This window comes from Rhipicephalus microplus, chromosome 3, assembly GCF_043290135.1.
Source record: "Rhipicephalus microplus isolate Deutch F79 chromosome 3, USDA_Rmic, whole genome shotgun sequence".
In the NCBI taxonomy this organism is placed as follows: domain Eukaryota; kingdom Metazoa; phylum Arthropoda; class Arachnida; order Ixodida; family Ixodidae; genus Rhipicephalus; species Rhipicephalus microplus.
Window position 1 is genome coordinate 50,306,080 of NC_134702.1, and position 576,716 is coordinate 50,882,795.

The 576,716-nt window shown below is 46.1% G+C and overlaps 17 protein-coding genes and 2 long non-coding RNA genes across 39 annotated transcripts in view; 8 read left to right on the forward strand and 11 right to left on the reverse strand.

Moving 5' to 3' along the window:
- Positions 1-2,034: 2,034 nt before the first annotated feature.
- Positions 2,035-19,006, forward strand: LOC119161479 (neprilysin-1). Its single transcript, XM_037413975.2, has 9 exons — positions 2,035-2,278; positions 5,186-5,394; positions 6,266-6,415; positions 8,466-8,830; positions 10,150-10,450; positions 13,422-13,652; positions 15,837-16,090; positions 17,019-17,330; positions 18,349-19,006. Exons 1-9 carry the CDS (start codon positions 2,035-2,037, stop codon positions 18,746-18,748), a joined length of 2,466 nt encoding a protein of 821 aa, XP_037269872.2. The 3' UTR covers positions 18,749-19,006.
- Positions 19,007-19,637: 631 nt separating this feature from the next.
- On the forward strand, positions 19,638-139,474 carry unc-104 (kinesin family member unc-104). Of its 8 annotated transcripts, none has more exons than XM_075889540.1 (45): positions 19,638-19,774; positions 87,521-87,682; positions 88,980-89,062; positions 89,742-89,821; positions 92,320-92,485; positions 96,826-97,004; positions 97,868-97,979; positions 98,597-98,740; positions 99,154-99,232; positions 99,318-99,396; positions 100,805-100,941; positions 101,467-101,635; positions 102,701-102,776; positions 103,276-103,355; positions 104,097-104,188; positions 104,530-104,670; positions 104,764-104,808; positions 105,109-105,186; positions 105,628-105,712; positions 105,808-105,880; positions 106,395-106,512; positions 107,442-107,596; positions 109,036-109,220; positions 113,397-113,537; positions 117,440-117,580; positions 118,516-118,634; positions 119,244-119,332; positions 119,898-120,000; positions 120,885-121,068; positions 121,655-121,745; positions 124,857-124,981; positions 125,787-125,885; positions 125,971-126,042; positions 126,610-126,761; positions 127,364-127,469; positions 127,666-127,780; positions 130,525-130,607; positions 130,859-130,983; positions 132,254-132,399; positions 133,756-134,136; positions 134,857-134,936; positions 136,119-136,359; positions 137,160-137,279; positions 137,712-137,830; positions 138,996-139,474. In XM_075889540.1, the coding sequence occupies exons 2-45, from the start codon at positions 87,583-87,585 to the stop codon at positions 139,036-139,038; spliced, it is 5,331 nt and encodes a 1,776-aa protein (XP_075745655.1). In that variant the 5' UTR covers positions 19,638-19,774; positions 87,521-87,582; the 3' UTR covers positions 139,039-139,474. The 8 variants fall into 8 exon arrangements, with proteins under 8 accessions (XP_075745655.1, XP_075745653.1, XP_037281594.2 ...); XM_075889538.1 differs by having other exon boundaries at positions 136,119-136,356; positions 137,157-137,279; XM_037425697.2 differs by having other exon boundaries at positions 125,790-125,885.
- On the reverse strand, positions 134,647-164,737 carry LOC119174699 (uncharacterized). 3 transcript variants are annotated; one of them, XM_075889544.1, is made up of 13 exons: positions 164,513-164,737; positions 164,167-164,418; positions 155,959-156,158; positions 154,458-154,730; positions 153,424-153,709; positions 152,023-152,096; positions 151,245-151,328; positions 149,230-149,362; positions 148,682-148,801; positions 148,334-148,464; positions 147,305-147,379; positions 135,472-135,538; positions 134,647-134,875 (listed from the first exon to the last, which is right to left on the reverse strand). In XM_075889544.1, exons 1-13 carry the CDS (start codon positions 164,586-164,588, stop codon positions 134,805-134,807), a joined length of 1,842 nt encoding a protein of 613 aa, XP_075745659.1. In that variant the 5' UTR covers positions 164,589-164,737; the 3' UTR covers positions 134,647-134,804. The 3 variants fall into 3 exon arrangements, with proteins under 3 accessions (XP_075745659.1, XP_075745660.1, XP_037281632.2); XM_075889545.1 differs by lacking the exon at positions 164,167-164,418; XM_037425735.2 differs by lacking the exons at positions 134,647-134,875; positions 135,472-135,538 and adding an exon at positions 146,968-147,123.
- On the reverse strand, positions 158,563-162,942 carry LOC142803731 (zinc finger SWIM domain-containing protein 3-like). Its single transcript, XM_075889543.1, has 5 exons — positions 162,556-162,942; positions 162,296-162,404; positions 161,365-161,596; positions 159,331-161,235; positions 158,563-159,063 (listed from the first exon to the last, which is right to left on the reverse strand). Exons 1-5 carry the CDS (start codon positions 162,801-162,803, stop codon positions 158,756-158,758), a joined length of 2,802 nt encoding a protein of 933 aa, XP_075745658.1. The 5' UTR covers positions 162,804-162,942; the 3' UTR covers positions 158,563-158,755.
- Positions 164,738-170,050: 5,313 nt separating the features above from the next.
- CSN7 (COP9 signalosome subunit 7) lies at positions 170,051-188,233 on the forward strand. Of its 2 annotated transcripts, none has more exons than XM_075889549.1 (9): positions 170,051-170,188; positions 171,749-171,948; positions 178,257-178,332; positions 178,566-178,654; positions 179,591-179,793; positions 183,320-183,425; positions 185,984-186,105; positions 186,713-186,792; positions 188,037-188,233. In XM_075889549.1, exons 2-8 carry the CDS (start codon positions 171,769-171,771, stop codon positions 186,735-186,737), a joined length of 801 nt encoding a protein of 266 aa, XP_075745664.1. In that variant the 5' UTR covers positions 170,051-170,188; positions 171,749-171,768; the 3' UTR covers positions 186,738-186,792; positions 188,037-188,233. The 2 variants fall into 2 exon arrangements, with proteins under 2 accessions (XP_075745664.1, XP_037281529.1); XM_037425632.2 differs by lacking the exon at positions 188,037-188,233 and adding an exon at positions 187,080-187,170.
- Positions 188,234-190,174: 1,941 nt separating this feature from the next.
- Positions 190,175-212,570, reverse strand: LOC119174632 (uncharacterized). Of its 4 annotated transcripts, none has more exons than XM_075889546.1 (12): positions 212,367-212,570; positions 211,046-211,199; positions 209,694-209,857; positions 208,288-208,371; positions 207,411-207,591; positions 206,230-206,438; positions 205,063-205,149; positions 204,851-204,939; positions 201,179-201,383; positions 199,850-199,972; positions 193,264-193,426; positions 190,175-190,618 (listed from the first exon to the last, which is right to left on the reverse strand). In XM_075889546.1, exons 2-12 carry the CDS (start codon positions 211,132-211,134, stop codon positions 190,465-190,467), a joined length of 1,548 nt encoding a protein of 515 aa, XP_075745661.1. In that variant the 5' UTR covers positions 211,135-211,199; positions 212,367-212,570; the 3' UTR covers positions 190,175-190,464. The 4 variants fall into 4 exon arrangements, with proteins under 4 accessions (XP_075745661.1, XP_075745663.1, XP_037281519.2 ...); XM_075889548.1 differs by having other exon boundaries at positions 207,411-207,567; positions 212,367-212,546; XM_037425622.2 differs by having other exon boundaries at positions 212,352-212,470.
- A 301-nt stretch (positions 212,571-212,871) lies between these two features.
- On the forward strand, positions 212,872-265,654 carry LOC119174611 (ATP-dependent DNA/RNA helicase DHX36-like). Of its 3 annotated transcripts, none has more exons than XM_075889552.1 (25): positions 212,872-213,011; positions 213,913-213,993; positions 215,834-215,952; positions 218,812-219,114; positions 220,061-220,135; positions 221,320-221,415; positions 224,289-224,362; positions 226,111-226,185; positions 226,255-226,421; positions 227,591-227,672; positions 229,182-229,295; positions 235,700-235,802; positions 237,005-237,089; positions 238,125-238,242; positions 240,503-240,646; positions 241,120-241,237; positions 245,804-245,906; positions 246,975-247,144; positions 249,871-249,957; positions 250,107-250,184; positions 250,922-251,021; positions 259,406-259,487; positions 260,663-260,786; positions 262,555-262,695; positions 265,365-265,654. In XM_075889552.1, the coding sequence occupies exons 2-25, from the start codon at positions 213,924-213,926 to the stop codon at positions 265,566-265,568; spliced, it is 2,832 nt and encodes a 943-aa protein (XP_075745667.1). In that variant the 5' UTR covers positions 212,872-213,011; positions 213,913-213,923; the 3' UTR covers positions 265,569-265,654. The 3 variants fall into 3 exon arrangements, with proteins under 3 accessions (XP_075745667.1, XP_075745666.1, XP_075745665.1); XM_075889551.1 differs by lacking the exon at positions 212,872-213,011 and adding an exon at positions 213,112-213,137 and having other exon boundaries at positions 245,804-245,902; positions 246,971-247,144; XM_075889550.1 differs by lacking the exon at positions 212,872-213,011 and adding an exon at positions 213,116-213,137.
- On the reverse strand, positions 242,657-245,463 carry LOC119174622 (ankyrin repeat and MYND domain-containing protein 2). Its single transcript, XM_037425611.2, has 2 exons — positions 244,474-245,463; positions 242,657-243,719 (listed from the first exon to the last, which is right to left on the reverse strand). Exons 1-2 carry the CDS (start codon positions 245,398-245,400, stop codon positions 243,354-243,356), a joined length of 1,293 nt encoding a protein of 430 aa, XP_037281508.2. The 5' UTR covers positions 245,401-245,463; the 3' UTR covers positions 242,657-243,353.
- Positions 265,655-273,754: 8,100 nt separating the features above from the next.
- LOC119174606 (uncharacterized) lies at positions 273,755-282,057 on the forward strand. Its single transcript, XR_012894251.1, has 6 exons — positions 273,755-275,171; positions 275,232-275,843; positions 276,124-276,311; positions 276,389-276,591; positions 276,669-276,854; positions 279,590-282,057. It is a non-coding gene; the product is annotated as an uncharacterized LOC119174606 (long non-coding RNA).
- Positions 282,058-290,468: 8,411 nt separating this feature from the next.
- LOC119174599 (uncharacterized) lies at positions 290,469-295,174 on the reverse strand. 2 transcript variants are annotated; one of them, XR_005110210.2, is made up of 4 exons: positions 293,694-295,174; positions 293,415-293,616; positions 293,152-293,337; positions 290,469-291,758 (listed from the first exon to the last, which is right to left on the reverse strand). It is a non-coding gene; the product is annotated as an uncharacterized LOC119174599 (long non-coding RNA). The 2 variants fall into 2 exon arrangements; XR_012894252.1 differs by having other exon boundaries at positions 293,415-293,578; positions 293,694-295,173.
- Positions 295,175-298,783: 3,609 nt separating this feature from the next.
- On the reverse strand, positions 298,784-304,316 carry LOC142803039 (endoribonuclease Dicer-like). 2 transcript variants are annotated; one of them, XM_075888144.1, is made up of 3 exons: positions 304,046-304,316; positions 301,413-301,700; positions 298,784-299,029 (listed from the first exon to the last, which is right to left on the reverse strand). In XM_075888144.1, the coding sequence occupies exons 1-3, from the start codon at positions 304,193-304,195 to the stop codon at positions 298,841-298,843; spliced, it is 627 nt and encodes a 208-aa protein (XP_075744259.1). In that variant the 5' UTR covers positions 304,196-304,316; the 3' UTR covers positions 298,784-298,840. The 2 variants fall into 2 exon arrangements, with proteins under 2 accessions (XP_075744259.1, XP_075744258.1); XM_075888143.1 differs by having other exon boundaries at positions 301,413-301,715.
- A 17,609-nt stretch (positions 304,317-321,925) lies between these two features.
- On the forward strand, positions 321,926-342,319 carry LOC119161472 (high-affinity choline transporter 1-like). Its single transcript, XM_075887839.1, has 9 exons — positions 321,926-322,176; positions 331,223-331,330; positions 332,483-332,638; positions 334,362-334,510; positions 336,033-336,182; positions 336,750-336,912; positions 338,803-339,020; positions 339,722-339,935; positions 341,589-342,319. Exons 1-9 carry the CDS (start codon positions 321,951-321,953, stop codon positions 342,317-342,319), a joined length of 2,115 nt encoding a protein of 704 aa, XP_075743954.1. The 5' UTR covers positions 321,926-321,950.
- A 4,654-nt stretch (positions 342,320-346,973) lies between these two features.
- Positions 346,974-359,316, reverse strand: LOC142803040 (uncharacterized). Its single transcript, XM_075888146.1, has 9 exons — positions 359,270-359,316; positions 358,562-358,681; positions 356,079-356,210; positions 354,864-354,941; positions 353,513-353,539; positions 353,081-353,164; positions 350,872-351,034; positions 349,922-350,089; positions 346,974-347,222 (listed from the first exon to the last, which is right to left on the reverse strand). Exons 1-9 carry the CDS (start codon positions 359,305-359,307, stop codon positions 347,052-347,054), a joined length of 981 nt encoding a protein of 326 aa, XP_075744261.1. The 5' UTR covers positions 359,308-359,316; the 3' UTR covers positions 346,974-347,051.
- Positions 359,317-385,668: 26,352 nt separating this feature from the next.
- LOC142802795 (uncharacterized) lies at positions 385,669-412,629 on the reverse strand. Its single transcript, XM_075887840.1, has 7 exons — positions 412,608-412,629; positions 412,131-412,258; positions 409,316-409,465; positions 389,452-389,715; positions 388,211-388,309; positions 386,680-386,862; positions 385,669-385,916 (listed from the first exon to the last, which is right to left on the reverse strand). Exons 1-7 carry the CDS (start codon positions 412,627-412,629, stop codon positions 385,701-385,703), a joined length of 1,062 nt encoding a protein of 353 aa, XP_075743955.1. The 3' UTR covers positions 385,669-385,700.
- A 47,398-nt stretch (positions 412,630-460,027) lies between these two features.
- LOC142803041 (uncharacterized) lies at positions 460,028-461,646 on the forward strand. The gene is made up of 2 exons (XM_075888147.1): positions 460,028-460,144; positions 460,769-461,646. The coding sequence occupies exon 2, from the start codon at positions 460,784-460,786 to the stop codon at positions 461,537-461,539; it is 756 nt and encodes a 251-aa protein (XP_075744262.1). The 5' UTR covers positions 460,028-460,144; positions 460,769-460,783; the 3' UTR covers positions 461,540-461,646.
- Positions 461,647-470,507: 8,861 nt separating this feature from the next.
- On the reverse strand, positions 470,508-481,457 carry LOC142803042 (uncharacterized). 3 transcript variants are annotated; one of them, XM_075888148.1, is made up of 8 exons: positions 481,253-481,457; positions 479,758-479,815; positions 478,978-479,069; positions 478,077-478,106; positions 475,131-475,235; positions 474,199-474,246; positions 472,686-472,739; positions 470,508-470,867 (listed from the first exon to the last, which is right to left on the reverse strand). In XM_075888148.1, the coding sequence occupies exons 1-8, from the start codon at positions 481,298-481,300 to the stop codon at positions 470,697-470,699; spliced, it is 606 nt and encodes a 201-aa protein (XP_075744263.1). In that variant the 5' UTR covers positions 481,301-481,457; the 3' UTR covers positions 470,508-470,696. The 3 variants fall into 3 exon arrangements, with proteins under 3 accessions (XP_075744263.1, XP_075744264.1, XP_075744265.1); XM_075888149.1 differs by lacking the exon at positions 481,253-481,457 and adding an exon at positions 480,834-481,009; XM_075888150.1 differs by lacking the exon at positions 472,686-472,739.
- Positions 481,458-497,250: 15,793 nt separating this feature from the next.
- LOC142803044 (uncharacterized) lies at positions 497,251-518,357 on the reverse strand. Its single transcript, XM_075888152.1, has 8 exons — positions 518,284-518,357; positions 516,653-516,710; positions 514,854-514,945; positions 512,095-512,124; positions 510,301-510,405; positions 509,047-509,094; positions 502,827-502,880; positions 497,251-498,352 (listed from the first exon to the last, which is right to left on the reverse strand). Exons 1-8 carry the CDS (start codon positions 518,329-518,331, stop codon positions 498,164-498,166), a joined length of 624 nt encoding a protein of 207 aa, XP_075744267.1. The 5' UTR covers positions 518,332-518,357; the 3' UTR covers positions 497,251-498,163.
- Positions 518,358-560,979: 42,622 nt separating this feature from the next.
- LOC119160055 (testis-specific serine/threonine-protein kinase 1) lies at positions 560,980-571,222 on the forward strand. The gene is made up of 4 exons (XM_037412800.2): positions 560,980-561,215; positions 563,918-564,137; positions 565,166-565,340; positions 570,632-571,222. The coding sequence occupies exons 1-4, from the start codon at positions 561,100-561,102 to the stop codon at positions 570,985-570,987; spliced, it is 867 nt and encodes a 288-aa protein (XP_037268697.1). The 5' UTR covers positions 560,980-561,099; the 3' UTR covers positions 570,988-571,222.
- A 2,854-nt stretch (positions 571,223-574,076) lies between these two features.
- Uba3 (Ubiquitin-like activating enzyme 3) overlaps positions 574,077-576,716 on the reverse strand; it is a 75,554-nt gene continuing 72,914 nt past the window's right edge. For both annotated transcript variants that reach the window (XM_075889553.1, XM_037425576.2), the window contains exons 14-15: positions 575,154-575,272; positions 574,077-574,250 (exon numbers count right to left, since the gene is read on the reverse strand). In XM_075889553.1, coding sequence (XP_075745668.1) covers positions 574,150-574,250; positions 575,154-575,272 — 220 coding nt within the window. In that variant the 3' untranslated portion in view covers positions 574,077-574,149. The remainder of the gene's footprint in view (positions 574,251-575,153; positions 575,273-576,716) is intronic.

Genomic DNA, 576,716 nt, shown 5'->3' on the forward strand with positions numbered 1-576,716 from the left:
TTCAGCTTAAATTGAGGGCAACGAAGCGAGCAATGGAAAGAATAATGATAGGTGTAACTTTAAAGGGGGCCCTGCAACACTTTTTGAGCATCGTCAGAAAACGCTGCTGATCAATAGTAGAGGCTCCCGACAACACGCGAGCCAAATATAGCACAGCACGCGGCCTGGAATTCACAATAAATTACCGAAGTCAGCTAAAAATTGTTCTCTCATCAAATGGCGGAATATGCGCCAAAATCACACGTGAAGTACCCGTCTATCAGCCATTGGTTAATTTGAACATGATGCGCTGGCTCGTTACAGAGATCGCCGCGGGAGGCCGCGACTTGTCCCCGCGTGCGTGCGCGATCACACCGAAAAAAGCGGCGCATTCCAAGAAAAAAAAAACTGCTCAAGCCCACGAGGCACGCGTGACGTTCTTCTGTGGCCCTGCCGTCCCTCCCTGCTTAGCTTCCAGTGCTTTCGTCGGGACGAGAGAAGAGAGAATGCAATTGCAATATGCGACAAACCTTTGTAACTCCACTCGCGCTGGACAGATTCTTAAAACTTTTGTGGCGCTTAATTTGTGAGGCAACAAGCTTTTCCAGTGAATTCATTCCGTGGTTACTTGAAAAAATTGTTTCAGGGCCCTTTTAAGAGACAAGAAGAGAGCAGAGTGGGCCGGGGAACAAACCGGGTTTAAGGATATCACAGTTGAAATCGGGAAGAAGAAATGGACATGGCCCGGGCTAGCACGTAGGCAGAATAACCGCTAGTCGCTTAGGGTAACTGACTGGATTCCCGGAGAAGGTGAACGCACGAAGGGGAGACAAAGTTATGTGGGCCGACACGGTTAAAAAGTTCGCAGGTATAATGCGGCAGCAGAAAGCACAAGACCGGGTTGATTGGCGGATCATGGGAGAGGTCTTTGCCCTGCAGTGGGCGTAGTCAGGCTGATGATGATGATTTGGACACTTCCGGCGCATTTTTGCCGTCGTTGTCGCCGTGATGTTCTGTAAATAGTCGAAGACGGTAACATAGCCCCGCACGCTGTATGTCCTATGGGCGAATGAAAACGTGCGTGGGCGTTCTACACTCGCTACCCATGCAGAGATAAAACACGCCGACTATCTCCATGGCGCGAAAAGACCATAGACGGGTTCAAGGGGGAAAGCTATGTAGCACTGGTGTTTCAACGGAACAGCAGACCGCTTGTGCCTATGTACGTGTGGAGTGCTTGCATTTAAAGCTTTGCGTTGATGTCATAGACTAAACAAAGGTCGCCTCGTTTGTGGCAGCGGCCGCGTTTCGTGACGCGCCGTTTTGTCGAGTTACGTTAGGCTGCGTAGTAAAGGGATGGGATGCTAGTCTTATTCGACACGAGCTCATGGCATGCAGCACTAAGATAATTATCTCTCGAGCTGTCTTCTGAACAACGAACATCCCACCCCCCCTTCCCTGGCTACGTCAGTGTCACCTACGGTGGCGTACATACCTGTCGAGTAGAGAAGACATGGTGTCAGTAGCGTAGCTAGAAATTGTTATCGCGTACGTGTACTAGTTGGCTTATATTGGTAAAAGCCGCGCAAAATTAAAGCGTCTGTCCTCTGCTTTCTGCTTCTCGTGCTGCCGTCTTTGTCCGCTGATTTTACCATAATGAAAGAAACATTGTTTTCGGGGAAGAGGGGGAAGGTGGTCGAACCCCCAATTAAGTGACCTCTACATTGCAGCACTGGCGTCAGTCTGTCTGTGAGCAAACGCAACATACGCACGCAACGTTATACAACCTAGTTACATTCCAGCAATACGATAGCAATTTACGATAGTCACTTCCTTGCTACGTATTATATCCAATCTACTGGACTTTCGCTCGCCGTGCTGGGAAGGTCCAGGACGTCTTGGGCTTGCAGCATAGCCATAGATGGCATAGCCGGCGAACATCATAATCATCATCATTGATCGAGCACTGTCAGCACGCGCTCGCGCACCGCAGCTCACCTTCGTGACGTGTCGCTGTCTCGTGACCGTTACACGTTCGGATCATCGTGCCAAGTCATGCAGGAGGAGCAGCAACAGCAGGTTCATGAGCTCGAAGATAGTCGTAGGCCCCAAGATGAGCAACAGCAGCCGATCGAAGAACTTCGACTGCCCTCCCCGGACAATTCTCAACAGGCTTTGCAACCCGAAAGGCGGCAGCCGTCGGCGTTTCGCGAGCGCAGGGACCGCATGGTGGACTCGTTGCTGAACGCATCACGCAGGGCGTCCGCCCAGGTGGCCAGCTGCGTCAACACGGCACGCAGTGAGCGTTGTTTATCATTTACGTTATTCGGGCGTTAGAGTTTTGTCCGCCACCTTGCTGACGAGAAATGTTATGTGGTACTTATTCAATTGCATATATGCATGTATATAAGGCGCGCGCAGGGTTCACCTTGAAGGGGGGAGGCGCCTAAGGTTAGTTGCAGCGCCCCTTACGTTCGTCGTAGAGCCCTTTATTATGTCAATGTGTAGGGCTGACTTTGCGACCCCCCTTTTAATGTGGTAAATTGGGGGGGGGAGGGGACTTAAGACTACTCGAAAAAGCCATCTTCTTTTTCATCTCAACCCGGCCGCCATTGTGGTCTAATGGTGATTGTGTTCGACTGCTCTGACCTGAAGGTCGCGGGAGCGTATCCCGGCTGCGGCGGCCGCATTTTTGATGGAGGTGAATTAAATTTAGAAGAGGCGACGTGCTTTCCACGGTGGACTCCCATCAGTCCCCGGCTTAGCGCGGGCAAGGATGGGTAGCAAATAACTCAAAATGCAAAATCAGTGGTCATCATTCGCCATTGTCAGAAGGCTGCGTAACCGAGCTTTACACTTTAAGAGTGACGGGACGGGTACGATTGAGTAGAGGTATAGGGCAAGGGGTCGGCAACGTGTGGCCCGCGTGACAGTTTTATGCGGCCCTGGTACGGCGTCAAGGTCTCCTCCCCATTTTCCTTGCCACTTCCTGACATGGCAGCTTTTACTGAAAATAGGATTTTCACTTGTGACTATATGTTTCATTGCAACTTTGTGACATCCGGGCTGAAAGGGAACATAATTTTTAATTCAGTTTTACTAGTCCATTCGCCGATTTTTTACGTTTCACTTTCAAATGCGCCACCCCCCCCCCCCCCCCTAATTTTCCGCGTGGTCCGCGGCTTTGTTGGCTTCATGAAACATGGCCCTCTGCCTGTAAAGTTTGCCGACCTCTGCTTCCGATGGTTACGGAGGGGGGGGGGGGGGGGGGGGGGTACGCCACCTGTCCTCATCGTGCACCCGCCTACGCTGTTAACTTAGTCCCCAAAGAGTAGCCGTCATTTTACGTCACGCGTACGTCTTTCGCTTGTAAAGGTGCGCGTTACTATACACCTTTCCACGGGATGGAAAGAAACGCCGTCACGTTGATTTGCGCGTGGGAAGACAAAGGCGGCCGTCACATGCAGCTTCGGCTTTGCATTTTCGGAAGGTCATGCCGATATGCGCTATCCCAGAAAGGGCTATGGTGGCGCCCTGAAAGCCTGTACAGATAGAATCACACTTGTCTAGAGCAGGGGAGCTCGTGGCTGCGACACTGTTGTTGGTCGCGGCTTTTACGTCACGTTATGTACAAGCTGCCGTTCATGCTTAAATTACGACACCAGGGCCTAGGACGCAGTAGGATCATGTTTGGTATCATTACGGCATTGGTATACTTACATAAGTTTCTGCAGAAGACGGCAGCTGGAGCAGCCGGCTGCGCGCTCTAGACAAGTGTGATTGCATCTGTACACGAGTTCAAATATACGCTTTTACACTTGTAAGAGACAATCCTGTATTAGGGAAAACGAAGGAAGGCATACGCGCCCGTCTTGGAGGCGATAAGGTGTAGAACGTAAAGCGACGGGCAGGTGCCATCACCGTGTCGTCTTAGCAAAGTTTATAAACACTTGCCTTTTTGAGCATCGCGTTGCATTGTCAGTGCGGCGTGATAAACGCTATGGTCCTTAGAGTTACTTATGTACGTCTTCTCTAATATAAAAACCCGCGTACAAAATATTGACTTTTTATGGTGCCTCAGATATGCGCAATGATCGCTTTTAGTTGACAATCACACAAATATATGAACGCTGAAAATTGAGCAATATTGGTGAATGCTGCGGATGAGTTGGCCGTTTAGGGTATCGTGTGGGGCCGTTTGAAGTATTGTTACAGTGGGCAAGCAGACAGACAGAAAGGCAGACGGGCTAAAATGTTTTGCGTCGAAACACCCGAAGAAAGACTATCGTCTTTCTGGATATCTAGGAAAGAAGAGACTGCTTTCTGATGCAGTTTTCCGAGGACGTTATATATAGTAGAGTGGAAACACCCTTCCCTACATTTCCGGTTTCAGGCTTGGCACAACTAGAGCATCGTCAAAAAAGTCCATCATCCAAAATTGCCCATTACCAGCGATTTTACTGCTGCAAACACTGGCACACACTGCATATTTCACCCCTCCCAACTTTAGTGCAGCTGAAACACCTATGCTTCGCCCCTTGGCAGTTTTATGAGGGGGCCATTTTTACCACACAAGTATATATAACTGTGATTAAACGTGCAGTTATCATTGCAGCACCGGTACTCAGTGTGCCCGCTATCAGCGTGACACAGCGTTCTTCACTGAAAAGGGACGAGAGCTAGGTGTCCAGGAAAGGAATCGTGATCAAGCCAGATAAAAATTCTGGTTGCGGGGCAGAAATACTCCCCCAAAACTCAATTTTGTCTTGGATTATGGTACAACCAGCTTGGGTGTCCCTTCGCTTTATAAAAGGGTGCATCTGGAGCGTCTGTCTTACGACAATCATCACCTGCTTCAGAAACTATGGCGCAATAACGAGCACGAGAAAAGAAGCGGACAGGCCAGCGCTTGTCCTATAGCGCGCCGTGGTTTCTGAAGTACAGTGAACTACCAACTCGTGCGAACGTCCTCCTTTTTATAATGCATCGTCACCTGGTTTGCTTGCGTTCCTTTCTTCAGAAATATGGGTTCAAATGCTCGCTTTTTCTAAAAAGTTTGTGACAAAAATATACACGAAATAAATTTGTCATTTGTCACAACGAATCGCACTGTGCAAGTATCATGCGTGCAGACAAGCAAGCATGCGAAGTCGTGATGACCATAATAATATTAAACTCGGCAACGCGCAACATCCGCGGTGCGCAGAGCGGCTGTTCTGCCGGAACCAGCCTTCGCTGTGTCGCATCAACGAGAGCGCCGTGTACGGGACGTGCGTCGGTGGCGCCGCCCTGGTGGTTCTCGTGGCGCTGGTGCTCATCGCCCATGCCGGTCTGCGCGGCGCGTCGAGCCTCGTATCTGCAGCCAACGGCGTTGGCGAGGAACCACATGGCGTCGAGCATGTGCCCTCCGTACAGGTATGTGATAACCTCGCAATGCTGTACACGCGCCATTGGTCATAGCGCTGTGGCACTTCACCACTGAAAGGCATCCGTCGCCAAAGTTCGAGTCCAGTCACACATGAAGCGCTGCTGATCTGCTGGCGGGAATGTAGTGAGCTAATTTAATGGCAACATTTAATAGCAATTATTTCAGCCTGTTCCGCTACGTGAAAGCTACCAAACATTCGAAGCGGTGTGCGCACGCTTGTGTGATTGGTTTTAGCGCGATCACGGGCTGTCGTAAATCCGCCACTGTATCTACGCGCTTGATTTCAAGCATCATCATCGTCTCTGACCTGCGTGACGCCTATGCTACTACCACTCGACAACTACGGCGGCGCTGCGTACTCTAACACAGCGTCATTGACAAATTAAAGCAGAAACCATGTAACCGTAATCTTCAAAGTCAATGCCTGTACTCGCATTGCTATTTAACAAAGACAATTATACAAGTGACTTGCTGGAATCCAGACAATTAAGACAGTACAATGGCTAGTATCATGTTTATTTTGTTGTTACGATAACTTTTTTCATGCCAGTACATGCAAACGGCCAGAAGGAACACACACACACACACACACACACACACACACACACACACACACACACACACACACACGCAGGCACGCACGCACGCACACACGCACGCACGCACACACACACACAAACACACACACACACACACACACGCGCGTTTTTATGACACCACCACCGTGAAATTCCGATTTTGGATATACCCCTGGTGCTGTATGTACGTGGGTATTGTTGCTTCATGGAGTTTCTAATGCGCTTATGCCTGCGTGGTGGTTGCATCGTTTGGCGTTATCGTTTGGGCGCCACTCCGCAGGAGCAGCCGTGCTCCACGCCGTCCTGCAACCAGGTGTCGCGCACGCTGCTTCTCTCGCTGAGTCACGAGACGTCGCCCTGCGCCAACTTCTACGAGTACGTCTGCGAGGGCTGGAAGAGAAGGCACCCGCTACGAGACGACAAGTACCAAGTACGTTTCCATACCGAGCGCGAATTAACAGGAATAGACGTACGAGTTGTTCAACGACGGTTAATCGAGGTATATTGGCTAGCTGTATAGACTTCTCAAGACCCGTCTTCGCGATGGCAGCATAGCCCTTCTCTAAGTTGAAAGGGAATTAAGTGAGAGAAAGGCAGGGAGGTCCACCACAAGCATGTACGTACGCGTATAGCTGTTTAGGCTTATCTGCGGCACAAGTCTTCATTGAAGATTGACACAGACGCTGCGACGTTTGTCGGTCGTTCATTTTTTTCCCATTGTCCCCTCTCCCCTCTTTCGTTCTACCATTGGGAACCTTATTGCAGTATGTGCAGCAACCGTGTTGTTCGAAAAATCATGCCTAACGTGGTGAAGTGCATTTTGTTTCGGTTATAGCTATGTTAAATTATTCAATCAAATGTCTGACGCGCTTTCGACTCCTATCTAACTAACCTGAGATTATCAGACCAGTCATTCTTGTGCCCATTGTGTGCCTGAAGGATGAACGTGCGTAGTATACCACTTGCAGCATTTATGGTTATCATAGAGGCCGACTACTGTTTTGACATTGGTCCACCGTACGTGTATGCATGTGCGAAACTGTGATCAAGTTCGTCAACTGCTGATGTGTTTCAAGTTGGCGCAAATGTATCTGATTGCGCGATTTCTCGCCAAAGTGGTCTTCACTGCAAGCATACCAACTAAGTGAAGAAGCGACACATACAGGATACTCGAACTTGTTTTATCGCTCAGCAGCGTAATATTGTTTTATTGGTTCAATGATTACTAAGTATCGCGAGTTTGACAGCGTGCGTGCAGAAAAACCAGATAAATTTGTAAGCTGCCGTACATGAATTTGTTGGCTGTGTTTTTAACGTATTATAGTCAATGTGAATCAGTGATTATTCGAAAAAGCGGAAATTGGACCTTCCTGGCCTTAAACTATTAACGGAAAATTAACGACGGTATAGTGTTTCTAAAGAAATGTGTCTGAACGGTTTATTTTTCTCTTTGGGGGCGTCATTTATAATCGTATGCGCACATATACAGAATAAATGCTGCTCAAAGTGCGTTCCATCAATAATCAAGCTTTTTCATGGTGCAAATGGCAAGCGAAAAATGACTCGCACAAAGCGCTAAGTGTGTATTTTGTTCGCTTGAGTCTTTATGCCATTTGCGCTATAAGACAAACTTATTATTAGGTAGGCCGATGATATTAAAGAGTTGGCAGGTATAACGTGGACAGAAATCACAAGAGCGGGTATATTGGCGGTTTATGGGAGAGTCCCTTGCCCTGCAGTAGGCGTAGTCAGGCTGATGATGATTATGCTGCACCAACACGACAACACAAGTTGATTATGCCCCACCAATGAGCCCAAACTTTCACCCTGACCCATCTATTACAAGTGCACTTTACGCAAACGAACATGCCCATTGCCCGGAAATTCTGACCAATGGCCAGCACATAAAAACATGTGGACAGCTCACACTATAGAGCCGTGAGGTTGTCACGGCGAAGCAGCGAGTCTCCCAGCTAGTCGCGAATTCGCTCAATATTAATTTCTAATTAGGTTTCGTGATCTTAATTACATTTAATTAGCACGAGCAGGTCTCGTGAATCTCATTAGATGCATCTCGGTTAGGCTTGGTTCGATACACACAACTTAGTATTGGGTGTTGGTTTTAGTTTGCACGAATAAAACTTAGATTTGATTAGTCCTAATTAGCATCGACTATTCAGTGATAATAAGTATATATTCAGCTTGGCCTCACTACACTCACTGGAAGCTCAATGTATTTCCCATTTATATGGCTTGTAATTGTTCCTTATGATAGTTTTTTGTTGACGTGAACCAGCTGTAAAAAAAGTTGAGAAGCTCCGCCTTCGTAGTTTTCCCTTCAGTGCCAAGAAAAGTTGTCGCCGAGTATAGAACACGTGGCTTTTGGAGAGTAAGGTTTCGCCGTTTCGCCAAGTCTGGCTGCGTTAACTAGTGCTCTGTCATATTCTTGCTCCTCGTGTAAAGGTGTACGCTGACCGCAGGTGAGCGTTCTGACCGAGGCCGAGCGCGAGGTGCGCAAGCGGCTGATGCTGGCGCTCGAGACGTCGGCCATCCCTCGGCGCAACCAGTCGCAGATCGACAAGATGGTGGCGCTGTACCGCTCCTGCGTCGGGTCGCTGTCACGAGGGGGGCAGAGCCTGCACGACCTGCGCGCCTTTTTCCAACTGCACAACCACCGCTGGCCTGAGCCGCACGCGCCCGACAGGCCCGAGTTCTTCGACCACTTGCTGGAGCTGGACATACGCTGGAACCTGGGCATCGCGTTTCGCTACCGCTTCGCACCACCGCCTGCCGACGACCGCACCGGACGACGCACCATCGTGTTGCAGCCCGTTGTGCCGGACGGGTGAGCGAGATTCCCCGCATTCGTTGGAAAGTTTTCTTCAGTTTGCCCAAAGGGTGTGCATGAGCAGGGTGGGAGGGGGGGGGGGCTGCTCGAGAAGGGGGGTCGCGAAGTCAGTCCCACATAATAGGGGGGGGGGGGTGATGCGAGAAAGTTCTTCACCCCCCTCCCCTCAAAAGTTTTCTGCGCCTAACATGATTTAGCACAGCCTCTGTGATCGGCAAGAGGTAATAATAATAATAATATATGGGGTTTGACGTTCCAAACCCACGTTTTGATTATGAAGACGCCATTGTGGAGGGCTCCGGAAGTTCGCACCACCATGGGTTCTTTAACGTGCACCTAAATCTAAGCACACGATCCTCAAACATTTTCGCCGCCATCAAAAATGCAGCCGCCGCTGCCGGGATTTGATCCCGCGACCTTCGGGTTCACAGTCTCGAGCTCCATAACCACTGGACCACCGCGGTGGGGTGGAGGGAATGCTTTCGGCACACTGCATCGAGGATTGGCCCGTTTTTGAGCAGGAGATAATGGAAAATGTCTTAGGACCTCCGTCATGGTGACGTCGCACGTTCTCGCGATCTTACTTCATGATGACGTCATATAGTGATGTCGCCGTATGATGACGATTTCTGCATAACTGGAGCTGACGGGATGGTTACTTTTAACGTTTGATGAGGCACTTGAGTATTTAGCTTCAATAACGAAGAACTTGGAGCCCCAGTTGGGGGGGGGGGGGGAGGGGGCAGTACTAACTCTTTCGTTTTGTTGCCCACTGGCGGAAGGAAACGATGCTGGCGATCTCGGGTGTAAACATATGTATTCAGACTTGTCTGACAAACGCATGTAGATTGCTATTATGTTCGTTACTGTGCGTATAAATATGCAGATCCTACAAAAATAGTAAACAAGCGTATTGAATCGAGTCGCCTAGCATCGTTCCCGTAATAGATTGAATGCACAGCTTTGCGTGGTGCTGGAGTCTATATAATACATTGTGTAATAGAGCCTTTTCAAAATTTACAAACCCGCTAGCTCCCATGAGTGAACAAGATATGGCGGAAGAGTCATGTTGCCAGACTGAATTTTCTAAAGGGTCTATTTAACTTAGAAGTGTAGCAGTTTGGGCTAGTTGGTATGACATGACGATAGTTATAGCGCGGTTTTTCGTCGTTATGTTCTCGCGCTATAACTATTGTCAGGTCTATTTAAACCAGTAGAGACCCTTTCCTAACGTTACCGACTGCTTCTGAAGCTTTGGCTTGCTTGTCGTGAAACTATTTTCAGTGAGTCTGACCGTGCTGGTCTTTCTCGCGCAGGGCCGTGCTCGAGCCGCCGACCCGTCGCGCGTACCAGTCGTTGATCGCCACCATGGCGACGCTGCTTGGCGGCGAGGCCAACTACGTGGACCTGGTGGACACGGTGGTCAGCGTGGACAGCGTGCTCGTGCGCCAGCCCGCCGACGACACGCGACTAGCTGTGCCGTGGACGCGGATCTACACCGTGCTGCCCGGGACCACGTACCAGATGTGGCTGCGGCCGTTCGCCAAGTACCACCCGCTCGGCGACACCGTGCGAGGACTCGACTCCGTACAGGTGGAAAGCCCGCGGTACTTCAACGTGAGTATACCGATGTCCTGTACCAGCCACATATGCGTCGACCGTTGTGTTCAACTTCCGTTGCCATTACCCTGCTATAAAGAATTGGTTGCTCAGGGGCAGTGCATTGAGTGATGATTGCTATAGGAAGCCACGGTGACATATGGACACCGGTGCAGTTATTATATGGTTGTTCACAACCTGCAACACTATTACGTAAAGAAGCTGAATAAACAAAGAATAGGCATATATATAGTGAAGGTGCTCGGCTGCTGACACGCAGGTCGCGGGATTGAATCCCGGCTGCGGCGGCTGCATTTCCGATGGAGGCGGAAATGTTGTAGGTCCGTGTGCTCAGATTTGAGTGCACGTTAAAGAAACCCAGGTGGTCGAAATTTCCTGAGCCCTCCACCACGGCGTCTCTCACAATCATATGGTGGTTGTGGGACGTTAACCCCCCCCCCATATATATATATATATATATATATATATATATATATATATATATATATATATATATATATATATATATATATATATATATATATATATTGCCATGGATCATGGAGAAGACGATGAGGTAACGTGTCGATTGAGGACGAGACTGACGTTGAGAGGTGGTATTAGTATGAGAAATCGTCGCCGATTCCGCCGTTGTGTTCGTTCTTATCCTTAATATCCAAAAGTTGGTTCCCAGAGTGCCCATAGGCAGGCGCACCATGGGGCGGGGGGTTGGGGGATGCGGTGAAGTCTTCCCTAATTATTTAAAGCGGGGTGTCGATTCCACCCCATAAATTTCCTCAATCGGCCTTTCCTCGTCATTTTGCTTTTCGTGCGCAAAGTTATGGCTACGCACGTTTTTTTTTTTTTGACAATAATGGCGACCAAGGACGTCTGATGCTGTATCCTAATAACTGTTATTTCTCACCTTTACATCCGAAAAGTATATACAAGGACAAATGCGAGACTTTTCTATGAAGCATGTCATTGCTTCATTTTCTTGTTTTGGTTTCATTGCGGAGCTCTTCTTTTTTTTTTTTTTCCGGACTCAACCAAGTGGAGGAGAGGGCCGCTGCAGCTACACTTGCACGAATTAAGTTAACTTGCATTACGCCTCCCCCTTGTGGACAGCTCCACTACTCTGCTCCACTATGCCCAACGATCAACTTTCCGGATATTGCGACAGTCGCGTAGATGTCCGGTAAAAGATTGCCAGAGCCAAAAGTACGTATATAATTGCACTTACAGAAGACGTTTTGATTGTTTGTCCTTATAACTACGCTTCCGGGAATTCAGTTTCGCTTAGATTGGTTTGGCCAGCTTCCAGCTTTCCCGAACGCGTTTTCACTCGTTGCAGAACACTGTAGACCGAATGGCGCTGTTAACTTCCAGAAAAACGGGCTGTAGGCGCCATCCTTTGTGCATCATTACGCAATGTTATGAAGATAAACTTCTCGCTTATATTTTTTTCAATGTCAGTTCTGCAGGATGGCTCTTATCGCTTAGGGGCCATACACTGATAGGTTCGTGCCGCATATACAGTGTTATTTTCATTTTTTCTTCCCTGTCACGCACAATTGATATGCTGCACAATGATGCACGCGCATAATGCTGAGACGTTACAGCCACTGCCATTCGTACTGCGTTGCGGGCAACTTTTCTCGTCAGCCGACTCGCATGCGTAGAACAAGTTTGTTCGCCTGCCTTTCAGTGGTTAGTATAGGCCATTGCAGCGCTTAATCCGCGATCGTTCGCTGATTGCGGCTATCAGCGTCGGCAGAGTTCGAGAATACATGTTCATTTTTTCGACTGTGATGGCTGAATTTAGGTGGTGGGACCTAAATTATGTACAGGAAACAAAGACCGGATGAAATGAAATAGCGCAGGCTATAACTGCGCTGGTGTTCAGTTTTCCTCTGGTCTTATAGCGTTGTATCCTGCATAAAATTATGAATCAGTCAGCACAAATGCATATCCTTCCGTTTAATGTAACTGCTGCCGATTCCTCACAAGCGTACCGTCTTCATACCCCGGCGTTGCCCGTGCCGCAAACTTCCTTTCAGGAGGCATGCATTCGCTTTCCTTTTGCCTTTTGTAAAAAAAAAAAAAAAAAAAAAACAATCAACGCATCGTCTCATGTATGTACGATGGACTGCGCTTACTGTTTAATCCAAAGAGCACGTAGTTAGTTACCACATGAAGTGATCGAATCGGAATATGCAACTTAACAGAAAAGCTTTAAGATGTGACGACCGCAGATGGCAAAATTACTCCTGAAAAATGTATTACGAAAGTAGTGTGTATGGTAATTACTTTTGAAAAGTAATGAAGTCATATTAACAATTTTTTCATAATTCGTGCGCAATTAACTCTTGTATTATATTCACATCTGATCATACATTGAAATCTCGAATCTTTTATATAGTTCAACTTGCCACACGTGAGGTATGGCACTCAGATGAACTGAATTTACTATCTTTCCTCGCCTTCTTGGCAATTATTTAAATGTCATAATGGAAGCGGACAAGGAATATTTTATTGCCAGGTGATTTGGAAGGTAATGAGTAGCTTTATTGAAGCTACTCGTTTGACACAAATTATTACGTAACTAAATAACTTGCCTATGAAAGTAATCCACAGCATGACTAATTACAACAAACGAATTGTAAAATTTAGATTTAATTACTTTAATGCCATTACAACCAAGTGTGATGATAATAAGTAGGCACAGCGCTTTCTCTCGTGTCCATTGGTGCCGGCCGGCACCTCATTCAAAAGCAGTACAACACAGATTTGCGCCCCCTGCCCCCCCTCTAAGACGAAATCCTGCTGACTCCCAACACCAATGCCTGTGTCGAACGTTGTTCCAAGCTCCTCCTGAAAGTTAACGTGTAACAAGCTCGATTGTCAGCTCTTCGACAATACGCGTATACATACTCGTGCGTAATTACGTATACGCACCAACTGATGTCTTCCCTGTCGGGGTGCGCAGTCGCTGCTGACGGTGCTGCTGGAGAACGTGGCCAACGGCCGCTCGTCGTGGTACGTCGGTTGGCGGCTGGTGATGACGCTCGGCTGCCACACGTCGCACGAGTTCCGGTCGCTGCGGCAGACCAAGTTCCTCTGGCCCCGGGGCGAGTGCGGCGCCCTGGACGTCCACTCGCACTGCCGCGCACTCGCCCAGAGGCTCATGCGACCGCAGTGGCAGGGATTCCTCACCAAGGTGCGTCACAGGTCGCGTCACAGGTTCCGTCGATCTTGGGACGCAACAGGCAGTCATCGTCGCGACCAACCCCTTTCATGTCCGCCCCGCCGCGGTGGTCTAGTGGCTATGGTACTCGGCTGCTGACCCGCAGGTCCCGGGATCGAATCCCGGCTGTGGCGGCTGCGTTTTCAATCGAGGCGAAATGTTGTAGGTCAGTGTGCTCATATTTGGGTGCACGTTAAAAAACCTCTGGTGGTCGAAATTTCCGGAGACTTTCACTACGGCGTCTCTCATAATCATATGGTGGTTTCGGGACGTTAAACCTCACATATCAATCAATCAATCAATCAACTCTTTTATGTCTATGTTTTTTATGCCTGCGTGCGGTTCTGCGCCGAGAAAATCTTGAGCAAATTGTACGCGTTTTCATTTGTGTTTATGGAGAGTTCACTCGATCACAAGAAAAAAAAATAATTGTAACAATACTTAACGATGAATGTACATCACAATAAATGATTAAACTATGTATATTACTGGGTTTTTCCGTGCCAAAATGACAATACGATCACGAGATATGCCGTAAAGGGAGACTCCAAGTTAATTTTCAGCATTCAAGCTCCTGAATCTTGAGTCGCAGTTCGTACATTCCGTCCAATCAACATGCTGCCCCACAGTGGCCGGGCATCGAGCCCGCGTCCCCTAGCTTAGCAGCACGCCTTTGCGGATAATAGCTAAATAATTAATAGTTTTGCTGTAACGTATACGCAACTCCCTCCAGCGTATACCATGTATCCTGTACTGTCAAAGCTATTCGTCGAATTTCCTGCGCTTTAGTATAAAGGGGAAGTGATTTTAAAAGAAAAGAAAAGAAAAGTGAGCCCCTTAACTGTCTCTCGGGGGGAGGACACCTCAACAGTAGCTCACGATGGATGGGGGTAGAGAAGAGAATGAAAAGATAGGATTAAAAGGTAGAGAGATAGAGAGGAAGGGGAGAGCGAGGCGCAGGTACAGCGAGCGACGCAAGTAAGGAGAAGACAGGAAAGAAGGACACGGTTGCAGGAGTCCGAGGAAGGAAAACCACCGGCGAGAGCTCTTGTCGGCGACAAAAGATGGCGGTCTGGCCACACGTACGCGTAGCAGCGGGTCAGCGCCGCACCCTCTCCCTATGAGGAGATAGAGATGGAGCGTGGTTTCACCCAGCAACGTGCATTCAACGCAGCACCGCGTAAAAAAAAAGTACCAACTCGCGATGAAGTATTTCAAGTGATACGTGTTGTCAGTGGGACCATGCCACCCCAGAAAAAATTCCCAAGCATTTTCCCGAGGGTGAACATGGTTAAGTGCGAATGCACGGGGTGATGCTATGAGGGGTATTTATTAATTCGCACTATTATATTTATTATTCACACTATGGTGCCTTTATGGTGTAATGGTTCCTGGGAATCGCAATTTGATAACACGGGGGAGTTTACGTTAACTCACTGGCGAATGCCAACGAATTTTAACTTTACTCCCCCTCACGACCCGCTCTCGACCGGAGACTGAGAGAGAAGGCGGGCGCGCGAGAGGGAGGGGTGCGCGCGCAGCTGCAGCGAGCGAGGAGAGCGGAGGAGCGAGCGAAGGGGGAGGGGGTATAAGGCGCGTTACTGACAGCGATATCAGCGTCGCGTCCGTGACTTATTCGGTAGAGCGTCGCGCTGCGGCCCGCCAAGTCCTCTTTCTTTTAAAGATAGAGAGAAGACTGCGGACGCCGCCGACGGCGGTGGATGGTTTGGGGTCGTTTATAAAGTGTATTCACACTTAAAAAAAAAAGATGTGTGTGTGTGGGGGGGGGGGGGGGGGGGCTCCGGGTGTGCGTGAACTCGCGATATCCACCCCAGTTTTCTAATCGAATCGCATGGAAGGACTTTTATAGAGCCAAGCATACGATTTGTGAAGCGCGCGTCGAACCAGTCCCAGTCCAATATTCGTTTGCATGTGAGTACACACAGTAATTAACAGCTGTGGCAGTATATTTGGAAGACGGGAGATGAAAGCGATACCAATTCAATCAAACGACTATTGGATTTGTTTTATATCGCGAACATTCGCGTGAAAATCTCGTATATTGTGTTCTGTTCACGTATATAGTATTTTGTATTCGGTGTTTCGAATATATTCCGCTCGTCTAGCTTTCTGAAATAGACGTCACATACACTGCAGGTTCTGCTGTCGCCAGACGCCGTATTCGAGGTGCTGGGAGTCGTGAAGCGCGTCCGCAACACTTTGGAGGAACGGCTGCGCCAGGCCACATGGATGGACCCCGAGACCCGCGTGCGCGCCTTCACCAAGCTCGAGGCCCTGCGCGAGCAGCTACCCAAGTTCTTCGTGTTCGACGGCCGCACGCCCGAGTACGAGCAATACGCTCGACTGCCGGACCTGACGCCCTCGTTCCTCGACAACTGGCTCGCCTTCAGGTAAGCCAAGGTGTCCAATAGGGGTTGCATAGTAGCAGCATAGCCATTCAATATTTTTATTGAAGGATTGGAAGGGCTCTGGTAGTAGTAATAGACTTTTATTCAGCCACAATTTACAGGCCGAGCATTTCGACCGCCTGTGCGACCCGTCGACGCTGTTCTTCTTCCCCTTCGGCGCCGATCCAGTCGAGCCAGGAGTTGATGGAAAGGGATGGGGGAGGGTAATAGCTGGATTGCTGAGCAGTTGGGCAGTAAAACAGGCAGTCTGACAGGTCGGCGTATGGGGAGGGGGGCTCTGGTAGCACGTAACCTTCTCGTGGATTGCAGGAGCAGTGGGAAGGTGGACAAGACCGAAGCGTCTTTTATCATGTCCCCCCACCCCCTCCCTCCAAATCTCCTTACTTTAGCAGCTCTAATTAATGACTCTGCATTATCTTCTAACCATGTAGTATAATGCTGTGTGAACGATTGAACAAAGACAAAACTCAATTTCAGTTTGACAATACTTTTTGATATTTTTTTTACAAATAGAACAAAGGGCGTACATCTGCTCTCTAAAGGACACTGGTACCCTGGATCATATTGCGCAAACAGACTTACACATTGGCATTACAACAATGACATTTATTATGCGTACGTCACTCACAACGCATCTACTTTCGCACGAAAAGATCAGGCGTACGCCATCAGAATCGAGAACTTAAAAGTTTGTTCTTCAGCGTTCAAAGCGAGCGCCGCTGGGCGTCGGCAGCGAAGTGCAAAAGAGGGGCACTTGCCCCCTTTAAGCCACACCAGCATTTGCCCCCATCTAAGCTACTCCAGTGCTCCCCTTCCCCCAAACGTAATGCATCACGTGTTTGCACCCCCCCCCCCCCCCTCGAGAGCGAATTTTGCCGACGCTCATGAAAGCGAGTGGAACTGTCTACAGGCATGCCCTGGGTCCCGGCGTGGACCTGCCCCGCACCGCCAACGGCTCCCAGGTGCCGGCCGTCAGAGGCGAACCCGACGAGGAAGACCTACTGCACTTCGAGGTCGCCTACGAGGCGGCCGCCAACGAACTGCGTCTTCACGTGGACGTGTTGGCTCGACCCGTGTACAGCCGTGGTGCGCCCGCGCCGATCAACTTCGGCGCGCTGGGCGCCATCGTGGGTCGCGAGCTTACGCACGCGTTTGACCGACAGGGAGCCCTGGTCGACGCCGTCGGCAAGCCCGACATGTGGTGGTCTGTCGAAACGAAGAGGTCAGCGCGTGAAGCACGCTTGATTACGTTCGCATGATTTATGTAACGCATGGGCTGCCATGTTGCAGATCACAGAGTTAAAGATATACAGCTATACGAAGTTAGTTATATCGGCGATTTATTTCGTTACACGGGAGCTTCGTTTAATTGAAATACGAATGTTTAAGCACAATATAGCGTTTGAAAGAGTCCTCTTTTTTTTTCGACACAGGAAGTGCAGGAAGAAAGTTTGAGTGAGACGACAGTGAAAGAAAGAAAGTAAGAAAGAAAAAAAAGAAAGGAAGAAAAGTAACTTCAATGACACACAAAAAATTCTTGATCATGAGATCCGGTGACCATGGCGTGACGCTGCGTGCGTGAAAAGGTCCATTTCACAGTGGTCAAATGACATGCGCCAAGCTATGAAAATAATTCGTTGTATCAAGAATATCGCTATATTAAAGTTCATCATATCTAGGTTTAAGTCTATACGAAAGAAAAGTTAATGCATTTTACCGAGGATTGAAACTCGAGATTGTTAGTCTTCCATTAGCACGCTTATTGCGGGACATGAATGACGCAGACAAGAAAGCAACGCAGTGCACACCGAATGCAAGCTGTCAGTATATTATTGACAAAATAACGTGACCTTATATACCTTGGCACAATCAGCATAGTGCATGGCAGCAAGAGCATAACTACAGTGATAACCGACCAACGAATACATGTAGGGCCATTCAAATACACTATAAGAAAAGGATGCATGTTTTCGTTGATTCGTTCTAAACGTCTCGTGTTGACTTAGAGTTGGTGGCATCAAGATGAGGCCTTGTCTGTTTCCACACATAGCAATATTGAATCACAGGAAATAGAGAATGACTGCTACTTCATTCGTAAGGCTTCATTCGTCTCGGCTGTAGCGTGGAAAGATTGCTAAAATATGGCGCGAGCTGAGTCGTATACACAGTCTGCGTGTCCGCGCGCATGCGTACTCTCATAAACGCGCTCGCGGATGTTAATTACAATATCGCGTTCGTAGGAAGTACGAGATGCGCGAGCGCTGCTTCCTGGGCCAGCTGACGCGTCTGGTGAACGACTCGACGACCGGCAAGCTCCTACGGCGCGTGGTGTCCGTCAGCTCGGGCCTGCGGCTCGCCTTCTTCGCGCACAAGGCCCACGAGCTGGAGAGCGGCAAGCACGAGACGCTGCGCGACATGACCGCCATGTCGGGCGACCAGCTGCTGTTCGCCAGCTTCTGCTACACGCACTGCCACAGCGTGGGCAAGCTGGGCGAGGTGCTCGACCTGCGCTTCGGTCGGCACACCCTCGGCGAGCTGCTCTGCAACGTGGCCGTCGCCAACATGCTCGAGTTCTCCGAGGCATTCGGGTGCTCCGACGACGCCAAGATGACCGCCGCGGTCAAGTGCCGCATCTGGTGACGATGCCGCGGAGAAGCAGCGACGTCGGCGGCGTCGTGTCGCAGCCATTGAGGTCCGCTGCTTTCGAGTCGGCGTGGCGACGCGAAACTAATTTTAATGCCCATATCGTTCTTTCCCATCTTCTCATGCCAAGTCGTCGACATCTTCGTTTTCCGCTACTTCCACTGACGTCTAGTTTTTTTGTCCTTTTTATATTTCGCCCTTTATTTGCTATCATGAGTTTATTATTTCGATGAAAATACGTCTTATGACTGTGCATTTGCGTATGTTTTAATGTCTTCGCTTTGCAGGTCACTGTACGGCACGCCACTGCCGTTGAACAGTGTGCATTGCTAAGTATTTTTATCCATAAATAAGCTTAGTGTTGCACCCGTTTGCACTGCTTGGCTGCGTGGTTCAACTTATGTGTTATAAAATTGAAGCCTACATTCTAAAAAAAGAGCGAGTAAAAAGGGTGTCTTATTGTCCCACAACAATAGTCGTCATCTATATTGCGTTCCATCCTTGCGCTATCGCCCCGCGCCCGGTACATTCCGGTCACGATTGACATGCCCATTATCAGAGTTACATTGCATTCTCGATAGGAAAGTGGCCAGCGCCGAGTTTTCAAGAAAGGAAGCGCACGTAAGCCATATGACGATTATTGTTGTGGGACAAAAAGACACCCTTTTTACTCCATATTTTTTTAGAGTGTATGATAAAACGCCTGTCATCACCCGAACTTGCTCGCTATGCTGTTGATCTCGATAGTAAGCCGCACTAGCCACACATTGCGAAGAGCGTGGCGCCGGCCGCAATCGACGCGAAATCGTTTAAGCCGTCCGCTAACATTGGGCACGCAAAACATGGCGTCGTTTGTCGTCTGAAAAGCGATCCGTGGGCCGAGTTTCACGGAGTTTTCGTTGATCATGACGTGTCGATGCCTGTTTTTAAAGCGCGGGTGCGTCAACGTAGCGTCGTAGCTTTACCTTGAAGCGTTATCAGCGTCCTTGGGAGGCTTCATCTGCGAGAGGCGGCTTCGAACAGGTATGAATGGGCCGTGTCCGTCAGCTGATCGCTACCTAATGTAAGCGCATTTGCAGCAGTTGTCGTCGATGCTGTGGTGTTCACTTTCGTAACGCCTAGTAATTTGCCTGCGATGGGACTTCACTGCTCTTATTTACAACTTTCTTAAAAAGCGCTTCGGTAGACTTTGGAGCCGTGAATTTTATTCGCGCTCGCGAGAGAACTGGATCGAAGCCATCGTAATGAGTTACGTTTCCATGGTGACTCACTGCGCTTTGTAGCGTGTACTTTGTTATTAAAGTGCACTGGGTTTCGCGTTGTAGGCGTGCGCGTATCGAGTGTGTGCTTGAAGTTGCACTACCCGTAAACGACGACGACCTCTTGAGGTGTTCTCCATGTTGAATGTTTGTTTTGTTTAGTTTAGTTTGACTTGTGTGAGTTCGTTCCGTTTTCCATTTCTCGATGTAAATTGCTGTTCGACGCTGCACCTGTGCTATCTCTGTGTGGTCGTGTGTGGGTTTGTAGCTTTTGGAAATTCGATATGATGTTTCAGGATGCAAAATTTTCTCCGAGGCGTTTGGAGAGCGCGTGGCATTGACGTGTTAAATGCACAGCTGCTCTTTTGTGGCGCATGTGTCATCGAAAATCTGGCTGTGTGCCAGGCGGCCGTGTCGTAATACGACCACGGACAGAAGTGCCGTGTGGACAGCACACGTATGTCGCAAAAACCTGCGAGTTGTAATGACCACTGAGCATTGTTAACTCTGCTTCGCCCGCGTTGCGTACTAATCTTGTTATTGCGCACTGCTCTCTCCCGTGCTTATTCAGTAATGCTTCTATGAACATGCTTATTTTCGTTTAGGGTGCCCTCGCGTGAATCTCTGCGTTACAATCGTGCGAAATTCGTTCCACACATCCTGCCACACACCCATATTCTATTTTTGTAGTCGATATGTTTAACAGATATTTAATTTTAGCTATACGTGACTCATCGCTGCTTATTGTCGCAATCATGCAGGTTTACATACGGTGGTTTTCTCAATTAAACTGGCCCACTAGTTGTAAACAAAGTGCTGCGATAAGAATGGCGTATCCGCTTATCTACACGGATAACGGCGAAGCTTCGATTGTTCCGTCAGTGTTACGACAGAGTGCCTAACTAAAGGCCATACGATGCGGTCCTAGGCTCGTACGAGCCGAATCACGCTGGGCTGCGGTCGTTCACCTGCTTTCTAAAACGCTAACGCTATTGCCTGAATGCGCAGGATTTTTTTTTTTTGCATTGTTAGCTGCGTGGGTCTTGTATCTTTCGTAGTGCATTTGATACTCCACCGACTGTGAAAGCGCAGTTTTGTTCGATTCGCTTGCTCCAGGGAGTGTTTCGATGTGTGCAGAAAGGTTTTAATTGTCTGTGAGCCGTGTGTTCGGTTTCTTCGGTGCCGGAGTGTACTCGTTAACGGGCGGTATCTGTTGCCTGTGCTCGGATATGCCAGGAAGGTTGAAAAGGATACCCGGAATATGGAGGAAGGGGGGTGTCGGGGCAGCACGGAGCTATGGTGTCGAATAGCCAATATGCTTGCGTTCTGGGGCATAGCAGAGCTTTGATTTTGCCTTTCGTATTACGATAATGTGCCAAACGATGCGGTCGTAGGATTGCACAGGCTGAAAAGAAGAAAAAAAAAACGGACCAATCAAGCGAACTGTAAGACAAAACAATGAGGTGGGAAAATGTCAAACTCAAAAATGATAAAAATAGTATAGGCCCATCATTTATAACTCCACAAACCGCTTTCAAAGGTAATTGAAACGGAATAACACGATCGACCCCGGAAGCTGGCATCTGTCGGTTAGGGGTATGTGGCAGCTTGGGCTAGTTGGTATGGCATGACGATAGTTATAGCGCGAGAACAAAATGACTACACAGAGACAAGGAGGAGACGAAGGAGCGCTCGTGTCCTTCGTCTCCTTCTTGTCTTTGTGTCGTCCTTTTGTTCTCGCGCTATAACTATCGTCGGCTAAGGGATACCCTGCTATGGATCACAGCTATGTGTATACAATTACCTTTCGAGTACGCCAAATCTTGAAAGGAAGGTGTTTAATGAGAAGAAAGAGGCGAGGTCGGCCTGGAAAGCGTGTTTCTAGACCAATACTCCCACGGTGGCAAGGGGAAAGGGAAATAAAGAGATAGAGGAGGGCATGATGAGGGGTGATTGTGATACAGCAATATGAGTTACTGCACACCCTGTCCCCTTCAGCGTTTGACACTCGCAAAGTTCTCTACATTAACTACACCTTAATTACCTACATTACCCAAACATGAATGTTTTCATACATGCTACGAGAATGCATTCGACTCTGTAGATATACAAGCAGTTGCAGAAACATTACATCCCCAAAGGATACCTGAGACTCAAGTACTAGTCTACTTCTACAATGGCTCTAAAGACGCAATAAAACGATTCCCATAGAGATATATAGGTGCCAGGCAGGGAGTTCGCTGCTTGCTTAAGTGTTCAAAGGACTAGCTAGCTTGGGAAGAGAGGGGATGAAACGTTAACGAGAGATGGGAATAGACATTAGCTGAGCATATAATGTCAATCTAGGATTTGCAGGTGTCAATCGGCAAAGTAGTGCTGAAGCGGTAAGTAAGGTGTAGTTAGAGACTATCTTTCGGGCCGTCTTTCATCAATTTCGTTCAATCGCGAACCTGCTTGCATGTAAAATTCGCTCTACGGCGCTTTCATTGTTGGAAATAGTGGCCTGCCCTTTTACCGAGACGCATTTGCGCTGCCTCCCCCTTCCCCTAATTGCGTTTGCCTCCCTTCTCTCTCTCTCTCTCTCTCTCTCTCTCTCATAGGCGTATGCATAACAGAGACCGTCAGTTTCTGTGGGTTTTTGTATGCAGTCGGCTGTTTTGTTGGTTCGTGGGGGGGGGGGGGGGGGGGGTGAAGAATAGCTTTTGTTTGTCGGCGCTTTCGTGCGCTGAACTACACACGAAAAGAAGGGAGGGGGGGAGGGAGGGGTGTTTGTATGTTTGCTGCTTTTTCGGCCGTGTCCGTGCTATGCGGATATGTTCCTCCGGCTCGCGACTTCAAGCGTCGCAGATCGTTGCTTCCAGGGATGCGGGAGTCGGGCAAAAGGAAAACACAACGGCTTTTGTGGCGCAGCCGCACGCGCAGTCCCCTAACCACGGATTCGGGGAAGATAGTTATATGCCCAACCCAGCCGAGTAAGCGACTCTGGGAGCCGCTTGCACCCGCCCTCCATCATCCTCCTTGTACGCGACGTGAAGTATTGAAGGACCATGGTAGTACGTAGTGCTGGCCGAAGCCCGGCGTGCGAGCAGTTTGACCGTCCTCGTCCACAAGCACGCCCGCGAGCCAAGAAATAACGTGAGTTCGCCGTGTTCGTTTGCCGGTCGTAAATTTTACCTCGCCTGTCGGTGGGACAGCCGATAACCACCCTGGATTGACTTGGGGGTGTTTCGCCGGCTATCGGGGTGTTACCATAAGGAGGGCTTTTTGAAATGCGTCTATAAACTTCGATTGGAACTACCATTTATGACCTGCAAAGCATTTATAACTGTGAATGTCGGAGCTATATAGACATGTAATAGCAAACCCTTTGTAGCAGTTTACGAGTATAGTTAAACAGCTTATGACTATTCAGAGCATCAGCTAATGCATTAAGACGGCGAGTTCTCGTCACAGCTCACGGTTAATGTATAGCAGTTGGTATAGTTAAACAGCTTATGACTTTTCAGCGCATCAGCTAATGCATTAAGACGGCGAGTTTTCGTGGCAGCTCACGGTTAATGTATAGCAGTGGGTTATGCGCGTATAACAAAGTTACTCAAGTTAACTGCTAACAGTTTGTAACTACGAATGGCGAAGATATAGGGATGTAAGAGAAAACGATTTATGTCAGTTTACCAGTATGCCACGCAGCTTTACAACTGCATAACTTAGAGTTTTTGCTATAACAGAACATACATGTACTGCGAGTTTTTGTGACAGCGCACTGCTTTTAGAGGAGCACACCGTGTGAGTTGTATACAGGTGCTCGAAGAAACTGCGTCAGCTTTATAACCGAGAATACGCATATAAGAGTAAACCGTTTATAGCAGCCCATGAATATACTATTAAACAGAGTATACAAGCAGTTAATAACAGCATTAGCTAGACTTTAACCGCATGAAAATACAATTATATAACTGCTTGAGAGGGACCCGGTGACATAACCTTCCGTCGTTTCGTAAGCGTTACGCAAAACGTTTTCGTATAGGCATTGTCGGTAACACAATAGTGTGTGGCGTTTCGTAAAAAAAAGGACCTTTTCCACGAGTGACCGCGCGTTACCAAACGCGTGAGACACTCGGCGCCATTTTGCCGAGCTGCTGACGAAGTTTGTTGCTCGAGAGTGGGTGCGCGTGTAAACGTGATAGATGGCCTCGTTGTGCAACTTGATTGCGGCCCGTTGTAAAATCGATGCTGCTACTCCACCGGCCTAAAGCATGTGCCACTTCGCATAGTTGCTCCGTAAATCGCATGTCGTAGCCACGCTTGGGAAGTGGTCGAAAAAAAAAAAAAGAAGTGGCTGGTCTTTGATTGACTTGTGGAGTTTAACGTCCCAAAACCACCGTATGATTATGAGAGGCGCCGTAGTGGTAGGGCTCCGGAAATTTCGACCACCTGTGGTTCTTTAACGTGCACCCAAAATCGGAGCACATGGGCATACAACATTTCCGCCTCCACCGGAAATGCAGCCGCCGCAGCCGGGATTCGATCCCGCGACCTGCGGGTCAGCAGACGAGTACCTTAGCCACTAGACCACCGCGGCGGGGCAATGGCTGGTCGTTCTTTTCGCGATTTTCGAAAGACTGAGCATGCGATAAATTGTCACCTCCTAGAATTATTCCAGTAAACAATGCTCCTCGACCTGATATATATAAAAAAATTAAGCTGATTTCTCAAAAAGAACGGTATATATAGCATGACGATAGTTATAGCGCGAGAACAAAACGATGACACAGAGACAAGAAGGACACGAAGACATGTCTCTGTGTCGTCGTTTTGTTCTCGCGCTATAACTATCGTCATGCCATAACCTGCAGCTAGCCCAAGCTGCCATACTTCTAAGGTATATATAGCGTTCCCAGCACCCGAATTCTACCCTCGGGCGCAACTAAAAAAAAAACAATTGTGCTTTCTCGGTCATTACGGCTATTACCGTTATCAGTATTATTTACTTATTCTTTTGAATTAGCCACGTCTTCGAAGATTCGTAGCTTCATATCAGCGCAGCGCCAGAAGAACTTTCGTGACGTCACGATAATGCGACGGTGACGTGTCGGTCGGGTCTCTCGAGACTTTCCTATTGGTCTAACGTGTGGTACAAGTGTTACACGAACTTCGCTGTCGCTGGAAGTCATTCCTTTGCATGTGAACAGCGCGTGGTTTAAAGCTTATCAGACACGTTAGGAAGGCGCGTTAAAGAACGAGTGGGGAAGTGTAGAGGGGGGGGGGGGGCATGCACCTACGACTCTTGAGAACAATGTGAAATCAATTAGCCGTAATAACACAGTCGCAGACTATAACGCAGTACTTGTATCTTGGCTTATTTTTCGTTCCCTTGCAGCTGCTGCTAGGCGCACAATGGCGGCGCAGTCGCATACGTGGGGTTGCTTTCGTCGTACCGCTGATTTATTGCGCCCGTGTCTGACTCGTAAGAATGAAACAATGCCGCTGTCGTGTCGCGCGCGCGGAATGACGGCTGGAGAGAGAGAGAATTAAACTTTATTTCCTTGACTATATATAGGCTGCCTATACGTGCTGGGGTGAATGGTCACCTCAGTTCAAGAAGCGGGGAGCTTGAGCTGATAGCTGTATACAGCTAGCCCTGTTCACCAGCTGTATGCGCAGCCCTCGAGATTTGGGCTTTTCAGCTTTGTCTCTTGTTTATCTTTTATCGGTGTTGACGTAGATTCGTGGAAAAAAAAACGACGTATTCCTATGGTGATCGAGCAGCACTAAACCGATACCGCTATTCATGATTTAGCAGCGGACTATATACTCGAGAAGCGTAATTGGGGGGGGGGGGGGGTCTAGTTGGCAGGACATTTGGAGAACTTCAACTGCGCTAAAGACGGCATAACAGAATATAAGAATACAATTTTCTTCTATTTTGTTATGCTGGCTCTAGCGCAGTAGAAGTTTTCCGAAGGACTTATTAGGCCGCGTGTGCTTCCAAGTTTTGGCGAGTTTACTGTTACGTCGCTCTGGTATAGCGTTGCAGCCATTCTCCGCCGTTGACATGATTTTTTTTGTGTGTTCTACATCGAGTTTATATAGCTTGTCATAGAGAAAACTCTCAGGTTGATTGTCGTGTAGCATATAGCGGTATGTACGCGAAACGAGCAATGGAGGTGTTACCGCTCCGTATTGCTTCTTTCGTTGCCAGTGATGGCGCAGCTTTCTGCACGGTAATGCCAATTCTAATCATTTTCGAATTTTAGATTGCCACTCGCCAGACTCGCCAATTCCAAGCTGACTAGCGCAATGCATACATGAGGTGTTCACGATCACGTCTGCCAAAATTTGCAACGCTACGCGCCGAGGAAATTGGTCAAATTTTAAGATGGACGCTGGTTTCCCTTCCTTTCGCGGGCGCGCGTCCAAAGAATGAGGACATGACCTAGACGTAGGAATTTCACTACGTTGACGGCAGTGTTGTGACGGACGTCGGTCCTCTACGTGGACGACTCTGCTATGACGTGGCCACAACAGTAGCACTTGACACGGAGAAAATCATTTCACACGACATATTTATCTTCTGTGATATGTTTTTTTGATAGATGAAACAAAACTTAAGATAAATGAGGAGACACAAAAAAGGAATGTGCTCGTATTGTTTGATTCGCCCCCCACCCCCCGTGAATTTCAACGAGATGCGGGGCTAATGTATACAACAGCCCAGCATCTCGTGCAAATGTACGCGGGCTAATCTATGCGGGCTAATCTATACATTGACCCGCATGCGAAACGCAGGTATACCTGCGTTTCTAGAGCGTTCGTGTCTCCGTGTAGTTAGCGCATCAAGCAGACGCTAGTCCTGAGGGACTCCGACCCGCGATCTCCGACTAGTCCCGCGATCTCCGACGACAGCGCAGCTCTGGCCGACTGGGCTCTCCCTACGCCATCTCCTGACCCCGACAAGAGCTCTCGCCGAGTGGTGCTTCGTCCCTTGCGACCGTGTCCATCTTTCCTGTCTTCTTCTTACTTCCATATGTGGCTGTCCCTACGCCTCTCTCTCTTCCTGCTCCTCTCTCTATATCTATACCTTTAATTCCTATCCTTTTTGATCCCTTCTCTACCCCCATCCCTCGTGAGCTACTGTTGAGGTGTCCTCCTCTTGAGAGACAGTTACGGGGCTTACTTTTATCTTCTTTTCTTCTTTTCATTTAAGAATCGCTGCTCCCCCCCTCCCCAGTCCTTCAAACAAAATTAATGGTCCTGTGCGTTCAGGCACTCAATATGCTCATATATTATACCGCGTCTAAGCCAGCGTTTCTAAACGCGCACGCGTCGTGGCATCCATCCCGCAGGAACAGCCAGTAGACCACAATATAACGCTGGTCAACAAAACAAAGCCGCTCGCATCCTCGGGGGTCGCACTTGTTCGGGGACGTCATGCGCTTTTTCACCGCTTGCTCAGATGCCGGAGAGGATAGGGAAGAGATTTGGCTTGCGTAGGCTACGTGGGGTGAGCGGCAAGGGTTTATTTATTTATTTATTTATTTATTTATTTATTTATTTATTTATTTATTTATTTATTTATTTATTTATTCAGCAATACTGTAGGTCTTCTGCAGACCCATATAGGAAGCGGGCATACATCATCACTTGTAACCAATTAGATACAATGTTCTAGAAATACAATATTTTGAGGGACGATACGCACAACAGCGAAACACTTACCATATCAGCTACAACAATACTACATTGGTGCTCTTCCCATACACGAGAAGACGAGGAAAAAATAACAAAAACTACGTACTACGCATGAAAAACAATACATATGTACAAAAAATTACAATGCACCACTGCAAAACACGTTTTTCGTTATCGCAACAACAAGAACAGCAAAATGTAACTATACTGGCTCTGTTAACTGCTCCACAAAAGAACAAAAGTTTAGAGCTCGCCTTCTCTCATCAGCGTTTCGCACCGCTTGAAAATACTGGTGTTCTCAGCTCGCAATGAACTGATTGAAAAAAAAAAAAAAAAAACGGAACATAATGCTCTTCATCGGACACGAAACAAATGCCGCGGTCTAACAAAAGTTTGTTATGGGGTCTGCTGAGTGGCCCTTCAAGGGCAAAGATTGCGGCTGTCTCCACCGTACAACTTCCTTCATGTTATTTTACCGTCCGTGTTAATATTGAGAGGACAAGGTTAGCACATTAAGTAGCCGACAAATGCGTCTATGTGGCTTAGCTTATAAAATCGTTAAGCTGTAGAAATCACTTAAGTCATCCACGTGAGAGACTAGGCAGGTGCTTAAACGTGCTTGGATTGAGTGTTACGGAGATCATAACATGTGGGCTCAAACCCTGAGTCTCCACCGAGATTTGAAAAAAAAAAAAAAGATACGACGCGAAGGAAAGTGCAGGAAAGGTCACATGACTTGCGAGACTGAATATCAGTGGATGCGAAGTGGGCAACCGTGAGAGAAGGTGGTCCATCAACCGTGTCTTAGACGGGACGTCCAGCGAGCCCCAGTCCCCGCTCTAGGCTACTCCGTCTCGGTTCGCCTCGGTGGAACAGTGGCCACGGTGTTCGGCTGCTCACCCAAAGGTCTCGAGTGTGATCCCGGCGGTCGCATTTCGATGTAGGCGATATCGTATGGAGTCCCGTGTACTAAGCGACGTCAGTGCACGTTAACTAACACCAGATCGTCTAAATTACCAGAGCCCTCCACTGCGGCGTCTCTCATATACATATGGTGATTTTGGGACGTTAAGCCACATATATTATTATTCCGGCGCGAATTCGTTGGGCAATCAGTCGCGCTGGACGTTCGATCCGGAAGCGCCCTTAGTGGCGTCTCACGAGGATAATCGCTGCAGATGAAAGCGCCAAATCCTCGCCTAGCGGCGACGCTCGTGTGACTTCGCTCTGTAGGGAATAATCTATATATATTGGCCTACTAAACATGCTGCGCGTGTACGTCGTCCATTCATCGTGGCCGCCCGAGCTTTCAGCGTCGTGTGGGCGATAAATTACGTATACGCGGCCGCGAGCGGCGGTTTGCGTGCGTGCGGCGTGTAATCCTCGCGACGTCCCGCAGCCAACCGCTGCGGGACGTCGGCAAGCGGATCTCGCGGGGATTAGCCGTCCCGGAGTGCGCGTCTGCCGCCGCATTCCCGGCGAGAGCAGCCGCGGTTGCTGCCACAGTGGAGATCAGTGGTTGCTGCGGTCTCGGGATCGGCAACCACGGCTAGCGGCGAGGGGAAGGGGGGGGGGGAAGGGGGAAAAATTGAGCGCCGGTTTGCCTGGGGATTAGCCGAGCATAGCTATTATGCGAGCGACGGCGTTTGTACGTGTAATAGCGCAGCGCATTTTGCTTTAATATATATAGTTAGTACAGCAAAATATGTATTTCATTGCATTATTTTGGTTTGAAAGTGGTATTCGTACATTGAAACAAGATATTGGTTCAATGGGCATAATTGGCCGCATCGTGCTGTTGGCTGCTATATATATATATATATATATATATATATATATATATATATATATATATATATTGTAACGAACTAAGGCAACGCCGGAAGCTAAAACAGCTATTTAATTATGGCGAACTTGTGCCCGTCAACAAAATACACAAAGGTTATCCTGAGCTCGCTAGTGAAAAGCTCGTCAACCTCTTCTTTTTCGTCTCGCCGCGTCCCGCTCCTTCAAAAAACCGCCAGCCTTCTTTTTCGAGCGCGTGGTGTGTTGACACGTGCAGCCAGCGTTGCATGGCGCGTTTGGCTTGTCAGGTGGTCCGGCAGAATTCATAAGAGCAGGATGCAGCGCAAGACTTCAGTAGGTGCCTAACAACTTGCGGCAATATATATATATATATATATATATATATATATATATATATATATATATATATATATATATATATATATATATATATATATATATTGCCACTTACTTCTAGTAGTGGGTCGTATGCCAAGGTGAAGGCTCACACCACAGAGAAGAAAAATGTGCGCGTGCCCCCCCCCCCCCCCCCCCCCTGCTCTGGCAAGCAAGCCCAACCGACGCGCTTGGTTAGAGCCCTGTTGTTCGGTAGCCCATACAAACGGTGTGTCGTCGCGTGTAAGGCGAGTCAAGGGTTCCGCTATCTTCGAAAACCCTCTAATAAATCGCCGATAGTAGGCGCACAAGCACAGAAAGCGCCGAACAGTCTTTTTGTCTGTAGGATGCGGAAACGCGGCTACAGCGGCAAGTTTGTCGGGGTCGGGTCGTACTCCATTCGCATTGACTACATGGCCAAGGAATTTGAGCTCTTCATAACCAAAGTGACACTTCTGCGGTTTGAGTGTAAGATCTGCTGATTGAATAGCCTGTAGCACACTCCTGAGGCGGTGAAGGTGTTGCTGGAAGGTTTCAGAAAACACGACAACATCTTCAAGGTATACGAGACAAGTTTGCCACTTCAGACCAGTAAGCACAGTGTCCATCATTCGCTGGAAGGTTGCGGGCGCTGAGCACAAACCATGCAAAAGGAAGGACTCGAAATTCATACAGGCCATCAGGGGTCACAAATGCCGTTTTCTCGCGGTCTCGCTCGTCAACCTCAATCTGCCAGTACCCGCTTTTTAAATCCAAAGAGGAAAAATAGTGGGCGTGGCGTAATCTGTCTAACGAGTCGTCGATGCGTGGCAGCGGGTACACGTCCTTTTTAGTCACGCTGTTCAGCTTCCGGTAATCGACGCAAAAACGTAGCGTTCCGTCTTTCTTCTTGACTAGGACGACCGGAGAGGACCACGCACTGTTGGAAGGCTCGATGATGCCGTCGTCAAGCATTTCTCGAACTTGCGTACGAATGGCTTCTCGTTCCTTCGCTGACACACGGTAAGGCTGTTGGTGTACTGGGCGGGCGTCATCCCGCCCAGTACACCAACAGTGCAACAGTGCAGTGGCGGGATATATATCCCGCCACTGCAGCGTACCCTGCATTTCCAATGGAGGCGGAAAGGTTGTAGGCCCGTGTGCTCAGATTAGGGTGCACGTTAAAGAACCCCAGGTGGTCGAAATTTCCGGAGCCCTCCACTATGGCGTCTCTCATAATCATATGGTGGTTTTGGGACGTTAAACCACACATATCAATCAAATCAATCAACTACAGTGTACCTATAGTTATCATATTGTACTTTTGGGACGTAAGTACTCTCGAGTGAGAAGAAAATTTCAAAGAATCCGGCGCTAATGTAGTTAGTTATCTTGTAGGTCTCGGTGTAGCTGTACATCCCGCGCTTAAAGGGGCCCTGCAACACTGTTTGAGCGTGGTCAGAAAACGCTGCCGATCGGTTTTGTGATGCTCCCGAGAACATGCGAGCCAAATATTAAACAGCGCGCTGCCTGGAATGCAAATAAATGATCAAAGTCAGCGGAAAACTGCTTCATCTTCTTTCGACAAAGGACGGAGGAAGCTCAAAAATCACTCGCAGAAGACCATCTATCAGCCATTGGCTGATTTGAACGTGGCTCGCTCAGTCGTTACAAAGATCGCCGTGAGAGGCCGTGGCTTGTCCATGCGTGCGTGCACGATCACGCTGAAAAAGCCGATATTGGAAGAAAAAAAAAACGGAAAGTGCTCATGGTCAGGAGGCGCACGTGACGTATTTTCTTTGCTCCTGCCATCCCTCCCTGCTTAGCTTCCGGAGATTTCGTCTGGACGAGAGAATGCGATGGCAGCCTACAACAATCTTTGTAACTCCGCTCGTACTGGATGGATTCTTAAACTTTTTTGCGGCGTTGAATTCATGAGGCAATGAGGCCTTTTAGGGAATTAACTCCAGGGTTACTTCAAAGAGTGTTTCAAAGCCTCTTTTAAGAGAAGGTGGCTTTCGCCTTCAGATCGTCCTAGACAGATGCACAAAGACCCAGTGAGTGTGCGACAAGGTGACGCGCTTTCTTGTCTTGCGCCTTATGCGTTAATAACGGCACCATTGAACACTTCGTTTGGCTACGTACGCAGTTCGACAGGGAGAGAACACAGCAACTGAATTGGGACGTGTCCCCTTGTAGTCAAGAGTTCGGAGAAAGTTCGTCTAATAAGGTGTCATGATTAGGGTACCTTTTAAACACTGGTCCATTTAAACTTCTCTACCAATCCGCCGGGCACGTGCGGTACACGTACTGTGTCCTCATCCGTGTAGCGTGAGACATTGCATATTTTGCACGTACAGCCGAATGCGGATCTGCTTTATTGGTTTCGATACCGCAATGGTAGACTATATATACACCTAATATTGAGTAGAATATATCATCGGCGCCGACTCGTTGTTGTGCGGCCCCGACCTCACTGATCTTGTATGCCTCCTCCTAGACCGCAATTGACCAACATTATAACAAAAGGAGTGAGGAAAAAAGTATCCCATTGTTCTGACCTGATTCGTCCGAGCCGCTGTGTACACCGTTCATTTACGTGTATGCGTACATATATGGGCATTGTTTGCGCACTCTGGGCTCGCTGTATGTGGGGATCAGATGGAGCTTGTCAGGCTACACGGTTTCTGCATTGAGCTGTTTGCACAGTCAGTGTGCAGGGCAAGTATTATAAGTACTTCATGTGTCAATCCTGTGGTGAACATACAGAGTGACAAGGACAGAAAAGAAATATAAAAGGAATTACAGAATATCTCTTCCACGGAGTGAATGATGATGAGGGGGCGAAGCGTCCGTCCGTGCGTTTGTTCGTCCGCCCGTCCGTCCATCCGTCCGTGCGCGCGTCCGTCCTATTACACACACCTCTATTGGACCGACACCATCTATAGGAAATGAGATGAGAAATGGTGACGAGACAGTACAATCTATTATACTGTTTGGGAGATACTGCCGGTTATGCCTGACGCAGGACAGGGTTTGATTAAGAGAAGCTTCGCTTCTAAGAAAGACAAAAAAAAAAACGCGGCAGTGCAGTTGTACGATCGTTCTTTTGTGCGTATCCTGCCGGTGATTTCCTGCTCTACGGAAACATCTTTCAGAGGTTCCGTCGCGCAATATTGCACCGAATTAATATATACAGTGACGTTCGGCTACCCTGGGGCATCGGTGCTTTTGGTTCTGTTTACACACACTAGAAAGTTGGCTAAACCGTCTGCGATTGCATCTGCCGAACAATAATAACTTTCTATTTTTAACTGATTAATATTTCAACGTTTCCTACATGGCGATTCATTCCAGCTGTGTAAAATTATAGAATTTATATCCTAAAACGAACAGGTTCTGAAAGCATTGAGCTCGAAGTCTGTTAGACGCCTATCTCGATACGTGTTTTCGTAATTTACCTGATTACTTTCAATTTATTTGTTTAGTTATTTTCGGTGTTGTTTTGCGGTGTATTACGACAAAACGAACCATTTTTTTTTCTTTTTGTTCCACAGCTGACAGCTGAATTACGCGTAGATTTGTTTTGTTTTCTTTATGACCTCGAATCGCCGTTTTCTTCTCGTCATGACGCGCGATTTCTGACCTATCAGCTACAGGTAATTGCTTCTTTATTTTTTGAAAAGGTCATCATTACGATCACCACCACCCCATCATAGAAAGTAGCACGAAAGCTCGTACGAATGCACGTCTACGGTCATTACCATAAGACTTGGGGTCTGCGTTTATAGCATCCGCTGCACGTGCCATGTAGATCTTCGTTTTACACGCATACTACAAACACGTTCCGTTTTTGCTTTCCCCGAAGGTGGTTGCTAGGTGCACCGCTGCCTTGCAGAAGCTTTGCATTTCTGCTGCGTATGCCTGCCTACATGTTGTTATAACATTTAGAAAAAAAGTCTGGGCAATGCGCAGTTTTCACAGACTTTCGCGAAATTCCCCCCCCCCCCCCAAAAAAAAAAGATCATGTTTGCCAAGCGAAATTATTATTCCTGCTCACCGCGCGACGGAACTAGCGGATCTCGGAGGCGCGCATTTTGCGTTTCAGACCACCTGTCTACTCACATTACGTTCTTTTTAAAAAAGTTGTTATTATTATTATAGCGTATGTTGGCATGCCGCGTTGCCTCCCGTCCAACCTTCCAGACTTGCAGACCAACCTTCCAGACTTTGAACGTCCGTATGCATAGCCTCCGAAATAGGCGTCGCAAGCGAATATCTCGGAGGCCCTTCCTTCAGCGCGCCGTGGTTTCATGTGCGGCCGACTTCACACATCAACAATATGGCATGAGGTATTGAATAATGCATGCACTTTTGCGTTGGGCTGCACCAGCTCTGCATGCGCCCGCCGTGCTCGCCTCGGTGCCGATGCCGTTGCGTGTACCGTGTGCGTATATATATATATATATATATATATATATATATATATATATATATATATATATATATATATATATATATATATATATATATATATATATATATATATATATACACTAAGGAAGCAACAACACCTTGGGGAATACCTACGGATGTCAGTTGAACGCTATGCACGCATAGTTCGGTGTTGACGAATATGCTACTGACTGCACTGAGAAAACTCTTTCTTGCCGTGCCTTTCGCTTTTTCTCTCTCTCTGCTCTTTTCTTCCTATCATCTTTACACCCCCCTCCCCCCATTCCGAAGGCGTTGAGCTGTTCCCCCGCAACGGGAGGCAGAAAATAGCGTCCTTTTTATTTCTTCCGCTTGCATTACCCTCTCTTTCTCTCCCGACAAATGCGAACGACGTGACGTGTGCATAGCGTGAAAATTTGGGCTGGCAAGCTCGTCATATACCGTGCATAGGATGGGACTAGGTGTTTGTATTACCTGAATTTAATGCCCGTGTTTCAATATAACTGTCGTTAGAATGTGTATGGTGCCGTATGGACGTATACGGCCAGAGGGGGAGAATTGAAGAAGTGGGTAAAACTTGTTCGTTAAACTGCCGCTATACAAGGTACACGTACCGTATTTACACGATTATAGGTCGACCAATTTCGACTTAATTTGAGCTCCGAAGTTGGGCGGTCGACCTAGAATCGAAAACGAGTTTCGGCTGTGAAGTCTTTCTGAAAGTAATCTCGCCGCATTTCCGCAAAGCTAGCTTTTTTGCTCAGCTTTGAAGTACTGCCATGAAGCCCCCTTCACGATGTGTCACGATGTGCCTTCACGGTGTGTCAAACTTTTTTTTTTTTAAATATAATATGTGCTCGTGTTCCTCTCTTTTGTTTATGCCGTGCCGCTTAAGATGGTCGACCTACATTCCATTGTACTTACAATTAAGTAAATACGGCATATACTGTAGGTCACGAAAGGCTCACGAAACGAGGACACCGCAAATGCGATGTGTTGAGCTCGTTCCGTGCGTATTTCCTAACGTATAGTGTTCATTGTAACTGTACCGCATTTTAATGAACATGAAAAGCCAACTGGGCCATTATCTTAGCCTTCCGGGTAGTAAGCGCTCACGCGGACCAAATGAAGCTTGTGAGGCGAAAACGCGTTAAGGAACCGGGGTGGTCGGTGCGTCAGTGCCCATTTGAAACGTGAAACCGTTTCCTTTTTGTGTCGGTTGGTTCAAGTCGCTGTAATTCATGTGCGATGGTGCCCTTCCCCTTTCTCTTTTTATACGAATTTCCAATAGCGTGTAGGATTCGGCAGTTCCCTTCGGCCAACGCAGGTCAATTTATTTTTCAAGTGCTTTGGTTACCGCTGCAGGAAAAGAAAGTGATGCTATCTTGCGTGGCGCACGCGAGTAAACACTGCTCAGGGCCACAGGGAAAGGGAATACAGGAGTGAGAGAGAGAGGACATGGGATATTTGTAGGGACTAAGCCCCATAGAGACATTATATTTAGGGGACTTTAGGCTATAGATGTGAAGCCTAGATACAAAATCCACATTTTTTTTTCTCAAAAATTAAAAACAAAACATGAAGGTGTAAAGCGTAGTGACTTAAAAGCGGGCGTACGAACGTCTGCGACCTCCATCTACCCCGTGACAGGAGAACACTGACATCAAGCTGTAATGTTTTTTGTCTTCAGTTTCTTTTTATTTAAGTTAGATATGGCCTGAGCAGTCACAAGACTGTGTTTTTTATTTTACTCCTACTTTTGTGATGCGTTCTGAAGTTCAGCCTCGAGTCACATTTGCGGCGCGCAAAACGCGCGCGCGTGATCGAAATACTCATCGCAGCCTCCTCTCTCCCCGATCCCTCCTCTGTGTTCGCCCGCAGGTTCTAAAGTTTACTATACTCGCAGGAGAGTGCCGCAGTGAGGTCTGCGTTATAGACTCCTTCTCCGCGCCTTCGCGTTCGTCTACGCAATTGTCCCCCCCCCCCCCCCTTCATATATTTGCTGCGCACCTCTCTCCACCTGTTTTGTCCGTTTCTTTCGACACACTGTGTCGCACTCACACATACTCTGTCCATAGTAGCTATGCGCAGAAGGAATATAAAACACACATAAACACACACATACACACGAAAAACGTCGCTACGTGTGTATGTTCCAACTATATACTGGACGTTGAACCGTTTTTCATTGTGTCCCCTTAATTCGTCGTTCACGTTTCGACTCCTCCACCTTTCTTTATTTTTGTTTGTTTTTGTTACTGACTGTTTGTCTTTCTGCTTTTTTGTTTGTTTATTATTTTTTCGCGTGTCCGGCTAGCTATGTACTTGCATCCATGTCACGATTCCTGTGCCTGTGTCCGTGCTCGTACATAACGCAAGGTCAAAAAAAAAAAGAACAAAAAAAGTGAGGATGACAAACAAATAGTAGATGATAAACATGATTGATTGATTCATATGTGGGGTTTAATGTCTCGAATGTTGATGAGAGACGCCGGGCTGGAGGATTCCGGTAATTTGGACCACCTGAGGTTCTTTAACGTGCACCCAAGTCTGAGCACACGGGCCTACAGCAATTTCGTCGACAAATACGATAAACAAATTTATGTGATAAATAAAAGATAAACAAATATAGACTGGCTGCTGTGAATTGTCACCTCCGTGAGTAATGAAACCTGGTGGCGCAATCCCATAGAAATGCATGGCTTAACAAGGGCAACGTGTTTGGCCGAAAATCGCCATTTTATGAGAAATATCCAAACAACAACAACAACAACAACAACAACAACAACAACAACAACAACAACAACAACAACAACAACAACAACAACAATAATAATAATAATAATAATAATAATAATAATAACTCTGCTTTTGGTTCAGCAGCTGAGCACCGTAATCACTGCACCATCGAGGTAAATAAAAGATACCTTAGGAATAAAAAAAAAAATTGATGCGCGCTTCGCACGAAACCGTGTACCTCCGTTGGGTATGTGCCATCTCCAGAGAAAACAACAACCGTGTAGGTTGTTCGACACCTGCAGCTTCTGCCTGAATGACACAGCCTTGTCCAGCATACCACAGAGTTTCCTGAATGTACAATAGAGGGAACTCTGCCGCTATCGCATGGTGCTTCAGTGAGCGTGGGAATCGTGGGTAAGACATGGATTTGCATATAGTCTTCGCACTTTATACGTTCTTTCTGGCTTCGCGTGGCTTGAAGTTGCTTTCTCACGAAACAACGATCGGCAAATGTTGGGCAGGTAACGCTTCGCCACCATAGCCTTTTAAGCTTACCACTTCAAGTCGGCTCACGAAGTGAAAAACGTTTTCTTCTTTCCTTCGAGACAGAACCGAAACACAGCAATAAACGAAGCCACAGGTACGAATCGCCGCCCTCAAGCACGAATACTAGGCAAATCCGTGTCATACTCGTAATTCCCATGGTCGCTGAACGATCGCAGCGCCAGAGTCCCCACTGGTTAATTTTAGGAAACTATATGCAGCATGCAGTTGCGCATGCTGATTTCAGATATTTCAAGTTAGAGTGACGTCGCGGATCTCGGAGGTCTTGTGCTTTTCGTCGGTGAAACACGTAAACTGGAACGACAAGACTGCGCTGTCGTATTCCGAAATTAAATTTCTACCAACACAAGTCTGCTCTGGCTCTTTCTTCAATGTGCGCTTTCTGTGGTGAGCTAGAAACTATGGATCAATTCTTTTTGACCTGTAGGTGATTTACTAAGGCTTTTAGATCTAAGTTAAGAAGTTCTCTACGTGCTATTGGAATGAAGTTATCCATGCCCATGATTCTGTCTCTTGGAGCCTTCTTTGTGGGTTTCCCAGTGCGAAAGTTAGCGTAACTGTATGGAATTATCTGGCTGATACCAAAAGACTAACAAGCCCATCTATATTATTATCCTTTCGTGTCGACTTATGCATAACTTTTGTTATTTATGTTTATTTTTAAGTTGGGTTTTCTATCTGGGTTTCTATCTATTACCAATAAAAAGATTTATAGTAGGTTTATTTCTGCGAGCATCAAAATTTTGCTCTAAGATTTGTAACATTTTCATTTTATAACCTACATTACTCTAAAATTGAATAAAATTTTTATAAGACCACTCAGTTATTGACCGATCCCCCACAGTGAGCATGAGCCACAAGAGAAAGCCAACAAGAACTTTGGAGGAACGCGTTCGCCGTGCCGTGGCGTGACTCTGTGGAGCGAACTTCTTCTTCTTCTTCTTCAAAGTGTCTTCAAAAGCCGCGCAGCGTCTCCGGTGGCCCGTCGCTTCTTCCTTCGAGGAAGTGTGGGCCGCTCCGAGCCGTTCGCCAGTCCAAAGAAGGCCGTTTCAGCCGCACGAATGTCATTGCGAGGCAGTTTGACGAGGCAGCATCGTGTAGGAGCAGTGAGAGAGCTGTTCATACAAGGAAGGCTGGCAAAAAACTAAAAAAGAAAGGACCGTGCTGCGATGAAGGAGAGACAATGGCATCATGAGCTAGAATGTGTGGCAAATAATACGTGTAGCTCTCGGCTCAGAAAGCGAGACGAGACGAACCGTCAAGTTGATGGGTCCATTGGCGTGGGGGAGGGGGCGGAGTGAAGACCCCTTCTGTAGGGGGGGAGGGGCGGAACGAAGACCTGCTGTTTAGAAGGAGGGGGTTTTCATACCACCCCGGAAATCAACAGTACTGCATATGTATAACATACAAGCAGATTCACAAACACATGCACGAGCACACGCAGAGGTTGGTCTGAACCTAGCATAAAGCTTGTTATTTCGTTTCGTGTGAAAAAATGGGGGAATTCAAAATTGGGCATTAATTAAAACAAACAATGTCAAAGAGGTGAAACTTATGAAAGGCAGACAAAAGAGTGCTTCACTCGCCCCTTGAACTTTGTATTGAATACAATGGCTACTTGCATGTTTCAGCATAATTTTTTCAGTGCGCACGAGCCGCCTGCATTATAAGGCATGCCTTATATGCAGAAACAAACAAACAAGCAAACAAAAATGGCAGTTAAAAGCGTGAAGTGTCGAAGTTCTCCGCGGTCAGTAAAGCACACTGCCTGTTTTCCTAAACTGCGGCCTTCAAGATTAGCTCCGGCAACGCGCCTGTTTTGCCGGAGCCAACCACGAAGGCCACGCCTGCGCCTTTATTTTTTAGTGCACGAGCAACGAGTGACGCTCTTGTTTCTCTTCCAAGCACTTCCGGTTGAGCACTCACTTCCGGTTTCCCCAATATTCAGGAAAAAAAACTTATCAAAAATGAAACTAATACGAATGAATGTAATAGTTGTTAGAGTTTTATGTCCCTAAACCACAGTATGATCACAAGTAACGCCGTAGTGATGGGCTCCGAAAGTTTAGACCTCCTGAACGTTTCTCAGGCGTCTACCTAAACTTAACTGTACGTGGGCCTTTGTACAGCATTTTGCCTCTGACGAAATGCGGCCCCCGTGGGCGATAAAGATTGCGGTTCAAAATCGAGGATTCAGGTCAATAGTTGTATCGGATACGTACGATATCGGAGCGTAAGTTTACTTAAATCAAGGCCAGCCTATTTGTCAGCATAATTAATTAAAGTTAAATGATTCAGTTCCTTGATGAATTGGGCACTTATCTAGGGACTATAGAGTGGCTAGAATCGTTGCGGCACTTGCTCCGCCGTGGTGGCTGCATTTTCGATGGAGGTGGAAATGCTGTAGGCTCGTGTGCTCAGATTTGGGTGCTCGATTTAAAGAACCCCGGCTGGTCGAAATTCCCGGAGCCCTCCACTACGGCATCTCTCATAATTACATGGTGGTTTCGGGACGTCAGACCACATCATCATCATCATCATCATCATCATCATCATCATCATCATCATCATCATCATAATCATCATCGTCGTCGTCGTCATCGTTGCGCCACCTGGTGTAGAATATCTCAACCACATGCCTCTTCCTACGTGGCCCCTGCAATCCGCTTTTGGAAGTGCGGCACAAAATTTAGCACCAGGGCACACAAGGTGCGAATGCCATCACGAAACACTTAAATCGAAGACTGAACTCTCTTCCAACTGTTTTTTTTGTTTGTTTGTTTGCTCCCTCCTGCGCTTCGGTGTCTCCCCAATTCGAATATGAACGAACCAGCCAACCTCGCCGTCCTACAAAACAGCGGCCGTCGAGCAAAAAACAAAAAAAGATCACTCGCACTCTGCCTGAATGGAGGAAGGAGAGACGGCACGTTGCTCGATTTTGGAGCCACCTTAGTGCCGCGCGTTCCGTCGATCGACAGCAGCCCGTTCAGGAAAAAAAAAAGAATAAAAAAAGAAAGGAAATTGCCGCTTTGGCACGGATCCGTTGGTGCGCGACGACGTTCCTCTGCTGCGTTCTGTCGATATCGCCTTCGTCGATGCGTAAGCTGCGCCGACGTGCAATAGGAGAAGCACAGTGAAGGAGAGAAAGACGAAAATGGAACAGAAGCGGTATATACCCAAGCTTCTCGTTGAATGGAAAGGAAGAGGGAAAACGATTGCTTCCATCACGGGCATCAACGCATTCCGTTTCCCAGTCCTCTGGTATACGTGACTCTTCTCAAACCATTTTATGTTCTTTTCGTGTGTACGGCACATCGAAAAAATGTTTAAAAAGGAAAAAAAAAGCAAGCCGACAAAGCAATACGAATGTCGTGCATCTGCAACAGAGGCAAGATGCGCCCGAAATCTTCCTCAATGGTGCCAATCTTAAACTGGCGCGAAAAGCACAAGTATTCTGCACGACATCTCGGCATTTATTCAGCTTTGTGCGTTGTGCATGAACACGCAAGCAAGCAAGCAAGTAAGCGCATGCACGCACGTAAGTACGCACACACACAGTCTGTGTCTATATCTCACTCGTGGTCCACAAAAACACACCGAGTGAGAGAGATAGAAAAAAAAAAAAAACGCGCGGAGCGCATTCGTTGCCTTCGTGGAAGAGACGACCGCCAAATGCTGCTTCTGTAGACGCCGAAAGCGAGCGGAAATGTGGGAGCGTTGTGTACGCCTCCACCACCGGTGTTCGCTCTTCTTTCGAACGCATCGCCGAGACCGAAACCCTGGGATGGAGAGTCCGACGTCGTCTTGTTTATTTTATTGCGCGGCCGCGGCGAGGCCGGCCCTCCAAGGACCGTTCTCGGTGCGCTGTTGCCCACAGCAGGCTTCGAAGCGGGCGGCGGAGGAGTGGGCTGCTTGGTTGCTATTGCATGGCAGTCGTGCAGGGATCCGCTCGTTTGCAGCAGCACCCCCCCCCCCCCCCTACCGCCATATATAGCTACTTGCGCAAAAGCGTCCCTAGTGGACGGTGCGCGTCTCGGTTCGATAGTAGACTATATACGAGGGACGGCTCCTCGTGCTTGGCCTGACGCGAGCTTCGGCTGTGCTGGAGGAGAGATAAGAAACGTGATGCAGCATTCACACTCGGAGGCAGCGTCTGGCGATAGCAACAGGAGGAAGGTCGGTGGAAACGCGGCTTCATTTTTTGGTTCATTCTTTCATATATATATATATATATATATATATATATATATATATATATATATATATATAAGGGAAAGAAGTGTATACTTAAGGGCTCGTTTTTCCGTGTTTTACCACAATATTAATGAGATCTAACAGACAGTAATGCCAAGGAATGTACAGGGGAAGTTATTAGAACCAATGGAATGTAAATAAGAAGAAAGAAAAGTGGATGAAAAAATAACCAGCCGTATATATATATATATATATATATATATATATATATATATATATATATATATATATATATATATATATGTGTGTGTGTGTGTGTGTATATATATATATAAGCTATCCAGGAACACGCTGCAAGAATAACTGCAATGCGACTCCGTCATGAGATGCACTTACTACTTATCTGGCCCACAATCTGCTCATACTACTACTACTAATAATACTTATAGTAATAATGACAGCAGCAAAGCTCATGTGTTGGTTTTAATGGAACATATTGTAAGTCTCGTGCTGTTTATTATTCATAGCGGCCTTTTATGTGCGGTACATTACGTAATGCATAGGACAGAAAACCTGTGGTCGGCTACGGAACGTACGGCACTGGAATGGATGCAAAAAAAAAAAAAAACAGAGTATGCCAGCGAGTACGATAGAGCTATGATGGTTAAAACGGTATAAACAGTGCACATAAATACAAGCTGAGAATGACAAATGTGATCGTGAATTCACATCGACAGCATTCTTCGACGATGCGTTCACAGTGGACGCTGCAGCGGAAATCTGTCGCCGTAGCGTACATATATCACGAGTGTGTTGTGCAGTGTATCTCTTGCGTCTTTGCACGCGTAAAGCCCTTCGCAAACTCGGGGGGGAAAACCGCGCGCTCGATTTTCGAAACCCGCTATGCCGATCGACGAGACCCGGTTTTCTAGCGACCGCATGCATGCTTCGGGCAACACTGTCCTGCTAAATACAAACATTCGAGCTTACGAGATACGCGCGCCGTCCCTCCCCTTTCACTATGCCGCGCGTCCCGAATAAGCGCCTCGCGCCTACATTGCGAGACGCATTTATCTCTTTCTAAATCCGCCCGCATCTCTCGTCACAGCTTCCCTGAAGGCCTAATCCGCCATAATCCAGTAACGATATCGCGCTGCAGCGTTCGGACAGCCTGCGAAGCGACGCGCAATTTTTGTGTCTGCTTATATACTTGCCACTATCACTCGAGAGGAAGGTATATAACAGCTGTATCTTGCCGGTACTTAGCTACGGAGCAGAAACCTGGAGACTTACAAAGAGGGTTCAGCTTAAATTGAGGACGACGCAGCGAGCAATGGAAAGAAAAATGGCAGGTGTAACCTTAATAGACAAGAAGAGAGCAGAGTGGATTAGGGAACAAATGGGGGTTAAGGATATCATAGCTGAAATCAAGAAGAAGAAATGGACATGGGCCGGGCATGTAGCGCGTACACAGGATAACCGCTGGTAATTAAGGGTAACCAACTAGATTCCCACAGAAGGCAAGCAGGTTAGGGGGAGACAGAAGGTTAGGTGGGCAGATGCGGTTAATAATTTTGTGGGTATAAATTGGCAGCAGCAAGCACAGGACCGGGTTAACTAACGGAACATGGGAGAGGCCTTTGTCCTGCAGTGGACGTAGTCAGGCTGATGATGATGATGATGATGATGATGATGATGATGATGATGATGATGATGATGACGATGATGATATACTCGCGCAGCGCCGTGATGGACCTATAGTTCTGTCTTTGCTTAGCTGACCAAGAAGAATCGGGTACAAAAATTGAGAGTAGAGTGAGTGAGAGAGAGAGTATATATGGACGCGTGTGCCCGGTATGTGAGTACTTGTTAGGGAGAGAGAGATAAGAATTTCAGCAGTGAGTTCGCCGCTGAAAGGTGAAGGTTAATTAGAAGCAGGCCGGTATGGGCGCATAGCTTATATATATATGGGCCTGTGTGTGCCGTTCGCGTAATGGAGGACCCGTCTACACGAGCGCACGCTCGCAGCTTGCCGGCTTCATTGCTTTGCGCACCATGTTTGTCTTGGAAATGGGACGGCTTGCTTCCCCGATCTTTCTTTCTTTCTTTCTTTCTTTCTTTCTTTCTTTCTTTCTTTCTTTCTTTCTTTCTTTCTTTCTTTCTTTCTTTCTTTCTTTTTTCTTTCTTTCTTTTTTTCTTTCTTTCTTTCTTTCTTTCTTTCTTCTTTTCTTTCTTTCTTTCTTTCTTTCTTTCTTTTCTTTTTTTTCTTTCTTTCTTTTCTTTCTTTCTTTCTTTCTTTCGTTCTTTTTTTCTTTCTTTCTTTCTTTCTTTCTTTTTTCTTTTTCTCTTTCTTTCTTTCTTTCTTTCTTTTTTTTCTTTTTTCTCTTTCTTTCTTTCTTCCTTTCTTTCTTTTTTCTTTCTTTCTTTCTTTCTTTTCCATGCACTGCTGCGCCTTTCACTAAAATAACACGCATACAAAAACAACTAAAGGCATAAAAGAGACAGAAAAGAAAGTTTACGTCTATAGTGCGTTGTTTGTTGTTTGATACGGCCATCTTCCCAGCCGCGGGAGGGCTTGCTCCGTTGGCCGATTTATAATTTCATTTGATCCTAATCAGGCGTATCTGTCCAGCATACACCACGGTCTCTTGCTTCCGCCCGCGTAATTTATTCCGTGCCTCTTCGGCCCGCAGACCTGTCTCCTCCACCGTTCCTCTAATCATCAACTCTCTGCCCCATATTTCTCGCTGATGCTACTATAGTCCCCGTAATGTAATGAAGCAACTGTCGGCGCACCGCGAGCGACTGCAGTGCGCGCTTCTCTCTCTGAGGAAAACGAGATGTGCGATGGCGATGACGATGGCCGACGGTCACGCCCGCGTGCTTGCGCAATCGCGCGCTTTGTGGTGCGGGGGAGCTGCAGAAACTTATTTGGGTGGTTACGTAAGCGTGGACGTCCCTTGATGACATGTGACGCGGACTGAGGCTCGATTATTGCACAGATGTAAAGGTCACCGTAGCACACGGAAAAAAAAAAAAAAAAAACTGAGGACGAAGTGGCGGCAGCTAGCGCTGTCATCAGTTCAGCCTTTATTCTTTGTATGGGTGTGGAGAAAACTTGTGCGAAAGTGAGGGGACGAGATTTTTTTTTTCTACTGAACATCCAGTGAGTAGAAAAATAAGAACTGAAGTGGAGGGGGGGATTTGAGGGTAGTATTATGTCACACTTCTTTTTTTTCTTTTTTTTCTGAAAGCAGGCAGGTGTCAAACGGGTTATTGCATCATCGTCATCCGTATACGCGGAGCGTTGTTGCGTTAAAATGGAAGCATTGTGGTTATTCTTCTACTGAAATATTTGTAGGAGAGCAGCCACAAACTGCTTGCGAAATAACCATGCAAAAGGTGTACTTTTGTTGACTTTCTGTCGCTCTTTATTGAAATTCTGTTGTGACACGATTTGATACCGGGCGTCATTTCTCCGAGGGATGCAATGGAAGAGTCTTTTTTTTTTTCAGGATGGGAATGGGCTCTTTAAACAGCAAAGATGTTTGGCAACTTCCGTTTTACTCGCTGTGTAATTGGTCAGGCCTGCTCTAGACTGTGTGGTGAAGTGTGGCAGCTTGGGCTAGTTGGTATGGCATGACGATAGTTATAGCGCGAGAACAAAACGACGACACAGAGACAAGAAGGACACGGTGTCTTTCGTGTCCTTCTTGTCTCTGTGTCGTCATTTTGTTCTCGCGCTATAACTATCGTCATGTGTGGTGAAGCCTGGAGAGGCACTGAGCCTGCTGTTGTAATGGGAACGCTTTCGCAACAGATTGCTCTTAATTAATTTATTTATTTATCCGCATATTTGTGGTTAGTGCTGCGTTGCTTCTACTTTTCCACTGTTAAAGGGACACTGAAGGCAACTATTAAGTCGACGTTGATATTCCAAATAGTGGTCCAGAAACCTGCTAGTGTTACTTTTGTGCCAAGGAAGGGCTTATTTTGAAATAAAATCACGTTTTAGTGGTCCGCATCGGGTTAGCGCACTTCAAATTACCCGCCTCAAGAAGCGGACCATCTCACGTCACTGTTGCCGTGCACAACGTTGCCCGCCTTTACTGCGCGGCCGTCGATACTAGTAGCAGCAGAACGAAAGCAGTGGAGCCACAGCGGCCATTGATGAATTTTCTGCCATTGGCTCCGAGATGGCATACGTGTTTTGGTTGAACTGGACACCCCTAAATGGCACGACCTGGTCAGTTTAAGCACGCGAAACGCGTTGAATGGCACGCGTTGAAGTTTTTAACTACTCGTGCCATTCCCTATAGTAACATCCGGCTGTTCTTTTTTCTACAAATCAAACAGAAACGAACAAGTAGCATTTTATTGCGTCCCTTGATGCATGGAAGCTTCTTTATTTAGCGCAGTTAGATCAATTACTAGTGGTTAATTTTAGGCGGTTCGTCTGACGCCATCGGGATCATTTCGAGAATGTCCTACTGCGGTGCATGTATTCTTGTGCATGTACTTTAATTTCTCGGTAAATATGACTCTGACGTTGATAATACTGTCGTTTTAGATGTTGCCATACATTGATCTTTCATTTTAACGTAAATTGTTATTTCACTTAAGCGTTCCTTTAAATGAACACTGATAAGAATCGGAAATAAATTACTCTGAAATTTTCTGTCGTTAATATTGTCGTCGTAGGTTGATTATCAGAGAGAGAAAGTGCAAGTCGGTGTTTTATTTTTGAATTCCACGCCGAGACAGTGACCGAATGTTACTCTAGAACTTTTTTTTGGGGGGGAGGGGGGGGGGGTGCGGGGGTGAGTTGGTGTGTAAGTTTACTAAACAGGCTATTTGTAGCGCTAAGCTTGGATATGAAGAAAGGAAAGGTAGGTAGATGGCGCTCATCTCTATTTCTTCCTTTCTCGTCTTCATGTTCCAATGACTGCGCCACAAATAGAATCTGTTTAGTAAGCCTGAGTGTTAGTGTGACGTCAGAGATTTCAGTGTTTCTTTGGTTCTACTTTCGGCCAGATTGGCTGAATATGATTTCCTGAAACATTGCTTGCTATATATCTGCCTCCCTAAGAAAACAGCGGAACTAATTCATCCCGAATAAAGAATTATGCAGGTGTGCACTGGAAGACGCTGTCCGAGTTCATGACATCACATAAAGTTGGTGCGGGAACGTTAAATGGGCGTCGCTACCTGTATTTCTTCTCTACGCGTTTTCTAGCTCGCTGGGTAGTCTTCTCACGACGAGGTGATGCGCTTCTGGTCAAGTGAGAGGGTAGTCTACTTCTACGCGTAAACTCGTTTTCCTCTCTATTGTTCCATCACGAAAATAGCCCGTACCGGGACTATATGACCTCGACAGTACATCATACGCGCAGCGCATCCCGAGCTACAACATTCGTTCACTATATATACTTCACTCGCTATAGGAGTGGCGCGCCAATCGACTTTTACTGCCGCCGTCCCTAACCATCGCTTTATTTTATTCCCCCGACTCTGTAAGCAGTAAATTGCCCGCACGGAGAGCCGTTGGCGATGGGAGCTCGACTTCCGCTGCAAGCATAACGACAAAAAAATAAAATAAAGTAGTAGTGGGAAGCTTTGAGCACTGCCTCTATATGGCAAAAAAAAAAAAAAAACCAGAGCATGGCGCCGTCGCCGCGTCTGCTTGCAGCGTTCGCATAAAACGCACTCTCCACAAACTCCCTTTCTAGAACTCCTTTTACGCTCCTTTTGCTCGGCCTTTGCCCATCGCGATCTGTCTGTGCGCGTGGAACGTTCCGCGTCGTGAACTATGCGCTTCGAGTTTGGAGAGAAAATACGAAGACGAGGGCTTGGGTAGATGAGGAAGGTCGTACACAGCGCCGCCATCAAGCGTGGTGGCGGGTGCCTCACCCCCCTTGTATAACGACCCGCCTTTCAGCTGACCAGCCTTTATTCCCCCTATGGGGAGAACTTCTCCTTCGTGCATCCTCTCTATGCGCCTCGCATGCGAAATGCGACGTGCGCGACCGTATATACTGCCGCATTCGCGCGCGTGTTGGCTGCACCGGCTACGAATCTAAATTACGGGTTTCTCCGTTGCGGCAGGAAATGCGTTCTCACGCTATGTGGAATCGTTCGTAAGAGCGAAATGTAGTGAATTCTGGTGCTGCGCGACTGGTTTAGCGAGCAACCGCGGAGTTTGAATGGAAAAGGAACGGAAAGTTTGAATGGAAATGGAATGGGAGATGAATGAGAACGTCGTAAATACTTGAACACTGCGTCGAGTGTTTAGCCATTATGTTGTTCATTAACTTGGTAACTGAGACTAACGCATGGTTCATTAGATAGAGAGATAGAGAAAAGTATTAGGAGACCCTAAAGCTCCACCTTTAGGAATCGAACGCGACAGCGATGTCCTGTTCCGATAGTTGGTACATCAAACACTTGGTGCATGAAATCTTTTTGAACTTGCTATGCACCCACTACTTGGCGTTAAGAGAACGGGTGCAGTAGCGTGTGTCCTTTTTGTAGTGGGTGGCCGGCTTTAAATCATGAAGCCCTTATGATAATCAAATGTTGTGCTCGCCTGACGGCAGTGTACGCTTGTACCACGCATTATTTTTGCGATGGTCCTTGTTGTATTGTGAAGCATGTACACAGGACGTGCGTGTTTTTAAAGCATAAAAGCTACTTTTACAGCATTTCCGAGCAGAGGAAGTTCTTTCCACTGTATTCACAATGCCCTATTGAAACGATCCGTATGTCATGTCCCATAATTCCGTATGTTTCCGTAAGAATCTTACGGAAATATATGGAAGATATATAGGAAACATATGTATTCTTACGGAAGCATACGGAACTATTGGACATCGCATACGGGTCGTTTCAATAAGGTGAGACGCGAGGCCGTGTGCTAGAACATCCGCTTGCCCCGAAAACGAGCCGCGTTCTATCCTCACTCGGACCCAAACGACCCTGGTTCGGCCCCCAGCCCACTCTGACCCAGGATTGCGAGGCAAATGGGGAGAAGAATAAGCGAGCGTCGATAAGCGGCCACGAAGCAGAGTGTCCAGATTGATGGTTGATGAAGGCGAGGGGAAACAGTGTCGTCACTGGGGGCGTCGTCGAAGTGGATGGTGAATGCGCTGTTTGGGACGTCGGTTTCGGTTTCGCCAGCTAAACTGGCCTGAACAAACCGTTCCGCCGTGATTACCAGTTGCCGCTTTTCCAAAATTTCGAAGCGGCTGTGGACTATTCGTAGGAAGTGTACATTAATTGGGCAATTGGACGTGATCGGCTATTTCCACTGGTAAAAAAAGTCAATTGTCTTAATTTCTGTAATCGCCCCGTCGCGGTGGTCTAGTGGCTGAGGTACTCGGTTGTTGACCCGCAGGTAGCGGGATCGAATCCAGGCTGCGGCGGCTGCATTTCCGATGGAAGCGGAAATGTAGGCCCGTGTGCTCAGATTTGGGTGCACGTTAAAGAACCCTAGGTGGTCGAAATTTTCGAAGCCCTCCACTACGGCGTCTCTCATAATCATATGGTGGTTTTGGGACGTTAAACCCCACAAATCAATCAATCAATCAATCAATCAATCAATCAATCAATCAATCAATCAATCAATCAATCAATCAATGTCTGTAATCACTGCCGTAGTTATTGTTTGTACACATCTGAAGATGCCTTCTGGCAAAGTAAAGGGAACACCACAGGTAGCCTGTAGGGGCCTCCTTTCTGTGATATTTAAATTATATCGGACTCATTTCTTGAAAACACCCTGTGTATACTGCCATAGGTTGTTTGGCACCTTGTTGTACTCTCACGCCGGTTCCTCCTGTCGTATGTTCCGCCACACAGCACGCAAGCAAAGCGTGCACTGCAGCGCTCAACTGCGCGTGTAAGCATACCGCGTGCTGAAGAAGACTGGTGGCTTGTAGAATGACCGGCACGAGACAAAAGAGGTGAACAAGACGTCGATGAAGTTCGTACTATGAGCGTAGGACATCTTCGCAAGAAGTTGTGTAGCCTGAGTTAACGGGCCCTAAATGAACAATTGTTTTAGCAGAAGACGCTAATTTGTTGGCTTCACAATATATATATATATATATATATATATATATATATATATATATATATATATATATATATATATATATATATATATATATATATATATATATATATATATATATATATATATATATATATATTGCAACGAGCAAGGTTGCGTAAATACACAGGTTATTATTCCAGAAACGTTAGCCGCAACAAGCTGGTACAGGCAGGAACCCGGCAAGCACGAGCCACACATGGACGTCAACGTCTTCTTTCACGCTGGCACAGAGCTGGCGCCACTATGCTTCGGTACAATTACTCCCCGCGCAGAAAGGAGCCAACCTGGCGACCTAGGGAAAGGACACGACAAGGGGGTCATAGCACGGTTTGAGGCGTGATACGTGTACTGTTTCACGCCCACGGCAGCGTTGGTCCGAGGGTGGATCAATGGGCTCAACATCATAGTTGACAGGAGATGTTTGCCGCACCACACGGTAGGGGCCATGGTATTTCGACGAAAGCTTCGGGGAAAGACCGGGAGGGGTAGACGGGACCCAGAGCCAAACCAGCATTCCTGGGTTATAGTGTACAGTAGACGCAGAGGAATCGTGGTCAGTTTTCTGGCGCCATTGGTCTTGTGCGGTAAATGAGCGAGCGAGTTGAGGACACTCTTCGGCATAAGCAGCTGCTTCGGAAACAGGCGTCGCTTCGGAAACATCAGGCCTGTAAGGGAGAATGGTGTCCATGGAGCATGATGGCTCACGTCCGTACAGAAGGAAGAAAGGAGAAAAGCCAGTGGTTGTTTGTGGCGCAGAGTTGTACGCGTACGTGACAAAAGGGAGCACTTGGTCCCAATTAGTGTGGTCGTCAGAGGCGTACATGGCAAGCATATCTCCAAGTGTACGGTTAAAGCGTTCTGTCATGCCATTGGTTTGGGGATGGTATGCCGAGGATTTCCTATAAACAGTGCGACATGCCTTGAGTAGCTCGTCGACGGCGTTCGAGAGAAACACGCGTCCACGGTCACTGAATAATTCACGAGGTGCACCGTGTCGCAAAGTGAGATGGTGAAGAAGAAAGGACGCAACGTCTTTCGCAGTGGTAGCGGGCAGTGCAGATGTTTCAGCGTAGCGTGTTAAATGATCCACGGCGACGATAATCCACCGGTTGCCTCGAAGAGAGTTGGGTAGAGGACCATAAATATCAATTATATATATATATATATATATATATATATATATATATATATATATATATATATATATATATATATATATATATATATATATATATATATATATATAAACTCCTACCGCTTCTCCACATAGGTCGATGTTCAAGCCAGAGCAAGCTTTCTCGTGCTTCGCGCCAGAGAAAGCGATGAAGGCGCTGTTGAATCTTGTACAAGCGACCCGCCTCGTGGAACAATTATGACACTCCTGAGCGCGGTGCGTGTGTAGTTCGACTTGTCTCCCTTGCCCTCGCATTTTTACACGCCTTGCTTTTCTGCCACCCCTTATTCTTTCTCCGGTGCAGGGTAGCAAACCTGATATTTATTTTCCGGATGATGTTTTTCGGCATTACACGTCTCTCTCTCTCTCTCTCTCTATCTCGATGTTCAAGGCCTCGGCCTTGGATCGAGACGTGTCCTTCGCGGAGACTTCGTTCTAGAACTCGTATAGGGAAACGATGGGCTTGCGTGCGCAAGGGCGGGGGCAGTTTACATTTGCGCGGCGAAAACGACAGCAGCAACAAAACTGAGTATACGCGGGGCGTCAGGGGGGCGAGCGGCGTGGATCTATCTATACGGAGATTGAACGGTGACACGCGTCACGCACGCGTGCGAAGTGACGCTCCCGACGTTTAGGGAATTAGGGAAGGGACGGTCTGGTAGAAGGAGGCGTCAAGGACGTTCTCGCGTTGCGCGGTCAAGTAGTGGCGCTGTCGTCAGGCGTCGTTAGGGAATCCTAGTCTGACGTACGTGTGTTGGGGGGTTAGATTTCGTCGTCGACCGACGACTCGACCGACTGCGCAGTTTTCTCTTTCCGAAGTTTTCCGAAGTTTTCTCTTTCTGAACCACTGCCTCTCTAGAAATTCAGAATTGGAAAGAAAGAAAGAAAGAAAGAAAGGAAGGAAGGAAGGAAGGAAGGAAGGAAGGAAGGAAGGAAGGAAGGAAGGAAGGAAGGAAGGAAGGAAGGAAGGAAGCAAAAAGAAAGAAAGAAAGAAGGAAAGAAAGAACGAAGGAAAGAAAGAAGGAAGGAAAGAAGGAAATAAGGAAGGAAAGAAGGACGGAAAGAAGGAAACAAAGAAGGAAGGAAAGAAGGAAGAAAAGAAGGAAAGAAGGAAGGAAAGAAAGAAGGGTTTTAATCTCAGTATCCTCAGCTGTTGGTCTGCAGTTGTCAATAAGCAGTATGATATGACATGGAAAAACTTCATTTAGGTTCGTCGGGACGTGAACTCTCCATGAAAAAAAATATCTCGCTCGTTACGCGAGTTCTGAAGGAGTCCTCCCCTAATACTATAGCGTGAGTGCACGTACATTTTATGGGGATGTGTATAGTGTCTCGGATTCGCCTGCTTTTTATCGGACATTAGGCGAATGTTGCTGAAGTACGATGTCGTCCTTAACTGTATTATTAGGTGGTCCTTAGCAGGGCAGCGACCAACTTGAACGATAAAAAATGTAAGGTAAACAAAGATAAGAAGTGATTGCGGCCACAAAATTGCCCTTGTGCTACAATTGTTCGTGAAGGAGAGAGAGAGAGAGAGAGAGAGAGAGAGATAAAGATGCAAGGAAAGGCAGGGAGGTTAACCTTCGTGAAGGAAAATTCTCATTAGGTATTGAAGCTGAAGCTATACCGTTAGTGATGGTATACCAAACCAATACAAAAGGCATGCTCTGTGGTCATTAGTTAGCTGCACAAAGAATATGGTTAGTAAGTACACTTACTATACGCGTGATCTCCGCGAACGGGCCCCCATAACTATATATTTTTTCTCACTCATTCAGTTACGGTCGATTAAAGGTTATACCCCACCTCACAAACCGCGCTTGTCTCCCCTTACTCCTTCACTGAGCGATTGGTTTTTCTCGCACTGGCAGAAACCGTTTCAAGGCACATTCTATCGATCATCAATACTTGGAACTGTTATCTCGTAGCAATGCATCCACTTAAGTAGGCAGCTACGTAGTATACCATTCGCTGTGTACACGTAAACCTCGGAATTAATCCGCACGAAATCCCCTTTTCACGGATACGCTTTGTGTAATGCGTTTCCGGCAATCGTTGCGACATATATACGGGAGCGAGTTCACGAAGGCGTTTCGGTATCGTAACCTGGGTTCGCTTTCTTTTCTTCGAAAAATGTGTCAGTGCCTTCCCCGTTTGTCAGGAGGTTAATGCCATAATCACGCATGCGCGAAGACTTGTTTTGCGCGCCCACATTTTCGAAGCCTCGTGATCTGGCGTGATTCTGAAGTGTTGATTTAATAAGGCCATAAGTATGGCAATGCGCCCTAAATTTGATTCAGGACGCGCCGCACTTTCCTGCACGACGACCGTGGTTATGCGTCATCATGTAAAAGCTTCCTTTGCGAAGCATTATTTGAATGTGCAAAAGGGGGAAGGCACCGTGATGGCAGCAGCGGCTAGAGTAACGAGGCATTACCGAAAACTTCGTTCGGATAGGTTAGGTTAGTCTGATGTGGGCAGCTATGGCTGTAGCGTATCCGGTTGCAGAAAACAGGACTCCCGTGCAGAAGCAATCCGTTTGACTTTACAGCGCAAGCCCGTCGAGCCCCAGTTCAGCGACGGCCGACATTTCTCCGCGGAATTAATGGGCGCTGCCGATCGTTCCTCGCCTGAAATGCGTTTCGCAGGCATACGTGGGTGGTCGCTTATATAGTTAGTTCGATGTCATTCTATACGTCGGGGTGGGCGTCTGCTGTCAAGTTGGCTTCGCTTAACCTACACCTCCTCTTTCAAATCGCGGTTTTCCGCAGTCCGCAGTGATGGAATATCGCGTGACAAGCGCATAGTCAAGCGCTGCCTCTCGGAAATTTGTCATATATTTTGCCTCATACTTCACGCTATAGCGTTTCGGTTTCCGTTTCCACATTAGATCAATCATGGATCCAATAACGGGCGTGTTATATTAGCGATGTTGGAAAGCATAGTTTCGCGCACAACGCTGCCTTTAGGATATGACATTGCTCACTAAAAGTCGAGTTTGGCGACGCCCGAGTTTTATCCACATAAAACATATAACAAATCCACATAGCAGATCGTTTTGCATAATAACGTGATGCTCACGCAACGACGTTCTTTCTTCCCTTTTCTTTATTTCTTTCTTTATTTCTTAATTGAGGCTTTTAACCATCGTTTTAATTAAAGTAAGTACCACAGCGAAGGTAAAAGCACATTTTCCTCTCAATTTATTGAATAATTACTCAGCTCATTAATACATTCATTCGCTGTGTTGGTACGAGATCAGCCCCAATAATTTTATTCATTCTTTTGGTTTGACCAATCGACACAAAGAACATTGTATTAACTGATTTATTAAGGCTACAAGTAGGACACGAGAAGTCTAAGGAATCTAAAGATACAAAAACTTGATTCATTGAACGATCGATTGGTTGAGCTGCATGCATTTAGCTCCGCTTTCCTCGGCGATGCGTGGTATTCGGCTGGACGACGTGTAAGGCCCTACCATGACAGATGCGACGGCAGACCGTCATAAACGAAAAAGAAAGAAAGGGTAGAAGACGCGATAAAAAAGAAATACGGTGTATGCAAGGCATTGCCGGCTTTCCACTCTCCGTCCGGGGCGGGAACAGCGCGCGGGCGTTCGGGAAAAGGGCACTCGTAGACAGAGGCGCATTGCACCTTTTCTTTTCTGCGCACTGCCCTGCGCAGAAACAAGGGTTTCTTTTTTCTTTTTTCCTTTCTTTTGACATTGCTCGCAGTTCGTGTCCTCACGGGCGCTCTTTCGCAGAACTGCTTTCTTTTTGGGGAAAAAAAAAGTAAAGACAAGCGTATACCTCGTTTCGAAGGGTGTTTTGTTCGGAGTAACATATGGACCGAGATTTTAAACTGACGGGGTGGAAGGAGACAGATGGATCGGTGTTAAAGGGTCGACGTATATGTGAGGAACGCCGGTGGGCGCGTCGGTCGGTATGTGCGAGTGGCGGGGAGCCGTAGGCGCAGTGATTTAGTCCGGCTTCACTATTTTTGGCCGTTCTTGTTGAATAACGAGGCATTTGCGTTTTATTGTAGGTTCTGTTATGTTCGAACGTCTCGCCCCGCCGCGGAGGTTTACTGGCTAATGTACTCTGCCGTTGCCCTGCAGGTCATGGGTTCAAACCCCGGCTGTGGCGGCTGCATTTTCGATGGAGGCGAAAATGCTGTAGGCTTAGATTTGGGTTAAAGAACCCCCATAGGGTCGAAATCACCAGAGCCCTCCACTACGGCGTCTCTGTTAACCGTATAGTGGTTTTGGGACGTTAAAGCCCACATATCAATAAATCAATCTATTACTTTGTACGTCTCTCCTACAGGAACTGGGTGTATTGAGTAAGGCTCTAAAACTCGTCAGCACCCGCCACTGCCATCTTTAATATATATATTATCTAAATATTCATATACTATCATTTTGTGTAGTTGAAAGAACTGGACTCCGACCAAAAGAAAAAAAAAATAGAGAAAAAATATCTGCGGAATGTGTATTTTTTTCTTTCCGTGAATGTTTCGTAGGTGTAGGTGGGTATACAGTTTTTTGCTTGGCACATATTGTGGATCCATGTTCATTTACGGCGAGGCTGTTTATAACAGGACGGAAACAAAATTGGCTTCGCCAAGTCGAACGCTTACGCCTCGCCTTTACGCGCCCCCTCGATTCACCGCGGCTCCGCTAAATAAAATGAAGAAAATAACATATGGTCTGCTAACACCAATTAAGATTTCTTCGGCAGGCGTCAGCAGTAATCGAGAACGACATTAATGAACCGTCAGATAGATATGTGGGGTTTAACATCCCAAAACCACCATATGGTTATGAGAGGCGCCGTAGTGGATGGCTCCGGAAACTTCGACCACCTGGGGTTCTTTAACGTGCACCCAAATCAGAGCACAAGGGCCTACAACATTTCCGCCTCCATCGGAAAGCAGCCGCCGCAGCCGGGATTCTATCCCGCGACCTGCGGGTCAGCAGCCGAGTACCTTAGCCACTAGACCACCGTGATGGGGCTTAATGAACCGTCGAGGCGAAACCAATGATGAACACCGGAACCGCAAGTTACATCTTCTCTTGTATTATGAATTTTTAACGGCGGAGTTGTTCAAGCTCAGGGAAGCCCCGTTAGTCGTGAACAGAAATTATCGTCATCACGAACCAGCACGCGCTCCGTTACTTCTCTTCTGCCTGGCTCCCAGAACAGCTGTGCCGATTTGTCCGGCGTAAGATGAAGTTACTCTGATGGGAGGGAGAAACAGTACAGAGAGAGATAGAGAGAAAGGGAAATGCTTGGCGAAAAAAATATTTCTTGGTGAGGCGGGATAGGAGCCCGCGCATTCACGATCCGATGGCGATTATCATAACCTGTCGGCTATCCAGGCATGCTGGCAGAGGATAACATAGACTTGTATAGTATAGTGTACGAAAGGGGTGGGAAAGCGATGAGAGGGGAGATGTGAGTATAGGGTGAGGAGGAGGGGGAGGGAAGGAGGGGAGAAGAGTTACGCAGAGCACATAAAAAACAAATATTCATAAAGAGGGAGAAAGAGAGAATTATAGAATCAATAAAAGAGAAAAGAATAGAGAGAAAATGATGAAATATTGAGGAAGCAAGTGATGAGTAGAGAGAGAGAGAAAGAAAGAACGGAAAGATAAAGAAAGATAGAGGGAGCAACAAGTGCAAAAAAAGGTCACATCTTTGCCGTAAAGGCGAAGCAATGAATGCGATAGCAAAAAAATTCCAATGTCACATGAAGAATGTCAATCAGATCAAAACGTGCCTCGCGTTGCTCACCCACAAATGACAAAAAGGGGCGTACTCACAGGTAAGGGTGAACGCGAATAAGCGTTTGAGCTGTTACTTCGGTGTGTCAAAAGAGCGCGCCCTTTTCGCAAACAGAGACTGTGCAGCGAGTGCAGTGACCTTTGTGCGCCCGGTAACTACAACGTAATCGTTCCGGTGGAAGCCCAAGGCGTACGATTCTGCCCACCGCGAGATAAGCGCGCGCACGCGTGAGCGTCTACCCTCCTCCCCATCCGCGGGGCAAAGTATGCGTGGGAGATGAACGCGTCAGCGTCGCCGCGGCGTGACGATCTGGCGATGCGCGTTCATTGCGCCATCTCGCTCGCAATGCTGAAAACACGATTATACCGCGAGATTGCCGTAGCCAGCGGTAAGTGGTCGACATGAATAGCGTGCCGTTTCAGAGTAGAAGGAGGTGCTTCTTCGTGGCTCAGTGACTAACGTCGCGCACTCGCAAGCGTTCGATTCCGCGTGCCGGTGTCTTTTTCTGAATTATTATTCTTTCTCTCCTTTTCATATATATATATATAGATACGTATACGTATACGACGAATGACGGCGGTCACCATTTTCGACGTTGACGATGGCAACAAAAGCAAGCCGAGTGTGCCCATATAAATTGCTATCCCAATAATAAAGAGAAATAGAAAGAGATATGCAGAAAGAGAAATATGAAATCTATGAGAGAGAAAGAAAGAAATAGAGTGGAAATGATGAGGAAGCAAGTGGCGAATATAGAGATAGAGAGAAAGAAAGAACGGAAAGAGGGAGAAAGGTAGAGGGAGCGAGAAATAGAAATAAATTTACCGAGTGTGAAATAAAGGAACAGGGACGTAGATGAAGGAGACAGTAAACTCAAAAAAAAAAAAGAAATAAAATCATAGCATATCCACTGGCTGAATGATGATGAGTGGGCGAAGCTCCGGAAGTTTCATCGGTACTCGCGAATCTTCCGAAAATTTCGCCCAGTCAGTCGATCGTCACGTAAATGTTGGTGAGGGTGCGAAAAAGGGGAGCTGCACCAGCTCTGCTGTCTTCTTGAGCTTCTCACCACTAGTGCTCATGTGCCCCAATTTTTTTCTTTCATACCGTGTGGGGTCGCGATGTGGCGAGCGCCACCAAGCTCTTGGAGTGAACGGACACAGCAGACGCGGTCGGTACAAACCAAAGAACATGTTTATTTAACTACTTTTGAACGACAATATTGTCCACTGAATTATTATAACAATCGTGATTAACACGCTAAGACATCCTTACACAATATTACTCAGCACGTAGCAACATAAACACAAGAGCACACAAAAGGCGGCGTCGCCAACGCTTGACTTACTACGAGGGCCTTCGACGCGCAACCCGCGGTGCCACGCACCGGGGACCCACGCTAGAGACAACCGTTCGTGGCAACCGCCCCGCGCAGAAGACCAGCTTATTTTTCGCTCTCCGCTACCAAGGCTTGTCGCTGCTGGCGCTATACCACGATGATGATGATAGTGGCCATCAACGCTCGCGAACACAACGCCACCTACCACTGAGTAGTTGTAACCTGGAATGCGGCTTTTGGGCGAGACACGAGCGCCACGCAATGCAAACAACTTTACAGGGGGCTGTCAGCATCCCCACAGCCGGCGTTGTTTGTCAAGTTCATTTTGACTTCTTGTGCGTGCGAGTGTGTCTAGAGTGAAATGCGAAAGGACGTGCTGCTCTATAGGTATTCGTTAGGGGGTGTTCGTTAGGTGGACGACGTAGTGGCTGTACATGGCTACTTAGAGGATGACGCGCAGCCTTTAGCGTGTCCCGGTTCAAAACCGTGCCCTTCTCGCTATTATCATTGGCTGGGCGTGTTGCAACAGGCTTCTAATTACATGCTCAGCACACTTGACGCATGCAGGAATACCGGATGCAGCGGCGTTGTTATTTGTTTCCGCCAGGCTAAATTCTTTTTCAACGGACAGAGGGAGCGCCTCATTTGTTGACGTTTGCGCAGAAGAACGCTGACGTTGCTGCTTCGGTAGTTCATTTTTGAGAGATTCAGGCACGTTTACAACAGCCCAGATGGGATTAGGGTGGCACCCGTGGAGCCTTCGTTGAAAATTCGCACAAGTTGTGCCATGGAGGGAGCAACCCTCCTCATTCGCTGCCTGCTCTTCCCGTATTCACCATGTATACTGTCCAACAAAACATGCGTGCTTATTAGTTTTTCCAGGTGCCAATGATCGTTTTCGCGTGCAGCTATATATGGAACAACATTTGATTGTTCTCGCACGGACGTCCGCTTCCGCGGCATTTTACGGCGCGTTACCTGGGAGACCGAGCCGGTGTCACTGTGCTTGCAGTGGACGGTCGCCGGTTATTGGCTCAGCGGTGGCGACATTATTATTTTCGTTGGTGGTGTACGACTCCTCCCGTGGCGAACGCGATTTAGGGGACGGCCGTATAGCTAGAAATTGCGCGCTGTGCCGTGGGCGGCACCAGCGCTAAGCGTCGTGAAAGGATCCAAAATAAGCCGTACAGACGTCACGACGTCACGCCAAGCTCCGCGTGTGACGCGCATGGGAGCGCGCGCGTGTTTGTCTCGGAGCAAACGGCCGTGCGGTGAAGAGCGTCGGCGCCTGCGTGTTGCCGTTGTTTGCACAGGGATGGAAGGAGATGAGAGGGTTAGGGGTGGCAGCGAATGAGCTAGAATACGTTACATACATAGCCTTTGAAAAGAACAAAATATGATAGCTTGGTTCAATGTCTGTGCGGAAGTGAACAATAAAAAAAAAGATGGAGGCAGGGCGTTGAGGGCTGGGCAGAGAGGGAGCAGAAACTCGATACTTCGGCCCTATAGGCTGTACATCGCACTGGGTCGAGGTTTTCGCATGCTTGCGTACTTCAAACATGTGATTATTGCAAAAGAAGAAAGAAAGGACGTCGGTCAAAGGAAAATAAACAGAGCGTACAGCGCTTATCTTCAACTGCAGTTCAGCGCCGTGTCCTCTCTATTTCGTCTGACGTTTCTCTCTCTCTCTCTCTCTCTTGCTCTTTAAGTTGTTCTAAAGTTGCTGTATACATGTTGAGGGAACGAGGTTATGCAACATATGGTACATCATCATCATCAGCCTGACCACGTCGGCTGCAGGATATGGTACATATAGTAGGCTAAAGCTGGGGTTGATCAAGAATAACTCTTCTCTCTTATTGAGGCAGTAACCTCTTGTACATTTAAAAAAAAAGTAAGACCGTATGATCCGGCCGACTCTTAGCGAATCTCTATGAGTGGATAGGTGCCAGCCATCCCAGGGACATCATCATCACCACCATCATCATTAAAAGAGGATGGCGTACTGTTGCAGAGGCTACGCTGGACATTGAGGTGTATAACCTGTAGGACAGACGGACGGACGGACAGATGGACAGACAGACAGACAGACAGACAGACAGACAGACAGACAGACAGACAGACAGACAGACAGACAGACAGACAGACAGACAGACAGACAGACAGACAGAGAGACAGACAGACAGACAGACAGACAGACAGACAGACAGACAGACAGACGGACGGACGGACGGACGGACGGACGGACGGACGGATAGATAGATAATCTGGACTGTAAGACTATCTATAGACTTTATTGACTGTCCAGGATGCAGAAAAGGGGAGGATTGCCTTGCAGATGGGCATAGGGAGCCGACTCTGTCGTCTCACTGTTTTCCCGTCGTCATTCCCCCATTCACACTGCGCAAACACTTCAGTGTCCCTTCGGTGAATGCACGTCTTGTATAGGCGGGTGTTTGCGCCCCGCGCTCCGTTGAGTGAAGCGACGCTGTTTACACAGCCGTGCTGTGTGCCGTGTTGTCTTCCCCGCGTCTGTCTATACCGGGCACGTTTCCTCAATATTGTTGTTGTCAGTGGACGTCGTTGTTTGCCGAGATCTCTGTAGCGTGGTTGCAATGTGGTTCCATCGCGCCTGTCGGTGATTTCGACTTGTTCGATGCTTTTTCTTCGCGTCGTATCCATTCCCGGGTCACGGAGCGATGCGGAGGCGTTTGTGTGCATGCCTGGCGGGATCTTTGGTGCAGCGCGAGAAACAGCGTCGCCTTAATTGGATTTTTTGCGTGTCAGCGAACACCGTGGCTCTGTAGGCTCGCTTTTAATTCCCTGTTTGGCTTGGAAGTGAGAAAATGGGTCTCGTCAAGCACGCAGAGATCCTACGGGGGCGTAGCCAGGCATTTATTTAGTGAGTGAGGGGTCTTCCCATCAAGTGTATGTGTTTGTGCACGTCTCTCTGTGTGCACTTGTGTACATACAAGATTTAGAAGCTTGTGAGGGAAAAACACCGCCACGCATTCTCTGGCTACGCCTCTGTGAGGTACTTTTACAGTCCTCTAGTTACGTTTGAGAAATTCATTTCGGGAGAGGGCCGTCATGTCCTCTTCGTGCACGCATGTTCATGCGTGCATATACACACGCATGTACTGCAAACGCATCACCATTGCCGATTCGCGGAGTGTGCCGAAATCTTACGAAAGGTCGCATCACCATTCGCGCTGCTCGAATCCTGAAGGATTGTTTATATCTGGACCGCCCGAACACACGTTTAGTCGTATGGACCCCATGGCTCACGCAGGACCAGTTTGTGACGAGGCTGTCGATGGCTCGGCCCGCGAGCTTGATTCCCGGGTACCTCCTCGTCCTCCATCGCCTTTTCCGGTCACCTCCTTTCGCGAGATAACAGCGATGTACGAATCAATCAGGCTCTGATTTCCGCCCCTGGCGACGGGCCTGAATAAGGTGGACGAGCGTTGGCTCTTACACAAACACAGTTTTGTGCTCGGCAATACTCAAGCATTTCAATCAGGCCTTCTCTGGGGAATGGTCACACTATTATCATCCGCTTGCGGATACTTTCCACATGGTGTGGGCCTCATACATTAATCACCATGTATACAATAATGTTTGCGTTGCCGTGAATTTTCATGCCCCTCCTTCTTGGACCCCATTTTGGGCCTGCAGTATCTTGCAAACAAACAAACAAACAAACAAACAAACAAACAAACAAACAAACAAACAAACAAACAAACAAACATACAAACATACAAACAAACAGACAGATAAATAAATAAATAAATAAATAAACAAACAAACAAATAAATAAATAAATAAATAAATAAATTCTAGTGGCGTTTCAGTTCGAGACTGGTGTGGTACTTCAATACCTGGTGTGTGTTTGTGAAACAGAGAGAGAAAGAGAGAGTTGTACGCTTGGGTTGTATAGCGTGCTTGTGTTGCGTCGACTTTTTGCTGTCTCCTCCGTGCCTATATGTCGCTCTATTTGATAATTTTAATGCTTTCGCGCGCTTTGTATTGTACGTGTGCACACGATAGTTTCGACCTCGTGAGATCTCGCAGCACCAATGTCGTTAAAGAAAAATAAAAAAGGGGGGGGGGGAACATACGACCCCTCATTGCATGGAGTGTTCAGCGGCTGTCATGTACACTCGCCTGCACGCTATTGTGTCTGCTCGGAGAGAGCCATTGCAGAACGGTTGTATCGCCATCAGCGAGAACAGTACATCTAGTACTCTGTGTCAACGCACTCAAGTTATATTGTCTTATTGTCCATGAGATTTTTGTTTGTTTTGTTTTCCCCCGTGAAAGTTTACGGCCTTTACGCGACAATGCAACGTCTCTTTGACGTGTGTGTTTGTGTGCGTGTTTTTTTTTTTTGTGTGGGTTTCGCGTTGATGCACTCAACTCCTGGTCTTTCCTTCATGGCGATCCTTGTTTAGCCTGCAGGAATGGTTTGTTTATCAGCGGCCTATGTTTGCAGAGTAAAGCCGTTTCGGCCGAGGTAAGCGGAGAAGACGTCGTTCTGTTCTTTCCCTTCCTTTTTCAATACGCTGCGTGCTTTGACTCTGACCCGTGATCGATGATGACGTGCGGCGCGCGTCTTTGACGCGCATGCGTCGTGAAAAGTACGTGATTATAGATTCGGGGCGGCTGCGTCGCAGTTCGTGGCTTTGGTCTGCTGCGCGACTCCGAGTGGTGTACCACTGCTGCCTCTCGCGTCGAGGGAATACGTATGATAACCGTTATGCTGCGGACGTCATGGACGCACGTGCCTTTACGTACCGGTGTATACTACAACATTACGACTGAGTTGACACAGTGCAGCGTATTCAATTTAGACTCAGCTTACAAAGACTCAGCCGAAATGGCATAGGTGTCTGTACCGGCATAACAGCAGGGTCGGCGTGTAGTAACGAAACTTCCTATATAGCTTTCAATTTTTCTGGTACTCTAGTATGGCGTTTGCAGTGGCGTCAGGGGACGCTATGTGTAACCTTATGGGTATTACTTGGCATGCCATATACAAATTTCGTGTAGTCTACGCTGAGAGCCTTTGAGGTTTGCGTCTTAGCGTAACACAAGAAAACAACACTGTACAGAAAGGCGTAAATACTATCTGCGCTTTGTTGTATAGCTGTTTGGGTTCTCTTGCACTCGCAGTTGTTAGCGTATGCTATAGGCGTTGCGTTTCGCTAAGAGCGCTGAATCTAGTTGCTTTCTCTAGTATCTCGGCCCGTGGGATGACTGACGGGAATCGTGCGTAAGTACAGTATCAACTTGAAAGACGCCATGCGAACACGGTATGCATGGATTGTAGATCCGAAATATAGCCTTAGAAACACACGTGCCGTGCGGGAATTTTCGTGCAGTATAATCATGGAATGTCCAGGTGCAGCCGTTGATTGCTGTTTGCGTACTTGAGTTCGCAAAATCAATCTGTTAAGGCAAAACACACGCACGCGTAGCGGTGGCAGCATTAGAAGGAGTAAGCGTTAGCGCGTCTTGTTTTTCCGTTTCGTCCCGACCAACGCAACCAAATCCACTTTAACTGATCTGCCTATGTGTATACCATGCATGTTTGCGTATAGAACACGCGCTGTATTACTACATTTGCTTTTTTTCCGCTTATGACCTGTACCTCTTCACCGTTATCTGATGTCGCTTCAGGTCTTGGTGAAAAAAAGGAAGAAAAAAAGAGAATCAAGATAGGTGTTAACAAGAATGGTGGTGTAGCAATACACTCATTGTGGTTAACGGCGCGAAAAACACAGATACAGACATGGCATGGCACGGCACAGCGCTGTTCTGTGTCTCTGTTTTTCGCGCTGTTAGCCACAATGAATCTGCACCAAGTCGCTTAGTTTTCTGTATCTTACTTACAAGATACTACTGATCTTGTAGTACCTGGATGGTACCCGTGTACATGACCCATGTACATTGCATGGCCCATGCAGCACATGCATCTCATGCGACTCCTGGTGGAGCTCATACTCCTGTGGGTCCTCACTGTTTGCCAAAATGTGTGCGACCATTTTACGACAGGGCTGTTCCGTGTATATGTTCGCCCCGACGTGGATGGTTTATCGGACGCCTCTTTCGTCGAACGCAGCTTCATCGAAAAAAAAAAGAAGATAGTCTCACGGGACCAGTTCTATATCGTAAAGACCGCGCCCGTTTCATCGTGAATGCACCGTCACTACGTGACTCGTGTAAGTTTCATAATGAAGACGCTGATTTCAGTATACTCATTTGAAGTCGTGCAAATGGCACTGAATTAAGGGTAGAAATAACTCTTGCTGGCGTATTGGAAAACATAAAACGGTGTATATAGGCAGCAGAATGCAGTTGGTCCACGACGGTGGTACATTTGTTATGGTGCTCGGCTGCTGGCCCGAAGGTCGGGGATTCGATCCCGGATTCGGCGGTCGCGTTTTGATGGAGGTGGAAAGCTGTAGGCCTGGTTTCGAGTTCGAATCCCTGCTGCGGCGGCTGCGCATTTCCCATGAAGGCGGAAATGCTGTAGGCCTGTGTGCTTGTGAAGCATTGTTCTAACGCTTCGAAGTGTGCTTCTTCATAGCCAATTTTCTTCCCGTCACCTCTTGTTTGTGGGTATAGATAACGTTAGTACAAACTTACCAGTTATCGTGATTAGGTGAAAAAAAAAAGAGTAGGTATTCGAAAGGGTTGTGTCTCAGTATCCCACACACGCGCGCGCACCCAAACGCAGTCTGGGTCTTGCGCATGCGCAATGGCCTCGACGCTGTTTCTTTGGACGCCCCTTATTGAAAATTAGAAACATTACGATATACTATTCACTATAGTCTATCGTAATGTAGTCGCCTTGTGCGCTGCTTCCAGCGGAATTCGGCGGCGAGGGTTTTATTCACTCAAACGGCAAAGTCCGTGGCTTGGCGTTTAATTTGCGCCCTTTGTTGCGTGGCTCGCCTGCCTGCATGTTGCCCGTCAAGGAATCAATTTCGCCTGCCTATACCATGAGCCGCTGTCGACTGTACACTTCGATGCAAAGCGAGAAGAAGAATCGAAAATCACGTTTTTTGTCTTTTTTTTTTGCCTTGCTTCCCGTGTCTTCGCGTGGCACTACCGTTGCTTGCTATTCCTAAAGTTCGGTGGTTTTCTCTATCTCTCTCTCGATAACTCTGGCTCCGTCTTCCTTTTTATCATTTTTTTTTCATACGCCGGAAGGTGTCGACGATCCATCAGTCCACTTCCTTTCGCTGAGTCCTCCTCGTTTGCTGCGCTTCGACGAATCGATAAAAACCGTTCCCGATTTCCCTGGCTCGAAGCGATGAATGGATTCACGACCCATTTCGCGAGAGCGACTCCAGTTAGCGCTTCCATTACGTGGCGGTGCTAATGACTGTTTGCGGATCTCGTATTTTCCTTTATTTTCTTTCTTCCAAATTGTACATCTTCTCAACGGACTTAGCTGCGTTCGTAAATCTAGAGATCTATGTATAGCAGTGACGCATGTTGACATGCGCACAGCCACTATATCTACGCTGGAGTAAAATCGGTTTCATGAACGTGCATGCTATGCATAGCACGCAAAATGAGGTATAACCGCTTGATGAGAATGCGTTTGTTATAAGCAAGTGAACCGCAAGCTTTATTCTTTAAGATTACCCTGCATTTCCCGAAGACGCCACAGCAGGTGGGCTACAGCAGTAACAGGAACGATTAGTTTTTTACAGCGTACTTGCACTTCAGACAACCTTTCCCACTCTTATACGTGGTTCTAACAAACAAACAAAAATGATTTTGCGAATAGGTTCGTCTTGGTACGCAATTCTCTTACTTTGAAAACATTGTCAATTCTAAATTAATGGTAATTCGATTTCTTGGGGTAAGTTCCTTTGTTATGTCATGTTTCATTATGATATATCTAAATAAAGAACTTCAGTCGCAGTTTTTGCCGACGCGATGAAAGCAGTTCCCACCCAAGTTCATTTTTCATTAGAGTGCAGCTCTCTCCTCTCTTTCCCAAGACTAATCTGGCCGCCCCATTTTGCATTTTCTCATGAGAATTCAGTCAATCGATGCGACCTGCGAAGGATCCCATACGGCACATGCATAGTCTAGTATCGGTCGAACACATGTTAAATATTCTGTCTTATGTTCAGCTCTGAAGTTTTTAATTACGATGAATAAAGTTCAAGCGCCCTTCCAGCTTTACAAACCGAATCGTCTCCATGCGCATTCCATGAGCAGTCGGATGACGAGAGTACATCTAGGCATTATTATTTGACCGCGCTTTTTACACGTTCATTGTTTAAAGTATACTTCAAGCTGGCGAATATATATTAACGGAAGAACAGGAAGATACTGGAACGAATAACTGAGCCATCGTCTTTGTCTGTGGGAACAACACAGGTCGTTTTGTGCCACACAGAATGGAACTAGTTTTGTTTTTCAACGTGGACTTGCATAAAAAAAAGATAACTGACTTGGGTGGTATACTTAGGGGGGGGGGGGTAATTAAAGAGTCAGCAAAGTGACTTATTGGGATATAGTTTATCTTGCATTAATTTAAGAGCACTTGCAATGGGAGCCTCTCAGTGACCTCACGCGCTTCTTGCAATTCCCCGCTCTGAGTGATCGCTTCTGATTGGAATGTCGCTTGCTTAACATATTTTTATCTGTCTCTGCTATACTCTAAGCCCGTATTTCGAACTCCGCTTTGTTACCGGAAGCTATGGGTACCCGCATCTGGTTAGCCTCCCTCCATCCACCGCACATCCCCCTTCTCCTTCTTTTTCTCTCTGTCAATAATTGTGCCCGCAACGACCTCTTTTTGTTGTCACTCGAATTCGCGTTTGACCTTTAGCCTTGACTGAACTTTTTGGTCAAAAGCCGTCTTTCGAGAGACTTCGTAAGAAAGAGAGAGAAAAAAAAAAAGGAGGGAGCGTTACGTGGAAAGATCTGTTTTCGCGCTGAAAAGTCGTGATACGAGAGCCGGTCGAAAGAGAGAGAGAGAGAGAGAGAAAACACGCACATCACAACGTAAAAGAAAGCAGGCGATGCTGGCAAAATAAACTTTTTTTTTTCCTTTCTCAGCATGATGTTCCACATTCGAGTTTGTCACGACGCAGAATCTTTCCTTTGGCCTTCCCACGCACGCGCGTAATAGAAAAACACGAAAACGGCCTCTCCGTAAACAACAGTTCTTTCTTTATAGCCCCGTCTCGGTGCACAAACGCTATATAGAGCGCGTCGCGGGCCTTCAATGACGCTATTATTTCGTGCTATTCGACTTGGTCGCGGAATAATAATAATAACAACCCTTGGCCAATGCGTTCGTGGAAATGAGAGCGATGTGTATAGCGTTCAACGTCATACTCATCGAAGACCGTGCCCCTTTGTACTGTTTATACTTTCTCAAGGCGTGCCAGTGTGCACCGCGGCTTGGGATTTGTTTCGCGCAAGCACTGGCAGGGTAACTGCCGATCGCTGACAGTAACAAAGAGGATTTAACGTTCCAAGAAAAGGCAACCGTGCGACTGGAAAAGACAGGAACTTGTTCGTCAGAGTATGAGATTAATAATTTCGATGGTGTAATGTTCGTGGCAGCAACAAGTGCAGGACCGGGTCGATTGGCGAACCGTGAAAGTGGCCTTTACTTATTAGTCCACGTAGTCATGCTGATCATGACTAATTAGTTGAGCACAACGAATTTCGCAGCGTTCGGGTACCGCGCGAACGGCGCTGTATATTGCGAATAGACTAACGCTGACGCAACGGTAGGGGCAAGGGCGTAGGCAGAATTTCTTTTTCGGGGAGGAGAGGCCACCCCCCCCCCCCTCCCCTTCGTCTTCGGTGTGCCATCCTTTGGCTACGCCACTGAGTAGACGATATAGAACGAACGTTCCTGCGCGGTGCGTGTGAATGCTGGCGTGTCGTATCGAGGAAAAAAAAAAAAAGGCGTGCAGTCGGCGCGAAAAGTTTATAGAGATCACGAGGTCTGTGAATACCCGGTGGTTTTTCCCGGCGGGTTTTTGACTGTATTTGGTCTGACTGCACCGTACATGTTGGCAGGTTTTAGAACAGGCTGTAAATCTATATTAAAAGATGACTGCCGGATTAGTGGTAACACTTACCTTTTTGTCGTCTCGCGTGACCTCTAAACATTCGGCGCTGACTGTATTACGGGTGCTTATAGCGTGTACGACACTCTTCGATCCCACTCGTCTGAACGTGGCTCGTGTTTCTGTTTAGTCCTAAGTGTTCATCTTCTTCCCGTTATAGTATGCGTACAGTGTGTAAAGCGCTCAGCACTATCAACATTTTAAATATACTCGGCTGCTGACCCGCAGGTCGCGAGATCGAATCCCGGCTGCGGCGGCTGCATTTACGATAGAGGCCTAAACGCTGTAGGCCCGTGTGCTCAGATTCAGGTGCACGTCAAAGAACCCCGGGTGGTCGAAATTTCCGGAGCCCTCCACTACGGTGTCTCTCATAATCACATGGTGGTTTGAAGACGTCAAACCCCACATATCTATCAATCAGAACTGTCAACATTGAACCTAATTCAAACACTTTCCAAACCGACTCGCGCGTGACTGCATTCGTGGTAAGCGACATCGTGTGCCAGTGCATTTGTGAATTTTATTTCACCTCAGAGCCGAGTGGTTGAGAGGTCAACTTCGATCTGCCATGGTGGTCTTGGTGATTTTGGGGCTCGAGTACTAACCCGAAGGTTGCGGGATGGAATCCCGGCCGTGGCGGCCGCATTGCAATGGAGGTATAATGCTATAGAGACGTCTGTACTTTGATATAGGTGCAAGAACTCTGGTGGTAAACATTTCTGTAGCTCGCCACTACAGCCTTCATCATATAGTCATATCGCGGTTTCGAAACGTAGAACGCCAACCTTTATTATTATTTGTATAATTACGTGATTAAATCTCAAGGAAACGTCAACGAGGTACAATGAATGATCATTTTTTCAGGTCCAGAAACGCTGATGCCAGACAAGAAGTGGGGAGGAGAGGGGAAGCATTCATCGGCCCATTTAACGGCTTAAAAACAGTTAACAGAGGCGGCTCTAAAGAAATGCGAGGAGTTGATGTATTGTCGCCGCACTTACACCACTTTGCCGTTACCCCTCTGCTTTTTTTTTCTTTTTTTATTGTCAGGCATTCTAGATTAGTGAGGATTCTAAAGTGTAAGATAGCATTGTTAGCACGCGGAAATTTCCTTCGACACTATGCAAAACCCCCATTCCACAGTTATTCGTGGGTGCTGTCATATTCTCTTGAAATGTCTATCTCCCACAAGAATAGTGTAAATTGTGACCTAATAGGAGTGCGTGAGTGTAGTGATAAGTAACATTTTTAAACGGAAAACTTGCAAAGAAAAGTTCGGAGGCATATGTAGACGCAGAAGGCACTCTTCATCGACGTTTCGCTTTTCTCTATATTTGATGAAGAGAAGTTATCGACGACGTGCCGCGTGAATAATGTTCGCTAATTTTTCTCTCCAACGCGCAGCCTACGCAGTCACTTCAAGTTTGCATGAACTTCGCAACTACTGAGAATAAATAAAACTGAAGAGTTTATACTCGCGCTGGTCTGGTTAATTTCTCTTTTCGCCTCTGTTTGCCTTCGCGAGAGATAGAGTATCGCTTAACTCAAGCTAAGTCAGAGTGGTTGAAGCTGTGGTGTAGAAGTTGGGAACAGAAGATTGATTCCAATTTATACGGTAAAGCGTCTTCCCCTCCCTCGTTCTTATCCGGGAAAGCAGCGCATCTTGTTCATTCGCGGCGGGACGGCTAGCCTCGCACGCAGCGGTACCTTAATTGCCTGCGACACCCAGTCGGCGCCGAAATCGGGGCCAAGGCCACATGCTGCGGGCGAAGCCAGGGCAAGGACGGCTCCGCGACGCCTGTCCGCGGTGTGAGGTCTCTCAGAGCTTCGGTTTCCCGTGGACTCCAATTTCTCTCCCCGCGCGCCTGGTTTTGGGGCTCACGTTTCGCATTGACTGTTTTCTCTTTGCGCTCGAGTCTATACGCTTACCCCTGGCGGAGACCTAGTGGGTAATTTAAAAGCTCTCTTGGAGGCTTCTAATGGTACCCTCGAATCGGTCGTTTCACTGTATGTACCCTAGAAAGTGCCAAGGGCTGCCCAAATCAGCAGCAGTCGGCTCGTTGGGGCGGTGCGTGATTATCAAATTACGGGATACCTGAAGCCCGAACAGAATATTCATTTATTTGTTCATGCATTCATTCAGCACACATAGATAGTATACATGAATGCTTTCCGCCAAACGATGTTGTGAACCATGGTAGGGCATATTGATGTTGATGTCTTTGTGGATTGGATTGGAATGACTTTATTAATGTCCTGCAAGATTCGCGCAAAGGCGTTTAGGGCTTTCATGTTGGCGCTCAAAGGCGCAGCCTGTTTTAAATAAGTAAGTCTACCGTTCATATATTGCTATATAGGATAAAAAGGTGAGAAGGAGCTATCTAATTATTGAAGTAGTCTTCGTCTATTTAGCAATGTCTTCGACTGTTGATACCAGGAGTAACTATTATAATAAATTACAAAAATATTGGAGCTTCACCGGTAAGACAGAATTAACATTGTTTTCTCGTTCAATTATTGATCCTATACACTCAATAACACTCGCTGGAAATCACTGGAACGGGTTTGATCACGGTGTTCAGACAGAACTAATTTTGACTCGCTCGCTCCTTAGCTCTCTGACATTTGTAACAGTGGAGGAACACATGCAGAAGAAATGTTCGTACCACGTGCGCTACAGGAATTCGTTTAGGCGCGGCTTTCACTGGTGTTTGCGAAAGACACACTTCCTGTTTGCAAATAACACCGTTACAGTTTCCGAACAAGCTCCCGAAAATCGACGCTAGGACGCCCTTCGAAGTTTACTTGTGGCCAGTTTATTTGCGGGCGTGGGAGCTCGCTACTGTGCTACGGAAAAGCTCTCGCTATTGTGTGGCGTGGACTAAAACAACAACAACAACAACAACAACAACAACAACAACAACAACAACAACAACAACAACAACAACAACAACAACAACAACAACAACAACAACAACAACAACAACAACAACAACAACAAAAAGAAGCTACGTAACGTCGAGTACATCCAATGTTCTCTAAACGAACTTTGACTTAAAGAAGTAAACGAAGTCTTCGTTCGCGCGCTCTGTCCTTATAAATAGCAGTTGCAACAGCGCCTGTTCAATTCTGACGTCTTACCCATTCGCTCTTGCATTGACTCGGACACCAGGTCAACGCCTGGACGGCGGGCTAATGAGTGGAACTAATAAGCCGAGGCACGCAAGACTAAAGTTAGATGCTACGTCATCGCGACGGTCGTGCGCGCTTACCTAGCCAGACAAGCCGTTGCACTCTGGTGCACAGTGTATTTGGGGCGACACTGCAAGTGCGCGGAACACAGTAAGTGACTGTACCACGCGCTAAGAGACGTAAAAGCTTTTTTTCAGCGTCTTTAACGTAATCGGGCGCGTCGTCTTGACGCTCGTTGCACTTTCGCCGTCTTGCGTGGTCGAGACACATTGTTGCCGCTTGTCATTCTATCGGAGCCTAAACGTGGCTGGAGGTAATTGTCCTTGATCCGTAACCTTGTTTCCTTTTCGTTCCGTAAATCCCATCGACTTTTCGCTCTTCTCTGTGTCAACGTCCCGCCGTTCCACGGTCGTTGTGCGGTGGTAAGCCCCTTGTAAAGCGTGCATCGCCTTCTTGAGACTGGCAACGTGGGAGAAACAGCTTTCCAGGGGAAAACTACGGGACATGCGCGTGTTGCAAGAGAAGGACGCTAAGAATAACTGAAGCTGGTCTCGGCGTCAGTCGCCTCTTTCTCATTACTACCCCTCCACCCACCCGTCTATTCTTTCACATATTTATTTTCATCTAGTGGTGGCTCGTGAGGCAATTGGGGTCTATTTAGTGGCTTTAGCTCGCATAGACGGAGCTGCGTTTCAGCGGACCGTTCCGCCCACTTGATTTTCTTTCTTACTTTTTCCTTTTTTTATGTAGGCTGGGACAAATTGGGGGGGGGGGGGGAAGTATACTGTGTCGCTTCGTGTCGTTGCCTAATAGGTATTTTATTTATTTATTTTCGTCCTTCTGCGTGATGCCGAATGAAGCCCCCTAATTAGCGGCGACCTCTATTGGGCAACAACCAACTAGCCGGCTAGTTGCGTAACTTTTCCCATTGCCGTCTGGGATATATGCTTTCAGCTCAGCGTTCGATCATTTTTTTTCGCGGCGAGAGTGCCCTTACGAAACTGAATGCGTTATACTGGCCGGAAAAGTGTGCCCAGTCTGTGAAGCCCAAAGTGAGGGGCACTAAGCAATAATAGTAATTAAAAGAAGTATGAGGGACTTCGTGGCAAAACATAGATAGAAATTGCGATTCGCGACGTTTGTGTTGTTTTGGTTACGAAAGATGTAGCAAAAGAAATAGTGTATGGAAAAACGAGCACGTTAGCGAAATGTGGTTTCGGTTGGCTAGGCAGCTCGGGCAGTGTGCAAGATGGGACACGAAAAGAGAAAGCAAATGCAATGTATGATCGTGCGTAGCGTTGTCAGTTTGTCGTGCAGACCCGTGGACCTACCTCAGGGACAGTGGCTGCGTCTGGGAGCTCGCTTGATGGCTCGTGAATGTACGTTGACCCGTTGGGACTCGCACTCTTTCCGCAGCCTCTCAAGGTTCATTATCTCCTTGTCATTACACTACAGCGACATCTATTATTTCTGGGCGTAACTGCGTGTTGCGTTGAAAGACTGAGCATGCCTGTATCTCTCTCTCTTTCGTTTTAGGGTAGGAGGCTGGGTACTAGGAATCGTCATCCTCGTTCCACTCTTGTGTGATAAGCGTGTTCTGATGTAATCGAATGTAATTAGTTACTCGGCTATTTTTTTTTCTAACATGTTCCGTGTGTGCACTTAAACCAGTCAGTGCAGGGCCCTATGAACTAGTCAAGTTATTTGTTGGCATTCTTTTGTCATCCTTCGCGATAGTGTTGCGTAATCGTAGTGCTCCTCACTGTAGCCGCTACAGTAGTACTGTATAGCGACGAAAGGTGACCTGACATCTTTGTTTTATGGTTTTTCAGCCCTTGCGCGTGCTTAACACAGATTTGTACAATTAAGGGTGAGACATCTATTTTCATACATCTCGTAATAATAATAATAATAATAATAATAATAATAATAATAATAATAATAATAATAATAATAATAATAATAATAATAATAACCTAGTGGTTAGATTCATAAATTTCAACAACCAGGGGTCCTTTAAGGTGCATCCGACCTCTAGCACTTTGCGTGTATGAAAATGCGGATGCCACGGCTTGGATTCCACCCCGCAACTTTCGGGTAAACTGTCGAACACCATAACCACTACGCCATCGTGACGTGTTGCTTGCTTGATTGATTGATTGATTTTAAATTTCCGGAAAACTTAAGAAGAGGTGACGCAGAGGCTCGACGAATCAATTTTTGACAAGCCCGAATCATTGTTTCTTAACGCGCACAAAAATCACATCACCGCAGAACGCGTCTTCGCGTTGCGATCGCATCGAAACGCAGGCGCTGCGGCCAAGGAATCGAACCTGAGACCTCGCACCAACACGCGGAACGCCGTAGTTCCCGAGACACCTTGATGGACGGTTCTGATCGTAAGAAAGGAATTACGTTATGGTATACTAGCTATGCGTTGACCCCTGCAACACTGTGCGAAGCATTATTTCCCTACGGTACTGCGTGACCTGACGCATATAGTTACTGTTGGGGCTAACGTATTGGATCTAACATTGACCGGAATAGCAATGACTTTGCCCATAGTCTTTATGGAATAAGAAAAAGGGACTGGGAGGGAGGGGGGGATGCGCCCTCGCATTGGGCTTCTGAACTGGTCTATACGTTGCGCGAAAACGAGGGCCCTTGACAGAAAGGCTGAGGGGAGGGACGTCAACAAAATGTGCGAGAAACTCCGTGCTAGTTAATGGACAACCGAGGAGAATATAAGTAAACCACTAAGGTAAAAAATAAAGGCTGCCTATAAGGGAGGGAAGGGAAGGCCGGCATTTCTCTATACCGCCTGTGGCTTCGCCGCAGGATGTTGAAGCCGCACGAAACCGGGCCGCTGGGGAATTGCTGACCCAGTTTCTTCGGGGCGACCCCGTCGCTTTCTTGCTTCCCGTCGTTTTATTCTTCGTTTATTTAATCTTGGCCCGTGCGCAGATCTCCGGGGCGTACATGTTTCATCTTGTAGCAACGTTCCACGCTGTGTGTGGAAGGCAGCGGGAAGCCATGTCCTCCCCATTTTGATCGCAACGTGAGGGTCTCTGGATGTTGTGTGTTGGCGTGTGAGAGAGGGAGACTGGAACGTGGCTTCAAAAAAGTTTGCCTAGCCTTGTTTGCTACAGCTGGAAGCTTGCGATAACGTGGCGGCCATACATAATGCGGCAGTGGCGTAGTTTACATCTCGAGCACGGTGGGGAATGCGGAGAAGTAGGTCGCTGTATTTTTATATCTGTTTGTTTCGTTTGTAGTTTTTTTTCGCTCCTTTTCTCTGATGCTTTAAAGTGTTTCCGCTTACGCGCGAGTTTGATAGATCGTTCGGAATCTGTGATAATATAAATGGTGTCCTAGGGGGAGGTCGAGGTATGGCTAGAAGTGCAATGGGACGTTTAACTACGTCTATGACTTCGAAGCGGAGATACTTGCATTGTGCATTCTATTCAAAGTGCGCCCGGGTGTCTATTGTGTCTTTGTTTGTCGGAATGTCATCATGTCGCCATTCGACGCGTGCACCTGTCTTTAGTTACTTACCCCTTTCGGCGTATAATGGATTCGTGTTTTTCTGTGTGTTCTAAACACTGCTTGCCGAAGCATGCACAGGAAATGCGTTCCCCTAAAACAGCTTTAACGTGTAGACGGTTGCCTGATCATGGCATTTTCCAGCCAGCATGGTTGCCTTGGTGACAGAGCTGATGAATTAAATGACTTACTCACGTGCAGTGCGCATGCGTACAAATTGTAGAATCGCCAATGCGCTGAATAACAAGCGTAACACTAGAAAAAAAGCGTATTGCAGCTAGAATCAACAACAACAACAACAACAACAACAACAACAACAACAACAACAACAACAACAACAACAATAATAATAATAATAATAATAATAATAATAATAATAATAATAATAATAATAATAATAATAATAATAATAATAATATCTGCGGTTTTACGTCCCAAGACCACGGAATGATTATGGGAGACGCCGTAGTAGAGAGCTGTGAAAATTTTGACATGGAACAGCACACAAGCCTTCAACATTTTGCCTCCATTAAAATGCGACTGCCGGTATCGAACCAGCGACCTTCGGGTCAGCGTCCGAGCACGGTAGCCGCTGCGAAACCGGGGCGCACACGGCTGAAAGTAAATGAGATACGTAACGAACTGCATCTCTATCAGACCAATATACGTAAAAAAGTCACAGTTTCGCCGCAAGGGCAAAGTAATGAATGCGATAGCAACATTTGGGAATGTAACGCCGAGAACGGCTAGCAGATCGAAACGTGCAGCGCGCTGCTCACGCACAAATTACGCACGTAAACAAACACCCACAGGACGAGAGCTAACTGACAACGTTTACATCTCTACGATTAACGCACTGTTTAAACAAAAAAGTCGCAGCTTTGCCGCAAAGGTGAAGCAATCAACGCAATAGCAACAAATTGGGAGGTCACGCGCAGAATGGCAAGCAGCTTGAAACGTGCCCCGCGTTTCTCACGCACAAATGACGCACGAAGCGTACTCACAGGTACAGATGAACGCGAATAAGCGTCTCAGTTGTTACTTCGCTGTCTGAAAAGCGTGTCCTTTTCGCAAACGGAGACTGTGCAACGATTGCAGTGACCTTTGGACACCTGGTCACTACAACAGAATCGTTCCGGTGAAAGCCCAAGACGTACGATTGTCTCCATCGCGAGATATGCAAGCGCACGTGTGAGCGTCCACTCTTCCCCCTCTCCGCGGGGCAAAGTACACGTGGGAGATGAGAGCGTGCGCCGCCGTGTCGTGACGATGTGGCGACGCGCGCTCATTGCGCCATCTCGCTAATAATGCTGAAGACACGATTGTTCTACCCGAGATGCCCATCACTAGCGGTGAGTGGTAGATACAAAGAGATTGCAGTTTGAACGTTGAAGAATGTGCTCCTTCGTGGCTCAGTGGCTAACGCTTCGCACTCGCAATTCAGATGTCTGACGTGCGATTTCGCGCGCCGGAATCTTTTTCTGGATTATTTTTCTTTCTTGCGTTACTATATATATATATATATATATATATATATATATATATATATATATATATATATATATATATATATATATATATATATATATATATATATGTAACGGATGAGACATGGCGTCAGTCAGAACACCAGTTTATTCTGACCCTTCGTCTTCCTCCTCTTTCTTCCCCACATTCACTTGTGAAGCGTCACACACACACACACACACACACACACACACACACACACACACACACATATATATATATATATATATATATATATATATGTATATATATATATATATATATATATATATATATATATATATATATATATATATATATATATATATACGTCGACGGCAAAATCCAGCAGAGAATGTATGTACATATAATTGCTATCGCAATAAAACGATGCACGAAACGTAATCATAGGTACAGTCATGAATGCGAACTAGGGAGTGCCCCAGTTGTTAGTTGGCTGTGTTTGAAACGCGCGCTCTTTTCGCGAATGGAGCCCAGGCAACTAACGCAATCGTTCCCTTGAAAGGCCGAGGCACACGATTCTCCCCACCGAAGGATAAGCGCGCGGACGAGCACGCAACTCCCATATTGTACCCGGGCGTGAAATTTGGTCATGCGCAGTGAATTTCAGCAGAATTGCTCTATGCCTGAAAGAATTAAAAAAAAAAACGAACGAGATTGATTTCACGAAAGACTTCCATTTGAGCTGCATTTTATAGGCGTCTATTGTCAGTGCTCGCATGAACAGTGAGTGGTTAGCTTCTTGAACACGTTGAACATATGAAACTCGATCTAGGGAAACCCTATCTTACGAATTCCCCCGAGAAAGAATTTCCGTTCACCGGTAAATACCTACATAATTTAATATTGTTGTCTACCCGATTCACCGAACAAATGTGGCCATTGAACCCGATTTAATGAAGTTTCTCTTGAAATAACTGAGCGTTGAAGCAAAATTATTTTTTTTTCTTGATTGTGCGCTGTGACGTAATTAAGTTGAAAAACTAGAGACGCTCCAGTTATGTCGCTAGCTTTATTGTGAACCAGGCTGCATTCCGTGTTCATGCACAGAGCGACTACGAGATAATCAATAGCGCTCTTACATTTGCCGGATGATTTCAAGAGGCGGTGGTGATAGCTTTCATTGTTTGTTGGTTCATGCATCGATCATCTCCTCGCAACTTTCTCTCTCGGCCTGCTCGCATAATCACTGCTTTCGTTCTCCTCGTCATCCCATATTGGTAGGTTATCATAGTTTGACGTGGCCGCCTACTGGGCCTGCATTGACTGGACATGGTGTACAGTTTGTCCGGCTGGCTGCCCTCAGACCGCGAGCTGTGCTGGCGTGGGTTAACGTGGGTTTAGCGACGCAGTGACGTGCGTTTGGGTGTCGCTACGTTATACTTTTTATTTCTAAGGGCTGAGAAATATTTCTCTATTTTACGAAATTCACAATTTAACGCAATAATTCGAGTGTCTTCATAGGTTAAATCGAGTTTAAACTGTATTCATTCCGTAGGCTTCTCTTTTCTTCTTTTTTTCTTTTTGTATTTGGGGGGGGGGGCATATTCAGCGTTTATACCGTGGACCACATTCCGAATAAAACTGTAACCAATCGGCCAGTGAACACGCACATGGTGCAAAAGATAGTGCTGCATCTTCATTTTTATATATATAAAACCGAGAGAAGCAGTCACACCGTATTGCTCTGACGGCATAGACACCTTGCTATTGTATAAAAAAGCACGTTATGCAATGTAGCCGTGGTTGCGCAATACGCGCGCGCGTGATAACGGTATTTTTCAGTTCCACCTTTTCTCAAGCTGACATCGCTGAAAGCGGCAAGACTTGCAAGAAGAGTGAGTTATCCTAACGGACACTCTTGAACCGACTGAGATCTCGTTCTCTGGAATAGGCTTTCCTGTAGGGTTTCTCGCTGGTCCTCTCAGTCCACAAAAAAAAAAAAAAGTGAATGCCTTTTTTTGTGTGTGTACTTCAAATAAGTTAAACCTGTGAGCGTCGAATCTTCTCGTACGGGCTGCATTACGTCAGTCGTGCGTCTTCTTTCTGTCGTTTTAGGCACGCGCAAAGCGACGCATAAGGAGATCGTTTTCCCGATAAACCGATAAGCTGACTCAGCATCTGATAGCGCTATAGATCTACGTAACGCCGATCGCATCCAATCTTACTGAGGTTTTACGTATGCACACGCTTTTACCACGAAGAAAATGGGGATCGATAAAACCGTTAAGTGACAAGTTGCTTTCGCTGACTGTCGCGTAACGCCTATCTTTTTTTTTCTTCCCACCGCTCTGGAAAATTCGCGTGTGTGCTTGTCGAACATTTCAGGCATGTTTTCTTCTGTAAAAAAAGGTATGATGTATCTCTCTCGCTGTCCGATATCGTACACCGTCTTCTCCTCAAAATGTGCCCTGTATTCTTTCGCGGGCATGCCTTTGAAATATAGACGTGGCAGCATTGGGATTAGAATAATGAAGTTACAGTAACTAAACTGCTCCTCGCTGTAATGAGCAATTCAATCAATTACTTTTGGGGCTGATAATTCAGCAACGTAATGAGTCACTTCAGGTGACTAGCTTTAAAGGAATAGTTTTCACTTTCCCAACTACCTTTGTCTAGAATATAGCATGTGTACGCTTCCCTTATCCCATGTGATGATGACTCCCCCACCCCCTCCTCCCAAAAAGAAAGTCAAGAAAATTAACAAATAGAAGTTAAAATAAGTGCCAAACTTCAAGTGTGGGAGGTTGTACTAAGATCTCTCAGATTTTAATGTCTATGCTGTAAATAAATTGTACCTGAGCTTAGCAGGAATTATGAACGTCTGTGAAACTAATTTCATCACTTTCCAAAGGAAATCGTAATGTAATGCTATCGATTTCGGCCTTATGTAATAGGGAACTTAACTCAATTACATAAAACATTTCTGGAAAAATAACTAGTAATGTAATGTAGTCTTTCTTTACGTGTAGTTTTGCCATATTTGTGGCTTCGTGCTTTTCGATGCATGTAAAGTAGGTATGTATACCGACACTAACTTAATAGGGTGAGCCCGACTAACTTTTAAGCCGATAAGCCCCTCTGTAGCGTCAAATAACACCGATGACAATCTTATCTTATCAATGGTCATGTTCTGGTCAAGAGAACTCGCGAAGATGAGTTTGGAAGCAACGTTCCGTCTCTCGCACCCTTATTTAATATGTATGACCGGCGTGGCGTCTCATTGCTGCTCTCTCCGAATCAAAGGCGGGTATTACTAGACTGCGAACACCGCCCGCGACGTTTATTGATCCGTCTGCGCCAGTCTCATTGGACGCTTCTGCGCCGTCTTCCGGTCGCCGACGTTTTCCGGTGACGTCAGGCTCCGGATGACGTCACGTATTTTCCCTTTCCACTTTCTCCGGACCGTCCTTCTCGCTCCTATTGTGTATCCTCGGTGCGCCGCACGAGCGTTGAGCAGGGCGTAACGGAGCGGGTGGCCTGCCGTATCCACATTTGTTTTTTGTTTATTTCGCGTTTCACTGGGTAGGTGAGATTGCTGTGTTTGTGTCTTCTAGTCTGTGTTCTGTGCCAGCGCTGTTGCTTCTTTTTTTCGTCAAATTTCGCTCGGCTCGCACTTAGCCGCTTTGAAAAACGCCAACGATGGACTGGCATTCCGGTATCTATCTTCCGCGCACATTCACGACAAGTTTGCTTTTGACGATGCCATTTCACGCATGTATAGGAAAACACTCATTTGTTTATTTCAAAAACATGAGTTATTTTATATGACGTGTCAGGGGAAGTAACTTGTGGCTCTTTCGTTTTGACGCAACTACATCTGTTTATGCCTTGTCTCTCAACGTTGAGCTGAAACAGCCATCGTTTCTTATGTTTTCTTATCCCCGTGTGTACTTGGTAATACGTACGGCATACAAAACCCACGGAAAAACATTTTCAATTTGTCACTAAGGGTACGACTACAAGAGAAATCGCATATCCCACCGGTTAAGAACAGCTGGCGAGAACAGAGCTGCAGTGTTGACGAACTCGGAACATGCTATAGTTTCCAACTTCGAGGCGGGAAGGCGCCACGAAGTTATAGCATAGCTTTTAAAATCTAGGTAATAATGTGGATTGTCTGCGCTATTTCATTATAATACTTTATTTGCTGTACACAAGAAGATAACATGGTATTGGTTAAAGTAATTTAAAGCGCGCCTTCCCGCCATGAAGTTGGAAACTATAGCATGTTCTGTGTTCGTCATCACTGCAGCTCTGTTCTCGCCAGCTGTTCTTAACCGGTGGGATATGTGATTTCTCTTGTAGTCGTACCCTTAGTGACAAATCGAAAATGCTTTTCCGTGGGTTTTGTATGTCGTACGTATTACCAAGTGCACACGGGCATGAGCAAACGTAAGAAATGATGACAGTTTTTTTTTATTTTGGCAGGACAGCACTCCAACTTGACAAAAAACAAAGAAAGCGTGGAAAACGCTAGTGCATACATGACATTCAATAAACGGACGAAAATGGACCATTCTCACGGATTCGACAAACGAAGACAAACCACCACACTATTATCAAGCGGCGGAAATTTATTCGGCGCTCAAAGAGAAGCTTCCTCGTGAGAATCGCAAGCGTCGTGTGTGGCGATTTCACCCAAAACCGCAGTGCAGCCCCTCCGTCGGCTCGCATAATAAAAACTCCTGTCCCCACGTTTCGAGCTCGTGCGCAGAAGCGACGTCCTCCCTTTTGGGGAAGGTGGGGATAGAGGAGGAAGGTGCGCGCGCTCCCTCTTTGGGGAGCGAGGGATCGCGAAAGGGGAGAGAGAGACGCGGGCCAGACATATTGGGGATCGCTCGGTGCCGGCGCTGTTGACTATCCGGCCGCCGCCATCTGTGGCCGAGTGTGGCGCCTTTGCGAGCACTCGCCGTCGCCTGCCTGTCCCAGCACCGCCGAAAGGACATAAAAATAAGGATGATTCGGATTTGACCCTTCCGTCGTCTGCTGCACCGCTACGTCTGTCGTCCCCATCCCGTCGATCGTTCGCGCACCGAAAGGATGCCGTCGTTGCCACCATGTCTTCCACACTGAACCGCCCCTGACGCACCGTCGCTTTCGAACGCAGGTCTGTGTTGGCTCCTCTACGTACAGTCCCGCTATTTTTAGGTCCATTTAGTTCCTCTCTTTATTTGCATCTACACCTGTGCCCGATTTTCTAACCACTGCGTCTGGACTCGTTACTTTCTGTGAAGTAGACGTATACCTGGGCAACCCGAACCGAGTTTCAGTATGTTTTGGAAGCCCCCGGTGTTGTGCGAGTCGTGCCTATCGTCGACTGCGCCCATCGATAGAAGCGTTCGCTCGTAGTCAGCGCTCCCGAGTTAGGCCTAACGGAAGCAGATCTCCGCGTATTTTTACGTCTCCCAGCCTTTAGTGGCCCAAATCTTCATTCGTACTTTTAAAAGGAGGGGCACGGAAAGAACGACGAGGATGTGACTTTTCGGCAATATCGTTCGGAAGGAAAAGGGTGTCTCCCACGCAATCCTTTGAAAGCTACACCTACGCTTTCTCCAGTGTAGTCGTAATTAGTCTAATTGACGTGTGTACATCGAGTCATGCGCTATAGGTGCGATGAATCATTTTTTGATGACTCGTGGTCGATGGTTATTTATGATTCACTCGTAGCGTTGAATAAGGAAAACGAAAGGTACATATGCCGTGCTGTTTTTTTTTAAAATAATTTTGCGGATAATTTGCGAACCCACCGTAGGTGGGACAGTGGTAAGTTGATGATAATGCCTCCCAGCGTTTGGAGGGCGGAATTCGAAGAAAGTGGGCCGACTTTAATTTCGTCGTAAGTTTGGGAGAACGCGCATATTGTCCGGAAATATTAAGTTTATATTTAAGTTGTAGTCACGGCGATGCGATGCGAAAACATATGGACCCACCTGACCACCGAACGCCCTGCTTACCGGCATCGCCGTATTTTTTTTTCTTTTCTTTAGAGATGGGCCTTGCTTACACAACATGATGTTTCCCGGGAGATCATACTGACGTTACATGTACACGCGCCTTTATTTCGCTCGTCGCCGCGTAACAACGCTTTTGTCCCGCATGTAAGCTTCCCGTCTGCGACGCTGTCCTTGAATTTGCGATCACGCCTGTCGTCTGTGAAATGTGTGTCTTTCGCCGTCCCTGCGTCAAACTTGCTGGTTTCATTGCGTGTTCGCTTGCTCGGAGGTTGGTGCCCGAGTCGAACGGATTATCGGGCACGGCTGTTCTTCGTCAAACAAGAGTCGAAGCTTTCTCGGGAGTTCGTTTATCGCCATCCCAACCGCCCACCCACGCTCGATCCGCTCTCTCCCCTTTTTTTGCTGTTGTGCTTGTTTCAAAGATGGCCGCCTTCACTGCGGCGCTCGTACGCTATGCAGAAAAAATGGCTTCTCAGGAGGGGGGGGGGGGCGCACTAACTGTTTTGTCGCGCCGCATGAGTCATGCCAAGGCGGGTGACCGGGTCGGCTTACGAAATCGACTCGATTTGGTCGTATTAGTGTCGCCGTATCGCTGGCGAACGTATTCTACCAGTACGAGTGAAGGGGTGAACGAAAGTTTAGGCTTAAATGAAATCCGCATTTCTGCTGCACCGCTTGTGTAGCAGACGGGGCAGTGTTCGCTTCCTTTTGCCATACGGTTGTTTTCAGGGTTGCTTTTTCTTCTCCATTTTTGCCTCGATTTCATTGTATTTTACGAGTCACATGATGTCTTGCAGCGCATCGATGTGAACTGTCATGTTCCTTTGATTTATTTCGATCCGACCATGTCGTATTTGTTCACCTAACTTGCGGACTATATGTCAAGGCCGTTAAGCTTGCATATGCATCACGGCTGGCTGGGTCTTCTCTTTTGGTTGTCACGCTGTCTTTCGGAGCGTTAATATCAGAGCTGCTCAAAGCAATTCATGTCGAAGCGTAGTGCCCAGTACTCTTCGTTGCTTCGGTTATATTCAGAGAATTTCTTTCTTTATGCCCTTGACAAGGATTCATAAATGTGTTTATGGCCCAGTATATGACCTATTCGCACAGAGCGATCGTTGAGGTGTCCTGTACGTGTCCACATTGGGGTACATTTGTGATGCAAGGACGTGCCCCTAAACACCACTGTGCGGCAATGTTGCGCAAACTTTTCTTTTAATTTGTTTTAACAACTAGAAAGCTATAGTCGAACATCCCTTAGAAAGCACCTCCGGTGTACCGCTAGCCAGGATTTCACGCTGTCTCCAGGTCTAGCATCTTCGATGCATTCCTGTTGTCATAATTTTTGGTTTCTCATTTACCAAAGGAACGAGACAAATCAGTAAAAAAATAAAATAAAAGCTAGTACAGTTATTTATAATCGCTTGACATCTGTTTGGTACTTATAGGGGCCCTTGATCCTTATTATTTTTTTTTAATTTCGCAACTTTGGAGTTTAAGAATTGACTTTTAACAAAAATTTCATTATCACTACATAAGCATTTTAAGTATGCAAAAACATTTAACCTTTAATTCTGTATTTGTCTTGCAGATAATGATTATGCCTGCAAACAGTGCGCTGATGTATGCGGTTAACGGGTAACTTTGGCATGACTGGGAGCCAAACCTGCACATCTCGCGTTATTCACGCGGTGCTCCACCGACAGAGATAGTTTAGTATCCGCTCTAGGCCGGTAGCCAAAGGTTGCCTTAGCGCTCCCCCCCCCCCCCCTACACTTGAAATTGGGATGCAGCTTTTATGTGTTTTTCAAGAACTCAACAAGTGTCTCCCCCCCCCCCCCCCCCCGAAAACAAATTCCAGGTTATGGGCCTAGGCCACACTATAGCTTGCATCCAGTTTCTCTGGCGATTGAGCACGTGTAAATAACCCCTGGAGTCTTGGCCTGTATACACTGCTCGCGGCCAAGGCAGCGAATGCGTGACGTCATTTTAACGGGCGTCGCGTAGCAAATGAGTTAAGTATCAGACAGTTGGCCAGTAAAACTCTTACATCACGACGTGATTCTAGTTATATTTTTGCACGCATTCACTTCCATATACCTATCATTCCTATTTTGCATAAATTTAACAATAGGCTTTCTTCGTGCATTTACTAGTTTCACTGGTGCTTTACTTTGTGCGACTACCGCGTTTTCTCGCCTATAATCCTCACCCTCAAAAACGATTTGTGGATAACTCAAAAAGTGATACCCGTGTATTACCGCAAAGCTAACTTTTCTGCATACTTGTGAAGCACTGCCGCGAAGCCAACTTTGCAAACCGGGATTCGTTGTTTTTTGTTTTGCTTCTTTTTTTAAATTTAAGCTCCGAATTTTATAATTTATATTGGAGCTTACATGCAAAAAATGCAGTATATGTGGTAAAAATTCTAGCGCCTAGATTTTCGCTCCTCATTTTCTTCGCATTTCCGCTGACGTGTATTTTTAGCCATCAATGGAATGAATTTTACTGCAGTCATCATTAAACTTTTTTTTTTTTTTGGCTTGGCAATGTGACGGGTCTCGAAAAAGTAAAGCAACCCCGTGTATGCACAAACTTAAGAAAAAAGTTATTAAGGGGAACAAGAAACGCTGGATTTTTTGTCAGTTGCCATCTATGAATCCTGCAGACAAGGAGAACATAGGGAAAACTGTCTGCGTGCATGGCCTAATTTGGGATGATAAAAAAATATTTACCATTATTAGGAAACTCACGTATTCTGCATTATATGTATGATCCTTACATATACCTGCTAGAGTTCCCCATCTCTGACAAGGTAAATCCTACTCATGGCATGTCATCATTTTAGTTACTTTTGTCACTTTTTTTAGATCATTACACTTTACGTAAAGATATGGCTAAATCATACCATGTTTTTTCTTGTCTTACTATATTTCCACAATACCATTTTCTGCAATGAATGCTTTATTCATTCATTCATTATCTGAGATTTTATGTGTTTGTAAATGATAAATGTACAGAAATTGATGCACCAGTATTGCAAGGACTCACTGCGACGACTGACTGACACTGTACACAATAACTAGGTCAAGGCTTAGTTGCAAGACGTATGCAATGCATTGTATAGGCCTGCAATTTGAACTTATCAATCCCATTAATTTTGTTCTTATTAACGTGATGGTGTTGCGAAGCCCATTTCGTAGAAATTATGGTGTCGATGGCAGTTTAGTTTGTTGTGGGGGGAAAATTGACGTCTGTGAGCCAAAATTCAAGATGGGTGCAAATAATTAAATGATGAAAACCTTCAGTCCGAGTGGAAATTGAACCCAGACTTTCTGCATGGGAACAGTTGTACTACCACAGCCATGCTTTATATTGCCTCATAAAAAAAATTCTATAAGTATTTCATGTATTAGGAGAATAAAAGTTGGAGAATGCTTGAGTTTCATTTTCAAAGGTGAAATGTGACAGTGTAATCAGGTCTCATGCACATTACCTTCTCAATCGTTAGCCTACCTTTCGTTGTGGATGCGTGCCTCAATCATGTTATATGGAAACGAATGACTCTGCATTGGCAGTTATAAGACATTCTAGAATGTCTACTGTAGGCACAGTTATAAAGTGCCCTGTACACATGATTCTTTCTTTTGTGAATTAACAAAGGGCCCACTATGCAATCGTTAACATTAACAAACAAAGGGCCCACTACCATTAACAAAGGGCCCACTACAAACATACTCAGCACTTCACTTTGTTGATGGTTCTGCTGCTGCTGATGATGATTAAATATGTCTGAGTACATTGTAATTGGTGGGCCTTTAAAATGCTCACTCGTTGCGCAGTTCACATGTTTTCACACCTGGCACAATTCTATGCTTCGGCCACTCAATATTACATGCGTTAGGGAGACTCTTCCTAGTACATGACATTGTTTTCCAAAGCATTTTCAAGCTAAACTGTGGCTCGGCGGTAGAACACATGATTGTCATGCAAATGGCCTGGGTTCGATTCTCACTTGAACAGAAGTTCCTAATTATTTATTTAATTTGCATCTTTCTCAATTTGTTTGCTCTATAACAAGATGATTTTTTCCTTACAACTAACCACGCTCACAACGACACCAGTATTTCTTCTAAACAATCTCTTTAACGCCATTGTGTTGCATTGCATGGCAGAATCATAGAATCACACCAGATGATATGAATTGCACGAATGGGTAGTTTAAAGCTGCCTTTTATTACACACAGTGTGCTGCTGCACATGTGCGCATGGCGCCTTATGACTGCATTGCGGGTACTTTGTCAATTTGCAAATGGCCGAATCGTCGTGTAGTGGGCACTTTGCAAATGTACTTGCATCAGGCATTTTAGGTTAGTTTGAAACGACCAGACTGACACGCATAAATATTCTAAGTTTATTTGCAGCACGATTGAGGGCGGTACACAGCAGGCTCAATTACGCTGTCGCATTCTACTCTTGGAGGCTAAGCTTAAGTGTCCTACAAGTGTCTCTTTTTTTTAATATGTGATCACTTTTGCTTATGTGACATTAGTGGCCTTTGATGGAATATCACAGCCACCTGCAGAAGCCAAAAAGTGGAAACGCAATGATTACAAAAGACTAACATAAAAATAAGTTGCTATGTGTTGTGCATGGTCAGCATGACTCCAAGATTGCCACAGTTTATGGGCAAAGGCAAATGAAAGCTTTCTGTGTCAGTGGACCTTAGAGAGATCATCTACAGTCGTATCACGCACCTCTTTCTTGACGAGTTAGTCACCTGGCTAGGGCGGCAGCCTATAGGCGACTAAGGCTGCAACACAATAACACGGAATTTACTTTCTGTCTTGCAGCTGTGTCACATACCACCTCCACATTGCGTAGGGATGTTTGACTCCGCCAGTTCACTGACCATCTCAAATTTTTTACTCACTGCGAAAATTTTCACCTGCAGGTCGACCTCTCAGCCATCTGATCCCACCTCCTCGCCCCTGTTGCTCTTGAGAGGAGGTGGACATGTCGTCTGTGAAAGTCGCAGTGAGGGTGCGGCCCTTCAACAACCGCGAGACGAGCAGGGACTGCAAGTGCATCATTTCCATGAGCGGAAACACAACAGGTGCTTTTCTGCCGCTATCAAGCTACCTCAAGCTGCGTGATGTACTGGCACACACATTGTCTGTAATTGCTTGTTTCAGTGAATCCTTCTCAACAAAATTTGACAGTTATTTGTATGAGATCACATATTCAAGGCGCTGCTGCTGTTGCATTGCAGTGATGTTGCGTTGACGTAGCGCTGTTCTGAGACAATGTGTCATTTTTTTTTTACCAAGTAGTGAGCAGACAGCACCCCTCAAGTAGTTGGTAGGAAAAGGCCAGGCAACACACCTGGGCTCATTTAGCAACTTTCTTTGGACATTACTATTTTTGTAGATCTCACAATGGTATAATTTTTTTCATTATGAAATTACCGAATATCTCCTGTAATGCTTGGTTTACTGGGTCAGACTGTACTGATGGTAGTTACATTGTTACGAGCATTTAATATGTAAATGCAGCACTGATACTGTTTTTTATGAAGGATGTTTGAATAGTCGATTTCAGAACTGCATTGAATATGAATTGATTACTATTCAAATAATTTTTGAATGTTAAGGCAACCATACTTGAGATAGCCCTAGAATTCTACATTTAGTTTGAAACGAATATTCGCAAGCATTGAGAAACTGTATTTATTTTTGACCAGCAAAAAATACTACAATTATTTAAAATCAGCAGTAATTGAGTCTTCCAAATATTCTATAATTGTAGGCTAAAATATAGCATTCAAGGTGATACTTTGTCAACAGCTTTTAAATAAAACTGATACCTAAAGCAATTTTCATGAATCAACGGGATCATTAAATTTCATAGTGAAGACGGAAAATGGCTAATTACTGACACAGTTGCGTTGGTGATTGTGATTATTATGGCATTGGTAGTGCTGTAAGTACATGGGCTGCATGTATCTGGCTAATTCAATGATGAAAACAAGAAAAGCTAGTTTGTCTTGCAGTTTCCTCGTCCCTTTTCCTCGAGCATTTTTCCTCGTTGCCGATTATTTGAAAACTATATGAAAAATATTCCGTATTTCAAATGTACACTATTTGTTTCAAGTACTTAATTGAATAGAATGCTATTCGTTTTGTTATTTGAAAATCTCTAGTATTTGCTCACCTCTATTCTTTATGCAATATTTTGGGTTTTCACTGTCTTTGTGATTGTTGCAGGATGTCTAAATTGATGCTGCAATTTCCACCACTTATGCTTTGCATTTTTTCACAATTTTCTCAACACACCAGCAAGTGCTTTTCATCACTTTATGCTGAAAATTTGCTTGACCAACGCATGAAATTGCGAACTGGCTGTTTTTGCAGCAATCACGAATCCCAAAGCACCACCTGGCTGCAAGGAAGCTGCAAAAAGTTTCAACTATGACTATTCGTATTGGTCCCATGATGTAAGTTTATCAACTAGTATCTCTATTTTGCTGTGCAGTGCCTCTTATGTAGAGGGCTCAGTATGCTTGTAAAAATAAAGCAAGGAACAATTGGGAATCTTGAACACATGTCATTTATAAACAACCAGACAAACAAGCCCAAGACTTTCGTGCATGCCTTTACTAATGATACTGTCACTGCAAGAAGTAAGCATTTAAAATTTAGATGAAGCCGAGAAAGCCATATAGGAAACTTTCTGTACTTTTAAACTGGTATTTAGGCTGAAATTAATGTTTCATATGACTGTGGCTAACAAAAAAAATGGGTCCTTCAGTTTTCTTGTGGAGCTTATTAAAACAACTTCTATACGACTGAGTATTTGTATTGTTCTGTGTTCTGTCAAGCATCTGTGAGGCTACTCGATCCAGAGTTTATGGTTATGATTGTTCACCGTGTAATACTAGAGCCACGCCGATACACCTTAAAACTTGTGTTCTGTTTGCCGTTCGCTATTGACCCTCTTGCATCTGCTGGGAACAGTGCAAGGAAGTTAATCACTTCCTATAAAGGGTAGGCAAAAATTAATAAAACGAGCGATGGAAGTGTGACAGCCACTTTTCGCAGACTATTGCTCCTTGTGTTGTTGTCAACGTTACAAATTTCATAAGAAAGCAGTGACACTGACTTTTTCTTTTACAGCCAACAGATGTGTATTTTGCCTCTCAAGACAAAGTCTACGATGACATTGGAGAAGAAATGCTTTTACATGCCTTTGAAGGGTAAGAGAAATATACGAAAGCAGCTTTTATGGATGCTGATAGTAGCTTTCATTGATACTAAAACACAAACAATATAAGGCTAAATGTTGAAAAAAAAAAAAGGGGGCGGGAAGAAGGGAGAGGGAATGGCTTTACACATTTTCTTTTTTTTATTTGCATTGTTGAGAATTTTCAAAGTTAACAATTAACTAGATCCTCTACTTTTAGTATATCTCGATGCAACCATTTGAAACCTAAGTTTTGAAGTGGCTAAGGACATATAGCTGTTTCCAAGCTATAACTTTGTGAAATTTGGCCGTCAGTCGATTTGCGCAGTTGTTTGGTTGAACATTTTCTCAATTTGTACAATGCATTTCTACCATGTAATACTAAAATAATTTTTGCATGGAAATTTTTACTTTATGCAAAACATTAATTTCATTGCATTGTTTTTTTTGGGGTAACTAAAGTAAAAAAAAAATTATGTGGGAGCTCTGTAATGCAGCTGCAGATGTTTAAGAGTAATGTGGTAATGAAAATTATCTTTGTATGAAGCTAAAGAAATGAAATTCGGCGTTCAGATGTCGTTTCTTGTACTGATATCATAACTGAAATTACTTTTGAGCTATCTGATATAACTTTTGAGTTACAACACTTGATAGACTCTCATTGTCATCCCAAAATTAATTAGCTAATTAGACACATGTCTGTCAAAATTTTTTGCATAAGGATATTCGCAAGGGTCAATTTTGTGACGTAATGCTATTGGTGTACTTTTATTATTTAATTAAGCACACAAAAATTCTTTCTGAAGTCTCCTTAACATATTGTCTTATTAACAACTTTTACGAAGAGCCAGTTATAAAAGTTTGTATCATGTGAACGTAAATATGGATAACTTTACGGCACTCGTCAATGTCTCAGAATCAAATTGCAGGAAATAAAATGGCTATAGCTTAATTTGTTTTGAAATGGCACAGGGATGACCGACAGCAACTGCTCAAAAAATGAAAGCTGAGAAACTGGAGCTCAAAAAAATTGGAGCAGAGGCTGATAAAACGAAACTCGGAAGGAAGCTGGCTTTATTTTTTATTGGAGCTCCAATATGTCCTCTTTATGATCATGCCTGTATGGTGGCACTGTGCCAAGGGAAAGCTGCAAATTTGCATTTTGCAATGCCAAATTTTCACATAGCTTTTGACCACAGCCCACCTGTAAGATGCTTATTACTCAACTAGTACTAGATATCTTGGTCTCAAATTGCGCTATGATGTAAAACATGGTCTCAGGATTCTAGAAAAAAATTAATTTAAAAACTGAACATTTTGACCAAATTTAGAATTCTCATTGCCACGTCCCCCCTTTTAAGGGGCCACTCACCAGGCCCCATACGGAATTTCAGTTAGACAGTGGAAGTTGTTGGGTGTCCGATAAGGAACGTTCTGCCACAAAAATTTTTCGAATCAGTTCATTACGAGCGAAGAAAACAGGTTTTTTGAAGCGGTGGGAAACGAGGGTGAGAGGAGGTGATTTTGAAACCCTTGCCGCTCCTCCGCGTAGCCTTCGCAAGCCAAATCTTTTCGTCACCCTCCCCAGCATCCGCCCATGAGGTGACGTGCGCATGACGTGCCCAAACAAGTCCAACCCCCGAGCACCCGAGCAGCGTTGCTTTGTTGACCAGTGTTATTTTGTGGTCTTCTGCCTGTTTCTGTGGGTTGGTTTAGAAACCCTGGCTTAGACGCGGTAGAGTAAATGATCACAATGAGTGCGCGAACGCGTAGGAGCGTTCCACGGCGGTCGTAGGCTCAATGCGCTGACCGCGGGGACACGAACGCATGTGGAACGCTGGCACATTAGCCCCACATCTCGTAGCATTTCACGGTAAAAAATGAAAGAAAAACGCGCACATTTTTTTATTGTATCTCATTATTTATTTTAAGTTTTATTAATATCTTTAAGCGACAAATACATAAACTACGCATGTTGTGTTAAATAATTTTTGCCATGTCACGTGGTATACTGTTGACAACCTCAGAGCAGACTCGTCTACGTAGAGGCCCAACGTCACTGCATTGCCGTGTACGTAGGGCCATTCCTACGCCTACGTCATGCTCTCATTCTCTACGCGTGCGGCGACAGAGGGGAGGGGGAGCAGCTTTCATCTTGAAATTTGACCAATTTCCGCGGCGCGTGGCGTTGCAAAGTTTGGCAGACGTGATCATGGATGCCTTGTCTACGCATTGCGCTTGTCAGCTCAAAATTGTCAAACCTGGTTAGTGGCCCTTAAAGAGACGAGGATGAACAAATCCACAAATAACACAAGTTAACTGTAAACTACTTGAAGAACAGTTTACAGGCTAGCACGCATGTGTTTCAGAAAAAGGACATGTGACTGCCTTATCTGTCACCCTTCCCTGCAGTACCTCATGTCAAAATGGTTTTTCTTCTCTCACATTCACGACTGGAAGGTGTCCCTGAAGATGTAATTAAAATATGCCTTTCTTTTTTGCTTGGGACAGGTACAACGTGTGCATCTTTGCCTACGGACAGACGGGTGCAGGGAAAAGCTATACCATGATGGGTCGACAGGAGGAAGGGCAGGAGGGCATCATCCCACACATCTGTAAGGACCTCTTCCGCAAAATCAAGGAGGACGTGTCTGAGGACATGCTCTACTCTGTAGAGGTGAGAATGGGGGTGGCTTCATATACTCATCACCATGGTTTGCAGGCAGTGTTTTAAGCAGCAAGATTGTTACCGTAGACGTAGTATGTATCATATAGTTAGTTACTGAAACAGTTATTCCCGTCATTGTGACAGCTTACTTTAGAGGGGCCCTGAAAAACTTTTTTGAGTAACCATGGAATTAATTAACTGAAAAAGCGTATTACCTCCCAAATTCAATGCCGGAAAAATTTTAAGAATCTGTCCTGTACAAGAAAAGTTACAAAGATTTGTCACGCTGCAATCGCATTCTCTCTTCTCTCGTCTCGACGAAAGCGCTGGAAGCTAAGCAGGGAGGGATGGGAGGGGCAAACAAAAAATGTTACTCACGCCTCGTGACCTTGAGTACTTTGTCTTTTTTTTTCTTCGTATACGCGACTTTTTCAGTGTGATCGCGCGCGCGCGTGGACAAGTAACGGCCTCTTGCGGCGACCTCTGTAACAGCCGAGCATGCCATGTACAAATCAGCCAATGGCTGATAGATAGGCTTACTATGAGTAATCTTTGGGCTTATTCCGTGATTTGTCGAGAGAAGAGAAAGCAATTTTTAGCTGACTTTGATAATTTATTGTGAATTCTATGCGTGCTGCGCTATATAATTTGGCTCACGTGTTGTCGGGAGGCTTTACTACCGATCGGCAGCATTTTCTGACCATGCTCAAAAAGTGTTGCAGGGCCCCTTTACTGCTAACTGTGATGGCTGAGCCATTCTAATTTAAGCACATTCAGAGGCAAGTGCAGTGCTGTTTGGACTCGTAATCAATCGTGGTCTAAACTGTACTCCTCAATCTCAGCATTTTCTGACCATGCTCAAAAATTGTTGCAGGGCCCCTTTACTGCTAACTGTGATGGCTGAGCCATTCTAATTTAAGCACATTCAGAGGCAAGTGCAATGCTGTTTGTACTCGTAATCAATCGTGGTCTAAACTGTACTCCTCACTCTTTGCCTGTAATGAAGTGCGGCTGTCTAAAGTAACGTTTGGTCAACTCAGCTCGTCTGAGGGATCATGGAAAATGTGTGCACATTCTAGTGCAATAGTGCGTCAAGAAACAGGAATCGCAAGGGAAAGACTAATTTTGAGACCCACACCTCGCGTGGGGATCTCATGACCGGCAGCCTGTGTGCTCTGTACAGCTCTGTATAGCTCTGTACAGCACACAGAGCTATACACAGAGCTGTACAGAGCACACAGGCCGATCATGACATTTCTGATAGTACGGGCACATTTTAGCGGCCATTAAATTGCGAAAGTTGCTTAAAAATAAAGGGGGGGGGGGGTATTTACAGCAGTGTCGAAATAATTTACTTACATCGCTTTTGTTGCTACTTAGATGGACACGAAACTCCTTGAAAAATGACTTCTTTCCCGCACTCTTATTTTTGAAGAGTACTAACTCAAAATTTTTTTGGCGAGACAATTTGTGGGATGCAGTGTTGTGTGCCCACGTAGCCAGTTATGTTTACATGAAAACCACTCTGGACCTCCCCTCACTTGGCACTATTTAAAACAAAACTGCAACTAGCCGTTATAAAGCTCTGCAAATAATTAACCATCACGTTCTCCGGAAAACAAGGTTTCCAGCCGCAACAAATGGGTCGCTGGTTACTTACTGCAACAGAAAAATTGAGTTCTAAAGTTTTTGTGTCAGTACTTCTTCAGTTTTGTCTTGCTCTCCTGGCTTTCAGCAAGAAAGTAGCGCTGTTCAGAAGGCACTTCATGTTATTTTTAGTTAGTTCGATGCAAAATTTTTGCTAGCTAACTGTACAACAATAGTATGTTAGGGAGAAAAAGAATGTTTATATAGAAGTTCGCAACTGACGTCTCCTTTCCTTCATCTAATTTTTACGCTCACAGTAAGAGCGCCAAGGAAACTAAAATAAACCAGGACATCAGCGCCACTGCTGATACATTCGCAAGCTCATTTAGCGAGCGCCGCACACAAATGACGGAATAAGTGGTCGGAACGTAAAACTGGTGTTTGGCATTAAGAAAGAGCTAGAAACAATGGGAAGCAGAGCTGAATAAGTGGGTTATTTTCTCCCTGAACGTCTACACAGTTTTGGTCGCCTTCCTGGCTTTGTGCCCAACTGGTGTCTTGGCAGAGTGCCCGTTGCGGAAGTGTCATTTTCTGCTCGGCGTCTGGTCTCCCACCAAGTCTTTAAGGAACACTGCCTCGGCTCCATTGTGCTGCGACCTATTATTGCTCTTTTTGACTCATTTGGTTCCTCTTTTTTTTTGTCGAATTTCCATTTTTTCATTTTCGAATGACACATCTTTGTTCTGCAGAGATCTCTTGGAAATGTAAACTTAGGCAGTAGAAGCACTTCTCTAAATTAGAGCACACAAACTTTTTGACAGGTCAGTCAGCCGGTCAAGAACTTTATTGAAGAAGACACCTTTCTTTCCTTCTTAATGGCTCGTACAATGTCTTAGCATACCCCTACACCCATTATCCTCCTGAATGAGTCCATGCACCAACTTGCTAATGAAGTTTTAGACTTATATCGTTTAGTGAATGAAAAAAAGTAACACAAAGAAAGGCTATCACGAGGTTCATTTCCATCAACATCATTGTGCTTTCTATATTTTTTTAAGGTTTAAGCGGTATCAATTTGTGTAGCATGCAATGCAGAAGGCATTGACTCATCAGCTATCTACCTATCTCTGAAATTTCTGTATTATGTGGAGCTGTGTCTTTTATTGGACTGAACTCACAAACATAATATTAGTGCTAGACTAGACAAAAGCATGACACTTAGCTTGTGAATATCTTCTCTAACAAATGTGCTGCAGGTTATTTCTTTTATTATTCATAGGCTTGCATTCACCTTCAAGCCGAGGACAGTTGCTACTTTACATGAACATTATCACTGAGCTGTTATATGGACTCGGTCTTGGGACGAATGTAAATGCTTGTTCTTAGAGCGTGGAACCAGATTTCTGTTTCATTTGCAGGGATTGATTGATTAAAACTTTATTTTTGTCCTGAGAAAACGCAGGGGAGACCCTGCGCCACCCGGCTAATCCCACGTTGCGACCGTCAAGCCGAGCTTGGCGGCTTGTTCACGGGCACTCTGGACGGCCAGGGTTTGATCCTTAAGTTTGGGGCTGCATAAGAGCGCAGCCCACCTGTCCTCGCTGAGGGTGGGGCCAATGGCTTAACATACCCACAACTCATGATTAAATGTGGCTAACAGTCCACAAGCGAGACAATCCGCACTTGGATACTGTTCAGGGTAGATGGCATGTAGAACTGCAGGGTTAGGATACGCACTGGCTTGCAATAGTCTTAGGGTGACTGCCTGCGCCCTGCACAAGATCGGGTGTGGGAGAGGGAATACCCTTCTTGACAGATAGAAGTGCTTTGTTATTTCGTTGAACGTAAGTTAGGGTTCCCAGCGAGGCAGAGAGACTGTGGAGGCGGTGCGGTCAGTGAGTCCTCGCGCGGCCTCGTGTGCGCCCTCGTTCGGGTTAGAGGTAGAGCCCTCAATCGGGATGGCATAGAATTTCTATTCTATGCAGTAGCTACCTATGATGTAAAATTTGTATTCTGCGCAGTAGGTATCTGTGTCATAGAAATGGTATTCTATGCAGTTGGCACCTTTCACAAGGCATTGTACGGTAGAGTAGCGTTAGCCTTGAGGAGGCTTTTTCATTAATTGATGCTTTTACATCTGCTGGGATAAATATTATTCACAAAAGGCCTTTTCAGCCTTGAACTTTTTATTTTCCTTGGAGACTTTTCTTGTGCATGTTTTCCTAATAGTTAGGAACTCAGAAGACCACAAACGAAACGAAGAGCCAGTGGTGCTAGTATTTATGGATTAATGAACATGGTGTCAAGTTAGGTCATCAAGGCTTAGTGGTTGTCAAATGAGAAAAATAGCTTTTTTATTGCAGCAATTCACTATAGTACACAAGATATGTGTGATACTCATTTAAACAGCTTTAATACATCATCTCGAATATGGCCTTACCCACCTCAGATTATGTGCCTTGGCTTCAGCAAAGACTTCGATCAAGCTTCTTTTTTTCTTTCAGACCTCGAGCTACCCAAACATGCCACATTTTTGATGTCAATCGCTGTGGGGATCATTTAAATATTATTTCCTTAAGAATGAGCAGTTTTGGCTTTATTTCTAAGGTGCTGGGGGGAAAAATGTGTGGTAGTGTCAATTGACACTGTCAGTGCTGGAAGGGTTTTTAAAACTTGCTCTTTCCTCTTGGTTTACTGGGAGACACTGGGAGATGTACAATGTCGGTTCACGCCGGTGACAACTTTACCTGACCTTTTGACAGGTGAGCTACATGGAAATCTACTGCGAGCGAGTGCGGGACTTGCTGAACCCAAAGAACAAGAACAACCTCCGAGTTCGTGAGCACCCCCTGCTTGGCCCCTACGTGGAGGATCTGTCCAAGTTGGCCGTCACCTCCTACCATGACATCCACTCGCTCATGGACGAAGGAAACAAGGCCAGGTACACATGCGCATTGCCTTCCATGCTATTTCTAGGTTCGAAATTGTGAAATTTTTTTTCAGGTAAAAGAATTATTTAAGTATTGACTTACATGGCCATAAGCTGAATGACAGTCTTTTGCGTGACGCCAGATGCGTGGCTAATTTCGCCCTAAATGAGCACAATCAAAGTCGCAAGAACACAAGACAATCTATAAATGTCTTGGGGTCCTTCTGGGACGCCACTGCTGAAATTTGTCCAATACATCATAGCTGGATGTTCATTTTCTTTGTGTTTAAGGTTGACACAAGTGGCTCGTGTGCACCCTCTCTTGGAACACTATTAACATAAAATGAAGTTTTTAGGCACCCATAAAAAAAAAACTTGTTTTTTGAACCATACAGTTTCAAAACCTGACTTTCAGTTGGTTATAGCTTCATATGTGTGAATTGCCTATGAGGTGTGTTAAAGAAAATGTGGCATTATTTTACTCTGCACAAGGTTGGATGAATTAATTTGTGAAGATTGACAGAATGCAGGAACGTAGATGTTATGGGATTTTAGCAAACTATGAAGGAGCCCGAGGTGCAGAGTTTTCTGTCATGACTCTGGCAACACTATCAAATTCATAATCAATGAGTTTTCTATACTCTCAGACCCCTTTATGAGAGACACTGATATAAGGAACAAATGGTTATTAGAGACACCAGTGTGCCTACAGTAAAATACACGTTAAGAAAATGCATACAAGGTACCTTGATTATAAGAGACATCTCATATAAAAGACAAGAATTGCTGCCTGGAGCTTGCCTCCTATAAAGGGGTTTAACTGTATATGAGTTGCTTCATCTACTTAAAGGTGTCTTTACCATCACTTACTGCAGGACTGTAGCAGCCACCAATATGAATGAGACCAGTAGCCGCTCGCATGCTGTGTTCACCATCATCTTCACCCAAAGGAAGACTGACAAGGATACAGGGCTCGCCACAGAAAGGGTAGGTTCAGAATTGTGTAGCTTGCATGTAGCATTGTTCTGACTGGCGGAATGCCCCCAATCAGACGGCAATTTGTAAAATGTGCATAAATGTTTATATAAACGTTACTGCAAACAAATCTTTTTTTCTCACAAATGATGCCAGTGATATTATTTTTGGCTCTCCAGGGTTTGGTGAAAAGTTTCTGTGGCAAGGGAAGTCATAGTAGCAGAAAGGGAACACCTTGCCAATGCAGGAATGTAAGGCATAAGTATTTTTTTAGTGTCTATATAGATCACTTGGTAACAAGATAGACATGCATGGAGGTCAGTATTATATGTGCCACGAATGATGTATAATGTCCACCATTTTGCCACTGATCTTTAAAAACCCAGGTACAATGGCACGTACTTGTACAAATTGGGTTTTAGGTCTTCAAATTTGTTTTAGGATGTCATTAATTGGATCTAGTGCATAATGTTATGGCATTATCATTGACTTCAGTCATTCAATTGAGGAGCAGATTTGATTCTGAGAGATGTAAGGCCTGGAATTCCTGTTCAGCCAGTGTAAATTGCATAGCTTACAGCTTAAGTGGTGAATATGAGTGTCGCCTGCGTTGCATTTTCGTCCTTCAGGTTAGCAAGATCAGCCTGGTGGATCTGGCTGGAAGCGAGCGGGCTGACTCTACAGGAGCTCAAGGCACTCGGCTGAAGGAAGGCGCGAACATCAACAAGTCACTTACCACTCTGGGCAAAGTCATTTCTGCACTTGCTGAAGTGGTAAGCTACATGACTATCAACTGCCTTCATTAAATTTTTTTTTTCAAATATACGTCACTCACAATCTTCAGAGTTTTATCTAGAGGGTGGCTGTGTTTTTTTTTTTTTACAATGGTGTTCTATTCCTCATATCCTATGACATAGTTCTTATTAAGGTCCCTCCTTTAGTGTTTTCCAAGTCTTGAGAATGCTTTAACATTCTTCCGAATCATTTCTTCCCACATGCTTCTGATGCAAACCAGGCGGTGAGTATTTTTTGCAATGAATCATAGGCCATTTCTATTGGCTCTTGTTCCTGCAACAGATTTTACGCATGTAAAATTTGTGGTGTGATTGATTCAGGCTGACAGAGTAACTGTTGCTGAAAAGTTTCGAATTCTCTACTAAACAACTGACGCTTCGTTTACTTGCAGGCGACCAAGAAGAAACGCAAGGGCGACTTCATTCCCTACCGAGATTCAGTTTTGACCTGGCTTTTAAGAGAAAATTTAGGTACGTTGATAAGACTGTGTGCTCTCTTTAGTCCACCTTATTAGCAGTCAAAAGGTAATTAACCACGTGAATTTGTTTGTTTTAGGTGGCAACTCAAAAACTGCCATGATTGCGGCCATCAGCCCAGCCGACATCAACTACGAGGAGACGCTTAGCACATTGAGGTGAGCTAAGAGTCCACTGCCCATCCAGTGTGCAGAACACACCTCCGTGCTGCTCACCTTCATCAGCAGCTTTAAACATCGTGTTATGAAGCTGGAACCCTTAGTGTTGTTATGATTCCCAAGTACTCCCTCTTAAAATCTCTTTATACACCCGAACTTCATTATAACAAGGTTGCATCGTACATGAAAAAGAGTTAATTATTTCCAAACATTTGTTATAAAGGTTCATTCCTAATACCATATCTATTGCAAGATTATTTTTTATTTGCTTCATTATAATGAATATTTCTTTATATCCAGATTTGTTATATTGAGGTTTGAGTGTATATGATGATTAAAAAATACCTAATACATGCTGCTTCACATAGTGAGCTCTAAAAGCTTGTTGTTTTTCTGTATGTTGGATGTCTGGCAGCCTGGTAGATGTGGAGAAAGCCTACAGAAGTTCCTTAGCATATTTCAAAATAGAGAAAAATAGTTGCATAATCATGAGTGATGCTGTCAGAAAACCAAAAGAATAACATTTAGAATGAACAGTTAAATTATATTGGCATTTTGTGAGCAGAGTTTTGTGTGATGTAGTACGAGCCAACTTCCTTGAAAAGATGTCAACTGAAGTGCTTTTCGAACAAGTTACATTTCTGAAAGCATGGAATGCCTGACAAGAAAACGTGTGTGGTATTTATGAAGGGTTGTATGGGCTTTGTTCTAAATTTCATTACAAAATTCAAACTGCTAGTTGTTGCATGTAGACTCAAACCTCAATATAATAAACACAGATATAACAAAACATTGGTTATAACAAAGTAAATGAAAAACTGTTTTACATTAAATACAGTGTTGTTAATAACCTTTATAACGAATATTCGGATATAACAAGCTTATTTTCTTGCAAGATGCAACTTCGTTATATTGAAGTTTTTAGTGTAATAGAAATGCTAGTGCAGAGCTGTTTAATACAGAAGGAGGTCTCAAAGACGACCAACCAATCATTACTGGTGGCATCTCTTGTGCTAGTGAACAAAAATACAAGGTAAAGAAAAAGTAGCATATGAAGAAGAACACATGTGATTAAAAGACAGACGTATATGTGCACCAAACCACAATAACTCTTTAATAATGTGCACTGATTGACATTATCTGTTTTATTTTCTTCTTTCTCTTTTTTTTTGCACACCTTTATTGAGAGCTGAGTGTTGTCACAGTGAAGGGGGATGTCACTAAACAAGATTTTCACTTTTTCTCAGTCATAATTTGTTCAGATAGTTGCAAGTGGTCGTGATGAGTGGCTGCAATGACCACTTTGTGTAGTAGTATATAGGTTACTCGTATGTAGGTTGTGCACACGTAGACTGTATGTGGGTGATTCATGCGAGGCAATTTCTTTGTTGGTGCACTCACAATGCAGGTATGCTGACAGAGCGAAACAGATTGTCTGCAAGGCTGTCATCAATGAGGATGCTAATGCTCGACTCATCAGGGAGCTCAAGGATGAGATTTCTCGTCTTAAAAACCTGCTCCTGGCTGAAGGGATCGACGTTGACGGTGAGCGTCCTTCCCATTGTGCTTGATCACAGCCGGGTGCCTTAAATGCTTTCATTTTTTCACTAACGCATTACTCATTGCACTGATTGCTGAATAACTTAGCCAAGTAACAGCATCAACTTATGGCACTTGTTCTGTAGCATTCGTAAACCAGCCTTACACTTGTCATTTCTGTCATCTTGAAATACTTCATGAATAAATTAAGCTCTTATTCGTAATCTGACCTCATGTTTATGCTTAATTAACTCTCCATACCATGTCTGTGTCTTTGATATGGGTTAAGGGCACGTAAACAGTAAGGAAAAGAGGGGATCAGGATAAGCTTAGTGAATATGGATAACAAACTGAAAAGGAAAAAAGAAAACCGACCTGTGGCAACACTGCCTTTAAATTTCTGCACTAGTTTGCAATGACGTAATGAATACTGATTGGACTTGATCGGGTATTGTTAGTAAAGATTTTTTGGCTAAAATGCAGCAACCTGTAACATGCATAATTTAATTGAATTTTAACGTGATGTGGCAGCTGACGACAACATGAATGTGGAGACTGGGAAGCGGAAACCGCACCTATCTGTCTCTGCGGCCTCGGAGAATGCGATAGAACAGCTCCAGGAGTCCGAGAAGCTCATTGCTGAGCTCAATGAGACCTGGGAAGAAAAGCTGAAGAAGACGGAGGCCATACGGCTACAGAGGTGGGCTATCCTCTCGACTCGTCTTGTCATTTAGTGTGCACGCGGTGCAGAAAATCAAGAGAGTTTCAAATGCTGCTGAAAGGGTGTGTGTAGATATTGAAGAGACATATTTTTTTTATTTATACAAGTACCTGCAGCGCCATGAGGGCATTGCCGATGATATTGCCGACGAGGGCATACGCCGACGACAACTTATCCTTTCATTGCCATGTATATTTGTTTTACAAACATGTGTTGCAAAAAACACCCAAGGAGATCTAGAATGTTTCTTCTTGTGACCTTTTTGTTTTATGACTTGTGAAGTCACTCGACTAGCAACACTATACAGTAACTGATTTAGGTCTTGTTTCGGAACCAAATCTTTCTTATCTTTGTAACCCCTCTCATCTTCACTATGTCAGCGAGCCAATTCATCCCATAGTGCAGCCTGCGGACCTTTTGCTAGTGGCCTGCCCCACACAACCATTTTCATCCCACATTTTTCTTTACCATGTTATTTTGTTAATAATTATGTTCATGAGATATGTAGGCGTGCCCGATCTAAAGCATCAGCAAAGTGAGATATTGGGCTAGTTAGTTTGCCGTGATGAAAATACCGTGCTACAGTTACTGGGACATAAACAAAGATAGAGAGGACACACGTGTCAAGTCCGCTTGGTAATGTGTGTCCTGTAAATTTTTAGGTCCCAGGAACTGTAGCGCAGTGTTTTAATCATGATCTAAAGCAATTCTTCGTGAGACATTCTCTGCTGTTACCATGTATTAAAACATCACTTTGGAGCAAAAGCACATCTGTATCCCGAAATTGGCATCCAGATTTCAGGCATTCCGGAGAATATCATCGATGTTTATTGAATGATTGCTCCAAATTTCCTTTAGAAATGACCAACATATGAGATGTGGCAATTACATGACATTTTGTTCAAACTACCCCCCCCCCCCCCCCCTCTGCTTTTACCTTCTTCACTGTCCTGACCTATGCGGGAATAAACTTTGATACTATGCCCACCAGCTAGAGCGAGTTTGAGACCGCTGTTATAGTGTTTTCTTTCCCCCATTTCACAGGGAAGCTGTTCTAGCTGAAATGGGTGTAGCACTCCGTGAAGATGGTGACACCGTAGGTGTATTCTCTCCGAAAAAGGTAAGATTTTTGAAACTTTTTCTTTTAGTGCAAGCTATTTACTTTATTATAAAAAAGATAAACATTAACAGCAACACATTGCGAAATCGAACGTGGTAGCCATCACAATTTGTTGCTGGGCTACTTGGTTCATCTTGATGACAATTTTAACAGTTCAATTGCACAAACATATATTTCTGCCTTTTAGGATGTCAAGTGTGATGGTTTCTTTCATGCATGTGTGAACCTTTCTACTAACTCCTACCACACCTACTGCGAGCTTGCACGATGCATAATTGCTTGGACTGCCTGATGTATTGTTTGATTTTATACATTATGTATAAATTTAACAAGAACAAATATTATACTTGTAGTATATATGTTAAGGAAAGTTGTGGACATTGTTGCACTTTTGTAATAATGATAACTGCCATGTTGTACTTAACTGATTAGAACATTTCTAAAGCTTTATTGTGGTTCTGGTCTCATTAGTAACCACGTCTAATCATTTTGTTCACAGACTCCTCACTTAGTGAATCTTAACGAAGATCCACTGATGTCTGAATGCCTCCTGTATTACATAAAAGATGGCATAACAAGGTGAGCAGTGGTTCATATTACTGGGATATTGTCTTGTGACAGTGCCCGAAGCATGTTATATAGACACAGTCTGAAAACCACTGTTGTGATGTCAAGCGTTACTAAGCATGTCGTGCCGATATTAATCGTGAACCCCAGCATCATTCCCACCCTTGGTTCTCCCTGACTATAATGTTTCCCCAAAGTGTGCCGGTCTAGAAAGCGAGGGTTTGTGCTATCTGATTTGTCTAGTTTAAAATAGTCTTTTCTTTATACTACAGAAGATGGTAAGAGTATAACACGATGGTTTTTGTAGCATACATCTGTTGTGCCTGAATGTGTGTTGCATAAGAAGCAGTTTAATAAAGAAACAAATTTTTATTGAGTGTGCACTTTCACGTTTGAGACTGGTTTCATAATAACTGCATAAATGTGCAGAGCTTTAGGAGCCTGGTGATATTGTCTGTACAACCTTAGAAAACAAATAGTGGCATGCTCTTAGTGCTTCAAACTTTTATTGAACTTCATTGAGAGAATTCTTGGAGTGCCCTAATATTATTTTCTGCTGTTATTGAATGTGTGCGGGCATGTCCTAGTCTTCAGCTAAGCATATGTTCACTGACTCAAGTGTATGGTGCGGTTTTGCTAGTGTTACAATGTGTGAGCAGTGCATAGTGTTACTGTGATTGTGACTATTTTGCTTGTTAAGTAAAAAAACATTAATTCTGAATTTTTCTTATTTTTTTCTTGTTTCTTTTATAGAGTGGGAAGGCCAGATGCAAATGTCGCTCAGGACATCAGACTTAGTGGCTCTCAGATCCTGAATGAGCACTGCTGGTTTGAAAACAATGAAGGTATTTCAACCAAAATTCTATTAATTTTCAATATACTTGCTGAGATCTCCATGCTGGTACAACTTGCCAAAATGACTTTCATTATGACCTTCTTTTGTTACTGATACAGTTAGCTATTTCACTATCACAGATGTAGTACATCTGGTTAGAGGCCCTCAGATTGATAACTTAACCAACAACTCTTCCTGTCTGTCAGCAGTGTTCATACCTTTCAGACATGAGTTCTATATGCTTATAACATAGAACTAGCTCTCCATCATATCCATATGCTGGTGGCTCGTACCAAGGGTATCACAGAGAATCGGAGCTGGGCCTCATAATGCATCTTTGCATCTACGCAGGCACTGTCACTCTCTACCCATGCCAAGGAGCCCTCGTATATGTCAATGGGCGGGAGATTGTGGATTCCATTCAACTGAAGACTGGTTCCCGAGTAATATTGGGGAAGTCTCACGTGTTTCGCTTTCAACATCCCGAGCAAGGTATTCATCTTAATGAGTAATCTTATTCTGTGGACGCCTTTCTATGCCGACAAAAGTTACATTTGTTGTATTTCTGCTCCACCGCTCTTGCAGCCCGAGAAAGCAGGGAGCGGAAATCGCCAGTTGAGATGCCAGAAAGTAAGTTGTTCTCTTTTCATTATTATTTTATTTTAATTTAATTAGTCAATCTGCTTCTCTACAGAACATTTACAGAATATCATACATGAGTAAATAAAAATTGTTTGGTATCAGTGGGTCTAACCATTATCCACACCACAGTGCCTTTGTAATACTTGTTTTTAGATCTCTCCCAGTGTTGACGCAGTGCTCGTTGTTTGTTGAGTGCACATTTTACTGCTAATAGGGCAGTCAAGTTCACGCAGAGTACTTTTTCTGTCATGCAGACAAACTTATGAAATTCTCGTGCATCTGTTACAGAAGCTCAACCAGATGAGAGTGACCACCTAGAGATGTTAACCTTAGGCAAGAAGATGGATGACTCTGTTTACTCTAATGGTAATCACTATTACCTTATCATTTCTTGTTGGTACATGTACAGATGTCCAAATTTGAAATGGTGGGCTGGGTATTTTTTCATTTCTTCAATGTATTTCAAGTGCATTATGCAGGCAGATCTATGAAGTTAACACTCATCTTTTTGCAACTAGTTGTGTTATAATTAACAGCACCATTTCGTTAGTCACTTTATAATGATGTGAATGTCTTATAGGCTTCAAAGCTCACTAAAAAAAACAATTCTTGTCAACTCTGTAAGCTCTGGATGGCATAAACATATTTGGCAGAGTTGCAACATGTGACATCATCATTGCATAAAATCAAGTATGATTTAATTCATTAACAGTTGTGCCAGTTTTATTAATCAGGATTTTGTTTGTCTCGGGTGGGGTTCTGTGACATTGACAAATGTTAATGACACTTGTGCTTTGTTGTGACCAGGTGGAGAGCCAGTTGATTGGTCCTTCGCACAAGTGGAGCTCTTGGAAAAACAGGGCATTGATTTGAAGCAAGAAATGGAGAAGAAGTATGTGATGTTCTTTTTTTTTTTGCCTTTTGTCATATGTGTTACAGATATTCACATTTTTTGTCTGAATGTCTCACACGTGTCTGCTATTTCAGGCTCTTAGCTTTGGAGGAGCAGTACAAGAAGGAAAAAGAAGAGGCTGATCAGCAGTTTGAGCAAGAGAGAAAGGTGAGGGTATACAAATGATTATGGTCAGAATCATCTTGTCATCATCATGGCTGGAAGGGAGTTCTCCTTGATAACTCTGGTGGCAAATTGGGTGAAGTTATTGCCATAAAGAGCCTAACAGCTCAAGTTTTTTAGTACTCTCATATTTAAAATTTCTGCTACATGATACATGTCACTAAATTGTGTTTGTATGTATTTTAATGACATAGCAATGAAAAAAGTTGTAGTACATGTAGTATATTAAATTTTCAATTCTCATATCAATAAAAATAGTTATTTAACAGCTTAAGATCTCCGAAATGCCTCAAAGATTGTTAATGCTCACAAACTATGTGAAATATTTCTTAGACCACTCAAGAATTGAATGCTTGTGCTATCTTGCTGTTTATCTAAATTGCTGTTAATCCAGGTTTAGGTTCATTTCACCCATGGCACTCATTGCAACACTGATGGCGTAAAGAGGTTTTTCATCACTGGAACATGACTTCATTGCATTACTGCCTATCTATTTCAGACGTACGAGGCTCGCATCGAGTGTTTGCAACGACAAGTAGAGGAACAGTCGATGATTTCCAGCATGTACAGTGCGTGCACAGCAGACGAAGCAGCCACTGCTGAAGACGACGCTGTTTGTGAGTTTTTAGCTTCGTTACTCCCTTCAGTAGCAAACTTGAAGGGCGTCCACATTACGAGCGCAATTAAATGCCAAGCATCATCTGAGCTAACTATAGCAGCCCCACGCCCTTAAGCATGGACAGTATTTTTGTGATTTTTATTATTTACCTATATGTCTTGGCCATGATTGTAACATGTAGACAAAGACTTTCATGTCCTCAAGATTCTGGCTGCAGTAACCACAGCCTGGCACTTAGAAAAGCAGATACGATTCCTTTGATTATATTCAGAAATATATGATTCACAGACAATAATAAAGAATTTGGCAACCGTGCTGATGACAGCACTGACTTCTGCACGCTTCCGTTTCATTTTTAGTTTTCTGTGCGATATACATGCGCATCTTGCATCATCCACATGTCAAACCAGCTGCTATTTTACAATGAAAGGCTATTGTAGGGCTTTAGCTATCTTGCTCAAGCACTTATGAGCCTTATGAATGTTTGTGAGCACTTGTAGACGGGTACCTGCAAACTCTTTATACACTCCATATGCTGCTTATTCATTGTGCTGTTGTTTTCTGCGCATAGCCTCTGCACAGTGCCTTTGTTTAGTTCCAGATTCCTGATATGCAGCATGAACACATGAGCAGCAATATCCTTTTGTCAGGGCTGCAAGTGCCTTATGTTGCACAGCACTATAGAAAAGTCTGGCAGGAAAGTTACTTTGCAGTGTTCCTTGCTAAAGTTTTGTTTTCTACTAATGTTCCCACACTTATTGAGCAAACACAACACACTGAACTGCACAAAGTGAGACTGACGTTGCATTATGCAAACGTAGGTGGTTTCACTTTTGTGATGGCTCATTGTGCTAGGATGCAAAATTAGTGTTTAGTAATTAGTGAGCTATTTTTTAGTTTATCTAACATAAACATTGCTGTGTGCAGTTGACCAGCCTTGGAGTGACCGGGAGTACCAGGTCGCTGCGTGGGCCTTTCAGAAATGGAAGTACCACCAGTTCACATCTCTCAGGGACGATCTCTGGGGCAACGCAATCTTCCTCAAGGAGGCCAATGCAATCAGTGTTGAATTGAAGAAGAAGGTGATTATAATTAATAACCACATTCTATTCTAAGGGGACATCAAAGCTAAAAACAATGGTCATTTAATATGTATAGATAAAGTGTTATTTTAATTAAGTGTCCACTTTCGTTAATTTTGTGATAATGGGTAGATTATTAGAAGCGAGGAAGAAGAAAAAAATTTCAGCAACTCTAATTTCACGCCAAAGCTCAGCTGTTGATTGATTGATATGTGAGGTTTAACGTCCCAAAACCACCATTTGATTATGAGAGACGCCGTAGTGGAGGGCTCCGGAAATTTCGACCACCTGGGGTTCTTTAACGTGCACCCAAATCTGAGCACACGGGCCTACAAAATTTCCGCCTCCATCGGAAATGCAGCCACCACAGCCGGGATTCGAACCCGCGACTTGCGGGTCAGCAGCCGAGTACCTTAGCCACTAGACCACCGCGGCGGGGCGAAAAAAAAAGCTCAGCTGTTGTATGCCTGTGTGACGTTATGGATTTTGAAGCGTCTTCACGTACTTGCCCATCGTGGAACAGTAAAAATTTTTAAGCTTGCTAGCCGCAGTCTTATGCTTTTCTTAAGTGCGGAGCTCTTTAGGGGGCCGGGCTGTCATATGCTGTGATCGTGCGTCGTTGTCATCGCTTGTCGTAATGCAGGCTAAACCACATATAGCATAGATGTATGAGCGCGTACTTGCGCAAAATATAAGCCTTCTTCCTCTTGTTCTTCAAGCACCTTGATGGTGATATCAAGTGCGAACCACTATAGAGGCCTGGGCGGCCGTATGCTGTCGCATGCTGCTGTCGCTTTGTCTAATGCAGGCAAAACTGGTGGGAAATCAAAAAAGAGGAAGCAAGCGAGAAATATAAAAAGAGATAACAAAAGAAAAATGGAAATTAATAGGAAAAAAATTGAAAATAAAGGGAAGAGAAAAAGAAAGAAAAAAGGAAAGAAAAAGAAAACTGAAAAGAAACAAAAGAAGCCTGCCCAGCACGGCTCTTCCTTCGGGCTGTGCACCACTAATGAGATGCTGCCTTAATTTTCTAAACTGCAGTGTTGTCTGTTTGTATCGATAAATGTCAACTGTAGTAGACCTAAGCAGCCGACGTGAAAATTCAGGATGTCAAAGTGACTAATGCAATAATCACGAGGCCCTGTTACCACCCATATTTTTTTTAGTTTTTCTTTGCATACAGTTACTGTATTGGTGTCGTAGCAGCCCACCATTTTAATACAGCTCAAATCAATTTTCTCTTTGGTGTTTCTTTAGTCAGCTTGTTTCAACATTGGTAAAAAAAAGTGAACATTTTTTTTCGGCATTGACTGCGTATTTGATTAGGATAACACTGTGCAACACGTGATGGGTGTATAGTTCATAATTATTGATACTCATGATATGAACATTTTGATAGTACTTACACAGGCCTTCTTTGTCTAAACTCTTGTCTGCAGGTGCAGTTCCAGTTTGTCCTTGTCACAGACACGCTGTACTCGCCGCTCCCGCCGGACCTGATTCCTCGCGACGAATCGGATGAGTTTTCAGACCAGGAGCGGCCCTTCCCTCGAACCCTGGTTGCCGTCGAAGTGCAGGACACCAAAAACGGAGCCACCCACCACTGGACACTGACCAAACTCAGGTTAGGGCTACCTCCATTCTCAAGGCACTCATTACATGGCACTGCATCGAAGTCATGATCTTGAGTTATCATTTCATCACAGCAGGTGTAGTGTACCAACATGAACGGTTTGCAAAGACCCCACTGGAAGCTGTGCTGTTTGTTAATAGTGCATGTTTTTTTTTTTCTGTGCTGTACTGTGGCAAATCATGCTGGAACTGTAAGGGCCAAGGCAGAGGACAGCACACTGGCTCACATCTTGCTTAAAATGCAAGTTTTTTATGTTTTTGTTTCAAAATGGCCAAACTAGACGACTGAGTTGAAGCACCCAGCATGTTGTTTATTTCCTGAAATGAGCTTTCAGAGGACATATTGTCAGTGCCTGTGTAAGCCTCAGTTCCCAATTTGCTGCATGCTGGATAGATATACTACTTGACTGCCCTGATGTAGAGATAATGGTGGCAAGTGGAGCCAGGCTCGTATTGTTCGCTTTTCTTTTGCATCATCATTCTTAGAATCTCAAAATATGTAGTTTGCAGTAGAAAAATCAATTTCGAGCATTCTCATCAAATTCATGTCAAGTTAGTACAGGGTGCATTGTTTACTCACAGCATGGTTTTTATTTATTACTATCTTGAGTAGGGACAGGGCACTTAAATTTTTTTTATTTCCTAATCAATTTTGACAAAACTTGCTGAGTCTGTGTATATTTGTGTGGTCATTTCATGTATACTATTATTATTCATGTATAAAGTGTAGAGTGTGCAACATAAAACCTTTCATGTGCCTTTTTTAGGAAGCAGCATTTTTTCTAAACTGAGAGATATAGGAAGTAAATTAGCATATCACAATACTCTGGAATCAGAGCTGATTGCAGTACAACAAAAATTGGTGTTCTAAACTCATTAAAAGAAAAGTTATGGTGAGTTGAACATTTGCGAGTGATATTCCAGCTTTAAGTTGACTCACTCGCAAATGTTCAACGTATCACAACTTTTGTTCAAATGGATTCACAACAATAATATTTGTTGCACTGCAATGAGCTCTGATTCCAGAGTATTGTGATATGCTAATTTACTTTGTAGATCTCTCAGTTCAGAAAATAATGTTGCTCCTCAGAAGGCACATGAAAGGTTTTGTATTTCAAAAGCTGCACATTATACATGAAGAATATTGAGATATTTGAAATCACCACACAAATATATATAAGCTCAACAAGTGTCATTAAAATCAATTGAGAAATAAAAAACTTTAAGAGCAGTGTCGCTCCTTGAACATGCTAGCTTGCTTGTGTGCCACCCATTTTACATCAAAGGGCAAGTGGCACTCTTCTTTGGATGTGCACATTTTCATGCCAAACGACACTACTTCTGTAGGTGCACTTTGCCTGGTGATGCTGTTCTACCAGCTTAACCAGAGGTGTAGGAGGGGAGGAGGGGTTTCAAGCTCTGGATAAAAATACAGTATTAAACTTACACATAATCAAAGAGCATTGTTCAGAATTGATAGGGAACAATTGAAGAATAAAAAAATACATAAAATCAATTATAATTAAATTTTTTTTTTACTGCATTGGGAAAGCATAACTGTGAGGTAAAGTTAGTCATATGTGAAAGCCTGGTCTTGCGCTTGTTTCTTTTCTACTATGCAGGCAGCATTATAAACACCAGTGAAGTATTATTGTGCTATAAATCTTGTTTTATTTCCAAAGTGTTTATAATACATAAGATCATTTGGTCTCGTGCGATGTACCAGATCTCACTTTGTTATGCTTGATCACTCGCAATACATTCAGAGATCACAATGGCTTCAGCAACGCAAGGTAATAGGTAATACTGCATGTACCAGGTACCCATGCAGCAACCTCGTGCTCTTTGCTTTCAGTTGCTCTGTAACATTAATATAGCCAGCACGGGGCTTGGGCAGTCAACACCCCACTCCCCCAGATGTTTTAGTTTTGCATGTGTATATTATACATGCACACATGAAAATGCATGTCCAAACATGTGTATAAAGGGTGCCTAAACCTTTACCCCCACTCCTCCTCAGGAAGCAAATTTATGGCTGTGCCCCTGCTCTGTAATGATTGCTGATTCTACTCTCAATACACAGCATAGCATTAATATCGAATATCTCATGATTTGAAACTTTATGTGCATGTTTTCGTTTTGCATAGATGAAACTGTCGTCTTCTGATTGTTATCAAAATTTGTAACTGTGCCAGTTTGGAAGAATACTAGATAAGACACTTTGAACTGTTGAACATCTGGTGTGGTGTGACTCAGGCTTGATTTATACAAGCCAAATGAATGTTCGCAGCATGGTTATAGCACAGCAATAGTAGGGGTCGCACTTTGGTGCTCTTGTCTTATTTTTTTTTTCTTTACAATATACGATGTGTTTGGCATATGACTTAGTTTTGTGAATTCTGTCAAAATGCACTGTAATCATGTACCAGAAAATTCATCCTTGTTGGTCACCTGAAAATTGCCCTTGTACAAACTTGGTTTTGTTTTGTTGAATCGATCGAATATTTCCTTATATTGGCTTTATGCGAAACATGTGCTGCTGATTTTTTATAGTGTGGTAAGATGCTTTTCAGCTTCTTACTACAGTTCAATTGAACTGTATGACATTTTATTCATGCATGTTCCTCTGATGAGTGCATTTTGACAGGTAATATTATGCATGTTGGCTGTCGAAAGACTATAGGATATTGCATGTGAACTTGTGACCTAGCTTGCACCTCAATTGTATACAAGCAGCTGCACTTTTCCGATTGCAACGCTTGTGGTGCTTTGTTTTTATACTAGAGGATTCGTAGCATTCTAGGTTGAGTTTCATCTCTTGAAACATGTGGTCTGGAGTTAGAAATTTTTGTCTGTATACTTTATTGCCCGGGAACTTGCATACTACCGTGAAAGTCTGAGCAAGCACCTCCCTTCCTTCCTTGAGAGATTTAATGTATGTGTCCCTTCTCCCCTGCCACCGTTTTCATTTACTGTTTCTATTTGCCTGATGAGGGCGAATGAAAACAGTAAATGCGTGAGTATTTAATAAAGCATTGCATTAGAAGCACAAGTGTGCATTTTTTTAAATTTTTAGCGGCTCTTCTGTTGACATTTTGAATTTTGATTCATGGCCTAGCTTGGCCCCCCACCTCCCAATCTTGTTGGGCTATTGTTCACCATGGGGGGGGGGGGGCTTACTTTGTTTACAGTATGTATGTGATTGTGGGTATGGACCAGTGGTAACTTTTGTCAGATTGGTGGTCCCAGGTGGCAATATAGTGCACACAACGCACTTTTGAACAGTAATCACGTTGGTTGAATCATTCTTTATTTGAAGCGTTATTTCGCAATGGCTGGACATGTCTGGTTTGCGCACATGCCACAGCACACGTTTGCATAAAGGAGCCACCATTCGTACATGGCGTTCAAGGCGCTTTGTCTACAGCTGGGGTTCAGCCACAGCTGTTTTAAGCAGTATGCTTCGCCGCCTAGTGCCCCGCGCTATGCACATGATAATGCTTAGAAGTTCAGTTATAATGCTGAGCACATGTTTTAGAGCTACATGTTATTCTGCATTTACTTACATCACAATTACAGGCTGTCATAGCTCTCAGAATACTAATACGCGTGTTTGGTGAAGTTAGTGACAGTTAATGAAAGCTTAAGCCTGCTAACAACAAGCTCCATGGGCATATTATTCACTTGTTATGTAATGGCTATGCTGAACCAGATAGTCAAATGTTGATTGGTTATGTGCCAATTTAAATGTTACCTGTAAGCTATTTCATGTCTAGGAAGTGCAGTAAGGCTGGTTACTTCTGTCGATCACTCCTATAACTGCACTATTTCGAAATGTTCATGAGCATAGTAGTGATCAAGCAATGCTCCATGGAGATAGCATTATACAGTGTTTGCAATTATTTCACTGTGTGAAGGTAATTTTTGCAGGTTTTTTATGCTCTTTTGCTAAGTTAAAGATGGTCAATTAAAAAAACAAAAAAACTGGCAGTACCACATGCTGTGGGTGTACTGAAAATGAAAAATTCACTTGATTAGCCAAACCTAGGGCACTAAAATAATCGCGCAGCGGGGGGCAGTAACAATTGAAAGCATTGACTGGCGCGGCAACTGAGTGGCGCACCTCCATGACCCCCTCTCCCGCCCTGCCCCACCCCTCAACCTGTAGACGTCGCCTGGAGCTAATGCGCAATGTGTACAATGAGGACACCTGGTCCCCCGGGAGCCCCGAATCTCGGGAAGACCCGCTGCAGTGCTTGAGCGCGTCAGCTGCCCTGGGCCTGTCCAGTCTCATCCCTTCCAAGACAAGGTCATAACATGCACTACGCCGCCGCTGATGCTGCTGCTGCTGCCACGCGTCATTCACTGCATTTGGCCCCCCTTCTTTCTTTCCTCGCATAAATGTTGCGGTCAGCATACCCACCGTTTTGCATTGGCCTCTCGTTTGGCTCCTTTTCTGTTGTTCTTTTCGTCTGCCTATGCAAAACTCTCCTCATTCTCTGCACAATGCCTGTGTACTCTCTGCTTGTTTGAATCGGGCGTTCTGAGTCTCTCATGCCGTTGAGCTACAAGAATGTGCATTGTGCTGCTACCCACAGCTTGTTGATTGTTCCGCTTCTTGTAGGCTTCATTTCATGCCGGCCGTGCTGATGCTTCAGCTCGAGGTGTCGCTCAATTAGCCACGTGATTTGTGTGTTGTAAATGCACTTGATTAATATGTTGAGCTGCACGTGCTGTATAGGGCTGCTCGTCACCAGGTGTGAGGACTTGCTCCCCTAAAAGGCCCTGAAATAAATAACTTGGACAGCATCATCATCGCTTGTCTTGTTGTCAATACCATTAATCTGCCGCAAATTTCCGGTAAAGAGAAACTAGCAAATAAGCAGTGAGGGGTGTTATAATTGTCTCTATAGAGTTGTGTATTGCAATCTTTGTTATTGCTAATAATAATGCAAGCGTTTTTTTTGTTCTAATTTTATCAATCAAAACAATTTCCGTAGTGGGAAGAAATGGTGAAAAAAAGAATCGCAGTTCGTTTTACATCAATGCTGGACACACAAAACATTTATCTCATGCAAGCTTATAAACCGCCGCCTTTTTCACACAGTCTCTCAACGAATGAAATGTTTTTATGAGAGTATTTTAACTTTGAACTTTGTGTGGGCCTTTGCGCAAAGCATTCAACACAAAATTTGTTCAGCAAAGTTCTGTACAGTGTATGGTATGCAACAAGTATATCCGCATTGCTGTACTACTCTAACACACACACATAACTTGAGTGCTACATTAAAGACATTAGAACTACAAAAATTTTCCCGTTTTTTTCTTGTCTGCATGCATAATTAATTTTGATAAATTTTGGTAACACTGCATACTGTGTTTCTTTGTGCAAGGTTCCAACCTCATTATAATAAAATTGCATCTGACATGACAGCGGCTTTGCTACATCAGAAAATTCTTTATAAGTACAACTTTGTTAGAGCCAACAATTTATGATATCTGTGTTCATTATACCAAGCTTTACATTCGGTAACAACTATGATACAGACACTGGTGACAAGTGATACATTTTTGCGATTTGGACTAAAGGGTTAGTCTGCGACAAAAACTTGTGCTAGGCTTCAAGTTAGTCGCGAAGTCCAGCAACAATTTAACGTAATTTGATTGTATCATTTGCGGGAATTTAACTCGTACAGCTTTCACCTGAATGGTTTTGCCACCAAACATTTTGTAATTTTAAATATTAGGTTACAAAAATGCTGCTTGTTGTAACACAAAGATACAGTTCTGTCTTCGAGTATTCTAGTTCTCTAACATCTTTGTCTCATCGCTGTCAATGCTGCTTTCAACCGCCATATTCGTTTTATATTTTTAGCACTAGAAGCACTTCCATCCAGTTGTTGCAGAGTCATTGAAAGTCACTTGCTGGGTATCTAGTTTGGGTTGCTGAATATGAAATTTCAGGCAGGAGCGCTGACGTCTTAAGCTCACTGTGCTAGAATGACTTTCTTGAAGAGTAGTAGAAGTAAACATTATTTGTGTGTAATTCCGTATTATACATTAGTATCATCCCACATTTTATGGATGGATAGATGGAGGAACTTTATAAGGTCCTTCGGAACGCGCCTTAGCACGTTGCCAGCCGCTCCCATGTCAGAACAGAAAGATCAAGTCTCTCTGCTGCATCGCGGGCCCGTTGGACTGTCCATAACTGCCGTTAAAGTCTGGAGCTGGCAATAGCACCATCCCATTTGGGCTGCGTGAAGACTTCACCACAGTGTAACATGGGGCACCACCAGAGCATGTGTTCTAAATTAGCTATGTCATCCCAGACGGAACATGTATTAGTTGGCTGTATTTTAATGTTCAATAATAACGTAGGCCACAATGTCGCGACTCTTATTAGGAACGCATATCTCTAATTCAGGTGTGTCTGCAAGTGAGTTGGCATTTCATGGTATTTCATGCAAAAAGATTTGTGGTGCAGAAAGAAAAAAGTAGAAAAGCAATGCCATTCCATTGATCCTACGTTTACATAAATGCTGCACCTAACATGAAGGAGACTACTCCTAGCATGTTGCATTTTACCTTTGATTTCCTGAAGTGTCGCTAATTCTTCATATTGCCCTGTGTCGGTCTCATTCATTGCTCATAAACGATTCTTGTTTGTATGTACGTTCCTGGTTGCTGGAATGCTTATTTGCATATTGGTTGACAGTGGCCTGCTGACGGCATTGTTCACAGATCTGCAACATATGTTGCTAGATGTGGCTATTTCTGAGCCAAAATTAATGCACCAAACTTATTTGAGCATGAACATTATATCCTGAACGTCCTGCCTTGGTTAGTTCCATTTCCTGTGATGTAGGCTCTCTTTCTATTGCACATCACGGCTTACTATTGGTAATGATCGCATGTGGATTCCCAACTACCTCGACTCACGTTTATGCTGCCCGAGTACACTCTCATCTTTTCATGCACTTCAGAGCGTTTTTTGGTACATGTTCTTACTATCATAATACCATTGTTCCTTAAAGGGGCCCTGCAATATGCTGTATGCATGTATATATATATATATATATATATATATATATATATATATATATATCAGCTCAAGCACTGAATTACACAGCTAGTTTTGAACTTTAGGGCCAAATATTGCTCACCTGCACATAGCAGTGAGATATTGCTGTACTGTTCAGAAAAGCAGCTGCCCCTTTCAACTTCTTTTAGACCCAATCATTTCTCGTATACACTCCTAAATATTTCTAATTCCGATGTTTAGGTATATTTAGAAATGTTTACCAAGTAATGGCTTCAGTGAAAGTTATCAGGAATAAATTCCTTGACTGGTATTGTATTGGCATCTTCTGGTAGCAAGTAATGGCACCACTAAAGAAGTCCTGTAGCCTCTTGCAACCATAGTTGCTTCATATAGTAATAATGTTTTGAGCACAATAGATGTTGTTTAGTGGCAGAACTTTTTATCATCCAGTAGGAACGAAGAAAAGGGATTTTGAAGCTACTGGGGGATTACAGTGGCTCTGTTTTAATGCTAATAGCTCCTTTCATACGAGGTGCATTCGAGATGCTTTTGCTAGATATTATCTGTGCCAGGTCAAAAGATGCATTTGTAATATTTCACGTAACGTGTTGCATGGCCCCTTAAAGTAAAGTCATTTTATGAGAGTAGTTGGGCACCGTCATCACTGTGAGGCTTGCAAAAAAAATGGCAGTTCATGATAAAGTGTACAGTTTGTTTGGCTTGGAGTAAAAGCAATATAAAAAATATAATCTTTATGTTCAAATTCTATGAGAACAGTGATAATACGTATGTAGAAAATTTCACTGTCAGAAATTAATGCAAATTGAAGCACAGTAAAATATGAGCATAAAAGTAAAGAAATCGTGTCTCTAATTTTTTTGTTTTTTTATAATGTTACAAACACATACTCTGTGTACCTCACAGGACAATGCTGGACATAAGTGCATGACATTGGAGCCTTTACTGGCAGAAACAATTTTCTGAATTAGCTATCCTGTGCCAAGATTCACATGAGCTGTTATTCTGTCAAGAAGATTCTATTGTTATCCAAAGAACTCAAGATCTTACTGATATGGCGAAGCTGAATGCAGTGTTGTCAACACAGCAAACACATTGATTATTTTTTAGATGAAAGTTTAGTTGTAAGAGGTACTCTTCATTTACAGACAACGCCTGGAGCTGATGCGCGAGATGTACCACAATGAGGCTGAACTGTCCCCTACATCTCCCGACTACAATGTTGAAAGCAGCATTACTGGCGGGGATCCTTTCTATGACCGGTTTCCATGGTTCAGGCTCATTGGCAGGTATGTCCTTTTAGAATTCACCTGATATATAGGTGTCAGTGTGAATGTCTGCATGGTGTGATACTTCCACATGTGGCAGTGTGGATTGGCTCTGTAAGCTACAGAAGATTCTCAGTAAGCAAAAAACCTGTTTAATAGGTTTGCTGCTCCAATCAAACTATCTCTGATATGATTGGTTTAGTGCATGCACTTCTGGTTATCTTTCAGTGAATGAAATTCCTTTTAAATGGATCATATTTTCCTGGTTTCTTCAGATTCCCTTTAACCATAGTATTTTACTGTATTTGTATGAAGCTTTTTCATAAAATTAGTTCAAAATACTGTAGAGTTTGTGTTCTAGTTTTCATAACAAAACATGAATGCTGTAAAATGCATTTAGTGGTTCATGTTTATTCTGGCATATGCCTTAGTCATCGTCACTGTATTATCCAGAACACATTTGTTTTGTTGGTCCATTACTTGATTAAATAGCTGCATGCATTTCTTTTCATGAAGAAACATTTGTTGAAGTTGTTGGGCTTGTTTTCAAGGTCAGATTAGGACATCTGGTGGTATATCAGGATAAGGTGATGGTTTGCAGAATATCGAAACATTATAGTAATCTGATTTATTATAAATATTGTGCAGTACTTTGCAGTAGTTAGCACCTTTCACCTCTTTTTTACTTCTTTGGCATCTTAGACAAATCACGCAGGTGCACAAAGGGGTGCCTAGGCGATACGATCATGGAACAAAACGGTGCACACCTGCGTAATTTGTCGAAGATGCCATGGGTCAGGTGCATGTAATGAGCGCATGGTGTATTTGTGCACCTAACCATCACACACCAGCACCTTCAAAACCCATTAATATTTATGGCAAGCAGTATGCTCATGTTGTGCACTGAACAAAGACAAAGTGTATTAAAAACCACACTTGGCCAATTTTTCTCCCAGGGCCTTTGTGTACCTCAGCAACCTCTTATACCCTGTGCCACTGGTGCAAAAGGTGGCCATTGTCAATGAGAAAGGCGACGTGAAGGGCTACCTGCGAGTCGCTGTACAAGCTGTCATAGGTGAGAAATGCGATGTCTACGTGATGTAGTGTTCTTGTGACTTTGTACATGTCCACTATGTTCCTCACACAGCTGGAAATTTCCAACAGCTATGGCAACCATTTGCTCCTTGTTGACTGAAGTAACAAAAAGAAGGATGAAGCATTTACAACACACAAAAAAAAATTTTCAAATGCTAAATGTTTGTTAGGAGTGTCTTATGTCTGTCTGTTCATTGGTTCTGGGTCATGTTCAGCTTCAGCACGGTGCACAAGTTATTAGTTGTGGTAATGGCCAGTGAACAACGTGGGTGTGTTGCTTAATGAAGCCATGTGTTATCCACAAAAATTCAGTTTTCTCCCGGAAAAACATCTCTTTTTGCTTGTAGTGGTACACCAACAAGCATGCATGATACTACTGAATGCAGAAGATTTTGAACTTTGCTAGATTAGTTGGCTTTTTAGAAATTTTAGCATAAGGTAGCAAAGTGATACTTCCGAGCTTTATGCAGATGCTGTAAACAGTGCCGGCTAGGAAAATTTGGATATAAGTTTCATGAGAGAATAAACTTGGAATGTCTTAATGACATGGTCATTTTTATGTTGCCATAACATTTTTTTTTGTTTTCAGATGATGAGGAAAGCGCAGACTGCAGCACAGGAGTACGCCAATCAGCAAGAATAAGCTTCAATGATGAACTTTTTGACACCACAAAGAAGGCAAGTGGCCCTGAGAAACTATGAAACCTTGCCGCTTAGGTATTGCATAGTTCCCGAGGTTTAAAATGCTGTTCAGTTGAATTTGAGGACGAAGTGATTTTCATTGAAGCATCATAGGGATTTACATAGACAAGACAGGCCAGCTGCAGGGTATTTTGTCTTCACTGTATTTTGTAAATTAGCCGTAAAGTGTGTGATTGTATGTGAGCAATGCTAAACATTTTTGCTAGATTTGCGCTGTAATTACGATGCATATGCAGAGATGCACTTAATGCTTGTTGTTACAATAAAAAATGGCAGATGGCAATCGAGTGGCATGGCAGGGACCTGTCATACATTGTATGGTCTGTGGTGTAAATAAAGAGCAGGTCAAATTCAATAGCCAGATTTTCTTAACTGTTTTATAAGAGCAGCAAGATGTTGTTACTCACTGAATTGTTTACACACAATTTTTCAATGTGGAAGGAAAGTAAGGCAAACGAAGGTTATGCAAGAGAAAAAGTTTTTGAGAGCTTTTTCTAGTAGGAAAGTGCAGCTAAGAATGTATCCTGTTCACTGTCCACAGGACCACTGCATAGAAAGTGCATCACCTTGCCTTGAAAAAGCACCTTGCTGTGAAGAACGCATAGTGGAAGGGGAGGAGCAACAACACACTTTACTGCAGCATGGTATTATCCTTTTCTCTCTATTCCTATTTTTGCAACATTTTGTCATTATTTCAGCTCTTGTATGTTTCATATACAGATATGAGATATCTGTTCAGTAAAGCTGTTTGGCTAATGTTCAACAAACTTCAGTATACGGTTGCTGTTTTTGTACAGTTCTCTGCTGTAACAGTTAACAATGTGGGACAGTGTTATTGACAGTCTCAAACAAGAAAGTCGAATCTTGTTGCATGCATGGCATGTGCGAATATGTATTGCTATTCCATGTATAGATCTTTGCATTTCGGTGTGAAAAAGGCAGTGCTATTACTTTCACTGGGGCTGTTCAGGTATAGCATTTCAGTTCATAAGCATTGTCCTGCTCATCATTTTTCACACATGTTTATAATTAACATAGGGGTTGTTATTTGTAGTTTTTGATTGAAGTGTGGTGTATGTAGGTCAAAGAAAAATCAAAGCAAATGAAAAAACAACTTTCGGTAGATAGGATACGAATCGGCAACACTCGCGTTACCTGTACAGTGCTCTACCAGTTTTGCTATGATACGGTAATAGTGGTTTTCTGTTCCTCTCTTTGGGGTACTTATGCACATGTAAACGTGGGAGTGTTAGCACCACCCATAACCACGATGGCGAATGTGGGGCATTCTTCGGTATCACATGGTATGTCAATATTGCAAGGTGGCATGTGTCACCAATAAACCCTCGAACGCTACCTATGAGTTTACATGGTGACTCAAGAACTACATTATTCATATTTAACATGATGCCGTATCACAGATGTCACTGTAGTTGAGAGAATGTTTGTACTGAGGGAAGCTGTCATGCGACTGTAATCTGATTCGTTAAAATGCTCACGCTCGTCGCTGTCTGCTTTCTCTGTGCAGAGGAGTGCAGCCGGCTCGAGGCTTACAAGCAGGACGGTGAGAACAACAACATCCTTCCCCTGAGCCAGGAGGAAGAGAAGCTGCCCGAGCACCTGCAGATCGGCAAGGAGTTCACATTCAGGGTCACTGTGCTGCAGGCCATTGGTATCTCGAAGGAATATGCCGACATCTTCTCCCAGTTCAAGTATGCAACATGTGCTTTCAAGCTTTTTGCAATTTAGTATGATAGCTATTACGCTGCTACCACTTGAATGGTGGGTACACGCGTATCACCGTGTGATGTATCAACGAACAGGCTGGTGTTTTAAACAAGTTTTTTCATTTTTACCTCATGTGAATGAAATTTTCAGGCAAAGTTGTATCTTAGCGTGCTAAAAGCAGCTATGCTATTTGTTAAAGTAGTTGTCAAGAGAGTCAGTGTATTCTGAAATGTCTACTTGCCTTACTTTTTTTTGCTATTCTATCATCAAGTATATTTAAAAAAATTTAAATGAGCGCATTTTAGAACAGTCGTAGACTACAACTAGATGATCTCTGTAATTTGGTGTTAACTGTACAAAAGTTATTGCCATGTGTTATGTATTGGTTGGAAACTAGAATATTTGTCAGTCGTGCTGCCACATACAAAATTTTTGCATCAAAGATATTGTAATTTATTAGCTTTATTTGAAAGTACTGTAATCCTATAGCTTGCCAGAGCATTAATGTAATGCATACACAGTGGTACATGCTATTAGTGCTACTTTTCACCTATGGCCATTCTTTTCCAGCTTCTTGCACCGTCACGATGAGGCATTTTCCACGGAGCCTCTCAAGAATACAGTCAAGGGACCTCCTCCTGGCTTCTTCCATGTTCAGAATGTAAGTGTCATTTACTTATAGCCATGAGAATGAGTGGTGAAGGGACACGGAAGAGAATAAAGATTTTTTCACATACAACTTTCCCTTTCACAATACCTAATGCACTATTCTTTAGGCTTGTGTGAATAGTGAATTTTAGGATCAAAGCAAATGGTGATCTTGGTCGAATAATTTCGAATTGAATTCGAATAGTATGTATCACATGTTATAAAAGAAAATGGGCTCATTTGTCATGACCCAACTGACCTGCACACTACTTTTTAAAAAATTGAAACAAGGCCTGTGCTAATTTCATTATTTTTGGTTAAGAAAAAAAGTGGAAACAACTTTGAATAGTATCAGGATTTGGCTTTCAGTAGAATGCAAGTAGTAGCGTGTAAAATATTTTTTTTATAATTTACTATACCTAGATCATATAAGAAGGTATAAAAAGCTTTCGAACTTTAAAAAAATGGTGGTGCATGGCCGTTCTTAGTTGGTGGAGTGATTTGTCTGGTTAATTCCGATAACGAACGAGACTCTAGCCTATTAAATAGGTGCGGGGTTCCCAGCACCTTACAACCTTCTTAGAGGGACAAGTGGCTCTAGCCGCACGAAACAGAGCAATAACAGGTCTGTGATGCCCTTAGATGTTCGGGGCCGTACGCGCGCTACACTGAAGGAAGCAGCGTGTCTTTATCCCTGTCTGAAAAGACTAGGTAAACTGTGGAACTTCTTTCGTGATTGGGATAGGGGCTTGCAATTGTTCCCCTTCAATGAGGAATTCCCTGTAAGCACGAGTCATAAGCTAGCGTTAATTACGTCCCCGCCCTTTGTACACACCGCCCGTCGCTACCACCGTTATGTTTTGCCATCCGGCTGACGCGTCTTGATGGTTTTCTTGTGATGTGCTACAGTAATTATATATAGGGTAAAATTGAACGTGTTGTAAACTTGGCCAAAGAACACAAGAAGCGTGCCGCCGCAAAGCACTTTAAGAGGACATACTTCAGGGTGACGACCGGCGCGATCGGTGCGCGAGAAAGAATAGTGTGTGCTTGCTAATGCATGTTTCCTGCCATTGAAGGAGGCCTTTTCAATTATGTGCGGATGCTTAGTTCTTCCAGTATCGCCATGTCATGGGACATAGTTTCTCCCAGCATTGTCGAAAGAGCTTCAAAAAAGCCCTCGCGCTCGACGAAACCGAGGACGATGCGCTTCGGGAGGGCGATGGCAGAGGCCACGACGATGATTCCCAATCGGACTTCGCGATCAGCGATTCCCGCTAGACCACGCTTGATGGGATCTGACTGCTTAAAGTGCACGCCAATTATTTAAAATTAACTAGTGCACTTTGCTTGTGCTCCAATTCATTTCTTCGTTTTTTAAAATCTATATACAGCGTGCGTTAGGAGTGTGACACAACATTTCGTATGTGCTCGCGAAATCCCCGTGTAATTTGCACACCCCCTTCTCGGGGCTCCAAAATCGCAATAAAAAGTGCACAAATTATGCGAGTATATGCGGTACTTCGAAATTTTCAATAATTTATATTCGAATCAAAGCAAATCCGAATATTGTGATATCCGGTTGCCACTAGGAGGCTTGCTAGGTGAGAAAAACATGGGAAAAGAGAATACACAGGAAGACAACACCTCAAGGTTTGTACTCCAGGCTGGAGTGGTATCACAGATTTTCGCGTTATCTGTTATGACTTAATGTTTTAGCTGTAAAAATGAGTAACATTGTATGCTCAGTACTTATTCCAGGAACTTAAACATAGACTATAAAGTGAAAAATAATTAATCAATTAGATTGATAAATTATGCTTTCAAGATTCTTATGCCACTAATTTCACCATCATAGGTCTACTAATAGAGAAAAAAAATCAAGGTCAAATATGTGTTTTTGAATTTCGCGCCAAGATTTCCGTGCATGGCATCACAGATTTCTATATGTATTTTTGGCATTGTCGAATCATTGGCTTGATAAAATTTCCTGAAACTTATTGTGTCACATATAATGCCTTCTCAAAGGACAATTTACTTTATTTTTATTGATTAGACACTACGTAGGACCTAGTTGATGACACCGAAATATATGTATTACCTCACAGCTTTCAGTGCAGGTACTTCAAGATGGCGTCACCACTAGCTATTTCGTTTCGGCCGTTATCTCAGTTACTAAGAGACTCCTTATGGCAATCGTGGTGTTTTTGGTATTTTGAAAAAGTAGTTTGCTAACACAACAAAGATCTTTTTTCTCTGTAATGTCCCTTTAACATAAAAAGTGCTGGGAAGTTTCATAGAGCCATTGAGGTTATTATACAAAAAGGATCTCAAGATCTGCGACCTTACTGACTTTCAAGTGCCAAACTTCTGCATGAAGTTCGATAAGAAAACTTAGACCACCCTAATCTCTTCTAATAATAAATTTTTGACTGTGCAGTTAACAATTGTCATTTATTACTACAAACTAATTTAGTGTCTCATTTTAGCACTCGTTTAAAGAGATGAAGTCCCACCATGAAAAGTCTATCATGGAAACTTATTTGTCAGCACAAGAACAAGAACATACAGTATTTACCTAAATGTAATGCCAGTTTTTTTTCAGATTTTTGCTACCTGAAGTCGACTCTCGCGTTACAGTCGAACACCGAAATTCAAGTAATCGGCAATTAAGTTGTCAAAAAGTGCAATGATGCACACAATTACTTCTTGTATTCTCTTTCTGGATGCAATGAAAAGTCTTGTGCTGCAATCAAGTAACTACAGTAACTGGTATAGTGAACAAGGAACATTCACTGACTGTCATATCTCCCAAAAGCTATTGTTGCTTGTATTTACTGTCTCATTGTTTTCTTATCCAGTGTGTTTCTTCATTAAACTGACTTTATGTAAGTCTGGACTGCTATTCAGGAGCGATACATTTTACGTGATACTATGCTAGTCTTATCATCTTCCACTCACTGCCATGTAGTTCTGTTCATAGCATGAGAAGTGTGATTTAATGTCATAGTTACACTGAATATGAAAAGAAAAAAACATGCTATATTGCTATTGTTATGTGTGCACTCTTTGTGTGAACACTGATAAATGGTGGTATTGCTGGTTCATTTTGCTCATTGTGCAGATCACAGTGACGGTAACCCAGTCATTCGTGAACTACCTGCGGAGTCGGCCAATTGTCTTCGAGGTGTTCGGGCACTATCAGCAGCACCCCTTGCACAGAGATTCCAGAGATGCCTGTCAACAGCAGTAGGCATTCAGTTCTCTTTTCTTTGATAGAAAGCTCTTTGTTGTTTTAAATCATCATGCATGTCTTTGTGGACTGATATAATGTGGTAACAGGCATGTTCACTCTGACAGCTCTTAAGCCGCATGCTTCTCTTCCAGCTTGGCTGTGGCTGTTCAATGAAGCAATAACTATTTGCTGTCATCAGAATATACATAACAAAATAGGGCTAGCGTGTTGTGCCAAAACTGGGCAGCTTTTATGGTCTGCTATATTCGAAACTGAAACTATTGTTCTTTAGCATGGGGGATAAGAACGGAAAAAGTAGCCATTGGCATTAAGGTCTCAGATAATCATACATTAGTGGCTCTCTTTATGGTTCTTCAAACGTGTCTGTATAGCCACTATTGAGGTAGAAGCACAGCTCTTTGTTGATTTATTTGTTTAGAGCTCTTTTAACTGGCTTTCTGTGATCGTACAGCTTGTACCAAAAGAATGGCAGCATTCAGCACTTTGCCTGTTCCACGCTTCTCCCTCCATTGTCTATCAGAATTGTTAAGTGTTCTAGATGTTAAGCTTATTTAGAGCTCACATCAATAACAACAACAGGAAAAAAAAAAAACACTTTGGCTGCTGCTTTTAAGAGTCCATTAGCTACATAGTATATTACTAGATTGCAAGCATTGCTAGAGCAGCATCAACCTATCTAGAAAAGAGTTTTTCTTTTCACCATGTTATCTTTGTTTTGCTGCCAAACTCCGCCTGACGAGTGCCATTCTTTATTGCTTAATCTTTTGGCAAGTACAGAAGAGAATCCATTTTTTGCAGCAGCAGCGTGCGTCAGCCACCGCGACGGATGTTCCCAAGGACGCTGCCTATTTCTCAGCCTGTTCGGTCGCCAAAGTTCGACATACTTCAGTGCCCAAGGTACAAGTCCCGTCAGTGTAATAGTCTGGTTTCTAAAAGTATGCGCCTCAAAAGTGTGAACTGCTATCTCTCGTACCTTTTTCAGCACAACACACATATATGCGAAACATGACGTCCTGGTGTGGTTCGAAATTTGCGAACTGACTCCTAACGGCGAGTAAGTGGCACTGCATATTTTCCAACATAGTTGAAAGAAACATGTCAAATATAGAAAAGGTGTTTTCGAGATCTTGTGGGGTCCTTTTGAAAAGCTTCTACTCCTTGAAGTAATGGGTCATTTAGTAAAGAGAAGAGCCCAATTAAGCAGTGCACGTACTGCTTCATTATTGTAAGGACACTTTCACCATACCTTTATTTTTTGGCTCAAGTATGGCTACCTGGTCAGCTAGAATAATTCGAGGATGCAAGAGGCTTGACTTTTATTTTGTTATTTTTAGTCACAGCCATGTGGAGTAATTGACAGTGAAGCCATGTAAAAGACAGTGGAAGTTAATTGTTACCTTTAAATACGACCTAGAAATAATGAAGAAATAATGATGGAAAAGGAAATAAGAGTGTCCATAATGATAACTTGCCATGGGAGGGAGCAAGACCTATGTCACACGGTAGCCATACAGTGCTCCAGATATGTTTTTCGTTTAGCCTCAGTCAGTGATGTTTGTGTATGTCTATGTGCCTCTGCGCATGTCACCTGACGCCGCATCCTGCGTGTTTTCCCAATTAGGTACACCCCGGCCGTGGTCGATCACAGCGATGATGCTCCTTGTAGAGGGACGTTCTCTCTCCACCAGGGGATTCAGAGGCGCATACGCCTGACGCTGGTCCACGAGCAAACGCCCAACGTCTGCTGGAAGGATGTCCGAGAGGTTGTTGTTGGTAGGCATCTCGTTTAGTGCGCTCATACTCGTGCATGTCACAGGCATGTTTTGTAACCTAGGTGATTATAAACAGGCATGCCTTTCAAGTTTTGCTGTTGCTCACCCAGATACTGCAGCTATGTCCGATGAATCTCGTGGTGGGTAAACACTCACAATCTGACAGTAAAACACTCAGTGTTAAGTTGGCACTGAAAGCTACCACGCTTAGTTGCGTCTAACGAAGAAATGGGCTCTTCATCCCTTCCTGTTATTCTGCGCTTATTTGAACTGTAATACCTGCAGTAAAGACCTTATCAAGTGTCACAATATTGACATGAGAGAGGCTCATAATATGTGAGTGCTGATCTGATTTGGGAAATAAATGTTGTAAAATTGTTTTTAGAGACTTCTTTCAGAACTAGTGTGTAGACATTACTGGTGAGGTGTATTCGAGAAGACAACACTAATACAAACTAACATTTACTAACATTTACAACTAACATTTAAGCCAAAGAAAGCATAGGGGGCAAAGTTTTTTTTTACTGCGGGACAATAGTTCTGACCTATACTAAAAAGAGTTGAAGCGCGTAAGCTTTATGTTACATTATCACAACATAACAGGTCGTGTCAGAAGCACACCAGAGTGCGAGGAAGAGGACAATGACACCTCGGTGCTGTCCCTGGGCATCTTCCCTGGTAGCTACTTGGAGATGGTTGGTGATGACAGGTAAGCTGTTATTTTAAAAATAAGACCCTTGCCGGCTAGCAGTGTTTCGTTAGTATCCATACGAAACATCTCTAGTTTTCATGGCTTCGAAGTGCTGCTAGTTCCTGAATAATCATCGAAATATGTGCCACATTAGCTGCAATGCTCTTTTTTTTTGGACACCTCTAAGTATGTGTGTGCATTGGTTATCTCACAGGACATTCTACCACTTTGAGGCGGCGTGGGACTCCTCCTTGCACAGCTCGCCTCTGCTGAACAGAGTCACTCCTTATGGAGAACGAGTCTACATGACCATCTCGGCTTACTTGGAGGTAAGCACCAGGCTTTCTACTGATTGCTGCATAGTAGTAACATGAAAATTCATAAACAGGAGTTGTGCTGGAGCCGGCGGTTCGACGAGCAACAACTGGAGTTGCTGCCTTGAAGAAGACAAGTTTGCTTGTCGAACCACCGGCTACAGCACAACCCCTGTTTACGAATTTTCATCACAAGCTTCTTTCTCTCCCAGTTAGGTGCCTTTCTTTTGTATAGTAACATGCAATCTATGCATATTTAGAGTTTTAGGTAGTGCAGAAGGAGAGCAGGGAGGTTTGTTTCTCTGCTGAGAAATAGGTTTAATATCAGAAAGATATGCTGGCAAAGAAGTACTTGCCTACGTTATAACATGTAGAGGAGGGAAAAGAAGGGGGGAGAAAGGCCCTAGAAGAATGGTGATTGGACATAGTGATAGAAAACATGATTGATCCCTCCATCACAGGAATCAGTAAAACACTAAAGTAAACCGTGTCTTTACAGAAGTAGTTTAATGTACATTGATATCAGACAGCTTGCACAATGTGCATCAGTGTTTGACAGCTGCAGCATCGCTCAACGATGATACATTCCACGCTGAGGCTTAGTCATACATCTACATCCCGACGACTAATGTCTATCATTAATTATTAAAGAAACCCTTGAGGTCATACATCCTTGTGGTAACTGTAGTAGTAGTTCACAATGAGAGTGGAGCCAGATAAAGTTATGGGACAGCCAGAAAAGTGTGACTGTTTAGATGCCAAAATTGGGCTAAAGGTCGCCTACTCGCCGCATGTTGGAGTTATTGAACAGCACTGCCCTACCACAAATAAACGCAATGTGCGTTGTGTGTTCCCTTTGGCCGACCACAATTATTTGCCGGGCGAGCATAAGTGGGCAACGTGTAGCTACATTCAGGAGAAACAGGTGCGTTCCTGAGGTTGCAGAGCTATGTTTCGTGTGGATGGATGCTATGAGCGACGCCGATGTTTGTGGTAAGGTCGCCACCTGGGGGTGTGTTAGGGCAGTGACGAAATTGTAGTTCTAATATAGCAAAGGTGCCGAATGGGACAGACGATTAGAAATGACGCGTTCAAGGAAGCAATTGCAAATGTCAAGGCCATGATGCATTACTGCATTTTACTATTTACTAATTGATTGATTGATTTGTGGGGTTTAACGTCCCAAAACCACCATTTGATTATGAGACGCCGTAGCGGAGGGCTCTGGAAATTTTGACCACCTGGGGTTCTTTAACGTGCACCCAAATCTGAGTACACGGGCCTACAACATTTCCGCCTCCATCGGAAATGCAGCCGCCGCAGCCGGGAATCGAACCCGCGACCTGCGGGTCAGCGGCCGAGTACCTTAGCCACTAGACCACCGCGGCGGGGCGACTATTTACTAAGAGCGCTGTGAGAGGACAGTGATAGATATAAAAGGTGTATTTTTTAAAGTATACTAAGTATGTGATCGTAACACAGTGGATAGCGTGCCCAGCATCTGTTGTTGTTGACCCAGAAGTCATGAATTCAACTCCCATTGACGGACCCTTTTGCCTTCTAATCATGCATATTTTTTCGACTTGGTGGACTAAGGCATAAAACACTTTCCAGTTAATATTACAACGCACCTTGATTAGATATGTTCTGCTGGCTCTTGGTATGTAATCTCCTAAGAAATCACATGTTCAATGTAGCATTGATGGCAAGTGCCAAGAATTTAACAGGTGCCCCAATGTAAAACGGCCTTCACTGATTGCTATCATACTTGTGCTGCATCATAAATGTATGTAGTACAGTGTAATATAGTAGGTTCGGTCAACTCCGCAGTTGTCTACACAGGGGCTTGTAATCTGACCAAGGTGGTAGAGAATGCTGTTTATGTACAACAAATTAAGTACTTGAAACAGACATTTACTTTCAAGGTGTTGTGTATATATATATATATATATATATTGTGAGCATTATTCATGCGCGTCATCTTGTCGTATGTACATACTCATCATCATCAGTCTGACCTGTGTTGTGGGGCAGAGGCTCAGATAGTAAAAGAAGTGTCTTGCAGCAAAAAACGTTGTCTTACAAATGGTGGAAGTGCTGGGTACGTTCAGCAAGCTTCCGTTTGGCGATGTCTGCACGTATACAAGGGTTGGAAAATATTTGACGGAGCTGCTGCTTAAAGGTAGGCCAGTCTGGGAAATCCAGCTGATGGTTGAGAAACCATGTCTTAGCGACCCCCGTCAGATAGAACAGCACGCGGGACAGCTTCACAGAATCATGCCAATAGTTTTAAGCGCACTCACACGGTCGTACTCATCCAACCAGTCTTCAACGTCTTCACCCCGAAGGCCAGCGAACATCGGGGGATCTTTTTGAGGGGCGGTGACAGTCCATGAAGGCATGCCCAGGGGTGTAGGCGGGGTGGATGGAGCCGTGTTGTTGTTATGCTTGTCTTGCGACATGACCGTGGGCTGACTGCGCAAACGGCGACCCGACCGGAGCTCCAGGGATGGTTGGTAGTCGAAGATAGCGAAAAAGCGCTGCAGGGAGAGGACCAGGGGACCGGAAAGCACTCTCCATCACTTGTAAAACAACGTTCACGTTCACAATATATATATATAGGCACTTCACAATGTAAACAGAGTGGGAGAATAGCTCCAGGTGAAATAAAAAATTGCTGTATTTATGCAAATATAAGTGAACACATTGCTGTGAGGCCTGTTTTTCTGTTCTTTAACTATATTTTTTCTTGTTCACAGCTGGAAAACTCTGCGCAGCCTGCAATCATAACGAAGGACCTTTGTCTCATCATCTATGGACGAGATGCAAGACTGGCACCAAGGTCAGTAATACAGAAGGAGATATACAGGCTGATTCTTTTGCCACTCTTAGGGTTGAAAAAAAAAAAATGTGTATATCATGTGATACGATATCTTATTGGTGATTTAATTAGCATCTCATGCACCATTTTTTGTTAGTATCAGTGTGTTAATTTTCACATGAATGTTTCAGTATACCGAAGCACAGCACATTGTACATAAAATATTCTGTTCGATGCATTGACTGTTTTTTTTTATTGGCACACACGTGTAGGTTGTCTCCGAACGCAAGATCCCTGCGCCACCTGTTCACTGGTGCCTACAAAAATGCTGATGCCAATCATGTGACCGGCATCTATGAGATGATCCTCAAGAGAGCGGCAGATTCAGGTAGCCCGGGTAGGAGGCATTTTATTGTTTTCGTAGTTTTGCTAAGGTTTATTTTAGTGCGTGGAATACAGCAATACCTATACCTAGTTAATTGCAAAAAGACATAGCTACTCACTGATATGCCTGCACAGCTCAGTTCTCTATGCAACCTGCCTATCGTTTCTGTGTATGTTTTTCTGACAACTCAGTCCACGTTGAATGTAAGTATAATTAATCGAATGTAGGAAAATAATACATGCTACTCTGCATTGACAAAAAAAAAAGTCATCGAAATACTCTTCAGCTGGCCGTTTTTTTTGGGTGTAGTGTTGCATATTTAGAGCAGCGGAGGAAACACTAGGTCCCTATGAATTACCTGTCTACATATTTTATACTAAAGGAACACACCACCAATTACTTATGTGTTGATGTTGTGCCTCAGATATACGCAATATTTGCTTTTGATCGACAGTGTGCGCAGGTCTGAACGCAGCCACCAGTTCAAGATGGCTGGGTGTTCTGCAACTGCTTAATCTTTTGCCAGGTGGCTGAATCACGTGACAAACAGACAGACCAAAATTTCTGCCTTCAAGTATCCCAAGGAAGACTGGTGTCTGTAATTTGCAAAATACACTGCATTCTTCTCTGACTGTATTACACTCAAAGCCTAATATACCGAACATCAGTATAATGATATATTGGCTATAACGAAGTAAATTAAAAGTAGTCTTGCAATAGACACAGTGTTAGAAATAATCTTTATAAGGAGTTTTTAAATGTAGTAACATCCTTATTTTCTTGTAGGATTCAACTTTGTTATAATGAGGTTTGAGTGTATTTGAAGCAATATCTGCTAGTGTAGCCTTTGCATACCAGTGCTTGCACATTGTTCAAGTACAATGTAGTTAGCTACTTACTACAAAAAGCTTGCAAACATATCAGTGGCAGTGCAACAATATTCTTGTATGTAGTGACTTTGAGCCACTGCCCCCTGTAGCATTCTTTAATTTAAGTAATCATACTTAATTAATGTTACTGACATGCACAACATGTGTCAAATAGCTATAATTAACTGTGGTTCAGTTTGACTGTAAGACATGCGACATTTACTTAGATAATTTGGCCACAAAAGCAGTCGATGCCATAGCAGGCATTATTAATGAAATTTACTGTACAGTGGCTACAAGCAAAGTTTTCAATGGTTGCACTTGCAAACCCCGGCACAGCAAGGCAAATTGTTGAGACATATTTACATGATTTGCGAGAGCTGGTGACAAACATCACTTACTTTGGCCTACAGGGGTGCAGCGTCGGCAGCGCCGGGTGCTGGACACGTCATCAACGTACGTTCGTGGAGAAGAGAACCTGCACGGCTGGCAGCCACGAGGGGACTCGCTCATATTTGACCACCAGTGGGAACTGGAAAAGCTGACACGCCTTGAAGAGGTGGGCCATGAAATCGGTGTATGCACTCTGCAGCAGGTGCTTGTCACTGTTAAATACATAAATTTCCTGCGTTCTCTTTTTAGCTCAGCTTCGATCTCCTGAAGAGTCAGCTCATTTTCCCTGTATTCCTTTTTTTTTTTTTTCATTTTTCTCGTGATTTATTTGCTGGTGGGGACGAGTTGTAGTTTGCATTGGTTCGTGGAAAGGCCTTTTTGGTGTCATGTGTTTTACTTTTTATTGTTACCTTTTCTGCTGGTTCTCGTATCATTCACCTTTTATACAATTTCGATTGTACTAATTCTATGTTTTACATGCTCTGTTCTTGCAAATCATATTTTTCTTCGTCATGTGACTTGAGTTTATACCTTTGGTGTATGAAATTTCTGTAAAGCCCCCTTTACTCAATGCCCATGTGGCCATGTAAGGTATTTCAAATAAATAAATAATTAAATAAGTAAATGTGCACCACTGGCATGCATAGTTACGGAAGTTTTCACCTGTCATAATGAAATATATGAGATGTTTACATGCTCAGTCACTTAGTGTCATATCATATGACGCCTATTGTGTATCATACATTTATTCACTTGCACATAAAAAGCACAAGCATGTCGTAACAACAAGCATCTGTAAGCTGAATGGTGCATAATGGCATCAGATTTTGATGCATATTTATCTCTGCCTTCTAGCTTTGATTTTACTCAGTGCAGTTTTATTAAATGTGAGCCAGTTGCTTCTATATGGATGCGTACGCAGTCAGCCGTAGCAGTATAACACCCTCTGGCAAAGATGTATCGCTTGCTACTGTGAACTGACTTTTAAATACCAGCTTAGCTTTTCCTGATCATAATAGCTATGCAGACAATCTGTGTCCTGAGAAATGCACCATGCCAGATACTGTAGGCCACATTTTTTTTTTGTGTACCAACTGTGCACGGGAAAGGTACAATGACTAGATCTACGATGTTCATTGACCTGCCTTCAGAGAATCTTTGTCTAGTTCTGTGGTCAAGGTACACAGTCCATTCAGTGCCCAAGGCATTTGCTGCTTTCTTGAGAAAGTAAATTTGTTATGCAGCTTTGTGTTTGCTGCTCATCTTCTTCTTCTCTAATCTTTGCTTTCAACCTCCTTATAGCTCCTCTTATGCGAGTTGTAACTGGTTAAAACAAATTGGTTCAGGCGGACCTGTCAGCTCCTCTCTTTTAAAAAACCCTTCCCTTTCTCTCACTATTTAGTAACACAGTGTTGTTTAGTGCCGTAACCTTCGCATCTACGACTGTCGTGACGCACCGATATGTCCACAACTCAACACTTTTGGTGAAACAGTGAAACACTGCCACACCCAATGTCCGCAGGTGGAGAAGGTGCGGCACCTGCTGCTTCTTCGAGAGAAGCTAGGCCTGGACTCCGGTGGTCCGCCCCAGCACCAGGACATCTGCAAGTGGGAGAAAGAGGCATGCAACCTGATGGCCCGTGCCGCTGCTCGAGGCCCCAACTCCACTCAGCAGGCAGCCACCGCTGCTACCGCGGCCATTCCCGCCGCTTCGCAGTTGCCGTCGCCGACCGTGGCTTCTTCGACTGCAGTGACCCCGACCCGCAGCACAGTGGTGGACGAAAGTGTGTATGCACCTTGGGAGATGACGCCTCGGGAGCGGGAACTGACCACTCGCACCATTGGCCTCATCTTGAGCCACATTCCCAGCAAACCGCCACCTACAGGACCGGCTGCTGCCAAGGTACGATGTCCAAAAGGATGCGCATTGCTTCTTTGTTAGACAGCTGCACATTGTGGGGCCTAGCCTTGAAAAGTTCGAATCAGCTTTACTTGCCAAATGCATCTTGCACTTTGTGGCATCATTTTTCGTTTAGAATTATTAGTGCATTCCTAGAACGGGGTTGCCAGCGACCTGTGCTACAGTGTTGGCTGAGAAACCTGTGATGTCATTTTATATTGTTGGTGTCATCTTAATCCAAGCAAGACAGAACTTCATGAGAAGATGGAGGCTCATTGTGACAAATCTTTGAATAGGGAATGTCATGGAAACCAATGTTTCGACAAGGTCTCTCGTCGGAATGTTGGCTCCAGTGGTACTGCTTGTCCAATGATTTCTCATGATGTCATTGCAGCTACTCATTATATTTTGAATGTCTTTCGTAAGCTGCTTGTCATAGTTATAGTGCCATGACAGAAAATATACAGAAGCCCGATTGTCACAAGCCATTATAATTAATAAAGGAACAGTGAGCACTAGAGCAGATAACTTTATTGCCTGATGACTTGCGGCAGAGACAAGTGAAACAATGCTAAGGAATGGACACATTTGTTTGGGGAACTTTAGCTGTCTTTCATTCTTTTAGGTAAGCAGAAGATACTACTTTGCTTTTTCATTGCACTACAAAGAAACTAACATGATCTTCTCGTTTCCTTGCTTGCTCTGTTACTTGAATGGAAGCAGCAGAATGCGGCGATGACACCTGTTGAAGAGGGAGATGCGTCATCACTCAGTTCCAGCATGACATCGAGCTCTTCACAAGAGTAAGTCACACATAGAATGATTAAATCTCTGCGTCTCATGGTTATGCTGTTAATAACTTACAAAATGTCACTAAATGAGGCCGACCGCTCGACAGTAATGGCCAGCAAGATCAGGTGACCATGTATAGACCAGTCCACTGTTGATGGAAGCACCCAAATTACATTTGGTTACAACTTGCCAGTACAGCAGCGTAGTTGGGATTGAATGCAGGCCATTCATAATGCATAAATGTGATCCTAAAATACATATATGAGATCTGTCATTTCCGTTACTCAATGATGATGAAGTGTTTTGAGCAAACATAACATTCTACCCATTTTTTTTAAGACACATGCATAAAATCATGTTAAAGCAGTCTGCAGTACACGCACATTAGCTCAGACTTCGGTAGTCGTAGTCTCGTGTCATTTTTTTATTATTTTTTTTAGGCTTGGTCAATTGCAGTCTTGTGCAACTTTTCTTAATCGGGCATATTATCAAGACATATTTATCTCAGGGAACCCAGTGAATTTCTAGCTAGTTGAGTTTGCTCACCATTTATGAAATAGCAGTCCTTCTTCTGTTCATTTGTTTCTTGCTTGACCTCTTCTATGCATCGACCCTGAAATAAGAGGTGTGCCATTGAATGTGGAGGATTTAAATAGGCCTTAAGTTTGTGAAGGTATATTTTTCTTGTCACTGTTGTTGAAGAAAAGTGTGTTCAGCTCGCATTAAGCCTGCTTATGCTAAAATTACTTTCTGGAACACAGGCACCAAAGTAGGTCTTAGTGGCTTACAGTGGTCAGGAATACAGCAATATAGAATATGCTCAATGAATATGACTTGATTGGTCCTCATTAATAAAAAATATTAGTTACTTTAGCTGACTCTGTAATACAAAGCTTCTTCTCATCGAGTCTAGTAGAGTGACAAATTGTTCTGTGGACTTTTCATCCAAAAGAGATTTCTAGCACAAACTGATGAGCCGGCTGTTCATCTGAAGTGGTGTGCAAACAAAATGTCAACATAAGTAAACTGGAAGTTTGTCTTCACCTGCGCGTTCGTTTATTAAATGGCACGCAGCATCACAACGAAAAATATTGCTTAACCACTAAACTGTTCTGCCACACAGCTGTAAATAGCTCAGTGCAGGTAAGCAAACCTCACCAAACTGATACCACATATACTGCTCGTGCTTGCAGCCTACTATCACCAGAGAAGCCGTGCATGTTGATGTCAGATTCTATGGAAGCGCGAGGACTGCCGAGCAGCTTGGCGCCCCCTGCGGGTCTGAAGCCCGCCTCGCACCCTCCAATCTTCACCGGGGGCAACCCTTGCTTCGTGGCGGAGGTGGAAGAAGTGCGCCCCAGCCCCATTGTGTCACGCAAGGGCTACCTCAATCTCCTGGATGACCGCACCGGAAACTGGGTCAAGCGATGGCTAGTAAGCCTTTGCCACTGAGCTGCTCTATCAAGAAACAAAGGAATAAGCACGCCGCAAATTGGTTGTCCATAGTACGGCAAGGTAGCAGGAGGCCTAGAAAAGGAAAATTGACAACCACCTGTTAGTCGAACGAAGCCACTAAGAAAGCTATGTAGATTTCTCCAAAAAAAAGCTTTTCAGCTGCTGAAAAATTTCGACCCAGTCTTGGGATTGAACTCAAAACCAACGCCCTTTCAGGGCAATAGCTCTACCTGCCCCGGAAAGGTGTTGGTTCTCGATTCGATCATCGGACCATACTCCTTTAATAAAGAGGCTTCTTAGACTCCTTTCTTAAATAAGCACCCTATTATCTGGCTAAATTGTTTGTTTATATGATGCTATTATAATTTCAAAATATTTCTGGAAAGCGTAATTCAGGATGCCATAAACTTCATGTTGCTATAATACAAAGTACCAATAGTGCACATACTGTAATAAAATGCTTTGGTCTTATTAGGCACTTGGAAAATTGAACTGGTACTCGGTGACTCATTTTCATTGGTGTCACGCACGTATAAATGCAAACTGTTATGCATAACTGACGAAACTCTTGGTAAAAAATTTGCTCACTTTTCTTTTTTACTGAGTTTGTTTCTTTTTACCTTAACATGATTATGCCATTTTGTGCTTGTTTCGTACGAGTCTTGTTTACTTGGTGCACTTGTATGCTTTGAAGCAAGTCCTTTGATTTGGTCAAAAAGGGCATTTTTCAGAGCCGTTCATCTTGTTTAACGAATTATTGAGCGCCTCTTCTTTACCAGGTCATCCGCCGCCCCTATGTCTTCATCTACCGTGACGAAAAGGATTATATCGAGAGGGAGCTGATCAACCTGGCCACAGCACAAGTAGAATACAATGAGGAGCAGCAGGAAATGTTGAAGGTAATGACCGAGGTTTTTTTTCAACTTTTACATTAGAAGTTTTCCTTGGAAGTGGTGTTCCAAGGTGTGGCAGTAGATTCCGTTCAAATGGGCATTGTTTTTCGCGCTGACGTTTGCACAGATTCCGTGCTTGTTAGAAAATTTTTCGAAAAATTGGCAACTGCACCACCGTTTTGTGCGTTCACGTGGCCCGCCGTCTTTATCAACAAACCTCGCAGGGTATCGACTCGTCTGGCACCCTCTGAGACCGAAACTCCGACTGGGTGCTATAAAAACGTCTTCACATAATTAACCATTGCGTGCATGAGCAAATAAGGTTTTCAGTCCCGATAAATGGTCGTTAGCTGCTTTTCTCCAACAGTAAAAACAGTGTGAGACTTTTGTGCCAGCAGTTCTCCTTTAAAACTTTCAATTGTGTTTCTCTGATCGCAGGTTCCCAACACATTTTCGGTGGTGACCAAGAGTCGTGGATTCTTGCTCCAGACGCTTGGAGAGAAGGAGATTCACGAGTGGTTGTATGCCATTAACCCCCTACTAGCTGGGCAGATCAGGTACGCACCGCTTCCCACACACCCAAGCTGGTCGGTGTGCGTAAGCACCTGTTCTTGAGTTGTAATGACCGAATTGTGCATGTGTGCGTTTAATGCAAACTTAACAGGAACATGTCTCGCTCGAAGAAGAAAAAAAAACGACGTGGTTCACATACTTGGTCTAAACCGCCAGAACCTGGAGACCACATATTCTGGCTTTCTGAAGAAGGAGCAGTGTAGAATTCTAATGCACAAATATGCCGGTTGGCGAAGCTACGCTTTGTATGAGCCCAAGAAATGTGTACGGGTTACACTACACTGAACTCACTTCCGAAGTTTTGAAGTTGTAGCTTGTAGCTTTAAGTGCACCACGCAGTCAGTGCCATTGTATGTCAAATGTGTTGCGTTGCATTTACTGTTTCTTGTTGTGCTGTGAGTACTGAGAGCATTTCTTTTATGAAGGTCTTTAAAGAAGACGTACTCTTGCACATTTCAGCACTGTAAGTGGGCATCAACATCAAGTAGTGATAGCAATAAAGAGAAATTGTTATTTTTGGTTACACTGTATTGTGTATCCTTTTAAAGCAAAAAAAAAACACAACATAAAATTAAGCATGTACCAATGTTGGATAACCTTTCTGGAGTTTCTGAGTTATGAAAGTGCAGCTTGAAGCTCGACTATTTAATATCATATGCTGTACCTCTACAAGCTGTGGCTTTCAATCATAGCTTCAGAGGCTTAACACTTTCTGTCAGCCCGCATCCTTCTCACAGGTATCATCAATTGTACTCAAGGAATTATTCAGAAATGGCACGACTGAAGTCTACGCTAGCCTAAGTGCTGACCAGATTATGTTTCTTGATAGGAGTGTCATAAACACTTCCAGAAATGTCACTGTACGGCGCTCGTTTCTGAAGGTTAGGACACGAAGCATTTTGTGTCCACTGAATCGAACAATCACCTGCTTACTTCAGCCATAATTTGGCTCATTTCAAAGCTTTGCTCATTCTTTTTATTGTACTGCTTACTAGATGTGTGTAGTTGTATATGGTATGGGAGGAATTCGAGTAGGACCGTGGGGCTTTACTTGATTGGAAAGTCACAAGCGAGACTTAAAAAAAAAATTTTCAAAGTCTCACCTTATGTTTCGTTTCTTTTTTCCCTTTCCTCTTTTTTCTCCTTCAGATCAAAATTGGCACGAAAACAGAATGTAGACCTCGGCCTGTAAGTGATCGAAGCGGCACCTGCTGCCCTGTCCTTGCTACTAAAAGAGGTGGTTTTGCTCGGTACGAGCTCACATGACAGCTTGCAATAATCGGGGGAGCTGATAAGAGTGGAACACCTTAGTTGTCTGAAGCATGTGCGATACCCGTTTTTGCTTTTCCTGTCATTTTTCGTGCATACGACACAGAGCACTATGCCCATTCCTGCCTTGTTTTCTCTTTGTTTCACATTTTTATTATTGTTATATTTTCGGAAATTAGGAATGGTCTTTCGATTTAGTGATACCCGTACATCAAATGCGGGAGGAAGATGAGTTCGGACACGTTGTGCATGACACAAGGATGCCGACGTGAGCTTCAGTGAATCGTGTGTCGCTGGCCTTTTTCCCAGTCACGTTCTTTGCACAAAAGAGATCATTAGTTTCGCAAGGGTTAGTTTTAACTTGGCAGTTTTTACTGAATTTTCATATGGTTCAATAAGTTCACCAATGAAGTAATGCACTGCGAGGTGGAAAAGTAGTCCGGGCTTTTTATTGAGAGTTAAAGGATTACTTAGTTCTTTTGTTCGCTGATCCAAAGGATTACTTAGTTCTTTTGTTCGCTGATCCAGTTGTGTTTGGGTCTTTGCTGTATGTTAACATTTTAGTGACAAAACCTGCGCTTTTCTTTTGTAATGATACATGCACGACTTACTGATGTTCACTGTGGTTGACCTTGTGGTTTTCTTAAAAACGCAACAAGTATGTAAAGAAAGTTTTTGTTGCATTTTTTAATGTAAAACAAACGCCTTCATTCCCGTATACTTTATGTATACACACGCATGCATATATATATACATATGTATATTTATAGGAACCTCTGATTTTCATATCACATAGGTCTGCTATTTATATGAATGTATAAAATGCCACAAATGGATATTTTACCCTGTTTGAAAAGGCACATAGCCCTTGTGAAGTTTATTTACATGAGTTGTTTGCTTATTGGAGTGTTTTTATTGTAGATTGAGATGGCCACTGATTATTACGACGGCTGCTCGGCATAACTTTAGTGTACGTAGTTGTGGTGGGGGGCAAGGACTCTCGGGTGCGACAGGTTTTCTATACACACGAAATCAACTTACGAAGGGAAAAAAAGATACAACAAGAAAGGCACGCTGTGATGATTATTAGCTTTGGAGCTTTCTGTATATAATATGACGGCACACTTTCTGCTGTATCTTTACGTGCGACTCTCCTGACATTCATTGTCCTGTGCACAACTGATTGTATGTGTAGTTTACGCGATCTTTTTTTCCTTTTTTTCGTTGCGTCTTCTATGAATATGAATGAGTGTGCAGGGCATTGCAAAACTAGTATGCAACAGCGGCGTTTTGGCAAGAGGGTCTCAGTTGTACGGGCATCGATACGATTTCGCTTTGCTTGCGTTGTTCGTCGATGGTCATTTGTTGCTTGAACAACACTAGCAGCTGGCACATAGACCATTCTGGGGATGCGGAATGCGGAACGCCCGTATAACTGAAACGCTGTTTCGCTCGTAGGTGTGCGAGGAAGGAAGGTAGATAGAGGGGTCGTGCTTTCGAAACTGCTTTTGCTCTTCGAAGAGCACCACTTTGTATTTTCTTTGCCCTCCCTTTCTCACCCAGCCACACTGCGCAGCTTACTTCCTACTGCTGTTCACTCTCGCCTGAATCACTCTCCTCTTTAGTGTACATAATCAATTTTTTTGTGTCTGTATGTAAATGTGTTAAGTGTATATACAGTGTACTTTCATTACCCGTGTACTACGACACGACTGTAGCATGCGACGTTTTGGCCCTCAATGTTCTACGGGTTGTTTCTCACATGCTATTGCTTACGCAGTGGTTTACATACCACTGCAATCACCGTTATATGCGCACTATTTTGTCGCTCTTCGCGTAGAGAGCACAGTCTTGTCGCGAAACTTGTGTGCGCTGATCCCGTTCAGGGTTTCTTCGTTTCTGCCCTGGAAGCTTACAAGCTAAAGGGAATAAAGGAATGTAACTAATGCTGACTCGCAGCATAGCTTTAGCTGCAGCTCTAATGCAGACATGCCGCTTAAATTTTTTAGGTGGTTGTCGGGTGAATGCGTGGGTGTTTTACAACTATCAAATTCTCATAGCCTTATGACGGTTGTAAGGGATGAGGAGTAGGATTACATTTTGAAGGGAAGGCCAATGCTTTACTTTCACTTGTAGTACAGCAACCTGCTTTCGGTAGAAATCGAAATTGCTGCAGACCATGGGATGCCTTACTGCCGTGGCTACTGATTCCCAGAATGATGAAACGCAAATGCACAGAGTGCTATGTTTTTCCCCCACAATAAGGTCGTGAAACTGAGGGGGGAAAATGAGAAGTGCAGGGGAAAATATTTAAATGAGCATTAAAATTGGAGAGTTCATTTTCGATAATCAAAATAATGAATAATCATAAAGGCCCCCATCTTTATGTTGCAAGTTGACAGTCACCATTGTGATGTGTTGTTCAGCACATCTATGTGCTGAGGAATAATCTCAAAGGAGCATTTTTCATGCTATTATGAAAGACTGTATACATATTTTGCTTACTTTGTATTAGGCACCGCAAATAGCCAAGAAAGTTTATGGATGCCTCAACATTAGAGCTTAGTTTCACAGTGCTGTTTACATGAGAACTTAATGGCAACAATAGATGTGTAAGGAGACAGAGCCCATCTTGGTAAAATTGATAGAGAAGATGCTGTTACGCCGGATTTATGATTTGACACAAACTGCAGCAAACCTACCATGCATTTGAAAGCTTGCTGTTCATTGAAAAGAGCTTTCAGTTGTGCACACTGCTTATGATGAGCATGATGACCTTGCTGAACAGTAGGTTAAAGTCCACGTGCAGCAAGTCATTTTAAAATTATCGTTTCACCGCCAGTGGAAACTTCCCGCTAACTTACGCCACAGGCACAAATTTCAAATACAACATGCTGGACAGAGTCTGTACAGAATGGGCCCTTTTTTTGCTTAGGCATTTTGAACAGCCACATATGCTTCATTTTTTGCACTGTAACCTAAAAATGTGAAGAGGACTTCATTACAAATTGATTACTAGACTGCCACTCCATTAAGCTAACAATGCATAAACACATCGTTGTGGGCACACATTGTGCTGCCTCATCTGCACCGATCAAGGAAGTGTGCTGCGTATTTGAACCATTATGGACAGGCAAAACAGCCTCTGTCTTAAGAAATGGGCCCACCTAAACATTATTGCTACATAGTCCCAATTGTGCATTGTATTTTGCCTGTAAGACATCTGGCACAAAAAGGAGTTCTTGCCTCTATCTCATGCTCTTGAACAGTGCAGACGTAATAGAACTATACTACGAGACACTCCCAAGGATTAGCCACATTTGTGTGCAGCGCCCAAATTTTTTTTTTTGATAATGACTGTTGCTAGTGCTGGCTTTATGGGGCGGGCAAGTGTGATAAAGTTTAAAACAGATTTTCTCTTAGAAAATACTACTGTAACTGTATGAATGCAGGCAAAAGTGTTCTCATTTTCATTGCACACGTCTTTAATGAGTAGCCCAAGCAACTGATTGCATAATGTGTGTTACTACACTACACCTTCTACAGGAAATGACTCTGCTTGATTTTTTGTACATTGGAGGAGCTGAGCAGGAGTCAAAAGCACTTTGTACTTCGTTAGGATGCTCCCAATTGGACGATTAGCACATCCATAGCTGCCTTAATAATAGTAGTATGAAGAGCTGAAATGCCGATGCAGTCTTAATGCAAGATATAGTGGCTGCCTTTCTTGCGGATGGTGCATTTATTCTTGCGATGGGTGCGCAGTAAATCTAGCACTTCTACTGTGTCAGCAGTACGATAAAACCAACACACGAGATCAAAAGTGTGACAGGAGTCTGATTTTAGCTGCATGACAGATTGAATGCCCTGGTCTCACGTTCCGAGGTTTGTAATAGCAGAGCTTCTGGAAGCCACTGCCAGGGTTATATAGTTTGGAACATGCTGCCTATATGCGACCTTAAGCAAACATTCCATTCCTCAGTGCAACGCACGGCGCTAGTGATAGCACACAGCACACGCAAGGAATCTGGAATCAACAGTAAACAGTCGTGAAAGATTGTTTATCAAGACAAACAAAAGGAATAAATGAGTAAAGCAGAGAAAAAAGTTGTCCTGGACCATAAAAGATGATCCGCACGCTGGTAATGTAGTGCAAAGTGAAATTCCTGTAAATTTAAATGTTGCAGTTGGAAAACTGAAATTAAAATGCTAGCATATTTCTGAGACACACTTATCTTTTGCTCAGATTTTTTCTCATCACGATATCTGTCATCTCTTGAAGGTTTTCGTTGTAAGCCAAATGAAAACAGACAAGTTTGAGCACTTATGTTGTTTTTAAACATGTACAGGCACAACAGCCCAGTTCCTGTAGTTGCAAAAAAGGTTTCCAGTGGACAGTTGTCAGCTTTTTGAAAAACAAAAGTCTTTAATGTTCAACTCAGCTGGAACCAACGGTTGTTTCCGTGACTGCAACAGTGAACATGCCTGTACAGTGCAGCTAGTCATTTTTAACTTTATACTAGCAATGCTAGCTACAACTTGCGTGCACAATTTTGTGACTATTTTGAGCACTTTTCGTTAGCAGTCAGCTTTTCAAAAGATAAAGTAGTTATTCCTTTTTGTTATGAGCACATCACATGGCAGCAGTTTTACATTGCACATCATGAGCTTGCGATGTACTTTTCAGGCCGCCTAGAGAAAATGTGATGACCTGCAGTATGTAATATCGAAGGCATATGCAGGCATGTTCCAAAGTACCAGAGTTCTTTCTCTGAACATTGCATTCAAGAGCCCGTGTGAATGGCATAATTTTAAAAGATAGGTGACATAGATAAATAAACTTACTAAAGGCTTGTCACTGTGTGTTCTTTTATGCAGTAGACTGATGAAATGACTCTTTGCAAATCACTCTGGGCTTTTTCTCATTCCGAATTGTTTTATTTGTTGACATAGCCTGTGATGGTGTTCTTTTGTAGACTCACATGCTCACTTATACAATTCATCTTGTTTTCCTTGTGTGTACGACTCTCTCTATGTAAAGAATGGCTGTCAACTTGTTTCTACGATAGCACTGTTCGAGTCTGTGGCCTCGTGATTTGTTTTCATTGCGAGAAAGCGCAAGGACATGCTAAACAAACATTTGTAGGCATCTGTACCAGTATAAGTTATCTTAAGAGCAGCAATTTAAATTGATCACTCAAGCGGCCCCAATTTTCATAGTATAGCATAAAAACGAGCAGAAAGAGAAATTCAGCTTGACTCTCAAGCATGGACCGCTGAGACAGAAGTTAGTGTTGATGTGTGTGTCTTAGGACCTTCTCGAAATGAAAACAAGCCACTGTCTAGGTTCATCCCAACCAACGCACAGTGCGACACTCTTTAGCTACGTTAGCTTTTTACTCATGGCTGCAATTCCAAAAGTGTACAAGCTTGGGCTTGTCGTCACGATTGTTTAGTGCATGTCAAAACAGTGGACATGAAAGGGGGTTAAGAATACACATTATGCCGATGTCTGCTCGCCTGTCCTGCGTGTTAAGTTGGCGCCAGTTGAAATGTGAAAACCTGGCCGATTGCAACGTGTGCTGTCAGCGCCAATCGAAATGCAAGCAGCAGGGCATTTTGTTTTTTGTTTCTTGCACAGGCTAGTGAAAAAGCAAGCAGCAGAATTCGCAATTGACTCTGCTGCACTGTAAAGATTGCGAGTCGAATCTTTGGGTTGACCGTGATACGCCGCACCCACTGCTTTTTGTTAGACCGTGCAAAAAACGAGAGCTCTGCATGTCTCATTTTTAGAGTTTCTCATGACACGATTGCCCCTTGTCACGTCCACTGTCTTGCAACGCTTTTCTGCCTTTTGTACCCAAGCACAGCTACAGTGCATAGTGACATCGCTTGTGTATACACACTGTTGTGTGCACACTGACTTCAGAATTAAGTCATTGTGTTCTGTCAATCATGTGATTCTTTTTTATTACAAAATGCATTCGAAGGCAAAAAAAAAAAAAGCTGCGCTGGCTGGAAAAAGAAGAACAGTACTCAACCTTTAGCACTCTACATTAATTTAGTGCGAAAATGTGTGTAATCAGCATTGAAAACAAACAGCTGTGACTAGCATTGTATAGTTGTCAGAAAGGAATAATTGTTTTGCATGGTTAAAAGGAACAATAACGACGACATTCTATACATTTTAAGAATGCTGTTCCCCCCTCGAACTCTGGATTTTTCGTCTGTCACTTTCAAGATGTTACTGTCTGTTGGTCTCGCTGACCGAAGAAAACAATGATGAACACTGTGATTTGTTGCATTGAAGGCAGCCGTTTCTCTCTTCTTGAGTTTTTCAAATAAAGCTCAAGGCTGACTGTGCAGGTGGTTATTCTTGTTATCCTTCTTGGCTGGGCCAGTCATCTCACTATGCGTGGTTGGCCTAAGAAAACACTACCGTTGCAATTTCACCATACAATAAAAATTTCGCAGTCTGATATATCATAATAGCATTTGTAGTTGGAGGCCTGAGGTGCCATTGCATCATGTAATGTAATGGCTGAAAATGCATTACTTTTTCATTGTGATAGCAGTTATACGGACAGTCTCGGCTGGTTTTTTGCCGTCGCCGCCATCATTCACTGTATATGTATACATATCTATATATATGGAAACTAAAGAAAAAAAAAAAAAACAGCCGCTCGCGCTTGGCGCCCTGCTCATCAAGATGTGCCGACGCATGCTAATTTCCCATGTGCAGATGCTTGTGAGCGCACGCTTATCCTTCAGTGGGGAGAATTGTGTGCCTTTGGCTTTTACCGGAATGATTGCGTTAGTTACCGAGCCCAAAAAGGTCCATTCGCTCGCTGCACAGGCCCTGTTTGCGAAAAGAGCGTGCTTTTCGTATACAGCGAAGTACAACAACTGAGACACTTGTTGGTTTGCACTCATCTGTACTTGTGATTGCATTTTGTGTGTCATTTTTGTTTAAACGACGCATTAGGTGTAGAGTGGCAAACGTCCTGTGTATGTTGTTTCCGTGCATCATTTATGCATGAGCAGCGCACTGCACGTTTTGATCTGCTTGCCGTTCTTAGCTTTACATTCCAAGTTGTTGCTATGGAATTCAATGCTTTGCTCTTGTGGCGAAACTGCGTCTTTTTGTTTCATCAAGATGTCTACAGGCATTTTATAGTTCTCATCAAAGAGTCTACATGCATGTTATTGTTGAATTCGAGATTCACAACAGCCTCTGAACATCCAAGCCCCTAAAGTCATAGGTTTACTTCGTCTTGACCCCAGAAGCTCATGGCATTTTTTTCCCATGAGTTCACAAAGACTGGCTGTAATCAGTTAATGCTGTAATTATTATTATCACAATACTGATGCACTAACACCAAGCTGTGAGTAAAAAAAAGAGAAAATGGGGAAACAGCGAAAGGTAAGCATTGAGGTAGGAACATATGCTTTCGGATTATTCACACAAAAAAGGCTGCACAGGCAATCAGCTGAAATTTACATCAAATATATAAATGCACGACGTTGTTTAGTGGCTGCGTACAGACACTGCATGCTCTCGGAGGGGGGCTACAAAAAGCGATGTTACCTCTTTTTTTTTTTTTTTGAAAGAGAGTGAGCAAAAAGATTGCCTATGTTATAGGTAAAATGATGAAGTTTTTGACGAAACTTGAAATATGAAGTACTAGTGCACATAATTTTGCGCACTAAACGCTGGGATGTTATTGGCATATACCTGAGGCTTTGCAGACAGTTTGCGAGTCTTGTTAATTGTGGAAAGCTTCAGTGCACTAGCCTATAGTTCTAATTCTGCACTAACATTAACAAACAAACAGAAAGGTCAGACGTGCTCTATGGTGAATAAATGTATAAATTTATTTAGAAAAATATATGTATATACATAATATATACATAAAGGTGCATTGTGACGACCATGCGAATTAAAAACCATGCTTGGAAAATAGTGCTCTTAGCGTCTCTGCCTCAAAAGAGGTATCTGTTCATTGTCCTGCAAAACACAAACAGAAAAAAAAAAGTGGATGGAAGTTGGCACACACAGATTGATGTAGTCGGGATACGAAGCATGCAAGTTCAATGCGACACGTCAAGCACACTTAAAGAAAGACGTGCAAGTATTAGTGTACATCGTTGGCACAGGTTAGTCCAGTTTTTGATGAACTGTCGTCTACCTCTTCTGCGTCCTCTCCATTCTCGTTCGTCGTCTGCTGCGCACCAAGTTGTGGAAACGAAGCGAGGAACAGTACCTAGAGACAGAAAGGGCATTAAGCAGCTTGAATTTAGCAAGGCGGCGTGCAAATGCCAGAAATTAGAGCATAAACCATCTACATATATACCACAAAAATTTGTCAAAGTCAATGCACATGTGTAGAATTTCGGCACATTAGATTTAAATGTGTGCAACACAAATATGGACAACAGACAACACACCCAAACGTGTTGTTATTGAAGTATTTGTGAGAGCCTTTATCTACACACACTTTTATTATTGGAAACTCAACAACACACGGGCCACATAGTGAGAACGCACAAAGAAATTCAACACGTAGGCTTGCTCAAAAAAAGACTGAGCTTGCACATGAAGCAGGCTGAGGGGTGTCGAAACTTTTTAAAAAGAGTGTTCAGGCTCACACAGCCCTGAAGGACAGCCAGGTTTCAGTGCTACATCACACTTCTAAAGCCAAATCCTTGGATGCCTTACCAAATCGAAAATTTTGAGCATTGGGGCGATCGTCCCAAAGCCTCGGAACGACTGATGCGAAAAATCATCACATGATGACGTCGCAAAAATGATTTCAAAGACATCAAAAATTTGAGATGTTATCATAACATCACAAATTCTGGTGTGACATCATGTTATGCAACATCACATGATTATTAGTGCCCTCTTTTGGGCAGTGAACAAAAGCGGAGAGTGTGCGTCCTAAGAGAACGAAATGAAGATGGCACTTGGCAGTAAAGCCACGGCTCGCGTTCCCTGCTCCCTTATACGTACATCAACTGTAAACAAAGAGAAGATGGCTTGCACCTTTGAGTCACCTTAGCTGAACGCTCAAGGGACCCTATGAGTTTTTATTTGTGTAACCTTGAATTTGCAATAGCATGTGTGAGAAACAAGTTTTGCTCATGTTATTTGTAATACCTGATGCCTCATCAGCCTTGGAGACTGGTAACATCGTTATAACCTTGTGTGCACGTACCGTGAACAAGACCGATAAGCCACATGGAACACCAAAGAATAGGCTCTTGTGCTGCAAGGAACCTCCCGTCCACAGTGGTCCCAACGTACAGCCCAATTGCATTACGCCCATGTACAGTGATTGCATAACAGCTGCAAAAGAATGGCAGGGAGACAATATGTAGTAAATGTTGACACAGCGGACAAAAAAACTTGCAGCGTGCCATGACCGTGAACATTTTGCATGTATACATACCGTACTATACGCACAAGATTTATCGCATTACTAGTACCACTGCTGGAAAGCATCATTTAAAATACAAAGCCAAAATAACTGTGGGATGACGTAAGACGTAGGCCGAGCACAAACCTTGACGTTTGCTGCTGGTGACCTTGGATATCAAAGAACTTGTACAGACCGTCAGCATGGGCATTCCAAACAGGTCGACGGCAGTCCCCAGCACAAACAGAGGCAGTGAGTTAAACTTTCCTGTGGACAGAACAATGCGGTAAGCTTTTAGTCAAGTTGTTCAATAAGTTTACAAAAGCACGCACACCATCTACGCACATATCTCTACACACAGTAGGAGAACACGAGAGTTTAAAAGCCGACTGCATTTTTGAGGCACCTCAGTATCATTGTGGCTTACCAAACCTAACAGTGCATGACAATGCAAGTATGTGACAATCAATATGGAGATCAGTACATAGCAAATTTTTATAGAAAACTGGGTGTACAGTTGCTGTAAGACACTTTTTGATCGGCTATGTCGCAATAATTTCTTCACTCATTCTAACTGTGTATAAATTTTTGAAGAGTGATTCATTGTCTCTAAATTTATTTTCTACCTCTTCCTGGTAGCCTGTTAAGCCATACAGCTGCACTCATTGGCGATGCACAAACAGCACATGACTAACCTGGGCTTGCAACAAAACCGAAGCCAAGCCAAAGGAAAGTCCCCACACAAGTGAAGACTAGGCCAACTAGGAGCAGCAGCCTGTCCGAGAGCTGTCTGCTCAGGATGCGTATACCAGCAAACACCAAGAGAACCTGTAAAAGAGAAGTGCCGGAGCCTCGCAAATTTGGCACTTGCGGCAATTCAATTCTATCATTCAGGCGACTGGCAAATCCCTGACGCCCTAAAGATACCGTCGAAGCTGACAAGTCGCAATGGGACACTTTTTGAATGTACCAACTAAACTCTCATGCACAATACTCTCTATCGATAGCAAACTTGGCGCCAAGAGCACAGCCACGCCAGAACACAAAAGAGACACATAAAAAAGACAGGTGCTCACTTACAATTGTTCATGTCGAAGCTTACTACTGACACAAAACATGCGCCAACTAGCCATACAGGGAGTAATACACAATACACAAGCCATTTGCAAATAACAAATACCAACAACTCCACATGACATGACATCGACCACTAACCCTTAAAGAGCAGGCGAAAAAAGAAAGTAACGTGCCAACTTTTCCTTCCCCTAGCCCTTTCCACGAAATCTGTTCTGCACCACAGTCGAGCATATCTTAGCCACGTAAGCACCAACTCTGCTCAAAAGATGTTCTTTTGCAATATGCCAAGAATTACACAAGGCTCCTTTCACAGAGATGGGCCCACCTGTCAAAACGTTGGCCAGCCTATCTGAGGCACCATAAGAGTGGAGTGAGAATTTGAAAGTGAGTTTCAAAGTTTGGCAGTACAGCAGTGGAAATAAAAGTCATTGCTATAAAACTTGGAAGGTAATTCAAGGGTATAGACAGGTTGAATTAGAGTTAGAAATTAGTTTCAAACTGTGTCTAGTGTTCTTTATTTTTGGTTTTCTGTTTTTTTACATATGTACCTTCTTTATAAGGTCTGCAATCTGAGAAGCATTGCAGAAGGGCTGCGCTTGTTTGTCTCTTTTCTTGTGTTCCGTTGGTTTGTGCTTCCAATTATTTCATTATGAACTGAGAAGCATTACAATTTTTCAAGAAATTAACTACCAACGCTTTAAAAAACGGAAACTCTAATACCAGCTACGTAAATGCCACTACAGTGGACTCCAAGTAAATGGAAATCTTTTAAACAGGACTACTGCTTAAATGGAACAAGTGCCTCTGATATAATTGGTCTCATCCCTGCTTACTGCACCCCAATTCACCTCTCAGTAAATGAAACTCCTCTTAAACGGAACACATTTTCCTGATCTCTTCAGTTTCAATTTAATGAAAGTCCACTGTAATTAACACATTAATAGTTTTGTTTATTTATGCACCCATTTCCCAACAAAAAAGTACAGAATTTCTAAAAATGTTTTGAGAAAAACCAAAAAATTGTAGGGTCAAGCACATTTCCCTGTCAGTGTGTCAAACAAGAAAGACTGACAATGATTTTTGAAACCGCGAGTGTCCAAGTGTGACATATTTTCTGAAAGATGAAAGAAGTTTTCTATCAGGTGATTGCAAAAGCCCAAAAATTAACTCTTTGACCAAAGCAAGCCTTATAACCTTAATTATATTTATACTATTTCTATTGAATCAAAGTACTAAAACATTTTAGTTAGGCAAGCATACAATATCAAATTGAGGACAATATGCACCTATTTTCCTAGAGACCATCAATCAGGAACAGCGTGGTAACTGATTAAGAATACTTGGACCAACATGTCTACCACTTTTTTTTTTTGGCAGTTACAACATTTGAAACGCACTCAACTACAGTAGACTCGTTAAACTACACCTAACGGGCCCATGAAAATATGTGCCGTTAAACAGGAGGGCAATTTACTGAGAGATGAACAGGGATGCAGGATTTGGATATGAAACCAATCGTAATATAAGACAGTTGTTCCCTTTAAACAGCCATTCCATTTAAGAGATTTTAATTCACTGAGAGTATACTGTATTGCTAACTATTGACACAATGTGGCATGAACAGCGTGCTCACCTCAACACCACACACGAGGTATATGGCAATGCTTTTCATCTCTCCATAGCGGTAGTTCTCGTTTGCCAGAGGATAGAGAGCAGCCTGAAATTTATGGAAGATTAGAACAAAAGAGCCAACTATCGAAGCAAGTACTGCTGTATAGTTCACATTTTGCTACACTACAGACCATAGAGTGCGTACCAATCACACTAGCGTAAAACCGCGGGAGTGACAGAAGGTAGAACAGGAGTGCATTAACCTTATTAAAAAAAATCTACACTGCTAGCTACTGGTCGGATTGGATCTGTTCCGACATGAAGAAATCAAGGTATAACACCTTGAAACCATAAACCAATACACCAGTTGCATAGGAACCTAAGCCAAACTATTGTAGATGTAACCAAAATCTAATGTGTTGCAGTAGCTTACGTAGGCAGCACTACAATGCAAAGTATATACTTCTTGCTAAAAACACACGTGAAATATATAGAAATTAATTAACACAAACAATTAGTTCAAATATACATATTTGAAAAAGAACTTCATACATTTATCATATTGCATAGCATGCAAATATATCTACAAGGTTCAACCGTATGACTGACAAAGACTAAAAACACGTGAACAGCAGGATCAGCACCAGTCCTGTTGTTCGTGGGTCTTTTGTCTTCGTCCATCATGCTGTTGAGTCTAGCAGATGTCGCCCCAACTTGCCCAAACCAAACCACTACTACAGTAGCATATTGAATTATAGTGTTAAACCACAAGGCTGAAATGTCAGAGTTGCTTTGCTCACCTGGAGAGCTGTTTGACTGTAGGCGACCAAAAATGTTATAGCCAGCAACACAACGGTATCTTCTCGAATATACTCTATGAAAAAAAAAAAACAATGAAGTTAACAACCAAATAGGCTTGTCTGAGTCCTAGGAGAATGAAAGAACAACAGACATACATTAAATCATATTAAAACTTGTTAGGCTAGTTGGTACTATAACATACTGTCATTAAATTTAGCACAACTTGTCAATCCCTCAAAACTCACATATTCACACTCTCTTCTACTCCAGGATCACACTGTGAGTGGTGTATGTTCCTTGTGGGGAAGAGTGTGTGAAGTTCTAAGTGTTTCGAGGCATTTCCAAGTTGCAATAAATTTACTTACAATATGACACATTAAAGCAAAATGTAGATTTTAAAAGTTACCTACAGAATATTGAGAATTGACTAGGCTAGTGTAAATAATTGAGCACTTGGAATATTCGAACGAATAATACAAAACTAGAATTGACTCTGATTTGAATTCAGGTTCTTGGAAATTGAGAGTTACCCGAAATGAACGAAGAGATGTACATTAATTCACACGTAACCCCCTGTAAAAGTGGTGTCACTGCAGTATAGGGATGCTATACTATGCATACATTCATTCAAACCCGCACTGCAGCAAAGCCCCACTTCAAGGTTATGTTGAATTCTAGTGGCCGAGTCGGAGAAAGTTTTTCTGCCCCTTTCGGAGCAAGTGTGTTCCAGTGAAAGAGTGAGGGCGACAGCAAAGCGTACCAATGAGAGAGTTGGAGTAGATTCACAGCGGGAGTGACTTCTAGGAGCAGGAAGAGTTGCTCCACCGAAATCTGCGGAGTTCACCTGAACTCGGCGTGGCGCACTCCCTTTAACACATTTGCCCGCTTGGTGGTGCCACTGCTGTCGCGTATTTCCATGTTTCGTGACAGCTCCGAGTCACACAGCTCCGCTTCCTGCACGAGCAGTTGATTGAATCGTGTCTCCGACACTGAAACTACTACATAATAGCGATAAATCAACAAAATTCAACAGCGAAATTAGCGGAATGGAATGCCTACGTGCAAGGTATTCTGGGCAACTCAAGGACTTCCGTTTCCTCTTTGTTTTCATGCTTGCTCTAGAGGCATGGATTGTGTTCCAATCGTGTATTCGGAGGCGTTGCTTTACGCCAGAGTTGAGTGCTCGCCCAGAGTCTATCGGCTGCTCCGACTCTGCCATTAGAACTCAACATTGCATGAACATACACTATAACCTCGATGTAGTGAACTCTAATATAACAAAATATTGGTTGTAATGAAGTAAATGAATTAGATTAGATATAATGTTAAAATTTTCAACATTTTATAACAATCATCACCTGAGGCTTAATGGGTGAAACAGAACATTTTGGTGTACACACCTGAGCAGTACCTACGCAGAACCTGTGTCTCTGGCACAATAGATTCTGCCCTGGCATTGTCCGAAATCGAGTGGGTTGCAGACTGCTCGACGTCACTGACGCTGGAAGGAGCACGGAGGACACTCCTAAAACCAGCCCCAGGGTTGGCAGACTCCGAGCTCAATATGAACCTCTCGGCAGTCTCGATCATGGCATCGCTGAACAGGTCTCCTTCGTCCAGTGACAAATTGAGCGGGCTGCGATGCATCTTGGCAAGGTCGTTATTTAGTGAGCACATGAGAGGAGCCTGGAATGTATAAGGAAAAAAATTTTCTTTGTCTTTCATCAAATGAAAGATGTTTTTCTAGCACTTCCTCCATTCTATTTGCCAGGACATTTACAAATTATGGGAAATGGATGTTGGAACAGCACACCGGACATGGGAGAGATAACACACACTGTGCTAAGCCATTGTCTTATGCACTGTTCTAACATGAATTATGTGCTACCAACATGTCCAAGCCAAGCTTGTACCTCTCATGGGAAGTCCTATAATCCCCGATGAAACAACTTACACTATTTACGTTCCAGATTTTGTATTTTTTAAATGGAGTTCCGCTGCAGTGAAACTGAATGTATGATTATGTCAATGTAATCAAACAAGATAAATGAACACCAAATAAAGCAGCAATATCCACATTCTCACAAATATGATAGCTGACTTTTCAAAACAGACTGCCACTTTATAATTTGGAGATGGCTCTTCGGATTGACCTGGTTAAAGAAAGCATAAAGTGCTTATGACTTTTAGCACTACCCCTTTAATCTGAACCTTTAGATGATCCAAACTGATACTACAATCTCAAGACTGAATTTAAGTTGATTGTGAAGCGCCTAGTTAACGCTATCACAAATCAAAACGGGTCGCTTTACAATGACCAAAGACAAGTTGCAGGTTTCGTATTCAGAACAAAAACTTAAAGTGCAAACAAGTGGGTGCAATGTCTCAGAAACTTAAGCTTGGGTGCAATTCTGAACAAATCAAGCAAACATGCCTGCATCGTTCGGTGCGGGTGGGGATAGCGCGATGACAGCGCTCCTGCAGAGTAGCCGATGCTATCGGTGTGATCCAAGTCGGGCTGAATATCACGGTGCTGAGGGTAAGGACTGGGCGGTGGGAGGCATTCTGAGACGTTCCCCATGCTTGCTTCCAAGTAGCTGCACTGCAGGGTGTCTTCAAGCTTCTGCTGATGGCTGAGCTGAGCCATGTTAAAGTATGCCAGGTAGAAGATGGCCTCCACCAGAAGCCAGAGGAAGGCCATCATTAACTGAAAAGACGTTGGGAATAAGGCAATGTAAAAGCAGTGTCAGCAACTTCTTTCAAGAGACGACATAAATAGGTTATGGTTCAAAAAACTCTACCTCCGCTGCAAGATTCACTAATGGCACATTTGAACGATTTCTACCACCCTCCAAATGAGTTCACAGCAATTCAGAGTGTTGCCAAAACTGGAGACAGGTACAGCCTCCCCCAACCGAACGTCTAACTACATGATGAAATAGTCACATGATCTCAATGACTGAGATTTAACTAAGTCGTGCTTTTCAATTCTAAGGTGAGAGAACCAAGCACTCGAGTTCGACTAGCTGAATGTACTACCATATGTGATGATGACTAGGTAAAAATTTTGTTATTTCTATGTCTTAACTGTTTCTAGGCGTCTTCCTTAGCGAGGATACGGATACCCTCTTCAGAATGTTTTCATAGGCAGAGCAACTAGTGGAGTTACACATTGCCCTTAAGGAACAAAATAACGACGAGAAGATGAACCCTGACAAAATCCCTCAAGGAACTTGGTGGGATAGTGTGCTAGTTATTTATATTGACAAAATATGTCACTAAGACTTCAAAAAGGCAAATATGTCATTAAGATGACACAGAGCCATCTAATTCGTAACCTTCTTGGTAAGTTCGTAAATTTGTACCAAAGGTGGCATTACTGCAGCTTTTTAGGAGATGGCGGGAAAGTTTCTGGAGGATTACATTTTTGTGGGAGGCAGGCACATGATCATTTCTGAAATATTCAATTTGCATTTTTATTGTTCAGAAAAGTACATTGGTAGCTGAAAACATACAACATTATTAACCATTGTTTACTTTTGATAAATTTTGCAAATGAATGGTTTTACTGTGCCTTAGCAGAAAACCCAGTAAAAGCTACATCACCTAAACACAGAGCCTTGTTTTTTTATGAGCTAAATTAAGTTATAGAAAGAACTTCATATGCATTAAACATAACTTCGTATAGGTCCCTCGTGCGCTGCTAACATAACTGCCACTATTGCACTACATGTAAAAACTTTATGAAGGCAACAATAACAGTTGCATGCATAGCAAAGATACTGTAGCAAATACGGTATCTATGCATTCATAGCACAGATACCTAATAAAAACAAATTCTCCTCATTTGCTAGATTGATTGTTCAAATCCTAAAAGACAGCTGAGTTGTTGCCCTACAGACTGAAGGTAAAAAAGAACAACAGAGCACACATACCGCAGGGATAGAATAGCGATCAAGTGGAAGCACTCCAATGCTGAGATTCTCATTTTGAAAGAAGACGTACAAGGACGATCCGACAACAATGCCGAGCTCGCGGAAGCCTGCCAGCAGTGCAAAAGTAGCAGTGCGGTCTTTCTCGGCCGTAGAACGGGCAGCATCAGCTAGTATGACAGCAGCCGTTCCTGTGCCCAGACCTTTAATGGGAAAGAAAGGAGAATAGTGGCACACAGGAAATAAAATCTTCAGTTCAAAATTCAAATTCATCAGTAATTAAGAACACTGGCATAGCCAGGAGGTGAGGTTCAACTCCCCCTCTCTTCACTAACACTGTTCAATTTCGAATATGTATATGCACACACAAAAAATATACATACAAACATACATACAGTATGTTTACACCCCCAACCCCACCCCGGAAAAAATTTCTGGCTAGGTCCGTGATGTAGAATGCAGCGACGCATTTAGATGTATTCATCCACTCGAATGTAGGAAATCGCAAACAGTATTTGGTCCATCAGCTCCTATTACCTGAGGCAAGTTGATATCCAGACCATACTAATAAGTTGCTCATGCATTCACTTAAATGTCTTCAACTACTACAGGTAAGTGTTAATTTCATACCATACACTGAGCGTTGTTTAGATCTTAATCTGATTTGCCCACACTTTCGACACTTTTAATGGTGCTCCGCTTACTCATTCACTTCATGAGCTAAATGTGGCACCTCCTTGATGTTGCCATGCATTTCACAGAATGCAGATTGTCCATGCGGTTGCAGCAATCTCCGCAATTAAACGAGAAGTGGTGGTGGCCTTCTGAAAGAAGTGCTTGCCTCATTCTGCTTGAATAGTAAACTAGATTATGAACCAATCAGAGATGCACAGATCCTCGAAAACTTCAAACAGAAAATTCAATATTCTTTTACTAGGTTGAATCATACAAGTGGTGTGGTTGAATGGACCACCATTTAAATATATGGTTGTCTGGAAACAAGATATTGGGGCATTTTAGCATGCAATATTATGTAATCAGTCTCATGACATCACTTTCATATTTCAATTATAATAAAAAAAGTGAAGATAGCTTTAAAGAAGTTTAAATGCACGAGCCTTTCTTGCGACTATTTGAAAAATGCCGGAAGCTGCTGACACGTTTTTCATTTCGGTGTGTCTAAAGGTACGTCGGACGTACCCGAATACCAAAAGCTAAAGGTACGTCCGACGTACCCGAAACCGTGAGTCTAAAGATACGTCGGACGTACCCGATTACTAAAAGCTAAAGGTACGTCCGACGTACCCGAAACCGTGAGTCTAAAGATACGTCGGGGGTACGCGAAACTGAGTCTAAAAAAAAAAAAAAGATACGTCGGACGTACGCCGGGAGTTGCCGGGTGGGTCCACGGCTACCGCGTACCAATTTTTGCATATATACGAAGAAACGAGCCTTCGTGCGAGCCTGCTCACGTAAAAGACTGACAGGGAGCGAGTACTACCGGTGACAATGGAAAACTTAGAGCATCGCGTGGTTGACGAACGGCGTCGATGTCGGCGGTGCCGTTCTCTCCTAGCAGATCTTTTGAACGGAAAGGGGGAGGCTCGCACGTAAGTACAGAGGCTGATGTCCTTCCCTCGGCAGAGCAATTTTCGGGCAAAGAGTTCTGTGCGGTACTCTCGCGAACGCGGTTTTGTGTGATATGCGCCTATGTAGCCAGCTGAGTTTGCACGAAAACCATTCTGGGAGCCGACCTACTCGCTGACCTTTGAAACCGTAACTGCGACCGGCTCCCAAAAACTAACCAGCGCGCTTGAGTCCACGAGGTTTCCAGATGAGCGGGTCGTTAGCTAATTACTGCAGGGAAAAAAACAAGATGTAAGATTTTTAAATGCAAAGCATTTCTTAGCAAACCAAACGAATTTATTTATCTGGTTAGCCAAGTTAGATCACTAACTAGCTAGCCGCCTACGCCTGGGTGCTCTCATGATCTCCTCCTTAGCAGGTTGCAAAAACGAAAAAGACAGGCCAGATAGCATTTTAATGCTCTTATTATACATAGTTTTCACGTGACATCACAGACAGGTTCTCTGCACTGGGTGCTCCGAGATGGCGGCAACCGTGACTTTTTATGTCATTAGAGAGTACCATTGCAGAGGAGGACACACAGTTGTTCGGTCCCCGTGTTCTTTTGTGATGTCCCCACTTTCTTCTGTTCGCAAGGCGCGCTGTGGGGAATCAAAGGAACGCGAAGGGCACCGGCACAAATCCTATGTCACCGTTTGAGCTAACCCAGCATCTCAAAGTAGCTGGGGGCCCTAAGATGGCGGCCATGGTGACGTCAATGCAAACTATGTATACAATGAATGAATTCAGTGTTCACTGAAGGCACAACTAATGCAAGCTTTAATCAAAGGATCACAATTGTATGAAGAATAATAGGAACAAATACACAGACACACAATACATGTAAATGTCACTCGCATGAAACAGCACTAAGCTTTCTTCCATTTTTTATAAGCATGCCAGTGGGGCATACACTCAGCCATCTTTTGTTGTGCTTAAGCAAACCCTGCTTGCGAGCTCCCCTGCTTGCGTAGAAGCAAACCCTGCTTGCGTAGAAGCTTTGGAGCAATTCTGCTCATTTGTAGCATTAATGTAGTAGCTTTCACAAAACGTAGCAGGTTGGAGTAATTTTGCTCATTTGTAGCATGTATGGACCAGCTTTAACAAAATATAGCACGTAGGAGCAATTGCAGCAGGTTTCCCATCGCTGTGTTCCACTCACGGAGCAGCTCCTTTACATTTGGGCTGCTGCTACACACTTCGCACAAAACCAGGAACTATTCCTGTTGCGGCTGCTCAGTGAAGTACAGATTTGGTGGAACCAACACAAACATAAGTCACAAATCACAGAAGGGTCCTCTTCTAACAGGTCCCGACATTCGTTGCATTTCCACTTTATGGTTTGCTTCTTCACCTTGACTGTTGCCAGCACAGCTGTCCAGCCGTCTTCAGTGAAGTATTTCTGGACACAGTCAAGGTGAACTTCCTCGTCGAGGATTGTCTCTGGAATCCTGGAAGGTATGGTTTCCACCTGGTCCTCACCTGTAAAAATTACTGAATAAGTGTTCTGAACCTGCCATCAGATGGCTTTAAGGTACAACAGAATGCTATGAATCTGAACAAGGGGAACTTATTTCTAGGGCTCAGGTTTATTTTGTGAATTGAACACTCAATATTCTTACAGAATGTAGCTGTAGTTGCAGCCCTATAGGTGATATCAGACACCTTCGTACTACACCTTAGATAGCGACTGAAGTTGCAACAAAATAGGAAATTTAAGCATAAATAAAGGTAAATCTCACAACTCACCGAGTAGCAGTTTCCCCTGCTGAACCTCACTTAGCAGGCCCTGAGGAACTAAGCAACTTAGGATCCTGAGCTCCTTTTCCTGAGGAGGCAGATCGCGAAATGGCTGCAGTGTTGCTGCTGATTTGTGGGGTCCCTGCCGCCGTCGTGGAAGCCCAATAACGGTTTTCTCCGCCCCTTTGGGTCGACCTCGTGACTTCACCTTAGCGGGCACTTTCAGCTTTCCGAGGCGTTCGCGCATGTAGTCTGAAGGCCCGGCGCTGCTTGCAGGGGCCAAGGTATTCTCGCGTGGCTGTGCCTTTCTCACTTCATCAGGAGTTTCGCATGCACCTGCATTATGGGCACGCTGCTCTTTCTCAGGAGTGGTATGAAGTGGTTCTGCCCCGGTATGGCTTAAAGGTGCTTGAGGCAGATCTGGTTGATCATGTGAATTATTCTGATCTGCAGTTTCAGACGTGTCCCAATCCTCACCTGATGCAGCTTTGGGTGACTCTGCATTCTCTTCTACGGACACAGTCAGCTCCAGCTGGCGTCTGACTTGCTCTGGTGATGAAGGGGATGAGGCTTCATGACGCAACACTTCCACGATTTCAATTTCGCGCCCTTGCTCCCATGCCTCAGAGAGTGCCAACAAAACTTTTAGACGGCCCTGGTATCTTTCACCTGTTTCTTCTGCAGCAAGTTGAGCTATGTACTTGCATGTAGGAAATACCTCCCTGTATTTCTCATGCTGCGACATTGGCCTCCGAGGTTTTGCAGCCTGCTCCGAAATGGAATGTTCAGTTGTGCACTTCTCTTGAGAAAGGAAGGCTCTCTGATGACAGTAGTAATATGCCTTGGACCACCTTTTTAGAAAAAGTTTGTCATCAAAGAGACTAATGTTCAGAGTCCGCCTAACTGCAAACACATGCCGGCATGGCAGTCTCATAGCGTTCCAAAAGGAACAATTGCAGTTAGTTTTTGTTGTTGACGTGTTGCCAGACGACGCCTCGAATGTGAACACATCTGCTTTTTGGTCACTTGGTACTCGCTTGGCTGACAGGTAGATCTGCTCCCTTACAAGCTTAAAGGCATAGGGAGTCAATGATTCCTGATACATAGCTTCTTCAGGGCTAGAAGGTGCTTTGCAAGGTCTTTTGGATATGCTTGTCAATGCTCTGTGGTCACGTTCATCGCTCAAGGCGTTCAATACTGTGAAAAGTGAGCACACAAACTCTTCAAGGGAGCTATTCTTTTTTATAACACTTTTCAGTTTTGCGTTCAGACTTTCAATTCTGTTGTTGGTAGTGTTGTTAAAGTTTTCAGACATAAACTTGGGTCCAGTGTACCACTCATCCTTGATGGGACGCCAGTTTTTGTCATAGTAAGAGCGGATCTCTTGGCAAACATTATTGTCAAATTCCAGTTGAAGCTCCTCAAATTTTTCACTCGATCGTGACAGGACCATCTTCTGGAGCAGTGCCAGGGCTTGGTCCCTTTCCTCTGCAGTGATGTTCATCTTGTTGCAGGCAATCTCGCGTCGAAAAGTCTTTAAAGTGTGGAACACACAGATGAGCACCTTCGACTGCGGGAAGCTTTCTTTGAGAAGGTCACGCTCCAAAAGGTCCTTGTCTGCCATGACACACTTTACTTTTGGCCAAGATGGGTGCAGTTCCTTGAACTTTTCCAACATCCATTTGATAGTGGGTGCAGACTCATTCACAAGAATTGCAACACATACTGTCTCTGTGTCTCCATTGGAGTCTTCAACGTGCATCACATAGACTGGTGTTCGTATTTCTAGAAGCTTGTAGGTGGCATCAATTCCTAGGAATTCTGGGTAGGCATCCATATTTGACCGCATAGACTCATTGGACAGCAAAATTCCTTGGAAGTTTTCCCCATCAGCAAGGATGTGGTAGTCTGTACCTGTAGAAATAAATTTCATGGTCTAAATGTAAAAGATTTGGCCGACTGTACATACGAGTTTCTCTGAAGCCCACTGGAAAACCCAGATGCAATTATTTAAAAACTTGTGCTACAATATCAGGTGCTTACCATGCTCATTTTGCAGAAGAGCTGCAGTCTTAATGAGGTCATTCCTTGTCTGTGGTCTGAGGGAAGAGGCCGCATTGCTCAAGTCTTTGAGCAGGACAAGTTTCCCCGTCTTTTCTTCTATCCTTTTCTTAACCAACTTCTTGTTGGCATGCAAAGCCAAGAGCTGTGTGGCTTCCTCCTTGGCCCCTGGTTCTCTTAATGCTCTGGTTTGTGGCAGGTGGCTGTAGAGTAACTGCAATAAAATAAACTTTTCATTCAATGTTAAACTGAACTACATATGCAATTATAGGTTAACTGCATTATGCAATGTCAAGCTCACAGAGTGAAGCAAACAAGTGCAGACAACATTCTGCATATATGGCATCTAGGTTCTTAGCACAAGCAAGCTCACTTCAATCTCACCTTATCATGCTTGTAACTGTAAATCTGTGTTTCCTATATATGGCTCGCATGTGATGTCAAGGACACAGTTCCTGAATGTAGTAGCACTGTAGAATGGCGGCTTTGATGACAAGCAAGTTGCAGTTAATCTGCCTCAATGTAATAATGATGCAGCAGGAATTCCTCTGAGTGTGAATAAGAAATGAACCTGCATGTACTGCTTTGATCCCATTAATTTGACATCGCAAAACTTCGCATCCCCTGTGCTGGTGCTACCAGCTCAATGAGAATTGAGCGAGAACATTTTGCGCGATCAAGTAAGCACGTCAAACATTTCGTCAAAAGTATATTTCAGTGGTGCATGTCACCCTGTATAACCTCAAAACTCAGGTTTGTTTCTGTGAAAAAACAGAACTGAACTTCACTAACCAATATGAACAGGTAACAGCAAAAGCTGTATTGGCTTAATTTAACAACACATGGTGAGGGATGAAGGACAGGGCATTAAGATACTGTCGCACACTTTTAAGGATGCTTAGGAACTCCATACCTTCGATAACTCATGGTTGTGGTCCTCATTCATTTCAATAACCTCCAGGAAGTTCCCATCGTCAGAGGCCCTGCACTTCACGAACGCCGGACATCCAGCCTGAAAGGTGCTGAAAGTGATCCGTTGTCACATGCTCAATGTCTCTCAGGAAACAATCGTCTAAATGCATGATGTGTACAACGCAACCACGTCGCTGACCATGGTGGATTGGCAGCACAGAAAGAAACACAAAGGAAACAATGACCAGTGCTGGCCCTCACCTGGTATCTCTTTCCCCCTTGCTGCGGCTCTTGAAAGACTTGCCCCCCTTGATACAGCAGTAAACCACCTGATACATTCCAAGTCGTTCGTTCAGAAAACGCTTCACTTTGGTCTTCGCCGCTGTGACAGTTCGACAGTCACGTTTGTAAAACTGCACGAACTTCTCTTCACTGTATCCTTTCACAGCAGCTTCCAGTTCCCTGAACGTTGGAAATTTGTCCCCAACTTTCATTTTGCTGCCAGCCATCACACGAGCTGCGGAACGGGAACACTTGACTGGCGCCGCACGTGCTGCGGAACGGTCACCACAGAACACCTGTAACACGCTGACTGAAGAGACGGGAGAATGGCGCCACACAAGTAGGACGGATAAGACTATGGATAAGACAGACTCACAGAACACCTGACAGACTCGGACGGACTCCAAGAACTGGATTGGAATGGATTGATTTGTACTACTTGCATCGAAATCGACCCGATGGCGAAAACTTTTTTTTTTTCCTAATCAAGCGATATAATAGCTGCGTGTAAACCACGGAGGAATAAACATTTCCGTGGTATAAACCAAGCTTGAGTAGGCGAGAAAGTGCAACCCGTGCAACGTCTGATGTAACCGGTGCAACGTCTGCGCGTCCAACTACAAACTCGTTGACGAAAACTTTTTTTTTCTCGGATCCGCGCGTCTAAGAGGTCAGTCGTGCGAACTGCTTGAAAACGACGGACGGGCAGGTGGAACTTGAGTCGCTTGAGTGAAAACTTGCGAGAAAGCGCACGTCGGACGTACCTTTAGCTTTTAGTATTCTGGTACGTCCGAAGTATCTTTAGACTCACGGTTTCGGGTACGTCGGACGTACCTTTAGCTTTTGGTATTCGGGTACGTCCGACGTACCTTTAGACACAGCGTTTTCATTTATATAATCTTGTATTTAAACTCCTCAATTACAGCGAAACGAGCATCCGTTAAACATTACAAATACGAATCTAGTCAGACCTAAGAGACTTGCGGCCGCACAACGAAGAGAACGAGATGCGTAAAAAAATAAACGTGAAACAAAAGTCCTCCTGCGTTTGCAAAGGCAAACAATAGAGCTCAGTCAAGTAGAAGAGATTGTATTTTAGATAATATGCGCGAACAAACAGAACAATCGAAACGGCGGGCTCATGCTAGAACAATCCGTAAGGCGCTTTCCCGTGCCCAACAATGAATAATTATCCTTGCGCGAACCAAGAACAGCAAGCAAGCTTTAAGTGCCGGTCGCTCGAAGCGCACCGATTTAACGATCGAGGAAGTCGCATCGAACGAGTTTCTATAGATCGAGCGAACGCTTTTAAAATCAGCCCACTTGGACGACAGCTTCCGCAAAGCAGTTTCGCGCGTGTTTCTAAATAAAGACGCGCGCTAACTTAACTTGGCAGTGTTTCCGTTTCGTCACGCGGTGCATCGGTTAACGTGCATCGCTAGCAACACAAAGTTTTCGTCGCGCTTTTTTAGACACGGCGCACGATTCATTCTCGCGCTAAACCTCTCGCGGGCTCAATTTTGTTTATGGTCCACAATGAACCGGCGCGCTGTCAGACATGATAACCGGGTATCCGCGGCTTATCCTCACCTGATAGCAGCCGGGCAACCAGGAGAAGCCAGTGGGAGATGCCAGCGAAGTACAGCAGGCTGCCCACGAATTGTCCTAAGTTGACAACAAGCAAAACTGAACGCACGTTGCGCGTCCCGTCGGCCCACACGCCCACGAAAGGGCTCACAAACAGAGCCGTAACGCAGCACGCCGAAATCACCACGGCGATCGCATAGTCGGGCGACTGGAAGCGGCCCTTGAGATACATCCATAACGACGGCAATATCACGGCTGCGAAAGAACGGGAGAAACGTCACTGCGGAAAACGTTCTTGGCAAAGGAGTCGCGTGACAGCCCACCGCACGCTCGCGCGTCGACGACTCACCGTGTTCTATTCCGGTGATGACAAAAAAGATACATGCTGCACCGAGAGTAATCCTGCGCTTCGTCCTCAGATTCATATCAAACGACTGTCCCGGTCAGTCGCATCGCGTCAACTGGGAGACAGTGGCACATGACGCGAGTTACCGCGACAATTTAGAAGACGCTCGACTCGTACGGTGCTGTTATTACTAACAATTTAGCGAATCATCTTGGAGGCGAGCATCGCTTGATAGATGCTGATGCCGCCATTACTGGTTTCCATAGCTACGAAAAGAAAACGCCGTCGCATACAGAAGTATTAAAGCAGTTTCGTAGCAATACCACACTTAAACTGTCATATTTTTTTGCTTTTAAATACTTAAACCTGTGATTTAACTTTTTATTGAGTTTTATTTATACAAGTTGTTGGCGAATGACGTTTTTACATTGTTTCATTCATGGTGTGCGACACTACCTCTGTTTGCCTCTTGCTGGCTGATTCCGTTTGTACTGTAGTTCTGGTAGAGTGTACTAGAATGGGGGAGTGGGTCCACTGAAGGCTCCACGCTGAGGCGTTTTTTTCGGAAAATCCAGGTGGCGCTACCATCGCCTTCACCTGAAGACTTAGCCGTGGTTGCCATGGTTACAAGTCCCCTTTGCCACGCGGTTCGCGACGGGTGGGTAGTCTGATAGTTCGCGCGGTTCGCGTGCTGCTCGCGCGTCTGGCGCAGTCTCGCAGCGTTGTTGCTTCGTTCGTGCGTGCGTGGCCGTGAACGGCGTCGCACCGTGCTTCCGCGCCAGTTCAACAAAATCTAAATGTTTATATTGCGAAACGCCCTGCTCGTATAGGTAGTCACGCACGCAAGTACCGTGATTTCCACGGTAATTGTTTACAATCAAGAGCGTAAGTTGAATTTGGCTTTTGCGAAAACGTACGCATCGAAAGTGTAATATGAGCATTAACTGCGATGCTTTTAAAAATGTCAATATAACTGGGATATATAAGTAAGTTTGCGTTTGGTGCAAATTTAGACTCACGGCAGCAAATTGAATATGATGCAAGACTAAAGTTACCAGCTGTTATCACGAGAATTAAAGCTAAAGTATGCGAACCCTTCTGCAAATTTGCAGCTATTCGTTAGGGACGCGTGATATTATTGAAAAACTGAACCAGTCCTGTTGCGATTACGTGAGGGTGTTGGCAAAGGAAGTTTAGTCACATCGGACGGCAACTGTGCTATTCGTAGGAAATGACTTATAGGGCGGACGCACGTCCGTCGCGGTGGTTTTATGATGAGTTTTTGTTCGGCATCTAGTGCTGGTATACGTTGTAGGTATTAATGAAATATGTTATATTTTACCTTTTCTCTTCGTGCCTGCGGTACGTGTCCATGCAAACATTTGCTCGAAACATGAACGTGTTTTCACCTATAGATAGGAAGTCTGAAAGACACCAATAAAGAAGTGATATGCGCAAAATATTTTATTTTAAATTGACTGCGCAAGCTTTTCGCATAAATATAAAAAACAAAATAAATATCATCGAAAGACTTCGACACCGTCGCTCAAGGAACGTCAGGCTCTATGTTGTCCTGCTAAGCTTTAAGTGTTTTGCTCTCGCTCGTTTCGAAGCATTTTCCCTGTTCATTCCCTTCACTAAGAAGTGAAGGCGAGTGAGCACGTAGAACGAAACGAGCTTTGTGCTCACTGCATCTTTGTGGTCTGGACAGCCGACCGCTTTCGAGTTCAGAAAATTAGTTTTCACCAATGAAAGGATGTCAGAGATGCTATCTGTGTGCAACATGGAAACACTGAAACATTCAGTAAACAAGTTTTCAAGTGAGGCAATGAAATCATACAGCTGTCGTGAGGGGTACAGAAGTCCACCCCAGTCGCATTGCTCCGTGAATTGCGAAGGGAGCTGTTCAGCAACCGCGACAGCTTTCTCAAACAGAAGCACTTCTTTGCATTGTACGCATGCCAACTTCAATACACACTTTCTGGCCACGTACCCTGCTGTGTAGTAAATGAGTCTCGAGTCACTCTTCTCCAAAGTCACATCGATGTGGTCAGCAAACTTTTCTGGCATCGTGGCAATCGTGCTTTCGACCTCGCCAAGTTTTCCCTGTGATATAAGATCATCAATTTTTTTGTGCGTGACCTTTAGACCCTGTCTGTCATGCACAGTGACAAGAGCGTTTATCATGTCAGGGTTTGCGTTTGCGCTGTCCACACTGTGCGCCAAGTTATAAAAGGACAAGCAGTTGACGGTTATTAGAAACTCATCCGGAGAGGGGTGCGCGTTGCAGCCACTTGACTGGCGAACGATGCCGAAGAAATGTTCCACGGGATCGGTGCTAAGTCGAGATGTCATGAGATATTTGAATCCAACGCTCTCTGTCAGGTACTTCAGCAATGAAAGGGTATTTGCTATAGTGACCCTAAAACCTATGGCAGTGGACTCGCTGAGAAAGTGCCGCTTGTTGTCACTGAATGATTCCCAGTCATTCAGGAAGTCCAGAAAATTGGACAGGAATGCCACGTCTGTAGAAGCTGGTCTCAGCGCTTCGGCCCGAAACCTGGAAGTCATCACGGTGATCAGTCGTTGGATCTTCCTGCAAAATAAACAAAAAGAATGTATGTCAGAAGAGCGCTCATCATGCGTTTGAGATGTTTACGATTACACTTAATTCATTTGGAACGTAGGCGCAACTCACGAGAAGAACAGCTGAGTTGCCTCGATGCTGCCACACCTTCTCTCGATGTCCTCCTTGTAGAAGGCCAGGCCCCGTAGGACATATGGACCGAATAGTTGGAAGGCGAAAGGGGTTCTCATCTTCTCAAATGAGTTTGGTTCCAGATGCGTCTCGGTCAAATTGGGCATAACTTTCAGTGTCCTAACACTTCTGTCTAGAAGGTACGCCTCCCGAACCGGATGCACAGACACCTAGAAATATAGGTTGAGGTAATGCAATGTATGCAAAAAACACAATCTTTGTAAAATGTCAACCATGAATCTATACGTACCAATCCGTCTGGTGTTGCAAAGCCTTTCTGGAGAAGACCATTCCTGAGGCATTTTAGCAGATGCGGGAAATCGGAGATAAAGTGCAATTTCCTCATCTCGTCGACAGGATGCTGTATGGCGCCATTTATTTTCTTCGATGACGCCGACACCCCCGCTAGCTTCCACATTTTTCGATTCCAGGGGGCTCCGTCACAAGTGATGTGGTCGACGAACAAGCCCGCCTGTTCCACGAGGATGGTAGCTTCCATGAGAATTTTCAATAAAATGTCTCCTCTCACATTTCCTTTTGTCGCAAAAACGCCCACAATTTGGCTCCATTTTCCAGCGAAAGGCACAAACATGATGACCATGCCGTGATCACATTGCTGGTACTTGTCTTCGGGCTTCGTAAATTCTCCAAGGTCCACGAAGCCTTGAATCTGGCCAGACGCCGTCACATTGAAATGTTCTGACAATTTCATTTCGTCCACCAATAGTCCGCCGTGTCTTTCGAGGTCTGACATGCTCGCGGTTTTTTTCTTTAGAGTGTTCATTACTGCTTGATTAAAACCGAAGGCCGACTCGTATGACCTCAAGTATCTTTTCAAAGTAGTGTTGCTGGGCATCATGAGAATTTCGTTCTTTCTGATGTGCTGATAAAGCCGGGGACTCTTTAGTTTCATGAGTAAACACTCGAGGATCCACTCCTGATTGTAGCGCATGCCCTGCTTGCTGGTTTGTTTGGCAGCTTGAAAGCAAGCGCGAACACTTGCCTGCTGCTTTCGCGGTAGTGACGATATTTTATCCTCTAGTATTTTATCCGCGACATTCGCATTGTTTGCCCTCATCTCTTCGAGACGACCAGCAATGTCCAACAGCCTTGTCGCCATCCGCTTGTTTCTCTGACTCAGGACCCGCAGTTTGGTGGAGACTGAGTTTCTTCGCTCTTTTCGTTTTAGGTAGCTTTTTCTGGTGAGTATTACTTTCCTCACGTACTTGCATGAAATGCATGAAGAACCTGGAAGTATACGAGAAAAAAATTATGAAGAGCTTCCAGTTTTTTACCATGCATGTTTGAAACGCAATTTATGCACTTTCACTTTCTGTAGGCAAACTATTCTTTCGTAAATGTTAATGAGTACTACAAAAATTAGGGGCCACACAAATGTTCTAGCATTAAACAGGTTACTGATTGATTAATTGTACAATTACAAGTGACGTCTCAATAAACGTTTGCCGCACTCACCTTGTTGTTTAACCGCTCCTTTGCACGTGACACTGAAGACAAGGCCGTCGGAATGAGAGATTTGCGGCTCCAGTTTCTTCGTAAGAACGTCATAGGTGAAGTCCTTCGCCCTACCTGCTCCTCTGCAAGGGTGAAGAGATTCTGCGCAGTCCAGGACTTGTTTGGCATCTTCAAGGTTATAGGCGACCTTTTCGGAGATCAGCGTCTTCCGAACATATGTCCGACAAATCACTTCACTCCGGTCGGTACCGTAATTCATGAGCACAGTCTTTTCGATGCTTACGAGTTCACGACTTAGGGAGGCCGAAACATAAGCAATTCCGTCATAATGACGAAACTTGTGCATTGCCCAGTGGTCGTTTGGCCGGACAACGTCTTCAAGTTCAAATGCGTTGTCGCTTTGCCTCGCACTTTCGCAATCTTCAAATCTCAGTTGCGGCTCAACTGATTGCAGCGCAGTTCTTTTTGACGGCTGGTCTTCACAGGTTGGTGGTGAAGCCGCTCTCTTCTTCGTTGACTGCTCCGGTGTGGGCTGCTCGTCAGGACACTTCAGGAGATGAGGTATAATTATGGGTACAGCATCACTGCGAAGTTCCGGCTTTCCCCGCTCTATATATACTTCTCGGCCTTCGATAATATGTACATATTGCCTTAGTATGTATTTTTGCTCGAAGTGCAGCTCGCAAATGGCATCGGTGACTTGCAAGGGCCGATCAGCGCGGTTGAGATTCTGGTCCCATAGCCGGCGTCTTTCTTCGTCTTGAGGTACTCCAAAGAGTGAGAGCTTGGGCTGGTTTTTAACTCTGCTGTATCCGGTTTGGCAGCCTACGACACAACAGTAATTTCTACGCCTAGACGTGCTCATCCTCTAATCTTTTGAAGCAGCTTGGAACGCTCCGTTATGCAACCAGCAGACACATATCTGCGCACGCAAACGTGCCGTCTGCCGCGTATTCTTTGTCCAGACGGCTTTGCTCAAAGGGAAATACAAACCTACGCGTTCACGAAAAAAAGCATACATTTTATTTCATGTCACTTGTTTTTGTCTCTAATAATGTGTAAAAAAAGAACCAGGAGACAAATTGTGAAAACAGCGCACGAACGACGGTGCATCGAACAGACGACGGCGCGTCGAGCAGACGACAACATCGAGCGCTCAGCGTCCCCGCCAGCGCGTCGTGCGGCCCGAACCGCCGCACGACTCGCACGCTCCCGCCGAAACTGACGTCACTTCAGGAGAAGGCTACTGCAGCGCCACCAAATTTTCCGCCGTTTTTGCTTCACCCGCACCGCTTGCCGCCGGCCACAGTGGACCCACTCCCCCATTCTAGTACACTCTAGTTCTGGGTTGAATAGACTAGAAGCCGACCAGTAGAAGAGCGTGTAGAGCGCTACTAAAGCTGTCTTTTGCAGCTCCAACGTTTATTATTATAAGCATACTTATCGTAAGTATGATATTGTGTTCGTAAACGCTTTCCTAATCTTTGTACCTCGTCTGTGAGGTGGCACACTGCGAGTCCGTCGTCTCCTTTGACGAGTACTCGCCACACAGTCGCCAAATTGCCGTTATTAGGCCGTTATTTTCGTTTTGACCGGTTGTGTTCCTCGCGAATACAGCGTTAGACCTGTTTCAAAGCACCCTTGTTCCTTCTTGAACCGTATTCCAGTTCAAGATTCTTCCAGAGGGCGTCGCTTTGAAGTCGTATCGCAAATGTGGCTTGTGGCGTGCTCCAACGAATCCAGATATTAGCATGGCTGCGCCAGCGTCGTCACCTCCCTACTTATAGCGAAACAGTGACCGTTACTTACTCTTCACTCCATTAACTTGATAAGCTATTATTCGATCCGCGTAGTTCATGCAGTCCTGACGGCTACTGTCATCTGACAGGACGGGCTTTCACAGAGCGAAATCAGTGGTCTTTTTTCTATTTTTCTCTTTGTGTATGTGTGTGTTGTGCACAGTATAGTGTTTATAACGCTGTCTAGATTGCAAGAGCTTCACCGAAGTAACCAAATTACCGATACTCATTCAAAATACAGTGTTTGTCAAGCGGAGCAAAGTTACTGGCAGTGCCTAGACTAACGCCTTGCCTTTTCTTTCGTTGCTCCTGTACAGTGCAACCTGCTCTGCACTAGTCTCTTTCTTTGCACGCTTGCGTCAAAAGAATGCCGGCTGTAAACACGAAAAGGACCTTCTCAGCATGTTTGCGTCAGAGGAACGTTGGCTGTAAACATAAAGGAACCTGTTGCTCAACCAAGTTTGTGGCATGGTTTACAACGTTCATATATCATGTTCAAAAGTGGTCATTGGACAGATTGGCGCACGTGTTTAGCATAGCTAATGCCCACACAATTGAAAGGGAAGGCCTTCATTACACCTGTAAGCGTTTTGTCAATCATGTTGGCCTAAACCATTTTATTGAAAAAATCCCAGTCGTTTTAGTCTCATGGATGAAAAAAAATTTGAAGTCGTCCTGAACTTCCACGGAATGGGAAACTATGAATGTTCAATTTCTATTTTTTTTTTATTAATCTGTACGATTGTGCTTGCACTGATGTCACTGAAAGTGCTGTGTTGGAGCACCAGTATGTAGGGACACCATGTTTCCTATGTCACATTTATGTTATCCAGTTATCACATGCAGGTTCTGTCATTGCTCACGCACAGAGACGTTCTCGCTGCATCACTTCCACATTGACGGTATTGAAACCTACGCTCATGACGCTACGTACAAGCCATCTATTGGAAAAGATGCAGCAAAGAGCGTTATTATGGGATTTAACATGGAAGGCATTTGTATAAGTTTTTTCAGATTTCTTAGTAGTCAGATGCATGCCTGCGCTATATACTTCTCTGCCTTGTGTTGCCCTTCTTTTAGCACTGCTATTTACAATGAATCAGCAGGCCTACCTTGACAATATTTTATTGGTGGAATGATTTGTGTATTTCAGTGTTGCTTTTTGAGCAAGTGTTGATAGTCTCTTCCGTTGGCCAAAATGCGCAGCATAGTGTGGTCTGGCAGTTATGGCCGACAACAACACTGCCGCCGCCACCACAATGATGCAGTCATCTCAGCTGGAACAGTACCTTCTCTTGGCCAAGACAGCGAAAGGCGCCGCAGCCGCCGAACTCATCAAGCAGGTCACAGAAGCCCCTGGCGTTCATGTCTTCGGAGAGCTACTCGACATGCCAAACATTCAGGAGGTGAGCCAGTCACATTGGAAACGAAGGTATTTGCAACTTCCAGGTATCGTGGCACCGCTGAGCGGTGGCATCGGGAAGTTCTGTTGAGATGATTGAAGTTTTGAACCTGCTTCAAACAGCAGACGCTGCTGCTTGTTTTTACACCTTTGTGGTCGTTTTTCAACATTGTGAACGGTCTTGATATTACGGTAACCCTTTGAGTTTCTCAAGTTAAAGGGAAAATAGAAAGAAAAAGCGCACTGAATTCACTGCGAGCCTCGACGCTCCCGGCCTATGCACAACGGCAGGAAAATTAAGCGACCTATTCAAATTAGTGCCCCGAAAAGCCATCAGAGGCTACGAGGGCTAAATTTAGCAGGCAAATAACCAAGGCCCGTGAATGTATGCAGTATCCATTTTCTGCAGGAGTACAGCAACTTCCAGGTTTGCAGTTCTTGCGCTTGGTTCGTCTGTTGATACAATACGATTTCGCACATATTTATCTTCTCGATATGCTACCCTCCATTTATTTACTTAATATAGTATGTTAGCGCTCCCCTACTTTCTCAAAAACATAAATTGGGCCACCGAAGTGTTAAGAAAGAAAGAAGTCTTCGCCAAAAGTGTACTTTCCGGTATCGTCTTTTTCGGGGAGATCATCTCAACGACCGCACTGTTGGATGTATAGTAGCGTCATCAGTAGGTCTGTCACACACTTCGGGTGAGGCCTCGCCAATCTAACATCGACGTGCGGCAGACTCGCAGGCTCCCACTTTACGCATCGGCCTGCGACGCCTGAAAGGCCTCTAAGTGGTACATCTTAAATTTATTAGCAGGTCAGTTGACTCCTGTGGGGTTGCACGTGTGGTGATGTATGGGCCCGACCGACGCACTCATAGAGCTGCCAGCCACAGACATTGGAAAAAACGCAGGCAAACAAGCATTTAATTAGTACAAGGGCAAGAAAATTTGTAAATAACAGAGAGGAAAAAACACTGATATGCAATGAAAAAGAACACATATATAATAAACCAAGCTCTAAAATAACACTTCAAGAGGTACAGACAAAAGACAAGTACGCGAAATATTAATAAAAGAACAACATGAGAAAAATCAAAAAGAGCTACAAAGAAATAATTACAGAAGGATCATGGTCGCGCTTCTGAATTTCTAAGTGCGATGCAGCGCACACAACTACAATTATTTAAAAGCTGGTTATAATAAAATAACAGTTTAAAAAAAAGTCACAATGAAAAGTTTCATACAAATCAGGCTAGCTCTTGGTCTTGTAGGCGAGTTCACGGGTGCCACTGTAGATCTCGCTTGCTTAGAAGACGACGAGGGTGCCCGGTATTGCAGCCGTCTCAATATGTTGCGTGGGTCAGTCCATACTCGCCGCCTACACGAGCCTCGGGACACCGACGACCACGCGTCTTGCTGGTTGCACGTCAACTGCCGAATTCAAAGCAGTCAAAACTCTTTCTCGGGGCGTACGCGTGTTCTCTTACCCTCTGGAGGTGATTTCCTTTTTCCCGAACACATGTGTGTTCCCTTTGATACAGGTGTAGGGAAGACGCGGTGGTGCTGTGCTGGGTCTTAAGTCGCCGGATATTGTCTTCCCAACACAAAAGCGCCCTTCCTTGGACGATGGGGCGCACGGGCGAAACGAAAAAATGCATTCGTTTGTGACAAGGTCGTGAAAGTTGAGAATAGTGTAATAAGTTTCTTCAAGAAAGGAGATGATCTACAAAAGGCAGGGAGCTTAACCTAGTTGGCTACCCAGAAGAGCACTAAATAAATAGACAAGTTGGCATAGTTATTTGGCGGCCAAGGTGTGCGCTCATCATGAGGACGCGATCCTATTTATGGCTGCATCGACTCCACTTTAAGATACTGCACTTCCAGCTTTCACTGTGACTGCGCTGCACTTTCTGCTCAGGCCTGACGTGTTTTCTTTATATATATATATAAATATGTATATATATCATGATTGTGTGCTGTTGCATCACCCATACTGCATTGGTAAATACAATTGATCAAAATAGGAATAAGGCCCAGCTTTCGTACGCTATGCTGCAAGAAAAAAGAAGATTGCTGAGCTGCCCAGTGGAAGTCTTTAGACCATTGGAGTATGTGTTGTGATGCACAGTTGTCATGTGCTGTGCTGTTATAAATGTCCGCATTGCACTTACTGTGCTTCTTGGGAATGTGGGTGGCCATCAATGCACAATACTAGCAGTGTAATACGAACTAACAAGTTTTTTGTTGAGCTATTACCGGTGTGATGTTAAGTCATCAATACGTAGTACAGTTAAGCATGCTTATAACGAACCTCTATATAACGAATTCCTTGATATAACGAAGTTTTTCTATTCCCCACCGTTGCTCTATAGAAGCACATGTATTTGTGACCTCTATGTAACAAAGTAACAGCGGGAGACAACCTTGATTAAGAAATTTTCCCACGGACAATCTAAAAATTTTGCTTCGCATTTTGCCATTTTGGATACGAGCACGCATCAGCCGTAGCTGCCCCGGCACTGAAGAAGCGGTGGCGGTGCGCATGGCGCACCAGGCTAGAGAGTGCGAGGCGGGCCTTCACACTACGAGCCGGCGTTGCCGTCGTTCTTGCCACCCCCGGCGCATGCGCGGGTGTGCCCCTTCTTTCACACCAAACTTTTTAAAAAAAAAAAAGCTACTTTTGCACGTTGGCAGTGCCACGATTTTAGTTAGCGTCACATGGTGGGACCGTGCTGCATATGGAGGGCGCTTTACCTAATAGTTTCCCGCGGCATCCATGTCTGTGTCGTTCGCTCTTCGTTTTCGACACCGTGAGCATGTGCATAGTTTTACTGCGCGCGCATAATGTGGCCCCCGACGACGACATTCAGCATTGCTTTTTTTTATTACGACAGCAATTACCGTATTTACTCGATTCTACCGCGCCCTCGATTGTAACGCGCACCCGATTTCCACCGCGGAAAAAAAAAAAAAAAAACCGTAAGACATCGATTGCAACGCGCACCCATTTTTTTTTTTTTCTGGCCCGCACGATCACACCACTCGAAAAAACGATTCCTTTCGGGATTGTATTCTATTTAAATATGAGGTACGGGCGAAGCTTGTGCCCATCTGACGTGTAACAGAGCATTGCCGTCACTGTAGTTTTACCGTGGACTGATGTCAGCACGCGAACTTGCTTCGCCCCCTTCTTCTCGACAGTTGTGGTGCCAGGCATGTCGAAGTAAAGAGGCGTCTGATCGGCATTCCAGATTTGCCCAAGCAGGTTTCCGTTGTTGCGCCGCAAGTTTAGGACGAACCTCTGAAAACTGTAAAGCTTTTCATCGTACTTCTCCGCAAAAGTTTTCGCATATGCATGTTCCCCTTCGGAGGGAAGAGCCTTTCCTCTTCATATAGTTAATTAGCCAGCACCTGCTCGCTTTAAACAGGCTCCGCATTAGACTTTTTTCTAAGACTAATTGCATAGCCCGCACTTGGAGCAGTTCTGTCGTCATGGGCCGCTGTGCCGCTCGCTCCTCAAGCACATACTCGCGGAGCAGCTCTTCAATTTGCGGAAACCGACCCTGCTGGGGTTCACTGAAGCCTTTGCGTGAAGCTTTGCTATCGACAATCTTCTGCTTTTGTTTCCGCCGGTCCCGCACGCACGTTTCGAGAAGGACCACGATGCGGCCCGATTTCCGTCCGTTTCTGCACACGCGATGACTTTTCTTTTAAAAGCGGCATCGTGGTGCACTCGAGTTTTTGGAGTCGGCCCTTCCACGTCGACGATGCTAATGCACTACTAGATGACGAACTCCTCAGCACACGTACGAAGTGCCGCACATGGTAAACACATAGGCAGAAATAGCCGACGCACCATGCCGACGCACGTAGGGGGCGGCCATTTTGGATTTGCGATGGCAATAGATTGATTGTAATTTTTTTGTTCGTACTCGATTCTAACGCGCATGCGATTTATGAACTCGCTTAACCGGAAAAAAGGTGCGCGTTAGATTCGAGTAATTACGGTATATGGACAGTCTCACCTGGTTTTTTGCCATCGCCGCCACCATTCATCGCATATGTATACCTATCCATATATATGAAAGCTCAAGAAAGAAAAAATTTGGCCCCGTATCTGCATGTTACACTGCAAGTGTCGTCGGAAGTTGACAGTCTTACGTCAGGAGAGAGTGAACAAAACGTTTATTTGATGCTCTGCTCAAGAAAATCGGTGAATGGTATTCTGGAGGCGCTGCGTTAGAGTGCCTCGAACATGCAGCGGAGGCGAACGAGCGAATAAAGTCACGTCACACGTGAGACATGAGCGCTATCTGGCAGTTATCCTGGAAAACGGGGCGCGCCCGTCTCTGAAGTGATAAGGTGTAGAACTCAAGGCGACGGGTAGGTGCCACCACCGTGTCGTCTTAGCAAAGCGTTGGAAACACTTGCCGTTTCGTGCAAGCGTTGCATGGCCAGCGCAGCGTTGTAAAGGCTACGACCCTTAAAGTTACTTATGTATGCCTTTTCTAGTAAAAAATACACATACAAAACATTGACGTGTTGTTATGGTGCCTCAGATATGCGCAATAATTGCTTTTTCATTGAAAATCGCACAAGTATGAACGCTGAACCTTGAGCAATATTGGTGGGCGCTGTGGATGGGGTCGGCCGTTTGGAGTATCGTTAATGGTGGACAAACAGACAAATGTACAGACAGGCAGACCAAAATTTTGGCGTCGAAGGTCCCCAAGAAACATTGTCGTCTTTAAAAAGAAAAGCCGCCCGCGCTTGGTGCCCAGCTCATCACTGTGCGCCGATGCGCGCTTATCTCCCACGCGTACTTTGCCCCGCGAAGGGAGAGGGGGCGCGCTTATCCTTCGGTGAGGAGAATCGTGCGCCTCCGACTTTGACCGGAACGATCGCGTGTAGTTGCCGGGCGCGCAAAGATCTCTTCGCCTGCTGGGCAGGTGCCATTTGCGAAAAAAGTGCGCTTTTCAAACACAGCGAAGTAACAACTGGGGCACTTAGTTAGCACTCATATCTGTAGCTGTGATTACATTTCGTGCCTTGTTTTTGTTTAAACAGTGCGTCAAGTGTCAAGCGGTAAACATTGTTAGTTCGCTCTCGTCCTCGTACGTCGTTTGCACGTGAGCAGCGCGCTGCATGTTTCGACCTGCTTGTCGTTCTTGGTGTTACATTCCCAGTTATTGCTATCGCATTCAATGCTTTGCCCTTGCGGCGAAACTGTGACTTTTCTTAATTTTTGACAACCCTATCATCACCACCGAAGGGATGCCAGACTAGTCGCTGATGGAAACTCCGAGACCATAGTGACTTCCCGACAGATCTTCGGAGCTCGACTCGTCATGCCCTTCAGTCTTGCATTGCGAGTACGCAGGCAGGTAGCTTTCACGATTAGTTCTGGCAACACGACGTGCGCGTGGAATGCAATGCATTGGACGCGATAGCAAAAAATTGCACTCTCATAAGAAGTAAGGCTGGCATCCAATATCACGGATTCGATATCGCCTAACTTCTGCAAAACGATAGTGTGAGAAAATACTGCCACTGCAGGGATAAGTGCTCTTTTCAAACAGTCTCTTCACGTTGAAACCTCACCGATACTCGCCGAGATAGCAAGCGCGCCAGCGATCCCGACCGCCCTTAAAATCAAACTTCATTATTACTACTCGAGCGATTCCCCCACTCCTCACGTTGCTCCATGCTCGTTCAAGACTGGACTTTGTTTGACCATTATACAGCAGTTCTAGCACAGGGGAGATGTTATCTTATGCACTTTCCAGGCGATAGGGATGGGCTGACTAATTTTATCTCTGCTTCAGCAGCGCTCGCGCGTTTTTTTTTTGTTTTTTTGTGAAAGTTATGATGCGTTGGGGCATGTTATCGATTCGGACTTGTTACAGAACATGGCAGCGACGGCAAAAGCTCGCCGAGAGCGTCCATATAATTGTTCTCGCAATAACAACACAGATTTCTCACTGTAAAAAAAGTGTTTTGAGTTAGTACTGCCTTCAGCCCCTTGCTTGCTTAAATTGTGCATTTACTTCCCGAATTTTCGTACTGAACCTGCATATACGAAATCCTCTTTATAATGAATTTTTCTGGGAATTTATCAATTTCATTATATCCAGGTTTAACTGTATATGTAGTAACTGTCTTTGTAATAGTGCTCAAAACAGTTTAATATGCATAGTATGTAGTTAGTCACTTTGGCATTGCGAGTTTTTACGTCAGCTTTATGCAAGATTTTTATTAATGCAAAAAAGTTTTGATTAGAAAGTTTTATGTTATTTTGTTCTTTCTAGCTGGCAAATGGTCCCCACAGCACCTACTTAAATCTCCTCAACTTGTTTGCATTTGGGACCTATGCAACGTACCATGGTGAGTGATTGCCATAATTTTTTTTTAGTGGATTCATTTTTCGCTAAGTTCATTCAAAGTGATGCTTTGCTGCCTCATTAAAAGTAAATAAAGCAGCCGCTTAGTTGGAAGGCCTAATGCCAGCTCTGTTTTATTCGTAGTCTATCCTTTTCTCATTTCTTCCTCCATTGCTGTACCTGTTTCTCTTTCTGGTGGCTTTTGCATAAATTAACCCCTTTTATTTTTCCTTACAGAGAACAAATCTCAGTTTCCACCATTAACGCCGGCTATGGTTACGAAATTAAGGCACCTCACCATAGTGTCTTTAGCAACAAAAACAAAGGTGACACACATTTTATTATCCTTTGATGCATATGCACCACAAAGTGCTTAATTGTTAGAAGGCCCGAGGCGGTGGTGCATTGGTTATGATGCGAGACTGCTGACGCACAGGTGGCTGTATCAATTCTCGGGCATTGCGGCCACATTTTTGATAGAAGCAAAAATGTGTGAGGCCCATTCACTTAAATTTTGGTGAATGTTACAAGGACACCTGATGGTGTAAATTTCTGGAGCCCTCCGCTGCATCTCTTATAATCATATCGCAGTTTTTTTACATGATACCAACATGTATTATATAATTTGTCAGAAGTAATGGGGTAGTTGGTTACAGCTTGAGTAATGTGTGCTGAGTATTCTTATTCACTCAATCGCAAAGGATTGGAAAAAAGGATTTCATTTCTAACTCGCCTGTTTATTTTAGCAAATGTCAAAGCCACTGCCAAGAAAACTGTGCAGTTACTGCAGCGCAGCATACATTTGTTTTGAATAAGGGGCAAAGCTCTTGGTATATTGTATGATTTGCTTAAATTGCTGCTTCTCTAGCAAAAAGCGTGAAGTTAGCTTTACTTCCCTAAGTGGGTACAGTGCACTTCCAAGTTTGATGTTAAGGCCCAATACCAAGCTGAAGTAGCTGTATGTTACTGGGGCAAAAATCAAGTGCATTTCTATTAAATTTACCGGTAGTTTCTTGCAGTAGTTTTTATTATAGCCTGTGCATTATTTAAAACTTGATGTGATCTAAAGCTCAATTTCAGTTCTGTGTGGCACCGCATTTTGTTAAGCATTCTTACTGTCATGAGTTGTGCTGTTACAAATGATATCTAAGGTTCTTTCTTAATTTATTCAAAGATCGTGGCTCTAGCTGTAGAGCAGAGTCTGAACGGCATGCTGTCCAGTCTGGTAAAAATATAATGTGCTTTTGTTCTGCCATCACTAGTGTATCCCATATTCCACGTTGCTAAAAGAACTCGACATGAAGAACTTGCGGGAGTTAGAAGATATGATCATCGATGTGATCTATGCTGACGTGGTGCGAGGGAAGCTGGACCAGAAGAACAATCAGCTGGAAGTGGACTACACCATAGGCAGAGACATCCGTCCAGAGGACGTCAATACCATCATCCGAGTGCTGCAGGAATGGTAACGCTCGATGCATTCTCTTTGCTTATGAAAGGCATTCCTAGTAGTACATGTATTTACACTATTTAAAAGTCTCCTCTAATGTCAAAGTAACACAGTCAAAGAATAACAAAAATGAGAGAGAGAGAACTGACTGATACTATTCATGCAGGACAGGATTTGACTGCGTAGTTGGAGTCAACATTCGTCCTGTTACGCTCTTCTCTGTCCTGTCTTCGTAAAAAGTAGCGCAGAATGATTTCAATAAGGTATCGCCAACTAGTGCCAAGACATGTATTGTCAAGACAAATAAGAAGTGAAAATTTTTTTTTTTTAAATCAAGGGACCCTTAACCTTCGCCTGTAACAGTTGAACGCGATAGTGAAATCCGGCCCCTAGTGCACATTTAAACCGCTAAGTGCATACTTATTCATATGTTTTGTTGTATACACATGCACGCACACAAACATGCACACAGTGATCCCTGATGGATCACTAGATGTCGCTAATAAACCACCAAGACTGCTGCCATGGTTCGACCTGTCAAAGCTATGTGAATTTTCACTAAGCTGTTTTAACAAAAAAAGCACCCCACCAGAACACATAATCCAAGAATTTTACACACTTCAGCACGAATATAGGGATTACGAAGAATTTTACACAGGTGGCTCAAAAACGGAAGACCACTTGGGTATTGGGATTGCGACGACGAAAAGCGCAATTTCTGTGAAAGTACCTCGTAGGTTTTCCATTTTTTCAGCTGAAGCTTATGCCTTGAGTGAAGCAGTTCGGAAAATCATCGCTGAAAAATACAAGAAAGCAATCATATACACCGACTCACTAAGCACACTAAAAGCACTACATATAAAATCCGAATGTGAGCCAATAGTGGGCGACATTTTAAACATGGTATACTTAAACAGCCAGGCAGCCTGCATCCGTTTCTGCTGGGTCCCAAGTCATGTTGGGATACCCGGAAACGAAAAAGCAGATAAGTATGCTTTCCAGGCAGCCCATAAAACAGTAACAAAAGTGAAAATTCCCCTCAAAGATATCCAGAGAACAATTCGCCTGGCTCTACTAGCAAAGTGGCAAAAGCAATGGGACACCTGCACGAACAATAAGCTCTACCTGGTGAAACCCACACTCGGGGAATGGAAGACCTGCCGTCACCAGCAACGGTTTATCGAAGTTGTATTATGCCGACTTCGCATTGGACACACACACTTGACACACAACTTCTTACTTGAAAGGAAGAATAACCAACGTGTGAAAAATGCCAAGAAGCGTTAACACTTATGCACATCCTAATTACATGTCCTACCATTGAAACACAGAGACAAAAACATTTCAGCAGGCTATACAAACAACACGCACCTTTACACCCTGCTTTGTTCCTAGGAGATGACCCTCTAGTACCTCTGCCTGACTTGCTAAACTTTCTGAAGGAATGTAATATGTTACATAAGCTTTAAAATCTCATCTTTTCAGTGTCCATTCCTGAAAGTCTTGTGTCTGGCGCAGCATAGCCTTAGCTGCTTTTGCGCCATTAAAACCAAATTAACCTAACCTAACACGGTAGATTGGACCAGTGCGCACTATTATCGCCGAATGGGCTCATTTTCGTTGTGACACCTGTCGAACAAAATGTGATAAAGGGGCCCTGAAACACTTTTTCAAGTAACCATGGAGTTAATTCTTTAGAAGAGCTTATTGTCTCACGAATTCAACGGTGCAGAAATGTTAAAAACCCGTCCAGTGCGAGTGGAGTTACAAAGCTTTGTCGCATGCTGCGATTGCATCATCTCTTCTCTCCTCCCGACGAAAGCGCTGGAAGCTAAGCAAGGAGGGGTGGCAGGGCAAACTACCCCACCTCGTGACCTTGAGAATTTTTTTTTTTCTTTGAATGCTCGGCTTTTTCAGTGTGATCGTGCATGCACGAGTGGACAAGTAGCGGCTTCCCGCTGCTATCTCGGTAACTTGATTTTTCGGTCACAACCAACAGGGCCGACACCGGCGGCGGGTTTTCTGCGACAGGAGCTCTTTAACGCTATCGCACTAAAAAAAAAAAGTCCCAATTTTTGTTTGCTAAGACGGCTTCACAGCAATGCTTTAAAGCTCTGCAGGAAAGCTAGCTTTGCGGCAATTTGTGGAATTTTTTGTTTAATTTTTTCTATGCTGAAGGCGTGGTTTATACGCGAGGAAATATGATATGTAATGCAGGTAGAGCCGGAATGCCAATGTAGTGTCGTCCATCATTTCTCGTTTGTCGTGCACCTAACTGGTGGTACTTGTTTCGATTCTGATTGTACATAGACCCCCCCCCCCCCCCCCCCAACTATGGATTTCATATTTGGATGAAATGTCTCGACCTGCAGTCGCGTAAATACTATATGTGTCTGTAGCAGACATGAATAATGCCACAGTCCCGTCGCGTACGTCGCCAAACACTTCGCGCCAGGCAGTGGCACATACCCACGTGTAGGTATGTGCCTCCAGTATGCGAGTATGTGCCGCAGGTGATTGACATCTGGTATCTACCCAGGAACGACAAGAACACACATGGGCAATTTCAACGCGCGAGCGTTAAGAAATGTCCGACATCAGTAGCGTCTACCCTACGAATGGAATGAATAAATGTCAGGGCCCCAGCTGGAATCGAATCCAAGCATTATGCGTGGCAATGAAGCATTTTTTCACAGAGCTACACCAGGCCTCGGAACTACTTTTTAAATAGACACTAATCTCCGTGAAATGTCAATAGTGGTTGTAGTGCTGCCTACCCAATTGTAAAAACATTACATATGTACTCCTTTGATATAGCCGCCACGTCGGATTAACGTCAATTCTGGTTAGTCGCCGTGCGCTCAAGTTTCTTTAGGTAGCAGTGTCCAGGGCCAGCGTCCTTGCGGGCATCAGCACTTCATATCGGCTTCTGGTATTCCTAATACGCATGTTCTAGTTGGCATCATTGTGCAAGTGCAAACCACTGGTTATACAACATCTGCAACTATTAAACATATGTCTGTGCACACAACATTTGTACATTATTTAGTGTCATTTTATAATGTGACGTTCAATAAAAAAATTGCAACAAGGTCACCTTCCCTCCACATGCTTCATATAACATCGATTCCCAGGCACGTGGAATTTGCCGACTTTTTTCTTTTTAAAATATTTTAAAAAAATTTTCAAAATTTGTTTCATCATATCCACTTGAACACTGTTTGCAAATAAGGATTGTGTCAGCTCTGCCATATTCTGTTGAAATCTAGTGTAGCGGTCTGTTGGTGCAGGAACCTTGAGGCAGTGCTGCCATTTGTATTTCCTTTTCGTACATTTTCTGGATTTTTTAGTGATTTATTTTGCACTGAGAGATGCTGGAACCGGCAGATAACAAGGCTGTCATTTTGTTACTGTCCTTCTGGCTTGTTTCTAATGGCTGCAGTTATTATGGTAGCTTATCAGCCAGAACGTGATGGCAAATGAACAAGTAGCTGCACTTGATGCTGCGTTACCTGACATTTATGTTTCTCTGCCCCTTTAGGTGTACAAGCTGCGAGACTGTAGTGAACAGCATTGAGTGCCAGATCACCCGTGCTAATGCTATGAAGGACTCGCACATAAAGCTGAAGCAACACATTGAAAACGAGGTGACTTATTTTATGCATTGCATGCTTATTTATTTTTTTATCTATTGCTGCTGTTGCCTTTTGTAGCTGTGATAAAGAGTGGGACTAAAAAGGAAGCCTTATCAGCATAGCCTCTGCTTTTAATTTTTAATGCATATAAGCTTAGTGTGGGCGTTAATGCACCGTGCTCAGCACTCTGGTATTAGACTTTCCACGAGCTGCTACTCCTACCCCTCCCCTTCACCATTGCGAGAAAATCCTGTATATCTTCCCCTCACCGTGATGACTAGTGTTAATAGAAGCAGCTTTGCACAGAAATTATTTGTTAGGCTATTTTTACGCTCTTTATTGCATCCATAGCATGATGGTTAGTTGTTTGCACTTTTGTAATTATACATAACTTAACCCTGTAATGCCCACGAAAAGTTGTGCCTCCAGAAAACTCGCGAGAGTACTCTGACTGTTTTTATTCTTCTTGTAGAGGTCATTTAAAAAAAAACACATGAATGAAATTTTGTTTGAGGCATTACTTAATCAGTAATAATTGCAAATAATCCATTACTATCATATTATATATAGGTCACCGTACCTTCTTCCTAATATGCAAAATCTGCAATATCTATTTATCATGACAGCTATAGTAGCTTTATTGAAGTATTATATTCAATGTACCGTATAAACCGGACTATAGGTCGAGTGGGAATATAGGTCGACCCCCCCAAGTTCAGGTTACCGAAAAAGAAAAAAAAGGAAAACAACCCAAAACTGCCGAACCAAATTTATTTGCGAATTGGGCACACCGCATCCCGATCGTCGGTGCTCCCCTCAACCACCATCGGAACTGCTCTTATTCGTCCGACGAAGCAAAACTGTCTTCTGAAGACGAGAGTTTGTCGCTGGCCGCCTCCCACAGTGCGTTGTCTTCAGTGCCATCCAGCGAGTTGCTGATGCAACATTTCTTGAAAGCATTTTCCACCATGGAATCACCGGGCGGGAACACCGGGCGGGAACGCTTCCTTCGGCATTGTCTTGCGTTTGAAAATGACGAAGGGCGGAAGCTTTCTACCATCTGCCGTGCATGCCAGCATGACGTTGAAGCGCGAGTGCTCGTTGCCAGTGGACAACAGCTTCACATCCTTGGCGCCGCGCTGCGTGATTGTGGTAGACGAAAGCATGTCAAACCACAAGGGGGTCTCATCGGCGTTACCAATCTGCCCCATCATGCAGTCGTTCTGCTCCCGAAGGCCGTTCACAAAGCGCTGAAAGTTTATGAGCTTGTCCTCGAACTATTTATCCGGCAACTTTTGACAGATGGATGTGCACCGCCGTAGGGAAAATCCTTTGCGTTACATAAATCGACACACCCAAGAGTTTGGTGCACGAAACTCTTCTTTCGTGAACCCAACTTCTCGAGCGAGTTCCAAGGCTTTCTTGCGAATGGTATCCACGGTCACTGGCAGCGAGCGCCCACGAACTTCCCGCACAAAGTCCGCTAGCTTATCCTCCAGCTGCGGATGAACGGCACTTCGTCCATGAAACGACATTTTTTGTAGATTGCACCTCTGCAGCTTTCCTTTTTGCGCCCTCCAATAGCGCACACTTTTTTCCGATACACCAAAGCGGCGCTAAGCAGTCATATTCCCGTTCGCTTCTGCGAACTCAAGATCTAGTTTAAACGCAGCTGAGTACCCTCGCACTGCTAGACATATTCAGTGAACGAAAAAAAAAGGCCACTAAAAATGCAGCGCAATGTCAAGCGGAGCGAAAACTCGGAACAGATCGGAAGCAAATCAAGAACACAAAGAAAACAGACGAAGAAAAAAAGACTGCGAATGGATTTGAATGCGGATATGGCCGCGTCCGGCTTCACAAGCACATGCAAGTTACATGTTGCCAGACAGCGTCGCACTTTTGGCTAAACACTGCTATATAAGACGAGGGGCGACATTAACTTATTTTATTGAAAATATCTCGACTTATATTCCGGTTTATACGGTACCAAATATGATACAGTGTGCATTACATGGTTAATACTCTGCATATGTACCATTTGAACTGTTACTTTTGTATTTAGTTGTAACAACCATTTACAGCCCTTGCAGGTATTGTAAAGTAGCAGCACATTATACAGTACCTTTCAAGGGAAGCATTGAGCAAAGAGGGATCACCGCTAAAATTTGGGTAGGCCAGCCAGTAATGTTAAATAGTCATAAAAAGCATCTCTGCAATCTTACGGTAAAATACTTTTGCATTACTATTCACAAGGCGTTGCAGGATTCGTTATGAAAACAGTTGTGAGGGTAGCCTAACTGCCTTAGTACGATGTGGCCAATACGGTTCCGAACAACTCTGTCTTCCTGAAAGTTTTACTTAACTTGAAGGCAACGCTCACCTAAACCATTGTGCAAATTTTTATCTGGAAGCCGAGAAGCACACACAAGTTGATGTGATTACAGAAAGGATGTCAAAGGCTGGCTGAATAATGTTTCACGAGTCAAAAAGCAGAATGCCAGTTTCTGCTTGGGTGCATCGTGTTGCGCGAAATGAGCTCTGCATCACTTCAAGTGCCTTTGGTTCAGGTGGCAAGCGTAAAGAAGAATCTAAAGGTGCAATCGCAAGATGTGGACGACCAAATGGGTGCCGATGGCCGAGATGACAGCCATATGGACAAGCCGGGCAAGAAGGGATCCAAGAGCAAAGGGTGCGTCTCGTAGCTACCACACATTGCATAATTTGCCCCTGTGTACGCGGAAAGTTACAGGTGCTGTCAGTAGAAGTTCTTGCAGCAAGCATTTTTAAAGTTGGCTCATTATAATGCTGTATGTGCAACACTAAGAGAAAATGAATACCAACTCACCCAGTCGTCAGTTCCTTTGCTAGTTAATTATAACAGGAGATAAAAGCGTATTATCGCCATGCCGCTGAGTGTTGTGCTTCATACGTTATGCTTTGTCTTGCATCCGTCAACGACTCTTCCATCCCGCGTTACCGTGCTGTAGCAGAGGGACTGCGGCATGTTTAAGTTATAAGCTTTACCTTCATTTCTTATTTTTTTTTTTGCTTGGTGCACTTAATGTTTTTATACAACGTATTTTACATTGGATACAAACCAAAGCCAATGAGATTTCAGGGGTCACACATAGCATAGGGGTTCTCTTCGCGTGGGGATTTCTATGGGGCAGTTAGACAGACTGACGCAGACAAGAATTCGATATGTTATATACAGGTTTGGATGTAATAAGTTGAACTTCGTATCACAACAGTGTGGAGGACAAGATTTTAATGAGCTTATTAATTATCTATGCTAGGTTACCACATCAGAGTAGAAGATGAGAGTGGCTGAGAAAACGCCTGGGCTTTAAAGACTGACCTGCTTGAGTTGAAACAGGTGAGCTTTCTTGTCAAATGGTCTGTTTTTGAGCTTTCATGTTCACTTGTAGGCTTCCTTAGTAGTACTTTGCTAGGATGTAGAGAACGTGAAACATTTTGTTCTTTGGAAAATATTTGTGCATGTCGTGACTCTACTGACTGGGTGCATCATATCATTACATGTGTAGATTTTATCCTGTTGCTCTGAGCAATACCTTTTGCACTCTCTCATAGTTTTGTAACTAGGTCGGCTAGTTTTCTTTGTGTTCCTTGGGGCCATTTTTTCTTTTTTAATTACGATTACAGGATGGAGAAACGGCCAAGAGAAGACCACGAAAGGCTTTCTTGAAACACTGTATAAACTGTAAAATAAAAAATCCTGTTCCGTGCTGCCTTATTTTGTGCCGACATGTCCAGTTTTGAAAGTGCAGCAGCTTGTATAGGCCTCTGCATGTGACGTGCTCTTGTAGGGTGAAAGGCTTTGCACATAGTACTCGCGTACCAACTGTTTAACTTATGTACGCAAAAGATAGAACATTCTCAATAATGTCTTGAGTAAAACATCATCTCTAGATCTCCGCAAACGTGTGCGAAAAATTTGCCCGTTAAATTGTGAATATGGCTGTACAAAGCACAAGACAAGTGAACGCACACGACGATGCACAAGTAGGCAGATGCACTAGACGAGTGAATCGTAAAAAAGAAATTGTGGACTTTAGAGAAACACACAAAAGTTTAATTCCAAACCAGAAAATCGAGAATGAGGCTCTGCAAAGGCCGAATCGTATTCGTATAGATGACTTCACAAACCAAACTGGCGCCAACAACACTTTAAATTAAGTGCGAAGATACTAATTCCCCAGCCTCTCCTACTCTTTCAATTTCTGTGTAAGCCTAAATTATGTGGCAAATAAGGGCGTGCTCCCTCAGAGTCCGAAGTTCCAAATCTGTCTTGTAGATGTCAATAATATAATAACATTTGAAATTTTGGAAGCTAAAAATTTTCGGCGTCTGCTTTTTTGGACATCCTGCCCAAATTTCAGATCCAAAACCTGAACGAGTCCCAGGGTTGCCATTGAGTTTTCAGTGAAATTCGCCAAACGTGCAGGGAAAAGTCGCCAAAAGTCATAATTTTTCTTCAAATTTTGCCAGAAAAGTCGCTACTCAACATATGTGTGATGGGTCTAGTAATAAAAATTGCTAATTATGTATAGCCCCCTGGAGTACAGTACCATTCATAACCCCAAAATTGACATTTTTCAGTGCCAGTCTCATCATCCCCTTCACCACGGGAAGGCTCACTGCGCTTGGAGTCTTATCACCCGCTTCACCATGGGAGCACCGAGAAAGGGCATGCATACACTGCAGCAGGATTCCTGAAGGCTAGCGCCGCGCAACAAAAATTTGTGATGGCTTCAGTTGTATCCAATACAGGGCGAAGCAGCCACTACAACAAGAAAGGGAGGACGTGCTTATCTTTCCTACAGGTTTAGTCTCGTTGCAGTGGAAAAACATGTTCGATAATTGAAAAAAATAATTACAAATCACAATTTTTTTTAAGTTAAGAAAGACTGCGTAACCGTTGTGATGCCTGCACCCCACCCGTCTTCTCTGCAGTCATGCTTGCACTACACATTCACTTTAATGCTGTTTCTGAAGGCTGCCATAAGAAGCCAACTACTTGGCCGGCCCAAAAGGTATGTTAAATTAAAACTCTACATAAGAAATCAGCGAGTACTACCGCATTGAAGAAGTCGACAAGCTATCGAGGAGAGTAGTACTGTGGTCAGAACAAGCGGACTAACCTTCTGCTAGCCACTTCAGAATCGAAACTTTAAATAAGCTTAGAACTTCTAAAGCACCTACAGTACTTAAACCACCGCTTCATGGCACGCAAATCACTCCGATGACGTAACTTTTGCCGAGATGTTGCTGGTGGACGCGCCGTACGCCAGCGCTTTGAGGATATAGGTGAATTGAGAAACAGGACAGATGTACCGAGTTGTGCTTAAAGTGAACCTTCTAGTGGAGCGCCTAAAACTACTAAAAAAAAATGCAAAGATGTTTCCCATTCGTTTCGAAAACACTGCGTATAGAATGCATAGCTCAGTGGAGGCCTATGCCAAAAATCGGCCAAAATTCGCCATGTCGCCATTCATAATTTTAGGCCGCCACGGGCCTCTCAAATTCGCCAATTTGGCAAAAAGTAGCCACCAGTGGCAATCCTATCGAGTCCCCACATCTACTATCTCTACATTGACAACGACGTTTTCTTGATGGTGCGTTTTCTTGTTCAGGCTCCATAGCGGAGCCTGAACGGCAGCTTTGCCGCAAAACGAGTATAAGGGGAAGCATATTAAAAATCTGAAGGGGCACTTACGATTTGATGACGACTATTTTTGTTTTTGGCAAGTTCTAATAGTAAAATATTCATTGCATATAAAATAACAAACACTATTTGACAAAAGTTTGAAATTTCGAATATTTGCACTCCCCTATTATATACATTTAAAAAAATGTTTTTATGGCTTAGCACCCCTGCACTGCTGTGAAACCACTTTTACAGGAGGGTTACATGCAGACAAGTGCGCACTTTCTTGTTCAATTGGAATACTTTGAAATTTTGCACAATTTCAATTAAAAACGAAGCTAACTTGAATGTGTTAGTATTCGTTCGAATAGTTGAATCACTCGAATATTCACACAAGCCTACTAAACATCCTTGGATAGCCTCTTCGCTAGAACCCTATATATGTCAGCTCAGCCAAAGAAGAATTTTTCATTGCTTCAGGCTATTTTTATAAGTTATTAGTATGTCACTTTTTATTAACATTTTTGTTAAATTTACTACTGACCCCGGGCCTCGTTAACCTCAGTCTAACAACTCGAAACATAGCCAATTCCCCCCCCACAGAAGGTATGCAGCATCACTCAGGAAAAATGAGACACGGGTGTAATCGCATTTATTGTCCAAAAATATCATCGCACATGTGGCTGCATAAAAGGGCGAGGTAAAAATGGCGCGTAAAAAAATGCACATGGGCAAGATCACTGGGTCGATTCTTGACTAAAATAACGCGGATCTCTGATCCGGCGAGAACTGAGCTAAAGCAGTCGTGCAGCAGGCTTACGACTCGCTTAGGACACAGATGAACACACTGCTTAAGCTGCGGAGCGGTGTAGTGCACGCAACTATCTAGATTTGCTCTTGGACATACAAATATGTGGCCTACACTCAAACTTCGATATAACGAACCCGGATATAACGAAATATCAGTTATAGCAAAAGTAAATGCAGAATAGTCTTGCAACCGATAGAGTGCTAGGAATATACTCTTATAACGAATTTTCGGGTGTAACAAACTCATTTTTATGTAAGATGCAGTTTTGTTATAATGAGATTTGAGTGTATTTCACAGCGTATACAGTACTCACACATTGCAGCTCAAAAGTTGAGGTCTAGGTAACGTACATACTCTAATTTCCAGTGATTACAGTTCATGTCCTATCAGCGTGATTTCGAATCTGTCACTTATATCGGAGCCAATATAATGTTTAGCAGCCAGACTTGCAGTGACATGACATGGCTATCACAAGCAATCGCTCATAGCAATTGCTAAACTAAAAAAAAAATGTCGCTGAAATCTGTGAGGACTGTATCTCTTTTGAGGCTGAAATGGAGAAAGAAGGATCACATTATGTTACACCAGCTTGCATCAGCAGTCTGAGCATTCTCTTGATACAGCATCAGTTGTCTTTCCGGGCTGAGGCTGCTTTTGTTCGATCCATTGTCATCCTCCTGAGGACGCTCTGCCAATGCCTCGAGAAACAGTACGGGAAATTCGCTGCAAAACAAGGAACTTTGCATGAAAATTTGCACAGCATGTGTGTTCATCAATATGCAAAACTTAGTGAAAACAACAGCATCTTGGTCAATTTTTTTTTGTCTACGGCAGGAGGATGGGACAAAAGCAGCAGGCTGCTAATGAGATTGCCGCTCCTGTCATCACAATGCATTATTGCCGATGCAGCAGTAAACTTAAAGGGCCACTCACCAGGCCCCATATCAAATTTTAGTTAGACCATGGAAGGAAGTTGCTGGGTGTTCGATGAGGAACATTTTGTCGCGAAAAGTTTTTTAATCGGTTCATTACGAGCTGAGAAAACTTTTTTTTTTTTTGAAGCAGCACGAAACAAAAATGAGAGGAGGTGAGCTCGAAACCCTTGCCGCTCTTCCGCGTAGCCTTTGCACGCCAAATCACTTCTCTACCCCCTACGGCATCCGACCAAGAGGTCATGTGCGCATGACGTGCCCTAACAAGCCCAACCCCCATGTACGCGAGCAACGTTTTTTTTAATTGTTGTTGACTAGCTTTGCTTTGAGGTCTACCACCTGTTCCTGCGGGATGGTTTGAAAACGCTGGCTTAGACGGGGTCACGACACGGTAGAATAGATGAGCACAATCAGTGCACAAACGCGTAGGAGCGTTCTACCGCTGTCGTCTGCTCAATGCGCTCACCGCGGAGACACGAACGCATGCGAAACGCCGGCACATTAACCTCGAATCTCGTTGCAATTCACGGGCAAAAAAGAAAAAAAAAAGTACGCTCACATTTTTTTTTATTCCACTCATTATTTATCTAGAAATTTATTAATCTTTTCAAGCAACAAATACATAAACTACGCAGGTCGCGTGAAATAATTTTCGCCATGTCAAGTGCCACTGCTGGCAACGTCGGAGCATAGTTGTCTGCGTAGAGGACCAACGTCACTGCATTGCCCTGTACGTAGGGCCATTCATACGCGCACATCATGCAGTCTTTCTCGGAGCGCGCGCCCGCAAAAGAAAGGGGGAGCAGCGTTAATCTTAAAATTTGACCCATTTCCGCGGCACGTAGCGTTGCAAATTTTGGCAGACGTGATCGTGAGCGCCTCATCTACGCATTGTGCTTGTCAGCTCAAAATTGTCAAATCTGATGAGTGGCCCTTTAAATCTGACAGGGCTTCAGGCAGTATGTTTATTTTATGCCATGAAATTCTGAGCGAGGTCCTTTACTCAAGCAAGTGCCCGCGTTAATTTTTCGGGAGATTTCAAATGTGCCTCCTCCCCACTTCTCTTTCCGCCATTTTCTCTGTTTCATTCACGGTTCTTATTCAACAGATGAAAACTGTGTATGCATGTATATAAAGCATTTGATTAGGAGCAAGGGTGCGTGTTCTTTATTCTTACTGGCTCTTCTACGCCAACACTAGTTTTGATCCGCGACCTAGCAAGGGCCGCCCCTCCAATTTTTTTCGTATTTTCTTTTTCAATGGGGGGGGGGGGGAGGCACTTGCTTGGAATGTTATGGTGCAATGAAACTGGTAATACCAATATTATTATGCACAAATAGGTAAGGGACTAAAATGCATCCTTAACTGCAGCACAGATTATACTATAGCCTCTAGGGCCAATGCGCTAAACTGTTGACTTTGTTTGTGAACAATGATTTTTAGCAATTTTAATGAGCCCGCAGGAGTGCACATTGTAATGGGTGACATAGCTAATTAAATTAATGACATCTTCATGACTTTTAATTTGCGACAGTTAAATGTATATCATCATCATCAGCCTGACTACGTCCACTGCAGGACAAAGGCCTCTCCCATGTTCCGCCAGTTAACCCGGTCCTGTGCTTGCTGCTGCCAATTTATACCCGCAAACTTCTTAATCTCATCTGCCCACCTAACCTTCTGTCTCCCCCTAACCCGCTTCCCTTCTCTGGGAATCCAGTTAGTTACCCTTATTGACCAGTGGTTATCCTGTCTACGTGCTACATGTCCGGCCCATGTCCATTTCCTCTTCTTTATTTCAGCTATGATATCCTTAACCCCCGTTTGTCCCCTAATCCACTCTGCTCTCTTCTTGTCTCTTAAGGTTACACCTACCATTTTTCTTTCCATTGCTCGCTGCGTCGTCCTCAATTTAAGCTGAACTCTCTTTGTAAGTCTCCAGGTTTCTGCTCCGTAGCTAAGTACCGGCAAGATACAGCTGTTATATACCTTCCTCTTGAGGGATAGTGGCAATCTACCTGTCATAATTTGAGAGTGCTTGCCGAATGTGCTCCACCCCATTCTTATTCCTTTAGTTACTTCAATCTCGTGGTTCGGCTCTGCGGTTATTACCTGCCCTAAGTAGACATAGTCTTTTACAATGTTTTTAAATGTATTTATTGCATTATAAAAACCTTATTCTGATGTATGGCACTGCCTCACGGTTGTCTTCGACGCTGGTGTGATGAGGCGTAGTGGTTCTAATAATGCGAAGTATTACAGCAAAGTATTACTTTGCAGTACTGTTCGTATAACTGCAAACCTTAACTGTGAAGTAAATAATGTTGCAGCTTGTTTGGTACATCCGGTGGGGGTTTAACCAGTACATTTGCAACTGCATTTCTCTTATGCAAGGATTGTGTGCAGTTTGCTTAATGGCAGAGCAACTGTACTTGCCCATTATTTTCATGAGGCGTCCAGTCCCAGACGGCGAGGGTCGTGCCTCCTGTCACAATCCTGAGAACTTTCCGCTCCACAATGTCAGATGCCAGGGCGATGACTCTGCCCTGCCCGCTACACTTCAGCGTTCCAACATAGGCACCACCAGGGAGGGTCCGCACTAGATCGCAAAGGAAGTGTGCTTCAGGTAGGGCCATGAGTTGGCAAAACAAATGGAACTCACTTGCAAGGGGCGGGCAAATAGTAACTGTTCGAGACAAATTCGGAGCATACAGTGATTTGGTCTAATTATTTCGAATCGATGTGCATATATCACACTATTAAGAAAAACAAGCATTTTTGTCGTGACACAACTAGCTTGCATAAAATTTTTTTTAATTAGCAGTGGGAACGTGTTAATTTCACTTTATTGGTTCAAAGTTAAGTAGAAGCAACTTTGAATTATAGCAAAATGTGTACAGCAATAAGGTGCAATTCATAACTAGTACAACATGTTACAATTAAAAAACAACTATACTTCGCACAGATATGCTTTGTACTTAAAGAATTGTTAATTGTTATTGAGGTGAGGGTAATTTGTACACTTGAACTTAAAATTTGGCTTTGCAACAGTGAGAACTTGTTCTAGATGTGTTTCTTGGCATGGAACCTCTAAGCTGCAGTGAAACCACCTTTACAGGGTGTTATATGCGGTTTTGTGTACATATATGCGTTCATACTTCCAAATTTCGATAATCTATATTACTATCAAAGCAAAATCGAATACCATAACATTTGTTTGAATATTAGAAGAGCCTGAATATTTGCCCATCCCCACAACATATATATATTGTAGAGAAGCCGCCGAACACTGAAATTGGTCGAACACTCAAGTGCTTTCTAGTGGGTCTGCCCAAAAAGAACGCCGCTCGCGCGGAGAGTCCGTGCTTGGCTGGGTCAGGAAGAATGCCATCCTTGGACACGACGTACCCTAGGATGGTAAGTTGGCGCGCTGCAAAGCGGCACTTCTTCAGATTTAGTTGCAAGCCGGCATTGCTCACACGTGCGAAAACTTCTTTTAGACGTTGGAGATGGGTGGAGAAATCTGGAGCGAAGACAACAACGTCATCAAGGTAACACAAGCACGTGTGCCATTTCAAGTTGCGCAGAACGGTGTCCATCGTGCGCTCAAATGTCGCAGGTGCATTACACAGACCAAACGGCATGACGTTGAATTCGTACAAGCCGTCGGGTGTGATGAAGGCAGTCTTCGGTCGAGCGTCATCAGCCAGGGGTACTTGCCAGTGCCTCGAGCGCAGATCGAGAGAAGAAAAACATTGGGCTCCGTGAAGGCTGTCAATTGCGTCGTCGATGCGCGGCAGTGGGTAGACATCCTTGCGAGTGATCTTATTGAGCCGTCTGTAGTCCACACAGAACCATCTTTCTTCGCAACAAGAACAACAGGAGACGCCCATGGACTGTCCGAGGGCCGAATCGCTCGACATCGAAAGAAGAACGGTATTCTTGCAACAGGTCTAGAAGCTGGGAACGCTGTACTGACGTTAGGTCGTCATCAATGTATGGGCCAAATACATCAGGAGATGATGGGTCAGAAGTACAAACAGCACTGATGATACGCGAATCGGGACAACGCGAGTCTTCGGGTGCGTCCAGGACTTGTGCGTCGTCGACTGGTTCCACTCTGCCGAGACATTCCCCTCGAACCAAGGTAACAGTGTACGGGGATGGGTTGGTCACCAAAATAGCGGCGTTGCCCTGGGTGATTTGCACGGTCGCGAAAGGTACTAGCAACCCTCTCCTTCTGGAAGCACGGTAGGATGGCGAAACGAGTGCAATTGTATCGGAGAGACCGGTGCAGTAGACCGATACACCCATCGTCGAGCTTGGAGGCACTATAGTATCGTCTTTCACAAGAATCTTGCTGAGTGTCGAGGGACCGTCTTCTGGCGTCAAATGCGAGAAGGGGGAGAGTTCAAATTCGGCGGCGGCACAATGAATGACGACGTCGTTGCGGGAGAGAAAATCCCAACCCAGGATGACGTTATGAGAGCATGCAGGAATGATTATGAATTGGGCGACATACAGAACGTCCCGAACGACAACGTGAGCTGTGCAATCTGCTGTAGGATTAATACGATGTGAGCTAGCGGTACGAAGGGACAGTCCAGAAATCGGCGTCGTCGCTTTTCGAAGCAAGCAGCAAAGGTTTTTGCTCATAACTGATATCGCAGCTCCAGTGTCAATAAGAGCAGATGCATGAACACCGTCCACAAGCACGTCAAAGACATTAGATGGGCGGCTCTGAGGGCTTTCACAATGCGATAGCGTCGCAGTCCTTGCCTCTGGGACTGCGACGACTAGTTTTCCCGCTCATGAGCAGAAGAACTTGGCTGCATGGGGGACAGAGACCGACATCGTGGAGACGGAGACCTTCAAGCAGACGGACCTGGGCGAGACGACAGTGGCACAGACGGCAGTTCGTCGTTATACGAACGGCTAAGGTGGCCAGCAACAAAACCTGCGTTCGTCAAAGAACTGCGTAGTTTCGTGGGCCTGTGCTCATACTTCCGACGCTTCATACGAAACTTCGCCACGATTATATCACCGCTGACGAAGCTCCTCGGAGGTAACGGGCCCCTCAATTCGTGGTCGTCAGAGTGCGACAACGCGTTCTTGAAGCTCCACCATTTGTTGACGTCTCCTCCCATTCTCCGCCACTACGACCCTACGGCCCCAACAGAGGTGCACACGGACGCCAGTGGTGTAGGCCTCGGCGCTGTCCTGGCACAGCGCAAACCCGGATTCCCTGATTATGTTGTGGCATATGCAAGCCGTACGCTCACGAGAGCCGAGACAAACTACACCGTCACGGAAAAAGAGTGCCTGGCGATCGTCTGAGCTCTTACAAAGTTTCGACCTTATTTGTATGGTCGCCCATTCGATGTCGTCACCGACCATCATGCACTATGCTGGCTGTCATCATTGAAGGATCCCTCAGGCCGCCTCGCCCGTTGGGCTCTTCGCTTACAAGACTACGACATCCGCGTGCTCTACCGCAACGGACGCCAGCATGCTGACGCCGACGCCCTCTCGCGCTCCCCTCTGCCTGAAGCTGACGTGCTCTGCTCAGTATCCTCGGTTGCTGTTTCTGCCATTGATGTTGACATCATCGCTACTGAACAGCGAAAAGATAATTGGATCGCCCAACTGATCGACTTGCTCTCTGATCCGTCCGCAACGCCATCCAGGCGTGCCTTGCGTCGTTGAGCTCACCATTTCGCCATTCGCGACGGCTTCCTACACCGGCGCAATTACGACGCCGATGGCCGGCAGTGGCTACTCATGATACCCCGCAGTCTGCGGTCAAAGATATGTGAATCCTTCCATTCTGATCCACAGTGCACGCACTCTGGGGTATTCAAAACCTACCATCGCATTAGACAACGCTACTTCTGGTGCGGGATGTACCGCTACGTCCAGCAGTTGGTTCGCTCCTGTCTCGCTTGCCAACGCCGCAAACCGTCCGCACACATGTCACCAGCCGGTCTGCAACCGTTACCTTGCCCTGACCGTCCGTTTGGGCGCATAGGTATCGATTTGTATGGACCACTCCCTCTGACATCCACTGGCAACCGCTGGGCCATCGTCACCGTAGATCATTTAACGCGATACGCCGAAACCGCCGCTCTCCCTGCGGCTACTGCGCGTGATGTTGCGTCCTTCCTACTACATCGATTCATACTGCGCCACGGTCCACCCCAGGAGCTTCTCAGCGATCGAGGCCGTGTCTTCTTGTCAGAAGTCGTCAACGCCATTCTCACTGAGTGCCATTCTGTCCATCGCAAAACTACTGCTTACCACCCGCAGACGAATGGCCTGACCGAACGCTTTAACCGCACCCTCGGCGACATGCTGTCGATGTACGTCGCTGCCAACCACACGAATTGGGATACCATACTGCCCTTCGTTACCTACGCCTACAACACCGCCCCTCAGAGCACGACTGGTTTTTCACCTTTCTTTTTGCTGTACAGAAGGCACCCGTCACACACCGTTGACACGATATTCCCGTACACGCCGGATCCATCTGAGTGTACACCTATTTCCGAGACCGCCAGGCTTGCTGAAGAGTGTCGCGAGCTTGCGAAGACTTTTACGACGCATGAGCAAGAGCGGCAGAAGAGTATTCGTGATGGCTCCGCCACTTCTGAGCCCACGTTCCTTCCTGGTTCCCTTGTATGGCTCTTAATCCCGACCTCTGTAGCTGGCCTTTCTTCCAAACTACTCCCGAAATATGAAGGTCCCTACCGTGTGATCGAGCGCACATCTCCGGTCAACTATCTTATCAAGCCAATTGAACAATCTTCGGACATGCGCCGCCGCGGGCGCGACATAGTCAACGTGGAGCACCTGAAGGCTTACTATGACCCGCTCGTAATGACAAGCTGTTAGGTCGCCAGGCGGCTCCCTCTTCGACCCCGGGGTAATTGTAGAGAAGCCGCCGAACACTGAAATGGGTCGAACTCTCAAGTGCTTTCTAGTGGGTCTGCCCAAAAAGAACGCCGCTCGTGCGGAGAGTCCGTGCTTGGCTGTTACTGTCACCATTGTGTAGACTCGCTGTGTGCCGGCTAATAAACGCCATAACAATATATATATATATATATATATATATATATATATATATATATATATATATATATATATATTTCTCGAGAGCTCATTTGGACTTGTGCTCACCACAACTACACTTAGTCTGACTCACTTGGATTCAGACATGACAAAACTCTGCTCAGCCAAGTTCACTAAGACGCACCAAAATCCTGCTCAACCCTACTTGCTATTAATGTCGCAAGAATTTCACTCAGCCGGGCTCACTCGGACTCGCCAAAATGCTTGTTCAGGCAGACTGACTCGGATTTGTGGGTTTGTTTTAATACAAGTCCAAGATGACTCATGAGTAATAGTTGCCAAGCAAAACTCTGCAATCAAGAAGAACCACTGCTAATGCAGCCTTTGAATGCAATAAGCACGCTTTAAGGGGGCAGACTGCTCTTTGGGACCAAAAGGTGACAAAAAAATTCAGTTTTGAAAATTGACATATTTGGTTTCTGCAAGCATTTTTCTATCTGTATGCAAACTTTCACACACACAGAAGTGGTAATTTTTTTGTAATGCCATTCTAACTGTCCAAATTCTTGGTGCTGTTAACATGCAGAACCTGCAAAAAAATGGGGAACCGACTTTGAGGCTTCTTTATAATTTGCCAGCACCTGTGTCTAAAGCTCTACTACCAATTTTTGAGCGCCTTTTATGAGGATTGCAAAACATGCACACCATGATTGTTGCTTTTTGAAGAAACTGTGTGTTTTCAGTTTTTTCCATTTTTCTCAAAAAAGTACATTTAGGACTAACTATCCAATTTTGAGGCCTCAATATCTCTGCAGCCAGGGCAGGTACAAAAATAATTCTCTTTGCAGTGGAAACCTGTGTGTAGAATGCAACTATGGGAGCAGAATTTAGAACACAAGCCTTTTTAATTAATTATTAATCACAATTGTAACATAATTCTTACTGCTTTTGAAAATGGATAGTTCATTTTGCTGTAAAATAACAAGTAAAGGCCTAAAAACAAAAAATTCTTCCATAATTTCACTCTATAATCATTAGTTTATGTTGGCATATCTTAAATATCACTTTTAATTAAGCACTTTTTTTTCTATGGCGGCTTTAAATAATAGGGGGCAAACTTAAATTATCTCGGGAACAAGATGAGTTACAGGAAAACTAATTAAATATTTGAAATCAGCAGAAAAAATTGCAAAAATTGCATAATCCTGGGCAGTTTGATCAAGGTCACTGAAGAAATAAACAAAAAATGTCTAAAACCAGTCTGCCCCCTAAAGGATCTTGCATACCTACCTAGAAAAGTGAATTGTGAACTGCTGGGTTAAATTAGGCTTTGGAACTGTGAATGTATTCATATGCACCTACTTGTGATCCATGCCAAAGAATGTATGTGTTGATTTGACACAATGATTACACAACCAATATATTACACCGATAGCATTCTGTGAATAGCAGATGGGCACTTTTCTGTTCAATAACGCTGATTTATGTGTAGTCACTGCAACGAAACTCCATATGAGCTGGTAGGTGTAGTGGAGGTTGCCAGAGAATTTAAACTGAGGTGTAGCGATCACAGAATGTACTACTGGGTCGTGACACTATGTTGGAACTGTGGCTGGCAGCGATATTGGCAATTTATAGGTGTGTTTATGCGCCAGCAAGATCTCGTTATTCACGAGTGGCATGACGATATTAGGAGGATCATCATAATGGCAACAAGAATTTCACAAGTTCCACGCCTATCATAAGACAGCTAATCACATTAATGTCGCTTATCGTCTCCACAAAATGTGAGAATCGCTATGCGCAGAAAATGCGACAACACATTTAAATTTAGCGCACCATAATTTTGTGAAAGTGATCTGGTAGAGGCTATATATAGTCAAAAACATGCAATATTAATCATTTAACATGAAACTGTGACATGTTTCTACACTGACAAACAAGATTTCCTTACTGTTCACGGTACTGTTTCCAGTATATCTGTCGTACGACGTCAACAAGAGAAGGCTGTCTTTGACGTAAACTGCTCTTGCAAAGCCGTGATCATGAGGGTGGTTTTTAAGGTAGTCGACTCTCCCTGATGAAGAAAAAGAAAAGCTCACCATGTCATCCTATTTACTTAGTGAGAGAACAAACCAGCGAATAGATTTTTCACGAATCACATTAACAACCATTCTCTAAGCTTTGTCTCAACGTGCAGGGCTTGTCTAATCCTTCAATCCTCAATTCACTTACTGTCACTAAAGAATCATCATGCTATTAACTAATAGGCGATATTAACTAACTAATATTAATAATAATTTTGGATCTCCACACTGTATTGCTGGCAGTGAGAAATTCAAAAGTAGTGTTTCTGACAAATTTCTCCACAAATGCTTGCTAAAGCTGCTGCGCCCAATTAATTACTCCCTCTTGTATTCTTCTGCTGTGACATTTTTTTAAGGTATGCCTTGTATGTTATTCCGTATTACAGCGCGAAAATGCGCACAAGTCATTTCTCAATGGGCACACAGAGATAAGCACCACAAGGCAAAGTCAACAGGACATTTCTCGCATTACCTTCGGAAAAATACCTGGCCTCTAAATGAGCCTTGAAACAGAACTTTCAAAACAAATGGTGCTAGACTTCAACTGAAGGCCAGTATTGAGCAGTCTAGTAGGCAAGGTCGTCAATCAATCTGTTTTTGTTCGATAAACAGGAAAACATGACATCTAAACAGCCAAGGTAGCTTAAAATGGAACATATATATAGATGTACAGTAAGTATAAAGATGCCCAAATATGATTCACTGTACAGGTCCTGCTGACTTTTTATACATAACGATGCAAGCAGATAGTGGAGTCTTCTTGCGAAACCTGCAGGTTCATGTTCTTAAAATTTCCCAATTATGGGGCATAACGTGGATGTAAAAAAAAAAGTACACAGTAGAAAAGGAGCTAATCTATTTAAAGCTTCCATTCAGAAGGAGAAATAGTAGTTGCGGCATAATGCGAAAGCAAATATGATTGATTATTGTGAATTGATATTGTTTTTGCATCATGCTACTTTTCTAGTCCAAAAATGAAAAAAAAAGAAAAAAAAAGGAACACTAAAATTTTGTATCAGAACATCAGTGGTACATGGCCGCTCATTCATTACAACGAAACTTTTGTAAAACTTTAGTACCAACCAACGAAACATTGCACTGTCACAATATATTGCACTGTGCTGCAAGATGTGTACAAAGTTTGTGCATTGTAGGGCACGTCTACACCTCACTAGAATCAACTCGAGGAAACTCACCTGAAGCCCAGTCAATGACTTTAACGCTCGCACTATCCCTGCCCACAAATATCTTGGAGCCATCTACTGCCACACAGTGCATTTGGCAGCTTTCAGTTGCGACGGCATCGTGCACTTGTACTGCGCACAGCTCGTTTGACAGCCACTGCCACACCTTCAGGCTTCCGTCGGAGGAGGCAGAGAAAACGGTGTCCGTCCAGTCGACCTGGCAAGCAAAAAGAAGCACATAGACTGTTTTGGCCAAAAAACCCAAAGCCGATTCTGGAGAACTGTTGTGAGTCGTTTTCTGGCTGTTCCCTTTGTTTCACAGCGCAGCAGAACAGTGCTCTGAGCAACGAATTCATGAGATGTATGTTTAGCAATGCACATGTTTAAGATTATGATAATTGGTCTCACTTTTTTGGTGATTAAAAGCTTACTTCATCTTCGTTACAAGTATTTTTGCCACATTCTGAGTGGTAGGAATAATCTGGCTGTCAAGTTGCTTCTCTTTTCACACTATACACACGACAGTAGCTGCTCTATTATGTGTGCTCCACCAAGTTTCTATGACGTTAAATTGTTGTGGTTGATTCGTGTTGATGGTATCTTTTTATTCACGTAAGATTTCTTGCATTAAATGACAAGAAAGTACCAGTTTCGCTCAAAAAGCAAAGCTATTTTGATAACAACAGCAAAGTACTAGGCACTCATGTACGAATTTCAGTTTCACTGAGTAAACTAACAAGTATGGTGCCATGCATGCGCAGGCAGACAAAAATACATCTTAATTGAGTGCAGCAAAAAGTGCAGGTGGATGGGAGTAAATGCCAAGTACTACCGCTTCTTCCTTTAATGCACCTCAAAATCGTGAGGTTACACGACTTCCAGCACTAGGCATGCAGGACGACAGTGCACACAAATCTCTCAGCCTCCTCGACTCACTCAGTCTTTTCACTACTTTTGAATTACCTCAAACGTCAGGCTGCCGTGTTTTCGTCATTCATGAAGGTGATACTGTGACCAATTGCAAAGTGAGGAAAAGGAAAAAAATGTAGTACAGTCGTTATGTCATTTCGGCCTAAGTGTCAAAGGTAATGTTGTCGCACTTGCACCACAAGTAACAGGCAAGAAAGCCATTAACAAAACAGCTCAGCCTAGAATCACATTGTCAGTCTGTGGACTCTTAGTCAGCAGGTCAGTCTTGTAGTGTACACGTATCCCTAAGGAGTATGGCCACTAGCGTGGGTTCGGTCTCAGCGAGCTGCAGGGCATGCGTTAACTCTCGCCGTGGCAAGAACATGGTACTGCTCAAGGTCGCAACACTTTATTGTCGGCGGCAAAACCAAAATGCAGTACAGAGCCCGATGCAAAAGGCGCGGCGGGAGAGCAAATGGGCTTATCTACACCACGGGCGAGAAAACTACGCAGGGTGTCCCGAGCACGTCTCCGCGGGCAAAAGTGATTCACAGGGACACCAGGACAAAAGGGCCCGGTCGCTCGATCGAGAGCAAAACATTGCTTGAGTTGACTTCCGAGAGGTACGGGTCGGCATAGTATGACCACGCACTAGGACACTGCACTGCTCTTTGGCCTAGCGGGAGAAAGGGGCAACGACAAAAGGTAAGCACTCGCCACGGGCGCAATGCTCCTTGGCAAAGTCCAAACAAGCCCCAAACAAACGGAGCCGACAGACGGAAAAGAAATGAGTGCTTACCCTGTGTCATCCGGGAGAGGTTCTGACTTGCTCCTGACACGCACGCGCAAAATGTCCAGAGAGACTTTGCGCATGGTGCCACAGTCGACATCTGCTACCGGGTGAGTGGGGCTAAACGTCACTCCCCGCTCCCCCAGCGTGGCAGACCACGGAGGAGAGGAGTCATGTTAGGACATGAGAACGGCAAAAATAGGCGGCAAAGCCCGTGCAAAGGCGGTGGGCTAGCCTCAATTCCCACAGTCTGAAGCACACATTTTTTTTATCATGCATAATAGTCTGCAAAACTTACTTTGGCTATTACTTGACATTGTGGGGTCACACGCGCAAGCCACTGTCTTCAACACGGAGGTGCCTCGGCTTCACGCCATGTTTGCACATGAAAGGGCTAGAGGGGCTGCATTAGAGAGGGCACTGTGTCGCTCCTGTAGCTCTTTGCGCCCTGCATCGTGGGTGAAGCCGAGATGCCCCGTTTCCCTCCTTGCCCTTTTCTGGAGAGACTCCTCTCCAGCCCACAACACGCGCCTAGGCCCCCAAGGTTCTTTCGACTTCGGGAGCAGTGATGACCGCAGCTCAGTCGTGTCGGGAGCTCTACAGTCGTCATCACACCCTGTGTGCCGCCTAGCCTTTTGTGGGTGGCTTATCCCTTTAGGGCCAAAGCCCTATCACTAGGCTTGTGCGAATATTCGAATGCTTCGAATATTCGAACGAATAGTAGAGTATTCGATTTCGCTTCGAATTTAAATTATTCAAAATTGCGAAGTATTCGCAATGAACGAATAAGTATTAGTCCGCGTGTAACCACCTTAAAGGTGGTTTCATTGCAGTGTAGGGGCACTAAGCCGTGAAAGCACCTGTCCAAGACAAATTTGCTCTGCCCCAAAGCCCCCTTTAAAATTTTAAGGGGCCCCGCAACACTTATTGAGCATGATCAAAAAACCCTGCGGATCGGTAGTTGAGGCTACTAAAAACACGCGAACCAAATATTATATTGCAGCACGTGGCCTGCTATTCACGATAATTTCCCAAAAGTCAGCTAAATATTTCTCTCTTCTCTCGGCAAATTACACTACAAGCTTAAAAATCAGTTGTCACAGCCATTGGCTGATTTGAACATGGCGCGCCCGATCATCACTGGGGCCTCCGCGGGAGGCCACCACTTGTCCACGCGTACGTGTGCGATCGCACTGAAAGACCACGTATTTGAGGACAAAAAGGGGGGGGGGGGGGAGAGAAAAAGTGGTCAAGGTCACGAGGCACTAGTGTCGTATTTTCCTGCCCCTTACCATCTTTCCTTGCTTAGCTTCCAGCTGTTGGGACGAGAATAGAGAATGCAATTGCAGCGTGCGACAAATCTTTCCAACTTCGCTCATACTGGACGGCTTCTAAAAATTTTGCGGCGGCGAATTCGTGCGGCAATAAGCTTTTTAAGTGAATCCATTCCATGGCTACATGAAAAAGTGTTGCAGGGCCCCTTTAAATTAACATATTACCCTCAGATCAACTCATTTATTTTATTAAGGTTGTTATGATAGCTTATATGCTCTATAGTATTAAAAATTTTAAACTGCTACATTTCGTTCTCGCATCCTACTAAAACTCAAATCTCGCTACTACTCACAATTGGTAGGATTTTCAAACAAACAAAAAAAGGCATTTGAATAGAGACCCTATATTAATTGAAAAAAAAAAAAAAACATTGTGCAGGTTAGTTAGGTCACGATAAATATTTCATTTTTTTATGACATACATACAAGTTGAATTCGAAATAATTTGACCAAAATTACTATTTGCTTTGAATTAACTTCGAACCTGAAATTCACTATTCCCACAAGCCTGCCTATCATCACTACGCTTGGAAGCGTAGCGAGAAGCTGAGGTGCCGCCATGTTGAAGACGATGGGTTGCGCGTGCAACCCCACAACTTTCAGCAGTAGTATTGTGAACTACGAATCTTTATGTTTGCAATGAATACGTACCTGTATGGACACAATTATGCCATCGTGCCCAATGACCGAACTGAGAGGAGACCCTTTCGCCACGTCCCACACTTCCAGTTTACCTCCTTCTGGAAAGTGGAAACGGACATTGAAATGGACTGACTCGAACATTGAAGAAATTGAAAATGAACACTCAAACAAATTCGCTTCTACAAACAAAATAAAAATAATGACTGCAGTGCTTCGCCAACCTGTGCCGACAACAATGTGGCAGTCAGCGGTGATTACTGCAAGAGCTGTGATGGCATTGTAGGTGTACATCGACTTGAGCAGCTTCCCTGCAAGAGAGATGCATCTATGCAGCTATTAAACATGCATTCAAAAGCATGCAAACAAGCTGGTACTTATATGTAGTCAGATTTTTTCTAGTCATACGCATAACTACATGAAACAAAATGATGTTCTGCAGTGGATAGCCCAGATTCATAACCTTAAAACCAAAATGTCCTGGTTGCTGTTCCTCAAAAATGGGGGGTGACATGTATTTAAAAAGTATGATCACCTTTTTACAGGTAAACATCATTGCGAACATAATATAGTGCAGCTAAGCTTCATTATCATAAAAAAGCTGCACTGAATCACAGTGGGAGACATGCACTAGTGTCATCCAGCAAGTCATGCATGTGGTACACTCGTACACGTCACACGTCGTATTATATTACGAAAAAAAAAGTGCCTTTTTTTTCTGTGTACATATGTATAGCAAAAAAAAAAGGACTTCCTGACCATACAGCCCATATTTTAATGAGCGGAAATGCAAATATGACCGTTTCAAAGTTAACCTTTAGCTCCGCACTACAGCATGCCTCATGGCCGCATCATAGTTTTGGCACTTAATACCCTACAAATTCAACTTCAAAATTTTATTCAATACTATGTGGAACTATGACATAGCATCATGATACTTGGCTCGGCGACCACATTAATGATAAAATTTTAAGCAAATACAACATACACCCAGCTCTGATATTAGCATTTCAAACAGCACAATATGTTTACAGAGTGATGAATAAGTGTAGAGATTTTTATTTTGATGACATTACAATGACACACTAAAGCAAAGGAAAAAAGAACATGCACGGACAAGTGCATACTTGAAACAAATTTTATCAAAAAGAACAAGTACATACAAATGTACAGTGCCAACTGCATATCACTTGAATTGACAAGACGCAATCTATCGACTTGCCCAAATGTCTACGCTTTCAGAATACTACTATAAAAATGCTGACTTCGGAACAAGGCACCTAATAATAATTATTATTTTTTTATACATGTTGATGACTTCCAAATGAACAAAGGCTAATGACAACACTGTTTCATGCAGGAAATTCCTAAGCCATACCAAAAAAACACACCTTCGAGAGCAAGCCACACATTGAGACAGGCGTCGGATGAACCGCTGACAGCCAGGCGATATGTTGGGGGGCGTCCCATTCGGTAGCAAAGCGACTCTGTCTGTTCAGAGGACAGGAGGAGGACGGCATTGATGGACGCTGTGTGCCCACGCAGACTACAGAGTTCCCTGCCGGCTTGCACGCTCCACACTCTTAGCGTGGTGTCGTCACTGAAAGGGATGTCTGAAGTGAATTCTCTCAATTCATTGGCAAATCCATGCAGTGCGAGAATGAAACAGTGCAAATTGGGTTGTGCACAACTGCAGCGGAAAAATTTATGAACAGGAAATGTCATTGGACCAAAATTTCAATAGCGGACTTGCCTTTGTCTGGGTGGCAACATTTACTGTCCAGCGATTCTGCACTCCATTTCATTGAGTCACACATTCTCTTTTTACCGTTTCAACGATCTTTTATGTTACCGGGGATCGCAATTGTAGTTAGACAGTGTTGCACTGTTGCCTAAACTTTACAGTTGGAAGCACTGTGTGTATGGAGCCATTTTCAGATTTACACGAGCAATAACGTCATTTGTTTATTAAAAAAAAACAATTTTCTTTAATACTATCTTCACTAATAGAAATTTTTTTAAATAGCTGCTTCGATGGGTCATTTAATTTGCCAGCGCTCTATGGTCTGCTAGCTTTCTGGTTAGCTCGAATGGTGATCATGTCATTTCAGGTCCAAATCCGGCACCAGGCTGAAATTTTTTGTCCACTGGGAAGCTTTCTCTATAAGAAATCTGTGTGGGTTCCCTTTCTAACTTCATCCTGCAAATTAACAGATAATTTATCTCTTTCACGCGCATTTTTCCATTTTTCTTTTGCTCCACTTCCATTACCTCTTCTCCATAATCACCGATATTTCCTTCATGCAGCATGTCTAAGCAGAACTTATTTCCCTTACCCTCGACTAAAGGGCAGCAGCCGAGTGCCTCCACTCATACAGGAATAGTCCCGCTCATGTGCTTAGCAATGTTCTTCGTAGATTGGATCACCAGCTGTCCTGCTTAGCTAATGTCTGCTTAGAGTGCATGCTCATTGGTGCCCATGGCTTGCATGAATTCGCCTTTGAGGAGGAAATTCTGCCGACTTATAAAGTCTTATTGCACTATAGGAATAATGAGAAGCCCAGAGACTAACCTTGCAGACACAACGAGATTCTGGTCCACAGCGACTGAGCGCACAGTGTCATGGTGGCCAAGTAGCAGTGTGCATTTGAACTTTGCCTTCTTGAGCCTCTTGTAATGCAAAAGCCACTGCTCGGACGGAGAGGTTGCGGACACAGTCGGCATTGAGGCTGTGATGAGTGGTCGCACGTAAGCTGCAGGAAGGAAGAGATGGCAAGTAGAGTTGGCTTAATTGAAGGCGGTGCTAGTACTGCCCGGAAAGCTCACAGCAATCTACCGTTTTTTCTGGCTACTTCATGGAGCAAGTGCAAGTTGTGTACCGTTTGTTAAAAAGGCTAGCGAATATTTTAAAGTGCCACTCATTTTCTGTGAATCCTATTCATAAAGAAATCTAAGGGTCCTGATCTGTTATGCTATCTGTATTCTATAACATAACTGAGCTCAAAGTACAAGTGAAATGGTACAACACAGATAATTTGGTCAAAGCACGTCGCCTGCTGTGAATGTGTTTTCGATTTTCTGCACCGTGAGACATTTGCCTTCCTGAAACACGGAGCTCAGTTATTGAACTACGATTAGATTGTATGGGGGACACCTGCCGCGTGAAAACCAATTGGCAACAGTACGCCGTTCACCCATGGAGTAAAGGGGTGTAACAGCGTGCCAACTGCCCAATTTTTTTTTTTTTACCACAGAAAGATCCTCGTTTATCTTAATAGGTCAAGTACTACAAATATATATATATATATATATAAAACTTCCCATGGAAGTGCAAGAGACGTTGACGGGATCTTCTTCTAGTCAAGCGCTTTTGTGGACATAGGTCAGGTTGTCTCTTAAGGCTAATGCAAATAAGAAAATGTATGAACAAAAAAAAAAAAAAAACATACGTGGTGAAGATGGTTCGCTGCAGGACTCCGCCGTTCTCGAAATGTGTCGTTTCTTGTGACGGCTCCTACTCTTTCTGTGCTTAGCTGGAAAGCAGGAATGGCTTGTTAAGTGCCAGAAGCAGCAGCAGGAAACAATGAAAGGCAGCTGGTGTTTTCATGATTATTATGTTATTGTACCCTTGGATCAATATTTATTCAAAAATTACTACAGCCCAAGCAGATAAGCAATGAACAGATGCATTGACAGCTGAACTATTACGTCTTCACTAATAAACTGACGTCACAAAAAGAAGTGCCATTTCGTTAAAAAAATTCAGTCAAGGGAAACACTGGAGATTTAGTACACTATCTCTATATTACAGTAACAATGAAAAATATTAAAAGAGATGAAGAAACAAGCATGGCAGATGAGCAACTGAGTGTCTAGCCAGTGAACAGCCTCGTTCTTTTACAGTGAAAGCCGTTGTGAGAGAACAACAACAGCCAAGTTTGGTGGCATAGTTGTCTGTGGCTCTGCTGCCACCGCTGCCAGTGTTGATAACTTCTATAGTGCACAGTGAGACAAAAAATTAAAAATCGAGTGGGATTTGAACCGAGGTAGTCTGCATACCAGACAAGTATTTTACCACATAGTCATGCCACTGCTTCAAACTTCCTCGTGAGAAGACTGTATGTAGGCGTTATTTCGGACCGAGAATCATTAACAGATGCAATACAGCATGGTATTGAAAAGTAAAATAATACCACGCAACATAAAATTCTAACTGCACAACGAGTGGGTTTTTAGAGCTACCTACGTATTACAGAGGGCTTCGTTGATTCGTTGTCATCAGCCACAGCGTCAATGAAGCGTACATAACGTTTTAGAAGAACGTAATGGGTACCTCGCACCTCCACAGAATGATGAATAAAGGCATACTGGGCATTTCCCTACTTTTTAAAATTATAACGATTTATGGGGTAGTAGGTACTTTGCAGCTGTACTTGCCAGAGCCGCCCCAAGGACGCTTACAAGGAGCTTTACGAGAGGTTTCTCTGTGACTCCAGGTTTCTCTGTGACTATGCTGTGTGTTCCACACAATCCTTTTGGTCATCTTCATTAAGCCATATCCAGTAAGTATGCAAAGACACCAAGTTTTCATTTTTCTATTTGGCCAATTCGCTCTGAAGCATGTGTGATAAAATAATGAACATGATTGCATGCAGTGCTGTATTATGCAGCTACTGGATGTTCAACAAAACTTCAACATTATTACCTCCATTATCTAACTGGTGTACCTCTTAGGACGCCGCACTCTAGTTTGCCCTCTATATCATCTCGCTAACCATTCTCCAATACCAATCATCGGTCACCATTAAGCCACTAGAAAAGGTAAACATGTTCGTTAGCAATGCATAAAGCCGACCTGAGCATCGTTTCCTTCCTTTTGAGCAGGGGGAAGGTGACTCTCGTGAAATCGTTGCTTGGATGTCTTCAGGGTCAGAGGACTCAAAGTCATCATATGCGTCAAAAAGCTCCGTCCCCTGGACTTCGTTGTAAACATTCTGCTGTTCTTCCTTGAAAGCAGTGCTTTTACAATGCAAGTCAAAGGAGGAAAAAAAAGTAATGACAAAGCATCGTTGCAATCATGTTCATGTTACGAATTCACGGTTCATTAGTCGTGCAAAAGACACCACAATGCGTGTGAGCAACATGCTTCTAACCAACAGATTCTAATACGACAACATATTTAGGACACATCACCATAATGTTCTTGTTCTAAGCCCTTAAATAATTGCATCATCATTTCCATTTTATTTGTTATAATAATAGGTCTAATGTACAAAAGTGGCAATGGGGCTGTAAAAGACATCATTGCGAAGGAGTCCGTAATAATCTTGACGACCTGGAGTTCCTTAATAAGTACCCCAGTTTAAATAATTGACATTTTTGCAATATTTCTTATCAAAATATGGCCACAGCAGCAGGGCACTAAACCTTTGACCTTCCAGTCAGTTGCAGAATACCATAGCCAAAAATTCCATAGGGCTTGATCGTCATGTTACGAGAATGTGTCCGAACTGAACCGTGAGATAGTCAACTTCTTTCAAGGGGCACGAAATTTAACAACCTGAACATCTTTTTTTATACATCCTAATGATACTTTTTCCACAATATAATACTAGCAGGATTATTCCTGCCTGTCATACTTCTGGTTACATTTACCATGCACAACATTGTTATTATTCATTTATCTATTTTCTCACTGCAGATCGGTTAAGGGGCTACACAATACAAGATGAAATATTGCAGTAATAATGCATGGTACAAGCGTACATTGCCATTGGGTGTCAGAACATGCGATTATAATGATTCCATGGTTCAAAGCCCACAAAAGGCACGCACATTACTGCACCTATTTCTTCAACGCCACGCAGTGGGTGCATAGCAAGTTCGAAAAGATTTTATGCACTATGCATTTGAAGTGTGCACTATGAACAGGATATTGCTAGAGCGTTCAACTCACAAAAGCGAACCTTAGGGGTTTCCCAATTTTTATATCTCATTAGAGAGCGTCAGTGCAAGCGGAGGGCACGGAGTACGCACATTATTTTGTGCTCTCCCCACTTTCTTCTATTCGCGAGCCTTGCCAAGGGGGTTATTACAAAGGAACGCGAGGGGCACCGTCACTGATCTGATGTCACCGTTTGAGCGTGCCCAGCATCTAGAACCAGCCCCAGAATGGCGGCCACGGTGATATCAATGCAGACTATGTACCTGGATAGGCTGTCAGATGTGCTACTGCTTCCACTGGCTGCATTCGACACATCCGTCTGAGATGAAGATGTCTCCTCAACACCGGTCATGTTTATGCATCGGAATTGCTTATGTAGCTGTCCGAAGTCATTTCTTTCTCTGTCCCATCGTTTTCCTGAGCAACAACCAATTTGAGATTATCACCGTACCCATGGCGAGTTCACGTATTATGCACTAACGTGTAATGAAAACAGAACATTTCATGGTCCCTGGGAATACACACGCCCAATATGGAATATACTATGCACGAATCAGTACATGCACTGAACTGCAGAAGAAAAAAAAAAATGTGGTTTGTAGATGGGACTTACGCAATATGGATACCTTTATGCTTTAACAAAATATTTCAGTCCACCAGTTTTTGAGAAAAAATTAATGAACGCAAGGGAGATTTTTATCAAATGCTGCTTTAGGAGGTCGCAAAAACTTGCATCTAATAAAATATGATGGCAGTTATATAACAACTCTAGCACAGCTAGTGACAAAAGCCAAAAGCGTGAACTCTCCCGCAATGCTCACTTTAAGCCAGGAACTAGCGGAGAAAACTGCCTATCTTAGTTAATATTTTTAATATTTACATTGAAATGGCACAACGCTTGCACGCATTAACGCCCTAAAGTCGCGCGACAAAGTGGACTTTTAAATCTTTATGATAACGGATGTCGATTGACGAGCAGGCTATGTTCGGTGTACTAATGCCCCACCATAAATTTACTGTCATCCTCATAAAATACATATCTAGACCGAAACAGCCGGGTCAATGGAAATATTTTAAGCCTTTCTTTATTGAAACCAACGGCCACTATATATTTTTCCACTTCGTAATGAAAGTTCCCCAGATCAAGGATAGCTGGAGTGATCGTTATAAGGCAGACTTCGCAGTTATTACAGGGGTACTTATGATAGCGACTGAACTTATCGACCGCGATCAAGAAACTTGATTGTTATCGGTCTCGAAGGCGATCATCGCGTGCGCGATTGCAAAACAAGGAAACACATGACGCCGAAATAAGATATACCTATTTACAGCAGCGCACACTTTTCCTTCATGTTGAATTATTTTATGGCGCCCTGTAATTTCTAGCGCTCTTTCTGCCAAACGCGTCTTCGATTCTTCTCTGTATCCACCGAATGTCAGCTTTCATGCTTAGTGAGCTACCAGCCGACATCTCAACTCAGCTGACTGCGTAACTGTTTTGGATCTATGTGAGCACATTTGAGGATATAAGAAAAGAACGAAAGTACGATAGAAAACGTGCAACCACACACAAACTCGGTTGACCTGAGTGGCCGTTCGTGGTTAAAACCGTCAGCTGATCATTTCTTCGTTCAAGGGCAGAGCACTTGAAAATGCGCACAACTTTCGGTATTTGCGGTCGTTTTGTGGAATCCCCGACTAGTAAGAAACGCAGCTGTGTTCGTTTGTTGAAACGATCAGCTCATCCGGAGATTGAACGTGCCAGACGCTAGACGTAAACACTAATTCAAATAAAAATATAGAGCGCCAATTACACAGCGTTACTGCTCCAGCGTTCATAAGTAGCTAATATTAGAGAACCGTTTGTGCTGTTGACAAAAAAAAGTAAATGCGTTGGCAAGGTTTTAATAAACAATGCGAAAATATAAATGTTTGCTTTTTATTGTTGTTGACAATACTTTAGGTTACAAATTTTTTGTTGCAAACGTTATATTTACGTCATTATCGCCATGTTTAAGCCACAGACGTCATTCTAATCGTTCATAGCCAAGCCGAAACCAGTTTTTATTGTGTCACGTGACTACGCCAGCTATCCCTTGCGCCGTTTTCGTTTTGGAGTCGGCGTTCATTCATACATGCCCACAAATCGGGCATTTATTTCTTGTTGAAACAATGGACCAATCTTCAAAGCTATTACGTTGAAAAATCCCAGATCGTATACGCTCTCAGGTAGGCTGAAGGCTACCAATTTGTGTTCTTAAAAAGGAAACTTTTGTGAAGCCGCTGTCGAACCTTGCCCTTCGGTACCAATTGGCGAATGCAAAGATTCCCGAAAGATTCGTCGCTAGGCAATGGGTATGGAACTGTTAGTTGTTTGTGAAAATGGGCGCAATCGCTAGCAGGCTGGGTGTCCAGCGAAACTGTTGGCCGTCAATGATGAAAGTTTAAAGTTGCTTACAACTTGGGAATTCCGTCAATGACCATAATTTCGGACCCTAATTGGGGAAGCAATTGTGGTGAAGAGCTAACTGCGCGCAGAGCAGCTGTCTGGTGTGGCTGTCAGCAAATGAGCCCCCTCGTAAAATATCTCACGTTTCTGAAAATTCGCTGCTGTACGGGCAAAATCTTAGCACGGTAATTTTCATGGTCAAGAAACACTTCGGGACTCTTGATAAGTATTCGCAATGTGGTAATTAGTGGGATGGACATTTGTACAAATAAGTTTGTGAAGATAGCATTAGGGGGTAAAAAATATGCATCTTACTGCTTACAACGCAAGACGTGCTTTCGTGTGGTTTCATTTCGTATTTATTTAATAAAAACTGACGTTGGATTGTGCTACTAGGGCCATTTCTTGATAAATCGCCTGCCCATTTACATATTTGGTGTGGATCTTTAATTTTTATATGCTGGAAAATGTGCTTGAGTGTCTCTCTCTCTATCCATCCTTCTACCAATCGCATTTTCTTTAAATTTCTTTCATACTTAATAAGATCTTAACGCGGTCTTCTGTTACTAGGGCTCTTTTCTTTTTAAAACTCATTGGCTTGTTTACCTCTAGTGCACTGTTTGTCAAACCATGTGCCTAATTACAGCCGTTCATCATACTCCATCTCTGTCTCATTTGCAGCGCCTGTAAATATGTCATTTCATGAAAGACGTGGAGGACGGCACGGCAGGGGATGGGGCAGAGGGTCAGGCTCAAGCAGAGGTGAGTGTTTTTCAAGTTGGAAGATGCCAGCGTGACTATGTTGATACCTGCCAAACGGTAGGGCAGGGACCCAATTACCAGCTATGGTAAAGGCGTCTTGAGTTTGATGAAATGCAAAAACACCGATGCATTGACTCGGGTGCAGGGTGTTGAAGCAATGTTTTTCATTTCAATTTTTCATTTTCGTTTCGGCACACCCAAAAAAATGTTTCGTTCTGCTTCTGTACCCTAAAGTAAAAAAAAATGCCATAACAGTTTATAACCATTTGTATTTGTATGCAAACCTTTCATATTGAAGTCATGATAAAAACACTGTATTTAATTTTTTCATAACTGAATTAGGAATTCTCTAAGCAGGCTCAATGCTTTGCATTACAGGGGTGGGCACAATCTCAAAAGCAGCATGTCACCTAGTGTAGCCTCTGATGTGCAAGATTATTTTTCTGATAAAACAAAGTTCAGTGCTGAGAATTCCCTCTTCATTCTGGCCTGTGTGACTGGCACAACAGTGTTCACTTGCATTAATATTAGCACCTTTGTTAGCTACTTTTCTCGTTTTTCATAAATTTGAACGCATCTTTACTTTTCAATCGCTTCCTGAGATATGCATTAATACTCGCGTTGCGTGACCTGGTTTGTTATACTAGACTGCCTTGAACTGAAAACTGATAAACATTTTGGTTTTTTTACTGGAGCAAAATAGTAGGTAATGTTTCCATTGTGTTGTCATTTTGTTCTGACACATTTCTTAAATGCTTGTGAGAGAACTCTAGGGAATCAAAATTACTGTGGAGTACCCCTGTCACAGTAGACATTTTAATGTCATGTGAATGGAATGAGATTCACATCTAATGACGTTATGGGGCTGCTACACAGTGATATATAATGTCATTAGAATTGAACGACTTAAGCAATTGAACGAGTTCAAGAAACACATTCAACGTCGCAGTCGAACTAAATGGATGCCCTCCACTCCAGGGACTACTAAAGAGGTGGCATTCTATATTAGACCCGCATTCATAAAAAACACGCTGTTAATGTTGCTCTTTTAAGGCATTTCTCAATTTAACAAGGACAGGTGTATACGGAAGGCTCTCACAAAATGTTTTTACTCTCCACCTCAGCGGCCTCTGGGTGCCGGCACTAATGGCCATACTGTAAACAAGAAGACGCCTCTGTGCATGTGTATGCATGTATCTGAAGCAACTTCATCAGGGTTGCTGCTTTTTTATAAATCTCACAATGAAGTCTCTTCTGGCTTATGCATACTTCTCGCAACACCGAGAACGAAGCAACTAAAAGATTACTTGCGGCAGCTTAGTGTCATTCTGCGGCATTGCCATGTCAGCCGTGTTGCTTGTGTTCATTTTATCGGCTGTGGCTATTGGCTAAGTATCATCTTGGCTTATAGTGGTCATATATTCTGCGATATGAAATATCTGTGCATGCTTATTTAGGGATGTGGCTTTCTGCATGTCTCTTACAATAAATAACTTTACTTTTCTACCACCTTACATTTACCTTCTTCAACTTTTCCAGCGATTTTTTTTTTCTTCGAGTTATCGACATTGACATCACGAACGAATGACATTACTTTTTATTGTGTAGCACCATCTCGGATCAAAGGACATTTGTTGCACCGAATGGCTTTTGAACAATAATGGCATTAACTCCTTCATTGTGACAGGGGTGTAGAACATCCCCCATATTCGTCTCTATTTTGGTGCAGAAAACCACGGGATCAAAATAGAAAAACAAATGAAAAGTGTGCATAGGTCATTGTACAGTGGATCTGCTGCTTAAATATGCTAATTTGAATTCTCTTGTCTTTCTGACCTAGGTGGATCAGGCAGGGGTAAACGACCCTCCCACATTCCTGAAGGTCTGCGAGGAAAGGAGATCGGCCTTTACTTTGCCCGCAGAGGACGTGCTCGAAAAGCGTGGGCAGATCGTCACCAGGTAATGCAGACATTGGAGCTCTGCAGATTTGGTTTTTCACGCTTATTTCTCATTTAAAGCTGATCTATAACAAAAAAAAAGGAAGTCTTACAGAAATCTGTTTTCAGAGGAAAATCAATATTGCATGTGGCTTAGTTTTTGCTGATGCAAATTAGCTACAGTTGCATGTTCAGGTGCCAGTTCAACAGTGCATCCTTTCTCAGTGCCTACAATTTTTACTTTCGTATGTCACTGAGATGGTTACCTGCTATTTTTGATCTTGACTGGCATTTATTTAATGATTGAAATGCATTTTAACCACGTTGGATGTCACAGTATCAACTACTTACCTCTGGCAGCAGTTGTTACTCTATCTACATGAATTTGACCCAAACTCCTTTAGCATAAGTTGTGAATGTTCTGTAAAGATGGTGAATTTTTTCAGTACTATGTGAGCCTGCCAGGAAAGGAAAACACAGATATATTTGAAACAAGGATGTTAGGGGATAGAAATGCTAGGGGCTGGATACACATTAAAAGAGGGTTGTCATTTGTGCTGTGTCATTTGTGTCATTTGTGTCATTCACTGTGAGGGGGCACATGTTAATATTCTTGCATAATGGCTGTATCCATATCTATGTGAATCTTGCTTTGCTCTATCCACTAGCAATCAGTAATGGCATAGGGCAACTGAGTTCTTAGTTGTGAATTGAATCCCATTCGAAATTCCAAAATGGTGGGAAGCCCATGTACTGCTTATGTTGAAGGGACATTAAAGAGAAAAGTAAAAGTATGTTGGACTGATTAATATTTTTTATAAACTCAATTACCACTTTATCGTGAAAACATATATTATTAAGGGAACAGAAAATCAGTACGAAGTTATTTTTGTAAACATCAGTGCTATCATTCTAACGGCACAGTCATCATCATCATCATCATCAGCCTGACTACGTCCACTGAAGGACAAAGGCCTCTCCTATGTTCCGCCAGTTAACTCGGCCCTGTGCTTGCTGCTGCCAATTTATACCCGCAAACTTCTTAATCTCATCTGCCCACCTAACCTTCTGTCTCCCCCTAACCCGCTTCCCTTCTCTGGGAATCCAGTTAGTTACCCTTAATGACCAGCGGTTATCCTGTCTACGCGCTACATGCCCTGCCCATGTCCATTTCTTCTTCTTGAATTCAGCTATGATATCCTTAACCCCCGTTTGTTCCCTAATCCACTCTGCTCTCTTCTTGTCTCTTAAGGTTACACCTACCATTTTTCTTTCCATTGCTCGCTGCGTCGTCCTCAATTTAAGCTGAACCCTCTTTGTAAGTCTCCAGGTTTCTGCTCTGTAGCTAAGTACTGGCAAGGTACAGCTGTTATATACCTTCCTCTTGAGGGATAGTGGCAATCTACCTGTCATAATTTGAGAGTGCTTGCCGAATGTGCTCCACCCCATTCTTATTCTTCTAGTTACTTCAATCTTGTGGTTCAGCTCTGCAGTTATTACCTGCCCTAAGTAGACATAGTCTTTTACAACTTCAAGTGCACTATTATCTATCTCGAAGCGCTGCTCCTTTCCGAGGTTGTTGTACATTACTTTCGTTTTCTGCAGATTAATTTTAAGACCCACCTTTCTGCTCTCCCTGTTCAACTCCATAATCATGAGTTGTAACTCGTCCCCTGAGTTACTCAGCAATGCAATGTCATCGGCGAAGCGCACATGCTTACGTCACACATGCTTACGTCAAATAACGGCACAGTAAAGGTACCCATGTGGTCTTATCAATTCAGTCCTCCACTTATTACTTCATCATTCGTCATCTGCTGTGCTGACTCATTATATTTCTTTTTTTCTCTCGCATAGCCAGTGTAATGTCTAAAGATACAACAGAAGGAATGCTAAATGAATATTAAGGAATGCTAAATGAATACAACATGACTAAAGATACAACAGAAGGAATGCTAAATGAATATTTGAGCACATTAGTGCTCAAATATTCATTTAGCATTCCTTCTGTTGTATCTTTAGTCATGTTGGGGTATATTAGCTACCTGCAGAGTAAAGTAGCTGTAGTACAGCATTGTAAAGTGATATTTTGGCAGATATATAATAAGAGATAAGTAATGCATCAGCAGGTGCAGCTATAGCACTCTACACCTACATAAGTCTGGCTGTATTGCCTTAGAGATGCTTAGTGGCTACTTTGTGTACTAATGATGATTATGATGTAGTGGACACTTTGCTTCTTTGCAAAACGATGAATCAAGACATAATGGGTACTTCGCAGTGTGCTTGCTGTAAGCTTCATAGGCAAGTTCACATAGGCCATTATCATGCCACACGTTTCTTTCCCAATGGCACTGTTGAAGTGTGAACCGAGGAGCAAAGTATCGCAAATGAAGAAGGCATTGTAAAAGGGCTTCGTAACACCATGTGTTCGACATCTTATTTCTTATAGTTCATCCATCCAAAATCAATCATGACCTAATATTTGAACACTGCAGCATCGGCATAAAATTTAAAAACTGCTACATTTAGTGCGTGCTTACCTTCAATGTGATGGCCCTCTTGTTCATGGTCTTTGAGGTGATTAGCTGAAGTAGTGAGCATATCCATAATACGCAAGTGCCTCACAACATCACTGCTGAACGTCACACACATGAACTGCATTGCTTCATTTCAGCCAGCATGTCGAAGTTGTGAAGGATAAACTTTTTTTCCTAAATGCCTTCATGTTATTTTTCTGGATGTTATAATACAAACCGGCCTTCAAATGTTGGCTTATTTTAATGAGCCCCTGACGACAAGTGTGAATTTTCTAGCCAAATGAAGAATGTGGCTTAAAGGAATGTGTGCCTTAAGTGCAACTATTTTTTCAACATTTCAGAAGGTTGCCGTGTCTATCGATTATCAGACTCAGCGAGAGCTAAAGCAGCTCATTCGCTGCATTAGCCTGGAAGAAGGCCCAAGTCACAAGCGGCTTGAGTCAATTAACACCGTGGCAGTGGACTACCTGTCAAATGCCCCATCATGCTTTGATCCAGAGAATGGTGTCGTCAAACTGAAAATACAGCGTGACACCGCACTGGATGAAAAGCTTTGCCAAAACATGCAAGCCAAGGCGCAGTTGCGGGAATATCAAAACATGCTCGACTTCAGGAAAAAGCTGCCTGCCTACACCATGAGAGAGGTATGAATTCTGAATATGCAATACTTCGTTGTTCTTTGTTGTTGTCTACATGATTAAAAAACATGGAAGATTTGGCCAATTGGCTTTCTTTTCATCTTCTGCACTAAATTCACATGCAAGCAGGATGCAGGGCGCATTTTTTGTTGTGCTCATCTGCGAGTGTGTTGCTTAGTGCATTGCTCTCTATTGCTATGTGCCTAGCTTTCTAGGGGCGTTGTGAAGTCATAAAAGCCACAAGTGTAAGCTCATGGCTGCCTTTCCTACTTACTGTTATAATTGTTATTTAAGCACAACTATTCACCTAATAAGGAGTTCAAGCTTGTAAGTGGCTGTCTGCTAGTGTTTCCGGGTCTTTGCTGTCTCTACATTCAAAAAAAAACTTATGGGGGGCTAGTTGGAACATACTGCGACATGTTTAACGTGACGAATATGAAATTGCTGGAACGCTAGTGCTATTTTTGACACAGGTACAAAGCTAGCGAAACATTAATGTTGAGTTTGATAAATGCATGTGTTTTACGCGTAGATATTACCCCTTTACGATCATGTGCGGCTTGCCTTCAGTGTCTTCTTCTTTGTATGTCACTCCAAGCCCTTTGTGGATTTTTTTGTTTCAATAAATTTATTTGTTAGATGCGCTTTGTCTGTGTAGTCCACTTTCTTTTTGGTCCTTAACCTTGTAACGCTGCCTTTACCTACAGGTCTGTTCTCACGCACTACATCAGACCCCAATCAAAGTGGGGAGTCAGCCTTTCGTTTTTATTATTGCATGTGAGGCCAGCTGATATGTAAACAAGAGGTGGGGTGCCGATCTTATTGCCTATATGAGCTCAACCATTTTAGTATAAGGTGATATGAGCCCTGACGCACTTATGTATGTTGCACAGTTATATTGTTGATCAAACATTATTGCTTCGTTGTTTTCTTTTTTTTCGTTGTCTGTTAGGAAATAATTGAACTGATTGAGAGAAATCGGGTCGTGGTCATCAGCGGTGAAACGGGATCCGGAAAAACTACTCAGGTAAGTTGCTGTTAATGTGAAGCTTTCCTTGCAGTCCTCTTTCTCGTACTTTGTGGCTGCTGTTTTTATGAAGACTTGAACATGGTTTTCATGTGCAGTCAAATCTCGTTATAGCAAACCTCAGATTAACGACGTTCTCGAATATCCCTCTACAAATGTAGATTATTTTTATGTAAAAATATTTCACTGCTACGAATTTCAGAATACCAAATGTTTCAGAATAGCATATCAAATTTCATTGCCTTATATCAGTACAATGCTTCAAAATAACGAATAATGATTTAAAAAAAAATTACTTGTGGCTGTTAAAATAATGCCCTGATGTGTACCTGCCATGATCATCATTATTGGAATACCGGCATCTATTCAAATGTGCTGTAGCCCTATCGTCACCATCACTGCCTGGTACTTGTTATTCGCGTCAGACATGGGGTGTCAGGCTCAGTCTTGGGCAGTAACAAATTACTAGTAACATGTTACTGGTAACCAGTTACTTTTTTCAGTTACTTTGAACTGTAACTAGTTACTTTTGAGAAATAGGAACTTGTAACTGTAGCAGTGTTCCTTTTTTACACAGTAACTGAAACACAGAAAATACAGTTACAGTTACTTTTGCTTTTATAAAAAATGATCTAACCGCAACACCCATTAAAGACTGATGTTAAACACTTTTTGTTTATTATAAATTTCTTCTTTACCATATCTTCTCCACTTTTCAACTTTCCGCTATAGCGCTTTCCTTGTAGTTTTGATGAAGATGCCTCTAAGAGGAACATTTTTCGTGCAGAAGACAGTATTCGGAGTTCACTTGTAAACTACATGTCGTAACTTAACCATGTTGCAATTGATTCTGAACTTAATGTTCTTTTTTTATGGGGGGGGGGGGGGGGGGGGCTTATATATTCCTTGTGTCACTTGAGCTTCTAGCTCTGTTCTTGGGGTGTGCCTGCAGTGGAGCATTCCTTCACCCTCGCTCTTCCTTTTGCCTTTGCTTCAGGCCTGAGAGAGGGGGAGGTTTGACAGAAAGGCTGTTGCAGTAACAATGTGTAGCAGCTAAAGACATGACAGGAAAGCATGCAATGTTTTTCAGGGCTTCACGATTTATTCATTATGCTATTTCATTAACTGTACAAAACTGTGAAGTTTGTTTTCAACTCTGTTTTGTTTTGCTTTTCTCTGCCAAGGTCCCACAGTTTATTCTGGACTCGTACATTGAAAAAGGCTTGGGGTCACTTTGCAAGATCATCTGCACTCAGCCGCGCCGTATCAGCGCAATCTCCGTGAGTAATCTGTTACACTCATACTAATATTCAAGCTTGTGCTCAGATGTAGTGTATATTTCATGACTGATTGCGAGGGGTCACTTTGCTGAAACTTTATTTTTTGGCGTACTGTAGTTTGGGCCGCTGCATTCGATAAGGATGCAGCTGGTTGGGTGTATTTAGCAACTATCATTCATTAAAGGGGTCGTAAACCTCTTTCCCAAGCAATCGCCGAATGATGTCAGTATTGCAGTTTATTGCCTCACGCACCGATTGCTGTGAAAATTTCTCGAGACCGTCAAGAACAAGTGAAGCTGCAGGCGTTTGTCACGTCTTCACCCACTTTTCTCTTGTCCTGACAAGTGTGCTGGGAGCTGTGCAGGGAGGGGCAGCATGGGGGAAAGAATTTATCTAAGTGCATGTGGTTAAACGTGATCGCTCTCTGAAGCATAGATTGGCAAACTCATTCATGAGTTAACTGACTCTGCTAACTCAGACTCGGAATGAGGTGCGAGTCTGAGTAAGTCTGAGTAATCTTTTGGCGAGTTGGAGTCCTAATAAGTTCGATTGAGAAAAATTTTGGTGAGTTTGAGTTCAAGTGTGTCCACTTGAGGAAAATTATAAGAGTCAGAGTCCGAGTGAGCCCTAAGTGCAAAACTTATTTCTTGAGCTAGTCTGAGTGAGCTCTACACTTTTGCAGCAAAAGCCGTTATGACATCACAACTCGGGTCACGCGCAGTTGTCCACAGCCGCCGCTGCCGATGTCCCTAACCGCATCGCGCGAAATTAGCAAAAAAAAAAAAAAAACTAGCACCAATGACACAGTGGGGCTCGAACCCGAGTCCGCTAGGTGCCAACCCAGTATTCTACCCCTGAGCAACGCTGGTGCTTGTAAGTTGTTGCCAAACTTGCCTTAGGGAGGCCTGATGTCGGGAAAGGAATCGCGTTAATATGACTTATAGAGCGTTTTAAAACAGCGAAAGAACAACCAGTCGTCGCACAATGGGAATAGCGTAACGAGTGGGACGTCCAATGCTTGAACCCATTACAAAAGCTTGTTCTTGTTCCCCTATAAACTGTGGCTCATACCCACTTCAGCCATACTTCCTCATCGTCGTCAGCCACTGCGTGAACAATTGGTACAAAATTCCTCGCAAGTGTTTAGCGGATGCCACACTTCTCAAATGAATGATGGAAAATAGCATAGCGAATGCCGGCTTACCACCCAATGAAATTTATTAGAAATGACATAGTGGGCTATGAAGCAAGTGTGCTTGCAGTATTTACCCAATGAGTGTTTCGAAAAGGCTCTGAAAGGCCCCTCTTCTAGCTTTCACTGTGACTGTGCTGTGTCTTCTGCACAGACCTGGCGTTTTTTTTTTTGCTAATCCATGTTTCGAAGTGATTCCTGTGTGTGAGTGTGGCTATCGTATAATGTTAGTAGACTATGGAGTACGGCCATAGGCGTGCTCATTGGGGGGGGGGGTGCCCCCATTATAGTTGCCTAAGAGGGTTATTGGCACACAATAAAGAGGGGGTGCTGCAACTTTTGGAGAGGACTGCAAAGTCAGCCCTATACATTGACATAATAGGGAGGGGGAGGGCGCTGCAACAAACTTTTGCCCCCCTTCCTGAAGGGGAAACCTTGCGCATACCTATGAGTATGGTGTTGGCATGTGCACAACCCCATGGCAAGAAATGCATCTGATCCAAACGCTGCTCTTAATATATGTCTGCTATTGGCCAATAACATGCCATCTGCTGTTTGACTTCAAACAGTGGGTGCCGACAGCTCCGAAGAGATTGGTTGTATGAATTGAAAAGATTGATTGATTGTGCAATGGTATGATTGTATGAAAAAATCGCACCTTATAAAATGGCGACCTTGTGTTTATCTCTTTGCTTGTACCATGAACGACTGCAAGAGTTGACTGAGCTGTTCACAACAATGTTTGCTATTCACAGAATGTGTTTTCTCACGAAGCCGGAGGAGTGGTGCATGACAACTTTAAAATAACCAATCAGTCCTAATTAATTGTTGTATCTAGGTGTGATCACTGGATGGCTACTACTGTGCAGAGACAAAGAATTTGGTGACGCATAAGCTTATGCGTCCATTGTTTCAAATGCGCGTATCATGTGCCTTTCGGAAAGAATTGTTACAAAATTGATACCATCAATGTTGTAAGCATAAAGCTTCCCTGTGGCTGTATTCTACATTGTTTATATCTGGGACTGTTGCTGTCAATGTGCATTCACTCAGTAAAGTGGTCAACAAAATGTACATCTCTGCATTGACGCATTGCATGGGATGTTATGTCTCGCAACACACAAAGCATCCAATCTAAAAAAGTACTGTAATAGACATTGACCACAATTGAAACAAAAAAAAGAAGGTAACTTCAAACAAAGTAAAAATGTCAAATTTTCTGCATGTAAGTTTTCACTACAGAAATTTAGGTTTTTGAGTGAGTTTGTTTACCTAGGCATTGGTAAATAACCGTTATATACAGTTGCCACTAACTATAAGACAAGGCTATAGTGGAAAAGCAGCAATGTCACCCTTTTTTGTGTGTGTGTGACTGTGGTTGTTATCTGTAACAGTATTTGTACTACTTGTCACATTCTTATCTTGAAGCTTTGCAATGTCTTATACAGCAGCTTTGTGCATCTCCAGTGTTTGTGGCAAGAAAAGTAACTGCTCTCAAGTTTATCATAGGGCATGTGCAATGTTCACATGAATTCACGTTACAATGTGGCGAGTGTACAGGGATGGGTTCAGGCATTTTGTTTCTGATAATTTTCATGACACTGTGGTAGCTGAAACGAAATTTCTATACATTTTGTGGTTTGTTGACTGTCTTGCAAATGCTATGGACCTTGCGTTCCAGGTGGCAGAGCGTGTAGCAGCCGAGCGAGCGGAGCGGTGCGGTGAATCGGCTGGTTATCAGATACGACTGGAATGGTAACTATAAGCAAATCTCTGCTGCAGTGCGGTTAATTCTGTGTTTTGTAACGTGCCAAGACAGTGAATGTTGTATTGCTGATTTCAGGGAAGTAAGAACACCAATCATTGAGCTGCTGCTGGAAGGAAATGCATGCAAACTTTATCCTGTCCTTGTAACCTTTGGAAAAATTAAAACAACACAAAAAATAACATATTGGCGGATGTACTAGTGATGTTCCCATTGTGCTTTTAAGTTCATTTAGATCTGCTCGACACACACAAAGGAACATCAAAATAAATGCTGAACCAGTTTGTGCTGGTAAATTGTTCATTGAAAACTCTTTAACTCTTCGTGGTCCGTTGTCGGGACCACGAAAAGTTAAGGAGTTGCACATTTTTTGTGTACATGAAGCGCTATCTATTGAGGAATAAGTGAGCTTTGTTGATGTTCACCTTTTTGACATTAGGTTGCAGCACAATCTTCTGCACGGCTACTAGCGCCTAGAGCGTGCCCACTTGCGCGCGGTTCGCTGAGAAGCGTGACCATGTTTTCATTGCGCGAATCACACGGCGGCACATTTAGTGAAAGCAATAATAACTTTAGTAAAGTTGAGAATCACTTGCCTCTATCAGATAGTGATGACAGTGATTCGACAAAGGCTAGTGAGGAGGAGGACGACGGTGGCGAATTTTATTGTGTAAGCTACGCATTGTTGTAAGACAATGAAATGGTGGTGTGAGATTGTTTTCTGGCTTCCGCAGGTTTTTATTGTGTACAGTTTTGTGTTAAGGCGCACAGAGCCACAGAGTCAGGGCCAGAACGAATCGCGACACCTGTAGTACCGCGCAACGTCATCCAACAGCTTGTGGGTGACGTGAGAGCTCGAGCCCAACAGCAAAGCCTGTTTGCACGGAAGGAGTGTGAGAAAGGCTAGATAGAACGAGCCATTTCATCTATAATCGATGTTGCGATGAGCTGGTGCAAGAATTCCAAAGTAGCGATGCACAGCAGCTCAGATAATTGAGCAGACGTCTTGTTCTGATGTGGAGCACTTTTAGTAAAACGTTGAAAGCTATTCCTTTTTTTTCTCCACCAGAACCGTAACTTGTGTGTCCTGTGGTGTTGCTGTAACAAGCACATTTTGACATGCATTTACAGCAGAATGTGACTTATACTAATGTCATTTGTGAAGCAAGCAACTCTGATATTATTACAGAGACCTGATGCAGAAACGAACCTCTTGGCACACTGAGAATATAGTTAGTAATCAATGCTTGTAGTGCTGCTGGTGTGTTGGAATTAGGCTTCACGCTAGCTGAGGAAAACCAGTAATTGCTGTAAATGTGAATTGTGCTTGCTATCCAACAGTGAGCTATGCAGAAATTCAAGCTTTGTGGAATCAATCCCGTACTGTATGTGCTGTGTAGGATATCGTAGAAACTATGCCATGGGCGTAGCCAAGGCATTGTTTCAACTTACCCCTCCTGAGATTCTTCAATTTTGCTTGAGTATATGTACGTACATGTACACATACAAATGCACGCTTGAACTTGCAAATGGTATAGTTGAACCTCCTCCCGACAAAAATTTCTGGCTATGCTACTGAACGATGCACTGCATGTCGCCTACAGTGCTCGGCCAAGTCAAGCCCTTCGAGGCATGGATAAAGTTCTTAGTCTGTAAATAGTAGTTGCTAGAACTATGAGCCTAAGTGTCTACTTGTAATTTTCTAATGTCTTGGTATGTTTTTCTCTTTCTAATTCAGTAGAGCGCTTAGAGATCGTGGGTCCATCCTCTTCTGCACCACAGGAATCCTCTTGCAGCAGCTTCAGAGCGACCCGTGAGTGCGTTGCCCTACCTATATTGCGAGTCGTTTGTGGCATGTTTGTAATGCAAAGCTCCTTTCTAGGTATATTGTGTCTGCTTCTCATGTGATACTAGATGAGGTTCACGAGCGAGACCTGCAGACCGATTTTCTCAGCATCATCCTCAAAGACTTGCTTGTCGTGAGGCCTGACCTGCGCGTGATTCTCATGAGCGCCACCATCAACGCGGAAATGTTCTCTGAATACTTTGGTGAGTGAGTGTGCAGTTCCGTTCCCTCTTCCGCGCCTGCCCAGACAAGCCAGAATTGGATGACGTAAAGGGTTACCATAAAATAAGAAGGGCGACTGTCTCATTGCTGTACAGGTATGGGAAAAGGCTTTCTGTCCTTAATTAGAGGAACTGTGAAACTTGAAAACAAAACAGCATAATAATATTAGTATAAAAAAATGCAGTGCAACACATCATAACTATACATTTGGGATTCCAGAGCTCAAATTCAGCTATGGAAGAGGACTTCATGTTGTCGAGTGTTGTACAAATCCATGTAACAAAATGCGATAGCCAGGTATGAATATGGTGGGAGTTGAACGTTATAAAAGAAATCTGAGGCTAGACTAATTGCTATATATTTCCATAAATTTAAGGAATTGGAATGCCAAGTAGTGTAAGACCGATAAATTGCTGTTTTAAGTGTTTAATACCATTCATTTTGAGATTATAGGTTTGTTTCAAGATAAAAAGATAAAGGTCACTGTTTATGTTTTGGAATTAGATAACTCAAACTTCCCTAAACTTACAATTTCAAGTCACAAGCTCCCTTAAACACAATGTTTTAAATTTTGATTGATGACGAATAATATGAGCCTAGCGAAAACTCTAGGCAACAATAACATTACTGGAAGCGGATGAGAAAGCATCAATAATGTGTTGGTGCCCGTCTATTTCTACAGCGCCTTTTTCATCTCATCAAGGGTGTTTTCACAAGAAGAAAGGTTCCTAATGATATGGAGGTGCAGCTTATTGAAATATGAGTAAATCATGTTTTTTTTAATGTTTATAAGATAGTTTAACAATCAGTTACTTCTATGACATGCTCTCACTTCTACATGGTGCTTTTTTGTTGCTAAACTGATTTGTGGTAAATGCTGAGTTACAGTTACTGTGTCTGTTGCATTGAGGTGCACTTTTACTGAGCAAAGTGCATGCATTGTTTTATGTAACATTACTCATCCACCTGAGGGTATGGTTCTAAAGGGAAGTGTAGGCATCTTTAGCAAAATGATGTTTTCTTCTGAAGGAGAGCATATCACTGTATGACAAGCTTGAGCAAACACACAAATCGGCAATGCTAACCACCTTTCTGTCATTGCGTGCTCTTGTGCACCTAACTTTGCAGCTGATGTGTTCTTGCATTCTAGGTAACTGCCCACGGTTGGAAATACCCGGCATAACATTTCCCGTGGACGTCATCTACCTGGAAGATATTCTCGAACATACTGGGTGCGGCTATTTCACGATTGTATTTCACAAATGCCGTGATCGTCACTGGCAGCTTTTAGAAAGCCAGTGTAGGAATTTAATAGAAGCAGCAGCATATAATGTAAATTGTGGCATAGGTCGCCAAACTCACTCACGAATTAACTTACTTGAACTCACTCACACTCAGATCGAGCCATAAGTCTGAGTAAGCCCGAGTAAGTAATATTTCGAGAGTTTGAGTCCAAGTGAGTCCGGTTCATCAAAATTTGTGTGAGTCCGAGTGAGCTATGCTCAGAAAAATTTTGGTGAGTAGGAGTCTAAGTGAGTCCAAAATGCAATATATTATTCTGAGTCTGAGTGATTTAAACTTTTTAATGCCGACCGATAGTCTTACTCATCCTCACACGTATTCCAAAGCAGAAAACTTTAGGATGGGGAAGGTGGAAGCTTGCGATGAAAAAACTGTAAAACGGGGGTTGTGTCGAGCCGACGTTTCGACACAACCCCCTGTTTATGGGTATTCCTAAGCAGTGTCTTTGATACACCATTTCAACATTTATTTATCAGACATACGAATTATGTAGAGGAGAATCTTAGCCCCCCCTCTCACCAACTCTCCCAAGGAAGTTCTTGGATAAATATATCTTATGCTGTCACCTCTTCAAAAAAAAAAAAAAGGACCTTACTGGTTTATGAGCACTAATGGATCGTATTTGAAGGTACCATATCAAAAAGCGCCAAGAAGAGCACCAATCACGTGAGATATTGGTGTCATAAAACGTTGACACCCCAGGTGGTCGAAATTTCTGGAGCCCTCCACTACGGCGTCTCTCATAATCATATGGTGGTTTTGGGACGTTAAACCCGACATATCAATCAATTAATTCTACACTATGGGACTCGTGAGTCAACTCACTCGGACACGCTCAGACTCAGGTTGAGCCGTGAGTTTGAGTCTGAGTGAGTCCAAATGAGTAATGCTTTGGGGAGCTTAAGTCTGAGTGTGTTCGGTGGAAAAAATTTTTGTGAGTGTGAGTCTTAGTGAATCCAGCTCAGGAAGATTTTGTTGAGTCTGATTCCGGGTGAGTGCTAAGCGCAAAACATATTTCATGAGTGAGTCTCAGTGAGCTCCGCTATATTAGCCAACCTATAGTGCAAATGCTACTCAATGAGGGCGGGCCGCCAGGTAGCAGGTAGTCTAGTGCTGCCGAGAGGTTTCTCTTTGTATTTGTGCCCCAGTGCACTCATCTCTACTGTCTTCAGCTGTTAACTGCAGGGCACATTTATTCGTGATTGAAAACGTGACATTTGGCAATTGCCCATGCCGCCACTATTACTGTATCTGAGGTATTTCAATGTGACTTTCGTTAAACCATGTATGAAATTGATGCTCACGCACCTAGTTCCACCATAAAGCGTGATGTTTCTCTCATATTGTGGTTACGCAATTTCTGACAGAACAGAGAGAAAGGTTTTATGACTGTGCTCATGACATAGCGCACTCAAGCATGCCTCTTGTCACTTTGACAGGTACCGAGGAAACAGCCTATTCGATGGCACTTCTGCTGTTGGAAGGAAAGACAGAAGAAAGTTTGAGGAATCCATTGAAGATACCATGCCATTTATAAGAAGCCTCGAAGGAAAGTGAGTGCATTCTTTAGACAGGGTAGTTTATACCTGGGGTTTACTTTTATTTATTTATTTTGTATTTCCGTTTCGCTGAGTTTTTAGGCACTTTATGGGGCTCTCTTCTAAGCGAAGAAAGCAAACAAGGTAATTTCTGTGATTACGACTGCTAGTTTTCGCCATGCACAAACACACAAAAACAACTCTACCTTTGGAAACCTACCTAGCGGTGCCATGGCAGATGAACATCCCTAAAGAAAGGCTTGTGCCATTGATGTTTCAATGGCTCGTAACAGATATGGGTGGCAAACTTCTATTTCTAGATGCACCTTTGCTCTCTCACATTCTTGCAACTTTTACAAAGTAACAAGTTTGGAGCACTGCCTTTGATATTTCCACTGTAGTGGTGGAGTAGCTATGGCATTCAGCAGTCGACCAGAAAGACATGGGTTCGAACGTAGCTATCATGGTCGCAATATTCCCTCCGTCTAAAATGCTAGGGGACTTAAATTGAGATGCATGTTAAAAAAAAAAATTATCAGCACCCAAGCACTTCGCACAATTGGTTAACGAGCGAAGCTGAAACATGTGGCCACTTGTAGTTGCAGATGTCGCAGCCGAAGCCAAAGGGCCGCTCAAGAAACTTTAGCCAAAAGCCGGCATAGGCCTCATTTCCACCATTGCCTCGTTGATGCTGCTCTGCCTGCAACGCCCCTTCCTCGGCTTGCCATTGTCGCTTTCATTCGACTCCGGAGGCTGCCGAACCCTCGGTGCACATTTGCAGCTTTTGTGCTTTGCCACCCAGGCCTACTTTTGAGCCCGGACTGTTACATCGGCCCGGCAAATATGCATTCTCTCGCGAATTAGGTGTCAGAGCTGTTCTTGAAAAATTGTCTGCTGTTCGGGCATTTGTAAGTTAAACCTTTTGTGACATCGAACTTTTCATGCGCCCGTGAGGTCGTCACATTATGTTTGTTTACTTCTCTCCATTGCCTGTTAGCCTGCTTCAGAGCTTTCCTTAAAGAGATGAAGTTCGCATGCACAAATAGGGCAGGGCCGAATGAACTCCTGACCCATCCTGTTTTTTTCCTTCCCCTCTACATTATTCCTCTCCCACCCCCTTCCATGTGCACCGCATTGAGGTGAAGTTCACTGAGAGAGAGATTTATGGAGCTGCACTTTTTTTTCGCATATTTTTGTCTTTCCTAGCCACTCTGTTGAAACTGCTGCTCGCGGGCACGGCGGCATGGCTGCGATGGGATGAATGACGTCGCTGATGGTGCTTCCAATGGCACACATGCTTAGGTGCGACGTAGAGAAGGTCGTTACTGACGTAGCAGCCAATGGAAACGCTTATCGTTTATTGTGGTGAACAGTTCTTTGTTTCCCCTAGCGATATTAAGTCAAACCTTGCAAAAAATGACATTTAACATGCCTTTTTTCAATTTTTAAAAATATTGTGCAGGGTATTTGGGTCACATCAAGTGTGCTCATTTTTTCTTAATGATTATATGATATATACTCTTAAAATTTGATTTGAAATTTTTTTACCTGTTGCGAACTGAACTCTCCTACTTCTACGTCCCCCCCCTTTCCCCCCTTCGTGTTTCTGTCGATGGCTGAAGCGATAGCCATTCCCGCCCCCCCCCTTTTCCCCCTCTCCCTGCTTCGTAGATGAAGCTACAAAAGAAGCTTGCGCGAAACAATAAACGTTCACTCGTTGCCCTAGTCTGCGGTTGTCTGCGTATGCTTGCCGTGGCTGCCCGGCTAGCTATGTAACAGTGGCGACGAGGATGGGATTCGCTACCCACGGTACCTGACGGACTACGAGTCCTGGCGTCAGACGAACGAGGACCGACCACGATGGCCTCCCTGCAGTTGCCGGATTACGACGAAACGAAAGATAAGTGGAAGCCTTACCTCGTCAGAGCAGAAGCGTATTTCGAGGCGAACAGTGTAACGGACCCGGCTAAGAAGCGAGCACTACTAGTTTCGGCGTTGTCTAGTAAGACGGTCGAGGTGCTAGCCGGCAGAGTAGCCCCGCGTGCACCAAATGAACTGACATACAAGGAAGTCGTTCAGAGCTTGAATGAGTATTATGACCCTAAGAAGCACGAGATAACGGAAAGCTACAAGTTCTTCAATCGCTCACAACTTCCAGGCGAAAGCGTTAGCGCATTTCTCGTTGCTATTCGCCGAATAGCAGACAACTGCAATTTCGGCACGTCTCTTGACCGCATGCTTCGGGATCGCATTGTCTGCGGCGTACGCTCCGTGGCACTGAGGAAACAGATGTTGGCAAAAAAGGATTTAACGCTAGAAGAAGCCGAAGCATTGGCACTGTCTGTCGAAGCAGCTGAAAATGGTGCCGAAAGCATGACCTCAGAAGCTACGCCCTTGCTTAAGCTACGCGCGTCCGAGGCCAACACTGTTAAAACATCTCCAACTCGGCACGCGGCACAGCATTGTGATAGATGCGGAAGCAGCAAACACGACGGCAACAGCTGTCGTTGGATTAGAGCAAGGTGTTATCGCTGCGGACGTCATGGGCATCTCGCAAAGATGTGCCGCACAACCGCCAGTAAGAGCCGCGTCGCAACGCATGCAGTGGAGGGAAGAGCTTTGACTCTCGAAGAAGCCGTAACTGAAGACGACGATAAGGACGAGACACATATATGGACCTTACTTTCTGCACGAAAAAGCCGCCTCGAGCCGCCGATAAGGCGCAGTTTTTCATGGAATGGCGTACAACTTACAATGGAAGTAGATACTGGCTCGCCTGTCTGCGTAATTTCCAAAAACGTGTTTGACAAGCATCGCGAACAGTGGCCAGCGCTTAAACCTTCTCAGGTGAAGTTGTCATGCTACGTTGGACCACTCCCAGTGATGGGGGAATTGCAACTTTGTGTGCAATACAGGGCCGTCTCAGTTTACTGCCGTCTTATTGTACTGAACTGCTCGGGACCTAACCTGTGTGGCCGGGATCTGATTTCCTTGCTCCACAGAGCGGGGGTTCCAGTTTTGCAGCCGTCGGCACAAGACTTGCTACACTCAACGCCAGAACCCGCTGGGGCAGTTCACAACATTGTCGACGACTATCACGACGTCTTCTCCAAGGATCTTGGCCTGATCAAGGGGCCTCCAGCCACATTGCAGCTGAAAGAGGGAGCGGTGCCGAAATTCTGTAAGGCAAGATCCATACCTTACGCTCTAAGGGACAGGGTGACGCAAGAACTGGACAGGCTGGTAGCCATCGGTGTACTTTCACCAGTCCAACATTCCGATTGGGCCACTCCCATCGTGCCGGTACTTAAGAAAGACGGAACTGTTAGAATTTGTGGTGACTTCAAAGCCACCCTAAATCCAGCCTGTACAGTTGAGCAGTACCCTCTCCCAGTGATTGAAGACATGTTTGCATCTCTAAACGGCGGGGAGTATTTTAGCATTCTTGATTTGCGAGATGCCTATAATCAAGTTCCTTTGGATGAAGCCGCAAGGAAGCTCTGCGTCATTAACACGCACAGAGGCTTGTTTTCGTATAATAGGCTTCCCTTCGGAATATCCTCTGCTCCGGCTATTTTTCAAAGAAAAATGGATGCAATACTGTCAGGTTTGCCAGGGGTTCAGGCTTACCTTGATGATGTACTGGTTTCGGAGGCTCGTGGCGATGGGAGTGAACGCCTGAAGAGTGTGTTGCAACGGTTCCGTGAACACGGAGTTAAGCTAAGGTCTGATAAGTGCAGCTTTAGACAGCCTTCTGTCACATATCTCGGCCATCGGATAGACAGAGAGGGTCTTCATCCCACAGAGAAAAATTTGGAAGCGATCGCTCAGGCACCTCGCCCACAGAACGTGGCGGAGCTGCGTTCCTTTTTAGGAATGCTGACGTTTTATGCCAAATTTCTTCCAAATATGTCCACTCTACTTTCTCCGCTCAACAAACTTTTGGAGAAGGGCACAGTATGGCAGTGGGGGCGGCAACAAGAAGCTGCCTTTGAGAAAGCAAAAGACAGCCTAATGCAAGCTCAGGTTCTTGTTCAATTTGACCCGTTGAAAGAGTTGAAGCTCGAATGTGATGCTTCCCCTTACGGTGTGGGCGCGGCGCTTTTTCACACGAGTAACGGCATGCCAAAACCCATTGGGTTCCGGTCCCGTACACTGACGGCCGCCGAGAAAAATTACTCTCAGCTGGAAAGAGAGGCCCTGGCTTTAGTGTTTGGCGTCACTAAGTTTCGTGATTACCTTTTAGGTCGCCAATTCACTCTCGTGACGGACCACCAGCCCCTCTTGAGCTTGTTGCAATCCGACCGCCCGACGCCACCCCTGGCTGCAGCACGTATCCAGCGCTGGCACTGTACTTGGGTGGCTACCGCTACAAGCTGCAATACACGCCGGGAAAACAGTTGCTCAACGCGGACGCCCTGAGCAGGCTGCCACTGCGGTCTACGGAGGCTGATGACGTGGGTGAGCCACCGGAATATGTCCTCGCTCTGGATAATTTTGACGATGGCGTTATCACAACACGGGAGCTACAGCAGCTATCGGCCACAGACCCCGCAGTAACGGCGGTAAAGAATTGTATATTACATGGCTGGCCCAAAAGTGCAAAACAGCTGGAGGAAACGATGCGGCCGTTTTTCGACCGCAAACTAGAACTGTCCGTAGCCCATGGTCTAGTGTATTGGGGGCATCGCGTAGTGATACCGGAAAAAGCGCGGGACCGTCTTTTGAAACTGTTGCACGAGACCCACCAAGGCTCGTCAGGAATGAAAGCAGTGGCAAGGTCAAAATTTTGGTGGCCCCGACTAGACCGCGATATTGAAGCGCTTTCAGCCGGCTGCACGAACTGTGCCCAAAACATGCCAATGCCGGCAGCGGCACCACCAGTAAACTGGCCGAAAACCAATGAAAAATGGTCGCGGCTACATGTCGATTTTGCCGGACCCATAGCAGGCAAGATGATTCTAGTTGCAGTAGATGCCCATACCAAGTGGATAGAAGCCGTGCCAGTAAAGCATGCCACCACAACAAGCACAATCACCTGTCTGCGCGCCATGTTCAGTCGATTCGGCGTCCCGCGAACCATTGTTTCGGATAATGGGACACAGTTTTCTAGCCAGGATTTTGCTACGTTCGTGGAAAGGAACAACATAATGCATCTGAAAACGGCGCCCTTTTCATCCACAGTCTAATGGAGCGGCAGAACGAGCAGTGCGTACAATAAAGGATGGACTTCGGAAGATGAGGGAGGGTAATTTGGAGGACAACCTTGTGCGGCTCCTGTTCAACTACAGGAGAACACCACAGAAGACGGGAAAATCTCCGTCAGAATTGCTGCTAGGGTTCCAGTTACGTTCACGATTGGATGCGTGTTTTCCCTCAACTGTTGCAGACTCGCCGCCGGCATCAGATGACTGGGTGGTCCCCATAGAAAGCAACGTGTACGTGCGGAACTACGGTGTCGGAGAAAAGTGGACACCAGGGCGTGTGCAGTCCACTGCAGGATCCCGAATGGTGACCGTCCAAACTCCTCATTCTGTAGTCAGACGCCACGTTGACCAAGTGCGCCCTCGACAAGCATCGCAGTCCCCATCGCCGGGCTCTGCATCCTTATCAGAGTCTAATATGTCCATGCTGCCGAAACGATCGCCGGGGCCCTCAACTACAAGCTCCACCGTGCTGCCTCCAGAAGCGCTCACTACCGCAAGCCCCCACGACCATCCAGTACCAACCATGCCACAGGCCGGTCCTACACAAGCGGCGACCCCAAGCGCGGAACCAGTGCTTCGGCGTTCTACCAGACAACGCAAGCCAGTACAACGGTTCCATTTTTAAGAAGAGAGAAGTGTTGCGAACTGAACTCTCCTACTTCTACGTCCCCCCCCTTTCCCCCCTTCGTGTTTCTGTCGATGGCTGAAGCGATAGCCATTCCCGCCCCCCCTTTTCCCCCTCTCCCTGCTTCGTAGATGAAGCTACAAAAGAAGCTTGCGCGAAACAATAAACGTTCACTCGTTGCCCTAGTCTGCGGTTGTCTGCGTATGCTTGCCGTGGCTGCCCGGCTAGCTATGTAACACCGAAGCACTATTCACTTCGAATTCACTTCAGACATAAAATTTACTGTTTGCACATGCACACTAATGTCCTTTTTCTTCATGCTCCTATCGAGTTACGCTAATGCTACACAGGGATTCACAATGTAGAAATAAAAGGTGCTACCATTCTTTCAATTTATAACCAATCACTGATGCCACATATTTTCAATATTACCTTGTAAATCCTTTCCAAAGCTAGCTCGCAATATTGAATTTATGAAAACTTTGATGATGATGCTTCAAACTTTGCCTCTCTCAGGATTGATACCTTTGCAATTTGTCATTGTTTTGCCCCTCCCTTGCCCACTTCCTTTCTTTTTTCCTGTTCAGGTATTCAAACAAAACCTTGGGCACCTTGTCAGAATGGAATGAGATGCGAATAGACTTAGACCTCGTGCATGCATTGATCTCGGAGATCTGTGCCAAGAAACCTGTAAGCATACTGGAACTTTGCGTGGTCATTTTTAGAATTTTCATGCTCTGCTTTCTAGAGTTCTTGTTTTGCATGTTTGAAATTTTATTGATTTTCCATGCTGGACCATGTACTCCAAGCATTTTTATTCAGCAACTGAGTGGGGCATTTTAGTACTAAAAGTGCTGCACCGCTAAGCTTGAGGACATGTTTTTGATTCTCAGCCCTGGTGGGCACATTTTGGAGGGAGCTACATAGAAAATCATTCATCCACTTAGAATAGATTTAAGATGGGCGTTAAAAGAGCCCCAGATAGTGAAGATTAATCGGGTGTCTTTCACTATTACTTGCGTTGTAATCATGTCTTGCTTTTCGCACATAACCTTAGGTTTTAGTTTCTGTACTTAAGAAAAAATACATCTGCCTTGGGCTTCACAAAACATCATGCTGTGATGGAAGTCTCTTCACCACTTTTGTAATCGTGCAGAAATTATGATGGTCAGAAGAGATGTTAGCTAGTGCACATACGTGAAACAGTGTCATGCTGTTTAAACAAAACTGCAAGGCCCACAATTCAAGAAAACTCCCAAGCATTTCCCCGAGGGTGAACATGGTTAAGTGCGAATACACGGGGTGATGCTATGAGGGGTATTTATTAATTCGCACTATTATATTTATTAATCACACTATGGTGCCTTTATGGTGTAATGGTTCCTGGGAATCGCAATTTGATCACACGGGGGAGTTTACGTTAACTCACTGGCGAATGCCAATGGATTTTAACTTTACTCCCCCTCACGACCCACTCTTCACGGGAGACTGAGAGAGAAGGCGGGCGCGCGAGAGAGAGGGGTGCGCGCGCAGCTACAGCGAGCGAAGAGAGCGGAGGAGCGAGCGAAGGGGGTGGGGGTATAAGGCACGTTACGGACACCGATATCAGCGTCGCGTCCGTGGCTTATTCGATAGAGCGTCGCGCTGCGGCCCGCCAAGTCCTCTTTCTTTTAAAGGTAGAGAGAAGACTGCGGACGCCGCTGACGGCGGTGGATGGTTTGAGGTCGCTTATAAAGTGTATTCACACTTAAAAAAAGATATAGAACATTATAGGAGGAATAGTATTCAGGCAGGAATAAAGCCAAATTTTTATCCTTCTCAAGGCTTTTGGGTCGTAGTGCTTGTGAGAATGTTCGTAACAGCCTTGATGAGTTTTCTACACTTTTTTTTAGGAAGGTGCAATACTAGTCTTCCTACCGGGATGGGAGCAAATTAACGACTTGAACAAACTTCTGACAGCTGACCGATATCTTAGAGGTAAGCTGTTGCATTCTTTGTGTTGTCTGTGTACAAAGGTACACCACCTGACGACGACATTCTGTAACAGCAAGAGTAAAGCTACATTGACGGAGCTTCTCTGCATGTGTTACTACAACAAGTGGTCCATCTGCGGGCGATTTTGGTTTTGCAAGCACATCCAACATAAATGTTTTCGTACGAACTTTCAAGGCTTATGATATTATCTGTGAAATACAGTGGACTCCTATAAAACGAAACCTGAAGGGATTAAGAAAATGTGTTCCATTTAGGAGGAGTTTCGTTCACTAAGAGACAAACGGGGGTACAGAAATTCGAGTGCAAAGCCAATCGTAATATAGGCAGTTTCATTTAAGAAGCAATTTCATAGAAAGGGAGTCTATGTAGCATTGTAAAAATTAAGTTATAAATTACTTCAATTAAAATTTATGACAAGCCTTGATATATTTATGAATGCAGCAGTGAAGAAGAAGAAATACCTTGAATAATTTCTGAGGTCTCCTGCTAATCTCAATATATATCATGCTAATCAGCCAGTGGTTTAAGTTCACATGCAGAGCAAGCCGAATGTCTACCTAATACCAAAGGTAATGCCTAAGCAAGCCTAATACCAACGTAAGTATTAATATGAGCTCACGCTTGCTTTCTGGTTTGGATGTGCACATACAACAACTGAGTGATGCCATCGTTGCTTACCGGGGCATGAAAACCGAAATAGAAAAAATCCCTTCAAGGGCATAAACTTTCCTACCTACAATGCAAACAATCTTGAACATTATACCTTCTGTACATCTTTTCTTGTTTTATTTTATGCGACTTATTCTTCAAAAGTTAGTGTTCGCAGACTGCATGCAAAAGTGTAATAAAGAAGTGTGTGCTATAGGTTTGTAGCCTTAGCTGTGCTGCCGCAGAAGGTTGTCGCCAGGTATAGTGTTAAATCTTGCATTGTGCTTTCATCTCTCTGCCCCACCCCCCTCCACTCACACTCCCTCTGGCATTCTAAGCCAGTACTCTAATGCATCTCTGTTTCGGCAGGTTCACTGATAATTCCCCTGCACTCTATGATGCCAACTGTCAACCAGAGACAAGTGTTTGATAGGCCTCCTGCTGGAGTGCGTAAAATTGTCCTGGCTACTAACATAGCCGAAACAAGGTTTGCAGTTTTTTCTTCTTACCAGAGCTACCGTATTTACTCGATTCTACCGCGCCCTCGATTGTAACGCGCACCCAATTTCCACCGCGAAAAAAAAAAAAAAAAACGTAAGACATCAATTGCAACGCGCACCCATTTTTCTCGCCGGCCCGCACGATCACACCACTCGAAAAAACTACTCCTTTCGGGAGCGTATTCTATTTAAATATGAGGTACGGGCGAAGCTTGTGCCCATCTGACGTGTAACAGAGCTTTCCGTCACGGTAGTTTTACCGTGGACCGATGTCAGCACGCGAACTTGCTTCGCGCCCTTCTTCTCGACGGTTGTGGTGCCAGGCATGTCGAAGTAAAGAGGCGTCTGATGGGCATTCCCGATTTGCCCAAGCAGGTAGCCGTTGTTGCGCCGCAAGTTTAGGAAGAACCTCTGAAAACTGTGAAGCTTTTTATCGTACTCCTCCGCAAAACTTTTCGCATATGCATGTTTCCCTTCGGAGGGAAAAGCCTTTCCTCTAAATAAAGTTAGTTAGCCAGCACCTGCTCGCTTTAAACTGGCTCTGCATTAGACCTTTTTCCAAGACTAATTGCATAGCCCGCACTTGGAGCAGTTCTGTCGTCACAGGCCGCTGTGCCGCTCGCTGCTCAAGCACATACTTGCCGAGCAGCTCTTTAATTTGCGGAAACCGACCCTGCTGTGGTCCACTGAAGCCTTTGCGTGAAGCTTTGCTGTCGAGAATCTTCTGCTTTTGTTTCTGCCGGTCCCGCACGCACGTTTCGGGAACTCCGAACGACCGCGATGCGGCCCGATTTTCGTCCGTTTCTGCACACGCCATAACTTTTCTTTTAAAAGCGGCATCGTGGTGCTATCGAGTTTTTGGAGTCGGCCCTTCCACGCCGTCGATGCTAATGCACTACTAGATGACGAACTCCTCAGCACACGTACGAAGTGCCGCACATGGGAAACACATAGGCAGAAATGGCCGACGCGCCATGCCGACGCACGTAGGGGGCGGCCATTTTGGATTTGCCGATGGCAATAGATTGACCGTAATTTTTTTGTTCGTACTCGATTCTAACGCGCATACAATTTATAAACTCGCTTAACCGGAAAAAAGGTGCGCGTTAAATTCGAGTAATTACGGTAGTTCTTATTTGTGGTGTTTGAGAAAAAATTATTTTTCGCTTTAGTAGTACTATAGTGTTAGTGTGTGCACATGCTCAAACTTGTTGTCTGCACCAACCTGTGGATTTATCAAGGAACTCAACAGTAATGGTTTTACACCATGAGAGTGCTTCAGTTTGGTATTCAATAGTAATACATGTGGCTGTTGTCTGGTACAAGTTGGACTTGCAAAAAGAAATTCACACCAACTTGCCAAGTTCACCATTTTGCATAAGTAAGACATTGTATTACACATATTAATGTGCTCGTCGTGCAGCTACCACTACGTATTTACACGATTCTAGGTCGAGCCATTTTGCCTTACCCGAAGTTGGGGGTCGAGCTAGAATCTGCTAGAATCGAAAACTAGTTTCAGTTGTGAAGTCTTTCTAAAAATAATCCTCGTGCACTCCCGCAAATCTAGCTTTTCTGCGGAGCTTTTAAGCACTGCCGTGAAGCCACCTTGTGTTTTTTTTTGAAGACATTTGAAATAATTTTTTGTTATGGAAAGAGCCTGTGTTCTTTTTTTTTTTTGTCATGCGATTTTAGGTGGTTGACCTACATTCGAGTCGACTTACTATCGTGTAAATACAGTAGGCACTGAATGTTTCAAACATTTTGGGGCTTGGCAGTATCATTCTAGTATTTGGTTCTGATGACTTTCATTTAGTACAAAAAGTAGTAATAGTATCAAATAAAAGTCGCAATTACTGTGTTGAATGAAGGAATGACGGAAGAGAATAAAAATACCTGATTATGTGGACAAGAGGACAACGGCCTCCATAGATTTATTAGTAATAGCATCTGGTGTGTCATCCGGAGTTTGCAGGTTCCATCCCAGCTAGTGACAAGTCATTCTTTTACTTTCGTCACATCTACATTACAATTACTACAATACACTTAGAAAGAACAGCACAAATTACACCCCTCCATACTTTCCCCGGCTTCATTATGTGTGGTTTTCATTAATTGCTGTGTTTCTACTCTTCTATCTTCACTTTTGCTCCTGACCGAGGAGAGAATGTTATTGTAAATTCTATCACAATAAGCATATGGGTAAATAAAAATTAATTAGCCATGTTTTGGGCTCTTCTCTTCCAGCATCACCATCAATGATGTTGTGTACGTGATTGACTGTGGAAAAATCAAGATGAGCAACTTTGATGTGGACAAAAACATTGCCACCTTGAATGCTGAGTGGGTGTCGAGGGCAAACGCTCAGCAGCGCAAAGGACGAGTTGGGAGGTATGGCGTGTAGCTGTTGGTAGTGCCTGTTGAGGTGTCCATCCCATAGCCCTGCCACCTTTTTTTTTTTGGTCTTTTGTAAACATAGAGTTTTTCTTTGGCAAATACATAAGGGACCATGCAAGTTTTTCTTTGTTACAACCTTTTTTCTAACGTACACGTCTAACATAATCTCATGCAACTTTTTGTGGAACTTCAGTATAGAGATGCATTTGGGTTTGTCTGTAACACTATATCTCAGACAAACTAGAGCCGACGTTTTTGGTCTTTTGTAAACATAGAGTTTCTCTTTGGCAAATACATAAGGGACCTTGCAAGTTTTTCTTTGGTACAACCTTTTTTCTAACGTACATTTCTAACATAATCTCATGCAATTTTTTGTGGAACTTCAGTATAGAGATGCATTTGGGTTTGTCTGTAACACGATATCTCAGACAAACTAGAGCCGACGTTTGATCCTCTTCGTGCACCAGAGTGCAGCCAGGCGTGTGCTACCGGCTGTACACTTCCTGGCGAGAGTCTCAATTGGAGGCCTACCAGCTGCCTGAGATGCTCCGGACCAGACTGGAGACACTCATTCTCAAGATAAAGGTGAGGACTTAAAGACTGCATTGGAAACTGAAAGGTGAGAATCGCCGACTACGGCAATTAACTTCCTCAAAGCGAGTCACCAAGGACTCGTGCTGTCGTGAGTACATTGCGACATGCTCCATTGCTGTGATCAGCAAGGCTGCCGTAACCAAGGAAGGAGCGAATAACCAGAAGCATCACTCGTTTCAGTTCCTTTTCAATACCTCTACAAGTGTTTTTAAACAGTTGTACTAGCTGAATGCGATTCTCTTCCGTGCGAGAAGCAAGAGGTACAGTCTCTGCAAGTTTTAAAATATACTCTAACCTCATAATGGCAATGTTGCATCTTATGCAAAAATAAGGTTGTTATAACCGAAAATTTGTTATAAAGGTATATTTCTAACACTATATCCATTACCAGGCTATGTTTCTATTTACTTTGTTATAACAAATATTTCATTATATTCAAGTTTGAGCGTATGCATCAGTAGATTCAAGAACCCTGCCACCATGCACCATCCTCAACGGGCATAAAAGCTTGCAGTTATTCTGAAAAATCTCACACTGTGCTACTTTCAAGTGTCGTGAAATTCAAGTACGTTTAGTCATGTTTCATGCTACCTGTTACAACATTGAGGAAATAACAACATAACCTATATTTGCATAGAAAGAGGTATGTCAAACTAGCAGCATTTCTGTCAAGCCATTACAAATGAAAATAAGTGAGGTAGGGAATCGGCTTCCTCTAGTGTTTCTGCAATGATTTTCATCAGTTGTTAGAATACCGGATGCACTGTGGAAATGTGATTTTGCATCTGAAGTTTGCAATCTGTATATTACCACACTAACTAATTTGCTCATTGTGGTTGAAACCGGTCTATTGCAATGCATTGAAAAGAGGATCATGGCCTCAAGGAGAATTATGGCCTCTAGTTACTTAAATTGTTTACTTACTGGCACTGTCAAGTAAGAATTTTTATTTTTGTGCTAAAAACAAGACCAGCTTCTTAAGTCATTACAAAATCGGCGCTTTCTCGCACTCAAGTTGTGCTGCCTTCTGCCTAAAACTTTCTGTTCATGTATTGCATGAAGGCATTCGTAACTTTTCTTAACATGGCTGTTTCATGCATGTAAGTGAAAAAGAAACTTGTGAACTTCAGTTATTTTTGTACTCTCTTGCATTATGATCCTTTCAAAGTAAACTTTAGAAACGTTCTTGGCTAGGTCATATCGAAATGTAAAAATTATACTGCGGCATAGGAGGGCTGATTTAAGCAGCGTATGCATGGCCTTAATGGTTACCAGAGCGTGAAACATGTTTGTGATGTCACATAGGGTGACAACGAATGACAGACATATAAAAAAATGATTCAAGCAACAGTCAAATACATTTATTTAGGTGGACACTTATTCAGAATCACAGTGCTGAGTAGTTAATGCTTCATTAAATAATGCCTAGGCAAGCGTGGAAAACATTCTGACAGAGAACACAAACTTTCAATGTTACAGTAGATCACTAACAAATAAAACAACACTCAAATTGTGGACCTTAACTGTAGTGATTTGGGAAATGATTAGAGAAAGCTTCACATCTGACTAGAAGCACTGGCCTTTGCAGAAATCAATGCTTGGCTGCGTACTACCATGCACGATTTTAATGGATAAGTAGCTCAATGCATTTCTCTGTGTTCTAGCCTTTGAAAGTAGTAGTGAAAAAAGGGTTGATTTTGAAATTAACTAGAAATAGAGGCATGGCAACAGATTCATAAACTAGCTACATTGGGCATTTAGTATAATTCCACGGAAAAGGCGAAGTCAATTTCAGTTTTCCAAAACATGATCAGCTCACTTGTAGTGCTAGCCAAATTCAAGACATTGCAACATTTACGACTGCAAAGTTTTGTGAGAGCTAGCTGCAAATCGAACAGCTGCCCAGGTGAACAGAAGAAATTAAGTACATTTCGTGCATGGGCCGAAAAGGTATGTTTGGCTTTCCACGGTTGACAAGTGCATTGCAAGGGGAATATTTCGAGCCTCTGCAACTTGCAACCAGTGCACATCCCTGTGCCAAGCTTTCTCCCATTCTTTTTCTCCAGCATTCAAAAATCTCTCATTCAACAAACACAGTCGGTCTTTCTCAAGCAGTCTCTATGGGTGTGCCACTGGCACACTCACTGGTTGACTGGGTGTTGTCCGACTCGTCGGGGCATCCGTTGGACGATTCCTCGGTAGTCTGCTCCTCCGTCGTCGACTCTTTCTCTTGGGCTTCTTTCTGGGCAAGAGCCTTCTTGTATTCCTCGGCCAGACGAGCACAGTGACGCTTGTGCGTGAACCAGTGCAACTTCTGGCAGGGCGCTCCGCAGTACTGCACGGACTTGCAGGCGGAGCAGCGCTTGTCGGCCTGCGGTTCCCCGCAGGCCGTGCACGAGGCTCCTTGGTCGAAACCCTTCTGGCCACGCACGGCCTCGGCCAAAATGGAGATGGCACTTGGCTCGTTGCCAACCTGGGCAGCAGAGCAAGAATTTATTGTTAGCACTGGTCATTTTCGTTGTGATGGAGCTAAATCTGAACGGGAGTGTATGAATGCTCTTTTTCTGTAGGAACCTTCCGCTACACTTCACCTGTGCTGCTGCTGTGAGGCTGTCAACACACTACTGAATTGTACTACGAAAATGCAGTAAAAGAGAAAGTCAAAGAAGCAGCCCCCCCCCCCCCCCCCCCCTGATTGTGACAACTGAAGCTGCGCGTGGCAATATACTTAAAGAGCACCTGTTCTTGGCCTAATTAGTGTTGGCAAACTGTTGTGTTGATGTATTTTTTTGTCTGTTTTCACTAGCAGCAAGATCTCGTACAAAAAAACCTGCCCACACACTGCCTAAGGGACAGCCAGGTAGTTTGACCTAAGAGAAAAAGCAGCAGGCATAACTTATTTGAGGCAACAATGATTAACAGGAGTGCATTGTTGGCTTGCATAATCGTGGCACTCACAGAAGAGAACACAACGCTACTGTGTCATAGTATATCAGTAACAGATTTCAAGCGGCACTCTGAAATTGTCGTTTGGAAAAACTGTAGTAGTGAAGGAAACCAGCACAGAGGGTTTCACAACATCCGACTAGAGGCACCGGCCTTTGCAGAAATCGGCGCTTGGCTGCAGTGAAACTGACCGGCCGCGCCAACTACGCTTAATCCAACGCGGCCAGCAACAATTCGGCCGCGTGGCCGCTTTGAATAAAACGAGAACACTTTTTTTTCACCTCGACACCGGAGAGCGTGTGCACCAGCTGTTGGAGGATGGAGCATTCGTGGTAGGGGAACTCGCGCACGGACTGGCGCAGCAGCTTTTCCAGGACCACGGGGAAGTCGTCCTCGTCTCGACCGCGCAACCACGTCTTGATGAGCGGCTCGAGCAGGCCCGACGGCGCCTTTTTGCCGGCCTTGTCGTCGCCTTCGGCGCTGCTGCCGCCAGCGGCGCGGTCGCGCACAAACTTGGAGCACGTCCTGATGAGGAAGGCCAAGTGGTGGAACTTGAGCGCGAGCATCTCGTTCGGCTCCGCGGTGGTGGTCTTCATCTGCCTCTCGCAGAGCAGGCTCAGCACGCGCTCCACCTTGGACGACTGATCCAGAAGCTCGCGTTTTTCTTGCAAGTAGAGAGCGACTCGAACGGGGTGGATGTTTGTGCGTACGATGAGCTGGTACAGGGGTGCCACCAGCGACGCCGGCAGCTTGGGCTCCTTTTCGAGTCCCTGGCGCCGCGCGTAGTATTCCAGTTCCTCGCGGGGCAAGAAGTTGTTGATGATGGCCACTACGTCGTGGTTGCTCACGAAGGCGGCCATCTGCGCCGCCGTCCGGCCCAGCGAGTTGACGACGGTCGTGGAGGCGCCGTGCTCGAGCAGAAGGCTCACCACGTCTGCTCGACCGGCCAGGCCCGCGAACATGAGCGCCGTGTAGCCGGAGTCGTGGTAGTGCGAGTTTACGTCGGCTCCGCACTCGAGGAACAGCTTGCACAGGTCGTGGTTGCCGCGGTACGCGGCGTGCTGCAGCGGCGTCATCCCGTGCTCGTCGAGGCAGTCGATACGCACGCGGTTCACCAGCGTTCGCGCCTCGGCGACATCGCCGGCCTGGATCGCTTTGTAGAGGTCTTTCTCGGCATCGGTGAGCTCGCCTTTCGTCGGAGGAGCCATTTTGGAATGCCGTTTGGTTGCGCTCCCTTGGGGGCGCTAGCGAGAGCCGCCAATCATCGTCATCATCGTGGCGTTTTTTTTCTCTCTTCAACCCTAATCTTGGATCAAACTATAGTTGTACCTCCGTTTTTTTTTCCAGTTTTGTGGTATTTGTGTGTGCCATTGTATGAAACATGATGATTCTTTACAGCAAATGCTACGGACGTGAAAAAATCTTGGTAACGATCACGGAGGCCGTGCTTAAACTCGTGGCCCCTGGCATGCTGGCTTTGCCGCACAACTTTCACAGTCCGTTCATTGTACTTTCTGTCTTTTGTTTTTATCCCGCCAAATGAAGTGCAACGCGATGTTAGAGTCCCTATTGTTGCATTTAATGGCTAATTAATTTATTTATTTATTTCAGATTCTGAAGCTCGGAAGTGCCGAAGCTTTCCTACAAAAGGCAATAAATCCTCCTTCCTCGGAAGCATTGCATCTCTCTCTTCAGTTTTTGATTACACTGGCAAGTATACATTTTTAATGAACTTTCTTAGTTTTTTTACATATGCCTTTTTACTTTAAGTACTATCTCTCTAAAAACATTCAGCATTTCCACTATATCAGAGTGTGCATTTATTGGTACGCGTGAGTGATACAAAGACGAAGTGTGTTGCTGATATTTATTTTTCCTTCGACTCGGGGACTGCTTCCCCTTCCCTCTTTCTCTCTGCACCTTTGTTGGCTTCCTATGCTCCCTATCTTGGGAATTATGAACCTTGAATAGTTAGGTTGGGCCAAGTGGCGTAATACGATTCTTTATATGGGGAAGTGAATTCAAAAATGCAAGTGGAATTATAGTACATGGTAAAATGTGTATTACTTAAGTGTGCTTTGCATTGTGAGTATTGTGTGTGCCATCTTTGTAAAGCAGGGAGCGAGTTTAGAAAGCAAAAACATCGGTGTAAGCCTCTCACTGTGTACTTTGTACCTGTCCCTTGATAGTATGTGCAATATATGAGACAGATTTTAGTGTAAACAGCTTTGTTTCTTGTACAGTGCACATTTATGTGCTGAAATTGAAGGTTTGTGAAAGACAGTCCCCTTACAATCCAGTGTGTGTGCACCAGATAGTGTTCGTGTAAAGATGGCATGTTTTCATATGAGTGTATGTTTATATGGTTTTACAAAGACAATAAATTGTGCTTTCAAGTTATCAAACATCAGAGGTGAACATTGAATGAAACCATTGCTTCGTCACATCATGTATTTTTTTTATTCTGGTATGCCTGTGTACTATTGTGGGGGACAACATTTCATGAACAACAGTTGCTACGACGAATACAAAAAACTCAACACAGGTGTTGTGCAAAGCACTATGTGTGAGAGCATTAGCAGTGAAATGTGTTTCCGCCTGTACAACTCTAGGTTTGGCGGTGTTTACATGATCCATAATTCATGAACTCCCAGTTGTTCACGTTACAGGGAGCAAGAGAGCTTATATGCTTTTTCGCGGTTACAGTAGTCATTTTTTAAAGTTCTCTCCACATTTAATGAACGTCAATAACTTGCACTCATGTCGATGCTTGCGCAGAAAGCCTTGAATGAGGATGAAACACTGACTCCTCTGGGCTACCACTTGGCCAAGCTGCCCTTGGATCCTCAGACGGGCAAGATGATCATCATGGCATCCATCTTCTCTTGCCTCGACCCCATCCTCACAGTGGCCGCTAGCTTGAGCTTCAAGGATGCCTTCATGGTGCCACTGGTCAGTTAAAGGCTCTCCTTGTTCTACAAGTGCACTTCAGCTGAGCAGGATGGTGAAGGACGCAGTATTTTGGCCTTCTGAATTAAGCTTACACATGTAAGGCTGAAGTTCAGGGTTGGGCACACATTTTATTAAATTACACAATGGTTCTAAAGCTCACCTTAGCTGGCCTTCTGCTGTCACAAAATTCAGCCCTGCAAGGGCTAGAGCATTGAGGAAAATTGAACTGGGACAGAAAGGGAAGGGGGAAGAGAAAAAGTTTGGACAGAATGCCAGCTGATGTTGCCATGTGGAAGCTGGTCTTTCCCATATTTCGTAAGTCAGTCATTTTTGGAGGGGATTTGGCATCATAATTCGAAGAACTCATCCGACTCTACAATGAAAAAAATCTGGGCACTGATTCTGAAATACATGCTTCTTGTTTCACAGTTACATTTCAACACACGGTGAAGTTATGGAGTGCCTCACCCAGGAATTACGCTTGAGACCAGTCACATTTGTTTAGCATCATTAAGATGCTCATTAAAAAAATGCAGAAAAATAGTACGGGGCAACGACAATCATGTGTGGCCCGGGCCATTAGTGAAAATTGGATAGACTATGTGTTTCAGACTTCTCGTTTACACTCAGTGCCATTGTACAGCACACAGCATTCATAGGCAAAATGTGCTGTTTCGCTTTTCAAGATTTGAGGGGGGCATGACTCCTCCAGCTGACACCTTGCAGAATTGTTACTGCCCATTCGCTAGCAAGCATGTTTTCCAAAGAACAGCTTTGACGAGCAGCAAAAACTTTCCTCCATGCTATACTCATTCCTGCTTTTCCTTTCTGTCATTTCTTCCTTTCTCTCTACAAGATAGTGCTTACATTGAAGAATCCTGGCAGTAATTATTTAAAACACTTTGTGCTGCTGACCCCTCCTTTGTAGGAATGCAGAGAAGCAAGTGCACCTAGTGGGAGAAAAAGCTGTAGACAAGAGCTTTCGCATTGAAAATCTTCCTGCAAAAGAGCCAAATTACAGATTTTTGCAAAGTGCTTGTCGGTTGCTTAGAAACGTAAAGATAGGGCATGCTTTTTCGGGCTCCATTGTTGAGTGACATCTTGAATTCCTGCAAACGAAGTCAATAATGCAGTAGGCATGTGTTAAATGGACTATAACTATTGACATGCACGGATCTAGTGGGAATGTCGGGATGAACTAGCCCAACCTCCCACCTGAAAGAAGCACCAGTGGCAGATCTAATTAGTATTCTTAAGAGAACGCTCGATGAGCAAAGTGCTTCAACATGTTATTGTCTTTAAAAATGCTCCCTTCGACCACTCATGTCAATATGCTTGTTTTATGTGCAGAGCGCTTTAGGAGCCTGAGAAGTCGTCTCATGTGGCTGCCTAACTTCAAGATCAAAGTACTAAAATAAGTCAAAAGAAGGCACTACAGGTTAAGATGTCAGATTTGGCTATCCCTGCCAACCTGCGAGGCAAAAATTTCACCTGTTTCTTTTTGGTCATTTAATTTCGTTTTATTGGTTTTAAATCATTACTGATGTTGGTTGTATCAAGTACTTACCCTTTGCTACTTTAATGTGTGCAGACACGTGCTGTGTACATTTTGATGTTTTAAAATATTTTGCTTAACCTGACACAGAGCGGCATCATTTCTTTCTCTGTATGCATCTCGAAATCCTTTGTGTAGGGGGCTAAACAAAATTAAAGAACCATGCTTCAACGTTAACGGGTCTTGTTTTAAAGAAATGTGTATCAGTAGAAAACTGATTAAAACACAAATCAGTTTACTATAATTATTATTCTCATTGCTCGCAAGCGTCCATGCTTGACCATCACTCGCCATCTTGAAACGAGACCCAGTTCCTTAGGCGAAAATCTGCAGTCCTGCCAAACTATGAGCATGTGTGACAAGCTCTGAGCAGCTTGTACATTCATTGACAAAGGATGGACAATACAGTACAAGTGGACTAACTTGGGTTCATTCATTTTTGTCGTATTGTTGTTGCCATTGTGTTGGTTTCAGCTTTAAGCTTTAAAGGGGTACCGACACAAAAATTTTGGCCTCTCGTTTTTTTTTTGCCTCAATGTGTTCCTGGGGGCCTGTTAGTCATAACAGGACTCATTATTTTCTGCAGTGCACAACACATGATTAATTACAAGCTTTTACAGTTTTGGTTTCAAAAACTACAAACCACCGGGTGCAACTATCACCACCCAGCGGGTGCTGCGTGCGACCATGTCAGCACACAGAACTGTGATGCACTTCTGCGCGGTTCACATCAAGAATTTTTTTCCGAGCAGGAAACGGGACAGCAATGTCATCAAACACAAAACTTTCAACTATTGCATTGCAACCACAGACTCACGACCAGCTGCCGAGTAATAGTCTGCTGGAGCAAAAAGGACCTAAGAAAAATGGTGGCTATGACGTCGGCATAACTTGCTGGTCACGTTAGGGAAGTAGAGGGTCCCCAAGGGTCCCTTTTGAGTGTTTCAATAGGGCAATGAAATCAGTAGCTCACGCCAACTTCAAGTTTATTTCAAAATACCTTGCAAGCTCTATTTTTTGTTCATATTTCCCAGATGACATACGCATGTTCAGGGGAACATTCCTGCAGGTTATCTCTTCCTCGAAAAGTTGTGTCTGTACCCCTTTAATCAGTGGCACCGGCGCTTCCATCACAATGTATCTGTATTGAACTTTTTTGTCTCCTCAACAGGGAAAGGAGAAGCTTGTGGATAAAGTAAAAAAGCAGTTTGCTGGAGACAGCAAGAGTGACCACATAATGCTCGTCAATGTTTTTTCTGTGAGTACTTTGCTTGCGATACCTCCATTATGTCTGTAGTACTCGTTATTGCATACAGAAAAGAACATGCGCATAGCACAGCAAAATGGTGCCTCTGCGAATGTCCAAACTTGTAACATTATTTTCTATTTGCCTTTTTTTTATTTCAGCAATGGGAAGAGGCGGTACGGCATCGCAATGGCAATCAGTTCTGCTATGAAAACTTCCTTTCGTGGAACACGCTCAAGGTTAATATCATGGGTCTTTATTCCTTTTGAATATTGTTGTATACATATGCACATATATACTGCAAAAGTGTGTACACTTGTGTGCATAATGATGTAAGAGTTCATATGAGACTGAACTTCAAGTGTCAAGTTTAGTTGTTATATATTTTTTTGTTCAAGCAATAAAGCCTTTAGTGGTGAGCAAGCGCTTGTGGTTTTAACTTTCTTCTCTTCGTTTTTTTTTCGCTGCTAATACAACATAAAGAACTCCACTCTCCCCAACTTCCAGGATGTGTCTTGGTGCTACGTGCAGCATTAAAGCAGCTTATTCTTTGCACAGAATAGAAAACGCTGTGACTAAATCATCAATGCTAAGCTTGCCCCTGCCACCGTCTTTCGTGGTCTAAACAGTGTTGTGAGCGTGTTGTAGCCATCACCTCGACTCTTGTTTTATGTGTGTTAAGGAAATTGGAAACTAAATGCATTTATAAGCGAAGCAGTGATGAATATGAAGGTCTGTTGTTGCAATATGGTTGGAATGAATTATTGTGTTTCTCAAGAGGAAAGTTCTAAAATTGTGTTTGCTGGAGCATTTGTTTGGGAGGAGACGTTGCATCACATACATCTGTGTGCATAGGTTAGATCAAAGTATTTGTTGTGTCACCTCAGTTTTCATTTTTTGATGTGACACTGTCTTGTGCTGGTGCTTCTCTCTTATTCGGTTGAACGTCTAAAATAATGAGTGTCCTCTTTTTCAGATGCTCTCGAACATGCGACAGCAGTTTGCCGAGTACCTGCAAGAGCTGAACTTCATCAACTCAAAGAACATCAAGGCCCGAGAGTTGAACCAAAATTCTGGTCTGTCAACTATTAAACCACATTGTTTTTTTTTATTTGGTGTAGGTAGGGTTGAATGACCTCTCAAACTTAATGCTGTGAAGGTGCCTTTTAAAGAGGCCCTGAAACACTTTTTCAAGTAACAATGGAATGAATTTACTGGAAGAGCTTATTGCCTCATGAATTCAACACCGCAAAAATTTTAAGATACCGTCCAATACGAGCAGAGTTACAAAGATTTGTCACACGCTGCAATCGCATTCTCTCTTCTCTTGTGCCGGCGAAAGTGCTGCAAGCTAAGCAGGAAGAGATGGCAGGGCCACAAAGAAACGTCATGCGAGCCCCGTGACCTAGAGCCCTTTTTTTCTTTTCTTTTTTTTCTTTGAATGCGCGGCTTTCTCAGTGTAATTGCCCGTGCATGCGTGGACAAGTAGCGGCCTCTCGCGGTGATCTCTGTAACGAGTGAGCGCGCCATATTCAAATCAGCCAATGGCTGATAGACGGGCTTGCTATGTGTGATTTTTGGGTATATTGCGTGATTAGTTGAAAGTAGAGAAAGCAAGTTATTGTGAATTCCAGGCTGCGTGCTGCGCTATATTATTTGGCTCGCGTGTTGTCAGGAGCCTTTACTACCGATTGGCAGCGTTTTCTGACCATGCTCAAAAATTGTTGCAGGGCCCCTTTAACAGAGGTTTTGTTAGCGAGAGATGAACTGGGTTACGGAATTTGAAGTACTAAACCAATCATACTAGAGTCAGTTCTTCCGTCTAAGTAGCAGTTCCATTGTAGAGGTGCCTATTTCGTACGAGTAAATAGCAACTCTCTATACTGTATATTGAATTAACGTTGGCTAATCTTTTGGGTCTTGATAAAGATCTTGTATGGTAGGACAGGGTCATTTGCCTTACTTACTTACCAAAGACATGACTAAGGGCGATGCTTTTCAAATCTACTTAAAGTGAATCAACATGGGTATACATAGGAGTAAGGCGTAAGGCGCCGTGGACTGTGGTCTTAGGAAGGAAGGAAGGAATAAACTTTATTTTGTATCCGGCGTGTTAGTGGGCTGGGCTCCCGCCTAGGTGTCGGCTAGAAGGTCTTGCCTCCTAGCAGCTTCCTCGGCCCGCTGGATTGCCCTTAGCTGATCGTCCAGGGCTGAACTGAGCAGCACAGCCAGCCAACGCGCGCGGAGGCTGTCGGTGGAGGGCGCGTTCTCATTACTATGTTTTAATCCCTGGCATTCCCATAGTATATGTTCTAAAGAAGCTCGTGCCTGACAATCTTCGCATTGAGTGGTCGCGTAGATCTCTGGATACATAGCATGTAGTAGCGCTGGATTCCTATAGGATCTGGTTTGTAATTGTCACCATTGGACAGACTGTGCCCTGTTTAAGTTTATGATGAGGAGGGGGGTAAACACGCCTCTGTAATTTATAATGCTTCGTAATTTCATTGAACGTTGTCATTTGGTCCTCCAACTGCCACACATTTGGAAATTCTGACGAGGGATCAACATTAGTCGTAGCCCGGAAAGCGAGTCCTCGAGCTACGTTGTGTGCCACCTCGTTAGGGTTGATATCTCCCGTGGTGTTGGCTATGTGAGCTGGGAACCAGAGAAGGCAAACGCATCTGTCGTCTTGGTTGGTTTTGCCTGTCCTAAAAATACGCAGTGCTTCGGGGAGATTCTGCCATTTGCAAAGTTGAGTACAGCTGCTTGTGAATTGCTGCTTATATAACATGCGCCAGTTTGTGATATGGCCAAAGCTATAGCTATCTCTTCCGCCGTTTCAACGCGTCTCATGTGTATTGTCAGACTGGTGCTGCATTGTTTCTTGTGGTTCACTATAGCTGCAACAAAGCAGCTTTTGTGTTTGTAACAAGCGGCATCTACGAAGACCGCTTCTTTGTTGTTTCCGTAGCTCTTTGTCATCGTCTTGGCTCTGCTCAGCCTTCTACCTGCGCTGTGCACGGGATGCATGTTTTTAGGTAACGGAGGCACCATGAGCCTAGCCCTTACGTCACGATGAATGTCGCATTTGGTGCAAAATTGTGGTTCGTAAGTGATTCCTAATTTTTCTAAGATGCATCTACCAGTCTTGGTTTTAGAGAGGCGCTCGTACTGTGCAATACGTTGTGCTTCTATCAGTTTCTCAAGTGTATTATGTAAACCTAGCTCTAACAGCCTCTCTGTACTTGTGCTTTGCATGAGCCTCAACGCTTGTTTGTAGATTCTTCTTATGAGGGTGTCATTTTTCTGCTGCAAACCATCTATGGTATGCAGAAACATACGTAATGTGGCTGATGACAAATGCGTGGATTAGCCTTATGACATTTGCCTCTTTCATGCCGCTATGCTTATTCGTAATTCTTTTGATTAGGCGCATCGTTTGATAAACCTTCGCTTTGATATTGCGTAACATTTCCCCGTTGGTGCCTTTGGCTTCCATTATTAACCCCAGTACTCTTATTTTGTCGGCAATGGGTACGGTGTGTCCATTTCGTGTTTTAAGTTGTATCTCTGTGTAGGTATGTGCGTTGTGGTGCTTGGGAGGTCGGCCTTTTAATGTTGATCTATATAATAGCAGCTCAGATTTTTCGGCTGAGCACGTGAGACCAGTTCTTTCTATGTATTGCTCTACGGTGTCGATCGCTTCTTGTAAACGTTGTTCAATTGACCCATCGCTGCCGTTGCTTACCCACAGAGTAATATCATCTGCATATATTGTATAGTGCGAACCTTCTATTTTTTCTAATCTACTTGGTAGGCCAGTTAGGACTAAGTTAAATAACATAGGTAATATCACTGATCCTTGGGGTGTACCTGCACTACCCATAAATATTTCCTCGGATGTGAGGCCTCCTACAACGATTTTGGCCTGTCTATCAGTTAGGAAGTTTCCGATGTAATTATACGTCCACTCACCTAAACCTATGTTACTGACATGATTCAGTATGGCTTGGTGGGGGACATTATCAAATGCCTTATTTAGATCAAGCCCGAGGATGGCTCGAGTTGATCTGCTAGGGTCATCTATGATCTTGTGTTTTAATTGTAGCATCGCGTCTTGTGTACAGAGATTTTTCCGAAATCCTATCATTGTACATGGGAGTACGTTGTTGTCCTCTAGGTAGTTAGTCAATCGGGTCAGTAAAGCGTGTTCCATTACCTTACCCAGGCAGGAAGTTAGTGAAATAGGTCTTAAGTTTTCAAGCTGTAAGCGTTTGCCAGGCTTGGGTATAAGCACGACGTGCGCCGTTTTTCATTGCTGCGGTATGTGACTTTGTCTCCAGCAATCATTAATAAAGTCTGTTAATTTGCCAATGGACGTATCGTCTAGGTTTCGCAGTGTTTTGTTCGTAATAGCGTCAGGGCCCGGTGCCGACGTAGTATTTAGTTTGTGTAGAACTGCTCGTATCTCGGCTTCGTTGAATTCTTCATCAAGGTCAGGATTCGGCGCTCCTACGTAATCAGCGTGAGCGCTTGGTGGTGCCTTGGATATGTATTTAAGCGCGACCTCTTTGAGAAAGTCTTTTTCTGTGCCTTTATAGACATGCAGAGTTTTGTTCATATTTTGTTTGTGTACCATTTTTGTGTCTTCTGGGTTTAGGAGGTGTCGAAGTAAATTCCTCGTTTTGCCTAGGCCCAGTTGGTTGTCCATGGCGGTACAAGTTTCTTCTCTCATTGTTGGCAATAAAGCTGTTGTGCGTATTGTTCGATGTCCTTGTTAAGTGTGGATATCTTTTTTCTTAGCGTTCTGTTATGTTTCTGCATTTTACAGCGCTTTTGTAGCCCTTGTTTGGCTTTCCACATAAGTAATAGCCTACTGTCCAGAATTTCAAGCTTAGCTTCCAGTGGGACTATTTTTGTTGCCTTCAAAATATCCTTCTTTAGACTAGCTGTCCATTGGTCAACGTTTGTAATGCTTTCTGTGTTGCCTTCTCGCATATTTCTGAATTTAACCCAGTCAACTAGTCTAAGCTGTTTGCCCATTGGTTTGGTGGGCCCCCCAGTAAGCTGGATTTCAATGATAGAATGATCGCTTCCAAAGTCTTGCTGTGTATTCAGCCATCGCGCAGATTGCGTGTTCTTTACAAAAGTAAGGCCGGCGTGGTATCACCACCGACACTATTTCCTTGCCTAGTGGGTGCTGTGGGGTCAGTGATGAGTGTTAGCCCTTCCTGCTACGAGTCCAGCCAGAGATTCCTGCCCTTGGGGTGGACGTGTTTATAACCCCACGTACAATGAGGGGCATTAAAGTCCCCTCTGATTATTACAACTCGGTCACCCGCTATGGTAAGCGTGCGCTTAAAGAGAGTTAAAAATCTCTGCCGTGTAAATTTTGGTTTACTGTACACGTTTAGGATGAACACACTGTCCCCTGTTTTTCTTGTGGGTATGATTTCAATTCGTATATTTTCTATACCGGTAACCTGTGTGCTGTGTTGCACTGTCGTGTGATCCCTCCGCACTAAGGTTGCAAAGGCTTTAGTCTCCCCCTCGGCACTGCTGATAGAACGGTAGCCAGACAACGTAGCGAGACAATGCGTCTCCTGTAAGATGATGATATCTGTTTTTTTTTTTTAATCTTTAAGGTAGTGGTGTAAAATGGCTTTCTTGTTTCTGTAACTTCTACAATTCCATTGCCATAATACGTATTTATTGTGTCTGTCCATGGCGGCAATTATTGCTGAAGAGGCGCCGGGTTCATAATAGCCGGCTGTAGTAGCGGAGGTTTGATGATTGGTTTAAAGGGCGCTACTCCACTGGCTTGTAGGCCTGTAGCAGAGGGGCATTTTTTAAGTTCTGTTACCCTAGTAGATAAGCTATCTAGTTGCTGCTGGTGAACCTGTTGTTGTTGTATAACTGTGTTAATTTGTTTTCTGTACAACGAACATCTTAGCAATGCCCCGCCGTATTTCACGTAGCTTGGCACACGGTAGCCATCGAATAGTACAATCACATTGGTGGTATTGCCCATTCGCTTGGCCACGAGCGCACTTTGGTTCCTGGGGCTTACAACGTTTTCACTTATATCTCGGGCAGTGTCTTCTAGCGGTATTTTCCCGGATCACTCCCTTGGAGGTGTTTTCTGAGGCTGCTTCATAAGCGCTGGCTTCAAAAGCTTGCGTGCTGATTTTGATACAGGCAATTCGCTGGTATCTGTTGGCATGTTCTTCAAGAGGAGTGCTGACCACAACAATGTTTTGTTGGTAGTTGAGGCAGATTGTGTCTTGCTCTCGGACTTCCCTTGGTATATTGGCCGATTCGTAGACACTGTTGGCAATGCGGGCGGCACCGTGGTCACTGACGCGAAGTCCCCCACGAGGTCGAACACTTATCTTGTTCGACCTCGGTATTCTCGGCGGTATTCTCGGTGGTATTCTTCTCTTGGAAGCGGCAGCATTCTGCTACCTCTGGTGATTTGGCGAAGCCGTTGTTCTCTCAGTTTCTTGTCCTTCTGCCCTGTCGAATGCTGCTCGCTTGGTTGGTCTAACATTTGCTCTGTAATTTTTCGCTGTCCCACCGGTCGCCATCCGGTATTATCTTAAAATTCTTCTTTCGAAATGCTTTCTCCCTCTACGGTCACTTCCATCTGGTCAAAAAACTCGAAACGCCAAGCGTGCAGGGCGCCGCGTTCTTCGTGGTTTCACGCGGCGCCTAGCTGCGTCGCAGCGGTGACAGCGGTGTCTACGGCGAACGCTATGCAGGTGGCTCTTCTGCGGCGCAGCGAACACAAAAACGGGCGTAAAATGGTCAAATGCAAGTCCTCTCACCTGATTTTTCGTCAGGATGGTCGCGATGACTTGTGGCGTCGATTCGTAACGACAAATCCGCTGGATATGGTGATTTCTGCCGAGAAACATCCAGAAAACACGGGGTCGACGCGATGAGCGACTGCTCCTGCCGGGCGCCTCACGCTTCTCCACTGTGGTCTTAGGTTTTTATTACTTTGTCAAACTTGCATCTTTAGTGTTCTCAGCAACAATATTGTGCCATATTCTAAGCATTGACATTCTAAGCACTGACATTTTCGTTATTTTTAAGTGCAGTTTACAAAAGTATTGCGTGAGCCATTCAAAGAATTTGTGACTATTCAAGCACTTGCGGTTACGATGCTCTTCATACCCATGGTTGGGATAAATTTAGGCTGTGCGAATAGTGAATGTTAGGTTTTAAGCGAACTCGAAGCAAATAGTGATTTCGGTCGAATAATTCAAAATCGAGTTCGAATGGTGTATATGACATATAAAGAATGGTGGTATTTATGATGACCTAACTGACCTGCACAATATTTTTTTTTTAAACTGACATAGCTCTCTACGCAAATGCCTTTTTTTTTCTGTTGTTCAAAGAAAGTCTAAACAACTTTGAGTAGTAGCAGGTTTTGACTTTCGGTAGGATGCGAGTTATATAAAATACATCACATTTTAAAAGTTATTACGCTTATAGCACATAAGCTGTCATAATCTTTTAAGCCTAATAAAATAATGAACTGATGTGAGGGTAATGTTCATTTAAAGAGGCCCTGCAACAATTTTGCAAGGAGCCAGAGAATGGATTCTCTGAAGAAGCATATTGACTCACGAATTCACCGCCGCAGATTTTTTTAGAATCCGTCTGTCACGGGTCGAGTTGCGAAGATTTGTTGCACGCTGTAATTGTATTTTCTCCTCGTCTTGACGAAAGCGCTGGAAGCTTAGCAGGGAGCACAGGGAAATAAAATATGTTGCGGGTGCCTCGTGACTTTCAGCACTTTCTCTCTGTTTTTTTTTTCTTCAAATATGCGGCTTTCAGTTTGATCACGCACGTACGTGTAGGCAAGTGGCGGCCCCTGTAATGGCCGAGCGCGCCTTGCTCAAATCAGCCAATGACTGATACAATGGTTGCGACAGGTGATTTTTGAGCTTGTGGTGTCGTTTGTCGAGAAAAAAGAGCAATTTTTAGCTGATTTTGAGAATTTATTCTGAATCGCAGGCCGCGTGCTGTGCGATAATATTTGGCTCGTGTGTTCTCGGTAGCTTCGACTGCCGTACGGTAGCTTTTTCTGACCATGCTGAAGAAGTGTTGCAGGGCCCCTTCAAATTTTAAGAAGGGCTTCGCGGCAAAGCGGATTTCTCCTGGGTAGGTGTTTTCACGGCTTAGCAGGTCTATGTTGCAGTGAAACCCCATTTACATAGGGTTACATGCTGTTACGTCTGGCAGTCCACGCCGAACGTCAATGCCTCTGCAAAGGCGATCTGTGTCAAGGCCAGCGATCGAGCCCACCTGACACAATAAACTCAACGACGTCATCAAGCGCCAGCGCCGGTCTGTCTTATGCAACGCACAGCGAGCCCCCTCAGCCCCGTGAACCCGATGAAGCAATCGGCGCTTTCCAGTCTGGCGAGTCTTACACAATGCATGGCAACATCACTCGCCCTTGAGGGCAACGCAGCGCAGCGGCAGGTCCCCATTGGAGGATTTTGACATCACAGCCAGCAACGCTTCTGGTTGGACGTTGGTGACGCAAAGGTCCACCCCGTGCCTATAAATAAAGCCAAGCGGCGCAATGCCAGCAGCTGACCTATGCGTCAGAGAGCAGCTGACGTGTTCGTCAGAGAGAAGACACCTCGGCTCTTCGAGTCCCTAAGCTGTCGGCCCCAGTGCCGAATTTGTAACGCCTCTATTTCTATGCTGTACATAAACCTTGCCTTAACTCACCGTCGTCTTGTCCGCTCGTCCATCAACTTTGCGCAGAAGAAGTCGCGAGCTGAGAAGCACGCGCTACCAAACGGCTGGTGACCTTGGCGGCGAGTTTCGAAGCAGTGGGGCCTTCGGGACCGTGTCGGCGTCGCGCTTCGTAACAATGCGGGCTAATATACATGTATTTGTTCATTGCGAATGCTTTGAAATCTTCAATAATGTTAATTCAATTGAAATGAATTCGAATACTCTACTATTAGTTTGAATAGTTGAAGCATTCGAATATTTGCAGAAGCCTAGATAAATCAAAGCGAATGGCTTAACTCGGACTCGGTCCTGTGCAACAACTGTGCCGAATCAAATCTCGAGTGTTTGTGTATATATATATTAGTCCTTACACATGAGTCTATATGGCAATCATCGTGTACTTTGGATATGCATTGCGGCATCCAGTGGGACCTCCTTTATTGGCAGACCTGTAGCTGTTTATTGCACTTCGTCAAGCTTGCCCTTTAAAGTGGTAGTTCTTCGGTTCTGCTACATTGCTTAAACAACCTGTATAATACACGGGTGTTATGTATAGATCTTTGTCATTTAATATAACTAAATTACAGTGTCTTTTTTAGTCAAAAGTTATTAAAGATTACGGTAATCACAGAGTTTCATTGCAATGTCCACACAAAATCTTAAGTATGACCTGAATGTGTCGCCCTTTGTGCAGACAATTTGAAAGTTTTACAAGCTGTCATCTGTGCTGGACTGTACCCAAATGTTGCCAAAGGAAGCTTCAATAAAAGTAAAAGGTTAGTAAAGCTCTCAAAAATTTTCTTGTTTCTTTTTTTGCTCGCTGTAGTTTGTTGAAACTTAAAAATAAATAACTACAAGCTGCACCCGCAAAGCCACAGCATGCTTGTCAATCACTTACGTAAGAGTGTCGTGCGAGCTGGTTTAATTTCAAATCGTAAGTACTTCTTCATTGCTATTGTAAATAGCATGCATATCAAAAACTAATGGTTCATTGTTCCATCTTCAAATGTCATCTTTAGCTAAACAGTGATGCCGGAATGTGTGATTCAATTTGCCAGGCCATTCATATATTGAGATATAACCATCGACACAAACATATTGCTGCATGCATCAGTGAGAAAAACGAGAACCAGTGAGCATTGCTTGCTGCCGCGAGCCACAGCTAGATAGAAGACTCCGGTACTGTAAGATTCAGCCTGTTGGCTTCTCCTATGTTCACCTTCGCGACCTAATGAGTGGCCCCTTCAGCTGCACATGTCTCAGTCTCCTCTGTGCATAATAATGTGTCTGTATGGGTAGACCAACTATTTAAAGTGTATTAAAATCTACTTATGTCACTAAAATGAGCAAATGTGATTTGATGAAATGTCCATGCAAATTCTGTCTTGGTGTCAAGTCATGGCTCTGGGTGGAGCTTTCCAGGTTGTAAACAACTGCAGAACATTGTTGAACAGGTGAATTTGTAGAAAGAGTGGCTGCTGAGGTTAAATACCTATGGTTAGTAATGTGACAATGCTAATAGTAATAGTATGTGCCTGCGAAGCTGAAACAGCATATTTATGCAGAGTGCAATTGCCAACGCTATGTGAATATTTATCATTATTACGGTACTAATAAATCAATACAGAGTAGCCATAAATTTTTTTTTCTTGTAACTTATTCATTGCACAACTTGTTTTGCATAAAAGAACAGATTGAAAGGGGTGTGTGAGTAGCGAATTTTAGAACTGAATTGAATACGAATCGTACCATGAATTGAGTTTGTCACTAAAAGTTTTCTAATGTTCGCACAGCCCTGAAGATTAATCGTTCGTGGTGTGTATAGGCACTTGTTCGAACTTTGTTACCTTTTGACACGGCTAAAATGTACCCGTAAAGTTTGTCTGAGCAGAATTTTATGCCTTTATTATACAGCATGCCAAATTGAGTGTTACACTTTTTGCTTTTACAGACTCATGAGATGCTCCACAAAGACCGATGCAAAGACATCGCTACACCCAAAGTCTGTAAACGTTGGCGAAAATGGCTTTGACACTCAATGGTTTGTGTACTACACCAAAATTCGATCTACAAGGGTAAGTAACATGTAACTGCGGCTACACGGCAAAGTGTGCCCTCGTCTACCACCACTAACCCACCAATCACTAACCCTACCAACCGCTAACCAATCAACCGCTAACCACTGCTAACCTACCACCGTTAGTCTACCAACAATAAATACCATTTATTTTGTCTCAGGTAGCCTTACTAGCTGTCATGGATAAGTTTTTGGTTATTTTATGATGCTTTTTGCTCATGCATTTGCAGTAACGCATGTCTTCGGAGTTTGGCTGTCTATGGTACATTGTAGGTTTTTCTAATGCACATGTAGCATTGTTGCATAGTGAAATAAGGGGTGTGCCTGAAAATATGGGACAAGTTACTGATTGTGACAGGAATATGACTCTGCTTATCATCACCATCTCTTTTGTAGCACATACTAAACAAAAAAAAGTGCAGCACTGCTATATTTTCATACATAATTTTCTGATGCCAAAGCCTTGGAATAGTTGTAAGGGTGGGCAAATATGTTCACCATCATTATCATCAGCCTGCCTACACCCACTGCAGGGCAAAGGCATCTCCCATGTTCCGCCAGTTAACTCGTTCCTGTGCTTGCTGCTGTCACTTTATACCTGCAAACTTCCTAATCTCATTTGCCCCCCAAACTTTCTGTCTCCCCCTCACCGGCTTGCCCCTCACCCACTTCGAGATAGGTAGCGGTGCACTTGAAGTTGTAAAGGAGTAATTCTACTTAGGACAGGTAGTAACTGCAGAGCCAAACCACGAGATTAAAGTGACTAGAAGAATAAGAATAGGTTGGTGCGCATTCATTAAGCATTTTCAAATCATCTCTGGTAGATTGCCGCTATCCCTCAGGAAAAAGGTATATACCTGCTACACCTTACCGGTACACACCTACAGAGCATAAACCTGGAGCATTACAAAGAGGGTTCAACTTACCTTGAGGACAACGCAGCGAGCAATGAAAAAGGAAATTATAGGTGTAACCCTAAGGGAAAAGAAGATCAGAACGTACTAGGGAACAAATGGCTGTTAAGGACATAACAGTCGTGGAATTTTTGGGCTGTTTCAAAAGCGGCCACTTTACCATTTCTTAAGTGTTTAGCAAAGACTTATCAAGGCAGAACTGGATGAAGGGGAACACTCACGGGTGCTAACTTTCAACAAAAAAATTGATTTTATTGAAGGTTAGCACCTGTATATGTGCCATTTTGTTTTGCCCTGTCTTGATAAGTCTTCTGTAAGCCTTTAAGATATGTCGTACTAGTAAGGCCAGAAACCATACCTCGCTACATCACCATTCTGAGGCTGCTTTACAAATTCTTGGTTTACCTATTTGAATACTATTCGATTTGATATCGTTGCTGTTTGATTCAGTTATAACATTCACTATTCGCGCTCTGCTAGGTAGTTGTGAGCCTTGTTTACTCGTAAAAACTATTAGTGGTGCAGTAACAGCGTAACAGTGCTTTTCTCAGCATGTCTATAAGGCAATTCGCAAATGTTCTCCAACAGGCTAAGGCTGCAAAGCATATTGGAGTGTTCCTGAAGTCATGATATTTTATTAGGGGAAAACCTTGATTGCAAAAAAAAAAAAAAAAACATGCATCGGCAGTGCTCTCTGTGTTATCGACAAAGTATTACGTACTCTGAGAAATGGTTTATTTAGCCTTTAAATGCTGTTATAGATTTTGTTATGTTATAGGTCATATAGGTGATAAAAAAAACTTGCGCATGGTGGGGGGGGCCTCACAAATTTTTACCTTTTCTTTTTCTCAGACGTTTTTGCACGACATCACTCCAGTCTATCCCATTCCACTGCTGCTATTTGGAGGCTTTTTCAAGCACAGCGGAGACACTATCACACTTGATGATTGGATCACCATTCACTGCGACTATGATCTTGCGGAGCTTGTGCAGGTTCGTGTGCTTTGCCATGTACTGAAGCTGACTGATTATAATCTATTGTTATGAGGAAATCGCGGCAATTTTTACTTCTACCGTTTTATGCCTGAATTATAAAACTGCCAAATTGAATTATCTAAAATGCACCTTTAACGCATACTTTTATGTATGTCGCAAATTCTCTACATGCCTCAGAAGTGAGGACCTTGCAATAAAAAACATGCTTCAGAACTGCGCAACATGTCGTGTGCTACGTCTTGAGTGTGCACACACCTAATAAACAAAATCAGTGAAGATAGAACTTGTATCTGCTAGCAAGAAAGACCGAAATAGTGAGTGTTGTTGCCCATGCTTCACGCTCTCCGCTATCAGCTACAAAAGAATTCGTTCTAGCATAAAATACATTACACAAGATAGCGCTAGATTTTTCATGCTGAAAGCTACATTTCACATGAGTACTTTACAGCCGTCATGCCTTCCGTGACTTGCCCGGTCGGAAGTTTTTCGGTATGTCATGAATTCACGACACAAGAGTAAAGGGTCAAGAGTAGTTTCGTTGCTGCAGTTTCTTGGAGATCGTGTGTCATGACCATTAATTACCTAGATTCCTGAGAGCAGGAATTATCTTGGGGCTAGTAGGTCTGTTTATTTCATGTTTATAGAATTTCTGTGGCCTTTTGACATGTAGCGTACCGGGTATCTTGAAGGAGTATTGGTCTCAGCAAGCCGCAGGTCCGCCTTCACCGTGGCCTTGCGTAACAAACGCCGCTGCACATGTGCATTCAGACAGCCAAGGCGCTGAGCGCAGCGTGGCAAATACACAGTACTGCTCGAAAACAAGTCGTAGCTCTTTATTGCCTGCGGCAACACCGAAAACGCAGTACAGCGCCCGTTGCAGAAGGCAGTGGGAAAGTAAACAAGGCTTACCATGCCACTGGCGAAAAGTACTACACAAAGGGTGCCGCGAGCACGTCTCCATGTGCAAAAGAGATTCACGGTGACATGCCGCTGAGGGGAACAGGGCCTCGCGACTATGCTGCGCGCTCTCACGCTCTGGGACCGCAGGGCCTGATCGCCTGAGCGAGGGCAAACTCTGCTCTTCGGCCTCACATTCGTAAGGGGCAACAAAAGGTAAGCGTTCACCGCAGGCGCAAGGTGCTGCCGTTGACGAGTCCGAGCGAGCTTCAAACAAGTGGAGCTGATGGATGGGAAAGAAAATGTGTACGCATCCTTCATTGCCCAGAGAGGCCTCTGATTGACTCCTGACGCGCGCGCGATACGTCCTGGGGGAACTTGAGTGCAGCACCACAGTTGACTTCCGCTACCGGGTGAGAGGGGTTAACATCACTCCTGCTCTCCTAGCACTGACAAACTGCGGAAGAGGGGAGAGTCATGTTAGGACATGAGAACGGAAGAAATAGGGGACAAAGTCTGTGCAATGGCGGCTAGCTAGCCTCAATTTACATGGACGCAACAGCAAAAAATTAACATATTAGGAGCGTAAGCTTGAAAGTGACTAACATCATGTCTATGAACGGTAGCTTACGGGCAACTCTATATCACTTGATTTTGCAGTGTCTGTGGTAATTAGGGCTGCATGCTTATATTAATTTCAGAGAGAGATGTTATACTGTATGGCCATCCAAGAGGTTTAAAGAAAGTATGTGCAAGGCTTATAGACCTTCTCGCTGTTTACAAACACAGCTCCTGGATGGCTTCTGGTTTTGGCCACCGGTAGAGCTATAGTAGCATTGCCTGGGAACAATGAACGAGCAACCCGCTCATTTTCCACAGTTTTCTCCCTAAATATTTCTAATATACTTTCTCTTGAGCTACACACATTACAAGCATTAATCCTTAACTTCACGCACCTTCTGTTCACCTGAAAGTGGAAAAAAATTTTCAATACCCTTGCACAACTTAAAGAATAAGCTTTCTGCTTCGGTGTTAGGGAGTGATAAGTGAAGTGACGGAATGTTTCTTGGGTAGAAACACGTGTTGCTGCTCTTGCTATGTTGAAACCAACTAAAAAGGTGAATACTGAACGTCTGAAAATTATGTTTTCTTTTTATATAAAAAAACTAGAACTCGGGCCAAAGATTTATCTGAAACTTAGACTTGAATTTAATAATTAAATGATGATTTGGTGGTATTACCACAGTTTTGGTTCAATATCACTCATGAACAGATGAGCTCGTGTGGATCAGTCTCGTGGGGATCATTTGGTGGTTCACTGTTCGCTAGTAGTATCAAAATTCAGGTTCATCGAATCCTGGCTTTCTGAATGTTTTCTTACACTTTTCAGCGATTAGCTTAAGTTGAAGGTATTATTGAATGAGTAGGTGGTGTGCATGCATGATAATGTACTTTTAGGGTCAGTGTGAATTGTTAAATTGGCACGTATTTACAAGAATAAAAACTTGTTGTTAGCACTCGCCCAGTACTTCTGTTCATTCTAGTGCGCTACCACCACTTGTTTGCACTGCTTGTTCAAAATTAATTTCTACAAATTTACTCATGTTTATGTTCTTTGATGTATTTTTTTATTTCTTAATCATCCCTGAGAGAGATAGGTATGTGCTTAAAAATGGAAAAATATATTTTAAATAACCAATTGTAGCAGCCTTTGTAGAAAATATTTTTGTGTTTATTTTTTTGTATTTCTACAAACATTATGCATATAGGACTTGCGGCAGGAGTTTGATCGCATCCTTGAAAAGAAAATCACTGCCCCTGGGCTGGAGGCCGGGACCATGTCACCCAACCAGCGGCGGCTGCTTTCTGCCATCATCGGAGTCCTGTCACGGGAGACCACTGATGTGCCCGAGGTGCCCGATTATTTTGATGATGATGACGACGCGGATGTTCCAGGCATTGATGAAACCTAGCAAATTCTCACTGTTTATAGATGGCCTTTTCGTTCACCTGAGCATGTGATTGAATGATTGACATAATAAAAAATTGTGTTTATGTGTTTCATGTTCATCTGTCCCCGACATTTGCATAAGGAGGGAAAGGAGTGGCAAGTGCCACTCCCCAGTCATCAAAGGCCCATCATGATCATGTAATCCCAGGTTTTGCATTAAATGTTCGCTTATCCGAAAATTTCCTGACATGTACAATGCCCCATGTTAGCTTTATGTGTTGTGAAGAGGGCTTTTGATCCATCTTTGAATCTGTGGTGTTGCCAGTTTTCATAGTTTTTAAGAGTATATATTGGGTGTTAAGCTAAACATGTGTATCGTTTGTTCTGTGATGTCCCCCTTTACTCACTGCTCCCATGCATGGGGCCTGTAAGGTATCTTGAAATAAACTAAATTAAATATCTACTCACTGCATTCATACTTGTTTTTTTTTTACAATTATAAAAATGAATATAACATTCCAACTAGAAGAGTCGGGTGGTTGGGTCTAATGGGAGAATCGAAGCTTTTCGTGGGAATCACTAGTGGTGATAAGCTTGAAGGAACAGTGGAGGAGCTGATGATGACGACCTTGTATGGACGACGTTCCAAACGAGGTAGGTGGCCTACCTTGTATACCTATCTCTTTCTGCATTTCTTTCTGTTTTAATGGGTTACCGACACGAAATTTTGGTCCCAGTTTTTTTTTTTTTTTTCTGCAATCTGTTGCTGGGGTCCTGTTACTATAACACGACACAAATAGTTTGTCACAGTGCGTGGCAGGAAAGAGTGCTCTTTCCGGTCCCCCTTCAGCTTGCTCAGGAAGTCGAATTTTTTTCAAACTACCGGCTCCTCATTACAGACCACTTATAGCTTCGGTTTAAGATAACAAAAATGACAAGCCGCCGGGTGCAAGCATCACCACCTAGGATGTGTAACGTTCGTCCATGTCGGCATACAGAACTGTGACGCACTTCCGCACAGTCCGCATCTGCTGCTGCTCGCCTCGCTGGTAGGACCTTTCGCTGGCTGGGCTGCTACTTCTGCCCCTGCACCATTACAGTGCACCAGGGCTCACCATCGCACGCTTTGTTCTGTTGGCAATTATGCGTATACTTAGTACGTGGCTGCCCGTCAGTCGTGCAGACATGCGGAAAATGCAAGCAATCGTAATGCGGCAAGCTGTTGACACTTCAGTACTCGAACTGCCTTGCTCAATGGATGCAACGTGCACAAACTCACAGGGTCCCTCGTGCGCACGCCTGAGAGGACACGAAGGTGAATGCCATCTCCATATTGTTCTCAGTTGATGTGTGCCCTGACACCCTTTAAAAGCTTTCTGCACATAACGGGGTTTTGCACTGCCTCCAAAATCGAAGGCACAACACCTGGTTTTGCATGGCCTCCGTGATCTGACCATCTTTGACCAAGGTAGGACACCGTGCGATGTTACGTTATGATGACGTTACAAGTTTTAGCTCCCTCTTACGTCATCACGTGATGATCAGTAGCAGGGGGGGAATTCAAGCAAGCATACTTTAAGTTTGTGAGCGTGCATATATATATATATATCTGCACCGTGGTGGTCTAGTGGCTAAGGTACTCTGCTGCGCAGGTCGCGGCATTGAATGCCGGCTGCTGCGGTGGCCGCATTTTCGATGGAGGTGAAAATGTTGTACGTCCGTGTACTCAGACAGACTTGGGTGCACGTTAACAAACCTCATGTGGTCAAAATTTCTGGAGCCCTCCATATATATATATATATATATATATATATATATATATATACGCAAGCAAAATTGAAACAATTCAGGGGGGTCGAACCCCAAACCTCTTTGTTATGCCCATGATGATGATCCACGACGCCGCTGACGCGGGACGCCGACAATAAAATTTTACGTTTGAGGAGGCATCAATGGTTTCCGTCTTGAGGTGCTCAAAAAACTAGCAGTTATTCCACGTACGAATACAATCGATGAGCGGAGCTGCTTCGAAATGGGACGCAAACGACTATGCGCCTGTTCTCGCTACTGGCTTTCATGAAGGCGGTTAAGTGGGGAGCGGGTGGGGAGAGTGTCGTCTGCGCTCGGTGGCGGGAACGACTGAGCGAATGAATGTGCGGTGTGCACAGCGTAGCGCGAGTCACCTGCCGGGACGCGCACCGGTTGTTTTGCTCGGCCACGGCCGGACTCGACTCCTTCTCCGGCGCTCCCCTTAAGGAGCGTGCGGAAGGAGCGTCGAGTCCGGCCGTGGCTCGGCGCGCTTGCCCGGCACAAATAGCTTCGACCGCAACGACGGCGGAGGGCAAGCCAGCTTCGCTCCTTGAAACACACACACGCACACACTACGGCGTGCCTCATAACAGAGTTTTGGCGCACAAAGCTTTGCTTCAGCGCCACTGAGCATTCCCATGTGATATCTTCTTGCGTGCCCCTGTTAAGTTACTGTAACGACGTGTCGCACCCAAACGAACGTTAATGCTACTAGCCCTACGCTGACACTGTCGAATGAGTTCTTTGCGCGTACAATATTGTTGTGTACCTAAGCCTGAGCGTGCTCACGCGATCGCATGCTCGTGGCCTGAACAGCGACCAGGACGCGCGCTGCGTACGCGACCAGAAAAAAAAAAAAAAAACTCCCAAGCATTTCCCCGAGGGTGAACATGGTTAAGTGCGAACACACGGGGTGATGCTATGAGGGGTATTTATTAATTCGCACTATTATATTTATTAATCACACTATGGTGCCTTTATGGTGTATGGTTCCTGGGAATCGCAATTTGATCACACGGGGGAGTTTACGTTAACTCACTGGCGAATGCCAACGGATTTTAACTTTACTCCCCCTCACGACCCGCTCTCGACGGGAGGCTGAGAGAGAAGGCCGGGGGGCCAAGGGTAGAGGGGTGCGCGCGCAGCTGTAGCGAGCGAGGAGAGCAGAGGAGCGAGCGAAGGGGGAGGGGGTTTAAGGCGCGTTACTGACACCGATATCAGCGTCGCGTCCGTGGCTCGTCGCGCTGCGGCCTGCCAAGTCCTCTTTCTTTTAAAGATAGAGAGAAGACTGTGGACGCCGCCGACGGCGGTGGATGGTTTGGGGTCGCTTATAAAGTGTATTCACACTTAAAACGATTTTCTGTATGTGCGCGCTTTCATGCCACTCGCATCGGCGACTGCCCGCCCTAACGCCGTAGTTTGCAAAGAACGCAAAATAATCTTTCCTCTGAGTTCGTCAACTGCACGTGTGTTTCTGAGCTTGCGCGGCGTGTTTACTGCATGCGCGTCCCCTCCACCCTCTCTCTCCTCTTTGTACGCTCCTGCTCTCTACTCTACGCATCTCTCGCCACGGCGCTTGCACCCTCATTAGCGAGTTTCTTGATTTAAAAAAAAAAAGAAAAAAAAAGCGGCTGCTCGCATTGCACAACCTTTCGCTGGCCACCCTGTATATAGAGGCGCTGGATAGTGACCTCCAAGGCAGTGCCGGTGGGAGATTTCTCCTGTTCGTTGCAGCGTGCGCGTTGACTAAACGTGCTTTGGTCTCTGTGTCCTATCGGAGTTTTCTGCCTCTCATTGCCCATTAGCTGCGTCTGGCACGTTCCCGTAGGAAACGCCGGTTCATCACTGTGTGCTTTGCGCCTCCCCAAGTTCCTCCTGCGTAACGCTGCTATGAGCACGCATTGCAGCAGCGTCAACGCCGCCGCCGTTGTAAGCGTTAGCACCCGCTCCATCGCATCTCTGCACATGGTTGCCTTTAGCGGGAGATACTGCGTAATTTTAGGGGTGAAGCTCCTTAATTAAGTCATGGGTCGTGCGTCCCCGATGTATGTAATGATTGATATGTGGGGTTTAACGTCCCAAAACCGCCATATGATTATGAGAGACGCCGTAGTGGAGAACTCCGGAAATTTTGACCATCTGGGGTTCTTTAACGTGCCCCCAAATCTGAGCACACGGGCCTACAACATTTCCGCCTCCATCGGAAATGCAGCCGCCGCAGCCGGGAGCCCGATGTATGTAGTAGTAGTAGTAGCAGTAGTATGTTGTAGTAGTAGGTAGATACACCTCTCGTTAGTCCTTGGAATGTCCGCTGCATGGCGGTACTTGTATATGATGAATATATGGCGAAAAGATGCGAGATGGGGGGTACTTTGAATGTTCAGTAGATGGACGGACAGACAGACGGATGGATGTACAGATAGAAGAACAGACAGACAGACGGACGGACGCATGGTCGAAAGCACGGACGGATGGATGGAAGCAACAAGGAACGGACCGAGGGACGCTTCGCCCCGCTCATCATTATTCACTCCGTGGATATGCTGCAATTTTATTTTATATGGACATCCCCTGTCGTGCTGATCGCAGCGATAACGGTGGCCTCATGACACCGTACGAAGGAGCGAATTAGCGCAATGCGCAAGAAAGATGTCTCGGTTATTGACGCGTGGGCCAAGCATGCATGCATGCAGCTTCGCTTCCCGTTCAAGCGCCCCGCCACGTGGTGTAGTGGCTAAAGTACTCGGCTGCTGACACGCAGGTCGCGGGATCGAATCCCGGCTGCGGAGGCTACATTTTCGATGGAGGCGGAAATGCTCTAGGCCCGTGTGCTCAAATTTGGTTGCACGTTAAAGAACCCCAGGTGGTCGAAATTTCCGGAGCCTTCCACTACGGCGTCTCTCATAAGAGTGACTCCATAACCACGAAACGCCAAATCGTCCGTGGTTTTGGGACGCCAAATCGTCCCAAAACCACGATAATCATATCGTGGTTTTGGGACGTTAAACCCCACATATCAAATCAAATAAAATCCCGTTCAAGCAACTATCGTCTGCCTGTGCACCGCCGTTTTGTAGTTTTCGTGTATCCGACGCTGTAGCTGATTACGCAATGTCGAGAGGCTGTGTTTGACGACGTTACACGCTTCACAGGTAAACTGAAGGTCGCGGGATCGTTTCCCGGCAGCGGTGGCCTCATTTTGATGGAAGCAAAGTGCTAGAGATCCGTGTTCTTAGACTTACGCGCATGTTAAAGAATTCCAGGTGGTTGTGATTTCTTGAGCCGTCAACTACGGCGTTCCTCGTAATCATACCGTGGTTTTGGTATGCAATACTGACAGAATTATCGATCAGCTTGTGCGCCAGAAATATATTATCTCTAGCTAATCTTCCATTTAGATAGTTATTTGCTTAACAACATGTTTCCGAGATTCGGATGCCAATGAACGAGCTCCAACGTACATCAATCTTTCAAGTCCCGTTCCGTTTCTGTTCTGGAACGAAAAAAAAAAAGGTTCTGTAATAGATTTTATTTGTATGCAACATATGAAGTCAAACTAATGGTATAGCGCTCCTCTTAAAAAAGTGAGACAAGGGTAAAACACGTTCTCCATAGGAACGGAAGTAACTGTACGAAGAATTCCTGCCAAGTAATGCAAGCCAGTACTCTTCAAATTCATAGTATTTAATTGTTCTCTCAAAAGTGAACGATAAATTTTTTTCGAGCAGGCTAAATGTCTTTTGTCGAGGGAGTGAGCATTGTGTCAGAAGTAGTGCACCATCGAATGTTTTTTCTCTGATGTGCGAGACCACTTTTCTGATAAAACAAACCAGCGCCGAGAGTAAGCACTCTTCTGAACGCTGGCCAGCTTGACGGGCACACAAAAGTCCACTAGTGTAAATATCAACATCTCTTTTCGCCATTGTTTTCATTTATCACACATTTTCAGCCCATGTTTACCTGGGAGTCCCTGTCGCAAAGACGCGCTGTTAGTGCCATCTGAGGTATGCATTATTGCTCACGTTGCATGACATGTTGCATTAAACATCGGTAGTTCTGGATTGCAAAGTTTTTCCGTGTACCAGAAAAAAAAACGATTGAAAAAAATTCCGGTTTGACTCCGAAATGAAATAATAGCTAACGTTTAGGTTGTGTTTTTGTTCCGGTTAAAAATGCCGTTTTCTTCGTTTTTCCTTTTCGCTCCGTTCCGACACGATGGTGACACTGCTTTTCGCGGTTAGTGTCTGAAGCCGTATGCGGTGAGCCACGCCGAAGCCAGACGTGTTGTACCAGAGAGCACCTCCAGTGGTACCGAGGCCACACAGAAGGCATACGTGTTGTACCAGAGAGCACCTCCAGTGGTACCTAGGCCACGCAGAAGGCAGACGTGTTGTACCAGAGAGCACCCACAGTGGTACCGAGGCCACGCCGAAGGCAGGCGTTTTGTACCAGAGAGCACCTCCAGTGGTACCGAGGCCACGCAGAAGACAGACGTGTTGTACGAGAGAGCACCTCCAGTGGTACCGAGGCCACGCAGAAGGCAGACGGGTTGTACCAGAGAGCACCCACAGTGGTACCGAGGCCACGCAGAAGGCAGACGTGTTGTACCAGAGAGCACCTCCAGTGGTACCGGGTTTTCGGTGCGCGGCGAGAGGATTCGGAGCTCGACTGCTAACACGTTGGCGGCGGGTTAAAGGCTGGTCGCATTCCGACGAAGACAAAAAGCCAGACGACCGCGCACTGTGCGATGTCAGCGAATGTTAAAGAACAGTCAAAATTCAGGCGTCCCGCATCACCATATCGTGGTTTTTGCATGAGGAAACACTATTACAACGATGTTTTCGAATAAGTACAACCTTCTTAACGTGCTGAGAAGGCGAGAAAATTTCCTTGAAATGCATGCCGACGTATTTCAGTAGCGCGTTGAATCCGCTTCGGTTGGTATGTTCCATTCCGCGACCGGCCGGTCAGCAGTCGAACACGTTAACCAGCATGGCGGGTTGTTCATTATAGTAACTATTCAAGTGAAAACACAACTAAGCTTGGTTATTAATCAACGCGTTGTGTGTGTTCTCCTGCTTTTGTGCCCCGCCGTGGTGGTATAGTGGCTAAAGGTACTCGGCTGCTGACCCGCAGGTCACGGGATCGAATCCCGGCTGCGGCAGCTGCATTTCCGATGGAGGCGGAAATGTTGTATGCCCGTGCACAGATTTGGGCGCACGTTAAAGAACCCCAGGTGGTCGAAATTTCCGGAGCCCTCCACTACGGCGTCTCTCATACTTCTATGGTGGTTTTGGGACGTTAAACCCCACATATCAATCAATCCTGCCATTGTCTCGTCTTCGTTCCTATAGTGCCGTTTTTCGAGCTCACTATAGTATAAAACCACCCAATTTTTTTACTGTCGTACGCAGCAGTGACATTCTTTTGAGTCAGCGCCATGTGATGGAGAGAAGCTGCACAAAATTGTTTTGTGGGCATGCACTAGACAGCCTATCTTTTTTTAAAACCTAATCTTGCCATATTGTCAAGGTGCATACACACGAGAAACTGCCACTCACGCACGCTATAGTTAAAAATTTGCACGGCAGCGCTTCGATTTACGTCCACGAAATTGATCCTGGCACAGCCACTTTCAGCGGGCCTCATAAGTCATTAAAATATCTGGATTTTTGCGTCCCGGAACCACAATATGACTATGATGGACGCCGTAGTGGAGGACTTCGGAAATATCGACCGCCTGGCGTTCTTTAACGTGCACCGTCGCAGTACAGTACATGGTCCTCTAAAATATCGCCTCCGTCAAAATGCCCCGGTCACTGCCGGGATTTAATCCATGGCAGTCCGGTCAGCAGCTGCACACCCATATATAGCCACTGTACCACCGAGACGGACACCATCGTAAGTGGATTAAGTGGGGCACGTAAAAGAGCCCATAATTTAATTAACTCGTAATCAGTACTCATCACTCTTGATCAGTGCTCATTGCATTTCTGACGGTGGTCTTGCAGCGATACATTCAACAATCTATTCCTTTTCTCGAAAGCCGAAAGTAGGCTTTCTGTGCGCATGTGCAGAAAATATAATGCTACACCCAGAGCGCATCTTTAAAATCCCGCGTAAATGTAACGCTTTCGTGGATTTTTCTATTACACGTTGGTAAAACCAAGGCGACACCGCCAACTATACGCAGTTGCTGTCGAAGAACACGAGGAAAGCTTCACGAACATTCCATGCTCGGGCGCAGCATGCTGACGGGTCTTTTTTTTTTTTTCTTGAGATTTTCTTTTCAACATCGTCAGTCGCTCTGATCGCTGTGATAACAACGGCGTCTTGGCGCACAGCGACAGTGACGTAATGACAAGATCGACCAATGCGCGAATAAAGAAACTTTTCCACGCATATCGACGCATGCACGACACATCATGGAATTATAATGTTCACGGTCAGAGAGCGTCTTTCCGCTGTCTAGAACCGCCATTTTGCTTTATTCTCTCGACTTTGACAGTTGCTGTGTCTTATTACTGCTCAGCTCTGCGTCGATTCGCTGCCATTTTGATGCTGTATTCACGCACTGACAGTGGCTGTACTTGACTACGAAGTGCCCGTCTTATCCTACGTATCGTGTACGGACTCGAGAAGAACTGGCTTCAGCTTCTAGACATAGAAAATGTGAGGAACGGTTCGAAAAACTTCGTGCCTGGCAAGCCTTCGGACAATGCCGCATACAATGTGTTTCGCTTACTAGCAGGACTGTTTGTTGCTCGTCATGTGCAAGAGTGGATATGAAATGGCCTCAGGCATTTATTTCGACCCTCGAGGTGTTCCTACACAACTGTCGCCAGCCACGCAAGCTTCTGAAATACGTGCGACGCTTTGTGAATGCGCCGAACCTGGGCTCGTTGACGAAGTTCTCGTACAGCTAACGCTAAGGGTGCTCCACTGAAGCCGGTGAAGTGAACTTACAGAACGCAAGTCATGCCTGCCGCAGGCACATTTTTCGTTGTGCGTGTTTACCAACCATCGGCGTCGACTGGACAAGTAACTTGGATTCATGGTGGACATCTTTCCAAAGACCAGTGGGGTCGCCCTCCTACAAGGAGTGCTTGGTCATCGGTCAACAAGTAAGCTAGGGAGTCTCCGAGCTCGCGAGGGTGGTACGCAGCTTTAAAAGCCTGTCAGTTGATTAGTATATCGAATTGGTACGCGCCAGGCGTCTTGGTTACGCACGCAAAAAGTTAAGGAGGTTAGCTGCATCGTAAAATCAAGCCCGAACCATTTCTGGGCGGGCTGCGGCCACGAGTCGGGTGTTCGCCGTGACGGAATACGAGAGGACGGGCCGGCTCACTGGTGTGGCGACGAATAGAGCTTCAGGTTCAGCCCGCCGTTAGCTAACACGTGGAAGGGTAGCTTGATATAGCCGTCCTCTTTCTATTTCGCCGGGGCCATTTGCCCGTTCCGAATGACGTTGCACCCTCAACCACTATTTCATAATTACGTTGTGCGCGTGCGGTACAAGATATTGTGACGTGTGGTTTTATATGGAATGTGGTTCTGAGGAAGCAAACGGCATACGGAATAGCCTCGTTAGCTCGATAGCTTTAATGCTGCGGAACTTCTTCAGGTTGCATATCAGCGCTTCCGTCTGCAACCAATATGAGTGGTGGTCAACTATTTATCTTTATGAGCGTGTGTGGACAGTCTGTTTTCCATTGCTGTGATACGCACTTCGCTCACCTCGTCGGACGCGGCGACGGCTTTGGTCGACTTGCCTGAAGACGGTCCGCGTACGCTTGCGAACCTCATATCATGCACGGTGAGTGCACCAGCTGTTCCTACATTCGTGTTTTTAAACAGTACATCTTGAACGTTTCAGATGACTGGCCGCTGCGGGCTGCTATACATCGACGTTGGACTACGGCAATGATATGCGAACACCATCACGTGAATCCATCGTTGCGACACTGCAAGTGGGATGACAGAGCGGTTCCGGGCCAACGAGATTGCAGTTTTGGTGTCTAACCATTGCCCTCACTATTGGCGGCCGACTGTCGAAGTCACCCCGGGTCTTATCTGTGAGAGAATCGCAGAGGACGGGGTACGGGTTGGACGTCGCACCGCGCATGTCCTCCAACGACCTAGTCATGGACATTGAACCCGTTCCGAATGGCTTTGGGAAGCGACCACTTTTTCGCGTCGTGTAGCCCGCGCGCGAAATTGCGCTCGAGCGAAATGTGGTTTCGCGGAAGCCAACTGCATCCGGAATTCCCTCGTCAGCGTGTTATGTAACCGCACAGGAAAACTGATTCCTTCAGCGCGATGTCATCACTGTCACTGTTGTTTTACCTGGTAGCTCTGTTTCTTATGATACGTTTATTCACGGTGCTGTGCTTACTGTGCACTTTTGAGGATTATTTCCAGGGTTTGTTCGAGTCCCGCTGATTGTGCACAGGTCCATGGACATCGCAGCACACTACTATGGAATATGGTGAGTTCCTAAACTTCTTTCCATTTCTGTTGGTCAACAAGTGGCTTTTGTATACTGACACACCCCGGCCTGCAGATGTCTTGTTTCCGAGCGGGCTGAGCATCGAAGACCAGCCCCAGACCACGAGAAAGTTGCGCTAAACACTACTCCGTATTCAATTGCTGTTACATCTGTCGGCAGGAGAGATCAATAAGCGTCATGCCTTTATCTTTACGTACTGACAACTCTCGCCGCGCTTGTGCTTACATGTGCTTAAAAATTCCGCCATTTTTCGATGCAGCTTTACTGTACCTTCTTCCATTGCTACCCGTGACACGGACATGGAGCTGATTCCTGCAGACTGCTTCCAAGGCGATCCCCTGGGACATCAGTCGTCGTATGGCCGAACCTTTTGACACCTTTGCACTGCGTCGCTTATAGCGTGATCCTGGCAGACGGCACGTTGCTGCTACCCTTGGAATTATGTTGGTGAGGGCCACACTCGTAAGACTCTTACTGCGGGTGTACTTGCTCGTGCTTAACAGTTCTGCCACGTGTTCTCACAGGTTCATCGTGTAGGCCTTTCATTGCTACCCTTGACAAGCACACGGAGATGACTTCTGCTGGCTGTTTCCAAGGCTTATCCATTTCCGAGAGTGCCTGCGACGCCACTCGACGTATGGCCAGACATTTTGGCACCTTCCCACTGATTCGCTGATGGCGTGATCCTGGCAACCGACACATCGCAGCTACCCTTGAAATTGTTTTGGTAAGTGCCTCATTCATATGACTCTGACTACGACTCTGTTTACATGTACTTAACATTGCTGCTGCGTCTTCTTGCAGCTTCCTCGTGGTGGTACTTCATTGCTACACCTGACAAGTACATGGAGATGACTCCTGCAGGGTGCCTCCAAGGCTCTCCGTTCCTGAGATCACCTGTCACATCAGTCGTCGTATGGCTGAACCTTTTGGCACCTTCGCCCTCCTTCGCTGATGACGTCATCCACACTTCAGCTACCTTTGCGAAAGGTAATTAGTCTCAATTTTTTATGGTACCTCTATTTTTGACTATTGCGGTGCGTGATGTTACCCTCGGCTTTGCCTTGAAATCCACATGCATTACCTGAGGTTGATAGAGTTCGATTTCACAGATTATCTGCTTTTATAAATGTTTATTGAAAACAATTACAAGCTCATATGCTTACAGGGTCATTGGAAAATTTCCAGCGTTTGTTGGGTAGTCGCAACTGCACTTGCGACCCTCCAACGGTGCCTTACAGATATCATTTTGAATTAAGACTTGAGTTTATTGAACAAAAACAAATTTAGTCACTTTGCCTCATTCATTCAGCAGTTTCTTATTGACGAAGGTTTATATTAAACATACACGTCAACATTGCTTATTATTGTTGCTTGCTTCCTTATACCTATTATTCCAAGCTCTTAAATATTGATGCTTATCTATTGACTAGATAACGTAATAGCAGAAGACATGCAATCAAAGGAACAGCGTGGACAGGGCAACAAGAAAGCCATCTTATGCTCTGTTCTCGTGTTTGTGATTATCAACTTTGCCACGCAAAACTCACGGGCTGTTTGCAGCTTGTTTTCGGCTATATAGTTTCACGGCGTCATCGGGTACGTGTGTAAACGAGGCAGCCATGTTTTCAAGAGCTAACTACGGCCAAAGTATCTATGAATTTGCCTTCGCACTGCCACACGTGTAGGTGCAAGACCTTGTTCAATGAAACGACAGTGCTCTTCAAACATAGCGATCAGATCGCAAGAGAACTATTGTAAGCATTTTCCCCAGCTACGCGAGGGCTTCCAACGTATGCCAGTCTCAGCGCACAACTCGACAGTAATCTACGAGATCACCATCAGTGAACTACAAGCTTGCTATAAGTGAATTTGACAGATATATAACTATTCGCAGGGAAAATGTGAACTAGCTTGAAAAGGCGTGTCAAGCAACTAAAATTCTACAAACTACGAGAGAGAAGAAAGAAGCCTAAATGTACTTAATATGACGGCTACTGGCAACTGTATGTCGGTGAAGGGGGAAAGAACAGGAAGACTGATGTGTTAACCAGATGTGATGGTTAAGGACGTTCGTCACTATGTTTGTTGATAGCGGACGAAAAAGGATTAACATCAACAATGGATGCGAACAAAAGAAGCGTTATATTGTACACTAGAGAACTAAGTGGCAGGTGAAAATAAAACTATATGTCCAACCCTACACGCCAAGCGTCACGCAACATGTACGAGAGTCAGACCTCTATTATGCGGAGAGCTCGCGGCTACGCTTATCCGAGTCCAGCGCGTAGAGTTCTCAGTTCGCAAGAGGAAAACGCTGTCTCACAGTTTGGGTCCCCGTCGTCCCGACATGATGCGATCATCGACGTGCGCGAGGGCAAAGATGGCACGGCTGGAGCGGCTGGAACGGCTGACGGCACACGGATGCGCTACCGTGTGCAGCGCCGTTTAGTCAGACGTCGCGGCCAGCAGTCAGGGTCGCAACTCCTGAGGTTCAGGGTCAGGCCCCGGCTCACGAGGACCACGCCCAGTAGGCCTCGCCCACGAACCTGCTTCCGGCCACTGCACCCAGGCAGGAGCCGTTCAGCAGGCCCCGTCCTTGCACCTTGTACAGGCCGGCGGACTCGACCCCGAACAAACACGCCGGAGCTCGACCTGGCCGACACGTACGGGTCTTACGTCCGGCTCAAGAACGCTCCCAGGAACTCGTCCTCTCGAGCGGCGCACTGCTTCCTCTGCCTTCCTGGCCTCCACCCTCGAGCTCTTTTCCGCACGTTTCTCGGTACTGCTCGGCACCGCTGGCGATCCTCGATTCAGCCAGCAACTCCCCTGGCCCCTCAATCCTCGGCCACCCTGGACCTCGCCCGGCTCCGTGGTCCTCCGTGCACACGCCCGCGTCTCGCCCGGCAGAACGTCTCGCTCGTCCCTTGCCGATGTGCGACACTCTGGTGACACCGGCGCTTGATGGCATGGGTGCGACTACTGAGCAGTCAACCGGCATCGGAGACGCGATGCTCCATGCGGGGAATGGCCAGCCCGTCCAGCGAAGAGCGTGCGCCGAGACGCGATGCCCGACGCAACCGTGACCATTAGCCAGGCCACGTTCATCGCTGTGTCGAACGGCTGACCGTGGAGACGCCTCGCCGAGATCCGCGATGCCCTCGGCAAGGAAGAGAACAGCAGGCCAGGCCGCGCCCCGAGATGCAGTACTCGTGCCGGCAATGCCGCCCCAGCTGGTAGTTGGACGACAGTAGCGTGGACAGCCGCGTTCCCTGGCCGGAACCTGGATCGCCTGCGTCCGACGCCTCGGCCCGCTGTCTCCCGTCTGCCGCTGCTTCGGCTCGTCCCCAGCCACAAAGCCCACTGCCACGTGATGGTCGCCCGTGGCCCAATCGTGGCACGCCACCTCTATGGGCCACCACAGGTCATCAGCTGATTCGCTGACACTCACGCGCACATTACACGCGCCTTGCCCCGCACTTCCGTCGTTGTCGTTTTCTTCACTCATCACACCAGATATTAGCATCCCTTTTGGGAACGTTTCATGCAGTCGACTTTTTTTGTGTGTGTATTCCCTGACAAAAGACAAGTCCGCTTGCAGAAACACAGGCTGCAGGGGCACTTCTTTCTCGCTTTTTTTTTCGCATCAAACGCAGAAATTGTAAAGATCAACTGCTTTCAAATAACTTGAAATATACTAACTCTCGTCTCACGTGTCGTTTCAGGATCTCCACCTGTGTTCTCGCTTTTGAGGCGCCGCAGAAGATTGCTCCAGCCCACTCTTGACATCGGTAACGTCCATGACATCACCCCAAAATCGACGACTGCTCGTTCTACCGGAAACTCCCGGCCGTTCAATTCTTCGTACGCTTCCAAGCCTTTGTTGGAGGTTCCTGCACTGTCTTCGCAGCGTGTGGGTGTTCTCCGGAAAGACTGCAGTCGCCTTCACTAAAGGCTCTACTGAATCTAGTGCGGTATATTTTGTAACATGAGTAGGAAATGATGTAAATAATCTAAAGACGCAAGTTTCCCTATATTATCGCAGCCAAAGGATGGTACATCTAGCCGTTTCAAGGGAGCCCAAGAGTAAAAATGAAAAAAAAAATGTCGCGTCATTTGTAAACGTTTTATGATGGGGATAAGCATATCTATTTACATTCTGTGCTTTCGTAGAGTTAGGAGGTGGGATTACGTGCACGCATGTTCGCACACACTTTCGTTTGCTCACAATTAACGTTCCAGTCGGCAGGTTATTTCTGGTCTTGTTGCGTTCTGAATGGGTCGTATTCACTTTTTACTACAGCTTGTTCCACGATGTCGTTTTCTTACGGAGAGTGCCAGCAACGACCATAACTTGTTGATGGACCAATGATATGTATTGTGGAGCATCTTTCAGAGCTATTGAATTTTTTTATGTCGGTCATACTGATTGACGTAGGAAGCTTAAATGACTCTTCTTTCTTGTCCACTGACATACTCCTCGAAAGTCGTTGGAAAACTTATTTGTCTTTAGCCCAAGGTTTATCTTGGAGTGTTTTCATTCAAGGAACTGATTTGTTAAAAGTTTCGTTATCAGTGGATGCCCGTCTGGCCTTTTCTAGAAATACGAATTTGGGAAACTCCAATCCTTGAACTAATTTGCAGAGAATTCGTCGTGTCTCATCAGTAGCAGGCTGTTTGGCTTCGTCTCAGGGTTGGAGCTTTGGTCTTTCATTTGTTCAACTTATTCCCAATATTCGTCATGCCGCATCAGTATAGAAGCCCATTCGGCATTGTACAGAGTTTTAAACAAGGGCCTTTCATTTCATCGCACCTATTTACGCAAGACTCATCGAGTCGAATCAGTAGAAGCCCGTTTGAGTTTGTCCCGAGGTTAGAACTCTGATTTTTCATTTACTTAATCAAATGGAACTCATGTCGAATTGGTAGAAATCCATTCGGCTTTGTACCGAGATAAAATCAGGGCCTTTCATTTATCGCACTTGTTTCTGAAGCTTTCATCATTTTGAATCGGTAGAAGCACGTTTGGCTTTGTCCCGAGGTTTGAAATCGGACCTGTCGTTCGTTGAAATTATTGGCGCGTAATTCATCGTGTCGCATTGTTTCATACGAGGTTAAAAGTCTGAATGGTTTGTCTCGATGTTCTTTCAAGCAATGAACAGATTTCTTGGAGTATCTCAATGTGCGGAAGCGTTAGAAGCACCTATATGGCGCTCGCTAGAGAGTTGATTGCAGTGCGGTTGTTTCATTCATTCAAAGAGATTGCTCCAAAACGTTTTCTTGCTAAAAACAATAGTTTCATATATTTTCTATGTTCTCACACATTTTAGGATTGTGGCCGCAAACTCGTTGACATTTAAGCGGCAAGTAGTTTATCGTTACGTCATTTCAGTACGGCACCCAGAGTGATCAATAGTTTTAAATGACATTCGCATTGGAATCGGTTACTGCGCTTATTTATTTGTCTGTGGGTTTATCTCAGAGTAAATGCTCGACCCATATTGAACGATATTTTCTATAAAAATCCTCGTATGTGATCAACTTAAGTACTCGTTATGTGTTTCCAAGGGGTCAATATCAAGCATGTCTTATCCATATCAACTTCCTCTGGACGGGCTCAAAGTTTTCACACACGAATGGTCTCGTTTTTCTTCCGCGTCACTCATCGTCAGTTTCGAAGCTCATCACCCCTATAATGTGAATAAATGGGAAAGGGCTGGGCGTTTACCCTCACCAAGGAAAACTCTGGCCACAGCAAAGACATCTTTTTATGACATGCACCATGAAGCAGCCTTATTGTGTAAGCCAGAACGATCGGGATTCATTCATTGTACCTGAACCATTCCAATTCAATGTATGTGCATAATCACCCGTTATGAAGCACCGTTTGTCATGATAGACGCTATATACGGCGCGTTTGGCACCAATCTGCATGTTTTGTCAAGCTAAAAGGGGTAGCGTGAACCTCTGTCTAGTGAAATTGTCGTTGGCTGTTTGTACTGTTTCTGTTGCTTTTTGTGCTGTCCATTGCGTTCATTGCTGCAAGAAGCCACTGCTCCATTCAATAACTTGACTTAAAAGTATGTACAATAATTGCATTGACTGCAGAAAACGGTATTGTTTTCATGACCGTAATGCTTGAATAAACGTTTGCACGTTGCTTGGAAAGCCAATAAAAATCTTCAGATCCGGACCTAGGTAAATTCCCATGGTCACCACTTTTCTGCGCACATCAATTTTCCTACAGTTTGACTACTGTTTCAACCAAACCACAAGTACGATCGTACGTATTGTTTGTTGTTCTTTCATTTTTAGAACAACAGGGGCTGTACTTAACCAATTTTTCTTAGTTCACAGGCCGGAAATTCTGATAGGGTCACCTCTAAGTGTCAATGGTCACTATTTGGATGGAGATGTGTATTGAAAGACATTTAACGTACAAATAAAGAAAAACACGAACCTAGATTAAATTCTCATATTGACCTGCTTAATAAATAAAGCTATCCTCTCGATAGTAAAACCCGAGCCGTGTCGTTCAAATGCTTTTTGCTGCAGGCATTGTATGCAACGTAAGTTGCCTGGGAAATAACCGGGATTTCCACCATAGGTCCCGTGACGGGTTTAAATATTCGAGGCGTGTTGTTAACGTGTGAAGAACGCTTCTTTCCTTTTCTTCACACATAGGTCTCGTTAGCCCATGAAAGCTATATTACCGCGCAATTTTCGCGTTACTATAAGTAGTTGCATAACATAGGTATATAGTGTATAATAGTCGAACGACTCTGAGTAGAACGACTGTCATTAATCGCGGTGGCTACGATAAAAGATTTTAAAATAAAACCAGTCGCAGACAGTCTGTTGTTTTTACAGACTAGTTATTAGGTGCTTGTAATTTTTTGTGTGTGGAAGTGCGGTGATGAAGAAAAAAGTCGCAGCTTTGCCGCAAAGGCGAAGCAATGAACCTAATAGCAACAAATTGGAAGGTCACGTGCAAAATTAAAAGCAGATCAAGACGAGCCCCGCGTTTTTTTGAGCAGAAATGATGCACGGAACATACTCAGTCGTTATACTTCACTGTGTCTGAAAAGCTTTTCGATAACGGAGATTGCAATGATTGCACTGACATTTGTGCACCAGTTAACTACAACCGAATCATTCCAGGTAAAGACGGAGGCCAGCCAAGACGTACGATCCTCCCCACAGCTAGATAAGGGCGCGCGAGGGAGCGTCACTCCCCTTCTCTAAGCGGGGTAAAGTACGCGTGGGAGATCAGAGTACGTGCCGCCGCGCGATGTGGCGACGCGCGCTTATTGCACCATCTGGCTGGCAGTGCTGGAAACGAAATTCCCTCCGAGATGGCCGTCAGCAGCGGTAAGTGGTAGATATAATTAGCGTACCGTTTGAACGTTGAAGGACGTGCTCTTCGGTGGCGCAGTGGTTAACGCCTTGCACTCACGAATAACAGGATCCAAGTTCAATTCCACAGACTGGAGCCTTTTTCCGGTTTCTTTTTCTTTCTTAGATTTTTCACACACACACACACACACACACACACACACACACACACACACACACACACACATATATATATATATATATATATATATATATATATATATATATATATATATATTATAAAAAGATTTATTAAGCAGAAAGGTTGGTGCTTGGAAGGCTTGGAAGGCAATGCACCAGCCGCAATTTCCGAGCTCGAGCCGCTGCTGCACACTCGATCTGCTGCCTCTGCGCCGAAATACTTCCTCTTCTTTACAATGGCCCCACGGAGAAAAAAAAAGGAGCCATCCTGGCGACTTAGTCCTGGGCAGGCGGCGTTGAACCGTGGTATTGCTTGAGCCTCTGGACGTGTACAACCTCGCGGTCTCGACGTCGCAAGTCTGATGGTGGCGTAAGAGGCTCAATGAGGTAATTTACTGGCGAAGTTTGTTCGACAATACGATATGGCCCATCGTACTTTGGCAGAAGTTTGGAAGAGAGCCCTGGTGTGCGATGCGGCACTGACAGCCATACAAGTGAACCCCGGAAGAAAAACGGGAGTTGAGGTCTGGGCATCATGAATTGCTTTTTGCCTGTTTTGGTCATCGCAGGTAAAGCGACGAGCTAACTGGCGGCATTCTTCTGCGTGTCTGGCGGCGTCCAAGATCGGTAGGCACTCGGACGCGTCTGGTCGATAGGGCAAAATGGTGTCAATGGTGTGGGAGGGGTGACGGCCGTAGAGGAGGTAAAAAGGGGAGAAGCCTGTTGTCGCTTGCGTTGCCGTATTATAGGCGTATGTAATGAATGGGAGAACTAAGTCCCAGTTAGAGTGGTCAGGCGTCACATACATAGATAGCATGTTACCGAGAGTACGATTAAAGCGCTCGGTAGCCCCATTGGTTTGTGGGTGGTAAGCGGTACATGTGCGATGTACAATAGCACACTCAGCGAGCAATTTTTCAATGACCTCGGACAAGAAGGCGCGGCCGCGGTCACTGAGGAGTTCTTGAGGGCCTCCATGACGCAACACAAAATGACGCAGTAGGAAAGTGGCAACCTCCTGTGCTGTAGCCGTTTTAAGAGCAGCGGTCTCAGCATAGCGCGTTAGGTGGTCGATAGCAACTATTATCCACCTGTTGCCAGTCGGAGTCAATGGAAGTGGCCCATAAATATCTATTCCAACCCGTTTGAAGGGTCGGGAAGGGCATGGTAAAGGCTGCAGTTCCCCGGCGGAGGCGTGTGGTGGAGATTTTCGGCGCTGACATTCGGCACAAGAGCGGACGAAGTTGCGAACGAAGGTATACATGCCACGCCAGTAGTAGCGATGTCGAAGCCTTTCGTAGGTCTTGAAGACTCCTGCGTGGCCACATTGTGGGTCAGCGTGAAAAGAGGAACAAATCTGCGACCTCAGGGTTCGTGGAACGACGAGCAGCCACTTTCGTCCCCCTGGTGCGTAGTTGCGTCGATAGAGAAGCGTGTCACGTATCGAGAAGTGTGGAACTTGGCGCCGAAGCGTTCGCGTCTTTGGGAGTTCAGAAGTGTCGGAGAGATGATTGAGGAGAGACGCAGTCCACGGGTCATTGCGTTGTTCGATAGCAATGGTGTCAAAGTCAAGTGATGACAATGTGGAATCGCAAGCGGAGTCAGCTGTGGCATTCTGGGGCAGGGGGGAACGGGAAAGGGCGTCGGCGTCAGCATGCTTCCGTCCTGACCGATAAACCACGCGTATGTCGTAATCTTGGATTTTCAACGCCCAACGAGCGAGGCGGCCAGATGGGTCTTTTAACGTCGAAAGCCAGCACAGCGCGTGGTGGTCGGTCACGACTACAAAAGAACGACCATGTAGATATGGGCGAAACTTTCCAAGGGCCCACACAATGGCCAAGCACTCCCTTTTCTGTGACGCTGGAGTTGCTCTCAGCCTTGGTAAGTGTGCGACTAGCGTATGCCACGACGTATTTCCGATGTTCCGGTTTACGCTGTGCGAGCACAGCACCCAGGCCTACACCACTGGCGTCGGTGTGGATTTCAGTTGGAGCTTCAGGATCGAAATGGCGTAGAATGGGTGGCGTCGTAAGAAGCCGTCGCAGGGTGGTGAAAGCCTCGTCGCAGGCAGGGGACCACGATAAGAGGTCTTTACAGCTGCTGAGAAGTTGCGTGAGAGGTGATATGATAGACGCGAAGTTTCGGACGAATCGCCGGAAATACGAACACAAGCCGATGAAACTTCGAAGTTCTTTGATGGTGGCAGGTTTAGGAAACGCCGTAACAGCTCGCAATTTCTCGGGATCCGGGAGGATGCCTTCCTTGGAAACAACGTGGCCCAAAATGTTCAATTGACGCATGGCAAATCGACATTTTTTGAGGTTTAATTGCAAACCGGCGTTAGTTAAGCAAGTAAGGACGTGCTGAAGGCGACGTAAGTGTGTGTCAAAGTTAGGGGCGAAGACCACGATATCATCGAGGTAACACAAGCATATCTCTTCTTTACAATATATATATATATATATATATATATATATATATATATATATATATATATATATATATATATATATATATATATATATATATATATATATATATATGGTGAGTGATGTCGACGCCGACGCCGGTGGCAAAATCCAGCCGAGAGTGTCCATATAATTGCTTTTGCAACAATAAAAATCGAATGGGGGTGGGTCATTTTTAAGGAACAGCCGCAAAGGTAAGAAAAGGGGGTGTAGAGTGCACAATAACTATCTCTCCTGTGAGGAAACGTCAACCGATACACTCGCGAAGGAACGGGGACTGAAGGGAAAGTGAGAGTGAGGAAGAAAAATTAAGGTAAAAAAAGACATGCGAGGATAGAGAAAAAAAAAAAACGAGGTAAAAAAAAAAAGGGGTCGGGGGCATGAGTCAAGAAAGGAAGGGCAAAACTGGCATCACGCGAGGAAAAGCGCAGTGATGCTCACAGTTTTATAAACATTACACATGTACTCGACTAGTGGCTAAGGTACTCGGCTGCTGATCCGCAGGTCACGGGATCAAATCCCGGCTGTGGCGGCTGCATTGTTGTAGGCCTGTGCACTCAGATTTGGGTTCACGTTAAAAAAACCCCAGGTGGTCAAAATTTCCGGAGCCCTCCACTACGGCGTCTCTCATAAACATATGGTGGTTTAGGGACGTTAAACCCCATATCAATCAATCCTGCCATTGTCTCGTCTTCGTTCCTATAGTGCCGTTTTTCGAGCTCACTATAGTATAAGCCCCGCCGCGGTGGTCTAGTGGCTAAGAAACTCGGCTGCTGACCCGCAGGGCGCGGGTTCGAATCCCGGCTGCGGCGGCTGCATTTCCGATGGAGGCGGAAATGTTGTAGGCCCACAAATCTGTTGTTAAACCCCAAATGTTGTTAAACCCCACAAATCAATCAATTACATATGTACTCCTATATTTTTTCGGCTGCTTTTGGCACTAATGACGGAGAAGCCAACGTTCCAGGGGAACATTCGACTTGGAAAGATCGCTTAGTAGGGTCATCGCTGCAAAGTGCGACGTCAGAAAAAAGTCGAGCTTTATCGTGTGTGATAAGGGCTTAAACTTTTTCGACTGCTTTTGGCATCTAATGCGGGGAAGGCAACATTCCAGGGGAACATTTGACTTAGATAAATCGCTTAGCAGTGCCATCACTGCAAGCTGTGACGTCAGAAAAAAAGTTGAGCCTTATCGTGTGTGATAAGGGCTTAAACTTTTTCGACTGCTTTTGGCATCTAATGCGGGGAAGGCAACATTCCAGGGGAACATTTGACTTAGATAAATCGCTTAGCAGTGCCATCACTGCAAGCTGTGACGTCAGAAAAAAGTTGAGCGTTATCGTGTATGATAAGGGCCTAAACTTTTTCCACTGCTTTTGAGCTTTGCTTGTGGGAAAGCCAACGTTACAGGGGAACTTTTAAGTCGGAAAGATCGCTTAGTAGGGCCAAGCTGCAAGGTGTGACGTAAGAAAAAGTTGAGCCTTATCGTGTGTGATAAGGTCCTAAACTTTTTCGACTGCTTTTGAGCATTGATTGCAGGGAAGCTATTGTTCCAGGGGAACATTTAACAGGGGAATATTGCTTAATACGGCCATAAATGCAAGGTGTGACGTCAGACAAAGTTTAGCCTTATCGTGTGTGATAAGGTCCTAAAATTTTTCGTCTGCTTTTGAGTATTGATTGCGGGGAAGCCAACGTTACAGGGGATCTTTAAGTGGGAAAGATCGCTTAGTAGGGCCAAGGTGCAAGGTGTGAGGTCAGAAAAAGTTGAGCCTTATCATGTGTGATAAGGGCCTCAACTTTTTCGGCTGCTTTTGGGTATCCATTGCGGAAAAGCCAATGTACCAGTCAACATTTTGCTCGGAAAAAATGCATAGCGGACCCATCGCTTCGAGCACGCACTCAATTGTCATCACCATGGAGCTCGAAGAACAAATGGAACAATCTAGACTTCTCTTTGGTGCGAGAGCGCACTCAGTATGCTAAACATGTAGAATCGCGCAAAGCTACGACCACAGCATACCACAGCATTGTCCTCTGGAATGAACTAAATATTCACCATGGTGGCATGACTCTTTCGAACTTACGTCCATATGCTCAGAAGCGGAGCATCCTGTCTCCTGTACAAATACGGCTGTCTGCAGGAGGTGAGTTCATTCGAAGGGTATGATTGTTTGGTATTGTGGATGCTAACAGGTTATAAGGAAATTACTTTTAAATGCTCAAGCTTTTCTATGCTGAATCAATGACACAGCTCTTATGATCCGCCTTGGTGGCGTTGACAGTCAAAACTACGCTATTTGCTCCGAAGGCGAGCATCTTAAGCGTTAAGCAATACAACAACACTTGCAGAGCGGGAATGCATCTGAGCCACATAATGCACTTTACCACACTGTACTGCTCTGTTGGCACTGTACCACCAATATTGGGCTGCAATGCATTCAAATCATACGAATGCGTCCTATGGACGAAGAAAAAAAAATGACGTCCTCGTAGCGCCGGGTTTCAAACGTAGTCACTCAGGCTCGTAAAGTGAGGGCCTTAACCACTAAGCTAAGCACCTAAGTTTGGTATACTCGAAAGGCATCCAGACCATATATGAATGTGTACGTCTTACCAATGACGTCATTGCAGCAACAGAATTGGAACATTGCCCGTCACGCCCCAAAAGCGAGCACCTAAACTTGTGAGCTAAGCACCAAAATGCGCCAAGTGAGCGGCGCAGTTTAGAACTGTGCCGATTGCGGCTTGATGGAAACATGGTCCGACCTATTGTGCGAGGGTCATGCTCGAGGTGATGCGCTGAAGCGGCTCCTCACGAGGCACCATCTTGTCGGACTTCCACGTGTGACCCTGCACAAACATCCTACCTCCCACCGGCTACGAGGACCATCGCCGCTCTGCCCTTGCGGTCCTACTCTGCATTCTTGAGGACGTCACCATGACCAAGCAACTTTTACAAGCCGCTCGCCACGCTGCATCGTTTGCTTCTCCTTCCATCAGGTGCTTTTTTCTCCCCTTCATTTATGCCCCCTCCCATTTTATTAACTCGTTTATTTTCTCACTCTCCTCTCATATATCTTTTCTTTTGTACCTTATACTTTCCTTTTTTCTCCACTATCACTGCCCCTTCAGTCCCCGTTCCCCCGCGAGTGTATTGCTTGTGGTTTCCACGCACGAGATAGTTATCGTGAGTTCCACACACCGTTTTCTCACCTTTCCTCCACTCTTCCTGAAGAATTAACCCCCCCCCCCCCCATGTTTTCTTTCTTTTTTCTCGTTATCGCCACTTTTGCACACACGGAAATTCAACAAGCGCTTAATCACTAGCCTGTAATAACACCACCCCGTCTGCGACTGGTTTCACTTAAAATGCTTCAGTGTAGCCAACACGTAATTATAACACACATTCGGGTCGTTCTTCTCTATTATACATAATGCATATGATGCCACTAAAAAAATTCATCTAACCTAAGGTAACAACAGACCTGCTAAACGATGGCGGATAAATTGTTAGAAAAACTGGCCACCTTATTTACGAAGTGTCTCTTGGTGGTCTTCCAGGATATTGGTACGCTTCCCGTCAACATCATCTTACTCGATAAGGAAGGAGACGTAAACTACTTGAAAAATTAGACCGATCAGCTTACTGTCCCTTCTCTACCAACTATTTACAAAAAAATTAGCTAACAGAATTAAGGTGACACTAGAGTTCAATCAACCAAAGGTCGCTTCTTATAGTAATGCGAAAGTTGCGAACTAAAATAGCTTCCCCCAAGCTAACGAGAGCTATCTGTCGGGAAAAGAGAAGAAGCGTTCTTCATGACGTTATTAACACACCACTAAGATTTAAACCCGTCGCGGGACCTATGGTAGACCTATGGTACCCTATGGGACCATATGGACCTATGAACCATCGCGGGACCTATGGTACCCAATCCCATTTTTTTTCCTATTAAGCTGACGATGCATATGATGTCTGCAGTAGAAGCAGTTGGATGACATGACTCAGGCCTTACCTCTAGAGAGGATAGCTTTCTTTATCAAGCAGGTGAATATCCATATTGATTGATTTGTGGGGTTTAACGTCCCAAAACCACGATATGATTATGAGAGACGCCGTAGTGGAGGGCTCCGGAAATTTTGACCACCTGGGGTTCTTTAACGTGCACCCAAATCTGAGCACACTGGCCTACAACATTTCCGCCTCCATCGGAAATGCAGCCGCCGCAGCCGGGATTCGAACCCGCGCCCTGCGGGTCAGCAGCCGAGTACCTTAGCCACTAGACCACCGCGGCGGGGCGTGAATATCCATATAAAATATGTTTGCTCTACCTGTACAAAGTCATATCTAGCGACGCACATTTTCATCGATTGTAGTGACCATTTACACTTATATGTGAATTGATCAGAACTGCTGGTCTCTAAACTTAGAGAAAGAAATTACATTAGTACCCCCCTCCCCCCCGAACCGTGCTGAAAATATTAGAACGAAAAATACGTACCATTGTGCTTGTGCTTTTGGTTGAAACTGTAGTCAAAGTGTAGGAAAGTCGATATGCACAGGAAAGCGCCGAACATAGTGATTTACAAAGGACAGGGCTCAGAACATTTTAATTGACTTTTCAATAAATGTTCCAACGTCTATTCAAGCATTATGGTCATAAAAAGACTATCAGCTACTACAGTCAACGCAATTACTGTATAATTTAAATTACTGATTGTAACAGTGGCCTATTTGCAGCTATTAACGTGATTAACAGTACGAAAAAGTAACACGAACTGTGCAAACAGCTGACAACAATATAATTGGACAAAGGTTCACACTGCCTCACCTCGACAAAACATGGATATTGATGCAAGACGCAGCATGGCGTCTAGATGACAACAAATTTCGTAAGATTGGATGGTACCAAGAACTTGCCTTCTGTATAATTTAGATGTTACTGTCATGTTTATAGTTCACGCACAGTTCCTGTACGTTTATGTAAAAACTACACAGCACGAGTGACACAGCACTTCGAAGTGGGTGATTATGCACATACATTGAAATGGAATGATTCAGGTACAATGAATAATTCACTAGCGTGGTGTCTTGCATCACAAAGCAGCTTTATTGTGAATGTCATCAAAAGATGCCTTTGCCAAGACCAAAGTGTTTGGTGGTCAGCGTAAACGCCGAACAAGACCTAAAAAACTAATTTTTCAAAACAATTTTTCGATTTACCACTGAGTCGACAATGGGTTGTGGCCGTCATCAGGTACACCACACGTAAGAAAACAACATCGTGGAACAAACTGTAGTAAAGAGCGAGTCCAATCCATTCAGAACGCAACAAGACCAGAAATAAAGTTAACCTTCCAAATGGAATGTTAATTGTGAGCAAACAAAAGCTTGCGCGAACGTGCGTGCACGTGGTCCCACCTCCTAACTCTACGGAAGCACGAAATGTAAATAAATATGCTTATCCTCACCACCAAACATTTACAAATGACGTTGACGTGACTTTTTTTTTTCAGTTTTACTCTAAGGCGACCTTGCAACGGCTAGGTGCACCATCCTTTGACTGGGGTAATATAGGGCGACTTGCTCCTTTAGATTATCTACATCATTTCCTATACATGCTACAAAAAATACCACACAAGATTCGGAAAAGCCTTTAGCGAACGCGACTGCAGTCTTTCCGGAGAACACCTACAGACAGCGAAGACAGTGCAGGAACGTCCAACAAAGTCTTGGAAGCGTACGAAGAATTGACCGGCCAGGAGTGTCCGGTAGAACGAGCAGTCGTAGATTTTGGGGCAATATCATGGACGTTACCGATGTCAAGAGTTGGCTGGAACAATCTTCTGCGGGGCCTCACAAACGAGAACACAGGTGGAGATCCTGAAACGACACGTGAGACGAGTGTTACTATACTTAAAGTTATCTGAAAACAGTTGATCTTAACAATTATTGCGTTCGATAGAAAAAAAAGTGAAAAATAAGCCCCCCGCAGCTTATGTTGCTGTAAGTGGACTCGTCTTTTGTCAGGGCAGACATCAATAATAATAATAATAATAATAATAATAATAATAATAATAATAATAATAATAATAATAATAATAATAAAACTGGTCGACTGCATGAAACGTTCCCAAAATTGGATGCTAATATCTGGTTAACACACCGGTCTTCCTCTTCTCTCTCTCTTCACCGAAAAACAGAGTTGCCAGTTGCCATCATTTTAAGTATATTTAGGCTTATTTCTTCTCTCTAGTTGTTTGTAGAATTTTAGTCGCTTGACACGTCTCCCGAGTTTATTCGAACTTTTCCTGCGAATAGTTATCTATCTGTCAAATTCACTTACAGCAAGCTTGTAGTTCACTGATGGGGATCTCGTAGATTACTGTCGAGTTGTGCGTTGAGAGTGGCATACGTTGGGAGCACTCGCGTAGCTGGGGAAACGGCAGAATGAGGCTAGAATGTTTTAGTTTCTAACGACTTTATATATAAAGAAAGCTGGTTAGGTTAACATCACCTACATATTTTGCTCAGACTACAATATTTAGCACGTGAAGCTAATAAAGGACATCGCGCAGCTTTTTCAGACGGAACGTTCTCTGTAACAAGCATATACTTTGGCCGTTGTTTGCCTTCGTAAACATGGCTGCCTCGTTTGCACACGTACGTGATGACGCTGTGAAAATATATAGACAAAAACAAGCTACCTACAGCGTGTGCAGCTTACGAGGCAAAGTTGATAATCACGCACACAAGATCAGAGTATACGATGGCGTTCTTTTTGCTCTGTCGATGGTGCGCCCTTGTTTGCATGTATTCAGCTAAAATGTTATCTAGTGAACAAATTAGAGTTATTATTTAAGAGCTCGGAATAATAGGTTCAAGTAAGCAAGCAACAATATTCAGCAATTCTGACGTGTATGCTTATATGAACCCTCGCCACTAAGAAACAGCTGAAGGAATTACGCAAAGTGACTAAATTTGTTTTTGTTTAACAAAGTCAAGTCTTAATTCAAAATGATATTAGTAAGGCACCGTTGGAGGGTCGCAAGTGCAGTCACGACTACCCAACAAACGCCGAAAATTTTCCAATTGCCCCGTAAGCATACGAGCTTATAGTTGTTTTGAATAAACATTTATAAAAGCAGATAAGCTGTGAAATTGAACTCTATCAACACCAGGGAATGCGTGTGGATTTCAAGGCAAAGCCGAGGGTAACATCACGCGCCTCGATAGTAAAAAAATAGCGGTACGATAAGATATTCAGACTAATTACCTTTTGCAAAGGTAGCTTTAGTGTCGATGACGTCATCAGCGAAAAAGTGTGAAGGTGCCAAAAGGTTCGGCCATACGACGACTGATGCGCCAGGTAATCTCAGGAACGGATAGCCTTGGAAGCAGCCTGCAAGAGTCATCTCCATGTGCTTGTAAGGTGTAGCAATGAAGTACCACCACGAGGAAGCTGCAAGAAGACGCAGCAGCAATGTTAAGCACATGTAAAAAGAGTCGTAGTAAGAGTCATATGAATGAGGCATTTACCAACACAATTTCAAATGTAGCTGCGATGTGTCGGTTGCCTGGGTGTCGCCACTAGCGAAGCAGTGGGGAGGTGCTAAAAGGTGCAGTCATACGTCGAGTGGTGTCGCAAGTAATATCAGGAACGGATAGCTTTGGAAGCAGTCTGCAGGAGGCATCTCTGTGTGCTTGTCAGGGGTAGAAATAAAGGACCAACACGAGGAAGCTGAGAGAACATGCCACAGCGATGTTGAGCACATGTAGGCTCAAGCGTAGTAAGAGTTGTATGAACGTGACACTTACCAACACAATTTCAAGGGTAGCTGCGATGTGCCGTTTGCCAGGATCACGCCACCAGCGACGCAGAGGGAATGTGCCAAAATGTGCGGCCATACTACGACTGATGATATGAGGTTCGCAAGCGTACGCGGACCGTCTTCAGGCAAGTCGACCAAAGCCGTCGCCGCGTCCGACGAGGTGAGCGAAGTGCGTATCACAGCAATGGAAAACAGACTGTCCACACACGCTCATAAAGATAAATAGTTGACCACCACTCATATTGGTTGCAGACGGAAGCGCTGATATGCAACCTGAAGAAGTTCCGCAGCATTAAAGCTATCGAGCTAACGAGGCTATTCCGCATGCCGTTTGCTTCCTCAGAACCACATTCCATATAAAACCACACGTCACTATATCTTGTACCGCACGCGCTCAACATAATTATGGAATAGTGGTTGAGGTTGCAACGTCATTCGGAACGGGCAAATGTCCCTGACGAAATCGAAAGAGGACCGCTATCAAGCTACCCTTCCACGTGTTAGCTAACTGCGGGCTGAAGCTGAAGCTATATTCGTCGCCACACCAGCGACCCGGCCCGTCCTCTAGTATTCCGTCACGGCGAACACCCGACTCGTGGCCGCAGCCCGCCCAGAAGTGATTCGGGCTTAATTTTACGATGCAGCTAACCTTAACTTTTTTGCGTGCGTAACCAAGACGCCTGGCGCGTATACCAATTCGATATACTCATCAATTGACAGGCTTTCTAAGCTGCGTACCACCCTCGCGAGCTCGGAGACTCCCTATCTTACTTGTTGACCGATGACCAAGCACTCCTTGCAGGAGGGTGGCCCCACTAGTCTTTGGAAAGATGTCCACCATGAATCCAAGTTACTTGTCCAGTCGACGCCGATGGTTGGTAAACACGCACAACGAAAAATGAGTCTGCGGCAGGCGTGACTTGCGTTTTGTAAGTTCACTTCACCAGCTTCAATGGAGCCCAATTAGCGCTAGCTGTACGGGAACTTCGTCAACGAGCCCAGGTTCGGCGCATTCACCGAGCGTCGCACGTATTTCAGAAGCTTGCGTGGCTGGCGACAGTTGTCGTGCAGGAACACCTCGAGGGTCGAAATAAATGCCCGTGAGCATTTAATATCCACTCTTGCACATGACGAGCAACGAACAGTCTTGCTAGCAAGCGGATCACATTGTATGCGGCATTGTCCGAAGGCTTGCCAGACACGAAGTTTTTCGAAACGTTCACCCCATTTTCAATGTCCAGAAACTGAAGCCAGTTCTTCTCGAGTCCGTACACAATACGTAGGATAAGACGGGCACCTCGTAGTTAAGTACAGTCACCGTCAATGCGTGAATAAAGCATCAAAATAACAGCAAATCGACGCAGAGCTGAGCAGTAAGACACAGCAACCATCAAAGTAAAGGGAATAAAGCAAAATGGCGGTTCCAGACAGCGGAAAGACGCTCTCCTGCCACAAAAATCATGATCCCATGATGCTTCGTGCATGCGTCGATATGCCTAGAAAATTTTCTTTTTTCGCGCATTGGTCGATCTTGTCATTACGTCACTGTCGCTGTACGCCAAGACGCCGTTGTTATCACAGCGATCAGAGCGACTGGCGATGTTGAAAAGAAAATCTCAAGAAAAAAAAAAAAAGACCCGTCAGCATGCTGCGCCCGAGCATGGAATGTTCGTGAAGCTTTCCTCGTGTTCTTCGACAGCAACTGCGTATAGTTGGCGGTGTCGCCTTGGTTTTACCAACGTGTAATAGAAAAATCCACGAAAGCGTTACATTTACGCGGGATTTTAAAGATGCGCTCTGGGTGTAGCATTATATTTTCTGCACATGCGCACAGAAAGCCTACTTTCGGCTTTCGAGAAAAGGAATAGATTGTTGAATGTATCGCTGCAAGACCACCGTCAGAAATGCAATGAGCACTGATCAAGAGTGATGAGTACTGATTACGAGTTAAATTATGAGCTATTTTACGTACCACAATCCACTCATGAGGGGTGGTTGTCTCGGTGGAACAGTGGCTATATTGCTAGGCTGCTGACCGGTATGGTTCATGGTTTCGAGTCGAGGGAATTGTATCTATCTATCTATCTATCTATCTATCTATCTATCTATCTATCTATCTATCTATCTATCTATCTATCTATCTATCTATCTATCTATCTATCTATCTATCTATCTATCTATCTATCTATCTATCTATCTATCTATCTATCTATCTATCTATCTATCTATCTATCTATCTATCTATCTATCTATCTATCTATCTATCTATCTATCTATCTACCTATCTATCTATCTACCTATCTATCTATCTATCTATCTATCTATCTATCTATCTATCTATCTATCTATCTATCTATCTATCTATCTATCTATCTATCTATCTATCTATCTATCTATCTATCTACCTATCTATCTATCTATCTATCTATCTATCTATCTATCTATCTATCTATCTATCTATCTATCTATCTATCTATCTATCTATCTATCTATCTATCTATCTATCTATCTATCTGTCTATCTATCTATCTATCTATCTATCTATCTATCTATCTATCTATCTATCTATCTATCTATCTATCTATCTATCTATCTATCTATCTATCTATCTATCTATCTATCTATCTATCTGTCTGTCTGTCTGTCTGTCTGTCTGTCTGTCTGTCTGTCTGTCTGTCTGTCTGTCTGTCTGTCTGTCTGTCCGTCCGTCCGGTATGCGGGTTTAATCGCGGACGTGGTATTTAGATGGAGGCGAAATGTTAAGAGGACCATGTACTGTGAGTTAGTGCACTTCCAAGACACCAGATGGTCAAAATTTTCGGAGCCTTTCATTACGGCATACCTTGTCATCATATCGCATTTTTCGGACGTTGAACGCCAACTATCATTACTGTTAGTTGCTTTAGGGAACAATCAGTAAAGAAAGAGTAGGTACTTCTAAGTTGGTAAACTCGTGCTTGATTTCCGGCAAAGGCGGGCGCATTTCGATGGGGCTAAACGCAAGAAAATCCGTCTACTCAGATATATGTGCTCGCAAAGAACCTAACCTTCGCGGTCAGAATTAATCCATAGTGTCCCACAACCTGGTTCCTCATGCATAATCGCATCGTTGTTTTGGACAAAATAGCCTATCATTGCCTAAAACAGATGATGATCATGACACAGTAAACGGTGGTGTTTCGCACGTTGTATAAGTACAGGAGTTAATATTGGCGTAGCAATAGTCACGGCATGCTGGCACAATTATCTATTTTCTATTTTTGCACGAAAATGCTTCAAAGATATAACGCTCGTGTTGATCTCAGAATCAATTCTTGCAGTCGTGTAATTTACCAGCAGCTGAAATACGGCATGATTCTAAGGGAATTTTCTCGTTCTTGAGCACGCTAGGAGAGTTATACCTATAGGAACACGTGTTTGTAATAGTGATAATATCTAGAGTTGCACTTCCAAGAAATCACAGCATATTCACGGAGTGAATGATGATGAGTGGCGCAAAGCTTCGAAGGGTTTTATCGGCAAACCAAGAACCATCCGCTGGCCGCGTCCGTCTGTGCGTCCGTTCGTTCGTCTGTCTGCCTGTCCGTCCGTCCGTTCTTCCATCTGTCTGTATGTCCGTGCGTCCACCTGTCCACATGCTCTTCTGTATGTATGCCCGTCCATCTAGTGGACACTCCAAGTACTGCCATCTCGCATCTTTTCACCATATATTTAATATACACAAGTAACGCCCTTTCAGCGGACATTTCAAGGACCAAAACCATAGTCCCTCAATACTTTTTTCTGGTCACAAAACTTCGGGCAAAGTTTGGTATAGGGACAGAGCCTCCCGCCAGGGGGCGTTACTGCAGACAAGGAGGGTGCCAAAGTGTGCCCGCCCGTTACAAAGGGAATGGCCGCATTACCATCATCATCATCATCATCATCATCAGCGTTCATCGCGGCCGCCTAAACGGCGTTTTTGGCGTGTCAAGGAGCTTTCGTGGTGGAAGCTCGCTCTGGTGGCTTCACGGACATAGTTCCGCGGGTTTTCATATACTGTTCACCCATCGCGTATAGGCGGCGTACTCGTACCTGCGCGTAGCGGCCATAAATGTCCGGTTGCGGCAGTGTTCTATTCATTTCGATCGCGGCGAAATTGGTGTGCAGGCACGCCCTGCACGTTCATTTAGCAAAGACTGCTTGGTCATGCCTCGTTGACGCTTTTTATTTTCCTCGAGGCTGTAGCCGACCGTCGGCGGAAAAACCGCGACCAACATTGCCAGCACACAGCAGTACGCACGATGGGCGCGAATCCCGATTCTTCACCGATAAACGTACTGACGCGCGCAACTTACGCGATGATACTTTCTCCCGGCGATTTATCAATGCTTTGAAAAAAGACTTAGTTTAAACTCTTCTGAATATACAAGACCAAGTTAATTATGTTACTTTAGAATGCGGTTCCGTGCGCCGCCTACGCTCGGCGGAGGAAATACCACGTTAGAGAGAGAGAGAAAAAAAAAGATTGTAGCTTGCCCGTGCGTCGCTAAGTTCTGTCTCGGGCAGACTGCACCTACAAGACTGCGAAGTGAATATCACAACATTATTGTAACAATACGAGTGAAAACTCTGATAAGGCTCTTCCAACCGCCTCTGTGGCTAAGCAGCTGAGGTGTGTTGCTAAACATGCTTGGTGAAACGCTCGCATTCCAGGGAGTTTCCAGCGGTGGCCGCTAGGTGGCGAGCGCTTAGTTGGAGTCGCGAATAGCTATTGGGTTGTCACAAGAGATAAAGAAATATTTTAGTGAAGAGCTGGAGATGTTTGTCTGGCTTTTCGCATGGCATGCTAGTCCAGGTGCTGGGTGATGATTTGGATTTATACAATGATAAACACATAACACGTATACCCACATACTTAGTCCTGTGTATGGCTAAAAGCCCAGTTGTGGGACTCGGCATCGTTGCCTTTCTAGTGAAGCATCATCACAGCGATACTGCGACTTCTTTTTTGTTACTGAAAGAAATATTATATGCTCACAAATTAGGAATTTTCCCCTCATTTTTTCAAGAAAAGGTATACGTAAGATAGCCCGGGACTCATGAATGCCCGTTTCAATCTTGGGTCCGCTCATCATCGTTGGATCTTGAACTTTACTGCCTGTTGGCTTCGGCAGCAGTTCTCTGCAGCTCGACGTTGAACTGGGATCGCAGCAGCGGAAAGAAAGACCGCCACACGGTTGACTTGCACTGGTCCGAGTCCAAGTAGACCGCCGAGGTCAGGGCCTCAAAGACGTCTGCCAAGGGCTTTGGAGGAGCATCAATCTCGAAGCCTGGATACTCCTTAGAGCCGAGAGACGGTTACATGAAATTAGGGTACAAATAAATACATATGGACAGTTGTGTTGTTTTAGGTCCATTAGCTTCCACTCAGATGATATTTTTGTATAAATAAATTACACCTTACGACCAAGAACCCCACGTTTGCTGCGAGAAGACGTTTTGTAAGCGAAAAAAACGGCTAAAATAAGTGGATAGCAACGCCCCCCCCTCCTCCCCGCCTTACGAAGTTCACGCCGAAGTCACCACGACGTCATATATTTTGATGGCTTCTGCTAGGGCTTGGTGTTTTCTATTATCAGTAAAAGTGAGGTCTGTAGTCGCCTGAGGGAACGAGATACTTGACATGGGAGGTTTACGGGATTAGGAAACACAGGCTCTCTCTCTCTCTCTCTCTCTCTCACACACACACACACACACACACACACACACACACACACACACACACACACACACACACACACACACACACACACACACACACACACACACACACACACACACACACACACACACACACACACACACACACACACACACACACACACACACACACACACACACACACACGCACACACACACACACACACACACACACACACACACACACACACTGAAAGCCGTGACGTCATCATCTGAAATTTTAGGTGGGAATGCAATTGAAAACAATTTACTCATCTTTTAATGAATCTAAGGTGGTGGTATCCATGAAACTAATGGTTTCAGATTATATTTTAGAGTATTGATTTAGTTGAGTGTCCCTTTAAAGCACACTCGAACATTTAGCTGGACCTCGTTTGTCTCTTTGTACGCTGGTGTTTTCGCTTCTAGCTGAATTGAGTCTATGCACTTGTACGTATACCCACCTACCATCCACCACAGCACCACAATAATAGTACTTTTGTCAAAGTATCGACCCAAATGATATTTGTAGTGAAATAACAGTTCTAGAATTCAACAGACCCCACGTACCATGGGAATCGATGTTATGCGAATCATGCGGAGGGAAGGCAGTTGTGTTTTTTTTTAATAGTCGAAACGTTACGAAATTACGCTAACTCCGGAAGTTTCGACCCTCTGGGGCTTTTTAACGTGCCCCAACATTTTTATACACAAGCCTCTGCTATTACACTTATCATTCTTCCTTCGAATGCGTGTTGCATGATCTTTAATTTTTGCTTGAGTCTCTTCGTTCACGAGCGAGTTTATGCTCCATACATTGCAAGTGCTGTAGTTGGGCATGGATGTGTACTGTTCGCTTTAGAGAGAGTGGCGAATTTGGCTGTCATGATTTGCGAGTGCCTGCTGCATATACGCTAAAGCCAATACTTAGGCCCGTATTCACAAACGCTGTTCGACAAAAAAAAAAAAAGCTTACCTCAGGACAGCCTTGAAACTTTTTGCGCTACTGAAATCGTAACTCGACACAGTCCTCAAGGAACCCTAGAGGTCGAGTTTCTATAGTCGAGGAGCGTTTGTGAATACGGGCCTTAGTTTTAGGTGCCTTTTTTTGCATGAGTAGGCCGGGTTATTAGTAGTTGACCTTGGTATACACTTGCACAGACTGCAAAGGTGGGTTGTCAGCCGTGAACTCATTTTATTTCGCCAGGCTATCAAGCATTACCTTGGCCTTCAACGTATTCACTTCTTGCTCTTCACTAGTACTTTCTCGGCTTAAGACTTTAACCACATTTAGCTATTCGTCACAGTGATTGCTGCTTAATGCTGCGGGACAACAAAAAATGCCAGTACGCGCCCTTGTTTTTACAGCGCGTGGAGGCGGAAAAGTTGTAGGCCCATGTGCTCAGATTTGGGTGCACGTTAAAGAACCCCAGGTGGTCGAAATTTCCGGAGCCCTCCACTACGGCGTCTCTCATAATGATATGGTGGTTTTGGGACGTTTAACCCCACATAATAATCAATCAATCAATTGTTTTTACAGCGTGGACATCTGTCAGCGCGTGCACGGTTTCCGGTTAGATGAGGAAGTGGGAGAACAAATTTCCATCACGGTGCCCTTCTTCCCACGTCTGTCGAGTGCGATATCCAACATGCTTCCCAATAGACGAAATGAAAAAACAAAAAGAAAGCGATGCCATTGTTCTCAGAATGAATTGTGTTTGATTGCTTCTGGGAGCAACTACAGAAAGTAAACAGTTCTTGGTACGCAACACCGAGGGTCTTTGTTTGGACGCCGTTGACGTCAAAAAACTGTGTAGCCGTACCTCTGATCTTCAAGGAACGACGGATATGGTCCGACTAAATGATAGTATGGGGTGAAATTCAAGCCCCCTTCCCCCTATAGGAGATTACGGGAGCGGCGTGCACTCCCCTTCTCCCTGCTTTTCCTCATGCACACGACTACGAGCGGGCACTCGCAACTCACCCCATCGCCCAGTTTTGTGACGTATCGAACGATGTGCTCGCTGAGCTCGGAGGAACGCGACCGAAGCAGCTTGTGCATTCCGTTGCGGACCACCACGTAACCGAAGAAGCGGTTGCACTCGAGCCGCTTTCGGGTCTCGTGCAGCGCCTTCGGCGTGAGCGGATCGACGGTCCCGTACAGCTGGACGGTCAGCATCTCCTTCAGCAGGGCGTCGCCCAGGAAGTCCAAAGGCCGCATGTAGCCGGGGACGATGCGAGAGCTTTCCGGATACGATTCGTGGGTGAACGCCTGCAGCAGGAAGCCCTGCGTGGTGGGGCATATGATTCCTGTCGTAGCGAAACAACGCGAAAGAGCGGGGCAGTAAAGGCGCACAAACAACCACACGTAGCGACGTTTAACCAACTAGCCAACAAACAAGTTGACCCTTCAAGATGATGGTTCAATTAACTGGAGTCTACTAATGGGATACCAAGACTGAACCACTACTAAGTGAAACCTACACGCTTCGCGCGAATGCCGTAGAAAGATTATCAAAACTTTCTCCCGCACTCGTTAAAAAAAATTCAAAGGCGAAGCCATCTCCTTTTTCTTTTCAGTTATTGTACTTATCGCTCCCCCCCCCCCCCCAACTCATGAAAGCTTTCTGCAGCTAACGAGGTTTTCATACTGCCTCAAATATCGGAGGCATTGCTAGCTTGCTGCAACTCACCTGCTTATGCGCTGCCTCCATGATCGGCCCAGCTTTGGTGTAACGACGTCATCACGTAAAGTCATGTTATGTGGCGCAAAGTGATAGTGATATCGCGACTTTTGGCATATCTGAGACGTTATCACGCGGTGACCATTTTTGCATCACACGTGTTGATGCCAACGGTCAATTTAAGCATTTCGTAAGACATCTAAGACTTTTCCTATGTGTACTAGAACAATATACTAGTGTAGCACACTATAACTTTTTTTAAAGAAATCGTGGGCTGCCACCAGTGGTTTCACAAACGCGTCAAAGCAGAAGTTATTGTTATTAACCCAAAGCACGTTGCTAGGAAAAAAAATCACAGCATATCCATGGAGTGAATGATGATGAGTGGGGTCAAGCGTCCGCCCGTGCTTACGTGCACGCGTACCTTCGTCCATCGCTGCGCCCATCCATCCATCCGTCCGTGCATCTATCCATCCATCCGTCCGTCCTTCCGCCCATTCGTCTATCTATCTATCTATCTATCTATCTATCTATCTATCTATCTATCTATCTATCTATCTATCTATCTATCTATCTATCTATCTATCTATCTATCTATCTATCTATCTATCTATCTATCTATCTATCTATCTATCTATCTATCTATCTATCTATCTATCTATCTATCTATCTATCTATCTATCTATCTATCTATCTATCTATCTATCTATCTATCTATCTATCTATCTATCTGTCTGTCTATCTGTCTGTCTGTCTGTCTGTCTGTCTGTCTGTCTGTCTGTCTGTCTGTCTGTCTGTCTGTCTGTCTGTCTGTCTGTACGTCCATCTATCCGTCCGTCCGCCCGCGAGTCTGTCCGTCAATCTAGTACTGCAATCTCGCATCCTTTCATCATATATTCATCATATACATGTACCGCCATCCAGCGGACATTTTAAGGACTAAACGAGATGTACACCTACTACGACGACACTGGACGTATGACCCATGGCACAAAGTTTATATTCACGCCTGCTCACAGGAATTCCAAACAGTGTCATTTATACAGCATTTCAATACTTATTAATTGGAGGCGTGAATAACGTAGGAGGGGGGGGGGTAACCTTGAACTCTCCCCACCAACTCTTCTGAGGAATTTCTTGATTATTATATCTTATGCTGTCGTCTATTCCAAGAAAAGTGACCTTACTGGTTTGGAAGCAATCAGAAGTTGTTTTCGAAGATACTATGTCAAACGGCAACAAAAAGAGCACAGATTACGTGATATATAGGTGTTAAAAGAGCAAGGACACCATGGTCGAAGAAGCTGATTCTAGACTGACGGACTCATGAGTCGACTCACGTGGACACACTCAGACTCAAATAGAGCTACGAGTCTGAGTCCGAGTAGGTGCGGGTGAGTTATGTTTTGGTGACGTTCAGTCCGAGTGAGTCCGGCTGAAGAAAACTTTCGTGTGTGTTAGTCCGAGAGAGCCCGCCGGGCTCAAGAAAATTTTTGTGAGTCTGAGTGAGTCTAAAGCTAAAAATATATTTCACGAGTGAGTCTGAGTGAGTTCCACAAAATTTTCCGACTTATGCGTCCTATATTGTAGATGTGCCGGCCGTACTTGCGGGTGGTGGGGGGTGGGAAGGGGAGCAATGAGACGTGGGGGCCTTGTGAGACCGAAAGCGCCGAACGTTATCTGAACGCGCCGTGGGGCGGAGTGTCTGCACACCTAAATCACTCTTCTCGACACCTCTGGCTCCACCCTTCGCTCTAATCTTCCTCACATCGAGCTCATACAACATGGCAGCGTGAAAGATTGAACAACGGACATGGAGAGGACAAGCAAACTGTCCTGTCTCTGTGCGTCTCTCACTTTTGCCTTCCGCGTTCACCACAATGAATGCACCTCGCATTGTGCCAGCTGTATAGCACTCGTTTCTTCGCCTCACCTTGTTGCGAAAGGTGTAGCGTAGGACGTTCTCGACGTGGGCGTAAGGCATCGCCGCCTGCTGCAGCTTCGGGTCCTGGGGATCCCACTGATCGCGGGGAACAGGCAACGTCCACTCGTAAAAGCCAGGAGAGACACTGCTTGTCGACATGGCTGCTTGCGGTTAGAACACGGTGTCCCAGAAATACGTCGGCACTCTGTGCGAACGCGCACGCCCAAGTATACCTTGAATATGTGGCGTATACCAAACGAGGTGTTTTTTTTTAACTTCCTTGCGCATACCCCCGCCGGGGGATTGGCCGAATTTCGAACAAAGGTGATAATGATGATGACAACCTTTCGTTCATACCCTTCCTTGTGGCGCCGCGCCATTGTTGTTGCTGTTTTCGGAGAGAATAGCACAATCCACCACAAAATTGTCGGCCGCATAATGTGCGTCCGTAGAATTTGTGAAAAAAAAAGAAAGGGGGAATGGTATGCAAAAAAGATGGTTTATATAAAAGCAAAATTATTTTGGGTAGTTTTTTAAATGAAATGCTCATTGAACTAATACTATTAGCTTGCTGGAGGATCACACATTCTTGGCTTCTATCTAACCTAGGGTATAAACAAGAGGCCACATGTGCTTGAAGTTCCGACTTTACGCAAGGTATTGACTACCCCACAAATCCCAATATTTGTGAAGTACGACAGCACATAATGCACCATTATTCGTCTTTCTGCAGATAAGCGATGTACTCGCTACGCCTCTATCACGCATTATGCGCACTTCGTTGATCCTGCATGTGGCCGATGGCAATGAAGAGTTATGGCGGAGCACATTGCAGTGTGTGCGGGAAGCATGAAAATTCGGCCGATCGCACGTACCCTGGCAATCGACGTTATGCGAAAAATGCGGAGGGAAGGTGACCGTATTGTATTTTTCTTGAGCGACACATTATGAAATTACGCTAAATAAGTGTATTATGAAGTCTTGGTTTGGAAGACCTTTATTAGGCCCGAAGAACCGGCAGCCGACAGCTGAGATGAACGGACCAAGATGATGATGCTACGTGACAACGATGAGGATGCATCAGCAACACATGATAATGATGATAATGTACAGATGAAGAGGATTGGTATACTAAATGCCCACACTAATTCCCCCCACGTGAAAGCGGCCAGCCTGGCCGCGGCAAATCAAGGGGACAAAGAACGTCGCATGAAGGGCTTCATACGGGAGACATGGACGACCTCAGTAGTTCGATAACGGCGATCAGCTGGGGCTACAAGTGGCGTCACACGATAATTCACTGGTGAAGTTTCTTCAAGAACTGTGTACGGCCCAATAAACCGTGGCTGGAATTTGTCGCACAAACCAGGTGTGCGAATAGGCGTCAAAAGAAGCCCTTCGTCTCCAGGTTGAAAGGATACAGCACGATGGGATTCATCATAAACCAGCTTTCTGTCTTGCTGTCGGGCTTCAGTGTTTATACGAGCACGTTGGCGGCTCTCTGCGAGCCGTAAAACGTATTCCTCTGAAGAGGATGGAGATGAATCCTCATGGCAAGTAAAGAAAGAGACGTCCAGGAGAGAAGTAGGGGAGCGTTCATAAACTAGGTAAAATGGTGAGTAGCCGGTTGTCCGCTGAATAGCCGTATTGTAGGCGAAAGTGACGAATGGTAGAACTACATCCTAGTTCTTGTGGTCCGGTTGAATGTAGGCGGCGATCATGTCAGAAAGAGTGCGGTGGAATCGCTCAGTGAGGCCGTTAGTTTGGGGATGATAACTAGAGGCAGTCTTGTGAGTTGTGCCAGAAGCGCGAAGAAGTTCGTTCACTAGTTGTGAAAGGAAGGCCCTTCCACGGTCACTGAGCAATACACGTGGAGCACCATGACGCAGTATAATGGCTCGGAGGATGAAATCGGCAATTTCAGAAGCTGAACCGGTAGTGACGGAGGCCGTCTCGGCGTAGTGCGTCAAATGGTCAACGGCTGTTACTATCCATCGGTTTCCAGCAGCACTGACTGGAAGGGGGCCATAAAGATCGATGCCTACAACTTCGAATGGAGTGGCTGGGCACGGAAGTGGCTGTAGTGTACCGGCTGGAGCAGATGTGGGTAGTTTTCTAGATTGACAGGTAGTGCAGGACCCAACGTACCGAGCTACACTAGTGGTAATACCTGGCCAATAAAACCGACTTCGAAGGCGATCGTAGGTTTTGTGGTAACCAAGGTGACCTGCCGTCGGATGGTCATGAAGTGCTCTGAGGACTTCGGACCGAAGTGATCGGGGTAGAACGGGAACCCAGCGCTGACCGTCAGGATGGTAAATTTTGCGGTACAGCACCGAGTTGTCCAGCTTAAACTGCGAGAGTTGGCGACGGAGCCTCGCATTAGGTGGACGGGAACTGCCAGTGAGGTAGCCTATAATACGTCGACAGTAGGGGTCAGCCAGCTGTTGAGAAGAAAAATCGTGCGGGTCGTCCGAAGGCAGCTGGTCCATAGAGGCGAGAGAGGAAACCGCCGTAGACGTGGTCTCCGAGGGCGTGTTGTGCAAAGTGATTGCGGAAACGCTGAGGGGAGCCGCTGGTAGTGGGCAGCGAGAGAGAGCATCGGCATCGCTATGCTTTCTGCCACACTTGTATACGATGTCAAAATCATACTCTTGTAGGCGTAGAATCCAGCGGCCGAGGAGTCCCGACAAGTTCTTGAGTGTCGAAAGCCAACATAAAGCATGGTGGTCGGTCACGATGGTGAAATGGCGGCCATGAAGATAGGGACGAAATTTCTGCACTGACCAAACGATGGCGAGGCACTCCTTCTCGGTGATCGTGTAGTTCCTCTCGGCTGCGGAGAGGACGCGGCTGGCGTACGCAACGACTCGCTCTCGTGAAGAGTTGTGGCGCTGGAGGAGCACGGCTCCTAAACCGTGGCCGCTAGCGTCTGTATGGAGGAAGGTCGGTGCACCATCGTGAAAGTGAGAAAGTACAGGATCGGTCGTGAGGGCACTCTTCAATTTGTCGAAAGCCGATTCACATTCCTGAGACCACTGAAAGGGCGTACCAGAAGCAAGTAGCTTATGTAGTGGTGCGGCTATGGAGGCAAAGTTTTGTATGAATCGCCGAAAGTAAGAGGCGAGACCAAGGAAACTTTGCAAATCTTTCGGCTTGTCAGGGCGAGGGAAGCGAAGCACCGCAGCAGTTTTCTCGGGGTCTGGACGAATTCCGTCCTTGCTCACAACATGACCGAGGACCTTGATAGATCTGCTGGCGAAATGGCACTTCTTGGTGTTAATTTGAAGACCAGCGCCCGCAAGGCAAGTCAGGACCTCGTCCAAGCGTTGCAGATGTTGAGGAAACGTCGATGAAAATACAACAATGTCATCGAGGTAACATAGGCAAGTCTTCCATTTCAGGCCACGCAGTACGGTGTCAATCAAGCGCTCAAAAGTTGCGGGCGCATTGCATAGACCAAACGGCATAACATTGAATTCGTATAGGCCATCCGGGGTTGCAAACGCAGTTTTTTCTTTGTCCTCTTCGTGCATGGGGATTTGCCAATAGCCGGAACGCAAGTCGAGGCTTGAAAAGAATTCAGCACCTTGTAAAGAATCGAGGGCGTCGTCGATACGTGGCATGGGGTATACGTACGTCCTTCCTAGTGATCTTATTGAGTGCTCGGTAATCGACGCAAAATCGTACGGAACCGTCTTTTTTACGCACCAGAACCACTGGAGACGACCAAGGACTGGTTGAGGGTCGGATTATCTCCCGTTGCAGCATATCGTCTACGTTTTCCTCAATGATTTTTCGTTCGGCTAGGGAGACGCGGTACGGACGACGATGCACAATGGATGCTCCGTCGGTCTGAATACGATGTGCTGTAGCAGTTGTCTGACCCAGGCTGGATGAATGAACGTCAAAACACTTTTCATGCTTTTGCAACAAATCAAGCAGCTGCTGCTTCTGCGAGTCTGTCAAGTCCTTGTTGATGGCTGCTGTAAAGGCCGAGGAAGCAGCATGATCTCCAGGATGGCCTTTAGAGGAGGCAGGGGTAAGAGGCACGACGCACACAGGCTCCAGATCGGCAACGCAGGCGACAGTAGTGCCCCGCGGCAGTAAAATTTTATCTGGTGTGGTGTTCGTAGCAGCGAGGACAGCTGATCCATCGTTGAAGCGAGCCACACCTGATGCGAGAGCTATGCCTTTATTAAGGCAACGGGGCGATGGAGGGACCAAAATGTCACCAGAGTCGACGTCGTTGGACAAAACTGTGACTAATTGATGTTCGTTCGGGGGTAACTCGATGTCTACAGCAGCGATGAGTCGAAGTGGCCTGTAGGTTTCGTCACTAAGCAAGTGGTCTGTGTCAGTAAGATGGACGACACGTTGTGCACAACAAATAGCCGCGGAAGCAGACGAAAGAAAGTCCCAGCCTAAAATGAGTTCGTGGGAGCCCGGGGATAGCACAGCGAATTGTATGTGATGAAGAATGTCGTCGATTAGCACACGGGCAGTACAGAGAGCGGAAGGGCGAATCATCGTTCCCTGGGCTGTAACCAGTGTTGGTCCATCATAAGGCGTCGTGACTTTTCGAAGACGGGTACACAAATCAGCACGAATAATAGAAAACCCAGCCCCAGTGTCCACCAAAGCATCAACGTCCACGCCCTCAACTGAGACTGCAATCATATTGTAAGGGCGCGCTGGAGGAATTGGAGTACTGTGTAGGAATGCAGTTTGTCCTCCAAAAACTGCATTGCTCAGTTTTCCGGACGCCGATCAGAAGCGAGGGAAGCAGGCTGAAGAGGAGAAGAGGAGCGACGGTAGGGCGATGGTGAACGGCGTCTGGTTGATCGAAGACTACTGCGCAGTTCACCGGATGCCGGCGGAGATGGAGACCGACGCGGCGGTGACGAATAACGACGGCCCTGGTACAAGGCTCCTGCGATATAGTCTCGTTCGCGTATGTCGTACCCTCGGCGCTCATCTTGCTGGCGCTTGCGGCAAAAGCGTGAAATGTGACCACGATAGCCGCAATAATAGCACGTAGGGCGAGTCGATCGATAAGGAGGGTGGTAGCTTGTGTTAGATGCACCGGGAGAGAGAGCAGTGAGAGGGACAGATGATGGCTCAGGCGGTGGTGATGCAAAGCTCGTGGGAAAGCTTCTGGGAGGTGCGGCAGCAACCGACGCGTACGTTCGTGGTGGCGACGTCGAGCTGACGGTGCCTGATGGTGCGGCGACGGCATGCGAGAACGATGGGAGAGTACGATCGACAGTGGGCTGCAGGTGGGCCATATGGGTCATGGACGTAAGCTCCTCCCTGATGACATCCCGCAATGACGTTGAAGAAGGCTGAATAGTACATACTGAAGGTAGTGTGAATCCCATTGATTCTAATTCTTCGCGTATTATCACCCTTATCGTTTCTCGTAGGTTTGGATCAGTCGTAATACGGGCCGCGTCACTGTCTGGTTGTAGGCGCATCGACTCAAGTTCTTCGAGGCGCTGACAGGTTGTCGCAACGTCAGCAACGGTAGCCGGATTCTGGATTGCAAGGGCATTGAATGCGACGGGTCCAATCCCCTTAAGAAGCTGGCGTACCTTTTCTGACTCTGTCATTGGGGTGTCAACCCGGCGGCAAAGTGAAAGGACATCCTCGATGTAGGATGTATACGACTCCCCGATGTGCTGTTTCCGAGTCGCAAGAGCTTTCTTTGCGAGAGCTGAACGAACAGCCGGTGTGCCAAAGACATGGCGAAGCTGATCTTTGAAGGCTGACCAGTCGGGGATGTCGATGTAGTGGTTGAGGAACCACGTCTTCGCGACACCCGTGAGGTAGAATGACACGTAAGCGAGTTTGTAGGTGTTATCCCACCGGTTAGCAGCGCCGACACGTTCGAAATCGTCCAGCCATTCCTCCACATCTTCCCCGCGCATACCAGCGAAGGGATGGGGCTCACGCTGGAGGCTGTTAATGACGTGAAAAGGCGCGGCACGCGGTGGCGGAGTGGGAACGGCTGCAGCACTGACCTCTTCTTGGTGCGACATATTTCCGGACACCTGGCCCAAGCGGCGACCTGAACGTAGCTCCAGGGGGTAGAGTGGTCGAGAGGATGACGGGGGATCCAACAGCACGCTCCACCACGTATGAAGTCTTGGTTTGGAAGACCTTTATTAGGCCCGAAGAACCGGCAGCCGACAGCTGAGATGAACGGACCAAGATGATGATGCTACGTGACAACGATGAGGATGCATGAGCAACACATGATAATGATGATAATGTACAGATGAAGAGGATTGGTATACTAAATGCCCACTGACATGTCGCCTTAGAAGACGACATTAACGAAGTGCGCGCGGGGCACTGGCGCTGTGGCACGAGCGCGAGCCTGGCGTCGAACGCTGGCCAGGAGTGACTCCAACGCCTGGGCTACGCTTTTGAACTTGTTCACGTTTCCTGTCCTTTAATAAATCGTCTACAGTCACAAGCGGCTGTACAGACGTAACAGTTGGCGACGAGGAAGACTGGATCGACTCATCGGCACTCCACCGACGTCAAGGAAATAACATGGCGACGCCCGACTTCGGTCGGCTACCCGAATTCAGCGGCAGCCCCAGCTCCTGGAGATCCTGGTATGGGAGGCTACAGTTCTTCTTCGAGGCTAACGAGATTACGGACGCATCGAAGAAACGTGCTCATCTGCTAACGCTGTGCGGGGAACAGACTTATGACATCGTCTGCGCCCTCGTTCAACCCAAGCAGCCCAACCAAGTGAGCTACGAGGACATAGTCAAGATGCTCAAGGCTCACTTCGATCCACAACCGTCTGAGGTCTTCTGCAGGGCACGATTCCAGCGACGTGACCAAAAGCACGACGAAACGGTCAGTGATTACGTCACGGTGCTCAAGAAGAAGAAACAACGCTGTTGGCGTTGTAACGCGCTACATAATCCGGACACTTGCAAGTTCCAGACAGTCTCCTGCAACTACTGCAAGAAACGCGGACACATTGAAAAAGCCTGTCTGAAAAAGCGGAAAGAAGCAAAAACGAGCAACAGCATCGAATATCCCCAACAAGGAACTTCGACAGCTGCCTCAGCACCAGTGTCGACTCAGCAGGACTCATCAGACGTGGCCCTTTACGAGCTCAACACCGTAACCAACGCGTTCAGCACACAGAAGGTCATGACTCGGCTACGCGTACATGGCAAGTTCTTGGATTTTGAAGTCGACTCGGGTGCAGCCTGCACACTCATCAGTGAGGTCACGTTCAAAGCTACGTGGACAGATGATCGACCACGGCTTCAGACCGACAACATGCTCCTACGCACATGGTCAGGACAGTCTCTTCGAGTTCTCGGATGTGCAACGGTGATTGTTACGCACGGAAACAAAACCATGACACTACCACTTGTTGTCATCAAGGGAGCAGGTTGCAACCTCCTTGGACGAAACTGGTTTCCTCACCTGGGTATACAGATCACGGGCATCAATGATGTATCCGGCGATGAACTTGTTTCGAAGCTTCTCGACAAGTACCAATCTGTATTCGACGAGGACATATCAGGACACATCGGTCCAGCGGTACAACTAGACCTCGTGGAAGGAGCGAAACCAAAGTTCCTAAAAGCACGGCCGGTTCCTTTCGCGCTCCGGTCAGCTGTAGAAGCAGAATTGGATCGACTGCAAAGTCAAGGCATAATCGAGCCAGCACAGCATTCGGATTGGGCAACGCCTCTCGTACTGGTTCGAAAGAAGAATGGCTCGTTGCGAATATGCGGCGACTACCGTTGCACAGTGAACCAGGTATCAAAGAAGGCAGACTACCCACTTCCCTCAACTGATGAAGTGCTCAGCCACTTGAGGGGAGGCAAGGTCTTCAGCACCCTGGATTTAGCACAAGCGTACCAGCAACTTCACGTGACGCCAGAGACAGCAGAGATATTGACCCTGAACACGCTGAAGGGACTATACAGGGTCAAGAGGTTGCCTTTCGGAATTTCTGCAGCCCCAGCCATTTTTCAACGTTTTATGGAGACAATGCTGTCAGGCATCACAGGCGTGTGCGCATACCTAGATGACGTGATCATCAGTGGGAAAGACGCCACGGAACACGCCGAGAGACTGGAAGAAGTGCTGAAGAGGCTACGAAACTACAATCTGCGCCTCGGAAAAAACAAGTGCTGCTTTGCGGTGCGACAAGTTTTCTTTCTGGGACACCGAATCGACGAGACAGGCGTCCACACAAACGAAGAGAAAGTTCGAGCCATAACGGACGCTCCAGCACCAAACTGCAAACAAGCGCTTCAATCATTTCTCGGAATGCTGGCTTTCTACGACAGATTCTTGAAGAACAGGGCAACAGTTGCCAGCTGCCTATACCAGCTTCTTCAGAAGGACGCCACGTGGAGATGGGAGACAAAGCATCAAGAAGCCTTTGACAAGCTTAAGGCATTGCTGCTCAGTCAGACCGTACTGGCACACTACGACGAACAGAAGGAGCTTCTTGTCTCTTGTGATGCTTCACCATATGGCATAGGAGCTGTTCTGTCTCAACGTGATGACCAGAATAGAGAGGCGCCAATCGCTTTTGCATCTCGGACGCTAGGGCCGGCAGAACGCAAATATGCTCAATTGGACAGAGAAGGCCTTGCTGTGGTGTTTGCAGCCCACAAGTTCCACAAGTATATTGCGGGAAGAAAGGTGACTTTCGTCACTGACCACCAACCACTGCTCGGCATACTGGGTCCACAAAAGCCAACGGCTCAAGTCCTTTCTCCACGGATGACCAGATGGTGCATCAAGTTATCGGCGTATGACTACAGCATAATCTACAGGCGTGGCAAGAACCATCAAAACGCGGATGCGTTGAGCCGTTTGCCATTACAAGAACGTCTCGATGAACCCTGGCCTCCAGGTGACGTACTATTGTTCGAAGCGTTATCGAGACCTCCGTTGACTGCTGCCGAGATAGCACGCCTGACACAACAAGACAGCATCATGCAGAGGTTGTACAAGGCAGTGCAGGATGGTACAGTGGAGAAACTCACTGGAGATGAGTTTGCTCCTTACCGACGACGAGCGACCGCACTAGCACTACAGCGCGAGTGCATCACACTTGGATCCCGAGTGATCATACCGAGCTCAGCACGATCCCGTGTTCTGGCACTTCTGCATGCGGGTCACAGAGGCATGGTAGCCATGAAGAAGTGCGCAAGGAGCTACGTATGGTGGCCCGGAATGGACAAGGTGATCGAGGAAACGGTGCGACAGTGCCGTGAATGCCAAGCAACGCAAAAGAGCCCACCCAAAGCTCCTATTCCTACGTGGGACCGTCCCCAGACAGCATGGAACACGGTGCACGTTGACTTCGCGGGGCCACTACTCGGACGCACCTACTTAGTTGTTGTGGACGCATACACAAAGTGGGTGGAAGTCCGGCACGTGACACAAGCAACATCCGCGGCTGTAATCGACGTGCCCCGAAGCCTCTTTGCAACGTTCGGCATTCCCCGAAAGGTCATCTCCGACAACGGAAAAGCATTCATCTCCAACGAGATCAAGCAGTTCTATGCGTCGAACGGCATACAGGCTGCAACCTCACCAGCATATCATCCGGCAACAAACGGCCAGGCAGAACGCTATGTGGCGGAGCTGAAAAGAGCGCTGTTGAAAGATGCAGACAAGTCCATACAGTGCCGACTTGCAAGATTTCTGTATCGGCAGCACACGACAATACACACTACCACAGGTATGACACCGGCGAGAGCGATGTTCGGACGAGAATTGCTCTGCCCTCTCGATCTTCTTAAGCGGGAGACGGATAAGCGAAGTCCTGAGAGCCAGGAGGCATTGCAAAAATCACGCCGCTTCGCTATAGGGGATAGAGTGCTTATCCGGCAGTTTTTGAAAAAGCCAGATTGGATTGAAGGCGAAATACTGCGCCGCGTCGGACCACGATCCTGGCTTGTAAAAAGCGACCAAGGAAAGGTTCGGCGTCACCTCAATCACATGAGGAAAACGAGTCAGACCAGACAAACAACCCAATCGCGGACAGATTGGAGCGCAGCTGACGATCTCTTGGACGCAACGCCAGAAGAGACGCCATCGAGCTCAGCTGCTCAACCGCCTGAATCGCCCGAGATGCAAGATCACACTCCCTCGCAACCGTCGACGTCACAGGCAGTGGCCACTCGGCAACTGCGACCACCAGAGGTTAGGCGACCTCCAGACCGCTATGGAGACTTCGTCTAAGGGAGGAAGAGTGACATGTCGCCTTAGAAGACGACATTAACGAAGTGCGCGCGGGGCACTGGCGCTGTGGCACGAGCGCGAGCCTGGCGTCGAACGCTGGCCAGGAGTGACTCCAACGCCTGGGCTACGCTTTTGAACTTGTTCACGTTTCCTGTCCTTTAATAAATCGTCTACAGTCACAAGCGGCTGTACAGACGTAACACCCACAGTATGTACAAATGTTGCACACACAAACATATGTTGAAAAGTTGCAGATGGTTTTATATCGAGTTGTTTGCACTTGCGCAACGATGCCAACAAAAACATGAGCATTAAGAACACCAGAAGCGATAAGCTGGTAGTAAGCGCTGGTGCTCGCGAGGATAGTAGCCCTACATATATACATTAATCAACTCCAGTGCACGGCGCCCAACTACAATTGACGTTAAGCCGACGTGATAAATGTATCAGAAGAGTACATATGTAAGCTTCATAAAATCAGATAGCCAGCACTGCAACCACAACTGACGTTTCACAAACATTATAGGGTCTATTTGAAAAGCAGTACCGAGGCCTGGCGTGGCTTTGGGGTGGAATACTTGACTGGCACGCAGAACTCTGGGGTTCGACTCCTGCTGGGACCATTATATTTATTCTATCCATTAATTGTGTCAACGTTGCGAATTCGAACCTTTTATTAACTCTCACGCGTTAAAACTACCTATGTACGTTCCCGCAGTTCCTGGGCAGACAATAAGTTTCAATCACTCGTGTCACGTATACCCGCATACCAGTGGCACGTACCCTCCCGCGGTTATGTGGCACAGTTTGGCGGAAAGTGTTTCACAATGTACGTGATGAGATTGACACTATTCATGTCTTGGCCAGCGCGTCATATTTGTCGAACCCTCTTACTTTGCCATATTAATTTTGGTCCACGCCAAGTCAAGGAAGCACTCACGAGAGCACCCAGTTGTAAGGGGACGGATATGCAGTGTTATGTCACAGACATGGTCCCCGTTCGAGAGCGCTTCTTCTCACGAGATAGAGCGCTGTTCTAGCGAACTGTCCCCCCCCCCCCCCCCCCACTACCAGCGCCATCTTCTCCGCAGAAGGCGGTACCATGCAGTTCCGGGCAAAGCGTCGCCTTCTCCGCCAAGTCACCGTGCCGTTCCGGGGAAAGCTTCACCTTCTTCTCCAAGCACCGGGAACTGGTCTCGTAGAAGAGACCAAAACGTTATTTAAGGACGTGCCGGCCCCATGTTTAAAGAGATTTTGCCCCAGCCGACGTTGTCGTGCGGACCGGCTCTGTACAAAGCATAACCTGCTATATAGTAAACCTTCCTTCCTGTTGCTGTTTTCAAAACTGATTGCCTTCCTTTTTGTAAATAAGTTTCAGGCAGCAAGGTTCTTTGACAGAATACTCGACTGCCACTCAAAGGGCCCGGGTTCAAATCCAATTAGATCTTTGGTATCTTTTTTCTCAACCTATTAGGTTAGCTTATCTGACCTAACCTTGTGTTGAGGAATGGGGAATCCGCAAGCTATGGTAGGGTACAGTAGATCCTTGAATCTGATGCTGATGCTGATGACCTGAGATGGATGGCGCTCACCCACAGAGGGGGATGGGCCAAGAACCGGTGTGGTATAAGGCGTCGCTACCGACTACAGCGCTGTGCGGTGGCACGCGCTCGGTGGCCGCCACGGGAGAGAAGGAAGAAGATGAAATAAACAAGATGTCTCCGTTTATGCTGTGCTATTCATTATGCACGATGTAACATATTTTGGCGACGAGGATTCACCAGCCCATGTGCTACCGGCCTGAACCTCATCTGTGCCCTCGTTTATTGCCTACCATCTTCTACGATGAGTATTTCGGGGCTACAGCCGCCACCTCCGTTCCTGTCGTCACCTGGACACCCGGACATTCCATGGGAGCAATGGATCCAGGCTTTCAAGAATTACATGGTTGCTTCGGGCGCCTTCGACCTACCTGCCATTCGTCGGAAGGCGATCCTGCTCAACTGCTTGGGCTTGGAAGGACAACGTATCTTCCAGACTCTGACGACTACTGACGACCCGTGCCTCGTGCCTGCGAGCGCTGCGGCAGGTACACTAACGTCCCCTAGTACTGATGTGTTCGACCGCGCCATCGCGACGCTGGAAGGTCACTTCAAAACCACGTTGAACGTCACTGCAGCGCGTCACCGTTTCCGTCAACGTACGCAGGCCCCAGGTGAGACTGCGGCTGATTACGTCACCGCGCTGAGAAGTCTTGTAGGAGCATGCAATTTCGGTGATCTAACGGACGACATGATACGCGACCAGCTCATAGAGAAAACCACAAGTGGATACTTACGTGAACGCCTTCTGCTGGAAGAGTCTCTCACGCTTTCTAAGGCTCTTACCATTGCCAAACAGCATGATCAAGCGACTAATGAAGCAAGAGAACTTTCACAAAATGACTTGCAAGTTCATCGTGTAAAAGATACTTCAAATCACAGAGAACGGCATTGTAGCACATGTACTTGCTATAACATGCACGGTCAAAGTCGCATATCTCCGAAAGAGCAAGTATGTTATCGTTGTGGTTCTACGGCACACCTTGCAAATAGCTCTCTGTGCAAGGCCAAAGCACATAGGTGTCGACAATGTGAGAAAATTGGCCATCTTGAAAAGGTGTGCAAGTCATTGCGGAAGTTTGAGAAGAATGTTCAGCATGTAGCGGAAGGTAACGATACAGCTGATCCAGACGACCATTTAAATGTTTGTCAGATCTGGAGCCGTAAGAAGGGAATTTACGCAGCGTTGGAAATAGAAGGAATTTCTGTACCATTTTTGATCGATACAGGATCATCGGTTTCGATCCTGGCCGAAGAACTTTACCAACGCTATTTTTCTAAAGCGTATCCACTGAAGTCTACATCCGTCCAGCTTCTCGATTATTCAAAGGCAGCAATTCCTATACAAGGATGCTTCATTGCTACTGCCTCATTTCACGGCCGATGCACTTCTGTTCTACTATACGTTGCGCCTGGGGGAACGACCATTCTGGGATTAGACGGCATCGCTGCTCTGGATATGAAGATCCAAGGGTCACCGCTCAGGTGTCTTCTAATGACGCAAGAAACTCCGGTGCTACCTCCAGAATTACGTTCTGAGTTTGAGCACCTATTTGCAAAAGAGCTGGGAACTGTGAGAGGTTTCACTCACAAGGTCAGAGTTCGCGCGTCTGTACAACCGGTGGCCAGCAAACTGAGACGACTGCCACTTGTCATTCGCGAGCAAGTCTCGGCAGAAGTTCAGAAATTAGAAGCTCAGGGCATCATTGAGCGTGTCGACTCTTCTGAGTGGGTCTCCCCTATTGTCGTAGCCAGAAAAAAAGACGGCTCGATTCGCATGTGTGTTGACTTACGGGAGCCAAACAAAGCTGTGGTAGTAGACAGTTTTCCTTTGCCACAAACTGAGGAGCTCCTGAACAGCCTGGCTGGGGCACAGCGTTTCTCGAAGCTAGACTTAGCTTCTGCATATCACCAGTTACCGCTCAGTTTAGAGAGCCGTGACCTTACCACGTTCATCACTCACGATGGACTATTTCGCTTCAAGAGGGTTTGCTTCGGACTGGCGTCGGCGCCATCAGCGTTCCAGAAAATGATGCACATGATCTTGAAAGGGTGCAAATGTGTCCTATTTTACATTGATGACATCATCGTGTATGGGCGATCCCGAGAGGACCATTTGGGAAACTTGCGCGCTGTATTGCAACGTCTTTCTGATGCTGGCCTCCGGCTCAACAACAAGTGTGTCTTTGACGTGGCAGAGTTGACTTTTCTAGGTCACGTTGTGAGCGCCAAAGGATTATTTCCGTTGATGTCATCCATTGAGGCGATAACAAAGGCACCATCACCTACAAATATTAACGAACTCCGCTCGCTACTGGGGCTTGCAGGCTTCTATTCCAAGTTCATTCCTCATTTTTCGGATGTTGTCGAGCCAATGCGCGCCTTGCTACGAGGACAAGCCTCTTTCGTTTGGAGTGCGGCAGCACAGAGCAGTTTGGAGCGCCTGAAATCTCTGCTCACATCTTGCGAAGTGCTTCATCTTTTCGATCCTCACTTGCCTGTGTTCGTTACAACTGATGCTTCAGGATATGGATTAGGTGCAGTACTTCAGCAAGACAACGGGACCTCACTGCAAACTGTCGCATTCGCCTCCCGCACACTTCAACCGCATGAGCGGAAATACTCAGTCGGCGAACGTGAGGCCCTTGCCTGTGTTTGGGCTTGCGAACACTGGCACGTTTATCTATGGGGACGACCTTTCATCTTACGAACGGATCACGCAGCGCTGGTTACGCTTCTTTCGACGAAAGGCACCGGTCACCGACCATTAAGGATTGCGCGCTGGTCCTCACGGTTGCTCTGCTACAACTATACCGTCGAATACAGGAAAGGTAGCGAAAACGTCGTGGCTGACGCTCTCTCCAGGCTACCCGTCCAGAGTTTAATCCGCGATGCACCAGAAGAGGAATTTATCTGTTTGTTGTCTCCCGTAGTTACCATGCCAGAACTTCAAGAAGCAAGTGCCAATGATCAGATTATCTGTGAAGTTAAGCACTTCACGACTACTTCTTGGCCTGACAAGAAATCACTGTCAAAAGAATTGCTACCTTACTTTTACGTGAAGGCTGAACTCTCTGTTGTAAGTGATATCCTATGCCGGGGTGACAGGATTGTCGTGCCTGCAACGTTGACACGCCGCCTTATGGATCTGGCCCACGAGTCACATCCAGGCATTAGTCGTACCAAAGCTCGCCTGAGAGAGTCCTATTGGTGGCCATGCATGGATAGTCACATTGAAGAACTGGTGCGCACATGCGTGATTTGCCAGTCTTGTGACAAGTCCGCACGTACCTTTCCAGCGCCACTGCAACCTGTTCCTCTTCCTGACGCGGCGTGGGAAAAAATTGCCATCGACATTGTGGGACCTTTCACGCAAGCTTCGGCCGACTGCCGTTTTGCGATTACTGTTATTGACTATTATAGCAAGTGGCCTGAAGTGGCGTTCGTGCGAGATGCGACCACGTCTACAGTGAAGAAGTTTTTACTTGAACTTTTTGCGCGAGAAGGCTACCCACGTAGTATTGTATCCGATCATGGACCACAGTTCTCTTCAGCAAGCTTTGACGAGTTTCTCACGGAGCGTGGAATAACGCACTACAACTCTTCCGTGTATTACCCACAAGCTAACGGCTTGGTGGAGAGATTCAATAGGGTGCTGAAGTCGTACATTCAACTAGCCCTGCTTGAACGTCGTGACGTACGAACAGCCATGCTTGATTACCTGCAAGTATATCGCTGTACGCCTCACGCGACTACTGGTGCGACACCCGCTGTTCTTCTTCATCGACGCCAACCTCGCACCAGACTTGACATATTGGGATTGCCCGACAGATGCTTCAGCACGGACCCGTCAAGGGCGATTGAACAGCTACGAGAGCATGTCAAAAAGAAGCAAATGATCTCGAAGAGCTACACCGATGAAAAACGTGGAGCCAAGGAACCCAGTTTCGTCGTTGGTGATTACGTGCGCGTTAAGACAACTGCAGCTCACGGTAAGCTGTCTTCACAATTTTCCGCGCCCAAGAAGATCATTGGAAAACGGGGACCGGCCTCGTACCTTTTGGACGATGGGCGTGTGTGGAACGCATCTAAGTTAATCGCAGTTCACTCCGGAGCGGTCAACAAAATGAAATCGGGCACCCCTGCTGTTATGAACTGGACACCTGCATTTAATCGGTCTTCTCATGCATTACAGCCTGAAACCGCTGCCCTTATGAACTGGTCCCCTGCATCTGATCGGTCATCTAGTGCGCCCCAATGGGACACATCAAGAGCGGATGGTCATGAAAGGGCAGACCCCGTATCATCTCCACCAGACGGCACGCAAGCTTTGACCAGTCCAGGATTTAATGCGCCTGCAAGGAAAAGCAAGCGTAAAAAGAAGACCCCAAAGAAATTGAAGGACTTCGTTAGGAAGTAGACAAAAACAGTTTTGTGTGTTTCTACCATTTATTTTTACTTTATTTTATTTTTTTTTTTTTTGCAAGAGGGGATATGTGGTATAAGGCGTCGCTACCGACTACAGCGCTGTGCGGTGGCACGCGCTCGGTGGCCGCCACGGGAGAGAAGGAAGAAGATGAAATAAACAAGATGTCTCCGTTTATGCTGTGCTATTCATTATGCACGATGTAACAACCGGGTGGCAGGATACTTAAATAAAACTAAAATGAAATTGAAGCGAATCTGAAAAATTAGTTTAGAGATAATAATGCCAATAAACAAAAATGTTTGCTGAGCAAGCGGTCAAACCATCTCTTGTTTTTGACAGACATCGCTACGAATTATAAACTAAATATCTGAAAAGGTTAGGGTTCACTAGCACGGTAATCATTTAGTGGCGTTGATGTAATCAAACACAGTGGAGCATATATCCCTGGCAGTGATATGGCAGTAGCCATATGAAGTGCCGCCAAGTGATAAAAGTATTGGTAGATTTACTTGTATTCCTAGCTTTTACAATGGGGCTACTAAAAATCTTTTTCTCTGATAAGAGTAACGATTACAGAATAAGAAGAAATGTTCAATTGTTTCAATTTAGTTGCAAAAAATGCACAGCGGTGACGCTTTGAGTCGAGCTTTGTTAAGGTAATAATTTAGTTTTGGAACTGCACAGCGCAGTCTGGTATAAGTGACTTGCGTGACCAACTGGCGAGATACACACCACTGTTTATTCCAGCAATACCTCAAATGCTCGAAATCTTTCAATCTGCGACACAAAACCACCCTGAGGGACTGATGATGATGATGGCCTACAAGCATGACTCATACTCCCTCTGGGGGATCGGCCAAGAAATGATATAGTTATATAGTGGATCACATACAACTTTTAAATCTAATGAATTTTAAAATGGTTATACGAAATCAAATTTTACTGATTGAGAGATTTGCAGTAAAAACCACCTTGATTCAATTAAGAATCTTTCTACAGCAGAACAGATATCCCGGTGACAATGACCTAATGAGGAGGTTCCCAAGAAGACAACAAGACAAGACAATATCCTTGACGATGTGGCGCATACCCATGCTGGGGGATTGGCCAAGAACCGGATAGTTTTCATGAATTTCTTCTTCAATAACAGATTAACCTAATGTATTTACGAGAAATGAAAGAAAGATGCAACAAGACGAATTTCATGGTTGAATTGTAAATAATCTGTAGTGTAATGCAATGAAGCGTCGTATTTGATTTAATATAATTTTGGAAATTTCAAAATCTACCGATCAATAATTTCAACACTTAAACCTCTTTGAACTTTTGACGAACTCCTGCAATGCGTCATCCATCTTCCCGTCGCTGTGGCCTAGACACAAAGCCCCGAAAGAAAGCACATTTTCAGCATTCAAATCTATTCCGAGAAGGTGGAAAACGGCACCTAAAGTGTTTTTACGTAAGGCAGGGAATCTATTACAATAAATGAGAAAATGTTCAATTGACTCATTTACTCCACAAACAGAGACTATACGGTGGACAGCATGATCATCTGCATCGTCGTCTTTGAGCATTCGCGTGCTGCACGTGGCACGTGGCGGTCCTGATCGGCCATTCCTAGGCCAGGAGGGACGTGATGGCGGCCGTGAACATCACGGCGTTCTTGTTCATAATCATGTACTATTTCGCAGTCGTTATCATCGGCGTCTGGGGAGGCCGCAAGGTGCTCGCGACACACACCTCCACGATGGGGCCGCACGGCTTCCACACATCCAAGCGCAAGAACGAAGACGACTTCCTGGTCAGGTTGTTCGTCGCCCACCGGGATTTGCCCCTGTTTCTTGGCATCGGGTCAATGACCGGTGAGTGAACGCATGTAGACCGGATAGAACGCATGGAAAGGTACAGGCGCTTCGCCATACTGGTGTGCTTGTAATGACGTCGCGGTGCGTAGGCTCCGCCTACTTCACTGTTCGCCACCGCCCTCTATGATCACATGACAACTGGCACAGCACCGCTGTGCTGGGAGGCAGCTTTGCATCTGCATCTGCTCTGACCTTAGAGGGTGGCGAGCATAGGCGTATCAGTCGGGAGGGGCAAGAGGGGCGCTTGCCCCCCCCCCCACTCTGAAAAGTTTGGAAGGCTGCTCCCCCCCCCCCCCCACTTTCGACAGTGATCACCCTTGGCTGCATGCTGGGGAAACCAACAAATAGGGCGGAGTCTAAGACTTCAAGTCCGATTTGAAGGAAATAACCTTCAGGAAAAAAGTGCCGTAAAAGTAGTGGGTACGAGGCGTTAAGCTGATCAGAGATGTCTGCACACAATCACAATTCTCGAAACAGCGCTACAGCATATCTCGCGCATGATCTCACGTGTACAACCCAACCGTAAAGGCATGAGAGAACAGTACACCCTCCGACCGGTCAAAACTCTCATCATCAGCCGTCTTACGTACTCACTTCCGTATCATAATGTGAGCATGGAAGGGAAAGAAAAAAAAAAACAAATCAGACCAAATAATACGAATGGCCTAGAACGCAGCCTCTTTTCCAAAATTTCAAAGTAGCTATGGAGTATTCGTAGGAGGGACCCGAATTCGCCCATTTGACTCGACCAGATATTACCACCGGTTAAAAAGTTGATTGTGTTAATTTCTATAAGTACTGCCGTAATTAATGTCTTCTGCCACAGGAAAGGCAACGCCACAAGTAGCACGCAGATACCTCGTTTTTTTTAATTCTTAAATAATATTGGACACATTTATTGAAACACCCTCTATAGGTAAACACTGGTAATGTGATCGGTGACTAGCCTACTTGAATTAGACGCTCTCCGGCTATTATGGAAAGTTTTAGGCATTCTTCAGAACGTGATTGCGCTGATTATTGTGCGTGGACTGTATTTTTGTTCTTTGCACTCGCCACATCAACGGGGCGGATGACGGTTTGTTTTAACGTTCCCGCGTTTAAATTGCCCACGTTGGTGGTCACCGTTCTCATACCACCGCCCATGTTATACGGGTGTGCGACACACGTGACTGAAGAAAAGTTTCATGACATACACGACACGGTTTTCATGTTAGTTATGTCGGGACCGGACACTAATGTTCGTCATGCCTTCTTGCCTCCTATGCCATACACTGTGGTAATGTGGTAACTACGAAAGTACTAAAACGTAGGTAACCAGACAGACAGAAAAGTAGATCATCATCATCATCATCATCGTCATCATCATCATCGTCATCATCATCATCAGCCTGCCTACGTCTGCAGGACAAATACGTCTCCCATGTTCCGCCAGTTAACTCGGTCCTGTGCTTTCTGCTGCCAATTTATGCCCGCAAACTTCTTAATCTCATCAGCCCACTTAAACTTCTGTCTCCCCCTAGTCCGCTTGCCTTCTTCGGGAATCCAGTTAGTTACCCTTAATGACCAGCGGTTATTCTGTCTACGCGCTACATGTCCAGCCCATGTCCATTTCTTCGTCTTGGCTTCAACTATCATATCCTAACCCCCGTTTGTTCTCTAATCCGCTCTGCTCTCTTCTTGTCTCTTAAGGTTACACCTACCATTTTTCTTTCTATTGCTCGCTGCGTCGTCCTCAATTTAGGCTGAACCCTCTTTGCAACTCTCCAGGTTTTTGCTCCGTAGCTAAGTACCGGCAGGATACAGGTGTTATACACCTTTCTCATGAGGGATAGTGGCAATCTACCTGTCATAATTTGAGAGTGCTTGCCAAATGTGCTCCACCCCAGTCTTATTCTTTTAGTTACTTCAACCTCGTGGTCCGGCTCCACGGTTATTACCTGTCTTAAGTAGACGTAGTCTTTTACAACTTCAAGTGCACTATACCTATCTCGAAGTGCTGGTCTCTTCCGAGGTTGTTGTACAATACTTTCGTTTTCTGCAGATTTATTTTAAGACCCACCTTTTTGCTCTCCTTGTCTAACTCCGTAACCACGAGTTGCAATTCGTCCCCTGAGTTACTCAGCAATGCATTGTCATCAGCGAAGCGCAGATTATTAAAGTGCTCTCCATTAACTCTTATTCCTAACTGTTCCCACTCTAGGCCTCTAAATAGCATTGGGGAGATTGTGTCCCCCTGCCTTACACCCTTCTTGACTGGTATCCTGTTGCTTTCTTTATGAAGCACTATGGTAGTAGCTGATCCCCTGTAGATTTCTTCCAGGATGTTTATATATGCTTCATCGACGCCCGGATTCCGCAGTGTCTGCATAACTGCTGATATTTCTACTGAATGAAGCGCCTTCTCCTAGGCTATGAAAAGTAGATAAATATGCCCAAAGAATTTTGGTTCCCGAAAAATTGCTTGGCATATAAAAAATGGCATTAAAAATTTATTGTATAATCAAATATATAACTCTGGGGCGGCCGCCATCGACATATTTGTATTAATGCTAAAGTTGTGAGATAACGTATAAAAACGCCGCGTGTAATACTACTACATACATAACACGCACATATGTGTGTTCCCAGTGCATCCTGCTTAAAAGTGAGTGTCTTTTTTATACACTTTTGAACAAATTATCTGTGTATAAAAAGTCACTATAAAGTGGGAGCGGCGTCGATAAAGGCAAGTTCTCTTGATATATATATATATATATATATATATATATATATATATATATATATATATATATATATATATATATATATATATGGGGGGGGGGGTTGGATGGATGGATGGATGGATGGATGGATGGATGGATGAATGAATGGGTGGGTGGGTACTTCTGTAGGAGACAAGGTGTCCGTAAGGCCCCACGCCACGGTTTACATGAAGGTTGTTTCATAGAAAAGGAGAGAAGTAACCGGATATAAGATGTGTCTCGTCAAAGAGTACACCTCACCCATCCCTTGTGACGGACGGGGGCGGTATTAAAGTGACGAAATAAATAAACGCACCTGCGCATGTTCTCTAATGTACACTGGTACATTAGCCTGCGCTACCTTCAATTAACTTTGCTACCCTACACTGATGCATAAATACCACTTCGTGCCCATGTCGCGCCATGAAAAAAGCTGCGGAGTACAACTGCTACATCAGCACAACATAGTGACCCGTGTCTGCGTGCGAACGACAACGATGATGTGGGGATTTAGCAGACACCAAGTAGTGGGTCTCTGGCTTGACTCAACAACAAAGAAGACAATCTTGCGGCTTAGCTGTTGAAAACACGCTGCTCTCGCTGCCTCAAGGCGTACTTGTGCTTTGTTCGCGTTGTACTGCGACACTGGTGGAGGTGCTGGCCCGCTACACCACCTGATGCTCCACACTCCCACGGGGAGCCGTTCATCCAGCCCAGAAGCACTTGTCGACACTCCCGTGCATCGCTTCAGTCGTCGCTTGCGAAGCCTCCCTCCAGAGTTCACTCCTTCGCAGGAACACTCTACAAGGCAGCGCTCACATCTCCCAATGGCCACCGCCAGTCCACAACAGTTACTACGAGACAGCACTCCACCAACCCCATCTGAGGTAACCTTTTTTTCGCCGCTGGTGCCTGATCGCTTTGGTGGTGGAGCACATGAAGACGTCGAAGACTGGCTTGATCACTATGAACGTGTCGCCAACACCAACCAGTGGTCTCTTGAACAAAGGCTTTCCCGCGCCTATTTCTATCTCGACGACAGTGCTCGTACTTGGTACGAGAACAGAGAAGGCAGTTTGTCAACATGGAGTGACTTTAAAAGAGGGATGATTGACACATTTGCCGATGTTGACCGGCGCGAACGTGCGCAACATATACTCGAGCTACGGGTTCAGAAACCCAATGAAACGGTCGCAATGTACGCTGAGGACATGGCCCGTCTCTTCCGTAAAGCTGACCCGCACATGACCGACGACAAAAAGTTACGCTACCTCATGCGTGGCGTTAAAGAGCAATTGTTCGCCGGACTTTTGCGGAACCCGCCAAGCACCATGACAGACTTCATCAAAGAAGCTACGGCTATCGAGCGGGCACTTCAACTACGATGCCGACAATACGATCGCTTGTCCAGCAGCACCCACACTCAACTCGCCGCTACGACATCTGATAATCACAGCTCGTTACGCGATTTAATACGAGAGATTGTTCGCGAAGAGCTGCTGAAGCTGCGGACTATGGTCACGGAACCACCCACGGCGTCTGTCGCTGAAGTCGTCCGCGAAGAAATACGCCAAGCGTTTTCGGCAGCTGATCCTACTCACGATCAGCGACCCATGAGCTACGCAGCCGCGCTTCGCCGGCCGCCGCCCGTTCCGCCGTCGTACCGCCAGCCATCGACAGCCGTTCCTTGGTCGCCACCGCAAGAACAGACACCGCGGCGCCCTTCCGTCGTGCCACCGTATGAAATGCTGCCGTACGAAGAGCCGTCTCCCAACGAGACACGGCATTTACAACATTATGAGCCGCTGAGGCGTCCACAGCTCTGTAAAACAGACGTCTGGCGCACCGTGGATAGACGTCCGCTTTGTTTTACCTGCGGAGGTGTTGGCCACATTTCTCGTCATTGCTGGCACCGCGTCGACACGTTTCGACCTCTTCGGCAATGGTCTGACGATCGACGCCCCAACGACGACTACCCACCACGCCGGGACGCTGAGTCTCAACGACCTTCCTTGTCTCGGTTCCATTTTGACAACCGCCGAGCTAACAATGACGACGGTGAGCCTAATTACCAGCCAGGCTTGGGACGTCGACCACGTTCTCCGTCTCCGGCATATTCGCCTTCGTCGCGCCACCGCACTACAGCCGACGCCAGCGGAAGGAGGTCACCAAGTCCACGCCGGGGAAACTGAAGGCGGCGACCTCCGGGGGTGAGGTTCAGGCCGCCAAGGCGACGAAAAAAGGCCCCCGTTACTCTTGCCACAGGACGCCGTAAAGCCGACTAGTTGTAATGTTGACGAAACTGTGACCACAGATCTTACCGTTTTTGTAGACGGACAGCAAGTAACAGCCTTAGTTGACACCGGTGCCGACTTTTCTATCATAAGTGAAAACCTTGCCGTGCGCCTAAAAAAAGTGAAGACTACGTGGACGGGACCTCACCTGAGGACAGCAGGCGGCCAGCTGTTGATGCCTGTCGGAAGGTGTACAGCGAGACTCGGCATCGGCAGCTCTTCTTTCGTGGCGACGTTTGTCATCCTCACCTCATGTTGCAAGGACCTGATCATAGGGATGGACTTCTTAAGAGAATATGGTGCCGTCATCAACATCCCGGACCGTTCAATTACGTTCCGCAACAGCCCTGGTATGGTTGACTGTTCAGACGCAATACGTAACACTTTACGTATAATTGATGATGATGTGGTCGTCCCGCCACGGTCATGCACTCTTGTTTCGGTGGAAGGGCACGAAGCGTTTGATGGCGAAGGCATTGCCGACCAAATTGGCTCGCTGCTATTTAGCCATGGCATTTCGGTCGCACGAGGTATCGTCCGTCTCACTGGTGGGCGCACGAATTTACTTTTGACCAACTTCAGTACTGAGCGCCGGCACCTTCCGAAGGGCACAGCTATCGCTTCTTACGACAATATCGTAGACATGCGAGGCAGTTTATGTTTATCGGTATTAGACGAAGCGCCTAATCAAGAACCAGAACCCGTTCTCGATGTTAGTCCCACTCTGTCAGAGGATGACCGACAGAGACTTCTTCAGCTACTAGCCGAATTCCACGACTGCTTTTCATCGACCTCACGAGTTGGTCGAACACCTTTGACAAAGCATCGAATAATCACCGAGGACACGGCGAGACCTATTCACCAGAACCCTTATCGTGTAGCTTTAAAGGAACGCGAAGCCATACAACAACAAGTCGAGAAAATGCTTGAAGATGATGTAATTCAACCGTCACAGAGCCCCTGGGCATCGCCTGTAGTGCTAGTAAAGAAAAAGGACGGCACGCTGCGTTTTTGCGTGGACTACAGGAAGCTGAATCGGGTGACCAAAAAAGATGTGTACCCGCTCCCACGTATTGATGACTCCCTTGACAGACTTCGGCACGCTCGCTACTTTTCTTCCATGGACTTGAGGAGTGGATACTGGCAGATCGAGGTAGACCCAAGAGACCGAGAGAAAACCGCTTTTGTGACGCCAGATGGTTTATACGAGTTTAAAGTCTTGCCTTTCGGTTTTTGCTCCGCGCCCGCGACATTTCAAAGGCTTATGGACACGGTACTTTCGGGATTGAAGTGGAAGACGTGCCTAGTCTATCTGGACGACGTTGTAGTATTTTCAACGACTTTTGACGAGCATTTCCAAAGACTGGAAGTTGTTTTACGTGCCATACGGTCTGCGGGCCTAACATTGAAACCGGAAAAGTGTCATTTCTGTTTCCACGAACTTCAGTTTCTCGGTCACGTCGTCAGTAACGTAGGCATCCGACCCGATCCTGGAAAAATTGCCGCTGTCGCACGGTTCCCAGTACCCTCCAATAAGAAGGCTGTCAGACGCTTCCTGGGCCTTTGTGCCTATTATCGCCGATTTATCGCAGACTTTGCCCGCATCGCGTCGCCACTAACTCGTCTCACAAGAGACGACGTTGCCTTTGAGTGGAACGAAGAACAGGAGGCTGCCTTTAATGACCTGCGTCAACGTCTTCAAACGCCCCCAGTGCTTGCCCACTTCGATGAAGAAGCCCCGACGATGCTTCACACAGACGCGAGCAATGTTGGTCTGGGAGCTGTGCTTGTGCAGCAGCAAGAGGGCACAGAAAGGGTAATCGCTTACGCAAGCAGAACGTTAACACGTGCTGAGGCTAATTACTCTACAACTGAGAAGGAATGTGTCGCCGTGGTATGGGCGGTTTTAAAGTTTCGCCCGTATTTATATGGCCGCCCCTTCAAAGTAATTAGCGACCACCACTCATTGTGCTGGTTAACAAGTCTAAAAGATCCTACCGGGCGATTAGCGCGTTGGAGTCTCAGGCTGCAAGAGTTCGATATTGTAGTCGTACACAAGTCAGGCAAGCGACATATGGACGCCGACTGTCTGTCCCGTTCACCCATTGAGTCAGCAACCCTACCTGAAGAGGAGGAAATCGCATTTCTCGGTGTCCTCGACACGACCGCCATTGCGCAGCAACAACGTGACGACGCTGAGTTGCTTGGCCTAATTAACTACTTGGATGGCAGATCTCAGAAGGCGCCGAGAGTTTTCGCAAGAGTGTTGTCATCATTTTGTTTACGGGACGGAGTACTCTACAAAAGAAACTTTTCGCCGACGGGATCTGCCTATCTGCTCGTCATCCCAGCAGCCCTTCGTACCGAAGTACTCCAAGCATGCCACAACGAGGTGAGCTCTGGCCATTTGGGCTACACGAGAACGTTGGCCAGAATACAGCAAAAGTATTACTGGCCGAGACTAACCACAGCCGTGAAGCACCACGTCCGTGCGTGTCTCGACTGCCAGCGACGCAAGTCACCACCGACTAAACCAGCTGGCCTCCTGCAACCCGTACAGGTCCCAACAGCTCCATTCTACCAGATCGGCATGGACATTTTGGGCCCACTACCTACTTCTACTGCAGGGAACCGCTGGGTTATCGTCGCGACGGATTATCTGACCCGTTATGCCGAGACAAAGGCTATCCAAAGAGGTACAGCAGCAGAGGTGGCAACATTTTTCATCGAGAACATTGTACTGAGGCATGGTGCACCATCCATCGTGATCACAGACAGAGGAGCCGCACTTATGGCAGCTCTTTTGGATCACGTCCTCATGCTGAGCGGAACAGCGCATCGTAAGACCACCGCCTACCACCCACAAACGAACGGGCTGACAGAGCGTCTGAACAAAACCATTGAAGACATGCTTTCGATGTACGTAGACGTTGAACACAAAAATTGGGATGAAATCTTGCCGTACATAACGTTTGCGTACAATACGGCAAAGCAAGAAACGACGCGCCTGACCCCGTTCAGCCTCGTTCATGGACGAGAAGTACGAACTATGTTAGATGCGATGCTACCGCACGAAGGTGACGGCATCGACCCATACGCCAACACGTTTACGGAACGCGCGGAAGAAGCTAGGCAGCTTGCACGTCTACGGATCCACCAGCAACAAGAGTACGATGCAGGCCGCTACAATGCTCACCGCAGAACAGTCGTCTATCAAACTGGCGACAAAGTATGGGTTTGGACACCCGTACGGAAACGAGGATTATCCGAAAAGCTTTCAAGAAGATACTTTGGGCCTTACCGAGTGCTGCGACAACTGAGTGAGGTTACTTACGAAGTTGTTCCCGACAGTTCGTGTAGTACCAATCGTCGCCAGCACCATCCCGAACTCGTTCACGTAGTGCGCATGAAGCCTTACGTGAGCGAGTGATTGCGTGAGACTTTTCTTTTAAAAAAAAAAACTGCATTATTGACTTCGCATCGGGTCGATGCTCTTTGAGAGGGAGGCAAATGACCCGTGTCTGCATGTGAACGACAACGATGATGTGGGGATTTAGCAGACACCAAGTAGTGGGTCTCTGGCTTGACTCAACAACAAAGAGGACAATCTTGCGGCTTAGCTGTTGAAAACACGCTGCTCTCGCTGCCTCAAGGCGTACTTGTGCTTTGTTCGCGTTGTACTGCGACAATAGTGCATTCTAAGTTATAGCTAATGATTACTAATGTTTGCGGGTAATCAATAATCAAGTAGGTATTGTTGCAGTATCTTGAATAAATAATTGAAGTCCAATCAGTGTTCAAGTGTAATATCTGTCAGTTTCTTATTAGGAAGGTTCTATTGCATACAAGTCTCTATGTTTTCGTCATCTTGTGTTTAAACTAAGTGCTGTTTGGTATTTTTACTATGGATCTTCACTAACTCGATCGATTTGCCATTCTTCAGTATGTGGTTCACGTGCTTGCAAGACGACTCGGAAAGTTCCAACGTACTTCTTGTCCTTTCAGCAACTTGGGTTGGCGGCGGCTACCTGAATGGCACCGCCGAAGCTGTCTACAAATACGGCATCATCAACTGCCACGCTCCGATTGGCTACGCGATGAGCTTGATTCTCGGTGAGTGCACGATAGTGGTCTCACTCCAATTAATAGATGGCACACCACGCAAAACTGCAACGTTGCTACGGATGACAATATATTCGTACAGCCTAGTCACCAGGACCACAAGCAACGTGTACCTTCCAGCTGCGCTGTCGTTCAGAGCTACTCAGAGTGTGCGCTCCCGCTTTTTCTTGATATTTAAAATAAACATGCACATCGAAACACACACACACACGCACACACACACACACACACACACACACACACACACACACACACACACACACACACACGCGCGCGCGCGTGCGATGAGCGGCGGAATTTTTTGCTCCTTTAATTTTTTTCAATATTCCTAGAGTTGATTGATTGATTGATATGTGGGGTATAACTTCCAGAAACCACCATAAGATTATGAGAGACGCCGTAGTGGAGGGCTCCGGAAATTTAGACCACCTGCCAAGGGATTCTTTAACGTGAACCCAAACCTGAAGAGACGGGCCTACAGCATTTTCGCCTCCATCAAAAATGCAGCCGCGGCACTGGGGATTCGATCCCGCGACCTACGGGTCAGCAGCCGAGCACCTTAGCCACTAGACCACCGTGACGGGGCATCTTTAGAGTTGCGACGTCACCAAGAGAATAACACCACTATTACGGCACCATTTTGAAAAGGTCCCAGGGCTATGTGTTCTTGGTATACGTATAGGCTAGTGCACAGCAGCAACACAACTGAATTTCGATCTCTCGGTTGTTTAGGGGCTCCTTAAACAGGCAACGTTGGCGATGAACTATTAAGAGTATAATGGTGAAAAAAAAAACTGAAAATGGTGGGACTCTGGTCATTACACGTGTACGTCATCACTTGTTTTCGACACCATTTAACTGCTGCCTGTGCAATTCAGCGCGCGGACTACGCAGGTAGAATGGGTTCGAGAACAAGTGTGCCTACATTAAACAAGAGGGTGAGAGCAGCAGAATAGCGAACTGTCCCTTCTTTTCAGCAGTTGCCGGAGCATCTTCGTCATATAGGAAATCCGCGAATATTTTCAACAAGCCTGTGGTTCTGTCATTCTGGTGTGATTGAGTCCTCTAAGATATCTGGACATGCCATTAGCGCGGAGCATATTCGCGGTTTCTGAAGCATCGTAATCTCGTCTATGCGTGCAGGCGGCGCCTTCTTCGCGACCAAGATGCGGCTGACGGATTCGCTGACGATGCTGGACCCGTTCCAGTCACACTACGGCCGCTGGGCGGGACTGCTGTTCTGCGTGCCGGCCGTCATGGGCGAGATCTTCTGGACGGCTGCCATTTTAGCGGCTCTGGGCAAGTGCTGTAATTTAGTGGTGGTGGCATCGCGTTGCGGGAAGCATGATCACGGAAATAACCAAACAATCGTCGCTAAAGAGGGGGATTAGAGGACCCCCGCAACACTTGAACATTGTTAGAAAACGCCACCGATTGTAGCCGGGGCTCCTGAGGATGCGCGAGCCAGATATTACAGCGTAGCACCAGCAGCACATGGCCCGGAATGAACAATCATTTCTCGAAAGTCAGCTGTAGCTTCTTCCCTATGTTTCTACTAACGATTACATATAGCCGAATGCGCAGCCATCGGCTGATTTGAGCATTAAGGGCCGCATAGTTACTGTAGCCGCCGAGGGAGGCCGCCACGTGTTCGCGCGCTCGGTCGGAATCGCACTGTATGGAACTCGCGCTTTCGAAGATAAAAGTAGGGCTCAAGGTCATGGCGCTCGCGTGACGTTCCTTTTTTCCCTTGACATCTCTCCTTGCTTAGCTTTCAATGCACTTATCGGGACGGAAGCAAGAGAAAGCAATTATAATATGCAACAAATATCCCTCTGCTCGTGCTTCAAAAAAGAAAAAAAGATGGAGCAGTCGACTCGCGAGGCGTTTGACTCGTTTATAAAGCCATTCGATGGTTACACGGAAAATTGTCGCAGTGTCCCTTCGCGTTGTTTACAGTGATAACAAGTTATCGTGTAGCACTCGATCCTCTGAGATAGCGGACGCTATAGGTGGATGTATATAGTACATACGCTGCAACTTATGCAAAGTGCTCCAGACAAGTGCCGAATAGCCAGCAGGCTGAACTAAACCACCGTTCCCACAACCAAACGTTGTCACAACTCTGGCGCGGTGGATAGTGCTGCTATTATTAATAGCGCACCAGCCAAGCGTAGCCAAGCACCAGCTAAGTGCTGCCATAAAAGCACCACAAGGCTTCAGTGACCATATGCGTCCTAAGCGTACGGGAGGTGCTGAACGCGCTATAAAGGCGAACGCCTTAGATTCCTTGTCAAACGCTAAAGTGGAGCGTCATCGTTGAACAACACGACGGGGTGGAACCAAATCCTTACTTGATGACGTCAAATGACGTCACGCATGGCCGACGTTTTGCATAACGTGGCGTTACACGATGACGATTATACGTGACGACCGACTTCACTTGCTCAAAAGGCTGCCCGATCCCGGAGGCAGTGCAAAACCGAACGGGATGCAGAAATGTAGACGTGCCCTCGATCTCGGAGGCAATGGAAATTCACTTTAGCGGCAGCAAGCTTTCGGAGGTGGGCAGAGGACTGAGAAAAAGTAGATGAATAGTTTTCACCTTCGAATCGTCATGTACCGAAGGTAATGAAAGATCAAATTATTTTTTAATCAATGTTACAGCTGTAGCCTTTCTTGTGCTCTACTAATATCAATCAACCAGCAATTAAACCAGATACGCGAAACATGTCTTGCGGCCCTCGAGGACTATACTGACGCAACAAATGATATACTTGAACTTGATCGAATACTTTAGTTGTTTTTTCTGTCTGTGTGTAGCATTGATCGCCTCCGCTATGCACGACTAAATACACCATGGTTGTTTCCTCAACTTTTGTCTTGTGACTTGTGTTCCTGCAAGATACCCTTCCATTGTAGCTAAGAATATACAGTGTAAATATACAGAAGGGCATAAGCGAACAGTCAGGCACAATCGAATCACGCTTTCTACAACACCTATATACGTCTTGGCGTGCAGGTGACACGGCGAGCGTGATTATCAGGGTTGATGCTTCGTACTTCATCATAATCTCCGGTTCGGTAATCTTCCTGTACACCTCGCTGGGCGGCCTCTACTCGGTCACGTACACAGATGGCTTTCAGGTCGCCACCACTGCTATTCTTCTGGTGAGCACGAGCAGCTGCGAGCGAGACCAACACGCCGACAACAAGCTACGAAAGAAAAACTGCACTATATATAACTTGCACGCGACTGCATGGATGCCTCTTGTGAACGTACCGGTGCTCCAATATGGTGACTCTGGTTACAAACAAGTTGTGGTTATCCTGGTTTAATGCGGCAACGATGTGCCTCTGTGCACGCACGGATAACAAAAGAACGCGCGTGTCATGTTTTGATAGCATCAATGTTACATCATAAACATCGCCACAGGCCCTCCCATGCTGGTTCTCCAGCAGGGTGGTTGCAGTGACGTCAATGCAAGCTGCATGTATGGTTGAATGTTGCATACTACAGTCTATCTTGTCAGGACGAATATCAATATGAAACCTGAACACAGCCTTCAGTTATCTAGAACAGTTTTTCAAATTCATCTCAGGCATTGGGCCGCAGTAACAGAACTTAGTCCAGCAAGGGCTGGGTCAGGGAGGAAGGTAAAGGGAGAGAGAAAGGGGTTCATTCACAGAGATAGAAAACGTTGTCATAGAAAAATAAACATTACCCATATCTCATATACAGGTCATCACTGAAAAAGACTTGGGGTCAGCATTCCGTCCAGCAACATGTCGATACCGATCTCCCAAATGAGTAAAATCTCGATGTTCGTTCTGAAATAGCGGTTTAGTTTTACGGTTACGCTTCATCACACAGTGGTCACACGGTGTGCCTCACGAAAGCAGTGCGTTAGACCAGCCATACCTGTAGCTCACGCGCATCATAATGAGAATGATAGCGGAAAATCCATGCGCAGCCTTCGGGCCGAGTGTATGAGACATTAGCCCTAGAGAAATATTACAGAGGAAAAGTCAAGTGATTCACGATGTCTGATTAGCTATGCCATCTACTAAAAAAAAAAAGCTAATTCACGCATAGAATTATAGAAAATTTTACTACAAACCACATCTCGGTTTCTTAAAATTCTGCTTGAAGAAGATCACTGTATCATTGAGACACGAGAGGTCATTGAAATCGCCTCCCCCAACCAAACTGCAAGCTTTGTTTGCCCTGTGCATGCGTCGCTAGGGAGCCTTTTGCGACAGGTATCGATGTGTTCACCACTTAGAAAAATTGAACTAGTGTCGAACAAGGCTTTATCCCGGGGATCCTTTGCACCCGCTAGCATTTGCCAAACGTTCTATCAATTTTCTGAAGCAGAGCTTTCCAGCCTAGTATACCAAAGTACAAAGTGTTACATGCCGTGCAAGCCGTGCTCCGCATGATGTGTTATGAGAAAATAAGACGTGCACATAGATCTTCCACGCTTTCTCTAATATTTTTGAGAAATGGGAAGCACAGCTCGCCATCTTCGAGCCAGAGATAGAGCTTGCGCTTCTGGGTGGGTCACGTTAGGCAGACGGCAGTAGCCGGTGGAGCCCTGGATTTGGGGGCCCCACCCACCAAGGTCATGACCGCTTGTCACAAATCCGTATTCATAAGCTTCTTCCCCTCTTTTGCATGCTGTGCGTGCAGTGGGCGTGCGTGCCTTCTTGCGTGTCCCACAGGGCGGTGGGCACCCTGGATGCCCAGTACACCAACTGGATCGGCACCATCGCCAGCGAGGACGTCACTCAGCTCCTGGACTTCTTCCTCATGACAGCGTTCGGAGGAATCCCCTGGCAGGTATAAATAGGAGCGTTACGTATACATTTGGTGCCGTTTTAATATGTAGAGGTTGTCAGAAAATAATAATAGATAAAAGTTCGACCCTTTGTATCTGGAGCAAGAGCGCTCGCATTCATAGGATCTGGTCTTGTGATGAGCTAACTGTCCCTCTTTGCGTCGAGAGCACAGACATGTCAGCTGCTGCACCAGCTATTTTCACCACTTCAGCTGGATATTGCATTGAGGGGCGTAGGCAGAAATTTTTCTTAGTGGGTGACACAATTTGGGGATGGAGGAACCGCTTGACATCATCATTTTTAGCTCTTTAGTGCACGGACCCGGTGTTCCACTCCGTGGCTACGCCACTTTTTCGAATGACAGAAGGTTCTCAACGAGGAAACCAAGTTGTCATCGCAGGACAAACTTCGGGAACTACACAGTGGGAATGCACGACAAACTTCGGGAACTACACAGTGGGAATGCACTGCGAAATGCAGAACTTGCCAAATCACCCAACTGTAAACTACACTGAACTCCAACTGTTCTAAATGTGCTCTGTAACTCGTGTCTCTATATTTTTATTAGATAACGGTTCACCGAGCTGCGGTTTCCGCGCAGGTCTACTTCCAGCGAGTGCTTGCCTGCCCAACCGTGACGGAGGCCAAGATTCTTTCGTTCATGGCGGCCATTGGTTGCATATTCCTCGCCGTGCCACCCGTCATCATCGGAGTTGCCGCCAAGCATACCAGTGCGACACCTGTTTTTACTTCTCACCCAAACTGATAGCATAGTCACATGCGTGCGCGGGTCTCCAGGAGAGGCGCGTAGCCCAAAAAGTTTTTCGGGGGCAGGGCGGGGGGGGGGGGGGGGGCACCACAATGGTTTTGGGAAGGGCACCCCATTGAAATGGTCATTTTTAGCTGCGTTATGCCATGGCGAAAAAAAATTGGAAAGGGCACGTGCCCGGTGTGCCACCCCCTGGCCATGCCCCTGCTTTTGGGCTCTTAAAGAGATGTACGTGGCAATGAGAATACGTTTCGAATTACTAGTATCAGTGCAGTATTAAAAAAATAAAGCAGACTCAGTAAATTCCGAAGTGTGTTTGGCGAAAACCTGTGGCCATTCAACTGATCATTCTGTCTTTTTTTTAAGTTTTTCTTGTTTGCATAGCACTCCCAGCGGAATGGCATTATTTTTCTAAATGTCTGTGCTCAAACTGTCTGTATTTAACACCTATAGCGTAGTACGTGCGTGTAGGTACGCGCGGTGATAAAGGCCAACTCACCAGGTTCGCCAGTATTTGAGCTGATGAGCGCAATGCATACATGGGGCGTTCACGATCACCTCTGCCAAAATTAGCGACGCTACGCGCCGCGGGAATGGCTCTAAGTTCAAGATGAACGCGGCTTGCCCTCCCGTTCGCGGGCGCGCGCCCAGAGAATGAAGGCATGACGGAGACGTAGAGAATGGCCCTATACGCAGACGGTAGTGTTTGGACGTCGGCCCTCTACGCAGACAATTGTGCACTGGCATCGCCAACAGTATGCACATGAAAGGGCTAAAATTGTTTCACCCTTGTGTACCTTGTGTAACTTGTTGCTTGAATAGAAGAGTAAAAGTTGATATAAGTAATGAGACATAAAAAGTGAATGCGTGCGTCTTCTTTCATTTTTTCCCTCCGTAAATTGCGACGAGATTCGGGGCTAATGCGCCTGTGTTCTGCATGGCTTCGTGTCCACGCGGTTAGCGCATCAAAAAGAGGCCAGCCCTGAAGACGAAAAAAAGAAAAATGGTTCTGCGAGTTCCAGCACTCAATATGATCATCTATTATACCACGTATGAGCTAGCTTTTCCCAATGAGCGCGCACCGAGGAGGCATCCATCCCGCAGGAACAGCCAGTAGGCCACAAAATAACGCTGGTCAATAACACATCGCCTCTCACGTCCTCGGAAGTTGGACTTGTTTGGGGACGTCATGAGCTTTTTGACCGCTTGCTCGGATGCCGGAGAGGAATAGGGAAGAGATTTGGCTTGCGAAGGCTACGCGGGGCGAGCTGCGAGGGTTTCGAGCTCGGCTCCTCTCATCGTGGTTTCGCGCCGTTTCAAAATACTGGTTTCCTATAGGCACTGCGCCGTGTCGCCGCATGGTAGACAGAAATGAGGTGCCTTTCTTCTTTTCTTCAAAAATCACCACCACCGCCAGCTCGTATTGAGCCCATTTAAAACAATTCTGGTGGGATAATGTTCTTCGAACTAACGACTGCCAGCGTCTAACTAGAGTTTATTATGGAGCATGGTGAGTGGGCCTTTAAGGCCGCATCAATAAGCATCCAAAGGTTTCCATGGAAACAAATGAAGGTGGCCGTGGCCGCATTGCCACCACCACAAGCTGCTTGATGCGTGACCATGGCGACATGCAGCGTAAACATTGAGGGAAAAGCACGCCCGCTTTATGTCTCTATCTTTCTCTGCGCTAGCTTCTCTTCAAATGCAAATGGAAGTTTTCCTTGTACGGAACGGCGAAGGCTGTGGGCGGAGCATACTTACTTTTAAGTTGTAACCGATTATAATAAGAAAGAAAATTGAATTTTCTCTCTCTTTAGTGTCTCCTTTAAAGTCGTCCTATGTGGTTTTTCAGACTTCACTATCGCCGGCTATCCGCATTCGTACCAGCTGAACGACGTGGACAGCCCGCGGGTGCTGCCTTTCACCATCCTGTACCTGACTTCGGGCATGACCGCCATTTTCGGCCTAGTCAGCATCGCGGCCGCCGTCATGTCGTCTGCCGACTCCTCCATGCTCAGCGCCTCAACAATGATCACCAGGAACGTCTACCAAGCGCTTATACGGCCAGCGGTGAGCGAACGCCATAGGTTTAGCTGCATGGCGGTGCTCATTACTTGTAGTGTTCAAGGGACGCCAAGCGAAACGATAACTTCGTATAAACTGATAGATGACATTCTCGAAAATTTCGTGTCATGCATTCTTCCCCATACGTAGCTTTATTAATTGATGAGAAACTCGTTGGCAAACGGCACACTCGAAACCATATTCAGCGCTAGCAAACAAGGACGCAAGTCGTACGTACCCCTTTGTTAGCACTGATTCTTTCCGAGCTCATTGTCAAACGTTCCGCTTCTGAACCTCCCGCTCAAATATCCGATGGTGACCTCATGGACTTCAAAGAGTTTCCTTGTATTTTGGCATCATTGCATCATCAAAATTTCCTGAAGCATGGTACGTTAAGAATCTGGTTCCTTCGGAAGACAATCTATTCAGTAAACGCCGTCAAAAGCTGTGACGTCACGGTGAATGGTGCGGGAACTTCATGATGGCGTTGCCACCAGAGCTTTCTTTTCGCACGTTATTTCGTTCACCAAGCGGATTCTCACAGCAAGCGTAGTGTTTTTGGTATCGTGAAAGAGTAAATCAGTAATACAAACAATATCGCATTTTTAAAACATAAACTTTAAAACATAAAGTTCAAATACACACAACAGGCGTGTACAAAGTCCTCTTATGGTAAAGGGAGGAAGAATGGCAACGTTTGATCTTAGGATGCTCGCGCCCAGGCCACGGAAATGGAGGTTGTGATCACGCTGCGCATCATGATCTGCGCCTTGGGCTCGCTGTCCGTCTACATGGCACTCTCGGTGAACTCGGTATTCGATCTGTGGACACTGTGCTCGGACATCGTCTACGTCCTACTCTTCCCGCAGCTCCTGTGCGTGTTTTACTTCAAGGAGACCAACGCGTACGGCTCAGTCCTGGGTAAGCTACATTATTCGACCTCTTCGGCTGCATAGTGAAAGAGTGCATACCTAAGGGTACATACCTAAGCAATAGGCTGCAAAGATTACAGAATTTTGCTATTGGGCTGGTGGCACACTTGATGCCTTCTGACGCGGTACATCTATAGCTGGCCAAGCAATATTGCGACCTTTGACAAATACAAAGTATGCCTTGAAGTATAACAATATCATCATCATCATCATCGTCGTCGTCGTCATCATTATTATTATAATTATCATCATCATCAGCGTCGTCATCATCATCATAGTCCTGACTACGTCCACTGCAGGACATGTGTGATTCATTCGGGGTTCGGACATAGTTCTGAAAAAAAAAAACGTTCTTTCGAAGACTTTGTCTATAATATGCAACTTGTAGGTGTACACCACCATAATCCATTGTTTAGCCGTCATTAGTCGGCCCTATATCCAACGATAGTCTTCATTCAGGCAACACGAGCCAGCAATAGCCGGGTACCGAGGATAACGAGGGCTCGAAACGAACCTTCACGTTACATCTGAAGTGTGACCCTGCGGAGAGCCTTTCGTAAAACGCACGATTCGCCAAAATACAGACGCCAGTATTATAGATGCGAAGTGCAGAAAAAAAAACAGAATTTCGGAAAAAACGTTTTTTTTGTTTTTTAGGCGCAGTTAGAAAAATTAGCCAAAATTTCCGCTGGGTAAAACGACGTACGGAAACAAAGCTTGGGCAACAGCGAGCATTATGAAGCCGTGTGCCAGCAGATTCTGCAATGGTTGGGCCAATTTCGGACGTGCGGATGCACTTCATGGTCGGTGAGACCATTTGTGGGAAACGGGGACTCACTGCCTTTAAGCAATGCAATAGCAGTAACGCTTTTTCTATATGTAACATGACGAAGAAAGCTACAGATGAAGCCAGTGATACGGACTCTGAAGAAGAGTTTGAACTTCATCTTTTTATCATCTTAATCAATGCTTCCATAGTCGAAGCCACGACGAAATATACATTTCTGGGTTCTTTAATATTATTGCCGTAATGACTCTCGGAAGCCACAGTCATTTACAAACAGCTAATTGAGTTCGCGGTGATGCTACTGGCCTGCCTTCGATCTGTTAAATGCGGTAATCGTTTGTGGAAAGAGAGAAAGCATCTTATTCTTGTTATTTACACAATGAAAGTTACTTCTTTTGACACTTGACAATGAACTATTACCATATGGCAATAAACTATTGCCATATGCTAAAGAAAGTTTCTTCTTTTGATATTTTTTCAAGAATTTCAAAAAAACGCGAAAAAAGTAGTTTTTTTCGATTACTCAAAATATGCGGAAATTTTGCACCTCTAGTGTACAGCACTGGCAATACCATCCGGCTTTCGAAGTCAGTGGCATAAATGATAACGGGATACCGTGTAAAGTGCTGTCTATAGCTAGGAAACCAGACAAAAATGATCTAGTTCCCTGGCTACATGCGGACGTTTAAGCAGGACATGATTAAGAGACTGATTTTGCAATCGGTTTCTCATCTTCGATCTACCGGGATGGTGCGAACGAGACTTGGGTACACACTTAAAAGTGACTGGTGAAGTGAGGGCAAAGCGAACACATGTTACAGTTCATATACCATCACGGGATTAACTTCCACGCAGCCTTCATAGTGGGCGGTGTGTTCCGGTGCCTGTGTGGCGAGCCCTCCATGAACATACCCGTCCTGGTGCGCCTGCCCCTGTACGACCCCGTGGCGGGCCAGCGGTTCCCGTTCCGCCTGCTATGCATGGCACTCGGGCTGTGCACGCTCCTGCTGGGCTCGTTCGCGGCCACCACGCTCTTCCGTCGTGGCCTGCTGCCCGAGCACTTCGACGTGTTCCACTGCTTCGTCAAGCAGCCGCCGATGTCGCAGCTACGGGTCGACCAAACCACGGGGACGTGCATAGCGGGAATCGATCACACGGCCGGGGCGCAACACGCCGTCTCTCGTCGCGGCTCCACCACGGACGTCGCGGTCACCGAGAAGGAGGTTCCCTTGGGGATTTCAAAGGACGACCACAAGTCGTCTCTTGTCGTGCCTTTCCAAGCCAGGGATGACGGTGGCGGCGGCCACACCAACAGGATATCCTCCTTGGCCCCGCATAAGAGGCGATCGGACGAGTGCGAAGTGCATAGGGCCGCGCACTTGGTCGCCTCGGGGTCCGGCGGAGCAATCGGGCCGTCGTCCAGGGTGCTGGAAACATCGCCAGCGGAGGACGCCACGGCCGAGAGGAAGACGTTGCACAAAACATCTATGTCTGGCGGCACCAAAGGCGGATGTAAAGCGACACACAAGAAGTCCGTGGCCGGCGGATCCGAAGGCTTAATGGACGGAGGTGTCTCGCGCCTCTGAACGCGATGGGCTGGTTGGAGTGACTATTTTTGCGTGTGGACTGCGCACCCTTTCGTTTAAATTTCTTTTGCTGCGAGGCAATATTTTTTTATTCGTGCGATTTTTGTTCTCACCATTATACGAGAATATGCTCACGCTATTAGTGTATTCAGAAGTCTGTTAAATGTTTTCTTTAAGTTTAATGTGTATGACCAATCTAGGTGGCATTCGTATGGCGCAAGATTTATTCGTAGCTATTACACAAACGCTGTTCAGGTGCCTTCGAGAATCAAACCCAGCACAAGGGAAGTTCGCATTGTAAAAAGTCTGAAGAAGACAAGAAAAAGGCGACGTTTACGGAAATCTTGGTTGATAAAGTGAGCACCAAGTATAGTTTCCACTATTGAGATATTTGCGTTTGTGGCATCACAAAGTGCTCTGCTTTCTATTCTTTTTTAATACTCACATCATGTCGTAGTTAATGTGTGCGTTCGCTATAAATTCGTTGCTCATCACAATGTCCGTGTACAGCTGTAATGATTAAATTTGTCTAAATGAGCCGACATTGTATGTAATCGTGTCCACTATTCTTTAAAGCGGCATTCTCCGCCCCGGCAATGTTATCGCTTCTTATGCTGTCCCTGAAAGGGGTTTCGACCAATGGATGTGCCAATAGCATACTTTGTTGTACTGCTATATTGAAGGGCTGGCGTACCCGGCATCCCCAAGATGTTCCGCCCCCCCTTTTTTTGTGAAAGCTGCGTTGAGCGACGTTGCCGTCGCTGGCATAGTATACAGGAAAAAAAAACGAACGACAGAAAACAAAGAATAATATGGAGAAAGTGTCCAGGATTGGATGGTATTTGCACCCGGGCTTTCTCCGTGGCAGTACAGTGTACTACAACAGAGTCACGTCCTTGCACAAAACCTATTTGCAAAAAAAAAAATATATATATAGGCGTCATGTTTGGCAAGGAATCTCGTTAACCCGAGCAATATAGCGTGGCGAAAGAGTAAAATAGCACCTTGTCATCACAGAATGCTAATTGCACGACGAGAGTGCTTTATTGAATCCTACCCACTGAAAAGCAGTATTTTAGTCATCGGAGGAGGAGGAGGAAAGAACTTTATTCAGAGTCCGGCGAGTAGATGGGGTGGGCGAATGGCCCACTTCAGGTTACGGCCAGGAGTCCTTGAATCCTGGCGGCTTCCTCGGCCCGCTGGACGGCTTACATTTGGTCTTTGAGGACGGGGCTGAGCATTGCGGCTTCCCAGCGTGTGCGAAGGCTGTCGCCAGAGGCATCATATTCGTTATGGGCACTAATCCCTCTACATTCCCATAACATATGTTCCAACGTCGCGCTGGAGTCACAACACTTGCACCTGTCCGTTTCGTATATATCAGGATACATAATGGGCGAGAGTGTAACGTCCTAGTTTTTAACTGCCACCATTTGACAGACTGTGTTTTTTAATTTTGGGTTAGGGGGCGAGGATATGCCCCTCTGTAATCTAGTATTTTTTGTCATGTCATTGTATCTGGTCATTCTGTCTTCGCACTCCCACTCGTCTGCCGCGCCTTAATCACCGGAGGAGGCTGGGGCGGCACTTGAGAAGGCAGCTCGGTCAGTGAGCCCTCGAGCTGCGTCATGTACCGCCCCGTTGTTGCTGTCCCCCGCGATGGCATGAGCAGGTGTCCATATAATGTATGTATTTCTGGGGCTTGTTCGACACCCTCCATGTGGAATACGTAGTGCCTCCGGGGAAATGCGGCCGTTGGCAAAGTTTCTCACTGCCGTTTGAGAGTCACTATCACGGTTGCGTTTGTCTGAGCTACTGCGAGCGCTATGGCTACTTCTTCCACTGTCTCGGTACTTGTGGTGCGTATGGTCGCGCATGTCGTACAGCGTTTATTGCTATCGATTACGGCTGCCGTGAATTCCCGTCTGCGCTTGTATCGAGCAGCGTCTACGAAAACTGCGTTGCTGTCATTACCGAACTTTTTTTTGTATTCGCTTTGCTCTTGCCTCTCGTCTTGCCTTATTGTGTTCGGGGTGCATGTTTTTTGGCAAGGAGGTATCATCACTGTTTCCCTCGTCTCTCTTGAGATGTCGACCTTGACGCCGTGTTGTGTGTGATACGTCATGCCTAGTCGCTCTAAGATATGTCTTCCTGCTCGTGTCTTAGAGAGACGTTCATATTGCGCCGCACGCTGCGCCTCAGTGAGCTCATCTGTGGTATTGTGCAGGCCTTGCTGTAGCAGTTTGTCGGTGCTTGTGCTACTCCGTAGCCCTATGGCTAGTCTGAATACTTTTTGAATGAGGCAGTCTAACTTGATCTTTTCCGCGACTTGTGAGTACGGCGCTACGTATACTATTCTGCTCATCACGATTGTTTGTATCAACCTTATCGTGTTTTCCTCCCTCATGCCACTGTGAGAGTCTCATTATTTGGGCTACAGTTGCATACAGTCGTCTGAGGGTTTCTCCGTTGTTGGCCTTGGTTTCGATGAGAAGACCAAGTACCCTGATCCTATCGACTATTTTTTATAATCGCACCATGACATAGTTTATATTCATACGCTATCACGTGTGTTCTGTTATAATAAATACCATTCCCTCTACTTTTTTCTCGGCTGTAAACCCCATTTTTTCTCTGATGCCTATGTGACGGTCCTAATGAAACAAAGTTTTCTCAAATAAGACCACTGTCGTAATGTCGTGATGATAGAGGCAACTGTTCAGTGTACCCATTAGTGAGGGAAAAGCGTAGTTTTGATCTCGCGGCTGCTTTAATACTCTCACTCGTATAGGGCTCACATGAAGACAAATCCTTTATCCCACTACAAAAGTGTCTTACTTACTCTTAGCCGCCTGGCGTCCCGAATCGGGGATACGCCAACATAGCTAACTTGTTCGACAGTTATAGTGCTTGTGGTCCACGTTTCTTGGAAGTCCCAAATTCTAAAGGAGAATAAGCTAGTTTGACACCACTGCATGTTCGCAATAAAACAGAAACATTCCCCGACAGGCTATGCTGCTTTTTAACTATAACAAATATGTGCGCGAAGATCAGCTCATGAGCAATATCGGCTTCGTTTTTTTTAACACGGAAGTGTTTTATGCCGGGGTCCACCACGAACCCGCTATCACAATTCTGTCAAAGATATGACGTTGAATAATATATACAAATAGCAAAAAACCCCGCGATGGCCAGAATTTGTCGAGCGGAGTCGAACCTCGCCCGAAGGAAAGTGCCAGACAATAACTAAAGTTTATTCATTCATTTATGTAAACGCAAACGAGTTCACCATGCAGTTAGTTCACAATAGAAGCTTGAAATGAACGTGCCCTTATTCAATGCGCTTATTCTCAACGGCACGGGACGTTGCCAACAGCGGTGAGATCACCGCGACGTCTAAACTGACCCAAAGGCTGCCCTTCAGGGCTCGTTTCGCACTAAGTGCTTGAGAGAGAGGTGTTAACTGGCTTGCAGCCTCCAATTACCGCAGGTAGAAGAAACGATCGCTCTCGGCAGAAGTTTCATTGCGGGGAGAATTCAGTGTACGGACATCGAGTCGATTTTTATTTAAAGGGGGCAAATACAGGCCTCTAGGTCTCGGAGTAAACACTCCTGCCTGTACAACAGCTTGGGCCTTGTGTACCAGAGAGTATATACGTTCTGCGGCTTTAAACGATTTTAGGCAAAACACATGAGCTAACTTTCGCATTCTCATCAGACGCATGAGTAATGTCATGAAACGCCAAATGCACCAACCCAACCATTTTTATGCGTATGGGTTAGCACGATGCTACAGAGGGCGCATACTGGCAGTGTCGCGGCACCTTGCGTAAAATTGTCTATAGATGCTATAGACATACTCAATGTTTGTAAATAGGGGTAGGCACCGTCGACACACTGGGGGCACTCGCGTAGCGACGTTGCGGTGAGTATAGGCTCCGCCCAGGATGGATGGATGGATGGATGCTATGAGCGTCCCCTTTATAACGGGGTGGTGACAAGTATGCCACCAGGCTCGACAAAAAAAAAAAAAAAACCTTTTTTCCTTTTTTTTTATGTTGGCCTAATGCCTCTACTTCGATAAATTCTATCATAATGTAAAAAAAGGTAAATTTTCAGCTTAAGTTCTCTGCCATTTACGGCACACTGTCCATATTTTATTTTTCCAATATTTATTTTTGTCCTTTCTCTCTAATTTTCTGCCACCAATACTCTAACCGTCTCTTACTTATTTCAATCGCGGGTGTGTCCAGCCCTATGCTCACCACCGCCCCCTATGATCACGTGACAACTGGCACAGCAACTGAAAAGCTGACTCCGAGCACCACTCTTCGGAGGAGCCTCACGGGCGAACAGCATATATGCGGTGAGCTTTGGGCTGAGCAGACGCACCACTAGAAGAGCCCCTATACCCCTGCATGTTTAGAAAAATGGAATAGGTATATGTATCAGGTGTCGGCTCGGCGCCTGCTCCCGGTATTCAGCTTAATTCCTCGCTTTCGGCTCGGCGGGTCCACGAAGCAGCAAAGATCCATTTGAACTTTGGTGGTTCGCTACACGCGTGCCTGCTGATGAAGTGCAAGAAATTCGATATGATTGACTAGTGATTGCTTCGTTTATATTTATTGAGCACACAGTGTGCCATGAAGCAGTGGTGTAATCGCCTCAATCATACGTAAAGCTCCTGCAGAATCGGGGAGGTGGCGCACATTGCATGAAGATAAAAAAATGATCAACGGGAAAGAAGCGATTGGTTGACGGCCGGAATAGCGGTGGTCGTCTCCGACGCATGTGTGTGGGCATCAACCGCGTTGGCCAACGCGGGCAGCAGCGGAGCTGTGGTGCTCGTGAACAGCAGGACGCTGGCTATCAGCACCACCTTGACCATCACGCCCACGATTAGCTGCGAAATGAGAGCGAAGATGCACATAGACTCGTTCTGCCTATATTATTATTAGGCAATAGAAAATAACACCCATTAGAAAATTCGGTCGTCTGATCGCGTTCAATACAAATCGTTTTGGTTGAAGAGCATTCCAGTGGTGTATAGAAGTGACAAGTTTTCTGGAGACAATAGAGCGTAATGTATCGCCGTGCTTATAATAACCTCATATCCGAATCACGTCGAACTCGGCACACCCCATAGGTTTCACAGCATTAGTTTTTGCTCGAATACGTCAATGCCAACGTTGTTATGGTATTGCGGAACCTACATTTGTGTCTCGTGCATTGGCAACTTCAATGGCGTCAAAAACAGCGACAGACATGGCGACTACACATCCGACTTGATATATCTGCATTTATTTCAGCACTGTGGTAGTTTTCTGAGTGGCTTTTCAGCTACACCGAATTAACGCCATGATCGTTCATACTAGCGTAATATTATTCATCTTTATTATAGACAATCTTGCGGGAATGCATAGACGTCTGTCAGTATAAGCAAAACCGTACATTTGATCGTGAGTTGTGTGCCATTAGTTACATCGTGTCCACTTCTTTTGTGTTTGCGATGTGTACGTTAACCACGATGAACATATTCAAGCTCACCCGCCTTTCAGTTCTACGTAATTAGTTACGTTATTGCCACAGGCGCCACAGTGTCTCGATAGTTACAGTGCTCGTCTGCCGTCCCGAAAGACCCAGGTTCGATCTCGCGGTCGCGGATGTCGCATTTTTGTGGAGACTTCATGCTAGAGGCCCGTGACACAACTCAAGCTGGTTATTCACAAACGCTCGTGATTATCTGTCGTCAAGAATATAATACAAAAGAGCTTTCCTGACGTCGTTCATGCACAAAACCTTGGCCATGGTTCCACTTTTACAGTGCAATACGCCTGCTTTCTCGAACTTCGGCCTGTATTTTCACTGACCTTGGTTGCGTAATGTGAGAGGTCAATATGCGTAACAGAACAACAGGTGGTTGAAGCCCTGCGAAGCGCTCCACGACGGCGTCCTCTCATTGTATTGAGTGGCTTTGGGATGTTAAAGGACGACCTTTTCAAGTAACCATAAATGACCTCAGTATCGGAGTACACTGCGTCGCGAATCACCCCCAAAGCTTCTCGAAATCCGCATAGAACGAGCGAAGTTACATGAATTAGTCGCACGCTTTAGGCACTACCTCTTTTTCGTCCCGTCGTCCGATTATGCTTGAGGCTATTCACCAAAAGATGACAAGTGGGAATGAAGACACTTCAGCGCGTATCGTGAAATGCGATCGTTCTCTCCCATTGTGATTCCTGTGGGTGCTAGCGTAGCTACTGTGTAACTTTAGCACACTATCTATAGAGTGCGGCGCCCCCCGCTGCGGTGGTCTAGTGGCTAAGGTACTCGGATACCGACCCGCAGGTCGCGGGATTGAATTCCGGCTGCGGCGGCTGCATTTCCGATGGAGGCGGAAATGTTGTAGGCCCGTGTGCTCAGATTTGGGTGCACGTCAAATAACCCCAGGTGGTCGGATTTTCCGGAGCTCTTCACTACTGCGTCTCTCATAATTATATGGTGGTTTTGGGACGTTAAAGCCCACATATCAATCAAATCAATTATAGTGGCGTTATGATGGCATTTAGGTGGTGCTACGATTGTGATATGTTGCTTGGCCTTGAGTGAGTGCAAGTCTGAAACCAATCACGGTTGAACCAAACGACTAGGCCGTACCAGTTGCGTAAGATCGAGTTCCCTGAAGCCGTGCACGAGGACGATGGGCAGCGACATTGGGAGTACCAGATTCGTCGAGGCGCACAACGCGAAGGGCAAAGCGAAGAACTGCACCTTCATTCCCGTGCTCGACGCCTGCGTGTTGTGGAGCTGGTCACTTTGGTATTGGAACGACACGGGAACAATTCGCCAAGTACGGCATCGGCGGTGAAGCACGGTCAACGTGAAGATGTTCTAGAATGATATGTTCTAAAGGCGACGTTATCTAAAGGAAATGCCCCGTCTATTTACAAAAGCTTTACCCTCACTTTAAGCTTCGTTCTGCCAGTATGCTTACGGCTACCGACGCTTTCAATTATATGCTAGAAGAATGTTTCTATTCACCCAGATACACAGAAATAGTGCAAAATTTACAAATATATATATGGGGACAGAAGTGTGTTTGCGCCGTCTGTCACAAGGCAGTGGCTCTGAGTGGCGTTCTTTTGGTTTCTATTCTACGTCCTTCCAGATCCACCAATCACCACTTTTGGTGTCGCCAGCTATACATTACTGGTTTCTACTTAGACTGCCTTTGTATGAGCGATACCCTACACTAAAATGCAAGCGCTTGAACATGCCTAATTATTTCGTGTTAACGTTAGTAATTGGAATAGACAGTAGGACTTGTCCACTCAGAGAATGCTTAATGGGCATAATTACATCTCGACCGTATACACTTAGAAGTTCCTGTTATGAGGTGTGGGAAACACTGCGATGAAGAAAGACAGCTGAGATAGTTAGTTACACAAAGCGGGTGTTGTATCCTACGAGTGCATTGCATCTCAAGAATTCATCGACGCGGACACTTCGAAACATCGGTGCAACCTATCGAGAGAACATGCGCTCGTGTACACATGCACGTCGTCACCAATCACCGCATAGATGAGAGAGAGTGTCTCTCACGACGATGGGAGCCAGCGGGAGTAGGGCTTCGGCGATCACGTCCACCGTGCTGACTTCGGCGAGCAGGCAGATGAGCAAGCAAAACAGAGTTTGATTGTTCAGGGCAGACCGCTGCTGGCAGAAGTGCTCGCTCACGCCCCGCACCAGGCCGCCGAGGACGTCGGACTCCTGCGTTCGCCAAACGCGCACGCCGCTTTTGGATCTAAACTTCAGAGTAGCATCACAGTGAAGGCGATCTCGGAGTGCACGACGAGGAGCGTTGTTCAAGAGAGTTCTAGCATATTGTCACGTGCTTGCTCAAGAAAGACGATGGCAGTTGTGCATGTGCCACGAAGGTTTACGAAATGGACGAAAAAGAGGAACTCACTTGTGCGTTCTAATTAAAAGATTGACCTGCTTCTGGTGTCTCAATCTCTGCGACAAGACCTTTGGTTTGACGTCGACAATATTATCACACCGAGGCTGATTGCTCACCTGGCTATAGCGCTCACTGTTTCAGGTATCTGCCCAGCTAGCATCAATAAACATCGCCACTGAATCAGAACGATTGGATAACTGGATCAATATAGCTGACCGCACCGCAGAAGCAGGAGGAGGAGGAAGATGTAAGGATGGGTTCAATGAACGTTGAAAGGGTCGACGCCTGGGTTAGTTGGTGTCGATTCAAGGAAAATATCCAAGCAATGGTACAACGAATGCGCGAAGAAGCTGAGAGCACTTTCGCTTTCATGTATCTTTGGAAGAACCTAGGGATTCCGGCAATTTCTTATACAAGTGACGCTAGCTGTTACAACGCTTTATAGCGTTTAAAATAAAGAAGTTCTCTGTATGACGGACTCGTCCGCTTCGCCTCATTCTTACCACGCACGTGGCGAAAAGACACACTGTCTGTGCATTCAAATGTATATATTTTGCACTGAGGATCTGCTCACTGCTTATCTCATACGTACCGCGGTGAAGCGGGAAACGGCCTGCGCACCTCCGGCGATAAGCACTACGTCCCAAGGCGGTGCCACCAGCCTCCCGTCTGGCGCCAGACTTCTGGGCGCCCGAGACATCAGCTGATACAGCGACGCTGCCGCAAGATTCAGCAGGGCCAGGAAACTGAGCTGGCTGCGAGATCGATGTGTTGAGGACTAAAAGTTGAGTGCCTTTAGAGTGCTACTACGTACTCTATTATTGTAGAATTGTACGCAACTGCCCCTCCCCCCCTAAAAAAAGGCCGTTTAAAATGAAGATCCTCCTTAGCGATGCTGGACGTGTTTAGAAAAAAAAAGTTAACGATATAAAAAAATTTTGCTACTATAGAAAAGCTGCATGTAGCGGCCGGTTATGTCCTCTTCCATACACTAAATGCAGCACGCCAATGTAGCGTCAATGTTCGGTGTAACACACGCCGCGAAAATTGTGGAACAGTAGAGTTGCAAAAACGCGAGTTTGTGATTGGCTTTCGAGATCATGCTAATTATCACCCTCACAATCACCATTATTTTATTTCATGTGTGATTACTCCTCATTCTTGTCACGTGACCAGCGTGAGCGCCACCACCCCGCATGGCCTGCCCAGTCCTCGGTGTCCAGGTTTCGCACTTAACGAGAAGGGCGAGAGAAAATGCCGGCACAAACACTGAATGCGGACTTGATTTTCGGAAGCGCTGAAAAGTTAACGTCATTACAGGGAGAGAGAGAGAGAGAGAGAGAGAGAGAGAGAGATAAAGATGGAAGGAAAGGCAGGGAGGTTAACCAGACGCACATCTGGTTTGCTACCCTCCACTGGGGAATGGATAAAGGGGAGAAAAGAGGTTGCAGAGAGATAAGAAGGTACACACAATTACAAGCACACTCGGGGGAACACACACAGTCTACCGGCGGTCGCTCAGGTGTGTTGTCTTTAAGTAAAGTAGGAGTGCTTTAGTCGCTTTCTGCGCAATTGAGGCAGATGCCCAGGGTCCCAGAATCTTCTGCACACAGAATGGTCTAGAGTCAAGTTGATTCAAAACCATCCGGAGCTGCCATGGCTGCGGGTCGTAGCAAGCGCAGCTGCACAGGACGTGTTCAATGGTCTCTTCAGCTCCGCAGGAGTCGCATGTCGAGGTGTCTGCCATACCAATACGAAAGGGAGTGGTACTGAACACTTATACCAGAGACTGTTTCTGCTGTACTTTAAGAAGAGTATTATGCGCTACCGCTTTCGGTGAGCCCTGACTTGCCATTCCTTTAGAGAAACACGTTAACTCTCTGTTGTGTCCCATGACTCCCCTGCAAGAGTAAAACGATCCCCAAAGAGGGTACATGGGGTACATGTGCCTCTTCAAAGTGAGTCGAGGCAAGTCCGGACTTCCAATAGAGATTCAGAGTACTCTTTTGTTTCTTAGAGTGTAGGTTTTCATCGGCGTGGGATTTAAAGAGGTACTGAGACAAAAACTTTGGCAACGCGTTTTTTTTGTGCTGTCTGTTTCTTGGGGCTTGTTAGTAGTAACGTGACACATCGTTTTCTACAGTGTGCTACAGATAACTAATTACAGACTCGTTATTGCCAACCAGTGTCAGTTTCGGTCGCAAAACCGACAAGCCACCGGGTACAACTATCACCACCTAGTGGGTGTAACGCTCGACCATGTCAGCACACACGACTGTGACGCATTTGCGCGCAGTTCACATCAAGTTTTTTTTTGTAACAAATAACGAGTCAGCTATTTATTCAAACACAAAATTCTCAACTCGTGCGCCGCGGTGACGGACCTGCGAGCAGCTGCCGAGTAATAGTCTGCTGGAGCAAACACGAGCAAAGAGAAGTGGCGGCTGTGACATCGTCATAATTTGATGCAGCGTGGTCACGCCAGGGAATTAAGGGGCGCCCAAGAGTCCCCTTTGAAGGCGTCAAGATCGCAACAGAGTCGATCGCTCTCGCTAACTTGCGAATTAATTTTAAAATACCTTCCAAGCTATATTCGCTATTGATATTTCGCAAATGATATACGCATGTTCATGGGAATCAGTCCTGTGTACGGTATGTGGACACAAAATTTTTGTGTCAGTACCTCTTTAGGCTGGATCGAAAAAGAGGCGGTTGGGACAAGAGGTAAATCGCGTTGCATTTACTGTGGGTTTTGATGTGTCGCGCCCTCTCCAGTGCACATCAGTAATGCTGTTACTCACACGGTGAGAAAGTCGGATAGCAGAGACACGACGAAGAGCACAAGGTACGTCGAAACGGCGCAGCTGACGTAATGCTTCTGTCTCCTGTAAAAAAAAAAAAAGAGCCTTTTCCATCACGCTGAGAGTGCGCAGTCTAGGCATGCACCTGTTCTTGACCACAGTTCGACACCTGGGAAAACTCGACAGGGGATTTAGGCTTGTAGCAACTACGAACGGCGTCGTAGAATTTCCATCAGGCTTAAGTTTTATCGTGAAGCGAACTATTCACTGCTAGTAATTTGTCAAGTTTGGGATTATGCCTGTATAGGCGCATTCCCTGCAGCGCCTTTATGTACGCTTCGGCCAAATACGAGGTGTCAGATTAGGTTGAGTAAGGCATTCTGACACCACGTAGCCAAGAAACAAGATATATGAGGTGGAACAGTTGCTTACCATCGCTGCTTCCTGAATTTGCCAGGTCTGTAAAATGGAGAGAAAAATGGGTATATAGCAACTGCAGCATTCATAACCTTTCAGTATATTTTGCGGAAACTGGATGAATAACACAAAACCTGCGTTCCTCACTGTAATCTACTTTGAACACAACCTTAATCGTTTAGCTAGAATGTGGGGCACTAGTCAGTCATGGGCTTCTACATTATGCCCCGGAAAAAGTCGTGCCTTGAAAATAACCATACCGAGCTATTTCCGCGTTCTATTCCTATTTCATGGTTCCATTGGTGTGAAATCAGTTCTTCATCAACGCATAAAGTACTCCATTGAAAGGCTGCTTGTAGTGAAATCTCAAATTTTCTCTTATCTGCAGTGTATGACCGTCCTTGCAAGCAGACATGTTTAAAGGGGCGGTGCCACCATAATTGTGGCTTTCCTGTTCTTTGCTGCAAGCGCTTTTATCGATTCGAGAAGCGTGATACACGCACCAAGATTCTCGTATTCACAAGAATAGTTTAATATCACCTCGTTTTTGTGGCCCGTTTTCGGTTTCTGAGCGCTGAGTTGGGCGGTGACTTAGCACTGTATACGGCTTGGTCACGTGATCTCACAAGGCTGTGACGCACGTCGTGCCAATTATCTTCTGCTCTAGCACACACGTGCCACACAAGTATCTGCAAATTAAACGCGTCGACATTTGCCATGGCTAGCTGCAGCAGCCGTGATACCTTGCCGGTACGTAGGTGGCGCTCGTGCTGAGTTCACTCACCTCACTCCCGTAGTCACCTGAGAGGGGAGGGGCGCAAAGTCGGCTTCATACACTGACCTAATAAGAAAGGGGGGTTGCTGCGATGAACCTTCGTTCCCCTTGAAGGGGTAACCTGCGCACGCCTGCGCTCACTACAACTATTGTGTGACGTCACTACAAATTTCGTTGTGCTTCTTACAGAGCTACGTTAGTGCTGGACGCGCTTGCGATGGGCCTTGGTCGGAAGAATGAGCATTTGGTTACACTTTGAATGTGAATTAAAATAAAATCTAAACGTTTGCTGTGTCCTACCATTCGTGTAAGGTGATCTTACATACAGACGAAACCCACAAGAGGCTCGTTACAGCCTCAGAATTCGATATGAGAAATGCCTAGAAAGTGGCCGAAGTGCTGCCCTGAAAAGACGCGCAATCTCTCACCACTCAACCCGCTGCACGCCTAGACTCCCGCATTCCAGAAAAAAAAAGGCACCCCAGAAGGTCTTTCCAAAGTAGCAACGTTGATCGTCGCCTCGGTGATCAGCTCCAGCAGCGCGCTGCCAGAGCTGATCGCGAAGGTGACGCCTTCACTGTAAAAACTTACATAGGCGCATTCAGGAGTTTTAGCCTCGTCCTGGCCGCCATTTGTACGACGATGTTCTCCTCCGGGTCATTGGGCTCGCTGCAGGCGCATGCAAGGATTGCTTATATGACATGGACAATACGAAAGATTTATCACCTCCAAATCAATCTGCAAAATAACGGCAAGCAACTTAATCCCTGACCAAGATGGTGGCCCCATATAATCAGATTTGCAGCCTCTTGTTGTTTTCCTGAATCACGTAGCACTCATTCCTGCTCTACAGTGACCTCCACGTCCCTGTATGTTTGAAAAGCATAGCCCCGAGAGGAATCTCTAGCGAATGGGCATGCTTCGTGGCTTCTCGCTATTGTGTGGTCCAGTAGTACCGATTCCAGTTGCTGTTTCGGCTGTTACATTACACGAGGAAGACAGCCGAAATATTACGGCTAAGATGCCTTATACGATAACGTACAGCCAGTGTCAAAATTTACATGGACCACGTGAATATTTCTGCTCCTTCTGCAAGCAGCCTCGAATTAAGATTTCCTGGCTATTCTAAACAGTGTTAAAATTTACTTTTCCCTACAACGAAATACAGTCACTAATTGCTGGGAAATCTAACGTTTTCTGAGACGTCTCTTAAATTTTTGACGCTACTGTACACTCAGAGTGACTACAGCGCCACAGCTCCACCATGTTGATTAACTGTAGAGGTACTTATATTCTATACGTGCACATCGCATTTAATATGCTAAGCGTTCATTGAATCGCAACCTGAATAGACACTAATAGAGGTTTTTAGCAAGCTACAGAAAGGCGTTACGGAAATACGACATGGTTCCTTTCTGTATGCGCGTACAGTGTTCGCACACGGCGCACTCGTCAGCCGGTTCCGTTTTAACGCCTTTCCGTAACACGTTTCCGTAGCTCAATTGCTAAAAACCTCTAATATCCATTCTTCGTCTTCTGCTAGCTTGGAACTCCACAGCGCAGTTATGAACGGTAGTGTATCACAGCAGGCACACCGAAACGTCAGCACTGCAATGAGACCCTTTCTGTACATTGAAAGATTTCGTGATGATGCACAAACAAGACGAACAATCTAAACTTTCGATCGCTTTTCTGACCTGTTTTCTTTTCTTGACAAAGTCAACCTAGGTACACAACGAAGGAGCCTTAGCGCGAGTTTTTACCTATAGCGTTTTATGTACTTCAAGTTCGTCGAGCGTGTCTTACTATGGCAACAAGTTCCAGGCGTAAAAGTAGCAGCAGCATATGAGGAATGCTGCCAAGCACCCGGGAAGGGTGACGAGCATCCATTGCAGCGTGCCCATTGAACCTGTCGACAGCAACGTCTCGTCCGGGCTGCTACGATATGACGCAGGCAAAAAAAAAAAAAAAAGGAGAGTGCTAAAGTCATTCGCATGTGGGGTAGCTCGGGCAATATAGTGGTGCATATCAAGCGGCAACAAAGAGCGTCATTAGTCATTACATCAACCAGCACTTTAAGAAGAAAAATAACAAAAGAGGAAAGAAAAACAAAGCGTCCTGTCATTTTTTTAGAGTCCGGGACTTTTCATATATAAGAATATCTTTAAATAGACTAAACTGAAACAATAAAGTAGGCTGATAAAAATTTTATCCACAGGTTTAATAATAGATGAGGCAATCACTCTCAAACGGTTTTCTTTAAAATGTCCTACAGAAACCTCCGGTGGTGATATAACAGATTTCAAAACGTTTTTTTTCGCATTTACTGACGTTGGATCAATGATATTTTATGTAAATTTGTATGCTAAGTCTCTGGCTACCACGAACGACAACATTGCCGACAAGCAGCTACGCAGGCTCTAGTAGACGCCTTTGATTGTTATGTGCGGTTTACCGTCCCAAAACCACCATATGATTATTAGAGACGCCGTAGTGGAGGGCTCCGGAAATTTCGACCACCTGGGGTTCTTTAACGTGCACCCGAATCTGAGCACACGGGCCTACAACATTTCTCCTCCATCGGAAAAGCAGCCGCCGCAGCTGGGATTCGAACCCGCGACCAGCGGGTCAGCAGCCGAGTACCTTAGCCACTAGACCACCGGGGCGGGGCTAGTAGACCCCTTTAAAGTATGTGACGTAACGGCGACCGGTGCGCGAGCCAGATGTGGCGTCACCAAACCGCATTTCTTGTCGCGTGTTTCTTCGCTTACGAAGCATCTTCACTCCGCAAGCACGGTTGCTTTAGTATTGTCGAAGAGCAAAAAAAAAAAAAAATCTCTGCGCAAGAATAGAAAATACTCCAAATTGTTTTTCTCTGTATTGTTCCTTAGAAGAAATACGTAAACTCCCTTAGACCAGTACATATTGCCACGTTCCTTCGTCAAGATTTATTATCACTACGTTACGCTGTATGCAATTCTCAGCGCAAACTGCGCATATACAGTGCTCGAGAAGCTTCAGGGCTGCCGTAGATCATTTTGTTGAAATAACGACCACGTCGTTAGCATATCAGATTATTCTGAAATTTACCTCGCTGCTAGCGATAACGCTAGAATGTTCGATTGCGTGGGTATAAAAGCCGACACGCTTCGCCGCCTTGTCAGTTGATCGACGGCCGACGTTGCATTCGCCGCTATAGATATGTGTGTATGTGCCGCTAGTTTCCTCTATGGATAATGGAGTTTGTATGCCCCATTGTGCACAAGAGGGGTGTCTAAACGAGCACTGTATGTATAAAATGATATAAAGAGTTTTTTTGAGTTTGAAGTTAATAAACTTCTCTTCGTATCAGTGCAAGCGTGCTACTGTAACCCGACTTTCCGTTTATCGGGCACTGGTTCGCTCAAATAAACAGTTTCATCTGACCATTTAGTCTCCTGCCTTCAGCCACGTCACGAACTCATGACAATATACTCTTTTCGAAAAGGGGTCGGACTCAAAACATAGTTAAGCCAACATCTCTCATTATGCTGGTTTGACGTTGATCAAAAAGTCCGTTCTCTGGTTTTTACCTGAAGCAATGCGTCGCATTTCAGCCGTTTCAGCGAATTAGCAGTCATTAATATGTGGTTTGTCATTCCAACAGACGTCGTCGATGACGTGACGTCACAACAAGCTGCCCTACCTATTGAAGAAAAACAGCTCACATGCCTCAACAAACGTGAAACTTGACCGTCATAACGCCACTATGGCGTCACGTGATGATGTCACCCGAAGGTCAAAGATGGGCTGATCTCGGAGGCAGTACAAAACCAGGTGAGGTACAGAAAGCTTAACAATGCCTCCGAACCTGGAGATTGAAAAACTACATTAGGTGCAGAAGTCTTTCGGAGGGTGGCCAATACATAGATTGAGAACAATTAAAGAGAAGAAGGCTTTCACTTTCTAGTCCTCTTACCCCCGTATTCAGAAACGCTCCTCGACTCGAAGTCCATCCTTCACTTGACTGAGTTGAGCACTGCGCCGCTGCTCGGCTGAAATTGACGCTGCGCTTCTCAATAATCGCTACAGAATATTTCCGATATGCATTGACTTGGTCTGCCAAGAAAGGGCGCTCCCATCGACTTTTTCAAGTGGAGGAGAGTTTTTGAGTGAAGGAGCGTTTGTGAATACGGGGGGACTAGATATAGGACCTTGTGAGTTTTTTCTGCCTCGGCTGAGCGTGAGCAGCACCACCTAGTGATCTTCCTACGAAACCCTACGGGCGCAGAAGCATTTGCGCAATTCACCTGGTCGGCTGTATGGCCAACATCTTCCGCGAAGGAAGGCGAGCGACGTTGACGATGTTGCCTAAAGCGGTCACTATGGCGACGGACAGGAGAAAAGCGCTTCGAATCGCCACGTGCTTCCTGGAAAATTAAAATTCAGTCATTTCTACGCCGTGGAAACTGCCAATCTATAGGTAAGCGTGCTAGTGTATCTGAAGGTAGACTCACATACACATCGTTATCATCATCATAATCATCATCATCACCACAATATTGAGCACACCAGCCTTCGTAGCCATTTCGAGTATAAACCTGAGTCATTTTACAGGAGCATATTAATTTCGAGCGTCATTATCATATGATTTAGAATAATCATCTTTATCTAGTTTCATCATCAGCAGCGTTATCGTAATTTTGAACATCATGTTTTCTTTTTATTGCTTGAGCCACTCCCACGTCTAATCATGCAACCTGCAGCGTGAAACTAAATAGACGGCGCACACTCGGCTTTGAATTCGCTGTTAAAACGTGCGAAGGTGTCATCGAAGCTGAAGTGAGCCATCAGCTCCTATAGAATGAAGAAATTGGACCGGCAATAGCAACACGATGGAGGTGCAACGATGGCGGAGACGATCGATGCCAGCACAATGGTTTGACAGCATGACGACGGTTACGCATAAACACTCGTTTGCTGCACGCATGATGTAGGTACTGCTTAGGCCATCCTACCTGCCTATCGCTTCTTTACGACGCTGAATGTCCAACATTGCTTTGTACTGACCTGCATAAAAAAGAGAGAATGATACGTGGAGAACGTCAGTATAATTTATTTAGCGTATTATGCCATCTAAATATGGCGCTTACTTTATGCGATGGCGCAACCGGTTTCAGATTTATCACTACAATTGTCATCGAGATTTACTTGCCCTGACGTGATGCCTAGATTATATAGAAAAACCGTGGGAGACCACGCTAGCTGTCCCGTTGCAAAAAAAAAAAAAGGCAGCATATCCACGGAGTGAATGATGGAGAGGGGGGGCGAAGTATCTGTCCGTATATTCGTTCTTGCTTCCGTCCGTCCATGCGTCCGTCTGTGTGACCGTCCGTGCGTCCAATCAACCGTCCGTGCGTCCGCACGTACATCTGTGCGTCCGTCTCTGCTTTCGTCTATGCACCCCCCCCCCCCCTGAGTCCGTCCATGCGTCCATACGTTGGTGCAGCCATCCGTGAGTTCGTACATGCATCTGTCTATGTGTCCGTTCGTCCATCTATTCAACGCTCCAAGTACCACCATCTTGTATCTTTTCATCATATATTCCCAATATAGAAGCACAGCCATCCAGCGTACATTCCAAGGACTAAACGAGAGGTTGTACACGCACATTTTCTTCCGGCTTGCGCTTCGGGTCTACTTCCCACCTTTAACCACCTCGACTTCATGGTATATACTAGTTCACTGTTTTCATGGCACTGCGGCCCAACGCTCGCTAAACCTTTCTAAAACCAAGGAGGTTACGCCCGGGGAGTATAATGTAGTAACCCTTTCTCTTCAGATAGCGCTCAATGTCTATGCCAATGGCTGCTATTGGGGAATGATAGACAGGAGAATTCGGCTTTTAGTTAACGCGCACGCTACGAATTTTTTATTGTTCTACAACGCACACAAAAATCTCCCACCGGCACCACCTTGCAGGTCAAAACGTAAGAATAGTTACACACCACGACTACGACTAGGACTACGAGGGACAAACGGGTGCCGCTATAAGGAGCTTCGCCCCTAAAATAAAAATGCAACGGTCTCTTAAAGTGATGATACAAATAGTGACCGATCCAGACTCTTCTATTCCTCAATTGCAAAAATAAAAAAACAGTCATCGTCTCACTCGAAAGGCAGAGCAATGACATATTAATAAGAAGTAGTAGACATGTACACAAAGTAAGGTGCATTATATTGTTGATCATATGAATTGCAGTAAACATTCAGCTACCAACCGCGCTAACAATGAGCACACTGTCACGTGCGCCTACATGAACGGATCTCCTCACTCTGACTGAAAACACTCCTCGTCACGAGACAACACTGGTGTGACAAAGGAAGCCGCGGAAGCGAGTGCTTTACTTTACGCTGCTGCTCGCTTTGCCAATTTTTCGGAACTATGCACAAATATGCGACCTGCAGTGCTATATTGTCACAGTGCAGAAACAGCAGCAGTCGAATCCAGGGAACTCACTTTAATTGTATTAGAATACTGGCAAACTGATCGAAAGAGAACCTCGTCTTCTTCACTCGCTACGCGTGTTCTTCGTTGTTCTCTTCGTGCTGCATATTCAATGTGGCATTTGCCCCCCTCCAGAGAGCAGCGTCCCGATGCTCTTGTACAAAAGACGGTGTAGTAGATGTATGGTGTAAATCAGTCCGAAAAGTAGGGCTTCATTCGCACAACGTGCACGATTTCTGGTTTTTGCTGGCGAGTTGTAGAGGGGTTGTCAGGAACTACCACGTAATTAACGTCGCTCAGGCGTTGTAAAACTTTGTAGGGGCCAAAATACTTCTTCAGCAATTTTTCAGACAGTTTCCGGCGGCGGATAGGACTCCATACCAAGACTTTGTCGCCGGCCCGATAGACGACATGTCGGCGTCGCAGAATATAACGTTGGGCGTCATAATTTTGCTGCTGGGTGATTCGGACGCGCGCAAGCTGCCTCGCTTCTTCTGCTCGTTGGATAAAAGATGCAGCGTCCAAATCGTTGTCATTGCAGTCGTGCAGTAACATGGCGTCAAGCATCGTCGTCACTTCACGGCCATGAAGGAGACTGAACGGCGTTCTTCGTGTAGTTTCTTGCTGCGCTGTATTATAGGCGAACGTGATGTACGGTAGAATGTCGTCCCAGTTCTTGTGATCCACGTCAACGTACATACTCAACATGTCGGCAATAGTCTTGTTGAGGCGTTCTGTTAAGCCGTTGGTTTGTGGATGATAGGAAGTGGTTTTCCGATGGGCGGTTCCACTGAGCTCAAGCACTCTCTTCAGGAGCGCGGCCGTGAAAGCGGCACCTCGATCCGTTATTATGATTGTTGGAGCACCGTGCCTCAGGACGATATTTTCTACGAAGAATCGTGCGGTTTCAACGGCGGTGCCACTTGACAAAGCCTTTGTTTCGGCATAGCGCGTAAGATAATCAGTGGCGACTATTACCGACTTGTTGCCAGCATGGGAAGTCGGATATGGTCCAAGGAGATCCATTCCGATTTGGGCAAAAGGTACCGTGGGCACTTGAATTGGTTGTAATAGTCCAGCTGGTTTTAATGGTGGCGATTTTCGTCGTTGGCAATCGAGGCACGTGCGCACATAATGCTTCACAATAGCTGGCAGTCTTGGCCAGTAGTACTTCTGTTGGATTATGGCCAATGTGCGTGTGTATCCGAGATGACCAGACGTTGGCTCATCGTGGCAAGCACAAAGTATCTCCTCACGAATTGACGTCGGAACGACCAGTAGGTGGGTGCTTCCTCTGGGAGAAAAGTTCTTCTTATAGAGAACACCACTACGTAAGCAGAATGACGGCAGGCTTCTTGCAAATCTTCTAGGGACGGTTGTTGTCCGGCCATTCAAAAATTCAATAAGAGGAAGCAACTCACTGTCTTCTTTCTGCTTGCACGAAATCGTAGTGGTGTCAACGACTCCTACAAACGCCATGCTGTCATCTTCTGTGTCATCGTCGCGCTTTATCGGTGACCTTGATAAGCAATCGGCGTCGGCGTGCTGCCGTCCGGACTTATACATGACCGTCATATCAAACTCTTGGAGGCGTAAGCTCCACCGTGCGAGCCGACCAGACGGGTCTTTCAAGTTGGTCAGCCAGCAGAGGGAATGATGGTCGCTGACTACGTGGAATGAACGACCATAGAGGTACGAACGAAACTTCATAACCGCCCATACGACAGCAAGACACTCTTTTTCCGTTGTGGAGTAGTTGGACTCGGCGCGGGAAAGCGTCCTACTAGCATATGCGATCACACGCTCGGCTGAGTCTTGCCACTGGACGAGTACAGCGCCTAAACCCACGTTGCTGGCATCTGTATGGACCATGGTAGGAGCATCCTCATCAAAGTGAGCAAGCACAGGCGGAGTCTGCGGGCGTTGTCGGAGATCGTCAAATGCCGCCTGTTGATCGTCGCCCCATGTGAACGAAACGTCTTCTCTTGTGAGTCGTGTTAATGGCGAGGCTATGTGGGAGAAATTGGCAATAAACCTTCGGTAGTATGCGCATAGGCCAAGGAAACGCCTGACTGCTTTCTTGTCTTTTGGTACCGGAAATTTTCTGACAGCTGCAATCTTATCGGGATCAGGTCGAACACCTTCATGGCTCACCACATGGCCTAAAAATTGAAGCTCCTTGAAACCGAAATGACACTTCTCGGGTTTCAGTGTCAGGCCGGCAGACCTTATTGCCCTGAATACCGATAGCAGCCTGCTCAGGTGTTCCTCAAATGTTTTTGAAAAAACAATGACGTCGTCACGTCGTCCAGATAGACCAGACATGTCTGCCACTTAAGGCCTGACAGAACGGTATCCATCAGTCTCTGAAATGTTGCGGGGGCTGAGCACAATCCGAATGGCAAGACTTTAAATTCATAAAGCCCGTCAGGCGTTACAAAAGCCGTTTTTTCTCTATCTCGCTCGTCGACCTCAATTTGCCAATACCCACTTTTGAGGTCCATTGACGAAAAGTAGCGTGCATACCTCAGCCTGTCGAGTGAATCATCGATGCGCGGTAATGGGTACTCGTCTTTCTTTGTCACACGGTTCAGCTTGCGGTAGTCGACACAAAATCGCAAGCTTCCGTCTTTCTTTTTAACCAGCACTACCGGCGATGCCCAAGGACTTCTTGACGGCTGGATGACGTCATCATCGAGCATTTTCTTCACTTGTTCCTGGATTGCTTCACGCTCTTTCGGTGCTACGCGGTATGGGTTCTGTGTTATTGGCCTTGCCGTCTCCTCCGTTATTATCCGATGCTTCGTCAGTGGCGTTTGACTGACCCTCGAGGTCGATGAAAAACAGTCTTTGAATTGGTGAAGAAGATCTACTAGACACTGTCTCTTCGCTGGTGACAAATCCGAGCTTACGTCAATAGGTGGTGGGGCTGACGTGGCTTGCGGCTCGTCCTGTTGTACTACACAGCACTCGCGGATTTCGGTGATCTTGTCGAAGTAGGCAACTGTAGTGCCTTGTGTAATGTGTCGTCGCTCGTTGGTAAAATTCGTTAACAGAACCTCTGCTTCACCGCACACAACGTTGACGATACTTCTGGCAATTGCAACACCGCGAGATAGTAGGAGCGTCAATACTTGTTCAGCGATTCCTTCTCCGGTATTCTGCTCGCTGCACGTGACTGAAACAAGGCGGTACGATAACGGAGGTACGGTTACATCGTCAATGACTCGTAGGGAATTTCGGTGTAGCGCTGCGCTTTGATCCGGTGAAAAGGTCAGTACACCGTCCGGAATATTGATGATGGCACCATATTCACGCAAGAAATCCATCCCCAAGATTGCCTGTTTGCAACACTCAGAAAGGATAACAAAAGTTGCGACGAAGGATGCATCCCCTATCTTCATTCTTGCGGTGCACTTTCCGGTAGGTGTGAGTAGCTGCCCTCCAGCTCCTCTAATCTGCGGTCCTGTCCATTCCATTCTAACTTTCCTGAGCGTGTCTGCCAGACTCTCACTCATTATTGAGAAGTCCGCACCAGTGTCGACCAATGCCATGACGTCTTGTCCGTCAATCGTAATTGCAACTTCGTCAGTAACAACTTCATCTTTCGTCGATTCATTGAAAATGTGTCTCTCTTTGCTCGGCAGTAATGGGGGATTTTCAGCACTTCCACGATTCGCAACCTTCCCCCCTGAGGTCGCTGCTTTTAGTTTCCCCGGCGTGGACTAGGAGATCTCCCTCTTGGCATGTCAGTGGTGCTCCGTCTAGAGGATGGAGAATAACGCCCAGGAGAGGGTGAGCGTGACCGAAACCCAGGAGGAACATCCCGCGGGGTCATGACACTCGTGTCGACGTCAGATGTTCCGTTGAAATGGCGCCGAGGAACCGCAGAAGGAAACCCTTGGTACCCTGCGGCGCGATACGGGCAATACCGAACGATGTGGCCTGCTTCCCCACAGTGAAAGCACAGGGGCCTATGATCAGGGGTACGCCAGATGTCAGCTTTGCGAAGTGGTGGCCGCCTCGGCATCGAAGTTTCTCTGTAGTACCAAGGCGCTGTCGGCGGATGTTGCTGGTGGTACTGATGTGGTGTCGGCACGTTCGCTGGCTGTCGGCGGACTACGTCTGCATAGCTTGCCCTGGGAGTGCTCGTGTTCGGCTCAGGAAACGAGAGCGCTTGCCTGATCTCCTGGCGTACAACTTCCGTTACTGAGGCGATCGCGCAGTCATTCGGTTTGGCGACGAGTTTCTTGACCTCTTCTTGTACGATTTCTCGTATTAGTTGGCGCAAAGAACCTTCGTCGGGTGTTGTTGCTGTGGTAGAGGCTGCCACGCTGATCGGTGCACTGTGGGTGGGGCGGTCATACTGGCGATAACGTAAATGCAGTGCGCGTTCGATAGATGTCGCCTCCTTGGAGAATTCATCCACACTTGTAGGCGGGTTTCGTACGAGGCCAGCAAACAGCTGCGCCTTAACGCCCCGCATGAGGTGGCTAACCTTTTTGGCTTCGGGCATATTAGGATCTGCTCGACGAAATAGCCGCGCCATGTCCTCAACAAACATCGTAACGGATTCATTTGGTTTCTGAATCCGTGACTCGAGGAGACGCTGTGCGATTTCTCGTCTTTCAGTGCTCGCGAACGTGTCGAGGAACTTCTGCCGGAACTCGTCCCAAGACGACCACACGCGATTCGTGAACCACGTTCGGGCTCCGTCTTGAAGCGGAAAATAAACGTAGCCCAATTTCTGTGTGGTGTTCCAACCGTTAACATTCGCAGTGTGCTCGAATTCCTCGAGCCAGTCATGTGCATCCTCATATGCGTTTCCGTAAAAGTCAACCGGAAGTCGAGGGTTCAAAACAGTCACCTGTGTCGTGCTTGAGCTGGACATGTTGGGGCCAGTGCTTCCAGGCGCCGTCATGCTTTCTGGCACAGTCACGCTTTCCGGCAATGGACCAAACTCCGGGCTGAGGCCTAACAGGCGCCGGCTGCTGCGGTGAACGGGGGTGTCGATGCGCGGAAGTCTTTCTTGACCAGATGCGGGGCTGTTGTCAGGCGTCCCGAACATGTACCCAGCGCCTCCACCAGTGTCACAATGCAGAAACAGCAGCAGTCGAATCCAGGGAACTCACTTTAATTGTATTAGAATACTGGCAAACTGATCGGAAGAGAACCTCGTCTTCTTCACTCGCTACGCGTGTTCTTCGTTGTTCTCTTCGTGCTGCATATTCAATGTGGCATTATGTGCTAGGGCAGGCGGCTTTGTGTTTCACGCTAATGACCATCTGGGTACCCTCTTAATCTTTACACTCACTGCAAGTTGCTTCAAACGTACGGCTCACGGCAAAGATATACGCGCAGCCAGGCGAACGACCATGCAAAGTCTTGGCAGGGTTTAAAATAAGTCAGGCTCGTCCGCATCCCCTAGAGTGCGCTTGATCACGTCACTTCGAACATCGGGCGCCTGGTTGATTATACACGTCGGTTACAAATCTCACACTTCACCTCTCATCTACTCTTTTATTTACCCTGCCGCCTTCCTGTGGTGCTCCCTTATGGAACGGGTGCCTCCATGGCGGCCTCCACTGTTGTCGAGGCACCCTTATGGATAACAGAAAATAACAACTTCATTCTTTGCGAAACAATTACAGTGAAACCTTGTTTCAAAGGACACTGATATAGCGATTTTTATCAGCTTTAGCGAAGTATATACGAACATTGGCTGGTGACACTTCATTTCAGTAACGAATTTATTCGCATAACAAAATTACAAACGCCGCGGCTGCTGAGATATTGGTCGTAACGAAATATTTGGATCGCGCAAAGCTGAAAACAACTTAACAGATGGACTTATCACCCCTATAATTATTTGTTATAACGAGGTTCGGCTGTATCGCTTCTGCAACCCTACGCTGATTAGTTATCACACTCGCCCTCTATACAGAACGTTACGGTGAGCGCGAACATCTGCCAGCATTGTCCTTAGAATTACTTCTCCAGTTATAAAAAGCGAACTACCCATCGTGACGCCTACTGGTTATGGTGCTCAAATGCTGGCCCTAAGGATGCGGGATCAAATCTATGTCACGGCGGCCGCCTTTCCGTGCAGGTGAAATGCTGGAACCCCTGGTGGACGAAATTTCCGGAGCACTCCACTGGGGCGCCTTTCACAATAAAACGTCGGTTTGGGGGACATAAAAACACGTGGGACGATTAATTACACGGCACGGACTCACCAATGCTGGAGGCGTGCGCCAGTGAAGAGCAGACCGAGTCGAGGCTGCTGCTCTTGCGCCCTCTGGAGGATCCTATCTCCGCTTCGATCATGAGCCGCTGCGCCCAAGGAGGCTTGCGCACGGGAGGCGCGAACGTGTTGACCGTGGCGAGAGTCTCTGGGTCTCCATTGGAAGAGCCGACTTCGGTGAGGGCCGCGATGGTGGCGTCCTGAGGTGTCACATCACTCCTGCGAGTAGCCCGCGGAAAGTGTGTGGGAACATGTGTGCCTTCTACAGATGCATTCATCCAGCAAGGACGGTAACAGAATGCGCACGATGAGTGCGAGCTTCGGAATCACGCACCCAAACCGAGCTACCGAGACATCATTATGTCACCGGTTAATGTATACTGCATTTCCACACGTCTTTTAATTATTTCTTTCCTAAAGTATTTTCAGTAAAGTTAAAAGTCTAGAGAAAAGTAGGATTGCCAGGTATACTAGGATGAACCAGGGCATATGCCTCTTCAAGAAAGTTTACTTCAGCTGGACTTTGTTCTTGGCTGAATAAAAATATGTACACCGACTTAACAAAACGTAACTACACAGACGTTTCGCCAACTATGCGGATGACATCCTCAGTATGCACTGGCACCAAATGAGAGGAGGTCACCCAGTCCACTGCTAGTGTCGTATGTCTCTGTACACATCCGCTAGGAGGCCGCGGTTCTTGTTGCACGCCGACTTGTCGCGACGGATAAACCCGGACTCAAGATTCTTCCTCTACCCCCACCTTTTTTGTCGAGCCAGCGTGGTCACTTTACTGAAGGTAAGGCACGGCACGATGTCCAGCAACTAGGCGTCTGTAGTCTTTGTTATATTGTGTTACAGTGTACTAGAAGATGGCAGTGGGCTTACTCCGCCGCTCCTTTGACTCATTTGGCGTCACATAGGAGATGTGGCGCCACAGGAATCTTCAATGGAAGCCTGGCCAGCAGAAGCTGCTCGCCAACGGCCGCTCGTAAGAGTTTTCACGTGCATTTCTTCGATATTTGTAATAAACTTGCATGTTTTGACTGCCTTCTGACTATAATGAGAACGTATATTGCTATCGATTCCAGTGTTTCCTTTTTGTTCTGCGATACGGCTTCCTGAAAATCAGTTCGATGGCAGCCTGCACAGCCTGTGCTTTCTCCTTTCTTGTGCGAGGCAGTTAACGCTTTTTGTGTGTGTGTTTTGAGGTGTGTGTGTTTGAGTTCTTTGAATATTTCTGACAAGCACTATGCTTGTTCCGGCCACATCGTGTTTTTCCGAATATAACAACTCGTCAAAAAGTATGCATACCCCTCATCGAAGAAAAAAAAAACCTGACCTAGCCACTTCCTCCTGAAGTAAAGACCTGGGCGCGTCAACATGTGGTTCCTAAGCTTGGTTGTGAAAAGAGTTTCATCATATTCCTAGCGTCTCATTGCACCCACACATAGCTGCAACCAGTCAGTCTTTCCCAGCTCGTCCTCAGCCTCCATTTTGCTGTGCACCGGCCATTCCTTTATCAACCTAACCTCCCTGTCCTTCCTCATTTATTCCTCCTCCTCCTCCTCCTCCTCCTTTATCAATACACCTCCAGCAAGCACTTCGCAGTATGTGGCGTATTCCGACTCCGAAAACATTACCACCTACTCGGAGAGTACTTCGGCATTAGTAGTCAACACGGTCGTGCAGTATACAGCGCCGGTGTGGCCAGGAAAACTGTTTTTTTTTTTCAGTACGGCCAAGGCACTTCCAAGTTAAAATAAAAGCGATTTATAAGATCAGATGCGAAGATGCAGACGCTCGTGGACATCCTTAGCAGCCTGCATTAACAGCGTCGTCAGTGTGAGCCATGGAAGAAGAAAAAGAAATGAGGGAGGATTACGTCACACGAGTGAAGCCCACCTTGTCGGCCCAACACGTGATCAAAACGTCAGAGCTTGCGGTAGGTTTTAGTACCCTCGGCGCATTTTTGTCTTTGAACCACCTGCATGAGCCGGCCGGTCTGCGCCGAACCAGCGCGTTTCAATCAATATGTACCGATCACCACATAGACTTTCCTTAAAATTAACTAGAGGGGACTCTGTCGCTGTGATCGCTCAGCGACCATGGGAATGATGGGTAGTACACACATTTGCCTAGTTTTCGTACTTGCGGGCGCGAATCGTACTTGCGGCTTCGTTTATTGCTGTGTTTCAATTTTGTTTTGAAAGAAAGATTCCACCCTTCTGAACTTCGTGACCCGATTTGGAAAGATAAGTCTAAAAGAATAAGGTGGTGAGGCGCAATCGCTGAACATTTGCTGATTTTCGTTTCTTGAGAAAACAGTTCCAAGCCACACGAACACACACGGAGCCAAAAGCAGACCAGAAGCACGAAGATTAGACAAATGTGTGTACTACCCATCATTACCGTGCTCGCTGAAGCGCCATTCGTTGCAGCTCCCATAGACACTAGCGCCAGAGTTCCCTCTAGTGTATATTAGGAAACTCTATGGGCGCCGTACTCCAAAGTATCGGCAAGTCTCATTGCCTGGCGTGATTTTGCGCAAAAGGTCACGTTTTGGGCCGACTTTGATGGTTTCAAAACGGGTTGTCTTGCCAAGGCTGGGTGCGTGACGTCATGCTCCTTGCTGCGTTTTTCCTTCCTCCATGGTGTGAGCACTAGGCCCAGACACCGCATTGTCGGTAGGACAGAATGCCGGCTTTAATGGTCCTCGTGAATATTCCGATCATTTCCTTTTGCAAACGATCCTATCTTGCATTGGCTTTTAACTTACGTAAGCTGGAACATTTGGAAGGGTCGGCACAACATCGGTGTGGAGAATGGGTCTTCTACGAGGTATCTGCACTTCTTTTCTATCGATAATACGCACATAGTCACTGAGCACATAACGCTGTTCGAAGTGGAGTTCGCAAACTGCGCTTGTGTCATCAGGGGCTTGTCTGCTCTGTGCAGGTTCTTCTTCCATTCTTTCCGCCCGTTTTCGTCTTTCGGGGCTCCAAATAACGACAGCTTCAGCCCACCTTTCACGAACACGTAGCCTGCTTGGCACCCAGGCGCGTAACAGTGTTTTTTCTGATGTCGCGGCATGGCTCAGGCACTGAAGAGCACCGACGTCTTGCGTGGTGCGTAAGGCTCAAAGCTGACGGCAAAAACTCGGCGCAACAATTTCCACAGACACACAACATGGCTCGAACTCTGCTCTGTAGGAGTTGACTGGCTCAGCTGCAACGTCCCTCCCAAACTTGTTGCATTGATGGCGATGTCAGCGTTGCCGTTCGAGCGAAGAGAGAACCACAAACGTGCGACGTTTGTGGACCCAACCCTCTGCATAACCTCCGCCACAGAGTGAGCCCACTGCCCCCTTCTGGTACACTGCAATCGTGTCAAGCCAGAGTACATATTTTTATCCATAAACTCACCCGACTTTCGGAAAATTTTTGTTCCTAACATACAGTAGCTCCATATCAAAGCCGACATTCAGAGCTAAAGATCTGTTTTGAGTTAGGCCTATAGTTAGGTAGCCCTACGCAACAAAACACGAAGTTCTGTAGTGGCTAGTATGTCACTCGTTGCTTGTTAACCAACTACCGCACCTGTTAGTTGGTGGGCTCGTTCGTTTTGATGCATACTCAAACACAAAAACAAGCGAAATTTCCGATGACTACGATACCGCCTAATGAGAATTGTGATCGCAACTTTGAGTTGTGGCAACGCCAACAGTGTTTGACCTTCTGACTATGTGCAGTTGTAATAATGTAATATACGTTGCATGCATATTGCCACATCACCTGCCAGTGTTCGAGAGCTGCGCGCACAACTCTGTGCATTGCAAGCTTCACGAACCAAGCGCAACGCAGACAGCCCCATTAGGAAATGAAGCCAGCCGCAGTGCTCGAGCCAGCCCTTCATGTCCACGAGTTCCAACAGAGTACGCCAACGCTAGCCAACAACGGCGATGCCACCCAATGCAAGGCTCTAAACAGCGGCGATGCCCCCATCAGCACTCTAATACATCGCGAGAAGACGAGCACGGGAAGGGACATACCTGAGCGCTGCACGCCTGCGTGTCAGTCTGCATCCCTATCTCCAGAAGCTGTTATTTACATTACTTGTTGCTCTCGTGTTTCGTTCAGCAGTGGCGATTGGAAAAATGATCTTGTTTCAATGTACAAGTCAACTAGCTTCATTTCATGGTCTAGGAATTAGGCCTTGCTTCAATTTCGCCAGTTTTCGTAAGGAGGTATGGTGTTGGACTTCATTCTAACGCACATGAAATGGGCCACGGTTGAGTTGGGTATACGATCGTATACCGAAAACCCGCAGAAGCCTTATCGTTGCCTTTTACAACTGCGCCGTCTCATACAACGGGCGTAAGTGCAGATAAGTACGTACATGGCCAGCTTCAAGATCCCGTTTCGCTTACGTGGAGTGACTTGCCGCGACAACGTTGGTCTCCTTGAAGTCGACAATCGAACGGCGCCTGTTGGTTTGCCTCGGCTGCAGAATTTTGCTCGTCGAAGACAGCGAAGAACGCCTTGGTGCCGGGCCACGCCCGCTCTGGTCCTTCACGGGTCTTCCAGTCGCCACATTATTCTCCGATGGACACGGCGCTGCTCTGGTTTAAGAGAGAGAAAGAGATGTTCAGTAAGCAGCGAATCTGTGAGAACTTGTTCAAATCACGCGAAGTTTTGAGTATGCCTAAAGACCCCTGAAACTACCTCTGGAAGTAAAGAAAGCAAGTACGTTATTTTTTCCCGGTGTTTCCCATCCTCGCGGCACAATTCGTGACGCCAACCGTTTTTCCATGTGACCTCAGGACCAAAATAAGCTCTTAATTCCGTCGAGATACGGGAGTTATATCTGTGGCAAATTGTTTCATACTCTGCTTTGCCATGCTACCGCATACCCGTTCTGGCTTGTCTCGCAAGGATAGCGAGCGCGATACACCAATTTCACTTCGTTTTCGGACATTGCAACTGCGCACGCCGACATATAGCAACGTGTAGTCGATAAGCGCGAAATGCTGACTGGCTCAACGCTTAGTGTTGAGATTCTACTACGCGTTTTATGAAGGAATTGGCAGCGAGAAGGAGATGGCTCTTGAAGGAAGGGTGGTGAAAGCAAGAAAGAAAATGCCGTCTCGTCTTTGAACTCGGTGTGGTTTAGGCGCCCTTCCGAGCACTACCAAAAACCGCGAAGGAGACCAGGCGTGACATGAAAATCTCGCTAGAAATTGTATAATTCTTCTTTAGTTTTTCGTACAGTTGCAATCCTATCTGAATTCTTCCCCGTCACAATGTTTAATGGGAGAAAAAGGCCTTTAGAGAAGGTGCCCTGGCTTACTCCTGTCCTGCTCGTTCGAACAACAAAGCCCATTTTCAAGTATACTATAGCATTGCTTCTTAGACACTGGGCTTCTGCACTATGCTTAGTTATATTTCTGTAAATAAGCTAACAGGCACACAATGCCTGTTAGCTTTAGCTGTGCACTACCAATTACCTATAGCTCTTCAGCTCCACTTGGTCATCTGAACCAAAACTAAGTTGTAACTAAACCAGAGAATGAATAGTTGAAGTTGCACGATTGGTGGTTCCAGGTTAATTTCGAGGCTTTCTTTCTTCATACGACCAGAGTAGCTCACTGCAACAGTTCTGGGGGAGAAAAAACGGTAAAGAAAGTGGCCACTAGTAGCCGAAGCACGGTGTACGGAAAACTGTTCTGATGGCTCCTAGACCTTGTAGACTCCTGCTAGTCAGCATCATCTGCGTCAATTATATATGATAAACATTCCGGCACCGGAACGGGAGTTTATGTTTATGTCTTTATATACCAGCAGCAATGAAATATCGCCACGTCAAACGACAAATGAGCTCAACAAAATATTTCGACATTCCACGATCGACAGCATCAATTATTGGAAGACAACGCACGCAGTGCTCATTCGACCAGCGCCGAGTTCACGAGGAACGCTGCCACCCAAATCACTAACGCATAACAAGTTTGACTTATATATATATATATATATATATATATATATATATATATATATATATATATATATATATATATATATATATATATATATATATATATATATATATATATATATATATATATATATTGTTAAGCGGTTTATTGACGGACACTCAGCGATGATTCACGACAGCGACAGTCAATGCGGGGATCGACTCTCTGCACGAGCTGCTCTTTTTCTTAAGAAAAAGGGCGACCTACTAGAAGGCGCTGAAGAGGATGACCCACTGTTCAAAGGCTTTACCACAACTACCCCGGGTACTAAAAGGGAGCCGCCTGGCGACCTAACAGCTGGTTACAATGGGCGGGTCATGGTAGGCCTTGAGGCGCTCCACGTTAACAATGTCGCGTCCTCGACGACACATGTCCGAAGATTGTTCGATGGGTTCAATCAAGTAGTTGACTGGGGAAGTGCATTTGACGACACGGTAGGGGCCTTCGTATTTAGGCAATAGTTTTGAAGATAGGCCAGTTGCAGTAGTAGGGATCGAGAGCCAGACGAGCGCTCCAGGGAGGAATGTGGGTGCAGTAGTACTGGCGTCAGCGCGAATGCTTTTTTGCCGCTCTTGATCATGCGCAGTAAAGGTCTTTGCAAGCTCTCGACATTCTTCAGCAAGCTTGGCTGTAGCAGAAATAGGTGCCCACTCAGACGGATCTGGCCTGTACGGAAGTATCGTGTCGATGGTGTGTGATGGACGCCTTCCATATAATAAAAAGAAAGGTGAAAAGCCAGTAGTGCTCTGAGGGGCGGTATTATATGCGTAGGTGACGAAGGGTAGAATGGAATCCCAATTTGTGTGATCGGCGGTGACGTATTTGGAGAGCATGTCGCCCAGCGTACGGTTGAAGCGTTCTGTGAGGCCATTCGTCTGCGGGTGGTAAGCAGCAGTTTTGCGGTGAACAACGTTGCACTCTTTGAGAATGGCTTGAACGACTTCAGACAGGAAGACACGGCCTCGGTCACTGAGCAGTTCCTGGGGTGGGCCGTGTCGCAGGATGAATCGTTGGAGCAGAAAGGAAGCCACATCGCTTGCTGTAGCCGCGGGAAGAGCGGCCGTTTCGGCGTATCGCGTGAGGTGGTCCACAGCAACAATGGCCCAGCGGTTACCAGCCGACGTTAGTGGAAGTGGCCCATACAAATCGATGCCAACGCGCCCAAACGGCCTGGCAGGGCAAGGTAGAGGTTGCAGACCTACCGGCGACAGGTGCGTTGAAGTTTTGTGGCGCTGACATTCTATGCAGGAGCGAACGAATTTCTGCACGTAGCGGTACATGCCGCGCCAAAAGTACCGTTGGCGAATGCGGTGGTAAGTCTTCGATACCCCGGAGTGCGCACACTGCGGATCAGAATGAAATAATTCGCATATGTCAGAGCGCAGACTGCGAGGTATGACTAGTAGCCACTGGCGGCCGTCACCGTGGTAATTACGTCGATGGAGGAGGTCGTCGCGAACGGCGAAATGGTGGGCTTGACGACGCAACGCGCGTGTGGATGGAGTGGATGGATCAGTCAGCAAGTCTATCAGTGAGGCAATCCATTGATCCATGCGCTGTTCAGTAGCAATAGCATGAATGCTAATCGAAGAAATGGCAAGGTGAGACACTGAGTTGTTGGCATTGTCGTCAGGCAAGGGAGAGCGCGACAGGGCGTCGGCGTCAGCATGTTGCCTTCCATTGCGGTACAGCACGCGGATGTCATAGTCTTGCAGGCGAAGTGCCCACCGGGCGAGACGGCCTGAGGGATCTTTCAATGACGACAACCAACATAGTGCGTGGTGGTCGGTGACGACATCAAATGGGCGACCATACAAATATGGTCGGAACTTTGCAAGGGCCCAGACGATTGCCAAACATTCTTTCTCGGTGACTGTGTAATTAGTCTCGGCTTTAGTAAGCGTACGGCTCGCGTACGCCACGACATATTCCGGGAACCCTGGTTTGCGCTGCGCAAGGACAGCGCCGAGGCCGACACCACTGGCATCCGTGTGTACCTCTGTAGGGGCCGTGGGGTCGTAGTGGCGGAGTATGGGAGGCGACGTCAACAAACGACGAAGTGTTCTGAAAGCGTCGTCGCACTGTGATGACCACGAATGGAGAGGCCCGTTACTTCCGAGAAGCTTCGTCAGAGGCGATATGATAGTCGCGAAGTTTCGAATGAAGCGCCGAAAGTAGGAACACAGTCCTACGAAACTGCGCAGTTCCTTCACGGATGTCGGCTTGGGGAACTCGGTCACGGCCCGAAGCTTGGTTGGATCAGGGAGAATTCCGTCCTTGGACACGACGTAGCCGAGTATTGTCAGCTGCCGAGCTGCAAATTGGAATTTCTTTAGGTTCAGTTGCAGACTGGCGTTTCTCAGACGCGTTAAAACATGCCGAAGGCGTTGAAGGTGCGTCGAGAAGTCAGGAGCGAAAACGACGACGTCATCGAGGTAGCACAGGCACGTGTGCCATTTCAGCTCACGCAGAACTGTATCCATCATGCGCTCAAAGGTGGCGGGCGCATTGCACAGCCCAAACGGCATAACGTTAAACTTGTACAAGCCGTCGGGGGTGACAAAAGCGGTCTTTGGTCGAGCGTCCTCAGCCATAGGTACTTGCCAGTACCCTGAGCGCAAATCGAGGGATGAAAAGAATTCTGCTCCTTGCAGGCTGTCGATCGCGTCATCTACCCGCGGTAGTGGATACACGTCCTTACGAGTGATCTTGTTGAGGCGTCGGTAGTCCACACAGAACCGTCCTTCTTCGTGACGAGAACGACAGGAGATGCCCAGGGGCTGCTAGAGGGGCGAATAACATCGCGGCGAAGCATGTCGTCGACTTGCTCGTTGATTACACGGCGTTCTGTGGGAGATACGCGATATGGACGTTGCCGCAACGGTGGCTGTGCGCCTGTGTCGATGCGATGCGTAACGGTGGATGTGCGGCCGAGAGAAGGTTGAGCGACATCGAAAGAAGAGCGGAATTCTTCCAACAGGCCCAAAAGCTGGGAACGCTGGCCCTGCGTAAGGTCGTCGGGTATGCAGGGACCGAATATATCATCGGATGATGAAGCAGATGTCGAAACAGCACCAAGCGTACAGGAACTTGGGTAGTGCATGTCATCGGGTTGATCCATAACTTGCGCGTCTTCGATGGGTTCCACGCTGCCGAGACATTCTCCTCGCACCAACGTAACGCTGTACGGAGATGGGTTCACAACAAAAATAGTGGTGCTGCCGTGAGTGAGTTGGACGGTCGCGAAAGGAACCAGCAAGCTTTTCCTTATGAAAACACGATGAGATGGCGAGAGGAGTGCAGCGGTGTCAGAAAGGCTTGCGCAGTAGAGCGACACCGCAACGGACGAGTTTGCAGGCACTTGAGTGTCGTCTCTGACGAGTAACTTGCTTGCAGCGGATGGACTGTCGGCCGGCGTCAAAGAAGAGAATGGCGCGAGTTCTATTTCTGCTGGTGCGCAATGAATGACGGCGTCGTGGCGGGAGAGAAAATCCCATCCTAGGATGACGTCGTGAGAGCATGAAGAAATTATGATGAATTCGACCGCATACATCACGTCCTGAATCATAAGGCGGGCTGTGCACATCGCTGTAGGGTGAATTCTTTGGGCGCTGGCTGTACGGAGGGAGAGCCCGCAAAGCGGCGTGGTCACTTTGCGCAGTAATCGGCAAAGTTTTTCGTCCATCACGGATACGGCGGCTCCAGTATCTACAAGGGCAGATGCACGAACGCCATCCACAAGCACGTCTATCACGTTCGACGGGCTTTCCTGAGGGCTTCCGCAGTTCGACAGCGTCGCAGCCCTTGCCTCGTGGACTGCGACGACTAGTTTTCCTGGTCGCCCTCGAGTGGACGTGGCCGCATCGGTGACAGTGAGCGACGTCGTGGAGATGGTGAACGGCGGGTAGACGGAACGGGGCGGGACGACGGTGACATAGGCGGCGGTTGGTCATAAGAGCGTCTTGACTGGCTGGGAAAGTTGAAGGCGACCTGCGGTTGCTGCACACGATTGCAATATCGTGCCACATGACCGACGCAACCGCAAGCAAAACAGATGGGGCGATTATCAGCAGTGCGCCATTGGTTTGCTGGTCGCATCCATGTCGCAGAACGCGATTGGCGAGCCGGCTGCTGATATGAGTGCATGGTAGGCGGCACTCGGGGCACGTGGGTGACGCCGGCGTATGTAGGCGAGACAGGTTCTCCAAAGGCCTGGGGCCTCGCGACGGTTTCGGTGTAATTTAGCGGAACAGTGAGAGAAATCGGTGGGGGCGGCCTGGCAACAACTTGGGCGTAGCTGAGTGGCCCAGATGCAGGAGGTGGCTGGTGGTATTCAGGGACGACCTCCGCGATTTCCTGCTGAATGGCTCGGCGGAGCGGAGGTAGAAGTGTACTTGATGGCTGTTGAGCTTGTTGTGGGGAAGCAAAAGCCAGTAGAGAGACCTGGCGGGCAACTTCCTCACGCACGAACGACTTGATTTCGGCGAGCAAGGTTGCGTGGTCTGGAACTGCTGACAAGGCCGAGAGATCAGCATCACGTGGTGGCGGACGACGGGTCATCAAGCGCTGCCGCCGCAGCTCGTCGTAACTTTGGCATAACATGATGACTTCTGCCACAGTGCGGGGGTTCTTTGCCAGGAGCATGGTGAAGGCATCGTCGGCGATGCCTTTTAGAACATGCGTGATTTTGTCAGCCTCTGACATGTTCGGGTCGACTTTCTTGCACAAGTCAAGGATGTCCTCGATATAACTTGTGAAGGACTCACCGGTCTGCTGGGCTCGTTCACGTAAACGCTGTTCAGCTTGCAGCTTACGAACAGCAGGGCGGCCGAACACGTCGACGACAGCGGTTTTAAAAGCGGACCAAGTTGGGAAATCAGATGCGTGGTTATTGTACCACATTCCGGCCACACCCGCAAGGTAGAAGAACAGGTTACCTAGTTTAGCTGCCTCATCCCAATGATTGGGGACGCTCACACGTTCGTACTTGGCAAGCCAGTCCTCGACGTCGGTGCCATCCGCGCCGGTGAAGACAGGAGGGTCGCGGATGCGGGGGACACCGGGACATGGCGGCGACGTAGGAGGAAGGGTTTGCTGGGCGGCGTCTTGGTACATGGTTGGAGGCACGGTACGGGATCGAAGCTCCAAGGGCATCGAATGCTGACCAAAGGTGCTTGAAGGGCACAGCACTCCCCGGCACCTCCACCAAATTGTTAAGCGGTTTATTGACGGACACTCAGCGATGATTCACGACAGCGACAGTCAATGCGGGGATCGACTCTCTGCACGAGCTGCTCTTTTTCTTAAGAAAAAGGGCGACCCACTAGAAGGCGCTGAAGAGGATGACCCACTGTTCAAAGGCTTTACCACAATATATATATATATATATATATATATATATATATATATATATATATATATATATATATATATATGTATATAAGGAACAGGAGTGTATACTTAAGGGCTCGTTTTTGCGTGTTTTGACACACAATAAAGACATTTAACAGACGATGCCAAAGAATGTATAGGGGAAGTTATTAGACCCAATTGTAATGTAAATGTCAAGAAAGAAAAGTGGGAGCAAAGATAAATTGCCGTGAGCAGGAACTAAACCTGAGACTTTCGAATAACGCGTTCGATGCTGTACCACTGAGCTACCACGGCGGCAATCCCCCCAGCCACTTAATTGGGTTTATATGTGAATTTAAACGAGGGAGTGTCAGTCAGCGCCACCTGCAGCCATGGTTGCGAGTGTGGCACAGTCCTTATGAGCCTGTATGGCGTCACGTAGCACGTGAAATTATTACGAGCTGGCAGCTGACCAATAGTACCTCGTATACAACCAAGTCTGCCAGAACGAGAACCTCGTTAATGAATAAGAAAAAGAAGTGTATACTTAAGGGCTCGTTTTTCCGTGTTATGACTCAATATTATTGGGACCTAACAGACAGTAATGCGAAGGAATGTATAGGGGAAATTATCAGACTCAATTGTAATGTAAATGTGAAGAAACAAAAGTGGGTGAAAAAATAACTTGCTGTGAGCAGGAACCCAACCTGCGACCTTCGAATAATCTTCTAATAACGAACACAGGTTCGGTTCCTGCTCACGGCAATAAGGTCGCCCATTCGGTTCCTACATCAGAATACGTATACGAGACGTATGAACCTCCCTACTGCAAGAGAAGGGCGCGCGATCGAGCGTACCCCCTTATTCTCTACGTGGGCCAAAGTACGTGTGAGAGATGAGAGCCGCCGCGCGCTCAGTGCGCCATCTTCCTGATAATGCTGAAAACACGATAGCCCCCCCTTCTCTCTGAGACACCTGCCGGCAGCGGTAAGTCGTAGATGTAAATAGTTTGCTATTTGAACGTCCAAGGAGGTACCCCACGGTGGCTCAGTCGAAGCCTCGCATTCGCGACACGGAGGTCCCACGTTCGATTCCACGCGCCAGAGTCTTTTTAAAGACGATAGTCTTTCTTTGGGACCTTCGACGCAAAAATTTTGGTCTGTCTGTCTGTCTGTCTGTCTGTCTGTCTGTCTGTCTGTCTGTCTGTCTGGCTGGCTGTACATTTGTCTGTTTGTCCACTCTTAACGGCACCCTGTACTTTAAACGGCCGACCCCATCCGCAGTGCTCACCAAAGTTGCTCAAGGCTTAGCGTTAATACGTGTGCAATTGTCAATTAATAAGCAACTATTGCGCAAGTCTGGGACACCAAAACAACACGTATATAGTCTGCGTGTGCATCTTTTACTAGAAAATGCATACATAAGTAATTTTAAGGACCGTATTGCTTATCACGCTGTGCTGAACATGCAGCGCTTGCACGAAAAGGTGAGTGTTTCCAACGCTTTGCTAAGACGCGATGGTGGTGGCACCTACTCGTTGCCTTGCGTTCCTCACCTTATCACCTGTGAAATGGATGCGCACATCCGTCTCAGAGCCACTCGCTTTGTTTTGCAAGAAGACTGCCAGGTGGCGCTCATGTCTCACGTGTGACGTGACTTGATGCGCTCGTTCACCTCCACTGCATGCTCGAGGCACTCTAACGCAGCACCTCCGGAATACCATTCACCGATGTTCTTGCACAGAACATCAAATAAATGTTTTGATCCCTCTCTCCACACGCAATTGAGTCTATCGTCTTTCGATGACATTTGCACATTACATGCACATACGGGTCCAATTTTTTTCTGGTGTGTTTTCCTCTCCCTCTCTCTCTCTCTCTCTCTCTCTCTCTCTCTATATATATATATATATATATATATATATATATATATATATATATATATATATATATATATATATTGTAGAGAACTATGCGAACGACGACGAAGCAGCAAGAAACGGCAAGCCACAGCGTATGTGCACACGCGTGACCCGAGCTTGCGCTTGTTTTGTATTTTCGGCCTGTTGACGTTCCTCGCTATTCTGGCGTTCCTCGGCCTTCCAGTAGGTCTGTACGTAAATAAACTACGTGACATCTGGTGGAAGTGTGTGGACTCCCGTACAAACCTGGAACTTCGCTCCCGTAAGCTTTCCCCATCTACCTGACACGAACATGGCCACCGAGACGCCTCTCCCGGTGGGACCTTCAACCGTCCATGTCACTTGCGGCGCCGTGTATGCTCAACGAGATCCTCCTATCTTCACGGGCTCCACTGAGTCGGACGTCGAAGATTGGTTGGTGAGGTACGAAAAAGTCGGCGCAAGTAACAAATGGGACGACCCAAGTAAGCTGGGCTACGTCACGTTCTACCTTGCGGACACCGCACAACTGTGGTTTATTAACCACGCAGCTGACATTCATACGTGGTCTGCATTCAAGACTGCTATTGCGGACGTCTTTGGACGACCTGCCGCACGCAAGCTTCAAGCCGAGCACCGTTTACGTCACCGTGCGCAGCAACCAGGCGAGACCCACACGGGCTACATTGAAGATGTGCTGCATCTATGCAACCGCGTCAACTCTACCATGCCTGAGGAAGAAAAAATCAGGCACGTTTTGAAAGGCATTGACGACGGTGCCTTTCAGATGTTGCTCGCGAGAAATCCCCCCACAATTGCTGTGCTCGTTTCCCTCTGCCAGAGCTCCGATGAGTTGCGTAGGCAGCGCTCGTCAAGCCCTCACGACGCCAGACATGCTCGCAAGCTTGCACCTAGCTGCCCACCTACCGATCAGCAGCCGCTGCTTTCGACGATCAAGGACTTCGTCCGCGAAGAGGTCGGGCGCCAGCTGTCACTGCTGCCACTGACACATGAGCCCGCGCAAGCTTTGGCACCGGACCACCGACACGCCATTCGGACCCAAGTCCCTTCCACCGCTGAGGCCCTTCCACCGATGCATCAGCAACCACCTGTCACTACGAATCTCACGTACGCTGCCGTCGCTGCTCAGCATACGCAACAGCGTATGCCGTATGATCAACTTGCCACGCCGCCCTATGTCGTGCCTACAACCACAATTGCTACGCCGTATCCCTACGCGAGATCTTCAGCTTCATTTTACCGTCACTAAGACGCTTGGAGGTCGCCGGATAATAGGCCCATCTGTTTCGCCTGTGGTATTGCTGGACACGTCGCCCGCCACTTTCGCCGAGATCCCCTTCCAGTTGACACCATGGGCAGGCCAATGGCGTCGTCGTCTAGGACGCCATCAAGGTACACCACTGACGGTCACCACTGACGGTCATCAAGGTATACCACCGTTCACCATCGCCCCGACGACGCTCCCTGTCACCTATGCGTCGCCGACCTGCTACGGAAGAGGGAAGCTGATCGCTCCAGCTCCGGAGGCAACAGCTGCATACAATTCGAACTGCTTAAGGCCTACATCTTTGTCGCCGCAAAACGTTATCGACGTCAATGCTGAGGGGACCCCCACACAAGCGCTTATCGACACAGGGGCCACCGTTTCCATAATCTGTGAGACTTTATGCCGCAAGTTGAAAAAGGTGACGACGCCTCTCTCGGGCCTGATGCTCCGCATGGCCAACTCGCAGTGCATAGAACCTACAGGTGTGTGCACTGCACGTGTCTTTATCCAAGATGAACTTTATGCCATTGAATTTTTTGTGCTGGCATCATGCTCCTATGAAGTCATTCTTGGATGGGACTTTCTTTCGCGTCATCGGGCCATCATAGATTGCTCACGTGCAGAAGTTGCCCTTACACCGCTGCCAACCTCTTGTTTGGTAGATTCTCTTTCTGAAGCTTACAAACTTGCCGTTGTTGCAGACACGGAAACAGCACCGAGAACGTCCACCCTTGTAGCCCTGACCTGTACGGCTGCTCATGCCGGAACTGTTTTGTTCACTCCGTCTGACGTATTTACCCACCGCCGTAGCCTTCACCTGCCCTTTGCCAAACTCACCGTGGAATCCGGTGCGACCACGATGCTCGTTGCGAACTCGCCATCGTCGCCAGTTACCTTACTTCGCGGAGAATGTTTGGGTAACGTACAGGACGTTGACCTCTTGCGCCCTCTAAGTTTGCCGAACACCCACCTCAGCTCCAGCTCAATGCTATGACGCCACATGTGGCCACACTGCCCACGCCAGACTCATTCAGGCCCTCTGTTGCACCTGAGCTATCGCCGACACAAAGACGCGAACTCTTGTCTCTTCTTCGAGAGTTCCGTTCTGCATTCGATTGCGCTCAACCATCTTTGGGTCGCACAGCGAACATCACGCACCACATTGACACCGGTACTCATGCTCCCTTACGCAACGACCATATCGAGTTTCAGCGGAAGAGCGCCGTATTATCAACGAAGAAGTCGACGATATGCTCAAGCGTGGTGTCATCCAGCCATCGCAGAGCCCTTGGTCGTCCTCCGTTGTAGTTTTGCGCAAAATAAATGGGTCTATCTGATTCTGTGTCGACTACCGCCAGCTCAATAAGATAACTCGAAGGATGTGTACCCATTGCCACGCATCGACGATGCTCTCGATTGCTTGCAAGGAGCAGAATATTTTTCCTCTTTAGATTTACGCTCAGGATATTGGCAAGCTTTAATGGCTGGTCCTGACCGATCGAAGACTGCATTTGTAACACCTGATGGGCTCTATGAGTTTAATGTCATGCCGTTTGGACTCTGCAACGCCCCAGCTACCTTCGCACGGATTATGAACACCATCCTTCCAGCTAAGTGGAACACGTGCCTCTGCTACCTAAACGACATCTTCGTTTTTTCTCGCGACTCTTCAACTCACATAGTTCGTTTTCGTGCTATTCTCACGTGTCTCACCTCTGCTGGCCTTCAACTTAACATCAAGAAGTGCCATTTCGCCGCACGTCTGTTCACTATACTGGGTCACGTCGTCTGCAAAGAGGGTGTTCTCCTGGATCTGGCAAACTCCGCGCCGTGGCCGACTATCCGAAGCCCAATTCTATCAAGACGCTTCAAAGTTTTATCGGCCTGTGCTCATACTTTCGTCGATTTGTGTGCAACTTCTCTTCCATCATCGCGCCTCTTACCAACCTGTTGACAACTTCAAAGGCATTTCTGCTTGGTTTTTTCAAAGGCATTTCTGCCCGATGCGCCTACGGAGGTCCACACCGACGCCAGTGGGGTCGGTCTTGGTGCTGTATTGGCTCAACGAAATCCAGGATACCAAGAATACGTGGTCGCTTACGCGAGTCGAACCCTCAAGAAAGCCAAGTGTAATTATTCCGTCACTGAGAAAGAGTGCCTCGCAATTGTCTGGGCTTTGACGAAGTTCCGGCCATACCTTTATGGCCGCCTTTTCGAAGTCGCCACGGACCACCACACTATATGCTGGCTATCATCGCTCAAAGACCGATCGAGGCGCCTTGGTCGTTGGGCGCTTCGCCTACAGGAATACGGCATGCGTGTTGTATACCAATCCGGCCGCAAACACTCCGACGCTGATGCGCTATCCCGCTCGCCACTACTTGCTGACCCAACCTCCTCGTCACCTTCTTAAGCTGTCATAACACCAATCGACTCTACAGACACGGCATCGGAACAACGCAAAGATGTGTGGATTTCCCAACTCCTCGCCTTTCTGACTGATCCGTTAGCTAATTCGGTCTCAAGAACTACCCGCCGTCAAACCACACATTTCGCTTTTTGAGACGACTTCCTCTATCGGCGGAATTGCACGTCTGAAGGTCGGAGGTGGCTGTTAGTGATACCCAACCTAATGCGCTCGGAAATCTGTACTCCTTTCCACAACGACCCTCAAAGCGCTCACGCCGGCGCTCTGAAAACGTACAACCGTTACGTCAGCGGTACTACTGGCGCGGCATGTACACACTTGTTCGCAAGTACGTACGTGCTTGTACTGCATGCCAGCGACGTAAAGCCCTACCTCAACGCCCTGCCAGTACACTTCAGCCTCTGCCTTGTCCAGCGCGTCCATTTGACCGCGTCGGTATCGACTTATACGGACCACTTCCCACGTCGTCTTCTGGAAATAAGTGGATAATTGTCGGCGTGGACCACCTCACGCATTACGCGGAGACGGCAGCACTACCCGCAGCAACCGCGAGGGAAGTTCTGTTTTTCATCTTGCGCAACTTTGTTCTTCGCCATGGTGCTCCCCGCGAACTTCTGAGCGACCGGGGGTGTGTTTTCTCGTCTGACGCCATTCAAGCCTTGCTCGCTCAGTGTAACATGGCTCATCGCATGACGACAGCATATCACCCGAAGACGAATGGCCTCAAAGAACGATTTAATCTCACTCTCGGTGATATGTTGACGATGTACACAGCTTCAGACCAGACCAATTGGGACACTGTCCGTTCATTCGTCACGTATGCGTATAACACCACTACGCATGCGAAAACAGGGTTTTCCCTTTCTGCCTGTTGTACGGACGCGAGCCATCGTGCACGCTGGACACTATCCTCCCATACACGCCCGACTCCACTGAGTACACTGCAATTTCTGATGTTGCCAGGTACGCAGAAGATTGCAGACGATTTGCCCGTTCACTGACAACCGAGGACCAAGGCCACCAGAAGCTACGGCATGACACCGTCCGACATCTCTCTACTTTCCCGACTGGTGCTCTCGTTTGGCTCTCGATTCCACCGAGTACTCCAGGCCATTCGTCGAAATTACTGGCACGATACCACGGGTCCTACCGCATTCTCGCCCGTACGTCACCAGTCAATTATGAGATTGAGCCTTTGACACAGTCTGATGACTTACGCCATCGTGGCCGAGAAATCGTGCATGTGAGTCGCCTGAAGCCGTACTACGAACCCGTTATAGTGACTACGCCTCAAGTCGCCAGGTTGGCTACGCTATTCACCGAGAGCCAATGTAGGGAACTATGCGAACGACGACGAAGCAGCAAGAAATGGCAAGCCAAAGCGTTGGTGCACACGCGCGATTCGAGCTTGCGCTTGTTTTGTATTTTCGGCCTATTGACGTTCCTCGGCCTTCTTCCAGTAAAGCTGTAGTAAATAAACTACGTGACATCATATACATACATATATATATATATATATATATATATATATATATATATATATATATATATATATATATATATATATATATATATATATATATATATATATATATATATATATATATATTTCGACGTCGACGCCAGCGGCGAAATCCATCACAGAGTGTCCATATCATTGCTATCTAAATAATATAATCAACCTCTCAGTGAAACTCACTGAGTTTCCCTTGTCGACCCGCTGACCGGCTCTCCATAAGTAGGGCGTGCGGAGGCCACAGCGTCATCTGGTTTTCGTGTCGTGGAAATGCTAGCGTCCTGCGCTGGTGGCTTGCCCGTGTTACCCATCAGCGTCGCTGCCCACGAAGTTAAACCTTCGGGCGAATATTCGCTGAGAACGAACCCTCCGGGCACCTTCACTTGCTTCAGAACCTGCAGGCGCATCAAGAAGGAAAGACTGCGATCTCAGTTCAGAGCATAGGTCGGCGAAAATCGTGGAACTCACTCAGATTCACTTGCGAAATATATTTGCGCTTAGAGCTCAGTCGTATTCAGACTCGCCAAAATGTTCCTGAGCCGGCCTCAGGCTCCCGAAAATGTTTTCTTCAGCCGGACACTACTCACCAAAGCTCACTCACTCACGACTCGATGTGAGATAGTAGACTCGTGGCTGAGTTCACCAACCAATGGTACATAGATGTATTGCGTTCGTTGCAAATATCGAAAGAAGATAAAGGCATAAAATCAAGCGACAAATTAATGCGTTCGCAATTTTGCACAGAACACTTAAATTTCGTAGCAAGCATTGGAGGAGCTGTTTCATTTTATGGGACAATCGAATGCCATCATACAATGAGGCTCGTAGAGTTGCACAGTTACATTCCAGTGAAATAAGTAAGGGTATGTTTTTTTTTCTAGAAATGGAATCTTAGAGCAGTCAAGATAATTCCTGGATAATGGAAAGAAAACCTTGGAGAAACCAACGGCTAGTGTTTGGTACCATCTGGCTAACACATAGCTAGCGTTGCCTCCGTTATTCAACCTCTTAACAGCAGGGATGTGTAAAGACAATGCCGACTTTGATGAGCCCGCTTGTTGAAACCTAGGCTATGTGATGTGAGAAAACTAATTTAAAGTTTAATTTCTAACTTGATGTCCATTATCTCTTATCGTCAAGATTGTGGACCATGCGTACATATCCACCAGTTGCAGTGCCAGCTAGGCTGCTGGAACTCGAAGGCTTGTTATCGCTGTTTTCGGCTCGAGACGAGGTGGGCCCACCCTGGCGTGTCACGGTGGCTGTGAGCGGAGCTGGTGCGGGGAAACTGCTTTTGTGTCGGCGTGGTCGTGGCATTCGCTGCTCCATCTTCGTCATGACCTAAGCACGACGCACACAAGACACCATTGGAATACACCAAACACACAATAACTAAAGAAATAACAATAACTAAAGAAATAACAGGTCTATGAGATGTAAAGTTACTTCTGAAGAACCAAGCAAGAACCATCTTCTCCGTCTTCATCTTCTTCATCTTTATCGCTGAAAACTTATGCTACTCTAAATTGTATAAGTTCCCTTACGCTGTCAAATTCGCCATAGTGTAAGCTATAAATGAGAACTACGATTTCCCTTGTCGGATCAAAACACCAAAATCCATCATATCTATTTGATGGCCCACAAGATTTATTTGTTTGCCCGATTGGCTCAAGACATCAAAGTCCAAACTAGTATTTCTATATTAGCTGCTAAGGTAGCGGTCGTTCTATAGAACGCCCCTAAACCCCAACGTTTCCGTCGTCACCTCTGATTACATCATGAGGCTGGTACGATTTGAAACACCACAAACGTTCATTTCGATGTCTTGAAAGTCGAAGGAACTCAAGCTCAACAGCATCTCCATTTTTATGTGTTGACATTCAGATGAATTGCTGGTGTCGACCTTGCTCCAATTCTCCTATGCACCTGAACCACGCAGAACATTGACGAAGCCGAAAACCCACGGCTATACAGGCAGTATAGACATGCGCACCGTAATCGCCAGAATCGTCTATTTAAATATTTCATGTCGTGCAACTAATACGTAAAACTGCGACCTCATACATACCCAGAAACAACCCTCCAGGAGTCACAGAGACTTCTGTGAATCCTGGAGTGTTGTCTCAGAGTACATATGGTAAGAAAACGTTGCAATCATTGAAAAAAGGAAAGAACTTTCCGATATATCTTACATGGCTCACTTCTGAAAGGCATGTGATGCTAGGACCGCAAGAAAATGTCGTTACCGACCTGCAAGTGATCGTACATCAAAACGCCGATTGTAAAGTGCAGTTTTGCTTTCACGGTTATGTTTAAACACATGGTGACCACATTGGGTGCCTCACGAAAACAATGCTTTATACCCGTCAGGCCTGTGTCTCTTACGACCTTGCTTATTGCTAGAAATAAATATAAATTTGTGGCAACGATAGTCATGCGCGAGGCCGCGTATCACAGATCTCCTGCTCTATAGAGACACCGGCATCCGGCCTCCATTCGCCTGCGTGGTTGACCTGACCTGATCTTTAGTGCTGGCTGTTCTGTGACATCTGAAATTGAGCGTCCATGGTTTCTGCCGCAGCAGTGCGAAAAAACTTTGCTGTAAAAGTGCTTCCATCATCTGGGTGCACCGTGCGTGTGGCAGGGGCGCCTAATTTGCAGTTCGCGTGTATGTAACTACCATTCATACCGTGGCGAACTGCGTGAGGACAGTCTCGGCGTCGCGAACATTACGCGAGATCAAGCTGTCCGAAGATCGCTTGGACGGGCGTCGGTCGGAGCTGGGCGTCTGGGCATAAAGGAAGAGAGAGAACAAAATAAGAACACATCATGTTGAAGGCCTGTATCTCCTGATGTTGCAGGAGGTTGTATCTAGAGTTGAATTTTCAGACAAAAAAAACGACGCTGAAGTGGCATGGCCAAAACAGTCCTATTCCACTTATACTGAGTGGGAACTTACGCCAAATTTAGAACTTATAAAGAAACAGGAAGATGGTTCGTAAATGAAAGTCGTGACTGGAAGCGCTATCACGCAGCTGTGGTGAGTGCTTCGAAACACTATCACGCACCGGCGTCACTGGAGACTCGGAAAAGACACCAAAAAATAAAAAAATGCCGGAGGGCCTTATTGAACTGACAACGTCTGCCCGTTCGGCGAAACGAAAAAAAATCTGAATCTGTCCGCAATTACTTCTACTGCTGGCTATTTGCTCTCATAACATTCAACTTCAATGCAATAACGAAGTTTCCTATACCTTCTTTTTTTCGTATCAAGCACAACGCCGCTCACTGGGACGAGCACGATGGAAAGCTGAAGTTGCAGTACCATTTCCACACAGCAGTTGCAGTTATTGGAAACTCATTGTACGCCTGCCTGTAATCTTCGCAAGTATATATGTACTTGAAACGCGGCAAAACTCGCCGTTGGTGACATCCTTGGTGACACCTTGGTGACTCACAGTTGGTGACAGCCCAAGCATAAATGTAACTGCCACCCACAGCCGTCACTCTCCCACCAAGAGAGAATTAATGCTCCGTCCAAGTGAAATCGCTACTTGCGTTGTGAAAATGGTGTTAACGATTTCGAGTACTTAGTACACTACTATCACATAGCATAAAGCCGTCCCATGGAGAGGGATTCGAAAGAGTGTTCAACACTTATGTGTACATGTTACATACATTACATGTAGGACACTTTCCCATACAGGCACATCTTCATGGCACTATAGCTTTAGGTAGAAAAACTGGGGCTGCATGCTTGGTAAATTTCAGCAGAAATTCTGACATCAGTGCTCCGCTAAACGTAGCACTTGAACGACGAACACCTAAATTATGCTGTGCGCAGCGAAAAAGTACTTGTAATACTTTTTCGCTGGGATGGAACTTGCCGACTATGTGCGTAATCGTCGAAAAGGTGCAAATGGGCCTCACTTGTAGGAGAAACGGCCGGTCCAGCTGCTCGACATGCAGAAACTCCAGAACGCGGTCGGTGATCCACATGAGCGGTAGTGCTAGGGCCGCGCCCGAAGCTATCGTGGCGCCCAGAAACGCCACGCAGCACACAAACACGAAGGGCGCGCGGCGCCGTAGTCCGTAGCGGGCGCACAGTGTCAAGCTCAGTCGGGGAACGAGGTCCGTTCCTTGCTCCACGGCCGAAAGGAGCGTCAGCGTCAGTGCCAGGCTAAGCACGGGTTCCTGCCATAGGTAACAGAGAGCAGTGTAAGGCACATGGCCTGTGAGGCATCAATACTCGGCGACAAGTTTCTGTGGCTGCACAGCCAAGGCTACGAAGCCCAAGCACGCACTTTTTTACCACGCTTCTGCATGTAGTCCACGAACACTAACTTTTAAGGGTGAATACACTTTATAAGCGACCCCAAACCATCCACCGCCGTCGGCGGCGTCCGCAGTCTTCTTTCTATCTTTAAAAGAAAGAGGACTTGGCGGGCCGCAGCGCGACGCTGATATCGGTGTCAGTAACGCGCCTTATACCCCCCTCCCTCTTCACTCGCTCCTCCGCTCTCCTCGCTCGCTGCAGCTGCGCGCGCACCCCTCTCTCTCGCGCGCCAGCCTTCTCTCTCAGTCTCCCGTCGAGAGCGGGTCGTGAGGGGGAGTCAAGTTAAAATCCGTTGGCATTCGCCAGTGAGTTAACGTAAACTCCCCCGTGTGAGCAAATTGCGATTCCCAGGAACCATTACACCATAAAGGCACCATACTGTGATTAATAAATATAATAGTGCGAATTAATAAATACCCTACATAGCATCACCCCGTGTATTCGCACTTAACCATGTTCACCCTCGGGGAAATTCTTGGGAGTTTTTGTACACTGCGTAGCAATTATAATGGCAAATATAAAAATGAAGTATATAAATATTATGTTTCAAATTGATCGCACTAATATTAGCAAGCTTCACCCGCGCAGGTTTTTCGTTCTTTGCTGTTTCTAGTTTTCTGGTCCCATTTCACCCTGCCCCGGTAAACAACTATGGCGTCGCTCGGTTGCAGCAAGTTCACAGAGAAAATTGTGAGTGAGCAGGAGTGCGTGTTCATTAGGTGATCGGTATTCATCGAGCAGGGAGAAACGAAGGCACTGCATGGTGCGTCGTGAAATATTTCGTTTCAAGCACATGCAATCACCGAAAAGTTGTGGGCGAGTGATACCATCAGCGAATGTGAGACGCTAATCGCTGTAGCCGCCTTTAAAGTACACCGACGACCAGCCAGTCTTCAGAGACACCGGCTGCTTGGAAGAAACGATAACGCTGAACATCGCGTACCGTAACACCACTCCCGTCGGCATCTATAAAGGAAGTCATTCCTTGCGCTTTGCCTGGGTAACAGAAGCGTTCATGCATATTCTCTGTTAACTGTGCGAAAACAGCGTTCTTGGCCGAGTAAAGATGGATTTTCACCCACCTAAATTTAAGAACACCAGACGTCCGCTCATGACCGATAGGTGCCAAGATTTATGCTTCCCATTCTTGCCTTCGCGTTCCCTAAATAAATAACATGAACATCTCGAGAAAGTTCTTGCGTCGCTAAAGGAGGAAAGCAACCATGCCGACCAAGTATGCGCTGAAATTTAGGAAATGGTTCCTTGGCTTTGCGTTGTTCGTTCATTACCTGCTCAGTCACACCTTTTTTTTGGAATAAATATCAGCACTTCAAAGAAGCTTCGTGTTCTTTCATTTCAAGAAACATTTCATTTATTTCCTCTCAAATAAATGTAAGATTTATTGCACGATGGTCGCACAAAAAATTGCATGTTGGATGCTCTTGCGAAACCGAACTATTATGAAAATGGACTACTTGGTTTAGTAACGCATGTGCAAAGGCTCCGCCCACGTAGCTTTGACTGTACTGCCACAGAAAGTCGTCACCGAGTATAGTCATCTAAGCATCCCGGAAGTAATGCTAAAATAGCCGAGTTTGTTGTCTATGCCGCGCGACGCCTTACAAAGGTTTGTTAGCACAGTACCGGTCACACGTTTACGTTAGTCTTTTTAAACTCATTCAGGCATGAACAAAAACTTTTTGTTCTTTGTAAAATTTCGTGATAGATTTTTCTTTATTTTGGCCTTTCTTCGTCGTGTAATGTTGCTTACTTCATGATTTTTGTTGTTACAGATGTCATGCGTTTCTCTTTATTGTTTTGACGTTTTTTCTTCGGATTTGCATCCTAATCTTTTTACCCACTTCCTGCTCATCTTGCTGTACACATTTACTTGTATTTCTAACCGAAGGTCCCTTTTGCGGTCACTGACTGTAGGACTCCCCCCCCCCCCCCTGCGTATTTTTCTGTACTAATCACAAGTTGAATTGTAATAAACTAAAACTGAACTGATTGACACTGCGGGCGGTGATGCGAGCAGACGCGAATTATGTGTGACCATGGATATGAGTAGCATGCAGAATTGTGAGCATCGGTCACCATGAGTCGCTTTTTGGTCGCCAGACTAGCGCGAGCAGCAGCTGTGAATGAGCCTTTAAGGGCCAAACCACATAAGCGCGAAAATGCACGCGACAGCGACGAGCGACGCTATGAGCGACGAAACAGGGCGTTCGCGCGACGTGTCGCGTGCTCGTTTTCGCGCGATCGCTCGGTTCTCCAGATTTGGAAACCGTCGCTCATCGCCCGGAAGTGCTGGGCTCAAGCAGCCAATAGCGAAAAACCGGAAAAGACAAAGACTACATAGGTGCACGTGACCCTGCCCGAGTCACGTATGCGCAACAAAAAATAACGCAATGTTTATTACGCATGTGCATATAAAGAAGTGCTGCAAGGCAATAATAAACACTTTCCGTTCCATTACACAACAATATATCTTATTTTTAAATTGGAAACTGCTCGCTACGCGGTTTTCTTGGTGCGAGTTGACGGCCTCATGCCAGCAACAGTGGAATTCGCTCGCCGAAGCCGTCGCGTGAATGAGGTTTGCCTGCGCTAGCGACTGATCGCGCGAAGACGATCTACGTCGCGTCGCTCGTCGCTGTCGCGTGCATTTTCGCGCTTATGTGGTTTGGGCTTAAATCAGAGTGTACTATGTACGTGAAATTTGCATACATTATCTTATTGCACGCGCCCTCTAGCAAGCTGTACAAGTGAAGAGTGCAGCTGCAATCCACTCTACCCTTGTGTGATTTTGCTCTACTCAGGCAAAGGCTCGGCTCACCCGAAAATAAAAGTTCATTTTTCTCTTTGAATTCCTGCATGCGGCTACAAAACTGATACCAGAATTTGCCAGAATTTGAACCAAAATTTGCTATGAAGTTGAAGCTTTCAACTTTAAACCAGTGATGCATTGTAAGGCGGAATCCGCTTTGTTGAACACGCATTACCGATTCCTTTTCTTCAAAGTGTCAGAAGTTGGTTTTTGAGAAACCATAGCATCTTGATGTTCACGTCCTCCAGGACGCGTGCTGTCGGTAAAATTTGTCCCGTGCAATACGGGTGTCACTCGCTGCGTATGATTTACTTGATTGGGATGCGCCTAAAACGCAGTGGCGCCTGCGCTGCTCAGTTGAAGGCCGTTCACTTCGTCGTCGCGTGTCTGGGGAGCTGGCCGATACTGCAGCGAAGTTACACATCACCTTGCGCGCCGAAACGCCGTCTCCCCTGATGCACATCTTAGCGCGTTCCCATAAGAGTACAAAGTGGTCTACCTCATAAACTATTTTTTTAAGCGTGGAGCATTTCTTAGTCGCGCGATGCCGCGCCTCGGCGATGGCGCCTTACACACCTTTACTGTAGGGAGCCTACATTACCACTATGGCGCTCATCCAGGCTCTCTACTTTGCTGTGCACAATCGCGTCTCAAGTTCCGTGCCGCATGTTCGCGTCTCGTGCAGAGACGCGCATGCACTCCGTCACGTGCCGGCGCAGGAAAACACAGTGCGGACTGTCCTGCCTGTGGACAATGCCTCCTAGAAAAATTCTAGGAGGCGTTGCTGTGGACTATAACCAGCATTCAACCATGTGTCGTGGGAATGTGGAGCCATCAGCTTCGCCTTGAGCGAAGAGAGGTGGGCAGCGCTCTTGCGCAGCTACGATCAAACGCTGACTGTCCAGGGTGCCCGTTAACGAGCCGCCAAGCTCAGCCTGATGGTACCAACGTGAGATTACTCGGGTGGCACAGGGTTTTAGGGGTGAACTTCCTTATAGCGGCACCCGTTCGTTCCTCGTAGCCGTTGTAGTATGTGTAATGATGAATGTAGTGGGTCATACATAGCTCGGAAAACACAACGTCAGTGCTAAGCACGAGACTCTTGCGCCGAACGTTATCGCTGCTTTCGCTGGCTAGGCCTACGCTCCTACCTAGTTTCAAATAACAGTTCTGACTCTCCCAGTTCTTTATTATATTTGGTGGAGTTTGCTTGGTCTCCTCGCAATCCCGGAGTTGCGAAGCCGGACTCGACCTGCCGCTATGACCACTGCATCTGCCACAAGCCTTCCGCCTATGGCTCCCCAATCCACCGTGTGCTCCAGTGCAGTCCGTCAGCGGGACCCTCCCATATTCAGCGGCACGGACGATCACGACGTCGATGACTGGCTAGCTTCCTACGAACTCGTGAGTGTCCTGAACAAATGGGACGAAGCCACGAGACCGGCCACCGTTGGCATTTACCTCAGTGGCATTGCTCACTTGTGGCTTCGGAACCATGAAATCGACGTTCCAACCTGAACAGCCTTCGAGACGAAGTTCAGCAAAGTCTTCGGTCGTCCTGCTGTTCGCACACTTCGTGCGGAGCAGCGCCTTCAGTCAAGATCTCAACTGTCTGGTGAGAATTTCACCAGTTACATAGAAGACGTCATTGACTTGTGCAAACGAGTCGATGCGAACATGACAGAGGTGGACCGCATCAAGCATATTTTCAAGGGTATCGACGAGGACGCATTCCAGATGCTCATTTCAAAAAGCCCGGCTACTGTCGCTCAAGTTGCCGAGCTCTGCCGAAACTATGATGAGCTCCGCCGGCAACGTCTCGTCACCCGCCGGGCTGTCCCCCATCAGGAATCGATGTCCGGCTTGACTCTCTCGCAAGATCCCGTCCTCCTCTCGCAGATAAAAGATTTTGTACGCGAAGAAGTTGCCCGCCAACTGTCGCTCATCTCCGGCCTACCGGAGCGCAGTGCACTGCTTAGCCCTACACTGCGGACTATAATACAAGACCAAGTGTCTGAGGCCCTTCCTCCACAGCTGGTGCCACCAGTGAATGCGCCATTGACGTATGCCGAAGCAGCAGCACGACCACGACCACACACGTTCCGAGCGCCACCTCCACTGCCTGCTCCTGTTTATACCACCCATATGCCACGACCTCCAGTCCACCGAGTCCCTAATCCATGGCGCACTGCCGACAACTGACCGATCTGCTTTTCGTGTGGTCTACCCGGACATGTCGCACGTCTTTGCCGCCGCCGCCCGCTCCATTCTCGTGAAAACCCGCGTTCATATGAGTACGACCACACGTTTCCCTACACTCCAGACCCCGAATCGCACCCTCCTCGACCAAGCCAACGACCACCTTCTGATCGCTAATCTCCTTCTCCACGTCGTCGCTCACCCTCCCCGATGCGCCGACACCCCCCGACAATAGAAGCGGAAAACTAAATGATGCAGTTCCCGAGGCAAGAACTGCGTCCTCGTCGCAAAGCAAAAGCCCTCTTCGTTCGCCGCCGAATGTGATTAATGCTGTTCTTGAAGGTCTACCTGTACTTGCCCTTATTGATACTGGTGCCGCCATTTCTGTCATTTCCGAAAAAGGTTGCCGTGCAATTCGAAAAGTGGCAACGCCTTACTCGGGTTCGTTTCTTCATTCTGCCACTGCACAGCCTGTGCAGCCTTTGGCGGAGTGTACCGCCAGACTTGTAATTCAAGGAGTGCCTTACACAGTGCAGTTCGTAGTACTCCCGCACTGTTCTCACGACATCATTTTAGTCTGGGATTTTCTCCCCCACCACCAAGCCGTCATTGATTGTGCCCGTGCCGAAGTTGTCTTTTGTCCTCTTGGTGACGCTCTACCTGCGGATGATCGCCCTTCCTACGCGAAGTTGGTCATTAGTGGCGACACTCGCATCCCTCCGCGCTCTACTGTCTTCGCACCTGTGTCGTGTTCCACCATCGTCGACGCTACCGCATTCTTCACGCCTTCCGCTGCTTTCGTTCATCGCCACCTGTCACCGCTCCCAACCGCTCCCATTACTCTTCAAGGTGGTGCGACCGACGTGCCTGTGGGGAATCCTTTCCCATTCACAATTACGCTGCTTCGGGGCGAATGTATTGGCTCAATCGAATCATTCGAAACCATCGCTACACTTGACGTTCCTGATAAATCATCGGAAGTCAGCGCCCTCTCCTGCAGTTCCGTGAATGACCCTTCCACTGCCGACAATCTCAACCGTGTAATCGACGAAGACCTAAACCCACGACAGAGGTGTGAGCTTTTGAGCCTCCTTGACAAATTTCGGCCATCTTTTGACAGTCACAGCGCTACCTTAGGCCGAACATCTACTGTGTGCCACCAGATCGACACAGGTAATCATCTACCACTACGGCAGCGGCCGTACCGTGTTTCACCGACTGAACGCCGTGTCATCGATGAACAAGTAGGTGACATGCTAAAGCGCGGCGTCGCTCAACTATTAAACAGTCCTGGGCGTCACCGGTTGTTTTAGTTAAAAAGAAGGATGGCACAATACGCTTTTGCGTAGATTATCGTCGCCTAAACAAAATAACACAAAAGAATGTGTATTCTTTGCTTCGGATCGATGACGCCCTCGACTCTTTACAAGGCGCAGAGTTCTTTTCCTCCCTTGATCTACGCTCTGGGTATTGGCAAGTGCCCATGAATCCGGATGATAGACCAAAAACTGCCTTTGTTACACCAGACGGCTTGTACGAATGTAACGTGATGCCATTTGGCCTATGCAATGCGCCGGCAGCATTTGAGCGCATGATGGACACTATCTTACGAGGCCTCAAACGGAACACGTGTTTGTGCTACTTAGATGATGTGGTGGTATTCTCGCCCGATTTTCCCACGCACCTTCGTCGCTTGGAACAGGTTCTACGCTGCCTTTCTGCAGCTGGCCTCCAACTAAACTTGAAAAAGTGTCACTTTGGTGCACGCAAGCTGACCATTCTCGGACACGTCGTATCAAAGGATGGCGTTCTCCCTGACCCCGCTAAGCTACGTGCTGTTAGCGAGTTCCCGAGGCCCGCGTCTCTCAAGGAGCTGCGTAGTTTTATTGGGCTTTGCATATACTTCCGCCGCTTCGTCCGGTATTTCGCCTCGATCATAGCACCTCTGAGTGACCTACTTAAGGGAGACCGCAATCTATCTGCGTGGTCTCCAGCCTGCGACAGTGCTTTTGCGAAGCTCCGTTAACTGCTAACAACACCACCCACACTGCGACATTTCGATTCAAGTGCTCCCACAGAAATCCACACGGATGCTAGCGGTGTCGGTCTTGGCGCTGTACTCGCCCAACGAAAGCCTGGTTATCAAGAATATGTTGTTGCGTACGCGAGCCGCAATCTTACAAAAACAGAAGCAAATTATTCGGTAACTGAGAAAGAATGCCTAGCGAACATCTGGGCCATTACCAAATTTTGGCCTTATCTGTGCGGCCGTCCTTTCGATGTTGTTAGCGATCACCACGCGCTCTGCTGGTTATCCTCCCTCAAGGATCCCTCCGGACGCTTCGCACGGTGGGCTTTACGGCTCCAAGAGTACGACATCAGTGTCATTTATTGCTCAGGCCAAAAGCATGCCGATGCCGATGCTCTTTCGCGTTCGCCTGTTTCTGCTGATATTGCGAGTGTCTCCATTTAAGACAACTTACTTCCACTATCAGGACCCATCGACATGGCTGCGGAGCAGCGGAAAGATTCGTGGATTGCGCCTCTGATGGATTACCCATCGGAAACACTCGTCCACCCGCCATCTCGAGCACTACACCGACGGCAAGCCTCTCACTTCGCCATCCGTGATGGAATACTTTATCGCCGCAACTACCACCCTGACGGCCGCAAATGGCTACTCGTCATACCCAGGTATCTCCGTGCCAGCATATGTGCTGCTTTCCATGCTGATACGCAGTGTGCACACGCCGGTTTGTTTAAAACCTACGCCAGGCTACGTTTTCGGTTTTATTGGCGCGGCATGTACACATTCCTTCAAAAGTACATTCGATCTTGCACAGAGTGCCAACGCCACAAGCACGATCCTAGCCGTCCTACCGCACCAATGCAGCCGTTACCGTGCCCAGTGCGACCATTCGACCGGGTTGGGATAGACCTTTATGGTCCTCTGCCATACACATCAGGTGGGAATCGCTGGATAATTATAGCGATCAACCATCTCACGAGATATGCAAAAACGGCCGCTCTACCAGCCGCGACGGCACGTGACGTCGCGTCTTTCCTCCTGCAACGTTTTGTTCTGCGTCAAGGTGCTCCACGTGAACTTTTGAGCGACCGGGGCAGCGTATTTCTCGCGGATGTTATTCAAGAACTTCTTGCTGAATGCCACATGATTCACCGCTGTACTACCGCATATCGGCCACAAACAAACGGCTTGACCGAACGTTTCAACCGCACTCTTGGCGACATGCTTTCTATGTATGTCGCCTCCGACCACACCAACTGGGATCTTATCCTTCCTTACGTAACGTACGCTTGCAACACGGCACCTCAAGCGACGACAGGCTTCACTCCCTTCTTTTTACTCTATGGTCGAGAGCCATCATCTCCAATCGACACCAATCTCCCTTACCGGCCCGACTCATCCGAAAAAACACCAGTTTCCGAAGCCGCTCGGTATGCGGAAGAATGTCGACAATTAGCTCGCGCCCTTACAACCCACGAACAAGGGCTACAAAAATTTCGTCACGACGATGGACGGTCCCACTACCACTTTTCGCCCAACTCTCTTATTTGGCTGTGGGTGCCTCCCACTGCTGCTCCTGGTACATCTACTAAGTTCGTCAGCAGGTACCATGGGCCTTATCGCGTCATAAAACAAACTTCCGCTGTTAACTACCTCATCGAACCCCTCACGGCCACTGTGGACCTGCGTAGCCGAGGCCGCGAAATCGTACATGTGGATCGCCTCAAACCATATCACGAACCACTTGCCCTCACGACACCTTAGAACACCTACTTGGCTCCGTCTTCAGCGAGGGGGAAATATGTAATGATGAATGTAGTGGGTCATACATAGCTCGGAAATCACATCATCAGTGCTATGCACGAGACTCTCGCACCGAACGTTATCGCTGCTTTCGCTGGCTAGGCCTACGCTGCTACCTAGTTTTAAATAACATTTCTGACTGTCCCAGTTCTTTATTATATATGTAACAAGTATAATATTTTGACCTCGAAGGAGGTGCAGGTGAGAGATTTCTTCTGTGCGTTGTTGAACAATAAAAATGGTGCCCAATGCACATGCCAATGGCTGCTAATGGAGAATGAGAGACAGGAGCAATCGGCTTTTAGTTAACGCGCACGCTGCGATCCCCATTAGCAGCCATTGGCATGTACATTGAGTCCTATCTGACAGGAAAAGGTTGCTATGTTATACTCGCTTGGCGTAACCTCCTTGGTTTTAGAAAGGTTTAGCGAGCGTTGGGCCGCAGTGCCATGAATACAGTGAACTAGTATATACCATGAACTCGAGGTGGTTAAAAGTGGGAAGTAGACTCGAAGCGCAAGCCGTAAGAAAGTGGGCGTGTGCCACCTCTCGGTTAGTCCTTGGAATGTCCGCTGGATGGCGGTGCCTCTATATGGGAAATATATGATGAAAAGATGCGAGATGTTGGTACTTGGAGTGTTGAATAGATGGACGAACGGACACACAGACAGATTCATGGATGGACGCATGAACGGACGCAGGGGCGGATGCATGGTCGAACGCAGGGACGGACGCACGAACAGACGCACGCACGGACGGGCGGATGGACGCTTGAACGGTCACACAGACGGACGCATGGATGGACGGAAGCAAGAACGAATGGACGGACGAGTGCTTAGCCCCACTCTCCATCATTCACTCCGTGGATATGCTGCCAATGTTTTTCTCCTGCGTCTTCTCTCGACCAAAATAAAGTTTTAATCATCATCACCCTCAAAACTGTCGCTCCCCTCCCTCTCTCTCGCCTCACGAGACCAACGCAGGCGCCCTTTGCTAGGAAAAAACGACAACAAAAACAGGAAAAATAACACGACTGCTCGCGCTGCACAACCACGTTCACTGGCCACACCGTATACGTAGGCACTGCAACGCGCGTTAGGAATTCAGTCAAGGCGTTCTCATTTGGATTACACTTGACAATTAAGCATTCCGAAACCATACACGATCACAGAGCATTCACGCGACCCCCCCCCCCCCCCCAAGTATTGGCCGTGAGGGCCTACACTAGAGATGCCAGCGCTGCGATCGTTTTGACGTCACAGATAGTAGTATTGGAATACGGCAGCTTTGCTTTCGCAACACCACTTGCATTGTCCCCCATGGCTGCACCTGTTCTTAGTCGCGATTTTACGATCCAACTTAGACACGAGAGTGCAACCGAGGGCACCGATTTGTGGTTTGCTTGCCCGTATCATCAGGTCTTAGCGCTTCTTTATGCACAGAGCTTCAAAACAAAAGGAAGCACGCACGACGTCCACAGCAAAAGAGCCAGAAATGCGGTGTTCTAGCAGACAACACAACCCAGCATCCTATGAGTGACGTCGTCACGTAGGTGGAGCCACGGTATGTCCTCGAGGCCAATAGTAAACTACAGTCAACATGTTGGTTCTATAGTTTCACCATGCTGTAACGCATTTACTCGAGTCCCCCCCCCCCCCCCCCCGCGACCATGCGAATGATGGGTAGCACATGGAGGAAGGAAAAACTAAGGAGAGGCGGCCCTATCCTATCCCAATGCATTGCGAAAAGTGTGACGGAAGTGACGTTAAAGTTATGGGGCAAACAAACCGGTATGGGGCAAACAAAACAGCAGAGGCTCCGCGGCGTGCTCTCAGCGCTGCTTCGCTTATATAGTTACGGCGTTAACTTAACGCGTATTCTATGGTTTGCATGCGGTAAAATGTTGTGACTGTTCGTGCGTGCCAGGCTCGAGCGCGACGTGCTGAATTACTTCATGGAGTGTTTTTGTGCAACTGCACAGAAAGCACCAGTACGTGTCGGAAATAAAATCATTCAGCCCCTGCATCATCGTATTCCAACTTACCAAGCCATGACTTACGCGTTCTGCTTGCCGCAAGTCCTTTCTCTCTCTCTCTCATTCTCTTAGCCACATTTTCCTGATCTACGGGCCGATTAACAGTTTTTTGCTCCTTTATAGCGTCAGTGTGGCAATGCACGATTTCGAGAGCTTGCTTCGTAGCTATTCCGTGCAATTCCAGCCTAGTACTTGACGCATTTATATATACAAAAGAAGGCACAGCTCTATTGTAAGAAGGCACAGCTCTATTGTATACGCGATCATGCACGGAAAGTGTGTGTTTCCAGTGCGCACACAACTAACACGCAGCGAGCGCACACCGTACAATGCACACACACTTAGCCCGGTAACAAGAAAAGTTTATTTTCCTTCTGTATGAACGACACAACTTCTGAAAACGCGACACGATGCCTACAACAGTAAACATGAAAGTTCGCGTGTGTTCTCAGTTGACACAATGAGTAAGAACCAACGGAGCGTACAGCTGAGAGCTCCGCAAGCAAATGCCATCAACAGTGAAGCGAACATACGTGAAAAGTGCCACCAGGTACATCCGGCGGTGCACGCGATTCGCACCGAGTATGCACTACATCTGGCCATCGCACACCTTTTCTAAAAAAAAGTGCCGCCATATCCACGAAGTGAATGATGATGAGTGGGCGAAGCTCCGGAGGTAAACCTGGTAAACCATGAATCCTCTGTACATTTTGCCCACTCGATTTTATTACATCGCTCCCCCTAGCGTACGTCGCCGCACTAAATCGAACGATTGCCTTCAATTAATGACACGCGCCATATGTGACATCATTCCTATTTTATAAGATCTCGCGTCTTTCATCAACTACAAGTACCGCTTTCTAGTTTATAACAGCTTGCATCTTTTCATCATCAGCTACAAGTACCACCATCTAGTAAACACTACAAGAACTAAACGAGAGGTGGCTACATACAGGAGACGGTACCGCCATCTAGTGAACACTGCAAGAGCTAAACTAGAGGTAGCTACATACAGGGGACGGTACCGCCATCTAGTGAACACTGCAAGAACTAAACTAGAGGTGGCTACATACAAGGGACGCACAGCCCACGCCCTAAGGAGCTTCGCCCCTAAAAAACACGCAAAAGAAGCAGCACTCGTGGATATACTCGCTGCCGGCAGAGAACACCGCTTCCAAAGCCGCTGCGACGGCAGGTCGCCGGAAATCGCGAAGTGTTTATCTGCTTCTCCGCTAGGCGGTAGTGCAGGTGTTTGCAATACGGCTGCTTCACGAATATGACGTTATAGCCTCTCCTATATTTTTCCTTCCTCCATGGGGTATAGCACACGAATCTGCATAGTCTTCGTACTTGTGGGCCTTGAATTGCACTTGTGGCATCGGTTATTGCTGTGTTTCAGTTTTTTTCTGAAGAAAAGAACGAACTTTTGACCCTCTTGAACTTTTGACCCGATTTGAAATGGTAAGCCTAAAATGTTACGGTAGTGAAGTGTAATTGCTTAACGTCTACTGATTTTTTTTTTTCGTGACAAAGCAGCTCAAAGCCACGCTAAGAGAACGGGAGCCCAAAGTATATGAAAGTAAGACAATTCCATGTAATACCCTTCATTCCCAAGGCTTGCTGAAGCATCATGCGTTGCAGCTCCCATAGACACTAGCGCCAGAGATCCCTTTAGTGTATCCATAGGCTACTCTACGGGTTATGTAAAATATCTGGGACTGTTCAACATACACACATGTTTAGCATCATTTCGTAACGCTTCATTCACGCTTCATATTATTACCCCTGCTTCTCTTTCAGCGGCCGCGGTCACCGCGTTGCCTTCTGCACTTATTTTTAATGCCGCCTAAATACACTTTAGTTAGCGTTCCCGTTGACATGTTGATGTTTGCCGATGTTGTTTATATGTGCTACAATTCCAAGTATAATATTATCAGCCGATAATAAAAAAATGAGGGTAGAGCGGACGTCAAAACTGCTGTTTTAGGTGTATGGTATAGTCAAGGGAATCTTTAATCTTTCTTGTTTGTATAAGTGTTTTTCAAATAAAAAAATGACAGCATATCCAAGGGGCGAATGATGGAGAGTGGGGCGAAGCTTGGTCCACACGCCGCTGCCGTGCCACTTCACCCTCCCGTTCTCGTACGCCGCAATCTTGTCGGCGCCGCTACACAGCTTCACGGCACGCTTCTGCCTCGCGCGCTCGCACATCAGGGTTCCGTCTTCGAGCGCGAGCCACCGCCGCCTTGCGCGCACACTGCTCTCCAGCCTTGTCCATCCGGTGACCTTCTGACCGCGCGCGCGCGCGCCAAGACGGCTTTTATTTTACTACACCGCGCCCCCGAGTGTACGGCACCGCCGACTAACACGCGATCGCCAACGTCTTCGTGTGACATCATTTCTATTTTCTCGCGCGCTCACACATCGGGGTTCCGTCTTCGAGCGCGAGCAGCCGCTGCCTTGCGCGTATGATACTTTTTATTGGCAAGCTGTTAATCATCCGCTGGCTGCGTTCACCCATCATCCGTCTGTCAGTCTGTTCGACGCACAGACGGACGGATGGACGCACGCATGGACGAACGCAGGGACGGACGCAGGGACGGACGAACGCAGGGACCTACGGACGAGAGGACGGACGGACGCATGAGAGGATGGATGCACGAATAGATGGACGCTCGGATGAACGAATGAACGCGCGGACGAACGGAGGGACGGATGGATTGACGGAAGCAAGAACAAACGGATGGACGGAAGTGCGGACGAACTGATGGACGCTTCACTTCACTAATCATTCACTCTATTGATATGCTGTGATTTTTATTTATCATACTACAAGTAACATCCTCTAGTATCGTACCACTTGAACATTTCAGCGTATAAGCATTTTTCTATATGTACAAGCACCACCCTCTAGGGCCGGTTCCAGAAGTAACGAGAGGTGGCTTACATACGATTACGAAGGTACGCTCAATCGGAGTCAGCCCAAGCTTCGCTCCTAAAAAGGTAAAGTAGGTGGAAAGACAACGTGCCGGTGGCGGGGGCCAAATATGCAACCTTCGGATTACGCACCCGACGCTTTTACCGATTGAGCTATACGGCGGGACGACCACAGCCGCAGCTCAGTTTGTAAGAGTATCGGGCCCATAAGCCGGAGGTTGCAGGTCCGCACCCTGCCACCGGCATGTTGTTTTTTCATCCACTTTATCTTTCAGGAGCTCGCGCCCTGTCCGGCGGCTGCCGGCATGTGCACCAGTGTTGCCAGTGTTCTCGGGTCGCCTCTCCTGTAGCCTCTCCGGTGATTCTAACAATGTTCACTAGATGGCGCGCAGCCACCCAAAGCGTATTCATTATGTACGTAGAAGGATTAGGGCCAAATTAGAAAGAAGTGGACTTGGCTTCAAACCTCTCTTTCATAAAACAAGGAAAACTAATTGAACAGGCACTACCAGCATTGATGTACGCAGATGATAAAGTGCTAATGGCCGACAACAAAGTATATTTGCAGAGATTGATGGACATCTGCGGTAATGAGGGAGATAGGTTAGATTTCAGATTAGGTAAGGAAAAATCAGCAGTCATGATTTTTAACGATAATGGAGGTAGTGAGCTTACTATAAAGGAGGTCACGCTAGAGATAGCGAATAAATACAAATATCTGGGCGTATGGATAAGCAATGGGACCGAGTACCTAAGGGAACACTAAATATACGTAACGACTAAAGAAAACAGGAATGCAGTGGTGATGAAAGATACGGCACTGTGGAGTTAGAATAGGTATAATGTTGTGAGAGGAATTCGGAAAGGTTTCATAGTTTCTGGTCTGACTTTTGGCAACGCAGTCTCGTCCATGAGATCAGAGTTTCAAGTAAGATTGAAAATTAAGCAATGATGAATATGTAGGCTTGCTTTAGGAGCTCACAGGAGTACACCAAATCAGGGAGTACAAGATCATATGGGATGGACGTCGTTCGAGGGCAGGGAAGCTAGCAGCAAGATAAAATTTGAGAAGCGATTGAGTGAAACGGGGGAGGAGCGTTGGGCTAGGAAGGTTTTCAACTACTTGTAATTGAAGAATGTCGGTACAAAATGGCGGAAGCGAACCAGAAAATTGACTGGTAAATACTTGGAAAACAGCAGGGGGCCAAACCAAAAAGAATTATCGGTTAAGAAGAAGGTGAAGGAAGGTGAGACCGACATGTGGAGAATAGGCATGATTAAGGAGTTCGCACTAGAGATCTATCGAACTTGTAAGCAGGAAATTGCCAAGGAAAGAATTTATGATAATACTCGGGGTAGTTCTCTACTGTTTGAGGCCAGGACGGTAGTATTGCGAACCAAAGCTTATCGGGCCAAATACGAAGGGGTAGACACAGTATGCAGTGCGTGTGGAGAGGAGGAGGGAACTGCGGAACACTTGATAATGTTCTGTAAAGGGCTTCACCCTCTAGTTCAGGATGATGGCGCAGAGTTTTTCAAAGCACTGGGGTTTAGGGTTTAGGAAAAGCGAGGGCAAAACAGATTTTAAGCGAATAGAAATAACTAAAAGGATGTTATCTGATTGGTGGCTAAAATCAAAGCACGAGGGAAAACTTGATCTTTCACTGCAAAGTACCAGTCCCCAACTTCACTATTTAGAGAAAAATAAGCTAAATTTATTTATTTATTTATTTATTTATTTATTTATTTATTTATTTATTTATTTATTTATTTATACAAGTACCTGCAACACCACGAGGGCATTATTGCAGGGAGGTAACACGAGAAAAAATAATGGCGCAAAAGAATATATGTTTGCACACACAAAAAAAACTAATAACAAAGCGGTGTATGCAAAAATAAAAAGTGACGACATATTATTCAAGCACAATGTCATCAAAAGAAGAAAATAAAAAAAATAAAAGACAGCCCAAGTAAAAGCCAGGGGACAGCTAGCCTATAGCTCACGGAAAATTTGAATGTAAAAACAACTGGAACTGGGAGAGTGTTTTACAATCTGCTATACCTTTAGGAAGTCTGTTCCGAAGCGTGGAGGTGTGAGGAAAAAATGAACAATGAAACACATTTATGCGGCATCGTGTTTCAAGTACTTTACAGTAATGATCACAACGCGTACAGATGAATAGAGGGAAAAAATGTACAAGTTTTTGTTAATACCTGTGAGATCAGAGCAAATACGGGAAAAAATGTTGCAATTTCGTTGCTAAGCGGCGTCGCCCTAGGGTTTACCAGCCAAAATTGTTTTTAATTAATGAAATGCCGCTTTTATAGTTGCAATTACGAGCAACAAACCTGGCTGCGCGATTCTGGATACGCTCTAGTTTATTTACAAGACAGAAAGTCTCTGGTTCCCATGCTGCGCAAGAGTACTCGAGTAATGGGCGAACGTTCGTATTTTAAAGGTATTCTTTACCGCTCCTGGGGGCTTTGTGAAAATTTGGTCTGATGAGGTTAAGCATTCGGGAAGATTTTTACGTAACATGTTCGGTATGCCTAGTTCATGACAAGTTTTCTGAAAAATAAACGCCACGGTATTTGCAATACGGTACCAGTTCTAGTGATATGTCGTCCAAATGATAATCCGATCTCACAGGCAAACGTTTGCGGGTAAAATATATAAATTGACATTTAGTACTATTCAGAGACATACGCCATGTGGAACACCAAGTTTGAATTGTGTTTAAATCGGTTTGTAGGCTAATGACATCGTGTTCGTTTATTGCGTTCCTATAAATGACGCAGTCATCTGTATATAAACTCACATTGCATTGAAGACCCTGCACTATATTTGATATAAATAAAAAATAACAAAGGTCCCAAAACAGATCCTTGCGGCACGCCTGAAGTAACTGTTATTCCAGTTCTTGGTTCGCTGAGTATTACGGCTAGGTAGCGTTAGCCACCACCCGATCCAAAGAGTACAGCCATATCAATCTATCCATCTATCCGTCGGTTTTCGATGGCACACGCACTCTCCTCCTCGCGACTTCGTCCACTTCGTTCTCGTCGCCCCGTATGCACGGCAGCACGTGACAAGTTCCTACGATGAGTGTTACAAACGGGCACCGATATCTCGCATTGCAGGTAGATTTTGCCCGCGCGCCCCCTTAATATCCTTGCGCGCCTGTGTGACAATTTATTTCTCGATATAATTCGCAGCAAATTCATGCGTTACCTTGTTCATTAGTGCGAAATACACACGTACCTGTGATAAAATGGCCTTCGCGCACTCTGGCTTCAACGTTCGGTATCCAAAAACTATATCTGTCGCTGTGGCTCTCTTCACAGCCGCAGCCCACCTCATTTTTCTTTCTTCGTTCCACGAGAATTGATACATGCCAATACACGCCATTTGCCTTTCACGCTCGAATTCAAGCAGCGGACGGCTGAACAACCGACCATGGCTAAGCAGGACGAAGATGAACGGTGACCATGCGCGCGAATTGCGAATAATCTGAGGCTTGTGGCAGAGTGGTTTGCCGTCGTCTACTCTCCTCGAACCGGGAGCCGGTAGCAGACGGTGCACCCCACAATCCCTCGCTCTTTTAGTGGTCACCGGCACTCCGAGATAATTTGTGCCGAGCCTGTTTGACGTATTTGCGGCAATAGTGGGCCACTAGCACGGGATGGTCTGCAAACATAACACGCCGTCGTCATTATTTGCGCTGTAAGCACCATGGAGATGCTTCTCCAACGGGAAACAAGCATTCAACTTCCCGATAAGTAGCGCTTGTGTCACAGCCGTGATCAGACTCTAACAATGTGCAATTCGCTGCACTCGGATGTTGCAGGTTCCATCAGCGCGATCGCAAGAATGATTTCAAAACCAGTACACGCGTCCGCTTTTCGCAACTTCAAAATTGTGAAACTTCGTCGAACAACCACGTTGTTCCTGCGGTACTGGTGAAGTGCAGGAGAAGTTAGCAGAGAGGCACAGCACGTTTCACTGCCCTAACCATTTCGCTTCGCTGGTTGAGCTCGAGCATGTTGGCGGCATGCGGCGCTCCCTAATATCCACTGAAATAGGGCTACATGCAATGCAAACGAAAAAAACTATGCTTTTATTTTGAGTTCTCTGAAGAATATGATGCAATACATACAATTAAAGTGAATTACGAGCGTGAAAAAAACTAACGCACGAGGGGACGTGAAGTGCAACTCTCCGCTCGTGAGCTAGCAGCTGATCGGTCATTGTCGCTGTCACTCACCGCGTTCTACGTCCAGTGGAAAACCCTCGGCGTCAAGACGGTTTCCTTGAGCACCACTGCTGAAAGTAGTTTGAGGAATTCCCTCTGCCGAACGCCTTTGATGACGCCAACAATGCGTCACTCATCACGCACAACATAAACAAGGCGTCACTCACCACCGTAAAATTAAAGCGGCGCAGCGTCACTCACCACCGTAAGCAGTCAAGCGTTGGCCAATGTTCGAAAGAGCAAATCGAGAGCCTGCGCTACTTTCTGCGTACAATGAATGTTATGAGATTCATGCACTACAAAAGCACAAACGAATGCTATACGCACGTAAAACAAGGTGAATTTGAACTGCAAAGGTCAGACGATAGCATTTTACAATTCAGCGTGGCTGCAGAAAATCTTGCGAGGATGATATGTGTACTACGAAAACTTCGCGTCTCGCAATAACGAATCAGATTTATCACATCATGGACGGTCCGGTGTATACACAGATGCACGAACCATACAAAGTGGTATACCGTTGTCAGATAGTAGTTTGTGTTCGTTTCGTGCTAACGCATCAACACTGAGGCTAGCACAACCGAACAAGAAAGCGTCTGCCTACTGATCATCCTCGAGATGACGCTCCTGAATTCCGCTATAGGCGGTGTGACACGACATTCTATGAAAATAACGTGTTTGCGCATCCGTGGCTTTCAGAAAACACTGTGAGCGGAAACTAAGTAAAAAAAAAAATGAGATGCGAATACGATCGCAAACGGTGTTTTAAAAGTTGATAAACTTATTCAGCTTGTCTAGCAAAAATTAAGGCAGCGTTGCTCTAGGAGTGCATGCCTATAGCTTGAAAGAAGCGAAGAGCTGGGCAGACTTTTTTTATTTCTCATCGGTTTCCTATTTCTCTCCTCCTCTTTCTTTTTTCTCTTTCTCCGTTTTCAGCACTCCTTTCTCTCTTACTTCTTCCTCTCTCTTTAGCTATTTCTCGCTCTTACTGTTTCCTTCCTATTTAGTCCATTTCTTTCCCTGTATTTCTCGCTTGCTTCCTGCACGTGCGTTCCCCCAAGCGATCACAACATATGAGATGATACGACATAATACTACGCTCAGGTGCCCTAAAGTTCTCTGCCCTTATCATCTAAGCAGTCGAAGAACAAGAGGAAGAAGACTTGTTGGCGCCAGAGCGCACCCTATACGCTACAGGTAGACATGCTATTCGTATTTTTGCCAGCGTTACGCCGAGCTACGACAGCACACGACAGCCCCTCAAAGGCATGGCGCAGGTTCGGTGCATCCCCTTGCGCTCCGTCAATCGTATACCGTTAAATAGACGTTCATGCGAGTGGTTCACGTTACTCAACGCGTGGGTACGAACCGAGAGGTACTCGGACGCGATGCTGCCGGCAGTCATGATGCCGAGCAGCGGCCCGTCCACCAGCGGCAGCAGTCCGGTGACCGCCTTGGGCACCACGTGGAAGGACCACATCAACAGCTGCAGCAGGACGCTGTAAATGCACCGGCTAACCTGCATGAACGGGAACGAGAGATACGCAGCCATAGGTGCCCGAGATTACCACCAAAAGACGGAAACATGCTGCAGTAGCGAACAAGCACGTGTCTACTGCAGTAAGAAGAATGAGCCTGTTCCACGCCGTGAAAAACCATAACATAGCGAAGCTGAAGCACGCGATGCTATGCAATTGGTTAGCGATAGCAAGATCACGCGCATAATCACCTTCACCATCATCATTATAATCATCATCATCATTAGTTAGCATCAACACCATGGTTTCATTGTATCTATTCACTCCCTCCTATGGTTACACGACCTGCATGGTGCCTACTACACTACTACTACTACAACTACTCCTACGACAACGACTACTACTACTACTACTACTACTACTACTACTACTACTACTACTACTACTACTACTATCACTACAAATGTTACGTCTGCTACTGCTACTACTACTGCTACGGCGACTACTACTACCAGTGTTGCAGAGTTGCCTCTCTGCAGAATCAGAATGAATCCGGAATCACTGCACATTTTAACGCGATTTAAGCTCGTGTCGCAGGAATTCCGCCGTTGGCGTTGGCACCATTGGTTGGGACCGAACAATCGTCTGTGAGCGAAAAATCGAGAAAGAAGCAAATAAAATACATAAAAGTTCATTTCCCATTGAGGATCGCACCCAGGTTGTTCGCGTGGCAATCAGGTGTCCAACCACAAAGCCAAGATGTTACTTGCAGCTGCTTCGAAAAAAAAAGCACTACATATAAATGACATGTAGTGGAAGGACTCTCAACGAATTTTGTTCGACAGATGTCACAAGAAAAACGAGCCCATTCGGCAATTTGTGAAAGCATTTGGAAGGCCATCAAACTACGTCGAAAAAGGCCGGGATAGTGCAGCCATCGCCGCTAAAAACACACACAGGAACTTTCAAACAGCTCTCAAAAAAAAAAAACTATGTTCATCTAGCGGAAAACATATGATGCCTTTCCAGAGGCGTTGATCAAGCAATCAGCAAACTCTAGATAATGTTCCGCCATCTGTAAGGCATTGTGAGACTATTTATGGCCTCCAAGATGGCGAGTGCACGGCGTATATCTTGGAGGCCATGCGACTCTTGCTTTAGATAAAAAAAAAACGTATGTAACATTCGCGCGCGCGCGCGCGTGTATCTGTGTGCCGCCTGTGAGACATTGTGAAAAACGTGTCTCGACTACAGCAGAGCGCCCTTCTGGCAGGGGGAAGTGGCCGCACTGCACAGTAACTGCATTACTATAGATACGTCAGGCTTGCACGTTTTCGCCGACGTGCAGATTCCGAAGCTTTCAACATCTAAATCTAAAAGTAATTAAAAATTACTTATTAAAAGGTAATTTAGAAGGGCTCGGTTGATTACAAGCACGGTACATTTATTTTCAACGTGCCTCCTATAATTTTGCCCGTATGCAGACTTTGTTGCTCTAAGGTTTCTCTATTCTTCACGTACCACGGCTCTATGCCATAGTACCACGGCTCTATGCCAGAGGAGGGGGAGGGGGTATACCCCTCCCCCTCCTCTGTTTCAACCGGCTCAACGGCGTGCACAACGCTGCTACTTCGCATCCCATCAGGCACTGCGCCGTACTCCCGACCGGGTTGCAGATATTAGGTGCCTTTCTCATCTTCTAACCACTACCGCCACCCATCAGGGTTCCCTTCGGAGAGACGGTCCCTAATTTTTAAGCATTGTCGTCATGCATGAGTGTGCGAGGATTACTGAGGCCCCCAATAAATCTGGCGGGTCACGGGGTATTTTCATAGCCCCGTATTACACAATGCAAATAAAAATCATTTTCCTCTGCCAGATCACATTAGTTATTACATCCACCGCCATCAACAGTCATACTATTGTCATCGACGCCACCATCAAGATCAGTGAATAAAACGTGCAGCATACCGGAAAACGTTTGCTAGCAGCTAACCGTTGTGTTAAATCTATGCTCCGACAGCAGTGTGCGTAGTGGTCGGTTTGTGTGGCCTTACTATGGATCAGCGCAGGGCGATGGAGGTCTAGTTGGAGCGCATTCACAACATCAGTTTTAGAGGAATATATCTACCCCTCCTTCTTCAAAGCGGAGACCGCATGGTTCCACGAATCTGACCAATAGCGAAGCCGCTAAGCCAAGGTACACGCCATCGAAAGAGCTTAAAAAAAGGTTAGTGCGGCGCGTTCACGGCAGCGAACAGCGGCTCCAGACGAGCCTTTCGTGCCACCGCCACCAGAGGCACTGGATGCATCCATTCTTCACCACGCGTAAGTTCATGCCGAGCAGCGTCTTTGTGTTGCCCTGTGGTGAGCCCGTTGGCTCCCTTGTCACGGCCTGCACTCGAATTGTGCATGTAGACTTCCTCACATGCTCGGCTAAATCAAGGAGGGCAATAGAGTTAAATCTCGGTAAACCAATTATCTCGTACTTTAAAGCCAGCAAAGTTGAGCTATCGCTCAACAAACCTTGTAGAAACCGTTCCACCACGGCGAATATTTTAGACATTAAATGCAGTTTAGGGTAACCTATACGTCTTGCCTGCTTTCCTGTATCTTTTCTCGCTAGGAAAAAAGAAGTTATCACCTACAATTAATTTTTGTGCGACTATTTGCTGGACAACATGTAACGGCTGTAAACTCGCGTACCTTGGAGCCTTCGATCAGGAACGGAGACAGGTAGAACGGCAGCAGGTATCCCACGCGTCGAATGCCGTCGGTACGGCTGGCAGACGGTGGAGACCATTTCGCTTTGCCTCCATCGCTGCTGCTTGAGCCTGTGCGAATGATAAGCAACGGGAACAGATCGCCACAATGAGCCGCATAGTAGCAGAAATGCCGGAAAAATAACTAGGAGATAAAACGTTATTCAAACAGGTTACCTACTTCTTACTGAGAGAAGTGAAGAGCTGGTGCCATAAATTAAATGCAGGATATAACACTCTCCCGATGGTTACTGATTGTTTAGAGGGAAAAGCTGCCGCCATGTCTCAAAGTGCTTTTAGTGGTGTTGGAACCAATAAAGTCAAATATTGGCCGTCATGAGTAGTCTACCTGGTCAATGAAAGTAATTTATGAAACAACGGGAGAACAGAGTTGTGAAAAATTAATATTTTCGGAACCTACCGCTCGCACGCTGTTCGTTCATGGCTCGTACTCGTTCTTCTTCGTCTTTTCAAGCTCGCGAGGGGACGATATTTGTGGCGTTTATTGGCGATGATGATCATAAAATGAACATGATGATTGTGATAGTCATGATAAAAATGCTTGCTTGCACAAATAAATAGAATGCGCCACAGTTTGAAGGGTAGCACTAAACACACAGAGTTATATAGTGGTTGAAACACCGGCAAGATAATACTATGCACAAAAACGATGCACTAATAAATGCAACAGCTTTCTTTCCTTCTTTTGTAAACCAAATAAACGGGCATTAATGCAAGAAGCGCGCGGTGCTAATCGCCAATAGGCACCCGGCAATGCAGTTTACGAGATCTGATGGTAGCGCCACAACACACAGCCTATAGCGAGTAGGCGCAGCAAAACTGAGTCTTCCCATGCGTAGCCCAACAAGTAGACGCAGCAAAATCGGACTTGCACGTGCATATCATTTTCTTTTTTAGTTGTGCGCAGTGGGTTCACGACTTATTATGTAAGCACCTAGGAAGCATTCTTTGAAAACGTGCCAAAAAGGGCACTGACACTTCAGCGTGTCGCTGTTGATTGATTGATTGATTTGTGGGGTTTAACGTCCCAAAACCACCATATGATTATGAGAGACGCCGTAGTGGAGGGCTCCGGTAATTTTGACCACCTGGGGTTCTTTAACGTGCACCCAAATCTGAGTACACGGGCCTACAACATTTCCGCCACCATCGGAAATGCAGCCGCCGCAGCCGGGAATCGAACCCGCGACCTGCGGGTCAGCAGCCGAGTACCTTAGCCACTAGACCACCGCGGCGGGGCAGCGTGTCGCTGTGTTCAGCGAGCGTTTCATTTTCTTAGTATCCCTTGCGGTCGGTGCCAACAATGCTGAGGCGGCCCAGAAAGCTTTGTCGCACCCTCTGGTCTACTGACGAGTGCCTATAGCAAAAATGTTTACCGACGCTGAGGGAAAAACGCCTGTTCTGAAAATATACTGCCACGCGTGTTTATTACTTTAATGCCAGGGCTTACGTCAACAAGTCAGAAGCACCCACGACACCTTTATTTTAGAGCAAGAACAGAACATGGTAGAGATGGTGCCATTGGAACGACTTCGAAACGTGTAGCATATACGGGCGCACGTGTCTTCCGGTCTCGAAGAAAACGGATGTCGACGTCAGATCGATGAACGACACGCTCCCATTTCTTTCTTCGTTTGTCCTTAATTAGAAAACGAGAAAACTCGCGACTTCGGTCCATCTGCCACGATTCACCGCGCTGCTTCGCCCAACCGTTCGGATTTGCAGCTGTACACATTGCGAATATCCAGTGCGCAAAGCGCATCACATATGCTGGGGTTCACGGATACAAAAAAACAAAACAAAACATGGTCTTCTCGAGTCATCAACACGCACACCAGCACGCCACGAAAGCGTTATTGAGACCTGGCAGTCGATGTCTGTCGACTTACGAGAGCAAGCGTAGACACGCCTGTGCAGCGAAACACGGCGGTCTAAACGGAGTGACGTCAGAGCTCGCAGCAGAAGCAGTGAGCAAGCCTGATATTGTTTAGGTGGCAATGGCCCGGATTAGGAAGCGCAACTGTGGGCAGTCCAACGGTCCAGAAACTTGGCGGAGAGCCTAGGTCGATACAGAAGTGACAGCGGCCCACTGCGAGCTAGTTCACGCATACATACATACATACATACATACATACATACATACATACATACATACATACATACATACATACATACATACATACATACATACATACATACATACATACATACATACATACATACATACATACATACATACATACATACATACATACATACATACATACAGACAGACAGACAGACATGGACGGACGGAGGATTCACGCTTTACCGACAAAGCCCTCCGAAGCTTCACCCCACTAATCATCATTCACTCCATGGATATGCCGTGATTTCTTTATCATCCTTTAGTACATGTGCAATCCTCATACCCCTACTTTCCTTTTCTACCCCCTTGCTATACTTTTTATACAAAACATGTTATGCCCTCTCCTCCCCTGCTTCTTTTCCTCCTCCCCAAACGCAATTGCATTTCTACCTTGCTGTTCTGTACTATGCACGGCAATGCTGTTTTACTCTTCCCCTCTTTTACCTGCTTATTCTCCCATCACTCCTCCTTACGATGACTTCCGTTTAAGTATGAACTATTCAAACGTGGTGTATGCATGGATGGATGCACCTCGAATTCGTTACAAAGCACGGGCGTCAATTTGCATAACGCTTGGAGGAAAGGGGAATGCCATTAGTTGTAGGTACATGTGTTTTGGCCACTGCACCATGCCCCGACCAGGCTGCAGGAATCAGGTGCCTTTCTCCTCTTCTAACCACTATACCACCACCAGCGTTGCGCGCTAAGGAATGCGCCGCTAGGAAACGTCCTTGTTTGATATGTATTTACCTGTATACTCCGGCTTGCCTGTAGGCGAATTCATGTTATAATCGTCGGAGTATTACATCACAAAACCACGGCAATATTATGAAAGACACCGTATATATATAATGAAGTGCTACGGGAATTTATACCGCCTAAGGTTAACGTGTACTTAAATTTCAGAACACCACCCCGCCGTGGGTGGTTTAGGGGCTACGGTACTCGGCTGCTGACCCGCAGGTCACGGTATTGAATCCCGGTTGCGGCAGCTGCATTTCTGATGGAGGCTCGTGTGTTCAGATTTGGGAGCACGTTAAAGAACTACAGGTGGTCGAAATTTCTGGAGCCCTCCACTACGGCGTTTCTCATATCCATATGGTGGTTTTGGGACGTTAAACCCCACACATCAATCAATCAATCTATCTATCAATCAATCAAACAAATCTCAGCACATCGACATCCAGCCTTTTGCCTCCATTAAAATGTGGTCGAAAACCGGGATTCCTTAGCGCGACCTGCAGGTCGATAGAAAGGCACCATAGTCACTAGACCACCACGTCGGATAAGGGTCACGTTTGTTGTGTCCTTTGCGCCTGTCGCAAAGCCACGAGGGGGATACTTCACACTAAAGAAGTATCAGAGAAGCCTGGTTCCTGGCCCATCCCACTTAGCGGGTGAGCGTCATCAGAATGAGGATATCATCATTACCACCATCAGCCACACTCGGTGATTCTGATCACACGCCGTCAAAGAAGAAGAGGAAGAATATGTGGCATTTAGCGTGGTTCAGCATCAATAATATGAGTCATGCATTCCAAGAAGAAAACCACCGCCTGCGTTGTTACGTTCTTCGCGGTAAGTGTTTCTCTCGTGAGTCTCGTCATGCTCCGAATGCGTTACACAGTACAAGTGGCCCGCTTATAGCTACGATCACGCTACTAAAGATGTGCGAGGAAATTAGTTTCGAAATCATTAGTCTTACCACCTCGACTAGTACCTTCTAGAGATTTCGAGCATTACCTCTCATTGCCTAGTTCAATCGGTTCTTTCTTGGTCGCAGGTCTCCAATGCCACCAACCTGATCGGCTACTTGGTTGGGCACCGTCAACGCTCTTTCGGTAAGCATAAGACCACTGCTGAAGATACAGACAGCGCGAAAAATGAAGGAAAGACAGGCCAGGGGACACATACGCTTGTTCGTCGTTAGTGTTTCTTACTGTCAATATATCTCATGCTGATACCACCTAGCCAAAAGATACACTCTAATGAATGGATCAATAAACTTTATAAGGGTACAATTGTTCGCTTGTGTCCTAGCCCGTAGCGGGTCGCTGCAACGTTGGGACCGATCAACCGAGCCATTCTAAAAAAGTTACACATTGAGCTGTATTACAAGGACTGCAAAAGTCACCACATCACCTTTCATCACAAACGCACAGTTAAAAATTATGAAAAAAGGGTGAAGCACGAGGCTCCACACTGGCCACTCAACGCTTATTCAGGGAGAGGTCCGTGTTGCTCCCGCGGGTGGAGAGACCTTACAGGCTAATATCCTAAGGCTCTTTAGTGCTCTTTTAAAAGAAGGGCAACGTGTTACACCCGCACGGCCATCTTGGGCCAGGTTGGACACAACTTAGCTCACCGGCACTAAAGTACCGGCGACCCAGGGGGCACCACGAGGAGGTGTGTGTCCAGAGGCAGCCGAATGAAATAAAACCTGTGCTGCCTCACCCCCCAATATTTCCGCCATACTCAAAAAGTGAATGAAGGTATAGGTGTTTGTTCGGAGGTACAGAGAACGTTTTTGGGCGAGACCATTGCTGTGTGAAGGCTTGTTAAAGCGACTCTAAAGTCAAATAAAAACTTATGTCAGAGTGAGAGCTCAATGTATGACAACATCTAAAATGACAATATTATCGACAGCAGTGCCATACTTACCGAGAATTTAAGGTAAATGCACAAGAACACAAGCGCCACAGTAGGACATTTTCAAAATGATCCCGATGACATCAGGCGGACCGCCTACAATAATTCACTAGTGATCAATCTAACTGCACTAAATAAAGAGCCTCCTGTGCATCAAAAGACGCAATACAATGCTGCTTGTTCTTATCAGTTAGATTCATGGAAGAACCGCCGGATGTTACTATGGGGAACGGCGCATTTGGTTCAAAAATGCAATTTCCGCGTGGTTACACGGGACAGGTGGTGTCATCTAGCGGGGTGCATTTGAAACAAAAGCGTCTGCGATCTCGAAGCCAGTGGAGGAAAATTGATTAATGGCCGTTGTTGCTGCTGTGGCTTCCACTGCTCTCGGTCTTCTGCTAGTAGCGCAGTAAAGCCGTGCAACGTTGTGCACGGCAACAGTGACGTTAGTCGGTCCGGTCGGTCTGCTTTTTGAGGCGGGTAATTTGAAGAGCGCTAAGCCGACGCGGACCACTAAAACGTGATTTTATTTCAAAATAGCCCCTTCCTTGGAACAAAAGTAACCCTACGAGGTTTTTGGACCGCAATTTCAACAATCAACGTCGACTTAATAGTTTACTTTAGTGTCCCTTTAAAGAGCCGGCACGTGATGCGCACTTCGAAAAGGCAGCGTTGTCTGGCACGTTCTACGGCCGGCACTGCCCAGTGTTGTCCACGTCGATCGGCACGTTAACCACCTGTCCCTATATGTCACACTGGCAGCTGCCTTGAGTCTAATGCCCGACGCTCATAAATGGCAGACGTAGATCTATCAGGTGTTCTTCAGCGGGGTTGAGAGTAGGCAGGTGGAGGTGCTTGGGAGGATATCGGTACCAGTGCGTAACACCATAGGAGGCGTTGGTAACACTGATCGTCGGAAAATGTCACGTGCTGCCATGCCAACGAAGCGATGAGAACGAACGGACGTTGTCGCGAGAAGGCGAGCGCGCAGACCATCGAAGACCGATGCCTCGAGCAGTGATCGGAAAAGTGTACACTGGCAACACTGGTGTACACGACATCCGCCGGCTGCCGCCGCATGACTATCGTGCATAATAAGAAGCTTGCGAAACAATCTCCTAAAACCGACGGAAACAACGCGATGCGAAACAGTCACCGAGGAGCTCCACACTCCGCATTGTCTGACTTTGACGCAAGCCAAGGCAATCATCACAGATGTTATTCTCCAGTCATGTTTGTCATGCATGCGGACTCTGGTGTATATAATCCTAACCAAACGATCGCGACGGCTTCACGACGTTTACGTTACCATCTGTGTTACCCGCATTACAATGCGGATGACATGGATTTCAGAACATCCATGTCCCTATACTCCGTTCCATACATCAGGTGCAACGCTGTGGAGGCTATGCAAGAAGTTCGGTCAGCAAGGTCTTTGACTACGGCGTGTCGTGCTTGTCTTTCATCGTTGTAGACACTCGTTTGAGACAAGCACGAACGCTCGCACAACGGCGCGAAATACAACAAATAAAACATCAAGAGGTGAGAACAAAGAGACGCTAAGTGATCAAGAACAACCAAAGCATGTTTATTTATTATTAAGACCAAAGGTGAAATAAAAGCTTGCCTTGGATGGAAAAGTCATCGCACTATTTTTTTAGTGCAAACGCATTCATTGCAAGGAATCTCGCTTGCCTCCGCAGCGTTGTACCTGATGTATGAAAAGGAGTATATGTGATTAGATTTGTAGGGTTTAACGTCCCAAAACCACGATATGATTATGAGAGACGCCGTAGTGGAGGGCTCCGGAAATTTTGACCACCTGGGGTTCTTTAACGTGCACCGAAATCTGAGTACACGGGCCTGCAACATTACCGCCTCCATCGGAAATTCAGCTGCCGTAGCCGGGAATAAGGAGTATATGTGTCACCTGTAGTTCATCTTCGGCGTATATCGGCGTAATAAGTGTACGTGAATGGAAATAAACGTGAACGTCTGGCGCCTACAGTCTCTGTTCTGTCGCGTTTATTTTCAAGAGCTTGTAACCTAGATGGTGATATCAAGGCTCTAGAGTTATCTGTGATACAATCAAGTTTGAGGTCAGAGCGCGAATAAAACGGCACGCAGCGCTGATCATAGCAATAGGCGTGTGCACAGGGGAAGGGGGTCTCGAGCAGAAGAGGTGACAGCCCCCCTCTTAGCCCCAAAGCGGTGGGGGCGCAATATCAGTCCCACACATTGGCATAATCGAAGGAAGGCTGCTAAGAACCTTCACCCCCTTCCCCTCAAAGAGAAACCCTGCGCACGGCTATGCGAAAAGCGCTTCGCTCCCTGGAGCGGCCGTATTCCTTTATGTTAGAGTCTCGTAGAGTTACGCGAGATCTGATCCCAAAGGAATTAGCTGCTAGCCGTGTTTCTATTTGTTGCTCATGCATTCATAGCTTTGCCCTTGCAGCGATACTGCTATTATTGGCGTTTAATCTCTCCACGACTGCAAGTAGCGTACGTAATGAAAAACCACAATGCGTAATACATGGTCACTTCGGTGCATTTGCTATGTTGCAGAAGGAAAACAGAAGCTCATCAACTTCTTCATAGCGGAGACCTACTTGAACTTCGCCACTGACGTCCTCCTGCTCCTCCAGCTTCTTTATCCGGTGAGGCTTCAGATCACAAGCCTGGAATAATTTACGTGGCCTCTGACTAGGCATAACCCGCCGCGGTGGTCTAGTGACTAAAGAATTCGGCTGCTGACCCGCAGGTCGCGGGATCGAATATCGGCTGCGGTGGCTCATTTCCAATGGAGGCAGAAATGTTGTGGGCCCGTGTGCTCAGATTTGGGGCACGTTAAAGAACCCCAGGGGGCAGAAATTTCCGAAGCCTTTCACTACGGCGTCTCTCATAATCATATGGTTGTTTTGAGACGTTAAACCCCACATATCAATCAATCTGATTAGGCATGCAAAAAAAATTACCGTAGGGTGCAAGTTCGGGTCTCGTGATTGTCATCATGCGATGAGTGCAATGCTAAGCTATTGCAGTGAAGTTAGTGTGCCATTTAGGCCTGGCTGGTACCACCCACTCGTCGACAACAAAGTCGGAAAAGATCGATATATATATATATGCAGATATATATGAAATGACATAGAGTTTCGATAACTTGCACCTCTGTCTTCTAGCTAACACCACCCCTAGATATTTTGAATAATATATATTTACGCAATAATTGATATTGATTTCCGATGCTTTCTTTGGCTTTTCTCTTGAATTCATTCGATAATATATATATATATATATATATATATATATATATATATATATATATATATATATATATATATATATATATTTATATATATATATATAATGTAACGGTAACTGAGTGGGTTGGAGCAAAAAGAAAACAAATTGAGCGCTAGAAACGACATACAGAAGTGGGATTCCAGCACCTAAGCTCACCTTTACGTCATAGATTTGACGGCATCTGCGAACACTTACACAACTTCGTACATCAGGTCTTTAATGGTGTCGAAATGACATTTCTCGTCTTCTGCTAGGGGGTCACATAGTCAACGCAGCAAGTTGAAGGAAGCTTTGATTGCGCTCATGCGATCAAATCAAAGAAAAATATGGTCGAAATCTGTGACGTCACACTCACATTCAGGTGCCGACGTTTCAGCGCGAAATTTCCAATATCAAAAGATTATCTTTGTTTCGCATCATAATGACGATCTCCCGACAGTCAAGTTCAGCGCCAGTAAAGTTTTGAAATAGCAGTTTACTAGTCTGAATTGATTCAGCGTGTTCTAGAGGATAACTATTCATTTTCACTTGCAGGGTTCCGTCTTCGTCGAACTTAATACCTGCCTGCTCACATTTCTCATATGGAATGTCACGACCTCGTTCATCTGTCACGCTGTGCACGTTTATTACTGCAGGAAACTCGTGCACAAGGTTAGTCCTTATATTAAAAAAAGAACAAAGTTAATGTCTTTGTCTACCGCTCGCGAAAAAATTTTCTGATTTTGGCACAAATGAAAAGATCATTCATCACATCAGCGGCAACGAGCATGTTTTTGTGCCAGAAAAAATAAGAAATTATAATTTTAACTCGATGTTGAAAGTTCATAAAAATTGACCACTAACGTCACCCAACAGCAAATGTGGTCAATCTTGACAGTCTATTGGTATAGGACAAGAAATTCTCGCAGGAAGATTTAGTTTGCTTAAAAACAAACAAGTGTAACTTGAAATTGTATTGTATGCCCTTGAGAGTGCTTTAGTTGGCGTCATAGTCTGATTTTTGCTTTTTTAAAGACGATAGTCTTTCTTGGGGACCTTCGACGCAAAAATTTTGGTCTGTCTCTCTGTCTATTTGTACATTTGTCTGTTTGTACACTCTTAACGGCATCGGGTACCTGAAACGACCGGCCCCATCCGCAGCGCCCACCAGTATTGCTCAAGGTTTAGAGTTCATGCTTGTGCAATTGTCAATTAAAAAGCGAATATTGCGCATGTCTGGGGCCCCATAACAACACGTATATATTCTGCATGTGCGTCTTTTACAAGAAAAGGCATAGCATACATAAGTAATTTTGAGGATCGTAGCGCTCATCCCGCTGCGCTGACCATGTAACGCTCGCACGGAACGGGGAGTGTTTCCAACGCTTTGCTAAGACGAGACGATGGTGGCACCTACCCGTTGCCTTGCGTTCTACACCTTATCACCTCTGAGATGGGCGCGCACACCCGTCTCAGAGCCACGCGCTTTGTTTTCTACGAAAACTGCCAGATGGCACTCATGTGTCATGTGTGACGTGACTTGATGCGTTCGTTCGCCTCCGCTGCACGCTCAAGGCACTTTAACGCAGCGCCTCCGGAATACCACTCACCGATTTTTTTTTTTTTTTTGCGCAGAACATCAAATAAATGTCTTGTTCACTGTCTCCACACAAAAGACTATCATCTTTCGACGACATTTGCAGAAATATGCACATACGGGGTCAGTTTTTTTTTCACGCGTTCAAATAGTTGCCTGGTGGCGCTGCCGGCAGATTGTTCGCTTGCCTGCATAATGGCCTGTATGACTGCCTTTAAATGGCGCAGAAACGCAAGCACGGCGTCTGCCGTCAGTCATGAGAACAAAAACGTATGTGGCTGCCTAAAACGACCCCTATGCTGTTTATTTTAATAATAAACAAAACTTGATGAAGCCTGCAAAAAGCGCGCGCGGTTTTAGTTTTCGACTTCCACCGGCACCGATCAATGTTGTGGGAATTCATACCACCGATAGAAGGAGACAGAACGCGAACAGAAAAATTCTCTTTTCAAAATTTCTACGCACTTTCCAGAGAAACCGCTACAAGATCAGGCACTTCACATGGTATACGCTTTTTATGGCGACACAAAACAGGAGAGCAATGAAGGACGGTAGACAGTCCCTTTCAATGGCACATTACTTGTACTCACACAACAGTAAATATGCAGCTGTGTTACAAAATATATGACTGTCTTAAGCAATATGCAAACAGGATGCCATCTGTAACTTAAAACCAACGTCGCGCGAGTGGACACAATGGACATGATAGTTCGAACACCGTTGTAACGTCCTTAACCCAAGTCTTGGAAACGGAAGCTTCTAAGAAGGTATAGCCACCGCCATGGCATAGCCTCCATAACACACGAAGCTAATGCGGCAACCAAAAGTGTTTGTCGGCGCAAGAGGGATCTCTTCCATCTTGCATAGGAATTCTCGATTAATACCAAGAATCCATGACTGCGGTGGAGCTCTGCTCTGAAAGGAGGCTGCGCATATTCCAAGGATTCTCTATGACCGAATATCAACAGACTTACTGGAGGGTGTGAGAATTGAACGCCCTGTTAGTTGCTGCGATATCTCAGGTAAAGTAGCAAATGGGGCTAGTTGGTACTTACCTAGTCATGATGGCCAGCGCAAATAGGACATGGAAGACAAGAAACTACACTACACAAGCGCTGTCTAACAAATGAAAGTTTAGTGACGAAAAAAAAAACTTGGTACATAGGAACACAAAAGAAGGCACTAACGAAGTCTTCTCTACATTGAACAATCATCTAATCACGTGTGCAAAACCTCGGCATCTGCGACAGCAATTGCTCGCAATGCGGTTGCGCAGCTGAACTAAACAAAACTGCTGTAGTGATGAGGCCCAAGGATGAGCGCACGCGTGATTTCGCATGCAGAAGCGTTCGCACTGATAAAAGCGAAAGCCAAGTTTGAGAGCCTGCCTTAAATTGCTCACAGACGCTGATATTCTATATGCACAGAACACGCGAATAGATGCTTGGTCGGAATAGATAAGGCTTTGTTAGTGCTTTCCTTTTTGTTCATATGTGCCACTTTTTTTAGCGGCGAAGCTCCTCAAGCCGTGGGTCGTGCATCCCCGATGTATGTATTGCTACGGTATGAGCCGGGCTGTAGTATGTGCCGGGGAGGTACAAGAGGAAGACGACGTTGTCTGGTGCGGCCTGAGGACACCATCTTTACCGCGACTGCCGAACTTCATCCTCACCCTGTAAATAAATCCACATATCCTTTAAACCAACCGTAACAGTTTTGTGGTTGAGGTGCTGGGTAATCAACCAAGCAACACGACGCTTCAAGCGCCTGATCTACGACGAAGCCGCCACCTTGCTGAACTTCCCCCGTTACCACTGGAAGCTGAGATGTCTCACGGCGAAGAAGCAAACCGAATCCTCGCAGCTGCAGACCTTCTACCAGTCCCAGCCGCACGCGAACCTGGCACAAGCGGTGCTGCTGGGACTGGTAGAAGGTTCGCGTGCGGCTGATTCCTGGTTGCGTCAGGATCTGATAGTGCCTCGCACATTCGGTGGCAAATCTGGCGAGGACGTGGACGCCTGGCTCACACATTACAAACGGTTGAGCAAATACTACCAGTGGGACACGGCGACCCAGCTGACCAATGTAGTATTTTTCTTAACGGACACAGCACTCGTGTGATACGAGAACCACGAAGATGCCCTCACGTCATGGGATCGCTTCGTTTCCGAAATAAGAGCGTGCTTTGGAGACTCCGTAGCTAAGAGAAAGCAGGCCGAACAAACGTTACTGCAGAGAGCTCAGATCGCAGGAGAGACGTGCACGACCTATGTAGAGGCAATCTTGAAGCTATGCAAGATTGTCAGCCCTTCTATGTCAGAGGAAGACAAAGTTGGCCACCTGTTGAAGGGCATTTCTGAGGATGTGTATCAGTTTCTCATCGGCAAAGACAGCCTTGCTACCGTAATCGACGTCATAAAGCACTGTCGCACATTCGAGACCCTGAAGATGCGGCGTATCACGCCCAAGTTCGGTCGCCTACCGAATGTAACCACCGTGGCAAGTGTTGACGAATACACGCCGCTTGATGTCGCGTCGACAATACGCCAGATCTTTCGAGAAGAGCTCACTCGACACGCTCGCCCGACGCCGTACGAAGCTGCACCCGCACCGCCTCCCTCTCGCCCTCCCGTGTCAATTGCGGCAGCAGGCATCGATGACTGCAACTACAGGCCACCCTCACCACCGAGGTCACAGCGCAATAACTACCCGCTGCCGAGGTACGAAGACCGCATCAGTTACCCCCATCAGCCAGCCAACACCTATTACGACCCGAAGGAAGATGTACCTGTACCACCACCAAGTCAGCGCAATGCCTTCCAGGAGTACAATGCATACCGCCAAGCCCCTGTGTGCTACCGTTGCGGTATTGCCGGGCATATAGCTTGGTTCTGTCGTCGACAGAGAGGGCCGACATCCCGATATCATTCCCCATCAGAGTTTCCACCAGCGGGCACTGGTCACAACAACGGTCATATGCCCGCCTATTCAGGAGTACCTCACGGCGGGGAAATCACCGTGGCAGTTCTCCCGCTTCTGACCGTAGTTTGACGCCTCCATCTGGCCGACTGCATCGTTCCCCTTCGCCGGGACGACGCCTGTCATCACCGCCACCGCCGGGAAACTAGCCAGCGTGACCGATGGAGGTGAGGTCGCACAACAGGATTTGCCTCAGATGCCTCCGCCAGTTATAATGTCGAAGAACAAGATATGTGTGGAAACTGATGGCTTTTGTACAAGTGCTTTGGTGGACACTGGTGCTACGATATCAGTTATGAGTCTTTCTTTCAAAAGTCGCATTGGCCGCAAAGTTATGTTTTCTTGGGGCGAATCGACAAGGTTTAGTGGTGTTGGTGGGGAAGTACTTCATCCTGTCGGAGTTTGTGCCGTCAATGTCTTATTGGCAGGAAAGGTGTTCCCAACACAGTTTCTTGTGCTGCAACGTTGTACCCATGATGTGATTCTCGGTCTTGACTTTCTCCAAGGATGTGGCGCTTTCGTCAATTGTGGAAGCGGTGAACTTTCCGTCAGTGGTGACATTGTTCCTGCCCTCGTCGATGAGGCGCCGCAGGCCGCGAAGGATGCTCTGATTGTTTCCGACGAGCTGACAGTGCCGCCATGGTCAATGAGGTCAGTTGCGGTGTTCGCCCCAGAATCTGCCACATCTTTTGACGCCATCGTTGAACCAGCCATCGTTCAATGTGCTAAGAAAGGCATACTCGTCCCTCGTTGTTTGGTATCCGTTGATGAAGCAACCTTTCTGTGGGCACTGAACTGTTCGCCAATGCCGGTTGTGCTCCCTCGAGGAATGAAGCTTGGCGTCTTCGATGTTTCCACTGAAGGTTCTGTAGCGGTCGTTAACAACGATGGGAGCGATAAAGGTACAGTCTCTGGCAAGCGCAGTTGCTCTTACGAGTCGCAGATCCTAGGTATGATTAGCGCCACTTTGCGGTCACGCGAGCAGCAGACGTTACGCCATCTGTTGAGGTGACTTGCTTCTGTGTTTGAATTTTGCCAAGAGGAGAAGCCACTACCTTTACCATGTTCTCGCGCTCACCGCAGGATTGACACCAGCACTGCCCATCCGATCCGACAAAAGCCTTACCCAGTGTCGTCATCAGAACGAAAAGTTATTGCCGACCAAGTTCAGGAAATGCTGAAGAAGGGTGTCATTAAAGAGTCGTGTAGCCTGTGGGCAGCACCGGTCATCTTGGTTAAGAAGAAAGATGGTGCCTGGCGGTTCTGCGTTGATTACAGAAGACTCAACGCCGTGACCAAAAACAATGTATATCCGCTGCCTAGGATTGACGATGTTATCGACTGCTTACACTCGGCTTCGTACTTTTCTTCAATTGACCTACAATCAGGATATTGGCAGATACCTATACACCCTTCAGACAAGGAGAAGACCGCATTCGTGACGCCTGATGGACTGTACCAATTCAATGTGATGACGTTTGGGCTTTGCAACGCCCCCGCCACTTTTGAAAGGTTTATGGACTCTGTCCTTCGTGGTCTTAAATGGGAGGTGTGCTTATTCTACCTGGATGACGTCGTCATTTTTGGGCGTACCTTTGAAGAGCACAACGTCCGTTTAAGCCTTGTTTTAGACTGTGTCGGAAAGGCTGGCTTGATTTTGAACTCTAAGAAGTGCCGGTTTGGTGAACGACAAGCTTTAGTCCTCGGTCACCTAGTTAACAAAGATGGAGTCCTCAGGCCGCACTAGACAACGTCGTCTTCCTCTTCTACCTCCCCGGCACATACTACAGCCCGGCTCATACCGTAGCAATCGGTCTGCGGTCTCTCACACGTTTCGTGACGCCAATATCTTCAAACGAGAACAATTGAATGATTTATCTTTAGAGCCTTTGTTCGTTGACGCTCGGAATCTCAAAGGCAGTGGTCGCTTTCGCATTCGTGATGGACTGTTGTGCAAAACGAATTACTCAGCAACCGGCGCAAGTTATTAACTGGTTGTACCTCAAAGCCTTCGATGCGACGTTCTCCGTACTATGCACGATGATCCAACGTCAGGACACCTTGGGTTCATTCGCACCCTGCATCGAGTGCAGCAGCGTTTTTACTGGCCCCGAATGCGAGATTTTACAAAACAATACGTCCGAGCTGCGAGAACTGCAAGCGTCACAAACGACCTACCAGTGCACCGCACGGCCTTCTTCACCCCGTAGAACCGCCTACTACACCTTTCGAGCAAGTGGGCATCGACCTATTGGGCCCGTTTCCGCGATCTTCAAACAACAACCGCTGGATAATAGTGTGCGTCGACCACCTTACCAGATACGCCGAAACCGCTGCGATACCATCTTCTACAGCTGATGGCGTCGCTGCCTTTTTGTTACGCTCCGTTGTTCTTCGCCATGGTCCACCTCAAGTAATCATCAGTGACCGTGGTCGCCAATTCATCGCGGACGCTGTGGAAGAATTGCTTCGCCTCTGTGCCTACAGTTCAGACATTTGACACCATACCATCCCCAGACGAATGGTCTTGTAGAACGCACCAATCGAACTCTCACTAACATGCTCGCTATGTACGTCGCATCCAATCACAAAAACTGGGATGAGATATTACCATTTATTACTTACGCATACAATACAGCGAAGCACGAAACCATGGACTTCACGCCCTTCTACCTGCTCTACGCTCGATCACCACGCAGCTCCCTTGATACAATCCTCCCATTTAAGCTCCATACCGGTGAGTCCGTGGCCGAAACATTGTGCAGGGCTGAAGAAGCCCGCCAAATTGCTCGCTTGCGCACACTGGCATCACAAGATCGCTCCAAGCAACGGTACGATCAACGCCATGATGCCATTTCATTCCGAAAAGGTGAAAGGTGAATTCGTGTGGTTGTGGACCCCTCAACGAAAACCTGGTTTGTGTCAGAAGTTTTTACCGCAGTACACAGGCCCCTACGTCATTGTAGATCGCTTGACTGACTTGACGTACGTTGTGGCACGCTTGACGACACCTTCTCGTCGGTAAAATCGAACGCAGTTGGTGCACGTGGCTCGCGTCAAGAAATTTCATCCCTCCAGTGACTTAAACTCGCCCAGCGGGCTTCGTCTGTGAACCGGGGATTGCTACGGTATGAGCCGGGCTGTAGTATGTGCCGAGGAGGTAGAAGAGGAAGACGACGTTGTCTGGTGCAGCCTGAGGACTCCATCTTTACCGCGACTGCCAAACTTCATCCTCACCCTGTAAATAAATCCACATATCCTTTAATTCAACCGTAACAGTATGTATGTATGTATGTATGTATGTATGTATGTATGTATGTATGTATGTATGTATGTATGTATGTATGTATGTATGTATGTATGTATGTATGTATGTATGTATGTATGTATGTATGTATGTATGTATGTATGTATGTATGTATGTATGTATGTATGTATGTATGTATGTATGTATGTATGTATGTATGTATGTATGTATGTATGTATGTATGTATGTATGTATGTATGTATGTATGTATGTATGTATGTATGTATGTATGTATGTATGTATGTATGTATGTATGTATGTATGTATGTATGTATGTATGTATGTATGTATGTATGTATGTATGTATGTATGTATGTATGTATGTATGTATGTATGTATGTATGTATGTATGTATGTATGTATGTATGTATGTATGTATGTATGTACGTATGTATGTATGTATGTATGTATGTAGTAGTAGTAGTAGTAGCAGACGGTACGACAGACAGACAGGCGAACGCACGGACGGACGCACGGACGAACGGATTAACAGAAGCATGGATAGATGGACGCACGGACGGACTGATGGACGCTTCGCCCCACTCATCATCATTCACTTCGCGGATATGCTGTGAATTTTTTCGATTAAACTTTCAGTTGTTAGACTGCGCTCGTATCGTGTACTTCCTTGTTTTCTGTGTCCTAATAGCGCTGGCCATCATGACGATATCTCAAAGCCCGACCATCAAAACCACTCTGACCACGGTAACGCACATGTCTTTCAGGAATCGTTTCTGTATGAGCAGAACTATATTGGTGGAGGCTAAAAACTAACAGTTTCATATTCTTCATTCCTATACAAACTCTACTAAGCTATATGTATTGGTGGGCTCATGAAGTCCTCAAAACGACTCAAGCTTGAAGAGGCGCGCTAAGCTATAGGTATATATGTCCCGCTGCGGTGGTCTAGTGGCTAAGGTACTCGGCTGCTGACCCGCAGGGCGCGGGTTCAAATCCCAGCGGCGGCGGCTGCATTTCCGATGGAGGTGGAAATGTTGTAGGCCCGTGTGCTCAGATATGGGTGCACTTTAAAGAAACCCAGCTGGTCAAAATTTTCGGAGCCCTCCACTACGGCGTCTCTCATAATCATATGGTGGTTTTGGGACGTTAAACCCTACATACTAATCAAGCTATAGGTATATATGTATTAGATGCCGAGCACCATCAACTCAGTTTTACATTCTGCTGACCTGCAGATAGATGCCAGAATAGATCTCAGACTGGATAGACCCTGTTGCTTCAGGTCTGAGCTGACGCGCGAGCTGAGGAAGCCTCCAATGTACAAACACTCACGACCGCTTTTAACCACGCCACCTTCTGCACTCTAAAATTACGTTGATATCGATAGATCTACTCCTATGTTACTAACCTTGAAAAAGCCTGATTTCACTAATCTTACCGACAGGCTTACCAAACGTCAACACCGGAGAAAAAAAGCTTCAGCGAAGTGCTGTTTCTCGCGCGTTCGCGAAAACAAAGTGCGGCTCAAGAACGACCTCCGAGATTGCGCGCTTGCAGACCCACAGGTGCGCGATCTCGGAGGCCATAGTTCGAGGTCGATCTTTCCTGTCGCCAGCGCCATACGTGCTGGCTGCATTCAATTCATAGCGTGTTAGCGCCGTGTCAGCATCGAAGACACCGAACAACGTCTGTATGTTGTCTTGAAGCGAACACGTTGGATCCCTTGTCGCGCAGTATATACAGTGGAAAAGTGTAGACTTCTCGTCGTATTCAGCTAAATCAAGACGCGCAATTAATTTAAAATCTGTGCAAACCTATCGTCTCGCGTTTTTCTCGAGCGAGCAAGACCAAGCTGTCACTTAAACAAACTTGGTTCAACCACGTTTTACTACGGCAATATTTTTTGTTTTTCCAAATGTTGCCACTAGACCATTGACGTGGTTCCACACATATCTACATATTAAATATAAGAACTCTTATTATCATGTAATAACATACCCTAGGTGGACAGAATATTTCCACAATCATCCTCTGCGACGTGCCCCAACACAGTGTTGTTTAGGCATAATAATTACAAAATACGATATATTCCCGAAACGGCGACGGATATACATTCTGTTTTATGTAACTAACGGATAGTGATCATGGTGCGTTGAGCCGACACCAGTCACTCATGATTGAGCGGTATGCAACCGCGGTTTGTGTAATTAGGGCGTCATCACTTGAGTTTTCCCGTGATTCATTGTAGTGTCCCAACTGAAAACCTTCCTTCTCTTCCGCACAGATTCCAGTGAATCTCTACAAGATTCCCTACAACCGAGGTATCCCCACTCACCACGTAAGGATTCCCGTTTTCTGTTTGGCTAGGCATGCGTTGAGAGTAGCTTTTCATTCTCTCACAATAACGCTTTCTCCGTTACTTCAAATCTGATGCTGCGTTGAAGGAAGCAGCATGGAATAGCTAACGGGGGCTAATACGGTATAATATTCTGGAAGGCCAGTTACTTGCTTGTAACGTGCTCTGTTGCAATTAAGCAGGTGTTTATTTGAACCGAAAACATGTCTATACGTACTGCACCCCAAGGGGCGACGTCTACACATTTGCACCGAAGTTGTCTTCATCCTTTCTTTGGACTATAGTGGACAAGAAGTTAGAGGTTACATTGCGCATATACAGGGTGTCCCAAGGAACTTGAGCCAGAGTTTAAAAATATGCCGGAGCACGTAATTACGACGCGACCAAACGCGTGTTGCTCCCTGTTGCCTGGATTTAGACTATTTTTTGTGTTCTCAAATATTGTTTAATTAGATATGTTTAACTAACTTTTCAAGAAACGAAGATAGTTAAAAAAATTCAATGAGAAAGTTGTAGATCGGTTTGCAAACCGTCTGATTACACAGTTTTGAACTTTTTATCTGTTAGGTATTAGTGTTTTTCTGCCAATTACCAATGCCCGCAAAATACAAAAAAATACCACGTGACAAACCCGCTCTTGCGTCAGTGCGCGCAATGATTCTTGTGCTCCCGAAATTTCCGGAGCCCTCCACTACAGCGACTCTCATAATCGGATGGTGGTTTTGGGACGTCAAACCCCACATATTATTAATATCTATAATAATACTATAGTTCGCTACCGAAACGGACCCAAAACTTGTGTAGTTCCGCTTATCTGGTTGTGCCCGCCCATTTACCTGCATCGCACGCGTATATTCAGTGAAATGTCACCTCAATTAACTCCATCCGAAAAGCACCAAATAATAGCTACATGCCCCTCGAGAAAGTATATGACCTAAGAGTACTCCTCAACTAGTGTGTCAACAAAATTGCAGATAATTAACATATATGTCTAGCCTAAAGCAGAGACCCAATGATGGATTGCGGCCATCCTATTGTTGGTTCTTTGCCGATCTAACTTTGCTCTCGGTTATTTCAATGGTCTATGGCAGCTTGTTTGGAAATTTGTGTAAACGCGACCTGATCAAATGTGAGGCCCAAGGGACGGCTATCAGCTTTCTCATAGTAGGACACCAAGTACTTTAAATCGTTAACAACTTTGTCTAAACTCAAATAAAGACTCGAGCTCCGTTTGCAGCGGACAGTTGCTAGATCGCCCGTCTTTTAGATGCGGAGCATCTAATACTCGAGGCTTGTAGTGCGGCGCCGTCCGCAAGCTTCCTCCTCCTTCTTCCACCATCTGTGCATCCCTTCCTCCTCTACACACCGCGCGCGCTTCACTCCTCCACCATTTGTGCACCCTTCCTCCTCTACACACCGCGTGCGCTTCTCCTCTTCACGAACATTCGCTAGCTGTATAATGTAGCGCGCATGCGCCGTCACGCTTCGAGAACATCGGCAGCTGACGCGCGCGCATGCGCCGTCGCGCTTCGAGAACATCGGCAGCTGACGCGCGCGCATGCGCCGTTGCACTTCTCCCCCTTCTCGAACATTCGACAGCTGACAGTGCATGCGCCGTCGCGCTGTATATATACTCAAGATCGGCACTCGCTCGCTCAGTTGCCGCTCGTCGGTTGGTTTGTACGGCGCGTCGACGTCCAAGGTCGCGGTGAAATGAATTCCAACGAATCCACAAACACAATGATCGACGTCCCTTCGACCAGCGCCGCCCTTTCGCATACGTGTGTACGTGTTCACTCATTTAACACCCCCTCCTACAACCACGTTAACCAATTTAGCCATCGACCCAAGTAAGTCGCAATTTAACACCCCATTTCACAACCACGTTAACCAATTTAGCCATCGACCCAAGTAAGTCGCACTTTAACACCCCGTTAACCAATTATATGCTCCGCATCCTCCTCAGTGTTCCCCCGAGGGAAGCTGCGGGCAATTTTTTTTCTTCTCAACACGAAACGTCATTATTCATTCAAAAATTTTCTTCATTTGCTCGTGAATGACAATTGCTTGTTCCGACAGCTTTTTTTTCATCACACTTTATCCGCACTTAAACAAAGAAAAAATTTACACTTTCCCTAAATGTCTTTCTTTTTTTACTTGCAGTATTACCTGTTCCTAGCTTCGGCATTTCAATACACATTCATTCTGATCTTTAAGGTAAGCCAACAGCGCTGTTTGTATATTGATAATTAAATTTTGTATCGGTATTCGACAATCTAGTTTGTTTCATAATTACCCCTTCGAACTTATTTTCTCGAGTACGGAAAACTTCGATACCAAGTCTTTCATGAAAATAAGCAGCTTGAAGTCATGTTATTATATTGCTTTTCTTTCACTCTACAGTGGAACAAAAAAGTTTCAAAACGTAGATTGCTGGTGAAGGAAACAACTAAAAAAAGAAAACAGGTGCCACGCCGTCAGAAATTGCGCAATGAAAGATGTTTAAATTAAAGAAGTACAATTCCTTTTGAATGCACAATTACTTAGGATTTTCATGCGAGATACAATCTCTCTCTCTCTCTCTCTCTCTCTTTATATATATATATATATATATATATATATATATATATATATATATATATAATATATATATATATATATATATATATATATATATATATATATATATATATATATATATATATATATATATATAGTTACGGGTATTTGTGAGATCTGGCGAAGTAATACTCCGCTTGCGTGTTGAAGCATGCCTCATTTAAACATGCCCCTAAGATAGAACTCGTCAAAAGAAGGCATAGCGCGCAAACGTGGACACAAGAGAATAGAATAGGGCAACGCAGCACCGTCTGTATAAACATAAAAGGGCGCACTGAGGCAGAGGTAAACTTATCTATGCATGCTCTGGTGCGGTATAAAACGCTCCCTATCAATGAGGGACACGGTGTGGTGGATCTGTGCGAGAAATAACGCGCGATTCAACTATAGCCCCATGTATACATTCTGTTGCTTTAAATTTTCCTTTTCCGCCGCAATTAGCCATTTCAGCTGGTAGCGCACGTTTGTGTTTTTTCTTCTGTTCTCTTGTCCCAGTTTGCACGCCGTGCCTTCGTTTCATGATGATCCACTAATGAGTAGCCGAACTCGAATTTCTGTAATTCCGAACGTTCCTTCGTTTAATTTGCTATGACAGACAAGGGTGCATAGGTGTGAGGCGCTTTGCTGTAAAAACAAAAAAAAAACCGCGGTGTTTTGTTTCTGGTAATTATGAACATGAATGTTCAAAGCATATCCGAGTGCGGTGTCAGTAATGCGGATCACTGATCTGATTAAGTGAAATGTTTCTCATAGTAGTGAAGGACACAACATCTAGGTTTGTGTAAGATTGATAAAACTTTGTTTTAGCGACCGTGATGTAAGTTACACTACACTCATCGAAGCCAATTCTTTAGAGCATATTTATTTATTCATTTATTCTCTTTCTTTCCAATCGCCCGTCTAATTCTAGCTTTGGTCCGCCTCGGTGGATCAGTGGATAGGGTGCCCTCTGGAAGGTCGCGGGTTCGATTCCGGCCGCGGTGGTCGCATTTCGAAGGAGGGAAAATGGTAGAGGCCCGTGCACTGTGCGATTTCAAGTGTATGTTAAAGAACATCAGATGGTCAACATTTGCGCAGCCCTCCACTACATCTCTTATCATCATATCGTAAATATGGGACGTAAATCTGTTTATATTATTATTATTATTATTATTATTACTTTAGCACACCACACCTCCACCATTTTTTTTGTGTTCGTAACACTGAAAGCAAAAAGATGTGCACGAAATAGCATAGTAATTATCAATGTTGATGACCAGTCCCGTAGCCAGGATTACTTTTTTCGGGGGGGGGGGGGGGAGGGCACTGGTTCAAAGCACTGAAAAACGCCAAAATTTATTATTTGCCTTCTGCAAAATACTTCCTTTCTGCTTAGAAAAAGTTTATTTCGACGTAGTACGTAAGAGTCAGTTAGACATGGTGTCTGTACAACAAGGACAGTAATGAACGCACACACAACGACTAAACACAATGTATAGGGAACATTATCACAAAAATGCCCAAGTCCTCAGCATGCCCGAGACACGTGGTACTACGGACTCACAAACTTATCGTCATTTGTGGAAGTGACATTTTGCGAAATTCGCAGGCCGATATATATATACATACTATGTTGAATATTCATTCAAGAAAGAGGACAACGAAGTGTGGGCACGAGAGTAGAGCTCGTGTTTAGAGGGGTGCCAAACGAACGTTTGCCGGACACTGGACGCGTTTGTAATTTCTCTCAGACATTAAACCTTTGTTTTCGCTCCCCTCTACCGGTGAAGGCACGTTTCTTCTACACACTATATGCCAATTCAATGTTTGTAAATACAAGTAGGCCGACGTCAACATTATGGATAAAATTATTGCAACGTCTGCAGGTAACTTCCGCCATAAGCGCTCAGGGCTGCGATGTGCGCCAACAAACAAAACTTCGTTTTGAGACACGGCTCACATCCAAGCGCGACGCAGCTCGTCGGCACACCATTTTTTTTTCTCTCGTTGCTTGACTGAAAACACCACATGCACCATTGAAAACCCAGCAGAAACTGCGGTAGGCAGAGCGTCTTTTGCCAATCACGACAGCGCCACCGCATTTTCGTGACGTAAGTCCGGTGGAATTTGTCTATATACATAACTTCATGGGCGCGAAAGCATGTATGTACATCAGATGTTAGGGTGAAGGCTATTTACATAATTACAATCTGATGGGTTTAGAAAAAGTGGGTAACGATTTTGAGTACTTGGTACTCTACTATGGAAGAGCACTAGGCCGTCCCATGGGCCTCACACTGATGCAGAAGCAACTCAATAGAAAAGGTTGAGAGAGTGGCACGCTGCAATTCAATATGATTAGCGACACGCTGAGCATGATGTGGGGCCCTGTTATAGGGTCTGGTTTGTGAGAGGACATTTGAACGGTAGACGACGAGAGAAATCAACACTGAGCAAACAAGCCAAAGCTCCATTTTGATAATAGTCTGCCACTTAATTCTCTTTACTGACTCCAGGCGAAACTGTTTGTGCAACCGTTTTTGTTGCTTTCGTCCAAACATCGGTTTCAGCCAAGGTATATTGTCCCTCCACCCTGCTTCGTCATTAAATATCCCAAGAGCGTGTTTTCAGCGGAAAGAGTAACACAGGAGTACCGCAGATAATGGTATACGAAGTGGCCGCGTTTTCTAAATAAAAAAATCACAGCATATTCACGGAGTGATTGATGATGAGTGGGGCAAAGCGTGGAAGGTTTTATCGGTAAACCTGAATTGTCCGTCCATCCATCCATCCGTTCGTCCGGCTGTCCGTGTGTCCGTCTGTCGGTAAGAGCTAGCCCAGTTCTCAGTATATTAGATGCGAAGCATCTTGGAGCGGGGTTCAATCCGGTGTGCGGCGTGACCACCATGAATGAGCATGCGCCTCTCCCCCTCTCTCTTTTCTCTCCTCCCGCTCTCGCTTCGCAACGCCCACGCACGCAGCGTCTACTTAGGAGCTTCTTGGTTGAAAAAACCGACTGTTCGCGCTGCGCAATCGCTCAATGGCTACCCTGTATAAATTGGCCTTGAGAATAGGGAGACTTCATGTGCGCGCGTCTCCGTGTTTTAGGGTGGTGTCAGCCTTTGACCCACCACTTGCTGCCACCCGCTAAAACACAATGTTGCCAGTCCCGGTTTCCGTGGCAACAGGCGCCATGTTGGTTCTTGCAGCCAGGCGTTCCTGCTCCATCGCACTGCACCAGCTGCATGTTGGCGCGGGTGTGCGAGCTGCGGTATGAGCTGCGTTTGATTACCCCATAGATGTAGCTTCCGCTACGACACCATTCTCGTGCTAACCACACTTAAAAGAACTTTGAAGTCTATATGCCAGGGTGCTGCGTGCCACAATGCAAAACCATCTGGAGACCTTCCCGCTTCCCGGCTTGTTCTAGCCAACGGAAACGCTGGGCTACACAAGTGACGTGAGACTGCTTGGAGGCGACTACTTCTCGCCGTGTTTGTGAGGTGAGTAACCATTTTATTGCGAGTGGGTTGAGTATATCACCGCACATTTCGTGAAATGGCTGACTTAGCCATGCAACGAAAAGCAGTTTGAGCAACGTAAGCACGACAACGTGCACAGTATAATAATGAATTAGGCTTCGTTCGGCTACGCTGTGCGAGCGGAAGATGGTTGAGTATGCTTGTTTATCCTTGTAGTCGAAGCGCAGTTCCTCAATCGAATGATATGACTAGTCGAATGTGTGGTCCTGCATGCATTCACTATCTGCACTTTGTTAGTTTCCGAAGCCGTCGCTGCATTCGTCGCGGAAAACGCCAGGCCCGTAAACCACCTACAGACGCTCCCGTTCGCGCCTTCCTTTGCTGGCAGATGTTCGCATTCCTGCAATTTTACCTCGGTCGCTGAGGAAGGGCATTTGGAGAGGTAGACAGACGAGCCGATGAACGCGTTCCCTGTAGGCGCTTGTCTTGCACAGTTGCAACGCAACTAACTTTTAGATGCGGAAGCATCTTATACTCGCGCCTTGTAGTGCGCCGTCCGCGCCGTCCGCACCGCTTCTCGAACATTCGACAGCTGACGCGCGCGCATGCGCCGTCGCGCCGTCGCCCACTCTTCCACCATCTGTGCATCCCTTCCTCCTCTACACACCGCGCGCGCTTCACTCCTCCACCATCTGTGCACCCTTCCTCCTCTACACACCGCGTTCGACATCTACAATTCTCCTGATTCTCCAGTGGACGCGCATGTGGCGTCGCGCTTCGAGAACATTCAACAGCTGACAGTGCATGCGCCGTCGTGCTGTATATATACTCAAGGTCGGCGCTCGCTCGCTCAGTTGCCGCTCGTCGGTTGGTTTGTACGGCGCGTCGACGTCCAAGGTCGCGGTGAAATGAATTCCAACGAATCCACAAACACAATGATCGACGTCCCTTCGACCAGCGCCGCCCTTTCGCATACGTGTGTACGTGTTCACTCATTTAACACCCCCTCCTACAACCACGTTAACCAATTTAGCCATCGACCCAAGTAAGTCGCAATTTAACACCCCATTTCACAACCACGTTAACCAATTTAGCCATCGACCCAAGTAAGTCGCACTTTAACACCCCGTTAACCAATTATATGGTCCGCATCCTCCTCAGTGTTCCCCCGAGGGAAGCTGCGGGCAATTTTTTTTTTTGTGCGGCTTGCCGTGGGGTATTCGTTCTTCGCTTCAGTGACACGCGCAACCACACCGAAACTCGCTCAATAATTGCAGACAGGACTTCTCTTTAAAACCATAGAATGCGACAGATTTACTGTTCATGTCCGTCCATCCTACTGTTTATCTGTCGGTCCTGAAAGGAGCAGTATATGTGCACTAAGCAAGTCGGTTGTCAGCCCATAACTCAAATACGCCCTATGTGGTGCATCGTTATTTGTGTCGTCCTTTTGTTTCATAACCAGACACACAGATGATTTGATATCGTAAACTCCGCTTTTCTTTAGTGCTTGTAGAGAAAATGTGTATGGACTCCGTATATGTGATCGGAGCTGTGTAGGATTTTTCGTCGTATTGCTTTACTCTAGGCCCACTGCGAGGACACAAGCTTCCAGCAAAGGAGGCAGGATGGTTTGAAGACGCAAGGCCAGATGCCGTTTGGATGCTGTTCGCAATAAAATCTGACCTGGAAAAACTTGATTTGTCCCTCGTTGCTCCCCTTTGCTTTTCTTCTAGCCTAATATACAGGCTTGTGGGCATAGGGGGAGGGCGGTGTAATGTGACTGAATGCCCTACTTTTTCGGGCAATGCTTACAGCTTGTAAGGTTTTTAAGCAGTCATTGTACAGATTCGTTCGCAGGAACTAAACTTGCTGTAGGAAATTATATTACGGAGAAACGCAATGTTTGGGGTATGAGAAACAGGCTAGCTGAGCTATTCGGTTTACAGAGAACATCGCGAGCTACCCGGTTGTTTGTTCTGCTTTCCCTGCCGTTACGAGTTCCATCATATAAACAGCACGGTTTCGAGCCTTGCACTAAGAGGCCTTTGAGGTATTTGCAGTGCTAAGGTGAATATGCTTCCTGAATGACGCGCAGACACTGAAGTCCATTCATAGTGACATCGAGGTTCTCCCCCTCGCAAATATAGACTCACTAAATAACCTCACTCCGTCAATGCGGTGAGTCTACCAAGTGGGAGAAACGAACTGTTTTAACAGTATTTTATACAAAGTCGAGTCATGAACATGTCTTTTCTGTTCTACCAAACCGCGGCTAACTTCAGAAAACAACCCTTCAGCCTTCAGCACTTGCTATATAAAAAATACCCTATTCTCGTTGAAACCCACGCTGCCGTCAATGTATGTGAGCGACCACTCAAAACCAACATGGCGGCCCGTCAAGTATGGGGGCCGTTTCAGCCAGTTGTAAGCAACCATGACCGGAGTTGTCACCACCCTAGAACACGGAGAAGCGCGCACATGAAGGCTCCCTACTTGAGGAGATTCCGTGGCGCCACCTACGTGATGACGTCACTCATAGCATGCCGGGTTGTGTTGTCTGCTAGAACACCGCATTTTCTGCGCTTTTGCTGTGGACACTGTGCGTGCTTCCCTTTGTTCTGAAGCTCAGTGCTTAGCGGTAAGACCTGATAATACGGGCAAGCAAACCACGAATCGATGCCCCCGGTGGCACTCTCGTGTCTAATTCATATCGCACATTCGCGAGTGACTAAGAACCAGTACAGCCATGGGGGACGATGGAAGTGGTGTCGCGAAAGCAAAGCTGCCGTATTCTGCAACTAAACTACGCAGCAAGGCGAGCGCACGCATCCTATCTCCGACGTCAAAACGATCGCAGCGCTGGGCTCTCTAGCGGAGGCCCTCGCAGCCATCCTGACCTCCAAGGTATAGTACCGGTGCATGCAAGAATTTTCCCGTGTATTGTTGAACAATTAACATTCGCGCACGTTAATTAGCAGACTGCAATATTTCTGTCCAAACGGAGTCTTCTGTCTTTCATTGTCCATTAGCAGAAGCTAGCATGTTTCAGTAGGAAACACCAGTCCATCACTGCGTGCTTTGCGCCTCCACGGTTTTCTCTCTCACGTAACGCTGGGATAAGCGCACGCGTCAACGTCGCCGCCAGTGTAAGTGTTAGGGCCCGCTGCTTCGCATCTACGCATGGTTCCCTTTAGCAGGGGATGGTGTAATATTTTTATCCCTTAGCAGCATACGACGACTCCCTCGTTTGCCGATCGTACCTCTGGCGAATTTATATACTATACCAATCGCACTAGAGTTCTTCCTAAATACAAATACTCCATTTGCGTTTCTAAAAAAAAACAACAACTTTTGCATGAAACTGGTGCGCGACTATTTTATTTCCGAACTGCACTGAACATGCCTGTCTGTTTTTTTGTCACTGCACTGCTTTTACCCATGAACATTCTTTCAGTACTTTTTCAGTGACTACGCAATGACACAAACCTGCTGAACTCTGACATGTTTAAACATACCAAGGTGCTTATCAAGAGTCGATAGCATTACTTTATAATTAACACGCGAGTTATTTTCCTTTCCGTATGCACTTGCACACATATTATACATAAGTATCTCTAATGTCTAGCAGTACTTTACGTCCTTGCATACTTTTTGCTCATTACTACTCTAAATATGTTTTTGCTCGTGCGTATATTTATGTTGCCCATAAATGTATGGGTATTGCGTAGAGCTTTGTGCATGGGTGTTGGCGGAAAACATTTACTAATATATTTACAGTGAGAGGTGAGAATGGGGCGAGTGGGAAGGGCCCACCCGTCACAAATACTAAGAAAGAACCCTATAGCCCGGTATCCCTGTAGCTACCGGACCGGCCCGGGCTCTAGCCACCAATGCCTGTTGGGCTTGGAGGTAGGAGAAGCCGAGCAGGACAGCTTTCCAGTCCTCTCCTGTGGAGTGTAGATGGTGTCGATAGAGGGGAGGGGGGATTGAGGGGCATGTCCGCATCATGTGGTATGTGTCGAGAGACTCCTCCACATAGTCCGGTCACGCGCCAGAAAAGGCTGAATTGAAAATAATTCAGTGCTGCCGGGCACAGTACAGTATTCGTGATGAGGCGGAAAAGTCAGCGCTCCTCCTCCCTTGTGAGGCCTAACAGAGGCGGGGAAAGAGACCACGAGAGGAATGATAAAGAGAGGTGATCTCTCTACAAGTGACAGCCGGATTAAAATCGGGTTCTAGAGCTGGCTGTGGATGAGGCGATGCTCGGGGAGTAAGCGTCAGCTGTCTCATTTCCCTCGTATGAGCCGAAGTCCACACGTTGATACGACGGCCGGGATACCCGGTGTATTCGCAAGCGTGGAGAATTTCGAAGGCATGGTACAAAATATACCCTTGCTCAATATTGCGGCAGGCGCCCTAATGACCCGGGACTTGGATCTGCGGCGGACAGTGCGATGGCGATCTCCTCCGCAAATAAACCGTTTGGGGCGCGGACAGTGAGGCCTTGAACTTTAGTGTTTCGGTGGATGACGGCCGCAGTGGACCTACTCCCATGGTGCGTGCCAGCAGCATCCACGTGGAAGACACCTACCTGGGCTAAGAGACAGCTTCCGCCCACTCAGCGTTGCGATCAGCTTGGGTGTCTCCAGTCACGTGGTTCGGACGGGGTGCGGACCCGTTCTTCCGCTATGCAGTGTGATGTAAGCGGGTCAGAAAGCTCCTCCCCGCAGCTGTTTTGCTCAGGCGCTTGTATTGATTAGTAAAACAGGCTTATCGTAACTTCCCAAACGTGTACTTTGAAGCTGAAATTCACTGCTTTTCGCCTGAGTTTACCCCCAACTATTAAGTAGGAAACAAAATTGATTGATATTCATTATTATGTTGATTCAGTGATCGCTTGGTTGATTGATTGCCTCTTCATTCTCAACTCGTTATTAAATATCTTGCAGCTCACACTTCTCTACGTAGTCTACCAGTACTACAAGGAGCTGAAAGAACTCAAAGCAGCGCGGCGAGACTGCGCAGGGGAAGATAGAGACACCACCTCGTCGAAGATACAGACTTTCAGAAATGCGCGGAGACGAGAATGCCTTCCCAACGGAGCGTCGCGTCTTGAAGAGCATGCACGATGCGCCGCCTACCGTCGTGATTCGCCGTTCACGGCTCGAGCGAAGTAAATGACTTGCACTAACATCTGAAGCTCACAGATACATACCACGGTGCACCGTTAGGACCATAGAGTTTCCTAAAAATATCTGGAGGGAACTCTGGCACTGCAATCATTCAACCGCCTTGCGAATGATAAGTAGAATGCCTTATCTGTGCCTGTCATTTTGTCTTTGGGAGCTTCCATTTCTGGGTTCTCTAATGCGACAGTATGCACGGCCGTCCGGGACTATATTTATGAAACTAATAGGTTGACTAATTAATCTGTTTCATTATACTAACGTGTCTACAAAATTATACACGTATAAAAATCATATTATTGCTATATGCTAAGAATAAAACCGTTTCATTATTTAAGTAATTGTATGCGTTAGATCAAGCACCACGGACTTTCCTAGGTTATCGGTAATCTTTCTATTATATCTCTATTATTCTAAATCTGAACAATGTTTTTTTTAAATCACTCGATTCTGGGCCAATCCCTCATTGTGGGTATGCGCCACGGTCCAAAGGTGAACAAGAACAAGAACAATTCGCCTACTGTTTGTGTTTGCGGGCTTCGAACTAACATGTTGATTTGTTTATTGCTGCGTTTTGATTTACTTTTGATTTAAAAAAAAAAGGGGGGGGGGGGGCACCGTTCGGAACTTTCTGAGCTGGCTTGAATTGGTGCACGAGATTAAAAAGGTGAAAATGGTGAAGCATAACTGCTAAACTTTTGCTGAACTTCATCTTACGGTGAAGCGGATTCGGGCGCATGGAGCCAAACGGGGCTGAAAGAACGAGAATTACACAGGTCCGTGCACTGTCATCCGTCATTCCCACGGGGGCTGAAGCACCGTGCGTTGCGGTTCCTATAGGCGCTAGCATCAGAGTTACGTCTTCTGTGTTTACATGAAACACTATGCTTAGGACCACTGCACTTGATGACAATATAGCAAGAAGCGATAGGTTCGACACGAAAAGACACTGCTTCTGCAGCGTTAGTTATGTGTAGCTGCGAGCTTGATATAGCATTAAATTCCGACGGCGTAAACACGGCCGCTGGGTATATGAATTCAGTTCACCCTCCACCGACAGGGCCTTGTTGCAAACGAGGCGAAAAAACGTCCTCTTGAAAATTTCAGCATCTTCTGTGAGCGTAAACCAAATAGTCTTACCGGATGATAGTGTGTGGTGATTTTGAGCTATAGTTGGTATGACATGACAATTGTTAGAGCGCGAGAACAGAACGACGCCAAAGGGACACGTCTTCTGTTGTCCCTTTGTCGTCGTTCTCTTCTCGCGGGATGATAAATGCTTTTGTTTTTCTTATTCAGAATATTACCATTATCTAATAGCTGACATATGGAACTTTAATAAATTTTACAACGTCATAAATTCTTCTCAACCAAGAGCCAGTGACACAAAGGCATACCTGTATGGTAAGAGAAAAAGGCATGCCTGTATGGTATAGGTGAAATAAGCTATATTAGTATATTCTGTTGGACTGCATACGGCTCTCGCACAGTAAAGCGCTCATATACTCCAAAGCGTTCACAGTTTATTCTAAGCACACCGATTTTTAAAAGAGGACGTGGCTTTGTCATATGGACGGGAAATACTCTTTTACCGGTATCATTATTGTGGCTTGCCATGTGCACCCTCCCGTAGTAGTAGCAGTTGTTGTCTGGACAGGGCACATACCCAACGTAAATGAGGGACGACTTGTGACTGTTCCACAATAAAGCAGAGAAGCAAACAATCTGCAACATACTTTATATATATATATATATATATATATATATATATATATATATATATATATATATATATATATATATATATATATATATATATATATATATACATACTCGCCACGATGGCTACTGGGGCGCTCACTCCCACGTTTAATTCACATATATATACCAAACAAAGTGACTGGGGGGATAATAGCCGTTGTGGTAGCTCAGTGGTAGAGCATGGAACGCATCATTCGAAGGTCGCAGGTTCAGTTTCTGCCCACGGCAAGTTATCTTTTCAGCCGCTTTTTGTTCTTCACTTTTACGTTACAATAAGGTGTAATGACTTCCCCTATATATATATATATATATTAACTCAAATAAATGCCACTTCGGAGACCGACAAACTCTTGTTCTCGGACACCTAGTCAATCAGGATGGCATCCGTTCAGATCCCCAGAAGACAGCAGCCGTTGAAACGTTCAGTGCGCCACGCTCCGTTAAGGAGCTCCGCAGTTTTTTTGGGCTTTGCTCCTATTTTCGCCGCTTTATACCTAAATTTGCCGATTTCGCGTATCCACTGACATGTTTGCTACGGAAGAATACTCCCTTCGAGTGGACTCCGGAGTGCGACTCCTCTTTTCGTCAACTGAAGTTCCTCCTGACGTCGCGGCCTGTTCTTCAACACTTCAACCCATCAGCTCCAACAGAACTGCACACGGATGCCGGCGGCATAGGAATTGGTGCCGTCCTAGGTCAACGTTATGGTAACCGCGAGCACGTGATCGCATACGCAAGTCGCTCCTTGAGTAGGCCCGAGCAGAATTACACTGTCACAGAACAAGAGTGCCTCGCGGTAGTATTTGCAATGCAGCGGTTTCGGTCTTATGGACGCCCTTTCACAGTCGTCACCGACCACCACTCATTGTGTTGGCTCGTGAACCTTCGGGACTCTTGCGGCCGTCTAGCGCGCTGGGCACTTCGGCTTCAAGAGTCTAACTTCATAGTCTCGTACAAAAGTGGTCGACGACACGGCGATGCAGATTGCCTTTCGCGCATGCCACTGAGCACTACAGAGTGTGACGCCGATGACCTCGACCACCTCGTACTTTTCCGACCTGAGTACTTTCAAAGATGAACAGCGAAAGGACACCAGGCTATCATTGCTCTGCACAGCTCCTACGGCATGTCATTTCTGTGTACACAATGGACTCCTGTATAAGAAGAACTTTTCCAGCACTGGCGCACTTTTCCTCCTAGTAGTTCCAGAAAGCCTTCGGACAGCGATTTTAGGTGCTATGCACGAAGATCCTACGTCCTGACATTTAGGTTCTGCGCGGAGGCTTTACCGTGCTAAGGAACGCTTTTATTGGCCAGGAATGCGACAGTCAGTCGAGGCGTATGTGGCCAGCTACACGCAGTGTCAACGCCACAAACGCCCATCTACTGCTCCGGCTGGTCTTCTACAGCCCTTGCCACCTCTAAGCACACCTTTTTAACAGGTGGGCATTGACCTCGTGGGCCCTTTTCTAAAGTCGGCTAAGGGCAATCGCTGGATAATTGTATGTGTCGATTATCTCACGCGCTACTGCGAGACGGCGGCCATACCAACCGCAACTGCCAGCGACGTCTCTGTGTTCCTGCTGCAGCACGTTATCCTCCGACATGGCCCACCTCACGTGATCATCAGTGATCGTGGGCGACAATTTACGGCAGACATAGTAGAAGAGCTGCTTCGATTGAGTGAGTCCCGCCTTCGTCCCTCGTCGCCATACCATCCGCAAACAAATGGGCTCACGGAGCGCACCAACCGAACAATTGTAAACATGCTCTCTATGTATGTGGCATCCGACCACAAGAACTGGGATGACGTGCTACCATTTATAACGTACGCGTTCAACACCGCTAAGCACGAGACAACAGGCTATAGCCCCTTTTTCTTGATGTACGCACGACCACCACGTCACACACTCGACACAGTGTTGCCATTCTCGGCGCACGTGAACCTCTTAGTCACCGAAATCATCTGCCTTGCAGAAGAGGCGCGTCGTATTGCTCGTCTATACGCACTTGGGCATCACAGGAATAATCGAAGGCGCGCTACGACGTCCGCCACCAGCCTGTAACTTACTATCCAGGTGACGTAGTGTAGTGTGGCTGTGGACTCCGGTACGAAGACGTGGGTTATGCCAAAAGTTCTTGGCCACATATGACGGACCGATTGTTGTTCTCGACAAAATCACGGAAGTCACATACACAATAGCTCGCCTCACGAGAAATGGTAGAAGAGCCGCTAAAACCCAAGCAGTTCATGTCGCTCGACTGAAGTTGTACACACCAAGGTGAATCAATTACCTCGCCCGGCGGGCTTCGTCTGTGAGGGGAGGAATGTTGCCCATGCCTGGGAAGAAAACTAAGATGGGTGAACAGGCTGGCTGCCCGAAGCTGGAGGAAGAATGAAGAAGACGACACCGCGGTCGTCAACCTGTTGGCCGCTTCGGCGCTTCTCTTCGCGACCAAAATAAACGGCCCCCTTCAGCCGTATACGTCTTGATCCTCCTTGTGCGTAACAATATATATATATATATATATATATATATATATATATATATATATATATATATAGAGAGAGAGAGAGAGAGAGAGAGAGAGGTTTGCAAGACTTCACCGATATTATTTACATCAAAGTATTGACGTCAGTAAAATGAACACGAAGAAATGACAGACGCGGTAAGCTTGTACGTGTGTGACAAAGTGCGGAGCTTGTAAAACAACGCTTAAGACCCATGACCATCAACGAAAACATGTAGAAAATGAACAGAACGAGGATGCGTTTAATATGAATTCTAAACATTAGTGTCAAAATTCAACTTATCAGGTTTAAGAAAATGTAACTAAAATTAGACCGATTCAATTACCTTAAACAAAATACAGAGAAAGCGGGTCGATAAGAAGACTCATATCAACGGCGAGAAACAAGTCGCTTGCAGATTACTTAAAGCTTCGTTTTATAATAAAATGGTTTTATAAGACGATGCTGGCAAACAGAGAGATGTGTTTTTGAACAAAACGTACTATACATAACAGATGAGTTCTACCATTTCGCAAGGTTTGCATTGGTCGACAATAACAGTCTGCATAGTTTTGTAGAAGAAAAGTGACTGTCTGATTCGGGAAGATGTATCATGGTATCTAACCACTTGGCACGACACAGCTGCACAGTGACTGCCGAAAAAGAAAAATATTGCGAAGAATCGGACCTTCGAGAACATTAAGGTTTCGGTTAAGTAGGATACATGAGTCAAGTCACTAAATTTACGCTAGGAAATAACATCAACATATAAAGGGGAGATAAACAAGTTTAATTGTTTCTTTAACGTCAACTATTATTACTTGACACTGCCCTGGCTTTTTCCCATAGCAAAAGATATGATGAGGCTGGTGGTGATGATAATGATGATGAACTCCAAAGGATGGCGCTCACCCACAAAGGGGGATCGGTGCCCGTGTTCCGATTTATGAAATACATTCAACTTCGCGTTTAGCGATCTCATAATCATCACCGTCAACAAAGGCAGCCCTATCGGCATTGCTACGAGCTTCGCACGAGATCCCAGCAAGAAGAGCAAGAAGAAGACATGATCCCGTCGAGGAAGGACGTCATTTACCTTATTGGAATCCACATGGTAAAGCTTCTGTGCTAGTCATGTTCTAACTGTTATCGAAAATGGGCATCCTTACCAATCATGTAACGACCATATATCGACGTTATCTCGGACGCAGGTGCCGAACATCGTCGGGATCGCGCGCTTTTCGTACGGATTTCACAGGACCGCGTCGCGTAAGTGCGCTTTGTTGAGCATGCACGTTTGGTTACTGCCCCTTGCACGGTGACATAGCTTATATTCCACTTGGTGCGTCGTCTGCTTTCATTGGTGAAAAAATTGGCAGATCCCACGAACCTTAGAAATTGACTTCATGCGAAGCGTGAAGATCGGAGGTTGTAATTTTTCATTGAGTGAAACCAGGCAAAAGCACCCAGACGTAGGCGGATAGATAGATAGATAGATAGATAGATAGATAGATAGATAGATAGATAGATAGATAGATAGATAGATAGATAGATAGATAGATAGATAGATAGATAGATAGATAGATAGATAGATAGATAGATAGATAGATAGATAGATAGATAGATAGATAGATAGATAGATAGATACTCAAAGTGCCTGCAGTAATTATTATCCGCACTTAATATCCACAATACCAAGCGTATAAGAAGGATTGCATATACACGCATTCCATAAAGCAGAAAAAAGGACACTTTATTATATATTTTATATTCGCAACAAACACTCTGCGATAGTAAATTTCGCATTGCAAAACACTGTGTTGTTGCTTTCGCAAAACTAAGCGTTGACTGTGTATATGCGCGAGTCGCATGCACATGACCCTGCGCTCTCATTTCGTGGCATATCAGAGGTATATAGACGCTGAACCGAAATCTCCGTTTTCTAGCAGTGCAGCATTGTATGACCAAAATAGGTGAGGCAGACGACCATATATATTCAACGAGGCGCAGACAACAAAATCTTCGTATCACTCGATACTTACAATGTTTCTTTTTATGTAACGCTTATTCGATCCAGCATGCAGACCAGCGGACATTTCTTTCAGTTCAAACCAAAACGTGTTTACGTGAAGTCGCACATCATTTTGTCTTAATCTTTTCATCTCAGACACAGTGGGGCTCGTTTTCGACGTGGTTCTCGGCATCGAATGTGCTTTGAACATCTTCAGCGACACAGTAGTCATCCTACTCCTCTGGCAGGCGGTAAGTTCTACAACTGTTCCACATTTCAAAGAGGCAGGAACAAAACTTGTGATGATGAAACTGCAAAACGGAGAGGAAAACTGCTCAGTCGCTTCGTCATAGCACAGACGCTGTTTTGAGCTACAGTCGGGTGCAACTTAAGAAACCTGAAGAGGCCTCACCTAGGCGATCGAAGCACGACAGCCGATTGCCTCTGCGATTAAAGGAATGATGCCACTCGAGCACGTGGCAGTGTTCGTCGAAAGTGGAGTCGTCGGCCATCCGGCTCGCGACGTTAGTACTGTACTAAATGGTGTAACTTTCTCTTTGTGTGACACTTTGTGTAGATCAGTTTGTGTAATGTTCGAGTTTGGTAATTTCCCTTTACACAGTGTCACTGCTCATGTACCACTTGATCAGTCAGGTATTATACTAGATGCCACGTTGTCTGTTTTCGTGAGAAAATATTCGCCAACAGATGTAGGCTTGTGTGCGTTGGCCTTCGAAGAGCAATTACGAGGACTTTCGAAGTTGCATCCGGCTAATAGGCTCGGATCTTTTAATGTTCCCTGGTTCTATCCTGGCTTTCGGCACCAAAAAGGGGAGATTATGGCGTGGAGTAGCCTTAGAAGTACTCGAATTTATCGAGGTAGTAAAAGAGGCTTTATTTGCAGGTAGGAGGCTTGGAGGACCCTGCTAATATATAGTTGGAGGACCCCGTTTCTTCTCTCGTGCTTGTTCGTCCTTCTTCCTCTTTGTCTGGTGGTCCACCAACGCTCGCGATAGAATTAACAGTTCTTTCTTTGTCACTTTCGTGACTAGTGGATTCCATAAACGAGCAGAGTTTGATGTCTAAAAACTACAGATTTACAGTGCGTGACACTGTAGTTTAGAGCTTCGAAAGAAATTCAGCCCTGTTTAGTTTAACGTATTAATTGGGCTGATGCAGCTTAGTCTGGACCCCAGACCATCTTTTACGGAGTTGTTTGTAGCTTGTGTGTGGTCCAGGAAGGCAAGGCTGAGTAAACTATTCTTACCGACCCTCGATTCTGCTTTTTTTGTTCTTATCTCAAATTACAGAAAAAGTCGAAGGGAGCCAGCGTGGACCCTGTGAGTGGACTTAAGTGTGTTACCTGCTTATTGACTGTAGGTAAACTTAGCAAGAACTTTTTAGTGCTGCATTCAGGCAATTTCTGTTGCGTTGTTCTGACTATTACTTTGTAATGTGAATCTTATTTACTAAAATGTTCGACTAAATAGAGGACTTGCTACACAAAGCAAGCTTGTAGCATCTGACTGCGATATAACTCGCCTTCTACGCCCCTTCGCTCGTGACAAAACTGTCCATACGTCAAACTTCTTTCTTTAGTTCTTTTTTCTTAAGGTAAGGAGATATTAAAAAGCTTTTATTGCAGCATTTATATACGTATTGAAACGGGGTGTTGAACCAGCAGGAGTTGACTCGGCGAACGAAAGCTTTATTGAGCGCAAGGGCTAACTGAACGCAAGCCTGCGATCACAGCAAGTTTTCTTCCTTTTCTATATTCGAGCTCCATGCCCACTGCCCTCGTTACAATCACCCCCGGGCGATGAGGGAGCCATCCTGGCGACCTGAGGACAGGTGTACACAGAAGGGTCATGGTATGGCTTGAGCCGAGAAATGTGTACAATTTCTTGTCCCCGACGGCACTTGTCCGGAGATGCATCCAGCGGCTCGACCAGGTAGTTGACAGGGGATGTTTGGCGTATAACTCGATAAGGGCCATGGTACCTGAACGAAAGCTTGTGGGAGAGTCCTGGAGGAGTAGAAGGAATCCATAACCACACCAGTGAGTTCGGTGCAAAACTCATAGGCGTGGCTGATGCGTCGTGGCGATGTTTTTGGCGCGTCTGGTCATGTGACGTGAACGCACGAGCAAGCTTCCGACATTCTTCAGCGTGTGCTGCTGCTCGAGAAACGGTAGTCATCTCTGAAGGGTACGGTCGATAAGGAAGAATAGTATCCATTGTTGATGATGGCTCGCGTCCATAAAGAAGAAAGAAAAGCGAAGATCCAGTGGTGCTTTGCGTTGCAGTGTTGTAAGCATATGTCACAAAAGGCAGTATGCTATCCCAATTTGACTGGTCGGATGAAGCGTACTTGGCCAGCATATCCCCAAGTGTACGATTAAAACGCTCTGTCACCCCATTAGTTTGCGGATGATAGGCTGTGGTAGTGCGGTGTATGACGCGACACTCGCTCAACAACGCTTTCATAGCATCGGAGAGAAAAACGCGGCCTCGGTCGCTTAGTAACTCTCGAGGTGCTCCATGCCTTAAAACCAGGTTTTGCAGTATAAAACACGCAACGTCTTTTGCGGTAGCAGAAGGTAACGCAGCTGTTTCAGCGTACCGCGTGAGGTGGTCGATAGCGACAATGACCCAGCGGTTGCTACTCGAAGTATAGGGAAGCGGACCGTAAAGGACGATTCCGACACGATCGAAAGCTCGTGCTGGACATGGCAACGGCTGCAAGGGACCTGTGGCATGCTGAGTGGGCATTTTGCGTCGCTGGCACGTAAGGCAAGACCTTACGTAATGGCGAACGAAACGGTGCATACCGCGCCAGTAGTACCGCAGCTGCAAGCAAGTGTATGTTTTTAACACACCAGCGTGGCCACATTGCGGATCATCGTGGAACATGGCACAGATGTCAGAGCGCAGATGTCGGGGAATGACGAGCAACCACTCACGACCCATCGAACTGTAGTTTCGGCGGTAAAGCAGGTTATCCCGAATAGCGAAGTGTCCTGCTTGACGGCGAAGCGTCCTGGAAACTGGAGCGGGCGTCCGGTTTGAGAGCAAGTCCAAAAGAGAAGAAATCCAAGCATCTTTGCGTTGCTCGGAAGGCATGTCCGAAATGCTGATGGCCAAGGCAGCACTGGTGGAGATAGGCGAGCCGACAGCTTCTGAAGCCAATGGCGAACGTGATAGGGCATCGGCGTCGGAATGCTTACGGCCAGAACGGTAGACAACACGGATATCAAACTCCTGTAACCGCAATGCCCAACGAGCGAGCCGACCATTAGGATCTTTTAGTGAAGATAACCAGCAAAGCGCATGGTGGTCTGTCACAATATCAAACGGACGTCCATATAAATAAGGCCGAAATTTTCCAATTGCCCAAATAATGGCAAGGCACTCCTTTTCAGTTACACTGTAATTCTTCTCGGCTTTACTGAGGGTGCGGCTGGCATAGGCAACGACGTACTCGTCAAAGCCATCCTTGCGTTGGGCCAGTATGGCCCCTAGCCCGACACCACTAGCGTCTGTATGAAGCTCCGTTGGAGCAGATGGATCGAAATGTCGGTGTATGGGAGGCGTGGTGAGAAGCCGTCGGAGTTCCTGAAATGCATCATCACACGCCTGCGACCACGCTGACAAATCAGACCTTCCGGCAAGAAGATTGGTCAAGGGGGCGATAATAGAGGCGAAATTGCGGACATAGCGCCGGAAGTAAGAACATAGGCCGATGAAGCTTCGAAGCTCTTTGACGGTGGTTGGCTTTGGGAACGCCGCGACTGCATTAAGTTTCGTAGGGTCCGGGAGAATGCCGTCCTTGGAAACCACATGGCCGAGAATTACAAGCTTGCGAGCGCCGAAGTGGCATTTCTTCAAGTTAAGTTGAAGTCTCGCCGTTGAAAGGCACGTAAAAACTTGCTCGAGGCGGCTGAGGTGGGTCGCAAAGTCGCTTGAAAATACCACAATGTCGTCTAAATAACAGAGGCACGTTTTCCATTTTATACCTCGCAAGACGGTATCCATCATTCTTTCGAAAGTGGCAGGCGCATTGCAGAGGCCAAAGGGCATAACGGTGAATTCATATAGTCCATCCGGTGTTACAAAGGCTGTCTTCGGGCGGTCACCCTCTGCCATGGGCACCTGCCAGTAGCCGGAGCGTAAATCTAACAAAGAAAAGAACTCTGCTCCTTGTAGGCAGTCCAAAGCATCATCGATGCGCGGCAGAGGGTATACGTCTTTGCGCGTTATCTTGTTGAGTCGGCGGTAGTCAACGCAGAACCGAATGGATCCGTCTTTTTTCTTGACGAGAACAACCGGTGAAGCCCAGGGACTGTTGGAGGGCTCGATGATGCCACGTTTCAACATGTCGTCCACTTGTTCGTCGATGACACGGCGTTCAGCAGATGACACACGGTACGGACGCTGCCTTAGTGGGGCTTGTTGACCGGTGTCAATACGGTGAACGACCGCAGAGGTTCGGCTTAAGCCTGACTGGTCACGATCGAATGAAGAACGAAAGCGGAGAAGAAGATTTATAATTTCTTCGCGCTGAGTTGGTGCGAGCTCAGAGTCGATGGCATCCGAGAATACGTCCACAGCATCATTAGGCGCGTTGGTAGGAGTGACAGCACAAATTGGGAGTGAAACCGTTGAATCGGGTATAGTAGCCGGAAGAATGCACTCGCAAGGTTCGTAGCTTCCCAGGCATTCTCCACGTAGTAAGGATGACGGGCTGTCCGAGGGATTGCACACATAAATGGCAGCGTGACCATTGCGAAAAATGACGACGGCAAACGGAAGCATGATATTTCGACGGCACGCAGATGGGACCGATGGCATAAACAACACAGGCGATTTCGGGGGGGGAGGCACACGACACCGAGACAACAAAAGCTGAGAAAGGCGCAATGTCAACGTCAGAAGCAGCAAACACTCTACACGAAGCGCCATCGTCGGGGTCATAGCACGGCACAGATAATGCGAGTTCGGAACGAGCACAGTCGACCAAAGCAGAATTTGACGAAAGTCCCATCCAAGGATAACGTCATGCGAAGAACGGAATAAAACAACAAATGAGACGACGTACATCGCACCTTGAATGACGACTCGTGCAGTGCACAAAGCTGAAGGCTGAATATGATGGGACGTAGCTGTCTGCAAAGATAGGTCGGTAAGTGGAGTGGTCAGTTTCTTCAAGTTTCGGCACAGTTTCTCGCTAATTACAGATACGGCAGCTCCAGTGTCAACAAGTCCGTGCACCTTTATGCCATCAACATAGAGTTCGATTTCGTTCGGGGGACAGCAGTTAGGTCTTGAAATTTTCGCTGCCAACGCAGTTCTTGCCTCCGGAACTGCGCCCGTCAGTTTTCCCCTCGCGGTGGGCTGTTGCGACATAACATTGGAGAAATGGATCTGCGACGAGGAGAAGGCGAACGGCTTGAGCCGCATGGGCGGCGACCGGTACGTACGTCTAGAGGTGGATCGGCAGGAACGGGATATCGCGGCTGATTGGGCATGTAGTGTGAGGCACCTGCAATGTCATGAGAAGGGAAGCTGCGACGGCGGAAGTGACGAGCTATGTGGCCTGGGATGCCACATGAAAAACATAATGGCCGATTATCCGGAGTGCGCCATTGGCTGACGGTAGGGGCACTTGTCGCCGAATAAGGTACCGGAAACGGTCGTGCAGGCGGCGGCTTCATATAAACGTTCCGAGTTGTTTCGTATACAGCCGGAGACGGGACAGTCAACGGGTGGGCAGGTGGCGTCGACGAATAAACGTGGCGAGTTGCTTCGTAGATAGCCGGAGACGATGGAGCGCGTGGCCGAGCAACAGCGGCTGCATATGTTAGTGGTGCGGTAACAGATGGTGGAGCCGGAGCTGGCTGCAATGCTTCGGCAACTTGCGATTCAATGACCTGACGAAGCGAAGGCGATAAGGGTGCCATCGGCTCCGTAGTTCTGGTGATTATAGATAGCTGCCTGGCGACCTCCTCGCGTATGAATTTCTTTATGAGTGGCATTAAAGCAGAGTGGTCGGCAGTGTCATGGCGATAGTCGAGGGATGAAAGGTCCGCGGTGTCTTGAGCAGCGCAACGTGTGGAAGCACGTTGCCTACGCAGCTCATCATAACTTTGGCAGAGCTGAACCACCTCGGCGACTTTCTGGGGACACTTCGCAGCAAGCATTTGGAATGCACCATCGTCGATTCCTTTCATTATGTTTTTTATATTGCCTGCCTCATCCAGAGTCGGGTTGATGAGCTGACAGAGGAAGAGCACATCTTCGATGTAGCTCGTGAAAGTCTCATCTGTTCTCTGTACTCTGCCACGCAAGCGCTGTTCAGCACGAAGGCGGCGGACAGCAGGACGTCCAAAGACTTCCGAGAGGGTTTTTGCCAATTCCGACCACGTACTGAAATCACTTCGATGATTTCTGTACCATAGTTTCCCACGTCGGTCAGGTAAAAATTCACATTTGTGAGCTTATCGGCTGCGTTCCACTTATTGTACGCGCTCACCAGTTCATACTCGGCAATCCAGTTGTCCACATCTTGGTCCTCTGTGCCACCAAATATTGGGGGGTCGCGCTGCCGGAGAGCGCCAGCGCAGAAGACAGGTATGGGTGCGAGAGCTGGAGTGGCGGCCTGAGACGGCCCCGGATCAGTCATCGCAGAAGGTGGTTGGAGTGTGCGGCTACGAAGCTCCAGGGTGAGGACCAGATGTATCCCAGCACTTCCACCACTTGAAACGGGGTGTTGAACCAGCAGGAGTTGACTCGGCGAACGAAAGCTTTATTGAGCGCAAGGGCTAACTGAACGCAAGCCTGCGATCACAGCAAGTCTTCTTCCTTTTCTATATTCGAGCTCCATGCCCACTGCCCTCGTTACAGTATACATATTTTTTTGTAAATTCTGCTCGAATTCGTTGCAAAGATGTATATCGCCATGAATAAAAGCTTAGCAGCACAAGCACATGATCTTTCAACGAGCTCGGAATAAATACTGATACGTTCAGTAGAATTTTACGAATTCTTTCACGCATTTTTTTTCACGTAGATATGTTTGTTTGGCTATCTTAACCAATAGATAGGCTACGATTATTATTCGCAAATCAACTCTCATTACATTCGCAAAAAGCTCGCACGATTGGATTGTTCGTGAAACGAGTGCCAACCAATAATAATGTTTGAAATTGCCACTGAATGAAGGGCTCCATGTACGCATTCGTTTACACGGTATGTTCAACAAACTTGTGCGCACAATTTTTCTGTTATTCGGAACGCGACAATTAGAAGATTATGCTTTGAGCTGCTTCAGAATAGTTTTATGGTGTTTATGAAACACCGACAGTTCCCTTAAACGCGGCTCACTTGGTGGTCACACAGGGAGCAGTGTCGAACATTCTGGGCGCATTCGTGGTGTGGAACACACTGGCGATGCTGTTCTGCTGTGGGGCCAACTTGGCCGGCCTGCGGTACCCGCCCAAGTGGGTAAGTGTGGGCCACGCTATCAAAGAAGGGAAGGCTAATTGTCAGCCAAGAGCCCAAATATTCTCTTGTAGGTTGATTCCATAGAGTCTCTAAAAGGCATTTCTGATTCGCATACATGAACAAGCTGTGCGGACGTCACACTAGAATAACCCGCCTTCACCAACTAAAGGTTGCTGAAAACAATTTGCACTGCAACGTGCATGTGTGATCGAACCGAATCAGATTAATTGGGCCAGAAATTTAAAGTACTGACCAGGCTAGTTTGTTATTCATACTGAAGGTTAACAACAAAAAAAGAAAACTCTGCCACGAAAGGCATATACACAGGCAGGAGTCCAGTAGTATCGGGTTTGGCGAATGCAATAAAGAAACAGAACACCCATGATTGGGCGAGATATATGAGAACGCTCAGCAAAGTTCAATAGTTCACAGATTTATTCCATCCTGCTCTGACTTTCCTTTTATTTATTCCTTGGTCTGTTGAAGAAAGGTATTTAGACTTCACTGCAGAAAGATACATGCGGCTATGTCGTTTATCTCGGCCATCTGCCGCGTAGCATGGCAAAGTCACTTAGTGAACGTTCCTCAATGAGGCTTTATCGGCAAGCAATCCTCCAAGATCTCCGGTGCAAACCATCGCACCGTGTTGGGGAATTCGAAAGCATTAGAGGAGCTATGACATTGCAAAACAGCGCTGTAGAGCACGGTTTGTGCAAAACATGCGGCATGGAACATACTGTCCCTCGAGCTCCACGACGCCTTCGTTTTTTCTGTCACAATTACCCTATTGAGCATGTTTTCAAATGTAGTTATAAAACGCCGTCATGATGTATGGGGCGGTGCTAACTAGGACTTTCGTAAAAAAAATTAAATTAAAGTGTGGACGGAGCGGTGAAAATAGAAGCCGCAACAACAATACATAAAAAATATAGGAAAACAAAAATTCATTGACCACATTATGATTATACGAGTGACTGCGAAAAAGCAGCAACGTTTATTGCGGAGATATATTCTCAAATCTAATTGCGTATGTTACTGAGCGGTCACGCACTAATGCGACAGATCAAAGTTTACCACTGTTCATCTCTGCACCTTCCTTTTCAGTTCACGGCAAAGGACGCAGACCAGATCACCTTCGGAGACCAGGTTGGTGCAGGAGCACGCTTTGTGCGTTTTTTTGTGTCAGTAATTATTACCCTAAAATCATTAGTTAACCTTCAGTAATCGATGCAAAGCACGGCCGGTGGGTGGGTGACAACTGGAGAGCAAGACCCTATCAGAGTGACGAGTCGGCAGCAGTCAGTAAACAACAGTGCATCTAACCATATTCTTTTCTAGTTACCTTGACGTACGCATACTTATACTGATCATAACAGTGTGACATTGTGACAGTGAAATTGGGGACGACGCATCGAGTAATGGAAAGGAAAACGGTAGGTGTAACCTTAATAGACAAGAAGAGAGCAGAGTGGATTAGGGAACAAACCGGGGTTAAGGTTATCATAGCTGAAATCAAGAAGAGGAAATGGACATGGGCCGGGCATGTAGCACGTAAGACAGGATAGCCGCTGGGTAACTAACTGGATTCCTAAAGAAGGCAAGCGGGTTAGGGGGAGACAGAAGGCTAGGTGGGCAGATGAGATTAAGAAGTTTGCGGCTATAAAGTGGCAGCAGCAACACAGGACCGAGTTGACTGGCAGAACATGGGAGAGGCCTTTGTCCTGCAGTTGACGTAGTCAGGATAATAATAAAAATAATAATAATAATAATAATAATAATAATAATAATAATAATAATAATAATAATAATAATAATAATAATAATAATAATAATAGTGTTGGAACGTCGTCTGCTAAGTATAGAAACATTAACGTTCTACACTTGGGACTGTAGTGAAAACAGGACAAGGGTTTAGATGAATAATTATAAAAAAAGCTTTTATTCAATCAATCGATCAATCAAGACCCGATATTTCAACAAGGGTTTTCTTCATCATCTATGGCAAAGCTTTGATGCCGGATACATTTCTTTAAATACCAGAAATACAACCCTTTGGCATGACGCATGAACTTATCACGAGAAGTGCGTCGCAATAAACAAATGATCTGAATTCAAGCATGAAACCCCAAAAAAGAATCTGCGGGACGGTCCGTGTATCTATCTACCTTTGTAAGTTCGGAGGGCGACCAAGACGGGGACCGGTCACTCTGAGATGTCGAAGGCGTGCTTGCTATAGGCCCGGTCACGAACACAGCAAGTGTTCCATTATATCATTACACTGCCATTATAGAAGCGTCCCAATGGGGGTGCGTTTCTATACGCTGAGCGCCAGTGTTGAGGACAATGACTGAAGAGACATTTCTCGTACAACAGCTGTCGGTTGTATTATCAAAAGCGAAAATTTCCCCCTTCCTTACTATCGATTCTTAGAACACCAAATAGACATATTAAGCAGGGGGATCTTCATCGTGCTCCTATCCTATCATGTTTTGGCACGTGAAACCCTAAACTCTTGTTCTATATTCACTATAGATTATCTTGTTAATATTCAATTTGGTTCTATGAAAGAATGGGGAATCTAAAAGGGGTCATGGCACCCAATTTTCGACCATAATTTGTGTTGTGTGGGTTGGTCTCTGTACGTTCATAAACAAGCTGGCCAAATATCAGGGCATTCGGTCGTGCCGGTAATTTATAATCGAATATTTTTGTAAACGAGTGAGCGGCCTAGTGGTCGGGCCACAATAGCGCACTCGCTAGCCGTGACGTAACAAACCGCTTGCTCCGCGAGCTTCTGCATCGAGTGTGGTACGGAGGGCGATCGTGTTTCATGATCGGCTTCGCTTGCAATCGAATTGTTCCAGCGTTGTGCCACGTGCCACTGGAACTGAATGACTTGCAGTGGTTGAAGTGATGCCACCGCGCCGCCCAGCTGCGCTGTGGGGTTCCAGAGCGTAGAGAGCAGGGAGAGTGCAGTGTCATTGTTCAAGTTCTCTAAAGAGGCCGCCAAACGCAAGGCTTGGGAGATAAGCGTGCGCAGGAAGGACTGGTGCGCACGTGGCGCATCTGTTTTGCGCTCAGCGCACTTCACGGCAGACAGCTACACTGATGACCTGCGTCTTCTCGGCGAGTTCGGTATACCAGTGAAAAAGCCGAGGCTGCAGCCGGACGCTGTGCCGACCGTGTTTTCGCACCGTCCCGTCCTGCAATCTAAGCGTCGGGGTGCGCTTGAAAAACGTCAAAGAGTGCTCGCGAATGCAGCGTCTCCTAATCGTTGAGCTCGCTTGTCAACCTGGCACGCTTGAAATAAAGCTGCTTACCATTGCGGAAGGCCGTCAGCGATGTCTGCCACAACACCGGCATCGTTGGCATCTGGGTTTGCCCCGTCTTCGACGCTTTATTCGTCGTTCAAGCTGATGGCGATGGGGTCGGGTCGAAGTTAAAATGCGCAGCGTATAGTCACCGCTTCTGCTGGTCGATGAATCATTGCCCAAATCTTGAGCTGATGATGGTGCCGACGACATGGCGATGGTACCTGTACCACTTTGCAACACTTGAAACACGTGCGGACCACGCGGCAAGCAACAATCGCAACACAGTGAGCACACTGACCACGCGCCGAATGTGCCATCTGGTAGCAGACGACGGCACTGCTCTCATCGATTTGTGACGTCACGCACGCCACGGCAAAATGGCAGTCATCGGCGGTGGGCTGAGTTTACAGCCAAAAACTTTTATGGCTTCTTTCGGACTGAAATAATCTTTCACAGTCCAGTTTTCACACGTGTACAAGCATATTCGACCCTCTACCTTCGTTTTCCGCTGAAAACCACAAAGTGTTGGGTGACCATGTCGTAACCCCTTTAATTAAGGGCTCGTTTTTATCTGCTAGACCCAACTTATCTCAAGGAAGGTTTGGAAGACGTTAACTGCAGTAATGATAAGATAAATTCTCAAAAAAGGGACGAAAAGTTAACTTTGTTGGCAGAAGCCGAACCTGCGACTGTCACATATGGCACGTCCGATGTTGCGTCCAATATTTCTTTAAGGCCATCCGCAATTCCCAACTTCTGCAACTGTTAAAAGCGAGCTCGTCATGAGGACGTGACAAACTAATCGTGTAGTGTCGCCGGTTCAACATTCTTGTAATCTGCTAGCATTGCCGAAGACACAATCGACCATGGATGTTGATTATATCTACTTCTGCTTACGATGTACGCGAATAATCGTAAATGTTTCGGCTCGCCCTGGTACTTCCTTAACAGCAGAAAACAGATCATTAGAAGTCCGATCCATAAACATCTAACGTGGGCGCTTCCCTTTTTGCCGTGAAGTTTTAGCTTTATCACGCAGTGTCAAACTTATAACTTATACAATAATCGCGTGTAAAACGTAGTGATGAGCGCTAATAATGAGAATATATTATTAAGATCATGTACTCATACTGACGCCATATTTTTCGTGTGCAACGTATACGTGAGTTATTTTTCTAAAGCCCAGCGTTGATGCTTGAATCCTAAGGAGCTTTGTGGGATATGCGTATCAACAAGAGATATCTCTCATTTACAGACGAAGCTAGTCTTGATCTGGGGTCCGTGGATTATACTGGCTGGCTACGTTAAGGTAAGTAACTGTACGATGAACTCTTGCAAGGTAAATCTTTTTTTTTCTTTTTTGATGGCACTCAAATGTGATCCGAAGAGTCGAGTAACTAACTTTCTAGGCTCCAAACTCATCTACTGAGAAGGCACAAGTCTCACGCAGTGGTGCCCGCCGATTCTACGCAAGAACCTACTTGCGACTTACTTCCACATTGCGTCACGAGCCTTGAACGTTGCATTATTGGCAAGCTTCTGAACTAACTTAATTTTATGTATAAGTCAAGAGATGCTTTAAACGCGCAGAATTTGTATGTATAATGGTAGGCTGCTTCGTGCTGCACCATATATCTTACCCGAACTGTATCGAATAACACAGAGGGTACGTGACGACGCGATAGCCGTGACAACGCCGCTAATGTCAATGAAAGAAAAAAAAAAGCCAGGGTCACAGATGACAAAGTTTATGTTACAGTGTCTCGATCGTTTCGATTGCAGTAGAAATTTTACCTGTCGTGTTCTCGCGAAAACAACGAGATATTTGCACGAATAAAACACAGATTCCCAAAAAAAGCGATAACGTTGTGGTTTCATACTCTGCGCTTAAAACATTGTTGTTTACGCCATTCTAATATAACTCCCCACGCAGCTGTACTACACGACGATGCTGTATGCGTTCTACGAGACATACGCGGCGACCGGCGGCAGGGCTTTCGGTGACGTATCCGCGGCCCGCAGGACGCCCGGACACGAGACGCAGGACGGTGAACCAGCACACACCGGACCGCAGCAGCGCCGCTTTCCGCAACCCGAGATTGACCCGGCCATTATCTACCGCGACCCGACGCCCATCATTGGCCGCACACCGGCAAGCGGCCTGTCTCCCGTCGTTCCGTCACCCATGCATCCCGGGATTCGCAAACAGTTGCCCGCCTACACTATAAGCCCCGTACCACCGTCGTCCAACCATCCCGCGCAGGGCGGACGGCTGTACGCATACCCTACGCCAATAGGTACCACGCCCTCCTCGCCCGTTCCGGCATGTTCCAGGTTCCCCGCGACCCGACTAAGTCCAACGTCCGGCGATCAGACACAGGGGACCCCGGCGAACGTTGTTCAGACAACGCCTCCCAGTTCGACGCCTAGCTGGCCAAAGGTCTCGAACGCGTCCCGCAGTAGCGGCACCCCAGCGCCGCTGACGCCCGCAGCGGCGAGCGGCGCAGTTTTCACGGCGTCGGCGACGCCATCTCAGTGGCATTCCCCCGCTAGCCTGACGACGCCGCAGCCTCACCCGGCAGAGTACCGCGTGGCTGCCAGGGCTGAGGCCAGTGCGCAGGATTTGCCCGCTTCTCGCGTCATGAGGGCGCGCCGCCCGGTTCCGCCGCCTGAGGGCGCTCGCAGAAGCAAGAAGCGCCACTGAGACGGCGCGTGTTCGCACGTGCGCTGTGGGGACTTCGCTCTCGCCACGACATATGTTTTCGTTTATTTGCAGCTGTTCGGCTGCATTAAAGAAATTATTCTATTGACACTAGTGTTGTCGTGGTTGTGATCAATTTCGTTGAAGAAATTAACAAAAGAGTTGCCACGTGTATGAGCGGCAGTGCATAGTCCGAGACGTCATTGAAGACGGCGGCTGCTCGGGCGTGCTCCACGAAGGAGTGTTGGGCTTTCAATGTAGAGCAGCTGAGTGGATACTCCACCTAAGCCTTTGTAGTTAAGATGAACAAAGGGAATTAGGAGTAAAGTAACAGCACGAAACCGCAACAATAAAAATGTCGACGAGGGCCTGACAAGCTTTAGTCTGAAGGCAGCGTAGCAGCTGTTCGTTCACCTTCATTAGGTCACGTGGAGGCCAGGGTAATATTGGCGTAGCATTCGATAGCAATACCGAATACCACGACAGCTTGTGAGGCTCGAGTCACCTTGAGATGGTCGCAATCGGGTGACACAATGGCCGCATCTACATGGATTGGGTGAATTGCCAATTGGGTATATGCAGAAGTATCTGATGTTTAATCTGTGTTTGTGTGACCACATTGTTGCGATAACACTAATTTGTTTTGTCTTTCCTTTTCCTTTTTATGTACACAACGTTTTTTGTAACCATGCTACCTCATGTTATGCCTTTGTTCTGTACCACTCCCCTCTGTAATGCCTATGGCCCTGAGGGTATAATAAATAAATAAAAATAAATAAATTGTCCTACTTTCAACGAAGACTAGTATAGAAGAAGACGCTTTACTTCGGGTTACTTAGTAGCATAAGTTGTAGTCACATTCATTGACTGCTCGTATAACACTACACAAAAACGTGGTTGATCCCCCTTTTTAGAAAATGAAAAGTGTCCTCACAGAGGTAGTTGAGCCTTTATTGTTGCATTGTTTCACCATAAGAACGACAAAATTAATGCTTCAGTAACAAATTGCAATGCCACGCGAAGAACGACAAGTAGCTGAAAACTTGCAGCGCACACCTCGAAAAGAAAAAAAAACGCATGGAAGGAGCGTACACAGGATAAGCGTGGACAAACAACTATCGCAGCTCGACACTTGAAGCACGGTGCTCAAACAGAAATAAGTACGAAACGAATGGACAAAATACACCTGGACGAGCGCCAACAGCGGTCGCAATCCTTACTTCTTCGTGTGTGAGCAGCGCACTCCTTTCGTAAGCGCGGCCATGGCAGTGAGTGAAGTGACGTTGTGCTCTTTTTATTAAAGTAGCACTGACATCGAATTTACTCATGTCAAGATTTTTGCGTCAACGAGTAGCTATCGACGCCCTAGTAACGATTCGCGACCTAAAATGCATATGAGTGTCGAATGAGTATCCGTAATATTGATTAATATATTCGCTATCGAACATGGTTTCAAATGTGTGGAAAGCCCACCAAATTCAAGTGCTGGCAGCGCTACCGCGCGGCGTCAAGGCCTCTGCACAGCTGATGCCGCTTTCACAAAAAATAGTGACGTCACACTGGCGTTTCGTCTGCTAGGAGCGCACGTACAGTCAGTCCAGCTGTGTCTCCGAAGGCGCAGACATGCCTCTTTCGCCAACATCGTCGTCCTCACCGTCGTCGCGGTCAACATCGGCAAGTGACGATGACAGCGACCTGAAATTCGGTATCACCGCCATTCGCGACGATCCTTGCTTGACAAGATCCGCGTTAAATGCGATGTACTTATCAGTCCCGGCCGTACTGTCGGAGCTCAGAAACACCAACTACGCACTTCATGTCGCGGACGTTTGGCGAGTGAATCACTGCTTTCAGCTGCAGCAGGGCACATGGTAAAAATAGCCTCGGCCTCGAGAAGAGGCGTCATACTGCCAGTGAAACCCAAATGGTTCGCCAACACAGGATTTACCCTGAAGCAGCTGACCGCAAAGTGAAGGGAGCAAATGCGGCTGTTCTTCACAGGCGTCCAGTCCCTCAGTCCAGCGGCGCGCACGAAGTCAACATACTGACTGCGTTGAGGTTCGTGGCTTCGAAAGGCATGAAACAGCATGCACTTTCCGCCTTTGACGCGCCTTGACGTGCAGGTTCTCACTATACGTAGCGGTTCTCCGACATTCTGGCACGTATTGTCGCTCTGAATGATTGTACTCACACGCAGTACATGCACTCTTATTGTCAAATCCTGGCTAGACTACACGCCCGCAGGCAGAAAATCGAGTCAAATTATCGCTGCTTCTACGAGGCTCCGTAGCCGTGTTCCAGAGAATCCGGCCCGATTTGAAGTGGCCTTCAGAATAGCCGGGATTTTAGGCCAAATTTTTCCTCGCAAGACACGGCCTGCGGTTAGGCGTGACTTTCCGTAGGCGGCCCGGCCCTGATGCGGTGGCGGAAAAACAGCATTTTTTTACGCTTTTGAGAGCGGTTTCTCGTCGAGAACGTGGCGGATATTACTACAGGTAATTAAAAAGCTATTAGTATCACAATCACCTATATTTGCGAGATTAACATGCAAAGCACCGCCCTGAAATCAAACTCGGGACCGCATGCACGTGAAGCAGATGTCTTATACCTTTGCACCACAGCGCCACCGCATGAAGGCGAGTCTTTTTGCGAAGGTATACATCTACCAAGTGAGTTTTTGCAAACTGTCTTCGGAACGTTGAGCTGTTTTTGAGCCATGTGTATGCATTTGATCAGCGTATAGTTTGTAGGGCTTCATGAATTCGAGACAACCATGGTAAGCGCTTTCGGCTCCGACTTCGGTTCATGATGCGCCGTTCCGCAAAAACGATTAACGTCTGTTTGTGCGTCGTTTTAGTGCTTCCCCGTGAACTGCGGGTGTTACGCTCACCGAAATTTGCGGACGAGGCTCTGTTCGGCTGTCGAAGCTTGTGTTTCTCCCACGTGCGTGTGCTGTGAGAAATTTTGATGATTTGTGTCGGGAAGTACACGCGTGTCAGTGACAGCAGCCTATTCTCAGCTGTTTGAAGACAATGCGCTTTCGCACGTAAACGTTGCATGGGTATTTTAGCGTGCCTACTCTAACATTTGCATTTCGTTAGCGTGAACTGCCGCGAGCTGCACGCTGGGGCAGCAGCACCTTTTCAGCACTTCAACGATTACTTATTTCCGAAATTAGAATTTATGCGCATTATTTCGCTACATGGAGTGGGTTTTACTCAATTTCAATCTTCAACTGATCTTATTCATGAGGAGTGGCTACTCTTACCTTTATTCAACATCACATCGCTGTTCAAGTGAATGCCGAAACGCGCACCAAGGTCAGGTGTGACGTACACAAACTAGCAACGGACAGGTCGGTCTCCCTCCAAATAAATAATGCTTCTGCACATCCCTTTCGCGAACGTCCGCGTGCAGTCGGGGTCAAGAAATGGTACAGAACAACCCTCAAAATCTTTATTGTTACTGCTAGCAGTTGCTCTTTAGAAAATGGCGATTTTTATAGCTGGTACGTTATCACCACGGCAGTACACTGGTTGTCTTGGTCATGGTTCACTGTTACAAATCTACGCTGGAATATGAGAACTGTACTTAATATTCAAAAGAATGACCAAATGTCGGTGACATGCGCTCTCCTGCTGACTTCGGTCGATTGATTGATATGTGGGGTTTAACGCCCCAAAACCACCATACGATTATTAGAGAAGCCGTAGTGGAGGGCTGCGGAAATTTCGACTACCTGGGGTTCTTTAACATGCCCCCAAATCTGAGCACATGGGCCTACAACATTTCCTCCTCCATCGGAAATGCAGCTGCCACAGCCGGGATTCGAATCCGTGACCTGGGGGTCAGCAGCCGAGTACCTTAGCCGCTAGACCACCGCGGTGGGACTTCTGCACTTGATGTTCATCATCAAATTACGCAACCACTAATGAAAGATCGACCAATCGATTTTCAATTTTGATCTTTTTCTGTCTCGCGGCCTTTGGTTTCTTTCTTTTTTGCCATGCTTTCCTAGAATAATCAGTTCAACTTGTTTCGTAGAACATAAGCATCAACATACATAGGTCAGTGTTTCAGTAAGCTCTCACGCATGAACTAGTACTCTTTTATTTAGTGCATGACACATTGTCATACCTAGACAACTGATGAACGGAAGGTTGTTTGTAATATTTTATTGAAGTCAAAAGAGTAACAATGGGACTGCACATCCCAGTGTATGCCCAAATGCAGAGAGATGTATGATATCTTGAATAAAGTGTGCCGTATAGCACTGGAAAATGTTTCCGTCCTAGACCATCTTGTAGAAAAATGACCATCACAAGACTGCGGGACGAAACGGCGACGCACCCGGGCGCCCAGCTAGCGTGGTGACGGCAGGGGGGGGGGGGCGTTTCTTTCTTTTTTTTCCATGCTAAGGCTTGTGGCTGAACGGTTCTGCGTAAAGACGGCGGCTCTCCCTTTTTTTCTTTTTTTCCTTCTTGCGCCTGCTCTTACCGGCTGTATGCGTGACTTCTGCACCGCGCGGATGTCACGGATATTTTTTATAGCTGGGCTTCCTATAGACAGGATTTTAGTCAGTACGCAGGAGCGCACCCCCTATGTGCCGTTCGTTATCCGGCATCTGACTGAGAGTGTAGATCACAACGCAAATCAGTCGATTCGGCACGATGAATTGCCCGCACGCTTCAACACAGCAAGGAGAGCCACTAGTGAGAGTATGGCTGGGAGTCGGCTCAAAACACACTCAGAGATCATCGACGTCATCGTTACTAGCGTATCGTGACTCAAGATGGTATTTGTGGAATGTATCACACCGAACACGTAGCACTAGTGTCGATGTCACAGAACAGTCTATTTTTTCCTTTTCTCTACTGAGCGTTTCTACGCTGTTTGATGTCTAAATAAAGCAACTTCTACGCTGCAGACGCCATTAAAATTTGGCCAAGAAGACTTACGTATACCAAGTGATAGAATGATGGGCACATCTCGATCTTGAAATTTGATGTCGGTGCTCCTTTAACTACTGTATCTTCAAAGCAAGCTTGCGGTGAAATCACCGGAGGTACAGAGCACATGAATCCTGAGCTAAGTGTGCGCGTGAGCAAGCCACTATGCTAGATAATATCAATACGCACTTTGACCACACCATGTGGTCAAAGCACGCGTGCACATCCACGCGCGGAGTGGTGCGGCACAAGGAGCGCTCCTCGTGATATCTCGCTTCTGATGACGAAAACACTCTAGGCCGAGCTCCGAGACCCGCCAGCGGTACATGATGTATACAAGGAGGAAGAAAAAAATTGCTGGAGTGGAAACCATAGCCAAAGAGGGAAGCCGTGCCTCTGGCAAGATGGCAGCTGCGGTGGCCATCTTACTAGGGGCATGATAAAGTATCACCGTTTAGCGATTTGATTGATTGATTGATATGTGGGGTTTAACGTCCCAAAACCACTATATGATTATGAGAGACGCCGTAGTGGAGGGCTCCGGAAATTTAGACCACCTGGGGTTCTTTAACGTGCACCCAAATCTGAGCACACGGGCCTACAACATTTACGCCTCCATCGGAAATGCAGCCGCCGCAGCCGGGATACCGTTTAGCGATTGAAAAAGGGAAGCTTACTGTACACTTAACTTGTACGTACACAAACAAAACATCGGAAACAAGTAAAGACTGTGTATACATCTTACAAATGAGAACCAAAGTCTAATTGATCACTGGGTATCCAAATGTTACAAGTCAAAGGAAAATTAAAATGAATCAAGTTAATCATTTACAGGACAACACTTATGCATGCGTACTAGAGTGGGCGCATGGCTAGTACGGGACAACTGGAAACCTCAGCTGTCCCTCTCTTACTTTGAAGAAATGTGTGTGCCATCGTCGAAGGAAGGCCTCTTCGCCATTCGTTTCCAGCTGCTAACCTGGGTAGTTCCACACAATGAGATGTGTTTTCTGTAATGCGGGATAGGCGCCTCTATGTGGCTTTTGCCGTACTTCCGCTAAACAGCGTTGCCGCCACAGCACGTACAAGGTTACTGTAAAGACCAGTCTTGCAAACAGCCCACGTTCTGTTCCCATGCGGGCCGTGCGAAAAGCCAAAGAGGCGTTGTACCATGTGCCAGACGCCTCTCTCCACCGAGCACTGAAACAGAACATGTTGAGCCGTCTCTCTCTTGCCACAGTTTGGGCAGCGGTCATTTGGAACGACTCCCCAATGTGCTAACCGGTCACGCGTAGGCAATGCCCTCCACCTTCTCAACCAGTCGAATTCGCGCATCTGGTTAGGTACGCGATTGCAACGCCATCGTTTCCATTTTTCCGTGCAGGATGCTGTTTCTTCCTTTTTCCTCAGTGTGCTACTTGTCAGCGTTTCGCTTATTTCCTGCGATGAAACATCTTCCATACTGCATAAACCTATTGATTCCACTGTTCGTTGTAAGCCACTGGCAGCTCTGTAAAACTTAAGAGGAATTTCTGCTCGTGGTCCGATGTACGGATTGGCCGTAAAAGTACCATTTAGCGTACTGCTCCAGAACATCAAGAGCCTGTACCCGGGGTAGTTGCTGTCATCAAAGAGCTTCTGTGTTGTTTTTGAAGCCAGTGCTCTCGTGAAAGTTGTTATGTCAGGGAGACTTAAGCCTCCACGGTTTGTGGGAAGCTGTAAAAGTTTCCTTTGTAGTTTTGCTGGTTTTCCTCCCCAGAGGAAGGCTCCCGCGATGGAGGCGAGGCGTCCTGTTACACGGCGAGGTAAAAGGGCAATGTGTGCTATGTAAAACGCAAAAGCGCATGTGTGTGTCTTGATGACTGTTGCTTTTGTCGTTAGTGATAGGTTAAAATGAGTGGCTGCTGCTATGACATCGGTGGATCTCCTAAGCACGTCATCCCAGGTCTTTTTTGATACATCTTCTTCCTCAAAGTAAAGGCCTAACACCTTAACAGCTTGAACGTATTCTGAGCCTCCTGGCAATAGTTCTCTGAAGCCTACAAAGCGCAATGCCTTACATTTGGTGGTGTTTAAAAGAGCACCAGACAGATAGGAATACTCAGCAAAAATGTCAAGGAATGTACTATGGCTAGACAAGTCACGAAAAAATATCGACATATCATCGGCGTATGCGACAATTTTGAAGGTTTCCTTGCCTGGCATCGGGAAACCCACTATGCGCTCGCAGTTTGCAACCTTTCTAATCAAAGGCTCTACAGACAAAATGAATAATACCGGAGACAACGGACAGCCTTGCCTCACCTTTTTCCGAATTGCAAAGCTTCTGGTCACTTCATTGCTGAAATAAAGACAGCTTGATAGATCCGGATAAAGTATTTCTACCAGTCGCACATGCTGCTCCGGGAGGCCAAAGATACACCAAATAGCGAAAAGATACCCATGTTCAACTCTATGAAATGCTTTAGCGTGATCAAGAGAAATGTATACTCCTGAGATCTGTTTTTCTTTGGCATATGCGAAGAAGTCGCTGATGATTTAAGAGGTACGAAGACGGAACGTCCTGGTACTGCACATGACTGCAAGGGGGACACAACCTCTTCCAAGAAAGGCCACCGACGCCGTGATAGCAGCGTGGCTACTAACTTATAGTCTGTGTTCAAAAAGGTAATAGGCCTCCACGATTTAGGATCTGACGGCTCCATACCCTCTTTCAGCAATAAAATCACCCTTCCTTCGCAGAAGGACTGCGGTTTTTGGCGTTTCGATGCGGTTTCGATGATCGCATCTTCCAAGATATCAAAGAAACGCAGATAAAATCCCGTGAGTATTAAATCTGGGCCTGGTGACGTAGACGTATTTATTGATCTTAGGACGTGCGATACTTCTTCTTTATCAGTTTCTGCAACCGTCTTCCCAGCCTAGCGAAGGGAAACCTTCACAAAAGGCTGAGAGTTTGGCAGTAAACTCGTCGTCCTGTGCGTCATGCTCTGCAGAAAACAGTTTTGTAAAGTAGTCTCGGAAAACTTTTTGAACTTCATCCGGGTACCATCCTGTACCAACAATGGTACCATCCTTTTTTAGCGCCTCATCGATGTAGTGGGGCTGGCATCGACGATCGCGGTTTATTTGCGCGTATGTCAAGTTTTCAATTTCATCTGTAGATAAGTGCATTTCTCTTGCGAGCCTTGTAGAGACCTCTGCTTTAGAAGATTTTGATATTTAATTTTTTGTGCTTCAAGGTATTCGAGCATAGCGAACGTAGTTGACCTACCTCTTTCAATAATTTGAATGCATCGGAGAATCTCAATCATCTTTACCGTGAGGCGAGCGTGGCCCGCTTTTCCTTCTTGTTGAGCTCCAGCGACATTTTAAGTAATCCCATGTAGTCGGAGTAATGGAACCCACTTCTGCCAGTGAGGCCGTCAGCTCAGTTTCAAGTACGGAAATGCTTTCGTCATCATGAAGAATAGTTGGATCCATCCTCCATGGTTTGTAGAATCTCGTTGTTGTGCTCACATTAAATGTGAAGAGTAACGGAGCATGATCGCCGAGTTTCTGCTGGCTTGGCGCAAGTTGGACCACCTCACATGCTTGTAGGTTCGCTAAATATATTGGCAGCATATCCACGGAGTGAATTATGGAGAGTGGGGCGAAGCATTCGTCCATCCATTCGTTCTTGCTTCCGTTCGTCCATGCGTCCGTCTGTGTGACCATCCATGCGTCCATCCGTGCATGCGTCTGTTCGTGCGTCGGTCCCTGCGTTCGTCCATGCATCCGCCCCTGCGTCCGTTCATGCGTCCATCCATGCATCTGTCTGTGTGTCCATTCGTCCGTCTATTCAGCACTCCAAGTGCAACCATCTCGCATCCTTTCATCATATCTTCCTCATATAGAAGCACCGCCATCCAGCGTACATTACAATTACTGGTATACCGAACTCGCCGAGAAGACGCTGGTCATAATTATAGCTGTCTGTAAGTCCGCTGCAAGTCCGCTGTAAGACATATATATTCAACAGGGAAGAGTCGGTGGTGCCATTTATTCGGTCACTCGATACATGCAATTCTATGGCATTAAGAAGCACGAAAAGGCCACTGAACAATTTGTTGTCCTCTGCACCAAGATAAATACTTGATAAATTGAAATATATTTTATAAATCAAGAAAATATGAAAAAATAACAAAATCACGTCGAGGTACAGCACGAATCTACTGCCTAGGCACCGCAACGACTCCTTGCGGTGGCGGTGGATTCACATTGACGAAAACAACAGGCTGCCCCTGGTTGGCTAGCGGATTGACCACGACGATGGCGTTCGTTAGCGGTGGGTTGTCTTTAAAGTCCCGGTAGAAGCCGTAGATGTTGTGCAAGATGGCACCCTGAAATTCGATTGAATCGGTGGCACGTGTCAAAAACAGCAGTTCCTGACTATGGATTATTTGTTACTCATTTTTAAGATAAGCAGCTCGAAAAGTCCCAGTACTAAAAAGCGAGCACACAGGGCAAGCGCCAACTTAAATTTCAACCGATTTTATTGTCACTAACGCGACACATAAATGCCTGCGGGAAACGTTCCAAAAAGAAATGAATGAATGAACTACGTTTATTCCACATTGTAAAGCCCCATGGGCGCTGCACTGGAAGAAAACAGGATGAGCGAGCACACTTAACTGGTTAGGCAGCTCAAAAAAGAGCGGGCGCGTAAAGGAACCATCGGTTGCGCTATCAGGCATGACCCCTGTTTCTAGAAATGCGGAGGTTTGCGCAGCAGGTCACAGTGATTGTTAATGCCGTGTCTGTTGCTTTCGCGTCAGAACATTTTTCCCTGTGTCATGTTGCAGAGACCTATATGACGCATTCATGTCTATAAGATTCAGTTGAACGTCAACGCTAGTCCTGTGTGTTGGCTTTTTGTGGCTGCAAACATGCGTGCACGTGCGTGCGCGTGCGTGCGTGCGTGTGCATGTGTGTGTGTGCATGTGTCTGTGCCCGTGTGTGTGTGTGTGTGTGTGCATGTGTCTGTGCCCGTGTGTGTGTGTGTGTGTGTGTGTGCATGTGTCTGTGCCCGTGTGTGTGTGTGTGTGTGCATGTGTCTGTGCCCGTGTGTGTGTGTGTGTGTGTGTGTGTGCATGTGTGTGCGTGTGTGTGCGCGTGTGTGTGCGCGTGCGTGTGCGCGTGCGTGTGCGTGTGTGTGTGTGTGTGTGTGTGTGTGTGTGTGTGTGTGTGTGTGTGTGTGTGTGTGTGTGTGTGTGTGTGTGTGTGTGTGTGTGTGTGAGCGTGTTTTGCGCTGTTTGTCTTCAGTATGAGGACAACAGGACGCAAAAGAGCGGCTAAATCAACCAGTGTTTAAAGGGTCCCCGAAACGGAGTTTTTGAGTTACGCATGCGGTAAAAACACAATTGTATGTATTCGTGCACATGGAACTAATAACAGCGCCACCGGGCAAAGTAATGCAGGCCACACATCCGTGCATGTGGACTATAGTGTCGCGTCTGTCTTCTTGCGCTGTCCCTCGTTCACGATGGACAAAAGTAAAAACGCTTCACTACCTCTAAACCGAAACAGCCTCTATAGTGACAGCTATGGGCAATTAAAGGTTATCCTTCCTCAAACACATGCTTTTTTCTCCTCAACCACTTCACTGTGCAGCAGTGCCTAAGGTATTTTTCGCCTGTGCGCTGTAGGTCGCGCAGGTTTGTCTGTCGCGCTAAGTGGTGCTACACCAAAAACTGACTATGGTTTACTCGGTAGGTTGTTCTAACGACACGCGAATTATATCGTCCCGCTTGCATTAGGCAAGTCGCGCTCTTTGCCCCGGTACGAACTCAAAGAACCAATCAAATCGATCGCATAAGTGACGTAACAAAACAGGTACCAGGTCCCAAAATAGAGGCGGCTGAAAATTAGGTGTAGTAGCGAGAGTTTTATTGATATTATTACTACAATGGCTAGAATGTAAACAATAATGAGAATCGCAACATAGCATTTCGGTTGAAACGCCACAATTGAACATTACCGTTAGAAAAGGTTACACGCATTTAGTAATCAAATTCACAGCCTTCACATGCAGAGAATTGTGTACCGATATTACGAAATCGACATGCGCAGTTGCGAACCGCCCTGACGATTACCAACGAGTAAAGCGTCTTAAGATGCAGTTCTTGAACTTTTGTTCGCCGCTTAATATGCTGGCTTACCTTTACTAAGGCTAGAATCACGTAGTAGATGGCCAGCTGAGAAAACACGCTGTTCTGGAAGTAGGGGAGAAAAGCCATCGTATATATGCAGGCTCCGCTGATTACGTTTCAGTCGCAATGATAATAAAGTGCGTCAACAGGAGGACCGTCAGGCAAAGTGGGGAGGACAATGTGCATAAAGCGGTTGCTTATTTGTCACTGTTAAGATCACGATTCCTCGGCAAAAGTAATGAAACGAGTATGTAGTATTGAGAAGTTATCGCCCGACGAAAACGCGGATGACGATTGTGCCGAGCCGCAAGTGACGAGACTGTTTTCACAGCGGCCGCTGGTGCAACGATGCTGCTAGAGTTATTGTATGTGAAAGCTTACACAATGGGTAGTAAAAAAAAAAATGTGATGGCTTGCGGGCAGCAGCCCTAAGCAGACCGAGAGAGCCTTTGCTGTAAAATCTACGGGTTCGAGGTTGAAATTCAATTAATGAAGTTACTGGTTACATGGCAGAGCGAGACATAGGTTAATTCTTTGAGCGAAGTAATATCTTTTAGTTATTTAAACGTGTGGGACTCATCGTTTTAAATTCTATAGAAAAATTAGACAACTGATGTTTTGCCTAAAGGCTACGACAAGACCAGTATGCTGGATTTTAGAGCAGCGTTGTTTTAGGAGAATATATTATGTACAAATAAATCTGAAAATAACTAATTAAAATAACATTTATTACTACTTATAGCTAGAGATAAATCGGCTGTTTACGGGTGAATAAATCGAATTCCCTAACTTACTTTACACCAAAATTTTGATGACCCTATAGCATGCTAAATTGTTTTGTTTAGTTTTTTTTTAGGGGGGGGGGACATCAGGCTTCCGAGGCCACCGACATGAGTGACCGGGATATCAGCGGTTGCTTCGAAGTAATCCTCTAAGACAACACGCCGAAGAACTCTCCACAACATTAGGCACTTAGAACATAGCCACTCCTTTCTCACTGTATGCCCGCTACGAACATACACTGGAAACGGATACTGAGGAACACAGCGCCAAAGCGGTTCCTGTGTTTTACTGAAGCCACATTTCTTTGCAGCGCTTTACCACCATGTACAGAAGCACCCGAGGCACAAGAACACCCAAACTGCATCGCGCCTAACGAAGTGAACGCGTAAGCACCTCCCGCCGTAGCACGATTGCCAGAGAATCGGACGCGAAATTCAAAGGTCGTAGTTACGTATCCCACACACGGAAAGAGTGCATTCGCATCCACTGTAAATTGATTTCAACAGACGGCCCAACTACCCCACTATAGTTAAGTACAACAACGAACGCCTATTATGCTTCATCTGTCCTAGTAGTCTGGGGGATTCATATGGTTGCGTCTAACCATTAAACGAGCCTCTCAAGTACTAATTTCCCTTTTTTCGTTTACGATCACGAACAGCATGACAACCACAAGTGGGTACTGGGGGCGTAGCAGTCGCCATGCTAAGCTGCGGCCTGTTCTTCTGTTCACACTTACCCGCACCGTCTGCTTTTCCTCGGCGTTCTTAGCCCCATGCACGTGAACCTGCGGCAGATAGAGTCACGGTATATTAAAGCAGTTCATTTTAGGTCGGGGGAAAACGCACGCCTGGAGATGGATCTGAACACCAGAGCTCTTCACAGAGCATCACGGAGACGAACACCGAGAACACTGGTAAACTGTACAGCGCCCGTTCTAGGTCGTCCTAAAGATGGCGCCGAATTCACGACAGCTATATCACCGAGCACCATATATACATGCCCGAAGACCGCTGTGGTAAACTAACTACTCATACAGATAAGGATTGTGCACAGCGCGCCGGCAAATCATTGAAATTAAGGGTGGCCTAGCTTATGTTAAATATGCAGCACGAGCAAACACGGAAACGAGAGAGAGGTCTAGACGCTACAAACATTTATCTCATGTCCGCGTTTGCACACACGGTCGCTTTTACATTAATACTTGCAAACTAGTCGGGCGCTATTTTTTATGTCTTATTGTATGTACAACGTCAATTTTCTGTCACCTTTCCTTTCTGTGACGTTTTCGCGCCTATGCACTAAGGTGATTATGGTGCTCGATTGCTGACTCGCAGGTCACGGGTTCAAATCCAGGCTCCAGTGGCCACGTTTTCGGTGGAGGCAAATGATCAATATTCGTGTACTTTTAGATACACGGTAAAGAACTACCGGTCGTCTATATGTCCGGTGCCCTCCACTGCGGCGTCCCTCAGGGTCATGTCGTGGTTTTGGGACATCGAAATTTATCAATTCTCATTATAATTTACGTGCCAAGAATCTCAACCAGCCATCAATGCTTAAATTATCACAAGCCACACTGAGTGTTTACGAACAACAGAATGTGACTCGCCCGTGTAAACAATGCGTGGATAGCTGAAAACTATACAGACACCTGTCGAAAGCACTTACATGCTGAGCTAAGAAGTACGATGCGCCTATGTGGGTCACGCAGCAGAACAGTATGGTTCCCGTGTTCAGCGTCAGGAAATTGCGGAGCTTCATCACCACTTCGGCCTGCGAACAAATGCAAACATTAATTCATAACAATACAGGTGGGCGCCATAATAATTCGCGGCACGAGCGTATATGGCTGTGAGGTAGCCATATATATATATATATATATATATATATATATATATATATATATATATATATATATATATATATATATATATATATATATATATATATATATATATATATATATATATATATATATATATATATATATATCTTCGTGCATTCATTTGGCGAATTTATAATCGCATCGATGAAGATCAGTAAGGCATAAAGTGTTTCCAACCATAAAAAATGATTTCGGGCGGTTCTTTTAAGCTAGGCGACACTGCGCATTTTGAAGAGCACATATAGGCTATCACACACACGATAACCGAGCGGATGATAGGTGACAGTTGTATAGGGAAGTTCGAGCGCTTCGAGCGGGTGCTGGTCCGCTCTTCTTTCCATTACAGTGACGTATACGCTTGTACTCAAACGACAAAAAAAGACGTACCACGCTGTTCGGCTACATAACTACGTCCGTGCCGCGTGCTTCCGCTTTCGGCAAGTCAGTATACCAGACCAGCATAAAGAAGTGGCCGTATACCTTCGTCGAGTCGATATGGGGCCGTGACGTAGACGAAAGCAGCTGTCGGCTTCTCCGAGATGAATCTCTTTATTTGACCGAACTTGTGGCCGGGAAACGGAAGGTCAGATTACAGCAACACGCACTGTACGAATTGTTATGCCTGCGAGTCCGCAGCGAACGTCCATGCCTCGGAAAAAAGAAATCTGTGTCAAGGCCAGCACGCGAGCCCGCCTGACGCGATGAACAACTTAACGGCGTCATCACGCGATGGCGCCTTTCTCCTGCGCACGTGCAGTGAGTCATTTCAGCCAGCGAGCCCGTCGAGCAAGCAACCGGCGCCTTCCTGTCTGGCGGGTCTGACGCAATGTCTGGCGACGTCACTCGTCCTTGGGTGCAGCCACCTGCAGCGCAGCCTCTCCAGATTCGATGAGAAAGAATGACGTGGCCCAGCGGCGACCCCATTGGAGGAGTCTGACCTCACGACCAGCGGCGCTTCTGGTTGGACATTTGGTTATTCAAAGAATCCACCCGGTGCATATAAAAGAAGCCCTGCGGCGCGCCGCGAGCAGCAGACCTATATGAGAGCAGACATGTGTGTCAGAGGAGTTGAGCTATGTGTTAGCAGCAGACCTGTTGGAGAGCAGACATGTGTGTGTCAGAGAAGAGAGCTATGTGATAGAGAGTTGAGCTGTGTGTCGGAGAAGAGAGCTATGTGATACAGAGTTGAGCTATGTGTTAGCAGACCTATTTGAGAGCAGACCTATGTGTTAAAGAGGAGAGCTCGGCTCTTCGGGTCTCTAAGCTGTCGGCCCCAGTGCCGAATTTGTAATGCCTTTGTATATATGCTGTACATAAACCTTGTTTAACTCATCGTCGTCTCGTTCGCTCGTCTATCAGCTCTGCCCAGAAGCAGTCGCGAGCTGAGAAACCTACGCTACCAAACGGCTGGTGACCTTCCCGGCGATGTTCAAAGCAGTGGCACCTTGGGGACCGTGTTGGCGTCGCCATCTTTCGAAACAGTGGTTGCAGCGGTGAGATTCGTAGCGCCCTTCGTAACGTCGTCGGAGGCGCGCGTCGCAACAGTATACAATGGTGGCGGGGAACAGTGTATCAGCCGTCGATAAACCGTTCATCGTTGGAACGTGCTTGCTTTTGTGCCTTACGCATCGAACTTTCCAACCTTATCACTGGCGGTCGCACAAGGTGTCGAATAAGCTTGACTGTCTGCGTTCTGTGCGCGATCAACGATGAACTACAATCGTGAAGCTTCTCGATCACCAAGGCGTGGTCTGCGCCATGCATTCCTGATGTGTGTGTTGAGCCAATACAGCAACGTTGAAACAAAAAACGGGCATGGCAATTGCATGGCAGCATTTGTCAGGTATCGCTATTCTACATGGTGCACCTTCGTGCAGCTACGCTACGAGTGCCAACGAACAACTCTGCTTCGATACAGTGTCTTTTTCTAAGATAGTACAATGCCACCAAGAATCTTGGTGGCATTGAGCTTGTAGTACCCACCTTTTTTCCGTCTCACCTCATTTAGCTCTAGCGTAAAATAGCAACGGCAGAGTTCACAATACAAGGCCTTTTCTCGGTAATCGCTCGCATTTTGCTTTCTCTCTGGGAGTGTTTAACGCTTCTCTGCGGGAGGGGCTTCCCACACGGTCCTTTTAGTACTTAGACCTATACTTCCTCCCGCCCCACTCGATGCTGACGGCTATGAACGCGGCCTGAACACCTACTGTGCTATGCTCAGCACTACCGTGTCCCTTCCAACTTCTCAAGCTGAGTGTTTCTTCGAGTGGGCCAATAGCTTTATCGCCTTAAAAGCTAAGAGCCGAACAAAGGCGTACACGAAACAAGTCTACCCTACTACAAAACAGATTTACGTGCACTACGCAGCGATAGTTTGGTAGCGGAGTAGTTTTTTATGTACTTAATAAAAATTATCTGATTATTGCGGGGCAGTGGCACAGCCAGAAAATTTTTTTTGGGGAGAGAGAGAGAGGGGGGTACTTTTTTTCATTTTGGGAAGGGCATCGCCTTGAAATTATCATTTTTTGCTCTGTATGACACAGGGAAACAAAAATTGGAGGGGTGGTGGCACGAGCTCGGTGTGCCACCCCCTGGTTACGTGACTGCTTTGGCGTCATTGCGTCAGCACAAAATAAGAAAAAAAAAATACACAAAGGAAAATAAATAGGACGCCCTCTTCTTTGGTTCCCTCTCCTTCATCTGTCTTAAGATTGTTTTGATGTACTTACATGAGGTGAGCTGTTCTGTGCCGGGTTCGACTGCAATATAAAGTACAGACATTCAGGAGATACAAACAGATTGTCAGGTACCCACAGAATCTCGCTAGCTAACCATAAGTATTGCACCAAAAATATTGCCACAATGAATACCTATACGACGCACAGCGTAACTTTGTTTTCTAATACAATTTCTAGGGTGTTCTTCACGATTATGCCAAAATAAATATGCCTAGATTTGCACGAACAATAGCGTACGATCGGACAACTCTTGAAAGTCTTGGCAACTTTTTCAGCTGACGGTTTTCATCCGGTCTTTCGAAATTAGGTCGGTTGCGTTGACAACAAGCATATAATTAAGCAGGGTGGATAACTTGTGCTCTCGCAGCACGATATGGCTAACGCCATTGATTTACTAACGCTATGTTACACCGTCTCGCATATTTTCAAACGTTACCCGAGCTTCATCGAACATGAAGGTATACACTTTTTGCACATCACGCATTGTAGTCCTACGAGTTTCGTCTTGGTTACAATGTTTCGGTAATAAAACACTGCTGCAGTAAGCACGCTATAATCACAACACATGCCTGAATCACGTTGCTCAAATCCTTCCCTAAATAAAGATTATAATGAAGGCTGAATGAGGGATGAGAGACGATTCACTTTTGACTCCCTTTACAGGAGTTCTTGCAAAGAGAACCAAATGTGGAAGAAGTAATCATCGCAGTCCTACAGCTACTCCCAAGTATGGAGTGAGTGCTCGATACACAATTGACTCTTATTTAGCGAGAGTTCTCGCAGTTCGTATTCACCACCTTCTTGTGTCCGTTTACACCGCTTCGTGACATAGTAACTAAACGCACTCCTTGAGGCATATAAAACAAACTCAGCAATCTTCTTGAGTGCGCACCTGTGTTTGGAGTGCGTTGAGCAGGACGAAGTCCGACACCAGGTTGACGCCCGTCTCAAGGCCAAGAAGTAAGTCGAAGATGAAACCCTCGCCTGTACAAGTTTGCAGAGAAAAGGAGAAGTAACATAGTCAAAAGCGGTTGTTCATTCAATAAAGTTTAATTTCATCATCATCAAGAGTAGTATCAACACCACCATCATCTTCATCGTAGTCATTAACGTAACCACTGCTCCTCCACGGTGGAGCAGTGGTTATCATGCTCAGCTGCTGACCGGAAGGTCACGGGTTTGAACAAGGTCGCAGTGGTTGCATTTTTATTGAGGCGGAACGCCAGAGGCCCATGTACTGTATGATGTCAGTGCACGTAAAAAAACCCCAGATGGTCGACATTTGATAGTCGACATTATGGCATGCCTCATAACTATATCCTGGTATAGCCCCGTGAAAACCCATAACCTATTAGTTTCGGGACCCGCTCGATCTCCTCTTCTTCACTGACCGACTTGGTTGTGGAAGGTAAACTATTTGAAGCGAAATAAATCAGCTGCGGAGTGTGTTCAAGAAAACGAGTAACACTTTCTCGCAACAGAATGGGGGCAGGAGGTGCTTGTCGTAGCTCGGACCTTTGCTAATTATCCACATCCTTCTTTTTAAATATTTCAAACGATATCACGGGTATTTTTTTATGAAATAAATGATCATCATCAACTACAACAATAGTAGCTTTACCTCTATACGATGGGACATTTCACAGAAGAGGAAATAAGCAAATCTACTCACTTGCAATTGCTCTGTAGGTACCAATGACGTGTGAGGTGATGCAGAAACAGTTGATAGCCTGCAATGTAAGGCGATGCGGGCAAGAGTAACTAGTAGAAACTTGTTCAACTTCAAACTGCTTGATTTACGGAACGTTATGGCATCAACTGCTTTCTAAGAACTTCTCAGTGCGTACAATAGCGCAAAACACTACTAGTCATAATATTGTCGATAAATCAATCAATCAAATAATCAATCGATTTATTGTGTACCCTTCCCAGAAATAGCTCTAAGGTTCTCCCCCTTTCTTGCTCTTCTATCTATCTATCTATCTATCTATCTATCTATCTATCTATCTATCTATCTATCTATCTATCTATCTATCTATCTATCTATCTATCTATCTATCTATCTATCTATCTATCTATCTATCTATCTATCTGTCTGTCTGTCTGTCTGTCTGTCTGTCTGTCTGTCTGTCTGTCTGTCTGTCTGTCTGTCTGTCTGTCTGTCTGTCTGTCTGTCTGTCCGTCTGTCCGTCCATCCGTCCACCCACCCACCCACCCACTCACCTGCAACCTGGTTATACGCAACCTGGTTACTTATATAAGTAACCAGGTTGTACGCAATCTGGTTACTTATAATATTGCATCTCTATTTTCAAAATACTTCACGGTAGTCTCAACTAACTGCCGGTGTCCCTTCGTACGCCATTTCGAGCTACCGAGTGTTTTTCACGCACCCGACCTTTACTACCAAAAATAAATACAGAATATGCTCGTCAAACTTTGGAATTCAGAGGAACTATACCATTTGGAATATACTGACTGCTACTCTAAAAAAGCCCCGTCACTCACGTCTTTCCTAGCACAATTGGAAAAATTCGACACATATTAATTCGTCCTACAATAGAGATTTCTAGAATTGAATTTCACACGTATTTAAATTAGCACTTATACACATCACATATTTGAACCTTTTTGTACTTACATCAAATTACCGCGTCATTTATGCTTTGATGGTTTAGTAATGATTATCAATTGCTATATAACTTTATTTCTTGTGTTTTTGATAACAATTATTATTCAGTGTCTTACCAATGACAAATGCCGTTTAGTGTTTTTTTTTTGGTATGATGCCATTAGAGACTTTATAAAAAATTTACTGGGTTCCTAAATGTTTAAAAACATGTAACAAAGAAAAGGCGAAATAAACTTCAAACTTCGAACCAATTGTTTCCTCGCTTTCTTTTTGTTAATTTTCACCCACAAAGCTAACGACCGATACTCTTGAAGGAAGAAAAAAATTATTTGTACAATGCATACGATGGTAGCAGCGCAATACCTAACCAGCGAAACTACAGCTGCCTGAGAAGATACAGCATCGGCAAGGCAGCCTTTGCACAGCGGGCTGACGTGAGCGTTTTCATTTGGTCGAGTGCTGCGGTTCTTATGCGATAGAGCTGTTGTATTTACGATAACGGGTGCCTCGTCAATGAACGTTGGAGAGAACTTACGATGCAAAACATGAGTACGCAGACGACCGTTTCCCGAGAAAAGGTCATGGTCGGTGACGGGGAAACGCGAGACTCTTCTTGTTTGCTCCCCTATTGTATACGTGTGGCACAAACCCACTGTGGGGCATCGGCCACAAATAGGGTGGTCCTACAAAATATTAGGAAGCTTCAGAATAAGGGAGGGTATAGAATAGAAAGATTACATATTACGTGGAAAATTATGGTGCTCGATCTAATGAATGTAATTATATATAAAGGAAGCTCTCTCTCTTTTCTTAGCCTCCTGGCAGCGTTGGCGTTGAGACAGATAAAAAGATTATGTTCATGATGATAACAAAGATGACTATGATGGCAGTTAATGGTGGTTATTCAACTGTTGAAAAAAATCTGACCTAACCCTTTCAGTCACGGTGTGTACAAATAGAGACATACACATCAATGGCACGTCATGCACCGCGTATTTGATCAAATGTCTTGTAATTTAGTGTGCACATTCAAGGAGGCCTCCTGAGTTGACAACTGGCGATTATTTAACATCGTTATGCTGTGAATTGCTGCAGCGGATGACTTTACTGGATGTACTACCATGTTCGACGATTGTTCGACGTGACGCATTCCAAGACCAACACAAAAAGCGTTTTTTTTTCTTTGTCTGAAACAAACGCAGTCATAAAAGAAACTGCGTATGTATTTCGAGCCTATTAGTGAATTCGTTTTATGCAAGTACTGAAGCTGACTGGTGGCAGAATAATTAGATAATTAGGTACACACTGATTAACTGTAATTACTAGAACTCACGCGACACAACGCTTTTCTTCATTTTGTTACTTGAAATGTTACACTGAGGTCCTAGGAATTGTACCACGCGAATTTGACACGTTTCTGACAGCGCATCATAATTCGTGACTGAAAGGGCTAATGTGAGAATATGTGATTATTTCGGCAAAGGAACGAGTGTGAAGAAAAATAAAAAAGGCGAAGAAACAAAGAGAAGCTAATAATATAATTTCCCGTGATAGCTGCTTGTCTGGATCTTCTGCTTCTTTTCATTTTATGAGCGCAAAAAAGCGAGCTGTATAAATGAAAATGGCCATGTGTCATTTATATCTATATGCTGACTTGTTCATTTCTCAAATCTATTCCAAAAGGACTTCGTTTTGGGCGAGGTGGTGCTTAACTTACTTAGGTTAAGATGGCTGAGACACCAAAAACATCTCGTGAAAAAAAAAAAGAGGGGGGGGAGCAGAGGAGAATAAAAATGGCGCTGCTCTTTTTTCTCTTCTGCTCTTCCCTTTTTCACGAGATATTTCTTGTGCCTCAGTCGTTCGTACCTAAGCAAGTCTATGGAAGCCTAAGAACCCATCAAATGCTACAACTAAAGAACGGAACCTTTAGACGCCAGTACAGGTCTATACATATGCAAAAAAAGAAAAACTGTGCGATACGATGGACTATAGAACGGAGGTCCCGTGCCCTGAAGATATTATTTGGTTTGGGTGGGTTAAATTATGGATCGACGACGCCGTACATTTTTCCTGGACCCTGGTTGGATTGACTACCTTACTACAAGGTTGGGCACATAACTTAACCCACTAATGGCGGGTTTCTTTGCCTTTATTTTTTCATTTTTCTTCACACTCATTTCTTTGCCGAATGAATCACATATTTTCACAATAGGTCAGGTTATTTTATCAGTTGAATACCCACCAATAACTGCCATCATAGTCATCTTCGTCATCATGATGGTCATACTCTTTTTCTCTGCCTCAACGCCAACGCTGCCAGGAGGCTAAGAAAAGAGAGAGAGAGCTTTCTTCATATATAAATACATACATTAGATCGAGCACCATAATTTTTCACGTAATATTATAATATTTCTATTCTATACCCTCCCTTGTTCGGAAGCTTCCTTGTTCGGACTACCCTATTCTTGACAGATGCCCCACAGTGGGTGTGTGCCATACGTATACAGTAGGGGAACAAGCAAGAAGAGTCTCGCGTTTCCCCGTCACCGACCATGAGCTTTTCTCGCGAAACAGTCACCTGCGTACTCATGTTTTGCATCGTAAGTTCTCTCCAACGTTCATTGACGAGGCACCCGTTATCGTAAATTCAACAGCTCTATCGCACAAGAACCGCAGCACTCGACCAAATGAAAACGCTCACGTCAGCCCGCTGTGCAAAGGCTGCCTTGCCGATGCTGTATCTTCTCAGGCAGCTGTAGTTTCGCTGGTTAGGTATTACCATCGTATGCATTGTACAAATAATTTTTTTCTTCCTTCAGGAGTATCGATCGTTAGCGTTGTGGGTGAAAAATTAGGAAAATGAAAGCGAGGAAACAATTGGTTCGAAGTGTGAAGTTTATTTATTCTTTTCTTTGTTACATGTTTTTACACATTTAGGAACCGAGTCAACGAATATATATATATATATATATATATATATATATATATATATATATATATATATATATATATATATATATATATATATATATATATATATATATATATATATATATATATATATATATATATATATATATATATATATATATATATATATATATGTGTGTGTGTGTGTGTGTGTGTGTGTGTGTGTGTGTGTGTGTGTGTTCTAAGGTACCCGAGTCTTGGCCAATCCACCCGGGTGGGCGTGCGATAGACGCTTAGGCTCTACATCTACGTGTACACGGTAATCACGGCGTGAGAACGAAACAGGAGAAGAAGAATATGAATAAGCGGTTATGCCTTCGTTTATTTTGCGATAAGGAAGAATCTATCGAACGCTGTTCGCAACTTTCACAGATGGTGGCGTCACCATGCGGCATCCATCGTAACTGTCGTTTGGGGGATGCCCACGCAGCCAGTTCATTGCAACGTTCAGTCGGCCTCACTCTGGCGGTTCACTGGCGCTTTATATTTAGTCGCTGGCAATTTCTATTACGCTTATTCTGAATGCAGTGCTGAACTACCGAAGTCGGACAGGTACTGCGAGTCGTGGTAGTAATTATTTACTCTTATTGTTTGCTTGCTGAGCTAGAAGAATCGCGAAATATGTTGCATGCCGCTGTGCAGACGCCGTGCAGTCAAAATCGAGGTTTGCTGCTTTGCACGAGCGCGGCCACTCGATCTTCCCCCTCCGTGGCACGAGCAGCGTTCACAAAGCTGCACGTGCATTCCTTCACACCGGAGCAGACGATGCACTCGGCGTTCAAAACTTCTTTTCGTTCAATATATATGCCGCACACGCGTTTCTCAACCCGCAGTGTGGGATATATTACATGCTAGAGTCAATGACCCTCTCCACAAAGCCTTGACAACACGGTGACTGCAGCCGAAAATACTACGCTGTTTGAAGTGACGGGCACACCGGCTGCACGATCCCCCAAACGACAGCCATGTTGGGCTTGCACTGGCGCCCTGCCCTCTCTAGGCGGCGAAAGTTGCGAATTTTTCAGTGCGAATCACATTAACGGGCAAGGCTCTCGTATGATGTCATCGGAGGCGTGACGCTTCATGGCGCTCCCACCAAGAATTCATCATCTTATTTTTCGATCGCCTTGATGATGATAGCTTTATCAACAGCAGCAAAAAAAAAAAACAACTAGTGCGCATGGCGTAACGCTGGAAAAATTACGTATCGAAATAGAAGAAAGGAAAAGAGGAAGCGAACGCTAAATAGGAGCAGTGAGAAAAGGGGAAAATTGTAAAAAGAAAATTACAAAGAACAAAAAGATAATGAAACAGATAAGAACAGAAGAAACAAATAGAAATAAAAAACAAAAGAAAAAGAAAGAGAGAGAGAGAAGGGAACAAAACGAAGGCCAAAGAGAAACAAAAAATGGCTTCCGAGCTCCGCACTGCCTTCAGGCTTGGCACTACGAGTGCGATGCTGCCTTCATTTTTAACACGAAAGTGTGTCATGCCAGAGTCCACAATCCTGACGGATTTCACGACCCGACTCGCCGCGGTGGTCTAGTGGTTATGAGATCTTATGACGCTTGACTGCCGACCCGCAAGTCGTGGGATCCCATACCGGCCTCGGTAGCCGCACTCAGATGGAGGAAAGAAGCCCGTAAGCTTATTGGGCAAGATTACCGTATGTAGGCAAGATGGCCGTATGCTTATTGAGCGAGATGTCCGTGTGCACGCTAAAAAAAAAAAACCAAGGTCTTAAAACTATTTCGAATTCTTCCACTGCGGCATCTCTCCATCATATCACGGTTTATTTATTTATTTATTTATTTATTTATTTATTTATTTATTTATTTATTTATTTATTTATTTATTTATTTATTGTCATTCTTTACAGAAATGCCCACGAAGGGGGCAAAAGGAGAGAGCGTCTCCTGTCTAGGCCCACTCTTCGTGAGGCACCTCGGGCAAGTACAGCAAAACAGTACACAGAAAATTCAAGATTATACATACAAATTATATGAAAAAAACGATGATCATTACAACAAGCGCAGAAAATACCGGTTAAAAATTCAAACAAAGCTGTTCCTTAGCAATAAATACAAAGACATTATCAGCACTATTAACATATATTGAAATACACACAATTTGAGTGTATATGGAAAACAATGATAAAAAACAAAGATTACTACAGATATATTTCATACATTACCGATCGTCAGCATACGCACCCTGTAAGTGGGTTTTGGATTATTGCATTCGTAATTTTCTTCTTAAATTTTGTACTGTTTTTTGTCTCCGTAGCGTATTCTATCACTTCAGGAATCTTGTTGCACAGTAGAACAATTTGGTTATCAATTGACTGTATGCCATAGTTTGTCCGACACATCGGCCCCGCTAACGCAACAGTACGTAGATTGTATGCAAGATCTCTGCTTAAGTATGCATAAAAAAACTCAGAAAGTTGTTCTTAATTTTTTATATATTGTCACGGTACAGCGTGAACCAAAGGCAGATAAACGTTGACACAGGGACTGTCAGCAGCCAAAACAGCAAGATCGCCTTCTTTTATCTTCAATCAGCCAGAGCTCCACTACCTGGTGTCCGCCAAATCCCCTTATCGTCGTTTTGGTCCACCAGTACACACGCGTCATTTGCCCCCCCTCTTAATGAGCATCGCCCCGATGCTAAACCAGTAGTGCAGTTTTTTTTTTCTGTTCTTTAAGAAGTTTCTTGCGCAGTCACTACCTTTCATAAGGTTTCATGCGCACAACGTGGACTAGCTCTGGACGGTGCTGGCGAAGCCTCGTACTATGTGAACTGTCGGGGACGACCTCGTAGGTAACATCACTCAGTCGTCGCAGTACTAGATATGGCCCAAAGTATCTTCTTAGGAGCTTTTCAGAGAGTCCTCGTTTCCGTATGGGCGTCCAAACCCATACTCTGTCGCCGGTCTGATAAACGACTGTTCTGCGGCGAGAATTGTAGCGGCTCGCGTCGTACTCTTGTTGTTGCTGGATTCGCAGGCGTGCTAGTTGTCTTGCCTCTTCCGCTCGTTCTGTAAACATCTTGGCGTCCGGTTCGATGTCGTCGCATTCGTGCGCTAGCATCGCATCTAACATGGTTCGTACTTCCCTTCCGTGAATTAGGCTGAACGGGGTCATCTGGGTTGTTTCTTGCTTGGCAGTGTTGTATGCAAACGTGATATATGGCAAGATTTCGTCCCAATTTTTGTGCTCGACGTCTACGTACATAGAAAGCATGTCTTCAATTGTTTTGTTCAGACGCTCTGTAAGGCCGTTCGTTTGCGGGTGGTAGGCGGTGGTCTTACGATGGGTTGTTCCACTCAGCATGAGGACTTGTTCCAAAAGAGCTGCCGTAAATGCGGTTCCTCTGTCTGTGATTACGACGCTTGGTGCACCATGCCGCAGGACAACGTTCTCGATGAAAAATTGTGCCACCTCCGCTGCTGTACCTCTCTGGATAGCCTTTGTTTCAGCATAACGGGTAAGGTAATCAGTCGCGACAATAACCCAGCGGTTCCCAGCAGTAGAAGTAGGAAGTGGGCCCAAAATATCCATGCCAATCTGGTCGAATGGTGTTCTTGGGACCTGCACGGGCTGCAGGAAGCCAGCTGGTTTAGTCGGCGGTGACTTCCGTCGCTGGCAGTCGAGGCAAGTACGAACATGTTGTTTTACGGCTATGGTCAGTCTTGGCCAGAAGTAGCGCTGCCGTACTCTGGCCAATGTTCTTGTGTAACCTAAGTGGCCTGAAGTCACCTCGTTGTGGCATGCTTCGAGTACTTCGGAGCGAAGGGCTGCTGGGATGACGAGCAAATACGCAGATCCTGTCGAAGAGAAGTTTCTTTTGTATAGTACTCCGCTCCGTAAGCAAAATGATGAAAGCGCTCTTACAAAAACAGTTGGTGCCTTCTGAGATCTTCCCTCCAGGTAATTAATTAGGGCATGTAACTCAGGGTCGCCACGTTGTTGCTGTGCAATAGCGGTTGAGTCAAGCACGCCGAGAAATGCTGTTTCCTCCTCATCAGATAGATTTGCCGATTCAATGGGTGAGCGGGATAGACAGTCGGCGTCCATGTGGCGCTTTCCTGACTTGTATACGACAGTCATGTCGTACTCCTGCAGCCTGAGACTCCAACGCGCTAATCTCCCGGTAGGATCTTTAAGATTTGTCAACCAACACAGTGAGTGGTGGTCGCTGATGACTTTGAAAGGGCGGCCGTATAAATACGGACGAAATTTTGTGACCGCCCATACCACGGCGAGGCATTCCTTCTCAGTCGTGGAGTAATTGGTCTCGGCGCGTGTTAGTGTACGGCTTGCATAGGCGATTACTCTTTCTGTGCCCTCTTGCAGCTGCACAAGCACAGCTCCCAAACCAATATTGCTGGCATCAGTGTGTAGCATCGTTGGCGCTTTCTCATCAAAGTGGGCAAGCACTGGAGGCGTCTGTAGTCGCTGGCGGAGGTTCTTAAAAGCAGCTTCCTCTTCGTTGCTCCATTGGAAAGCAACGTCTTCTCTCGTGAGGCGGGTCAACGGTGATGCGATGCGTGCGAAGTCTGCGATGAATCGCCTATAATACGCACATAGTCCGAGGAATCGTCTGACAGCCTTCTTATCAGTCGGCACCGGGAACTGTGCAACAGCTGCAATCTTTTCAGGATCAGGACGAACGCCTGCGTGACTGACAACGTGGCCAAGAAATTGCAGCTCTTCATAGCAAAAGTGGCACTTTTCAGGCTTCAACGTCAAGCCCGCAGACCGTATGGCTTGTAAAACTGCCTCAAGTCTTTTAAGGTGCTGGTCAAACGTTGCGGCGAAAACTACGACATCATCAAGGTAGACCAAGCAGGTTCTCCACTTCAACCCAGAAAGTACGGTATCCATAAGTCTTTGAAAGGTAGCAGGCGCTGAACATAAACCAAAGGGCAAGACTTTAAATTCATATAAGCCATCTGGTGTCACAAAAGCAGTCTTCTCGCGGTCCCTTGGGTCTACCTCGATTTGCCAATACCCACTCCTTAGGTCCATCGATGAAAAGTAACGAGCATGTCGAAGTCTGTCGAGAGAGTCATCTATACGAGGAAGTGGATACACATCTCTCTTTGTCACCTGATTGAGTTTTCGGTAATCTACACAGAAGCGCAGGCTGCCATCTTTTTTTCTAACGAGGACTACAGGTGACGCCCAGGGGCTTTTTGAGGGCTGAATGACGTCATCTTCTAGCATTTTGTCGACTTGCTCTTGTATCACTTCGCGTTCCTTTGCAGCCACGCGATAAGGGTTTTGGTGAATTGGTCTCGCCGTGTCCTCGGTGATGATTCGATGCTTGGTGAGAGGCGTGCGGCCAACTCTTGATGTTGTCGAAAAGCAGTCTTTGAATTCGGCCAGTAGCTCAAAAAGCCTCTTTCGCTCGTTCTTAGGCAAAGCAGTGCTAACGTCAAGGACTGGTGTCGAATCAAGTTTTGGCGCCTCGTCGACTACTGCCAAGCAGCCTTCTGCGTCTGTGATATCGTCGAAGTAAGCGACGGCCATGCCTTTTGGAAGGTGCCGGCGCTCATCACTAAAATTTGTCAGAAGCAAGTCCGTGCGTCCAGCGGCGACACTGACGATACCTCTTGCGACGGAAATGCCGTGTGTGAAGAGGAGCGAGGTTATTCGATCTGCTACTCCTTCGCCGTCAAACTGGACAGCGGCTGCCACAGAAACCAGCGTGCATGACCGAGGAGGGAGAACCACATCGTCATCAGTTAGACGCAATTGGTTTGGTCGCTCCTGTGTACAATCAGGTGCGCCCGAACTGTTGCGGAATGTAATCAAACTGTCTGGGATATTGATGACGGCGCCATACTCTCGTTAGAAGTCCGTACCAATAATTAGATCTTTGCAGCATGCGGCGAGAACGACGAACGACGCAACGAAAGAAGAACCTCCTATGTCAATTCTCGCTGTACATCTTCCAGAGGGCATCAATAACTGACCACCTGCCGTCCTTATTTGAGGGCCTGTCCACGGTGTCTTCACTTTCTTGAGGCGGATGGCGAGGTCCTGACTGATGATAGAAAAGTCAGCACCGGTGTCGACTAAGGCTGTTACTTTCTGGCCGTCAAGAAAAACACTCAGGTCAGCGGTCACAATGTCGTCGCTCTCACGTCTTGTCGGATTTACAGCGTCGTGTAATGGGGGCTTTTCGTCGTCATCTTCATGGCCTGCAACCTTACCCCCGGAGGTCGCCGCCCTCAGTTTCCCCGTCGCGGGCTGGGTGACCTTCTTGCGTTAAGGCCCGCGGAGGTACGTCGGTGTGACGAAGGTGAATGAGCAGGAGAAGGAGAGCGGGATTGACGTCCCAAACCTGGCTGGCGGGTAGGTATTGCCTCCTCGTCAGAAGTACGGTATTCGTAAAAGTGAGGACGGGCTCCATGGAAAGATGCGTCCTCCCGTCGTGGTATGTATTCTTCGTTCGCACGTCGATCGTCAGACCATGTTCGAAGAGGGCGGAACGGATCACTGCGGTGCCAGCAATGACGGGCAATATAACCTGCACCTCCGCAGTTAAAGCATAGTGGACGTCGATCGATTGTGCGCCATGCGTCTGTTCTTCGGAGGGGTGGACGTCTGAACCTCCCTTCTTGCGACGATGTCCATGGTGCTGCTGTGGACGCCTGGTGGTACGTCGGTTGGCTTGGCGGTCGGCTCAGGGTCTGCTCTTGCCGTGGTGACGTAGGGGCCGTCGGCACTGGATGATATGGCGGCGATGGACCAGATGGTGAACGTCGCAGAGCATCGGCATAGCTCATGGGACGGTGCTCGTCACCAGGACCAGTGGTAGAAAATGCGTGGCGGATTTCGTCGCGTACCAGTTCAGCGACGGACGCAACGGGGGTTGGAGCAACTGGATTTCGGAACTTTTGCAGTTCTTCGCGAACTATCTCCCTAATGAGGTCTCGCAGGGAGCTTTGATCCTCAGGTATGGCAGCAGCATTGATTGGAGGGCTGCTAGACATTCGATGATACTGCCTGCATCGTTGATGGAGCGCCCGCTCGATAGCCGTAGCCTCCTTGATGAAGTCAACTACCGTACTTGGAGGGTGGCGCAGTAGCCCGGCGAAAAGTTGCTCCTTAACGCCGCGCATGAGGTAGGTCAACTTCCTATCTTCACTCATGTTCGGGTCAGCTCGACGAAAAAGACGAGTCATGTCTTCAGCAAACATAGTAACGCTTTCATTGGGTTGTTGAACCCGTAGCTCCAACAGCTGCTGCGCACGGTCGCGTCGATCGACATTGGTGAACGTATCGATAAGCTGTTGTCGGAAGTCGCCCCAAGTTAACAGACTGGGTTCTCTGTTCTCATACCAAATTTTCGCACCGCCGTCAAGGTAGAAATAGGCGCGGGAGAGCTTTTCTTGTTCAGGCCACAGATTAATCTTGGCGACACGCTCATAGTGCTCAAGCCAGTCGTCCACGTCTTCATGTGCGCCGCCACTAAAGTGATAGGGAACCAGCGGTTGAAAGATGGTTACCTGTGAAGGCTGTGTTGGTGGTGGGCCTTGGGGCGCCGGTTGCGGACTGGTGTTGGCCATTTGGAGAGGTAATCGGCACTTGGGAGGTTCCGTGGAAGGCGTGAACTCTGGAGCGAGGCCTATCAGCCGCCGACTGAACCGGTGCACGGGAGTTGCAATGGGTGACAATGCGTCCGAGCTAGATGAACGGCTCCCAGTGGGAGTATGGAGCATTAGGTAGGGTTGCGTCCCAGCACTTCCACCAGTGTCACGGTACAGCGTGAACCAAAGGCAGATAAACGTTGACACAGGGACTGTCAGCAGCCAAAACAGCAAGATCGCCTTCTTTTATCTTCAATCAGCCAGAGCTCCACTACCTGGTGTCCGCCAAATCCCCTTATCGTCGTTTTGGTCCACCAGTACACACGCGTCAATATTAACATGGCTAGTTGTACCTTGTAGCACTCTGGGAATGGTATAACGTTGTACACACAAAAAAGGGGCGTATTTGGGGGGGGGGGGGAGGTATTTAGCAGACGTAGTGCATGTTTTTGGAGAAGAATAATACTTTCACTATTTGTTTTGTTACACGTACTCCAGACTAGAATACAATACATTATTTGCGAGTGGACAAAAGAAACGTACAACTGCCGTTTCATTCTCCCTGGAAGTAGATGCTGCAGTCGTCGAATTAAACCGATAGACCTTTATATCCTCAATCGAAGGTTATACACATGCTCGGACCAACTGTGTTTAGAAAAAGTGGGTAACGATTTAGAGTACTAGGTACTCTACTATGGGATGATTTATAGCCGTCCCGTTCTGCGAGCTTCTTCTAAGGTCGCTTTGAAAACATACGCCCTGGAATTGTATTTTGTTTACCTGAGAAATACTCTCACCATTGAGAATTAAAGAAATTGTATGTCCGGGACGGCTTCCTGCTTATCCTTAGTAGAGTACGAAGTACTCTATATCGTTAAACACTTTCCCTAAACCCATCTGCAGGTCTATTTTTCTGATTGAAGAGCATAAATTTAGTTTAAACCCAATAATTAGTGTCATTCGCGAGCTGATGCATAGGAGGAGCCGGTAGATAAACGTGTCGCGTTTTTTGGCCAGTTCAATCAACGATTCTTGGACGAATGAAGAACATCTATCTCAAAACGTAAGGACTACCTTAGCCTTACGCTGGTGCGAGCTTAGCCTTGAAAGATGCAAAACGCACTTCGACCAAGTTGTTGTCATGGCCAATTTGTCTGATTCGTTAAATTATATTCAACAAATATTGCCGCATGAATTCGCGTGGTTTTCGTGTGGAAGAGGACGAAGAGGTTGGGATTGAGCCGCTTTTTAATGCCGCATGAATTCGCGTGGTTTTCGTGTGGAAGAGGACGAAGAGGTTGGGTTGGAGCAGTTTTTTCTTTTTGTCCTAGCTTGACGAGCAGTTCTGCGGAAGGTTTCCTTGAGTGAGACAAGATTGGTGACAAGATTGGTGGAGCTGCTGGGTACGACAACTGACGACGCACCCCATGCACAAGAGCCCATCCAGGAGCCGGAACACAAGCCCTGTGCCCGTGGACACGCCAGTTCACAGAACAAGCCGCCGCCAACGAGGCCTACCACCAGAGACACCGGCACAGCTTATCCATAGAGCGACTATGACTTCGCCTCAAGGCGTCATGGAAACTCCTACGTCGTCGGCACCAATTTATTGCACTGTCCAGAACCCGCTGATGCCTAGTCCCTTTCACGGAGAGCTGTTTGAGGATGTGGACGACTGGCTGAGCGAGTTCGAACACGTCGCAGCGATCAACTACTGGGACGAAGCCGCCAAACTCCGCAACGTCTACGCGTGTTTGAAAGACGGCGCCCGAACGTGGTTCATGAACAGAAGTGATGTCTTGACATCCTGGCGCGAGTTCCAGCATCGCCTCTTGGAGACCTACCGGAGCCCCGACCGCCGCGATCGTGCTGAACGTGCATTGCATTCACGCATCCAGATGCCTAATGAGACCGTCACCATGTACGTGGAGGACATGACGCAGCTTTTCAGGCGAGCGGATCCGGCAATGCCAGAAGAAAAAAAGCTACGCTATCTGATGCGAGGCGTGAAGGAGCAGCTTTTTGCTGGTCTAGTGCGGAGTCCTCCGAAGAGTGTAGCAGAATTCCTGACCGAAGCCACTACGATGGAGAGGGTACTTCATCAGCGGTCAGCCCTACTCAACCGGCAAGTGAATTCTGCATCACCTACTGAATTTTCCGCCAGCTTCGGGAGCAACAGCATTGAGTGGATTCGCGAAATCGTCCGCTCCGTCGTCCGCGAGGAAATCGCGAAACTACACGGGGCGAGACAGCCGGAGGTAAGCAGCATCACCAATATTATTCGGGACGAGGTCCAGCAGGTGCTTCACAGCCGTCGCCCTCAACCAACGGTTACAAATCTAGAACCACCTCCTGCGTCCACTGATGTTGGGAACCGCACATATGCCGAAGCTCTGCGCACTTCCATGCCGGTCTCAAGCCCTGCAGTCCCAATCCAGACGATGCCGCCAGTTTCAATTCAATCTGCGCATGCTGGTTTGGACATCGACGGTCGCCGTGCCCCTCCGCGGAAGTCCGATATTTGGCGTACGTCGGATAGAAGACCCCTCTGCTTCCATTGCGGTGAAGCCGGTCACATCTACCGGGAATGTCCATACCGACAACTTGGACTGCGCGGTTTCTCTATTCATTCGCCTCGTCCCCTAGTTGGTCAGAGGCCAAGAGAAATTGAGGACTACCTCGCGCAGCAACGTCTGCCTTTCCCACGGCGTCAATCGCGGTCTCCATCTCCACGACGACCCGCAGCTATTGGACCACGTCTCAGTACGATGGCACGGGGACGTTCCCCAAGCCCTCGTCGGGAAAACTGAAGGCAGCGACCTTCGGGGGCGAGGTCGCTGGGACTAAAAGTGCGGAAGACCTCCTATCGACGCTTCCACAAAACGCTGCAGACATTGAATTGACGTCTGAGTGCAGTGCGAGAGAAATGCCGGATTGTGCGTCTGAACCCAGTGGCCGAGTCTCACTCGACATTCCCGTGCTGATAGACGGTCTTCAGGTCAGCGCATTGGTGGACACAGGTGCAGATTATTCTATTATGAGCGGAAAATTGGCAACCAGTCTTAAGAAAGTGATGACACCTTGGAATGGGACGCGTATTCGCACTGCTGGAGGCCACGTTATTACTCCATTGGGTCGCTGTACCGCAAGAGTGGAAATACGCGAGTCAACGTTTGTGGTAACCTGCCTCGTACTACGCGACTGTTCTCGTCAGCTCATCCTTGGAATGGACTTCCTTCGAGAGAATGGCGCGATCATAAATCTCCGCGAGCGAATGGTGACTTTCTCGACGCAACTTGCAACCGATCGAGGCGCTGATAGCTGTCGTAGACCTGCGCTGCGTGTTGCCGACGAAAGCGTGACGTTGCCTCCCCGAGCGACTGCTTTCGTAGAAGTCACCTGTGAAGACCTCCAAGACGGTGACGTGGTCGCCGAGAGCAACGTATCCCTTTTACTGCTTCAAGGTGTGTGTGCAGTGCGAAGCATTCTGCGTGTGCGTGACGGACGGTCGCAGATACTCGTCACAAATTTTAACTTCGAGCACCGACATCTTTTCCGCGGCACCACCGTGGCCTTCGGAGACCGTGTAGCGGATGTCACCGAGTGCTTCGCATCCGAGGAAATGGTTGATGGAGATAAGTTTCTGGACCACATCGACGTCAGTTCGAAGCTTTCGGACGAGAAGAAGGCCGCACTGCATACCCTGCTGAAGGAATTTAAATCTTGCTTCGCCTCTTCATCTAGAGTCGGTCAAACACCCCTCATAAAGCACCGAATTATTACCGACGATGATGTTCGCCCAATCCGCCAGCAACCTTACCGTGTTTCGGCTAAAGAACGCGAGACTATACAGACGCAGGTAAAGGAGATGCTTGACGACGGGGTGATACAACCGTCGAGCAGCCCGTGGTCCTCGCCAGTCGTTCTAGTAAAGAAGAAAGACGGAACGCTGCGATTCTGTGTTGACTACAGGAAACTCAATAGCGTCACCAAAAAAGACGTCTACCCGCTTCCACGGGTTGATGATTCTCTCGACAGGCTACGACACGCGAAGTATTTTTCATCGATAGATTTGAAGAGCGGCTATTGGCAGATAGAGGTCGATGAGCGAGACAGAGAGAAGACAGCGTTTGTAACTCCCGATGGGCTTTATGAATTCAGAGTTCTTCCTTTCGGCCTCTGTTCGGCTCCCGCAACATTCCAGCGAATGATGGATACCGTCCTCGCTGGCTTGAAGTGGCAAAGCTGCCTTGTATACCTTGATGATGTGGTCATCTTTGCCGAGAGTTTCGAAGAACATCTGAAGCGTCTAAGAATGGTTCTGGAAGCTATTCGTTCGGCCGAACTCACGCTAAAACCCCAGAAGTGCCATTTCGGCTACGATGAGCTGAAATTTCTGGGACATGTTGTGAGTGCGGATGGAGTGCGGCCTGACCCAGAAAAAACTGCAGCAGTCGCCACCTTTCCTGTGCCGTCAGACAAAAAAGCGGTACGGCGTTTTCTCGGCTTGTGTGCTTATTATCGCCGATTCATTACCAACTTCTCGACGATAGCCGAACCGCTCACGCGACTCACCCGAGATGATGTACCGTTTGCCTGGACTACAGAGCAAGAAGCAGCTTTCACAGAGTTACGGCAGCGAATGCAAGAGGCACCTGTTCTTGCGCATTTTGATGAGGACGCTGATACCGAAGTTCACACGGATGCAAGCAACGTCGGACTTGGCGCTGTCCTTGTACAACGGCACAACGGCGTAGAACATGTCATAGCTTACGCCAGTCGTACTCTCTCTCGAGCCGAGGCCAACTACTCCACTTCAGAGAAGGAATGCCTCGCAGTCGTGTGGGCAACGGCAAAGTTTCGACCTTACCTCTACGGCCGTCCCTTCAAGGTGGTGACCGATCACCATTCGCTGTGTTGGCTGGCCAATCTCCGTGACCCGTCTGGTCGTCTCGCTCGGTGGAGTTTGCGCTTGCAAGAGTTTGACATCATGATTGTGTATAGGTCTGGGCGCAAGCACGAAGATGCCGACGCACTTTCTCGAGCACCCGTGGGACATCCTGATATGGACTCGGAATATGCTGATGGTTTTCTCGGAGCCCTCAGTGATTCTGACTTTATGTCTAGACAGAGAGCCGATCAGGAATTGCGCCCTATTATTGATTCCTTAGAAGGCCGAAATTCTCACACTCCTCGGCGCATCGCTCGCGAATTGTCATCCTTTTGTCTAAGGAGGGGCATTCTTTACAAGAAAAATGCTCGAGGTAGCAACAAAGCCTTCCTCCTCGTTGTACCAGCCGACATGCGGGATGACATCCTCCTCGCGTGCCATGACGAGCCCACGTCGGGACACTTGGGCTACTCGCGGACTCTCGCCAGAGTGCGCCAGCAGTACTATTGGCCACGACTTTCGACCAGTGTACACCGCTACGTGCAAGGCTGCCGCGAGTGCCAGCGTCGCAAGACGCCACCCGTGAAACCTGCGGGCCTTCTCCACCCTATTACACCACCACGGACACCTTTCGACCTCGTGGGAATGGACCTTCTAGGACCCTTCCCTTTGTCGGCCACTGGTAACAAATGGATTATAGTGGCAACCGATTACTTGACCCGGTATGCTGAGACAAAGGCATTACCCCGCGGCACGGCGTCTGAAGTGGCGAAGTTCTTCGTGCAGCACATCGTCCTCCGGCACGGCGCGCCGTCATGTGTGATTACGGATAGAGGAACATCATTTACGGCACAAATGCTAGAGGACATTTTCAGACTGAGCTGCACGAGTCACCGAAAAACAACGGCTTACCACCCACAAAGTAATGGACTGACGGAAAGGCTCAACAAGACCATAGCGGACATGCTGTCAATGTACGTGGACGTGCAGCACAAAACCTGGGACGATATCCTCCCATACGTCACGTTCGCATACAATACGGCAATGCAGGAAACAACCCGATTTTCACCTTTCCACCTTGTTTATGGACGCAACGTACAAACGATGCTTGACGCTATGCTGCCGTACGATAATAGCGATGCTCTTTCTCCAGAAGCCGAGCAATACACGCAGTACGCCGAAGAGGCTCGTCAACTGGCTCGCGTGAACATCGGTCACCAACAAGACGCAGATGCACGACGTTCCAACCTTCGCCGTCGAAACGTCGCATACCACCCGGGTGAACGAGTGTGGGTGTGGACTCCTGTCCGACGACCAGGCTTGTCTGAAAAGCTTCTGAGCCGTTATTTCGGACCATACAAGGTTATCCGACGTGTGAGTGACCTTACATACGAAGTACTTCCGGACGGCACAGTGTCGTCACGTCGACAACATCGGCCCGAAACTGTGCATGTCGTACGACTCAAGCCGTACTACACACAATAGTCTCTGTGCTTGCGAGTTACTTCGCAAACGTGACAGTGATCTCATGTGGTGTTTTTTTTTTCTTGACTCTTCCACTGGTGCTGTTGTGTTCGCGCATGGTCCAAGTGCTTGTGCGCCCTCTTTGTTTTCCCTGGCACTCACTTTGTCATTCTCTGCGTCAACGCGTGTTCTAATTATGGGTTTTTTTTTTCTTCTTCTTTTTATTTAGAAGCATCGAGTCGATGCTTTTTAAAAGGGGGGACTAATGCCGCATGAATTCGCGTGGTTTTCGTGTGGAAGAGGACGAAGAGGTTGGGATTGAGCCGCTTTTTAATGCCGCATGAATTCGCGTGGTTTTCGTGTGGAAGAGGACGAAGAGGTTGGGTTGGAGCAGTTTTTTCTTTTTGTCCTAGCTTGACGAGCAGTTCTGCGGAAGGTTTCCTTGAGTGAGACAAGATTGGTGACAATATAGAAAAAGTACAAATGAAACAGGCGTCGTATTGCAAGGCGCGCGATTTCTACCGCTTAGGCGCCGGCGGCGCAACCACCCCGTGTGAAGGTTGTGGATTCGTGTTGACAAAAACGACAGGCTGTCCCTGGTTGGCCGGAGAGTTGGCCAGCGCATTAACAACATGGACGACGTTCGTAGACGGCGGCTTTTCCTTGAAGTCCTTGTAGAATCCGTAGATATTGTGCAAGATGGCACCCTGAAAGGAGAGTGGAATCGTTGGCCCGAGTCGAAAACGGTGGTAAAGAAGAGGACGCGGGAAAGTTAAACAATCGCTTATTCAATAGTTATGTAAAGTGTCCCTAAAACGGTGCGTTAGACTTGAGCGTAGGTCACCACAATCATAATAATTGTCCTTAGATCTTGCCCAACACTGCCCATAGACGGTTAAATAGGCAGCCAAGTGGACAGCGACCATCTCAAGTCCCATTTCGAACAATTCGGAATGATCGAATTGCTCGAATCTCGCCGAAATGGTCGTCTGCCCATAAGTTGACGCCTGCTTTCATTTTTAGTCTATGTCGCGTTCAGTTTGTGATAGATTTGAGCACGAAAGATCCCCACGAAATCATTTTTGATTTAAGGGGTGAATCTCCTTAAGGATGAGGCTTGTCCGATGTCCCTTGTCGCGTCTACATTATATGGGGAAACGCTCGGGTAGCGTACAGTACAGTCGAAGCATATGTGAGAGATAAAAAAAATGTTCAACAATAGACAAATAACAATTATTATTGTGACAGAATTATACAGCACCTACAAGCACGAACCCTTTAAACTACAGTCGGCGACTTCAATGCAGACACTGATATTAGGTTTTTTTCTTTGCCACATGTAAGTGTAAGCTTTGCAACGTCATATCGGCGACGCAAATACGTCAGTGGAGCCGGGGTGAGCAGAGGCATAAAACACTTTCATGTTTAAAAAATATGAAACTTAAGACTTTGCTTTTTTGTCAAATCTTTTTCACTTTGTGCCACCTATTTAAATTATATGGGGCAACGCTGGGGTAACATGCGAGACCACTGCTGAGACGCAAAAAAAAAAAAAAATTGGCAGCATATCCACGGAGTGAATGATGGAGAGTGGGGAGAAGCAATCTTCCGTCCATGCGTCCATCCGCCCATCTGTGCGTGCATCTGTTCGTGCGTCCGTCCCTGCATTTCTCCATGCATCCACCCCTGCGTCCGTTGATGCGTCCATCCATGCATCTGTCTGTGTGTCCGTTCGTCCATCTATTCAACACTCCATGTACCACCATCTCGCATCTTTTCATCATATATTCCCCATATAGAAGCACCGCCATCCAGCAGACATTCCAAGGACTAAACGAAAGGTGGCACACGCACACTTTCTTACGGCTTGCGCTTTGGGTCTACTTCCCACTGTTAACCACCTCAAGTTCATGGCATACACTAGTTCACTGTATTCATGGCACTGCGGTTTAACGCTCGCTAAACCTTTCTAAAACCAAGGAGGTTATGCCCAGCGAGAATAACGTAGCAACATTTTCCTGTCAGATAGTGCTCAATGTACATGCGAATAGCTGCTAATGGGAAATGAGAGACAGGAGAATTCGGCTTTTACTTTCTTACGGCTTGCGCTTCGTATTTACTTCCCACTTTTAACCACCTCGAGTTCATTCATGGTGTATACTAGTTCATAGTATTCATGGCACTGCTGCTCAACGCTCGCTAAACCTTTCTGAAACTAAGGAGGTTACACCCAGCGAGTATAACGTAGAAACCCTTTATGTCAGATAGTGCTCAATGTACATGCCAATTGCTGCTAATGTGGATCGCCGCGTGCGCGTCAACTAAAATCCGAATGCTCCTGTCTCTCATTCCCCATTAGCAGCCATTGACATGTACATAGAGCACTATTTTTTATTCGTCAATAACGCACAGAAGAAATCTCTCACCGGCACCACCTTGGAGGTCAAAATGTTATATTATTACACACTACAACTACGAGGGACGAACGGATCTTGCTTTAAAAAGCTTCGCTCCTAAAAAAAAGGGTTTAGCGATAGACTAATCGCAATAGTAATTGTGACAGAACAGTATACCTATAAGCACAAACCCTCCATACTGGTCGGCGAAATTACCGTAAGAATTATGAATCTTTGGACCTAGCTTCGCGCACTCGTGATGACTCACATCGTGGAGATGGGTGGATTTTTTGCACTATTATTCAATGACGATGAAGTCGCCGATATTTATAAATCAATGATGGATTTATTTTCTTTCTGCATATAACGTTAAGAGCCTGGGGTAAAAGTTCTAACGTAGCGGCCGAAATGCCCCCGAGATACCTTGATAATGTAAAATGAAAATTTTATTAGACAAATGTTGTTACCGACATCAACTCTAATATATTTGTCATCATTGGAAGGTCCTCAAGCGTGGTGTCTAAAAAACTGCGGCGCTTAATCAGCTTCTGTGATTTCAATCATTTTAGGTTGCTGATCGGGACAGCTCAGTGCTTTCCTATAGCTGAGTACGAAGTGCTCTAAATCGTTAACCACTTGTACTAAACGCACATGTGATCTAAGCACACAAGCATCGTTTTCTCTCCTTGCACAACGGTCTGTGATAAGGCATTCATATTGAGTACTAAGTCATCTAAATCATCAACCACTTTTTCTGAACACAGAAAAAGGGTTTTATGGGACGGCATTTGCTCTCCCATGGTAACATACTAAGTAGTGTGAATCATTTAAGACTTTTCTTTTAATGCGAAGTACTTCTGGACGAACTTCAGCGACTTTGAACGTATCTATCTATCTATCTATCTATCTATCTATCTATCTATCTATCTATCTATCTATCGATCTATCTATCTATCTATCTATCTATCTATCTATCTATCTATCTATCTATCTATCTATCTATCTATCTATCTATCTATCTATCTATCTATCTATCAATCTATCTATCCGTCTGTCCGTCTGTCCGTCTGTCCGTCTGTCCGTCTGTCCGTCCGTCCGTCTATCTATCTATCTATCTATCTATCTATCTATCTATCTATCTATCTATCTATCTATCTATCTATCTATTTATTTATTTATCTATCTATCTATCCGCCTACGACTTATAGCTCTCCTGGCCGTTTCAATAATGGTGTCGATACCAAACTTGGTATGGCAAAACATGACTGTATCAAAAACATATTTGAATAGTCATAACATGAAAATCATTATATGTATGTCATGAATGTGATGATTTACATTTCATGGTCCTGCAGCTTTGCGGTGGTTTCCTTCACATGGCATGTCGCAAAACTGGTATGGTGTGGCATGATTGCATGGCGAACACAAGCGACAGACCTTGACATGAAAATCATGACATGAGTGTCATGTAACAACATGACTACATGCCACGCTCATGATGCACTCGCGGCCGTTTCGCTAGCGTAACATACACCGAATTTCATATTACAGTACGTGAATGAATGACGAAAGTATGTAACTAGTGCAAACATAAGATGCGTGTCACGTAAAAAATGACTACATGCTACGCTCATGATGCGCTCGCGGCCGTTTCGCTAGCTTCACATGTACCAAATTCGGTATTACGTGACGCGAAAGGACGACATAGGTAAATGACACGTCCAAACATGATGAACATAGCATGCGTATCATGCAACAACATGACTACGTCCCACACTCGTGATGCGTTCGTGGCCGATTCGCTAGCTTCGTATATGCCAAATTTGTTATTACATCACATGAATGGATGACGAAGGTATGTGACTGGTGCAAACATGATAATCATAAGATACGTGTCATGTAGGAACATGACTACATGTCACACTCAAGGCGCCTATACACTTCGACGTGAGCCGGTGCGCGTGCGTGCCGGCGTTCGTTTCATTGCGTCACGCCGGCAATGCCACGACAGGCGCCGATATCTCCCTATGAGAGATCAGCGAATATGCCCACTGACCTCCATTGTGGATCTTCCCGGTCGGAACAGCTATATGTCCCGGATCTTTTCCAGAACCGTCCAGTTAAACGTTTTATGTGGTCCAACACGCACCCAACAACGCGCGTCAAGCTACGGAACACGACGTTAGCGCAAATTGCACGCACGAAGGAATCTTGCGGTCACTGGCAGTTGCTTTGGGGTGAATTAGCCACTTTAGTTGAAACACCGCGTAAAGTTTAACAACTCTTACGAGGTACGCTCCCTATCTAGATTGAGTATGGTTTCAAGAGGCCGTAACCATAAACATGCAATGAATTGGTCTCGTTTGGATACCTCAAGAAAGAAGACTGATTTCGCTGGCATCCTATGTCACAGCCATAGCGTACGCCACCATCCCCTTACCCGTCTCGACTTGCTTTACTGAAGACTTGGTAACTCTAGCAAGGCATGTTGGTCAGGCGAAAATGCAAGCGGTGCGCACCTCAAACGTGTTGCCCATTTAAGAAATAGAACGAAACAAATTTTAATGATTACGACTACAACAGTAACTGAATGGAAAACAGCTATAACGATTGCAACGTATGTTAAAACGACAAAATTGTACTTCGCATTCCGTCACACTTGTTAGTAAATAAAAATGGTCGCTTTTACAGGCAAATGAATGCACACCTACATTCGGAAAGTGAAATAGCTCGTTATGAGATGTAGATTTTAGACATTTGCTCAACACATTAAATAATGGCTTACCTTCACTACGGCAAGAAGCACGTAGAAGACGGCCATTTGTGCAAACACGTTGTTCTGTTAAAAGAAGAAAATAGGTAAGGCATATGCAGGTGCCCCAGCTTTCTTCGTAGCCGCGATGCCAATAGGGTAAGCAAACAGTATACTATCACGAAAATTGAATAAACGTGCATATCAGAGGTCTACAAACACCTGCGACCTGTGATGATCACAATTCTTCCATACCAGCAATTAAACCAGAGCAAAGTACCGAAATGGTATCGCCTAACAAAAAAAAAGTGGTTGACATTCGTACCAGTCCCCGAGGAACAACCTTGTGTTTTGCAGGGGGCGCTGATACTATGGTCAGCTAAAGTGGCTGCATATCAAAAGTATCGTAATCACTCTAGAGGTACCTACCATCAACTCCATCTGTACCGTAAACCACGCTGTCATACGGTCATCCGCCCCAAGCAGAAAGTGCAGCTCGGCATCCGCTGTACGAATACTGGTTGAAGCATGAAATTCTCATAATGACGTGATTACATTACATTGATGACAGAGGGTAAGTTATATCTCTTTTATTTTAATGAAGGAACAAGTTTACAGCCATTCGGACAATGCGTTAAATTATGTTGAAAATATTGACAAATTGACCAATAAGCCAGCGTGCTTCGACACTGACACCGATTTACTTGCTCTTAAAAGTTTCGCCCTGATAGCATAGATTTGCTGGAAGGTGTTCCGGATGCTGCGAAAATGCAAGCGGTGGTGTTGTTTCGGGAGAAATTCATTATATATAACTACTAGTGTATTATTAATCTCTTCTTATTTAATAGTTTTTCATATCCCTCAGCTGTTCCCCGCCACGGTGGTCTAGTGGTTAAGGTACTCGGCTGCTGACCCGCAGGTCGTGGGATCAAATCCCGGCTGTGGCGGCTGCATTTCCGATGGAGGCGGAAATGTTGTAGGCCCGTGTGCTCAGATTTGGGTGCACGTTAAAGAACCCCAGGTGGTCTAAATTTCCGGAGCCCTCCACTACGGCGTCTCTCATAATCATATGGTGGTTTTGGGACGTTAAACCCCACAAATCAATCAGATCCTTCAGCTGTTAGCAAGTGAAAAATGAGATACTACACATTGATTTACAAAAAAAATGGCAGATCCCACGTACAGTGGCAATCGATGATATGCGAATCATGAATAAGAAAGGTTGACATGTGACTTTAAAATCAGCACAGTGCTACGAGGTGGAGATAAATGATGCCGTACATGACTTCCGTGTCATGATTATCATGTTTGAATGTGTCGTTTACCTTAGTTATCTATTTACGTCACGTCATACCAAATTTAGTGTATGTGGAGCTAGCGAAACGCCCGTGAGCACGCGTTGAGCGTCGTACATTGTAATGTCCTTACATGACACGCGTGTCAGGATTATCATGTTTGCACCAGCCATATATTTATTTATCCGTTGACGTCACGTCACACCAAATTTGGTATATGTGGAGCTAGCAAAACGGCCACGAGCTCATCACGAAGCGCCCAATACACTGCAATGTAGAGTTGACGCGCACGCTAGCTGGGCATAGCGACGCTACGTAAGCAAAACGCGAGCACTCTATATTCTGACGCCAGGCGCGACCGACGCGACCAGCGTCCGTCGGTGCGGCCCGACGGCAACCGGCGCGAAATGCGTCACGCTGCATTTCGTGCCGATGTGTTACCCAGCCAACACTGCGTCTCCCTATTTTCGTGACGGGGGGGACGCCGGACGCACTGAAACGCACATGCGTCAATGCAACGCAGCGCGGCGCGCGCCTGCGCGTATAAGGCAGCATAGAGTTTCCCACAATACTTACTAGAGGGAACTCTGGCGCTAGTGTGTATGGGAGCTGCAACGCACGGCGCTTCAGCGAGCATGGGAATGATGGGTAGTACACACATTTGTCTAATATTAGTACTTCTGGCCTGCTTTTGGCTCCGTGTGTGTTCGTGTGGCTTGAAGCTGTTTTCTCACGAAACAAAACTCAGCAAATGTTCAGCGATTGCGCTTCACCACCCTATTTTTTTTTTCAAGTTATATACCTTTCAAAATTGGTTCATGAAGTTCAAAAGGATTGAATTTTTCTTTCAAAACAAAATCGAAACACAGCAATAAACGAAGCCGCAAGTACGATTCACCGCCCGCAAGTGCGAAGACTAAGCAAATGTGTGTACTACCCATCATTCCCATGGTCGCTGAACGATCGCAGCGCCAGAGTGCCCTCTAGTTAATTTTTAAGAAACTCTATGTATGGCAGGACTGGCGCCTGGCGTGGCGACGCCGGCGTGACGCAACAAAATGAACGCCGGCGAGCACGCGCACCGCATCACGAATAAATGTATTCGCGCCTTGACTGTGACATGTAGTCATGTTCTCACATGACACGCATCTCATGATTATCATGTTTGCACCAGCCACATACCTTCGTCATCCATTGGCGTCACGTAATACGAAATTTGGCATTTGTAAAGCTAGCGAAACGGCCGCGATCGCATCATGAATGTGGCATGTAGTCATGTCGTTACATGACACGCATGTCGTGATTATCATGTTTGGATGTGTCGTTTAACTATGCCGTACGTTCACGTCGCGTAATACCGAGTATGATATGTGAAGCTAGCGAAACGGCCGCGAGCACAGCATGAACGTATAATGTAGTCATGATGTGACATGACGCGCATCTCAAACTTATCATGTTTGCACCAGTATCATACCTTCGTCATCAATTTAAGTCCCGTATTACCAAATTTGGTATAAGTGAAGCTAGCGAAATGGCCACCAGTGCACCATGAGCGTGGCATGTAGTCATAATGTTACGTGACACGCAACTCATGATTATCATGTTTTCACAAGTCGCATACCTTCGTCATCCATTCACGTACCGTAATACCATATTTGGTATATGTGACAGTAGTGAAACGTCCGCGAGCGCAACCTGAGCGTGGCATGTAGTCATGTTACATGACACGAATGTCATGATTTTCATGTTGGGATCTGTCGCTTGTGTTCGCCATGCAATCATGTCATACCATACCAGTTTTGAAACACGCCATGTGAACGAAACCACAGCAAGACCTGCAGGACCATGAAATGTAAATCATGACATTCATGAAATACATGTCATGATTTTCATGTTATGACTAGTCAAATACGCTCTTCATACAGTCATGTTATGGTATACCAAGTTTGGTATTGATACCATTATCGAAACAGCCAGGAGAGCTAAACGTCGTAGGCAGATAGATAGATAGATAGATAGATAGATAGATAGATAGATAGATAGATAGATAGATAGATAGATAGATAGATAGATAGATAGATAGATAGATAGATAGATAGATAGATAGATAGACAGACAGACAGACAGACAGACAGACAGACAGGCAGACAGACAGGCAGACAGACAGACAGACAGACAGACAGACAGACAGACAGACAGACAGACAGACAGACAGACAGACAGACAGACAGACAGACAGATAGATAGATAGATAGATAGATAGATAGATAGATAGATAGATAGATAGATAGATAGATAGATAGATAGATAGATAGATAGATAGATAGATAGATAGATAGATAGATAGATAGATAGATAGATAGATAGATAGATAGATAGATACGCTCAAAGTCGCCGAAGTTCGCCTAAGGAATGCTTCGCATTTAAAAATATTTTGTAGTTGCATTTTGATTTTTCTTGGCGACCAAGTTCCGCTGTTAGAATATTCATTCATTTATTCATTCATTCACATCAGCGACATTGTGGAAGTAATCCATCAGGACGACATACAATATACAACAATGCGCATTAAAAAAAGGTCAATTTTACACATTGGCGTCAACGTAATCCTTTGCCGTGATGTTTGTACAACATCAGTAGCACACCACTGATTTTCACGACAAATCAATGATCATCTAGTCACACCTATCAAGACGTATAGGTATCCCGAAAGTAAAACGAACCACGCCAACTGTGGCTAATCTAGATGAAACTGCTTGCCAGCGTGCTCTATAAGCAGATGATCAGCAGCTAGCTACAGTATGCCGGCTCATTCGGCTGACTAAACCTGTTGCAGTAGGGTTGACAGGCGGGCTAGTTGGTACAAATTTATGATGGAATAATTGGAAGCGAAAACTAACGGGACACAAGAGGAGAGGTGCGTAATTAGCTATATGCGCTTGCTTGTCTCTCCTCTTGTGTCCCGTTGGTTTGCGCTTCCAATTATTCAATCATGGACTAAACCTGTTATTCTGCAGCTCACTTTATCACCGACCAGAGCGAGGGCGTGCTGCTACCATCCAAACCCGTCAGAAGATGCTTTCAACACTGTATAATATTTGCCTTACTACGTTGCGAAAAAAAAGTTATGGACCATCTCCCCTATGGAAACCCTGTTTGGATGCGAAGAAGGACTGGTGTGCACGGCGTGGACCCGGTTCAAACGGGCGCCGACGCGCGGGCTGGAAGAACGGTTTGAAGCGAAAATCGGTGTAGTGTTTACTCGAGCACACGTTTGTTTGAGACGCTAAGACACGGTAGGCGGGTTGGGTTTCGCGTAAGTTTCGTGCGGTCGAGCGTTGCGGGCGGTGGAGAGGGTGAAGCGGGAGAGCAGTAGAGGTTTTTAGCCTGTCCGGTCCGCTATACGCATAATACTTAACGTGTACCGTAATACTGGGCGGGAACTACGCATGCACGCGCCTGCAAAACATTACCGCGCCGCTGAAAGCGATTGCCGTCCACCTCAAATCCATCGTGTGGCCGTCGCGCGCTCTGTAGCTCGCTAGCTTCGAATAGATGATTTTATTTGCTTTAGATTCATGGCTTTAACCTTCGACAGCAAAGTATTCGTGTCGATTCGGCAATGTCTTCGATATATTTACTAAAACGATCAATTTTGCAGGTTTAGTCAGTTACTCTCCCGAAATCTCAGAGGTCGTAAAATAAGTGTTTGCTAGTTGTCGCATTTCTTCCATAGATGGCGCCACTTGACGTGGTGGCAGCTACGGGGCATGCTATTCGGTAATACGCCCTCCCTTTGCGTTACCGGAATACCAGACAGGCTAAAAACCTCTAGTGTGTCGCGAGCGGATGGAGGAGCCGGTAGCTGCAGGCGCTGCGGCAAGCATGCTGCGGGTGAGTGAGAGAGTGACGTCAGTTCACACCTACGAGGAAAGCGTGCGAGGAGAGCATGACGTCACGCGCAGCTGCGGCGTGACCTACTTAACACCACTCCAACCCCTTCAGAGGGGAACGCGTTTCGGCGCGTTCGTTCAGACGCATGTACGTACGGTGTTACACACGTGAGTCAAAGAGCTGCTTCGCATCTAAAATATTTGGAGGCATGTGCTTTGTAGTGCAGCGTCAAGAATGGCACCAGTCTCGCCCACGATGAGCACTGATGGTAGTAGCGCGATGCCACTCGAGCCGCCATTAAGGCGAGCATCAAAATATCGGGATAAGTCTGCCAATCACGACACGCACTCGCTATAGCTGCTGCACGTCTGTTGATAGAGCACGCTGGCACGCAGCTTCACCTGATTCCGCCGCAGCTCACATGCTCCTTCCTTGCTTTTGGAGCCTCTGTACCGTGAACTCATGTAACTATAGCCAGTAGAAATGCGGCTGTAGCGTACGTGATTAGCTATATGAACGTTCCCACTGGCTACCATTTCCCAGGAACTCGGCATCCTACAGTGTTGAGCACAAGCTAATAACTTGCTAACAATGTGAGCAAGAAACCTTTCAGTAAATTATTCACGTTGTCACCCCCTTACAAGCAACACACATAAAGTTTTGTTACAATTTAAGAAAGTTTACCAAATGCGTCAACAAATGTAATACATAAGCGTGACGGAAATCATTATTTAGGACCTAAATGTAAAACGCATAAACGATACAGCTTCGTTAGATAGTTGTACGACTATTAATATAACTGCCACTTCGGTGTGTTATAAAGAGTTCACAATTGTAAAGCGCTGCCGAGGAAAAACACATTAGAAAAAGGTACAACAAGACCATTCCTGCATGTGTTCTTCTCAGGTATTCGCTGTTAGTGACGTTTTATTACAATCAGCAGCATGATAACGGGAGGATAACAGTTCTTGGGGCGAAGAAGTTGCAGATGCTAAGCCACAGCCACAGCGGCAGGACGATTCAGGACAGTCATTCATGTGGCGTTAAAATCCGTTCGCACTTACCCGTGTTGCCTGTTCTTCTTCCACGGTGGTAGCCCCGTAAACGCGGACCTGCAACGGGTCGATTCATGACGAAGCAATTCAGCTTCAGGACGCGGAGCATGCAGGCCGAGAAAGACAGCTGAACATGTTAGCTTTCACAGAACACCACAAGGATGAACATCAAGAACATTCGGTGAAAGCAAAATACACTTCAGTCGGGCATAAATAACCAATAGGTGGTTGGTTATACGACTGTTGGCAAAAATCAAGACTGAAATAAACTTTAGTCCTCGATTGCATGTAGTTAGTACTACATCAGGGGTTACGGCTAGATTGTGTGAGCTGCAGCCCGACCAAATGGGCACACTCCCATCCATTCATTCATCTTATCTTTGAGAACCACGGATATGAGCACTATATAGTAGCACTACGGTGAAATACCTATACACATTGTTACGTTATTGCGCAGTGCTTAAAAGACGATCACGTAAGATGGACTAAACAGACAGGAGCGCACACTTTCAACTGAGATGATTGGACAGGCACATGATGCTTTTATGCAATCATGCTTCATGTTTTTTTTTTTGCAAAAATGAAATGTACTGTTTAAACATTTTTGTGAATCATTGCTGTGAACGTTTTTTTGTAATCATGAAACGTGATTGCATAAAAGCATCATGTGTCTGTCCAATGAACTCAGTTGAAAGTTTGCGCTCCTGTCTGCCTAGTCCATCTTAAGTGATCGTCTTTTAAGCAGTGCGCAATAACTTAACAATGAATGGCTATCACATCGCCCAAGCAAGTCCTTTTATACCTATATTCATACGGAAATGTTTCTTGCGCACAGCACGTGGACAAGTGAGCAGCGTACCTTATCTTCAAAACAGCAAGAACTGTTGGGAAAAGCATGACTCATTCCGATCAATATATTTCCGCTGAAAGCTTCTGAAACACGCAGTGCCAACAGCGCGTAAGTACGAACAATGCAGCCATTACCGTTTTCCAGGCGAGAGCAAACGCCTTAATTATGTAAGTATGGTCGTGCCCACGGTGGGGGGGGGGGGATGTGTGAAGAAGGCGCCCCCTCCCTTTTTGATGACCTAAGAGGGGAGGGGCACTAAGTCTGCCTTATACATTGCCCTGACAAAAGGGGAGGAGCTGCCGCAAACCTTCGCCCCCCCCCCCCTTCTGCTCCTGTAGGGAAATCTCGCCAAACAGTAGAGCGGAACACGAGTAAATGAGCATTCTATACAGTCATCCTTCCAGAAAACTTACGTGCTGAGCCGAGTAGTACGACGCGCCTATGTGGGTGACGCAGCAGAACAGTATGGTTCCCGTGTTCAGCGTCAGAAAATTGCGCAGCTTCATCACGACTTCGGCCTGCATACATGAATGCGTGACATTAAAGGTGCAGTAATGATCCGCAATAACAGACAAAGTTATCATGAAAGTGGTCTCTCATTCATTTGCCCTGTACAAGTCTGCCGATGAGGGACGGAAGGGCCTTAGGTGTGCACGACCGTGACAAGCGTATATTGATAGTTTTTCAAAGCCTAGTGACCCGGCGTACCTCGAAATGCGCCGATGCTATTTGGTGCGATAGCAAAACGAGCGACTCTGAGGAGGAGGAGCGACAGTTCAGTGGGGAACTTCGAGTGCTTGTGCAGCAGGAACCGGTCTGCCTTCCCGGCCGTTACGATGACGTACGGTTTCACTCAAGCGAGGAATTATGCGAGCGCCCAGCTTTTCGGCTGGCATTTATTTAAGGAGTCAGCATTTGGCCAGCATCACTATTCTACTGCGTAGAACCTCGTTACAGCAGCTATGCTGGTAACGAGGTAGAACCTCGTTACCAGCATCGCTCTGCCACAACGCAGTACACTCTAACGTCACACACCTTCTTTCTTCATATCTTTCTTTTATCGCTTTCACGTGTGACAGCGACGGCGGACACCAAGCTACACAACCTTGGCATTGGCGCAATTTCGCCTACTCAGCGTCATAGCTGCAGTAATAATTCATGTTATTCCAATCAGTGTTATATGACCCATTGTTATCACTCAGTGTTTTTACTGCGGCTCCCTCACTCCTGTTATAGTATCATGCAGGACATCCCTCACGTTTTTCTGTTTCGTACGAGGTTGTTTATTGGTCAGCTCTTCCTCCTTTCTCTGATTTATGTAAGCTTCTCAACTGGAAGAGCCACCTGCTCAGCCCATTCCCCTATAGATCCTGTTAACAAACACAGTTGCTGTTTGCAAACAGGGTATATAACAGGCAAACAGCGTAGCCTAGAATAACTGGCGGGGAACGAATGGTTTAGCGAGTAGACCGCTCATTTTCAACACTTTTCTCGGCTTTGTCTGGCCAAATAACTAAATACATTTTCTTCTAAGCTACACCCAACATTGAAGGAATCGGTCGTTAACTTAGAGCGCCTTCCTTTTATCAGACAGCGGAACAAGAGTATTTCTTTACTCTGGCACAACTAAAAAAAAAAAACAAGTTTTCTGCTTCAGCTTTAGAGAGGGATAGTTTAAATAACCGCTAAATTTTTGGGAAGCAACACGTGCTGCTGCTATTATTGCTATGTTGACACCGACCGAAAAGGTCTATACTTACGTCTATTCTCCACTTTTTTTTTATTAAATGTATGTAAGGAGTTCTCCACTATTTGGCGCGTTGCTGACAGCGTATGGCGCACTAACTTAGTGCGCGTTCTTGGTGCCCAGTGATTGTGACAATCACTGTGCAGTGAACCACCTTACAGCGTTTCTTCAAACTTATCAAACTTTGCATGCTTTTCACCAGGCGTCTCATCACACTCAAAATTAAAACCCGAACAAAAACTTAACTCGAAATACGTCTACTCCAACACAAAATTCATGCGCGCCACTCAGCGATATCTTAGTTGAGCTCTTCCCTTTTTGCATAGTCACAAAAGTTATTCCGATTATTTAAAGATCGCGGTGACAGCAAAATTTAGAAATGCGGCAAAAAACAGGAGAAAAATGTTCTTTTTTTTTTCTTTCTCATCTGCATGCCTTCAAATCGATGTGATGCACTTACATGAGGTGGACTTTGTTGGGCCGGGATCGCCTGCAAAATTAAGCGAATGTGTAGGGATTTAAGAGAGACAGATTTTCAGGTAGATCTGGCCAGTTAATTATCGTTATTTACACAAAGAAATTGCAGCGACGAAGCCTTGTACGACGCACAGCGTCACTTGTTTTCTCAATATGTTTCTGCAGTGTTCTTTACGATTCCGGGAAATTAATTATGCCTAATGCTCAATGACTACGAATAAGAGTGAAGGACCGGACGTTTCTCAGAATATTATATAAAAAAATTGCCCGCAGCTTCCCTCGGGGGAACACTGAGGAGGATGCGGAGCATATAATTGGTTAAAGGGGTGTTAAAGTGCGACTTACTTGGGTCGATGGCTAAATTGGTTAACGTGGTTGTGAAATGGGGTGTTAAATTGCGACTTACTTGGGTCGCTGGCTAAATTGGTTAACGTGGTTGTAGAAGGGGTGTTAAATGAGTGAACACGTACGACACGTATGCGAAAGGGCGGTGTTTATTTATTGCGACGAACTTTGAGCGGTTCCGCCAACACTTTGGCCGGCGCTGGTCGAAGGGACGTCGATCATTGCGACCTCGGACGTCGACGCGCCGTATAAACCAACCGACGAGCGGCAACTGAGCGAGCGAGCACCGACCTTGAGTATATATACAGCGCGACGGCGCATGCACTGTCAGCTGTCGAATGTTCGAGAAGGGGGAGAAGCGCAACGGCGCATGCGCGCGCGTCAGCTGCCAATGTTCTCGAAGCCTGACGGCGCATGCGCGCTACATTATACAGCTAGCGAATGTTCGTGAAGAGGAGAAGCGCACGCGGTGTGTAGAGGAGGAAGGGTGCACAGATGGTGGAGGAGTGAAGCGCGCGCGGTGTGTAGAGGAGGAAGGGATGCACAGATGGTGGAAGAAGGAGGAGGAAGCTTGCGGACGGCGCCGCACTACAAGCCTCGAGTATTAGATGCTCCGCATCTAAAACGAAACAGCATTTCCCGCTAAAACTAATCATGTGTAGATGCGAAGCGGCGGGCGCTAACGCCTACACTGGGCGGCGGCGTCGACGCTGGCGCTCATCGCGGCGTTCCGCCGAAGAGAAACTAGGAGAGGCGCAAATCACGCAGTGACGGACCGATATTTTCCACTGGAACATGCCAATCACCGATAATGGCCATTGAGAGACAGAAGACTCCGATTGAACACAGAGACCCGCAGTCCGCCTTTAGTTAACGCGCACACTGCGAATTTTGCTGTTCACCAACGCACCGGAAAAATCTCCCACTGGCACTACCTTGGAAGTCGGAGAGAGCGATTCAGTGGCTATACGTACGGGTTAGTCAGTGAACGGCAGTGCAACGCAAGTAGCCGTTTTTTTTTTTCAATCAAGAAACTTGTTAGCTGGCGCTGCCTGTGACAGCTTTGCGAGGAGAGAGGGAGCGTAGGAGAGGAGAGGGGAAGCGCATGCGCAAAGGGTGTGTAAACGACGCGGGGACGAGGGCCTAGAAGAGAGGGAGGGGGAGCGAGCGTACGCTTGCAGACACCACTTGCGTCGGCGTTGCGAGGCAAGAAAGGGGGGGGGGGGGGGGGACGAGAAAGAGAGAGTATACGCGCATGCGCCGTGTAGCGCGCACGCCACCTGACCAAGCTCGCTCATAAGATGCTTCGCACCTAAGTCATTATTAGAAGAGACGCCGTAGTAAAGGTCTCCGTAAATTTCGACCACCTCTTTAACGTGCACCTGAATTTAAGCAAACAGACCTCAAGCATTTTCGCCCCCATCAAAAATGCAGCCGCCACGGCCGTACGGGTCAGCAGCAAAACATCATAACCGCTATAACTTGGTGGGTTGTTCACAGAAAACTCGGCAATCTTCTGAATCAATGGACTTCATCTATACTTCTGAAATTGTATGATTTATACGGAAAATGACCATACGAATAAAGGAATGAAAAGCTTGTACGACTCGTAGCCCAATAAGGCAAACAACATCGATTTAGTCACGTCACACATCTAAGTCTTGTATATATCTTTAAACCTTGGCCAAGTTTGGCCCAATATGCACACACATTCTTTTTTTCGTCTGACGCGTTGTGGCTCAACGTACATTAACTTGATTGCGATGTCGCCCCGCCGCGGTGGTCTAGTGGCCAAGGTACTCGGCTGCTGACCCGCAGGTCGCGGGTTCTAATCCTGGCTGCGGCGGCTGCATTTCCGACGGAGGCGGAAATGTTGTAGGCCCGTGTGCTCAGATTTGGGTGCACGTTAAAGAACCCCAGGTGGTCAAAATTTCCGGAGCCCTCCACTACGGCGTCTCTCATAATCATATGGTGGTTTTGGGACGTTAAACCCCACATATCAATTGATTGCGATGTCTTCATAACGAATGGTTATTGCAGTGTAACCGACGCTCATGGAAGCTACACCGCGTTTCAAATTGTGTTTCACTATGCAGCTCAAGTTCCAGCCACAAACACTTCTTATTACTCTTAAACGTAGAATGAGAGTTTGATTGCCCATTTAACCCCCTTCACACGAGTTCTTACAAACATAATAACACACGGAACAACAACCGATTCTCACAGTTCTATATTGACTCCCAAGTACCGTGCGAGCGCTTGATACGCAACTTTACGAGAGTTTTCTCGTGCTATTCACCGCATTCCAGTGCCCGTTTTCTCCGCTTCATGATAGAGTGGACGTACTATATATTTGACATATTTAGAACAAACTCAGCGATCTCATTCAATGCGTACCGTTGTTTGGAGTGCGTTGAGCAGGACGACGTCCGACGCCAGGTTGACACACGTCTCAAGACCGAGAAGAAGGTCGAAGATAAAACCGCCGCCTGTTCCAATTTGCAAGTGACAAGAAGAGATGTACATTGGGGTAAGTGGATGTGTAGAAGAAACTGCAATTTCATAACTAACAACAGCAGAAACAACCAAATCGCCATCCTCCTCCTCATAATCATCATCATCTTTCATTCATGCGCCAACAGAACGATGGTTGCTGCCAGCTGACATGTTGTTATTGCAGTAACTCACCAGTGCACACCAACCTACGCTCGCGCTCTCTGACGCTATACTCAGAAGTGTGGCAGCTTGGGCTAGTTGGTATGGCATGACGATTGTTATGCCTTACCAACTGTCGTGTCCTTCGTCTCCTTCTTGTCTCTGTGTCGTCGTTTTGTTCTCGCGCTATAACTATCGTCATACTATACGCAGCCCTCAGTATCCCAAGGGATCACTGCCGATTTCCCATTAGACAGCGCAACCAGTCCGCGTACTGGTCATCTCTCTCTCCCTTTTTTTTTGTAATAGTGAGACCACCACCACTATAACGCAGCCCTATACAGCGCTAACTTTCGCTTGCTACTCACACTGTAATTACGAGCGAAGCTCCTTAGGCCCGTACCCCGCCACCGCCGTCGAAGTTCCCTGCGCCAGGCAAGCGCAGCGTGCTAAAAAACAGGTGCACGCTCCCGGTGCAGCGAGAGTGCAGGAGCGGTGGCAGCAGGGAGCTCGCGCTGCGCCGCGTGCGCCGCACACTCACCCGCTTCCCGCCACCGAGCGCATAATACGCTCTCTCCACACGCTCCCCACCCAACCACCTTCATGAAAGCCAGCAGCGAGATCAGGCGCATGGTCGTTTGCGTCGCATTTCTAAGGAATTTCGCTCGTCGGCTGTATTCGTACGCAGAACTGCTAGTTTACGTGAACACCCACATATAGGCACCATAAAAGATGTTATATTATCCTCCTAACCCCGTTGCTTTTTCCCGATCAATAACAAAGGTGATGTCCCAGGTATACAGCATACCAGAAAAGCTGTTTGACGCATGCCAAACAATATAAGCTGTATCGTATAAACAATTTGACGCAGGTGTGCCTCGTTGGACGAAATAAACATACATGCTAGAATGGCTGCAGTGTAGCGACAGGTTTCAGATGCACACGGTATTTTGGGACCCTGACGCCACAATGGTGCCGTATAGTTACTATGCTAGACTGCTGACGCTAAAGTCGCGGATTCGAAATCGGTCACGGCGGTCGCAATTCGAGAAAGGAGAAAATTCTTGAAGCCCATGAACCGTGTTCGATGTCATAGCACGTCAGCGAACCCCAGATGTTCGAAATTATCCAGAGCCCCCCACTGCAACGTGCCTCTTATAGTTTAGGTAAGTAAAATATTCCATAAATTATAGTGTAAGTTTCGAGCCCAGTACAAATTCTTCCTCAGGTGTAGATTGTATCGGCTGCTCGAGTGGAAGTACTATGCTTAAAACAAAGTAAATTGGATGTGCACTATGTGCCAGGAAACGTAACATTCTTCTGCAACGGTACGTTGACAGGCGGTGGCTGTCGCAACGGACCCTTTCTAATTACCCAGGTGCTTTGAGAATACTTCAAACGACATGGCGAACACATTTTCGCGCCTAAATTCACCACCACCGTCAGCAACAACGCCAATGACAACAAAAACCACAACATTAGTTATACCTCTGCACTGGGGCCTATCAGAGAGGAGAAAAAAAAAAAGAACAGTGACTCACTTCCAAGTGTTCTGTAGTGACCAATGAGGTATGAAGTGATGCAGAAGAAGTTGATGCCCTGCAAGACAAGGGCAAGCATAAACGCCTAAGAAATGGTGCAACTTCTACCAGCTTATTTTATGGGGCGTTGCAGAACCGACTGCTTTCGATGAACTTTTCTGACTGTACGAGGTCATAAAACATGACTAAACTCAGGAGATTATCAATCAATTAATCAATCAATCAATCAATCAATCAATCAATGACAGACCCAGCAACAACGGTAACTCTATCGTGCTGGACCGCGCAAAAAAAATGTTGATAGCAATCAAGAAAATGAAGACACACTCACAGGAGAGAATGCGGAAAAGACAGAAAAAACTTGAAAAAAACACAATTTTTAAGCTGAGAAAAATACAACACAAGACGAAAAACTTAGAAGTGCGCTGATAAATACAATTAATGTACAACAAGGCACAAGGCAGAGGCTCATAAAGGACGAGAAGTCCAGGTGCCCTTGCCCTAACGAGAAAACGGGAATAATCGAAGATTAGCAAGCACGCGCTTGAATTTCCTTATTTATTTATTTATTTATTTATTTATTTATTTATTTATTTATTTATTTATTTATTTATTCTTTTTCTCTTTCTAATTTTTCTACTTTCCATCACAATGCGCAATGCGTCCCCAAACTGTTTCCTTCCTCCATGCCGGGCCCCGCCCCGGTGTTCTAGTGGCTAAGGTACTCGGCTGCTGACCCGAAGGTCGCGGAATCGAATCCCGGCTACAGCAGCTGCATTTCCGATGGAAGCGGAAATGCTGTAGGCCCGTGTGCTCAGATTCGGGTGCACGTTAAAAAACCCCAGGTGGTCGAAATTTCCGGAGCCCTCCACTACGGTGTCTCTCATAATCATGTGGTGGTTTGGGGACGTTAAACCCCTCAAATCAAATCAATCCTCCATGCCGGCAACTGGACCTTCATCCACGCGCTCAGCAGCGAGTCACATTAGTGGCTACAGGCGATATATAGCGGCGATCACGCGTTCCAGTCCAAGCCGCGTTCCTATCCAAGCAACAACAAAATGTGGCCACGTGAAATGACAACTCACTTTGGGAGCCGCGATAAACACACACACACACACGCACGCGTGCACACACACACACACACACACACACACACACACACACACACACACACACACACACACACACCACACATTGCCATATCAGGAACGGCCGATCACCGACAAGAGGCTCGATCGAGAGATCATCAATTATTGCCAAACGGCTCACACAAACACACACATGAGTGGCGTACGAAGGTTCTAGCGCCGCATTTCTTCGTGATCGTGGGCACCTTGTTATTCTTGGGTTTTTTTCGCCCCACCTACAACGCCCACGTCTTTTGTTAGGCAATACAAATTTCGCTCCGAAAAGTACTTGTACAACGTACGTCAGTAACAGCGCGACATCTGACTCACACAGATAACTACGGTGAAAGTGGCGACAGCATGGCGGCTACGGCTGTATAGCGCCGTGCACAGCACGCTCTTATCAACGTTTTCAGTTCGTTAAGAGTGACGATTGTTATTCTCATAGAAATGTGTCTTCCCAAACAAACGCATCGTCAAGGAATACTTGGAAACACTTACGATACAAAGAATGAGCACGCATACGACGGTTTCCCGAGGAAAGCTCATGGTCAGCCACAGAGGAATGCGAAGCTCTTCTTATTCTTCGCCTCGTGGCACCGGTGGCGCCACTAGGTAAAAAAAAAATTTCGCGAATCACTCACGTGAATGAGTGCCAAGCGGTGTACAGTTACAGGCAATGTTTATTGGTCATAACTGGTATGTTTTGCTGAGTTGTGAATTTCGTTTTGCCTTCATCATTAGTGTTTTGTGCTATCTGAACGCCCCTTAGTAGTTGTTCGTTGTTTCCAGTTATATGAAGTGCGTCTCAGAGTATACCGAGACGCCATATACTGCATAAACTAGTCGTTGATGCTGATGCTGATGCTGATGACCTCTGATGGATGGCGCTTACCACCAAATGGGGATGGGCCAAGAACCAGGCGGCATCCGTTATCATCATCCTCAACTGCGTCATCGTCTTCGTCATGAGGTGTAGTGGGTACCATGCATGTTCTGTGTCGTGATGGCAGAAAAAGAATGTGTGCTCTGGAACGCATTTGTTCTTCATCTCAGCAGTGTCATCGAAATCGTGTGGATTAGGTTTTCTTTGTTCTTTTCCTTTTTCACTGTTTACTTATTTTTGTTGTCGTAGTTGTTGTTGTTCAGGCTACACCGCGCATGGAGCGCTGGCGACCCGATCTAAAAGGTATATTCGTATCGTCATTGTCAGTGGGGGCTACAGCCCACAACGCCAACGTCAATTGGCAAGCCTCGACCGTAGGGATCTTCACCCTTAAATATCATGAAATATGCACGAAGGGAATGGTGGAGACTGGGTGAAGCAATGGGATCATTCGACATTACCGTCAAGCATCAGCTTGACATTGATTACACGCCCACGTACATGAGTGACATAGAGGTGTGGAGTTATATAAACCTTTATTGGTCATAGATGGTATTGATTGATTTATTGATTGATATGAGCTTGAACTCTATTTCACATCTATGCATGGTACAGATAACAGGAACACAGACAGAAAGCCACATAACGGCTTGACGAGGTCTGTGCTCCCCCCCCCCCCTTTTTTTTGCAACAAACAGTGGACGGGCAAAATCAAAAGTACAATGCATATAAAAAAAACACTTGTATCTGAAACATTGAACTGATCCATATACAAAGTTTGCAACGCGTCGCTACACACTTTAATTATAATAAACAAAGAATATACATAATGAACAGACAAGCATAATAAATATTTACTAATTATTATAAAAATGTTCAAACACGTCACCGTGTACTTTAAACTTAAAATGCGTGTTCATTAAAATTATTGAGATGTGTGATCAACACATCCACATCCTATATGATGGGTTTAAGCATTTCCGATGGAGGCGGAAATGTTGTAGGCCCGTGTACTCAGATTTGGGTGCACGTTAAAGAACCTCAGGTAGTCGAAATTTGCGGAGCCCTCCATTACGGCGTCTCTCATAATCATATCGTGGTTTTGGGACGTTAAACACCACATAGCAATCATTAAATGTGGCCGCCGCAGCTGCGTTCGAACCCGAGAGCTCTTGTTCAGGAGTGCGAAGGCGTATGAGCGCAGTAATACCTCGGAAAGAAACTATTAACTCCAAAAAAGGCGATCTAAATGAATAGAAACGTTATAGAGTGACAAAGCATACGTATGAGTATTGGGGACACCTAATCTGTCAATTAATGGGAGCTATACACCACCCACTAATATTATCTTTTTCCGCGCACCTGTCGATCGTCTCTGGCTGCGCCCCACTGATAATCTTCACCGCATTGGTGAAGTTAAGTTAGTCAAGTTTGTTTCATGGTAAACTTGACTAGTTTGCTCTCAAATACTCACGAAACTTTTCATGAACAGCTTTAGAGATGTAAGAACTATTAATTAAGTTAGCGAGTATCAGTGTCATCGAAACCTTTACACCTTCCATCTTTCCTCCGACGCTATAGGCTTGTGCAGTCTAAGAAGCAACATAACTTTTCGGCGTTCATTTTTATCCCCTTATTGTGTTACAGGGTGCTTTGTGCTCTGTATTGACGAACATTGGTGACGAAACTTGTGACCGGTACGTTATTTAAGGGAAGCGTCACCGGAAGTGGCTACAGGAAGAAAACCAGATAGCAACTATAGAAGCGACAACATGAAGTGAACTTGAGATGGAAGATGTGCGTATCCGAAAGTCACTCGGCTTATTCGAAGTAGCATAACGAAATTCGCTTATGACCCGCCATTCCTATGACAAGAGCAAGGCTCAATCTTGGCGCCAGTGTGGTGTGATTGCGGTAGCCATGGTCGCAAAAAGCCGGAACAATTCCACAATAAATGGTTCCTTGAAACCAATAACCAGTTCAGGCTTAGAACGTATTGGCGGGCTAGTTGGTAAGACATTACAGCACATGGCAGCGCACACCTGCAGGTTACGCAAGGGACGACACAGGCACTGAACTTCACACCCTACATCCACACCGTGTCGCACAACCTTCGTAAACTCGGTCAAAAGGTTGGCGTGGTTCTCTGCGTCTGTGCGACTGCCTGCACTTTGCAGAAAAGCAAACTCGCCGAGCAAACCGAGTGAAGTCTGCCTGATTAAGCACAGACACCCTTACGTCCTCAGCACAGAACGTGTAGTGTACTCTATTCCGCTGACGTGTGATACTCGAGTCCATTGACGTGTGACCGGATGTACGTTGGAAAAACGGGCTGATGGCTCAACACGAGGCTTGCGGAGAACAATTACCACTGCTCTAAAAAGGATGCTGGCCAGGTTGCCTTACTGCAGGAACTGTGGCTGTAAACCCTTGTTGGAAAACAAGAGGGTCGTAAGCAAAAAAAAAAAAGTAGCACGGGAAAATATAGAGGCGGCAGAAATTATCCATAGGAAGGAAGAATTCATTAATTTCGCATTGGTTGTTCTAGCTTCGTAAGAAATTTTTTACGTATTATTAACACGTGACACTGTTTTATTTTCATGTATATATTTTGTTGCTCTAGCATAAGCGAAGTGGTTGCTCCCACATGATATAGGGTGCTCCTAGTTTTGATTGTTGCAATATGCATACGTCATGTGCGAACAACGAATGTGTCGCCTACTTAATAAGCGATTGTTTTCCCGTCATAAAAATCAGTTGACGTCCAGCGCTTGTGTCGTCTCTTTGTGTGCGTGTTTTTAGTGTGACCTGGTGCGCGCTGCCACACGCTGTATTCATTTCAGGGTCATGAAACCTATGCATCATTCAGACGTCTATTCACTTCTTCGAGAAGTGCTGTTCCTGCGTTTTCATGCTGATTGTCTTGACTAGTTAGAAGAAAACATGCGCGCTCATACCAAGATTTGGTTACGATCTCCACGGCCCCCCAAGCAAGTAGAATAGAGCCAGTTTGGGCGACTTAGTTGACGCTAATATTGCAGTGGTTTTAACTGCGCCATTGCAAGGACAACAAGAGAAAAACACTGCTCACGAGCTGTCTTTTCCTTCTACTGTCTTTCCCATAGCGTAGTTAAAAATATCGCAAAACGCGTGCTTGCAGTAGGGAACATAGCCACTTGCCGTTCTTTCACGCGCACCTAGATCTAAGCACAAGTGTGGTTCTGTATTACGCCTATATCGAAATGAGCCTGCCATAGGCAGAAATCGAACCTGTCTTTCTGCTTGGCAGCGGTACACCTCCCAGCCACCCAGCCATTTGTTGGATCTTTACAAATTTTGCTTCACTGGTTCGTCCGTGAGACCGGAAGAGTTACGGAGTCCTGATTTCACTTTTAAGTAAACGAGTGACATTCTTTCATCAAATAAAGCTTAAGTGCGCTCAGTGATTGCTACGTAGTGCATGAACATAAATAAATAACAGAACATCCTCACACTGCAGCTGTACTACAATACCATGCTGTACGACTTCTACAAGCTGTACGATGCAACTCAAGTCAGGGCTTTCGACGTAGATGTGCCGCTCCAAGTGTCAGCAAAGGGAAGCTAGCGCGGTAGATGGTGGCCGGCCCTTCCTTGAACACACCTACCCCTACACCTGACGAAAGAATTCCTGCAAGCCAGACACCCAATGCCCGAACTCCTGGCACCCGTACTCCAGCCGGCACCCGTACGCCTGCCAGTTCACATACTCCTGCCGGTTTTACTACCCCAGCCGGTGTCCGTACCCCAGCAGGCGCCCGCACCCCAGCCGGTGTTTATGATCAACCTAGTGTACAAACTCCAGCCGGTGCCCGTTCTCATCTATACGAAACTTCAGGTGCGCCAACTCCAGGCACCCCGACTCTAGGTGGGCATATTTCTGGAGGGCGCACTCCTATTGTACAAGTTCCTCCAGCTGTACAGACTTCCGGTGGGAAGACTCCCAGCGGTGCGAGAACCCCTGGCGGACGGCCTGCTTCTCGTAAGCAAGGAGAACCAAAACCGGGAGAAATAACACCAAAATACTCGTCCACACCCTCGCCAGGAGTGCGCGCAGGCAAAATCAGCGCGATACCACGTTCAGGCACTAAGCGAAAGCCCGAAGGTGAAGAGGGCGGCACCACCACCACCACGGGCACGACAACGTCGTCCAAGACGAAGAAAGGGAAGAAGCGCGGAACCGCAACTCCCGCTCCCGCTACACCACCACGTCCGTCGACCAAGGGTCGAAAGCCGCAGCAGTGATCACGCCGGCGCTGTCGGGACCGCTCACGAGACAAGTGCAGTTGCTTCCGGTAAGTCAAGCGCCAATTCCGCTCAAAGTATCGACAACGCCGCATGGCTTACTACCGAAGGCAGCAACGCTACGACATGGCGGCAAGAGTTGCCCGACGAGCGTATGGAAACCGAAGTCAGCATAGCAATGACCGCATTCCTATGGTACAAGTCGGATGCGAAGAACCGTGGAGCAGGAGCAGCGCCAAAGCAGCCAACCAGCGCCTTCTTTCACGTGTTTTCCGGGACGTCACCGTGATGCATCTAGAGCACGACGCCACCGATTACGGCCGTGTTTCATCTCCGGTGACGCCCATGACAACGATAACGAATTGCCGAGCACTCGACGGGCGCACTCCCCGGCAGCTTGAAGACTAAACCCCGGCAGAGCGAACGAAAAGAACAGCCATTTAAGGAACTGTGCGTATTACTGATGCACCCGACAGTTTCAAGGGTCGCCCGAAGGCACCGGAATCGACGGTCCGTACGTCCAGCCATCGCAAGCCGTAGTATCGACAGCTCGACGACTCCTTTGGTGAGGCAGCGTGGTTGTGACATTTGAACGTCGCTGTTTTTTAGAAGGTTGCATGACGCCTTGTGAAGACGTCACGATTGTGGCACGTCATGCAGACGTTCCGAAGCAAGAGCATTCGAGGCGTAAATACACTAATATTTGATATAAACGATAACGTTTAAATGTCATTGTTATTGCACAAGAAAGTGACGACGAAAAAAAAAGCGTTATTGGTGCCACGGAGCAGACGTCTCCTTCATGTATGTTGTAGCGTGTGCATTGAATAGAACAGTCACTCAACCGAAACACATTGTTCGCGGCAATAGCGTGATATTCTTTATAATTACAACGTATGGGGCACCACACTATAAACTCAAATAATTATTCCGTCAACTAGTGGTCTTGCTGGTGCTCCTGACTCTTCAGAGTAGGGGTCTCAAACACACGGCCCGCCGATCTCGAGCTTGCGTCCCGCAGCCCGCACATGACAGTCTTGGTCCCATTTTTTTTATCACTTTCCGATTGTTAGTGACACTTCGAAATAGTCATCGCTTTTTTATATGTCAATGGTCTATCGTGATTAATAAATCTTTATGCGGTTAAGCTACACAGAATGAACCGGTTTTTAGTATTTTTGTCGTGATCACCACATGCGGTCCCTTTGTGTTCAAACATAATCGCGCACCGAGGCTTCAGTATTGGTGCCCAGATTTTCGCCATTCTGTACATCGGTATCCATACGCTTTTCAAAACCTGACCCCAAATTCGCCTTTGGAAACGACCCTTGTATGAGATGTGGGTAAGGAATTGTTTCAAATGGCGACAATATTGATACGTGTATGGAACTGTCGCACCGACACAGCTGAATTGGCACCCAAATGAAGAAGACGACAACGTGGTTGTAGTGGGTTGGACTCTAAAGCTTCTCCCGTCGGCCTGCTTGACTGGGCGCTCTCTAAGCCGTTAGCAAGACCAGCTCTCGGTGAATAAATCTTTCCCGTAACAATATCATGGAATTTCGTTCAAACGCAAAGTGTCACTAATGCGAAGCAGGCGGCATGAGCACAGCGCGTACACGTGTAAAATAACCATGCAATGATGTCTGTCAAAATAAAGCGCGCGCTATACCCGGACACATCGTGAGGTTGAACACTCGATGGCCGTGCAGAGCACCTAGTTTTAAACTACAATTGAACCCTGTTTTTTTTTTCGCACGAAGGCGTTTTATGCCGGGGTCCACCATGACTTAATTGACTTATTTTTCTCGCTCATATCACATTCTAAAATAGACTAACAGATGGCAAAGAAAAGGTTTCATATCCCGGCGTTTTGCCGGGCGTTTCGCGCAGCGCGCTGCGGAACACTAGTTCCGTGGCGCGCTGCGTGAAACGATTCGGCCACAGATCGTACGTACATCAACATACGAACGGCGAGCTAATGATAATGTTATGTACCGCTCACCTAGAGGACGAAGAAGTGAAGGACTAGGTGGAGCCTGCTCTCGCCATCTTGACTGTTTTTGCCCGCATTACTGTAGACTGTAAGTATTGTAAATACACCCGTTGTCTGTCATCTCTTTGTAGAAATGTACACCATTTACCACTGGTGGTACTCCGAGATCTTTCGAACTTCAGTGTGTTCTCATTATCACTAGCTAGATGGCGCGAAGGGCACGCTTTAAGGGTCGTCGCCCCGCCAGTTGGGAAGCGCGCGCTTCTATGGGGCATGGCCACTTGTGCTCCCGTGTGCTGAGCACGCGATCATCGGCTTCCTGCAGATCCTTCGCACGGTTTTTGTTCTGTCAGCTCGGTCTGGAACCACGACCGTTCCTGCAGTAGCTGGTGCCGCGCTCAACCTACTGGGGTGTTCTTGGCTGAGGATTGAGTGGTTTTAAATTTCTGTCTTAGAGTCCGACTCTAGTTTGTTTCTGAGTCTAACTATATCTCTAGTGCTCATGTCGACTACTTCTCCTGGCCAGGCGCGATCCGCCTGGTCAGCGTCCTTGCCGTCTAATGAATTACCACTAGACTCCTTTTTCCGCAGTGGTATCGACAGCATTCCCGTAGCACTGGTACCTACAAATGGAGGCTTCATCAGACTTTCAAACCCTCAGGTGGTTCAAAAGGAACTCAAGACAACTTCAAATCATTTCCAGACCATCACAGATGTGCGCCCATTTGGGCGAGGAGGTATCGTGTGTAGGTCGCCTGATCAGACCTGCGTGCAGGATCTTCTCAAATGCACCTCCTTTGCTGCTACCCCGGTGAGTGCTTTTATTCCGCCTCACCTTGCATGTACCAAAGGCCTTGTACGGGGAGTCGACTCCAAGCTGAGTCCAGCTGAGACCCTAGACAGGCTCTCTGGAGCAGGCGTAATTTCAATTTACCGGTGTAATCGCCTAGTCGACAACCAGAGGGTACCAACCGAATCTGTTATCGCGACATTTGTGGGCACAAAATGCCCATCAGAAATAAAATTATGGCCACTGATCTTCCGAGTAGAACCCCTCGCTTCTCGTCCGATTCAGTGCAAGAACTGCTGGAGATTCGGCCACAGTGCGGGAGGATGTAAATCTAACGTTCGTTGTCGCACCTGTGGAGAGAGTCATCCTTCAAGCAATTGTACTGCAACAGTGGAAAAGTGTTGTCTCTGTGGGGGCAGTCACTGCGCCGACAACTCTGACTGTTCCGCTCGTTCCCGGGAGGTTCAAATCCTGGAAGTTATTGACCGCCGCCGCTGTTCACGAAGGGAAGCCATTGACATAGTTAGAGACAGGGCTTTTGGATACTCTGGTATAACAGCGCGCTGCACTTCCAGTATGGACTCAACCCTATCGCAGGCTATTGAAACTGCTGTGGAAAAGGCAGTGAGTAAGGCAATGGATAAACTAATATCTAACCTTTCCGACTGTTTAGTGCAAATTCTTTCAAGCCAGATTGGACAAACAGTACAGACTGGTACAGAACCTGCAGTATTACACATTACTAGTGACGCCACACAGCTACGCAATGTAGTGATGGACGAACTTTCTGCATCTGCAGGCAAGGCTAAGCAGCCAGGAACACAGGTGCACTTGGACCGACATTCGCCTCGGCCGAGTACAAGTACTGATACAGATATGGAACTCGATATACGAACTAATAAACGTACCAGATCCCCTATCTTCACCGATCTCAAGTCCAAATCTAAACGGAATGAATCAGCTATTTCGCGTGAAGATGCTAACAAGGGCGCGACATGCGCCTCTGCGGTGCGCTCAACACCATAGGTCAGTTGAGGGTACTGCAGTGGAACTGCCGTTCTATATTCTCAGCCTCAACCGACTTACATTACTTTTGCAATAATTTTAATCTTGATATTATAATTCTCCAAGAAACTTGGCTTACACCAGATAAAAATTTCCATCTTGCAGGTTTTCGTTCTTTTCGATTAGATCGCCCATCACGTGGTGGTGGTTTAATGATCCTTGTATCAAGTAAATTATGCCACAAAGCGAAAATTTCTTTCAGAATGTTAGACTTCGATTGCGAATTATTAGCATTAGACTTGTGTCTCCCCGGATACCACCCTTTTTCAATCGTAAATTGCTACTTCCCCTCCAGTGTGCAAAGCACGCGTTATCTTGACAGCGTTTTGGTAGCATGTAGAAAGGAAATTGTACTCACAGGAGACTTTAATTCGCACCATTTGTCTTGGGGTATAAGGACAGATTCTTGTGGTAGGCGACTGTGGGAATGGACTATTGATCACAACCTCTCCTGTCTGAATAAAGGTCATGTAACATTTGTCCGAGGACAAACTAGCTCAGTATTGGATTTAACGTTTTGCTCCAATGCAATCAAGATTTTGTCATGGGCTGTTCTGGATTCGGCAACTAACAGTGACCATCTTCCTGTAGTTTTTGACATTACTTGTCCAACAATAAGTTTAGATCAGCCAAAACGCACATACATCAACCAAAGCAAATTTCAAGCCTGCCTCCGTTCTGCCATTTCCAAGCTTGGAAATGCCAGTACTAAGGAGTTTGCATCTACGATAGGTTCAATGCTGGAGGGATCTAGAAAAAATTCTGAATTTTCTATTCCATCCAATAAACGATCCTCCTCTCGTTGGTGGAACGATGAGTGTACGCGCGATTATAGAAGACGAAAAGCCGCTTGGAAAAAACTTCTTCTTAATCAGAGCCCAACAAACTGGAAAGACTATCAATTCCTTGCTGGCGTATTTAAGCGTACAGTGAACCGCGCGAAAGAAGAATACGAGAGTAGACATTTTGATCATCTTTCTAAATCAAAGAATAAGCGTGCTTTGTTCGCTTATCTTCGGACAAGAAAAGTACTACCAGCACCTTTAACGTTGCAGTCATGTGTCTTGACGCCGGTAGAAATGAACACTTCTCTAGAAGACATAGCGCAAGGTTTAGAACGCCGCTTCACTGCGAATTTTTCGGCTATTCAGTCCGTTCTGGTAAACTTGCATGAATTTCCAGAAGTTTCTTTAGCTGAATTGAATCAGACAGTATTATGCTTACCGAGGACGGCTCCCGGACCAGATGGGATTACGAACTCTATGTTGAAATGCTTACTCCCGCAATCGCGTAATCTTTTGCTAGAACTAGTGAATTACTCTTTGGGGAATGCATGGATACCTCAAGAATGGAAACTTGCCAAAATTGTATTGTTGCTAAAAAATGAAAATGATGCATACACGTTGGATAACATAAGGCCGATCGCACTGACATCAAACTTAGTGAAATTGGTTGAGAGAATCATCAATATACGAATTAATGAACTTATTACCATGAGGTCTATTCTAAGTCCCTGTCAAATTGGGTTCAGGGCTGGTTGTTCAATTTGGGATGCCCACGTTGACTTAGAAAGTAGGCTTCAATTAGCTCGGCTACATAAAAAATATGCTGCTTTAGTTACCTTAGACATCGCTAAAGCATATGATACCGTGGAGCACTGTATTTTGATAGATCGATTAGAATACCTTAATTTTCCATCATACATAGTAGCGTGGGTTCGCAATTTTCTCGCAGACAGGAAATTTTATTGTTTTAAAGATGGGTTTTCATCATCTACTCATACCCAAACGAGGGGAGTACCGCAAGGCTCGGTGCTTTCCCCGGTGCTATTTAATTTACTAATGAGCACCATCCCACGTAAAAAGGATATAACAACTTATGTTTATGCAGACGATATCGCATTTTTTGCAATGGCAGATAACATTCAGACCTTATATGAACGGCTGCAGACTTACCTTAATATATTGGAGAGCTGGCTCGATGGCAACAGCTCTTTACTTAATCCAAGTAAATGTGCCCTCCTTGTTTTCCCGCTGCAATACCCTGTGAACATCTCTCTGTCTTACCATCATGAGGATATACCACAGGTGGAATCTGTTAAATACCTTGGAGTAATTTATCACGCATCGCTCAACTGGCGATCTCATATCGAATATATCGCCGGAAGAGGTGTGCGGGCCATTGGCATATTACGTAGACTAAGTAACTACCGCATAGGTATGAGAAGAGACACATTATTAATGATATATCGCATGTATGTTCGTCCCATTTTGGAATTTGGTTGTGTGCTTTTCTCTGGAGTTCCAGCTTACAAGTTGCGGCCTCTAATTCTTCTGGAAAGAGAAGCTTTACGCTTATGCCTTGGCCTTCCCAAAACAGTCGCCAACAATGTGTTATATCTCGAATCGAGGGTCCCTCCGCTTTCTTGTCGAATTCGCCTTCTGACTGTTCAGACATTCTTAAGAATTTATGAATCACCATTACGACATTCAGATACAGCCTTTATTTCCACCCCGGAATCATTTTTTGCTGCCAGATGGCCGCGATTTCACACGCCACAAATTATATTTGTGCAAAATTTACTGGAGCCTCTAAACGTTCGTATATGCGACATCATGCCGAGTCGTTATAATTCAGCCCCGGTAGAAATTCAATTCGACGACATTTTTCCTAATAATGCCAAATTACTTCCCCATAATATTTTGGATGGTTTACTCCAAGATCACCTGCGCCGTATTACAACGAACGTTATTATTGCTACAGACGCATCGCAATACGACGAAAAGTCAGGGGTTGGTATTTTCAGCCCTATTTTAAATTGGATTTATTCCCTTCGACTACACGATTTCATACCCGTTTTTGTGGCTGAGTTTCTGGCAGTAGTGCTCGCCTTACGCAAGTTAGATACAGCAATTACATCAGCTGTCATAATAACAGATTCCCTATCTCTTTGTGCGGCACTTTCTGTTGGTGCTGATAATCACGTAACAAAGGCGTTCCGTGCATTAGTACCTGCGCATTTAAGAAAAGTGCGATTAGTTTGGGTGCCTGGACATAAAGGTTTGTTTCTTAATGAAATAGCAGATTCCTTAGCTAAGTCGTCAATCAGCGAACCAATTCTACCGCTCCGTCCATCATCCGCTTATGTGACTGCGGCTCGATTCCGCAGACGTACGCTTATGCAAGTCTTTAAAGGTTCAGCACTAACAAACTCTACAGAATATCGCCATTTATTATATCCCTGGCGAAGAGACTTTTGCCGCACTCGAAAACAAGAAGTAGCTATCACAAGGCTGCGTTGCCGGGTACCAAATCTAAATTTCTATAAACACAGGTCTGCTCAGGCACCTTCGCCACTGTGTGCATTCTGTGATGAACTGGAAACAATAGACCATTTCTTTTTGACCTGCAGGCGGTTTAACGCATTACGAAAAACCCTTTTAGAAATACCTTTGCGTGGCATTGGTATGGACTTATCTCTGCCTGTCATTTTGCCTTTTGGAGCTTCCATTTCTGGTTTCTGTAATGGCACAGTATGCGCGGCCGTCCGGGACTATATTGATGAAACTAATAGGTTGACTAATTAATCAGTTTCATTATCTTAACATGTTCACCTAATTATATACGTATAAAATCAGAATAATGCTCTATTCTAAGAATAAATTTGTTTATGTAAATATTTCTATGCATTACATTAAGCACCACACTTGCCTATAGGCTATCGGCAATCTTTCTGTTATAACTCCATCATTCTAAATCTGAACAGTAAATTTTAAAGCCACTCGATTCTTGGCCAATCCCCCACAGTGGGTATGCGCCACTAACGATAGGAGAACAACAACAACACTTGTGCTTGCGCGCTTTTCTCGGGGGGGGGGGGGGGGAGGGCGGTTTGTACGTCTTGTGCTTTCACCACAAGTTTGTGTAGTAGCTGTAGAGAGAGCGAAGGTTACTTCGCCCACTGCATCGGCTGCACTTGCAAAAGGAGCACGCTACTAATACACAAAGTAACGATGAGAAATGTGTTCGCGGTATTTTTATGTATGATTATGCGTTCGTCTCATGCACTTTCCTTTGTGTTTGAGCAGTAAGCTGTGACAGTCTTTAGTTCGCTCAGATCTTGTGCATGTTCTTTTCGTGCGTCCTTTCTGCTTGAGCACACTGCTGCAAGTTTAGAGCTGCTTGCCGCTGTTCGCGTGACATCACAATTTGTTGCCATAGCATTATTCTCTTCCTTATTGTGGCGATACAACGCAAATCAAACGCTGAACTACCTTTGTGACGACACGTTTCACTTTTGTGTTATTCCAATTTCTATGAAAAAGGAATCAGCCATGTTTTCTTTCTCTGTGTGTCACATCGCGCGCAATAGCTGTTACGGTCACCGGCGGCGTAGGCAGCGGACAACAACGCCACCTAATTCGGCTGTTGTTGTTACTTTATAAAAAACTTTCGCTGTAAAACTACTCCAAGTCAAGCGTCAGTCCGGCGTGCTTTCTCGCGTGCGTCATTGTTTTTTCTGTATCCGCTCTCCACTCACAAATGGCGGCGTTTCCTTTTACAGCGATGCTAACGCGATCTGGCCACTGTCGTGAACGACAACGAACCCCGTAACGGATCCACGCCAACTAGCAGGGGGTTGTCATCTCGTCGACCTACACAGAAAGCGTATTTCTATATTGAACACTGTCCCCCAGAAAAATCGGTCAATGTATACTGAGACACTCAATGCGATTCCCGTTTAGAACGCTGCTGGCTTTTAAGTATACGGAAAAGCGTACGACAGAAGTCGCTGCGCGCGGCCCTGCACAGTCGATGGCCTGCAACTAAATATAGCTCGCAATATGGAGCAATGTCGTGCCGTGGCCCCGAAGCACGTATTCGTCGATGCGCGTGGAAACGTCCGACAGTATACAACGAATGCGGTGTCATTGAAACAACAGGGGAGGCAGGGAGTCGGAGTGTTGCCGAATGCGTCAGTGCATATATAGTGCATAGAATGACCACTTGGAGTGCGATGTTTTCGTGACTACGCTGCGAATAGCGCTTAATAGCGGACGCTTTGCTCGATAGAAACTGTTCCATCGTCTCAAGTACCTTTGAGCTCGTCAGCAGTGAATCAGCCGACACTGTAGTCCAGTTACGAGTCATGCGTTTCGCGAAACTTAAGAGCAAATAACAACCAAGTGGCATTTGCTTTGAAGGACCCCTAAAGAGTCTCTGAAGAAAAAAAAAGAACAATAGTACGTTATACTCTCCTGACGTTTCCCGTCTTTTCGGTACAATGCCTGACGCCAACAGCGAGTTCACGTGACGTACGTGGGAAAATGAGCTCTCGATTGGTCCGGATAACGGAAGATATCGATGGTCATTTGTCTTCTACCCTGTTTTCCTGTGCAGTCGCCCGTCCGCTTTGCGTTCTCTCGTATGTCCATTGTGCGCGATCAGCCCATCTCACTTGACTTTGCGCATTTTTTTTATTTCGCGAATGGACATGACAGCGTGTCGATCCGGTCATAGCCAAGAAAAGTGCCCTACAGACACGCCCCCCCCCCCCCCCTGTCCCCTAAAGTTCAGATGGAGGGAGTTTCTGCCGAAAACAAATATAGCAATAGTAACTTTATTACCGAATCATGAAGATTTGAGTCCGGTTTCTTCTATAGTAATAGAACGACAATATTCACTTTATCACCGGAACAAGACGATTCGGGTCCGGCGTCTTCTAGTGAGCCTGGGCACCCACCACGTATGCTGTTCTGAGAACCTGTCTCGAAGCGGCTTCCTCAGGATAAATAGAAAAAATAGGTATTTTTCAAGGACTTCAATAAGTACCCCCCTTCACTCCAAAAACAGTTCCTGGCTACGGGGCTTCAGCGTGCAAACAGAAAGCCTGAGATGCCTATAGGCTCAGCATTCAGCAATGACATTGCCCACGTTTTGTCATGAAGAAGTAATTGGCGAGGAGGATATAGAGCCTGTAAGAAAGGTGGTGATGGCAATAAAAACTCCTCTATACAAGCCTGAAATCTCGTACCCTTCATTAGCAATTATTTCTACGATCACGTAAGTTTGCTTCAAATTTACAAATTGTGCGTAAAATTAGTTTTCCATTACATTATTTCGATCACCTTAAAAAAGTACATTGTACAAATGAAGGCGCCTTACTGTAATTATACATCCTACAGCATAGACGCCCACCGGCACCAGCTAGCTGCGTTCCCCAAAGTAAGGGCTATACTCCTTGAACCGCTCACGAATTGTGTTTCTCGCGCGCACTTGTGCATGTGTGCTCTTCTGCCTTATGATATTATGTGCTTAATTACTCAGTGATATGTCGATGTTGATACTCGCGAATAGTACTGTTATAAAACGCGTGATTCGTGAGGCAAAATGATCGCGCCTAGTAGATTTTTTTTCTTAGCAACCATTACTACCTACGTTAGTAGCCTTTACTATAAATGCCTCAGTGACGGTGCAGGTAGTAACGGTTACCAACCTCCCCGTTACCAACTTCACTTACTAACCGGTTAGTAAGTGGAGGTAGATACGGTTACCAACCTTCCCGTTACTAACTTCACTTACTAACCGGTTAGTAACATATGTGACAAGCAGTTAGTAAACCAAACTTAGTAAGTACAACTTTTCTTTAAGAGTGTAGCACAACACAAACAGAAATACAGAATTAGGTGAATGGGAAAGCGACCGCCGCTGCAGCTGAATTGATACAGCATCGGACGCGTTATACGACGGTTGTATCTTTGGCCCATAGGTATGTCAATTTCATTTTTCATCCACGTTTTTACCTCTCTACTGATGTCACAATTAATATACTACAGTTCTAACATACAAGTATTGTTTTCTGTACCTTCATTGGCTTTATTATCTGTTTCGCTTGGTGGTTTCTTCCTGAAGAAACGATCCCTCGGTCATTCCCACCTGTTCTGAAAACATTTGAAGCCTGTTTACAGGGGTCTATATCTACACAGAAACGGCTTTCGTCAAGTATCGTTTAGTGAGGCTTTTCTCAATGCAAGAACAAAGATTGAAACATCATACATGAAAGCGTTGTTCATCCATTATACGTCCACACTTTTGTCCGATTTCCCGGTATTCACGCTTACGAAAGTATTTTTTTTTCTAAAAAGTCCAAGGAAGAAAAAAATAAAATCAGATGGAAAGGCGGCTTGTACTTCCAGAAAAAATTGGAGCACAAAGCGTAGGCTCTCACACAATAATAATCTATAGCTGAGATTCAGCCGACTGTTTGTGGTGAGTTAAGGACAACGTAATCGAGAGGTGGTCCGCCTTCTAAAGAATGAAGTAAAAGGGTTGCCACTTTGACGTCTAGGCCGCCGGCAGTCAGAGCGTGTCGGCAATAGGGTCATACACAACCAAATTGTGAGCTGGGGAGGTTTCGGCCCCGAGTTGGGTGGTCAACCTACACGCCATAACCGATGAGCACTGCGGGCTATATGTAGTTTTAATCCTCGTCCAAAAGGCTGTCGATTCAAGCGGTTCATGGCGCGCACTGAACATCAGTCCGCCTGATTGTCATCGTCGTCGCATTCTTCGCCCTCAGACTTCTCTTTCTCGCTTTCAACATCGTCCGCGCCGCCGATGAAGAACGCGACGCCAGCTTTCTTCACCGCATGGTCTCCTTCGCCGGCGTCTTCCACTTCGGACTCGTCCACCTTCAGAACCGTGAAAGTTCGAGACCTCACGAGCGGTGGTCGCACGTTTTCGCTAACGTTCTCACCATTAGACCCGGAATCTTGAGGTTGCTGTTCGTCGCACTCGTCAGCATCGGCCTGCGACTTGTCTCCTTCTTCTTCTTCGTTCTCACCACTCCCGTCACCGCTGGTGTTACCATCCTCACCTAAGAGACTGCTGCCATCTTCCGACTCCGGTTCGGTGTACTCCTGGTTGCTTTCTCCTTCCACGTCTTCTTCGTGGCCGCCGTCTTCCACGTCACTGTTCTCGTGCTCTTGTGAGACATTCTGGCCGTCGTCGATTTTGCAAGGCTGGTCTGCGTTTGCCGCAACCTCCCGTTCTTCTTGAGAACAACCGCTCCCGATTGCGGGCAGCGGCGTGTACTTGGACAACGAAGACTTGTGTCCCAGCGACGTCTTGGAACGCGCCGAAGCGGTCAGTCTGGACACGTTGTCGTCGAGGTTTACGGACAGCCTTCGATAGGAACTGCCCGTACCCCACACCGGAGACAGAGTCCTGTCATGACACTCGTAGACGGAGCACCTCTCCTCCCTGAACCTGCCCAGAGCTGCCGACGCCGTCGCCGGGACGTTCTCCTCGAAGGGACGCATGTCACCGGACAAGTATCCAGCGCTGGTGCTGAGCTGATATCGACGGTGGTATAGATCGTTCGGACTCTGCTGGAGGCACCGTAGGCTGTTAACGTTGCAATGGGGTTGCGGAATCACCGTCAAAAAGGCTCCTCTTCTGCTGTCTCCCGGGTCACTCGACGCTCGAGCGTAGCCCAGGGCTTTCTTCAACTGCGTCATAGAATCGCCGAGCACAGGAACGAGACAGTTGAAGCTTCAGGCACTGTCAAAGAAGCTGGTTCCATAAGTCTGATTTTCTGCACCATTCACCTTTGCGAACGTCAACATGGCAATGAAATAACTGACGACCACCGTTTAAGGTCTTGCCGATACGGCCATGACGTCATTAGGACTGGAGTGGCTCGTGCGATGATAGAAACAAGGAGCCGTAAATACAAACTGTAACACGGGGATGCCGTTTGGTTGTGTCGGCACAAAGCCAAGACTCATGGCACAAGAGTTGCTGCTAGCAGGGATTGTAGGATTGTATATCCCCAGGTGCCACACGTAAACAAGTATCGCGACGCACTCCGACGACCTCCGAAAAAAAAACATTGAATTCGCAGGGTAGCGTGGATGGCGTTGAATTTCGTCGATGGTCTGCAGCGATGTGGGGGCCAGTTGACAGCTATGCGCAGTCTCACATTAGGCACAGTTGGTCACGTGGTTCTGTCAGGGCTCCAAGAAACAGTTCCACGTCTCGAAGTCAACCTCACAAACGTTCTCGAGCTACGACATCACATAAAAACCACATTAGGAGCGGGACTTGCCATTCAAACTCACATTATAGATGCGGTCGTACGCCCAGCCTCGCCAATCATCGTACTTCCGAGCCACGGCGTGAACAACCCCACTTCGCCGACCGACGAAGACGCCGGACCGCACACGGTCCGCGTCGCTATCGCTCCTCATGTAAGCACAGAACGGTGCAGGTGAAGCGAGACATCACGGTCACTTCGACCGCTGCTGACGGCCACGCCAGCCGCGTACTCAGTGCGTGCACGCACCAGAGTTGCCGTCGAACGTCGGCACCATGGCAACCGAAATGTCCAGTTCGATTTCCGGCGCCATCATCAGCGGCAATCGGTAAACGCGGAAACAGTGAGGAAACTTCAAAAGAAAAGCAACGGCGGAGAACATCGCGTCTACCAACCGGACGTGCAGTGGGGAACGTGACTGGCTGTCGCGCGTGTTCCACTTTCACGTCCGCCTGCCGGGTGCGGTTTCTTATTGTCACGTTTGGCACCGGTGAACTTTAAGCGGCCGACACGTTGTAGTGGGACGTCCCACGATGGGACCACGGCCAACGCGACTGGGGCCTGAAAAGCATGAAAATAGCCATAGCCAGTGGAAAGCGCTAAAGAGGACGTTGGCCGGAAGCTGACGCGTCGAGCCACATGAGAAGCGTGTGCCGAATGCTTAAGAGAGCACGGAAAACTAAAGTGTCCCGGAAAGCCTTGCACGCGATACAACCGCCCCTGGGTAATACCGGTATTTTCGGCGTATAAGTACCCAATATATTTAAGAATGTACTTCGATCGCGTCTATGTCACAGTAAGTTACTTCTCTGTAGAAGTCCTCATTGGTATAAGCACACTGTCGATACTGCATTATTGCCCGTAATGTTCAATGATCGCGGTTATTCGGCGCTCAAATGGCGGGTTCGACTCTCTGCAGTGATAGTTCACATTCCTGTTTATAACGGTGGTCGGTCGGGTTGTTGAGGCGTTCATGCAGGAGCATTGAGAAGATCCATTAATCACTAATGGATCGACCAAGAAGCCAATCCGTCAATCAAATAGCCGCATGACTGATTTTGTCTGACTGCACTTTTCTACCACGCAATATTACATCTGTTATTAAAGTGACTTCTCGCCGGCATGACAACTGTATAGAACCACTTTGGGGGAAGTTTCAGGCACTGGTGTGACTGAAGTAAACTATCTCTGGCTCCATAAATAAACGTTTGTTTCGGGACAGTATATCTGGGCACGCCACGCTTCTACTCCATTTGTGGAAGGTTTCCCCATTCCAGGAACCGGTAGTGCAGCCAAAAAGTTTCTTTACAGGTAGTGGGATTGAGGGTAACCATACTTTACGTAAGTTCGTGCGTGATTTTGTATTTGTGCGTGTATCTATAGACGTGGAAAACTGAATACGTTCGGTAAAAACGGTTGCCCCCCCCCCCCACCCCCCATCGCCATGAATACGCGCCGATGTCAGGAACCCTTTGGCCTTCGTCGCATGCGTCCAACATCGTCTCCAAAGGCAGCTTGTTGTTTCGAGTTCGTAACAGCTTACGCTGTAAGTTTGGAGCTGGGCAGGTCACGTGAAACGAGGCTTGCCCATAATTTTGTTGATACGTTTGAATGACGGAATGAAAACCGAGGTTAGAATAACACAGAGTCATAAGGTTTCGAATCATCTCCGCCTAGATCCTCATCATCAACACCTTCTCGCCTCTATTTTCCATCTCTCCCCTTTCCTAAGGCTGGTCGGCAATTTGATACAAGCCGACCTCTCAGCCTGTCTGTTATAATAAACTTTTTCTATTTGTGCTATACTTGCTGTTTTCACGCTGAAACAGGGGACGTGCAAACATGAACGCAAGAGAAGTTGGGACAAGAAAGCGGTGTCTTGACTGTCTTCTTGTGCCCACGTTTGCACGCCCAGTCCTTTAACATGAACACCAAGGAATCAGATACATAGCTTAAGATGTTAGGGGGCTGTATGAGTGGCGCAATTAAGAAGTTTGCAGACATAAAATGGGACCACCTTGCGTAAGATGGAGAAAATATGAGAGATCCTTGGGAAAATGTTCCCACCCGCAGTGGGCATAAGATAGGCTGCAAATTCTTGTTACGGTTCGTCATGTTCGTATTTGCCTTCTACAGTCGCTTCCTCGTTTGTCGGTTTTTTTTTTTTTAGTTTGAATACGATGGCACATACCCACTATGAGCGATCAGTCAATAAAACATGTAGTAGTCTACGGATATTAGCTGCACAATTGCTTACCAAGAAAAAAAATGTAAAATTTACAATCATCCTCGTCTTATTATTATTATTATTATTATTATTATTATTATTATTATTATTATTATTATTATTATTATTATTATTATTATTATTATTATTATTATTATTACTATTATTATTATTATTATTATTATTATTGAAACTACATCAGCTTAGGTCAAGTACAATTTCTCTGACAAGTAATAAAAGGGAAGCGCCTCTTTAAAACGTTCTTCGGGCGACGATGGTTGTATGGCGTAAAATAAGGGACGCGAGATATTCCTTTTCCGGGTCGATTTCTAAATGTACGCAAGTGGTCTGTGGTCCGCCGCATCTGCGGCTCTCTCTGTTTTTTTTTGTTTTAGTACGGTTAGCAGAGGCTACTTGTACGACCTGCATAAGCTCAGTAAGTCAGCGAAAGTGATGTCTGGGTGGCGGGCAAAAATGCGACACCTTTATTTTTTAAGCCATCTTTTTAGAGACATTTTACGTAGAGAACTTTGAGAGCCGTTCAGTGAAGCACGGCGTAACCAGGCAACAACGAAGCAAATGCCTTTCACATTAAAAAAAAAACGGATAGGTATAGAAGAGCCTTCAGAAACTACACTTCATTGGGTAATGTGTTTTACTAGTATTCGCTCCGTGAAAGTCAATAATTGCGTGCATGTGCGTGTGGCACAAGAACAGGGACGATTGCGCGTGTTGCTTACTGAACGCAATCGAGGGCATGTCTGCTGCCTTAACATTAGGTGCTGGGCCCCGCCACGGTGGTCTAGTGGCTAAGGTACTCGGCTGCTGACCCGCAGGTTGTGGGATCAAATCCCGGCTGTGGCGGCTGCATTTCCGATGGAGGCGGAAATGTTGTAGGCCCGTGTACTCAGATTTGGGTGCACGTTAAAGAACCCCAGGTGGTCAAAATTTCCGGAGCCCTCCACTACGGCGTCTCTCATAATCATATAGTGGTTTTGGGACGTTAAACCCCACAAATCAAATCATCAATCAACATTAGGTGCTGGTTAGTGTATGGATTTTCGTTCGAGTACAGCTGCGTGTGAGTGAGTGTGTATGTTTACTTGAAGTAGAAAAAAAGACGGCGCCATCTCTTGAAAAAAAAAAAAAAGGTTCCTCCCTCTGAGATGCAACCCACGTACCCGAACTGGGCAGTTCAAATGCCAGACGCCACTTCACGAATTGTCGTTTCCGGTCGCTTCAGGGCCATAAGTTCGATTCCCCACGACAGCTTGGCCACTTAAACACTTTTTTTTTTCTTTAAGCTTGTATAGTCAATACCACGCGGAGTTGCCCAATGACGGCAACGAGAAGGTTATGGGGCAGCACCATCAGAACGCGCAGATAGACGCCCAGTTTTGACTTCTTGCTGCTGCCGCGATAAAAGACGGAGGTCGCAGTCTCAAGAAGAATCAAAAGCAGAGCAGTGGAGGCGTTTCAGTTTCCACACCGGTCTTGTGCTGAACATCGTGCGTGAGCCAAATCATTTATAGCCGTTATTCACACCTTGCCTTTCTGTTCTGAATTTCGGCGAAGGTGCACGTATTTATTGTCCATACCCCAATCAATGTCCACAGTGAACTGCAGCGTCGGTTATTCGCGTTCGACAATCGTTTTCGTACAGAGAATCCTGTCAAACGACTAGGCTGGTTATTTCTATTAGAGGTATGCTTTCGTAACGGCGATAGCAGGCCGCTTTGCACCGACAACTTTCCAAAACTTGAACCCAATCGAGCATAATTTTAATTAAATGAGCAATTGGGCAATTGAGAACATTAACTTCTTTCGCCTTATGAGACGTTAAATACTTTCTTTTTTTTTCATTTCCTACTAGTGATCATTTCAATTGGAATAATCGTTTTCCCCTCTCTAAATAGTAATAAAAAAACAACTTTCCTTGCGAATATGTTCAAAAGGCACAATTAACTGTAAAGCCCGCGCGCGACAATCTCTCAAACAACTCGATTGCCTGAACTGAACTTTCGTCAGGGAAATTAGAAAGGAAAGTCAACGCTCTCCTGTCGTTTTTTTTTCTTTCACCCTTTATGACTACTCATCGCGCACACCCAAACTTCATTTCCTGCTTCACGGCTCCGAACGGTATACGGCATTGCCGAGTATGCGGCTAAGGAAACACGAACACACACATAAAGGAACGGTGCGTGCAAGCACCGCCTGTACAGGGCGACTCAATATAGATTCGTCGCTGCAACGCCCGATTTGTAGCACGGCAAGTCGCGTTTGTTGCGGGGAAGATTTCCACGAACAACCGCCTACAGACGATCTGCGCTCGGATACCGGAGTGGGGTCGATAAACACATGCACTGACTTTCGACGCCGACGTCGGCTGTATACTTCGACCTTGAATTGAAATATCCTCATATAACGGCCATCATTAGTTCTTCCTCTCATTTCTCTAGCGACCCCTCGCTTACTGCATATCCCCTTTCCTTTAGTCCATCCCATTCCGTGTTGCCCTGCAGGATCGATGGGCCAATACGTCACTTCGAATGCGCGCACGTGTCTTGCACTCGAGTTTGCGTCGTCCCATCGGGTAGGCGAATCGCATTCCGAAGCCTCGTGTCGCTATGCAATACCGTCATCTCGTTGAAGCGTACGACTATAGAAGCAAGCAGTATAAACTAGGCAACCTGTGCCTCGAGTGACGTCAAAGTTTGTTGATTGGTTGAAGCGACTCAGGCTGTGAGGCTCACCGAATCGGAAGGTTGCGAATAATTTCGGTCATCGGGGTCTCTCAGCGTGTACTGACAGTGCACAGCACACGTGCCTACAGTATTTCGTGTCCATCGACATGTGACTGACGCGTAGATGGGGCGGGGCGGAGTCAAACTGCTCAAGGTCATTCGAGTCAGCGGCGGCCGAGAACTGTAACCATTAGGCCAATCCGGTCGCATACTCTCGTTCACTTTGCTGCAATGCACTGATTGCTATATCGAACAGAAAATGAAAGTCGAGGTTAATTTTTTTTTTTCATCTGCGGAGCTGTTTGAGCTTGGAGAGTAGCGCCGCTTGTCGACCACGCAAATCTGGCCAATCGGGAGAGAGCGAAACTAAGGGAGGAGGAAATTGGAGTATACGGCTGTTCAATGTAACTGTATACAGGAGAGGTGGAGGATTATAAATGTATAGCTAAATGTGGTATAATACAGCAAGGGGTTCAGAAGAGAAGTGAGGGCAATCAGTGAAGACGAAGACCGAGGAAAGGAGGCAGGGGATCCCATCCTCGCCACCATTTTGTTGCATCGCGTTCGTACAGCTACGATCGTACCCCGCAGTCCCAACGAGGCTCCCGCACAGCGCTCGACGATAGCCCCCGAACACACGACCACATCATTCTTACGCCGACGAACAAAGAGCGCGAGGCGCCACTGTTATTTTATTCTTGGTATTTCCAAATGCAGCGTTGTTAGCCGAATGACATGTTTGGCTATACTCTTAGAGGTAGAGTAAGCAATCTTTTCGAAGATAATACCTCTATATGACCTCACTTGACATCATCCCATGTATGATATAGCAAAGCAAGGTGGGTGGAAAGGAGAGTGGGGAGAAATGACGTCAAGGTGAAGAGGAGGTAAAGAGGAAGCAGAGTACAGTATAGTTTAGCAGAGGCGAGTTGGAGGTAGCGGGCGTACTATAGATAAGGCCACCACTCCACTGTTTTCTCAGTATTTGCACCACTAGTTCGTAGCTGCGCCATTTTTTTAATGTTCCTCCAGAACCTCAGAGCAGAACTTCAACGTGGCGTCACGGATTTCAACGCATATTCTCGTATTTGGAAGAGACGTTGGTAACTACCAAGCTGGACATCTGTCTCTTTTACAATTGTGCAGCCTATTCTTGGCGCTAAAAAGCCAGTAAGCCCTGGAAGATTGCCCAGAAATATGTGACGTTACGAAGAGCTGTTACAGGAACACCCCGGTAGTGTCATCACTTAAAGTGCATCGCTGCTGATTCCCTCACTCACCGAGTCTATATTATCACGCTAAGAGTCGATCGTTGTGTTGCGAAAGGGTACTGCTCAACCTTTTCGTCCATTCAATGCCCGCTTAAAGCTTGCTGGCTAAATACACACAGTGTTCGAGGTCTTTAGGGGAAAATATCCACACAAACCCGCGAGATAAACGCAATAGTAGGACTTAAAGTCAGTCTGTATTGACTCGCCAAATCCTTGCTGCTTGTGGCGGAAGGGATTCCAAAGGTTAGGTTATCTATAGCATCTATTTCTTGAAAAACATGAACTCCAGAAAGCGAGCAAGGACCGATTTATCCACGCGTACCAATCCGCCGGAAGAGCCGCAAAAAGCGTTAAGCAACAGGACTGCGAAGGCTTCCACGGGCCGCCGCGAACTTCCTTTGCGGATGGTGTCCTTTGCATTTTGTAATGACGAGTCGTTATTAAAGTTGACAACGATACCACACTTGCACATGTGGCTCTCGTATCGACCGTTTCATTTTGTCTGACGCCAATACACTCCCACATAATTCCAGAAACACTCGATACTCTAGCCGCACGTTCTAACGATCACTCGTATGTTCTTTATGAGAGTCGTTTTTTTATTGTCTTTCCACAAAGTAGTGATGAACTTCGTTTCGGCATTAGGCGATGGCAAATTTTCGTGCTCGATGTTTAGTGTCATGCATTACACGACCGTGACTCATTATGTAAATAAATAAACTTATCAGATAAAAATGGCAGTGGCTTAGCTCAGCTATGCCAGGATATACGTAGCGTTAGCAACGGTTCAGCTGATTATTCTTAGCTCTCCATATATCATGCTTACAGCTGTTCCAATGACACACACACGGAATAGGTATTATGTGGCACATGTGTATTTATTTTGCCGGGCAACTACTTCGGGATCCGATGAGTTAAGCTTCTCCGCTCTACTGCACCATTGAGTAGCATTTGCACTCTCCTTCTCCATGGCTATACCACAGTGGCAAACGCCAGTCAGAGGCGCTATCAAGCGGCTCCAGCGCAGTGTCAGATGGCGACTGCACAAGGAAGGCGCGCGCGTCGGCGTCCATATGTCTACCAAGGCTATGACGGCACTCCTCTGGAAAGCGCACACCGGCGGCGGCGAGTCGCGCGCGGCCGCGGCCGAGTGCGAGGGAGGTGCCGGCTCCGGTGCGTGACACCACTGATCGTCTGCGCAGCACATCGAATTGCGCGCACACCGGCGGCGAGCCGCGCGCGGCGGCGTATCATTGCGCATGCGCAGACCAGTGCCACGCTAAATTGGCTCAGCAAGGCCAGTGTAGCTAACGCTACAAAAAAAAATGCAACACAACTCTCGTGCGAGTTCTTGGGGAAGTAGATGGGAGTCCACTAGTGTCCACGTGCTGACCACTGCACGCAAAGTTCACTTTGACCGAGAACTAAAACACAAGAAAGAGACACGAACTCGCAGCAAAGGCGCGTTGCGAAAACACTTATATACGCGGTCGCCAGCGCAGTTCACGACATAGCACCACGGTCGAACGAAAAGAAGCCAAGATAAAACAATGAACGAATAAACGCACTTCGTCGGTAGTATACGCAGCGGCCGCTGTTACGAGTGTTCAGTATATGTAACGACTGCTGCGCGAGCATTACGATCGACATGAGTAATGGACGCTCCCTCCCACTTTACACGCGACAATTCCACTGGTTCGACTTTCCGAAGTAGTGCTTCGCGTCGCTTCATGACGGCGATAAAGACGGCCGCGCGAGTTATAGACAAGTTGCCGGCACTGGGTGCCCTGCACTGGAGTGGGTATAGCGGTCATGTGCGTTGCGAAGGTTGATTTCTATATACAGGCTCAGCCGAGGCGGTTCGTAAGTGTTTCGGCATAGCCTGTTTTTGCGAGGTGCAAGAGGAGGAATAAACGTCATTCGTAAGAAAGCCGACGATCAAGTCGTCCTATGTAGGGGACGTACGCTCTATGACGCACGATGCCGTGAACCGGAGCTGTGTAAAATGCATACTAATTGCGTTTCCAAACAAAACAAGCTGCTTAATTAGTTATTTCGTTCATTCCTTTCATAATGCAAACATTCTCAACGAATACAATATGCCGCCGGCTCTTTCACAAGATTAAACTGTTAGAAGAATGCGTGATAACCATCGGTATGGTGTTTATAAAGAGCTAGATATTCAGAAACATACCATAGTTATCTTGTTTTTACACGCAGTACACAATTAAGGAACAAACGAAGTGGTAGAGCGAATAGCGACAAGCAACACAACCATTCTTTTCCATTGCAGTTAAATTTTCAGCGACTTCGGTGCAGCCTATTTCTCTGCTTCAAGAGAGTGTTTATAATAAGTAGCTCAAACGCAAGCATCCCTCTTCCGTTTTTCTTCTTTCAAAAATCTACCAAAGGAAATTTCTAGAGCCAACGAGCGGTGCGGCACTTTTCTGCGAACAGAATTTTCATGTTGTGAAACTTGACGCAACATGTATGAAATCGCAAAAGAAGCCAGATGCATGAACCGACTGCAAAGGCTTGTATTCGTATTCCCTTTGAACAACAAAGCTGCCACTGTGCTTTCATTTCGAAACCGCGGTTATTATACACAATCCTAATACGCTTTTCACCGTGTCAGGATCTGTTCACGTGGACTTGAATTTAAGTACACGCGTATTTCTTGAATTTAAGTACACGCCCGTATCGAAATGCGGCCGACGTGGCCTATAATCGAACCCACGTCGTCCTTGAACTTAACAGTGCCACGTTTTAGCCCACAACGCCTCATGAACGAGTGGACATGCGCAACCGGACCTCTCAAGTATTCCGGCTCTTTTGCATGAAATTCCATCTCCGCAGGATTCGCATTAATATAAAAATCAATACTATTAGCTCTTTTTCTTATACTTTGTTTTTTAAGGTGGACTTACAGCGGCTAACGTGTAGACAAGAGGCGCAAGAAGTTCACTGGTACACGTTCTCAGTCTATCTGTTTCAAGGGATTTCGACGGCACCGCTTCGTCGAATTTGACGAGATTTGACTTCTCTTTCTATCCTTATTTTATTGGGAAGGGGAGGGGAAGGGGGAGAATCAGGCTTATTCTGGCGGTGTCGGAGCGCCCGCACATGCCAAGTACAGCTTGTGTCAACGTACATGGCTTCGTTCGCGATTCCCTTCAAGAGAGAAACGTTTATTGTGGCAACAAAGCTGAAAGGTCAGCCTGGATACATTTACATGGCCTGCTGTTTCTGTTGTCCTGAATGCCACCCACGGCATTTACTTCTTTTCACAAAGCTCGTCCCACGTCAGATTCTGATACAGATGATAGGGCCAATGCCGTTTTCCTGCAAAAATCAAAGTAGCAAACAAAGATAAATAGCTGTTCCTGAGCCACCGCAGCAGCTGATCACGCATATTCACAAAAATATATCGCCTAAGAATTGTTCGTAACAGAATACTCAGGCCGATACTGATAACGGGCCTTAGCGAATGTCACCAGCCAATCAAAAAAACAAAAAAAAAACAAAAAAACTAGCGGCGTGATTTTAGGTTCTCGTTGCACACTAGCCGACTTCTCCTGCCTTTGGCGGATACGAAAGCTAGAAAACTGGCTTCGCCGATACAGCAATGAAAAATCTCTCTCTCACTTCCTTTTCAGAAGTTTTTTTTTTTCTTACGTAAATGGTACATAGCCTCCTCAGTCCCCACGGTATAATGAAGCAGCGGCCGAGCTATGTCATTCACAGTTTATCTTTGCTTCCCTAGCTTGTAAGTGGACCTTCGTGATATACCTCGGAACATACACCTTCCTGATCATTGGACACGGATGCCCTCACATTTCGCCACCACATATGTGCAGCCATTGTGGTGGAGAGTCAGACACGCGCCATAGAGCTTTTAGCCAGCGCGACACCTCACTTGCGAAGCTACCGCGACAGCTCTTGTACAGGCAACATCGTTCGCGAAAAACGGTTTTCTGGCCATAAAACGATACGTTAGAACATTAATGGAGCTAATAGACAATGGGACCAATATTTTCTACCTCATTGTTTCAAAAGGGGATGCCACTTAATAATAATATCTGGGGTTCAACATCCCAAAACTACGATATATGATTACGAGAGACACCGTAGTGGAGGGCTAAGGCAATTTTAAGCATCCGTGCATCGGCATCGCACAGTAACCGCGGGCTTCAACCATTTCGCCTCCATCAAAATGCGACCGCCACGACCTGGAATCGAACCCGCGACCTGCGAGTCAGCAGCCGAACACCTTCGCCACTGTTTCTCTGAGCCAAACGGGATGTCACTTAAGATGCTCGTCATCATGTATAAGGGGGAGGGGGGGACAAATAATATCGCTAAATGTTGGATAATGAAGAAACGTTTCGAGACGTGCACGCGGTTAAAAGATTCCAGGCCTGCGTGGTAGGCGTAGGCAGTCACAGCGAAAGCTGCGGCCTTTCAGAGCCTTTCCAAAACACTCATTGGGCAACTACTGCAAGCATACTATCTTCCACTAGGGCATTCATAATAAACTTTTGGGTAGTATACTGGCATTCTCGTTCTTGTTGTTGTTGCCCTTCACTTGTGGCTCTTACCCACTTTGGGGGATCGGCCAATAATTGAGTGGTCTTATAAAGTATTATTCAATTTTAGAGTAAAGGAACTCACAAATTGAAAGCGTAACAAATTTTAGAAAGAAATTTTGATAATCACTGATCTGTACTTACTATAAAGTTTTTGCATTAGTGATAGATAATAACCTAGATCAAGACCTAGCTTAAAAGAAAGAAAAAAAGGAGAAGTTATGCGTATGTCCATACAGAAGAATAATATTAGTTTGTTAGTCTTTTCGTTTCATTCAAACAACTCCGCACTGCCTCGCAAACTTTCGCACTGGCGAACCCAGAAATAGAGGCTCCAAACGACAGAATCACGGGAATGGATTAATTCATTCCGATAGCACGTAAAAGATTTTCTAACTTGGATCTATACGAGCTGTAGTAAATCGTCTACATGTCAAAAAGTAATCCATAGTTTTTGGCTCGCCACAGAAAGCGCACATTGGAGCAAGAGCCTGGCCAGACCTGTGTTGGTAGAAATTTAGTTTGGGCACCCTACAGCGCCGCCTTGTAATTGCGACTTCTAGTTTATGCGTGTCACAAGAGGATAGGTGCCAGAGATATAAGCGCCGATATTCAGTCGAATTTGTGAGTGATGTCCCTGTGATGCTATTTTTCGTCATTCTTCTGCGAAGCATGGTATCCGCTAAACACTTGCAAGGTAAGTTTGTGCCAATTGTCGATGCATGCAGTGGCTGACGAATATGAGGAATCATGGCTGAAGTGGGTATGCGCCACAGTTAACGGGGAAACAAGAACGAGCTTTTGCAATGGCTTGTGGCATTGGACGGCCCCCCACTCGTTACGCCAATCGCATTCTGCGACCACTGGTTGTTCTTTCGCTTTATAAGTCGTGTTAACGCGATTGCTTTCCCGACATCAAGCCTGCCTAAGGCAAGTTTGGCAAGTCACAAAACACTGGTGTAGCTCAGTGGTAGAATACTGGGCTGGCGCCCAGCGCTCCCGGGTTCGAGCCCCACTGTGCCATTGGTGCTAGGTCATGCCTGCCTAAGGCAAGTTTGACAACAAGTTACAAGCGCCGGCATAACTCAGTGGTTGAATAATGGACTGGCACCCAGCGGACCCGGGTTCAAGCCGTACTGTGTCATTGGTGCAAGTTTTTTTTTTCTTTTTTGCTTTCGCGCGATGTGGTTACGGGCAACGACGGCGGCGGCAGTGGACAACATGCAACTGCGCGTGAGCCGAAAAGTGATCTCATAAATTAAGGGCAACAAAGAGATTACCCTGTTAGCCTGTTGTTATTATTTACGGCTACGAGACTACCTGAATGCCTGAATTAGCACACTTGATGATCCTGCCGCCCGGTTCTTAGCCGATCCCCCTTTGTGGGCGAGTGCCAGCAAAGCTGAAGGTTCATCATCATCATCATCAACAGTTTTCGCCGTAAAAAGCCCACCAGCGACTCTCCGTAACACTGGTCGATACGCACGCGTCGACCGAGCGCGATAAACGACCCGGCGGCCGTCGCTATCCGCGCGCCATATACACAGAGGGCGGATTAAGCGCACGCCAGAGTACACGTACTCTACGGTTGCGTGACCGGAGCGCGGCGCTGGGCCAAATCGCGCCCCGTTTAAACGAGTTCGGGAGCGCGCGATGACAGCACGCTTTGTCATCGGCCTCAAGGCCAAACGTTGTGACAGGGCGAGCGCGGCGGTACCTGTGCAGTAGCTAAAGAGCACTGACAAACTAGTCAGTGTCCATCTTGGTATTTATGAGCGCGTAACAGACAAGCGACGGATTACACAAACGAGCGCTCACTTTAAACTAAAGCCCTGTATCTTGTTTGTTACACGCTCTCAACTACCAAGATTAACCAGTACAGACTCGCCCAGTGGTCCTCATGCATACGCTTAAGACGAGAAGAAAATGTGACGATGATGATGATGATGATGATGATGCCACCTCTACTATGGCTCTTACCCACTCAAGGAGATTAGCCAAGAAGAAGATGAAGATGGTTGCGTGTACAATTATGGCTCACATCGACGCAGAATTCCTTGCTATTACATTGGCTCTTCGAAAACTAAATTATCAGCAATCAAAAGCTATTATTATTTCGGATGCTTTGTCTGTATGTACACATCTCACGTCCGCAAAGAAGTCTCCTCTTCTCCGGTTATTTTGGTCTCTCGTACCGCATAGCCTATCAGAAGTTCGGTTTATTTGGGTCCCCGGGCATGCTGGAATTGAACTAAATGAAATTGCTGATTCGCTCGCTTCGGCATCTTTAAATTTCCCGGTAGTGCTAGTAGCTCCACAGTTTCCTTTTATTACTGCCGAACGATTCAAACGCCTGTTCATCTTAAAAATCAACGAAACGTCGCTTCTACAATCTGAAGAATTTCGGCACTTGCAATTCACATGGAACACCGCAAAAGGCCTTTCCCGCCAATGTGAGGTGACACTCACAAGCTTTCGCTGTAGAGTTCCTCTGTTGAATTTTTATCTCAACAAATCAGGATTTTCATTAACTAACCTATGCGTAGTTTGCAATGAACCGGAAACGATAGATCACTTTCTTCTCACATGCCGCCGCTTCACCTCACAGCGCCGAATAATTCTTGAAAGACCGATTGGTATGCTCGGATTGCCAGTCAATACATCCACCCTATTATCGTTTGGAGCCAGTCAGTTGGGTGTGGGCCACAGTGCTATTCTGTCAGCGCTACATAAATTCATTCAGGCAACCGGGAGGATACGCTACTAGTGGTACTGCCAGATATATCCAATTCGTTCTCCCCCTTCCTCATTCTTGTTAATTTGTTTTATATATTCTGGTTTATCGCATTCTTCTGCAATTTTTCACGTTTTTTCAAAGAAACATTATTATTGTTCCTATCTAATTTCTCTTTATTTTTTTAGCAAGCGTTGTAAAAAATGATCTATTATGAGGTACAGTGTGGCCAACCCCCATGCGGGTTTGAGCCAAGATCTCCTAGGAGACAAGACAAGACAAGACTCTGACGTGCTGGCCGCGAAACGAGATATTTATAAGAAAAAGTGATTTCATTGATATGTGGTGTTTAACGTACCAAACCCACCATATAATTATGAGAGACACCGTAGTAGAGGGCTCCGGAAATTTCGACCAGCTGACATTCTTGCACGTGCACCCAAATCTGAGCACACGGGCCTACAGTATTTTCACCCCAGTCCATCGAAAATGTAGCCGCCGCAGCCGGGATTTGATCCCGCGACCTGCGGGTCAGCAGCCTAGCACCTTAGCCACTAGACTACCGCGGCGGGGCAAGAAAATGTGATCAGATAAGTATTGTGATGCCAATTAATTATAACATAGTTAGAATAAATTAGTGATACTAACTTCATCTTCATTTTCTCCTCAGTCAATGTATTACGATCTTGCCCCACCCCACTCCATAGGCTCTTTGCACCTCACGTGGGTTTGCATTGCCCCCGTGATCGGCTCAACTTTGACCATGCAACAATATCACGCGATGTAACTACTTTACGTGATGCCGTAGTGGCGTCATGTTGACGTCACAAGTTCTGGCGTATTGTGATGTTCTTGTGGGAAAACCGCGCTTTGGAGTCTAAAGGCGCCAAACGAAAAAGACGCAAAACCGAGCAACCATGTCAACGAGCGTGTTCTATTCAAGTATATTAGGCGTATTCATAGACTTTACGAAGGCGTTCGACAGAATTGATCACCAAACCTTGTTAGAAAAATTGTTTTATTACGGGATTAGAGGCATCACGCTCGATTTAATAGTAAGCTACCTTAGTGATCGGTATCAGTGTGTGTCTATAAATAGGCAAACATCTATGCCCAAAAAAATCAAACGCGGTGTACCACAGGGAAGCATATTAGGACCTCTTCTATTTAACCTTTATATCAATGATATTGTAAATGCGGATCACTCAATAACGTACATTATTTATGCAGATGATACAAGCTTATTCTTTACGGGAACAAATATAGACGATTTGATAAAAGCAGCTAATAAAACGCTAGTCAATTTTTCGAAATGGTCCTGCCGAAATTCATTACAGATCAACAGCTCTAAAACCAAGGCCGTTCTTTTCCGTGCGAAAGGAATGACATGTACGTACACACAAAAACTGATGCTAAATAATTTCAATATCGAACTTTCAGAGACTGTCAAAACTTTGGGCGTCATCTTTCATCAACATATGTTCTGGAATTCTCACACTGAACAATTGTGTATTAAGCTAAGAAAAGCCCTTGGCGTGCTGAGAAGGTGTCAGTCGTTTCTACCGCTCCCCCAAAAACTTCTTATCTTTAATACGCTTTTTTGTTCTCATCTACGCTATTGTCAGTTGGTATGGGCTTCTGGAACTGAAACATCAAAACAAAAGTTGTATACACTTCAAAAAAGCGCTTTACGGGCTGTTGCAAATATAGGTTACAAAGAACACACATCCCATTTATTTGTCAAGTTTAAAGTTTTAAAATTTTGTGTTGCATATGAACATAACTTGTTGTTGTCTTTGAGGTCTGAAACTCGAAAGAATTGCGCAAACCTGAGAGGCTTAGCACATTTACAGCCGAAAATTTCGTTGCGTCCGATGCGGCGTTCTGAACACTGGCACATCCCCCGACCGCGAACAAATTACGGACTCCAAATGCTAAAGCACTCTGTTCCCCATATACTAAATAAGTTCAAGCTCACAGAACAGCAATTGCGTCTCCTTTCAAGTAGTGATATATTAAACCTGTTTGTATAAGGAGCTATAAACCCAGAAAAATTGCACCCAGTACTTGTAAAGGCATGAAATTTTAAGTGTACCCCTTTCTGTTATAGCGTCTTATTTTGGTTGCCTTTTTTCCCAATAATTGTTTGTTTGTAAACACCCAAGTGTGCATCTATTCTGTATTTCATAAACAACCACTAGAATGTTATTTTCTTTTCTTTTTTTTTAATCATACGTGAGCACCGTATGGAGTTTGGTGTGCCATTGTTTCTGTTGCCTTGTACAAATGAGAGGTGGGGCTAGTCAAGCTGCTATAGCGCAGCTTTTTTCCTACTTTCCATGCCACAATTGTTTCTTGATTGTGTAAATCACGGTGTATCGTTGTGGTGAAATAAATTTCAACAACTTCAACAACAACTTCAACAACTATTTCACTGAACGTTCTCTTCTTCGTCATTCTCGAAGCCCAATAAGCGCGCTATTCGCGAGGGAGGTTCAAACAATTTACAACAGCCCTGATGATGTGATAGACGGACGGACGGACGGACGGACGGACGGACGGACGGACGGACGGACGGATGGATGGATGGATGGATGGATGGACGGATGGACGGATGGATGGATGGATGGATGGATGGATGGATGGATGGATGGATGGATGGATGGATGGATGGATGGATGCCAACTTCATTGTCCCACCAGATGAGGAGGCCCCCGCACATGCCTATAGGTGACGGGGGCCAACACCTCCGCGATTACTTCGCAAGGTGACGTGATGCATGATTTCTATCATCAATCGCTTTTGAAGCCGACGCCCAGGGACGACAGCAGTCAATTTGCCCGTTTGGCGAGGCATCCGAGGCTATTGCCGTAGAAATGTAGAGCCCTTGCACTACTGCGAAGATGGAACCCAGTGAAGCCTGCGGCTTCACATCGTGCGGCAGTGGCTTCGCGTCTTTTCGCGCCCATCGCTGCTCCTGGTTGACTGGTTGTTCCTTAGTAACCTAGCGCAACCGTCCGCGAGTGATCGGCCACGCAGCGGGCGGTACCTTATTTGAAAGAAAAACTTTTCTACAATCAAAATATGCCATGAAATGAATAGTCAACAAGGTAACTCATCGGTATAATCAACGGTAACAAATAATGACAAGCCTGTTGCGGATCGCCACCGTTGGTCTCGCTGCCACCGTGTTGGTGAACCAGCAATGCCGGATAGCTGCGTCTGTTGTGGTCAGGCGCGGTGGTGGTTCTACAATAGGAAGTTTTAAAATAGCGTTAGCAGGCGTTGCGGGCGTGGCGGCCGCCATGTAAGTTTTAGAATAGCGTTTGACCCTAGCCTCGACAACAGTACTACACTATATTGTCATGGGGTCGTGACGTGGCCGAAGACAGGAGACTTCTTGTTGGGATTTAACTGTTTATTTGGGCGAACCTGTGCCCGGTAAACAGAAAGTCCAATTACAGCAGCAGTCTCGCACAGATAGCAGTCTCAGACTGATAGCGGCGAACGGAGCGTCGGCCTTCGATCAACAACTGACAAGCGGCGAAGCGCGTCGGCATTTATACCCTTGCCGTCGAATGTTCTAGCGTTATCGCTGGCGGTGGCGTAGGTTCCAGAACAATCCGTACCGTTCGCAGAGTGGGCGTGACCTTATCGAATCGATCTACTTCAGTCCGGAACCTTCTCGAAACCTGCAGGCGTGGTTTGCGCCGAGAATCGTGTGGTGTTTCGGAACGATCACAAAAACTTGTGAAATGGAACGTGGCATTGCCCCCCTCTGAAAAAAAGGCATCGTCCCGATGCTTTAACTAAAGATGAAGGTACAATAATAATTCAAGAAAGTACAATGAATAAATTACAATACAACAATAATACAAAAAAACACTGTTTCAGTTTGTTAACGTGCATGAAACGGCTTGAGGCGCGCGACATGGACGACTTCAGGTCGCGATCGGCGTCGTTGAGAGTTCGTGATGCCGTCGGGGACAACCTCGTAATCAAGTGGGCCGAGACGTCGAACCACCTTGTACGGTCCGAAGTACCGTCGCAGAAGCTTTTCACTTAGTCCACGTCGGCGTATCGGCGTCCACACCCAAACACGTTCACCGGGCTGGTATTCCACGAAGCGTCGTCGAAGGTTGTAACGGTGGCTGTCGGTCGTCTGTTGATTCTTGATACGAAGACGCGCAAGTTGTCGGGCTTCCTCGGCGCGTTGAAGGTACTCGCTCACATCGAGGTTTTCTTCGTCGGTGACGTTGGGTAACATGGCATCGAGCGTCGTTGCCGGGCTTCTTCCGTAGACCAGTTTGTATGGAGATATCTGCGTCGTCTCCTGCACCGCCGTGTTGTATGCGAAGGTCACATACGGAAGAATGGTGTCCCACGTCTTGTGTTCGACATCGACGTACATTGACAGCATGTCGGCGATCGTCTTGTTAAGCCGCTCGGTGAGGCCGTTGGTCTGTGGGTGGTACGCTGTCGTCCGGCGGTGGTTTGTTTGGCTGTATGCCAAGATCGCTTGAGTTAAGTCGGCAGTGAATGCCGTTCCTCTGTCGGTGATAAGGACCTCCGGGGCGCCGTGACGTAGGACGATATTTTCGACGAAGAACTTAGCTACCTCGGATGCACTGCCTTTTGGCAGGGCTTTTGTCTCGGCGTAGCGGGTGAGGTAGTCGGTAGCTACCACGATCCACTTGTTTCCGAAAGCCGACGTCGGGAACGGCCCCAGTAGGTCCATACCAATCTGCTGGAAAGGTCGGCAAGGTGGATCAATTGGCTGCAGAAGTCCCGCTGGCCTTGTCGGCGGTGTCTTGCGTCGCTGACAGTCCCGGCATGTCCTCACATAACGAGTGACGTCGGTGGTAAGACGCGGCCAGTAGTACCTTTCTTGTATCCTCGCGAGCGTGCGAGAAACACCGAGGTGCCCTGCCGTCGGATCGTCGTGCAGGGCCTGCAGGAGTTCTGGTCGCAGAGCTGAAGGCACCACAAGGAGATACTTAGCCCGAAGCGGTGAAAAGTTTTTCTTTTGTAGAAGACCGTTTCGTAGAAAAAACGACGCAAGTGCGCGCTTGAATACCTTCGGGACTTCGGCGGTCCTGCCTTCGAGGTATTCTATTAGGGCCTTAAGTTCCGGGTCGGCCCGCTGTCGTTCAGCGAAGTCGTCGGTAGTTATCGTTCCCAAGAAGTAGTCGTCATCCGGGTCGTCGGGTAGCGGTTGGTCGACAGGCGCACGAGAGAGACAGTCGGCGTCGGAGTGTTTTTTGCCAGACTTGTAAATGACAGTAATGTCATATTCTTGAAGTCTCAGGCTCCATCGTGCGAGGCGACCTGAAGGGTCCTTCAAAGTGGCTAGCCAACACAAGGCGTGGTGGTCGCTCACAACTTTGAAGGGCCTGCCGTAGAGGTATGGGCGAAATTTCGACGTAGCCCAGATGATGGCGAGGCACTCCTTTTCTGTTGTGGAATAATTTGCTTCTGCTTTGGATAGCGATCGGCTGGCGTAACTAATAACCCTTTCAAGTCCGTCAGCCCTCTGCACAAGAACGGCGCCAAGACCTACGCTGCTTGCGTCAGTATGTATTTCTGTCTCGGCGAATTCGTCGAAATGGGCAAGTAACGGAGGCGTCTGGAGGCGATGTTTAAGCTCCTGGAAAGCGTGTTCCTGTGGCGTTTCCCACTTGAACTCCACGTCGGCCTTGGTAAGGTTAGTGAGAGGATCGGCGATGCGGGCGAAGTTTTTCACGAACCGCCTATAATAGGCGCACAGGCCCAGAAATCGGCGCACGGCTTTCTTGTCAGTGGGCGGCGGGAATTCGGCGATGGCGGCTGTTTTCCGTGGATCAGGACGAACTCCAGACTTGCTGATAACGTGCCCCAGAAACAAGAGCTCTTCGTACGCAAATCTGCACTTTTCTGGCTTCAGTGTGAGTCCGGAAGTCTTGATGGCTTGAAGTACAGCTTCAAGGCGCCGAAGATGCTCGTCGAAACTCGAGGAAAACACGACGACGTCGTCCAAGTACACAAGGCAAGTCTGCCACTTCAATCCTGCCAGTACTGTATCCATAACGCGTTGAAAAGTTGCAGGCGCTGAGCAAAGGCCGAAGGGCATCACTTTAAACTCGAAGAGGCCGTCCGGTGTTATAAACGCCGTCTTCTCTCGGTCTCTTTCGTCGACTTCGATTTGCCAATAGCCAGTCTTGAGGTCCATTGACGAAAAGTACTTGGCGTTATGGAGCCGATCAAGTGCGTCGTCTATTCGTGGGAGAGGATACACGTCCTTTCTTGTGATTTTGTTCAGGCGGCGATAATCGACGCAGAAACGTAGGGTCCCATCCTTTTTCTTCACTAACACCACGGGGGATGCCCATGGGCTCTTGGACGGCTGGATAATGTCATCCCGCAGCATTTGATCAACTTGTCTCTTGATGGCCTCACGTTCTCGCGTCGAAACCCTGTATGGACTCTGACGGAGTGGTCTGGCATTTTCTTCGGTTATGATGCGATGTTTCGTGATTGGGGTCTGCCGAATTTTCGATGACGACGAAAAGCAATCTTCGTATTGCAGGAGCAGGTCGTTCAGCTTTTCTTGCTTATCGTTCGGAAGTCTGGGATTGACGTCGAAAGCTATGGGAGGGGCTTGGTTCCTCTGAGCAGGTTCCGCAGAATCGGCGAGGGCGAAAGCACTGGTGGCTTCGACAATTTCTTCGATGTATGCGACCGTTGTTCCTTTATTCACATGTTTGTACTCATTGCTGAAATTTGTGAGCATAACCGTTGCTTTGCCTCCCCGCAACTCTGCAATTCCTCTTGCGACGCAAATATTTCGGGTGACCAACAGATGCTGACTGCCTTCAACGACGCCTTCGAAGTCAGGTGATTCAGGAGCGCCGACTGAAATAATGACGCTTGAGCGAGGCGGAATGGTGACTTGTTCTTCCAGCACATTCAAGGCATGGTGTCCAGACGGCGTGTGCGGCGGTAGTGCTTCTTTTGTGGATAACGTTATCGACTTTGTTTTTAGGTTGATGACAGCACCATGGAGGCATAAGAAGTCCATGCCAAGGATGACATCTCTCGAGCAACGCTGTAGGACTACGAAGTCTGTAGGATAAATACGGCCGTTAATGGTGACTCTCGCTGTGCAGATTCCTGCAGGCGTTACGAGATGACCTCCGGCTGTGCGGATTTCAGGGCCTTTCCAAGCTGTCCTAACTTTCTTTAACTTCGCGGCGAACGACCCACTGATGACAGAATAGTCGGCTCCAGTATCGACGAGAGCGGTCACACTGTAGCTGTCGATAAGGACGTCGATGTCGCTAGTTCGCCGTCTCGCATTACAGTTAGGGCGTGGCGTCGGGTCACGGCTGCGTCGGCTTGTTCCGCTGCTTCCATGTTGCGTCGTCAGGCCACCTTCGGTAAGTGAGCTTTCGCCGTCAGGGCGTTGCCTGGTTGGCGTTGTGTTCGGAAAGCTCCGTCGCGGCGTCGTCGTCGTCGGAGGATCTTCGGTAGTTCGTCGCACAGCAACCGCACCTCCACCGGTTGCTGCCCTTAGTTTCCCGGATACGGGCTAGGAGACCGGCCCCGCGTTGGGCCAGAGTACTGTCGGTGGTGCGGGGACGTGCGGCGGCTGGGCGACGGCGAACGGGAAGGGCTTCGTGGTGTCCACCGAGTTCCTGTCAGGTAGTCGGCGATGTCACGTGGTCGTTCTCCTGGCTGTGGGCGCGGTGCATTGACGGCGAAGCCACGCAATCCCATCTGTCGGTACTGGCAACGGCGGTATGTGTGTCCGGCCTCGCCGCAGTGGTAGCAGAGCGGGCGATGGTCAGGGGTGCGCCAGACGTCAGTCTTCCTCGGTGCACTGCGCTGGGCCGCTGGCGAACGGTATGACGTCGGTGGGGGTGGTGGCGGCGGTGGCGTCTGTCGACGGAAGTGCGATGGGGCGGCGTTTTGGCGTGGACGGGGAGGAGCGTTGTGGCGCAGTGCAGCGGCGTAGCTCATAGCTTCCGGCTCGGACAGCGGTGCGTGGGGAATTTGAAGCGATTGCCGAACTTCTTCTCGCACAATGTCGGCGATCGAATCCACTTGAGGCTGCGCCGAAGGCAACAGCTTGCGCAGCTCTTCTCGCACGATCGCTCGGATCGTTTCACGCAGGTCTCCGGAGTTACTGGCTTGAGCAGCAGCGCAGTCTGCAGTCAGGCGACGATTATACTGCCTGGTGCGCATGTCCAGGGTCTTTTCAATAGTGGTCGCTTCGGCTACAAATTCTTGGACGGTTTTCGGTGGGTTTCTTATCAGCCCCGCGAAGAGCTCCTGTTTGACCCCTCGCATGAGGAAACGAACTTTTTTCTCCTCAGGCATGTCTGGGTCAGCGTGACGGAATAGTCGGGTCATTTCTTCTGTGAAAATGGCGACATTTTCATTTGGTAGCTGAACCCGGGTCTCTAATAAAGCAGCGGCCCTCTCTTTTCGAGCGACGCTCGCGAACGTTTGCAGGAATGCGCCGCAGAAAGCATCCCACGTTCGGAGCGTGGACTCCCGATTTTCGAGCCAGGTCCTTGCGGTGTCTTCTAAATAGAAGAACACACGACGCAGCTTTTCGTCATGGTCCCAGTGGTTGAGGGCGGCCACACGGTCGTATGTCTCTAGCCAGGACTCCGGGTCTTCGAATGATGACCCATGGAAAATTGGTGGTTCCCTGGGTTGATGCATGACCATCGTGGGCTGGGACGCTGCGGTTGTCATTGTCGCTGCAGTCGCAGTCATGGCCTTGGTCTTCCGCGGCTTGTCGTGTAGAAGCCCGTACTCCGGTGGTAGCCCTTGCTGTCGGCGGCTTGTTCGCTGCTCCTGGTTGGCGTCGGTGTCTTCTCCGCGACGTGGGCTGGGTTCACGGCTTGACGGGGGCGTCCGGTACATGAACGAAGCAGCACCTCCACCAAATGTCACGGGGTCGTGACGTGGCCGAAGACAGGAGACTTCTTGTTGGGATTTAACTGTTTATTTGGGCGAACCTGTGCCCGGTAAACAGAAAGTCCAATTACAGCAGCAGTCTCGCACAGATAGCAGTCTCAGACTGATAGCGGCGAACGGAGCGTCGGCCTTCGATCAACAACTGACAAGCGGCGAAGCGCGTCGGCATTTATACCCTTGCCGTCGAATGTTCTAGCGTTATAGCTGGCGGTGGCGTAGGTTCCAGAACAATCCGTACCGTTCGCAGAGTGGGCGTGACCTTATCGAATCGATCTACTTCAGTCCGGAACCTTCTCGAAACCTGCAGGCGTGGTTTGCGCCGAGAATCGTGTGGTGTTTCGGAACGATAACAAAAACTTGTGAAATGGAACGTGGCAATATATTACCTACACCATAGCGAATAGCTACGCCATAGCCTCGGCACCAGCGCTTTGCGGGCCTTGTGCGCCGCACGCTATTTCGAATTTTCGCGGGCCGACCACCAGCGTGAATACGGCCGCTCGCGTACGACTCATGCGCAGTGGCAGCGACAGCATGGGCTTGCGGTGTGCTATTATGAAATTCCCTAACATGACGCACACACGACACGGCAGCCTTTTGTGACATTGGATATGACAGGCCCTGAGGTCGTCCTGCACTCACCATGTTGGTTACCACGTATACTGCGGAATGCTGCATGCCTGCTGCATGCACGTGTGCAGTGAATTCGAAAATCCTGGTTAATGAACCAGGGTGTTGTAAACGACTGAAGTAAACGACTTGAGTAAATGACTGAAGAGTGGTGTAAAACAATGCCAGGAACGTGCATACATACATCAACATGTTCAGCACTGCAGTTCCTCACACACCAATATGTGTTGCAGCAGCACTCCCTCGAATCTTTCGTGTCTGGGTTCGCAACATTTTTGTATAAACGCCTTACTCGCGTTTACTGATCTAGAGTATCATGCTACAGGCTTGCCGTAAGGCACATCTTTCCAGTACTTTCTAAAGAACATATTCTTTATCCACGATAGCTGTGCAAGTAGACGTCAAGCGGAAGCGGGAGAGCAAGCACTTTGCTTTAAATCTGAATGAGTGCATGGAGCACTGATAAAACAGAGCAGTATCAAGAAACTACCACGAAACCGATTAAGTTGGGATGTTTTACAAGGTGTCCAGAATAACCCTTGCCGAATAATACAGCCACAAAAAGCGCAAGCATGGACAAGGAAGAACGTTCCAAAACATTCCATTCACTGTGCTGTCACATAAGAAAGTGATAAAAATGAAGCACAACGACATTCAGTAACAGCTTTGTATTATCACCGAGCCGTTTTTATGTACTATAACTTTCCAAGTTAAGCGCAAGGCTCCGCCGTGGCAACATGACAATGAAGCATCACAGCGCCTTTTAGGGCACTTCCCTTCCTCCAAAATAAAGCCTAGAACTGACCTTTTTACCATGCAGCAGTGATGGAAGCGACTGTTTTACTTTTTGGAGCATAGTTTGGAGCTGGAAAAGTGCTGCTTTGTATGTCTTCGGAGCAGCCATGGCGTTTTAGGAGCAGATACGAAATTCACCTTGCACCAAAATTGAGTTTTGAAGCACTATCACAGCATCTCGTAAATGTTAATATTTATTATAACATACTTAACAATCCACAATCGACGTGAAATCGACGTAACAAACGACGTGAACACCTCTCTTTTGGAGCCGTTCGGAGAAATGGGAGCAGCACTTCCATCAATCAATTGCAGAGCTCAGAGAATAGTGCAAGGCGGCAAGACACAATCAGGCGTCACTTAGTGACAAGGTGCACGTGTATGAGTACAAGGAACAGTGCCAGTCTGAACACTTCGACTGTCTTCAGAATGGACAAGAATGATATTTAGGATTTTACATGCCAACTGCGATATGATTGCGAGGCCCCCCGCTGTGGTAGAGGACTCCGGAAGTCCCGACCATCTGGAATTCTTTAACGTGCACTGACATGACACAGCACACGGGCTTTTAGCATTTCGCCTCCACATACAGGGTAGCCAGCCGGTCAGAGAACTGGCTAACCTCCCTGTCCTTCCTCTTTCAATCCTCCTCCTTCTCGCCTCCACTGAAATGCGACCGCCGCGGCCAGGATAGAACACGCGGCATTCGGGTCAGCAGCCGAGGCAGACCTCAGCTGGACAAGAGTCAAATTTCTGTAAGTAACGGAACGAAAGTAAAGATGGAATAAGAGGTGTCTTGAACTGCGTGCCTACTCGATGCAACTGGTTAGTGGTGGCCCACCACTGACCAAGTGGTTTCGGTTTCAGCGCCCCCCCCCCCCTCCTTCCAGTCAACGTCTTCAACACATACCCGCGACGCCCTTTTTAACGACTCGACACTGAGGGCTGACGACCTCGAGAAGACAAGCCCGACCCGAAGCTTGGAGCGAAGGAACACCTAGCAAACCACAGCCGAAGGCTGGGCTGGAATATGCGGCCGACCAGCATCACGGCAATAGAAGAAGAAGCGGTTGGCGCGATGTAGCGCATGCACGCACGTTGCCCGTGGCTCGGGCTGAAACAATGGAACCGCCCGCAGCTGCCACCAGGATTTCCGAACACAACGTGGTGGGCTTTCGGATGGTCGGTGTCTGCGTGGCCTGCTGCCTCCCCCATCTGCGGCCACCGCAAAAGTCCTGAAGAACCATGAGCAGCGGAGCCAGGGAGCTGCCTGCGCGCAGCGTCTCCTCGGCACAGTGCCTCAGTCGAGAGGGCTACACCGTCGGAAGGACCATTGGCGAGGGCTCCTACTGCCGGGTCAAGTAAGCCTCGCCCGCGCGCCAGCCCAGCCGGGCTCGGGTCCCTCCCCGAGCCCGGCACGGGCCGGTCGGCACAGACCGACCATATATTCTCAAATATCTTCCGAATTCGATGCGCATCCCTTCGTGACAGTTCAATTAAACATTCGGCCACACTATTTTTGTTAGATTTTTCCGTTTTTTTGTGCGGACTAGATCGTTCCGACGGCGGGACCTTGTCTTTTCGTCTCCACTCCTGTGGTATCCCGGCTCCGCTTCCGCGAGGATTTCGAGACCGCAAAATCTGCAGAGCCCCCGCTATGGTCTTTTTTGCGGCACGGCACTCCGGCGTGTAGTGTTTCGTGTGTTTCTGCGAAAACTTATGTTGGATTAACGGTCGCTGTGTTTGCCCTTAAGATCGTCCCAGCTGCCCGCGAGTCCAGGCCGGGTACTTCAGCGGGGCCCTTAACACTATGGAGGTTGAGTTTAAAGCTGTTCAAGCTTGGACATGGTGAGGGCTACGATTAGTTATGTGCGACATTTCAGAGTACTTCGTAGGGCAGGCAGATGGTAAATACGAGGTTGTGTAATGTTCCAGAAACTTCCAGATGCCATTGGTCATTCGACGAGCTCTTTCATGCAGGGTAGCCAATCGGAACTTCGTCCGATTTTTCTCCCTATTATTATACGCATTTTTCTTTTACTTTCGCGATTTCTTGCACAGAAAGGTTGTCACAAATAGCATATTTGTGTATAACGAAAAAAAGTTTAAGTCACGGCAACGGCTCAAGGTATGCACGGCGTCAGCAGGCGCGTGCTTTCGATTTCTTTCTAACAGGCGCAGCTAAAGTAACGGCGGCTTTCAACTTGAAGGGACACTAAAGTCAAATAACAAATTACGTGAGAGTGAAAGCTCAATATATTACAACGTCTAAAACGACAATATTATCCACAGCAGTGCTCTATACTTTCTGAGAAAGGTAAATGGACTAGAACACACGTGCGCCGCAGTAGGACATTCTCAAAATGATCCCGATGACGTCATAGTTACAGCCTACAATTAATCACTAGTAATTGAACTAGCTGCCCTAAATAAAAAACCTTCCGTGCATCAAGAGACGTAATAAAATTATACTTGTTTGTTCATGAAAAAAAAACCGGACGTGACTATGGGTAATGGCGCGAGTGGTTCGAAAATTCAATTTTTACCTGGTTAAACTGGACATGTCGTGACATTTAGCGGGGCCCAGTTGAACCAAGCCCGTCTGCCATCTCGGAGCCAATGGCAGCAAATTGTGCAATGGCCGTTGTTGCAGCTGTGGCTCCCGCTGCTTTCGTTTTGCCGGCACTAGAGCGTCGGCAGCCGCGCAAAATCTGGGCAACGTTGTGCAAGGCAACAGTGACATAAGACGTTCTGCTTGAGGCGGGTAATTTGAAGTGCTCTAACCCGATGCGGACCACCTAAATGTGATTTTATTTCAAAATAAGTACTTCCTTGGCACAAAAGTAACACTACGAGGTTTCTGGACCGCTATTTCAGCAATCAACGTCGACTTAATAGTTGCCTTCAATGTCCCTTTGATATATTGTGGCTATACATATGAAATACTACTGATATCCGCTGGTGTGCCAAAGCATTTGAGTACATCATGATTGCGTGCGTTATTACAGTGCAGCTGTTATCAAGCGGCCGGGACACCTGCTTAATTATCAGGCGTTCTTGATTTCCAGGTGTTCTTGATTTTCAGGTCTACGAACAGGTAAAAAAATACGAGAACTTCCCCGAGGAAGCGACGTCGTCACGTAATGATGTCATCGTGCTACGTCATCATGACGTCAAAGATAACCAAATTTTGTGATGTCGTTACGACGTCACATCATGTCACTCGATGACGTCATAGATCGCCCATTCTGGCGACGTCATTTTGCCGTCAATGCGAAGCGAGCACGATGACGTCATCGACTGGCATCGTTGGTCAAAGGTGGTTTGATACCGGAGGCTGGGCAGAAAACTATGCCGTGAAGAAAAGTAGAGCGGTACGCCTTTCGTACGTGTTTCGCCGCGTCGGTCGAACACTGCGTTAGCGCAGTCGTGCATGGCAAGTATATAGTCGATTGTTCACTGTGATAACGCCGAAGGAGCAGCGCGCTCAAGAAGACCGCCGACGAGAATATAGACGAGACTGCATCCGCCGTTAGCTACTCCATTCACCTTCGCAGAGTAGAATGACTCTAATCATAGGCTAATTTTTTTCTGTCACATGCGAAGGATACGCATCGTGTAGCGTGAACATGGCAGCGCAATATCTTAGCAAATAACTTACCAACGTAGAGCACAGGCGAACGCATATGCTCTCACAAAAAGCTCGCCAAATTACACTATGTCCTCAATTGCATTTATCCCACTCCCTCTCCTTTTTTGTTCCTCCCACGGATTTTCGGGGGCCTCCCGGATCGTCGAACATTGACCATGCGATGATGTCATTTGAAGAAGCCATCACGAGATGTCCTAACGTGGTGTGATCAATATCATAACATTACTACAAACACTACTGCTGTAATCGCTTAGTCACATGACTTTCTGGTAACATTCGTGTTCTCGACGCCACCGCATAGTTTACCCATGAGACATAAAAGTACAGTGATAAACCATGACTTTTCGCGCTATGGTTTCAGGCCATCACATTTTTTTAAAGCGTGCTGCTGGCACTCTGCATTGCACGCAGAGAGATATCGAAGGGCCAGGATCGGTACGCGGTCAAAATCATCGCCAAGAACCAGACGTCGTCGGATTTCGTGAACCGGTTCCTTCCGCGCGAGCTGGACATTTTGCCGCGCATCGAGCACCCGAACATCGTCAAGGTCTTCCGCATCCTGCAGGCGCGAGAGAAGGTCTTCATCATTATGGAGCTGGCCGAACATGGCGACCTGCTGGACCACATTCGGGTGAGCACCGATAATCAGCGCCGCCTTCTGGTCCGCGACGCAGTTGCGTCGTTGGCCACTCGTTTAGTGCATATACAGACCACACAGGAACGTTTGGCCCGCGACAAAACTCGCAGTTATCCGGACAGTCCAGCGAGTTTCGTATTCTAAAGGACGTCATACAGGAAGTTCCACTCGCGGACGCATGCGAAAGCCACGTGACCCATGCAGAAAACGTCGTTTACGATGTCGTTAAGGCTTGACTACACGCACCCGCTGCAGCGCATCAGCTCGACGCTTCCTGACGCGGCGCCGCGCCCCGTTCTAATAGAGAAGAGGGCGCGTTGCTACGCAAAGCTGCGCGCCCACTCTCTCCACAGGCGCGGCACCGACGCGCTGACGTGCTGCCACGGTTGCGTGTGGTCAGGCCTTTAGCACAGCGGCACGTCTGTGCCCTCCCTGGTATTATTGTGTGCAGTACTGTTGTAAGCGTGAGACGGCACGTCCTAGGTTGCTGGCCTGCACAGTGACACTGGCATAATGGCGATAGTAACCCAACACTATAGACGAAACCTTCCGTGTCGTTCAAAATGTTACGGCGGTAATACGACGTTAAATGCGACCTTTCTGCTAAGGTGACTGCGACCGCAAGTTTTCTACTACGCTCTTCAGGATGTAGAAACGCGCCAGTTCAATAGTGCACGGCAATGTCTCGAGGTATTACTTGAATCGACGGAAACGGCCACAGATGAAGCTTGACAAGAACAGGAGACGGACACCTGAGCAAGAGTCGGCGGAACACCTTACAACATAAAAAGCCATATCGTCTGAAAGGCCGCATCTATTGTGTGTAGTAACAGTGTAGCTGGCGTAGCTATAGCTTCTGCCATAGACGTGAATGCTATTAGAGAGTAGACGTCTATTCATTATTTATAATGTTATTTAATATAATTTGAAGGCGCAACAGCAAATGCTTCTTTATGGTCGAAAGTTTTCCTATCGCTTGGAAGCTGCATGGAATAACGCAAATACTGTTTGCACGCACGCAGAACCACGGCCGCATCAGCGAGGACAGGGCGCGCCGCTATTTCGGCCAGCTGGCCAGCGCGCTCAACTACCTGCACGGCAAGAACATTGCGCACAGGGACCTCAAGTGCGAGAATGTGCTCCTCAAGGACGAGAACACGGTTAAGCTTACCGACTTCGGATTCAGCCGATTCTGCCGTGAGTGCATTACGTCCAGCACATCCTTTACGTGAACGGGTTCTTCCTGTAACCACGAAGCGTTTACTTCGTCAATGACTGTTTATTGTCTATACGCGTTTCACAAAGTCAACTGGACGGAATACTGTCTGGTCGGGGAATAACATAGACGAGGAAATACAAAACACCAAATAAGTAACAAGTGTTTTTATGAGAATTGACTGAGATTTGAACTCTAGTACGTGGCAGGTGACGTCACAACGACCGTTTAGGATATCAGAATGGCTCGAAAGAGAGCACGCGGGCAACTGTTGGTTTACGCGAAGTCGCGAAGCTCCGAGCGAACACACATCCGGCGCCTCGCTACTGCCCTTGGCCACCTTCACGCCTGCCACATTTGCGCTCCGGCTCAAGGTAATTGCAACGCGATAAATGACCTTGGGAGACGACGTAGTGCGCATTAGTTCTAATAAAAATTGACACGTTCCTGCCCTACCACGGGTACCTCGTTCAGAAAAAAAAAATTACGAAGTGGCCTTTATATGAATACATCTTTACATTTGTTCTGCTCAGTGCGCTTTCCTGCCCGCGGTTACAAAGTAATTCGCGGCAGAATTTTCGAATATCCATAGCTTTTCTGCACTGTCAGCTTTCGAGATGTGCATAGCCTTTCCAGCTTCGTAAACACTACTTTCGCAATTTGCCAGCCCTCATAACGAAACGGAATGAAAGATGGAGCGTCAGACGAATGCGCCATCGAAAGGCCATCTCTCTTGAGATTGTTGCATCGTTTTATATCGAAGAGAACTAGATTTGTTAGCGCGTACATAGTGCAAGTATGTCAAGTAGGGAAACAAAGATGTGCGTCCTCTCGGGCGAGATATGACTACCCTCATATTATTTGTTTGCGTACGGGGCAGCCATGTAAGCAGGTTCTGATCGCTAGTACGGCGAGCGATATCGGGCGGTAACTGCAGCTTGCGCCGTGGTCGCGAACAACGTTTGATATGTTCGCAATGGACTACACACTGCAGGCGTTAGCAGAAAGAGAGTGCAATCTAGCAGCGCTTGTCTACCGGCCACAACTCGTTATTTTTTTCGGCAACAGATGACGCTGAAAGCGAACGTACATGTTTCCTTTTGCTGTCGGTTGATGGTGCAGTAGGCAGCCGCCGCAGAGCGCAGGCCACGCGTTCGCGTGTTCCCTTTCATAAACGACGACAGTGTGCATAAAGGGCCCGTGAATACCCTATGTTTTCGAAGTAGAAAATGTACCGAGCAAATACGTATCCGGTCAAGAACGGACACACACAGGAAACGGTGAGGACAGGAAAGCGGCAGGATTCTTCGCCCTTTCCCCTATTCGACTGTTTCCGGCTTCTATATGGAGAGCACCAACTAACCCAACAACGTGTCATCTGAGAAAATGAGTTTTTTTTTTTTTTCGAATAGAAAACGGAGCTGTAGACATTCCAGCCAAATTTCGTGGTCGTGCGTGAACCGCTAGCGACCATTTCCCGATAACGCCGCGCAGATTGCCACAGAACACCGTTATTGGTCAATTGATGAGAAAGAAAGCAGCATAATTGGATATGTCTCGAAATCACGCAACTGCGAGAAACCTCTATTGGCATCTATCTGCTCAACCTTTGCCACGCATCCCCCAATAGGAGCGCAAGGCAACCGTCCACAGGCAGCGCGGCATCCCAATTTTGAACGGAGCGAATCACGTTATGGAAAATGGGGTTTGATGGGTGAACATCACACGCGTATTTATTTACGATCGTATTCAAAAAAATATTTCTGTGCTACGTTATCACGATTGCAGTTATAGGGATACCACGTGCAAAAACAATTGCCATATTATGGGGTTGGAAGCGGGCTTTAGTCTTTTGGGGCTGCTTTGGGAGCATGAATGACGCAATGATGCGGTTTCGGAGCAGTAAAAAGGGAGTTTTGGAGCAGCTCTGGAGCAACAAAAGGTCTGATTCGGAGCATCGAAATTCAGTTTTGGAACAGATTTCTCGGACCGCACATCACTGTTAATTAGGATTTTTGCTTTCCGGTAAACACATAACATTTCAGTGGTTTTTACTAAGCATGCGATGCTGATCAAGCGACCATACTTACACGGAATTCATATACATTAAGCCTTAGATCAAAGGTGAAAGCGCAACAACACAAAGAAGAAAAAGACAAAGCGGCGTTGTGGATACCTACTAGACCTCAAAACGAATGAAAAAAAAAATTAATGTTAAAATGTTGCAATGTTAAAAATGTGATTAAAACACCGCATCCGACATGAACAGCAACTCAAGACTAGGGACGAGCTATTATATAATAAAAGTTATTCTCAAGCTAAACTTCTAGAGCTCTATAAAAATAAATGTAAAAAAAAACTTATGTTCCAGTCATTGAAGTGCCACAGCCGACATGAGAACCACGAGGAAATTCGGATGCGCTCGCATTGCTAAGCAATAGAGCAATTTTTTTTACGATAGGAATTACAAGGACACTCGACCGGTTTTCGCCGTCGCCACCATGTTCCGCGTAAAGTATGCATAGTTGGTACCATTTCCCGCGCATTCCCGCTTGACCCGCGTGTAAAATTGCACAAGCTAGGGTGACGAGCACTGCTCAAGCATAGAGTAAACGAGACAGCCGATCTCCGTCACTCGGATGGCGCACCCGTCAGCACCCCACCGCGTGTTAGAACTGCCGTCGAATGCTCGAGCAGAGAGGAGAAACACCACCCGTCTTGAACGAGCACGAAAAGACACGGGGGAAAGGAGGGTCATTCGAGCAGCAGTCGTGAGCTTTGATTCTAATCGGGGACGTGGTTACGATTGCTGGCGCGCGCGATATCATCATCATCATCATTTATTTGACCCTTAAGGGCCCCTTAGGGGCATTACATAAGGGGGGGGGGGCATTTTTCTAAATACAAAATGAAGGGAAAAAAATAGAAAGTTGTACAAACACCCGAGCAATACTTTTGCAGGATCCGAGAACAGGCGCACAGAAAATGTACTTATACAAGTATAAAAACATGCGTGCACAGAATTTACACATACAAGAGCGCAAAATAAAGTGACGGTGGTAGAGTTTTAATGGGCTTCCAAGTTTAAGTGAGCTGTTAATAGTTGTTTGAATGCGCATGAGTCACGCTCTGAGACGATGGCTTCCGGTAAGTTATTCCATTCCTCGATGGCGACAGGAAGAAATGACTTATTGAATGCAACGGTCGTACCGAAAAGACGTTGGAGGCTTCTGGAATTAAATAGCCGGCGAGAATAGCGGGCGGGAAAAAGCAAGAGAGAACCATGCAAGTGAGGAAAATAATAGTATAATTTGTGAAATAAACAGAGTCGAGAAAGTATACGTCTGTCAGCTAGATTCTGCAAGTCTAAAGACTCCTTTATAAAAGTGATGCTTGATGAGTGAAAGTGATGCTTGATGATGAGAGATCGGCAAGCATCAGCGCACGGCTCGCAAACCGTTCTATGTGGTGCGCTCGGAATTGGAAGAAATTGTGGGATAAGAGCATTTCTCCCTGGAGCGGACGTACTTATATTCTCTCACACCAGCGATGTCGGATCCATAAGAGTTAGCTGTCAGCCTTCGTATTGTCACTGGGTCATGAAGTCGACGAAGGCAGCGGTGGCTGTTTTCATGAGTAAACTTTTTATTCGGGCTAACGTGCGCCCGGAAAAAGGAAACGGTCACTCTACAAGCAATCGTAGGTCGGCAAAACTTGCGGAGCTCACTCAGGCTCACTCGTGGTGCATCTTTTGAGCTTCGAAATCACCCAGACTCCGACTCGCGGAAATTTTCCTGAGCCGGACTCGCTCGGACTCGCACTCACGATAATTTTATTCAACCGGACTTAGACTGACACTAACGAAAATATCTTAGGCTCACGGCTCGATCCAAGTTGAGTGAGTCCGAGTTAGTCGACCCATGAGTGAGTTCGCTGACCTGTGCGAGCAATACACGGTGTAAACTGATAGCAGCGAACGTAGTGCGTCGCCGTCGATAATCTGCCACGCAATGAAGTGCGCCGGCATTTATACATGTGCCATCGAAGATTCCGGCATTACCACTAGCGGCCGCGCAAGTTCCAGAACAAACTGCAATGTACGTGTTGTGCGCGTAATCTCATCGAAAGGTTCTAAGGTTACCTAGATGGTCCCCAGTCATTCGGGCACGGTTTGCGCGAGGCAGCGTTACACGCGTATAGGTGCGGTAACAATAATAAAGAAAGAAGCACGTGCGGTATCACCATTATAACATTACAAATAGTCGCTATTGCAGTCACCACTATACGCCGGTGACTGATTTTTTTTTTTTCAATTTGTATGGCAAAAAACTCTCCACACCATTGACGAGCAACCGCCAAGCACAGCACGTACTCAGCGGTTGCTCGTCAACGGTGCAGCGAGTTTTTTGCAACAGCACTGCCGTCTTTATAGCTTGCCTAACAGATTCACTGCTAAAACACACATATAGTCGCATAATTAGGTATACACACAAGTGCCACCTTAACAAGAATCATGCATTGTTTTCACGTGGCGCAAGATTCATACATGTTCCGAAATACGTTTGATATGGGTGTCGAATTTTTATGGACCCGGTTGCGTCCTTTGTGTAGCCCTCGCGTGTTACTCGGTCGATGATGAAACTCTCGACTAAATTTGGCGTTGCATGTGCAAATTGTCGTTTAGGCGCGGCTTGGCGCAGCATGGCGCAATTGGCGCAGCACTTCCGCACCAGCATGATATAGGTGTTGCCATGGTGTTTTGTATTAAAGAACAAGAGTGATAAATTCATAATGGAATAATTGGAAGCACAAACTAATGGGACACAAGAGAAGAAACAAACAAGCGCAAACTGCGCAAACAAACTGCGCTTGTTTGTCTCTTCTCTTGTGTCCCATTGGTTTGCGCTTCCAATTATTCCATTATGAATTTGTACCAACTAGCCCGCCTGTCGACCCTACTGATAAATTCCTACCTCGTCCTGTACGTGGCAAGTTGGCAAACAGACGGCTCTATACCAGTGAAACAGGCGATAGCATAGGAACTCCAAGACTCGTAAATATACATTAGACAACTACAAGGGCTATTGAGGATACGCTTATGCAGCCGTCTGCCTCCTGTGTGGACACTCATTGATTCACAAATCTTTTGACCATACTAACGGACCAACATGCTCTAAATGCTGGGATCCACCGACACTGCTTACGATAGAAAGCGGTGTGGCCGACACCACTTTTCATGTCGAAACCAACGTTACGCTTGTCTCTTACGCAGATGACCCGAGCGGCAAGCGCGTGCTGAGCTCGACGTACTGTGGCAGCGCCGCGTACGCCTCGCCCGAGGTGCTGCAGGGCATCCCGTACAACCCGAAGATGTACGACGTCTGGTCGCTGGGCTGCATCCTGTTCATCATGGTGACAGGCACGATGCCCTTCGATGACACCAACATCAAGACACAGATCCGGCTGCAGATGCACCGCGACGTGCGCTTCCCGCCAAACTACTCGATCAGCTCGTCCTGCAAGAGCCTCATCCGCCACATGCTCGAGCCGGACATTGTGAAGCGCGCCACGCTCAAGCAGGTGCTGCGGCACCAGTGGCTCGAGGAAGGCGTCGCCATCATCTCGTGAAAATGGCTGCCGACGCGACACACCGAGCTCGCCTGCCCTTCTTCACTCGCTCGCTCTTGTTCCTCGAGTAGTCGACACGACGTGATCAGGCGACTCAAAAGTGTGTGCCACGCGTGATCAGCAACACTCAACCGCTGGCGTGCCTATGCGCCAGCGGTGCTAAATTCCCGCCAGCCATCGCAGACGCCGACAAGTACCACCCAATAAAGCCACACCACGTTAAAAAAAAACACAAGCTAGTTCTTATGGTTTCTTTGATGAATATAATAGGAATGCCAATTTTTCTAGCTCTGTGCTGCCTAAAAAAATTTCTATCGGAAAGCACTTCTAATTACTGCACAATATATGAAGAGCGTAGTTTAACGAGTGCCATTGTGACATCTGTGACACAGTGACATCTGTGTTGGTGTCATGGTTGCGTAAGGTTAAAAAAGTGAAATGTTTCACAGGGCTGTCGCTTTCCCCTAGCTCACTCCTACTGCTGCAGTAGATGATGCAGAAATGTGCGCCATGCTCGAAGAGGAACACCTGAATGCACCAAGCGCCCGCGGCACTAAAATACTGCCAGTCATCACAAATGCCAAGCACTACGCAAAAAAACGCCAGGCCTGCGCAGAAGGCGCAGCAGAATCCAGCGAAAGAATCTCCGTAAACACTTATTGGGTAAATGCTGCAAGCACACTTACTGGGTACCCACTATGCATTTAATAATTTCTAGGTAGTAGGCCAGCATTCACTATGCTATCCATAATTTTTTGGGGAAGCATGGTATCCACTACACGAATTTTGTGCAATTTTTTATGCAGTAGCTGACGACGAATTATACCTGAAGTGGGTATGGGCCACAGTTAATTGGTGACCAAAAACAAGTTGTCTAATGGGTTGGAGCACTGCACGGCCCACTTGTTAGGCAATTCACACTGAATAATGCCTGGTTGTTCTGATATCAATTTTAAAATGCTTTATTACTCATATTAACGTGATTCTTTTCCCGACATCAAACATGCCTAAGGCCAGTTTAGAAACGAGTTCCGAGCAATGGCGTGGCTCAGGGCTAGATTATTGGGCTGGCATGCAGCAGACCTATGTTGGAATCCGATTGTGTCATTGGTGTTTCTTATTTACAGAGTTTCTTTTCTTATTTTTTGCGATACCGGTTACAGAAACCAGCAGCAATTATGGTGCCGCACGCTACCCGTGTTGTGATCTCATAACAGCTTTCGCTGTAAAAAGCCCATACCACGTCAAAAAAAATAAAACTGAGTTGACTCCGCAGTCAAGACCTATAAACACTGCTGTCACAGTGAATGCTGGAACAGCGGCATTTCTAGAACCCATTGTAAACTAATGCAAGTGCACTTGCAAGGTACCCACTACACTGTAAATAATGAATTTCTGTCAAGACGGGAAGCACCCACTAGGCCGTTACCTATTCTGCAATGAAGCAAGGTACCTGCTACGCATTAGCAAGGCAATATGTACACTTTGTTGAAGTGGTGGCTGATGACATTGAAGAGTTATGGCTGAGCCATTTTAGTGGGTTGGAAGCATTCAAGTCAAGCCAAGATCGTTGACGATGTCTGGTTCCGAAATTCGCATTGTGTGACGCCTCCTTTTCAATTTACTCCTATACCACGTTATATTACATATGTTACCAATATTCCTTCCAATTTAATGCCTGTATAGTGCCGTTCTTACAAAGCTATGCAAACTGGCACGGCCCTGCGATAGAAATGGGCTGCCGTGGGCTGCCATGAAGAGGACCCATGTTTGGGCCTTGTTTTGTCCTAGATATTTCATTTCACACGATAGCGGTTACGGACAATGACTGCGGCAACGGACCACTACGGCGCCAAAAACAGCCCTTGTTCTGATCTCATAACAGCTTTCACTGTAAAATAAAACGCGAGCTTGCTCTCTGGTTTCGTTTACAGAAATGAAGCAAGTGAAGTTTCCGCGCTCAGTGCGGCCCGAGCAATGGAGTTCAGAAAGTGCTCCTATTTATATAGGACGTAATGCGTGCACAATTAAAGAGTAAAACAACGAGTACGGTGCAGTGTCACAGCTACTCTAAGTGATTTCTCGTTTTAGATGACAAAACCAGCTAGTCAAGCTGCAGATATTGCAGCATTTACCCTGCTATCACCACCATAAATTGTACATTATAATGAAATAAGCCATATCTAAAAATCAAGAAGCGAAGCTATAGTGGGCGACGTCAGGAATTTTGCAAAAGTGGGTCTTAAGCAGTGGGTTTTAATCCATCAAGCCAGCTCGGCTGCGACTACACCTTCCATCAATGAAATTTGATCCACGGAGCAGCGGATTGGAGGGGGATGGGGAAGAAGACCACCCAGGGGCATTTCTAACAATTTACATTTTACATTATAGTGTTTACACACGAGCAAAGCACTTTCCACAGAGGCAGCGTGCTGCAGTCTGTGAAATTGCTTAAGTACAAATGATGCAGAGTTGCTATGACAACACTGAAAGACCGGCAAGCCTGGTTTTCTTTCATGAAATTTTGAAAGCAATGTACACCTTTTCGTTCACGGGCATCAAAATTTTATCGTAAACCGGCAATTTCGTACGCCACTGCATACATAATATGACTGCACTGGCGAAGAACAAAGGCAGTAATCTCACGCTTGACAGCGACACACTATAACAAGAAACCCTGTTGAACCTGCGTCACTTATGTGAAACGCTGCTGCTTAACTTTTGCTAATGTAATTTCGTTCTCCTACAAAGATGCATATTCTTTTGGAAAGCTGATATTGCCACAATAAGAAGAATGCTATCGCCCTATTTTATGTTTGTAAACAGCGGTAGGCACCGTCAACACACTGAGGCGCTTGAAGCGATGCCGGGGTGCGCAGGCTCCACCCAGTTTAAAGCTAGTCACTGCCGTCTGTGATCACGTGACAACAAGCCCACCAGCTGCAAAGCTACCCCAAGTACAGCGCGCAGGAGAGCCTCCCCAGTGCGCTGTGCGCCGCGACGCTGCTACAAGTGCCTCATTGTGTCGATGGCACCTACTGGTGTTTACAAACGTGGAATAGGTCTATACAAGGAAACTATCCGAAAAGTCGAACTTTGACACTTTATTAAAAATTGAAAAAAAAAAACACTGCAACAATCACGCACAAGTTAAATATATCATCACTGTGGCTGTGGTTGCTTGAAGGCGATCTTGAAAACTACATACATAGGGTTTGTGACATCCACTACCAAGAGTTCTTGGCCGTCAACGAATCCCAGTTCTGGAAGCAGACAACACTCAGGTAAGCTTTACAAGTCAGAAACAGCTTGGCATATTATGTGCCCTCCTGTGTTTGATTACTGACAGTCACAGTGTGATTTCGTATTGTTTTATTATTTCCGTGACCACCCCATAACTTGCGGCCTAAGTTACCTTGTTTTTCTTCTTTCAATAATGCAAACGTACACGCAAATACGATACCAATGCACTTTTTTTTTCCTTTCACCTATTAAAATGCTGCACCTAACGCACTGGTGCATAGGGTGGTGCACGCTTTACAGGAGAACACCAAAGTCTACAAATGATAGGTCTGCCAACCTGCGGAAGGCCCACACAATTCTAAAATATACTTTGGTACACATGCAAATATTTCGTCTAGTCCCAGTGACTCCGATTGAAGAAAATCTTAGTGAGCATGAGTCCGAGTGAGTATTCTTGAGTAAAACATTGGTGAGTGTGAGTCAGAGGTATGTGTGAGCCTGAGTGGGCGCAATTTCTTGCCGACCTATATTTGTACTAAACGACAATAATCAATTTCATCGATTGTAGTGTCGAAAAAATGCATCTTCTTAAGTGCTACTCGACTACTGCATGTTGTCGATAAATTCTTACGGGTAAAAGTTTTTGTAATGATGTTGGTGATTTCTTTTTTACAGCATGTGTAGGGGTGCACGCGTGCTCACTTCCTTATCATCAATAAAATGTGATGTGCGTTCACAATTGCTCGTCTTCCTTCTTCACGTCGTTGTCTGCTCTGAGACACTGAGAAAATTTCCTATCACGTACTGTTGCCATTTCTCAATATGATTCAAATGACACTGTACACTAATATAAATCTCAACTAGCGTACATGCAGGTCAGTTTGATCGCTTAAAAAATAGAGTAAACTTCTTTCTCTCCTCACCTTTGAGAGTTTTCTTGAGATTTTCTTTCGTCTGTTTCTCGATGTTGGGCACAGTAGGCATGTACAGGGTTTTACTGCGTCCATCAATTGTAGTTGTCATGCCTGGAGACTTCATTTGACTGTGGGACCAATACATTTTGAATGTTAAAGAAAGCGTGAAGAAAGCGCGTGCATGCAGCAATAAAGCCATGCACAAACTAGGCTTGTGCGAATATTCTATTGCTTCAAATATTCGAACGAATAATACAGTATTCAAATTCGCTTTGAGTCGGATTTGAATTATAAAAATTTTTGAAGTATTCGAAACAAGCGAATAAATGTACATTAGTCCGCATGTACTTTCCTGTAAAAATAATTTCACAGCATATAAATGGTGCTAAACGACAAAGACACGTATACAAAAAAAATCTGCCCTACCATAAAGCCCACCTTCAAGGTTGAATGAAGATTTCACCCTCATATCAATAAATTTTTGAAGCTTAAAAGCTTGTTATACCGACTTATATGCTCTACATATATAGCAAATTTTAAAACGTAATGTAATTTACAGCTCATCACTTGCATTCCACCGAAAGTCAAATTATGCTATTATTCAAAGTTGTTTACACTTCCTTTGAAGCAAAAAAATGGCACTCACACAGGCTTTGTTTCAATTTAAAAAAATATCTAGCAGGTTAGTTAGATCATGACAAATATGCCCATTTTTCTTAATGTTGTGCGATATATAGACTATTCCAAATTATTCGACAAAAATCACTATTCACTTCGAACCTTAAGTTCACTATTCGTGCAAGCCTAGCCAAGCCTAGCACAAATACACGGTGTCCGAGTCGTTAATGTCTCTGGGAGACATACGTTAGGAACCTAAACTATAACCTGTAGTTATATTAACACCACACAGTCCCCAAATCTCGTATCAAAGAAAATTCTTTTACATAAATTAACTCATTTTTTTTCGTACTGCCATTTCGTGCTAACGTTCCTGCAGCACTCTCTGTGCAAAAACAAGACCTTAGGCAACTATATACCTTTGCACAAAAGGTCGCATTTCAACTTAACCACTTTCTAATACAAGAAGCGAATTGAGTGCATGGACTTCTATATATTGAGGTTCAATTCTATTAACAAAGTCTTCACAATGTTTCACCGATGTGCAAGCAATCTAGGATGGACGTATATTGCTCTGTTGACACAATTATGATTGCATCAGCTTATTGATGCTTTCTGCCACTTGCTCCGACATTCAATCGGCTGCTTTTTTGTAGTTACAACCCAGTTCAGTGTGACATTTGTGCGCCATCATCACCTGAGCACACAATACACACTGAGGAAGTGTGTTGCAGAATTTCCGTGCAACTTTCAGCTCTGTATACAAAGATAACAAAACTAAGTGTAAATTACTTATGTAAGACTACGTTTCTAAAGTGGAAATAATGGAGGGAACACTAAGCAACAAGATTATTTCCAAACTGACAGCCTGTGAATACATATACATATCTTTCCTCATGACAGAACTAGTTACCGATTATTTTGATGCCACTTTACATTTGACACGTCTACGAA

Excerpts from the sequence above, each read along its gene's own strand:
- LOC119161479 (XM_037413975.2), top strand. The coding sequence starts at position 2,035 with ATGCAGGAGGAGCAGCAACAGCAGGTTCATGAGCTCGAAGATAGTCGT. Across the intron at positions 5,395-6,265 it reads AGCATGTGCCCTCCGTACAG|GAGCAGCCGTGCTCCACGCC; the intron begins GTATGTGATAAC and ends GCCACTCCGCAG. Across the intron at positions 17,331-18,348 it reads TGGTCTGTCGAAACGAAGAG|GAAGTACGAGATGCGCGAGC; the intron begins GTCAGCGCGTGA and ends TCGCGTTCGTAG.
- unc-104 (XM_075889540.1), top strand. The coding sequence starts at position 87,583 with ATGTCGTCTGTGAAAGTCGCAGTGAGGGTGCGGCCCTTCAACAACCGC. Across the intron at positions 97,980-98,596 it reads CAGGGCTCGCCACAGAAAGG|GTTAGCAAGATCAGCCTGGT; the intron begins GTAGGTTCAGAA and ends TTCGTCCTTCAG. Across the intron at positions 126,043-126,609 it reads GAACTGACTCCTAACGGCGA|GTACACCCCGGCCGTGGTCG; the intron begins GTAAGTGGCACT and ends TTTCCCAATTAG.
- LOC142803731 (XM_075889543.1), bottom strand. The coding sequence starts at position 162,803 with ATGGCTGGCAGCAAAATGAAAGTTGGGGACAAATTTCCAACGTTCAGG. Across the intron at positions 162,405-162,555 it reads AAGGGGGAAAGAGATACCAG|CACCTTTCAGGCTGGATGTC; the intron begins GTGAGGGCCAGC and ends GATCACTTTCAG. Across the intron at positions 161,236-161,364 it reads TCTTCTGCAAAATGAGCATG|GTACAGACTACCACATCCTT; the intron begins GTAAGCACCTGA and ends TTATTTCTACAG.
- LOC119174699 (XM_075889544.1), bottom strand. The coding sequence starts at position 164,588 with ATGAATCTGAGGACGAAGCGCAGGATTACTCTCGGTGCAGCATGTATC. Across the intron at positions 148,802-149,229 it reads CGGTTTTGTTGCAAGCCCAG|GAAAGTTTAACTCACTGCCT; the intron begins GTTAGTCATGTG and ends TTCTGTCCACAG. Across the intron at positions 135,539-147,304 it reads ATGGAGAGGACGCAGAAGAG|GGTCGATGCATAGAAGAGGT; the intron begins GTAGACGACAGT and ends CTCTTATTTCAG.
- CSN7 (XM_075889549.1), top strand. The coding sequence starts at position 171,769 with ATGGCCGACAACAACACTGCCGCCGCCACCACAATGATGCAGTCATCT. Across the intron at positions 178,655-179,590 it reads CTTTAGCAACAAAAACAAAG|TGTATCCCATATTCCACGTT; the intron begins GTGACACACATT and ends TGCCATCACTAG. Across the intron at positions 183,426-185,983 it reads AGCAACACATTGAAAACGAG|GTGGCAAGCGTAAAGAAGAA; the intron begins GTGACTTATTTT and ends CCTTTGGTTCAG.
- LOC119174632 (XM_075889546.1), bottom strand. The coding sequence starts at position 211,134 with ATGACCGGTGTTGAGGAGACATCTTCATCTCAGACGGATGTGTCGAAT. Across the intron at positions 193,427-199,849 it reads TGGAAACAGTACCGTGAACA|TGCGGACCCTCCCTGGTGGT; the intron begins GTAAGGAAATCT and ends TTTGCGATCTAG. Across the intron at positions 190,619-193,263 it reads ACGCCTCATGAAAATAATGG|CGAATTTCCCGTACTGTTTC; the intron begins GCAAGTACAGTT and ends CTTGTTTTGCAG.
- LOC119174611 (XM_075889551.1), top strand. Across the intron at positions 226,186-226,254 it reads CAGCAGCTTCAGAGCGACCC|GTATATTGTGTCTGCTTCTC; the intron begins GTGAGTGCGTTG and ends GCTCCTTTCTAG. Across the intron at positions 238,243-240,502 it reads ACTAACATAGCCGAAACAAG|CATCACCATCAATGATGTTG; the intron begins GTTTGCAGTTTT and ends CTTCTCTTCCAG.
- LOC119174622 (XM_037425611.2), bottom strand. The coding sequence starts at position 245,400 with ATGGCTCCTCCGACGAAAGGCGAGCTCACCGATGCCGAGAAAGACCTC. Across the intron at positions 243,720-244,473 it reads ACACGCTCTCCGGTGTCGAG|GTTGGCAACGAGCCAAGTGC; the intron begins GTGAAAAAAAAG and ends TCTGCTGCCCAG.
- LOC142803039 (XM_075888143.1), bottom strand. The coding sequence starts at position 304,195 with ATGTCGACAAGCAGTGTCTCTCCTGGCTTTTACGAGTGGACGTTGCCT. Across the intron at positions 301,716-304,045 it reads GCTACACCTTTCGCAACAAG|GGCTTCCTGCTGCAGGCGTT; the intron begins GTGAGGCGAAGA and ends CCCACCACGCAG. Across the intron at positions 299,030-301,412 it reads TCACAAAACTGGGCGATGGG|GAGTATCCAGGCTTCGAGAT; the intron begins GTGAGTTGCGAG and ends CTCGGCTCTAAG.
- LOC119161472 (XM_075887839.1), top strand. The coding sequence starts at position 321,951 with ATGGCGGCCGTGAACATCACGGCGTTCTTGTTCATAATCATGTACTAT. Across the intron at positions 334,511-336,032 it reads CCACCACTGCTATTCTTCTG|TGGGCGTGCGTGCCTTCTTG; the intron begins GTGAGCACGAGC and ends CTGTGCGTGCAG. Across the intron at positions 336,913-338,802 it reads AGTTGCCGCCAAGCATACCA|ACTTCACTATCGCCGGCTAT; the intron begins GTGCGACACCTG and ends GTGGTTTTTCAG.
- LOC142803040 (XM_075888146.1), bottom strand. The coding sequence starts at position 359,307 with ATGTTGGACATTCAGCGTCGTAAAGAAGCGATAGGCAG. Across the intron at positions 358,682-359,269 it reads CGTAAAGAAGCGATAGGCAG|GAAGCACGTGGCGATTCGAA; the intron begins GTAGGATGGCCT and ends TTAATTTTCCAG. Across the intron at positions 356,211-358,561 it reads TTGGCCATACAGCCGACCAG|CAGCCCGGACGAGACGTTGC; the intron begins GTGAATTGCGCA and ends GTCATATCGTAG.
- LOC142802795 (XM_075887840.1), bottom strand. The coding sequence starts at position 412,629 with ATGAACGAACAGCGTGCGAGCG. Across the intron at positions 388,310-389,451 it reads ACCGGCCGTTTCTCCTACAA|ACGCCCAGCTCCGACCGACG; the intron begins GTGAGGCCCATT and ends CTTTATGCCCAG. Across the intron at positions 385,917-386,679 it reads GCACTGCAACTGGTGGATAT|GTTCTGAAGCAAGTGAAGGT; the intron begins GTACGCATGGTC and ends ATGCGCCTGCAG.
- LOC142803041 (XM_075888147.1), top strand. The coding sequence starts at position 460,784 with ATGCTGTATGCGTTCTACGAGACATACGCGGCGACCGGCGGCAGGGCT.
- LOC142803042 (XM_075888148.1), bottom strand. The coding sequence starts at position 481,300 with ATGACCTTTTCTCGGGAAACGGTCGTCTGCGTACTCATGTTTTGCATC. Across the intron at positions 475,236-478,076 it reads CACAGAACAGCTCACCTCAT|GCCGAAGTGGTGATGAAGCT; the intron begins GTAAGTACATCA and ends ATTTGTTCGCAG. Across the intron at positions 470,868-472,685 it reads TGATTCTAGCCTTAGTAAAG|GGTGCCATCTTGCACAACAT; the intron begins GTAAGCCAGCAT and ends ATCGAATTTCAG.
- LOC142803044 (XM_075888152.1), bottom strand. The coding sequence starts at position 518,331 with ATGAGCTTTCCTCGGGAAACCGTCGTATGCGTGCTCATTCTTTGTATC. Across the intron at positions 516,711-518,283 it reads GCGTGCTCATTCTTTGTATC|GGCATCAACTTCTTCTGCAT; the intron begins GTAAGTGTTTCC and ends CTTGTCTTGCAG. Across the intron at positions 514,946-516,652 it reads TCACTACAGAACACTTGGAA|GCGGCGGTTTTATCTTCGAC; the intron begins GTGAGTCACTGT and ends AAATTGGAACAG.
- LOC119160055 (XM_037412800.2), top strand. The coding sequence starts at position 561,100 with ATGAGCAGCGGAGCCAGGGAGCTGCCTGCGCGCAGCGTCTCCTCGGCA. Across the intron at positions 561,216-563,917 it reads GGCTCCTACTGCCGGGTCAA|AGAGATATCGAAGGGCCAGG; the intron begins GTAAGCCTCGCC and ends CATTGCACGCAG. Across the intron at positions 564,138-565,165 it reads ACCTGCTGGACCACATTCGG|AACCACGGCCGCATCAGCGA; the intron begins GTGAGCACCGAT and ends GCACGCACGCAG.